The sequence below is a fragment of the Macrotis lagotis genome, chromosome 8 (genome assembly GCF_037893015.1).
Source record: "Macrotis lagotis isolate mMagLag1 chromosome 8, bilby.v1.9.chrom.fasta, whole genome shotgun sequence".
Lineage (NCBI taxonomy): Eukaryota > Metazoa > Chordata > Mammalia > Peramelemorphia > Peramelidae > Macrotis > Macrotis lagotis.
In genome coordinates, this window is record NC_133665.1 from 132,289,567 (window position 1) to 132,866,282 (window position 576,716).

At 39.7% G+C, this 576,716-nt stretch overlaps 4 protein-coding genes, 1 long non-coding RNA gene and 1 pseudogene across 17 annotated transcripts in view; 4 read left to right on the top strand and 2 right to left on the bottom strand.

Annotated features, from left to right (window-relative positions):
• The first annotated feature begins 26,374 nt into the window (after positions 1-26,374).
• On the top strand, positions 26,375-332,631 carry IQSEC1 (IQ motif and Sec7 domain ArfGEF 1). Of its 9 annotated transcripts, none has more exons than XM_074198377.1 (14): positions 26,375-26,459; positions 258,232-258,517; positions 270,382-271,649; positions 292,995-293,156; positions 297,231-297,353; positions 298,489-298,655; positions 303,104-303,243; positions 305,962-305,991; positions 313,620-313,745; positions 315,336-315,435; positions 319,208-319,369; positions 320,248-320,424; positions 326,570-326,619; positions 327,860-332,631. In XM_074198377.1, exons 1-14 carry the CDS (start codon positions 26,437-26,439, stop codon positions 328,433-328,435), a joined length of 3,390 nt encoding a protein of 1,129 aa, XP_074054478.1. In that variant the 5' UTR covers positions 26,375-26,436; the 3' UTR covers positions 328,436-332,631. The 9 variants fall into 9 exon arrangements, with proteins under 9 accessions (XP_074054478.1, XP_074054481.1, XP_074054482.1 ...); XM_074198380.1 differs by lacking the exon at positions 26,375-26,459 and adding an exon at positions 103,567-104,402; XM_074198381.1 differs by lacking the exon at positions 26,375-26,459 and adding an exon at positions 124,405-124,627.
• LOC141496159 (uncharacterized) lies at positions 216,660-230,909 on the bottom strand. Of its 2 annotated transcripts, none has more exons than XR_012470962.1 (2): positions 230,550-230,909; positions 216,660-217,469 (listed from the first exon to the last, which is right to left on the bottom strand). It is a non-coding gene; the product is annotated as an uncharacterized LOC141496159 (long non-coding RNA). The 2 variants fall into 2 exon arrangements; XR_012470961.1 differs by lacking the exon at positions 230,550-230,909 and adding an exon at positions 218,568-218,983.
• Positions 332,632-351,419: 18,788 nt separating the features above from the next.
• On the top strand, positions 351,420-406,620 carry ACAD9 (acyl-CoA dehydrogenase family member 9). 3 transcript variants are annotated; one of them, XM_074198390.1, is made up of 18 exons: positions 351,420-351,581; positions 360,768-360,861; positions 364,129-364,230; positions 365,611-365,717; positions 373,270-373,370; positions 374,945-375,023; positions 375,527-375,701; positions 377,350-377,423; positions 389,902-389,977; positions 390,684-390,754; positions 391,042-391,161; positions 392,175-392,303; positions 399,250-399,329; positions 401,472-401,598; positions 402,968-403,045; positions 404,285-404,413; positions 405,150-405,222; positions 406,346-406,620. In XM_074198390.1, exons 1-18 carry the CDS (start codon positions 351,435-351,437, stop codon positions 406,444-406,446), a joined length of 1,863 nt encoding a protein of 620 aa, XP_074054491.1. In that variant the 5' UTR covers positions 351,420-351,434; the 3' UTR covers positions 406,447-406,620. The 3 variants fall into 3 exon arrangements, with proteins under 3 accessions (XP_074054491.1, XP_074054492.1, XP_074054493.1); XM_074198391.1 differs by having other exon boundaries at positions 351,516-351,581; positions 360,772-360,861; XM_074198392.1 differs by lacking the exon at positions 351,420-351,581 and adding an exon at positions 361,081-361,158 and having other exon boundaries at positions 360,788-360,861.
• CFAP92 (cilia and flagella associated protein 92 (putative)) lies at positions 402,193-492,604 on the bottom strand. 2 transcript variants are annotated; one of them, XM_074198389.1, is made up of 16 exons: positions 492,519-492,604; positions 489,933-490,168; positions 476,792-476,973; positions 468,645-468,849; positions 458,551-458,679; positions 454,545-454,605; positions 443,826-443,932; positions 438,912-439,037; positions 434,300-434,484; positions 429,716-430,611; positions 425,811-426,005; positions 422,003-422,075; positions 416,249-416,413; positions 415,708-415,905; positions 415,459-415,615; positions 402,193-404,600 (listed from the first exon to the last, which is right to left on the bottom strand). In XM_074198389.1, the coding sequence occupies exons 2-15, from the start codon at positions 490,165-490,167 to the stop codon at positions 415,472-415,474; spliced, it is 2,901 nt and encodes a 966-aa protein (XP_074054490.1). In that variant the 5' UTR covers position 490,168; positions 492,519-492,604; the 3' UTR covers positions 402,193-404,600; positions 415,459-415,471. The 2 variants fall into 2 exon arrangements, with proteins under 2 accessions (XP_074054490.1, XP_074054489.1); XM_074198388.1 differs by having other exon boundaries at positions 421,784-422,075.
• Positions 492,605-508,155: 15,551 nt separating this feature from the next.
• EFCC1 (EF-hand and coiled-coil domain containing 1) overlaps positions 508,156-576,716 on the top strand; it is a 73,746-nt gene continuing 5,185 nt past the window's right edge. The window contains exons 1-7 of the mRNA XM_074198393.1: positions 508,156-508,896; positions 515,180-515,589; positions 559,345-559,514; positions 563,613-563,748; positions 566,200-566,365; positions 572,749-572,907; positions 573,552-573,621. Coding sequence (XP_074054494.1) covers positions 508,156-508,896; positions 515,180-515,589; positions 559,345-559,514; positions 563,613-563,748; positions 566,200-566,365; positions 572,749-572,907; positions 573,552-573,621 — 1,852 coding nt within the window. The remainder of the gene's footprint in view (positions 508,897-515,179; positions 515,590-559,344; positions 559,515-563,612; positions 563,749-566,199; positions 566,366-572,748; positions 572,908-573,551; positions 573,622-576,716) is intronic.
• Positions 522,331-522,426, top strand: LOC141496773 (U6 spliceosomal RNA; annotated as a pseudogene).

The following is a 576,716-nucleotide window of genomic DNA, read 5'->3' on the forward strand; positions in this document are numbered from 1 at the left end:
CATATATAAATTAAAGCAATGGGCAACCGATGAATGGAGAACCTCCTCTGGTCCTGACCATGCCTATCAGTTCTGTGAAGGTATCATCAGATCTTTGACCTTGACACCTTTTCAAAGTGTTTTTGCATACATTATTCAAAATATATCATGAGTGAAATGATACTGCGTTCTAACTGGTTTTGCTATTTAGTAGCAATGTGCGATCTTGGGAAGTCAGTTTGATTTTGCTGGACCTCACTATGCTCATCTCTGCAATGGAACAATGATCTCCAAAACCCCCTTTCCATTCTAATATGTCCTTCTGGTTTTTGTTTATAGTTATAGTGTTTTATAGTGTTAGTGGGATAAGTTGTCATTGGTGTGAGTCAGACTATAAGGGTTATAGAAATTCAGAAATGGGCATTATTATGGAGGGGGGTAATTGGGACTTCTTCTTGAAGTAGGCAGGACTTCATCTGGGCTTTTATGAGGAGAAGAAGTTAGACAGGATAGCCGTGAGCAATGGAAGGAGAAAGGACTAAGACAAAGGAAAGAGAGAACATGGGCACACGGCAGGTAGGAATGATGAGAAATGAAAGACCCATGTTGATGCAAGCACAGGATACTTGAGTTGGAAGGGACCTCAGGCCATTCATACTTGAGAAAGGCTTTCCTATAGAATATCCCTAACAATTAAATCATAAGATCATAAATGGAAGAGAATTCTGAAACCATGCAGTCCAACCCCTCATTCTTACAGATAAGGAAACTGAGGCCCAGGGAGACTAAATTACTTACCCAAAATTAATTGGCTATCTTAGTGTTACTTGAAAACCACTCTAATGTAGAAATTATTTTTTCTTTAGGATTGCCAATTCTAAGGTAGCCTCCAGGGAACCTTGTGATATATTTCCAGATTAACCTCACTCCAAGGGTGGTATGCAGTAAAGTATGACATTGGCCTTGAAGAAACTTCATCCTAGACCTCATAGTCCCTTCATCATGTTTTTGGGCATCCTTTCAACCTTATGTCCCAGATCAGTACTCAGTGAATGAATGAGTGAACTAATGATTAGAAGAAAAAGTATTTATCAAATGTTTACCATGTGCAAAACACTGCCAACACAAATGTAAAAGCAAAAAATCCTAGAGTTTATGTTCAAGTAGGGAGAGACAAAATATAAAGGAGAATGGTGGCCAGGGAGGGGTATTTTGATTTGGAAATATATTGAGATGCTGAAGGGAGCCATTGGGGAGTAGAATTACTCGCTTTTCAGGAGCAGTGGTAATACTGATTTTATTATAGCTCCAGAATTAGTAATCAGGGAGGGATGAGGAGAATGGCAAGGTAGATAGCAAGAAGATAAAGAGAATAAAGTCAGGCATAGATGGAGCCAGACTAAAATATTGAACTCCCAAAGATTCTAATCAATCATGGGGAAGCATGGAGGAGAGGGGAAGTAGAAGAAATTCCAGAGATAAAAGTGAAGAATAGTGAGGGACAAAGTTACCTTCAGAGTTTAAGGCCACTTTGGAGAATTCATCTATCCATCCATCCATCCATCCATTCCTCCATTTATTCATTCACCCAAGCTTTTATTTACTAAGCACCTACTTTATACAAAGCATTGTGCTTGGCCTTAGGATACACAGAGTCAAAAATTAAAATTGCTCTCAAACAACTTATATTCTATTAGCAGGATACAACCTATACATGGAAAAAGAAATACAAAGCATATCAAAAAGAAATCCAGATAATTTCTGAGAAGAGAGCACTAACAACTGAACCAACCACAGGGGCCTATGAACTGAGTTTCAAAGAGAATGAGAGTTTAAAGATGCAGATATCCCCACACATACTATTTCTTTCTTGATAAGAATTTCTTTATATATTTCATATGCCTTCACATATCTAATTGATATAATATTGCTTGCTTTCTTAGCAGGTGAGGAAAGGCCTAGGGGATGAGAAGAATTTGGAACCCAACATTTTAAAATGTGTTAAAAAGTAGAAAAAAATAAAAAGATTGTACATTTCTTTGATGTAACCCTTTATTTCACTTATTCTTCATAATTCTTTATTTATTATATGTTGTGGGTCTGCTCACATCCATTGTCCTCTTAGTGATACTGATTTTTCATTCTTTAGATAACATAGTACTCTATTACTTATAGCAAAACAGTAGCATAGGTGGGACTTTAGTTGTTTCAGTCATGTCAGACTCTTTGTTACCTCATTTTGGATTTCTTTGACAAAGATACTGGAGTGGTTTGTCATTTCTTTCTCCAAGAAATTTTACAGAAGAGGAAACTGAGGCAAACAGGGTTGAGTGACTTGTCCAGGCTCACTCAACTAGTAAATCTCTGAAACCAGATTTGAATTCAGCAAGTCTCCTGATTCCAAGACTGGCACTCTCTCCTTTGTGACACCTAGTTGAGATACAAGAGATAGTTTGAAGAAAGAATCAACAGAATCAAGTAAGAAATGAGGAGTAGAGGAAAAGGAGGGATCCAAAATGATGCTATGATGAGAACAATGACAACTCCAGTCATAAGTGTTAGATAACCAAGAGATTTTATTTGGGGATATTTTGGGTGTGAGGTGACAACAGGACATTCCCATGAAAATATTTAGGAGGCAATTGAGGTTTCACAACTACAGCAAATATCAGAGGGAGATGTAAAAATTTGTAAACCACTCCTACAAATTTGCCTCTGGGGCAAGCAAGGAAGAGTTATTTACTCAATATGCTAGAGGCCTAGTATGTTGTTGTTCAGACATTCAGGTGAATCTGACCCTTCATGATTTCGGTGGGGTTTTCTTAGCACGCATACAGGAGTGGTTTGCCATTTTCTTCTCTGGTTGTCTACATCTAAAAAAAACCAAACTGAAGCACATAGAGGTTGAGTGATTTGTGAAGGATTACAAGGGTATTAATTACATTCAATTCAATACGTATTTATTATTAAGCTCCTTTACAATGTCCCTGTAATGGGATTTGAGAATGTAAAGATAAAAATTTTAAAATCAAAAGCAAGCAGTCCCTGCCTTCAGGGAGCTTACATTCTTCTGAAGGACATAAAGATAGAAAATACATAGGAAAGTAAATTTTAATCACTAGGTGGATTGGAAAGGTTTCTTGGAGGAGGTGGTATCTTTATAAAAACTGAGGATTCCAAGAGGCAGAAATGAGAATGGAGAGCTTTCCAAGCATAGGACAGCATGTACAAAAAGCATAAAGGAAGGAGACAAAATGCCTGGGATGGGGCACATCAAGGAAACCATTTGGACTAGAACAAAAAACGTGCAAGGGTGATTACTGACCACATAAGTCACATAATTACATGAATGCATTTTTCATATAATAATTCTATTTATGACTATGAGACTCTTTAGGACCCCTTTTTAGTGATTAAGAAGACTTCAGGAATAGACACTATCCCTGTTTTTATGTGCTTAGCTAATGCAAGTCTTGTCTCTTCCGGTAAGCAAACAACAAGCATTCATTAAACTTTTCCTATGTGTCAGCAGCTATTCTAGGGAATGGATGAATCAAAGAAAAAAATAAACCTTGCCCTCAAGAAGTTTATATTCTACAGGAAGGATAATGACTAGAGATCCCAGCTCTTGTCTGGTCTCAGAGCATCTGTCCTTACAAAGTAATCAGATTACAAATTTTGATGCTGTTTCCCATTAGTACTCTCACTCAGAATCTCCCTGTAGACTCAAAAATCTTAGTTTTCCTCATTTTAGATATAGCAAAATGAGCACTTACTAGCTTTGGTGTTAGGGGACTTGGAAGCAAATCCGTGCTCTGTGGTCCTTACCCAAGTAACCTTGAGCAAGTCACTCCACCTCAAAGGGTTTCCATTTCAAATGTGAAATACGTTTTCATTCAATTGGCATAGATGATAAAAGATAGAATAGCCAATGTTGGAGAGACTATGGGAAGTCAGACATACTACTGTACTCACTGTTTGTAGATCTGGGAATTGGTCCAACAATTCTGGAAATCTATCTTGGATTGTGATGGAGAAGTTTCTAAACTGTTCATATACTTTGACCCCCCACAGATCCCACTATTGAGCAAAGAATGAAATACTGAATCTCACATATGCCAAAATATTCATAGGGGTAATTCTTTGTAGTAGGGAAAAGCTGAAAACAAATTAGGGGCCCATTGATTGGGGAATGAGTGAACACATTTTGAAAGATGAATGTGGTAGAATATTATGACCTAGTAAGAAACAATGAACATTAATTCAAAGAAACACAGAGAAGACGTGTAAGAACCACACAGATGCAGGAGAATCAATATACACATCATCATGTTGATGAAAACAACAGTACAAGGCAGCTGTGCTCAGGTTAATTGCCAGGACCAGTCTTGATCCTGAGGACAGAAATGAAACAAAATTCCCTCCTCTTGCTGATGAGGTGGCAATGCTAGATGTGGTCAGTCTATCTATATCTTTGTGTTGCTTTACTTTGTTTAATGATTTTTCAGTTTCCTCATTTAAAAAATGAGGAGCTTAGACAAGATGACATCTGTGGTCTTCTCCTGCTCTATAAGCCTATGATTAAAGGGCTCCTCAGGGAAAAAGGGGACAAGGAGGAAAGATAATATTTGAAAGGAGTCATGATATTTTTTAAAAGAATGAATAAAACAATAAAATAAAGTAAAATAGCCTCTAGAGTCTCTTCTAGTCCTCTAATATTTCTAGATGCTTCTTTTCCTCAACTTCCATTTTTCTTCACTTGGTTCTCTTTCCTCTCCTTACCCCTTGCTCATTTTGGACAAGGGAATCCTTAGTCAAGATTCCCATTCTTTTGTAGACAGTGAGAATTTTTAGGTAAGACACAAATGCAAAGGAACATTTTTAACAAAAAGAAATTATAAATATGAGAAATTCAGAGGAAAAACTTATATAAACTGATGCAGAGAGAATTTAAAAAGCAAGGAGAATAATGTACTCAATGACTAAAATAATGTAAATTAAAAGAACAATAAGGAAAAACTGACAGATTATAATTGTAATAACTAGAAGTGGCCTACTGGAGAAGAGATAATGCAACACCATCCTCCTTTCCATAGAAACATGAGGGACTATATATACAGAATGTTGCATATATTTCCAAATGCAGTTGAAAGAGCAACTGATTTTTGTTTGTTTTGTTATCAGGGAAGAAGGCTCTCTGGGAAGGGAAAGGTTTGATATAAACAAAAATAACTATGTTTTTTTTTTAAGTTATCAAGATAATTTTGAGAGGGAGGAGAAAGAGAAAGTGATAGAGAGAGAGATGGATAGTTTAGAATGTGAGCTTCTTATAGGTAGGAATCATCTTTCATTTTTCTTTTTATGCCCATAGCATACACAGTGCTTGCCATATAGTACACACTTTAATAATTGCCTATTGATTGGCTGAAAAAAAAGTTTTTTAAATCCAACCAGGGCTCATCTATCAACAAATTCAGGAAAGTATGTCCTGATCTATCTTCTAACTGGAAGTTAGTGTTGATTTTCTCTATTTATTTAGTGTGTTTCTCTATTTTAGGATTTAGCCCATCATTCAATCAATATTTATTAAGCATCCACTTTGCATCAGACATTGGGGATACAAAGTCCATAATCCAATGGCCCTATGGTATGTTAGAACCTCTAAAGCAGAGATCAATGCTGTAGTGATATTCCAAGAGTTTTGGCAATGAGAAAGATCTTTGAAATCATCTAATCCTAGCAATCACTCCAATAGGTTTTGAAGTATCATGTGGTAAATCTTCAGATCAATTGCTACCTGCACACCCTGCTTGCCTTCCTCTTCATAGTCTTTGTATTAGATACTCTAATAGGTGACACTCCATTAGACATCCATCAGATCTCAAAGCTTCCAGGAAATGATGAATAGCACCTCCTCAGTGAAATATTGATAGCTCTCATTCTTTGTTGTTGTTGTTCAGACATTTCAGTGTGTCTGACTCATGGTGACCTCATTTTGGTTCCTCGGCAAAGATATTGGAGTAGTTTGCCATGGATGAGGAAACTGAGGCAAACAGGGTTAAGTGATTTATCCAGGGCACACTGGTTTCTGAGGTAGAATTTTAGCTCAGAAAGATGAGTCTTCCTGATTTCAATTCTAAGACTCTATGTTATTGTTTAGAACCTAAAAAAAGGCACACTGAGTGTAACACTTTGTAGGACAAAAGAGAAAGTCAACCAACAGTATGGGATCCAGTTCTGTTTACTGAATACATAGCAAAGGACATAAGAAAAGAGACTCGAGAGGACTCAGAGTTCCAGGCAAAAACACCCATCCTTTCTACTCTGAACAATCTCATCATTTATGCCTAGAGGGAAATATTGATTTCAGCCAACTCAAGATCTATTGCAGAAGAACCAGATCTGAGCACTCCTCTCCCATGAACACCACCAGCAGGACTTGTACCAGCATGTGAACTGGGATGTGTCAATGTCTCTGTCAGAATGAGTTAGATATCAATCTTACATATCATTCTGCTGACTCGCAGTAGGCATGGGGTGGGTGAGGGTGCTGGCATCAGACTTTCTGGTTTGCCCTTGGTTTCTTCCTGCATACTCGTGAGCAAGAAGTTCAGAGTTGCGGGCCAGCAATCTGAACAGACAGCTGGTGTACATAGAACTAATAGCCAGTATTGATGACTGTCCCTAACTGTTCCTAAGATTTCTGCCTAGTAAAATGCTTTGAAATAGCGAAAGGGGTAAGCGGTCAAACTGCTTTCCCAAAACGACCTTGCTCAGTTCTACTCTGAAATGATCTTTATGGCACAGTGAGGATATGGAAAAAATTGAATACAGAGTCTAAAGAATGAGTGCCTCTATATTCCCAAAGGTAGCCTCACTGCTCTGATCCTACCCTAGCCTATTGGTCTGGAACGTCAGATGCTATCAACCTTGTTTTCATTTTACTGAGATGACTTTGCATTGTGGAAACTGATGAAAAAGAAAACCATCTTGAAGATTGAAAGTAAATTTGATAGTTTTTGTTCTCTTGATATAATCTCATAGAATAAGATGAGGCATGGCAACGCAGATGAAGAACCAAAAAGACCTGGATTTAATAGAAGAAATACCCTCAACCAGGTATTTAACTTATCAATGTCCTGGACAGCTAGGTGACATAATGGCTACAGTCAGGAAGACCTGAGTTCAAATCTGATCTCATATACTTACTTTCTGTGTGACCCTGAGCAAATCACTTAGCCTTGTTTGCCTCAGTTTCCTCATCAATAAAATTTTCTGGAGAAAAACATTGCAAACCACTTTGCTTCAAAAACCCCAAGGTGGGGGGGCACAAAAAAAATCTGATGTAATTGAAATCAACTAAACAACAAAAATGCTGGGGTTTGGGGGAGTTTTTTGTTTTGTTTGTTTTTTTAGTTTTTGCAAGGCAATGGAGTTAAGTGGCTTGCCCAAGGCCACACAGCCAGGTAATTATTAAGTGTCTGAGGTCACATTTGAACTCAGGTTCTCCTGACTCCAGGGCCGGTGCTCTATCCACTGCACCACCTGGCCACCCCCAAAAATGCTGTTTTTCTTAACCTCATTTTATAATTGAGGAAACTGAGACCCAGGGAAATTAACTAACCAACCCACAGTCATACAGATCATAAATATTGAAACTTGGGCTTAAGCCATTTTTATATAATCAATTCATTTCCATTTATTCAATACCTGCTAGGTACTAGCCATAAAGATATAGAAGTGAGTGAGTCTCTGCCCTTAAGGAACTCACATTTTCCTACCTTCTTTACACCACGTTAACTAATCCTGGTAGCTCACATTTAGAGAAGTCACGGTAGCATTTTGGTCTGGTTTCTAGAAGACCTAGGTTCAAATTTCATCTCTTGACACCTATTGTGTGATGATGGGCAAGACACTAAGGCAATTTTAACCTCATCTCATCTCGTAGACAAGAAGAATAATACCTACAGTATCTACCTCCCCTCTTGCAACAATGCCTTGAAATTATGTCACATCCCCAGGCAAAGTTCTAAAGCTAAGTTTCAGGGAAGCTCTGATCTATGTTGTTCAAACCTTCAAACTGATGAAATTGCAGGTCTATTGTGAGGTACAAATGAGATAAGGAATGTAAAATGCTTTGTAGGCTTGGCAGTGCTAAACAAATATCACTTCCTCTGAAAAATAAAGCACTGTACTTTTCTTCCAACAATCCTTTATGGTACTGTCATTCCATTTGGCAGGTGGGAAAACTGAAATTCAGAAATGTTCAATGACTTTCCCAAGGTCACCCTGCTACATAAGACAAAGCCAGGTCTTAAACCCTGGTCTTCCAAAACAAAGTCCAGTGTCCTTTCCTCTACCGTATTGCCTCCTGATTTTGAGAAGGGGGACACCAAAGGCCATGCTCAAGACCCCTCATGTGACCTTTCACATGATTGTGGAAGCTCAGGTTTAATCTGCTGACAGGTCATGTATACAGAGGCTTTCAAAAATGTGAGTGTAGGCAGTGTGTTCAGAGGGGAATGTCGTGGGTTGTCCCAGATGAATTTCAGATTCAGCAGATCTGTTTCCTCCTGCCACGAATCACCAGGCCTTACAGAAGAGCTGTAGTGGAGTGAAGCTTTATCTTCAACGTGTGTATCAGGAGGGCTCGCTCCCGAAGGGGTTTCTTCTCAGGTGAGGGGTCTATTTGCTTTGGGAGTTAAAATGATAAAAATAGAATTGATAGGATTTCACATTAGAGTTATTAGTAAGAAAGGTGGCAGCCAAAATGATGGATTTGGGTGAATAGTTCTGGGAGGAATTTATCTTTTAGATACTTTCTAGAAGCATGGCACAGCAGTGGATAAAGAGCCAGACCCAGAGTTAAGAAAATATCCTCCTGAGTTTCTTTACCTGCTACATGATCCTGGACAAGTCACTTAACCCTATTTGCCTCAGTGTCTTCAACTACAAAATGAGCTGAAAAAGGCAATGACAAACCACTGCAGATTCTCTGCCAAGAAAAGCTCAAATGGGGTCAAGAAGAGTTGAACATGACTGACTGAAAAATGTAGAGTCCTGGGTGGAAACTATAACACCTCTGCTGTGATTCAGGCTTATTTTAGAGTTGTATATTTGAGCTACACTACAACTGGAACTGAAACTCCTTGAGGGCAGGAACCAGGAGTACCTACATAGTGTATGTCTCCCAGAATCTCCCATAGTCCTTTTCCAGACCCTCCTATTAGTAGGGTCTTTCCTTTGAAATTACTTCTATTATGTGTGTGTGTGTGTGTGTGTGTGTGTGTGTGTGTGTGTGTGTGTGCGCGTGTGCGTGGGGGTGTGTGTATGGGTGTGTGTGTGTGTGTATGAACATTGTATGTATGTGTGTATATGAACACATACAGATAGACACATATACAGTATAAGCATTATTACTTTCATGTGGTCTTGCTATTAGAATATAAGTTCCTAGAGGGCAGGGGATCATGTTTTTGTTTTTGTTTGCATCCCTAAGGCTGAGGACAGTAGTTTTGCTTAATAAATGTTTGTGAATTGACATTCTTTTTCCTCCTAAGATCTTTCCCAGAATAAGATCAAAAGATTTAGAGTCAAAAGAAATTTAAGGCTCATCTAGTCAGAAGATATTTTTGTAGAGGCTGTTGTTAACAGACAAGGAAACTAAGACCCATCAAAGATGAACAATTTATCCAAGACTGTGTAGGTTGAAAGGGGCAAAGCTAGGATTCAAACTCAGGTCCTCCAAAGACCCATCTACTGTCCCCTAGGACTCCTGAAGAATCCTGTCTGCCTTTCATTAATCAAAGCTGGAACTTTGGCAGTTATAGGTCAGGTCCACAGGTGGGGGGAAATGTAACCCTTAGATCTTCCCCAAAGGCTAACTTGGCCTCCATTTCAGATCTGCTAAAATTTTTCGTTTCCTAGGAAGATCATAAAATAGGACAACTGAGATCAATAGCCCAGGGCTCACCTGGGATGATTTCAAGTAGTACAACCAGGACCAAGCCATCATAAAATTGTAAGCTCCATTTAGTAAACATGTCTTAAGGGTCTACTATTTGCCAGATACTCAGCTTTTGCCCTCTCCTGTCTATTTAATATCCAAATTGCCTGCTCTCACTGGAACTTCCTTGAACTTCCTATCAAATAGTTTTCATTATTTTGCAATTTTTGTTTCCAGAAATTCATCTCCAAGCTACCTTTTTACTTAATCCTCTGCCCTTCTTGATTCTTCTTGGCAGATAGATAGATAGATGCATAGATACATAGATACATAGATACATAGATACATAGATACATAGATAGATAGATTAGATATAGATAGATATAGATGTAGATGTAGATGTAGATATAGATGTCATCTTTTCCCCTATCTTTAATTAATACTGTGGATGCTCTCTCTTCATTATTTCTCATTTATCTTTTATTGATCTTGTATGTACATAGTGTTTTCATGTTGTGTCTCTCCCATTAGACCATGAGCTCCATGAGAGCATGGACTGTCTCTTCCCTTTCTTTGTGACCTAGAGCTCACCACTGTACCTCGTACTATAACAGGAGATGTTTATTAAGTGTTTATAGACTGATAGATTGACCAGTGGGGCAAGTGCAACCCTAAGTGTGAGAAAGACAATAAACTCAGCAACCATAATGCTTGATAGGAATAGTGGTGCCATGGGTCCACCATATTGAAGGAAATCAACCAATCTCTACTACTCACAAAAGGGTCTTCCTCTAAAGACTAGTTTCCTCTTTTCTCCTGCCACTTTTGCTCTGCTGTTAATATGCCCAATCCTAAAGTCTAAAGAAAGTAGTTTCTTGAGGGTAAGAATTTGATATGAATTTATTCACTTTTGTCATTCCCATGATGCTTAGTACCAACCTTTGTATGAAGCAGGGATAGTAGAGATAGTGTTTAATTTGCTTTTTAAGTAACTATTATATACCAAGTTGGTACTATGAGGATGCAAAGATGAATGAGATATTCCCAAGTTAAAAGTATGCTTATTCTATTAAGAAATATTTTGGAGGCGGCTAGGTGGCACAGTAGATAGAGCACTGGCCCTAGAATCAGGAGTACCTGAGCTCAAATCTGGCCTCAGACACTTAATTACCTAGCTGTGCCTTGGGCAAGCCACTTAACCCCATTGCCTTGCAAAAAAAACCCTAAAAAAATAATATCTTGTTGTTCAGTAATTTCAGTCATGTCCAACTCTCTTTTATTATTATTTTTTTTAGGTTTTTGCAAGGCAAATGAGGTTAAATAACTTGCCCAAGGCTACACAGCTAGGAATTATTAAATGCCTGAGGCCAGATTTGAACTCAGATACTCCTGGCTCCAGGGTTGGTGCTCTATCCATTGCACAACCTAGCCGCCCCTCATGTCCAACTCTTCATGGTCCCATTTGGGGTTTTCCTCAGCAAAATATTGATTTGTCATTTCCCTCTATAGTTCATTTTGCAGATGAGGAAACAGAGTCAAACAGAGTCAAGTGAGAATAAATGTCTGGGGCTAGATTTGAACTCAAGTCTTCCAGACTTCCAGTATGGTACACTATCTACCATGCCACCTAGCCACACCAAGAAATGTAGGACATGTAAACAAGGTCCATGGAAGAATAAAAAAAGGCAAAGTGTAGCTGTTCCCAACTTTTTCAGTCCCCTACTCACTTAGAGTTTATCATGCATATACACACAAGAAATTAAATTAAGAGATTTAATTTATCATAATAGAAATTTTATTCAGTCTATAGCATTTAATATCCTAAGTTTCTAAATGTTTATCAAATCTGTCAGACAAATTAATGAAATCATCTCTTAATTCCTTTTCATGTCAACCAAGAGTTTTATTCTCAAGTGCAGTTTTTTAAAGAAACATGCTAGTAAAATGTCCACCCGCTAATTTTTGTGTCATATTTTGAAAATGATTGAGAGGAGGACCAAGAATCCTAATTCAAAGAGACAGATTGCTCTAAGTGGAAGTAAAATCTTATAAGCACATTCAGGAAGAATTGGATAAACTCCAAGTGCATATCCAAAATTGTGTCATTTCATTGATTGCAAATCAGGAATCTCTAGTTATCTCAAGTTTCAGTTAACTCATCTTCCACTGGGTCATTGTTGCTGCTTTTTGCTAGTTCAAAAGGAAAAGGGTTATATATCCAAATATGATTACTTTGGTTTTGGTTTATGGGAATAATTTCTACAAACTGTTCTTTTCAAACTATATAGCTGCCCTCAAATATTCCTTCCCTTTCCTCTCCTGCTTCTCTACCATCTCACTGTTTTCTATACAATCCACAATTTTTTTCACTAATACTAATACTTTTGGAATATTTTAATTGGGTAACATAGTTGTTTGCCAAACAAAATCTAGCAAACATCTCATGTAAGTCCTTGACAAGTTTCTCATATACCTCAGGAATGTTATTGTTTGGCTATTTTTCAGTCACGTGCAGTTCTATATGACCCCATTTGGGCTTTTCTTAGCAAAGATACTAGCATGGGTTGCCATTTCCTTCTCCAGTTGATTTTACAGATGAGGAAACTAAAGCAAACAGGGCTAAGTGACTTGTCCAGGGTCACACATCTAGGAAGTATCTGAAGCCAGATTTGAACTCAAAAAGAGGAGTCTTTTTTTGACTCCAAACCCAGCACTTTATCAACAGCATTGCCTCAGGAAGGAACTGCAGGTTGGTTCTGTATCCTATGTTATACACTTCCTATCTATGTTTTACTATGTTTCAGGTCAGTAAATATTAAGCATCTATCATGTATCAGTATGCTCTACTACGTGCTGAGCCTATAAAAAAAGGAAAAAATAGTCCCTGCCCTCAAGGAGCTCATTCTGATGGGTCTTAATCACTCTAATTTAAACTCTCTCAGCCTCAGTTTCTTTATCTGTGAAACTGGAATAATAATATCATCAACCTTACAAGGTTGTTGGAAGGCTCAAATGAGAGCATTCCTCAAATCCTGAAATCTTGGCTTTATCTTAAAGGAAACTTGGAGTTATTTCTTTGCCTTTCTTTGCCTATCTTTTATCAAGGGAGAAAATGCATGAATCTGCAATTGGACCTGAGATATTTGGCCTCAACGAATAAGATATACACAATATTACTAAGTGGAAAAGTTTTAAATCACCTGTTTTCAATGACCAAATAAGAATAAAAGTCAGATGAAAGAAAGAATAAAACATCAAAGGGCAGCTAGGTGGCATAGTGAATAAAACACTGGCCTGGAGTCAGGAGGACCTGAGTTCAAGTCTGGCCTTAAACACTTAATTGCCTAGTTGTGTGACCCTGGGCAAGTCACTTAACCCCATTACCTTAAATAAATAAAAATTTTAAATAGAATAAGATCTCAAAGAAAGAAATAAGAATAAGACATCAAATAAGACTAGTATTAAGTTTAAAAATTTCCTATCAAGATGGTTTCTTACATAAGAGGCAAGATGTCCACTCCTCACAAACCAACACCAGAAAAACTGTAAAATTTATAGTATATAAATAATGATTAAGAAGTCAGTTGACTTAACCCCAATGCCTTGCAAAAAAAAACCCTAAAAAAAAAAAGAAGTCAGTTGAGAGGGCAGCTAGGTGACACAGTGGATAGAGCACTGGCCCTGGAGTCAGGAGCACCTGAGTTCAAATCTCACCTCAGACACTTAATTATTACCTAGCTATGTGGCCCTGGGCAAGCTACTTAACCCCATTGTCTTGCAAAAACTAAAAAAACAAGCAAACAAAAAAAAAAGTACAGTAGGGGACAGAACCTAGTTCAGGAGCAAAAGCTGGAGAGATGACTAAATCAAAGAAAATGCCAGACAACATCAAAAATTATAGTGAACCTAACTCAAAACAAAAAATAGAGACTCAAAGAAAAAAATGGATTTTCCACAAACACTATATGAATACCTAGAAGAAATGAAACAAGAGATTGAAAAATGAAATAAAAACTCTTAGGGAAAGAATTGGAAGGAAAATAAATATTTTAAGAAAGACAGTAGTAAACCTTATTCAAGAAATGATATCCCTCAGGACTAGAAGAGACTATAAAAAAAAATCAATGACTCCCCGAGACAGCAAGAAATATTAAGACAAAAATCAGAAGACTGAAAAGTAGAAGAAAATGTAAGATATTTTACATCAAAACCATCTAGCTTGAAAAACAAGTCAAGGAGAGATAATATAAGAATCATTGGACTCCCTGAAAAACATGATGTTTTTACAAAGATGACATACACAAGATAAGATGAACAATTTTGATTGCATAAAATTTTAAAGTTTTTGCAGAAACAAATCCAGTGAAGCTAGAATTATGAAGTTAAGACTTACCTGGGAAAGGGAAAGCAAATTTTTCTTTTTTTTTTTTTAGTTTTTTTTTTCAAGGCAAATGGGGTTAGGTGGCTTGCCCAAGGCCACACAGCTAGGTAATTATTAAGTGTCTGAGACCGAATTTGAACCCAGGTCCTCCTGACTCTAGGGCCAGTGCTCTATCCACTGTGCCACCTAGCTGCCCCAAAGCAAATTTTTCTTATAAATATCTCATGTCTAAGATCTATAAGAAACTGATTAAAATGCATAAGATCAAGAGTCACAAATGGTCAAAGGATATATTCTCACAGAAAGAAATTCAAGCTATCTATAGCATATGAAAAAAAAATGGTCCATAGCCTAAGAAGAAGGGGAAACAACTCTCAGGTTCCACCTCACACACATCATCAGAATGTCAAAGAGGGCAAAAGAGAAAGACAAGGAATACCGGATGAATTGGGGGGAAAGGTGCATTGATGCATTGCTGGGGGAGTTGTGAATTGGTATAGCCATTGGGAAAATAACAAGGAATTATGCCTCAGAAATTACTAAACCTTTTTTTCCAGTGAAGGAGCAAGAGGAAAGTAGGAGGAGAAAAAAATAAATGCTCAATAACTGAAAAAAATTATTTAAAAGAAGACCACAGGATTGGTTACCATTCTGTCATCTCCATTGAGATGTCCCAATAGCCCTCTCGTGCTCAACATGTCCAAACTGAACATCTTCCCAATTTTGTTTCTGATGATAGCATAAGAATCCTTCAAGGCACCCAAACACAAAAACTTGGAGTCACTTTTGACTGTTTCCTTCCTTTTGCACATCCAAAGTTACCAGTTCTTGTCAATTCAATCTTCACAATATCTCCCTCTCCCCTCCACCATCCTTTTTTTTCCATTCTCGCCACCACCACCACAGTTCAAGTGCTTGTTAGGATCATAAACCTAGAACTAGAAAGTCTAAGACAATCTAAACCCAGAAGCCATCAAGTCCAACAATCTGACATTACAAGTGAGACAAGTCAGGCCTCTTAAAAGATAAGTAAGTGACATGCTCAGGGTCATATAGGTAAGTAGTTTACAGAGAAAGATTCTAAGACAGGTTCATGACTGAACTCATAGGAAAGTTCAGCATTCTTCCCATTCCACCACTGACAAATCACTTCCTTCCTTCCTTCTATCTGAACTATTGTAATACCCTCTTTTCCCATCTATCTTTCATTTGAAGCTAAAATATATAGCTCTGCTTATGCTAATTCTTGATTTAAAAAAAAACACTTCAGTGGCTCCTATTTGCATAAGAAATCTAATCCAGACTTTTCAGTGCGGCATTCACGATTCTCTGCAATCTGGCTCTGACCTATCATTCTAGTCCTGTTCCATATGACTCCTCTTCATATGTTTTCTTCTCCAGCCAAATAGGACTGCTTACTTTTCTATTATCTTGTCCTAATCTCTGCTGCCTAAGTGGCTTTATTTCCACCACCCCTCGTGTCTAAAATAGACCTCATTCTGAATCACCACCTATTAAATCTTCCCTTTCTGTAAAGGTCAGGTCTTACTGCCCCAGATCTTTTTTTCCCCTTTTCCTCATTTTCATCCTGTTCTACCTATGTGATCATGAGCCAACAACCTTGTTGTGCCAGGTTTTGAGGTATACTAAAATAAAAAATAACCTCAGCAAGGTTACAATTTACTGGAGCAGGGGTTCCTATCCTAGACTTGAAGAACTTTTTTTAATAGATAGATGAATAGATAGGTATGTGACTAGGTAGAGGATAGATAACTGGATTTCAATATAGTTAATTTCCTTTGTAATCCTATGTATATAATTGTTATGCATTTAAAAACACTGTCCTGAGAAGGGGCTTCTAGGCTTCACCAAATGATATAATGGGTAGATCCTTGGGCTTCACCATTATGGCCATAATGGTATTCATAACACAAAAATGATTGAAAAAAACTTGGATTAGGAAGATGCAATATAATAATTAATAAATGAATTTAGAATATGTACAGAATAAATATATGATGATTGAGGTTTGGAGACAGGGTGTGACCTGGAATGTAATAAACCTTCTCCTAGGCCTACACAGAACATGGGTTGGGTACATCCAGGTGTTCCAGCACACTTGGCTCACACTCTATTGTTTAGTCCTTTTCTATCCATGTCTAACTCTTTGTGACCCCATTTGGGGAGGGAGGGGTCCTTGGCAAGGATACTGGAAAAGTTTGCCATTTCTTTCTATAGTTCATTTTATAGATGAGGAAACTGAAGCAAACAGGGTTAAGTGACTTGTCTAGGGTCACAGAGCTAAATAAGTGTCTGAGACCAGATCTAAACTCAAAAAGAGGAGTCTTCCTAACTCCAGAACTGGTACTCTATCTACTATGCTACCTAGTCCCCCCCACACACACACACACATTCTTTGTATCCCTATGCTAAAAACACTATAGAAATATGAGTTATGAGTAATAACAGGGGCTACAGGAGAACCAGACCATTATGTATTATTGCATTTCTGTGGGAAAATGGGCCATTTGGGAAGAGAACCACACATCTATAACTCCTTCACAAGAAAGAGTGGAGATTCCTCCTTCTTCCTTCCTCAGGATAGAGCTGTGAAGCAAAAGGACTATTTTGATGAAACTCTGTTGAGGAAATGGGAAATGAGGAGAAAGTACAGCATGAATTGTTCCAGCGTGGAGGGTGTGGAATGCACAGCTCACAGGAAAGTCATAAGATAGGAAGGGAGAGAGAGAGAGAGAGAGAAAGAGATGGTGGCTAAACAAATCCCAGGGTGGGCAGAATGAATAAAGGCTCATCTGAAGGACTGAGCAAAGGACAAACCAAGGTTTTACATGGGCAGAGCCCAGGAGACAGCAGCTTAGTCATCATATCAGATGGCTTCGAGGAAAGTAGTTTCAACTTGAGGCCAAAACGGGTGGATCTGTGGCATGGAAATGAAAAAACCTATTTCCCCAGGGATCTAAAGAACCGACTTAGAGAGAGAAAGAAAGAGACAGCCTGGCAAGGCCTGGGAGTGAAAGAGGGGAGATAAGCATGAACATAGACTCCACAGATCTTGGTTAAAAAAGGGACCTGTGGGCTGGAATGAGCAGTAGTGAGGAGTGCCTGGAAAAGATTGCTTGAGGCTCAACCAAATGAGTGATTGAAGACTAAAATCTATTATAACTAATCTGTGTCCTAGACACTAAGGGGCATTGTCAGGGAAGAAGAAATGTAGGATGGGGCAGCTAGGTGGCACACTGGTTAGAGCACCAGCCCTGAACACTTAAATAATTACCCAGCTGTGTGACCTTGGAAAAGTCACTTAACCCCATTGCCTTGCAAAAAAACAAAAAGGAATGAAAGAAGAAGAAATGTAGGAGAGAAAAACAGGACCCAGAAATTCAGACATCAGCAGAGAAAACCCCTAAGACTCTCCCAATCCTATATACTGGTCCCTTTAAAACACCCACATTCTTCTGTTCAATTTTCTTTTCCCTTAGGTAAACAAACCTGAAACTGGGAAGAAAAAGTAGCAGGGAACTCCCCTTCTATTCAGAAGCAATCCAAAGGTGATAGAGAATTCCATTAGTCCATACCTCAACTAGACAGTGTTTACATTTTAAAAGGGGACACACTTACTGATTAAGCTACTGTTCCTTGTCCAGTTCTCATTTTCAAAGAGTTCCAATGACACCACCAGATGATGTCTTGACTTGTTTGTGAATTAGATTTAAGTGAAAATTGCACAATCATCAGCCTCACCCTCTCCCCAGAGACATTAAAAACCAGGGGAGGACAAAAGTCAAGATGATCCATAAGTTAATCTATCTGTGGACAAGGGTGGGAAGAAACATGATACAAAGAGGTAGAGGAATTTGCAATCAGAAAACCTTGATTCAGACCTTAGTTCTGACACTACCTGGACATTATTGGGTGTCACCTTACCTGTCTGATTCTGTTTCCTCGTCTGTAGAATGAGGGGGTTTGAAGAGATGACCTCAAAGTTTGTTTTAGTTCTACATTCGCGATGCTGTGATCCTAAGGGAGGAAGAACTTTCTATTTAGACCTGGAAGGAAACTTTGAGGTTATCTAAGACAACCCACTAATTTCAGAGGTGAGGATTTTACTTTCTCCAGGCAAGAAAGGTATCTACATCTTAAGTAGCAGATGTGAGATTTAAACCCAGAAAGTCTTCTGACTCCCAATTCAGTGTCCTTTCTATTCTAGTCCTCTATCTCAAAAAGGCAAAACAGAAGGATTCTCAACCTAGTTCCTAAAAATTCAGTTCATGGCTTGGCATATTTGGCACCACAGAGATATGGAGGTCCAATGGAAAGAGTTTCAATATTTTCCTTCGAACTTGGAGTAATGAGACCTGAGTCTGGATTCTCCCTCTGCCAGGACTCTGTCCTATTTCTAGGAACATGGTAAGTCATTTAAATCTCCAGACCCTGGTTTGCTCACCTATGAGAGGACAATGAAATAGATGGGATTGACTGGGTCCAGACCAGCTCCGTGGCTAATGAACCCATGAGTAGGAGGATATCAGGAGAACTGGGTCCTAATTCCAGGATTGCTGATGATTTTAGATGACCTAGTTCAAATTACTTAAAATTTCTGCGTTTCCATTTCCATGTCTCTAAAATGAAAGGATGAATAGAACCTTCCATCTAATCCATGGAAACATTTCAGCATCTCAATTCTACCCTGATTTGTCACTTCTTTAACAGTTTGGAAATTCCCTCCCCCAGTACAGATTTCATTCATTCTAGATTTTAGGAGATAATTTTCAGGAATTGCTGGAACTAAAGGAGAATTCCCAGTTTGGTATCTATCCTTCTATCTGACACCAGATAAACATTTATAGGTTGGTCTCTGGATCATGGTCTTTGAGCCTATTTTCAAAACCTTTGTGTTCCAGGGGCAAGAGTACTAATTTTAGGGGCAGCTAGGTGGGACAGAGGATAGAGCACCAGCCCTGGAGTCAGGAGTCCCTGAGTTCAAATCCGGTCTCAGACACTTAATAATTACCTAGCTGTGTGGCCTTGGGCAAGCCACTTAAGCCCATTTGCCTTGCAAAAGCCTAAAAAAATTGTTTTAAAGAGTACTAATTTGAAAATCATGGGGCCTATTTTCAAATCCTGTCTCTGCCAAGAAGTCTTCATTTGTAAACTGAGGGACTCTATCCCAGATAGCCTCTAAGACCCTTTCCAGGTCTGAATCTTTAGTCCATGAGCTGCCAAAGTTTTATGATAGCATAGGCTTCAAAAACCAATTCACCTTCATACCATTGATTGTCCTTTATTCTTGAAGATGACCAAAGTCACATCACTTCGTTGGGGTCAATGTACAGTGTGTCTGACTGTGACTGATGAAACCAGTAGTAGCTCAGAACCATAGGTCAGGAACAAATAGTCTCTATGAACTTTTGGAGTAGAGTTTGGGGAAAATATACAGAGTTGCAGAAGTGAATAATATTTTTGAGTTCCTCCTTATGTAAGAGGTGTATCCCAGCCCCCCAAACTGCAATTAATTAATGCATTATTCTACATTCTGATGCCTTTATCAATGAAAATGAATCTTTGATTGAGTTATAGAATCAATCCATCAGTGTATTAAATAGGTAAACAATTTCTATATACTTCTACTGATTCAAGTAAACAAAAGTCTAAACCAGGCAAAAACATCCTAGTTAAACAAGTTGGAAAGAAGAGAAATATTTTGAGCCACTGGAAAAAATCAGATGATGTAATGTATTGAATGAAACTGGTTGAAAGTATTATAAACATCTCAGGGTCTATGTATGTCATAGAAGGAGATCCCACCAAGAGCATCCCTCCAATTGCTTCAACACTCAAGCTTTCAGACCACTATGAGAAGCTGGACCCTTATGCCTGTAACCAGAGGGCAGCAGGGGCTGGAATGGGGGAGGAGGAAGTAGAAACAGATGAATACTTTTATTCTCCTTCACCTCCTCACTGGCACCTCAATGGAAAGACTGGACCAAGAGCAAACAATACATCCAACCATCTGGGAACTGAGGGGACAGACAAGGGATAGTTAAAAAAAAAAAGACATCTTCAGGGAGCATGACCTCTGGGATGGAGAGAAGTAAAGGCTCCTCATGAGTCTCTAGCTCTTGGTCCAGCAAATCATACACACACTTAAGATGAACTTCATGAATACCCCAGGAAGGTAGAAAAAAGCTTCCATGCAATGACAAGTGTGAGTCACCCCTTTGCCACACATGCTTGCCAAGCTTGAACCCACTTTCTCCTGGACTCTGCATATATTTATGGCAGTTTGGGGCCCCAAATTTTGTTGTAGGGTCTTGGGGAAAGAGGGCATGTCATCCCATTTGTTCTTAAAATGCCTTCTCAGTAAATACTACTAACTCAAGGCTAATAAGGAAAAGATGGTAAATTGATAGAGTAATACTTAGTCACCCTGCAGGGTCCCAATCTGCCATTACATGCAAGGATTAGGAAGTATTTCCAGAAAAGATGCTACACTAAACTTATGCTATATACATGTAAAAGTCTGAAGAGTGAAATAGGGCTTTGGAAGCTGCCTTTATGCTCTCCCAGCATGAGGTTTGGCTGGCCCTGATGCTCCCCTCTGACATCATGCCTCAGCCACAGTAGCGGTGTGGCTCAGATACTAAAGAAATGGTTTTCAGGACCCAGAGTTAAGCAGGTAACGGCTTTGGCAATAAAGAGAATCATCCTGGGTCATACAGTTTTCATTTCCTGGCCATACAAATCAGATAAATTTGTCTGCAAAGGTGATTTCTTTCTGGGATTAAGCTCAAGCAGAAATTCATCACACAGATCCTTAATAAAGGACATGGAATGACACTGTGAAAGATATTTTAAACCATGGATTTATTTATGAAAGATACAGAAACCTGTTTAACTGGGTGGTTCTGTATTAAACCTCTAATGAAGCCAGAAGGTCTAACATAAATTGCAATGAAGGCATTTCTGCTAGTGTCTAAAAGAATGTATTCTAAGCACTCAGCCTCCTGATTATATAGCAATGCACGCATATAATTCAGAGAGTATAGATGAATGGATAGTTAGCATGTCATTAGATATTCATATGTTCTTGTTTTCTTCTCTTTTCACTCCCTCTACCTCCCTTTGTCCTCTCTCCCTCCTCTTTCTCCCTTTTTCCTCCCTCCCTCCCTCTGCTCTCCATCTCTAAATGAGTTCCTAACAGGTGTTGGCAGGCCTTCAATTCATAATCAAATCATCTAACAAGTATCCAAGGGCACTAGGTAGAACAGTGGATAGAGTTCTGGATCTGAAGTCAAGAAGACTCATCTTCCTGAGTTCAAATCCAGCCTCAGATACTTAATTTGCTTTGTGACCCTGGACAAGTCACTTACCCCATGTGTCTCAGATTCCTCATCTGTAAAATGAGCTAGAAAAGGAAATGGCAAAACACTCCAGTATCTTTGCCAAGAAAATCCCAAATACGGTCACAAAGGGTTGAATATGAATGAAAAATGACTGAACAACAACAGCAACAACAAAAATCCCTAATGTAGATCATGCATTTTTTTTTTTATTAAAATGAGAACCGTAAGTTTTCTGTACCAGACGAGAAGGAGGAAAATCTGCCATTCTGTTGTGGAAGTTTAAAAACCAGACTTGCATTTCTTGCCCAGACAGAAGGGCCAACCCACATCAGCGTGGATGTGGGGAGCGAAGAAGGGGAGGAGGGGAGAAGGGAAGGTGACTGCATTTCCCTTTTATTTTTTTTCAAGAAAGCTTCTCAGCTCTCATGCTACTAATTAATTGATACAATAATTCTCTATTACATTATATAATATGAAATTATTTAAATCTAAAAAAATGATTAAGACAATTATCTATTCTTCCCACAAAAGCTCAGGGGGAACCTAGTATGTCTTATTTGCAGAAGAATCACCTTCTTTTGAGTTCTCTCAGTTGAGTTAGTTACAAGGATAACCCAGGAATGCTTTGAAGCTGTCAACCATGTCTTTTCAAGGGCTCCCTTCAGATATTCATTCATTCAGCATTTATTAAGCCCCTACTGTATGCTCAATATTGTTTTGAGTGATGGTGATATAGACAACAATGAGGCAGTCTCTGATCCCAAGAGACACCATTATAAATTTACAACCCATAAATATGTGTAGAATGGTCGTAACTAAGCTTGAGGAGGCATCCCTGTAATCTTAGAAGCCAAGAAGGCCAAGGCTAGTGGAGTTATGAGCTACATTGGGCTATGCCTATCAGGTGTGTGCTCTAGGTTTGGCATTTAAATGATAAATGCTTGGAAGCAGGGAGTCACCAGGTTACCCAAGGAGGAGTGAATTGGTCTAGGTCAGGGTCATGACAGTAGCAGGATCAAGCCCATGAAAAGCCCCTTCAACTCAGTGAACAGAGCACCAGTCCTGGAGTCAGAAGGACCTGAGTTCAAATTTGATCTCAGACACTTATTAGCTGTGTGACCCTGGGGCAAGTCACTTACTTCCTATTGCCTCCAAAATAAAATTTATATATATATATATATATATATATATATATATATATATATATATATATATATATATATGCAAAATATATACAAAATTCTGCATATTGTGATGTCTCTTCATAATTTCATCCTATACAACTTCTGTCCACACCTTACCAGGCAGCTAAGTATCCATAGTACATAGAACACTGGACCTGAAGTCAGGAAAACATGAGTTCAAATGCAACCTCAGACACTTAAGTAGCTCTGTGAGGACAAATAGAAGTTTAATAAGTGACTTCAATTCACTCAATTTTAATTTTTATCTCAAAAAAATTAATACATGTGTATATTTCTAAGTATCATAAATCATTTGAAGATGTCACTAAAAACTAAAAAATAAAAATGATTCTGTTTGCTTCAGTTTTCTCTTCTGTAAAATGGAAATGATAGTAATAATAATCAGAGTACTGGGGTGGCTAGGTGGCACAATGGATAGAGCACCAACCCTGGAGTCAGAAGTACCTGAGTTCAAATCCGGTCTCAGACATTAATAATTACCTAGCTGTGTGATTTTGGGCAAGTCACTTAACCCCATTGTCTTGCAAAAAAAATAATAATCAGAGTACCTACCTCTTAGGGTATGGTGAGAATTGAAGGAGATAATAATTGTAATGGCCTTATGTCTTTAACATAGAAAGCACAATATAACCATTATTGCTATTATCATCAACAGTCTTCCGTATATGATCAGCCAAGCTTGCCAGAGGCCTAGCTCTTCTTTTTGCTACATATACCATCTATCTGAGGGTGCAAAGGAGCACCCCCAACTCTTAAGAACAAGACAAGATCTGGGAGGTTTAGATCAGCCTTATTTGGTTGATCTCCAAGTTGGATGCTGACTTGTGTTGAGTGTCTCTCCACCCACCATCTCAACAAAACTGGCAAAGATTTCTAGTGGAGAGAAGATCTCCTGGTGTGTGTGGCTCTCCCCATCCCCAAACCCTGTGATCATCACGTACAAAGCAGAAAGATTCTAAAATGTCAGAGGAATCCAAATATTCCTTTGACTGGCTAAGATCTCCAGGAGGTGGCATTTTGGTCTCCTGACAACCTCTTTTAACCTTAGTTTCCCAGACCAAGAAGTCTGTTGTGAGAGGAATCTAGATATTGGGTCTAGATATTGGGAATAGAGCCCTCTACTTTCCCAAGGCTTTGGGAGTCCAACCCTAGGTGAGGAAGCAGTCTTGGCCCCACTTCCAGACCCAGGGCTAAAAATATTTCCAAAACCACGTGAGGTTTTTTTTTTTTTTTTGCATTGAATTTAGCTAGGTGGCCAGATGGTGGTGTGGGTGACTCACTGATTCTCCAAGGCTGGTTTGGTATCCCAGGGGCAACAGACTGTTCATGAAATGAAGGATGAATTAGCCCCATTGAGGGTGGAGGGTTGGTAGAGAGGGAGGGAGATTTAGAAACAGGGACAGGAGCAGAGAAAGACAACCTTTCTTTTTCCTATCCTTAGACTTTTAGGTCCAGGAAGTTTGTCACGGGGAAGGTGGGTAAGGGAATGATCCTTACTTAGTGAGTAGTCTTTTAACTTGTCCAGAGGCCTCCAGACTTTAATCCCAAGATTAAGGCAGGATGGAAGTAGGGAGGTCTTCATGGTCTAACATGAACCGTGAAGAAACAAACAACCGGGGGAAATAATCTGTTCCAGGGGGCAGGGAAGGAGGGAGAGAGTGTGTGTGGATGGAGGAAAAATTAGATGTTTTCAAAGGGAAAACTTGACTTGGGGATGACTCTAGAGATGATTATTACCACAATTGCTGACTCAGGAAGTGTTAGCCAGTGTGTAAAGACCAAAACAACCTTACTGGCCCATTCGGTGGCCAACTGAGCCTATGGGAATGAGGACTGCCCTGCTCTGCAGGACATGGGTAGGAGAAAGGTGGAGGAGGTGGAGACAGGAGGAAATGGGGGTGGAGTGCAATGGATGCTTGCAGTCCCAATGGAATTTTTTTCCAGTCTAAGGATTTAGGAAAGTTCTTTTCTTTTTGTCTTTAGATTCTCAGCAGCTAGTATGGTGCCTTACTTATGGCAGAGACTGAAATGCTTATTGAGTCACATTGAATCCAATCTGCACAGCTGGGTCTGGCTTTTCATGTTCAAATCCACACCGGGGAGCCACGGGTTGCCAAGCAATGGAGAGCCTGGGTCTCTGTTTACTTCAATGCAATTTCAACAATTATTGGGGGCCAGTCATGTGTCCAGCATTGTGGAGGGATGTATAGAATGTGGGACTGTTCTAGAAGGAGATAAAATTTGGAAAACTGAAGACAACATGAGAGACTATATGAAACAATATATTATTCCCCCCCAGGACAGCAGGAGGCCTGAGAAGGGCAAGAGTGATCAAAAAAGGGTGGTGCAGTGGATAGAGCACCAGCCCTAGAGTCAGGAGTACCTGAGTTCAAATCCGGCCTCAGACACTTAATAATTACCTAGATGTGAGGTCTTGGGCAAGCCACTTAACCCCAATGCCTTGCAAAAACCTAAAAAAAAAATAGTCATCAAAGAAGGATTTCTGAAGAGGGTGAGGAACTGAACTTAATAAGTTTCTACAAGATTCTGCCTCTAGAGAATGGCAGCAGAGAACCTGAGTCAAGGCAGGTCGGTCAAAAGTTGCCCTTCCTGCCTTGCATATTTTTGTTTCTGTTTTATTGTATTTTTAATAACCCTGTGAGTTAGTGACATAGTGAGGTCCATGCCCCAGAGAAAAGTCTTTTGGAGGGGAAGGAGGCTTGTTTTTTAAGCAACAAGTTTAAAGATTCCCTTAGCCAGGGGAGGAGTGTTGGCAGGTGTATGTCCATGAATGACACCTCAGACATGGGAGCCCTGATGGACAAGGCAGCAACATTCTCAGTCTAGCGTGGCTTGTTTCTATTCCTGCTCTCTGGCTAGTCCCTGATGTAGCCCTTCTGCCTTATCAGTTCACAGAATAGTATGTGACTATAAATTGACTTTACAGCCAGGAGGGAATACGATTTGCCGCTACGGATGCTGCCGTTGCCATGGAGATGGAAGCCAAGGCGATTGGTCCTCTTTGGACTGTACTATGTTGCTCCTTCTGTGATGGTGAATGCTACCATCTCCCCAGTCACTCCTCTGGCTGCTGACTGTGAGCTAAAACCTAAAGGCAAATTCTCTCTCCCCCCTCTCTTCCTTTTTTTCACCCCCATATTCTGTGTGGGGAAGAGAAAGAGAGAGGAAAAAAAGGAAGAATCAGAGGTGTTCCTAGGTAGCAGAAAGGCAGCCCAGATCACACCATCTAGACTTGATGTTTGCTGGTCCGCACGTTCTCTCATCTTCCTCTCTGGCTCCTGGGCAGAGCATAACCCCTTAGTCCCAGGTTCATCTGATGCATCTTTGATGCCACTTGCATCATAGGCTGGCTGGCTTTTTTCTGTATCGTTCTCCAAGGCTGAGAGTGAATAAGAGTGCCCACACTCTGAATGTGAATTTTTATCTTTTTTTTTTTTTTTACTTCTTGCCAGAGTGACCTCTACCCTACCTCCGGTTTATCATAACAAGACAGAAAAAGAGCAAGAGAGAGAAGGGGAAAAAAAACACCCCCCATACAGGATGGCTTGTAGAAGGTGTTATTTGTGAGTATCTTTCTTCTCTGAGCTGGGAGCCCAGCACCTGGGAGGAATACCTTGGATTATCAGAGGGAGAAGGGGTTGGAGGCTCAATGTGGGCAAAGCAATGTGATGTTTCAGGGTGCGGCAATGGGATCTGTAAAGGTCTCTGTTCAGCAGAGGTGGCACTGCAGCTTGGACTATTGGTGCTGTTAATTGGCGGTTTAAATTGACCCGTGGACATTCATGCCACGGTGTGATAGTAAGATCAAGGATGGTGAGGATGTTAATGAATCAGCATGCCACACTCTTAACCTCTTCTCGGCTCCATAGGTAGCCAGAAAGAACAGGGCAAGAGCCCCTTCCCCACACTGGCAGGATGAGATCTCTCTATTAGTTTAAATTTAAACATTGCTCCCATATTGCTTTTGTTTTCTGGTATGAAATAATTGTTCATTAAAAGCCTCTTCAGCCTGAGAGAGGTTCGCAAGGCTGCCTGCTCTGGATGGGACATATTATTGATGTTGTGGAAGGTGGAAGCCTCCGGACTGGAGATGTGAAATGGAGGGAGGGCTCTTGTCTCGCCCACCCCCACCCCCACCCCAGGGGGTAATGGGTTAGTCCGCAGTCCCAGCTCTGCAGCAGAGGCTACTGGAATGGCATATTTTGGTTAGGAGTTTCAGGGGCTCTAAGCGTGGGCTGGTACCCCTGCTGGCCTGGGGTGCAAGGGATCTGGAGCCACGGTAAAGGTTGGTAAAGTTTGCATTGTGCTGGTGACATCACTCAGCTGGAGTATTTATGGAAACGAAAGCCTCTTGTTTCATTAGTGGAGGTGTCCTGGTGGGGACCAGAGGGGATTAGAGTCCTAAGCCTCCCAGACAGTCGCCTAATGCTCTAATATGTCCTTCTTGGGTAGCTGACAAATATGAACAGATACGGTGGCGGTAAAAGAGCTCTGTTTTTTTATTTGATCTCTGTCTTGCCACAGTACCCACTAATGCTTAACCTGGCCTCTCTACGTTCCCTTGTTATATCTACTGGGAGACCCATGTCTTGGGGGTCATGGCCCAGCATCTCTCCCAAATGCTTCTCACTGCTGTAGGATGACTTGCCAATTCCTCGATGCTATTTTTGGGCCGTTTCAATTACCCCCAAAATATCCTATCTCAGTGGGAAATGAAGGAAGCCAGCTAAAAGCAAGAAGAAGCTTCCAAAAGCAGTATAAATTACCAAGTGAGGCCCAGGGCTGGTTACACCTTATCAGGTCCAATTTCAAGGACTGAAGGTGAGGTTTTCTACTCTCTGAAAGGCAGGAAGGGAACAAACTTGGGCATTTTTTATCGATCATTAATAGGAATGATTGATTCCCTTACTCATTTTGGGGTATTTTCAGATTTATGAACCAGTATCAGGAACTTAGATGAAAAAGAAATGAACGGGGACATAACGAACATGGCCACACTCTTGCCATTGATCGCAGATCCTTCCGTAGCAGGCTGTTCAAGTTGTCTAGTTCGAGTCCTGTGAATGGAGTTATAAACATGCCTCAGGTGCTGAGTCAGTAGGCTTGTGATAGGAGCCCTGTTTATTATGAACCTCACTAAGACTGTGATTTGCTATTATATTCCAGTGAAATTTTTGTGTAGGGTGTTATTTTTTTTCCCACCCTCACTGAAAAGCCTGGGGGTTTGTTTATGTGAACAGAAAGCTCTGGATTTTACTTCTTTTGACAAGGCCTTGGCTATATTTTTAGAAATGGATAGTAAACCCTTCCTCGTGGAGCTTCCATTGCTAAGGAAGCAGTCTTTCCAGTGCTCTGTGATGGTACCTTGATCCAGGTTAAGAATCAGAGAGTGGGGGGGGGGGCAGTAGTAGTTCAGGCATGTGTCTACCTTTTAATACATTCAGGTAGATATATTATGATAGGAGAAGGGAAGACTGGAGACATCTTCATACCTGAGTCTTAATAGTGTTTGTATCATATTCTATTTTGCTTTTGTATAGCACCTTCATATAGGTTACAAACTGCTTTCCATACTTTCACACATCCATCTTTGCATTTACTCTTGACATCAGCCTAAGTAGAACAAATATCATTACCCTTATTTTGCAGATGAGGAAACTGGGTCTTCAAAATGTTTTATAGGATCCTAGATTTGAAACTTGAAGGGCCCTTAGACATCAGCTAATCCAATCTCATTCTTTTTTTTAAACAAATGAAAAAACTGTGCCCTAGAGAGGAGAATAGGTGATCACCTTAGATTATCTAGGGATTCAGGTCCTCTGACTCTAAATCCAACATTGTTTCCCATGTTGTGATTTGGAAGTGGAAGAAAGATCATGCAACCTACCTCCTTCTTTTACCTGAGGGATCTGAAGTTCAATGAAGGAAATTATGCAATCAGAAGTGATCACTGTCTGTGGTTGTTTGGTCACTTCAGTGTGCCCAGCTGTCCTTGACTCCATTTGGGGTCTTCTTGGCAAAGATACTGAAGTGGTTTGCCATTTCCTTCTCCAACCCATTTTACACATAAGGAGGTTTAAGTGAGTTGCCCAGGGTCACACAGCTAGTAAGTGTCTGAGGTCAGATTTGAATTCATATCTTTCTGATTCCAAACCCAATGCTCTATCCTATGGCACGTACTTGCCCTGGTCACTGTCTAATTCTCCAAAGGACACTTTCGATCTATCTGGAATATGGTTCATCTTCTCCTTCAACTACTCAGATCCTACCTTTCTCAATGCCCACTCCAAGAAGTCTTCCATGACCACTCAAATTTTTGCTGAATTCTCTCTTCTCTGCCTCCTGAAATGATAGTTTATAGTCTCAGTACTTGATTATTCTGTGCATTTGTGTGGGTGGGTGGGTGACTTCTCTTGCCAACTCACCTCTAAATTTCTTCCAGAAAGCAAGCATGGCTCTTCCACTCTCCTTAGAACCCAATTCAATATTGGGCGCAGAATACAAAATGAACTTTATATTTTAGAATACAATGTACCTTGAATCTACCTCCCCCCCCCATTCACACAGTCATTATCCTAGACTCCTCATCTGTACAGGAGCCTCCTAATCATTCTCTCTACCTCAGTCTTCTTTTCCAAATTCAGACTCCACACAGCTACCAAATTAATATTCTTAAAATCCATAATCATGTCACTCCCCAGCTCTCAAAGCTCTAATGGCTCCCTGTTGCTCCAGAATGAAAATAAAAACCCTTTTATTTCTTCTCTAAGTCCTTCATAGTCAGCCTTTAACCAACATTCCAAGACTTATTATTACAGGTTATTTTTCTCAATATGATTGACTGTCCAGTCAAATCCACCTGCTTTCTGTTTCTCATACATGATATCCATCTCCTTCCCTTGCTCAAGTCATAAGCTAGACCTGGAATGCACTGTTTTCACCTCATCTCATAGAATACCCATTTTCTTTCAAAAATCAACTCAAATACCATATCCTACAGGAAACTTGAGTTACTAGAACCTTGCTCCAGGAGCCTTTATATATTGTTCTTGTTATTCAGTCATTTCAGTTGTGTCCAACTCCCTGTGATTCCATTTTGAGGTTTTCTTGACAAAGATACTGAAGGAACCATTCCTTCTCCAGCTCATTTTATAGATGAGGAACTGAGGCAAACAGAACTAAGTGACTTGCTCATGGTCACCCAGTTATGTCTGAGATCTTATTTGAACTCATGAACATGAGTATTCCTGATTCCAAGCCTGTGCCACCTAGACACCTTTATATGTATTACTTTTTATATATCTTTTTATTTAATTTTCTATGTGTGTGTTTTTTCCCCACTACCACCTTTGAAGTCCTAGAACATATCACAATTTCTGGCACATAATAGGTGCTTAATTAAAATTGGAGGTGTCCATAAAACTAATCTAACCCAAGTCCTTTGGTTCACAGAGGGAAAAAAATCCAAAGGCTCATAAGATCATAAACTTAGTATTGGGTAAGACCTCAGTAGTCTTCTGGTTCTACCCCACTCATGAGAAATGTGATATTCAGTGAGGCTGTAACTTTCCTAGTTAGCAAGAAGAGATCATAGGATCATGAATTTAGATCTAAAAGTGACCCTCAGTTCCTTCCCAGAAATCTAGTCTTTCCAACTATAGTTTCCCCCTTCTGGGAAATGAGTGAGGTTGGAGAAAATGACCTCTTAGTTCCTTTTAAGTTCCTTTTAAGAGTTAAGTTCCTACTTCCTATATCAGGAAACCACCATGGGCAATTTAATTCTTTTGGACCCTTTAAATACTGAGGGAGACAGAATTTTTTGTTATTGATTATTTTTTATTTATTATAATTATTCTTGTTATTACTATTTCATGAGCCAAAAGCCTCAAACATATTAGATGTAGCCTGGTTGGGGGTGTGGAGAGATCATGCTTCCTGCTTCCTGCTGGTCAGAAACAACACATTTTATTCTACTCTACCTTTGGACTTCTGAGAGGTCTTGTGCACAGGTTACATAGAGAAGAATGAAGTTCACATCAGTTCTACCACTGAATCCCTCTGTGACCTTGGGCTGAACTTTTCTGTGCCTCAGGTTCTTCATTTGTAAAATGGCATTGGACTAAATGACTGCTAACTTTTCTTATGGGGAGAGGGAAAGACAAGTTATAAAGCCATTAAACCCAAAGTATTTCTCTGTAAAATGACTCCTTATGCCATGATTAATGATTGTTTACCATTTATTCAAGCTCATGGTGGCCCCTGAGCAATTCATGGAGTTAAAGATATTATCCAAAAAGAAAGAGAAAAAACCTCAACAGGACTTTGAAAATATATTTCTTAATCAAACATGCTTACAGCCTTCTAAGACATAGGTCAGTACTTGTTAGACAGCTTAATTAATGCTGGCCTAATTAAGGTTAACCCAGTGTCAGACACTAGCTAGAGGCTGGGTTTTAATTATCAGTTAATACAGTAACAGAACTTTTAATGGATGAATTACAATCTGTGATTCAAATATGAAAAGTTGGACTGTTTTCTGAGAGTGACTAGTTAGTTAACAAAAAAAATAAACATTTGTCTTTACCCAACTTTTCAATAAAGTGGTGGTTTTTAGCAGGGGATTATGAGCCTCTGTGTGTATGATATGTATGCATATATATATATATATATGTACATATGTGTGTGTATAGAAGGAGATCGATGTAGATATATAGGTATATATTTCAGGAGGTAAATCTACAATATCTAATCCAACCCCCATCCCCTGTAGCTTTGGTGATCATGGGCAAAGACCCTGAGAATCATGTTGGAGGTGGGTATGCCTGTCCATTCTATGTGTGCAAGGGGGTTGAATGGGTAGTAGGGAATGAGCACTGGCCTTCAGAGAAAGGAAGTAGTGCCAAGAAAATATCATAACTTTGAAAATCAAGGATTGAAGCTATAAAATTGGGTGGGAACCTTCAAAAAGTTAAGCCCACTCCCCTTAGCTTAATCAATCCACAAGCATTTAGAAAATGCACTAGGGACACAAAGACAGAATTGAAACTTTTAAGGACCTTATATTTACATATGAGAAAACTTAGACCTAGGGAAGGTACATGACCTTCGCAGACCTTCACAGTAAGTAGAACTAACATTTAAACCCAGTTCATTCAAGCCCAAGATTCTTTGAATGGTGCCATAATGATGGGTCCAAATGAAGTCAAGGCACCATGTTGGTTATTTTGAGGAACCTGGAATCACAGAATATTAGATCTAGAAGAGACCTTAAAAATCACTTAATTCAAGTCTACCATTGTACTGGAAGAAGAGAAGCCAGATCTAGAACCCAGGTCTTTTGACTCCCAATTAAGATTCTTTCCACTTCAATAGAATCCCTGACCTCCAGGAGCTTACTGTCTAGTTGGGAAAATAAAAACACATAAAGAAAGGGTCACATTATTTTCTTGCCAAGGCTGGCTTTTTCTTTAAAGTCACCACAAAGCCACTCCTGATGTCTTTCCAGGGTGGGCAGATGGATAGGGATAGGGAAGTCAAATAGACCTCTTGCAAATGTTTTTTCTTTTCTCTGGGTTCCCCTATCACTTTGTAGCCTTCTTAAATACTGACCTTGCTGAATTTTTTATCATGGCTATTTGTGTTTGTATAGTCTGTGATCTCTTTGATGTCATAGACTATTTTTGCTTCTGCCCTTGCATCCATAGTGATCAGTTCGGAAACTGGAACACATAGATGCTTATTGACTGAGTGATTTGGGGTTGGTTGATTATTAGACTGTAAACTCTCTGAAAGCACAAATCTGTCTAATTTTCATTAGCTCCTCAGACTTAATACATAGTGGGTATGAAATATCTGAGAGTTCCTTTGCCAACATGAATCATTAATCCAACCAAGCAGTACTGATCAAGCACCTACTCTATACTAGGTACTGAGGATGAAAAGACAGGAACGCCCTTGAGGAGCCTACCATCTAGTTGGAGAAAACCACCCATAGTTCAGAGATTTGTACAAAATCATTAGAAAATAAGTACAAATTGACTGTGGAGGGAAGGTACTAATGGCCAATGAGATCAGGAAAGATAATTCAGCTGAGTCTAGACGAAAAACCAGAAATTCTAAGAAACAGAGATGAGGCATGTGGGAAATGTCAATGCAAAGGCACAGAAAGGAGAGGAGTAATGTAAGTAAGGAACAGAAGGACTAAGTTGTCTGGCCTTTAGTAGGTGAGAAAGAGAGTGATGCATAATAAGACTACAGATTGGTAGCTAGAGGTAGTTGGAAAGATTTTAAATGCCCAACAGGGGGATTTTTTTTTTAATTTTATCTCACAGAGTAATAAAGAGCCACTAGATTCTATTGATAGGGAAGTGATCATCAGACCTATGTTTAAGGGAAATCACTGTGGGGGATTCTAGAGGAGAGTTTGGAATGACTTTAGTAGAAAGGCAGTTAGATGATGCAGTGGACAGAGTGTTAGACTGGAAGTCAAGAAAGAGGCTTTGGATTTGAAGGATTCAAATGCACCTAAGGAACTGTGGGTAGAATACTGGAACATTAGGAAACTGTTCATTTGTTTTTCTTTTTCTTTTCTTTTTTAAATTGTATTTATTTAAGGCAACAGGGTTAAGTGACTTGTCCAAGGTCATATAGCTACACAATTATTAAGTGTCTGAGGTTGGATTTGAGCTCAGATCCTCTGGACTCCAGGACCGGTGCTCTATCTCCACTGTGCCACCTAGCTGCCCTTGTTCATTTGTTTTTCAATTATATCAGACTCTTTGTGATTTAATTTGAGATTTTCTTGACAAAGATATTTCTTTCTCCAGCTCATTTTATGTATGAGGAAACTGAGGTAAATAGTGTCTAAGGTCACATTTGAATTCAACTCTACCTGACTCCGGGTTCAGTGCTTTATCCACTGTGTCACCTAGCTACTCAGGAAGACCTGAATTTAAATCCAACCTCAGACATGGACCCTGAGCAAATCACTGAACCTGTCTGCCTCTGTTTCCTCATCTGTAAAATAGAAGTAATAATAGCACCCCACACACACAGCAGCATCTGAGATAATATCTGCAAAGCTTAGCACAGTGGTTTAACAAATACTTGTTCCCTTCCCTTCCCCAGATACTTAGTTACTAGCTGTGTGAAAAATGAAAAATGCACCTTCCAGACCAGGTTATTGTGAGGATCAAAGGATATAATGTATATATAGTGCTTTGCATGGTTTAATAAACTGTATTAAACTCTAGTATCATTATATTTATTGTTTTAGCTGAGTGCCCATTTTTAAGGTTATTCTTAGGGAATTAACTGGCCTTTTTCACCCACTATTATGTTTTGAAGCAACTGATTAATTATCTTTGGCAGGATATGCCTGAATGATGTTTGTTTAATTGAATTGAATTTCCTGTTGCCAAAGGAAGTGGCTTTAAAAATGCTGCCTGTGTGAATTGGACTTTCCAGGAATCATCAGAATATGGAAGCTTTCCCTTCTTCTGGACTTTGTTGGTTTCAACCCAGTGGCCAATATTTCCTAAGGTAGGGGGCAGGAGGGAGAGGAGAAGACAGGACAGATCAGGAACTGCCTATGTGAATTTGAGACAAAAATGGTAAATGACTTCCCCTCTGCCCTTGTATTGGTCCCTGTATCCTGTGCAGGAAAATTTTCTCTGTTTATTGGTTATTCAAGTTATGAATTCCAAGCTTTGTCCAAGAGATTGCTGGGAGATGAAATTTCCTAAAATCTCCTTTTTTCAGTGACAAGGAAATAGCTTCTTTTCACTGAAACCGCTTTGTTAGTAATTCAAAAAGACCAAGAAGGCATCCTACAATGTGTCTTTTTTATTTTGAAAATATCAAATAATATCATTATAGCTTTTGCAATTGACTATTGCATTTATCTTTTGGCACTTCTAGTAGATTTGTTTATACATTTACCTTCTTTCTCCTATTAGACTACAAACATTTTTCGAAAAAAACAATTTAAGACTATAAACATCTTGAGGGCAGGAACTTTTCATATTCCCCCAGTGACATCCAGTATATGGTCTGCTACAGAATAAGCCAGTCAACTATTTATTTTTTTTTTGCAAAGCAAATGGGGTTAAGTGGTTTGCCCAAAGCCACACAGCTAGGTAATTTTTAAGTGTCTGAGGTAGGATTTGCACCCAGGTACTCCTGACCCCAGGGCCAGCGCTCTATCCACTGCACCACCTAGCCACCCCCAGTCAATGATTTATTGTATTGTCTGGAGGAAAATGGGCAAAGGTTTTGAGTATCTGAAAACTTAATTGAGCAAGTGACTTCTGAAACCACTTCCAAAGTTGGTTTTTGGAGAGATATCCCCCAATCTGACATCCCCCAAATGTCAGGGGATGGGTCTCCTGTGCCAAGCACATTTGGGGCATAAATGACTAGCCAAGAACAATTTGGTCTCATAATCATACCAATGTTGGTCCACAGATGGCTTGTTTTGTAATCGTGTTTTAACCCTTTGATAAGTATTGATGTAATATTTATATGAATATATGTATGCATAAATGTGTGTTTTTATATATGTGTGTCTATATCCTCTAAAAATATATGTATACTTGGTATCATTATTATTCTTGATGTTATTGAATGCTTGAGTTTAGAATCTTAGGGTCTTCATCTTAAACCTCTAAATACATACACTAGATAGCAATAGAAGCTGGGAAGGATGTTGGACTGAATACAAGATTAAGTAACAGTTGCATTTGATTTGGAGACCAAATCTCAGATCTCAGCTTGGTTTTTGTGTGATTACCTTTCAAAGGACCCAGGTTCATCCCCCACCCCAGATGCTTACTACTTGTTTGTCTTTGGGTGACCACTTCACTTGCACAAGTCTCAGTTTCCCACAGATGTATCTTTTAAATGGGGGGTTGGATTCTGGCCTCCGAGGACCCTTCTAGCTCTACAGCTGTGATCCTCTAAGGCCATTCACAGAGCAGGCACCAGTTTTCAAGGCATTTCTATGTAGATGATTCTCTTTGAACCAGAGGCAACGCAGAGTGGTAAAGCAACACTTGCCTTGTAGACAGAAGATGTGGTTCTGAAGCTTTCTGGCTTTGTGATTTTGCACAAATCATTTCCTCTTTCTAATACTTAGTGTCTATATCTGGACATCGGGAAGACCTGCCCTGCCTACCTCCCAGTGTTCCTCTAAGGATAAACAGGATAAAAATAAAGAGCATAGGAAAGATTTCAGTTAGCTCAGACTTCTGAGTAGTCACGTGGCATTGTGGTATACATTTGTGGTATGAGAAAGTATACCAGATTTGACATCCAAAGAAGCCCGGTTCTAGTCTTGGTTCTGCTGTGGCCGATAGTAAAACACAAAGCTCACATTTATTTAATGTGGTAAGGTTTGCAAAGTGCTTTTATGGGCACAATCTCATTTGAACCTCACAATAATGTCATAGGGAATATGTCTGCTTTACAGATGAGAGCACTGGAGGTCAGAGATATTTGGTGATTTGACCTAGGTAATAGCTAATAAGTGCCTGTGATGGAATTTGAATTCAAGTCATTCTTCCGCCAAGTTCACTCTCAATTTTGGTTGCCTCATCCTGAAAAATGAAAGCTTTATCCTACCATAGATATATCTAAAGCCCCTAAGGTCCTTTTCAGCTCTAAATTCTGTATTCCCAAGTCCCAGTTAATTGAGAATCCTCTACATGACCTGCCTGTGAATCAGGACGCCATTTTGGAAGGGACAGAAAATTCAATATGGAAAGCTGCAGCTGTAGATGGCTCTCATTTTGTCATCACATGCCTTATTCTTTCCTATTGATGTCTCTTTGTCTTATAGCAACATGAAGCCAGAGCACCTGATGCAAACCAATGAGGGAGGATTTTTAATTTTTTTAAATCCTATGGGGATATTTGCTGCCATTGTTTCTGGGATGGGGGCCTTTGAATGCTAACAAAAGCAAACCATGTGCTGGGAAGGCTTTTCCATCTAAGCAGTGAATGACTGTTGATTTGACAGCACCTGTCCTTGCTTCTCCAGCCCCCCTCCCCACACCCACCCCCGCAGAGTGTGTAACTCCGATAATACTCTAAGGAAGTCGAGTCACTCTTGATGTATGTGATGCAATAGCAGGGATGCACTTTCTTTTTTGCCAGGAAGGCTTGGGATGTTTTGGAATGGGTTGAGTGGGAAGATGGTGGGAGGCAGGCAGCACTCACTGTCTGATAAGAACTGGCAGCTGTGGATTGCCTTCCCAGAGCCTACAAGAATTCTTTGGTCCTAGCCATTCAGAAATGCAAACTGTCCTAGTTAGAGCAGTAGTATGAACCCAGTTGCAAAAGTCAAATAGTTTCCCTGGAAGAGAAATGACCTATGGCAGTGAAAAGACCTCCTCAGATTGTAGGTTCCTTTGAATTATAAGATATTCAAGCCAGAAAGGTCCTCCAAGAATACTCTGTCTAGCTCCCTCATCTAAGAGAAGAGGAAAATGAAGCACAGAGAGAGGTTGACTTATACAAGATGATTTATGAGAATTAGGTCAAGTATCAAGGTGCTTTTTCATAGGCCCTGGATGGAAGTAAGAGAACCCAGTGGGAGAGTTGTGTTCATCCTGTCTGACCACCTATGAATCCCTTTGCCAGGCACTCATGAGATTTTAGAGCTAGGGGGGACCTTAGAGATGACTCAAGGTGGTTTTCCAGAGCTTCATTGCCTAAAGCCTTCTGTCTCTCAGGGAGTCCCTCTGGCCCCTGAAGATTCACTATATTGGGGATTTACTTGAGAAAGCTAAAAGAAAGCCCAGTGGGTTTGTCTTCTCCAGATCCACCCTAGGTCTAGCTAATGGAAAGAGTTTAATCTTCAACTTACCACAGTTTCCAGCTTTCAATCAATCAGTCAATAAATATTTATTAAGCACTTACTATGGGCCAAGCACTGGATTAAGTGCTAGGGGTCCAAAGAAAAATAAAAGATAGTTCCTGTTCCCAAGGAACTCACAGACTAATGGTAGAGGCAATATTCAAATTAGGTAGGGGGAGGGAAGGAAGAATATTACATAATAACTTTATTATATATTTTTGAAGATTAGAAAGTCATATGCATAATAGATTTGCAATCTCATTTACAATATTTTTTCTGTTCTCAAAAATTATGTCAAGTGCTTTTAAAAAATAAATAAATAAAATAAAAAACTATGTACAAACACAACATACAGGATAGACTGACTATAGAAGGAAGACACTAAGACCAGAAGGGATTAGAAAAGGTTTCTTATAGAAAACAGGATTTTAATAGGTATTTGAAGAAAGACAGGAAGTCTACAGCCCAAGATGAGAAGGGGGAGCATTCCAGGTATGGGGGTCAATCAGTGAAAACCATCAGGAGAGTGTCTTATTTGAGGAATATCAAAGAGGCCAGTGTCACTGGATCAAAGGGGGCAGAGCAGGAGGGGATTTATAATGTAATAAGACTAGAAAGGTGGGAGTATCAAGTTATTAAGGCATCAAATAGAGAATTTTATATTTGATTCTAGAAGTGATAGGAAACCACTGGGGTTTGTTGGGGGAAAGGGAAGCGATCCACATGGTCAGACCTGTGATTTAGGAAAATCATTTTGAGGACTGAATAAAGGATGCTGCACTGGAGGAGGAGGAGACATGTGGCAGGAAGACTAATCAATGGGAGATTCAGTAGTCCAGATGTGAAGTGATAAGAATGGTGGCTTCATCAGAGGAAAGAAGGGGGTGTATGCAAGATGTGTTATGAAGGTAAAGTTGACAGGCCTTGGCAACAGCTTGGATATGTGGGGGATGAGAGTGAGGAGTCAAAGATGACATCTAAGTCATGAGCCTGGGTGACTGGGTCCATGATGGTTCCTTCAACTATTTTAACTTTCCATAAAGACATCACCTGTCAGTGAATTCAAGGCAGCTCCTCTAAATTCAGATTGGAAGAATAATAATATTATAGTTATTGAGAAGCAGAATGTCAATCTGGACAGAGGACTAAGTCTGGTATCAAGAGGATCTTGGTTTTCATGCCATCTGATGTTTCCAATACTGAGAAGGTGAGCAAATCAAACTCTCAGCCTTGGTTTCCTCATCTGCAAAATGGGGCTAATATTATCCACAGTATCTATTTCACAGCCTTAAAATGATATTCAAAATCAATCAAAAAGCATTATTTTACTTCCTGCAGTATGTCGGACCCTAGTCTAGGTGCCAGGACTACAAATACAAAAGAGATAATCTATATTAAATAAAAAACCTAGCAAATGATAAGTTTTAGGTTTTAATAATTATTCTTATAATTATGTTTATTACTATTTAATATAGTATGATATGTATTTAAATATAATTATTCATAATAATATCAATAGATAGAGTGGCTTGGTAGAAAGAGCAATGGATTTACAAACATGAAGCCAATTCTTATACTAACCATATTGATGACTGTGACTAAAGCACCTTATCTGGAGCAGCTAGATGGTGCGGTGGATAGAGCACCAACACTGGAGTCAGGAGGACCTGAGTTCAAATGCAGCCTCAGACACTTAATAATTACCGAGCTGGGTGATCTTGGGCAAGTCACTTAACCCTATTGCCTTGTGAATGAATGAATGAATGAATGAATGAACAAGCAAACAAACAATTAAATCACTTTATCTCTCCAGGTTCCCATTTCTTCATCTGTATAAACATCACCCCAGACTATATCAAAGGTCCCTTCCAATCTCAAGCCTTACTTGATAAAATACCTTAGAATTAGTATTATACATTAATATAAGGATTTCTGCAGAAGTACCTATAAGGTAGACAGTTCAAATTTTATTATTACCATTTTCTCAATTTCACTGATTCAACAAAAGGCAGTATGACCTAATGGATAGAGAACCAGCCTTGAATTCAGACAGAAGACTTCAAGTCCTACCTCTGACACTTGTTGGCTGCTCATGTGACTCTGGACAGGTTACTTGTCCTCTATAGAGGACAACTCTCTAAGACTATGTTTTCCTACCTATATTGATAGCCACAGTCAGTTCCCCTCCTGGCCATCCCCTATACTCATGAAATCAAGGATCCCCCCAAAAAGTTTATTCAACATAATAGTTATGAAAAAGCTAAGGGACTGCGCCAGGTAATAAGTGAAACAGTCGGGTCTCAAACCCAGGTCTTTTGACTCAAAACTAGTACTCTACCCTTCCATGTAATATACCCTAATGCTAACCTCAAATAAAAGGTCTCATTTAGTTTTGTTGCAATAGTATCCCCATTTCATAGGGGAGGAAATTGAGATTGAGAGCAATGAAATGAATTATCCAAATTCATACAGCAGAAGAACACTGATTCATCCCCAAGTCTACTGTTTCTCAGACCAATATCCCTTCAACCACATCTCAATACATTCTTTGCATTGTCAAGGTTGGCCCTCCCAGTGGCCCTCTTACAACAGCCATCAGTCAAGCCAGTATGCCCTCAGGAATAGGAACTGCCCTAAGAAATAGATCATATAAGACCTATTATTGGGCAGAATAGACCACATACAACATGCTACCATTGGGTCATCCCCAACCCCCTGGACTCCCAATCTCTGAGATATCTAAGTGTATGATTGTCATTGGATTATTCATCAGCCAGGAGGTGCACCTGCACCATCTGAGATTGACAGTACTGGCTAGCACCACCCAAGGGACAAATCCAGGTGCAGCTTCTCAGCAGGAAGCACAAGGAGCACAAATACATCCATGAATTGTTTACATGAAAAAATGGCCAAATAGGGATTAAGCAATAGAATGGAGGTGTCATTAGAGCTTGACTAAAAATATCAGAGGAATCTGGTTCTTCAGCATCCTGTTTGTGTAAATACAAAGATAAGCAATTACGGGTGAAAAATGGCTATGATAAATTAATAATAGAATTTATATAAGACTTTAAGGTTTGAGAAGCTTTTTACATGTGTTATCTCATTTACTCCTCATAACAATCCTGGGAGGTGGGTGCTATTATGATTCCCATCTTACAAATGAGGAAACTAGTTGGTTGATTGGTTGGTTCTTATCCTTCATTATCAAAGAAGACCAAAATGAAATGACTCAGGAAGGCACTGGTTATGTGACTTGTTCAGAGTCACACAAACAGTAAGTATCTAAGGCAGGATTCAAACTCAGGTCTTCCCAATTCCAGGTTTATCTATGCACTGCATCTTCCAAAAAAGAACTCGGCACCTTGAAACAAAGACAGCCTTTCACAGCCAAATCAAATCAGCCTCAACAGGCTATAGGAGGGTCTCTGGACCAATGTACCAAGCAAATAGATATGATACTACTCCCTTCCAAGGACTATATAATGAGGCTCTATAATGGGAGATGTGAAAGTGCTCTGCAGAGTGTAATGGCTATTATTCCCATGTCATAAAGAAGGAAATTTTAGCAATGGTATAGGCCATGCCTGAGGTCACAAGGTTTCTAAGTAGAAAATCCAGGGCTTAGATCCTCATAATCTAATGCCTTTCCCATTGTAACATGTTGCCTCTTGTGAAGAGGATAAATCATAAAGCATCATGACAAGTATTACAGTGTTCTATGTACATAAAATAGTTTTTTTTTCAAGTATCCAATTGGGTTGCTGCAAGCACACAATTTTCCTTCCTTTGTATATTATAATTACCTGCATTTTCATCATTTTAACCTATTGCTTGATGAACTCACTGAGAGAGTTGGTCCTCTATATCATGTCAGTCAACAGTCAATAGCAAGTATTTAGTAATGGGTAAAGCACAGTGCTAGGAGTACAAATTCAAACAAAAGGAATGATAATCCCTGTCCCCAAGATACTTGCAATCTAATGGAGGAAAACAGCATTCAAAAGGAAGTTATGAGCCTGGGAGGGAGAGATAAAAAGGTACCCAGGGTGAAGGTATGGTAGAGGGAGTCTAGCTATAGCCTGGAGAGAAAGGAGATGTGACTATCCTGGGAGTCTTTAAATGACGTTTCTGAGAGGAATCATCCAGTCACAGACCTGGGGGCTACAAGGGTGAATTCCAGAGCTGGAGTAAGACTTCAGGTTAAGGGCCAGGCACTTGGCAGAGGAAACCTAGAGTGCAGCCTGGAGAGGAGTGGATCATTTAGAATTATCCAAACTTCCTTTCTCTGAATGCCTGACCCTTTGGGCATTTTAATGAATGCTCATTGAATAAATGAATGAAGAAAAGAGAGAATGACTGAACACATGCATATTACAATTATGGGTATCTTAGGCACTTAAAATATGTTTGACTTGATTTGGATTTGAATTAAACTTAGCAGTTTTTTGTGTGTCTCCTAAACACAGACCTGATAATAGAGAATGACAATTGTTGTTCAGTCATTTTCAAGCATGTCCGATTCTTCAAGACCTCATTTGGAATTTTCTTAGCAAAGATACTGAAGTGGTTTGCCATTTCCTTCTCCACTCATTTGACAGCTGAGGGAACTGAGGCAAAAAGGGTAACGAGACTTGCTCAAGGTCACATAGCTAATAAGTGTATAAAGCCAGATCTGAACTCAAGATAAGTCTTCCTTATTTCAAGCAAACTACTCTAATCCTTGTTTCTCCTAGCTGCCCAATAGCAGCAACAAAATTTAGATTGTGTTTATAAATTTGTTCATTCATTCATTCATTCATTCATTCATTTATTTAAGCCTCATTCAGACCTGTGATTTCACCAATAGAGGGTATTCATAGCATAGAAATCCCTTCATTGCTGTAGATTGCCACCTCTTCTGTAAGTTAATAGTCTTGGTAAGTTTGACCATAGTCCACTCTGTGTTAAAAGCACAACTTGAACTCAGGTCTTGCTGACTCCCTTAGATTATGAGCATATTGAGAGGGGGGACTATTTGCTTTTTTTGCCATTCTTTTATCTCCAGCATAGAGTCAAGTTCCTGGCTCCTAGAAGATACTTAATAAAAGCCAGATGACTAAATCAAGTACCAAAGCCAGGCTTAATGAGGCCAGGCTTAAAAAAAATAAGCAGGTTTAAAATGTTTTCCCTTAAAAGTAAAAAACTGATTTCATTCTTCTCTTTGCATTTCTAGCTCTTAGCACAGTAGCTAGCCCTGGTAAGCCCTTAATGAATGTTAATTTATTGATTAATGAATAAATGTTTCTTCAATTAAATTTGAATTGGACTTCTCCAGGCCTCAATGTCCATATCTATAAAAATAAAGAGGTTGAACTCAATGGTCCCTAAGGTCTCTTCCATCTTTAAATCTAAGATTCCCTAATGTATGATGATAATAATAACATAAATAATCATAATTAGAATTTATATAGCATGTTAAGCTTTACAAAGTGTTTTTCATATATTTTTATTGGGTTCATTAGTTCATTAGTTTGGGTTCATTTTGTACATTAGTGTTTTGAAAGTTCTTCTAAATTTTCTAAATTTGATTCAGATCACAATTTAGGAAAATAATTTGGGCTCCAGTTGGAAGTTCAGCAAAGTAGAGGGGTTCATTCCCATTTAGGGTTGGTTATAGTCCTAATATAAGGCAGTTTAGGTGGTGTAGTAAATAGGAGTGCCAGACCTGGAATCAGGGGGACTCATTTTCATGAGTTCAAATCCAATCTAAACATAAATGACCCTAGGCAAGTCACTTAACCCTGATTACCTCAGTTTCCTCATCTGTAAAATGAGCTAGAGAAGAAAATGGCAAACCACTCCAGCATCCTTTCAAGAAAACCCCAAATGGGGTCACAAAGAGTAGGACAGAACTGAATCATAACACACTCCCAATCAATGTTTTGTCCCAAAACAACCAAGCAAACTGTCTTTTCTTTGGGGCATAAGCAGAATATCCAGTATTTGACATGCTATTATGAAAATGGTGCAGAACAGAGAGTCAGGAGACCTTGGATCCAGACCCAATTCTTGGCACTAATTTGCCATGGTGACTTTGGACAAACACTGTGTTTCTCTGAGATTTGGGTGTTTCTCAATGGTAAATGAAAGGTGTTGGATTAGATGAATTTTAAAATGTTTTCCAATCCTACTATTCTGTAATTTTGTCAAAAAGAGGGGATTCTCTCTTCTTGGCTGTCTGTCTCCATGATGATCTCTTCCCATTCCTGACCTAGCAAAAACTCTGTGTGTTTTGCTGATGGAAGCCTCTGGCTGTCACTCCTCTTCTTCAGTACCATGGGGGGATGTTTCATATCCTCAGCCCCATGTTGGAAGGTCATCAGCTCTTTTTTCTCCATTTCCATCTGGCTTGGCTTGTTAGTCTCAGGCAGAGTGTGGTAATAACTCATTCACATGACATGAGCCCAGAATTCAGTTCATAAACTTGATTCTTTGATTTTTTTTTTCAGCAACATGATCCAAGAGCCACATCGTCCTCTGGTATGGCAGGATGACTCTCCTATACATAATGTTTTCTCTATGTATACAAAAATAGATATTGGAGAAGATGTAGAAGGACAGAATGGCTAATGGGAATGTCAACTCTTTGTGCATAGTTTCCCTTATCTATAAAATAAGATTGGAATTGAAACTAGAAACAATGAACTTAGAAGGAATAAATTTGATTTCAAAGAAAAGATAGGAGAATGAGAAACCTTGTTTCCCTTTGTACAGAAGTAGAAGACTATGGAACTGAATTCCATAACTTAAACTGTGTTCAGCTTAAGCCATTAACTATAAACTATTTTTTTTTTTAGGTTTTTGCAAGGTAAACATGGTTAAGTGGCTTGCCCAAGGCCACAAAGCTAGGTAATTATTAAGTGTCTGAGACCGGATTTGAACCTGGTGCTTTATCTACTACGCCACCTAGCCACCCTAGCTATAAACTATTAACTTAAAACTACACTCAGACAGCTTGTAAAATGGGATCTATGTTGGATTTGATTAAAGTGCAGGTTAATTTTGCTAAATTAGTTTCTCTTTCTCTCTCTCTCTCTCTTTCTCTCTGTCTTTGTTATAAACTGTAGTTCTCTGGGCGAGATAAGAGATTAGGTAATATAGGGGATGCAAAACAAAAGCAAACATAAATTAATTATTTTGTATCAAAAAGCAATGGAGTTTGACTAGATGACCTGTAACATTCCTTCCAGCTCCAATACCCCATTTTCTATGAAAGGACTAAACATTCCCTCCATTCTCACCATTCTCAATGCCCCATACTTGGGAGGAAGGCTGCACCCAGATTATTGCAATATGCTACTCTAGCTAGACTTTCTATCTCTACTTCTCCCCTCTCTAATCTATCCTGGACCAGATTAATCTTCCTGAAAACTCATCCCTCATGATATTACTTGCTTTCTCAATGGTTCCCCATTCCCTAGTGGATCAAGTTTAAATTTCTCAGTCTGATTTTTAAAAGCCTTTATAATCTGACCATACGCTATTTAGCCAATCTATACTTATCCATCATTCCCTACATAAGAATTACCCTTCCATCAATTCAGTCTCCTCAATTTCTCCTAGAATGAATATATACCTTTTATCTTTGCTGAAACTATTCCCAATCTTTGCTTAGAATTTCTCCCCCCTTCCTTTCTAATCCTTCAGAGCCCAGTCAAGTATAACTTCTTCCATGTCCAATTTATTCTATAATAATAATTCTCTCCTCTGAACTCTAATAATAAAATCTCCATGACTTTTTAATACTTTCAAATTTTTTAAATTTTAATTTTTTTCAGAACAATATTTTGCTTGATGCCTTGTCTCTTCAGGGAGAGATAACTTCCTTATAATCAGAAACCACATCTTATATTTCTTTTATATCTCCTTATAGTGCCTAATAGATAAGCACATGATTAGAAGCTCAACAAATCTTTGCCAGTTTGAGTTGGATTGAACTGAATTTTGTTAATTTGTGCTATTTAAAGATCCTAATATTGGGTCATTGGAAGAGCATTGAGAAATGGCGGTCTGAATCTATTTCAGACACTGGTTTAGTTCCTACAATAGAACATCCATTAAGAAAAACAAAGTCATAAACACCATTGCAGGGAGCCTAGAAAAGAGAATCAACCAAAGTTGGTAGCTGGGCTTTCTGGCATTAACATTTATACTGATACTTCTAGTGTTTTGGTAGTTTTTAGTGATGGAAGAGAATTAGTCCGACTCTTCTCTGTATTGTCTCTCCTTGAGCATCTGTTGGCACCCATTGTTCTCCAGCTCTTCATTCCCTCTCTGGCCTGTCTCTTTCACTCTGGGTACATCTTGGCTATATCTCTCCCATCAATCTGGGGTTGCTCCATACACAGGACATTCACAAGAGTCCCTGGGATTGTGCTCCAAACTCCTGGGGTCACATTCTGAAGAGTTTCCATGGGAGATTTGGGGCTGATTCAAAGCAGCTTGGGAAGTGGCTTGTCTTTGCCATTATCTTTTATTTCCTTTTTCACAGAGGAATGATTTTGAAAGGAAAAATCTCAATACCAGTGCATTGATGGTGGCCACAACCTGCCTACTTGTACAAGCTGGATGGGAATTTGCCTTTAAAGTTCCTTGGCTCAGAACAGAATGTGTTCCAAAGTCTCACTGTAGCCTAGGTTGAAAGACATCCATGGGCAGTAATGTGAATGGTGGCTGGCAGAGGCATCTTTGGCGTCATCTGAAAAGCATCCTTTTCATTCTGAGTCATTGAGTAAAGAGAAACTCCAGCCATCAGGGTTCTCATGAATTCAGAGAGGTGATGAAAATGATTACAATAATTATAAGCTCATATTTATGAAATCTCCAATTTTGAAAACATTCTCCTCAGAACAACTTTGCAAATTAGATCATGTAAATACTGAGGAGGACAACTGGACCAGCTCTTGGATGTTCTGGACTATTTTTCTCCCAAAAGAACACTTCCCATGACTTCCCAGACTTTACACTCCACACCCACCTCACCCTTTATTAAACTGATTCCACAAAGGCCAAGTGTCTGAGAGTTACAAAGGATGAGAGAAGTAGAGCCCAGTATTAATTAGATATTTCCCTAAAGGGATAGATTTTGAAGTTCTGCTAAAGGAAACCTTCTTGCTATTTAACAAATGGCTTCTGATCCCTTTCTAGGACATAAAACTTGACTGATTAATAGATGGATAGAAGACCTAGCCCTGGATCCTATTTAAGACAGTCTTTAGAAAAGAAGTTTTTAGCATAAGATCTGTGACCTTTTTCCATATTTGATATTTGTATTTCAATATAATTTATTTCTTTTATAATCACATGCACTTTATATTATTCACTTAAAAAGATGACTCTGAGGAGTCCAGAGGCTTCACCAGATTGCTCAAGGAGTGCATGACACACAAAAGATTAAGGACCCCTGATATAAGAACTAGAAAGAAATCTCAGGCTAATCTATCATGATAACCTCATTTTACATAGGAGAAAAGCAAAGTCCAAGAAAGGGGTCATTTCCCTAGGTCACACAAGGAGGAAGTAACAGAAAGGAGGATTCAAACCTGGGGCTTATGATTCTAGTAACTGACACTTAAATGTCACCTTCTAATTTCCTACAAAGCACTTTATTGTATTGTGTTGTGTGGTCAAAGGTGACAAAGTGAATTAAAGTGCTAGCATGGAGTCAAGAAGACCTAAGTTTAAATTCTGCTCAGATATTTAACTAGCTTTATGTAACCCTGTTCAAGTCACATAATCTCTATATGCCTCAGTTTCCTCATCTGTAAAAAGAAGAGATGAAGAAAGTAGCCTCAGTGACCCCTAATAATCCTTTCATCTCTGAATCTAAAAATCCTAGGATCTTCACAACATCCTGGTGAGGTAAGTAAAGCAAATATTCCTCTTCCCATTAAGCAGATGAGGAAATCTGGACTCAAAGTATAGATGCCACTTGCTCACCCTCATAGAGTTAGCAGTGATAGTAAGTGATAAAGTCTGGACATGAATCTAACCCAGATGGGTTTCCTTTCCTACTTGGAAGATCCCAAAGGGTGATTTATTCCGGAATGGCCGAAATTTCAGGTCTTTTATCCCTCTCAAACATGGAATAACTTCTCCATTAAAAGCACAGACATGATGATTCACACAACACAGTGTAGCATCGCATACACACACACACAAGCACACACACACACACACACACACACACACACACACACAAAAACACACCAGGGGCTATCCTATACAGCCCATCCTTTACTTCTCAAGGACAGCACCTGCAGACCTAACATAAAGGTAAAGCAGACTATGGTTCCTTTCTATTTCTAAGTTTTCCTGCTTTACTTTGAAAACCCTCAGAAGGATTAAGTATTAAATTCTCTCTGAAAGGGAAACAACAAGCCCCATCCCTCACTGGAACACAACGGATTTGTGCTCAGCTAATTGCTGGATGTTTGATTTGCTCCAGCAGTTTCATTTCTAACCGAGATGATCCTCAGCATCTGTTTAGAATGGTTAATAAGGAAATAATGCATTTTTAATATCCTTGCCTATTGCAGTAATTCGCGGCTCATTTTTTTAACACTAGTCGCCATGCACCACAATCATACAAGACATTTTTCTCGGATTTTTATTTTGTTATCAAATAAGTGAAATAAGCTATCCAATTAGCCTAATATGTTCTGCGCTCCCTGGCTGAAGTTTAACTCCCGCTAGAAGCAGAATTAGCAAATGGTCTCACGTTGTTAAGTTTTTCCTTTGGTCAAGTCACTCAACAAGCCTATATTAATATGTACCTGCTGTTTATCCGATATCATTACCATAAGAGCTCGAGATACACAATGGGTAGACAGCGGTCCCGTGTTCTTAACTCAAATTCCAATGGGGGAAACAACTTGTAAATGACCGTGCTCCATACAAGATATAAGGAAAGTTGAAGTTTGAGAATCTGTCATTTCTAAATTGGCAAGGACCTCAGAAACTCTTGAGGTCATCCCTTCCTGAAGCATAAAATCCACCACAAAGGACTATGGCAAAACCGAGGACAAAATGAATGTAGCAGATGCATGGGAATTGTGGTAATTGGTTGGTTGTTTTTAAATCAATAACAACTTAGAAATTTGGGCAATGGATAATTCCTTTGCTGAATCCTAAAATGAGATTCCTTCCCAGCCTCTGTGTGAGACAGAGGTAGAAAAATTATGAGTATAAAGCAATCAAAGCTTCATTCCCTATCCATATAGAAAGGAAAGCTCAGGATTCCAGTAGCACTCTTTTCTTGATCACTTCCATTTCCATCTCCATCTTTTGAGCCTGCCACCTGGATATGTCGATCCCATTCTTCCCTCTTCCTTTCTTCCTTCCTTCAATTTTCCCTTCTATTGTTTTTTTTTGTTGGGTTTTTTTTTTTTTTTTTGGTTTTTGCAAGGCAATGGAGTTAAGTGACTTGCCCAAGGTTGCACAGCTAGGTGTAAGTATTAACCTGTCTGAGGTCCCCCTAACTCAAGGCTGGTGCTCTATCCCATACAGCCATCTAGCTAACCCCATATTGTTTTTTTTCTTATGAAACACTAGTTAGTTGCCACTATAAAAAGAACTAAGTCTACACTGATTGGTGGTGAAGGAATAGATTGTTTATGCCATTTCTTTCAGAGCATGATCACATTAAGGGGTTCTTAGAGCATAGAATGTTAAAGCTGGAACATAGACTGTTGTTGCTGAAAAAGAACTTAGAACATAGAATATTGGACCTGGTAGGGAACTTAGGATATAGAATGCTGGAGTTCAGAATGTGGGGACAGCTAAAAAGAAAGACAGGCAGAGATGGAGGCAGAGATGGACAGGTGAATGGGCTTGCCCATATAGTCCTATAGGTACTAAGTGAAAGAATTAGGAGTCAAGAACTCCAACTACTCTTTCCATTTGACCTTATTATCTTTCATATAATCTTGAAAACTATCACCTTAAGGAAGGAAAACCCTTCTTAGAAAATGCCATTCTGTTATCTGAGGCTCCTGGAGAACTATTGAGGGGTAAGGAAATAGGCAGGATAAGAGGTTCATTCTTACTGTCATCCAAAAAGAAAGAATCCATTCATTCAAACCAACTTGAAATATAGTCCCTCCATTGCTTTCCTTTTTTTCCTATTGTTAATTTAAGTTGGTCCAGGTTTAGATTTCCCCAGACTTGAAGGTAAACTAGCCTTGCAGATTAGTATTCAGAGTTTACCAGCCCATAAACATTTATGACCAGCCTCTTCCCCCCCTCAAGAGTTTACAGGATGTCGGGTAACTATGAGCAATAGACTTTATTTTTTATCCAATATAGAGTATTATTCTCTGTGGATAAACCTATATACAGCTCTCCCTTAAGAAAAGAAGGCAGAATTCTTGAGCATGCCTCCCATTTTAACCAGCCCCAGGAAGGAGGTCTAACCTGTAGCCTTGTGCTGACCCCAAATAGGAAAAACATTCGACTGGGTTAGTGATCATTTGGAAAGTGTGATCTTCTGAGATTGGGGGAGAGGTGGTTGCCACTATAAAAAGAACCAACTGTCTACACTGATTAAATGGTAATTGGCTCTCCATGGGGACATTCTCTTGAATGCAGTATTTAGCCCTTCCACATCTGAGAATGTCTTACAAATTTAAACAGTTGAATGATGATCTATGAAGCCTAATATGTTCCTGGAACATGGTAGATACAAAGCAACAATTGGGAAGTTCTTAGGTTAAGTGGCTCTCCAGATATAAATAGGAGCAGCAGACAGATCCAAAAAACTCAGCAGATGCAGATGGATGGACATGATCCCACACAATTTCTCTTGAGAGGACTGCATTTAGTATTCTGATTGATAAGTCTCTAAACTCTAATATGAAAATAGTCTTTCATAGGGCATAATGGTGCACATCTGCATCCCTTATTGCTCCTGGGGAGGATGAGACTGGGGTATCACTTGAGTTTAGGAACTCTGAATTGCAATAGAACTCAAGTCAACCTGGTATCCATACTAAGTCTGACACTAATTATAGTGAGGAGGACAACAAACCTCCCAAGGAGGGATGAATTGATCCAGTTCAGAAAAACAGATCAGGTTAAGAACTTCCAGGCTGATCAGTATTAGAATAGAGTCTGCTAGTGGCTGCTGCACTTTCAGCTTAAAAGAGACGGGGAAGAGGAAGGAGAGAGACAAACTCAAGAGGGAGAGAGAAAAATAGAATCAAAGAAAGACAGAGGCATACAGAGAGACAGATTGTGAGACAAAGAAGAGTCCCCCCCCATATCTAAACTTCCTTTGTTTAAACTCATTGCTAGTATGAATCTACTATGAGCCATAGTTCATGTTGCTAGGGCATCTGAGTCATCTCCATTTTGTTTCCTCTACCTCTTGCTTGAAATGTAGGTAGTGGGAAATATTTTTAGTGAATATGATCCTATCACTCCCAACTTCCCTAGTAATTTGTTTTTAATTTCCATCCCATATCTGAACCCATCCAATCCTGCACCCATAGTCCATAGAGCCATGGTTATTCTGCATTGACTGGCTAGTTCAGGAGCAGGTAAATCCTGGTTTGCAGCAAATTTTACAATGCTGGCACAGTGCCTTGCACTTAGTATGCACTAGATAAACATTTGATGAATTGAGTTGAATTGGCAGCTCTGAGCTCCACTCGGTCAGGCACACATAGGCCATTTTGAAAGACAGACATTATCTTCCCATCTCACTGTCCTCAGTATTCTGGGCATGTGACACTCATCCCAATAATTCTGGAGCCATCTGCTGAGAAGGCTCTTTGCCTTCACCAAGCTGGAGGACAGACATGTGGAGTACAAAACGTGCCTGTGTTAAGGCATTTTCCCTTCCCTGAAATAGAAATTTCCAAGTTGAATACCATCCGAGCTAACTTTCTGAAAAATGAAGGGCCCCCTTGCAACTTAAAGAAGTTTTGGCTTTAGACTCAGAAGATCTGCTATTTGCTATCTGTGTGAACTTGGACTTCAAGTTTCTGGGCCTTTTCTCATCAAGAGGAACAGAAACAGAGCAGAGAGAGAGAGAGAGAGAGACAGAGACAGAGAGAGAGACAGAGAGACAGAGACAGACAAAAAGAGTGACAGAGACAGAGACAGAGAGACAGAAATAGAGAGACTTGATAATCTCCAAAGTCCCTTCCAGCTTTAAACCTCTTAGAGGTAGGCCATTGGAAAGTGTAATCTCCTGAGGTTGGGGGGAGAAGCGGTTACAATTGTAGAAAAAATCAGCACTTTCATGAACCAATTACCTCATTAACTAAATGGTGATTGATTCTCTATGGGGACAGTCTCTGGAATGTAGCATTTAGCCTTTCCACATTTCAAAATTTCACCCAGATGAATTATGATCCACCAAACCACTCTAGTTCCTGGAAAATGGTGACTACAAAGCAGGAGAATCCTAGGATTCCAACATCCTATAGTCCATGGCTACTCAAAGTCAGGAGTCAACAGAATAATGTGCTCCTTTCTGTCCGTGCCGCTCGCTTATGAGAGGACTAAGATAAGATTTTTAATAAAGTCACAATAAACACTTGTTAAATATCTGCTTTATATACAGTGGTCTGCAATGACTTGGAGAAAAATATAAAGTTTAGGTAAACATTTGCCCTCACTGAACTTTATAATTCTGTGGGGATGGGGTTCATAATAAATAGCTATGATATCTAATAAATTTTAAATTTCTTCTGGAATGTCATTACTAACAGGAAGGATTAGGGAAAATTTCATGGAAGAGGTGACATTCAAGATGGGTTTTAAAGGACAGGTAGATAGTCAGCTAGGAAAAGTGGGGAGAAAAGACATTCCAGAGTCAGAGAAACTTAATCTTGGTACCATTCTCCTCAAAACTCATTCTTCTGAGGGGCGGCTAGGTGGCGTAGTGGATAAAGCACCGGCCTTGGAGTCAGGAGTACATGGGTTCAAATCCCATCTCAGACACTTAATTATTACCTAGCTGTGTGGCCTTGGGCAAGCCACTTAACCCTATTTGCCTTACAAAAACCTAAAAAAAAAAAACTCATTCTTCTGATGTGTGTGTATGTATATATGTATGCATCTCTCTGTCTGCCTCTCTCTGTCTCTGTCTGTCTGTCTGTCTCTCTCTCTCTCTCTCTCACACACACACACACACACACACATATACACACTCCCTAGGAGGGATACTAATGTCCCTATACCAATTCTATTATCCATCCTCTGATTTCAGGAACCCATTCTGAAAATAACAACAGAGTTCTAAGCACATGATTTAAGGTCTGGTCTGGAATAGTGGTGTCAAACTCAAATAGAAACAGATCTCTGCAGGCTGCATATTGACTTAGAAAGCCATGTATTGTATTTTTATTTATTTTGATAAACATTTCCCAATTACATTGTAATCTGTTTTCTATGACTCTTAGCAGTTTTGTAGGTTATGGATTTGACACCTCTGGTCTAGAGTACCAAGCCAATCTGTCTCTATTTTTCTAGGATCCATGCTAATGCTGGGTTATCTAGCATATCATGAGGGATTCTGGGAGGCAAGTGCCGGCTAGGTTTATATCCCCCTTCAGATAACACCAACAACATCACCATTGTTGACCTTGGAAAGCTCATTTTCTCAGTTCACATTTTACCTGTTTAGTCTCCCCTGCAGTCACATAAAGTATGAGCATTATGTCAAACAGAGAGAGAAGTTCTGAAGATTAAAAAAAAAAGGTACCCATACCTCAGTTCTCATCTCTCATTTAACACTTATCTCTTGGTTTTTCAGTTCTTACTTTGAAGTAGTCTCATGAAAAGTTTCTTTAATTAATGTTTTATTTAGCCACATTTTATCTGTTTGTGTGTGTGTGTGTTTGTGTGTAGCAAATCAATTCCTCTTTCTGGGCTTCAGTTTCTTCCTTTGTAAAATTAGGTGATTGAGTAGACAGTCTCTTAAAAAACTCTTTCCAGCTCTGAATCTTAGGATTCTTTTATCTAAGCTCTGAGGACTAGCTACCTAGCAAAGGAAAATTGAGGGTAGAGGGGAATGGAAGCTGAGTTTGGTGCTGTCCAAGGTTCTGCTTGGTTCCCTGGGATAATGGAGACTCCATTCTAATCCAGCATTCCCTAAAAATCTATACTCTTATTTTGGTGAAGACCATTTTAGACAATAAAAGGAATAGCTGAAAAGTTGTTTATAAATGAAGTTTGAATAAGTTCAATGATGTTTGAAAAGTGCTGAGAAACAGCACAATGAATTCATTTGTAAAGCATTACTCATGCAGTTTTGTTTTATGAGATTAGTTTTTCATATACATTGCATTTTACTTCTCTGAGCAATAGTGATTTAATTCTATTAAAGAGAAAATTCAATTACTAGAAGACCGGTGAAAACCATTTGGGGAAGGTTTATCTTAAGAGAGACAGCAATAAAGAGAACTTTGGATTTAGAGTCCAAAGAGTTGGGCTAGAGTCTCAGATCTGAGAAATCATTAGTGGCATGATTGTAGATAAGTAGACTCACTTCTATATGGTGCAGTTTGGCTACCTATTCTATAGAAATACACTACAGGTGCCCCAGGGCTCTATTTAAGCTTTTAAAGTTTAAAATTCCCTAAAACCTTTTGGCATACCTGTGCTTCAGGCAGCTAGGAGGCACAATGGACATCTGTAAAATGACTAGGTCAGATGGCATGGCCTTTAAAGTCTTCTAGAATTAAATCTAGGATCCTACTTTTGCCACCCATATCACCAGGCTATTTTGAAGATAATTCTTTATAGGGAATAACTAGGTGGTATAGAAAATAGAGCACCGGCCCTGGAGTCAGGAGGACCTGAGTTCAAATCTGACCTCAGACACTTAATAATTACCTGTGTGACCTTTGGCAAGTCACCGTCTTGCAAAAACCAAAAGAAATGAAAATAAAATAACTCTTTGTAAAATGGCTAGAATTGTGAGTTAATAGTAATATTACCCAGACCATAGCTAGAGTCACTTGCAAGTTATATCTTAATCTAATTAATACCTTATTTCTGTATCTTACATCTGGAATCAACATTTGTTACTCTCCAAAGTATCAAAGTAAACTATAAGGTGCTTAATAAATATTAAATTGAGTTTCCTTGAATCTCAAAATGACCATATAAGGTAGGGATTGTAAATAGGAAATTGAGGCCCCCCAAAATAAAGCAACTTACCCAAGGTCATGTGCCATTTAGTTATTGATTGTCCAAGGTACAAGTTGATAATGCTATATTACAGTCAACACCAAAAATCACTCTTTAACATAATGTTCAACTCTCAATAGCTTTCAGAGAACTGGCTACTTCTCTCCCCTAGCTCCACTCCTTTTGTGTGTGACTGTATTCTTCTTACTTGTCTAGGAGGCTGGAGTATTTATTCAATTAGATTTGTGACTTATCACCCCACATCTCTTTCCTGCCCTTTTCATTTTGCTTCTGCACTTCAATGGAATATATCTTACAATGAAGGAATAAAGAGCAAGAATCAATCAATCAACATTTATTAAGAGCCTACTATGTGGTAGGTACCACATCAAGTGTTAGGAATAAAAAAGAGGCAAAAGCAATCCCTGCCCTCAAAGGGAAAAAAATGAAATCATGAACACTAAATAACTATGGAGTGGGTTGAATAACCCCAGACCTCTTCCAAACAAGAAGTTCAAATTCTTTCAGATCTTTAAGAAGACCAAAAACCTAATTTCAAAGAACATGATTCAGGTGCTCATATTCAAACTTCCCCTGTATCTGTAGGCAAACCCTCTCCACATCCCATCCAAATCCCCCCACACATACACACGCACACACATACACACATACATAGCAGTTTAAGAAACAAAATTCAGGTGCTCAGATTCAAATATCACCACCCAACCTCCAATCCTCTAGTGCAAGATAGCAGAGATGTCAACCACACATAGTCTGAACAGATCAGCTGGATCTTTCCCCTGAGATGTGTCCCACTATACTTCCTTAATTTCCACTATAGTGTTAGTGAGAGGACGTTGCTTATCTCTGATCCCCTTTACACCAGCAATTATGAGAAAAGAGATCTCTGTAAAGTATGACTTCTCAATTCTATTCAAGTATTTACCAAGGGACATTTATAGGTGTTCCATGAAGTGTTATCTCTAATTTCTACTTCTCTTTCATTTCTCATCTTTTAAAAAACCCTGTGTGCCAATCCCTCTCTCTTATCACTTCCCCTGGCAAACTCTCACTCTATCTCTTTCCATATCTTTGTAGTTCTGGAGTTTGGTAGAAGTGGTTCATCATCTGAATGTCCTTCTTCCTACTCCCTGGTTGGGTAGATCAATGAGGACATTGCATAAGGAAAAATTTGCCGAAAGTTAGAGCTTTCTAGAAATGTAATGAGATGTCTTAGGAAGTAGTGGATTGCTCAGAGGAGATCTTCAAGCAAAGATAAGAGGATTTCTTTGCCAGATGTATTTTTAGAAAGATCATAGATATGGGGCTGCATGAGAACTCATTGATCATTTAGTCCAACCAGTTCAGTTTACAGATAAGGAAACTGATAACCACTGAGGCCAAATGATTTTTGCAAGGTAACCTATGTAATAAGTGGCAGACAGGTCCTCTGATACCAAATCAGTGCTGTTTCTATTGCACCACACTGTCTGCCTCCAGAGATTCTTATTCAGGTGTAAGTCAGATTTCTTGTTCAGTTGTTTTTCAATCATGTTAAATTAATGACCCCATTTTGAGTTTTCTTGGCAAAAATATTGGAGTAATTCACCATTAGGATGCTCCCCTGCCTTTCCTCCTCCTCCTTGGATGATTCATTTTCTTCCTCCAGTCACCCTTAGAAATTTTATCCAATTCCATATCTTCATTTATCTCTATACGGTTGACTTTCACATATATGTTATTTTTGTTGTTCGATTATTTTCAGTTGTATCTGACTCTTTGGGACTCCATTTGTGGTTTTGGGGGCAAAGAACTGGAACACCTTGCATTTCCTTTTCCAACTCATTTTCCAGATGAGGAGTTGAGGCAAACAAGGCTAAGAGACTCACTCAGGGGTCATATAACTAGTAAGTATCAGAGGCAGATTTGAACTCAAGAAAATAAGTCTATCTAATTCCAGGTCCAGCACTCTATGTACTATACTACCTAGATACCTCTTATAAGTAAGATAAATAACCTAAAATCCTTTCCAATCAGAAATTCTGTGAACTTATATCCAGCATTCCCATAGAGAAAAAAAAAAACTTAATGATCTCTGGAAATTCATCTCACAGAACAACTTTATGAGTATTGACCATAGTTCCTAGGATTTAGAGTTAGAAAGTACCATAGAAGGGGCGGCTAGGTGATGTAGTGGATAAGAGAACTGGCCCTGGAGTCAGGAGTACCTGGGCTCAAATCCGGTCTCAGACACTTAATAATTATCTAGCTGTGTGGCCTTGGGCAAGCCACTTAACCCCATTGCCTTGCAAAATAACCTAAAAAAAGGTACCATAGAGATGGTATAGTATAAGTTCCTCATTTTGCAGATGAGAAAACTGAAACCAAAAGACCAAATTACATGGCATATAAATAGCAATGTCAAGATTATAACTCGGTCCTCTGATCATAGAGCCAGTGCTTTTTCTATTAACCAATTAAGTGCCAAATCCTACCATTTCCAATATCAAAATTTGGGTCTTTTGATTTTGATACAAATTTTGTTTACATTTTTTTCACTTCATTATTTGGCCATGGTCACATACATTCATATAAAGTAGCCAGTTCTACTACTCAGTGAGTATAAGGTAGGGCCTGTGGTTTCAGAGCTTCTTTGAGTAGATTTTGTGAGATAGAACTAGCTATCCAATCATGGAACAAATATTTTTGAGAACTTGCCTACATTAGCAGGGATTATGAGAAGACAAAAGTCTGCATAGACTATAAAAATGGTCCCTACCTTCAAGAAATCGATAGCTTGGGAGAGATAAGATGAGTAGTGGATACGGCACTGACCCTGAGTCAGGAGGACCTGAGTCCAAATCTAGCCTCAGACATTTAAAATTACCTAGCTGTGTGATCTTAGGGCAAATCACTTAATCTCATTGCCTTCCCAAAAAAATAAAAAAGGGAAAGAGAAGACAAATACAAAAATAACTGATGAGTTCTATATGAATGGTGTGATCAGCAAGATATATAGGAGCTAAGAAGAGAAATAGAAGGATGGCTAGGATTTCTTTTTTTAATTAATATTTTATTTTTCCCAATTATATGTATAAACAATTTCTAACATTAATTTTTTTAATTTTGAATTCCAAATGTTCACTCTTCCTCTCTCATACCTCACTCCCTGAGATGGCAAGCAATTTGATTTAGATTATCTCATGTGAAATCATACAAAACATATTTCTATATTAGTCATGTTGTAAAAGAAAACATAGACCCAAATAGGAAAAAAATCATGAAAAAAGTAAAAATTAGTATTCTTCAATTTGCCTTCAGATTTCATCAGTTCTTTCTCTGGAGGGGGAATAGTGTTTTTCATCATGAATCCTTTGTCTTGAATCATTGTATTGCTGAGAATAGCTAAGTCATTCTTAGATGATCATCATACAATATTGCTGTTACTGTGTACAATGTTCTATTGATTTTGCTCCCTTTGTTTTGCATCAGTTCATATTAAGTCTTTCCAGGATTTTCTGAAATCAGCCTAGTTTTCATTTCTTAAAGCAGAATAGTATTCCGTTACAATCATATACTACAACTTGTTCATCCATTTCCCATTAATGGCCATCCTCTCAGTTGCCAATTCTTTGCCACTACAAAAGAGCTACTATTAATATTTTTATAGAAATAGGTCCTTTTCCCTTTTTAAAAAATCTCTTCGAAATATAAATGTTATAGTGATATTACTGGATCATGCCCTTTAGGCATAGTTCTAAATTGTTCTCTAGAATGTCTGCATCAGTTCATAACTGCACCAACGGTGCATTATTGTCCCAATTTTCCTCCAGAATTTATCATTTTCCTTTCCTGTCATATTAATCAATCTGATAGTTGTGAGGTGGTACCTCAGGGTTATTTTAATTTGTATTTCTTTAATCATTAGTGAGAAGAGGCCACAGAGCTCTCAGTGAACCTAGACCTTTCTTGAAAGATCCAAGAAGGCCTCTTTGTCTATAAATAGTTTTGATTTTTTTCATCTGAAAACTCCTGGGGAATGACTTTGAATAAATTTAACTCAGCTCTCTATATATTTGAGAAATGAGGCCTTTAGCAGAGACACTTGCTGTTTTAAAAAAGATATTTCCCAGTTTTCTGCTTTTTTCTAATATTGATTGCATTTATTTGTGCAAAACCTTAATTTAATACAACAAAAATTTTAAAAGATTGGTAGAATTTCAATAGGTAAAGACAAACTATTTCACATACATGAGCAAAGGCAGAAAAAAAAGGAAAGCACAAAGTTTTTTAGATGAGGAATTGTAGAGTTTTTTAGAGTAGTGGAGATAAGACTAGAATGTACGTTGGACAAGTGTATGTATGAAGAATCTTGACTTCCAGTCAAAGGAATTTAGACTTTATCATACAGGCAATAGAGAAGGAGACAATTTCTGAGTAAGGGAATGATGTTTAAGGAAAGTTCCCATGACAGTGTTGTATAGAACAGATTGGAGGAAGGGAGACTGGAGCCAAGGAACCCCAGAAACGTTTGCAGTTGCCCAGACATGAGGCAATAAGGTTCTGAACTTAGGATGATGGCTGTGGAAGGAAGAAAATAGAAATGAGACATTCAAAAGGAAGAACTGACAGGACTTGGTGACTGATTTGATTAAGGGTGGGAGGACAAAAGAGACAGAAGAGTCTAAGATGACTCAGATTGCAAGGCTCAGTAAATGAGGGAAAGGTGGTACCATTATGGAAAAATAGAGAAGTCAGAAAAAAGAAACTTGTTCTGAGGGAAAGATGATCAGTTCAGTTTGGGACACTTTAAGTTTGAAAATTAGGAGGATTGAGACAGCTTGGTGGCGCAGTGGATAGAGCATTGACCCTGGAGTCAGGAGGACCTGAGTTCAAATCCAGCCTCAGATACTTAATAATTACTTAGCAAGTTGCTTGACCCCATAGCCTTGCCAAAAAAAGAAAAAGAAAATTAGGAGGATTGTCCATTAGATCATTGAAAATGTGGGGACAGAGTTCAAAAGAGAGATTATACTTAGAGAGTTAGAGTTGTAGGAGTCAACAGAATAGAAATTGATGGCTGAAGTCCTGCAAATTAATGAGATCTTTGAGAGAGATAAGAGCGAGAGAGACAACCCCCATTAGAGGAAGAGGAAGAAGGAGTCAGGGAATAAGCTGTCAGAAAGGTAGAAGGACCATGTTAGTGTAGAATCAGGGAGCCCCAGTGAGAAAGGGAATGAACATTTGCACAGTAGCTATTCTTTGCTGGATTCTGTACTAAATGTTTTTCACAAATATTATCTCATTTGATCCTCACAACAACCCAGAGAAGTAACTGCTATTGTATTGTTATCTCCATTTTTTAGTTGAGGAAATTGAGGCAAACAAAAGTTAAGTGACTTGCCCAGAGTCACATAGCTGCCTTATTTCATTGTTCTATACACTGAACCACCAACTGCCTCAAAAAGAGAGGGGTTTAAATAGGAAGGGGGTGGTCCATAAGATCTTTATGTTCTGGGCTCTAGGCTTGCCTCACCCCCTTTAAAACTAAGGTCAAATCTCACCTTCCACAATGGACCTCTCCCAGTACACCCTCCCACCTTCTCCTTGAGATTGCCTTCTATTTAGTCTATATGTATTTTGTATGTAATTAGGTATTTGCTTGTCATCTTCCCCCTTTAGAACGTGAAGGAAGGGATTCTGTTTTTGTTTTTCTTTACAAAGTTAATATTTAGTATAGTACCTGGTACTATTTGCCAACTGCTAATCAGTCTTTATGAAATGGGTTTATTTAACCCTATATAAAGAATTTTATACGTATCTCTGTTAAATTTAATCTTTATAGATCCAGTCTACTTTTGTAACCTGTTCAGAGCATTTTGAATACTCATCCAAAGTCTTAGCTCCCAACTTTGTTAAAAGCAGGCAATTTAATAAGCCTGATTTCTTTTTCTTCAAGACCTTGATAAGAGAGTTGAACAGGGTAGGGTTAGGTATATGTTCCTACAGAACATCAGTAGTGACATTAAAACAATAATTGAGTTTCCAGCTCAGTTAACTCCATCTCAAGACTTCTCTCTCTCTCTCTCTCTCTCTCTCTCTCTCTCTCTCTCTCTCTCTCTCTCTCTCTCTCACACACACACACACACACACACACACACACACCACAAACACACAAGTAATCTATCTTTTCAGTATTTTCTTACTTCCTTTGACTCCTTCCCTTTATCCCTCTCTCCAAACTATTCCTCTCCCTTTCTCTATTTTGGATCTTTCCCAGTAGCTGAAGCATGTGGTCTATGCTCATGAGACCAAAGTGTTGCCTTTCCATAAGCCTACAAGAGATATCATAGAGATCATAGAGTCAACCATATTGATTTGTTAATTAGCCAAAGAGGGAATGCAATATTTCCATTGTCCACCAGGTGGCAATCCCTTTGAACACCAGTCCAGACACCTTTATCCTAGGGACAGGATAGCCTTTCTAAAAGGTTACAGTGTGGTGCCCTGGACAGAGCTCCATCCCTGGAGGCAGGAGCACCTGAGTTCAAAACCAGCCTCAGACACTTAATAATTACCTCATTGCCTTGCAAAAAACCTAAAATAAATAAAATTTTTTTAAAAGGCTGTAGTATGTCCACTGGCCTCCAGAGGATGCAGTCTGGAATTGCTCAGACTTCAAGCCACCTAGTTCACTAGTCCTTATCCCATCTGTGTGGACTCCCCTTACCTAGTTCACAACCCACTATAAACACCCATTCTAGGATCATAAAGTTGATTGTACAGAACATAGAGAAAGAAACTAGATCACAAATTTTATGGAGATGTTTAGTCATAACCTAAACCTCCTCCCACTTGCCCTCCTAAGAATTGGGGCATAGCAGTGGTAACTCCTGAACTACCACCCTAATAACTCTTGGAAAAGGATAAAGGAGGGGAGTACCCACACCTGTCTTAGACCATGTCCTTAAAAAGGAAGGAAGGAAGGTAGAAGAGACCAGTTTCTCCCTCCCAAGCTCACAATATTCATTGTGTCTGAAAGTCTCAGCAGCTTGGGATGGCTCTCTTCTGGTAGCTCCTGTCTTTGTCTCTGCTCTGAGTTCTGTATTCCTCTGAGCACTTGTCTCCAGTAAATTCAGTACGAAGTCTTTCAAGTTTCTGGCAACAGCAGCAATCACCACAGTCATAGCTGCTATTATTCCCAGTTTTCCAGTCAGTCAATTCCAAAGGCAGTAGCGGCTCACGCTCATTGTCCTCATAGGAACTAGGAAGTCCAACTCTATAGAAGGGTAACAGCTATCTATAGACAGCAGCACATTGTACATATCCCATCCCTCTCTATCTTATTGTTCAGCAACCTTGCTAGATACAAATGCATATTTGCCAAAACTCCTACCAAAGGATTGGGGGAGCACTTATTCCCTTGAGTACCAGGATCATCAGAAATTACTTCACCAGCTCCAAATTATCCTCAGATGATGAAACCAGAGAAAAATATTCAGAGATAAGGGGACGAGACTGAGCACAGCTTTCATTCACCAGATCTCTGTTCTGCCCTATCTCTTTTCCTTTCTCACTCTCCCTTTGATAAGCTTAAGAACATTGCCAGTGATAGACTTTTATCAAGGAAAAGGAAAACTATCGCTGCTAGAATGAAATTAGACATTATCAAAAACACACAGGAAACCCCACCTTTAATGTCCTTGGAAGAGCCCACGGATACCTTTAGAATCTTCACAAATCCTCTGTCTTACTTCCTCATGTTCCTCTAATGAAACCTGCTTTCCTTTGAGCATCCAGGATAAATAATGAAGTCTTTCTTTTTTTAGTCCTTTTGGTTTCTATTATAGCAGTATCATTTTCTCATTTTCATTGGACATGTAGAGTCTCATGACTGGAAACCCATGTAACATGTATGGCCAACTTACATTCCTCTGGATTAATGAACTCTGAGCTTCAAACAAATGAAAATCTAGATTTGAATTGTGATTCTTCAACTCACCCCTGTGTGACCTTGTGTGATTTACTTCCCTCCCTGAGTCCCTGTATAAAGAGGGCATTGAACTAGATGATCCCAAAGCTACTTCCAGCCCTTTAGAATCAATGGCTTGCAAATGGACTTTGGGAAGGTAGTCTCTGAGTAAGCTGAAAGTCATTTGTACCAGGATTTAACTTTTATAAACCATAGAGACAGGTTTCAGCTTCATAAAAGAATAAACGTTGCTAACAGCTAAAGGTGTTAAAAAGTAGTATGAGCTGCCTCTGGAGGAAGAGAATTCCCCAATGCTGAAAGGTCTTCAGGTGGAGGCTGGATGAACATGTATCTGAGATTAGGAGAGGGATTCTTATTCAGATATGTGTTATATTAGAAAATGTCCACAAAGATCTTTCCAATGATGAAACCTTGTGATTCTTGAGCCCTTTGATCCCATTAAAAAACCTATGCCAGGAGGATCATAAATTTTGAGCTAGAAGGTCCCTAGAGACCATTTAGTCCCACTGGCTATTTTTTTAAGTTTTTAAAATTGTATTTAATTAGAATAAAACAAACATTTCCAGAATGATATAATGAAAAGATAATTATACATAAAACTACAAGTCTACTGTGCACAACTTGCTATTCCTTTCAAATATACAACAAAATCTGCAAGGAAATTTCTTTTTTTTGGAGAGGAAAGGATTGGGAGAAAGGGGACAGGGGAAGGGGAAGGGGGTATAGGTAATAGAAGAGAGGGAAGATGCTGGGAGAGGGTAGTCAGATACAACACACTTCTGAGGAAGGAAAGGGTGAAAAGAGGGAGAGAATAGAATAAATGGGTATGGAGAAGAATAGAATGGAGGGAAATATAGTTAACAATAGCAGCTGTGGAAAAAATATTGAAGTGACTTCTGTGATGAATTTATGATAAAGATTACAACCCATCCCAGAGACAGAACCAATGGTATCTGAACACAGACTGAAGTACACTTTCTTTTCTCTCACTTTATTTTTCTTGAGGTTTCTCTATCTTTTGGGAGAGAGTGGGCTTATGTTTATTTTCACAACAAGGTTATTGTAGTAATTTGAAAATATATAAATATTTTTTAAGAAAGTAAATTTCTTTTTTTTTCTTCTCTCCTTCCTGCTAGAGATGGCTACCCCAATTTTACAAAAGGTTAAAACTGAGACCCAGAGAAATTAAGTGCCTTAACAGGATCACACAGGTGGTGTCAGAGATGATTCTAACTTCAACCCCCGCCTCAAAAAAAATAAAATTTAAGTACCTACATAACAAGAATTTGAACCAAAAGATTAATATTACTTCTCCCAAAAACTCAGACCCAACACTCCAAATGTGATCTTATTGGCACAGAATGAAGGAGGACTGTTTGTCCTCCCCCTTGAAATGAAAATTTCCCTTTTTGCTTTAAAAATTGCTTATTGATATATTTTGGTTTTATATCATCTATAATGCTTAATGCATTCCTTCCTCTCATCTTCTGAAGGAACAGTCCCTTAGATTAGAAACTATTTCTTCAGGGATGAACATTTAAATTTCTGCTTCTCTCTATCTATATACCAGCCACTATCTGGCAGCTTCTCTGAGGGAGTCAGTGGGCATGATGGGAGCAGGCCCTCCTACTAGCTAAAGTTCTCACCTTTGGTGTCTTGTCCCAATAAGAAAAGGCACTGGACCAGAAAGCAAAGGAGCCCAGTCTTCTCCAAACTGCAGGAGCATCCCTTTGGGGATACACAGAGAAGGAAAGCTGAATTTCCACCACTAGAGGGAGAAGGAAGCTAACTGGAGGCTTTGCTGTATCCACAGTTAGGCTTTCAGAAAGGACATTTAAAACCTGATTAGGAGAGATGAGGAGACAACCTGATACCCCACTATGAGCCAAAACATTGAATCAAAAAACTTTGGGGGCTCTGAGGCTCAGGAAGCTTCGGGAAGGGGGAGTGGGTATACAAAGTTCTAAAGTCAACCCATTTTACAGGCTATCTTGATGCCCTCATTCTTCCTCAGCTGATAAATTTTCAAAGGGTATAAACAGGCAGTTTTCAGTTAAAGAAATCAAAACTACCTATAATCTTATGAAGAAATGCTCTAAATCACTACAATTAGAAAAATGCGAATGAAAACATTTAATGTTTTCCTAGAATTGAATTGTGATTCTTCAGCTCACTCCCTTTGTGGCCTTGTGTGATTTACTTCCTTCTCTGAGTCCCTGTATAAAGAGGGGATTGAACTAGATGATCCCAATTCCCTAAAAGAAACAGATAGTGACTGGGCAAGTTTCTCTGTCTTGGTTTCCTCAACTGTAAAATGGGAATAATAATAGCACCTACCTCACAGGTTTGTTGTGAAAATTAAATGAAATAGTATTTGTAAAACTCTTAACATTTAGTAAATGCTTCTTCCCTCCCTTTTCCTTTCCCTCCTGAACTAGTTGTCAACTTCAGTGGAGTCAGGAGACCAGAGTTCAAATCCCAGCCCTGGCTCCTTACTGGCTCTGTGACCTTGGGCAAGTCAATGAGACCCTCCCTTCAAAAAATGAAGGGATTAGACTTAGATGATCCTGAGATCTTGTCTCTAGACATCTCTGTCTCTAAGATTCTTCCAGAGGGATGAAGCTTTAGGATGTTTTCCTGCCCAGAGGGTCTGGGAGACTGAAAAAGAGCTAAAAGACTTCATTTCTATTCAGTGTTTACTGAACGTATCCATGTGCAAGGTTCACTATGGGGTGGAGGGCACCCTGGGTTTTCAGAAGCTATGCCAACAGGATATAAGCCTCTAGCCATGCCTGGTGTCATCCAAGGACTCACCTCACACAATTCAGAGAAGTTGTTCCCTCTCAATCCTAGCTTTCTCAGCTGTAAAATTTAGCTATTAATAGCAACTATTTCACAGGGTTATTCAGAGGATCGAATCCCCTAATATCTGTGAAAGGTTTTGTAAACTTTAAGGGTTAGCTATTATTATTTTGGTCATTATTATTCCAGAAGAGGAATGTTATATCCTCAGCAATTCTCAAAGACTATGTACATAAGAGTGGTTATTATGGTTTTCTACCAGGTCCTAAAATGTTTGCAATGGGTACTGAAGGGAAGGCCACATAGATGAAATTACAGCGCAAATACTTGAAGAATTAAAAAAGTACCTACAGAGTCCTGGGCTAGATGCTGAGGATACAGAAAGTGTGAAAAGCTCCCTCAGAGTGCTTAAAATCTAGGAGGAGGTCTATGGTCAAAACATAAATTTGTCCTACAATTGTATCTGATCCTTTCTCACTCCATTTTGGGGTTTTCTTGAGAAAGATGAGTGGCAAAGAGTGGTATGCCATTTCCTCCTCCAGATCATTTACAGATAAGGAAACTGAGGCAAACAGGGTAAGTGACTTGCTCAAGGTCACACAGTTAGGGAGCATCTGAGGCTGAATTTGAACTCAGGAAGAGGCATGATCATAGTTTCAGACCTGGAGCTCTATGCATGATTGTGTCTTCTTGCTGTTCAAAAGACAAATGAGTATAGTCCAACATCAAACTAGGTGGTGGATAGAGCCCTGGATCTGGCATCAGGAAGCTCTGAATTCAAATTCATCCTCAGATACTTCTCATCTGTGTGACCCTAGGCAATTCACTTAATCATTGTCTGCCTCAGTTTCCTCAACTGTCAAATGGGGAGCCTAACAGCATTTGCTAAGATTGTTAAGAGTATTAAATGAGATAATATTCTTAAAAATGCTTAGCTTACCATGGGCACTAAATTTTTTAAAATTATTGCTGCTGTTGTTATTATCATTAAAGATGAAGAAACCGAGTTTCATATAGCATAAGTGACTTGTCCAGAGTCATTTGTTCAAAGGAGATAATATCTGTAAAGGGTTTATCAAAGTGCCGGTTCATGATAGGCTTTTATTCCTTCTTTACAAGTTGCACATCCATTAAGTGTCTGCAGCTGACATCGAATCCAGCTTTTCCTGAGAGCTCCAAGGATGAGGTGGAAGTGAGCTAGATATTAAAGGAAGAGAATTTCAATAGAATAGGAACTTATTTGTCTTGGGAAGAAATTTGACCTGGGGGAAGGCAAGGAGATTGGATGGGGCAAGCTGGTCAGAATACGTAGTTTAGGGGTAGCTAGGTGGCACAGTGGATGGAGCACCAGCCCTGGAGTCAGGAGGACCTGAGTTCAAATTAGGCCTCAGACACTTAATAATTACCTAGCTGTGTGGCCTTGGGCAAGCCACTTAACCCCATTTGCCTTGCAAAAAGAAAAAAAAAGAATATGTAGTTTAATTTGTTGGGATCATCAAATATTTAAAGGTAGGCAGTGGGAAATAAGTCTAGGAAAATAGGCTGAAAACATACTGCATATGGCTTAAACTATCAAGCTAAGGAATATATATTGTGTCATATAGAAAACAAGGCACCTCTGAAGGCTCATAGAATGATAAATAGATTTATATCCAGAAGGCACAAGATCATCTTAGTCAAGGACAGGGAATCCTTTTTTTCCTGCCAAAGGCCATTTGGATATTTATATCATCACTTGCTGCCTATATTTGACCAAACATTTAATAATTCACTCCTAAAAACTCCTAGATTTATTGAATTTTAAGTCCTGCCTGAGGTTGCCTTGGCAACACCAAAACAATATGGTCCACAGAACAGAAGTTCTCACCCCCTGATCTATTCCAATCCTCTCATTTTACAAATGTGGAACTGAGACCCAGAGAGTCTTGGGACAAATGACCTGCCCAATGTCATAGAGCTAGAAAATGCCAGAACTAAGATTTTCATTTAGGACCTGTGCTTTAAGATCCAAATTTCTATGCTTTACCAGAAGAAGAAGGACATGATTAAACTTGTTCATTAGAAAGATTATTTTTACAATTATGCAAAGAATGAAATCAAGAGGAAGAAAAGACTGAAAACAAGGAACCCCAATTCAAAGGCTATCACAGGAATCTAAACAAGAAGTAATAAGTAAAGATATGCAATGGGGAGTTGGCAATATAAGCAGAAAGGAAGGGATGAGTGTGAAAGACATTGGATTTGACAAATGATTTGACTTAGGGTTGAAGGGAAAGGAAAGAATAAAAAATGATCCAAAGTTCTCTTTTTTTTCTTTAGGCCAATTTTTAAAAATGTTAATTAACAATTTTATCTCCATTATACCTCTTTTTATTCACTGAGGGGAAAACAGACAGAAATAGAATCCTTAGAGCAAATATGCATAGTAAATTGGAACAAATTTCCTATTTTCAAATATTCAAAAATATATCTCATTTTGAATCTTGAATGCATCCCTTCTGGCAGGAGATGGAGAGCTTTCTTCACTGTGAGTTATCTGGATTGGGGTGGGGGGGGAATCTGACCTTAAATGACTGGAAGGATGGTGATTGAGAATTTGGGAAAAGATTTAAAGGAGGATAGGATGATCTCAGTTTGGAATATATTGAATGTGAAATGCTGGCAGGACAATCAGACAGAGGTATCTAGCTAGATACATAAGAAACGAACCCAAGGGTTGAAGCATTTATTGAGTACCTACTTGTGCAGACATGGTGTGCACTCCATTGACTTCCTAATGGCAGCCGTATTTCAGGCATGAAATTCAGACAGGTAAGAAAAGAGAAGTTGGCAAATAAGACTCGGTTTAGTACCCTTAGAAACTATAAAATGTAGGCAAGCGTCTGGTTAGACTAGCCCTCATGGGTGATGCAATTCACTCAGGCCCAAATAATGAAAACAGAAGGGAATAAGATGTTGATTTGGGATTGGGATGCCACAAAGAAAAGCTTTGATTCTATTTCTTAGTCCTGAAGGAACTCAGGTTCATCTTAGTATGTATAAATCACGCTCACATATAGGATGGGCCAAGGTATTGGCTACTCATCTGGAAAGTGGATATTGTGTTTTATTCTCAATCTCCACACCATCCTATATAGCACTGTAGCACTTTTCCCCTCCAAGAGTCCTTTTGAGTTTCTATGTTTGCAACCAAGAAATAGCTTGGGCACAATTGGGAGAAGAGGGAGACTGATGGAACGAGAAAACCCTAAAGATAAAATGTGTCTAGAATCAGAAAATGTTAGCACTGGAAGTGACCTAATGGTCATCTAACTCATTTTACCAATTAAGAACCTGAGATCTTAGTAACAGAGCCAGGTCAAGAGACCAGGTCTCCTGCGGCCCTTTTAAACCAAATTAACAAAGATGAACAGATTAACAAAATGCTCCTTGCTTAAGGAGCATCCTGAAGGTGGAATGAAGAATGTGAGCTATTTCTTCTATTTTTATCTCATTCATCCACACCCAAAGAGTTCACATCCACCTTCTCTCTCTCTTTAAACTAGAAGAGATAATAATTGGCTAATATAATAGTTCCTTTACAATAGTCATTCTGGAAAGTGGACACCAGAGGGAACTCCAGAGCAAATTCTTATCTAATTCTGGGCAGGGGGCTACTGTGCAAATGTCCCTAAGGCTGTTGAGTTGGGGAGGGGGGCTTGTCTTGAGCATATTCTCAATCACCTTTCTGGCTGTCGGTGAAGCAATGACCCTGAACTTGACCCTATTTCCCAGTCTCAGAGCCTTCACACTCAGAGCAGTTGGTAAATGATATGATGTACTGTCAACACTCCTGGCTGACCAGCCTGAGGCCGCAGGACCTTGGGGATCCTGCTTTAGCAGTCCAGTTTCAGAACTCAGGGAAACACTTTCTGAGTGTTTCCAGAGGCAGCTTCCAGATTGAAATCTGCTCTAATGGGGCTATAAGGGTGGAGGAGGAAACCCCCCACTGGAAAAGAGAGGACCTGGGGATCTTGGTCCAGAGATGGTGTCAGAGGAACCCAGTCACTGCAAATGCAGAGACAAGAGACTAGAAGCTCGGTAGATAGAAACTGAGCATTCTTTCATAAGCTGCTCTAACTGACTTTATTTACGGAACACTATTAGGGAGGCAACTGTATTGATGAAATATTAGGGAGGGAAAATGTCTAATTAAAAAAAAGAGGAAGCTATGAAAACAACCTCCTACACATAAGTCTTTGTGCCTGGACAGCTAGGACTGATGGGAAGGGGGAATGTGTTTAGGCAGGCCCAGGGAATTGGATCCATCAACCAAACCATCAACCAAACAATAAGCATATACTAGAGGCTGAGAATTTTCTTGCTTATTGTTTCAGTCATGTCAGACTTTTCATGACTGCATTTAGGGTTTTCTTGGCAATGATAATTTAGTGCTTTGGCATTTCTTTCTCCTGTTCACTTGACATATAAGGAAAGTGAGGCAAAGAGGTTTAAGTTTGCTTAGCAAGTATTAAGGTCATATTTTAACTCACCACTGTGCCATCTAACTATTAAGTATTTTATAAATACATATACATAAATATACACTATATATATATGTATAGATAATGTCTATATAGCATTTATATACTATAATACATATTTTCAGGTATATCATACACACTTAAAATATTTGTTGAATTAAACTAATGTTATTAAGCTAAATGAATGAGACCCTTATAAACCATCAAGTCTAACCTCTCATTTTATAGGTGAGGAAACTTCGTACTCAGAGAAGCAATTTGCCCAAGGTCACAGCATCAGAGCCAAGGGTAAAAGACCTTCTGACTCCCAATTGTCCGTCAGTGGTCTTTCCTTTTTTGACCACAAGCATCAGAGTCTGAGGCATGGGGTCTCCAGCTGTTGTGAGTCACTCAGGGGTTGGAAAAGCACCTTTCTTTTTTTAACAATTGCCCTGCCCCCCCAGAACATTCCTGGTTGAACTGGGGCAGACCAGCTGTCTCATTTAGTGATGTTCTGTCTTCTTTGTGGGCAGGCAGACTAGTTCCAGACCCCAGGAGATCTCTCTTCCGGAACTCCCTGAAGACCCTAGGAGGCAGGGGGGCTGTGGGGAAGGGTGGGGATGTGGAAAGAGAACAGCAAACACAGACTGAGTCACTGGGAGTCATGGGAAATACAAAGGCAGCAGTGTGGAGCTCCCTCACTCTCAGCAACCCCAAGAGTGGGCTGTGGTAGAGGGTGGAGCATGCTGGGAGGTATGGGTTGGAAAAACAGAGGAAAAAACAGCAAACAGGGGCACTTGTGTGAGAGTCCTGTACTACCAGCTTTGTGGATAAAACCCCTGGAAAAGTGTGGATCTTGTAAAAGCAGGCACCAGGATCTTGTGGAAGGGTGGGAAGTGATGGGGTGGGGCCATGCTGTGAATGTAAAATACTGTAATACATGGAGGAGTTCCTAGGAAATTAAAAAGTCTATTCAAGGGCAAAGGGAGAATTAATTTTTAGCCTAATAGTTCCAATTGATCAGATCTTTCTTCACTCATTGTAACTGCACAGACCCTGTTGTCTAGGTGTGGGATTAATAACAGAGGGCGAAGGGACCTTAGAGGCCCCCAAATACAACCTCTTCATCTACAGATGAGGAAACATCCCACAACAACACAAGACCACCGGCTTCTAGCTAGGCAGCTGGAGGGTATCACTGTGGAGAGAGCGCCCAGTTCAGCCTAGTCAACAAGCACACAGTTCAGTTAGGAACCTCAGATATGCGCTAGTTGTGAGACCTTGGGCAAGTCACTTGACCACTGTTTGCCTCAGTTTCCTCAGCTATAAAATGAGGATAATTATCATATCAGGATAAACCTACTTATTCCCAGAGGTATTTTGTGAGATATGTGTAAAGCCCTTTATATAGTGTCTGGCCAATAGAAGGAGCTACATAAATGTATGAAAAATTATTGACAGTTATTATCTTTTGTCAGAATCCTCCATAGCCTCCTCTCTAGGAAAATCTTATTAACAACTCATATTTGTAAAGTATTTAAGGTTCAAAAACTATTTTCCTAAAACTACCCTGTGATATAAAAAATTTTATCCATTTTACTTGTGAGAAAATGAAAGTTCCCAGAGGACCAATCTGTTCTCTCTCTCTCTCTCTCTCTCTCTCTCTCTCTCTCTCTCTCTCTCTCTCTCTTGATCTTAATCTCTCTATCTATCTCTATCTTAATCTATCTCTCTTTATCTTAATATCTCTCTCCCTCTATCTTAATATCTCTCTCTCACTCTCTCTCTTGATCTTAATCTCTCTATCTATCTCTATCTTAATCTATCTCTCTTTATCTTAATATCTCTCTCCCTCTATCTTAATATCTCTCTCTCTCTCTCTCTCTCTCTCTCTCTCTCTCTCTCTCTCCCCCCTCCTCCTCTTCTCCTCTTCTCCTCCCCCATCCTTCTGTCAGGATTTCTCTCCCTGGAATGGCCTACAAAAAAGAAAGATGACCCATGCCAAGATGTAAAGAGAGCATCTGGCTTCCCCTTCCCCCCAGTACCCACAACGCCTTGGACAGTCTTTGCCCTTCACTAGGAAGCCCTGGGCCCCAAGGCTATAACCTATTTGAGAGAGAAATGAAGAGATTTTTTCCAGGCACTCTAAAGTCCCTGAATTCTGGATAACAAGAGGGCATGTATTTGTTAATTTGGAAAGAATAAGCAACTTGTCCACTGTGCATTCTTGAAGGATGGAGCAGATGTTACTGGTGAACAAGGTCTGATTAAGGCTACTTTCCTGGGCTTTGTTATCAGCTAATCTGTGGCCTTGTCAGCTGAGACCCATCAATATCAGCTGACCATGAAACACCCCACCAAGGCCACAGACCCCCAACCCCTGGTTTCACGCTCAGGATTAAAGTAGAGCTCTTTGTTATAAGCCCCTTTCCTAAACACTTCTAGGCCCCCACTGCTGCTTGCCCCTCTTCCTTCCCTCAGTGCTCTTCTGCTACCCCCCCAGCTGCTGCCCCTATAGCTGCTAGCACTTACATCTCCCAAAATACCATCCTTGCTGCCCCCACTGCTGGCACCCCTGCTGTGCCCATCATTGGCGTCTTCTCTGCCCCACAGCTGCTAGCACTGATATCCCCAAGGATGCCCTCCTTGATGCCCCCCTGCTGGCACCCCTGCTGTGCCCATCACCGGCTTCCTCATAGCCCCCACAGCTGGCTCGCCTGCTGCCCCCACAGCTGTTCAGCTGCAATTCCCACTGATGAGCTCACTACTGGCCTCATTACTGCCCTCACTATTATTCCCCATTCTGACCCCACTGTTGCCCTCCTTCTGTCTCCTTTTAACTGTTTCTATCATTACTACTCCAACAAAATCACATCCCCTGGGGGGGGAGCAGAGAATTGATCCTCCTCCTTGAGCCAGGCCTGGGGTTGGTCTGCATCAGCACCCCATTTGAGCATCTCCTTCCGGTTGACTTCATTTGCCTGTGAGCCTGGCAGCCTTTGGTTATGGAAAGCTACGACGCTGTTACCAGGCTGCACCTTGTGTCTTCCTGGAGATGGAAGTTTGACCAGGTGAGGGATCATGGTCCAATCTCCCTCTCTCTGCTCCCCAAACCTAGTGCTCAGCCCAAGACTAAACACACGAGTTTCCAAAAGGATTTATTGATCAATGAGACCATAGCCATGATTCCTCTCAGTTTGCTTTGACCTGCGAGAATGCAGGGCAGGCCCCAGCTCTCACTAAGCACATGGCCCTTTCAGGCAATCTTATAGAGGCAAAGCAGTACAATGGAACTTGACCTCTTTTCATTTCCTGACTCTCGCCCTTACTAGCTTTGTGACCATATGCATGACCCCTTTCTGAGCCTCCAATGACCTCATTGGTAAGTGGAAGTCACAATGTTCATATTGCCTCACTCAATTTGAGGAAAGAGCTTTATGAGCCTTAAAATATTATGCAAATAGTACAATTATTATGACCAGATCACAGTATTCCATTCTCCCTGCAAAACTCAGAATCAAATAAGACTAAGAGGTAGAGTGGAAATATTGCTGGTTTGGAAACCACCCACCCCTGAACCTTATTAGCTCTGTGCCCAAACCCTTGTACCCCTCTGAAACTTGGTTTTTTTCATCTATAAAATTAAGGGATTAGACAAGAAAGGTCTTAAGTTTTCTTCCTACTCTAAATCTGTGTTCCTAAGTCACTTAAACTCTTAGGCCCTCAGCTTAATCATTTATAAAATGAAAGGAACAGGTGAGCTCTGATTTTGATCTATGATCCCAAGATGGCCTCAGTTTCCTCTTCTATAAAATAACTTTCTAGATTTAGATCTATGATGGCAGGTGGCACAACAATGTTGTAGACCCTTTCAGTGTGGCATGGTGACATTGTCCCTGGATGTACAATTTCTTCTCGTAGGATGGGGCTAGAAAATGCTTGGTGGAGATAAGAGAGAGGCTAGTTGGCTCTGAAGAGGGACAGCTCCAAGTGCCAAACGTTACTGGACTCTTCCACCTCCCCATCACAATCGCTCACACTTGCCAATGCCAAGGAATTCAAGCCACAGCAGCCAATTTCTCTTGAAAGGAAGTGGTCTCCTCCAGGAAACATTGAGAGCAGGGCTTAGAGGGGAAGGCTTTTATTCTTTGATTTGGAGGCAGAAGGAGGTGGGAAAGAAATATCCCCATAGCAGCATTTCTCAGACCCTCTAAACGGGCAGTATAGCCTGGAGGGGGCAGCTGCTTCTCCTAGCCAATGGATGGTCATTTCTAAAATCACTGGTGGGGAGCGGGTCTTAGCAGAACAGATCCAGGCAGGAGTATGCCAGAGCAGCCTCAACCCCAGAGCCAATGTGAAAATTTCAGTGTGGACCCTGATGACAAACGTTAAAAATCAGGATTTGGTTTATTGCTTTGTTTATTGTCTAGACTTAAGAAATAAGTGGAAAAATGTAAATAATGCCTATTCAACTTAAGTGCTCAGAGAGCCAGTTGCTAAACATTTGCCAGCTAACCCTTGGGTTTAGACATCACAAAAAGAGATCATTTTCCTGGGTGACTCCTGCCTCTCCCAAACAGTTGGTTGTTTACAATAATAATAAATCACATTTTCCATAGCACTTTACGAAGTGAAACAAGCAGTTATGCCCATTTTACAAATGACAGAACTGAGGTTCAGAAAGGGAGGGGATTTGCCCAAGGTCTCACAACTAAGAAGTCATCAAAGCTTCCATTCCAACCCATGTCTCCTGTGACCAAGATTTCTTTCCAAGATGATTTTAGTCAGAAAACCCAATCTCCAAAAGCATCATCTGAAATCCCAGAGTCCTCTGGTGAGTTGGCAGAAAAAAGATTGAGAGAGAAGTCACTCGTGTGTTTAGCTATCCAACAAACATTTATTAAACACTTGTTATGTCAAAATATTATTTGAATGCTTACAGTTTGCAAAGCACTTGTCTGGGTCACCACAACGACGTGGGAGGGCAAGTATTACTATCCCACTTTACAGATGAGTAAACTGAGACTGGGCACCCAGTTAGTCTTCATGATGAGGAAAGGAACAGCTCAAACTGAGGCTGCCTTCAACCTGGCTCGAAGGATGAAGGCTGGAATTTGCTGTCCCATCACTCCCCACCACCAGCAGGCTTGAAGTTGGCAGCTTCCATCAGGAGCAGGTGGGGTCTGGGCACTTTTCCTCCTGGTTAATGGCCTATTTCCTGGGGCCCCTCCAGGTGGCAGCAGCTGGTGGGTGATTGTCTCCAAGCTCAGCTGGCCCTGTGCTTCTATGTGTCCTTGGAAGTTGTCCTGAGCTTCCTAGACTCCAAGGATCTAAATCTTCTGCTTTAATGGAAACCTATTGGTAGGGAGTATACACTGATTCCTGTCTTCCTACAGAGACTATTGGCCAGAATCAGAACTTGGGGCATCCTCCTCCTCCTGGTACAGGGAAAAGAACAATAGGTAAAGGGATGGAAAGACTAAGTTCCAAATCCCACCCCTGCCACCATTATTTATGTCTATTTTTTAATCTATTTGATCAAATCATTTTGCCTCTCTTGGTTTCTACCTGCTTATTTGACAAATGAGGGGGGTTGGAGCTTCTTCCAATGCCATAAAGGAATTCAGAGTTCATCAGTTACAAAAAAACCTTTATTTAATAGAAGAGGGAAAAAAGCCTAGAGTTCATCAGAAATGAGACTTGGGGGCAGCTAAGTGGAACAGTGGATAGAGCATCGGCCCTGGAGTCAGGAGGACCTGAGTTCAAATCCGACCTCAGACACTTAATAATTACCTAGCCGTGTGGCCTTGGGCAAGCCACTTAACCCCATTGCCTTGCAAAAACCTAAAAAAGAAAAAAGAAATGGGACTTGACCAAAGATCCCTTAGCTAAAAAGAGGCAAAAGAGCCCAAGTGTCCTGACTTCAAAGCAAGAATTCAGCCAAATGAATCTAGACTTGGTCTAGACTTCCATGTTAGTCACTTTCTCCCTGAGGACTTACATGACTTTGGACAAATAAACTTTCCCTCTCTGGGCCTTTTGGTAAAGTGAGTCTTCCTTGGGCCTCTCCTCTGCTTTCTGGTGTTTACACAGAGGCTAAGCTGAGTCTGAGCCATAGCGGAGGAAAAGAAGGAGAACAAGGCAGCCTTGTGTGAACACACAGTCTTTTTTCTCAACAAGAAAAGGAAACAACTGGGATTCAAGTGGGGTTGCTTGTCAAAGTGTGACATTATTGCCTCAAGGGAGATCAGTGGATTTTTTCTCCATGTGGGGAAGGTCATGTTCCTGGGGGCTATGGTGACGGGCAGAAAGCTCAGTGGCCTACTACAGATAGGCCAGTGAGAGCTCAGTCTGTGGAAGTGGAATCTTCTCAAGGGTCACCCCATTCCACTGCATCTTCCACATAGTGGATTTTCTTAAAGAATAAACCTGGCTGCAGCTCATCCCTCTTTATTTTTATTTATTTTTATTTTTATTTTTATCTTTTGGTTTTGCAAGGCACTGGGATTAAGTGACTTGCCCAAGGTCACACAGCTAGCTAATGATTAAGTGTCTAGGGCTGGTGTTCTATCCACTCACTTCTCTTTAAACTTCAGTGATGGTAGCCACCTATTCCCTTCTCTGTTTGGTATCTAAAGCCCTTTGTAACCAACTCCAGCCTACCTTTATCCTAGATTATTCCCATTTCATTCACTCTGTATTCAGTAAATTGACTCTTGCTCTTCATCCAGGTTCTGCCTTTGGATCTTGTCCCACTGGGGAAACATAGTATCCTCACCTCTACTTTAGAATCCACAGTTTCCTCTAAATTCTACCCTGATTCCTGTAAACATTGGTGCCTTCTCCACTCCTGCCCATTACTTTGTATTTATTTTGAATATAATTACATATATGTATATCTATATCTATATATCTATATATATATATTAAACTTATTGTCTCCTCCCATAGAATATATGCTTCTTGGTGTTGGGAATTTTTCCATATTTATCTTGTATCCCCAGCACTTACTGTAATACTTGTGATATTAATAATTATTGATTGAATGATGAATTGACTGATTGACGGTGAGGTTGTTACATCCAATTTTTCTGCTCCTTTTATAGATGAGGAAACAGAGTTAAGTGACTTGCCCAGGGTCACACAGATAGTAAGTATCTCAGACTAGATTTGAATTCATGAAAATGAGCCTAGCTCATTGTGTATGTACTATGGCAATACTTAGGTTCATTGCAGAGAGCACTGGACTTGCATTCAAGAAAAATTTGGCCTCAGAATGCCTAGTAGCTATGGGACCCTGGGCAAGTCATAAAACCTTGCTCAACCTCAGTGATCTCAGCTATAAAATGGGGAGGGGATAATAATAGAGCCTACTTCTCAGTGCTGTTGTGAGGAGCAAATGAAATAAGAGATAAAAACAAATTCCCAACTTTAAAGTTTGGTAAAAATGCCAGCTATTATTGGTTGATTGATTGTGGACATGACCGATGCGCTCATAGATTTAACATTGGACGGGACCATGGGGGTCCTTTAGTATAATCCCTTCACTCTCCAGATGAGAAAGTGACTTTCTCAAAGTCACAGAGTTAATAGGCATCCAGATTGAAACTGAAACTCAAGGTCTCTGACTCAGATCCCACATACTGGGGACGATTCATTTTCACATTTATTGGATACAGCGTCTTGTGCTGTTCTCCAGTTGTCTCATGTCTCTATCTCTTAACAACCCTATCAATTTCTTAAAGAAAGGATCTGGGATCTACTCCTCCTCTCTTCTTCTATCAATCAATAAGTATTTACTAAGAGCCTGCTAAGGGGGAAGGAGGAAGATGAGAGAAGGAGAAAGAAAAGATGGTACCTCTTCTGTCATAGAGGTACCCAAGAAGAGGTCTCAATGAAATAGAGGAGCTGAGGATCATAAGAGCTGGCAAGTCATCTAGTCCAATTCACTCATTTTTTCAGATAAGGAAACTGAGGCCCAGAGCAATGAACTGCTTTATTTTGCCAAAAGTCACACAAGTATTAAATGTCAGAGTCAGAATCTGAATCCAAGCCCTATGACTCAAAAACTGGTGTTCTTTCCATTGAAGGATTATGGAGGAATAATAAGTATTATTATTATTATCATTGACATTAAGTTTTAAGGTTCACAAAGCCTTTTATATTCATTCATGATCTATGAAGTTGCTTTCATAAGTGTTATTAACCTCCATTTATAAAGCAACTGAGTCAGTTGAATAATAACAGCATTTTCTTAGCTCTATAAGATTTACAAAACACTGGGTTCAAGTTATACCTTTAATTCTTATTGACTGTGTGACATTGAGCAAGTCACTTAAGCCCTCAGTCTACCAGTCAACTCTCCAAGATAACATGGGTTGCAGAGAAGGCAATGACCTGCACTGATGGAGTTTCTATATAGAAATCACATATGGTCCTCACAATGATTCTATGAGATTAGTAGGTTCTATTAGTCTTCCCTTTTCCTAAAATGAACAAATTGAGACTTGAAACAGGTTAAGTGATTGCTTGGGGTCACGCCGAGAGTAAGTGTCAATGATAGGATTTTAATTCAGGTTCTACTGACTCCAAATTCAGCATTCAAACCTCCAAATCATATTCCAATGGAAAGAATGTTGAATTTGGAATTGCAGTAGACCTCTGTTCAGCTATAAAAATAATAAATACCTATGCTATTTATTAGCCATGTGACTTTGAGTAAGACATTTTCCTTTTGGTCCTTAGTCTTGCTCTCTGTAAAATAGAGGGATCCTAGATGGACAGAGTACTAAGCTTGGAGTCAAGAAGAGATGAGTTAAAATCCAACCTCAGACACTTACTAGTTGTTTGACCTTGGGCAAGTCACTTAAACCTGTTTACCTCAGTTTCTTCTTTGGTAAAATAATCTGGAAAAGGAAATGACAGATCACTCCAGTATCTTTGCCAAGAAAACCTCAAAATGGGGGTCAAAAAGAGTTAGACATGACTGAAAAAAGACTGAAAATACTGAAAGGATAGAGTTAGATAATCTCTAAAATTGCTTCTAGCTCTAAAGCTGTAATCTTTTAAATGACCATGATATGGAGAGCACATAGTGCTTGACATAAGATTAAGTTCATTGGCTTTCATGGAATTGGCTTTGTGTCTTTCCTTGGTAGTGTTTTTCAGAATCCACTTTGAGGAGAGATAGATAGAAGAGAGAAATAGAAAATGCAAAGACCATTTAGAAACCTATTATTATCCCCTGACTTCTTATACTAAAAATGTCTTCCCTGGGTCCCATTCCCCATATATGTTGTCTAATGAATGGGAGAAATAGCACGGAGAGCAGTGTAATATAGAATACATGGAAAGAAACAGTGTGAACGAAGTCTGGAAGGCAGGCAGGTGAGAGCTTTGAATGGAAAAAAGAGAACCTCATATTCTTTCCTTATAGGAACCCACTGGAGTGATTGTTCTTACCCTGGAATGAGATAAGATGGCCACACTACATTTTAGGAAAATCACTTACATTAAAACATAAGCTCCCTTGAGGGCAGGGCCCATTTCCATTTGGGTTTGTAGCCCTGGGGCAGAGTACACTGCTTGGGGAGGTGCAGCTAGGTGGCACAGCAGTTAGAGCATGGGACCTGGAATCAGAAGGACCTGAGTTCAAATCAACACTTAATGCTTACTTAGCTGTGTGACCCCTCATTGCCTTACCAAAAAAAAAGAGAGAGAGAGAGTCTTGAATAGCAGAAGACACTGCTTGGAATGTAGTACACAAGCACTTAATAAAATAATTCTCCATTCATTCGTTCATATTATATACTGTAATAATTCAAGCGAGACACGATAAAGATCTGTAGTAGAAAAGTGACCATCTGAGGGCTTCAAGAGACAAAACTGGAAGAGTAGAAGCCCTGCCTCTTCTGTTAACTAGTTATTTCACATTGGTCAAGTTATTGTATTCCATGCCTCAGTTTCCTCATTTTTTCAAAGACAGGTTTGAACCCAATTCAGAGTTCTTCAAATGCAATTCATAGGTCTAGAAATAAATTTCAGGAAATATGTGATCTTAGTTGTGGTGAAGAGAAGGGGAGAAGAGGGGAAAGATTGCACCTTTATCTCACTATAATTGGTTTCTTTTATAATTCCATATATTTAAAAACCATCATTCCAAGAAAGGGTTCATAGAGAAACCAAAGGATTTCAGAACCTTCAAAAAGTGAAAAAACCCAAACTAGATGGTCTCTGAAGTGCATTCCAATTCCAATATCCAATGATTCAATTAAAAAAATATTATTTTTAACATGCAAGGCAGCATGACATAGTCTCTAGAGAACTAGCCTAAGAGTCAGAAATACTTGAGTTCTGGGTTCAAATTATACCTTTAATTCTTATTGACTGTGTGACATTGAGCAAGTCACTTAAGCCCTCAATCTACCAGTCAACTCCCCAAGATAACGTATGGGTTGCAGAGAAGGCAATGACCTGCATTGATGGAGTTCTCTATGCCAATGAAATCTCCGGTCTAGTCCCTATTCCCATTCTATTTGTGAGCTCCCTACATGCAGGGCATATATAATCCTGATCTTTTTCATATAATTTTCATGGCAAACTGGGAACAGGAGGTGAATCAGGAGGCACTAGGAGAGGACAAGACCAATGCCAATTTTGCAGATAAATAGAATTTAGGTTGCTGAGTGATTTATTTTTTGTCAGCCCTCTGCAGAGCTGTCCATAGTAGTAGCTTTGTACCCCATCACAGGAAATGACAAGCCTGGCACTGACACATCTTATTACTGGTAATATTATTTCTTCTGCAGCTTTGAGAGAGCACGAGGTCGGCCTGCTTGCCATCCACTCAATGGGCTTGTTGTTCAAGCCGACATCGCTGCCTCTGGGTGACAGGAGGCTTTCCACGTGGTGTTCTGCAGAAACAGCTTCTCCTATCCTCTCTCTGGCATTTTTAGAGGATGCGGGCCAAGGGAAACCCATGAGGAACCAGAGAGAGAAAACATTATGGAACAGAATGTCTTTCCAGGAGTCTGTCCATTGAGTAGCTGTGCCCCAGACTTCTTTCCCTGCTCTTGTTACCATTGCCTAGGAGGAGGCACCATAGAGTTATATTGCCATCTGTATGTTAGCGGCTTCTGTAAGATGATAGAGCCCACAAAAGTTACCCTTCTCAATGGGAAAGAAAAGCAAGAGCAGGAAGGAAGAAGGGAATGGAAAGGGATAGCAGCAAAATCCAAATTTTACATATTCCTAGCAATATAAAGGTTTCAAAGAATGTTCACAAATACAAACGCTCTTGATCCTTATAACAATTCAACTACAGAGTTGTTTTCGTGAGCCCCATTTTACAGATGAGAAAACTGGGAGCTCAAATCACTTTCCCAAGGTCACACAGTTAAGTTTTGGGACTGCTAGGTTGTGGGACTTTAGAGTTGGGTAAGACCTCAGAAATCACATAGATCAAGTGAATTAACCTGCCGAAGACCATAGAGCAAGTAAATAAAAGACCATGAATTTTCACCTAGGTCTTCCAAGAACAAATCTAAGGGCCCTCTGTCTGTTGCACTACATTACCTGATGATGGCCACTTTTCTGTGGGCAGCAATTTTAGATGGCCTTGTAACAAAGGCACAATACCCAAGATGCTTAAGGCAATCTCCTATTAAAGACCATGCTGGCAGTGGTTAACATGCTGAACTGTGTCCATCCTGAGCACAGTCAACTGGATCAGGGTTGCTATTCAAACATGTCAGTATGAATGAATTTTATATACATGGAGCCCCAGCAAAAGTCAAAAGATGCATAAAAATGTAAATAACTGACCAAGAAGATTGGAAATGATTATACAAATGGAATTTGGACATCACCAAACAAGAAAGCCCTTCCAGATGCTCTATGACATCCATTGGGTTCCTGCTTTGTTGTTCAAGAGGTCATGAATAGAGTACTGAGTTTGAAATCAGGGAAAAACAGGATTAAATCCTACTTCAGACACTTATCAGACCACCTTGATCCTCAGTTTCCCTTTCTGTAAAATAAAAGCAGTTACTTGCAGGCTGAATGAGAGAATTAAGTAAAGAGCATTGCAAAGCCCAAAGCCCTATATAAATGTCAGCTATAATTATTATTCATGTAACTTTTCCTCGCAGAGCAAGGCTGTCCCACTCCAGTGATCACAAACAGCTTAGAGAACAAATTTTTTTTAATGAAGGTAGCAAAACCTTTCAGTGAACAAACAGTATTCAAAACATTCTAGGTCTTATTTGAACTAGTGTTGTAACAGAGAGATTTCACAGTCTTGGCAACACAGATGCAATTGAAATACAAGAGTCAAATGACCTGTAAGGCATCGTTCTAAATTAATTTTATGCTAATATCCATTTTCTGTGTTTCTAACATTGAGAAGGGAGGGTAGGAAGCAATAGGACCTGAATCCACCTTGTCTCTGGACTTTTCAAACAAGCTGAGACATGGTGGAAGGAGCCCCGATAGAACAGTCAGAGGTCCAGGGTTTAAATCTCAGTGCTGCTACTTACTAGTGATGGCCACCCAATTAACTGCAAGGCTGTTTACTGTAATCGTACCTTTATAAGGATAGCCCTGGAACTAACACATCTTATTAATGCTGATATTATTTATTTAGCAGTACTGAGAGAGCACAGGGGTCTTGGGAAAAACAAATATTATCCTCGAGCTCAATTTTCCATTTGTAAAATGGGACAATGGGACTAGCAATACTTATTATTAATATTATATCAATATACTTATTAATGTGTCATACCATCTTGTACAGATCTATTGCTATACAGATATATAATCTGTTATTATATCTATATTGTACAAATTTGTAATCATCATAAATTTAAGAGTTCAAAGGGACCTTGAATCATCTAGTTGGCTCTCCCAGTGAGGAACTGCAGCCCACAAAGGTTAACAGCTTGCCAAGGTCACACAGATAGTATCAGGAGCAGGATTTGAACTGAGAGCCTCTGATTCCAGGCCCATTGCTAGCACTGAGTCATACCATCTCAGGGGGGCAAGTGTAAAAATCCAATGAAATAATTCCATATTAAATATTTTGTGAACCATGAAGTGCCATTTATAAATTCAAATGAAGAAGAAAAAGAAGAAAAGAGGAAAAAGAACAAGAACAAGAACAAGAAGAAGGAAAGAAGAATTCAAGCTGGTAATAATAATATATTTTTATTTTTGAGGACATTTGCTACTTCCATTCTTCTGGTCTTGTGGGCCACTGGGAGTTGAACTCTGCTCTCAAAGATCTCGCTCATATGCTAGAAGCTCACACCTGGGGATGAAATGACCATGTCCATCCAGATTCCCCCCCCACCCCAGTTCCACATTTTCCAACACATCTGTGTCCAGATTGCATTTGGACACGCACTATGCTTGGTGAAAAATCTAATGCCATCAGAGTGAAAATCTATCTCAGCCTGTCGTGTTCAATGGACTATGGTAGATACCCCTCCATGGTGATGAGTTTTCTCTCCTTTCCCCCTGAGCCCCTGCAGTCTCAGGAAAGTGATCCATGTGTTTATAGATACGAAGATGAGAAAATAGCTGGGCAGATGGTATATTGGCGCTGCCAGTAGGAGGTGGCTCCAGGCAGGGGACCATTTTTACTTTTGCCATGAATTAAATAGAGGGGACCTTGCCATGCACAGGCTTGGCTGTTTCATTGCCAGGATGAAGAGATGCCAGCATCCAGGCCACAAGGATCACTTCCGCAAGAAAGGTTGCTCTCTGTCTGCCTGCATTGATTTTAAAGGGATAGATTATTTACAAACCAAATCTTTTCTTGGGTTAAAAAAAAAATACTGCTCTTCCCTGATGGGATTTTCAAGGCCTCACCAACATATCCAAAGCCTTCCCAGCATCACTCAGATTGGGGTACCAGCAGTCACCTGGCAAACAGATCATTTCCCTCTCCTGGAAAGGCAGCCAGGCCACAAGGCTGGTGTCTCACACCAGTTGTTAGACTGATGTCAGACTCAAGACAGTACCAGGATGGCCCATCCTCCTACCACTAGAGAACACTCACCAATTGAATTCCTGCTTCTTTGTCCAAGAAGTCATGAATAGAGCATTGACCTTGGAATTAGAAAAGCAGAATCAAATCCTGCTTCAGATACTTAATAGCTATGTGACTCCCCGGAAAGTCATTTAACCACTTGAGCCTCAGTTTCCCTTTCTGTAAAATATAAGCAACTACTTGAAGACTGAGAGAATTATGTAAAGAGCTCTGCAACCCCCCAAATCCTACATAAATGTCTCTACTTCTCTCATTACTGCCCTGTCTGGAAATCATAACCCACCTCTCCAGAGACCCCATCTTTCCCCCTCAAAGACCATAGATTTCTCTCTCCTAATGACCTGTTCTATCCTGAAATCAAAGATCTTGCCTTCTGAAATTTTGCTTTCACTACTGATGAAGACTGCACTGAGCAATCAATCAACACATGAATGATTGGAGACAGAGAGAGATGACTATTTCTGGATGCACAAAATATCCCTCTAGACTAGCTCTCTCATATCAGAGACCATAGATTTAGAGCTAGAAGGACTATTTCATCCTGTCTCCTCATTTTACAGAAGAGGAAACTGAGATCAGAAGGAAGGGAGAGATTGGTGGGGTGGGGGCCTCACTTTTTGTTTCTTTCAAAGAAATATGAAGCATGGTACTGACAGGAGATAGTGAAAGGAAGGGAAGCAAAAGTTTGAGGAGGGATAAGGAGTTATTGGGTGGGATATTTAACTGATTAGAATTGCCTTGCCACAGTGTGGGTCCAGTTGAGGTTTTGCGATAGAAATTTGTAGTAGACTCATCGGCATGATTTCATGACTCGTTCCAGTTTCATTCGACAGTAGAGAGCAGTAAATTGTGGAAGTAATTCTACCTGGGGCTTAGAAAAGCATGAATAAAGGGACAAAGGACTCCTAAGAAGACACCACAAAGTTAAACTGGTTCACCAAGGGATCAAGGGAAGAGAGTAACCATTGTAGACACTGTACTAAATCTCTAAGGAGATAAAAATAAATGTTCTCTGCCCTCATAGAGTTAACATTGGACACAAGATATTCAAAATGAATATAAATTAATTGGGGTGGGGGATGTTGCGTGGCCACAAATAACAGGAAAGGTGAAGATCAGGGAAAAGGGTATAAAGAGATATCCGAGCAGTTTATGACTTTGTTGTTGTTTAGTTGTTTCAGTCATGTCCAACTCTTTAGGACCCCATTTTGGGGTTTTCTTGACAAAGATACTGGAGTGGTTTGCCATTTTCTTTTCCTGCTCATTTTATAAATGAGGCAAACAGGATAAAGTGACTTTCCCAAGTCACATAGTTAATAAGTGTCTGAGGCTGGATTTGAACTCAGGAAGATGAGGCTTCCTGACTCTAATCCCCTGTGCCACACCTTTTATAGCAAGAAAATCCAGATCATTTTTTGGTAAACTTTCAAAGATATTTATATCCTTGGGAAGGGGTATGTGCAGGCAAATATTTTGCTCTTATTGAGAGCAGAACAATCTCTACCCATATTTCCCCTATCCCCCAGCTGCAGAGGAATAAAGAAGCTACATCATGGGAGGGAACTTACAAGGTGCCAGAAGAACCCCACAAACCTCCCAATGAGAGATACCCATTTTGTCACACAAAAGGAATTAATTTATAAAAGCAGCTAGCAGTGTTAAAAGCCCCTATATCAACCTGAACCTATTATTTTCCAACATCCCTCATCTACTGAATGAGCCTCATTATTAGACTATAGTATATCATCACCCTCATTTTACAGATGTTAATGAGACCCCAAGATATGCTCACGTATCAAGAAATATTACTACTGACTAGTTGCTAAAAATGTGGATAAAGAGAGCACTTGACTTGATCAAAAGACCCAAGTTTGAATCTTGGTTCCATCACTATTTTAGCTGCATAACCATGAGCAGGTCTCTTTCCCTAAGTCTCAATTTCCTCATCTGTAAAATAAGGGAGATATAGTGGAATGTTACTTACAAATATAAAACCATTCTTAGCTCAGTGGCCAAACAAAAATAAGTGGGGATAATAATGGACTGGATAATCTGACTCTCTGAGGTGCCTCCCCCTCTCAATCTCTGATTTCATGATCCAATTTGATTCTAACTTGAGGGACTTCAGATTCTAGGGTCAGAGGACTTGCACATAGTAGGTGCTTGATAATTGCTTATTAATTGACTTACCAGGTATGGATTCTAACTGTTTCCCCTCCCCCCCTCAAGTAGAATCTACCACTGAGAATGATATTTCAGGAGAAAACACTATGTCAGATGGCCCACTGAATCAACAGGGCTCCAAACTGAACCTTCTGGCATTGCCAGAAGAGGGCAAATACATGAAGACTCCTATTTCTTTTCTCTTCCTCCAAACTCAGGAATCTTCTTAGGCTTCATCCCAAAGCAGACCAAATTCAATCCCTTTCTCTCTCTCTCTAGAAAGAAGGAGAAGAGCAGTTTATTATCCATGGGGTAATAAATGGTTTTCCTCTGAACTAAGGAAGGCTGTGTCAACTCTAGGTCCATCACTAAGAAAACCAGGAGAGAGACTCTGAGCCTTTGGGGAATGATCTGGCAAGAATGGGAGAGTTGGGAGAGAGCAGGAAAGGGAAAGGCATTTCAGCAATTGAATTCAGTTTGAGAAATTTATTCTCCTAAACATGAATATCCTGAGAAGCACCGAGTGGTACAGTGGATTGATGTTTGTTCTTCTTTCTCAAAGAAATCTGTGCCATCAGGGAGATTGTACAATGACATACAAGTGATTTGGGTTTTAGTAAGGGGGAGTTATGCAAAGTCACCAGTCTCACTTTTTCCTCTGGAGTCATCTGAGTCCAGGGATCAGATATGGATCAGACAACTGGAGATGGTCCTGGGTGTGAGGCAAATCAGGGTTAAGTGACTTGCCTAAAGTCACATAGTCAGTCAAGCGTTTGAGTTCACATTTGAACTCGGGTTCTCCGGACTCCAGGGCTGGTACTCTATCCACTGTACCACCTAGCTGCAATATAGTAGATAAAGAACTGGCCTCAAACTTGGGATGAGCTGGGTGCAAATCCAGTCTTTGACACATACTGAATTAGTAACCCTGTATATGTCACTTAATCTACAAGAGCTATGGATAACTCAAAGACTTTTAAGTTACAGAGAAAGTACCAACCTGCATTAATTTAGGGAGTCTCTTCATCCAAGAGTCTCCTATACGATGATATAACTAGCCCAATCCTTATCTTATGAGTTACCTGAAGATCTCAATTTCCCACAAAAATCAGACATCTTATGAATCTGTCCTAGGAAGATTTACCCAGATAATCTCTTGCTCTAATCTAATCCTGGCTAAATTCTAAACCCTAAGTCTCTGACTTTCCTGATCATTGAACTCCCATGTTCTGTAGAGTCCTCATCACTGTGTTCTACTTGGAGTCAACTAAATCCCACACTTATCTTTGTTCAATCTCAGTTTCCTTCTCTAGAGGTTTGAATCAGACAGTCTCTAAGGTGCCATCCAGCTCCAAATCTTATGACTTGCTTGGCACAATAACTAGCACATTGTAGGTTGCTTAGTAAATGTTTATTGATTGATTTTGTAAGTTGAACCCTTTCCCCCAAAGAAACATGATATTCAAGAAAAGAGATACAGTTTCCATGACTTCAGAAAACAAAACTACTGGATAAAAGATGAAAGTTTAAAAGTTTAAAAATTAAAATTTTTAAAATACCTATGTTCATAATTAAAGGAACTGCTAAGTTTCCATTAGAAGTTAAAAAAATAAAGATGGGATATTGTTCCCATCTAAGTTTGTGGACTCCATTGCTCTAGTCCAGTCTTTGTTTTACAGATCAGCAAAATGAGAATCAGACAGTCTGAATGACTTGCCCACACATGGCTATAACAGTTAGAGTCCATACCTGATCAGTCAATCACTAAGCAATTATTAAGCACCTACTATGTGCAATATATCTTTATCTGAAATATAGACTCTTTCAGTATCCAGAGTCACTTCTTCCACTTTATATCACAACTCTAGAATTTCTGTTATAGTTTTAGTTTTTGTTAGCCCCTGCATGACTATGCCTATACCATGTTATAGGGAGTAGATGGGACACTGCATTTAGAGCCAGGAGGAGCTGAGTTCAAATCTCACATCCAATCCTTACAGTGCTTCAGTCCTCAATGTTCCTTCTCTATAAAATGAGAAGATTGGATCTAATAGTTTCTAAGCTCCCTTTTAGCTTTGCATTTATGATCCCTGAGGAATTTGAAGGCTCTGAATGAAACAAGTTCAGTTTTTCACAACTGTGCCTTGAGCAAAGACTGCAAATGATCTCACACTTCAAATCACACTTTGGATGGCCTAATGCTAACTGACCTAGCTCATCCAGAAGTTCCCTGGGCCCCTGTTGTCAGGGCTTCTTGTATATCCCAAATTTGAGGTGCTTATGAATGAATCAAAGGGATAACAGCAAGATGAGGTGAAAAGTATTTGGATTTAGAGCCCAAAGATATTATATCTGAAACTATAGCTACAGCTGGATGACCAGAGCTTTTCTCCCATCTGCCAACATCTAGAATGTACTTTTCCTCCCAGAGACAGTTGTCAATTCACTCATGGTACCATGATACCCAGAGGTATCAGTGACTTGGCCATATCACAGAACTTCCCTCTCTCCAGGCAAAACTTCACCCAAATAGGGCAGACAGTTCTCTGTTCTACCCCCCCCCATTAATTTGCCCTTGTAGACAAAATCTCTAGTGATAGCTCTGCTGAATTTAAATCCTGGCTGTGAGGCATAAAATCAATCAATTAATTAATTAGAAAGATATTTTTTAGGCACCAGCTATCAGCTGACTACCATAATAGAAAGACAAGACAAAAAAAATGAAGCAGTCCCTGCTTTTCAGTATTTACTGCTAATTGGGAAACAAGCAATATTTGCATTTGTGTGTGTGTATTTATGCAGAGAATAAGTATAAAATAAATATGATAGTTTTAGATACATAGAGATAGAGATAGAGACAGAGATAGAGATAGATTAGAGATAGAGATAGATAGATTAGAGAGAGAGAGATAGAGATAGAGATAGATAGATAGATAGGTAGATAGATAGATAGATAGATAGATAGATAGATATAGAAAGTAGTTGGTGCGGTGGATAGAGTGCTGGGACTAGAGGTAGGAAGACTCATCTTCCTAGTTTTATAACCCTAGAAAAGTCCCTTAACTCTGTTTGCCTCAGTTTCCTTATCTATAAAATGAGTTAGAGGAGAAAATGAAAAAACACTCCAGAATCTTTGCCAAGAAGACCTCAAATGGTGGCATGATGGAAAGTTACTGAAGTGAGTATAAAGTAGTTAGGGAAAGAGACCAGCATTTGGGAAAGAGGAATTAGGAAAGATTTCATGTAGAAGGCAGTACTTGAGTTAAGTCTCGAAGGAAGGAGAGACTTCTGTGGGGTAGAAAAGAGGAGATAATACATTCCTTGAATGGGAAGGAGTCAATGCAATGACCTCTAGATGTGATGGAGTGCTATGTGAAGAGCAAAGACATTTATAAGCATACACAGACTAAATATATACAGAATAAGAATAAACAAAATGTAGGGAAAGAAAAAGTCAGGAGGGAGAGTCACATATGTGACCTTAGACAAATCATTTCCCCTCTAAAGACCTCAGTCTCTTCATCTATAAAATGAGGGGAGTGGATTTGAAAATTACTACGGGCGGCTAGGTGGCATAGTGGATAAAGCACCGGCCTTGGAGTCAGGAGTACCTGGGTTCCAATCGGGTCTTAGACAATTAATAATTACCTAGCTATGTGGCCTTGGGCAAGCCACTTAACCCCATTTGCCTTGCAAAAACCTAAAAAAATAAAATAAAATTACTACGATCCTTCCAACCAAAATCCTGTTATCTGTAGTCTCTCCTAAAATTGTGTAGTCTCTCCTAAAACCTATCTAAAAGAGAGGAAAAATACATGGTCATTGGCATATTAAGGGAAAATCCTCTAATCCCAAGTCATTCATGTCTTCATATTCCTGAAAACTGATGTGCAGGGTTAGTCTTTAGGACTTCCAAAGAACCATTGTTCCCACTTCAATCAGAGCAGATTCCAGCCCTGCCTTAGTGACCCTTTCCATGAGTTGCTGGAGCCAGAAAAGGTCTATACATGATGGTCATGCTCCTGGAGACAGGTCCCAGAGTGATACCATTAGATTACTCACACATGTTTGCTAAGCGTATTTGATGTCTGATCGTTTGTCTCATCCCATACCCTTGGCGACATAGTAATTCTTTTTTTTTCACTTCTGCTATTATCCCAGGAGCTCCCTGGATACCAGAAGCAGCCTCTCCACTGATCAATACAGGTACCGCTCCCCTCCATCCAGAGTCTATCGCCCTCCCACCACCTTGACCCAATACAGCTGGGCTAGAGGCAAAGGATCCCCTCAAACAACAAGGTTTGAGCCAAAACTGGGAACTGGGGAAACAGAGAATAGGATGAAGGAAAGACATGAATTTATACAGTGATTTTTCAGGGCAACCTCCCTAACCCCAGCAAAGGTGATGTTCCTTCCCCAAATTGATGGGTCCTCTAAAATGAAGGGAGCTGCCCTGAGTTGGATCATACCACTGGAAGCTCAGTTAATCCTAGACCTTTATGCATGTTATGCTTCTGTTTCCCATCCTGCCCCCCTCCCCAAGTCTTTATGGAGAGAGGCATAAAGAAAGAAAGGAAATTGTTCCCTCAGAGACCTGATCATCTTGAGGGAAAAAGGAGAGAAAAAAGCTAATACCCTCCTGCACACACGGATACAGTTTAGTGAGCTCTTGAGACCTCCAAACCTGGGGAAAATATATGTAACTTAAGTTACTTGGACTTTAAAAGTGGAAGGGGAGCAGGAGAGAAGCTAGGTGGAACAGTGGATAAAACTCCCTGCCTGCAGTCGGGAAGACTCATCTCCCTTAGTTCAAATATGACCCCAGACACTTACTAGCTCTGTGACCCTGGGCAAGTCACTTAACCCTGTTGCCTCAGTTTCCTCATCCATAAAATGAGAAGGAAATGGCAAACCACAAGTATCTTTGCCAAGAAAACCCCAAATGGGGTCATGAAGAATTGGGCACAACTGAAATGACTGAAGACAAAAGGGGAGGAGGGGTGAGTGAACAGAGAGAGATAATTCCTGAGGAAAGAACTATTAGATAAAAGGTGTATGCTTCCTTCTGTACAACTAAAAATATGACCTGGGCAAACTTTATCTTTTTTGCCTCCCTCTTTGTCTATGATCCTTCCCCTTTTCATTGCTACCTTCCCCAGTAGGAAAAGTAGCAATGTCCCTGGTGCCTTCATGATTCCCTTTAGTCAAGATACTCCAACCAGACCTGCCTTCCTGGGCCCCATGCTATAGACCTTGACTTTCCTGTTACCCTACCAAAATGGCACGTCTTCTGTGGAACTCCTTATGAGATGATTGACTAATATGGCAAATTAAAGCAGACCATTCATGGGCCCCATGCTGTAGACCTTGACTTTCTTGCTACCCCATCAAAATGATCCATCTTCTGGGGAACTCCTTGAGAGATGATTGATTAATATGGTAAATTAAAGCAAACTGTTCATAGATTGCTACTTGGTCAGTAATTAATTGCAGGCTAATTGCTCATAATAGTTTGGTCTATCCCTATAGAAGGAAATTTTAGCCAATAATAAAATAACTCATACTTACTTGAATCAAAGTATAAGACCTGGGCTTCTTTTTAAAAAAAAAAAAATTATAGGGGCAGTTAGGTGGCGTGGTGGATAGAGCACCAGCCCTGGAATCAGGAGTACCTGAATTCAAATCTGGCCTCAGATAATTACCTAGCTGTGTGGCCTTGGGCAAGCCACTTAACCCCATTGCCTTGCAAAAAAAAAAGGTCACACAGCTAGGTAATTATTAAATGTCCAAGTTCATATTTGAACTCTGGTCCTCCTGACTCCAGGGCCAGTGCTCTATCCCCTGCACCACCTGGTTGCCCTGAAGTGGGCTTCTTTACAATAATCCCATAAGGTGAACAGTACACATTTTATTATCTGTTTTACAGATGAAGAAACAGAGGCTCAGTGAAAGTGTTATGACCAGTGGTCCCTCAGGTATGAAGTATCAGTGTCCAAACTACTTTCCTTTCTGCTGACATCATGCTGCCTTCTTAACACGATGTCCTAAGTCAAAGGCATGAAGCATTAATGGTGGACTTTCTGCCACCATGATTACTAGTAGGAGAGAGATTTAATAGAAGTGCCTTTCATGTTCCTTAAATCATACCCAAAGATGACAACCCATATAGCCCCGTTAGAATGTTTTAAAGGAAATGTAGCCTCATTACTTACAAGTATTGTATATATTAGGAACTAAGGTATAAATGGACCATAACAATGTGAGAGTAGTCAACTGAAAATATCATAATTCATAATAATCTTTCAAAAAATTATGGTTTCCATGAATGACTTAGAGAAACCCTCTACTGTTTTTCATCCTGCTAAAACAAATTCCCTGCTAACCAACAGTAAAAGTCAGTGTTCAGAATGACACCCCCCACACATTGAAGGGACCATATAGACCACAGGGTAGAAGAAAGAATAGAAATCTGAGGCCAGCACATAGGGAAGGCTTTGGAATCAGAGGTTCGAGGTTCAGATCTCATATCTGATGCTTATTGCTGCTGCGACCTTACACTTTATTACTTACTTTCCCTGCACTTCATTATTCTTCTTTATAAAATGATGAAATATGAGGTCCCTTTCAGGTCTCAGCATTTATTCCTATGATTGATAATCTGAGTTCAAATCCTGAGTCCATGTCTATCATCCCACAATCATATTGAGAGCTGAAAAAAACTTTAGATATCATGGAATCCAGCCCCTTTGTATTATAGAGGAAGAAACTGAAGTCTATGGGAGGGGAATGACTTACCCAAGATCACAGGGGTGATAAGTAGCTACATCAGATTTGGAATCCAGGTCCCCTGATTCCAAAGTCACTGTTTCTTCTACCACATAGTACTATCCAAATCATTAAAGAAGAATCTATTTAAGTCCCATAATTACAGGGCAATTATGAGACCTAAATGAGATAATGTAGATAAAGTGCTATGAAAACAGCAGCTGTTATTATCTGTGTGAACTTGGGTGAATCTCTTCTCCTTTGTGGACCCAAATTTCCTCATCTGCAAAATGAAAGGGATTTGATTCAATGAACTCTTAGGTCCCTTCCAGCTTTAGTTCTTATAGACTGTGAGAAGGTATGTTGTCTTCAGATAGGAACAGAGACTTCTTTTCACATCAACCTAACAATAATACATCTGGGCTAAGCACTGTATAAATATCTCATTTGAACTTCACCCAGTAAGATAGATGCTATTTTAAACCCTTTTTAACAGTTGAGGAAACTGAGGCAGACAAGTTAAGGGATTTGCCCAGCTAGTAAGATAATTTGAAGTCAAGTCTTCCTAATTCTAGGCTCTAGTGTTCAGTCCAGTATACCACCTGGTTGCCCAGGTATTTATATTGCCATATACTCATAGATTGTATAACATTTAACAAAAGAATTTTATTTAACAATAACATGGAAAAGCTAAATAGCCAAGATATAGCATTGATTGAATCAGACCAGGCTCGAATCACCTCTGTTTTTGCCATGATGGGGACACCAAGTCAGAAGGGTGTATGGACTCATACATCAGTAAGAAGGCCATCAAGCATAAGGAACCCTACATGTATACTTTTATGCCTTAGGCAACTGAAAAGATAATTAGGCTTTGGGTCTTTGTGCTCTGGACCAATTAAGTCTCATTTTCTTTTGAAGGGAAAAATAGTTAATGTGGCAGACATTTTCTAGTCTTATTAGATGTTGCTTTTACCACATCATCCTTGCCCCATTAAGTTCCCAGTCACCCCATTTAGCAGAGATTCATTACCGAATGCATGCCATCTAGTAAGTTTTTGATCAATGTTAGTTGGAAGAGACAAAAGAGTTTTTCCCCACCACTCCCACTCCCCCCCCCATCCCCATAAAAGTGGATATAATTTACTGGTGTGAGTGAAAAGTCAGCTGGATTGGTTGGAAAGGAGAGTGGTAACTATTTGGGGGCTTTTTCCTTTTGAATCTATCAAAGCCCTTTATTAAATGGAGACTTTATCTCTCCATTGTGATCTCTCTAGAGCTGATTGAACATCTATGAGCTGGGGAAAGAACTGGAATACCAGCTAATGGAACTCATTACTCACAAAAAAAAAAAAAAAAAAAAAAACACTACTGTAAGCCTGAGCCATTTGGATGGGAGAAAGGGTGGAGAGATGATCTGGTCCCATTTGTTTGTTAGAAAAGGTTCAGTTTACAGTCAAACCCTGCTTTTAAGGCTTTTTGGAAGATGGGGGAAGGGGATGGCCAAAGTGCTGCAAATAGCAGGAAAGGAAAGAGAGGAAAACAAAGAATACCGTATTGTTTTTCACACTTTAGTATCACTGATAACAATAAAGCATTTTTTCCTAGGACTGGAAATTGTATGGTCTTGATAAGACCACAGAATCCCAGAACTATTGGGTTGGCAGGGGCATCAATGATTGTCCAAAAAGGAATCCCTACCAGGACAAGTCCAACAACTGGCCATTCAGCCTTTGCTACAATAAGGGACAACCCATGAACTCCCTAGGCGATCCATTCTATGTTAATTAGTAGGATTTTTTTTTCCTGACATTAAACCTAAAGTTACCTCTTTGCAACTCCCAGCTCTAGGATTCAGAGAGGGTGTGATTTTAGCTAAGGTTTAGAATAAACCCACCCTATGATCTTAAGCAATTCACTTAGCTTTTTGAACCTCAATTTTCTCATCTGTCAAATGGGAGTAATACCCCTGCCTTACTTACCTCACCAGGTTATCAAGGGAATCAAATGAGATTACAGATGTAAAATGAGAGGGGCTGGACCTGTGATTTTTTTGCTATGGAGAATTCCCAGTTGAGGGGCTTTCCTATATCAGTGCAAGTCAACAATTTCTCAGAAACTTAAAGAGGGACATGTAGCAGTGGAAGTTTAGGTCATTTGCCCAGGTTTGTACAGCCAATACGCATCAGGCACAGGACTTGAATCCAGGTCTTCCTGGCTCATCGGCCAGCTCTCTATCCAGTCTACCATACTGCCTCTCCGAACAGATTTGGAAGCCTTCTGAAAAGTATGAAGCATTATAGTCATGGAAAGTAGTATGGAAGCCAATATAGGATTCATTCCTAGGGAATCAGTAAAACCTTCTTCAGTAGTGGACTAAGGAAGTTCTCAAAACAGTATTTGCTTTATCTTCTCCCTAGCTCAAATCATTTCCTTCTTTTTCAGAGCCCCAAACAATGAACTATTTCAATTATCTCTCCAAAGTGTATAGTTGAATGTAGAAATACAAATTATAATGTGGGATATTTCAAGAAACCTGAAAGAAAAGTTTAGATTTCAGAAACTGGAAATGATTAAGGTCAATACAAGGCAAGACCCAGAATCAAGAACACTAAGATTCACTAGGTGATGGAGAAGGGAATGTTGGAAAGATTTACTCAAAGCATCTGGGTTCACATCTAAGCTGTTGATCCTGGGCTATCAAGTCAGCAAGCATTTGTTAATTATCTACTATGTGCCAGTTGCTTGTTAGGTCCTGGAACAAATCATCTGACTTCTCTGGGCTTTAGCTTTCTTCTCTGAAAAATGGGAAGGTTGGACAAGAAGATTTCTAAGACTTCTAGCATTTAAATGCTTTTTCATTCATTTTCTTCACATGTAAAGGAACTGAACTAATTGGTTTCTAAGGTTACCATAAGATTGTCATAATGAAAGTGAATTCTAAGCCTTAAAATATCATATAAATATGAGCCCATCATTTTTTATTATTGTTTAAAATGTAAGACTGTAAATTATATTCTAAAAGAAGGGATCTCACCTGAGTTTTGTCTCCAATACTGATCTGTCATTGGCCAGATCTTTTTGGTTCTATAACAGGCACATTTTGATCCATAAGAACTACACCTTATTTATCTTTGTATCTTCATAGCTGCCTTCCGTTGATAGCTGATGAATGAATGAATGAACAAACATCTCCAGTTTGAGCCCACTTGGAGAGCATGCACCATGTGAATGCACCTCTGTAATTCATTTTCACTCCAATTTGATTCTTCCTCCATTTAGGGTTTTCTTGGCAAAGATATTGGAATGTTTTTCCATTTTCTTCTCCAGATCATTTTACAGATGAGGAAACTGAGGCAAACAATGTTAAGTGACTTGCTCAGGTCAAAGCTGAACTCAGCTGACCCTAGGTCAGACACTTTATTCACTAGCTGCTCCCACTTGGGAGGTTTCAGCAAAGCAAGAAGCCTATCTCCAGGCTGTTTTAGGTAGGACCTTCCAAATTTGTAGTGAGGATAAAACTTCACCAAAACATATAACATCTAAGGAGATTTCTATGTTTGTCTATCCCCAGTACTTGCATTGTTAGTCTGCAAAAATAGAATCCTAGGCTTACAGAATCTTAAAAAGGGACCTTAAAGGTTATTTAATCCAGTCCTCTTATTTTATAAAAGAGAAAACTCAGATCCACAAAAGGAAGACATGCCTTATCCAGGGTTACAGAGCTAGTTAGTGACAAAGGTAGGAGGCCTACAGAGATTCTGGCTGTTCTCCTAGGGTAGAATTCTCCCCCTTCTCCATGATTGAGGGAGGGTTGGATGCAGGCAGCTTCCTGAAGGCTACATCTGTCTCTAGACTGGTCAATTTTCATGATATCACTGGGAAAATTTTGTATAATGCTTGGAGACTTGAGTTTGGGGATAAGTGGCAGAGACCAGTGACAATCTGGGACAGCAAACCACTTGAGAGGCTGGGATTCTGTTCCCAGACTGGGAATTCAGGAATCAGTACATTGATGGTCAAAGATCCCTTTTCAAGGTGGCACAGTGGATAAAGCACCAGCCCTGGAGTCAGGAGTACCTGGGTTCAAATCCAGCCTCAGACACTTAATAATTACCTAGCTGTGTGGCCTTGGGCAAGCCACTTAACCCCATTTGCCTTGCCAAAATCTAAAAAAAAAATCCTTTTTCAAGAGGCTGTTTGATTTTTCCCTAAGGGTGGTCATGAGGGTGTGTGTGTGTGTGTGTGTGTGTGTGTGTCTGTGTGTCTGTGTGTCTGTGTCTGTGTCTGTGTCTGTGTCTGTATGTCTGTGTCTGTGTGTCTGTGTGTGTGTAAAGGGAAGAGAAAAGCATATTGCTCAGTTTTTTAATGTCAAAATTGACTCTATTTCCCTTGCAGAGGATAGTGGGGAAAACTTTGATCTGGTAGTCAGGAGATCTTATGGGTAACTGTGCCACAAATTAGTTTTGTGACCTTGAGAAAATCAATTCTCCAATCAAGTCCTTCATTTCTGAATCTGAAAATAAGAGGAATCTGAGTAATTTCAATTCAACATTGAAATTGAATTGAATTCAACAAATATTTATTAAACATCTACTATGGGCTAAATACTGGAGATACAAAGACAAAAAAATGAAATAGCCCTGTCCACAAGGAACTTACAATCTACTAAAGTACAAAGTAAAACAAAGTGGATGATCTATCTCTTAAGTCCCTTCCAGCTCTAAATTTGTGTTTCTATAACATCAGACATTTTTTTTCACCAGAATGCCTAGGTTTCAGATTGTAATTAAAATATTGTTAGCTTCATCAAATAGGAAAAGTTGTTGTCTGGAGAAAATAGAATTGGTCATTGCTACTTGTAGAGAAAATATCCTTGTAAAAGGAATATGGAGATAGTTGTTTGTCCTTCATTCTCCAAAAGGACCATGACATTAGAACAGTGATGTCATAACTCACAAGTAAATTGGATTTAAGTAAAGGAGGGTTGTGCAAAGTCACTAGCTTCACTCTCAGAGATATTTGGGTCCAGTGGCCAGATATAGATAGAGGATGATTGGAGATGGCCCTGGAAGCAGTGGAAAACTGTGACCTTTTTAAGTTAAAGTCTTTACCAAGTATCAGTTAGACTGGCCCTTAAGAAAGAAATCTATTCCATAAACCCCAAGATATCTTGCAAGGTTTCAACTATCAATTTTTTCCCCTTTGGGCAGAGCACCAGCAGGTAAGGGTATGATTCTTTATGTGACAGAGAGAGAGAAGGGAGGCAGAGAAGGAGGGAGAAAAGAAAGGAAAAGAAAGGGAAGGAAGGAAGGAAGGAAGGAAGGAAGGAAGGAAGGAAGGAAGGAAGGAAGGAAGGAAGGAAGGAAGGAAGGAAGGAAGGAAGGGAGGGAGGGAGGGAGGGAGGGAGGGAGGGAGGAAGGAAGGAAGGAAGGAAGGAAGGAAGGAAGGAAGGAAGGAAGGAAGGAAGGAAGGAAGGAAGGAAGGAAGGAGCTGCTTTGCCCAACTGGAACTGGTCAGTTAGGTTCCCCATAGGGCAGCCACTACTGCTCACAAGTAATTGTTTATTCTTCATTCTTGAGGAGGACTATGATATCAGGAAGGTGATGCAAGTGAATTATATTTGAGTGAGAAGGGAAGTGCAAAGTCACCGGCTTTACTCTATCCTCTGTATCCACCTGGATCCTGTGACAAGCTATAAATCAGAGATGACTAGAGACAACCCTGGATGCAGTGGAAGAACCTTGGTTTTTAGGTCTTTCCCAGATCTCAGTTTGACTGAGGCAATTTGACTAAGGCTGGGTAAAAAATAAAGCAAAGAATGACCTCTTTTTACCTAGAATATTGTAAATTCCTTGTAAGTTAGTAGACTGTAAGTTCCTTGAGGGAAGGGTCTATTTCTTTCTTTGTCTTGATGTATATCTAGCATTTAGCACATAGTAGATTCATATTTGTTGAAAAAATATTTGAATAAATATTTGTTGAATTGAAATTACTCCAATACCGTTCATTTACAGATGCAAATGGAGACTTTGAGAAGGGAATTGATTTCCTCAAGGCCACATAGATAATTTATGGCACAGTTGCCCATAAGGAATCCTGACTGTCAGTACAGTGCTTTCCCCATTATATAGCACTGCCTCTCTAAAGTTAATTATATTCTGGTGAGGGTAGGGCAGGACAATATGCCATAGGAAGATCATTCTCTTGCTCAAGAACTGGAAATGACTCCCTCTTGCCTCTAAGGCAATATCCAAATTCACCTATTTTGCATTTAAAGCCTTTGCTACTTATCATTACAGATTTATTTCATATTATTACATTTTACACACTTTATGTTCCAACCAGACATGACCTAGTTGGCATTTCCCTATGTACAACAGTAGGACATTACATATCTCCCATGTCCATACTTTTGCATAGACTCTGCCCCATGCCTGAAAAGCTACCATCTGACCTCCATCCTGTAGAATCCCTATCTTTCTTCAAAGCACATGGGACCCCTAATGAATCTTGTGAAGTGGTTGCATTATTTGAATTTGCAATATACACTTACATTGGGCTATAACCAATTACCATATTTTACTTTATTATAACTTTTAATAGTGTAATTCAAATACATGTGACCATTTCATGGGATTCATTATTGGTACCACTCAGGAATCTAGCTGCAAATAGGTTTAATAAATGCTCATTGAATCAAATAACATTGGGCATGTTGAGGGATCTTGACTATCATGTACTTGACTAACTGAAGAGGAAGCAAGGTCTTAGCTTGGGTTGTGGTAACAGGAATATAGAAAGGGTTGGGAGGATTCTTAGATACCAACCATCTCATTTTACAGAAGAGGAAACTGAGGCCCAGAGAGAAAGCCGCTTCCTTATTGCCTGGATGGTCCAAAGTCACACAGGGAGTAATAAATAGATCCAGAATGGGAAGCCAAGTCCTCTTGCTACAAATATAATGCTTTTCATGGTTATAAATCTAGAGCTTATATTAGATTACCTTCTGTCAGGGATGGGAGAGGGAGAAAAATTGTAAAACTATAAAATCTTGTAAAAAAATGATTGGTAAAAATTACCAAGCAGTAGTTGGAAAGAGAAATAAAATATTTTATATATATATATATATATATATATATATATGTATGTATGTATATATGTCTGTATGTATGTATGTATGTATGTATGTATATAAAAAAATGCTTTTTAACACTCTATCCCTGATAAGTTCAGTCTTATATTGTGGAGTTCATTTAAAACTTGGTTCTGGAGAGAGTAAGAGCTTGGGTAGATTCCTAAATATTCACTTTTCTTTAACTTGGTTGTGAAGTTTGAACCTCAGTTTTCATATTTTTAAGCCCTGAAGTTTCATACCTTCCTTCTGGTTGCAAAATCAATAGCCAGAGAAACAAAAAAAAAAAATCAGGCATCTTCAAATTTAGTCTTAATTTGTAGTTTTCCTTGGAGAAAAAGGATGGACACCAAGTTTTCTGAACAACGGTAGATTTGGAGTTTCAGTTTGACTAAGCTCCATCACTGAAAGTCTACTGTCTAACCAGCCCTGAGCTAGCTTTGGTCAGAAAGACCCAAGTCCCTACCTTCAGGAAATTTGCCTAAGGAGGGAAGTTCAATACTTATGGAGCAGAGAATAATAACAAAATGGAGTTTGTTTTTAAGAATTTATTCTTAATGTGGTGTAAGAAATCAGGAAACTGAGACTTTCATATGAAGCAGTCATTTGTCATAACAAAAATGAGACTTTAACTGGTTCTGAAGAATGAGGAGGATGGGAATAGATGAAGAGGAGAGCTCTGTTGGTGGGGGAGAGAGGTGGGGAGAAGTGTGCAAACCAAGCAATGGAGTATGGAGATAGTTCTTTGAGGAGACAGTCTCAAAAGGAACATATTCTTTGGGCAAAGGTCCATTTTGGAGGCCAATGAAACCCTTAGCTATGAGTGGAGTAGAATACTACAGTCGCTAGAAAAATCTCAATTTTAACATAGTCCAAAGGGCAATGAAAAGATTGATGGTGAAAGGTTAAAGATGTATCAAGGAAGGGCATGTTTAATGGGCAAAATAGATGGACCAAGCATATAGTGAGATTGAGGAGTGATGTATGAACAGGCCAAGCAAAGCAGTCATACCCACAATAACATTAAACGAACCAGAGGAAGGCCTCTGACATGTGGAGTTAATGTCCTAGGAACAATTTACAGAAAGACAATAAGCTTAGATCAGAATTACACACACCTGGACATTTGTTATCACTCTGTCACTTGCTACCTGTATAGGCCCATCACTTAATCTCTGAAATTTAGTATCCTCATCTGTAAAATAAAGTACTTAGACTGAATGATGTATATACAGTGCATCTGGCTCTAAAGAAACGATCATTTGATGCAGTAGTGGGCTGGAACCAGTTCAAACCCTGCTTAAATTTTCAGTATGAGCATTTAAATTTATTAGATTAAATAGTCATTTAATAAGAACCTAGTTTGGGCCAGATACTATACTAAGCCCTAGGGATACAAAAAGGAGCAAAATAGTCCCTTCCCTCAAGGAGTTTACAATCTAATAAAGACAACTACACACATACAACAAAGCCAGCTATTATACAACATAATTAGGAAATAATTTTTTGTGGATTCTGTTACTCTAAAATTTGTTTAGAATCATTATTTAAAAATATTTGGAAGGGGTTGAGGGAGAACTGGGGCAAGTCCCTAACTTTACTCTGCCAAGACTCCACCTCAATAGAAAATAATTAAAAGACAGAAAGCACTGGAATTAAGAATTATTCGGGAAGGTTTTACACCTCAGAAATCTTCCCATGCTTGATTTATTGTTCTATTGTAGACTCTAGATTAAAGGAAGTGATAGTAAAAAAATGTTAATAATGCAAATTAAAATTAAAATGTATGTCTTCATTTTTTTCTCTGAAGAGCCAGTTGGTAAACATTTACCAGCACATACCTTCATGTATAAATTTATTTTTTTAAGTACCTATATATTTTTATTTTGATATTTTATTTTTCCAATTGCATGATGTGAAAGTTTTCACCATTCATCAACTTGTATTTTTATAAGTTGCACAATTTTCTTCCCCCCCAGGTAAACAATCTAGTGAACATTGTGTATGTACATTTATTTTTAACATGTTTACATATTAGTCATTTTGTGTAGGAGGAATTAGGACTAAGGGGGGAAAAAGAAAATCAAGGGATGGGAAGGAAAAACATAAGAGAAATTTTTAAAAAGGGAACACCATGTCCATTCAGATTCTGTGGTTTTCTGTTTTTGTTTTTTTCTTCTGGAGGTGGATGGTGTTGTCCAAACAGGTCTCCCATAGTTGTCCCAGCTCTCTGAACTACTGAGAGGAGCCGCAATGGCTCTAAATGTCCCAATGAAAGGATCCCCAGATTCTTGAGTTCCCCTATCCAGTCCCTCCTACAAGCAAAATCTTAACTTGAGAGACACCTGCATCTGTCAATCCATCCAGCGTCCATTATCCCTTGGCAATATCCACCTTCCATAGTAGCTACCATATGATTTGGATTGCAGGAGTTAGTGAATATCATTGAAGGGATTTTATATCTAAAGCAATGTTGAATGAAATGGGAGCATAAGTGGACAAAGGAGGGCCACCCATTGCCTTCTTCCTCACTACAAAGCCCTAGGTGTTCCAAAAAAAAAAAATGAAAATATCGAAATTAAAAGATAATCGATTGAAAGTGCCAAGTTTTATTTTTTTATTTGTTTTTGTTGTGTTTTCTTCCTCCTAATTTTACATTGGCTCCTAATTTTAAATTTTTTTATATTACATAAAAAAAACGTAAAGAGGAGAAAGTTGAGTAGGTTCCCATTGTTTCTGCCCCTCAGAGGAGGAAGGTTCCCACTGTCTCTGCCCAACAATGCCAGAGGCTGGGAGTCGGCTTGCATCACCGCCCCTTAGCCCGGCCCCCATTTCCACTCCCAGCTGATGGGGTTGCCATGCGGGTGGGTCCATGAAGTATACACCGGTTGGGAGGGCAAGAGTCCCCTCCCATCAGCCAATGAGCTACGGTCATCAAGGTTCCATTGGAGATTTTATCAATGTGTGCCTGTTGCCTAGGCAACCAGAATCAACCTATCTCAGTAAAGCTTTATCTAACTGGCTTTTATAGCTGGGAGCTTCTCCCCCTGCCCCACCCCCCAAGAGCACCATGTGGCTCAGATGATTAGTTTTTTTTTCCCCTTCTTCTTCACGCAGGCCTAACTGGCAAAGTGTGCTGGGAATAAGATAAGCATAATTTATCTGAGGAGTGGGGAGGGCACTTCTCTCCCCCCTCCTCGGTAGTCTCCCTCCCCCCCAAACCCCTACTCTTTCCCCCAGCATCATAAGGGAAGCACAGATCTGTCATAGGTGTTGGCAGTCACAGGCGATGAATGGGACAGATATGATTCACTCCAAGAGATCTGGCTGAAAAGAAAGAGTTGTGAGCCGTGTCCTTGGGAACTCTGGAGTTTGGGCCGGGACGAGCAAACCATCAAGGGCTGCTGGCAGGAGCGCGGAGGGGCCCGGGCTGGTTCCAGGGGCTGGGCTCCCCCTTCTCCCCTCCCAGGGCCAGGTGCAGTGAGGATGGTGAGCCTGGGGCGGCCAAGATCCATTGGTGGACCCTCGGCACTGGGTGGCCCAGGATGCCACCCTGGACGCCCCAGAACCTGCACTGACTAAGGGGCACCAGGAGGCGGGCAGAGTGTGGCATCGCCCTGGCACATCTCGGGTGGCGATGTGAGTGAGAAGAGCTTGGCGGAGGGGAGCCGCAGGCCAGTGAGTGAGCAGAGCAAATGAATTTGTAGGCATTGTGTGGCTGGCTCTTTGTATTTCAGAAGTGTACTGTACTGTGGCGGCCAGGGCTGGGGCCATGTGCTGGGGAGGCGGCAGGGACCGGCCGCTCAGCTTGGGGACTGGCCACTACAGCCTGTAGCCCTGGGGAGCCAGGGGGGCAGTGGGGAGCCAGGAAGCAGGCTGGCCTAGGAGGCCAGACAACTTGCAGGTTTGGCTCCCAAGCTTCGCGATCCTTGTGGAAAATAGATTTTGAACCTACCTTCTCAGGCAGAGTGTTTGAAAATGCTCAAGCTCAAGGCCTTCTGTTTGGATTACTGGCAGTTTCTGTGTCTCCAACCTCTTCATGGGTTCTATAAAAGGTAAGATGTTCCGTCTGAAAGAGCGTTTCTGGGCTGTGCTCATGAGAATGGATAGGGAGGGTTCATGTCTGTGCTGGGGCAAAGACTCTTCGAGGAAAACCCGTCCAAAGGTCTTCCCCCAAGGGAGGGATTCTTAGTCTTGTGGGTCTGGCACCCTTGGGCACCCTTGCGGGGGGCAGTCGGATGAAATCTGGACACTTCTCGGAATCATCTAAAATAAAATAGCTAGATATTTTACATATCTAGATCAGGGACCGAGAAATACAGCTACCAAAAACAACTTTTTAAAGCAAAGCCAGGTCCTCAGATTAAGCAATCCCTCGAAGGACTCATTTGGAGAAGAATTTGCTGAAGCAGAAAGTGAACTTTCTTGTATGGACTTCCACTTTTTTTCCATCCCCAAGTTAAGCAAAGCTTTGACTTCTCTGCTCCAGGGTCCCCCTCTTGCCCAGTGGCATCTCTGGCCTCCCCACCAGCAGCCAGTGTCTGGAAAGCCATGGAAATTTGAGGGATGCTGATAAGTTGCCAGCCAGGAGTATTTTTGATAAGCACTGCCATTCATTTTCCTTTTATCCTGTGGAAGAGAGTGCCGGTCCTAGCCATTCAGGAGGCTGACACTTCTCAGGGACAGTCTGACAGGGAAGCCCAGGGTGATTGATAGGGAGTGGGGCAGTGAGGAGGGGGAACAGCTAGCTGGGCCCTCTAATATTCAGGGACTTGCCTACATACAATACAGCCTAAGGTGACCCTTAACCCAGAAGCTGCTCCTTTCATTTGGGCTGGTGCCATCTCGTTGGGGAGAGCAGCTTGGAGGAAAAGTCAGAGTTGGGGAATTTCGTGATACATTCCCATACGTTAGTGAGGGGAGGCAGAGAAGGGAAATACCATGGGCGGGATTGTTAATAAATCTTGTCTAATTCTTTAGAAATCCTATGCAGTCCATATGTACACCTTGGCTAAGTAACCATCCCCAGACAACAAAAGTGTATTCATGTGGCTCTTGGTTGAGACCGTATTTAACACAGAATAATTATGGAGCACAGGGAGGAGGAAGAAGGGATTATTCAGGCTATTCTGGGGGAATTAGTGTTTCCTGATTTCACATTCTGTGTAGTAGTAGCCATTAGCATGCAAGAAGAAGTTCTGGGAAATTGGTGGGAGCTTTCTCTTCTTTTCCAATAGGCCTGCCCTGAAAGGGGTGAACTTGTCTTTTGCAAAGGCTTTAGGGACAACAGGCAGAAGGGGACTGGCTGACTGCAGTTGGGCCCCAGCCAGGTTAAGGTAGTGCTCTCTCTCTCTCTCTCTCTCTCTCTCTCTCTGTGTGTGTGTGTGTGTGTGTGTGTGTGTGTGTGTGTGTGTCTCTCTTTCTCTGTCTATGTGTATCTCTGTTTCTGTCTCTGTCTCTGTCTGTCTGTGTGTGTATGTATAAGTGTGTGTGTCTCTCTGTCTCTGTCTCTGTCTCTCTCCCTTTCTGTCTCTCTGTCTTTCTCTGTGTCTCTGTCTCTCTCTCTCTCTCTCTCTCTCTCTCTCTTTCTCTCTCTCAAATTTTGTTATATTTCTTTAGGCAAAGGGAGGAGGGGTTGGCCAGAAGGTGTGTCAGACTTTCAGTTCCACATAATAATATTATCTCTTGTGATAACTTAAGAGTCTATATCAGCTTAACTCATCCTCCAATGAGAAACTAAATTAGTTCATCTGTTCTACTATATAGAACAAGAATGAGCCTGGGAATCTAGGGATCATCTAGGCTGACCCCCCTCATTTTACAAAGGAAGAAACTGATTCCCAAAGAGATACAGCAACTTGCCCAAAAGTCAAAGAGTTAAGAAAGTGTTTCTTCATTTATTTCAGCATTTGTATTAAATTCATTATTTTTAAAGTACTTTATTAAAATTAAAGAATGTACTAAAGTCCACTATGATATGTCAGATACTATGTTATGCCCTGAGGATAGAAGGAAGGAAGGGAGAAAGGAAGGAAGAGACAAAGGGAGGAAGAGAAAAGGAAGGAAGGAAGGAAGGAAGGAAGGAAGGAAGGAAGAGAGAGAGAGAGAGAGAGAGAAAGGAAGGAAGAGAAAGGAAGGAAGAAAAGGAGAGAAAAAAGAGGAAGGAAGGGAGGGAGGAAGTGAAAAAGAAGGAAGGAGGAAAAGAAAGAAAACAAAGAAACAAAGAAAGAGAAAAGGAGAAGAAAGAGAGAAAGAAAGAGGAGAGAGAGAGGAAGGAAGGAAGGAAGGAAGGAAGGAAGGAAGGAAGGAAGGAAGGAAGGAAGGAAGGAAGGAAGGATGGATTCCAGCCCTTGAGGAACTTTTCTTTTACTAAGGTGAAAAAACATTTTTATAGATGAGTCAATAGAAAATACATTCAAAGGAGAATAATGCAGAATAATGGAGGATGAATGGTAGAACTAACAGCTGAAGAGATAAGGAAAGGCCTCATGGAGGAGATGGTATTTGAAGTGAACCTTGAAAAAGAAATTGATTCTAAGAGATAAAAAGGAAGAAGGTTGTAGTGTCTTTCATGGAGTTTACCACAAAGATAGAAGGAGATGGAATGTTGTATACACTCAGGGATATGCTGGTAAATGTTTAACAACCAGCTCTCTAGAAAGGGGGAAAAAATAGTATGCACATCATACTTTTAAATTTAATCTGCATTATGAACATTTTCTCCATCACTTTCTTAAGTCTAGACAATTAGCAAAACCAATAAGCCAAGCTTGATCTTGACCTTTTCAGATTTCCCATTGCTCACAATGAAAATTTAACACTAGGCTCCATAGAATTATCTGGGCTGACTGTGCAACATAACCCTGCCATCCATGGGGCATCAAATAGGTCAGCTTAGCAGGAACTGAGGGCCCTGGGCAGACAGTAGTGTGAGATTAGTCTGTAAAGATCGATTAGAGCTAGACTGGGGAGCCTTTAAATATCAGACAGAGGAGTGGAGATTTTATCATAAAGACCATAGGAAACCACTGACACTTCCTGAGCAGGGAGTGACATGTTCTGTATTCTTTTTTTTTCCAATTTTTTAAAAATTTTTACAAGGCAATAGTGTTAAATGATTTGCCCAAGGCCACATAGTTAGGTAATTATTAAGTGTCTGAGGCTGGATTTGAACTCAATTTCTCCAGACTCCAGGGCCAGTGTTCTATCCACTGCACCACCTAACTGCCCCTGAGGTTTGTATTCTAACTTCATTAAGTGCTCTTTTTAATGAATGCTATCTTGTTGTTCCATCAGAATACCCGTGTTAGACCATCTTGATCATTTTAAATTCAGCACCATTGACTGAACTCCTTAATATGCAGAATTAAGACCTGAATTGGAATCAGGAAGACCTGAATTCAAATTCTGCTTTTCACACACTAGCTATGTCCCTAGGGCCAAAATATTTCACCGCGTATACTGAGACTCTCTGATTCAGTCTGTAAGCATTAAAAAGGGAAGAAAGAAAGGCAAAAATTGTCCCTACTTTCAAAGAGCTCCCCAGTCTAATGGAGAAGACAACATACAAACTATGTCAAACAAGACTTACACACATACACACACACACTCACACACACACACACACAGACACACACACACACAGAGCAGATAACTGGAAATGATCTCAAATGGAGGGGAAGGCAAAGGAAGAGAACAGGACCATGCACCAGGTACTTTACAAATATTATCTTCATTTGATTTTCCAAGCAACATTGGAAGGTAGCTGCTCTTATTCCCATTTTAAGGTTAAGGAAACTGAGGCAAACAGATTAAATTACTTGGGGGGGCGGAGCTAGGTGGCACAGTGGATAGAGCACTGGAGTCCTGGAGGACCTGAGTTCAAATCCAACCTCATACATTTAATAATTGCCTAGCTGTGTGACTTTGAGCAAGTCACTTAACCCCATTGCCTTAAATAAATAAATAAATAGATAGATAGATAAATAAATAAATAAATTTTGATGATTTACTCAGGTTCACACATCTAATGAGATTAAGGAGAACCAAGAAATGGGTTTTTTTAAGGACTTCAGCTAAGATTTGAAGGAAGCTAAGATCTGGAGATGGGTAGGGAAGATGGAACACCTGGTAGGGGAACAGCAATGTATTTCCCCTGGATCTTAGAACAATGGAGGGAAGTGTTTTTAAGGCCAAGTTGTTTCTTTACTCATCTTCATTAATGGAGGAAGTTCCCCTTACCAAAGAAATCCAGTGTGTGGACTAAAAACTACAACAAAAGTGGAAATATGATGCTAACTGGGGGGGGGGGGGGGTGGGAAAGAAGGCAAGAATATATTAAGAAAAGAAGTCCAGCCCCTCCCATTAGGGAATTTACTATCTTGTAGGCTGGAGGCACAGATCCCAACTCTTCCTCCCTGGGGTTAAGCTTTGAAAACTAAAGAAGTGTTTCCCACCCCTACCCTACTTCCTGAGCTGGATTTAACTGTTTAAATTAGTGATTTTATAGTTCAGAATATAAAAAGCAGGCAATGAAAAATTAACCACTTTTTAAATACTGGGTTCCTTTAAGCTGTTAATTATTCTTCATTAGGATCTTAATGTAAAAGATCCTTGGAGCAGAGCCCAAGGCTGATGCTGGGGGAGGAAGACAGACCTGCAATTGAAACTGGAAAACTTTCCAAACACTTGGCTTTGTCTCTTCTGAAGAGGGAGCTCCCTCTCTCTCATTCAGAGACTTTCACTCTTTATCTACATGTGTGACTCTGTCTGTGCCTACCTATCTCTTTGTCCCTCATCAGAATTTCCCAATCAGTGGAATGAAAAGAGCATTTTAAGTGGCTGGGACATGAAGCTTTTATAAATTGCAAAACTGCTGGATAAGTCTTCTCTTTTGTAGTTGTTTCATTTCTGGGGGCAGGGGCAGCTAAGGGATACAGGGGATAGAGCACCAAGATCTTAGTTTAAATCCAGTTTAAATACAAGCTTAGCTGTGTGACCCTGGGCACATCACAACCCTGACTGCCCCTCCCCCCCCCAAAAATAACCTTTACAGTTCCCTAGAGGGAAGCCACTCTTGGAGCTAAGAAGACCTGGGTTCAAGTCTTATTCTCTCATGGACACATCACTTCTCAGGGCCCTAGACAAGTCTCTAAAACTATGAATTGAAAAGATGTGGCTGATCTACAATGGGAAAGGACAATTTCTCATCTAGGAATTCCTTGCTGACCCAATGCTACAGCTCTTCAGAGAGAGAGAGGCAACATGTTCAAGTTGAGTTCTGGAAGACTGGGATTCATATTCTGTCTCTGACACAATATAACCTTGCGTAAATCACTCAGGTAACTCTCTTTAGACTTATCTGTTCAATTGCAATCATCTATGTTGGAGGAAGTTCCCAAACTATCAAATCACAAATGAAATGCTACTTCCTCTTAGAGGTTTTCATTTCCTCTTAACAACTTCTTCCCTTGGAACATAATAGGGCTAACCATGTCCTGTGTGACTTAGATGCCTTCCCTCTTTCTTGGGGAAATTACTTCCATCAGAAATAACTGGATCCTTCAACCTGCCCATGTGCCAGCATTACCAGTTGCAAGAGTCCGGCTCACAACCATTTTATCCAGCACCTGCTGTGTGTAGAGTACTCTGCTAGGGACAGAAAGGGATACAAAGTTTAATGGAGACAGATCCCTATCCTCAGGGAGCTTGAATGCCCTACTTACCTGAAATATTCCTTTAAACTGATTTCTTATATTCTATATATTCCCCAGTAAATTCATTCATTCTTTCCTAAATTCATAAAAAATGAAAGATCAAAGTCTTGTCCTGGTCCTAGTGATGATTGTATTGAGACAGCCTCAATGGAATCTCACCCTACAGATGAGGGTAAATAACTGAACTTCCACAGTATTGGAGTTTTATCATTTTAATTTTTATTCAGTGAACAAAAATTAATTTTTTCTCCCTCCCATCCAGAGTATTGGTTTTTAAAGGCCTCAGGCAGACTGTGCATGCTTGGCTCGTTTCTCTCTCTCTCTTTCTCTCTCTCTCTCTCTCTCTCTCTCTCTCTCTCCCCCTCTCTCTCTCTCTCATGATTATCAGGAGCTAAAAAAAATCACTCCTGATTTTTTTCATGCCTCTTTAAAATGAACACCCTGTTTTGTCAGGATACCCAATGATGAGCCTTGGAACATGTGGTGACTCTGGGCTTTGGAGTCATTCAGAATATCTTTGGGTTGCCTTTGGGCTAGAAAGACTATATTACTGGCAGCTGGTGAGGAATCTCCCTCATCCAGAGTTGTTACCATTAGCACATTGTCAAACAAAGAGCAGAAGGTGAGAAAATCTGTTACTGGCAAAGAAGAAGGAGAGTCAGGTAGCTTCCTTCGGAAGTAACCTACAGTCCTGCTCATCTCTTCTTCTCTTGTCTGCTTCCACCCTGGTTCCCTAGGTGATCTGAGCTCATTGCTTGACCCTTTCCTCTCTGACTTTGACTGCCTCTGTCTGAGTCAGTCTCTCTGTGACTCTCCAACTCTGATTCTGTGTGTATATATACGTGTGTCTGCATCTCTGTCTCCATTTGTCTCTGTCTTTGTCTCTGTCTCTGATTCTCTCTCTCTCTCTCTCTCTCTCTCTCTCTCTCTCTCTCTCTCTCACACACACACACACACACACACACACACATATTTTCTTGAATTTCATTAAACTTTAAGAAGGGGGTAATCATTGCCAGAAAAGAGGGAAAATTAGTACCTCCAAATACATGGAGAGTATAGCCTACACAGCTATTATCCTTAGCCCTTAGATAGGAGGGAAGAATCACCCATGGCAGCAAGGGGGACATTTAGATTAAATCATAGGCTAATAGAACTCAAAACCAGAAGAGATCATAGGATCCTAGATTGAGAGTTACTAAGGACACCAGAAGTCATCTAGTTCAACTCTTTCCTTTTATTTTTTTTTGGCTTCTCTGATATTTTATTTTTCCAGTTACATGTTATAAAAGTTTTTCAACATTCATCCATTTGCATAATTATAAGTTACACATTTTTCTACCACTTTCTCTTCCGATCCCCTTCCCCTCAACACTAAACAGTCTGGTAAAAGTTGGATGTGTACTTTTGTGTCTAACACGTTTACAGATTAGTCATTTTCTGTATGAAGAATTAGGATTAAGGGAAAAGAAAGAAAACCATGGGATAGGATGGAAAAAAGATGAGAAGTTTTTGAAAAAGTAAACATAGTATCTTATTCAGACTGTGGTTTTTTGGTTTTATTTTTTTTCTCCCTCTGGAGGTAGATGGCATTATCCCAAACAGGTCTCCCAGCAACCCTTTCATTTACAAGTAAGGAAACTTAAGTTCAGAGAAGTGGGTACTGACTCCAAATTCAGCCTTCTCTCCCCTATAAGTCTTATGGAATCATGGGAAGTCAAAACTGGAGATCTAGGAACAAAAACTGACAGAAACCTTGCTCCTGGAAAGTCACAACCAAAACTGGGAGACCTAAGTTGTTTTTTCTTTCAACAAATACAGCACCCCACTCCCTTTTATTATCAGAGGACAAAGAGAGGTGGGTCTTCCATTAAGGGTCCCTATTCTAGGGGAGAAACTGAGACCTAGAAAGGAGGAAGTATCCTGCCTGAGGTCACATCACCAGTTAGGAACAAATCATCTCTTAGGACTTAGGTCTCCAAACCTCCTGGTTAGATAGAAAGGTAGCCATTCAGGAATATGTGTGATGCGTTGGAACCTGAAAGATTTTAAGAGGATCCACAATCTCTGAGAGAGACAACACAAGAGAATGAAACAATGCTTTGGACAAGCTTCTCTTAGCTTCTGTTACGTGTAGATTAATTTTAAAATCATCTTTCTCTGGAAATGCAGTGCTGTGCAGTGAACAGAGAATTTTCCTTATCACCAGGAAGGTCTGGCTCTGTCACATACTGGCTGTAACCCTGAACCAGTCACTCCCCTTCTCACTATAATAAGAAAGAATATCTTCTATAATGATATAAAATAATATTATAATAGAAAAATAGAAACTATAATATATAAACTTCTAAATAGAAAAAGTATACCAAAATAAAAATAGACATAGAAATGAAGGAATATTTATGGATCCCTGCAGTCCCTCATTTGATTTAGTTTTAAAATGTAACATTATTTGTTTTATTGTGTCTCTATTTTGTTAAATGTTGCACAATTACCCCCCAAGGGGTATTCGACCAGCTCTCAAAGACTATAAATTGTAGGGTAGATCCTGACCAGCATTTGTAGAGGAGGTTTCTTTTCATGGAGTTCCTTACATTAATGAAATCACAGGATCAGAACAATATGGATAATATATGTGGGGCATTTGGGGAATATTGCAGCCTGGAAAGACTTCTGAGTAAAGCAGATCTGAATGACTACACAACAAGCAGATAGTATTTGAAGGAATATTAGGATGTTTTTGCCAGGAGAAATTTTGGAAACAGGCTTCTTCCCCTTCCCCATTCTCCCCAAACCCTCCATGTTCCTCCATCTGAGACCCAAAGGGATTATTGTAACCCAGCTTGTTACATGAACTAGACAACACCCAGTTGGCTCGGGTGAAAGGCTGATTATCCTGTTTTTCCCCTCCAATGAGGAAACCCGATAAGATGCTCATTCTAAAGTACTTATCTCTCCACCCAAAGCATCCCACTGGGTCCTTTGTCTAGTTCCCAGCCTAAACCATTTAGGTTATTAGTGGGACTGTGGGTCCCTGATCATCTGGCCTGTGGCACAAAAGTAACAGATGCTACCCTATAGATCTCTGATTTTAGCCAAGCCTCCAGCAAGGCTGCTCATCTGTGAAGAGGGGAGGTAGCAAGAAAGTGAAATGGTTCTGGAATCAGAAGACCTGGGTCCAAATCTTTATTACCTGTGTGACCTGGGCCCATTTATTTTCTCTGATCTTCGGGTTCCCCATCTGTAAAATAAAGGAGTTGGATTAGGCTGTCTCCAAGGTCCCTCCAGTTCTTGGTAGATGATCCCAGGTTTTGGATAGAGCTTGGGATGGTGGGTACTCCCTGCTCTGTCCTCACTCTTTCAGAAACCTTGGGGAAGTTCACTTAATATCCCTGGGCATTTCCTGCCCCATCCCCACCATCTGTAATAGAAGGATAAGAGTGTCTGCCCTGCCAAATGAAATCAATGCTTTTTGTAAAGTCAGCTTAAGGAACAAACATCTCCACATTCACTCTCTTATCTGTGTGGGTCAGCTATTCCTCAGAGCCCTCTAGAGGAAGATTTAGTGTTTGCATTCCACAGATGAGGAAAACTGAGGCATAAGAACCTCCCTTGCTCCAGAAGTTCCATGGGGTTTGTGATAGAGATGAGGAGATGAGGTATGATGTTAGGTCCCCTGACTCCCTGCTCTAATGGAGTGAGCTTGGATTCAAGGAGCCCAGGTTCAAATCCTATCTCCCACGCCTGATAGACCATCTTGGGCAGACCACTTAATTTTCATCCTCAGTTTCCTCATCTGTAACATGGAGATTAAATATCTGTAGGGATCATTTAACTGAAAATAAATGTTTCAGGTTTGAGTCACTGCCATGCCTCATAGAAACCCAGTGATTCTGGCCTCATCCTTGAGGGGAAAACACACATTTCCCCCTAGGGATGATCAAGCAAGAAGCAGTAAGGGCTAGTGGGGATGATCTGGCTAGTGACTGGTGGTCACCATGACAATGGAAGAGGGGACTGCTGGGAAAAGGAAACCCCAAAGGATGTTATACAAAGCTCCAGGTGAAGGAGCCAGGAATGTTTGGCCCGAGGTTGGGGGGACTGGGGTAGCTTTGAACTCTGCCTTCAATTATCTGGAAAACATCTTGTGTAAGAGGAATTCATCTAATTCTGCTTAAAGAAAGAATGAGGACCAGTAGGTAGGACTTATTAGGAGGCAGATTTCAACCTATAATAAGGTGACAAAAGCCAAAACAAGCTAGATTTATAATCTGAAAATCTGGGTTGTAGTTCTGTCTCCTTGAAGTAGCAACAGTAACTAGTTGTATAATTTCTGGCAATTTAATTTCTCTGAATCTCACTGTTCCCCTCTACAAAACAAGAGCATCAGAGGTTAGAAAAGATAATCATCAAGTCCCTTTCTCCCTTTCATTCTATGATAATGATTAAATCTGTCCAAAAATAAAATGCACTATCCAAAGAGGTAGTGAGTTTCCTGTCCCAGGAGGTATTTAAATATTCACTGGATGACTATACTGTGGGATGGTATAAAGGTGATTCCTGCTTTAAGTCATGCTTATTCAACATGGCTTGTAAGATTTCCTTGCCATTCTATCATTCTGTGACTGACCTGAATGCTCTCTCGGTTGATTCATGGGTTGGGGGGAGAGGTTGCCCACCCTTGACTGTCCCCAGCTTTTCTCCTCCCAAAATAGGGAGGTCACCCCTGACCTCTATCCACCCTGGCAATGAGCAAACTTGCTAGCTGCCTCTGGATCCCTGAAGTTACATCCTGACCTTGCAGCCCAGATTTTCTGCATATTCTCCTAGGGAACAAATAAATAGTTTTCCTTTGCCTGATAGTGACTTCATCCAGAACTGGCCTGTGTGAGTCACTGGGCGTGTGGTCCAGTTCTCAGAGGAGGACGTTAGTGCTCTGCAGACTCGCCAGGAAAAGGGAACAGCTGAGTCTGTACAAACTCCCAAGCAGATAGACCTCTCTCTCCTGGGCTAGAGTGACCCGAGGAAGAAATTCTGCAGGGACCACTTCTCACTTCCATCCCAGGGTTCTCCTGTCTTTCCTCCTTGGCCATGCAAACTAGTCTACCCCATCTCATTCCCATCAACTAAACATTTCTTAGCTGTCCTTTCCTAGACTGGGTTTTTAAAAATACTGTTTTCCTGGCCTCTCAAGAGAATTAGAAGCTCTCCACACTAGAACTTTCTCCAACTACCAGGGTAACAGATATTAATCAATGAAATCCAGAGATAATCCAGAATCATCCCTGTACCTATTAGCTTCATGCCCTTCCCAAACAAATTGCTAATAACAGAAATTGCCTGATTTGAGATTTTAGCTGTACTGATGTCCTTAGTGCAGTCTCTGATAGAAGAGGCTGCAAGACCACTAGCTGGTCTGGAAGGGTGGTTAAAAAAATTGGGGGGGGGAGGTAGAGAGAGGAGAAGAAGTCTGGAGAAGTCTTCAGATTATCACAAATGTCATTATTTTAGTAACCTATAGCTAAGACTCTGGAGCATTGGAGAGGGAGAGAGAAAGGGGTTGTGAATGTTATAATCTGGAAATTCTCATGGTTTCAGCCAAGGCAGAGGGAAAGACTGAGAAATACACACACACACACACACACACACACACACACACACACACACACACACACACACACACACTTCCTAGTTCTCTGTCTCTGTCTCACACACAGTTTCATTCCAGTACCTCTGTCTGTCTCTCATACATAGATACTCTCTCTCTCTCTCTCTCTCTCTCTCCTCTCCTCTCTTCTCTCTCTCGCTCTCACTCTGGCTCAAGCCAATTAAGACACAATATCTTTTTTCCTCTACTGCAGGGTTTATTTGGGGATTGCAGACAGCTGAGTGATATAGTGGTAACCTTGACATGAGGGAGACCTGAGTTAAAATCCTGCTTCAGATTCAGTCCTGTCTCTCTAGGGCTTAGTTCTCATTTGTAAAATGGGAATAATAGTACCTAATTCCAAAGTTTATTATGAGGGTTAAATGAGAGAATATATATAAAGTGCTTTGCAAACATCCATATAAATGCTGGCTGGTTTGTTTGGGCAAGAAGAAAGGTTGAGGGGCAGCTAGGTGGCACAATGGATAGAGCACCAGCCCTGGAGTCAGGAGTACCTGGGTTCAAATCCGGTCTCAGACACTTAATAATTCCTAGCTGTGTGGCCTTGGGCAAGCCACTTAACCCCACTGCCTGGAAAAAAAAAAACTTAAAAAAAAGAAGAAGAAGAAAGGTTAGCCTCAGTTACCCCAGTTTCCTTTTTCTTGTTGCTTGCCATAACCATCTCCTCTCTTGCCCATCCCTGGAATAAGCAGGTGACTTTCAGGTACAGGATCTGAAGTAAATGTGATTGAACACAAGAGCTGAAGGTGTTGAAAAAATGTGCTGATGGTGATGGTCCCTCCCATAGAATTCTGGTGTTTTTTCAAAGCCCTTCTGAGAAGCCTTAGAGATAAAAAGTCTGGGTCCAGGTTCTGGTTCTGCACTTAGGAGCTGTATGACCTTAGACAGGTCATTTCTCTTCTCCAAGCTCAGCTTCCCCATCTGGAGTGCAAAGGAGATGATGGATGTAAAGTCCTTTGTAGCCCAAAAAGACCATCTACAGGTTAACTGTTCTTATTGATCTTCATCTCAAATGAGCCTGGTCTCTGTGAACCTCAGTTTCCTCATCTCTCTCTGGAGAGCAGCTAGGTGGCCCAGTAGATAGAGCAGTGGCCTTGGAGTCAGGAGGATGAGAGTTCTAATGCAACCCCAGATGCACAACACTTACTGGCTGTGTGACCTTGGGTAAGTCACTTACCCCTGACTGCCTTACATCCAGGGTCATCTCCAGTCATCCTGATTCATATCTGGCCACTGACCCCAGATGGCTCTGGAGGAGAAAGTGAGGCTGGTGACTTAGCACAGCTCCCCCTCACTCAAATCCAATTCATGCGCTTGCCATGGCAACACCTCCCTGATGTCAGGGTCTTCTTTGATAGCGAAGGACAAATATCATCATTCTTCATCTCTAATATGGAGATAATAGTGGTTGTACTGGCGACCTACCTAACCTCTCCCAGGAAGGAAGCACATTGTGAACACTAATAGGGTTACAGAAATAGGAGTTGCTGATATCATTAAAGGCTTTTCTTCTAATGATTTTACTTCTTCTATCCTTTTCACTCTCAGAGGCTGGGGTTCTAATAAGAAAACAAATTTATAGACTCACTTAATAGAGCTGAATGAAAGCTTAGGATATATATTGTAGACTGTCAGCATTGGAGGGGTCTTAGAACACAGAATGTCAGAGATGAAGGGGACTTAGGACAGAGAATGTCAGAACTAGGAAGCCTTTAGAACACAGAATGTTAGAGCTGGAGGGGCTTTAGAAAAGAGAATGCTAGAGCAAGAAAAGACAAAACATGTTAGAACAAAGAGGGAGTTTAGAAATCTATTAGATGAAGAAACCATCTGAAAACTTCAAAGAACACAAATTCAGAGTCATTACTGCTGTTGATTGTGATAAGGCAATAAGAACAAAGAAGGATGGCTTAAAAATCAATTTATTATGGGGGGAGGGGTAGAGGAGACTTGAGACTTTCAGGAAAATCCTTCTTCTATAGGAGGTCTGGGTGCCAGAGACCCCATCTCTTTCCTACCCACTGCACTGCTTCCCTCTGACAGCCTCCACATTCAGCATCTGGTCTCCAGTGTGCTGGGACACTGAAGTCAAAGGGCTTCAGAGTGGATCCAGTCTGCACAGTGTGGGCAGCTGGTGGGGAGCCAGCTCAGTGGTGCAGGGAGGGAGCAGGCGGGAGGGAGTAGGGTGATTAGAGAGGTGGGGGAGGTGCCTGCAGGGGGCCTTTGAAGAAGCTAACCTTCAAAGGCTCATTGCCTTGCAGGAGGGAACTGAGAAGAAAGGGAGATGGAGATGGAAGGAGGCCAGAGGTTCAGGAGGAGGAGGAAAAGGAGGTAGGGGTAACTTCAGTGTGTACATTTGTAAGGAGCAGAGATTGCTGGGAGATGACTCAAGGTTGCCATTATACAGTGATTGGGGCTGGATGGGCTTTGGGAGTCCCTTTGATTGATCAGCAATCCCCTTCAACATAATCATCTTGCTAAGAGAGCCTCCTTTTTTCGTTCAGATAGCCTCAGCCATCTCCATCAAAGAACCCCACCCCCAAACCTGAGGAAGAGATAATAAATTTACTCAACAAGCACTTATTAGGTGCCTGCTGTATTTAGAAGGAGCGCAAGCAAAAATATAGTGAAACAAGACCTCCAAGGTACCACCACCACCACCAAAACCAAATCAAATTAAATCTAATAATGAACGCTACATAGAAAAGTGAAATAATACATAAAAGTCAGGGAAATGGATAGAGCAACCTGATTACCTAGATAGAAGTCACACCCAGTGGCTCTCCCCAACAGACTTTTAAATCCCTCCTTTTTTTTCAAGGCCCATTTTCCAACCTTAATTGGAAATAGCATTCTCTATATGGAGCCACTTATATGCCTAAAAATAGCTCTGGAGAAACAGAGCTGAGGCAGAGACTCGGGGAAGCCAATGTCGAATACCAACTGGTTCTACCTACCCTTTCTGGGAGGGCACTACCCACTGGACCACAGCTGCCCCAGACCCACTCTGTCTCACTCTCCAGAGCATTCTGAGGGCCTACCTTCAAAACCCATCAATAATGCATATCACCTTTGTGATCCTGAGCGAGCTGAGTGGGAAGATTTTGACTGTAATAGCTGCTAAACATTACAAAGAGCAGCAGAGACAGAATACACTTTATAAATCGTAAAGAGCTCTGTCAAGGTCTGTTGTTACTGTAAACTTCGTCTCATTCATTTTGATGAAATTCAGATAGAAATGAATCTAGGACAAATCACTATCCATCAATGAGTCTTTTATAGTTAATGTTTTGTGGACTGTTGCACAAGAAGATAAAATGACTGCTGTTTGTAATCGAATTAGAGAATTGGGATATAAATTCTTGGTCCCATTCTTATTAATATTAACATCAATAAGATCAGTTATGGGCAGCTCTATCCACTGAAGCCTAGAGCACCGGACCTGGAGTCAGGAAGACTCATCCCCAGACACTTCCTAGCTGTGTGACCCAGAGCTAGTTACTTAAATTAACCCTGTTTGCCTCATTTTCTTCTTCTGTAAAATGAGCTGGTGTAGAAAAAGAGAAACCGCTACAGTATCTTTACCAAGAAAACCCCAAATGGGATCGAGAAGAATCAAGCATGATTGAAACAACTGAACAATAAAAAATCAATTATATAGTATCTTTAATGATTATAATTGTTATAAATTAAAATATAAAATGAAAATATTATTAACCATGACACATTTTTATTATATTGTTTTAAGTCACAGAATCACCAAAGAGTAACAGTTTACAAGCTAACTGTGACCTTGGACAAGTCATTTGTACTTCGGAATTTCTCTTTAATGACTCTTAGCATGGATAATCTGCATCTGAGTTCCCTTCTACTTTGATCATTCTCTGCTCAGGTTCCAAATATGGATAATAAGAGCATTTGGGTAGTTAGGAAGGGGAGGGATAAGTGTGTTCAATGCCTTTAGGGGATGCTCCAGGAGAGGAAAAGGATCTTGGCTGGGACTCCTTTTTTGCCTTTTCTAGGTTGGATTCATATGTGGTCCTGAGTCTCCAGTGGCTGAGAAGGGAGGTTCTCTGAGCATATTCACTATAAGCAGACTTGTGTTTCTTTAGAAAGTGAAGAATAGAGTCATCCCCCAGGAACTGGACAACTTCCTAGATGCAAGAGGCAGCAGTATGACTTGGTAAATAGAGAGCTGATCTAGAACCCCAAAGCTTTGGATTCAAGTTCCATCTCTGATACATACCTAGTAACGTAGGCGAGTCATTTTATGTCTGAGTCTAGGTTACTAAGATTATAATCTACAGAGAAGGTGCTGACCTTAATTAGAGGAGAGAGTTTTCTTACCAGGGAGATGTCTGCCAGGACAGGCAAAAAAAGACCCTTTTATCCCCAAGACAGCACCCCCAAACTGCAAATGGCCCATCCTTTTGGGGGAGAGGTGAAAGATTGAGATGGGAGGAGTCATTTTGAACTGCTATGGTGACAGCTGGGAATAGGAGGGAGAAAATAGCTCCCCAGTTAATCTTTAAAAATACCCTGAGTTCATACTTGCATGAAGGCTTAAGAGTAGAACTGCCTTTTTTTTCTTTCCACATCTTCTCCCTTGAGATAACTTTTTGAGGGTTCACTTCCCCCTTCAAATCTACCATTCCATTGATGTTGCTATGAGACCATGAGAAAAAGTCACCTCCCAGAGTCTTAGCTTTCTCATCTATAAAATGGGTCTTAGATTTGCAGTCAGAAGGAACCTCAGAGTTCACCTCGTTCAAATCCCTTATTTTAAAGGTGATTAAATTGCTGAGACTCTTAAGGGACTGCCCAAAGTCTTATAGGATAAAGTTAGCTGAGCTAGCATTTGAACTCAGGTCATCTGCCCCAGAATTAAGCATTCTTTCTACTCTATTGTGAGGAGAAATAATCTTTATGTTGTTGTTTCTTGTTCTTCTTTCTCAAGGAGGATCATGGCATCAGGACTGTGATGCCATGACAAGCAAGTAAATTGGATTTAAGTGAGGAAGGGTGTTTGGGTAGTTAGGAAGGGGAGGGATAAGTGTGTTCAATGCCTTTCAATGAGGTTCAACAGCCTCACTTTCTCTTCTGGAACCATCTGGGTCCAGTGGCCAGAAAAATCTTTTATTGCCTACCTGACAAGGCTGTGAGGGAGACACTTTGTAAACCTCAAAGTGCTGCATAAATATTTTATTATTAATTATAGATTTCATTTTTATTTATTTAAATATTATTTAATGATACTATTAATTAATGATGATAGCAATATTTCAAGAATCTGTAGTTTTGTTGGAGTATTCCTCTTCTAAAACAGGTTCAAAACCCTCTGTAACTGGAGAGAGTCTTTGGAAGTTGTCAATGCTGAAAGCAATGCAATAGTGTAATAGAATTAGAGTTGGAAGGGACCTTAAAAGCCACCAGCTAATAGCCTCATTTTACAAATGGGGAAACTGAGACCTAGAGAGGCCAAGCAATGTACTGACGTTCACACAGGAGAGCTAGGATCCAAACTTGGGTCCTCTGGTTCTAAATTCATTGTTCTTTCCACTGTACCAGCCTTAGCCATCAATTTAGTGATGAGCCACCTCAAATGAAGCTTGGCTGGTTATCAGACACAACTAGACCATTAAAGCCTGTCCAACTTGGACTTTAAGAATATAGGGTCACCTAAATGCTGCAATGAGTCAGCAGAAAAGGACTTGGCCAAAGAATAAGGAAAGTCTCAATGAATATTGACTGTGTGACCCTGAGTAAGTTACTTAGCCTCTCTATTTTCCAGCAACTTCTTTAAGTCTATAAATTAGAGTAGTTGCTTATCTGGATTGGTGAAGGGAATTTCTTCGCCCAGAATTCCCTTCACCAGTGAAATCACAGGACTGCTCTTACACACACACACACACACACACACACACACACACACACACACACAAGCACGATGTTGGAATTTTCTTTCTCTTTTCCGACACCTTTGTAGGGACAACTATGGTCCTTGAACTCCACAGAAATGTCCTTACCTGAGTAGCATAGAGCAACTCATTACTCAGGTGAAGAGGAAGTCAGTCAATAGAGTGAACTAAGATGTGTAGAGTGTGAAGGGGAGGGAAACTTGGTAGTAAATATTGGTGGGGGCAGGAAGCTGGGCCAAAAGTTATTAGCAAGATTGAATTAATGTTAGAGGATCCTGACTATGATGATACATGTTTCCTTTGCCCATAGGAACTCCTAGGCAATAGCAATAATAGCATTATGTGGCAGTGTATGACTTCCAAAGCACTTTTATGTACATTATCGCAACTGATCCTCATAAGACCTTTGGGAGATGATTCCCACTTCATAGAGGAGGAAAATGAGACTGAGAGAAGTTGTTGACTTTCCCAAGGTCACACAGCTAGAGCATCTCAGAAGGAGGATTTAAAACCAGCAAGGCGCCAAGTACCTGCCTTGAAATCCAGTCTTCATGGTGGCCCTTTGAGGAAAGTCAACAAATTCTAGGCATTATTCAGCTCAAAAATTCCTAGTTTCTTTGCCTCTTTTCATCCAAGATCTTCTCAAAGCTCTCTTGCAACACCCAGTCCCTGTGCTGTCTGCCAGGACAGGCAAAAAAAAGACCCTTTTATCCCCAAATGTTGCCTATGGCACCGCTGAGGAATTCAACAGAGATGGAACTGGAAACTGCGCCCCATTACTGGCTGAGAACGTGGCTTTGGGGCCTTGGGGGAGGGGCTACAGAATATGGAAACAAGGTGGTCTAGATGGCTGAGGGGAGGGGTTGTGTGTGCGTGTGCATGTGCGTGTGCCTGCCTGGGTTTTCAGTACACACTGTCCAAGCCTTTTTTCCAGAGCAAATCTTTTCCATTTTTTTCCTCCTAGTTAAAGTTCAGAAAAGTTCCTAAGCAAAGATTTAAGGTGCTCTGGCTCTCTCTGGCTCTCTGTCTCCCTGTTTCTATCTCTGTCTCCCTGTTTCTCTCTCTCTCTCTCTCTCTCTCTCTCTCTCTCTCTCACACACACACACACACACACACACACACACACACACTCACACACAGAGTTTCACCCCAACTCTCTATCTCTCTGTCTCCATCTCTGTCTCTCATCTGTCTGTCTGGCTGTCTGTCTGTCTGTCTGTCTCTCTCTCTCTCTCTCTCTCACACACACACACACACACACACACACACACACACACACACACACACATAAAAACAGTTTCAGCCCAGCTCTCTATCTCTCTGTCTCCATCTGTGTCTCTCTGTCTCTCTCTTACACACACACACACACTCACATTCACACTCACACACACAAAACCAGTTTCATCCCAACTCTCTATCTCTGTCTCCATCTGTCTCTCATCTGTCTTTCTGTCTCTCTCTCTCACATACACACACATACATACACTCTCACACTCAGACACACACACATACACACAAAAACACACACAGAGTTTCACCCCAGCTCTCTACATCTCTATCTCTCTGTCTCTGTCTCTGTCTCTCTCTCTCTCTCTCACACACACACACACACACACATACACACACACATAAAAACAGTTTCAGCCCAGCTCTCTATCTCTCTGTCTCCATCTGTGTCTCTCTGTCTCTCTCTTACACACACATTCACATTCACACTCACACACACACAAAACCACAGTTTCATCCCAACTCTCTATCTCTGTCTCCATCTGTCTCTCATCTGTCTTTCTGTCTCTCTCTCACATACACACATACATACACTCTCACACTCAGACACACACACATACACACAAAAACACACACAGAGTTTCACCCCAGCTCTCTATATCTCTATCTCTCTGTCTCTGTCTCTGTCTGTCTGTCTGTCTCTCTCTCTCTCTCTCACACACACACACACAAAAGCACACACAAAACACAGTTTATCCCAGCTCTCTATCTCTGTCTCCATCTCTGTCTCTCACCTCTGTCTCTGTCTCTCTCTCACACACACATACACACATACTCACACTCACACTCTCACACACACACAAAAGCACACACAGAGTTTCACCCCAGCTTTCTATCTCTCTGTCTCTCATCTCTCTCACTCACTCACACACACACACTGACACACAGTCACACACACACACACACACACACACACACACACACACACACACACACACAGAGGGTTTTCACCCCAGTGTCGGCTCCCATTCCCCTGTCTGGGTTCACGGAGGGCTTTGGAAAGTGAGTCATCCCCTGCTTTGGCACTGGTGGGTTTATTACAGGAGACAAGCAAGAAGTTTCGCAGACAGCGGGGAGTTGCTTCTGTGACAGCACTATGATTTAGGGCGTATCTGGTCAGCGTTTACTGTTCTCAGTAAGTGAGAGTCCAGGACCCAGCAACCGAGGAGTCAGTCCACCCGCCTGCTGTTTGGAGGGAGGCAAGGACCAGGCAGATTCCTCCCAGGGCCACGCAAACGGGTGCTCCTCCCTCCTTCACAATCTGCTGCTTTGACTTATAACCTGCCAAGCAGCCTCTAAGGGAGCTTCATTGGTTCAGCAAGTGGTACAACCATTTACTTTTTTTTTTTAACCCATCTATTTATATACATTTTTTTTCTTTAAATCATGAAGAAGGAAGTAACTTGAAACCTCTGCTTAGAGAGCTGGCTCACCCTCAGCAAGTGAGAAACACAGAGCGTTGGGGCCAGGGTTTGTTCCAGGGCAGGTCAGAGGACTGTTTGGGGACTGGGGCCTGGTGTGTGGGGTGGCTGCCTCTTGTGGAGCCTGGAGAACATCCTGGATGCAGCTCCGTTGGCTCAGGACCCACTGGATTGGTCAAGGTCTTCTTCAGATGCTCGAGACATGAAGGGAGATGGAAGTGCTGTGTGGAACCTAATGTGGAAATACTGCATCTCCGTCCGGACCGTCAGGTACAGGGGTCTGCCAAAAGATAACCCCAGATCCACTGAGCAAACCACTCAGAGGAGAGGGAGCTAGGTGGCTTTGGGCTAGGAATAGTGGCAGTTCTACCCAAGGTCTCTGCAAAACCTTGACTTCTATGAAGAGCTAACAACATGGGGTGTGGTAAAAAGCTCTGGAGGATATCTCTGCCTGGCCAGCTGGTCAGGGCTCCTTTTGTCCTTAGCAAGGGGAAAGTTAAGTGAAAAGGATCTTGGATTGGCTGCTTACAATTTGGAAAATGAACTGGGCAGCAACAAGACTGTAAATATCAGGGGCTGCCTACAAATTACAGCATCAGGCCATTAGGACTGTCCTGGCAGCTATGGAGGAGACAGAGAGAGCCCAAGGAGAGACGGGGGTCTCTTCTGGCTTAGTGCCTTCCCACTCAGGGAGTTAGAGGGGAGGAAGGCAAGATGTGACTGAAAGGGACTGGTGAGGGGAGGGAAGAATTTGGAGAAGAGTTGGGACCAATACAGGCAAAATGTGGGGAGAAATAGAGTGCTAAGGTATGTGTTTGTGCAATGACATATGGGTGTGTACACTGGAATGGCAGGTATGGGTCTGGTGACATATATGTAGTATTTTCATATAAAAGATATGTTATCACACTGTGGAGAGAAATTTGAAATGATAGGTATAAAGGGGGTGAATGTACTGAGATTCTGTGCATTTGTGGATTTGTGTACAGTGGCCAGTGTGAAACATGCATGAAGTGTGGTCCACACATGGATACAGATTGTTTGTGCAGGGATGGTATGAAGAGGAAGGGGTAGGGTTCGTGCATGTGTGTGGACAAGTATACAATGAAGTATGAGATGGGGAAAGTATTTGTGCAGATTCAAAGTTCTCATTTGTTTATTTGTTTTTTAGTCATATTCAACTCTTTGTGACCCTACTTGGGGTTTTTCTTGACAAAGATACTGGAATGGTTTGCTATTTTCTTCTCCAGCTCATTTTAAAGTTGGGGAAACTGAGTCAAATAGAGTTTATGTGACTTACTCAGGGTCACACAGCTAACTAGCTGATTTTTGAGATCATATTTGAACTCGGGTCTTCCTCATTAAAGACCTGATGTTCTATTCACTTTACCACCTACTTGCCTGATTAAAAATTAATTAAAAAATTAGAATTCAGTAAATTTATATATATATATATACATTTACTAAATACATATATATATATATATATATATATATATATATATATATATATACATATATGTCTAAGCTCAGGGAGAGGAGCAGCCTCTTCAATTCCCGTGCTGGGGCAAGTCCCTAAATCCTGCTAGTTACATCTTGGTGCAGCACCTTCGTTGCTATTGAATGACATTCCTCACTAATACGAAGGTGGGCTTCAGAGTGAGATAGCTGCCCTTCCAGGATACCCCTACTTACTAAGCCACTGTCTTTATCGAGTGGGGTACCCATCACTGATGCCCACAAGTATGATTTCCCACTCCTCACAATATGGGTAATGAGTAATGGGTGGCATAAGGGACAAAGTTCTGGACGTGGAGTTAGGCAGATCTGAGTTTGAATCCTGTGCAATTATCTATCTATACAATTAAATCCTCTAACCTCTCTCAGCCTCAGCTGCCCTATCTGTAAAATGAGAATAATACTGGTTGCTGCCTCCCAGAGTTATGGTGAGAATCTAGTGAGATAAAGTATCAAATAACTTTTCAATATTACTGAAATGTTAACACCTTTATTATTTATTCATTATTATTGTTGCTGCTGCTGTTGTCATTATCTCCATGAGTCTGGCCTGAATTTAGTTGAATTAAGTTTCGGGGAACTACTGGCTCAGTTCCTGAGAATGTCTGAGGGAGGAGCAAGACTAATGAGCTATTCTTGAAAGACCCTAAAGTTCAGGAACAAAATTAGCTTGGGAAAAGATTGCAAGTTGCCTAGGCACGTGGACACTTCCTGGATTGGAGTACCTAGGACATGAGGATTTTGCCTTACTGGCAGGAGGCAGTGGAACTCCCCATGACAGAATGGGAGATTCCAGGCATCTGTTCTCATCACCATCCAGAAACGGTGGGAAAAGGCCTCCCTGGGCCCCTGGGTCTCTCTCCCCCCACTTCTTTCTGCCAGTAGACAGTGTGGTCATGGAGGGGCAGGGCTGCCAAGCCTCCTCAGTATCTTGTGGTCTCGCTTTCCTCTGGCTGCATCTCCATCTTCCTCATGGCTCGTTTTTCTGGTTTTAGAGGATTGGTTGCTTGCAGACCTCAAATGTTTTTTACTTACTAACTATGAGTGAGTGGGCTGTGTGGCTGCCCAAGACCTCATTCATGAGCAGAGAGGCTCTAGGGGCTGGGAATCTACCCTTCCTTGCTACCCTAAATTTTAAAAATACCCCTGCTTATCGAGTTTCTCACTTTAAAATCCCACCAGAGATGTTGATCTTGTTGTCAGTGGTGCTGCCTTCTCTAGTGTACTCAATCAGAGAGTAAATCTGTCACAGGGTAGTCCTAATGGTGTGTCCTGGCATCCAACTTTCCAACCTAACCTCTGTGCTCTTTATTGATACAACCCACACATCTCCCACTTCCCAAGACTTTGGAAGGTCAATTATAGCAAATCCCCTGCCCCTGTGCTTGCCCAAGGCTGCCTTTAAAGATTCCTCGGCGTGGGGGGTGGATAAAAAACATTCCTGAGACCACAGATGACTCAGGAAAGATTCCTAGAACCTGATAATGTTAGAACTAGAAGGGGTCTTAGAGATTACCTATTCCATATTCTCATTTTACAGAAAAGAAAACTGAGTCTCAAGCAGGTGAATTCCTTTAAGGCCATTCATTTATTTAACAAATATCTATTAAAGACCCATTATTGTCAGAGCAATGAAAAAGATGGGGGGAAGAGAATAGAGAAAATAGAAATTTTAGATAAACCAGATTCTTTGACCTTATGGAGCTTATAGCCTAATCTAGGAGGGGGATGGATAGCATACAAAGACAACTGTCATACAAAATAATACATAAGGACATTGGAGAGATAGTGTATGGTATTATGGGAAGTCTGAGAGTGAAAATGATCACTTGGAGGGGTGATCCTCAAAGGCTTTGTGAAAAAAGGTGCCATTTGATAGTTTGTAGCAGAAGTGCCTACCACCCTAGCATCATCATCATCATTCCCTTCCTCTCTCATCATCAGTCCTATAATTTCTCACAATAAAACTTAGAGGGATTATATCTGTTGTTTTTTTAAAATGTTGTAATCTTGATTTGCCTCATTGGGATAAACAAAAATCTCGGAATCCCCTGACCCTTATTCTTATTCCTGCCTCACTGTCACATAAAACTTTGAGCTTTGAAAGGTTTAGGAATACTGTTTGTCTAAGTAGCCATCAATGAAGCCAAAGAAAAAATAAAGCTAGGGATCTGCTCAGGTTGAGCCTACCTGAGGCAAAAAGACCCTTTCTAGAAGCCCCAGTCTTCCAGGATCCATCATACAAACTGAATGCAATCAAGAAACACTCATTAAGCACCTTCTATAGGGCAGGTACAGAATAGATGTTGAGAATTCAGTAAGGAAAATGAAATAGTCCTTGCTCTTAAGAAGCTTACATTCTATTAGGAGAGATGACAAGTATGTACAAGTATATATTCAAAATAAATAGAAAATACCAGATGGGGACAGAGGAGACACTAGTAGCTGGAGGATCAGGAAAAGTTTCATATGCATGGTGTCACTTGAACAGAATTTTGAAGGAAAGAAAATACTGTAAGGGTCAAAGGGAAAGATGGCATCTCTTCCAAGAGTCAGAGGTGTAGAGTTAGGAGATGAACATTCTTTGTGAGGAACAGCCAGAAAGCTAGTGTGGGCACAAGAAGGTAACATGTAATAGTTTGAAAAGGTAGGGCAGAGCCAGGTTTAAATGGCTGGGAGGTACAGTGATTAGAGTAATCAAACCTAGAGATAAGAAGGCCCATCATCCTGAGTTCAAATCTGGTCTCCCATACTTAATAGCTGTGTGACCTGGGCAAGTCACTTTATCGTTTTTGCCTCAGGTTTCTCATCTGTAAAATGAATTGGAGAAGGAAATGACAAACCACTCCAGTATCTTTGCCATAAAGAATTGAATGTGACTGAAAATTGATTGAATAACAAAAAATAGAGTGTATATATATATAATATAACCCCAAGGTGGGTATTGGATTTTAATCAAGTATTAGGTAAGCATTTACGTTAATACCTGTTATTTAAGGGAATAATTTTGACAACTCTGTGTGGAATGGACTGAAAAACCAAGATACTTGAGAAAAACTACATAGAAACCTCTTGCAGTAGTTTGGGCAAGAGGTGATAAGGACCCCAACTAAAGTGGAGATCATAGGACTAAAGCAAAGAGGAGAGATGCATCAGGATCATGAAGGTAGAAACAAGATTGACTCCAGGTAAGTGAAAAGAAGGAGCCATTGAGGATACCAAGGCTGTAAACCTGAATGATTGACAGAATAATTGCACCCTCAATTCGAATAGCAACATTTAGAAGATGGGTTAGTTTGGTGGGAAAGAAAACAAGTTCAGTTTTAGATATGTTGGATTTAAGTTGCCTCCAGACATCCCATTTGAAAGCTTCCTAGGGCCATTGTACATACTTGATCTCAGGAGAATAATTAGGTCTGAATTTGGTAGTTACTTGGATAGAGATGCCAATCAGAAGAGTTGATAACAGAATGTAGAGATAAAAATGAGAGAGAGAGCCTGAGACAAAGCCGTGGGCCACACCACAGTTAAGGGACATGATATAGAAGGCAAAGCAGAAAAAGAGACTAAGAAAGAACAGTTAAATTGAGATGGGAGAAGCAAGAGAGAGCTAGGTCATGAAAACCAAAAGAGATAGTCTCCAGGAGACAGGTTAACTGTGACAAATGCTACTCAGGGGTCAAGAAAGATAAGGATTTTTAAAAGCACTTTAGATTTGACAGTTGAGGGATCATTAGTAGCTTTGAAGAAGAAAGCAGTTTCAGGTGTACAATGAGATCAGAAGCCAGTTTAAGAGAGTTGAGATGTGAGTGAAAATAGAGGAAGTGGAAACAACAGGTGTCGCTAGCTTTTCTAGGAGTTCTCTGTGAGACTGAGGGAAAAAAATAAATAGTTAACTCAAGCTGCATTATCGAACACTTGCTTATATTATATGCATGACTAGTATCCAACCACTGGGTTACAAAAACAAATGAAACTGTTCCCACCCTCTAGAGACTGAAACCCCTGTTATCATGAGCTGAAATTTTGGTGAGGTTCCAGATATCACAGAAAAAAAAAGGAAAATGAAGAAGAGGTACTATTTTATATCAATAACAATCCTAGAAAGTCCCACACTCCAAAAGGAGAGCACTAGGCAGAATCTCTTTGACCTGACCCTGAGAGGGATCATTCCATGACTGGAGATCATAGAGTCATGGATCCCTAGAATATCAGCCTTAAAAGAGAAATTTTAAATTAAAATGGTTTTTAAAAATGAAAATAGGGTAGCTAGGTGGCACAGTGGATTGAGCACCAGCCCTGGAGTCAGGGGGACCTGAGTTCAAATTCAACCTCAGATACTTAATCATTGCCTGGCTGTGTGACCTTGGGCAAGTCCCTTAACCCCATTGCCTTAAATGGATAAAAAAAATTAAATAATATGAAAAATGAAAATAAAAGTCAAAACATCTGATTTCCTGAGGTGGCTAGGTGGCGCAGTGGATAGAGCACCAGCCCTGGAGTCAGGAGTACCTGGGTTCAAATCTAACCTCAGACACTTAATAATTACCTAGCCGTGTGGCCTTAGGCAAGCCACTTAACCCCATTGCCTGGCAAAAAAAAAAAAAAACTAAAAAAAAAACATCTGATTTCTTAATGTAGAGACTAACAGACTGCCTGGGTGGGGGGAGGGAAGCAAGATTGCGGGTTAATTGTAAAATTCAAAATAAATGTTTAAAAATGAAGGTGGAACAACAACAGAAAAAAAAGTCTGATTTCCTCACTTTTCTTTCTTTCTTTATTTATTTTTGCAAGGCAGTGGGCTTAAGTGACTTGCCCAAGTACACACAGTTGGTTAATTAAGTGTCTGACATCACATTTGAACTCAGGTCCCCCTGACTCTGGGACCCATGCTCTATCCTCTATACCACTGAACTGCCCCCAGATCCCCTCATTTTTCAAAGGAAGAAACTGAGGTCCAGAGAAGGAAAGCAATGCCGAATTTTACACTGGAGTTTCCCTTATGCAGGATTGGAATTCAGATCCCCTGGTTTTCAGTATAGTATTCAGAGGATCACAGATTCATAAATGTAGAGCTGGAAGGGATTTTAGAGGCTGCAGAGTCTAATCTCCACCCAATTTTCCCAAATGAGATAGAGCAGTTTGTAAAGTCTCAGAGGTAGGATTTGTCTTCCAAACTCTCAAGACCAGTTCTCTATTCTTTCCAGTACAAAACAGTAAGGACTTTATTGCTTCAATAGAACCCAGGAAAATAGTGGGGATTATGGTATCATAGAACTGGAAGTTACTAGAAACTTCCAAGATGATCTTGTCTCGTAGTTCTTAACTTGGAAATCATGAAGTTGGTTTTTTTTTAATCATGATAACTATTTCAATATAATTGGTTTCCTTCATAATCCTAAGTATTTATTGGATAAGTTTAAAAAACACATTTTGAGAAGGAGTACATGGATTTCTCCAATGAGGTCTGTGACACAAAGAATGTTAGGTTCTCCTGAACTAATCCTACTTTATAAAATAATTTTACAGATGAGAAAATTAGTGCAAGCTTACACAAGCAGTAAGTGGCACTATAGAATTTGAACCCAGGTTCACCGTGCTGAAATCTATAGAATCATATTTAACTCTCTACTCCCTAACATCATCTTGAGTGCCCACCCTAAGCCCCAGCAGGACAGAAAACTGCCCAGGACCCTGCTTCTAGGGAGGAGAAGCAGCCATAAATTAAATGAGCATAACAGCTGTTGAGACAGATGTTGGCTTGCATAATTGGCATAGTATTCATTCCAAGGCTACACTTAGCACCCCTAAATACATAGAGGAAGCCCCTGTGGTTAACACAGGCAGTAGCATGTCATTCGGCTTGGTTAATGGTGCCCTCCCTCGGCTACCTAACTACCCCCTTTCCTCCCTGGCAAGGGCTGAGGGCTCATCTGCAGACGTTGCTGGAAGATCCTAATGAGCTCTTGTGCTCCTGTGACTTGAGCCTGAACTACTTTGGACAGGGCTCCTCCTCAGCCTCCCCACATGGCGCAGGGCACACGGGCCAGCCCGGACCATGGGAGCCCCTGCTACCCCTCATGGAGATCCTTGCCCTTGAGGCCAGGATGGCCCATGTGCGCAGTCACGGGTCTGGAACTAGCAACTGGAAAAGGCAGCCCGGGCTGCCTTAGTCAGCAGGTCTGGAGCCCGCAGAGAGTAAATTGGAGGGTTGAGAAGAGCAGTGCATAGTTTTCAGCTTGCGTCTGAAAATTCCACTTCTGGGGAATGGAGGAAAATCAGAGCCGATCCAGTGTCTCTGCTCCTCACATCTGGAAAAACAAAAACGTCTGACTGGTCAGAAGGGCCTACTGCCACTCAAAGGTCAGCTCAAGAATTGTCCTGGGGGTTTTTCTTTCTTTCCTTCCTTCTTCTGCGACTGGTCACTTCCTCAGGGGGGAGAAGAGAAAGGGTAGATGGGAGCTGCCAACAGCTGGGTGGCCCTGGCTGACCTCCCAGGAGCCCCAAAGGTCGCCCGGCGAGGTGGAGGGAGCAACCTGCTCATGGAGGGGAGCCCCAGAGCTCCAAAGCTCAGCCCTTGAGTAGCTGTGCCAAGAGCTAAACTCCACACTTCATACACACTGGCCTGGAATCTGCCTGGAAATCAAGGTGAGTCGAGACTTTCAGGATCCTTCCTCAAGAGCAAGGGCTCTGGACCTCTTGGGTTTCATAGACTGCTTTGGCTGTCCCCTTCTCAGAATAATATAACCAAATACATAACTAAAATGCATTGGATTATGAAGGAAAACAATTATTTTGAAATTCAATTATCAGAGCATCTAAAAAAACCCAACATGCTCACAGACTCCAGGTTAAGACTAAGTGAAGAGTTGGCCTAATCTTATTGTCCATGTGAGGTTAAAGGCCGCTGGATTATCAGATCATAGAAATGGAGCTCCATGAGACTTCAGAAGCAATCTAGTCTATCGGCTTACTTGTACAGAGAAGGAAACTGAGCCCCGGGGAGATGAAGGACTCAGTCACATAGAGAGTAAAGGATTGAAGCAGGCTGGAACCTAGGTTCTTAGGATTCTGGAACACTTGTTTCACTATGGATTCTCTCTGCCACTATGGGTTCTCTCTGCATATTGGGCATTTTCCTGCCTTTGGATGGTATAGTAGACTTGGAATCAAGGTATGAGTTCAAATTCTCCCCAGTCCCCCCATCTATTAGTGGATGACAGAGCAAGCCCAGCTTCCTGTGCCTCAGTTTCCTCCTATAAAACAAAGAGGTTGGATGTATTTCTAAATCTATGATCCTATGGTCCTGTAACCAGGCCCCTCTCTGTGATGGTTACTGTCTCTTGGCATTTCTCTAGTCTTTGGAGAGACCCAGGAACAGTCTGCAAATAAATGACTTGCTTTTGAGGTCGAACTGCAAAGTTGTTTTTTTGAATCTGACGTTATTTTGGGAAAGGCAGCAAGCACACTGAGAACAAATGAACAGTTGGAGCTGAATGGCAATCAGAGAAGGCCTCATGTTTTGGAAAATGAGAGTTTCCCTGAGAGGCATTGATTAAAGGTGCTTCACCAAGAGTAGGCAGGCTTAGGTTCTCCAAAGGTCTTATACCCAGTGGAAGACTTGGCTCTTCCCATGGGCTGCTCTCTCTCATTCAAGCAGCCTGGCTGACAAAGCAGGGGGTTCTTGTCTCACACCTAGACAAGGACAAGTCAGTCCTCAAGACATGTTCCCCTGATGGGTAGTTCTTTATGTTCCAGCCTCCATCCCCATCTCTGGGCTCTGAGCTGGTCACCATATGTCCGCAGTCCAAACACATGGTGAGTAGGGCTGGTACTTACATCTTCAACAGAGAGCTGCTCTGGTTTTCTAGAAGACACTTATCTTGGAACCCATCAAAACCACCTGTAGGATAAAAGGGGTCAGAATCTTGGGGGCTTCACGATTAGTCTAAATCCCATCTAATAGGATGAATCCCCTGGTTTCTTCAAGTTCAGGAAGTTAACTAAGTGAATGTTGGGTTGTCTCAGCCCCAGCATCCTCTGGGGTGTATAAATGGACAGATTTTGTGAATTGTAAGGGGACTTGGTGATAAATACTGTTCTATTAGCTTCAGTGAAAGGCAAGAGAGGAGGGAGGGGCTTAAAGCCAACAACAAACCTGCTGAAATACGATGTGGGGGAAGAGGGATTGCTAAATCAGAGAAGTCCAATGAGGAAGTGATGATATCAGCAAGCACAAGTCACTGCTTCTCCATTTCCATTTGTGATGGGGAGGCCAAAGACGGGGGTGGGGGGAAAGAAAGGATCTTTTTTTGGAGCAAAGTAATGGTGTCTTGGGTGATTTGTGGGCCCAGGAGGCAAAGAAAACCATGACAGCAGACTGAAACTGCTTATCCCACCTTTATTCCCCCCACCCCACCGCCACAATCCCTCCTTATTAGGATCATCACTAGCCTTGTCCTCGTTCTCCATTTCTCCATACCCCTCCCAAGAGTCACCCGAAGAAGAGGCTAGCAACCCTGGCAGGGGAGTCAATGGAAGCCACGGCCCACTGGTGGCATGCAGAGCCTGGGCACAGCCTCCACCTCCCTCCAGTGCCCTCATTCAGCCCCAAACCTCTTTCAGAATAAACGGAGCAGGGTGTGCTGGGGGGAGCCAACCACCTGTTGGGTTTTGCTGTTTGTTCTCAGTTTCTGAGGCTGAGGGAGACTAAAGGCATTGTGAGGCCACAGTTTGCATCTGGGTCGGACGTTCCACCTGAGGTTAGCTCTTTCAGGAAACAGGACATTAACGACCACAGAGAAACCCTAGAAGCTTAGAAACCTGAGCAGCCGGCAGGAGCGGAGTTTCACAGAGGCAGCTGTATCATTTATTGGCCAAGAAGCTTTCGAGAAGGGTGCGGTGGGGAGCCACCTGGTAAAGTTATTATCTCTTTGAGGGGTTGGGTCCTGGAAGGGACTGAACTGTCCGGTATCCTTGAACAGACCTAGACAGGAGGAGTCCCTAGGGGCCGAGTCAAAGGGTGGGGGACCAGGGAGATTGGCTTAAAACAGACTTTATGTCCTTACCACGTGGGCCTGTTGAGTCGGTTTCCGATCCTGTGCTAAGAAGGAAGTTAGACTAGATCTGACAAGCCGGGTCTGAGAGGGTTGGGCTACTGGCCCAGGGTGTGGATGGGTGACCAGGTCTGATCCCGGTGGGGTTACTGTACAAGAACCCCTCATCTGTCAGGGAGGTTTCTTATGGAGGCTTCAGGAAAACGTGAGTACCCAGTTCTACCCTTCTGCCTGTCTTGCAGAATCTAGGCCGAGAATTGACAAACTGTTCATGGTGTCTAATGACTTATTGAATGATGTGGTGCTTAAGATGAAACATCACTGGCAAGCTACTCTTCCCCATCGAGGCCATAGATTTACGATGACCAGCTAGCACATCAAAAAGACTTTGGGCGGTGGAAATGTGTTTTTTGAGTTTGCCATCTGCTACTTTTCACAGTTTTGGGTAGCTGAAGGCTGAGGCTTTCTCGTTGGTTGTCTGTCTGCAATCCTACTTCCTCCCTCCCTCTCCTCCCTTCCCAGGTATTAACTGAGCCATAGGTAGGCTATTTGCATCTCATTCATTTTTCCTCAGCAGCTGCTATGAGGAGAATGATGGGAGACGTCTGTGCTTAATGCACTGTGAGCCTACAGCTAGAAGGAAATTCATTATCTCTTGTTATAATTAAACTGCCAGACCCTTGTGGAGGGACTAAAATACTTCAAATGTACCTCCTTCCCTCCCAAGGATGAGAGAAACACAGGATTGGTTTGTGACCCTGTGGTTGCCACCCAAAAGTCTGGTAAATCACCAGGTTCACCAAACCCTCATTCCTTCTCATGCTTATAGACTATAATCAGCACCCACCTATTCTTGGGGACCTTTGGATTGATTGGGAGGAAAGGGTGATGGAATGGCAGTAGGGGAACATAAAGTTCTGTGAGGTCTTTCCATAGAATAGAAATTTAAATCTAGGATCAGAACATGAATCCCACCCTTGCCATTTTACTGTCTTGTCTAACTGTGAGCAAGTCACTTTTCTTCTTCTCCGTGCCTTAGTTTCTACATCTATAAAATGAGAAAGCTAGACTAAATATTAATGTGACCTTATGTGATCTTTACCTCTCTGGGTCTCTTCATTTACAAATGAAGGGATTGGACTATGATCTCCTTCCTGATTTAAGTCCCGGATGCTAAAGTCTCTTTCAGTTCTATATAGACCGAGAATGCTAGCTTTGGTCACCTCTCCTAGGTTTCCCAGACCTAGGCTGAACCACTAGTCCAGGCAGTTTGGTCTGTACCAAACATCTGCCTACTTAGGGGCTTAGATCAGGGGAACAAGACCCATAAAAGGTCAAAAAAAAGTAGATATAAGTGTGAAACATGAATATAAAAAAGAAGTGTGAAACAGAAATGCGCAAATATGTGTGAAATAGAAGTGTGAAACTCTTGTATAAATATGTGTGAGAAAATAAGGAAAGTAAAAAATAGAATGATTTGTGTTATTAATTATCAGAAACTCAGAATCTTCCTAGTCAAGGGATCACATGATCATAGATAGGTCTGAAGTAGGAAGGGACTTAAGGACAGGCTGTCAAGGGAGATCCTGAGTTACAGACATCAGATAGGTACAGTAATTTGCCCAAAGACACTCAGGAGAGATAAGTGGTAAGATTAGAACCCAGTACCTCTGACTCAAAAGCCAATACTATATGATACCACAAATGACCATTGCTATTACTTAACCATGCCCAGGAGAAGGAATAGGAAACAGTCTTGGTCAGGTTCATTAGAAGTCACTGTTTATTCCCAGAGCACCAGGATGTTCCATACAATTCATTTTTCCTCTAGGTAATGAGAATTATTAGTTTTAGCTCCTTGTCTACATTAGGGACAAGATGGTAGCTTTCTCGTGAAATGGCAGGTATGAGCCTTGTTCGAAGGCTGATGGAAAGACCAAGCACAAAGCTGGGGACCCATCCATCTATCTATCCATCTCCTCCTCTATCCTGTAAAGTAGATGCTGGTCATATCCATGATGTAGTGCAAAGAATGACCTTAGAGTCAGGAGTCCTCGATTAGAGAGTCAGCCCTTTTTTGTTATTTGACTTTGCACTTCTGTTTTCTCATTTTTAAAATGGAGATAGTACTTGGACCACCTATCTGACACAGTTGTGATGAGGAAAGTGCCCCAGAATCCTGAAGGAACTATAAACGTGGAATTTTTTATTATTATTCGCTTCACTAACATGACTTCCACTTAGTATTGCTACTACTTTCAATTGCAAACATTTTTTAAATGAGCTTCTTCTATGTTACAAATATTCCTGTTATTTTAACTCCAACTTCAATGGGAGCTTCTCATTTCCTTATTAAGTTGATAGATGAGGGGAGTGTTATTGAATAGGATGTATCTGGATTTCACCCGTGTTCTTCACAAAGTCTTTGATGATATCTTTGAGACAAGATAAAGAGATGTGGATAAAAGTCTATTCAATTCAAAATCATTTATTTTGGGCAAGATTTTGTAGGTGTTGAGATTAAAAATACATAAGGAAATTCATCCCCTGCCTTCTAGGAGACAGTGGATGAAAATGCATTTAGGTAGATTCGTGGTGAATTGGATAAGGGTACCCTAAGGATGCTGATTCGTGCATCCTTGTCAACAAAATGTTGCTTTGTCAATCAAATTGTATGTTAGAGCTGAAAAGGACCCAGAGAGCATTGAGTTCTGTACCTATTTTACAGATGAGGAAACCATTTGGAAGTGCTTTGTAATATTTAAAGCCTCCCAAAACAAGCAATTGTGATTACTCAAAATATTCAAGTAAATCCATGGCCTCCTCTATGTGGGTATTCTCTCCAGTGATACCAATCATATCTCATTCAAGACTGGTCATCCTGTTTGATTTTTCTCCAAGTTCTCCAATAAGTTTGGTATAGAGAGTTTTTCCAATGTGCTGAGGGACTTCCTGGCTTTCATTGACATCTCTAGGATGTCAGTAGAACATATGGGCTTTCCTTCCATTCTCCCTTATTTCTGCCAACCCCTCATCTTTTTTTTCCATTTATTTTTTCAGTGAATCCTTTAGTTTCCTTTAATTCCTCACCTGTTTTTTGTTTGGTTTTTGCAAGGCAATGGAATTAAGAGACATGCCCAAGGTCACACAGATAAGTAATTATTAAGTGTCTGAATCCGGATTCGAATTTAGGTCCTTCTGACTCCAGGGCCGGTGCTCTATGTGCTAGCTACCCCATGTGATTCCTCACTTGTGAGTGATGACCTATTCCTTTCTCTATTAGATTGCAATCTTGAGGGTAGGAGCTTCTTACTTTTCTTTTCGTATCCCCAGCACTTAGCACAGTGCTTTATACACAGTGATGTTTAATAAATGTCTTTTCATTGACCTCTGAGCAATATTTTGTTCAGCTCTTCAGAGACTGTTGTCAATTAGTAAAAATTTCCTAGGCACCCACAATGTGCCAATCACTGAGTGGAGTGCTAGGGATACCAAAAAAAAAAAAAAGGTAAAAGACAATCCTTGCTCTCTGGGAGCTCCCAGATGAAAGGGGGAGACCCCATACAAACAATTCTGTACTTAGAAATCATAGACAGGATAAAGCAGAAATAATTAATAGAAAGAAGGCACTAGAAACAAGAACCTTTCCTGATAGGTTTCCTATAGAAAACAGGATTTTAGCTAAGACTCAAGGGAAGTCAGGAGGCAGAAATGAGGAACAAGGGGTGGGGGAAATAGTCATAGAGAATGTCTACAGTTGGGAGATGGTATAGTCTATGAATCAAAGTCATACTACAATATGATAACTGTCATGACTTAAAAGGATGATCAGAGAGCCACACCTTGAACTGAAGGACAAAGGGATCATCTTGAGCAAAAGAAAAAACAGAAAGAGAGCAAGAATGTGGAAAGATGAGAACTTAAAATATTTTTGTTAAGAGGAAAAAAATAGGCAAATTGAGTTGTAAAAATTCATCTGTCCCTTTATTGCAAAAATATCAGCAAACATTCAGAAATGTGGACATTCCTTGGCAGTACTCATATAGCAGATCAGCATTGATATGGAAAGTCAATGGCCAATTACTGAACCAATGGCAATTTATGGAGAATACTAAAAAATTCCCCTAGGCTTGGAGCACTGATCTAATTGGATCTTTGCCACTCATTCCCTGTGGAACAGTGGACAAGTCACTCTCTACACCTGCACCTCATTTTCCTTATCTAGAAAATGACTTGAAGCAGGTGATTTCAGAAGATCTCTTTTGAATTATTGTAATAGCCTTTGCTTCTGTAATCTGGTCTACTGCAGTGCTCCGTCCCAGACTTTGTTCTGTCCAACATTTAATTATCTGTCCCTTGAACACAACCTTCCATCTCCTAACTGATCATTTTCACAGGCTCTACAACTCTCTCCTGCCTCATCTTTTCCTCCAGGCTTCCCTGACTTCTTTCAAACCCACTTTATCTAAGATGTCTTTTTTTCCTAGCACATTTTAAAATTTTTTCATCTTTTTTGCAAGGTTTTGAGTTTTACATTTTTCTCCCTCCCTTCCCTCCCCCTCCCCCTGACAAAAAACAATAGAATATAGGTTCTACATGTATTACCATGCTGAACATGGATCCGTATTAGTCATGTTGTGAAAGAAGAATCAAATCCAAACAGAAGAAAACAATGACAAGATTATAAACTTTGGTCTTCATTTAAATCTGGCTATGAATGGTATTTTCCATCACAAGTAAGATGTCTTTTTAAAAAGTCCTTCTTAGTCTTAGTCCCTTCCTTCTGAGATTATCCCTAAGTTATCCCTGTCTTTATTTTGCATGACCATAGCAGTTTGCATGTTGTATCCACCTTTAGACTGTGAGCAAGCTCCATGAGAGCAAGGATTGGGGTTTTTTAAAATGTCTTTTTTTGTATCCCTAGCCTTCAACCCCAGTCTGGCACATACAGGGTACATGATGCTTGTTGACTGCTAAAAACTTGAATCAAAATATACAAAGTACTATTATCAAATTTTAGTTTGGTACAAAGCTGAGATGGAAAGCTCATCTGTCAGATGACAAAATCAAAAGCTGAGATAATCTTGCTAGAGTGTAGACAAAAGCCAAACTAAGAAGGTGAAATTTGGTGAGGCCAGAGGTGAAGTCCTGCTGTTTAGATTTCTAAGAAGCAGTAACTTCAGAGCATGATGGAGCTAATAAGCAGCAGCCAATGGGGGACCCTGCCCTAAACAACTCCCATAAACAGATCTCTCCTGGCTTAACAACAGTTCAAATGAAAAAGAAATTGGTATTTTCCCTAGCCCATAACCAGATCATTATGAGTCAACAGTATGACTTGGCAGTCAAAAACACCATCTTAGCCATCATTACTAGAAGCAGAGAGTCCACTACCCAGTATTTAAGTGCCTCATTGTTCTCTGACTTCAGATCCAACATTTTTTTTTCATTGTGCTCCACGAGCTCCAAAAAAAGACTTCAACATGGTAACTGGCTTCAAATATTTAAAAGGAATTTTTCTGAAAATGTGAAATTGACCAACATATTATTCTAAGCATTCTTTTAGGGGAAATTATTCTGTTCATTTGAATAATGCTGGAAAAGAAAATATTTTAGTGTTCTTTCTTCATTGATCAGTTTGGATGGGCAGATACATAAACTAGCTACTCAGAATCATTCTGGACCTGTCGCCATCATATTGGACATTTAAGATTTTAAATGAAACAGTATTTTCTCTAAAGCTCCCAACTGGGAGGGAGCTTGAGCTGGTAAACTTCTAGGAGTAACAAAGTGACTTCTCCTATTTCTGTACTCTCTGTACCTCTCCTTATGTATTCACATTCAGCATGCCTTCTTGTTATTTATGTAGATGCCTTATCTTGTGGTAGGAAGTAGCTATAGACTCCATGAGGGTAAGAATTATGTAACTCTCTTTATTCACACCTTACATATAGAAGGAACTCCATACACATCTGTTAAATGGGTAGATCATTGGTAAGCCAACTCATTTATTCCATAAATTGATATTGACTCAACAAAGTTATATTAGATGAGAGTATGATCACATTGTGGAAGATGCAGGATGGCTCTGGAGAAACTTCCAAAGTCTTTATGAGAAAAAAGACTATAAGTAAATAGAAACCATATGAGTTAATGCTACCTCAGTGCTTCCATTTGTAAATAGGGGGAAAGTTATTTCCAGGAAAGGTGAAATCTCTCACAAAGATTTCTCAAATGTATGATGAGGACTGGTTTCTTAACACTTGTTAGGCAAAGAAGAGTTGCAGCTGTCTCTGGTACTTCCAGCATGGGACTTCAAAGGTTCTGCTTGACCTCTCCTAGAAACTCTTAATTAAATAATCACAACAGGAAATCATTTAGGGCTAGAGGTCGAGGGAAAAGTGAAAATCCCAGATGGTCCCTGCTCTGGAATCCCTTCCTAACCTGATTGTTTCATCAGTGCTAAGAGGAGTTAGATCATTATTCTAATCTGTTTGGTTCATGGAACTCTTGTCTCCATTTAGTCCAAATGAGCAACAATCAAAATATATCAATTAATAAATATTTAAGTACCTACTATGTACCAGGCCCTCTGCTGAACCTTTCTAGGTGGAGTGGAACATAAATCCCTTATACTTGGGGAAACTAAAGCTGATAAATCTCTTGAGTTCAGGAATTTTGAGCCATAGGAGAGCTAAATCCAATGAACATTGAAACCAATATGGAGCTTATAAGAGCAGATTGCCCAGAGAAGGCAGACACTGAGGTCAGAAATGGAACAGGTCAAAGCTCTCATGCCAATTGAACCCTGCTACACCTCTAGCCTGGATGAAATAAGAAGACCTGGTCTCAAAAAGGAAAAAAATCAGCATTAACTGTGATAACACCTTCATGAGGCAACATCTGCATAGGTCTCATTGATGAGTAGTGGTACACTTTGTCAAATTCAAATCCCCATCTTAAATTCTTTTACTGAATCTAACAACAGGAGTCAAAAGCAGGGTAGAAAATGCACATGGAACAACATTTCAGAGTTGGAAGGAACTTCTGTGACTGTCTAGTCCAAGATAAACACTGATACAGGCTCCTCTCTACAGCAGATTCCTCTTTCCAGTCTTCCACCCAACTTATTTTAAAAAAAGACTTCAACACAAGTGGTCGTTCAGCCTTTCCCTGAAGACATCCAGACCCATATAGTAATTAGATGAAGAAACTAGGGAGAAAAATTGAAAGGGGAGCAAGAAGGACAGAGAGATGTCTTCAAAGATCTATAGCATCAATGGAAATTGTCATTTAGTCAAGGCAGGCGTGGGGGAAATGAGAATATTCTATAATTCTAACACATCAGAGAGTTTTATGAATGCAAAAAAAGACAAGAATGTTAGTTAAGAACTAAGTTTTACCACTGCTAGAAAAGAGAAAGAGTGGGTATTTTTTTTCCTGGACCTGGAAATAGATATCTATCTTCTCAGCCAGGAATGAGGAACCTTTTTTTCTGCCAAGGACCATTTGGAAATTTATAACATCTTTTGCAGGCAATACAAAACTAGCAACTTAAAAATCCTGACTCTTCTAGATTTACTGAATTTCATGTGCCTGTGGTTGCCTTGACTAGATGATTTCTTGGGCCTTAAATGGCCCTCAGACTAGAGGCTCCCCAACCCTGTTCTAAATATTCAGTCTTGCTCCATCCAGTTCCCTCCAGATAGCCCATGCAGATGAGTGTCTTTATTTCATTAGGTATACCTAACTTGGCAGTGATGTATGTTCCTTATGGTCAAAGGAATCAAACTACAGCCCCTTTACAAATATAATTTTCTCCAGGAATTGGGGCTGTGACTGACTTGTGCTTTTCTCCATAATACCAGAACCCCAAGGTACCTCACTAATAAAAGGTTGCCTCATTTCTCTTTTCCTTTGTAAAAGAAAGATGCTCCAAGACTCTCATCTTTAATTTTTTTTTATTATTCTTTGTTGTTGTTGTATGTGTTCATGCAATTTTCAACAGACTGGCAAGTTTTGAGAATCAGGTCAGATCTGTACTGAATAAAACTTCTTTTCAACTAAAAATAGGGCAGGGATTGAGAGGCTAATTGGGGCACCAAAAAGGAGAAAACCTAACCTAGAGGAGTTTAAACTCATCATGTCAAAACAGAACACATCAACCATTTCCTGTGACACCCTGAGAAAATAACCAACTCCTCTTCCTAACTTCCCCATATCTGTCAGTGGCATCACCATCCTCTCAGTTACATAGATAAGGAACCTCAGTCATCTTTGACTCCTCCTTCTCCCCTCCCCTTCCTTCCCCACCCCATGAATCAGTATGCAAGTCCTGTTAATTTTGCTTCCTCTATCTGTAGTTAATATCTCATCATCTCCAACCTCCCGATCAGTCTCCCTTGCCTCAAGTCATTGCTTCTTCCAATCTATCCTCTCCACTCCTGATAGAGATATGTTCGTAATCATCAGATCTAGTTACATCACTCTCTTGCTCCCTCCATTGCCTTCTGAATAACTATCTAAACTCCTTGGCATGTTGTTCCATTCTCTATATGCATCCTACCTTACTAGTTTTATCAGCGTGGTCCAGGAGAAAGAGTACACCTCTGGAGTTAGGGATTCTGGGCTCAAATAGTCCTCTGTTACTTACTATCTAGGTGACTTTTGGCAAATCACACTAACTTCGTCGGACCTCAGTTTCCTCATCTGTAAAATGATAGAATTGAACTAGGACCTTTGAGGTCCATTCCAATTCTAGTTTTACTTATAGTTCTAGCATCCTATTCACAAATTCTAGGCTTTAAAGTTCTGGGCCCAGAGTTAGGAAGACCTGGAGCTCAGATCTGGTCCCAGATACTTACTAGCAGTGTAACCTAGGGCAAGTCACTTAAGCACTGTTTGCCTCAGTCTCCCCAACTATAAAATGAAGGTCATAATAGCACCTACCTCCCAGAGTCATTGTGAAGATTAAATGAGATAATATTTGTAAAGGACCTGGCACCTGTAGTAGGGTTTTAATAAATATTTGTTTCCTTCCTTCCCACTTTTATTAAAAGAGAATTGAGGGATCCTAATCCAGAGCTTTTGCCTCTCAAATCTGACATTTATGCCATTCTGCTTGTCATCCATTGTCCTATCTGCTTCATTTCTATATCTCTCTCTGACCCAATCAGGAGTTTAAACTCAGGTGGGGTGTTCGGTCAATGTGGAATCCTGATCAAACAGTAACAGCAACCCCAGACTTTTTAGGAAATAGAGATACGTAGAGAAAAGGAAATAAATAGATTTTCACTATAAACACAGGGGAAGCAAGAGGGACCATTTATATCCCCTGCAAGTTTTTCATTGTCTCAAAATGTGCCAAACTGGTTTCAGAACATGCTTGGAATTTGAGATGCACCATTGGTCAAGCTAAGAGGGAAGTAAATATACTCCAAAGGAGAAAATGTTGAAATAGCTTCTCTACAAAATGGCCACTAACAGCATGATTGGACATCATCTAAGCCAAAAACAACTTAATACCTTAAAAACATAGGTGGAGTCATTCACGACTGGAGAGGATTTGGTCATTTATAAATATTTGCAAAGTATAAATATATTATAGGATAATAAGTTTTAAAGCTGGAAGAAATCTTAGAAGTCATCTCATCCAGCCTTTCCTTTTGGAAGGAGGGCCAGAGAAATGACGTCACTTGTCCAAAGTGTCACTGCTAATATATAGCAGAGACAGGATGAAATAATGAATGCACTGCCCCTTCTATGTTCAGAAAAATGACTTATGGATATTATCAAGACACAGGGTCTTCTGAAGTACAGCCTCGTCTGCACTTAAAAATTCTAATCTAAACTTTTAGAATTCTTTAATTAGTTATCATAGAAAGGACTCTATCCTTAGGGTAAGGTGGGCCTGGACTGAAGTCTCAGATTTTCCACATACAAGTGTATTAGGACCTGAGACAAATAGTCTTTCCCTATTCGGACCTCAGTTTCCCTTCTATAAAATGAAGGACCTAGACCAGATGACCTCTATATCCTCCCTATGTTTAACATTCTATGAAAAGATGAGTTGAAAAACACCTATTAAGGGGCGGCTAGGTGGTACAGTGAATAGAGCTCCAGCCCTGGAGTCAGGAGTGCCTGAGTTCAAATCCAGCCTCAGACACTTAATAATTACCTAGCTGTGTGGCCTTGGGCAAGCCACTTAGCCCCATTGCCTTGCAAAAACTAAAAAAACTATTAAGAACTCTCACTCTCTAAAATCTGATTAAATAACATGTTGATTTTTTTAAGTAAAAATCTGATTAAAATTATTTTTTTGGTAAACTTTTATTGTTTTTAAGCAGGGCTTTGTGTTCAGATTTGAAGAGAATGAAATGTGATGGATGCCTGGGTTTCATTTCTGTTCAGTCATTTTCAAAAACATAGGTTTTTCTTTAGTTTTGAACTGGTTTGCTGAGTATTTAGGGAGTGGCAGGTTGGCAGTCTTGTGTGTGTGTGTGTGTGTGTGTGTGTGTGTGTGTGTGTGTGTGTGTGTGTTGGGTTTTTTTTTTTAATCAACATCTCATTTTAGTCTGAGGTTAAGTAAATTAGTGTGGCTTTTCCTGTATTTTGACTCATACTTTGGCTCAGTCCCTGGTTCTTAACTCAGGAACTTTTGACTTTTTGAAACTATTTTTTAGCTTACTTTCTTTAAAATCAGGAATACAATGTGTTTAATTCATTTTTAAATAATTATTATCTTAATTGAGGAGCAAGACTGTTCCTGCACTCTTAACTAGTTTGCAAATAGACTGGTTTCTACATTTGGGCCTTTGAGTAAATACCTGTGAGAAAGACAAGAGGGACCAACAGAGAGAAAAAGGAGGCCCAAGGTTAATTACTTGGGGAACCTGGGGAAGATTCTAAGAGAATGATAAATGAAAGTGACAGGAGGCAGCATCTCAGGGGGCAGAGGCCCCAGATCAAATAAATATTAGCTAAGGCTGGCCTGGCCCCTTGGGCTCCTCCATTCTGCCCTGTTCATTTGAATGGCAAAAATTCTGTAGTTACTTCATCTGAATTTGAGGAAATGGGCCATTTTTCTGTTCCATAGGGGTTTCCCAGGTCCCATAATCCTCCTCTTTCCAACTATAGGAACATTTTCCGGCCCCATGATCCTCATCCAAATTATCCCTCTTTATTCCATTCCAAATAGAACCATTTCTCCCTCCCTCATCCAGCAGCCCTTCCCCCGCTTCCTTGAATGACATTTCCATTCCTGGGATAGTCAACATTGGGGAGAATCAGCTGAGCCTTCACGTGCCTACTGTCACAGATTCACTGATGGAGAGGCTCAGTACTCTGGGAGTGATGGACTGGAAGCTAGATCTGATTCTCTAAAGAGCATGGGATCATAGGTATAAAGACAGAAGGATCCTTAGTCATCATCTGGTCCAATTCCTTCATTTTACAAAAGGAGAAACTGAGACCAAGACAAGTGAAGTGATTGTCCCAAATTTTCATAAGTAACAAATGATAGACCTGGGATTTTGTTTCAGGTCCATTGACCCTAAATCTAGGCTTTTGATGTATGTAATCTTATTCTAGGTCAACAGTCCAACATCTTCTGTAAAATGAAGATATTGAACTAGACAACCTAATTCCAAGATCCCTTCCAGTTTGGGATCTACCATCTTTACTTTCTTTTTTTTTTATTTAATAGTATTTTTTTCCAATTATATGTCAAGAACATTTTTAGTATTCATTGTTGTAAAATGTTCTCCCTCCTGCTCTTCTAAAGACTGCAAACAATATGCACATCTTATATGTGTGTGCAACTATGTTAAAATGTTTTTCTATATTAGTTATCCACCATCTTTTTTTATCATCTTCCTGTCTTTGTTTCTTTCTTTGTAAAGTGAGATCTAGAACTAACAAGTCAAAAGGACCTTTTTCAGCTCTAATATTTTGTGACCTCCATGCCCTTCTTCAACCTTCCTACTTACAACTTCCTAAAGAAAAAAAATGAAGTGCAATCTGAAGATAATAATAATATTTTGATTACTAACATCTCCCATTTTTATTGTCTATAATCCTAGACTCACAGAATATTGAGGCTAGAAGAAAGCTGTGAGATCATCTCTCTCTCCCAGTCTCATTGTAGAGGTGATAGTTGTGGTTCAGTTGTTTTCATTCTGTGTGACTCTTTGTAACCCCATTTGGGGTTTTCTTGGCAAAGAAACGGGAGTAGTTTGTCATTTCCTTCTCAAGTTCATTTTACAGATGAGGAAACTGAGGCAAACATGGTTAAGTATGACCAGGGTCATAAAGCCTGGTATGTGACTGAAGCCAGATTTGAACTCAGGAAGATTCATGTCTTCCTGACTTCAGGCATGGCACTCAATTTATAAACCATCTAGTTGCCTTACAAATATGTTTACCTCATTTGATTCTCTCCTTCAGTGACCTTCAAGGATTGATATGCCCCTGAGTTCCCAGAATCATAAAGTTACTTATCCAAGGACACATAGTCACTCAATGATAGATTTAGGAGAAGTTCTGGCTGTCTTGACTTGGGAAAATTCCTTTTCCATTTTAAGGCGATAGCCCACTCCCAAACATAACTAGCTGCCTGTGTCTTCTTAGCACTTCAGAGCAAGTCTTAACTCTTGTCCTTTCAAGCCCTAATTCTGTGATCTCATGGTTTTCTCATAAAGCCTAAAGACATTTTTGTGTCCCTGCCTGGTAAAATGATAGAATAAAAGCAAAAGGCTTGTTTGGAAAACTGCAAGTTTTATGCAAATATGATTCTGTAAAACTCTATTTGCTAATTATCATTCCCCCTCAAAGAAAGAGAGAAAGCTACATCTACCTAGAAAGTGGAGCTAGGCAAGCAGGGGTGAGATATTCTTCCAAAGAATCATAATAGTTGCTCCTTGAAAAAGTTATTACAACCTTAACCATCAACAAAAAAAAATAAACATAAAAAATAAGGAGTATAACTTCGGCACATTTAAGAAGATAAAAAGAAGTGAGAGGCAGCAAGACATAGTAGATAAAGAGCCTGGTGCCCTTAGAGTCGGATCTAAGTTAAAACCTCGCTTCTGCCACATACTAGGTGGATGACCTTGGTCTAGTCACTTAATGTCTCAGAATCCCAGATAACTCTGTAAAACAATCAGGTACAGACCAGTTGTTGAAGGAACATTTTATACTGGAAAATCTGGACCAAAAACAAAAATCCAACAATCAGTGAAAAACAAGCCATGAAGGTTTTTATTCTATACTCCCTGCCAAGTCCATCTGGTATCAACATAAATGAAATTAATCTTAGGGATGTCACAGTGGTTGGGGTGCTGAACTTGGAGTTAGGAATACCTGAATTCAAATCCTACCTCAAAAACTTCTTAGTGCTGTGACCCTGCCCAAGGGTGTCACCTTCTTTACAGGTTGTCAGAATCAAATGAGATAGTCTATATAAAAGACTTTGGAAAACTTAAAAGTCTGACATAAAACCTAGTTTATCATCATCATCATCATCATTATTATTATCATTATTTTATATTATTATTTTTCAAGATTATATGGTCCAACCTTCTCATTTTATAGATGAGGCCTAGAGAGGAGAAATATTTTGCCCAGGGGGCATAAAATTAGTGTCAGAGATTAGAATCCAGGTTGTCTGCCTCCGAGGCTAATATTCCTTTTGTGGTGCCATTCTGATTATCCAAGGGCAGCTAGGTGGTACAATGAATAAAGTATTGACCTTAGAGTCAGGAAGACAGGAGTTTGAATCCAGCCTCAGACATTTTACTAGCTGTGTGTCCCTAGACAAGTCACTTAACCTGATTGCCTCGCATCCAGGGCCATCTCCAGTCATCCTGATTCACATCTGGCCACTAGATCCAGTTAGCTCTAGAGGAGAAGCTGACTTAACATTGCACCCCCCCCCATTCAAATCCAGTTCATGTGCTTGTCATGGAACCCTGTTGTCATGGTCTTTTTTGATAATGAAATCATCCTAAAGAAGGTGGCCCCATCAGGCAGAATCATATCATCTTCATATCATCTAGTAGAAAAGCAAGAACATCTAACTTCCAATTGTGGCTCTGTTCCTTGGGTCTCAGTTTCCCCATCAGTGATGCCATGGTCTCCAGGATCCCTTTGCCCTCTCAAGGCCCCAAGATCTCAGAGACCTACAACTGAGAGACTCTCCCCATTTTTTTAGATCCAGCATACATAGAGAATTCAGGAGCCACAGGGGAGTAGAGTGGGTGGGTGAGCTATGGTGAGAACACGCCCATTCAGTGCCTGGAAGGAGGGGAGTATGGCCACAGCTGTGACCCCTTTGTGATTAATCAGCTCCACTGCCCTGGGTCTGGTGGAAAGTTCTGTTCCCAGTATCCTGATTTTCTGCCAGCCCTACCCCACGCCTACCTCCCTGGACAGCTAGCTGACCAGAAGGAGAAGTTGGTATCTCAAAGAAACAGTGCCTGGCTAAGCTGCTGAAAAACTCTGGTAAAACATAGTCTGGTATCTCCTGGGCTTTCTTGAGTGAGGAGACCCCAGTGAGCAGGGACTGGTCCCCCCATGGTTCTATTCATTTCACTTGTCATTCTCTCTTGATTAGGGGCTGGCCGCCTGCTTAGCAGAGGTCTCTGATTGTTTGCCTAGCTAATATCCCTTCCCAATGACTCTCAGGCTCAATTTGATCAGCTGTCTGTTTTCAAGTCATAGCTCTGTGTGATTAAGGGAGAGAGGGGAGGCCTGAACAATAGCCCAGCCACCTCAGTTTAACTTTCCAGTCCCCTCCCGATCACCATGCAGGGGCTGTGGGACTGGCCAGCTGGTGGGAGACTGAGTCTCTCCCCACACCCAGGGGTTCCTCGGGCACCGATCTGCCTCTGGGAACCAAATTAAAAGCATTCTGAGCATATGATTAGTTGTATAATAAGACAGTGATTGGGGCATAGAGAACAAAGACTGAACAAACACTGTGCCAACCAGCCCTTACCCTCTGCAAAGGAAAAATTGCATCCTTTTAAAGAACAATATTCCTGATTAGAATGGGATGCATTGTGTAATTGCCATACATTGGTTTTAAAGTAATTTGTTTGCCTGACAAGAAACTAAACTACAGCTAAGAGGTGTTTCAGGTGATAAGATAGCTTAGAATTAGCCAAGTGTCTTTCTTCTTTTAGCCTCCAGATCCCCATCTAGAAATTTAATAAATGCTCAGAAAAGATGGCCTCTAAGGGCACTTTCAGTTCTAACATTTCATGTTCTGGAGCCCCAACTTTCCATCTTGAACATTGAATTCTAAGGTTCCTTCCAGCTTCAATATTCAATGTTCTAAAGACCCATAAGTTCCCAGCTCTCACACGATCCTGAGGTCCCTTCCAATTCGGCTTAATTCTATATACTAAGGTTCTTTCCAGATTTCACATTCTATGTTCTCCCTTCCAAACCTATGCTGTTTCCTTCCAGATCTCACATTCAATGTCCCAAGATCCCTTCTATAGCCTTGCTAATCTAGATGGAAAGTTTCTTTCCAGATCCTCACATTCGATGTCCTAAGGTCCCTTCCAGTCCTGCTATTCTATATGTAAAGTTTCTTTCCAGATCTCACATTCTAGAAGTCTCTATTTCTGTTTTTAAACTTGAAACTCTTCTGCACTAAACTTGGAGAACATCCTGTTTATCTTTAGTTTACTTGTGAAATAAAGTGCGGTTCTCTGTCCTATTCCTATGTACATGACTTGGAGAGCTTATTAAAGCTCTGTATTATTGGAGGATATTATTATTCGGTGATTCTGGTATCTCACCCATGTGAGAATTTTTTTAAGTGTTGCAAATGGCAATCCATCTAAGCTTTTCCATCCTGTATAAGACTCATCTATGTCTTTCCATAACTCTTCCACAGGGATTCTACCCCAACATGCTGGGAGTCCTTTTGATCTCCTGACATTGCACGGCTACCAATCTACTGAGCATGCAGCCATCCTTCCCTCTCATCTTATGTCCCATAAAAATCCCTTTTCCCTTTGATGCCACCCTTCCTGCACAACATTCTACTCCGCCCCCCAAGTACTTTCCCAGTGTCCTTTGGATAGCCCACAGCTTCAGCTTATTGTTGTTGTTGCTGTTTCCTTTGAAATCCTATGGGTTTTTTATGTATTTATTTTTAACATTTTAATGGTATTTTCCCACATTTACATAGTGAGAAAAATTTTAGCATTTCTTTTCTTTTTTTAAATTAATTTATTTATTCAATGTCACACCAATGAAACTTTGCTTTTTTAAAAAAAATTATTTATTTAAGGCAATGGGGTTAATTGACTTGTCCAAGGTCACACAGCTAGGCAATTATTAAGTGTCTAAGTCCAGATTTGGACTCAGGTCTTTCCTGACTCCAAGACTGGTGCTCTATCCACTGTACAACCTAGCTACCCCAATGTTATATAAATTGTTAGACTGATTGATTGGTTGAATTTAACACCACCCTTGTTCCTGAGTCATTATTTTTGTTTGAGATTTTTTTGGCTAGGTAATGGGGTTAAGTGGCTTGCCCAAGATCACACAGCTAGGTAATCATTAAGTGTCTGAGATCTGATTTGAACTCAGGTCCTCTTGACTCCAGGGCCGGTGCTCTAATCACTGCACCACCTAGCTACTCCCTTTAGCATTCATTTTCATAAGATTTTGAGTTTCAAACTTTCTCCTTCACTACCTCCCCTCCCCTTTTTTGACAATGGTAACCATTGTCAGAAAAAGTTAATATTTGTGCATCCATGTAAAACATTTCCGTAGTCTCAGTTGTGGAAGAAGAAACAGATCAATAGGAGAAAAAAATAATGCCAAGAAAGAATAAAGTAAGTGAAAAAAATAAACTTCAATCTGCAGTCGGAGTCCATCAATTCTTTGTCTGGATATGGATAGCATTTTCCTTCATGACCTTTGTGCTTGTCTTGGATCATTGTGTACAGCTTCACTTATTCAAAAATGGTGAAATTCCATGACTTGTAACTGTATAGCATTCCTGGAAGACTATTTATGTTAAAAGGATGGACCTTTGTTTCAGGGAGTTATTGGAGGTCACTGAAAGCACTGAACAGTTTCTCAAGGATAATCTAATCTTTCTTCTTCCCCAGCTGAAGTTTGGGTCCAGGTCATTATCCATTCGCAGTTTCCTCCAGGAATTGATGAATTGATCTTTTTCTATGTAACTGAATATCATAATCTAGACAAAGGAAATTTTCCCCACACTTAGTTTTTCCTGTGTAGATAATTAGACTAAACTCTTTTCAGTTATTATAGATCTCACTTAGGAGGGTAAGGGAAAAAATTAGAGCTGTCAAAAGGTAACATGGACTACTTATTTAAGGATAATAATCACCATGTTAATAATTATAATATAATTATTATCCAAAGGTGATGATTCTTCACATTTATTTAGCAATTAAAATTTATAAAACTCATTTGTAGGCTTTATCTCATTCTATATTCACAATAGCTCTATGAATCAAAGTACAAGTTTATTATCCCCGTTTTACAGGTACAAAAACTGAGATTTAAATGATTAAGTGACACAGCCATTAAGTCAGTTTTCTGACTCAATGCAATACTTTTTCCTCTCTCTTTGTCTCAGTTTTCTGGTCTTTATAATGAAGCAATAGGATTAGATGATTTACATAGTTTCAAATTGTTTGGTTCTCTGATTCTTTGTGCTTGCTGGTTGAGGAGACCAGGGGAAAGCAATGAGTCCTCCCCACTTCCCTGAAGCTGGCGGCTGGTTCACCTCAGTCCCCAAGACTACACTTCTTGAAGACTCCTATATAATCTTGATCATTTAAATGAAAGTCCAAACAATTAACAGGGAAGGGTTAGTTACAGATGGATCAAACCTCGTCCATCTGTAGCGATAATGTGAAAGCAAAAAGTGCTGTGAGGTGTAGCCCCCCACACATCCATTACCTCTCCTAAGAAGCAGGCCAAATGAGGCATGGCGGGATGCAGGGGAATCCCATTTGGTAGATTGGGCTCTGAATTAATTCTGAAACAAGCCCAAAAGGTGAAATTAGATGAAAGCTCCCCAGACACACTCTGCCTTCCAACTCAGAAGACTGCAAGCCCCACACTTCTGTGATGCCCCCTGGGGACCACAGTCTCTTACACTTCATAATTACTGTGAAAACCAATGAGAACTGGGCCACGGATGCCAGGGAACATTAATGCAAATGATTACTCCATGGGTTATCATGGTAACCACATGCCTCATTTTCCCTCCATTTGCATATTCATAAGCAGCATGGGAGCTTGAGATGTTGGCAGGGATCACAAAGGGATTTCTTGAGGACAACTTATTTATTCAAGTAGTCAGCTAACAGAGGGTTAGAACTAAATTTGAAATCAGAAGACCTGGGATCAAATCCTGCCTCTCCCACTGCTTTCAACCTATGCAACTCAGAGCAATTCTGCTCATCTTACTGAATAGCTGTAAGGTCCCTTCAAGCTCTAAATCTCTAATCTTATGATTTAACAGAAAAAAAGACTAATAAATCAAAAGGCTTGAATTCTACTTCTGATTTTTTACTGAATTAGCTATAGGATCTTGAGCAAATTATTTCATGTTTATGAGCCTTAGTTTCTTCATTTGGCAAATGAAGGGTTTGGGTGCAGTGGATAGAGTCCTGGAGATAAGAAAATCGGAAATCAGATCCAACCCGAACATCCACTACCTGATAACCCTCACGCTAGTCACCTAACCTCAGTTTCCTTATTTATACAACGTCAATAATAAGAGCACCTACCTTCCAAGACTGTTGTGAGGACAAAATGAGATATTTGTAAAGTGCTTTGCAAACTTTCAATTTCTATGTAGATGTTCGGTATGATTATTTTTGTTAGAAGAAACTCTTAACATTCTTTGATTCTCTGATTAAACCTCTGTCCCATACCTAGCATCATGTTAGGACACAAAAAAAATATGCAACATGGTCCCTGCTCTGAAGGATCTTGGAGTCCCTAAAATGAGGATAATACTTGGAAAAGAGAAGTGGCATGGTAGAGTGGTTAGAGGGCTATCTCTGGTTTTTACTAGCTGTGTGTCCTTGGACAAATCGCCAAACTTTTCTGAGCCTCTGGCTATAAATTACAGCTCGCTTCTGATCTGTATTGGTGAAGGGAGTTCCCATACTCACAAAATCTCAGGTCCCTAACTTAGTCATTAATTTCTATCATGCCAAGCCTAACTCATACGGTTGCGAACTCCAAAAAAGGAAAACCCTATAGAAACGTCAGCTATTATAAATGCTGGAGAAGTAAGATGTATTCCCAAAATATCAACACAAAGCAATGCTTGACTCATCAGTTATAGTGGACCAAAAGCATGGGAGGAGGTCCAAATGAACTGAAGAGTAGTCTTGGGAGAGGCAACAAATAGTCAGTTTTGAGATAATGGGGGTGAGGGTGGAATGGGGTAGGGCCTTCCTGAATGGGAGAAGGATCAAGGAAAAGATATGGAGGCAGAAAGGCAAAATCATGTTCAGGAGAATGTGAGACAAAGACCTGTCTGGGAGCTGGGGATGGGGGTGGAGAGGTGTGGAAGAAATGATACAAAAGGAAAAGAAAAAGCAATATTGGAATTCTGGCCTGAATTGGGTTTTAACTAAGTTGTGATGTGGGATTAAAAATAAGCTGTTCCCTATACTTCCTGTGTGACAGTAGTCATGTAACATCTTTGTGGGTATAACTAGTTGGATAGAGGATGCAAGTTTAAATTCAACCTTGGATACTTGACTCTTACTGTGTGATCCTGAGCAAGTCACTTAACCTTATTTGCATCACCAAAAAAAAAATCTTTGTGTCGCAGTTTCCTCATCTGTAAGATTAGAGTTTGGATTAAGTATCCATTAAGTTCCTTTCTAATTTTTTATCTCTGATCCTGAAATGAGAAAAATAAATAGATATGAATTTAAGTCTTCTACCCCCAAGTATACAGGTTTTCCCCCTGCCTACCAAAGTCCAAAGTTACAAATATATTCTGGGGGTCTTGAATTTCAAGCTGGGAGGATGAACTTTATCTTCCAGGAAATGAAGAGCTATTAAAGGCTTTTGAACAAGGATGGCAGGATAAGAGTAGTATTTTCGAAAGATTAATCTGAGTGGCATGATGTGGGAGGGATTTGTTGAAATCCTGTATAGTGGTTGCCCTCTGACTTGAACTGGAAGGAAGTAACAAGAATTATTTAGTTTGGTTAAAGAGAGAAAGACCCTAGGGATTCTCAAAGATGAGTTTTTGTACAGATGGAGTCATTCTTAGAGGACTACATAGGCTTGATTTCCTGTCTAAAGATTTTGACGGCCTTAAAAAGAAAATACAGAACTATAATGATGGTAGCAACTGCTGTTATTGGTCACTAATGATTAAAAATGGAAGGTGATGCAACAGTCCCCACAGAACAGCACTTGCTGCTTATCATAACATTGTCTCATTTTAGACTAGGAAGAGCCCTCAGTGGTCATCTAATCCAAATGATACCTCCAAAAATGGAAGAACATGAGATGTGCCCAACACACACCCATCCAGTTCCAACTGAAAATTCCACTTTCCTCACACAGCCCTGTATTCCATTTTGGAGAGCTCTAATTATTCATTTTTCTTTGCTTTAAGGCTAGATGGGCCTCCTTGAAACTTCTGTCTATTGATTCTAGTTCTGCCTTCTGAAAGCAAGTAGATCATGACCAATCCCGTCTTCAGATGACAAAGATTCAAATCACTAAAGACAGTTTTCATGACCCCCCCGAACCTTCTAGATTTTGACTGAACATCCCCAGTTTCAGAGAAAGAAAGAGACAAAGAAAAATAGAGGTAGACAGACAGCAAGATGATAGAAAAAGATAGGTAGACAATAGAAAGAGAGAAATACAAGAGTAAAATAAGTAGAAATAGATGTTAGGGTGAGTAAGATTCACAGAGAAGTTCATTAGTACATGCATAGATAGATGGTAGATAGACAGCTAATTACATAGATTTATAAATATAGTGCTTTCCTTTATGATAAGGACTGCGCTAAGTTCTAAAGATCTTGTTTTCAAGGAGTTTATGGTCTAATGGTTCCTAGAAAGATAAGGTAGAAGTCTCACCTGTAGGAATGAGTCAGAGGTGGAGCTTAGAAAGATTCTGCTGGGGGCAGCTAGGTGGCACAGTGGGATAGAGCACCAGCCCTGGAGTCAGGAGTCCCTAAGTTCAAATCTGGCCTCAGATACTTAATAATTACCTAGCTGTGTGTTCTTGGGCAAGTCACTTAAGCCCATTGCCTTGCGGAAAGAAAGGAAGGAAGGAAGGAAGGAAGGAAGGAAGGAAGGAAGGAAGGAAGAAAGAAAGAAAGAAAGAAAGAAAGAAAGAAAGAAAGAAAGAAAGAAAGAAAGAAAGAAAGAAAGAAAGAAAGAAAGAAAGAAAGAAAAAGAAAGAGAAAAGAAAAGAAAGATTCTGCTGGTGTGGAAATGGTTGGAAGTAAAGTTGCCTTGAGCAGAATATAGGAACACATATGAACTCAAGACCCTTTGCCCTCTTTGCTTGATGCCATCCTTTGGATCCTTTCTAGCCTATCAATATCAAACTCCTTTGGAACTGTGACAATCCAAGAGAGAGTCAGGGAGGTTAGGACCAAACAAAAAGAAACTTCCCACTAGGGAAAAAGAGCTTGCCCTAGCAATTCCAAAAAGAAGTTAGCTTAGGACTGGGTCCTCAAACCAGGACCTCTCCCAACCAAGGAATATTGGGAAAAGGGGGCCAGGCATGCTCCCTTGTGAGTTCTGGAAAGTGGGGACTTAAAGATACAAAAAAAAATTTTAATTCAGTTTTTAATAAGTTCTTTTCTATGATTCCCTGTGAGAAATAACAGTTTAGGGAACTAATCTAAGTGTCAGGACCTCTGATCCAGGAACCTCTGCCCTCATCATCCTGAGGTCAGAGCAAGGGTTATTAACTTGGGGTCTATGAATTTGCTTTTTTAAAAATACATCTATGACAGCATTTCAGTTCAGAGAAATTGGTTTTCTTTGCAATCCTGTGGGTTTATTTCACTTAAAAACACGCAGCAAACTTAAGATTTCACCAGACTGCCAAATAGGTTCGTAACAAGAAGATTAAGAACCTCTAGGCTAAAGAAATGGGTAGCCATTCAAAGATAGCTCTGTAGACAGGTCTCACAGTCTTGGGATGACCCAGAACGTCAGACCTGAGGCTCCCCTATCACACACAACCAGACAACTTGACAGACATCAGTGATCTGGGGGAAGGTCAGCCTGAATTAGTACCAAGTCTGAATTAGATAGCACCTTTGGAAAATAAAGGCAGTTTTATTACTTTTGAGTACATGCAGTCATTGGAACTAGGATAGTAACTTGTAATCTTAGTAAGCATTCTAGAATCATTCTACTTTAGACCAAGAAACCTTAGACATGATGGATTCCACCCATCTTCATTTTACAGAGCAGGAAACCAAAGCCAAGAGAATGTGAGACGACTTGTCTAAGGTCACCCTTCTGGACCTCCTTAGGAGACATACTTTAATGAACTTTAAATCCAGAGAAACATGGCTTGTAGTTAAGCTATCAGATTTTGGTCATTTAAAGGTCTTATTTATTGCCTGAAAACATTTTGTTCTCTGATATAGAGAGGTAAGTGAGACTGTTGTTTGTCCTTCGTTCTCAAAGAAGATCATGCTATCAGGGAGGTGATGCCATGACAGCTAGTGAGTTGTATTCCTCCTGTAGTGACTGGCCCAAGGTCACACAAAGCAGATCATTGAACTATGGTCAAGGATCTATATTTCCTATATTTCTAACTACAATTGGACTAATAATATAATTAGTATCATATATAATTTCATAATTACCAATTTCCAAATGGCAAAATGATAATAATAGAATCTATCTCACAGGATTGCTATAATTATATATAATATTATATGATATAATAATAATATCAAATAAATTATTTATATAATTATATATGATTACGTTATACATAATTATATAAATAATAAATTAAATAAATGTCAAATAAATAATAATATTAAATAAATTAGACATTTATATAATTTTTAAGGTTTGCAAAAATATTCTAAATTTATTGTCTCAATTCTATCTTACAGTCAATTCATGGCTTAGCTCCTACAGATATTATATCCCTATTTATAGATGAGCAAACTGAAACTCAAGAAAGTCAAATGATTTGTACATAGTTATCGGAACCATATTAGCAATTCTGGCATCTAGGGGCAAGCAATAAGAATTCAGTTCCTGGAGCCCAGTCTTTGGGACCCAAGGCCCTGATAGGGGAAGAAATAGAAACTGTATGCTGTTTTGAAGCCATTGGCTTCCAGGGGAGGGAGCCAGTTGGGGTCTGGTGGATAACGTATGAATCCCTCTAAATTTTGGCACCTGGAAGCAAAGTCTTGGTTGTCCCCCAACCTAGTTACAGCTCTAATCAAGATAAGTACTGGAGGCAAGATTATGAACCCAGAAGGTTCTGGTTCTGGTGCTAGCAGAACTGTTTTTTGCTACACTATAATGTCTCTTGAGAAGAGGTCAGATTAGATTTTGTGGCTTAAACCTGTAAGCCCCTCCTTTCCTAATAGGGGTCTGCCATCAGGGTGGCCCTTTCTTGTTTCCTTCTAAGGCCTATACACAAGGAGTTCTGGGTAACAAGGTGACCCAAACAACTGAAATTTTCCTCCCATTCCCTTCAGGCAAGATATAAAGCGTCCAAGCTGCTCTGCACCATCAGGACCTCTGAGCAGAGCCGACCAGCCCAGCTCTCCCCTGACCAGGCCCCCCACAGTCTGCAGAGGAAGAGCCTCCTTTCCTTCTGTATCTCTTGTGACTCAGTAGTTTAGGAGAAAAAGTTTCTAGAGGGAAGACAGAAAATGTCAAAGAGCACAGAAGAGGAAGGCAAGGGGACTTGGGGGTTCATAGGGATTCACAGGATTATAGGTTTTGAGCTTTAAAAGTACCTTTGAGTTCATAACTCCAATCCCCTCATTTTACAAATAAGGAACCAGAAGCCAAGAGAGGGCAGTTTTTATTTACCTGGGGTCACAGGTCTAGGAAGTGTCTGAGGTGGGATTCACACCTACCTAAGTCTGACTGACTCAAAATTCAATGCTCTGACCACTAGACCCTCCCTGCCTTTCTAAGGTGACTGCCTCACCAGCTTGTGAGAAATGTAGGGCATGTGTTACCTGAGAGGAGGTATTGGATGGCTCCCCCAGGCTTGGCCATGGTGGCTGTATGGTGCTCTTCATTTACTTGGTCCCATGAGGTTTCACCAGACACAGTATTACACCTTTATCTGATTTTCAACTGGGACAGCAACATTTGAGGTCTAAGTGTTTAGAACAGTTATTTCTAGTGCTACTTTCTAACTTATCAGGAGACTTTTCTCCCTCTGGACCTCAGCCTCCTCCTCTGTAAAATGGGCTTGGAAGAGATGACTTCCAATGACCCTTCTAGGTCTCTGAGTTACTCATGGGGGAGACCTGAGACCTGCATAATATAGATATTTTCATTGCCTGTTGGGTGCATGGATAAGCCCAAGGGGAAAAAAACTCCACCCATTTATTTTTTTTAGAAATATACCATGTTATGATACATGTGTTTTTATAGCCACCTAGGTAGTTAGGCGACACTGTAGATGGGGTCTTAGACTTATAGTCTAGAAGACCTGAACTCAGATTCAGTCTGAAGACACAAGTCACGAGTTTACTGTAAGATGCAAATGAGACAATAAACTTAGAATATTTTTGTAAACCTCAAAAAAATTATATAAGCAAGTCATTTAACTTCTGACCATCTCAATTTCCAAATTGTTAAAATGTGGATAATAATGATAGTAATTCACAGGGGTGCTTAAGAATTAAATGAATAGCATTTGTTAAGTGCTTTTAAAAATATATTATTTTATTTTTTAAATTGTATGCAAAGCTAGTTTTCAACAATCATTTTTCTTTCAGCTTTTGAATTCCATATTTTTCTACCTCCCCCCTTCTTTCCCTCTCCCTTCCCCAAGACAGCAAGCAATCTAATATAGGTTATGCATTTACAATCACATTTAAGATATTTCCATATTAGTCATGTTGGGAAAGAAGAATCAAAACCATGAGAAAGAAAAAAAGAATAAAATAAGTTTTAAAAAGTGAAGATAGTGTGCTTTGATATGTATTCTGAATCCACAGTTTTTCCCTGTGGTTATGGATGGCATTTTCCATCACAAGTCTTATAGGATTGTCCTTGATCCCTTAACTGCTGAGAGGAGCTCAGTCTATCATAGTTAATTATCACTGATGATCATGAACATGTGTACAATATTCTCCTTTCTGTTCACGTCTTAAAGGCTTTTTTTTTATTTTAAGTTTTTAAAGTAGCTTTTAAGTTTTTGTTAAGTGCTTAAATCACTATAGAAATGCTAACTATTACTAGTTGCTATCATAGAGTTTAGACCTGGAAGAATACTTGAATGTCATTTAGTCCTCCCTCAAATAACATATATACTGTGTAAATGGAAGGTAACCTCAGGGGGAGGCACTAGTAGGAGAAGAGAGGGAGGTTTGCTGAAGGTAGGACTTGCCCAGGGTGACCCAGGTAATCAGTAGAAAAACCAAGTTCTCTGACTCCAGAACCAAGGATCTTCCCTCAGTACCCCATGACCTCTAATGGGTTACCTGTACTATCTCCATATGGGCTGCCAGCCCTGCCCCAGAAGAGGATGAAATAAGGCAACAAGGGACTATTCTAAACCTGCAGAAATGTCAGCAAGCTTTGAAAGAGGCTTCTGACTGCCAATAATGAAGTTACCCAAGTATTTTTGATGAGCAAAAAAACCACAATGGAACCAATGAGAAAGTAAAAGGGTCATTCAGGCTTAGAGGATCTGGGTCTGATAGGCTGGAAAGAGAGAGAAAGAGCTATGTTGGCCCCAGTTGGGAGAAGGTGGTTAACACTGTTTATCTGAAGGTTTCTATTGGGAACTATGTGGACATCACTAAAAACATAAACCACTGAGCCCCTACCAGTTATAGAGTGATGGACTGGGGCCCCTGGCCTCAAGAGGCTTACAATCCCACTGGAGACAGATAAAATGCATACATAAAATATTTTTTAAAATAGAGATTAATATGCAAATTTGGAGGAAGGATAATTTTTTATGGACTGTGGTGAAAGAGGGATTCCATGGGATTTGGGCTGTCCTTTCAAGAAAAATAGGGCATAGATATGGAAGGAGAAAAACATTTCTGTTCCCCTAGGAGGGAAATATTATGGAAGGTACACTGATGTAAGCCAGACCTACTTCTTGCTACCTGTGTAGCCTTGAGTAAAGTAATCCTACTGGGCCTCAGTTTCCTTCTTTGTAAAATGAGGAGATTGGACTATATAATCATTAAAGTGCCTTCCAGCTCCTAATATGCTGTAGTACAAAGGTAGGGGAGGCAGAAATGATCAGACTTTTTTCTGGTCATTAATAATAAATTGAAGGGTTTTGTTTTGATTTTAAATCTTTTTCTTTTTAATTAAAAAAATGATTGTGCCTTCAATATGTATTGTCTTGCAGAGACTGATAAAAGGTGAGGGGGAGAAAAGGTCGGTATATTAGAGTAAGAAAGGTCCACAATTCTAAAAGACTCTTGAGGGAAAATGCCATCCAGATCCAGAGGAAAAAACCTATGGAGTCTAAATGCAAACTAAAGCATATTATTTTCAATTTTTAAAACTTCTTTTATGTTTCATGTTTATTTCTTTCATGGTTTTTCCCTTTTGTTCTGATTCTTCATTCACAACATGACTAATATGGAAATGTGTTGAACATGATTGCACATGTATAACCTTTATCAGGTTACTCACTATTACTGGGAGGGAGGAAGAATGAGAGGGAGGTAGAAAAATGTGGATTTCAAAAGCTGACAAAAAGATGAATGCTGAAGACTATCTTTGCATGTAATTGAAAAACTAAAATAACCTTCAAAAAAAGAGAGAAAGAAGGGTCCATTAGTTTAAAGAGATGATTGGGATAGGGAGATGGAGAATAAGGGGAAAAATTAGAAAGGACCACGGGAGGTGTATCCAAAGCTACACTTATCACCTGTAATAAGGTGTTGGCTTTTTTTTAAACTTATTTAGGAGCATGGAGTAGAGAGTCAAAAGGGACTGCAGCTGGCCTGGGGGATTGCCATAGGATCAGGGGGAATCTTCAATGAAAAGAGTGGCCTCATCCATTCTCATGTGTTCCTGGGGATTTGCCCACCTCTTGGTGGGGATTTATTCTAAGGTCTTCCGCTCTGCTCTTAGGCTCTGAAAGGGCTTTATTTGTTTACTTTCAAATATAAAAGGCAGAACAGCTGCATTTGATCACCATCATTAAAGAAGAGTGTGTACCCACTCAGTAAAAACATGATTTCCTTGTTCTTTCTACAGACCAGAGCTCCTGCCATAATAAGTACCACTTCCTAGCTGGGTGACCTTGGAAAATTCTCTTCATTTCTCTGACCCTCTGTTTGCTCATGTAGCAAATGAGGGAAATGGACTAACCAATCTCTAAGGACCTCTGTGGCTCTGGTTCCAAGACCCTTTCCAACTTCCACCTTTTATAACCCTATGATCCTCTGAAGGCCCCATCAGTATACATTCCCATGATCTGAGTGAGGGATTTTTGCCTGTTCTGTTCTATGCTCAGAGACTAGCTGGAGTCCAACTGTGGGATCCATATGGGAGCTTTGCCTTCTTCCTTCCCCAACAGGGAGACCAGGGGTCAGGGAGGAGGCTGTTGTCCAGACTTCTTTGAACAGGCAGTGAGGAGATAAAGACTCTATTGGCTCTAGTCATTCCATTCCTTTAAACTAACTATTTGACCTTAAGTGAGTCCGTTTACCTTCTCCAGACCTGAATTTCACCCTCTATAATATATGGGATTTGTATTAGAAGCCAGATTGGTCCCTTTTAAATTTAGGATGCTGGGAATCTGTGATTCTCCTGGTGAAAATATTATATTTAATAGATATGCCTCTAGTGGTCAGTAATAGAAATGGAGGTGAATATACTCTAGGCAACTTGAGAATTCTTTCCCAAAATCACAAGTTATATCAAAGCTAGAAGAAGCTTTTGATCCCCTAGCCCAACCTCATCACAAGGAGGAAAGGAAAAGTAAGTTGTACCAGTTCTGTTAACCACATAGCTAGTTAAGATTCAAACTCAGGACTTCACTAGAAGACCAGAACCCTTTCCCCATTGTCTCCTACCATTTCCTACCCCCAGTAACAGGACTTAAGACATCAGTCTAATTGTTGCTAAAAAGACACCACAAGACTTTCTCAATTTGGGGTTTTACTCTTTTCCTGTTCTAATCAAGGAAATTAGCAAAGGAAGAGTATTTGTCTCCACCTCTAATTTCTTTGTAAGAATCTGACTTTTGATGTTTGGGTCCCACAGTCTGCCCTATCAGAGTATTCTAATATGCTCTGCCCAGGGTTTTTGTATATTTGGCTTCTATGGGATGGTCAAAGGAAATATGAGACTGTACCAGAAGGTATAGTGGGTAGACTGGACCCAGGTCCCTCTCATGGCAGGTAGGGCTACAAGAGGAAAGGCCACTGTGTAGGATGGCAACCATAGCTTCATTCTAGTCTGATAAAGGTTTTGTGGTCTGAGCCTTTGGACTCCAAAGGGCCCAAAACATTTTGGTGCCAATTCAAATCTTGGAAATGTTGTCGACCCCACTGACTGTGATCAAGGTTACTTTAAAAGTGCTCTGGAGAAGTAGGTGAAACCTTCTACCTCCTCAGAACTCATAACCTCCTGGGCAGCATTATGTGGTGGAAAGAGCATTATACTGGTTTTGAAGAGTCTATGAATTGGGGCTGAGAGGCCTGGATTTCAGGCCTAGAACTTGAGATGTCAGCTCCTTGAAGACGGGAGCTATATCCCAGCTCAGTACCTGAAACTTGAAGTTGCTGGTGTGGAGTTGTTTTTTTTCAGTCATTTTTTAGCCCTTTGTGATCACATTTGGGGGTTTTCTTGGCAAAAATATTGAAGTGGTTTGTCATTTCCTTCTACAATTCATTTTTACAGATAAGGAAACTGAGGCAAACAGGGTTAAGTGACTTGCTAAGAATTGTCTAAGGCCAGATTTGAACTCAGGGAGAGAAGTCTTTCTTGCTTCACTCTAATCACTTTGCCACCTAGTCTCACTGAGCCAAATAGGCCTTTAATAAGGTTTATTGAACTGAATTGAATCTTATGACCTTGATCAAATCATTTCCCTTTTCAGTTCTCTCATTTGTAAAATGTGGGGGAGGAGTGTAATAAAAATATCTGCTCTACCTCTCAGGGCTAAGAGGTGAAAAAAGCATTGTAAATTGCTAAGTGATCTATAAATGTAAAATGTTCTTTTTTTGGGGGGGGGTTTTGCAAGGCAAATGGGGTTAAGTGGCTTGCCCAAGGCCACACAGCTAGGTAATTATTAAGTGTCTGAGATCAGATTTGAACCCAGGTACTCCTGATTCCAGGCCCGGTGCTTTATCCACTGCACTACCTAGCTGCCCCGTAAAATATTCTTATTGGGGCATTACCTCACTAGCAAGATGGAGTTGAGCCATCAGGTAGAATAGCAGGGATGAGGACATCCAGCAGGTACAAGGGAGTACACATTGCTGCAGGTGAAATTATTCAAAGATCATAGATTTAGAACTGAAAGAAATCTTCAGGGTCATCTAATCCAAGTCTGTCAATTTACAGAGGAGGAAACTGAGGCACAGAGGGATTAAGAGATTTGTCCAAGGCCACCCAGGGATAAGAGGTTGAGCTGGGATTCAAACCCAAGGGTCGCAACTCCCTTTCCACTACACCATGTTGCCTCCAATTATACCAAGAATGTAAGCCATTGTTCAGGAAGGCAAGCTGTAGAGTATACTGAAGAGAATGGGCAGAGATCAGAAGCAGGATTAAACACGACAGAAACCAGCAGCATGAATTCCAGGCTTAAATGGGGAAGGGCCATGTTGGAGTTGGGATGTAACTCAGGACTGGTTTGATCCAGTACTCCTGAATCATCTGGTCTTCGGATCTGACTTGACCTCAAACCAAGACAGACTTTTTCAGAGTCTACACTGGAAGAGATGGCAGCTCCTAAGGGGCAGGGAGGATCCTGGTCCCCAGAGCAAATGGATTTTGCCAGAGATCTAAGCATCAGACTCAGAGATTTTGTCTTCTTGTTCATCCTTCATTTTCAGAAAGGACCAATGACATGACAAGGGTGGTGTCTTGAGGAAGACCTGGTTGCAACTTCAACTCAGTTACTTACTATGTGATGTTGGGCAAATTATTTCTCCTCTCTGAACCTCTTTTTCCTGGTCTACAAAAAAGGGGGTGCAATTGAACCACATTAGCTCTAAGGTCCTTTCTAATTCTAAAGCTGTGATCCTCTCCCACCCTTCCTGCCTCAGTTTTCTTATCAATAAAATAAGGAGGCTGGTTTAGGTCATTCCAAATCCATTCTAGCTCTAAATTCTAAAATCCTTTGTTTACTCTTGAATCCTTTTTTTATCCTCAGCACCACACCATTCCTCTCTCTCTCCCCCTCCCTCCCTCTGCTTTTTCTCTTCCTCTTTCCCTCTGTCTCTCCCTCCCTCTCCTTCTCTTCCTCTTTTTCTCTCTGTCTCTCTCCATCTTTCTCTTTCCTTATCTCTCTGTCTCTTTTTATCTCTCTCTCTGTCTTTCTCTCTCCCTTCCTCTCCTTCTGCCTGCCTGTCTCTGTCTACTGTCTCTTTGTCTGTCTACTCTCTGTCTGTCTGTCTGTCTGTCTGTCTGTCTGTCTCTCTCTCTCTCTCTCTCCTACAAGCCTCCTTCATTTGAAAATGAAGGATGAACAATAAGACAAACACTCCCACAGAGACCTCTAGGACAAATTTTAGAATTCTCATTGATCATTTCTGGTAACAGCGTCTCCTGTCTAGCCTTCTTTCCTCTGTCTAGCCTACAATCTGTTCAGAATCATACTGCTGGGTGGTGGCTAGCTACCTCTGTGCTGTGTTCCTGCTATCTTCTCAGCAACTGTGATGGGTGTGAGCAATCATGGATGTAGGACTGACATAGATCTCAGAGGTTAAGGGGATGAAGAGTTAGCTTCAGAATTAAGAAGTCCCAGATTCAAGGCCTGCCTTTGACATGTACTGACTGTGGAACCATGGGCAAATCAATCAAAAAGTATTCATTAAGTATTTGCAGTTTGCTAGGCACTAAGTACTGAGGTTACAAAGAAAAACATAAGGGAGCCCAAATTCTAATAGTAGAGACAACATATAAATAAATTGGTACATACAAGATATATACTGAGTAGATGAAAGGGAAGGCAACACTAGCAGCTGGTGGAATTTAAGGGTGGGGGTCTTAAAGGAGACCAGGGCAACTAAGAAGTGAAGGTGGAGGGCAACTAGGTGGTGGCAGTGGATGGAACAACAGTCCTGGAATCAGGAGGACCTGAGTTCAAATCCAGCCTCAGAGACTTGATAATAATTACCTAACTGTGTGATCCTGGGCAAGTCATTTAACCCCATTGTCTTGCAAAAACCAAAATAGTAATAAATAATTTAAAAATTAAAATACAATAGAAGTGAAAGTGAAAAAAAATTATCCTAGACATGAGGGGACAGGCAGTACAAAGGTGGTGTTTGTGCCACTGTTTTTGTTGTTATTGTCATTGGCATATTGACAACAAAGACCTAGAATCAGAAGATGAAGCCTTAATAAGCAAGAAGCAGCAAATACATCCATGTTGCTAGAATATAGACTATGTAGAATATAGGAAAGAGCTAAAGAACTGGAAAAGTAGAGAGGAATCAGGATAAGTAAAGTAACTTTTACATGCTTACCCATGTACTGAATTATAGAGCCCTGGGTTCAAGCCTAGCATTGAGCTTAATTCTAAAATGTAGACTCTTCAGGTTTCCTATTCCTTGAGAAAGTCAGTCCTAAAGAGAACTACTGAAGGATATCTAGGTGATGTAAAAACAAAAGATATCAATAAAAATCTACTTTAAAAAAGAAAATCAGCTCTGTTGCCAAGTGACTCAAAGCATCATGGTGTCTGTTCCGATGACCCTAGTAAGTAGGAAAAGGGGATAGGATGGAACTTGTTTTAGTCATTAAAAAAACAACAAATGGTCCGCCATCAGTTGCTCTAATTAGTAGCAGATTTTCTGTTTCAGCTAATGATGGATCATTAGATTCCCTCACCACCATCACGTGACTGAATGCTTCACAACTCTGAAGCATTATTAAGCCCAGTATAATTTGCTTTCCCCATTGATGCATGAATTTCTGTGTTCATATGAATTTATGTCCATGGATTGCTTTGTTGATGAGATATAGGATCATAGAACATTTGGAAGGATCCTTAAAGATTATGTTTTCAAAGGAAACTGAGTACTGATGAGTGGCTTGTCTACAATCATCTTCGGGTCTCCAAAATGATCATCATTTAAATACTGACCAGAACTAATAAGATGAAGAGAGATAAATGTAAGGCCCTTTGCCCTCATTAAAGCAAAGCATTAACTGTACAGATATAAAGCAGTATAGGGCAGACCTCTCATGTAAAAATTAAAAAGGATTTAATGATGAAAGAAGGCTACTTAACCCCTGATCTAGAGATACAGACTTGGACATTTTGGGGGGAGATATGGCCAATGTGGGAATTTGTTTTGATTGACCATACATGTTTATGAGGAATTGTGTTTTTTCTTTCTTATTCTATTAGGGAAGAGAAGAAGGTGGTTGAAATTTTTTTTTAAATTTATGACTTTTTTTTATCAACCACAAACTTAATATGAGTCAATAGTGCACTCATAAAAAAACATACAATCTTAGACTTCATGAATAGAAGTACAGTACCTAGGAAAAGAGAAATATTAATGCTTCCATATTAGTCAGACTGCATCTGGAGAATGATCTCATTTCTAGGTCCCACATTTTAGGTTAACACTCACAAAGACAGAGTATATTCAAAGGTCATCTAGGATGATGAGAAGTCTGGAATCCATGTCTTATGAATTAAAGAAAATGAAGATGTTTATGCTGAAGATGAGAAGACTAAGGAAGGACATGATAGATGTCTTAAGGAAGGACATGATAGATGTCCTAAGGAAGGACATGATAGATGTCCTCAAGAATCTGATGGATCTTTATATGAAAGAGAGAGAATTCTTGTTCTGTGAAACTCCAGCAAGAAGAAGCAGGACCAGTGGGTGGGAAGGATGCAGATTTTGATTTGTCAAACTTCTGACAAAGAAAACTGACTAATAATTGGAAAATGTGCTTCCTGAAATGGATTCTCCATCCCTGGAGTCACTTCATGTTTTGGGAAAAGGAGACCTTTAAAGGCCCTTTCCATTTAAACATTTGATGAATTGGGTGATCTCTATGTTCAGTCTAGAAAATGCCTATAAGATATCCAAAAGAACAAAGGAGCCATTTATTTCTGTGGAGAAGATGTCCATCTTGTATCCAATCTATCATGTGTGGTCTCCCCTCTGAAAGTATTCACTCTTGGGATAGAAAGTTGTTTAAAAAAGGAGAACTTTCAAAAGACGATCAGGGTTGTCCTCCCACAACCTCTACTTAGTCTACGTCTCAATGTAGGCATTCTAGAAATAGCCCAGCCTTTCCAAAGTCCTAGAAATATCAACTCAGATTCTTTGCTGAGCTAGGTTCTCTAAACTCCCCAGCCCCCCCCCCCCCATTGTTCAAGGACACAACACTTAGTACAAAGGACATTTAAACTGGGAGATCATCCATTCCTACTCCTTGAAGTCCTTCAGCTTTTGCCTCTGACACCCAAGCAGAAGACTGATTGGAACTTTTTCTTCACCTGGTCACCATTCTAGTTCCAGAATGTATCACCTCTGACCTAGTATATGACCACTTGATTGGTCAATCTACCCCCAGTAATTTTCCTTTCCACGGAACCCTTCCCATAGCTACCAAAATATTCTTCCTAAGACACAGGTCTGGTCAAGTCACAGCCATATTCGAAAATCTCCTATGATCCTCTATGTCCTTTTGGAGCATCTGGCATCTAATATCTTTCACCATATAGCTCTAGTTGCTACTTTAGACTTAGTTTACATTATTTCCCATCATGAACTCTCTTTTCCTGAAAATTTGTTGACTTATTGTTCTCTGAATTTGGCAATCCATTTATAGATTCCACAGCTCTGTACAGTTGCCAGCATCAGTACCCCCATAAAAAAAAAAGGTAGATAGGGGCAGCTAGGTGGCGTAGTAGATAAAGCACTGGCCTTGGAGTCAGGAGTACCTGGGTTCAAATCCACTCTCAGACACTTAATAATTATCTAGCTGTGTGGCCTTGGACAAGCCACTTAACCCCATTTACCTTGCAAAAACCTAAAAAAAAAAAAGGTAGATGAAAGGAGAACAAGCTTGTTCCTCAAACCCCAGAAATTAGAATGAGGCCTTCCTTAAACCTTGAAAATGCTCATCTTCAAACTAATAAAGGACTATCTTACTTTTAAAAAGCAAGTATAAATGTTGATTCCTAAATAGAGAATTTGTTATTTCAGTTGTTATTTCATCATTGTTATTGATATAAGTAACTTCAAAAAAAAAACATAGGGATTGGATATGGTATTCCTTGGTATAGGAAACTCCCTCTGCCCATACAAGTCAGCAACTTGCTTTTAACTTGGAGTATTTGGAGGTTGTTGTGTCAAACTCAAATAGAAACAGAGGCCACTAATCCATATTGACTTAGTTTTAAAATGTACTGTTATCTATGCTTTATTATATTTTTATTTAGTTCACTAAATATTTCTCAATTACATTTTAATCCGGTTTAAGGCTTTATTGGGAATGTTGCCCAGACATGTTTGCTGACTCTAACCTACAGCACTGCTATGGCTTATCCAAGGTCACCCAGCCAGTCTATGTGAAAGGTAAGACTTGAATCAAAGTCTTCCTAGCTTTAAGACCAGTTCTCTATCTGCCATACTCTTACTGAGATAAATTAATGGATAAGAATCCAAAAGAAGTAATTTAAGGAAAAATAGGGTAGTTTGGAGAATGTGTTTAAACTTTAAAGTTATATCATTTTCATCCACAACAACAAATGGTAACAAGATAGAGATAAATAAAGGTGGATGGATAGATAAATGTGGATAGATAAGTGGATTGTGGATAGAGATAGGTAGAGAAGTAGATGGATAGAGATTAATAGAAAGAAGGAAAGAAAGAGGGAATGAAGGAAGGAAGAGAGAGAGAGAAGGAAAGAAGCTTGTAGTCCTAAAAAATTTTACATACCTTATACTCATTTGGTCTTCATAATAACTCTTCAAAGTAGGCAGCATAAATAAAGGAGGACAATTTTGTCTTCTAATATATCCCTTGCACTAAGGCAAATATCTTGAATTCTACTTCCTAGGCCTCAATGTGTTAGGACAGAGACAAATCACATCCCAATCCATTCCCTTAGTCAAAACTCCCTATTTTTCACATCAGTATTTTTCTGGTGAAGCTTCATTGTTGTGAATCATGGAAAAACAAATACCATTTTAAAAATCAAATTTTAATTTTTTGATTAAAAATAAAAATTTTGGATAAGCATTGGAATGTGGAGAAATCCATGATGGACATAAGTAAGCAGCTGAATATTTATTATCAATAAAGACTTGGATGCAAGAGTGGCATCCAAGCATATGATTGGAAAAGAAGGTGAGCAGCCAATCGTGTAGCAGAAGCCAAGAATGACAGATGGACAGCCCAAATGTTGCAATTGTACCCTCAAAATATTAAAAGAAAGGTCTCTAGTGTGTTGGGTAGATGCTCCCCAGAGGAGAATAGGGACAAGAGTATACAAGCTGAGAAATCATGTACAGGGAATTTGTACATCTGTGGGACCTATTCAGTTATATGGGACAGCAATTTTGCATTTTCTTTTCTGAGAGTGCATATTGTGTGTGACCATGTTTATATGCTTCTCCTAATCCAGAATGACCTTGGTTTCTGCTGGCCATGCCAGCAGAGGACAAGTTTTAACAAGTTCTCCCAAGTTGGAAAGGTTTCAAGTATAAACATGGTGACAAGCTGTAAGCCTATTGTCCCAGAACTGACCTCGTTGACTTCCCAGAGGCTCACCATCTAGTTAGCAACAGGGTGATAGATTTTCAGTCATAGCAACACTCAAGGACCCATCTACTAAGTGGCAAAAGGATTGCAAGCTGTCTTATAGAGGGAGTAACCACCCAGAGGAAATCACACAATCTTGAAATATTGAAGTTTTTATATAGCTTATCCCCAAAGTGCCTTAGTTCAGTTTTAAGCTACTAAAATTGCATTAGAAATTCATGGACCTGTTGCTACTAATTACATTATAGTCCTGTTATTGGAATCTGGAGTAGGGGAGGGATGTCTTATCACAGGTCACATCATTCTGAGGGAGCCATAGAATCTTGCCAATATTGCACTCTCATGGATTCTGGAAATACTGGCTCCTGAAGTTGGTAGAATCGGGTAACAGTAGAGGTAAGTTGGATGAGAAGGAAAATCAACAATAAGGTTTTTTGTTGAGTAAGGAGGTAGGTATGAGAATTTCTTTGCCTAAAGTAAGATGGCAGCTTTTTTGTAGGAACCAAGCCAGAAGCCAAGGAAACAGGAAGAACTGAGTTTAGGCATTGAGTGGATTCTATGTCATTCTTTGGCCAGATTGGGAGGATTTTCAGATGAGTTCCATACTCCATAAATCAGTGACTCTCTGTGGGCTTGGAGTTGGGATTTGGTTTTGTATTTTGTTTTGTTTTGCTATTGTTACCATCTTTCTCTTAGTTACTAGTGAATCTCTTTTGAAATATTAGTTTTTTAATGTATTTGGGGAAAGTAAGGACTGTCCATGTGAAGTAAAAGCATAGTTTTTATGAGGAGGAGGAGGGGAGGGGGTGAAGGAGGGAGGGAGGAGAGGAGGGGGGAGAAAGGAGTAATGTGATTCTAGGAAGTAAGAGAGCAGAAACCAGCAGGTGGCAAAGGCCATGCCCCCTGTCCTACTGGGTACCACTTTATTGGGTGCTACTCCACAAAGCTGGGTACCACTATTTCATAGGTTAACTGTCATTGGAGGTAGGGGGTGGAAAGTTCACTGCCATTGAATGATTGCTATCAGGACAATTGAATGAGTCACATTCCCATAATGGGGTTGGATAAATCCTGCCTGTCATGCCTTCTCTCAGAGGTACTCCTCCTTAATAAAGACCCTAAACACAGGAAGATGGACTTTCCAAAGTTCAGCCCCATTGGAGCTACAGAAATCAATCAATAAGGCTTTATTAAGTTCCCACTGTGTGTCAAATCTTGTGCAAGACTCCGGAGATGTAACTGCAAATGATAAAACAAACTCTACTGGCAAGGACCATTACATTCTAATGGACGAGGCAATTAATGCGAGTATTAAATACATAAACACATAAAACATAAAATAAAAAGTGAATAAACACAGATTTATACAAATCGGCTAAATGCAAGATACTTGGTAGGGTAAGAGAGAATGTGTAGTGGGCAGAATGAGGAAAGGAATAAAAACTAGTAAGATAGGAGAGCACCTGCCCCCAGGGATTACAAAGAGAGACCAGGGGAAGATTTCCTTTTCCAAAAGAAAATAGGCCCCAAAAAAGGAACCCCAAAGCACATCCTCCTCTGGTTGAGTCCAAGAGGAACTCTTCAACCCAAGAGAAACACTTTTCCCCAATGAGGCAGGAAGAGAAGGAAAAGGATGGGACAAATACAATAATGCTACCAGTCAATCTGCAGCCTGTGTCCCAGGTGAGATGTTAGATACTAGCCAAGGAAGCCTCCCAGGGAGTGTGACAGCTGGGAAACTACAGATATTGTTTCATATCCTGAGCACAGAATCAATACTCTATGGAAATTACCACCTGACACTCCTGGTGGAGACCCAGAGGGCAACCTTTCCTGCAGGAGGGCTAGGGACCACTCCATCTCCCCTCTCTGACCCTTCTCCCAACAGAGAGGACCCTGGCCTTGGGGATGTGCCCTTGGAGCAGATGCTGTACCCTTTGCACAGTCCCAGAAAGGAATAGAGCAGTGTGAGGCCCTGGGAACAGTGCCCAGCAGCCTGCAAGCCTCCCCTTGGCTATGACTGGCTAGCGCTGGGAAGGTCATGCCACTCACTGTGAGCCTCTCTCTCCCACCCATGAAGCCCCTTATCTGCAGAAAGGGCTCACCAACTATATTGGGCTTGGGTCAAGCTCATAGGTGCAGGCCTGGGCTAGCAGGTAGTCCCTGCCTGTAGGACTGGGCCAGCAGACAATCCCTTCTAGTACCCCATAATGTTCTTAATTAATGGAACAAAACATCGGGTGGCAGCATCACCCTCTACCGGCCTCCAGGGAGCTCATTAGAGCACAAGGGAAAACTCTAAAGAGGCTGCTGCCCAGCCCTGATAGACAAACAAGAGACAGAGAGGATGATGTGGCCTATGCCATCATAACACAAAGAACTCGCCGTGGTAGATGTCACAGCTTGGTCTCTCTACTCACAAGCAGATGCTCATTAAAATGAAACCCTATGAGGAGGGATGAACAAAGACAGGACAGAAAACAGAGACCCATCTCAGAGAGGTGGATGTCATTAACACTTCTGCCAAAGTGGCCTTGGAGACATTAAGAAGGGAGAGAGTATGAGATCCAGGAAGGCTTCATGAAGGAGTCGGCCTTTTGGGCTACATCTTGAGGGATAGGATTTCAAATGACAAAGATGGAGTGTAGGTGGAAGGCATTCAGGGACTGGAAATAGCCTAAGAGAAGACAGGAAAACAATGAGTTTGCAGTACTTTGGGTAATCCAGTTGGGCTGATGCAAGGAGACTCTGTTATAAAAGTTGTAGAAGAAAGCCCACAGAGCAGGGCTGGCCCAGACCAAGGGGAATGGGAAATCTGAGTAATTCAGTCTATATTTGGAATCAGAATAACTCATTTTAATTCCCTTGTCTACAAAACTTCTCACCAGAGTCTCACATATACAAAGAGAATATGGTCTATTTGAAATTTCAACATCTGTAATTTCCCTAGCTCATTGACTTCCAATGTTAGGAAAACTTAACAAGGGTCAAAAGTCTGGATGATCCATGGCAGCCAGCCCTGGAATCAGAGTTGTTCAGTCATTTCAATTGATCCCTCTTTGTGACCCCATTTGGGGTTTTCTTGGCAAGAATACCAGATACCTTGCCATTTCCTTCTTGAGTTCACATTATAGATGAGGAAACTGAGGCAAAGAAAGTGAAGTGGCTTGTCCAGGGTCACACAGCTATAGTGTCTGAGACCAGATTTGAATGCAGGAAGATGAATCTTCCTGACTTCAGGTCCAGTGCTCTATTCGCTGCACCATCTAGCTTCCCAACTGTGACTTAGGAGCTTGCCAATCTTATATTAAAAGCAACAAGTCTAATGGTATCCCCTACATGCCTCCCTAAACATTTCCACATTTGGTCCCAGCTAAGTATGTGTCCTTTCAGAATATAGTAGTTTGGGCATCTTCCCTTAGCTCCACCACTGCCTACATTCCCAACTTCCCCACCAGAACATTGAAGAATAATATAAGAGACATTGAAAAATCATGGGGAATATAGAGAGGATATTGCAGAGGAATTACGTCTATGTTTTAGACACCAGCACAGTAACCCGCTCCATCCTTTTATCTAAGTCACTTCACCTAGGAGGTCTTTTCTTTGCAGCTGAGTTGAGATCACATCTGACTCAGATACTAAAAATGGAATAAGGAGATTTTTAAAAATAGTATTTAAATCATAGATCGCTGGACAATATATCTGGAAGGAACCTGGAAATCATCTGGCCTACTCCCCTCATTTTTTCAGACAAGGAAACTGGAACCTATTGAGAAGTTACTGTTTCAAGGTTACATAACTAGTTAGTGGCAGTTATAACCCAACCCCAAGGCACTTGCCATCATACCACTTTGCTTCCCTGAAAGAAGACACAATTGTCAGAGGTGGCACTGATGGCATAGAATTGATGATACAATAGAAGCTGTGATGATACGTTTTTACATTCAATTAATGCTTTTAACTTTTCAAAGTACTTTCCCATCCATTAGGCATTGTCATTCCCGGGTGACAGTCTTTGGAAAGGGTTAGAATCTTCAGTGAGACTTTTCCATGAAAGAATGGCAGCATTCTGAAAGCACGCTAGGAACTGGGGTGAGGAGTGCAAAGTCTCTGGGGAAAAGTGAGGAGGCAGAGCCTGGCCATCTGGTTTCTTGAGGGCCGAGATGGGGGTCTTCTTTGTATCCCCCTCAGAAGGGCTGTTCAATGGAAATTTGTCAGATGAGGCTAGAGCTTGCTCCCCAAACTGGAAGCAGAGATGTGGTGGGCTGCATCTGACTGGTGGGACCCTCATGCCACCCTCACTCTTCCCTGAAGTTTGTAAGGGAGGAGGAGCAAGTTCTAGTTCTTGCTTTATGGATCATCTATTTAAGGCCAGAAAGGATTTGACCTAATCCAACCTCCCAGGGCTCAGATATGTCTGTAAAGTCCCGAGTGCAGAGCCTACCACAGAGTTGGTTAAGAATGCTTCTTTCCTTCCTCTTATTGGTTATGGAATTATAGATCTTAGCCCTGTTGTTCAGTTGTGTCTAACTCTTTGTGATCCCATTTGAGGTTTTCTTAACAAAGATTCTGAAGTGGTTTGCCATCTCCTTCTCCAGTTCATTTTACAGATGAGGAAACTGAGGCAAACAGAGTTAAGTGACTTGCCCAGGGTCACACAGTTAAGTAAATGTCAGAGGCTGGATTTGACCTCAAGATGAGTCTTCCTCACTCAAGGGCTGGCACTCTGTGCACCATGGTGCCATCTCATGGTCCATTATACTCCTGGTAAGGCCCTAGAAGGCTAGCTAGTCTCACTCCTTCATTGGAGAGATGAGGAAATTGATGCTCAGTAAGTTGAAAAGACTTTCCCAAGGTAAGCAACTGTAGGACCAAAGACTTAGAGTTGGAAGAGACATCAGAGGTCATCGAGTCCAAGCCTCTTGTTTTATAGATGAGGAAACTGAGGCAAGCAGAGGTGAAGTGACTTGCCCAGTGTTCACACAAATAGTGTCTAAGGTAGATTTGAACCTAGTCCTTCCTGATTCCCAGCCAGTGCTCTACCCCCTTCACCACAGAGAAGAGCCCGAATTCAAACCCAGCATCTCCACCAATGCCATCTTCTTTCTGTTGTACACCATCCCTCCAAGAGTAATAGAATGGGAAGTAAACTTTGAAATCATCTGGCCTTACTTCCTTATTTTCTAAATGAGGAAAGAAAGATCAGAGAAATGTCACAACTTCTCCTAAACCAATTATCTGGGGAGTGAATTTCAGAACTAGGTTAGAGCTCCCAGTCTAGTGTTCTTTTCATTGCTACACAATCCCTTTTGCTTTCATTCCAGGGTCATTCTGGGAGGTGAGGGAGAAGAGAGGGGGAAGAGTGGAACAATGGTGACAGAACTTCTTTAATGGCCATTTTGTCACTGTCCCAGTGGGGCAGGAGACACTAGTCTCCACAACCCCCTATCTTGAAGAGAATTGAATTTGGACACAAAGTTTGAGAAGATCTGAGACTGGGTACTTAGTGCTGAATTCATCTTTTGGAATATGGTTTGTGGAGAAGGGATAGATATTTTAGAATGTTGTATTAGAGGTAGATCAATTTGTGGTGGAGATGACCAAGGGTGCCCCATGATGGGCTTCCTCTTCTGGGACCCAGACTTTCCTAAGACCTTGACACCACCATACTTTATGCATGCTGGGTCACCCCTCCTGTTGCTAACAAGGGGATCTGAACTCTAACCTAAAGAATCAGATTCAGTCTCATAGAGAGGCTTCATGAGGAAATTAAAAGGAAATGGATCTTTGCTAAGCTTTGCTGACTTTAAAGAAAATAAAGAAAGAAGCAATGGAATCTGAGGAGGAAGGGACCTTGAAGGTCAACCTCAATAATAACAACTCACATTCAATATGCAGCACTTTACAGTTCACAAAGCATTTTTCTCACAATAACTCTATGGGGGTACGTCATGCCAACATCATTATCTCCATTTTCCAGGTGAGGAAATTGATGGAAAGAGGCTAGATGACTTGCCCAAGGTCTTAAGACTAGGTCATAGAATTTCAACCTAGAGGAGACTCAACCCTTCATTTTACAAACATGGAAACCAAGATCTAGCTTGGTCATTAATTACCAGAATCAAAATCAAAACCTAGTTCTTCTGTATGTGTCTTCCACTATACACGACAGCTGTAATCTAAGTAATGTTTTAGCACAGAAGTCTGCTATACAAGATACCTGGTAAATGGTCATTCAACATATTACTATGTAAGGAGCCTGTGATGCACCATAGCACTAGAAAATTTTAACAATTTTGTATCCATTTTAAAAATTTTTGCCTTTTGGTGTAACTGTGTGTACTGAGAGTGTAAGAAAATAAAAGCAGTTCAAAATTGTGATAGTTAGATGAAGACCCCTCCCTTTACCTTACCTCCATTGATCTTAGTTCTACCCTCTAGAGAATTACAGAATAAATCTGTTTCCTTTCTTTCACAACTTTGCAGATAAGGACATGTATCATGCCCTTCCCTAATAGTTTATTCCTCTAGGCTAAATATCCTCTGTTCCTTTAACTATTACTCATATGAAAATACATAGTCATACAAAAACGGTGAGTCCTCTCACCACACAGTCAGAAGTTTTTTTAGTTAGAAGTGTTCTAGTTTTTCTAATCAGTCTCTCTTAAAATGTGGTATCTGGAAGATATAGGTAAGGGGTTCATAGATATAAGAAACTGAACCATATAGATGCAATGCTATGGGGGTGAGCAGACTTGGCTGGGTCCAAGGAGTCAACTTTAGCTGTATGGAGGGAGCTGTGCTCTCTCTCTCTAGAAATCAGAGCTATTCAATTGGTTGGAGCAGTTTGACCTTCATGCTGAAATCTACTCTTTGGATGGGTAAGAAAAACTGAACTCAGCATTTAGCTAGAAAGAATAATTAGTTAAAATCGGAAGTTACCAGATGGTTCACTTCCTCCCTCCTCATGTCACAACCCAGGCCTCTCTAGATATGGACCTGCCCTTTTCTCTCTCCTGAGGGTGACTCCCCCAAAGAAGTCTAATGTTTTCTTAGTCTCTTTTCCATGGGATTCTGTGTCCTGAGTCTCCCAGAAATTTCATTCCACAGGACTTTTTCCTTTCTGCCTTCCTTGTAATACTTTGAAACTAAATCAAGTAAATAAATTATGGGATGTTGGTAGTGGAAGGAATACCCTACCACCTATTTTCCTGAAGAAGGTAAGTAGTGCACCAAGGGAGAAAGAGAAGGAATATGGAAAAAAGAACCTTTGGGGCTGGCCTGGCCTGGCCAGTGAGTAGATGGCAAAACATTGAGGATTTGCCCAAACTCTGGGGAAGGTTTTGAGGCTCTGTCTGCCTCAATCGAGCCAAAATTAAAAACTCTATCTGCCTGAGTATACCCCCTAATTAACAGATGAAAATCCAGATGATTTAGACATGATGTTTGTCCTTCATTCTCGAAGACCATGACATGAGGGAGGTGATGCCATAACACACACAGGAATTGAATTTGAGTGAGAGGGTGCTGGGCTAAGTCACCAGCCTCACTTTCTCCTCCAGAGTCATCTGGTCCAATGGCCAGCTAGGAATCAGGACAACTGGAGATGGCCCTTGATTCTAGGCAACCAGAGTGAAGTAATGTGCCCAAAGCCACACAACTAATAAGCGGCAAGTGTCTAAGGTCAAATTCCAACTCGTGTCCTCTTGACTCCAAGGCCAGTGCTATACCACTGTGCCACCAAGCTGCCAGAAATAGTAAGCTCAGCTGTTACGGGATCCTTATAAAGGTTCTGAGACAACTGTTAGGATACCATAAAATTAGTGAGAAGGTAGGCAAACTGATGAGGGGAGAAGGGGGTCCTTGGAGACCAAAGTGGGCAGGCAAGGGTGATGGCAATGTCTGTGGCCTGACTTCGTGTGATCAGAGTAAACATTCTGGGGTCTCGAGATGCCAAGGCTGTGGAATTAATTGGTGGGGGAGAAGCAAGACAAGTAGAAGTCCTTTGATTCAGAGTAGGGGCCAAGACTATGAAGTCGGCTAGTAGAGAGAAGCAAGACAGATAGGAGAAACTGTCTCCAGAAGGCTTCGGATTCAGAATAGAAGCCAAGACTAGGGAATTGATTGGTGGGAGATGCAAGACCAGGAGGAGAAGTTCGGACTCCAGAAAGCCTTTGATTCAAAGTGGGGGCCAAGGCTGTGGGATCGATTGGTGGAGAGCAGCAAGGCAAATAGGAGACACTCTGCCTCCGGAAAACCTTTGCTTCAGAATAGAGGCAACTAAGATTTCTGAAGAGGTATTGCCCTGCTCCCCCTAGCACACCCCCTCCCAAGCTCCCAAGAGTGATGAAGGGGAAGAGGGGACACTGATGTGTCGAAGGTGAAATCTTAAAACTCCCTCTTTTGGTGCCTGAGGAAACTGGGCTTACGGGACGATCTCGGGCTTAGAATGCTGAAGGGGAGGGGGGAGGTGGGGAGGAGGAGCGGGGGAGCATCTCCTGGGGCAGAGGCTGTGGCTCGCGCTGAGAAGGAAGGGCTTGGGCCGCATCGCCCCCAGAGGTGACCCCGCGGGGCCACGGGCACCCCGTGCGCTCGGCCCTGGCCAATCTGGGGCATCTGCCAGCCGGGCAGCTGACCTTGTGCGGGGGACTGCTGTCTGGTCCGTGGCTACCCAGAGATGGAGCATTACTCAGGCTCCTTCTGCGGGAGCTGCGGCGGGGGAGGGAGCCGCAGGGGGCCGGCCGCCCGGAGCGCCGCTGCCCGTGCCCAGCCTCGCCTGGGCTCTGGGGACCATCGGGGGTGGGGGAGCCCCGGGCCGCCCGGCTCTGGAAGCCTTGGGCTCGGGAGGCGGCGGCGGCGGCAGCGGGGAGAGCCCCAGCCCCGGCCGCCCCAGCCCCGGCCGGCCCCAGCCCCCCGCCCCAGTCCCGGCCGCCCCAGCCCCGGCAGCCCCAGCCCCCCGCCCCAGCCCCCGGCCCCAGCCCCGGCCGCCCCAGCCCCCGGCCCCAGCCCCGCCCCAGCCCCCGACCCAGCCCCGGCCGCCCCAGCCCCCCGCCCCAGCCCCCCGCCCCAGCCCCGGCCGCCCCAGCCCGGCGGCGGAGGAGGGATGAAGTCAGAGGGAGGCTGGGCCGCTTGATGCAGTGCGGTCAGGACGGTGCGGCAGCGGCCCGGGGGAGCGATCGCGATCGCCGCCCGGCCCTCGGCTCCCGGCGGGGGCGCCCGGCTGGAGAGGGGGCGGCCGCGGGGAAACTGGGGGGCCCCCCCGCCGAGCGAGCCTCGCTTTGCGCACGTCTCCCTCTCCGCCCTCCCCTGCCAGAGTCGGGGGAGCAGGTGCACGGGCTGGGGGGGAGCGAGCGCTCTGGACGCCTCCCAGCCGGGGCACCTCGAGCTCCCCGCCGGCGCCCGGATCCCTTGGAGCCGAGGGGATGACTAGCTCCGATCGGCGCCGCCGGGCACTCCGCATCTGCCCCGCCACTCGCCTCCGAGGCCGATCTGGAAGTCCGGGCGGACCCCATCAGCCCCCCAGCTGCTGCGCCACCCAGGGTGAAGTATCTCTGGAATGAACTGGGAAACCGATGCTTATGTCACCTTTGCCGGAGAAGGGGTGGGGGTGGGGAGAGGAGCCGGCGGGGGCTTGGGCTCCTCTCCCAAGAGAATTAGGTCAGGATCTTCAGAAGGAGGGGTGCGGCTCCCTCAGCCCCCACCATCGAGGGGCAGATCCGGCAGTTGGCAGAAAGTAGAAGGCGAGGGAATGTTTGGAACAGGATGGCAGACTTTGCAACCTTTCCTCTAGCAGCTGCGATCAGAGTGGTTGAAAGTTTGAGGTCACTGCGATACAGGGAGCCCGAGTTTCGGTTGGTTTGGGGGCGCTTGTGTTTGCAAAGGAGAAAGTGGGCCCGGTGGTGCAGTGTTCTCTTTCAAGCAACCATGGGGGGTTCGCACTTGCAGCTGCTACTTTAAATGGCTCAGTGTTCAGGTGGTCACACCTGATAAACTCTTGGAGCAAAGGATCTGGACACCCGCCGGTGTCTCCTTCCATCCTCCCCTGGCTGGAAGACAGGCTGAACGGATGGCCCCGCTGAGGGGACCCGGTCCTAGGCAGAGGCAGAAAAAGAAAAGTCATCCTCTGATTAGGTATGGCTGATGCAGTGGAGAGAGATGCTAGGTTCTCCATCCGGATGGGGTTGCAAGAACCAACTCTCCCCCTCCCCTTCCTTAAAGCCAACTGTAAATCGAGAAATAAGCAAAGCCGAGACTAGTGTGATCTCGGTTACTTCAGGAGTGTGGCATTTGGAACTTGGGAATCGGAGGAACCGGGGGAGAAAAAGTGAATAGAAGTAGGTACTTTCCCCACATGCCAGGTCTGCCTCCTTCCCTACCCAGGCAATGCCCACTAGGCCATTCTTGACAACCACTGTAGCAAGGCCATTGGGATAAGAAAGGAGGAAAAAAGGAGGGGTATATTGCAGGCAAAGAAAATATAGTGTCCCCAAAGTCTTAGTGCGCTTTTGAACTAGCCTTTTGGGGATACCAGAAAATAATTCTCAATCAGGTCCACTTATCTTAAGCTTGAATTAAGAGAATTTAAAAGCCAAAGAAAGAACTTTTCAGAGCTCGCCTGTCTAGTTCGGTTGCTCCATCTAACAAATGAAGAAACTGAGGTTAGGTGAAGGTCACCCAGCAAGTTAGGGGCAGAGCCAGAAGGAATTCCATTCTGCTAATGCAATATTCTTTCCAGTACATTTTGCTATGAGAGCTGGCTCTGTGTCCCGGACTCCCTCTCCTGTCTCCCCGATCTCCGGGGTTGTCCAAAGGGTGTACGCAAGGAAGCTCGCTCAAATGCCTCTTCCACTCGGTTCACTGAGCCAGAAACCTGTCCAGATTCAGGCTTTGAACTCCGCCATGTCCCAGAGAGTCTCTTCGTAGCAAAGTCAGCCATCCAGGCAACTAGCCCCTGTCAATGTCCTAACATCCAAGATTTCCACCTGGAGAAGAGTTAACAGCCACAAAAGTGAGCTGCGTGTTGGGGGCCCCTAAAAAAGCCATTCATCTCACTTGATTGGTTTCCAGCATCTGCAGCTTGACTGGAGGCCAGTCTGAAAACATTAAGTAATGTTGCATCTTGTCATCTGAGGGTTACTATGAGATTCAGGCTGGAGTGATGGAAGAGTCCAGAGAAGGGAAGAAAAGAGATGGGTTTTCTTTTACAAGGAAATTTTGGCTAATCTCTCCAATCCTGGACCAGGTTTCCTTGTGAGATCATAAGCTCCCTGTTACTGGGAGCTTATGATCTTGGGGGTCCCTTCCCGATCTAAAATTCCATGATGCTATAACATTTCAGGCTACATTGATCTAGGATCTTGAGAATTAGAGGAAATTCTAGGGATTACTTAGCATAATTATCCCACTCCCTATAATACCTCTGTTGGATGCCTATTCAGTCAATTCTTTACATGTAGGATAACTCATTCCAGAAGACTCAAAATTTCTTGGGCATTTATTGTGTATTAGAATTGTAGGGGGCGGCTAGGTGGCGCAGTGGATAGAGCACCGGCCCTGGAGTCAGGAGGACCTGAGTTCAAATCCAACCTCAGACACTTAATAATCACCTAGCTGTGTGGCTTTGGGCAAGCCACTTAACCCCATTTGCCTTGCAAAAAAAAAAAAGAAAGAAAAGAATTGCAAAGAGAATACAAGGGAAATAGATCGTCAGTAGACTCATAGAATCATAGCCCTTAAATTAGAAAGAGACCTTAGAGATAATTCTTCTGGTTCAAATCCTTCATTTTAGAGATGAGGAAATAGCTTGGGGGGAGGGCGATGTTGGAGAAAGGAGGAATGACTTTCTTGAAGTCACTGTTGTTGTTTAGTTTTTTGTTGTTTTGTTTTTGTTTTGTTTTTGCAAGGCAGTGGATAAATGACTTGCCTAAGGTCACACAGCTACGTAATTATTAAGTGCCTGAGGTCGGATTTGTACTCAGGTCCCCCTGACTCCAGGACCAGTGCTCAATCTGTGTCACCTAGCTGCCCCCCATTTAGTTGTTTTAATTGTATCCAATTCTGTGATTCCATTAGGGGTTTTCTTGGCAAAAATACCAGACATGGTTTGCCATTTCCTTCCCTAGCTCATTTTATAGAAGAGAAAACTGAGGCAAACAGGGTTAAGTTACTTGCTCAGTCAGTAAGTATCTGAGATCAGATTTGAACTCGGAAAGATGAGTCTTCCTGACTCCAGGTCCAGGATTCTATCTAGTCACATTCTATCTACCACCTAGCTGCCTCTGTCACATGGTTAGCTTAGATGGCAAAGGAAAAGGTTTTCCTAACTCCTAAGTACTCAGTCTTTGGGGAAATAAGGTCAACCTGAAATAATTATTGAACATGATGATAATATTTGTCCTTTACTCTCTAAAAAGAGTAAGAATCCAGGAAGATGATGCCATGACAAGCACATGAATTAGATTTGAATGGGGGTTTACTGTGCTAAGTCACTAGTCTTACATTGTCCTCCAGAGCCATCTGAGTTCAGTGGCCAGAGGACCAGAGATGGCCCTGGATCTGAGGCAGAGTTAAGTGACCTGCCCAAGGTGACCCAGCTAGTAAGTGTCTCAGGCCAGATTTGCTCCAAAAAGCAAGACATTAACTCTGAAGACAGTGGAAGATCAGCAACGGATGAAAGGACTAGAGGCTGGGGTGGTCAGAGAAGCTTTTCAGAAGAATCGGACTCTGAAGAATAAGTAGGGTTTGTATAGGCAGAGAAGGAGAGTGGAGAACCCATCTTGAGCTTCTTCAATCCACACAAGATGGTGGGAAAGATTAAGCATTCTGGGGCTAGAGTAGGCATCTATGTGAGGTAAAAACTACCAAATGAATGAAATGAATGATCAAAACTCCCCACCCAATCCAGTGGGCTGACCTAGCAAAGGAGATCTCCCAAATCTTGGTAAACCAAAAAGCAAGAAGGCTAAGGACAAGGGCGCAGAAGATGTTTTGGATTAAGTACAGGAACATGTGGACCCATTTCTTTGGACACAGCTGGGGATGATGTAGGCTGGCCATGTCTTCCTTCTGGAAGGGGGAGGGGTGCCAGAGTGTATTGGTGGGGGAGGTGGCCTCATGAGGCCTCCACATGTCCAGCTCAGCAGGACTGGGGCTTTAGGAGCCTGACCATGGGATTGCCATAGTCTTTTTAATAGCCATCTTGGACATTAGCCAAGAACTAAGCTTGCTAGAGTCATGAGAAAGGACATGAGCACGCCCCAGATAACGGCATGAGACAAACAGAGGAAAATCCTGAAAGGTGCACTTCTTTTTCTTCTTCCTGCACAAGTCTTTTATTCCTTTCCTTCTGTCTTCCTCCTCTCCCCTCATCCTTCTGTCTTCTTTTCTTTCTTTCCTTTTTTCTTTTCTCCTTCCTTCTTACCTTCACCTCTTTGTTCTTTCTCATTCCTTCTAGGTCTCCTCTTTCTCCCTCCTCTTCCCTCCTTTCTTCTCTCTCCTTCTCCCCCTTCCCCATTTTGTGTATAAGCTGTTCTTGAATAACATGAAGCCGGAGGAGATCCTTCTCCTTCTTTCACCCCCAGAACATTAACAAAGAAGAAAGAACCCTGCTCCCTGCTCCTCTTCCCTAATTATCTTTATCCCATGCCAGCAGACTATTTGAAGATGAGTGTCTTACCATTAATAATATGTTTTATGTTGGTATACATGCTATACATATATGTCCATATATGACCTAGGTGCATCTGTGCATTTACCTCCCATTTAAGAGGACTATGCTTCCTTTTCAAGGCTGGAATCAGAGTCCCCATAATAGAACTCATCCTCTGCACTGTAACTAACCTCAGAATCTTGTCAGCCCCTCCACCCTGAAATAGAGGTTTGGATCTAGAAAGGGTTGGGGGGGGGGTTGAAATAGAAATGGGTGCTTCCAAGCAGCAGGCTATACCCTGGAATTCCCACAGTGCTGTGCTGTATTGGATCTGCATGGAGGGACTGGATACCCTAAGGGTCTGCTTTGCATGTCACTATTATGCTGAATGGTTAGGATAGCATGGTCATGAGCTAATAGTAATAATATTAATAATGAGTATTTATGTAGCTCCTACTATGTGACATGCTTTACAGAATGCTTTAGAAATATTAACTCATTTGATCCTCAAAACAATCCTGATCACCAGGTACCATTCTTTTTTTTTTTTTAGGTTTTTTTGCAAGGCAAATGGGGTTAAGTGGCTTGCCCAAGGCCACACAGCTAGGTAATTATTAAGTGTCTGAGATCATATTTGAACCCAGGTGCTCCTGACTCCAAGGCCGGTGCTTTATCCACTACGCCACCTAGCTGCCCCACCTACGCCACCTAGCTGCCCCACACCAGGTACCGTTCTTATCCCCATTTTATAGTTTAGGAAACTGAGGCAAATAGCAGTTAAATGACTTACTCAGAGTCTTTCAGCCAGTGTCTAAGGCCAGATTGGAATAGTGAGGTTTGGAAGTAGGAGGCATGAAGTATTTGGAAGGAAAGACATTCTCATTGAAAGCCCTGTTGAGTCATCTCAAATCTGATCCAACCATTTTAGTCCATTTTAGAACCATGGAGCTGAGGGTGTATGGATAGATGATCCTACTAACATCAGTCCTTCACACCTCCCCACAATCAGGAAAGAAGTATTGTCAAGGCCATTTTACTGATGGAGATAGTAGAGGCCAGAGAGGTGGCCAGGATTTACATTTATAGACTGTAAGATGCCAAAGGCAGATATGGGATACAAAATTTGGAATCACTTTGAATCTTGACTCTGTTATTCCTTAGATAACCTTAAACATTTAATTTGTCTGGACCTCAGCCCCTCATCCTCAAAATGAGGGGGTTCGACTCGCTGATCTCTGAGATCACATATAGCTATTTACCGTCAACCTATGAAACATTTTACAATGGGGGAAATGAAGCTGAGTGCAAGGGACTTGCTTAAAGTCATATGATGATGATGATAATGTTTGTCCTCTGTTCTTGAAGAAGACCATGACACCAGGAAGGTGATGCCATGACAAAGATGTGATTTGATTTGAGTGTGGGTTACTAAGTTACCAGCCTTACTTTCTTCTATGGAGCCACCTGGGACCAGTGACCAGATTTGAATCAGGATGAAAAGACGACCCTAGATGCGAGGCAATCAAGGTTAAGTGATTTGTCCAGTGCCTGAGGCCATATTTGAACTCAGATCCTCTTCTCTCCAGGACTTAAAGTCCTATAATTATATTGTAACAGAGTGAGAACTAGAACCCATGTCTCCTGACTTCTAGCCCAAGGCACTTTCCATTACACTCTGCTGCCTCAATCGAGATAACCCAAGGTCATCCTCCAACTCTTCCTAGTTCTTCCAAACTCTCCCAAGAAAATATCTCCATTAGTGACCACTATAAGTAACCAATATATCCAGGAACTTTCCAACCCTCTTTGGCTTTGGCTTCGGAGGGCAATTCCTCCTTTTAACAGATTGACTTTATCTTTTATTATCTGGGGGGCTCAGTGGGAATTCATCATGATGGTAATATAGCCTTTTAAAAATGGTAAGTGCCAAGGTATTTTAATAACATCTCACCCTGGGGTATCATTGAAATGTTACATTATTCAGCATATCCAACAGCAATAGGGTATGACTTTGGTCCCATTTAAGCTACCTGGTGATGTGTTATTAAGGGTTTCCTGGTAGAAGGATAATTCCTAAAACCATTTCCATAAAGATCTGACCTTTTTGCAAGTTAGAAGTGACTTGTTATATTATGCAATTGAAAATACATTTAAATTTGTGTTTATTTGTAGTAAGAGTGTTGAGATGTGGCATAGGCTCCGGACCTTGCACCCCCACTGTCCATGTAATTTGTCAGTGGCCTCCTGGGTTCTTGGAGCAGTGAGATTGGAATATTGGGTTATTTAGTAATTTCATGGAGAGGACTAATGTGAAATAATCCTGCAAAGGTAGAGTGGCATTGTAAAGGGCTTTAAATGCCAAGCTAAGGAATGTATTATCTTTTTTCCTAGTTACAATAGGAAGCCACTGAAAATTCTTGAGCTTGGAAGCAAAAGGGTCTAATTTTTGCTCTATAAAGATTATTTTCACCCATTTTTTGATGTTTTTGGAACCTTGTCACCTACCAAATAAGCTCCTCTTTCTAGAATGAAACAAACACCATAACAGGAAGCTAATGCTTAGGACACAAATTTTTTTTTCAAACACACACACATTGTAGGTAAAAGGGTGATTGTATCAGTTGCTTGCAAGAAACCTCTCCTCAAGCAATTAAGCAAAAAAAGACAAAAAAACTTTAAACATAGAATGTACAAATATCCATATGTTTACTTATATATGTTCATATATAGAATACATATGTCCATATTTAGAACATATATGCATATATGGATGGTGAATGTTGAACTGACATTGAATCCATCCCTGATCTGTGTTGCTTTTGAGCTCATGTAATATACTCTATGACTAATTAGTCACAATTCAATTCCTTGGAAACTTTTTGTCAATACAGAGTAGGCAAGCAAACATACAGAAGGTAAGATGATGGGGATGGCTAAGAAATGAGGGAGTGGGTGCCTCATCGCCTCTCACTCTGACTTGTATTCTAATTTAGAATTATATGGGACTTTAAAGTTTACAAAACTCTTTACAAGTTATACTATCTTGGAAGAGTCTCACAACTCCTCTTTGAAGTAGAATTAGCTAAAGGTATCATTATCTCATTTGAAAGATGAGGAAACTGAGCCCCAGAGAGGTTGATTTACCTGTGGTCACACCACTAGTGAATATACAAATGGGATTCAAACTCCTGTCTTTCTGATTCCCAACTCCAGTCTCTTAATTGGTCCCTCTCCCCCCACCCCTTTCCACGTTTATTGTCTGCACAGCTACCAAAAATAATCTTCCTTAAGCCGTCTGACCATCTCCTACTCAAAAACTTTCAATAACTCCCTATTAGCAAAGGATAAAAGGTGAACCTTAATCGTGACCGTCCTCCTCTTGCCTCTGATCTCCTTTTCTAACCTGATTTCATGGTGTTCTTCTCCATGCACTCATCTCCTAACTAAACTAATCCCCTGGCTATTCTCCTAGCTCAACCTACTACCCTAGCAAATTTGTTCCGATGGGCCATCATCAGAAATGCCATCCCACCTCTTCTCTATCTCATAGCGTCCACTGCTTTCAGGGCCCAGCTCCTATGGTGCTTCTTCTATGAAGCCTCCTCTAGTCCTCCTACTCCAAAGTATTTTCCCACCTTCTCAAATATTCCTTGAATAGTTGTTCGTTACACCCTGCTTTGTATTCTACATACCTATATACATGTCGTTTCCCTTGCCATCTGGAAGAATGGTTGCCCCTCAAAAGTAGGGATCGTTTTTGATTTTTTCCTTTTCCTATGCTCCTCTGATGTCATGACTGGAGAGCTAGACTCCTGAGTTCAAATCCTGTGGCCATAACACACTGGACAAACCACTTCAACTTCTCAGCGCTCTAGATGACTCTCTTAGAATATAAGTGGTAGAGAAGATGCTAACCAACTTCAGGAGAGGCAATTTTCTTATCTGGAATCCCCATTATCAATGAAATTATGTCTAATCCCAAACCTTGTTCCCTCCTCGGTGATTAGCATATTAGACTTAATAGACATTAGACACTTAATAAATATCTGTGGATTTTAATTGGATGCTTATAATGAGGGAGCCTACTGTCTATGACTTGTAACTAGGCAGGTGTGGAAGGCCACCCTCCTCTGGTGCATTATCATCATCTATGTCCGCTAACCAACACTCACTGAGCATCCCTTTCTATAGCCTGATGGCATTTCATCTGACTTTTATTTTTGTCTTATTGAACTATTTCATTCATGTATGTTATATATCCCCCAGCTATCTCTTTAAGGTCATGTCTTATCTTCCTCTGTATTTTTTCCCAGGTTCTAACACAGTATGAGTAGTTTAACACACTTAAAATAAATAATTGCATGCTAAATTAGGTATTTTATTATTTAGAGGCAGTGTGGAACAATGGAAAGAACATTGGCTGGGAATCAGACAGCCTGGGCTACGTTCCCAGCTCTGCCGCCACCTCGCTGTGGTCACTTTGTGGCAGAGTCACTTTGCCCCGGTTGGCCTTGGTTTCCTCATCTACAAAATGAGGCAGTTGGTCTTCTTGATACCAAAGGTTCCTTCCCTCTTTTACAATCTATAGATTCTATGCATGAATATCAGTTGCAGAAAAGGATGTAGTCTGGAGGGTGTGGTGTGGTTGTAGAAACAGAACTCGTACCCAAGCAGCCTCAAGACCAACACACAGCCAGAGTCCTCATAAGCCAGGTAGCTGAGCCCTGTGTGAAGCCATCAAGAAACAGGCTGATGGAGATTACAGGGGAGCGAGCGCGTCTCTTGTTGGACCCCTGAACCGGGATGCCAAAATCAGCCCACAGTGCAATCACCTAAGCAAGATAAATTGAATTTTAGCTTCATTCTCACTGGGGTCTTCCCTTGATAAAACCATCAGGCCCAGCAACTCCTCAGCAGCTCCAAGGGAGCAGTTCAACAAGAAGCTGGGCAGCCCCTGAGATAGAGGACAGCTCTGATTTTCACTGGATAGTGGTTGAGATCCATCCAGTCTAAGGGGCAAAGGAGAGTGTCTGTGAGTGGGGCTAGATGGAACCCCTAGGCCTCCAACCTGTAGCGTTTTCACAAGAGAATGGAGACAGAGCATCTCATTCCCCTCTGCTATCCAGGCCTGCTCTGAGCCTCCCATCAGGGAGCCAGAAGCATCCTTTAGGAAGACCTGGAATCTCTGCCCCTGGGTCCCAGTTACACACACCCTGCCCCACACCCACCCCACCAGCTGCTACTCCTGCCGAACTGGTCTTGGAACTGCAGCCCTGTCACGTGGCTGGTGACTCCAGGAGATTAAGGAGAGGCCGCAGGGCCTGGCATTTATGACCCAGGCTGGACCGAGAGCAGATAGGAAGACTTAGTGAGTCTGCAGAGAGCTGGGGCAGATCCAGGCTTCCCCCCTGCCCTGCCCCAAATCCATTTGATCCCCCTTTCCAGAGAAGACAAAAAGAAGATCAAAGCAGCAGCAGCCAGAGAGAGCTCAAATGGTACCTTAGCTAGGACAGAACTGGAGGGCCTGGGACAAAGTTTCACAACCTACTCCAGAAAGCAGCCCTTAGATAAAGGTAAAAAGAATGGCATAAGCCTTCTGGCTCTCTCCTTTGTGGCTGTGTTCTCTCAGACTGTCTTCCTCTTTTATCTTTGTGAAGGTAGAAAATTTATCTCTCTCTCTCTCTCTCTCTGTATATGTATATCGCTTTCTTTCTCCCCACCCCTATTTCTCCATTTCTCCCCTTCTCCATCTCTCTTTCTCTGTTTCCCTTTCTCCTTTTCTCTGTTTCTCTTCCTCCTCTTTCTGTTTCTCTCTCCCTTTTTCTCCCTCTTCTCTCTCCCTACTTCATTCTCTACCCCCATTTCCCCATCTCTCCTCTTCTTTCCTCCATCTTTTCTCTCCTTTCCTTTCTCTTCCTCCTCCTCTCTGTTTCCTCCTCTTCTCTCCTTCCTTTTCTCTCTCCCCTGCCATTTCCTCATTTTCCCTTTCTCTTCTCCATCTCTTCTTCTCCTTCCCTCTTTCTCTTTCTCCTCTCTATTTCTCATCCTCTCTTCCTCTCCCTTCTTTTCCTTTCACTCCCTCTTTCTCTTTCCTTTCTCTCCCCCTCCATTTCACCATCTCTCTACCCTTCTCTCCTCCATCTCCTTCTCTCCTTCCCTTTTTCTCTTTCTCCTTTTCTGTTTCTCTTCCTCTTCTCTTTCACTTCCTCCTTCTCTCTCTCTCTCTCCTCTCTTTCTCTCATTTTCATTCCTTTCTTCCCTCTTTCTTCCTCCATCCTCTACCTTCCTCATCTCTCTCCCCTCTTACTCTCTCTCTCTCTCTCTCTCTCTCTCTCTCTCTCTCTCTCTCTCTCTCTCCCCTCTCTCTAGCTCCATTTCTATGTGTCCATCTGCTGCTCTCTTCACCTTCCTCCCTCTGTCTAGCTATCTATTGGGTAAAGTCCGATAAAACCATGAGTCTGTCCTCTGGAGAACTTCAGAACTATGTCATCCAGGCTCCAGACACCTCAGCATCTTGACATTCCCTAAAATCCACCACAAGGACATGGGCGGGCTCATGCATGAGCACACGCCCAGATAGACAGACACAGACACAGACTCACACAGGCACATTCTGGAAGTCTGACTTCTGGTCTTTTTGAGGAGGAAAAGATAAGTGCATGGAGAGTTCCCAGAATGCCTGCTGCCCATCCCACTGACAGCCCCCGGCTCGTCCCGAAGCTGCCCAGGTCGGCTGAGTATTTAGCAGCCTAACAGCTGAGGTGAGTTTGACATTGGCCAGGCGGAGGGGTCACCCTGCCTCCCCAGCCTGGCTAGGCCTTCGCTCACCTTGGATGGGTCTGGGACCTTGCAGCCAGCTGCTTCTACTCCCTCATTGTCCCAGAGCTGGCTTCTAGGGACGTGCTCAGGAAGAATTATCTCACAATTGGAGTGAGCAGGAGAGGGATGGGACCATTTCTGCACCTATCCTTTTTCTGTGGCTCTCAATAAGTTTTCCTGTTTGTGAGATGGCACAAGCCTGTTCCTACTTAAAAAAAAAAAAAAAAAGACTAATATGTTCTTAGAGCAGGAATTCCTAAATCTTTTTTGAGTCATGGACCCCTTGGACCATTTGAAACCTGTGAGTCCATTCTCAGAACTTTTAAATCATTGAAGAAAGTGCTAAATTTCTGTTGGAGGCTAGTAAAAAATGTAGACATAATTTTTTTTCGCATCCAAATTTGTGAACCCCCTGAAATCTATTTATAGACTAGGAGACCAGATTCAGAATCTCAGTGCTTGAGGCAGCCAACTGTAATGTATTGAAGAGTTAGGCTTGGCAGATGGACCTGAGTTCAAGTTCTGCCACAACACATAGACTTTTGTGACCATGGATAGGTTGCTTAGCTTCTTTCTCAGTGACCCTGATAACTAAGATTATAATTTGCACATTGGTGGAAGTAGTTTACATATCAAAAGTTCCATACATCGGTGTAATAACAAATCTGAGTCAATTTGTCAATCAACATGCATTTATTAAGCATCTACAAAAACTATCATGACAAGCCCATAGTTGATACAGTTGGTCCCCCAGGGACTGAACGGTCTGGGGAAGATGGGCAAGAGAGGAAGGAATGCCTTTTTGTATCCAATCCTTCATTCTCCCTGCTACCTTTGAGTAAGAGAAACATCTAGGGCTGGACATGATGTTGGAGGGATCATCCTTGTGTCAATAGTATCTCTACTGCTTATCGGAATTCTGGGTCTTTGACCATCCTAAACTCATTCACTTCTATTATTTGTTTGTTCAATCCCAGAAGTTGTCAGGTCCACTCTCAAAGGGGTCTCTGGAGGATGTTCACATCTCCCTGATTGATGCTGAATAGCTGGTTACTTGTCACTAATTTTGACTTTCAATTCATTTTCATCCAGTTTAGCAAGTGGTTGCTAAGGGTCTGTTTGTGCTAAACAAAGGATGCCCAAATTCAGACACAGACCCCCTCCTAATATTAAGATTTCACAATGTGGCTATTAAAGGGGTGAGTTGCATGTTGTATGTGTGTATGTGTGTGTGTGTGTGTGTGTGTGTGTGTGTGTGTGTGTGTGCTCCTTTGGCTATCTGGTGAAGCCCACAGACCCCTTTTCAGAATAATGTTTTTAAATGCAAAAAACAAAATACAAAGCATTTCAAAAAACAATGATGTGACATAGAATGGCAGTTCTTAAAATATTAAAGAAAAAAAACTCACAGACATCAGGTTAAAAATCACTTTCTATTTTGTTTTGTGGAAGGTTGCCTTTAAAAGCTGCCATTCTGTGGGGGCAAGGGAGTGTCACAGGTCTGAGACTTTTCCAAGGAATCTGATTTCAATTTCTCCACACCTGCCCTCTCACCACCCTGCCTGAATTGTCTTGAACATGGGCCCAAGGGTGAAATGGACTGTCCTGACCTGGGAGGTAAAGCTGCTGGCTAAAAAGTATGCAGCTTTGTGGACTTCTGGTGGTAAATTTTTCCCAGTCAGCAAAATCAAGAAAGGAATGCCAGGGCCACAGGCTTGCATCCTGGCAAGGATTAAAGGGCAAAAATATCCCAACAATCCCAACTATAAACAATCAGTCTGAGTGAGCTAAGGTGGATGAAGTGAGGAAGGGACTTGACAGAGTGGAGGGGGGGCGGCAATAGGATGGAATGCTTTGTGAGAAAGGACAGAATCATTGAAGTAGGTAGAGGGCTGAACTTAGAACCGGACCTTGGGCAAGTCACTCAGCCTCTCTCTGTCTCAATCTCCTCTTCTGTAAAATGGGTATGATCATAAGCACCTTCCTTCTGTTGGAAGAATAAAATGAGATAATATTTGTAAAACACTTTGAAAAAACCTTAAAGGGGTATATAGATGCTAAATTATTAAATAAAATACTGTTACTATGAAATTCCAGTGCTATTTGTAAGTCTCAACTTGAGTCCTGGGACCCCACCTAGGGTCTAGCTTAGAGCTAAGGTTCAGCTAGTTTCAGGCAAAGTGATGGTCCCTTCTGACATCTGCCTCTGTGGCTCTGGCTCACTCTGGTGCTTATTAATATGATGTAATAAGGATATGTTACAGATAAAGTCAGTTTTCTTGATCCAAAGAGACCCCACCAAGAATCTCCCACTTATTGCTCTAGAGGCATTCAGCTAAAGCAGTTATAACTATAGCACTTCCAAATGAGGCCAGAACCAGATAAAAATGTCATTGGGAAACATTTAACAAAACAAAAACAATAGAACATTTGTTGCAGTTGAGTTTTTTTAGCTGTGTCAGACTCCTTGTGGTTCCAAATTTGGAGTTTTCTTGGCAAAGATACCAGAGTGGTTTGTCATTTCCTTCCCCAGCTCATTTTACAGATGAGGAGACTGAGGTAAACAGCATGAAGTGACTTGCCCAGGGTCACACAATTAGTAAGTATCTGAGGTCAACTCAGGTCCTCCTGCCTCCAGGACCTGTGTTCTATCCACTGTGCCACTTAGTTGCCCACCTTAGAACACAGGTTATGGCAATATGTGGTTTTCCAAGTCAACAGGCAGTCCACAGGGATCTTTAATAGCCCCCCCCCACCTCCAGTTTCTATTTGAGTGTGATACCATTGATAATTTCTATTAGAAGTTTCTATTAGAAGCTTAATGTTTATTGTCACTGAAAGTCTGGCTTCCTTTTCTTTCCCTTCTCATGACCTGGTCTCTAATTCTTATCTCTTCCCAAAGAATACTCCCAGATGACCTGGGGAGAGGCTTATCTCAGGACCTTTTAGATAAGAGAAAATAGCCATGAATACCTTTTTTTTAAGCTAACATTTACATAGCATTATGTTCCAGGCATTGCAAAGATCTTTACAAACTTCTCTTTTGATCCTCACAAAAACTTTGGGTGGTAGGGGTTATTGTTATCCCCAATTTGCAGGTGAGGAAACTGAGGAAAATGGAAGTTAAATGACTTGCTCAGGGTCACACAACTAGGAAATAACTAAAAGTTAAATTTGATTTCCAGGCTCCAGACCTTTATTCACCTAAGTCTCCTTAAAAAGAAAGTTTGGAGAGGAACCAGCCAATCCGAGAGATAGCAAAGGGAAGTCCCAGGGATGAGGTTTCTATGGTATAGTAGAAAAAGTCCAGAATGAGAAATGCAAGACATCATTCAACTTAACAGTTGTCCTAACTGTGATAGATTAGGGCATGGCGATGATGAAGAACCAAGCTAGGTTTCTAATGTCTGCAGAATGAGAGGAATGATGCTGCTACAGCTAATAATACTAATGAAATACTAATAATAGCTAGAATGTATACATCACACACACACACACACACACACACACACACACACACATATAATTAATTAATTCACAACCACTCTATGAGGTAGGTACTAATATTACATCCATTTTGCAGATGAGGCAACTGAGGCAGAGAGGTTAACCCACCCAGGGCCAGAAAGTTAATAAGTGTCTGAGGGAGGAAAATTCAAATTCATCTTCCAGACATCAAATCCATGGCATTGGAGTAAGTGGGAGGGATTATAAAGGGATAGGACTAAATGACCTCTAAGGCCCCTTCTAGTTTCTAAATCTGTGAGGCTGTTATCAAGGTTATCATTGTTTACCAAGCACCTGTTAACAGGCAGGCAAGCAGGGCTAGGTGCTAGCTGCCTATTCTAGAGAGAATCTTTGACATTGAGAAGCCTGTGTTCTAGCTCGGATGTTTGGGAAACCATTAAAGAGGAGCCAGGCCTAGATCTTGGTCCTGGGGGAGGTATATTAGAGACAATGTTATTCACAAACATCAGACAGGACTTCCTCATCCTTGGAATTGAAACATGATCATAGTATAGGAATTGGCGTATTTTGCAGGAAAGGACAAGCTACTGGGTGGGAAGGGTGATTTGAGGGGTATGTTAGCAAGACAGGGGCTAGAGCTCATAAGTTCTAAGGATTCCTTCTAACACTAGGGTCCCTTCACTGGTTGGTCTTCAGAAAAGTCTAGATTACCACAATATAGATTTTTTTTAACCTTCCAATTTCCAGTATCCCAGCAAAAGAAATATCAACTGTCTACCAGGCTTGGGGAGAATTTGAACTGTTAGGTCAGGGAGCTTTCTGCCTGAACCAGTTCCCCTTTCCTGTTTTTTACCAATGAGGAGCTGGCAGTGTTTGTTTGGTTATTGTACTTTGCTGAGCAAGGGGCTTGGGAGTCCTCATGGCCCTAGTTAGTTGGGTGGCTCCCTGCTTTAGAGTAGGCTGGGACTAAGCTGATGAGGGTAGGTGGCATCCTAAGAATGCTAAGCCTCAGGCAGGGGGTGGAGAGAGGCCATTTGGCCTAAACTCAGGAAAGGGCCTCTTCAGTAGCTAAAACCAGAACTGTTCTTTGGGTTTTACTGATTAACAAAAATAGAACTTGAAAGTTAGAAGGAACTAGCTGCCTAGTCGAACCGTATCACTGTAATCAGTAATATATGTGAGCAGCCCCAAGTTTCTGCACCTCCTGGAAGTAGCATCCTTAAACAAATCCCTGAAAGGGGATTTGAACCAGGTAAGGTCACCATAGTGATGACATGGAAACCTTTTCAGAGTGAGGGATGCTTTAGAGGTCTGTGCAGATACTGTCTCTGTTTAAAAAAATCCCTCCAGAGAGGCTCTGTATCTACTACCTTAGCTTAATAAAGATAAACAAATACTATTTTAGGATAACCTACCTCACAAAATTTCTATGGTACCCTTTCTCCCTTACCAATTCCCCAAAAAGTTAACTCCAACTCAAGGTAATCTGTAAATCTTCATCCTTTTATTATCATAGCTCATGAGCCCCCACCTATGGATTTGTCTTTACTAGGCAACCAAGAGAACACAAATAGTTCAAAGGAAAGGTATTTAATGAAATAGCTTTGTTCTTAAAAAAAAAAATCAATAGACTCTCTCAATCCTGGAGCACACTCTTTTGCAAATATATAAACTGAGCAGTAGGAAAATTAACCATGAATAGGGATGACACATGGATACATAGATAAGGAATTCATGAAGCTCAAAAACAGCCATGGAGGGAACACATATAACAAACACACTTGTCAAATGGTTCAACATCAGATACTGATAAAGAAGAGGCATTACCATCTGCTGTACTGCTGCACCCTAAGGAGCAGGACCTTTTCATAAGCTTAAACCTTCCATATGTCTTAACTTACCCATGAGAAGGTGAGTTTTTTGAGAGTCTTCCTGGTTGTATCCCTGAGACTTAACACAATGCTTTGAACGTAGTGCTTAATAAATGCTTATTCATTCATTCATGTGAAGGAGAACATATTGGCCAATGCAAATAAATTGAGGAGCAATTCTTACCTCTGACACTGTAAGACTTCCCATCTTCAAATGGTAGCATTATGCAATTCTATTCACTTTTGGATCCTGCTTTCCAATCCAACTTACTGAGGATGAGAAAGTTTTCTTTAACTCCAGTCAAATCCTGGTTATCTACTATCATTCTTTCTTAAATTTTTTCATAGAATAAGATACTACAATATCATAAATCAGAAAGAGCGGGGTCTGAGTTAGTGTAACTTCACTCACTTCACCCCCTCCCCAAATCCTCTGGGTCTCTTATGTACTTAAAGAGATTCTCACTTCTTCTTGGGGAGGGGAAAGAACAAAAAGGCCAGATGGAACCCAAGTTAGGATCATCTATCTTACATATATTTTTTAAAATGCTTTTTTTTATATATGCAAATATGGCTGGCAACAGGATTTTGCTAAAAGTAGTTCATACAACCTGCAACTGATTGATAAATTTTCAATGTGATGATTTATACCTAAGAAATCACAAACATTGCAAGGATAGATTTATTGTTTTGTTGATTTTCTAATAAGTTATTATTTGTCACAAAGTTTCAGAAAGTGATATAGAAAGTATATTTGCAAAAAAAAAAAAAGTGTATTTGGTGTCAGAGAGCTGGATGTTAAATATTTACCAACACATCCCTGGCCAGCAACAACTCCTGTTACCCTCCCCACCCTATTGAGTCATTGTGTATTAAGAAAGCCTGTTATAACCTTAAAAGCTACAGAGATATGAATTGTTATTAATAATTTATAATGGACACTGAAAAGGTGGAACAAACCTAGAGGGGACAACCAAGATAGAGATCTTAAAACGCAGTCATATGAGAAATGGTTTATTTCTAATGGATGTTTGACTTGAAGAAAAACAAATTTTAAGGGTATACGATTTCTGAAAAATACTAAGAGCTGTGATTTGGAAAAGGGAACAGACATATTTTGCATTATTCCAAAGGATGTGACTAGAGGAACTCATTGCAGAGACAGATATTGGCTTAGTGTAAGAAGTAGCTTTCTAACAGTGAGAAACATTTAGTTTCTTAACTCACAGAGTAGTGTGTTTCTAATCAATGGAAGAGCTTAAGCAAAAACTGAGTTTGCCTCCTTATAAGCAAGGATTCAAAGTTCTCTTTTTCTCTCATTGGAGCGACAGGAATAAGCCTAACTCTTCCAGGCTAGGCCACTGAATGTCAACCACCAGAGTTTGAAGTCATTGTTGATGACTATAGAGAGCAGATCTAAAGGCTCTCCAAAGACCAAAAGCTGTTCATTTCCATTCTAACATAGTTAGAAAGGGGAGTCTGCAGTTACCCACCCCAATAGAGAAATAGTCACAATAGCCACAACTAAAAATAAAGCCTTCATACTCATGAAAATATTCCATCCTTCTATAGTGAAGTCATATCATAAAATGTAAGAATAGAATAAGAGTACAGAGAAGTCATTTGTCTTACAGCATAGTGGAAAAGAAAGCTATTTGAAAACCGTAAATGTAAGTTATTATACATCCCAAACTTTCATTTTATTTTGTTTATTTAAAAATTACTTCTTATAAATTTAGTAACTATCAACAAAAAAAATTCACATAAACAAAGTACCAGTTTCTTATATGTGGGCCATGAACTCCAAGTTGTTTATAATTTGTTTTTAAATACCTATATTTAACAAAAATAATAAAAATCATATCCTGTTCTTTTCATATTCCATTCTGATCCTTTTTTTTCCCCCTTCTATGTTTAACTTTCCAAGGGACACTCTATACCTGGATCCCTGATTCTTTTTTTAGTGATGAGGGCCCAAGTTTTTACCCTGGTTCACCCAACACCAGGAATCACTGAGGGAGAATGCCAATCTCTCTTTTTCTCTGAAAGAAGCTAATTATCTCTGCCAGCTCTGCTCTTTGGTATGTGGCAGCTGTTTTCTTCTTTAGGCTAAGGTATGCAGTTAGTGTGCATTTTTCCAATTAGAAGTTTGACTCAAGCCCCCACCCACTAGGAAAACTCTACCTTCTTCCCTGTTCTCTCGTCTTTCAATGAGCCCTAGTCACTAGAAAATGACATAATGGATTAAACCACATAAGCATGTTAATTATATACAGTCTTTACTCATGACCAAAAACAAAAAGTATAAGGAGTACAATCAAAAATATGTCAAATAACTACCATATTGTCTGAATACTCATGTTTTTTAGACCAAGGTCATGTTCTACCAGTCCATAAGCATATGTCCCAAAACAAATAAAAACCAAATAAAATTCTTATGTTTAGACTCAGCCTCACCATGAACTTCTGATAGGAAAAAATAAACATTCTCTAATGAAGGTAATGTGAGAATCCACAGAGCAAGATTAGACAAGATAGTCCACTCCTGTCCCCCAAATCACATACAGGACCCCAGAGCCAACATTCCATGTTTTTCTCTGTTTGCCTCTGAATAATCCTCAATTATATCATTTCCCTCTCTGTCCCTTTGGTTCTTCTTGTATCCTCCTAAGGTTTAGTGGTTCTACCTTCCTCCTTTGCCCCCATTAGTCATGGCAGGAGGTCAGGATGGAGAGAGAGTGCTTCCATATGGGTTTCCCCCCCACCCAGCTTATGTTGATGTTATTTATATGTATATAATCATGGTATATGTTTCAATTCTGCTCTCTAGACTCAGCGTTCTCTCTTCATTATTTCTTTGTATTCATCATACATCATTTCTTACAGCCTAATAATATCCCATTATGTTCATTTACTATGATTTATTCAGCTGATACTCTGTCATCGGATGTGTATAGTATAACTACTGTTCTGCTATTATGAATAAGCCTCCTCTGGTTATTTCTGTACAGATGAGCTTTTTTCCCTTTTACTAACATCCTTGGGGTATAATCCTAGCCATGTGATCACTGGGTCAGAGGGTAGAAACTGTTTTGTAATTCTATTACATATTGCCATGTTGTTTTCCAAAAAGATTATTCTAGTCTGTACCAGTGGTATAATTATTTTCTCCACAGCCCCAAAACATTACATTTTAGAGGTTTTTCTACAAGTGTTAGCAAATAAATTGGTAAAAACTGGTATGTTAGAGTTTTGGAATTTGTATTTCTCCATTTATAAGAAATTGTGAATGGTTTCCTAGGTAGGTAGTGAGCATTTGTGCTCGTTCCTTCATGAATTGCCCATTTATATCCTTGACCACTTATTCACTATGGAATTTTAAATTTATGCCAATGACACCTTTGGGATAAAAAGTAGAATGTTATCAAATATATTTATTTTTTTTAATTTTTTTTTTGCAAGGCAATGGGGTTAAGTGGCCCAAGGTCACATAGCTAGGTAATTATTTAATGTCTGAGGCCAGATTTGAACTCAGATACTCCTGACCCCAGGGCCAGTGTTCTATCCACTGTACCACCTAGCCACCCCTGATATAGTTACTTCTAATAGCTTGTGTCTCCTCCACCCAAATCTTCTTTCCTTTTGTGTTTTTGGATACAAGTAGCTGGCTAGCACAGTACATACAGTTTTCTGGGTTCAAACACTTACAAGCTTATGTGACCCTGGGCAAGTCATTTCATCCTGTTTGCCTTGGTTTCCTCATCTGTGAAATGAACTGGAAAAGAAAATGACAAACCACCTCAGTGGTCTTTGCCAGGAGTCGCAGACAGTCAGACTGAACCAACAACAACATTTAGGATACATTGCCTTTTCCAATATTCTCATCCTTCAGAGAAGAAAACCAAAACTCAGAGGTGCCATAGTTAGCAGCAGATCATAAGGATTTTACATAGAACTTTGTGATCTGCTCGCTTCATTTTGCAGATGAGGAAAATAAAGAGCCAGGGAAGTTGAAGGATGATCAAAACTACACAGTTCATCAGTAATAGGATTGGGATTCAAAACACTCATTTTGCTTCTACTAAGCTAACTGAATTGTCCCAGACTTCAAACTGTAATTAGCTAAAAAGGAATAACAGAAAAGTTTCTTATATAGCCCAGGAATAATGCATTTGATTTAGGAAGATTGTTGACCCAGCTCATTTTATGCTTTTCTGATGCAATGTGAAGGTGACTAATGAAGGGGAACAGCTTTGTTTTGGTGTGTCTCGGAAAAATAGGAGAGAAAACCCTTTCCCAAGTCTCAGTGAAATACATTAAGAAGTAACAAAAGAGAAAAGTATCTTCTTCCTCCCTTTCTGAAAATACAAATAATTTCTGACACATAATGAACCCTTAATAAATATCTCATGACTTGGCTAGACAATACAGTCCTAAAGAGATCTCAAAGGCTGTCTCCCTGAGAGCTAAGTGGAGATTTGATCCAGGAACATATCCAATATTCATAAGTGAGGGTTTGGAAAATTCAATTCCCACACTAAGAACTGGACTAGAATCACAGAATCTCAGCGAGTGTGGCAAGAATACTGATGATGCACCCAGACCACCCAAGCAGCAGAAATATGGGAACGTTCCCAGGAAGGAACGGGCATTTTCAATTGAGGAGCTGTCATATCTGACAAAGAAGAGACAATGTTTACACATGAGCCAGAGGGATTAAAAAGGAGAGAAGTGATGTGAGATAAATCGGGGGATGCTCCACTAGGTTGGGATGGGCATCAATTGAATGAATGAATGAATGGTTGAATTACTAAATGAATGAATGAATTCTTGAAGGACTGGAAAGAATACTAGACCAAAGATAAGAGACTTGCATTCCAGGACTGTCTCTACATTGTCACCTTGGGAACATTCCTTTGTGTCTCTCTCAGCCTCAGTTTCCCCCATTAAGAGAATTGAATTACTTTCTCTAAGACTCCTTCCAGCTCTAATAGCCTAAGAGTCTGTGTTGAAAAAAAAAAGAGGTTTATTTGGGAAGTGCTTTGTTGTCCACCTGAAGGGCTTAAAATATTGTGGGGGTGGGGCTGATGAGTAGAGAACAGAAGTTCCTTCTCAAGGCTAACAGCAGCCCTCTGAGATTATTTTACAGAGAAGGAGAGCAAAGTGAAAGAAATGCATGTATTTGCCCCAGCTGCTGCCACAGGGTCCCCTTTCCCTTCTCTCTTCCCTTCCCTTGCCCCATCTCTAGAGCATTTGACCAGGGCTTGCAATTCTCCAGTCCAACGACAGATGGCACAAACCCCCCAGTCACCTGCAGGCTAGCAAGAGGGTGGGCAGAGGACCAGCTCCCTCTCTGACGTCATAGGAGAGGGCTCTGCTCCTAGAATGACAGGCAGGAACAGTGGGATTTTTTTTCGGCATGCTTTGGAGAACAGCCCAGAAAGCAGACATGAAACAAGCTCCCAATGGTGTAGGAGGGAGGGTTCCCAGAAGATTCTTATGGCTAGGGCAGGCCTTGATTTAGTCCCCTGAGAATCCCCTCTCTAATAATGGGGCTTCATGGAGGGTTTTGTGCATAGTGTAGGGCTTAGTGCACGTTGGAGGGCTTTGTAAATGATGAAGGATCTTGTGCATATTGGAGGGCTTTGGACGTGTTGATGGATTTAGTACATGTTGGAGGACTTTGTGCATAATTGAGGGCTTTATTCATATTGGAGGACTCTGTACATGATGAAGGACTTTGTGCATATTGGAGGGCTTTGGATATGTGGGAGGACTTTATGCATATTGAAGGGCTTTATGCATATTGGAAAGCTTTGTCCATGATGGAAGGCTTCCAGATCAAAGCCCAGGAGAAGAAGGCATGGGGTGTGTGTGAGTTGATGAGATGAGGAGTGACACTCAGAAATGAGCCGATAAATTTGGGACATAGAGTCCGCTGACCTGGACAGAACGATTTAGGTTACTTTTCTACACAGCTTCCACAGCTTCTCTCATTGTGCAAGCTTCATAGCAAGAGATGTCTATCAGTCAACACTGGGTGGACAGATGGGTTGGAGGACTTGTAAGCCCCCTACAAACTGAAATTCTTCTCACTGAAGAGGCAGCATGATATTGTGGAAAGAACTCTGCAAGGAGGATACCTGGATTCTGATTCTATTGCTGCTGCTAACTAGTTGTATGATTTTGGGTAAATAACCCTCTGGGTCTCAGTTTCTTCTCCTATAAAGATGAAGGAGTTGGGGTTCCACAAACATGCTGCTTGACCCTTACCCAAGTTATTGCTACAAATCTGTGCTGTTTTTCTCCTATGGGCAAGTCCATCTCCTAATGCCATTGACCGGAGAGTTACTTCTATCAGATGCTTCTCTCTAAGATGTGCAAGTAATAATATTAACAGTTAGGATGAGACACTTAAAATTTGTTAGTGTGCTCTTCTTGAAATAATCATGTCAGATGATAGTAGAAGTATTGTTCCCATTTTTCAGATGAGGAAACAGAAGCTTGCAGAGGTTGAGTAGTCAGACATCAAGTAAATATCATGACCAGGACATATACCTAGGCCTATTGATTCCTAGTTCAGAATTCTTATCTTAATCTTGCATGATTAGAGAGATGGTTGAGTAATGTGATTGCCAGAGTCGGAAGAATCTTAGAGCTTAATTATCCAAAAGCCCTCATTTTGCAGGTGTGGCAACAGACTCAGCAAGGGTAAATTATTTGCCCAAGGTTGCCCAGCAGATGGCTGAACATAGAAGCTTGGATGACCTTCAAAATCATGGAAAAATAATAATAATGATAATAATAATAAAAAGGGAGCAAAATATAGGAAATGAAGTCATTCCAAAGGGGGTTCTCTCAGAGATTAGAGTATTATATCATCAAAGGTATGATTGGTCCACATTTGGTCTGATTGAGTAAACTGGTTCCCAGAGAAGCAGTTCCTTCTTTTAGTGGGAAGTGTTGAGAAGTGAAGACAGAGGGATATCCCTTTTTCAGTTCTTACTGAGTTGAGCCTAGCCTGTCTCTCCTTAACACATAAGATGTCTTATCTTCATCTTTCATCTGATCAAAATAACCTGACTTAAGGCCAGTCTCCAAACCAGCTGCCTAGAGGGACAGAGTGGCTAAATACAGGCATCTGTATTTTTAGGCTGTTCTAAATTTGATAATCCAAGTCCTTGCCTGAGCTTTACCACTGACACACATAATGTTATATTCATCATTGCAATGAGAGAAGAGTCTGGGCTGGTTAAGTGTAGATCAGAGGAGGTGACTGGCACCAGAGGTTCTAATCCATGTCTGGAGGGTCCTAGGACAGCCTCTGACTCCTTGATATTTCTCCATTTTAAATTGATGTATGACATTCCCCTACCACATAGGCATGTCATCACGAGCTTCTCTGCTCCTGTACTCTACTAAAGTCCTAACTAAGTGAGAGCTTGGCCTTGTTGAGGTATGACCCTCAAAGGATGCTAAAAGGTCAAATTAAACCACAAAGTCTTCATCTGATGACTGAGACTCACTCCCTCTTTGACCCCAAAATAACTGATCAGGGACTCTATTCCTGGGTGGAAGTCTTCTTTGTTGTCAGGACCCTTAAGCAGAATAGTGTTACAGTGGAGTCATAGACAGGAAACCTAAAAGTTCCTCCTGGGAGACCTTTCTTTGCTCCCCTGTACCCAGTCAGCTCTGATACAGAATCACAGTTTTTAAAAACTGAAACGTTATCAAATTCAAAACGTTGATGTCAAGATACTCTTACTTTACACTTTTAAAAATTATTGAAGACCCTAAAGAGTTTTTCTTTATATGAGTTCTAGCTCTGAGCATTTATCATATTAGATATTAAAACATCTTGGGATTATTATGGAAATAGTTTTGACTTTGGGGACCATACTTTAGGAGCTTTGATCTAATCCAATCCCCTCCCTTTAACTGAAGGAATATCTTCTATAAGAGAGCTTTCTGATCCTCCTGGTTGTTAGTGAATCTCCTTACCTTCTTCTGCCTTGAAATTCATTGGTATTTATTTGTGGATATGATATATCTCCTCATAGAAGGTAAATTCCCCAAGGGCAAAACTGCCTTTGACCTTTCTTTGGATTTGTTGGGCTGAGTTGATTTAAATGGACAGAAAAGGAAACTGAGTCTCAGAAAAGTGTAGGTGACCTGCTCATATGAGGTTGGTGAGGAACAGAGCTGGGACAAGGGCCCAGCTCTCTTGACTTATTTAATTCAGGGTCCTTCTCATTACATCACATTTGCCTTTCCCAGAACTTGCTAGGACCCACTGAAACAGTCTGTTTTAGAGGATATGAGTCATATTCCCCTCTGCCCTCCTCCATCTCCCATGATGGGGCCATGCACAGAGCTTTATACTGAGAACACAGACTCCCAATTTTGAGTGGTTAACAGCCCTATTAGCAGTCCTCTATCTCCTACACACCCTTCAAGTTACAGATAAGGAAAATGAGGTGAAAGGACTTAAGATCATACACTTGATAAACTTTAAAGTCAAAGGCTAGAACTCAAAGTCTTTTGCCTGCCCTTACCAATAGACCTTGGAAAGAATTAGAAAATACTTACAAATATCAACAACTGAGAGTGAATTTAGCCCAAGCATCCCCAAACGGGGCTGTTTCAGGGTGGTTATAGCCCTTGTTCCATGGTTCTTTCAGATCAGGATTATGACTCTGATAAAGTATGTTCTGAAATGTCTTCCTTCAGAAGCCCCACTATTACTAGCAAGCTCCTTTACAAACTGCCAAAGATCTGTTGTCTGTTAAACTCTAAGCCCTCTGTTCCTGAATCAGCTCTGTACTCCCTATACCCCAGGAGCAGAGCCAACTCACAAAATGAGCAAAAGAACAAAAAAGAACACTAATCAAAGCTACTATTCAAACAGAGATGATAAAAATGCCATTTCAAAAGAAGAAAGCAGTGACAAACTACCTACATGGGAAATTTCAAAGGAGTTTATGAATTGTATATCCCCTTAGAAGCTATAGTTTCCTTCAAAGTTTAGTTCAAATCTCCTCTCTTACATGAAGTCTTCTCTGATTGCCCCAAAAGCTAGGACCCCCACCTTCCATTTACCTTGTATATGTACAGTGATTAGAACATAATCTGAGTGTGACCCCCACACACACCTGAAACCCGTATCAGCTGCGTGACTCTGAGCAAGTCTCTTGTTTACTGAACCTCAGTTTCTTCATGTGAAAAAATGAGCATAGGTCTAGTCCCTAACACACAGGGTTGTTGTTAGAATTCCGTAATTTTATGGATGAAAAATGCTTCACAGACCTTTAAGCATGTTGTAAAGGTTAGTTATTATACACAAGCAGCACAGCTTTGAAAGCTACGAGTTGAATTTATTATCTACTTCAAAGGAAAAGCAAGCCACGTAAGAATAGCTAGAATTTATATAGCACCGGAAAGCTTGCAAAAAAACACTGTATATTGGTTAATCTCATTTAACCTGCAAAATGACTCTGAAGTAGCTGCTATTATTATGCTCATTTTAGAGTCGGGGATAGGTTAAGTGACTTACCCAGGATCATACAGCTAGTAAGTATCTGATGTTAGGTTAAAATTCAGTTTTTCCTGTTTTCAGGTTCAGTTGTTTTTACCTTGCTGATTATATCTTAGAGATTCTGAGTTTCTTGTACCCAAAGCTTTTTATCTGATCTCCTTTGAATAATGGAAATGCTCACTTAATTTGGTGTTTATTGTTTAGAATTCCAGACTATAGAATGGTCTCTTTAGGGCTGCAATCAGGAGCTTTTTTTTCCTGACCTAGGTGATAGAGTGAGAAGGGCTGTTGGAAAGTTGCCTCCCATTTTCCCCAAAGGTCTTCACCTTCTCCCTTCTGATGAAGCTGGGCTTTGAGGGAGCCCTACTCTCTGTGGTTTCACATGCTCTGCCTTCTTCATGCTGTAAATGAAACAGTAGGATAATATGATGCAATTGGACTCTGAATCTGAGGAAGTAGACTCAGATTCCACTTATAAACCATAGTACTTGTACCACCTTGACAAATTGCTTAATTTCCCTTGGCCTCGTCTCCTCACCTGAATCTCAGAGAAGCTAAGTCACTAGCTCGTGGTCACATAGCTAGAAGTAGATTTGAACCAAAGTTTTCCTGATCCCAACCCTCACATATCAAATTCAAATAGAAACAGTGTTATCAAATTCAAATAGAAGTGACAAACTACCTCAAGTAGTCACATCATGGCTTAGAAAACCACAGATTGACATTATCTATGTTGTATTGTATTTTTCTTTATTTTATTAAACATTTCTCAAAGATGTTTGAATCTGGCTTAGGCTGCACTGGGAAGTTTTGCTGGTGCTAGCTTTTCACATTAGGTGTATGTATTCCCCAAATCTCTTATGTTTCTACCCAAAGGCCATGCTTACAGTCTCAGTGGCACTTCCTGACCTGGGTACAATGTAGAAGGTGATATACCATCCATTCTGGGCATTTATTAATTATACTTCCCCAACAAATGCATTGATTTCCTGTAGTTGGACATTGATCCTCCCTTTCTTTCTCTGGAAAGCATCAAAGCATTCCAAATTGGCCACCTTCATCATCATACTTTGAAGGCAGTATGGAGAGCTTTTTCTTCTGGTCTATAAGAATCAATTTGAGAAAGAGAATGATGCATTAAAAAGAATATTAGATTCAGAGAAAGGGAACCTAAGTTCAAATCCTTGCTGTGTTTCTTACTATCCAAGCAAATTTGAACAAAACAGTTTGCTTTCTGAGCCTCAGTTTCCCCATATGTAAAAATGAAGTGAGATTCCTTCTAGCTCTAATTCTTATGACACTGGAACCTACAACCTTACTCTTACAGACTTCTTAGCTAAGAAGAATGTGATGGATAGACAGGCACAGGGATATAGAAGGTCTGGGGTCTGGTTGGGCGGTATCTTGCCAATCAAACAGAGCCTTGGAATGAATGTAAAGATCATTCGGCCCCTGACTTTTACTACTTGAGTGATCTTTGTCCTCGCTGAGGCCAAGTTTCCCCACCTGCAAAATGAGCTTAGACAGCTTCAGAGGTTAGAACGATTTCGATCTAAGATCCTTTCATCCTAGTCCACCTCAACTACTTTTTAAAGAAGAAAACTAGTCTAAGAGATCAGAAGAGCTATGTTCTCATGTTAGCCCTTCCAGCCGAAGTGGAGATGGCACCCCACTGGCTATCAGGGAGACTTAGGCAGATCACCTCTCCCATCTGTTCCTCTTGACTTAATCTGCTAAATGGAAAAATTGTATTAGCACAATTTCCACTTCACAGAGCTCTCCAATCAATAAACATTTATTAAGAGTTTACCCTGTGCCAGGCTCAGATAAGCATTGAAGACACTAAAGACAAAATAGGAAACAGACCCTGCCCTCAAGAGTCTTACATTCTCATGATCTCTCGAATAGATCAAATGTATATAAATGTGTGTATATGTGATTGTACATGTGTGTTTGCATGTATGTGTTGCATGGATTGTTAAATATGTTCATGTGTGTATCATGTGTGTTGAGTCAGGAGTACCTAAGTTCAAATCCGACCTCAGACACTTAATAATTACCTAGCTGTGTGGCCTTCGGCAAGCCACTTAACCCCATTTGCCTGGCAAACACCTGTGTGTTACATAAGTGTTTTGTGTGTTAGGAATATGTTTTTGCATATATATGCATATATGTCTATAAGTATAAAGTATGTGAGTGTGTATCTGTATTGTGTGTATTCTGTGATGTATATATATATGTAAGTATATTTGTATATTGTGTTGTGTGTATGTAGAAATATTGTGTATGTATGTATAATTGTGTAGCATAGATATATATAGATGTATAGATATATTCACACACTCAAGATAAGTACAGATTAGAGAATAAATACCCAGGAGTCTTAGAAAGGAAGGCAATGTTTTAAAGGAAGCCAGAGATTCTAAGAGGTGGAGATGAAAAGAGAAAGTATTCCTAGGACGAGAAGAGATAGTCAGTGTAAGGTATGGGTGAGTATAAGGGTCTAGGGTGCAAATAGGTTAGTATGAGCGGGTGTTAAGAGTGACTAAAAAGAAATAATGTAAAAGAAAACTGGAAAGGTGGGAAGGGGTCAGGTTGTGAAAAACTGCATAAACTTTTAAAAGCTCTTAAAATAGTAACTATGTCTAATAATAGACACTAGCTGGGTGATCCTGGACAAGTCACTTAACTCTGCCTCAGTTTCCTCATCTGTCAAAATGAACTGAAGAAGGAAATGGCAAACCACACCATTATCTTTGCCAAGAAAACTCCAAATGGGGACATAACTGAAATGAATGAGCAACAAAATTTCTAATAACTGGTGGGATGTCCTTGGCAAATCACTTAACCTTTCTTGGCCCTCTCCTAGCTGTAATATACTGTGAATATATGATTTTTTCCAGTTTTTTTTTCAGACAAGCAGGCACCGTTGGCTGCAGAATGAAAGTACTGGTCATAATATTCAAAATAGCAAAAACAAAATGATGCCAGGATAGAGTCAGAAGAGCTTGCTTTTATGTACTTCCCTATATTCCCCTTTCTCTCTGGTTTCATTTAGCTCCTTCAAAGAGTGAAATTATTATATGGTATTTAAGAAACCAGCTAGTTCCCTGCACAAACCTCTGTGGCTGTACCATCCAGCATTAATGAACAGTAATTATAAGAGCTTGGTGAGGAATGGTCAAACGCAATGCTTTTAGAGCCTATTAAATCCCCACTTGGGAAGGAGAGCAGGGAGGATGGTACTCTGAGGGCCAAAATCTTCTTGGTCTATCTTCCTCACTCTTTGGCTACTTGGGGACAAGTCTCAAAGAAGAGACCAGTCCCAAACCAGCACCAGGAGGAAGGCACTGTCCCCCCACCCCCACCCCACTACTCACTCCATCCCTGCCAAATGCCTTACTGAATATTACATATTCAGTAGGCATCTGATAAATGTTGTTTACAGTAAGGAGATGGTTCCCAAAGAACTGAGGATATTTTGGAGCTAAATGAATAAGAGCTGGAGTATTTGTAGGGAAGCCTGATGGGGTTCTACTTAATTCCTCAGTTTATGAAGGGAGTAATAGCTGGAAACATAGTGAAGGAGCTAAGAGTGACAGCAAGGAAGGAGATGAAATTATAACCAACTATGACTGGGAGGTGAAATAAGAACCAGGGAATTTTGAGCCTGGTATAATATGGTAAAAATAAGATAGAAAGATGAAAGTAGGGGGGGGATTACAAACTTTTCATTAGGGGAGAGGGGAAAGAACAGTTTTTGATGAGAAACAGCTGACTTTGTTCTCTTCCTCCTCCTTCATCATCTCCATCTTGTATATCTTTATGGCACATTAGAGTTTTTAACTTTCAACAATTCAGTAATTATTTTTCAAACATCAAGTTTAGGATACTGGACTTGGGTACTGGATAGATGAAAATAGACAGTCCTTGTCTTCAAGAAGCCATCACACTCATAATTTCATCTAATCCTCATACTGTAGATTTTATTATACCCATTGAACAGAAGAGAATACTATGGCCTGGACAAAGGAGCAAAAATGGCTATCTGGTGGCTGAGACTAGATTCAAATACATGTCTTCTCATTCCAAGTTCATTATTCCTTCCATCACACAACCCTACCTGAAGGGAAAGTCTATGCATGCAAGATCTGATTTGCTCATCCTTATAGGCCCCATACTTTCTAGCAAATAATCTTCCAAATAGGTGGTTTCTTAAGAAATAGTTATAAAAGGGCTAGAGATATTGTCATATGAATATTGGCTGAGGATCTGGAACTTTTGGGGAAGGAAAGGAGGGAGGGGAAGAAAGGGAGATAGGGAGAGAAATCGAGAAGGTGAGAAAGAAGGAAGAGGGAGGGGAAATAGAAAAAGAGGAGGACAAAGGAGGGAGAGAAAGTGAGAGAGTAAAAAAGAAAGGAGACAATGAGAGGGAAAGAAAAGAGAGGTGAAGAGATAAAGTGAGAGTGAGAGAAGAAAGGAGATTAAGAAAAAGAATAGAAGGAAGAAAAGAGAGAATGAGAAAGCAAGGAGAGAAAGTGAGAATGAGAAAAGAGGAAAAAAGAGGAAGAGAGAGAGAAAGGTGGGGGAAAGGGCTAAAGAGGGAGGGAAAAAAGAAAGAAAGGGAGAAAGATCGGGAGAGAGATAGGAGAGAGATATGAGAAGGAAGAAAGATGAGAGATAGGAAAGATAGAGATAAGAGAGAGAGAGAGCAGGAGCTGAAGCTATTTGTATAATCTTAACTTTCCCAAACTTTGATCCTTCACTGGGGATTGCTCAGGTGAAATTGTTTGCTGATGCCTAGCTCATTATTAGAGATTTTAAAATGTTTATTTTTTTTTTTATTCTTGTTGTTTGTTTGTGTGTGTGTGTGTGTGTGTGTGTGTGTGTGAGAGAGAGAGAGAGAGAGAGAGAGAGAAACCATGAGCAGGGAGGGTCCTTCACTTCTTCCCTCTGGGTCTCAGCCAGACTGCTAAGGCTGCACATTATAAATGGAATCCAGCCTGTATTGGTCAAGTTTCTAAGACTAAGAAAATTACAGGTCAAAGAAAAAGAGGGAAAAATTAATAATAATAAAGTGTTCATTATTAATAATCACTGTTATCTCACATTTAATTAGTACCCTATACTTCTTTTTTTTCCGCTTTTTTTTTTTTAGGTTTTTGCAAGGCAAATAGGGTTAAGTGGCTTGCCCAAGGCCACACAGCTAGGTAATCATTAAGTGTCTGAGACCGGATTTGAACCTAGGTACTCCTGACTCCAAGGCCAGTGCTTTATCCACTATGCCACCTAGCCACCCCCCATACTTCTTAAAACTCTTTCACATACATTATCTCATTTAATCATTTCATTCTTAAAACCACATTACTTAGTCTTTCTAAGCTTTAGTTTTCTGGTGGCAAAAATAGAGATAAGAATGCCACCATTGTATTTATTACATACCCCACTATTCTGAATCCAAAACCCAGACCTCTAGTTTACTAATTCATTGGGGTGTCCCCAACTCTTCCCTAACTTTCTCCCAATCTTTTCTTCTCTTGTCTTTGTCTAGAGATTCTCTTGTACACTCTGTCACAAGTATCTAACTCCCCTTGAATCTTTAAGCTAAAGCAGGATAAATGTCCATTTCTGACTTTTAACTCTATATGAATAATGCTATATTAAATGTGATTAAGTTTGAAATTACTATTAACCAGGGTAATAATTACTGTAGATTTAGATGGCATGTTATACAAATTGCTGTGTGCTTGTAATTACAAATTGCATTTGTAGCACTCCAGGGGTTTGCAAACCTTGATATCTTCACTATTAACACATAAATTACAGTAATTTCTGTAAATAGCTAGATAGACCAAAATTTCAGGGGATTGTGTTTCCTATGAGATGTTAATTATAGCCCAACTCCAGGAGAGTCCAAAGTTGGCCTGGACATTTTTGGGTCTTGAGTTTTCCTGGCAAAGTCAAGTCCCTTAACAAGTTAGTGCTGAAGTCTGCTCTAAGTCCACTATTGTACCTTTCACCCAAAGATGAAACTCTGTTAAGTAGTGGTGTTCCCCAAATGGATTCTAAACCACTTTTGATGTCAACTAATCCCTCCCTCCTTGAGTGCTGCCTTCAACAATTAGATTGTGTTATGTTTAAATGTGTTGGATTCTCCATCTAAAAATGAAATTAGTTTGAAAACTCATTAACCCAGCCCCCAACTAAGTCAAGATTCTGAGCAAAATGGGCCAAGCTGGGTTGAAGTTTACCTCTTTATGGGAAAGAGGTTTGGTCTGCAAATTGATTAAGCAATAGTGTAAGCAAAAGTATTGAAGGAAATGTTTAACCTTACTGTAGGGAGCCATTTATTTGTAAGCACTTAGCAAGCATACATTTGCAAACCAGTTATTCAAGTGTCCATTATAAGTGATCTGTATCTATTCCTTTGAGGCAGGCCCACTAGCAGGCTACTTGATACCACTTTGTTTGCTTTGTATCAACCAGATTATGATATTGAATCAACCAGAATTCTGGAATGTTAGATGAAAGTATTTTATTTGGGGGGAAGGGGGGATTGCAAGGCAATGAGGTTAAGTGACTTGCCCAAGGTCACATAATTAGGTAATTATTAAGTAGCTGAGGCTGAATATGAACTCTAGTTGATGCTCTATCTACTGTGCCATCTAGCTGCCCCAGTGAAGGTATTTTAAAGCTAATATGGGCTGAAAGAAATAAGACATCAGAAGCAGTTTGAAGTAGGAACCTTGTACTTATGATTCAGAAGGCATGGGTTCTAGATTGGCTGTGTCTAGACTATAAAGTTCCTCCTCTTTGACATGAAGAGTTTAAACTAGATAATGTATCAAGACCCTTCCAACTCAGTGACATTTCCTGTAAAAAAAATGCAAAATTCAGACGACCCTGTCCAGCTGATGACCCTTTCAATTATTCTCACTTAATGAGATTTATTTGATTATATCAAAGCAGTAAATGAAAGTAAGTCAACATCTCTCAGAACATTGCTTTCGATTCCATGCATGATATGGATTTCCTAGTAAATGTCCTAAATTTTTTCTAGGTTTCCTAAAATTATCCATCCCCTCCAAGTTCAGTGAATTCATAGATTTGAAGCTTGAAAGGAACTGATGTATTCTAACCTGCACATTTTACAGACAAGGAAACAAGCCCAAAGACTTTACAAGTTGTGAATTGCAGAGCAAGGATTCAAATCTAAGCTCTTTACTCTTGATGGCAGAGCCCTAGCCACCTCTGCAAAATCTGGGTTTCTAATTACTCCCTTGGGATAATCTTTAAATACTTGAAAACAACTGCTCTGTTCTTCCCTTCCAAGTCTTCTCTTCTCCATGTGAAGCATCCCAGTTCTATCTACTGACCAGAATGTTGATGGTCTTTCTAAAAGGTGGTACCTAGAACCAAACTCAATACCCTAGATGCAATCTGACAGGGCAGAGGACAAGATCACTCTCATCACTTCTTAGTCCTAGACACTGCCTCTCAGAGTAGAGCCCTAGGGCACCTTGAGTATTTGGGGTTCCAAGATTACACTTCAGTTCCATATTGAGTTTGCATTTTAATAAATCCATTAAATTATTTTTCAGGGAATTTCCTATCAAAACTTGGTTCCTCCAGCTTATATTTGGGGGGGGGGGGTTGGTTTTTGCAAGGCAATGAGGTTAAGTGATATGCCCAGTATCAATACAACTAGGTAACAAGTGTCTCAGGTCAGATTTGATCTCAGGTTCTCCTGACTCCAGGGCTGGTCCTCTATCCATTTCACTACCTAGCTGTCCCTATCTTACACTTATGAAGCTGATTTTGGAGTGCAATTTTATATTTGTCCTTTCATTTTGTTAGATTTTGATCAACTTTCTACTTCATTGAGATCTTGTTGAATCCTGACATCAATTAGATTAGCTATTCCTTCCTAGCCTTTTGTTATCAGAAAGTTTGCTGAGCATGTTATCTATACCTTGATCTAAATCATTAATAAAAACTAGTAAATAGCCAGATCAAGCTCAGATACCAGGGGTTTATTAATGGAGATTGTCTGAGACCATATTGAATTATTATTGACTGACCTCTCTTTGGTTTCAGCTATTCAATCAGTTTTGAATTTATATTAATTGTACTTTTATCTAGACCATATAACTCTATCTTGTCCATACAAATAGAAAGATAGACTTTATTAAATGCTTTGCCAAAATCTAGGTAAATTATGTCTATAGTATTCTGATTTACTAGTAGAATAACCTTATTAAAAAAGGAAATAAGTTTAGATTGTACTTAATGAAATCATGCCGATGTTGGGGCCATTGTTCAATATTCAAGATGTTTCTTTCAGTGATATATCCTATGGTTTTTCTAGGTATGGAAGTCAAACTCACCGGCTTATGGTTTATTAACTCCATTCCCCACCCCACCCTCCACCCACCCCCTGCCCCTGTGTCTCTGTTTCTGTCTGTCTGTCTGTCTCTCTCTCTCTCTCTCTCTTTCTCTTTAAATCTCAGAACAAAATGTGCCCTTCTTCCAATCTGTAGTATCCTTTCCATTCTCCTAGATCTTTGAAAAATCACTGTCACTGTCTCAATAATCACATCTGACAGTTCCCTTCAGTACCTATTTCACTTAGGCCAAGTGACAGACTCAACTGGGTGTTCTCTTACTATCTCCTGAATGGCTTGGGTATTAACAACCCTTATGGTGGAAGGAGTACCCACAATGATAAAATCACAGCCCCTTCAGGAAATGAAATACTTTGCAGACCATAATTACTCCACTAATTCACTGTACTTTTTCCTACCAACTAGGGAAGACAGTGAATAGAGCAATGGGGTCTGGAGTCAGGGAAAAGATAAAAAAACAAAAATGTGTTCAAATCCAGTTTCAAATAATATCTCTATGACCCTGAGCAGGTCACTTAACCTCTTTCTGCCTCAGTTTCCTTGCCTGTAAACTGAGGGTAAAAAAGTAACCTACCTTCCAGAGTTATTGTGAAGATCAAATGAGATAATAATTGAAAAATGCTTAGCCTACTGCCTGAGTAGTTTCTTTTATTTTTTTGCAAGGCAATGGGTTTAAGTGACTTGCCTAAGGTCACACAGCTAGGTAATTAAGTGTCTGAGGAACTCAGGTCCTCCTGACTCCAGGGTTGATGCTCTATTTACTGCACGACCTAGACACCCTGTATGTTCTTAATATATATTTATTTCTCCCATTTTCTTCCTTCTTTCCTTCCCACCATTTTTTCTTCTTCCCTTCCTTCCTATCTTCCTTTTATCCTTCCTTCTTCCTTCCCTCTTCCTTTCTATCTTCCTTCCATGTCTGTCAATGTACCACTTTCTAATTTGTCCTATTGGCAAAATTGTCTTCTCCTTTTTTAGTGAATATGTGAGTATCCAAACTGAACAGCCTTAAAATCTAAATCTGCTCTGCCATTAAACCACCCTCTAGATAATATGGTGTATAGGAAGGAGAACTTGGGAGATAAAAGAACTAGATTCAAGTTCCATTTCTGATACTTGCCATGGTCCCCAAGAGAAGTCATTTGACTTCAACAATCCCCTGGGAATTCTAAGAAAGTAAATTGCAGAACCCTAGCTTGATGTGCTTTGATAAAAGGAATCCCTTCACCGAGGTTCCCTACATCAGAGGTGTCAAATACTTAGCTGCCACCATATACCCAGAGGGAACTTGCAACTTCCAAGTGAGGTCAGAACCAAATTCAAATATAATTGAGAAATATTTTTTTAAAAAAATACATAAAAACACAATAGAATATAGATAATGTTAATATGTGGTTTTCTAGGTCAGTATGTGGCCCCCTAGAATGGCCTGTGCTTCTATCTGAGTTTGATACCATTTCCCTACAAATTCTTCTCAAATGACTAACCTCTCTTTGGTTTCAACTATTCAATCAGTTTTGAATTCACATTAATTGTACTTTTATCTAGACCATATGACTCTATCTTGTCCATACAAATAGAAAGATAGACTTTATTAAATGCTTTGCTAAAATCTAGGTAAATTATGTCTATAGACATATTCAAAATTCACAAATTCAAATATAATTGAGAAATATTTCTGAGAACCTCAAAGAGTTTTTGTTTATTCATGTTTATCTATAGATGTTTACTGTATTAGAAATTAAAATGGATCAATTTTTAAATATTTATTAATGCATTTAAAGCAACAATAAACATGTAACAAGTTAATGTAAACAATATATTTTATGAAAAGTTAGTTTTCCAAAGCAAAAAAATTTAATGAGTGGCATTATTTTATTTTTTTACAGATCTCTTTAACATCTAGCTTAATAAAAAACAGTTGGATTCTCTTATTTGCTTCTGCATTTAATCTGTTGCAATATGTTGTTTTGGTTGAAGTCTATTAAGAAAATCCAGTCTTACAAAGATAGGTAGTTGGAAAAGGGAGAAATATTTTAACAATCAAGCAACATGTTATCATTATGAAAATAATTTTGACTTCTTGAACCCTCCCAAAAAAGGTCTCAGCTACCCCCAGTGGTATTAAAAGATAACTGCTGGCTTCTCTGATGAAATCATGGATCTAAATTCTCCCCCTCCAAAAAAAGGTGGGGCAAGGTATAAAGGATGTGAAATCTGAACACATTAGCTCCACTTACTTGCAATGTGAAGTTGGACAAGTCACTTAACCACTATGACCCTCAGCTTATTCATCTTTAAAATGGGTCTAATATTTGGAAAACCTCCCCAGTGGTATTTGTGGGAAAGGGTTCTGTAGATTAGAAAGGTGAACATTTCCATAGTTCCAGAAAATGTGATTTCATCAGGACAGAGATTCCTTCTCCTCAACAAAAAGCAAATTCCCTTGCACATTCCTGGGGAAATATACTTTGGAGGTTTCTGTATCCAGAACTCTCTCCATCAGTTGCTCCAACTCCTCTGCATCTCAGTGTATCAGAGATGGTCCTGAGCCAATAAACAGTCAACCCAGAGGAATATACTGAGAGCCTTTCCATCTTGATGCAACATACAGTCTATGAAGGGGAAGAGAACAAAATTTTTATTAACTATTACCATTTTCATCTCATTTAATCCTCACAACCACCTTGGGAAACTGTTATTATAACCCTCATTTTACTCATGAGAAAAGTAAGGCAAACACAGGTTTAGTGACCCTCCTACAGTCACACAGGGAGTATCCAAGGTTCACAAATGAATCACAGGGTTTCCTGACTCTGAGTCCAGTGTTTGTATGCTATGGTACTCCCTGGCTGCCCTATGAGAACCCAAGGGGACCTGGAAACCTCAACTTTAATAGTGCTAAATATAGATATGAATGATTCATTTTATTGTCTCACTTTCAATTAAATCTCCTGGTCTTTTTTTATTTCTTTTTTTTGTTGGTTGTATTTTGCAAGGCAACGGTGTTAAGTGACTTGCCCAAGGTCACACAATTAGGTCATTATTAAGTGTCTGAGTCTGGATTTGAACTCAGGTCCTCCTTACTCCAGGATCAGTGCTCTACTTACTACATCACCTAACTACCTCTGTTTTAAAAAATTTTTCCTTAAATCTTCATCAACTCTCCCCTGTTCACACTCTCCACATTGTCCCCCTTCTTGAGAGATAGTCTACAATCCTCCATTGGCCCTGGGATATTCTAATGAAATCAGGAAACTTGAATTAGTTTTAGTTTAGCCCAATATTAAGCAGAGTGAGCTTAAGGGGGGACATTTCACTTCTAAGTCTCATCTGAAAATTGAGAGTAAACCAGAATTTTGGAATTTTCAGAGAGAGAGAGAGAGAGAGAGAGAGAGAGAGAGAGAGAGAGAGAGAGAGAGAGAGTCTGTGTGTGTGTGTGTGTGTGTGTGTGTGTGTGTGTGTGTGTGTGTGTGTGTGTGAGATGGCCATCTGGTAAATCCTATGAATGCCTTCAGAGAATGTTTTTAAGTGCAAAAAAATAATATACATAGGATTTCAAAGTATTTAAAATGCAGTTATCAAAATATTTTTTAAAATAAATTCACACCCCTGTGCCTCACAAAAAAAAAATGGAAAGGAAAGGAAAGAAAAATAAATTCACAGATTTGAAGTTAATGACCCCTGGGATAAACAGAATTTACCCTGCCTACCTCTTAGGAGTCAGTGTTGGGATCCAGTGAACAAATAATATATGCCTGCTCTGTCACCATAAAGAGCTATATAAAAGGTATGAATGATTACACCCCTGCCTTTTGGCAAGCTCAACATCCATTATTCATTTTTCATCTGTAGCCCCCTTGGTTCTCATTGTGGTTCCTGAAGCAGAGTAATGAGGCTGTAGGCCCTGAGGACAAGATTTGGGTTATGGTCTCTACAGAGCTGAGCACCAAAGGTCAATTACTTCCTGCTCACACACATGCTCCCCAATGTAGTCTGAACTTTGGGTTTGGGAAATTTAAAAAACAAAACAAAACTTGTCAGCTCATTTGCACCCTTATCATCACCCATGTGTCCAGGCCACAGCTGCCCAATGACTTTGGCCATCTGACTGGATGCTTCTGTTGGCTTTCTTCCTCTCCCTTTCTGTTCTCAATGGTTGTAGGATTCTAGAATTACAGAGCTCCCCAGTATTCTAGAAGATAATAAGATCAGTGATTTCAAACTGGAGGAGAATTCAGAGGTTATTAAGTGCCATTGGTGAAACTAGGGAAAATTTCCTTTCCACTAAGTAGGGCCTAGGGAAACAAGATCATACAGGTAACCAACCAGTAGCAGAACCTGGATTCAGACCTATTTCCTCTGACTTCTAATCCCAAACCATTCCCCCACATCTTTTACAGACTCTGAACTAAGCCCAAGAAACCTGAGTTTCCACATGGGTTAAATTTCCTCCCTTCTTCCCCACCCCTTCAACTGTCCTTTTATCTGTCACTGAGCTACCTCTGCTATATTACCAGTAATCCTCTGTCTGCCCAATGAGACACAGAGATGCTGACTTAAACTGAAGGGCAGATTGAAGAGAAGTAACTAGGAAATGAGGTCATTAAAGATTCAGTGATTTCAGTATTAATTGCCAGCTACTAGACTCCACCCCTCAGCCCAACTTCCAACCCCCCCAGTCCTGGCTAAAGCCAAACTCCTTTGGGATTCCCAGATTGTTGGTACTTTTAAGATCTCTTTTATTAGAAAGGAATACTTTTAATCACACCTATTCACTTTGGTGAAAAGCAGATCTACTGCAAATCTGAGTGTTAACCAGCATATGGGAAAGGAATGTAAATTGCTATCAGATTCCCATTCTGAATAGAGAAAGGGGTACAATCAGCCAGCCAGACTGGCAGGGGGAGGGAGGGAGGGAGGACCAAGAGAGGAGACCTTACATTTACACCTATATTCTTGGAAGCAAAATGCCAACGGATGGAAAAAGCAGGAGTTAGCTAACGCCACAGAACCCTTTCCTGGGTCACTGTTTTCTTTCCATTTATTTTCAGATCGGTGTTCCCAGAGGAAGGAGCTGAAAATAGCCCAGAGTGGGCTGGGAATAGAAGCAAATGATCTTGGGATTCAGATTGCTCTTTTCCTGCATAGAGTGTGAGATTTGTGAATGGAGCCTGAGGTTGTAAAGCTTGCAGACTATAAAGATGCTCCTTTTTCCCCTTATACTCTTATGTTGGTTTTCAGGCCTGGCATAGTTGCTAGGCATTTTCACTTTCACTGTGGCTGAGGAAATAAATAAATGGAAAGAGTATCCTTTTAGAGGACAGGCAGATGTCCAGGGGCACTGATTTGTCTTGGGAATTATGTGTTCTCATTGGCTTTTTGTTTGTTTGTTTGGTTGGTTGGTTTTTTCGACAAGGTGGTAAGTCAGGGTCACACAGCTAAGTAAATAGTGTATGAGGTCAGATTTGAACTCAGGTTCTATGCTCTATCCACTACATCACTAAGCTGCTCCTACCTTTGAATTTTGCAGGGCAGCATAAGCCTTTTCCTCAGCATTTAGTTCAGTGCATGTCATATCTTAGGCACTCCATAAATGTTTACTGATTGATTTTTGTGTGAAGTAGGGGGGATAGAGGAACAAGAGGGAAGTGGAAATGGCATTGATGGGCACCTGAAAAGAAGAGATCTCAATTAATCTGCACCTGCCTAGTTCTTCTGGACTTGAATTGGAAGCTCCTCTCAAAAAAAAAGAAAAAAGAAATTTTTATTCCATATACAATGTTTCCCTCCATCTTCTCCAATTAGGAACCCAAAAGGACAGAAAGCATTTCATTTTGCATTCAGAGAATCTAAGGTGCAGGGAAACCTCCCCTTTCCTAACTAGTCAGAAGCCCACAAGATTGGCTCAGTAGGATCCAAGGCAAAAAGACCCTCGAGTTGTCAAGGTATCATCCAGAATAGACTCCTGCCCTCAAAGAGCTTCTCTTCTTGGGTGGTAGCCTATGAATGCCAGATTCTGTGCTTGGTTTTGGTGTAGTGAAATCTTGAGGTCCTTCCCAGTATGATGATGCTTCAAAAAAGACAAGTCTTTCTTTACAGATTGGAAGATGTAAATTTTGTGATCATGTGTAAGTCTGGTATCCTATGAACAAGTACAAGTATCTGGGGACATTGTCCTAAGGGTCTTCATTACTAAAGAGACCAAAAGCTCTGAGGTGGATTAAATGTTGTGTGTCATTTGAACATTTCCTCAGTTGACCTGCTGCTTTCTTGTTCCATTCCTAAAACAGAACTTTCTATTACAAGCCCTCTCTTTGTCATTCCTTGCTAGGGTTAGCCTTTCATAAGATTCATAAGACGATCATCCTTTAAATTTCTACCTTTTCACAGTTCTATTCCTCTTGTATCTCTAATTTTTTTCCCTGTCTCCTTCCTCCTTCATCATTTTTTGCTTCTTATCTTCTTGATTTCATCCTGAGTTTTGTATTGTTCAACTATAGCATGAAAAGTATCAAGTTATCTCAACATCATGATGAGGCACTGGAAGAGAAGGAGAGCCTTATAAACAGTTAGATGAACTCATCGTGGCCCTTGCATTGGGCAAGCAGAGAGAAAATAACAGAGATGGACATAACTCAGAAATAATCATTAAAATTTAAATCCTCAGGTCTGGCTTCAAGTCAGTCCTGAAATGGTCCTCAGTATGGCTTCTCCCAAGTCTCTGTATTAATTGTGTCAGACCACAATTTTTCTCGTTTGGGGTGCTATATTTTAGGAGAATGGTTAGAGGAGGGTAACTAGGAAGATAGGGAAACCAAAGAATATATCATTTGTGGAACCACTGAATAAATTGGGATTTTAAACTAGAAAAGTCAAGATTAGAGGGGGCAGAATTATTCTGTTCACATTATTTGAGGAATTATTTTGTGGAAGAGGGAGAAGACTTCTACTGTATACTTCTAAGGGGGTAGACCAGGGCCAATGGGGAGTTACAGGAAAATTCATTTCTGTTCAGTATAAAGAAGAGCTTTTCATCATTAGATGAGTTCAAAATGGAATAGGCTGTCTTTTGAGAGATGAGTTCCCTGACACTGAAAGTGTCAAAAACAGACTGATCGTCAATAAAGGACATTGGTAGAGGGAAGTTCTGAGCAGGAACCTTGATCAGATTTCTAAGGTCCCTTCCAACTAAATTATATAGTTCTGTGACTCTCCTCTCATATGATATCATGTTTTATTTAAAAAAGAATCTTTTAAGTGGCAACAAAGTATAGTAGAAAAAGCACCAAACCTGTAGTTAGGAGGGACCTGGTAGGACTATTTCTGAAGTAATAATGAAAGTCAATATTTATATGGTGCTTTAAAGTTTGCAAAACACTTTACAAATGTCTCATTTGATCATCACAACAACCCTATGGGTAGGTGCTGTTATTATTCCCATTTTTCAGAAGGGGAAACTGAGGCAAGCATCAGTGAAATGACTTGCCCAGGATCTCACTGCCAGTAAATTTCTAGAGCCTGATTCTTCTTCAGGTCTTCTTCACTGGAAGTCCTATGCTCTATCCACTGCACCTCCCCATTGCTGGATTGTGACAAGGGGGAAATCACTTCATCCTCTTTGAGCCTCAATTTCATCATCCTTAAAATGGGAATTATGAGCCCTACAGTACTTAACTCAGTGGACTCTTAGGGATAAGTCACTTTATTTACCTCCCTACCTCTTAGAGAAAATTATAGATTTATTGTGAGTGCCCCAGAGAACAATATTTCCAAAATTCCCCTAGCAATAGAGTATTTTTTGCCTTTTTCTTGAGACTGGTTTGAGGGTCTACAGTCTTCCATGACTGTTTCCAGGGAGAGTGAAGGGGGCAGGGACCACTGGAGCTGTCCAGCAACATAAATCTCAAGGATTTGAGGGGGTAATTTTTGCTTCAGGAATCTAAGCAGAAAAGTTCATTCCCAGGATTCTGAGCACACAGATAAAGGAAATTGTTCGTGAAACCCATATTCCCGTCGTTAGCCTGGTATGGAGTCCTGCAGCCTGACCCTGATTCTCCTCATTTCCCTCCCCTTCCCCCTCTCCTCACCCTCTTGCTTTTGAGCCTACTGAATCTATTTTCATTCCTTGCATTGTTCTCCACCTGTGGACTCTAAGAAGTCAGCAGCCTGGTATCCTGTAACCTATATTCTGGATCCTGTATGTGGCTTATCCCCACAATGCTTCTGGCATCTTCCTGAAAAGGAAACTCCCAGATACAGACTTCCCTCATTCCCCATCTGGGGAAGCTCTAACCTGTACCAGGTAGCTCCCTCAGTTTTGGTGAGTAGCAGATCCTGGCACCCCATCTTGTCCTGGGATGGAACTGAGAGAAACAGTCTACGTTTAAATATGTTAACAATTCATAAATGCTGATCTTGACAGTGTGCATACAGAGTTGGAGAAATTTAGAACAAACTGAGAAGTAAAACTTTTTATTCTGGAAAAAAATTTTCACACATCAAGTACAAATTATAGAATTTAAAGCTTAAAGGTATTTTAAAGTTAATAGAATCCAATCCCTTCAATTTACAGAGAAGCAAAGGGAAGTTCTGAGAGATGAAGTACATTGTGTGGACAACTCAAGCCTCTACCAGGTTACCTGGTAGTTCCCTAGGATAGTTCCCTAGGATACATCCACTAAGGGGTTGGTGAAAGGAGTTTCCCATCCTAGAGAACACATAAAGCCTCTCTACCCACCCCAATCTCCTATCACCCCCCAAAACTGACAGGGAAATGACTTGTAAACCAAGATTCAAATCCAGGCTTTCTGACTCCAAATCCAACATTTTTCCACCATATTCTGTTAATAGGTCACAATGAACATATTGCCAATGTCACTGTCTTCTCTTGGTACTGTATGTACAATGTATGTCCAATGAAGCACAACTTCATTGGTGTACCAGCAAAGTCATGAGATCCTACAAGAATTCATGTAGGGAGCCATTCTAGAAGTTAACTGTTTAACCTTCAACAAGGAAGTGGCATTTAGTTTTAATCCCCAAATAAATATATAGATAGGTGTGAAATTACAGAAGTCCCATTGAAATGGATCACTAAAAGGTGACTAGAAAAATCATCTTTCAAAATCTCTTTTACTTCCGGATTCAAGAAGATATTTGACTGATACATTCAGAACTCCTCTTCTCTCTTCCCTTACCGGTCCTCTACCACCTGACTTTTAGCTCCTAACCCAAGTACTTTATTTCATTCATCTTATCTTACCAGCTACTTTCTATTCATGTGACTTAAATTTGCTGGTCCAAAAGAAGTAGTGTGGTATAAGGGATAGCATTCTGGCTTGGAATCATGAAATCTTGGGTTCAAATTCTATCTCAGATACTTTTTAGCTGTGTGGTCTTTCCCAAGTTACTTAATCCCCTTCTGTCTCAGGCAACTCCCTAGGATGTATTGAATAAGTCATCAAGGCAAATGGAGTTTCACCACACTGATGAAAAAAGTCAGCTTTAGTCTATTCCAATACATACTCTAATTGTTTTCAACAAATTCTTATAGTATTTCTTAATCCTTTCATTTACTGTTCATCACTATACAGGTGACTTAGTGGATTGAACACTGGATCTGGAGTCAGGAACACCTAAATTCAAATTTAGCTATGTTATTAGCTATTTTTTATTTATTAGCTATGTTACCCTAAGCAAATAACTTTACCTCTGTTTCAGTTTCCCCAACTTTAAAATGGTGGTGGGGGGGGGATAATATTAGCATCTATCTCCCAGGGTTATCTTGAGGATCAAATGCGAGAAAAATTGTAAAGTTCTTATCACAGTGTCTGTCAAACAGTAGACATTTAGTGAATGCTTATTCCTTCCCTATTATCAATTTTTTTCAGAGTTTTGCTAAGATAATTCAGAGAACATAGTTATCTGTCTTGGTAAAAGGATTGGACCAGAGACTGAGGGAATGTGAATACTAATCCTTACTTTGCCACTCCCACTTTGTAATCTTGGGCAGTTCCATGGTGCATTCCAGACTCCTTCTTCATCTGTAAAGCAAAAGGGCTAAGCTAAAATGACCTCTAAGGACCCATCCGCTCCAAAATTCTATGGTTCAAAATCAAGCATAATCTCATTTTAGCAATAAAGACTTGAGTGAGATGATATACATTATAATAATTTACTGCCAGGATAAAAAAATCTCCTCAGTATGTCACATGTCTAACCAACTGCATGCATGTCCAAGATGGTCCTTAGAGCAATTTTTAATACTGATCACTACCACCTTTGTCAGTGACTACATCTGTGCCAGAAGAATTAACATGGTGGTAACACCTTCCTGATGTTTCCCTAGGTCATGCCCATTCTTCCTCCACCACAAACCAATCTGGCAAATCAGAATATTGGAAATTAAAGCCTTGATATATTCTTTTTGAAAGGGTAATAAATATGGAAATAAAAGTATTGTTCTCCAAATAAATCATAGCCAAAATGAGTGTTTCCAGAGGTATGTAAAATGCCAGCATGCAGAGTTGATTATTACTGTGAATCATGTTATATTAATAACTATTTATAACATTTATTAATGTTTGTCCATTATGTCTAGGTGCCAGATATTAAAGAGGATACAAAAATGAATCTCACATATTAGTTGTTCAACCATGAGCAAAGCACACAACCTCTATAAAGCTCAGTTTTCTCAACTGTAGAAAATAACAGAACTAGCTTTTTAATTAGTATGTTCAGAGCATAATCTACTTCATAGGGTAATTATAGGACAGGCATTTTGAAAATCTTAAGGCACTTGATACATGTGAGTTATTAACAGAGAATAATAATGATAATAATAAGACATAGTCATTAGTTCTGAATTTATCAGTGTTCCCATCTTTCCATCCCTTCATAAGAATAGCATGGAAAACTTGATTGCTAAAATATAAATTGTTTCCTACTCTTGTCCTTTGATATCTTAGTGTCTTAACTGTCAAATGTGGAAACTTGATTAGTTTTTGAAGCTTTGCTGGGTTTTTGCAATTCATCGCTTCCCCTTCTAGGTGTTTGATTACCATCTCTTTAATAATACATTCTACATTTTCGCCAGAAATCCAGCTCCCTGGTTTCTAGTTTGAAGACTCCACTCTTTTACCTTTTTTTTTTAACACACTAGGACAACTTTTGTCTTTCTCCAGACCTGCAAGCATCTTTTCTGTTCTCCATAGTTTCAAAGATCTCAGACAGTGATAATTAATAGGAAGACTATATGGAAAATCAAACTCCAAATGGATTGGAGAATTAGGAGACCAATCAGGAGAATTAGTTAAGAGGCATATCCTGAAGGAGTACTGGATTTGAAGAGAGGGGTCCCAAGTTCTAATTCTAGCTTGATTACTAGCTTCACCTAGGAGGCCTTGTTGCATAATCTTTCCCTCCTCAGGCTCCTTACCTGACCAAATGAGATAATAGATATTAGGTACTTTGTAAACCTTAAAAGAGGTAGATAAATATCAACTTATTAACAATCAAGTTAGCTAGCATTTATCCATGGCCTGCACTAGTGATATAAAGAAATGAAAAAAAAAATGTCACTGCTGCCTAGGAGCTCAGTCTCAGGAGGGAAGCAGTATGCAAACAATAACTTCCAAGCTATACACAGGCTAAATTGGAGATAATCCTGGAGCGAAGGCACTTTGATTAAGAACTGGGATCAGGGGTAGCTGGGTGGTGCAGTGGTTAGAGCACCAGCCCTGGAGTCAGGAGTACCTGACTGAGTTCAAATCCAGCCTCAGACATTTAATAATTACCTAGCTGTGTGGCCTTGGGCAAGCCACTTAACCCCATTTGCCTTGCAAAAAAAAAAAGAACTGGGATCAGCTTCTTGCAAAAGGTAGGACTTTAGCCTAGACTTGAAGAAGGCCTGGGAAGACAGGAGATGGAGAAGATAAGGCATAGTTGTGTTCTAGAAATTAGGGCAGTCAATAAAACCAAAACAACCTTGACTCAGGTAGTAGAATAGTTTGAGAAGCAATCAGAATGCCATTGCCACTGGATTGAAAAGTAAAGAATAAGGAGAATAAAATATAAAACTGAAAAGCTAGGAAGGTATCAGGTTCTTTAAATATCCAAAGAAAGAATTTTATATGTGATCATGTTGGTATTAGGGAGCCCCTGTAGTTTACTTATCATTCAACAAGCCTTTATTAAAAAGTTCACTGCATGTTGGAAGTCTGCTGAGGTACTAGGAGTCTATAGAAAAGCAAAGACAGTACTGGTTCTCAAGGAGCTTATAGTTTAAGGATTTTAGTTTAAGGAGTTTAAGGATTATAGTTTAAGGAGTTTAAGGAGGGAGACAGGTAACTAAGTAGGTACAGGAGATATTTAGAGTAGATACAAGGTAACCTAAGAGGGGAAGGCACTATTAACTTCTGGGACAACCAGGAAAAATCTCAGGAAAGAAAGTTACATTTGAGTTAAATCTTAATGGAAACAGGGATTCCAGGAGGCAGAGGCACCTGTAAAATGTGGCGTATACTTGGTCATTGTTTCCAGTTCTGGAGAGGCTGATGCAGTAGTACATAGAAGAGGGGACTGGAACCTAAATTAGCTTGGCAGAAATATAATCAGAAAACAGGAGATCTGAGAGCTACTTTAGAGACAGAATAGATTGTATTTGGCAACAGACTAGATTTGGGGATCAGAGAGAGAGAGAGAGAGAGAAAGGGAAGACTCCTAGATGACTCAGAGATTTTTTAATGTTGATAATTGACAGAAAAATAACATTCTGAACTCAGGTAACATTCTAAACAAATAAACTTCTGGTGTCCCCCTGTGAGCCACATTGCTAAAATTACCCAAGGATGACACCAAATTCATAAACTGACAGGAGGCTGCCTTGCCCCTCCATTTTGGGATTTTGTACCAGTAGAACTGCAGAAATTGCTATGAACCCCATTATAAGTAACCGAAGATCAGACGACTATCCCCAGTTGAGACGATGCCTCCAGATACCCCAGTATGGTTGCTGCCATGAGAGAAGTCCTACCAAAATAAAAACAAATTTTAAGTACTCTAGAATTTCACTTTATTGTCTCATTTCTGATAGAGAATGAGCCACTTCTTGCAGTTCTTACCTTTTCCCTTTGGAGAAGAAACATGAGACATAACATTTTTGTGCTATGTAACTAGTGAGACGCTAGTTAGGGAAAGGAGAGAACAGGACACCATGAACAAGCCATCAAAGCACAGCCAAGGTCATTAGAGGATTTGTAGTCTTGGGATTAGATCAAGAACCAAAGTCCTAAATCCTGACTACTGATTCACTGGCACAAGGAGATAGTTGCAACCTAAGCTCAAATGAAATCCTATTGGGGATATGGTGATGTGACTCTCCCATCCTAAGTCCTAGGGTCCTTGGATCTTTAAAGTTTTCAAAGAAGAAGATACTAGTGAGGGGCAAATGATATGCACTGTGTGTTCTTTGGACTTTGTGGTACAATGGAAAGAACATTGGATTTGGTGCCCAAAGACTTATATTCAAGATCTTCCTTTGAAACAAATAAGCTGTATTACCCTAGGTGAGTCATTTAATGTCTCCAAGCTCTGAGTTTACTATCTGTAAAATAGAAATAATTGTACAGTTCTTGGTTTAAGGGGGGGGGGGGGGTTATTCTGATAATTAGAGCTGTACAAAACTGAAATGGGCTTCTGGGAGAAAGTGAATTACTCCTTCAATGGGAGTCTTTAAGATAATGCTAAGTACTACCTCACCAGGGGTAATAATATAAAATAATAGAATAATAAAAATAATAGAAAAATCTCCTTTAGTGGAATATAGAGCAAAAGTAATGAGAGATCAAAGAGGACTTCAAAGGGGGGGACTTCTTTTGGTTAGGGTAGCTAGCTGGTACAGTGGATGGAACACTGGCCTTGGAGTCAGGAGGACAGGAGGATGAATCTAACCTCAGACACTTGACTCTTACGAGGTGTGTGACCTTGGGCAAGTTGCTTAACCCTGGCTGCCTTGCACCCAAGGCCATCTCCAGTTGCCGTGATTCAGTTCTGGCCACTGGACCCAGATGAGGAGAAAAGTGAGACTGGTGACTTAGCACAGCAACCCCTCACTCAAATCTAATTCATGTGCATGTCATAATATCATCTCCCTGATGTAGTGGTCTTCAAAAATAAAGGACAAACTTTATTATTTAAAAGTGTATTTGGGGATTCCTATTCAGGTATAGTTTGGGTAATGTGATCTTTTTCAACTCTTGAGATTCTGCTCCCTTAATGAAAGAACTCTGGTATTTTGTCACTTGGGTGGGTTTAGAGAATAAACTTTGACCACCTGGTTTGCTATATAGAGATCAATTGCCTTTAGTCTCTAGAGGGCATAACTTTCTTCCTTTTTCTTTTTTTTTCTTTCTGCTTCCTTCCTCACATAGAGCATTTGAATTATTAATACACTGTACAATTAACTCTATAGAAACACACACACACACACACACACACACACACACACACACACACACACGCACACACACACACAGATAGACCAAAACACAGCAAAACAGAGTAGAAAATTAATAGGCATTTAGTTTCCAGGGGCCTGTTCTGCTCTTAATGAATGCTCACAAGGAAACTCAAGTCCATTTTTTAAATCCCTGCCCATGCAATGCAGCCAAAGTCATTCCTAAGGCTGGGGCTGCTAGCATTGAAAGAAGTTCCTGGAATTCTTGGGAAAGAAATGTTTTGTAGCTGTCATGGCCGGCCAGTGAAGCCTGCAAAACCAGAGAACAGCTGGGTTTGAGGGAGTTCTCTTTTTGGTCCATTTATTAAAATCTATTTTTAGCTTGCCTTTTTCAGGTTGTTCTTCGAGTTTTTCCAGACCTGACCATTTCAAGTCCTGCCCCCCCCCCCCCCCCAGACAGATGCATAGTGGGTGTGGTTGCAGCTCTTCAGTAGGGTTTATTAGCTACTGGATTGAAAAGGCCCCTTCCCTTTTCAGAAGGGCTCAGTGTGAGCATTATTCAGAGAAATAACCAGAGCAGCTTTGTTGATTATTTTTAAATTAAGCAGAGAAAACACTGCAAGTCCTTAATAAGAGAAGCCAGAAAAAAAAGAAAGAACATTTCTTGGGGGGATATTTGGATCCAGCAGAGCCCTCTTATCAGACCCTCACACAAAACAGTCTCTTGTTTAGATTCCTCCTGGCAGGGAGTGTGCCTGCCGGGTTGTCAGAGTTGAGTAGTGCCTGGGTCCCCTTCTAAGCCTGCCTAAGGCCTCTTAGCCTTCCTCGTGCCCCAGTTTCCCCATCTGCTGTGTGTGAATAATGCTCATTTGTAAAGCCCTTTGAGTTCCCCCCCACCCAGATGAAAGGCCTAAGAATACAAATTATGATGTCCTCTGGTATGAGTCACATCCTGCTGCTCCATCCTAGCCCCTCACTAAACTCCCCATTGCTGCCCTATCTACCAAGTGGCCTCCAGAGAAAGGAGGCTCCCCATGTGTTGGGGATGCTGGCCAGGAGAAAGAGTATCGCAGGTATAGTGATGACGTTGGATCTGGATGGCTTGTCAGTGTTGGGAGGCTGAGAAATCTTTATCAGGATCTTAGTCACTGCTCATGTGACCTCCCCAACCTTCTTTACATAAGGAAAAACACATTCTGCCCCTGGAGCCTCAGACTATATGTATATATACACATACCTGTGACAAAGTAGAAGCCATTGTTTGTATCTGTCTATCCTTGGGGAAATGAGGAGGGAGGGGAGGGGGTGTTGGCTAAGAGTAGGTCCAAAGATCCTGCTTCTGGTCAAAACCTAAACAAAAATAAATATTAACCATGTAAGTGATTGCATCAGCTTTGGAGTCCCACCCCTGAATTGGGCCTATTTATATTTCATACAAAAATAAGAAAATAGAAGCCAAGGGAAATATTTAAATATTTTTTTAAAAGGTTGGAGGGGGGAGTTCAGAAAGAGAAAGAAAGGGTTTTAATGGGGCATAGAGACCTTCATTTAGGGATGATGGACTGTTGTTCTGAGATACTAACAGCTTGCTCTATTTATCTCTAGAATCATCCAGGTCGATTTAGCTTTATCATTTTAACATTGAATTTCAGCCTTGTAGAGATCTGAAAAAGGCCAGACTCTGAGAAGAGTTAGCTTTGAGCCTATGTAAGGCACCGTGTCAATACCGTTGACAGAGTGGGTTGTTTGGGGGATTTGGGGGGGGGGAGGTGTAGGAGAGGGGGATAGAGGTACACCTTATTCAGGGAAGAGGGGATAGGAAGGCATTAGAACCTTGATCTCTGTGTTTAAGGGACCTGGTGACTGTGAGGGTGTAGAGGGCTCACTCTGGTTACAGGGAGTTCCTTAAGGACATAGATTTAGAGCCTAAAGGAAACTCAGAGATTATCTCCTCTCGTTCGCTCATTTTACACATGAGGAAACTGACATTCCCGTTATTTTCCTGTATAGTGAATGAGGCAGCTGGGGAGAGTAGTGGAGTTCACGGGGAGGTGGGGGTTCCAGCCTCTCCCCCCCCCCCGTGCCACCCCTTTCCCCAGGGGGGAGGGATGCCGGCTGCAGAGGAGCCCGGGTCTCTTCTTCTCCCCCCTCCCCTCCCCTGCTCTCCTGGAATTCCCGGCTTCCTGGCCGCTGGTGGGGCGGGCTCACTTTATGGGCAGGCCTCCCGACTCCCCAGACGCGCGATGGGGCCTGTGCCGGGGATCTGGCCCGGGTCCAGAGCCCGGCTGCCTTTCCAAGATGTGGGGGGGGCTGGGGGAAGCAGGCGGGGAGACCCTCCAGACAGACAGTTGGGGGGGGTGCATCTCGCCCTCAGTCCGGGTTCTGCCACTTGCCATTTCAGCTTTGCGCCCAGAAAGCGCCTGGTGGTAGCTGGGGCCAGGGTGGGGCAGGACCTCTTCTTCCCCCTCCTGTCCTTTCTCGTCCCCCCGCCCCCGCCGGCCACCCCACTCTTCTGTGCTCCGCTCTCCTGTCCTCTTTATCCCATCCCAGTCCCTTCCATTGCCCATTCCAAGTCCCCCTCTCTCTTCCCCCTCTCCTTTTCGCTCCTCTCTCCTCCATCTTTCCTCCCCTCTCCTCTCCCTCCACTATTTTTCCTCTTTTCTCTCCGCTCCCCTCCCCTCCCACCAGTGTCTTCCCTCCCTTTCTTTCCCTCCTCCCTCCCCTCCCCTGTGTGTCTTCCCTCCTTGCCAGTGCCCCCTCCCCTCCCTCTCCCCTCTCCCCCTCCCCTCCCTCTCCCCCACCCCCTCCCTCCCTCCCTCCCCGGGCTCCTTCCTCCCCTGGCCGGCCGGCGGGCTCCCGGGTCCCATTGCTCAGTGCCCAGCGCTCCCTCGCGCAGCCCCGCTCGGCTGCGGGCTCGTGGCCGAGGCCGGGCCGGGCCGGGCCGGGCCGGGGCCGGGGGGCTGAGGGCACCGGGCTCCGGGCAGCTCGGGGAGAGGGTGGGCGAGAGGCGCGGCGCGGGGCCGGCAGCGGCGGAGGGCGAGGCCAGCCCCCGGCCCGGGCCCGGCCATGTGGTGCCTGCACTGCAACTCGGAGCGGACCCAGTCCCTGCTGGAGCTGGAGCTTGACAGCTGGTAAGGCCCCAGGGGCGGCCGGGGCCGGGGGCGCCGCAGCAGCCTGGCCAAGCCCCCGGCCCCGGCCCGGCCCCGGCCCCGGCCCGGCCCGCCGCTTGTCATTTCGGGGGGTGGCCCCCAGTGGCCGGGAATGCCAGCAAGTGGAGCGCGAGGGGGGGCAAGGCTGGTCCCCGGGCCGAGCCTGGCCTGAGGGAGGGGCGCACGCGTGTGTGTGGGAGAGTGTGCGTGCCAGTGTGCCCTGCGTGAGTCGGTGAGGGTCACAGGCTGCCCCGTGTATCCCAGGCTGGTGACTGAGGTCATTCCAGCCTGGGTTCTGCCCCAACTAGGGGCCAGGCACCATCCTAAGTTCTGTCTGAAAGTCTCCGAGTGTAAATAGAATAGTATTTGTGTGTCTGCGAAAGCCTTTCGTGTGCATTTGTGTGAGCTCCTAGAAGGGAGCAAACACACATGCTGGGGGGGGGGGATGAGGGACTGAGGAAGACCGTGATTACATGTGTGTGAGAGAGAACATCCGTGTGAATGCATCTTGGGACTGTGCCAGGCCAGAGGTATGCTAGAGAGACTCTAACTCTGGGTCTGGCGAGTGTCAATTAATTTTTGTATTAGTGCCTGTGTGGGATGAATATAGATTTCCTATCTGAGTGCTCAGGCCTCCCCTCCCCCTGGCTGACAGCACAGCTGCACGCTTGGGTTCCACCGCAGGGAACTGTAATGGGCAGAGACCAAGAGGAGGGGCCTGGTCACAGTGACTCAGGGCAAAGATCCCTCCTGCTGCTATATGATCTTTAATTTTTAAATGTCTCCAAATATTGCACACAGACCTGTTTCTTTTAACAGCTCCTGCTTTATCTCTAACCCCTAGTTGTGAACAGCCTTGGGACCCTGAGGGCATTGTGTTTGGGAGATGATTGTGCATCCTTGCTTTTCTGAAGTTAGGAAAACTTACAGCCATGAATGTTCTTATAAATTCCATCTCCTGCAGGAGAGTTAGGGAGCTGGTCCTTTTATCAACTTGAACTCAATAAGATATGAACTTGAGTTGGGTAAAAGTGGGGAGCAGAGAAAGTGTTAACTATTTTACCTAGGAGAATCTAATGGATGTATAATTAGCTCAATATAGCATTCTGATATTCTTTCTTCCTTGTTCACCTCCTTCCAGCTTCCTTCTTTCCAAACTAAATACAAGAACTAAGAAATGTCACCTTGGATAGCTAAATTACTTTCAAGTATGACAACCCAGTTATTATCTCCAGTCCCAAATGAGGGAAGGTGCACAGATCTTATATTCCTCCAATAAAGCCCCAATATCTGTCACCCATTTTGATAGAGTGATTGGAGAACTCTCTAGGAAAATAGGAATTCAAGTCCTCTGAAACATCTGATGATTGTTGCTCCTGAATAAGTCACTAAACCTCTCACTAACAGTTCTTTAGACAACTCTTTGACACTATATAAATTGCAAAGTGCCTGCCTGTATTAGTAGAGGGAATATTTCCATTTACATGAAATCACAGGGCTAGTCCCTTCCCTTCTCTATCCCAAACTCTTGGAAATGATCATCTTCAGAATCTCTCCTGCTACCCTTCCATCCCATTTCCACTGTTCTTTTCTCAGAGGAATTGGAGAACAGCTGTTCTCTAAGTTGGAGGCAGGACCAAGACACAGGCGCATAGAATGACCACCTATTTTTAAAATTACCCAGGCTGTATTTTATACTGGGTAAAGTCAGCCTCCTAAATCTCTTGTATTTACTCCAGTGCCCCTGGTTATGTGGTCAGATTTGGCACACTTTCCTTGTCTCTCACTGGTGTTAAGGCTGCTCCTTAGATCTTTATTTCTGTTCCCCTACCAACTTATCTAGCACCCATCATGAATTCTATTGGGATATAGATACTATGAATATTCTAGGCCACACATTTTGTAAATTAAGTCATCAATAAACATATAAAAAGTTCTTGTAAGTACCAGGGCAGTCACTATGCTTAACCATGGGCATATAAAGAGAAAGGCAAAAGACAGTCCCTTCTCTTAAAGAGATTATAGTCTAATGGAGGAGACAGCATGCCAAACAACCACATACAAGATAAATTGGAGATAATCAACAGAGGGAATTAAAGGGGATCTACAAAGGCTTCCTGTAGAAGGTAAAATTTTAGCTGGGATTTAGGAAGCCAGGTGATAGATCCTACATACCTCTCAAAGATTTTAAATGCAAGAAATTTTAAAGCTGAGTTGAATGAAACGGAAATGTTTTAGCCTAGAGAAAAGAATACTTAGTGGGAGATGCAATAGCTTCCTTCAAATATTTAAAAGACTTCTGTAAGCAGAATGAGACTTGTTCTCTTTGTAGGAAAAATGGGTGGAAGCTGAGGAGGTATATTTCAGATGAACGGAAGGAAATTTTTTTTCAACAATTAGCACTAACTAGAAGTGGAATAGGCTGCCTAGGAGATAGTAGGGCTTCTGCCTGAAATTTTATATGTGTGTGTGTGTGTGTGTGTGTGTGCTTATATATTTATATATATTGTATGTATATATGGAGAGATGTATGCATATATACATATATATTAAAAAAAATAAGCTCCTTGAGAACAGGGATTAGTCTCTTTTTTTATTTGTATCTTCAGTCCTTAGTGTCTGTTCCATAGTAGCTATTTAATAAGTATTTGTTGATTGGTTGATGGATCACAATCATAAAATAGCCTTCAATACAAAGAGCACTCACCCATCTGTTTGGCATGTTTTGGTGGGTGTAGGCTGGCCTGGAGGCAGGGGAATGGACTGGATGACCTTTAGAAGAGCCTATTGGCCTGGCTAGAATTTACCATCTCTTCCCAAGGAAGCTGAACTCTGTACTAGTTGTGTTAATATTGACACAACTTCAGCTCCAGAATAATAGCCTATCCTGACTGCCTATATCAACAGTACGATGGCTGAGCAAATAGGAGTTTAGGAGAGGGAAAAGAAAAGGGACTACTGAGGTTGCTGAAGATGAACTGTGAAAACTTGTTTCTTTGTATAACTGCCAAGTGGTCCCCAGCATTGGAGAAGTGTGACCAAGAGAGAAACCCTTGCCCTATAAGTCAGAGACCATTTAAAAAGAGCATTAATGAAGAACAGAATCTGCCCACCACATTAACCCCCACCTCCCACCCCATCCCCATTCTCTACTGGGGAAATGCCACCTTGAGAGGTCAAGGTCCTATGAAACATTCAACTCATATCATCAATGCCTGTCACATAATAGGTCTTTAATACATATCTGTTGATGAAGTTGCAAATGATCTGCCAGTTTTCTTGAGTTCCAGTTCAGACAACTATTATGTAAGTGAGGTTTTGGCCTTTAGTATCAACTCCCAACCTTGTGTGAAGGCAGCTCTCATGGGGCATATGGTCAGGGAACGAAAGACAAGAAGGAGAGAAGACTGAGGGACATGTCTAAATGTGTATATGAGGGTGGATCAATAATTAATCTCTAAGGTTCCTTCCCAATTTAGACATTTTATAATTTAATTCTCTCCCTTCTCCTAATCCTGCCTGGAATATTTCCCCAGGAAACTTAAAGAAAAAACACAACCTGTTCATTGAACCTGTGATCCAGCATAGCCACAGACTCAGGAGAGAGATTGATTTTGAGTGGAAAAGAAAGTGACTTAATGGAACAGGGGTGGTGGGCACTTAGGTTCTTAAATGTAATTTAGAGTTGATTCTAAAAACCAAATTTAATGAGCCTCAAACCCATCATATCTCTTGAGAAATTAATTGATATGAACTTGGAGAGCTATTTGTTTGGCCAACTCCAATCTGGTGAGCCAGAGTTGCTATCAGAGAAAATTGATGGAATTTATGGATAGTAAGATGGCCTACTGCCACCCAGCAGAGTGCATTCTATGTCTATTAAATGGCATTGTCCCAAGTTGGGTAGTTTCTTAGTGTTAAACATTCACAGGACACCTAAGAACCCATTCTGGTTGCTCCTGACAGGTGTGTTTATTCTGCTTTTGTGCTTGGTTTTGTGATAATAAATAAATGTAGCCCGAGTGGTGCCATTTTCCTTCATGTCTGTATTTGGAATAGAAAACCTCTTTCTGTGACTCTACCATTCACCTCTTTCCATTTTAGTTTCAGGAAAGCTTCTTTTTTTACTGTCCTCCTGGGGTATGGTTTTGATGAGGGTTTTTTTCCTCTTTTGTTTTAAATGGAGATGTAAGGCTTTTTCCTCTTTCTTAAAGCTGATGATGGTTGTCATGCACTATTGTTGCAAAAGTTGGTGCTGAGTTTTGTCACATTGTTTTTAACTGTTTTCTGTTTTATTGACTATAACTGTGTTTTTGGTGCTATTTGCTATATTCAGAGTCTTTCCATTTTGCCAGTTTATGGACTTTGTCCTAAAATCATTGGTGTTTTAATTCACTCTCTAAGTCCCAGCATATAGCCAGGATGAATGATGTTGCTCTGATAGCTTTATATGATTATTACATGCTTCATAGTTCACATTTCTAAGTTTACAAAACTTACTCATAACAACCCTATAAAGTAGGAAATGCAAGTTTTTCATGCTCATTTTAAAGATGATGGAACAACCAAGGTATAGCAAGGGCAAGGGACTTAACCATAAGCATGCTTAAGCATCAGAGCCCCATAAGCATCAGAACCAGGGTTCAGACTCACCTCTCAACTCCAAATCCAAAAGTGTTATTCTTTACTGTATATTTGTGTTTCTGTAAGAGGCTTACACTTAGAAGCAGAGGCAGAGCTGAAAAAAGCTCAGAAATCCTCTGCTCCAATCTTTTCTAGGCAAATAAACCATGGTGCCACCTGTGGAGGTTGATAAAACATCCCTTTTGGGGAGAAAGAGGAGAGAAGATTAAATAAAATTCGCCAAACAATTTAGCTGCAGTGGACATGAGACTTTTTGGAAAGACTAGGTGTCAGGGGTTATCTCCAGACTTCAAAACTGCTTTAACTATTCAGCTCCACAGCTGTGATTCAATCGATAGGACCTCAGCTATTCCCTTCTTGGTGCTTTGCCCAATCCTCTTTCTAGCCACCACAGACCCAACAGCTCCATTCCACTTTCCAGCCAGGATTCCCCAGTAAAGCAGTGATGCACTAACTTCATTCTCATTGATTTTTTTTTTGTCAAATTGGATGTTGTAGGTATACAAGAATACAGGCTATAAAGTTTTTTTTTTTTTAAGTGTGGTAGAAAGTTGAACCTGAAGTCCAAAGAACTGATTCTATTCTCGATATACATTAATTGACCTAAAGAGAGTCACTTCCATATGAACTTGGCCTTGCTTTTCTCTATAAGGAAGGGATGGGACATGATCTCCAAGTTGTCTTTCAAGATATACACTCTGATTCAGCTTCATGAATAAGCAGAAGGTAGTTCCTTCACTTTGACTGCTTTCAGAGATAACAAATGCATTCGGGCCAGTAAGCTTGGTCTTTGTATAGGAAGGGAGGATCATTTGTAAACTGGAATATCTGGAATGATTGAGTCCTTCCCCCTTGTTAGCACAAATGAATAGTCTTCCCCTGAAATGGGCTAAAATTAGTGCCCAGGAGGAATTTATCTGCCAACATTAATCTTCCCTTCATACAAGTCAGCTGTCAGAGCTGGAGTAATTCTAGGCTAACCCTTGAACTGATGAGACTGAGGTGCAAATAAAGGGAAGTCTTTTCACACAGGTAATGATAATGTGGTACCACATCTTTGTGACTCCAAATCCAGTGCTTTTCCCACCAATTGACCTTTAAGCCTTTCAAGATCATCCAGACCAACTTTTTCATTTTATAAATGAGGAAGCTAGAGTGACTTAGAATTTTCAAGTTCATAAAACTAGAACCATTGCTTTTGAACCCTGGTAATTTTGAATCTTTTCTTCCTTCCATTAATACCATATTCCCTTGTGCCTTCTTTGATACAGAATTAAAGAGACTCACTGTATTTCCTCCTTCCAATGAGTCATTTTTTTCTCTATATGTCAGTGTATACCCGAATAGGGATTCACAGTGTCAGATGTGAACTCTGTAGTTCCATCATGCTAATAAACTTTTGTTTTTTTCTGCTTGGGGACAATTTGCCCAAGAGGCTTCAAATCTTCATGCTTGACTTAACACAGTTGCCTGCTCCTATCCAGTGGCCCAAATTAAACAATAGAGACAGAGGGAAGATAGGTAGGAGGAAAAATTAAGGAGCAATGAGGTTTTTCATCTTATATTTTGAGGAAGTAGAAATTCAAAGTAGTGTAACAGATTGAAGACTCAGTCAAAAGAGACTAAAACCTCTGGGCTGCTGTAAGTATGTTTTTAAAATATGGCATTACAAGTCAGTGAACTGAAATGGTCCACCAAGAAGTGGAAAATTAAAGAGTGTTATGGAAATTGCATTGCCTGTAGAGTTGAGAAATTGCAAAATACAGGTTGCCTGCTGTTCAATTTTGCTGCTGGCAAGACTTCCTTACACCCTGTAGATGGATGGAATTGTGGAGTTGTTGGAAATTTAACAGAGAAAAGTATTTGTGGTATAGGAATATTCATAGAATTTTAGACTTGGAATGGCCATCTATTCCTCTGCATAAACAAACATGAATCCCACTCTCTCCCTCTCAACCCTCCAGCCCTGGCATCCCTGACAATGAACAAATAGATACTACTAGATTACTAGAAGTAATTTCTGTGATGGAGAACTCACTGCTTTTTCATCAAGAAGTCTGTTGGTTTTCAGGAAGTCGTAGCTGATTATAATGACCTGATGTATACTTCATGGACTTGGACACTCCCTGGGGCATTTGAATCAATTTCCTTTAACATTGACAATTTATTTTGGATTTATGGACCATTTTGTCAGAATATCTCCAAATAGGGGTGGCTAGGTGGCGTAGTGGAAAAAGCACCGGCCCTGGAGTCAGGAGTACCTGGGTTCAAATCCGGTCTCAGACACTTAATAATTACCTAGCTGTGTGGCCTTCGGCAAGCCACTTAACCCTGTTTGCCTTGCAAAAAACTAAATAAATAAATAAATAAAAAGAATATCTCCAAATAAAGTTTTTAATTAATTGAAGGAAATGCTAAATTCCATTTGGAAGTTAGTAAAAATAAAGATAAATTGTTTTTGAGTTCACAGGACCCCTCCATCCCAATAAAATAATGGACCCCTGATTACAACCTTTGGTCTATCCTGGTACCAGTAAAGAAACAATATTTGAAGCATCTTCTAACTAAATCCACTGAGAATTGCCCCTTTAGGCATTTAGAACTCATTTTACTATAGCACTCTCACGTTGGATGTCCTTAGAGTAATCTCTCCAAACCTAGACAGCATCATTCACTTCGCTTTCCTTAGCTTCAAAGCACATTCCTTGTACTTTTTTTGGTATCTGCTTCTAGTCCTTTGAAGATGTAAGTAAACCTTTTGCCAGTCCTGCTTCAGACTCCAACCCAAGGACAATGTCTTTGGATCTTCTCCCCTTCTTCCTCTGGTCAAACAATCCTCCAAAGGCTAAATAGTACTAAGGCTAGGGCAGGGAAGAGCAACTGAAAGAGATGCTGATGCTGAACCTGTCAAAGATTGGAAACTGAGGCAGAAAGAGACAAAACACAACCTTTGGCATTGGTGGACCAGGGACTTTAAAGTAGCTCATTATGAACAAAGAAGCTAAACAAAGAAGCTTCTCTCATGATCTTTTTAAATGTACAAATTTTTACACATCTATATCAGTGGGCACATACTATCTTATATCCTGCTCTTTTAACCTGATATTTCATATGCACCTTTCCATATATTAATATATTCAAGGCATTAGTAATTTTCAACAGCTTTTTTTTTATCTCTGGTCCACCAATTGTTTTAAATAAAATTTTGATAACCACCTTTGTAGCCCACTTTAACCTTTTAAAACCCTATTCTGAGAAGGGATCCATAGACTTTATCAGACTACCAACAGGGGTCCATAAGACAAAAATGTTTAAGAACCCCTGCCCTGGTATGTAATTACATACCAGATTTCGTTTAGTACTGTCTTATTGTTAGCAATTTGGGTTGTTTCCAATTTTTTTTTTTGCTATTATAAATAGCACTGCTACGAACAACTTCGTACAAATTACTTTTTTCCTTCTTTTGGATTACTTTCTTGAGTTTCATTCCCCAAAGCAGAATCAAAGGATATGAAAAGTTTTATAGTTCTAGCTAAGAATTGCCATATTGAACCAATTTATAGTACTACCAGCAATCTCTAAATAGACCTGTGTCTTTATCTGCTATTCTCTTCCCCATCGTCTCACCCCATCTTCTCACCCACTATCACCCAAAGCAGGATATGGCAGAAAGTGGGAAGGGGATCATTTGAATGGGAAGAGCAAGGAGTAGTAGAAAAAAGATGATAGAGGAAAAGTATAGTTATACTATTATAGCAGGAGTGCCTAAGGAATCTTCAGAATAATGTTTGCAAATGCATAAACTAAACTACAAAAGGGGACAATAAAAGAAACCAATTGTATTATAATTATCAAAATAATTCTTAAAAAGGTCCCAAACCCCAATTTAGGGATCCCTGTACTAGACTATAAACTCCATAAAGGCAGGGATGACATCTTTTTCCTATTCCTACCTTCCACCCCAATACCTAACTCTGTGGTCTCTACATAATAATTGTTTGTAGAACTGAATTAAATTGAGTACATGACCCTCCAAAGTCCTTTCTATGTATCTAGGGTATGATATTAGGTGTCTTGCTTTTCAGATGCTCTAAAAATAGATTCCATTTGTGAGATAGTATAGGCCACTTGGGAGCTTTTCCCGATGGCCTGGCATCATAAAACTTATTCCCTGCCAACCTGATAGAAAATTTCCCAAGAAATAAATTACATACTCCTTGTTCTTTTCAGGAAAACCCTTGATTGGAGGTACATATTGACTGAGAATTATAAAGTATGTATGGATAGGAAGGAGTGACAAATGTGTCCCTTCCTTTTCTTGCTGGTGTCATTTAAGGGGAGGAATATGCTTAAAAGCATAAACCATCATTTTTGATTCTCCATATGCCTTCCAGAGCTGTAATTTAAATGTGAACATTTTTTCTAATTAAATTTTTTATTCACTTAATAAAAAATGTGAAATAGCCTAGGAAGATAATGAGGAGTGATGCTGGGCTCTGCATGATTTTAATCATTTACCTGAAGCAACTCTTGCCTTGTTATCACTCTCAGGGAACATCCTTTATGTTTCCTTTATGTAGGGATTAATGGGCCAGAATCTGGTACTAGATAGAGAAAGAGAAGTGACTGATTACCAAGTGAGGCTCAGTGACAGAGATTTACACATTCAGATGTGAATAGGCAAGCTCTTTCTCTTTGGAAACTGCTAAAAGGACATGGTCAGACCTGGGTCTTTGCCATCAAACTTATTTCTCCAATGGCAGGACCTATGTTTCTGCCATCAGAGGGACCTCTTGTCCTCTTCAAACATGGCCATGTTGTCTCTTTTTTTCTCTATATCCTTACAACCTCGGGTACCACATTTTGTACACAGATAGCCCTGAATCTGTGATGCTGGTTAAGTGATTTGTTGTTGAAAGTAGCATCTAGAAAAAAGATTGTAATCTGCCCTGGCCAGAACCCATCTGGGTTCTGTTCCAATTGTTCCATTTTTAGGAAGAAAATTTAAAAAGATGCAGCACCTCCAGAGGATAGTTACTGGATGACCATGTATCCATACTGGATTTAGATCATACATATCACCTAAAGATTTTAAATGTAAAAGATTATTAAACAAAGTTGAATAAAATGGGAATGATTTAGCTTAGAGAAAAGAACACAGTGGTAGAGATGATAGATTTCTTTCAATATTTGAAAAGCTGCCTTTTGTAAGCAGACTGAGGCTTGTTCACTTTGTAGGAAAAATAGGTGGAAGCTGAAGAATCAGATTTTAGAACAACATAAGGAAATTTTTTCCCCAACAGTTGGCACTAACCAGAAGTGGAATGGGCTGTCTAAGGAGCAGGCTTCTGCTCATTACAATCTTTCAAGCAATGACTGAATAAAACCTTGTTAATAATGCTGTAGAGCAGAGGAATAAAGCATGGTTGGCTACTAAATACCATAGCCCTTCCCAGTGGAGCTGAACTAGATTAACTTGTAATTGGGAAATATTTAACAAAATAAATAAAAATATAATAAAACATAATATGTGGTTTTTCTAAGTCAGTAAGAATCCCAACAGGGATTCTTATGTAAGATTTAGTAGCCTTTATTTGTACTGGAGTTTGATGCCACTGTTGTTGAGAGGATTCTTGTTTAGGTTGAAGTTGGAATAGACAGATAACCTCTGAAAACCTAACTTTGAAAGTCAAGGTTCCTGATCCAGTTTTGTAGAACCCAGGCCATCTTTCTTAGGTTTTGGATGTTTTATGCCTCCCTTATTTTTCTCAACCTAAGCCATTCTGCCTAGTATGCAAAAGAAAGGGGTAACTATTGGATTCTATTCACCTGTTTTAGTAGGAAACTAAACTGCTTTATAAGAGGGAAAACAATGGACCCTGGGAGTCAATTTTAGACTTGCCTTTCATTGGCTTTATGACCTTGATCTAAGTATTACCAGTTTGGACCTTGCTTTTCTTCCTTGTAAAAAGGACCAGATGACCTCAGGCCCCTGCTAGTTCTAAAATGCTTGGATTATATAATTCCCATCTGGAAGATCAAACTGTCTGTTTTTGGTGTTTATTGGTGGGGAAAATTTAAGCTTTTTTTCCTTAGATATGAATGTGATCTGGTTTTGCTATTTGTGACACTCTGGATTACTTGAGCTGATTTGACTGATCTTAGCAGCTAGACAGATGTGCGCCTTTCTCCTTCAATGTTTCTTTCAGGCTTTTATGGTCATACACACATAATTTCCATGAAACATTCTTCAAAGACTAACTTGCTTTATAGAATCTTAGAATACCAGAATTTGACTGTTGATGGTCATCAACTAGCTTTGAATCCACCTAACTCTTAATTCAACCCATTAAAGATATATTATTAATAATAATTAGTACCTGAGGTGGCTAGGTGGCCCTGGAGTCAGGAGTACCTGGGTTCAAATCTGGTCTCAGACACTTAATAATTACCTAGCTGTGTGGCCTTGGGCAAGGCACTTAACCCCATTTACTTTGCAAAAAAAAAAAAACCTAAAAAAATAATTAGTATCATTCCTCACATTTACATAATAATAACAGCATATTTTATAACTAACTGTAAAGTTTGCAGAGCAAAACTTAGAGCACTTTAAAATGTTTGTTTTATAGCAATTTGGTTTCCCAGCTTGTATCTGTACTGGGATTCAAACCCAAGACTTCTGAATGCATGTCCAGTCATTTTTCCACTGCATCATATATCCTCAAATAGCTCTCATTTTTATGATATTTTAAGGTTTACAAACTTTTCCATATGATAACCAGTAAGGCAGAGGGTATAAGTGTTATTCATCCCCATTTAACAGATGAGAAAACTGAAAGTCATATTAGTAATTTTGTTCAAGGTCATACATAGAGTATCAAAGACAGGATTTTAACACAAACCTATTACCACGTTACCCTATGCTGAAAGTTAAATACTTTATGAAATATGAATACTTTATGAAATCCAGGCATGTTCTGCAACATTGCTCTGATTTATAGGAATTAGGGCCCCTCTCAAAAGAAAAAGAAAAGAGATTGGTCTGGCATTAATTGTTCTTGGTGAACCTATGCTGATTCCTAGTAATCACTTTCTCAATTTTCTCAAACCACTCATTCAATAATCTCTTTTTTCCCCAGAGACCTATGTCAAATTTATCAATCTAGTTTTTAAAATTTTTTAAAAATAATTATGTTTGCCTGTAACTTGTCCTCTCACACAAAAGGTGCTGGATTTGAGATCCAAGGATGTGGTTTTGAATCCCAGCTCTGCTATTTTTTTTATCCATGTGACTTGGACAACTCACTTAACCTCTCTAGACCTCTTTCTTCATCTGTTAAATGAGATTTTACTTGATTTACACTAGGTATTCTTTAAAATCCCCTGCCCTAAATCTGTAATCCTATGAACTCATTGAGGTTGTGATAGAGTGAGAAGAGATGAGATGAAGGGAGATGAGAACTTCTGCATTTCCAGAATGACCAGAATTGGTTCAATAATTGCATCTATAAATTCTTCCATTTTGGGGTTTGGAGTGACTGATATAATTTATGAAAAAACTCATCTAGAGCTGAAGGTGCTGTTTTGCTATCATGTCCATACTTAATTCATTTTTAGGGGGTTTTTTTGCAAGTCAATGGGGTTAAGTGACTTGCCTAAGGTCACACAGCTAAGTAATTATTAAGTGTCTGAGGTCATATTTGAACTCAGGTCCTCCTGACTCCAAAGCTAGTGCTCTATCCACTGAGCAACCTGGCTGCCCTTAATTCACTCTTGACCATGTTTATTTTATTATTGTTTTTAAGGGTTTTTTTTTTTTTGCAAGGTAATGTGGTTAAATGCCTAGCCCAAGGCCACACAGCTAGGTAATTATTAAGTGTCTGAGGTCAGATTTGAACTCAGGTATTCCTGACTCCAGGACTGGTGCTCTATCCACTGCACCACCTAGCTGCCTGACCATGTTTATTTTAGAAGAAGCTAAATATCTTCATAGAAAGAGAGTTGAACTAGGAGTAAGGGTAACCTGAATTCAAATACTACATCAGATACTATATGCCTCAGTGATCCTGGGCAAGACACTTTAATTTCTCTCATCTGTAACAAAGGAATAATTATAGCACCTATTTTACAGGGTTGTTATGAGGATCAAATGAAACAGTATATGCAAAGTACTAATCCAATGTAAGTATTAACTATCACTATAATTATTGTTGCCCTCTTTAGTCTGAAAATCCTTTTACTCAATAAAGACAAAAGCAAAACTGGTAGTATGAGTTAAATATGGTGGGTTTGGAGTTTTAGAGGATCTGGATTCAAATCCTGGAGAAGATCTAGGACAAGCCTGGGATACCTATAGTTAGAGATGTACTCTAGAGGTATACTCTAAGACTCTTTTTAGATCTAAATTTATATTCACTGTATATAAAAATTCTTTTATAGAAAACTTGTTAGAAATGAACAATGATAACCCATGGATCAAACCTGTAAGCCTGAATTTGTCTTATAAATTACACCTCTCAAGGTAGACAAAGTTTTGATTCCAATAAAATTTTATTGATGTCTTTTGATTTTTCCATTGACTATATTTTTGCCTGTATTCTTCTCCCCCTTCCAGAGAGCCATCCTATTTAAGAAAAATTCTTTATATATTCCTTAAAGAAAAAGGAAAGGAAAAAAATCAATATAACTGAACAATATTTAGAAAAAAAACATAAAATATATTCAGTCTTCCATTCCTGTGAACTCCCACCTCTGCAAAGCAGGAAAGAGATGTTTTTTCATATCTCTTGCTTGAGATCATGTTTCTTTTTCTTTCAACTTTTTGCAATGTTCAGTTGTTTTGTAATTGTTTTATTGTGGTTGTTCTTTTTATTTACATTGTTGTAGTTGTCATACATAATATTTTTGGCTTCACTTTGCATCAGTTCAAATAAATCTTCCCATGCTTCTTTGCATTCATCAAGTTCATTATCATTTCTTACAGAGATGTCATTCCATTCATGTTCCACAATTTGTTTAGCTAAGCGAACACATTTTTAAGGGTTTCACTACACACCTTCCAATGGTGACATGCTGTTTTTAGATTTATTTATTTTTAAATGTAAACAAATTACAGAAGAAACATGAAGAATGTAGTGCTTGTGCTTTCAGTCAATTTTTGGAGCCTTTGCTATGGAGGGCAGTTCAAGTAGCTAATGAATCTGTAGGCCAGACCAAAACAGCTGGTATTAGAGAAAATAAACTCTGTAAAGTTTTAGGAAATGTTAAGGCCAATAGAAAGATGCAATCTCATTTTAGTCTTCTCTCACCAAATACATTCCCTATAGATCCCACTTTGAATAGCCAAAATGCTCTATTTCCTCGACATCTTAATAATTCTTTGCCATTTTTACCTCTGTATCTTTACTTATCGTGCTTTCTTAACCTTCCTACTCCTCTCCATCTTTCCAAATCTTATCATTCTTCCAGTCACATCTCCTTCACAAAACCATTTCTCAGTACTCCAGACCTGATAGATCTCGGAATCTAATAGTGTTCTCGAAGAGGAACTGTTCTTAGAAGCTGTCCAATCTGGATTTTGGACAAGAATTCCTTCTACATCCCCAATAAGTAGTCTTCTAGCCTCTTCCCAAAGACTACCAGTGAGGGCAACTTGCTACCTCTGCAAGGAAACCTATTCCCTTTGGGGAAAAATAATTATTAGGAGGTTTTTCCCTTATAACAGCCTAAATCTGCCTCACTACTATTTCTCCCCACTGCTTCTAGTTCTGCCCTCTGAGCCAAGTAAAATCAATTTCATTCCCAAGTTGTCCTTCAAATACACAAAATACTACTACTGTGCCCCTCTAAATCTTCTCTATGGTAAAGATTCCCTATTCATTCAGCTTCTATGTCATCTTAAGGTTCTTTATGATGAATTGAAACATGGGCCTCCCACCTCAGGAGCTTCTACAGTAAATTGGATAATGGATATGCTGACATTCAGCCTAAGGCATGGAAGCTAGACAAAGGTCGCTTTCTGTGAATGGACCCTTCTGAGCAACTAATGCTTGTACATAGAAAGTAATTAGCAGAGGGTGTAGAAGAAATGTCATTTTAAAAAAAAAAACTTTTTTGAAAATCTTTTTAAAATGTCACCAGCTTCTCTTCTACTTTAATTAGCAGATTTTTGCTTCCTGGATTCACTCTAGACAAGGGTGGTTTGATTCTATTAGCTAGAAAACTCAATTACTAAGGAACCTTTGAAAAACCATTTGGAGAAGACTCACCTTAAGAGGACTGGACTAAAAATAAAAAGATCTGGTTCATTACTTCTCATCTGGGTTATTGAGTAAATCATTTAGGGTATATTTGTAAAATGGGCAAACACATGGGCACTACCTAATTTATGAGGATTGTTGTGAGGAATGCATTTGGAAAACTGGTGGTTTCATTACTGAATTTTTCTTTGTTCATTGAATATCTTGCATGACATAAGAATCACAGTCCAATGGTGAATTCTCATTGGCTAGGATTATAGATGGGTGAAGTAAACAATGGAAGGCTTGGCCAAAAGAGTTCTAATCTTAGGAAATCCATCCCCTGGGAGGAGCAGTTGGTTTATGGGTGTGTATGTAGAAAGGGAGATGTTAGTAAATCTCTGTTATCAGCTATTTTTTTCTTTCTTTAATGTAAGGAGAAAAATTGTGTTTAATAACACATGCAGAGAGGTGTTTGTGTGGTTTGGTTAGAGATATAGTTAAATGAAATTATATTAAAAGGATAATAGAATATGTGGTGAATAGGGTGACATTTATTATTTCCTTAAACAGATCTTTATGGAAACCACAAACTAACAGAAGGTGGGAAAGTCCTTAGTGAATTTCCATTCATACAAGGGAAAGCTTAAGACTTGACTTGAGATACCCAAGGGTAGCCAGAAGGAGACCAGAGAAGAAGAAGGATAGAATGAGCCAATCAGCAGAGGAAGAAGAGAATGAAGGGGGCCAATGATCCTGAGAAATTTTGACCTCCAGAACCAGCCCCAGATTGCGCCATGTCCTGATCATTGCTCTTAGTTTACTGAGAGCCCCTGAGTCTTATTCTACACTCAGTAGACCAACCAGCATTATCAATGAGGACCAGGATCAAGGGTTTTGTAAGTAGTGGTGGAATCTTGATTAGGAATGTCTAATTGATTTCTTAGCTCTGATGTCACAGTGAAATGATACGGATCATGGAAGTTTCTAGTTTGGAGGGTTCCAAGTATAGAAGATTCCAGAAAAGGGAGGGGGCATATCCATAGCAGAAACAACCAGAGGGTTTTGGGGGGCTATCCAAGACAGCTCTGTCCTGGCTGGCATAATAATGCCAAGCAGTAGCCAGCTTTGTTTCCTACCAAGGTATTATATTTAATTATATCAAGAATTCCCAACCTTTTTCCAGATAGGCAATCTGCATTTCATTTACTTTGACTTAAAATCATGGGGAGGGAGATAATGGTTACCAACCTTTTTAAGCTAGGATGGCCTCCTGAGGTGTGGGAAGCTCCCAGGCTTTGGTCTTCACTTATTCTTCTGCAATAGCTATTCTCCAAAGACCAGTGACCAAGTCTTTGGAGGAGTTAGCTGCCTGCTATCATTTGACTTTCTGTCACTTGCTGTGTGACATTTCTCGACCAGCCTGGGGCCAGAAGCAGTAAGCTCCATTTTTAAATGGCCATTTTTAGTTCTCTGGTTTATTTTAACCAAAGTGATTCCTCCAACTGTGAAAGAAAGTGGTGGGAAGATGTGGTCTGAGTTTCTGGACTTTCCTCTCCTCACTACCCTAGTGCCCTTTACAAATCATTCTTTATGTTTAGCATTTGCTACTACCATGACCACAGTTCTGTTGGTCCTTCAAGGATGCTGCCTAAAGCTCTCTGGGCAATAGAGAGACAAACTGTTTTGTTAGAGGGAGGAAAATGGTCCCAGAATTGCCAAGACATGCTGGGGAGTTTTTCCTCCCCTGGCCCTTCCTTGATGGAGAAATAAGTCATGTTCTGTAAAAAGGCTCTTCTCTTCCATTGCCCCCTATGGAAGTAATTCTACTTTAATTAGATTCAGCTTACCATTCTTGATGTCTAGAAGACTTATAAGGATTTGGTGTTTCACTAACTTTTACTCACTAACTTTGCAGGAGTTTTTGTGAAAAAAAATCACAGGGACAAGACAACACAAAGGAAATGAATCACATCAGCTATTAATTTTGGAGATATTTGGGGAGGGGGCAGGGAACTTTCTTGGAACTATTCCAAGCATACCACATAGGTCACCACTAGTAAAATCTATAGTAAGACTTGTGCTAATTTTTTCTGTTTCCCAGCCTCTCTGAATAGAATAATTAGAATGGTATTTGTGGTATTTCCTTCTTTACTCATAGTCATTAATAATGGCCTATGGTGGGGTGGAGGTAAGGGAATGAACCCCCAGGTATGTTGCTCAGGAGGTAGATTCCAGAAAAGAGTATCATGGTGATAGATTCCAGAAAAGAGTCTCATGTATCAGAGCCTAACACAAATCTGATTAAAATCCCCTCTTCATAATTGCTTAACCACATTTCACTACCATCTCACCCATCTTAGGCAGCAGCAGCAGCTGACATGCAGTATGCAGAATATAGAAATAAGTAAGGCTTTAAAAATAGTTTCTTGCTTTGAAACATTCATTGTTGATAGTTTTGTATTTTACACACACACACACACACACACACACAGGAATTTTGAATTTTACAATGCTGGATAATGAAAGATAACTCTGAGTAGACCACCAATGCCACAAAGACAGGATAGAGGGACAAAACATCTCCCTCAGCAGGGCTGACTAGCCATCAGCAAAAGTATAAAGTAGGCAAAGTTTATCTTTGGAACCTATTCAGTACCTTTTGGCAAACCAGTTAACCTCCAGTATCTAGTGCCCTGATGCTGTCTTCCTATTCTGTCTAACAAAACCTTTTCCCACAAAACTTTGTATTGTACTATAAATGAATGATGTTAGCTTTAGGTATTATCCAGCTTCAGGGTATTTACTTTTTATTGGGAAGTTAAAATATAAATTAAAATAAATGAAACTTCAGGAGCTAGAACTTTAGGCATCATTTAGGAAGCAAAATAAGTTTTATTGGGGAGGGGGTGCTTCAGGCTTTCCCAAGGTCCCTGAAATTACAGTATATAGGTAGTCAGCTATTCCACCTGCAATTAAAATGGATTTCATTAATAGCAGGAACTGTGTGCCATGGTCGTCTGAGCTGAAGGGGGACTGAGGGGTGTGAGAGGAGTGAGTGTGGTCAAGGACATTGACCCTTGAATGTATATTTGTGCTGATGTTAGGAGTGAAAGAATCCAATGAGTATCGCATTCGTAGTTTTTCCCCTCCTCTTTTTCCTTTTTCCTTCCTTCTTTCTTCCCCCTTCCTTTGGATGTGGGTTACTTAGGATGCATTGAAACCTTGACTTGGGAGAGATTCCCCGAAAGATGGATGTCCCATCTTGATTTGGTTCATGGAACCTGCTCCAGTGCAGGGAAGAATCGGAAGAGAAGTTTATTTTGTTTTGTTCTTGTGATGTTAACAAAATGCCTCCTCTTTTTTTTTTTAAGTTCAATTAAAGAATGGTTTTCTTATTCATTTTCTAAAAAGCTCCGATTAGGCTCAGCCAAAACCATTCCAAGTAATTGGACAGGACACACTGGCCTTTGCTAGGGTAGAAGTGAGTATGATTCATATAATTATACACTCTAGGGAATATGAGAGCTGGAAGGGACCACAGAGACTATTAATTAGTGTAGAGAGGGGGACTTGGCCAAGGTCACATTTCATTTGGATCTGGACTAGAATGCAGGCCTCTTGATCCCCAGTCTATGCTGCACAGTCACCTCTTTTTTTCTTTTTGGATTTTTGCATGGCAATGAGGTTAAGTGACTTGCCCAAGGTCACAGAGGCGAGCAAGTATTAAGTATCTGAGGCTGAATTTGTATTCAGGTTCTCCTGACTCCAGGGTCAGTGCTCTATCCACTATGCCACCTAGCTGCCTCAGTCACCCCTTTTCAAAGGGACTGTTGAGTCCTGACCTCTGATTTGGAACTGTAGCACCTTGGTATCTCTTTATTCCTCACAATAACCTCCCTCATACTACAGATAAGAAAAATTGAGGCTGAGAGGTTAACTTTTACTCAAGGGTCACCCAGATAGTAAATCTCTGAGGCAGGATTTGAAATTAGGTCTTTCTGACTCTCTTCCTATCAATTATTTCCTTGACAAGTGCAAACCTCTGATCCTGACAGCCTTTTTTGTGTGGTATAGTTCTTATTTCTCCCCCTCTGCCCCTACTATATTATAGTTAAGAGAACTGAGGCTCAAAAAGGTGAACACCACAAATTAGGGAAATCAGAGAACACAGGTTTTCAGGCTTCTACTCTGCCTTGTAACTTCTTTATTCAATTAGAAAATGGATTCAAAAGTATTATGAAAAGTATAAAATGTACATATGAGAAAGGATTAAATCATAGAATGATAGACCAGAGTGAGATAGTAGAAGCTATCTACCAACTTCCTTTTTTTGTAAAAAAAAGATGAAAAAACTGAAGTCAGACATTCAATGACTGGTCTGTTGTCTCACAATGAACTCCCAAGACCAGTCCTCTCTCCACTGTATTAATTCTGTTTCTCCAAGGACTAGGCAGCTTCCCTTGAAGTCACTCTCAAAATTCCCTTGCCTGTCCACTACCAGACCCATTCTTAACTATTTGTTTTTCACTCTCCTCTTGGCACTGTTCAGAATGCACCTCACTGCAGGAGACTTGAGGGCAGTGTCTCCCCCTACCCCAATGTTCTAAAGCCAAGAATAAAACTAATTAGAGCCATGAATGTAAATTCTGGGCCTCAGACCAACATTTCCAGAAGGGGCCTCCTTCCTTTTTAAATTGCAAGGGTAAAAAAAGCCAGATTTCCCAACAGAATAAGGCCTCTTCCTGTCCTGGTCCTCACAGGAAAGTTGGGATCCTTCACATAGCCATGGAAGAGGCCAGCTCCTTCCCCATGTTAGAGGTGAGGGCATCCTTGCATAATAGGAGGCAGTGCAGCATAACAGATAGGGATTAGGGACCAGGACCTCTGACATTCTTGTTCTGTCTTTACTCCTGTAAAGTCCTGTGACTTTGGGCAAGTCACTGAACCTCTCCTTGTTTCATTTTCTCCATCTGTTAAAAGCAGTTAACAACAAACTTCTCCAAAGGAGAACCACTGGAATGGAAAGGGAGGGAACCTGAAACCCTACCCTAAAAGCAGACTTAAAAGTCCTTAAGAATGTTTAACCTGGGGGGCGGCTAAGTGGCACAGTGGATCAAACACTGGCCTTGGAGTCAGGAGTACCTGAGTTCAAATCCAGCCTCAGACACTTAATAATTACCTAGCTGTGTGGCCTTGGGCAAGCCATTTAACCCCATTGCCTTGCAAAAACCTATAAAAAAAAAAAATGAGACCTGTTGAGAAATGAAAAATGGGGGCGGCTAGGTGGCGTAGTGGATAAAGCACCCGCCTTGGAGTCAGGAGTACCTGAGTTCAAATCCAGCCTCAGACACTTAATAATTACCTAGTTGTATGGCCTTGGGCAAACCACTTAACTCCATTTGCCTTGCAAAAAACCTTTAAAAAAAAAAAAAAGAAAAAGAGAAATGAAAATGGCTCCCTGGTTAAATAGTGAGCTCCCCATGACCAGAGTTCTTCCAGTAGAAGCCAAGTCTTGGAGTAGAGGGTGGGGGGAGACATAATTTAGAGGGCATGCATACTTCAGGTAGAGTTGTAGGATCTGGATTATCTCCTCCATAGGACACGGAGGAAGCAGTGTTGAGTATGAATTAGGAGACCTGGCTTCAAATTCTTGGCCTTCTACTTATCTGTGTGAGGATGGGCTCCTTTGAAAAACTAAAGGGCTGAATTAAGAAGTTGTGATTTGCCTCACCATTACAGAGGCATAGGTCTTTTCCAACTGATAGACACTGTTATAATGAATAGAAATAGTGTAGATCCAGTATGATAATTGTGTATTTTCAAGCTAAAACATGCCATTCAAATAGCATCTCATTGTTTAGGTTGCAGGCCTAGAAAGAAAACTCTGTTGTACAACTCAGACAACTCCACATCCTAACTCCTCATAGAGTATACTATCCACTGGTGGGTACTACCAAGGAGAATACCTATTGGTTGGTACTGCCAAGGAGAGACTTACACACTCCCCTGTCAAAACACCCTTACAAGGAGGTAGTTTTGACAGGTGGGTTTGTAAGCCTCTCCTTGCCCACCTCCACACTTCAGGCAAATGAAAGCCTTTAGGAAGGAAGGGATAAATGGGGGCAGGGGGGGGGGGTATGCTTCCTGACTTGTAAAGTACCTGACTATCATCAGGTCACCCCAACTTGCTGTTCTAAAGGAGGAAGGAAAAGACAGAATCTGGTGTCAGATTGGAATAGAGCAGAAGGGAAAGACTGAGAAACTGGAAGCATCAATATTTCAGGAGATTTTGTTTTGCCTTGGACTGTGCAGACTGCTTGGAGTCTGGACTAAAGTTTCTGGCAAGTGGTATTTAACCACAGTCATCCTTTCAAAACTGCTTGCTTCCTCTAGGAGCAGAGAGGGAACTTGACAGGCTCAGCCTGGAGAATGGCTTCACCATCCAATGCGGCCAGCCAGGCCGCAGACTTGTCTGTTGTTCTTTCTCTGAGGACCTATTCATAATGCTCAGGCGCTCCCTCTCCTGCTTATTTGCTCACGCATGCACACGTCCTCAGTTCCTTGACCCAAAGAAGGTCCTGACCCAGCTCCTTCACCTAATGTCTCATTTCTTTTCTCTCCCCACCCAACCCCCCAGCATAGGGGCCTCCAGAGGTACTGCCCAGACCCTTTTCTTGCTCTTTGTTCTAAAGAAATTGGAACCTATGCCCCCATTGCCCCTGTCCATGCTTCCTCTGACTAACATTTTTCTTAGGAAAAATCATCCATGACTTCACAGTCCATAATTAAAAACACTCATTGATGAAGGCTGTGGACTTAGAGCTTTCATTCTGACTCACTTCTGGAATCAGAAAGTTCTCTCCCCATCCTCTTCTGTCTGCCAGCCTCCTGAGCACTTCAGGCCCCCGAGCCTGTTTATAGAGGGACTGTACCCAGATTGCTGAGCTATACTATCTCACTTAGCCTTTCAGCCCAAGACTTTCCTGTAACCTCCTCCTTTCTTTTAGTCTTGGCCTGGATCTTCTCCGACCAGGTCCTCATAGCTCTTAGTGTTTCAGTCAAGAGGCACAACTCACAAGAGTCAGCAGCCACTTTCTTGCTGTTTTATCTAAAAGGCCAAACAGACCCCTTACAACTTCTATAGATTCCTCTTTCCTATTGTTTCCCCAGGGCCCTGAAGGTCATAGAAAATATGATACATATTTCTTGCTTTCCTGAATATCCATAGTCACAGGGTTTTGAGACATCCACTTCTCCCTTCCCCCCAAACCAAGCCCCACCCCAACATTCTCCCACATTAACTACTGAAAAAAAATCTCTATTTGGAAACAATTTGAAAGCAAAGGGGTGGGGACTTGGGAGTTTATTTTTGAAGTGAGTCAGAGATTGTAGTGAATATTCTGAGAAGAGACTGACTGGAGTTAGTGGATAGATTTTACACTCTGGAGCAATCAATGATGTCTACTTATTCTTCCACATATTGGAAGACAATCTTGTTATTATGGTTGTGTGTGTGTATATACATACATACATACACACACACACACACACACACACACACACCTACGCAACTTTTAATCTTTTCCTTTCCAGGCTAGACACCTTTAGTTCTTTCAGTTGCTCTTCAGGTAAGGTCCATTCCAGACATTTCAACATTCTACTGTGGGGCTACGTTCAGACATACTCTGGTTAGTTAGTGTTCCAAATGTTGATCTCACTTTTCTATAGACCAAGAGAGTTTGCTCTTGAAAGATCCTAGAGGATCTTCCAATTTTTACTATTATACATTTTTACTATTGTGATTCTTTGTGGCTTAACTAGTACAACGTATTATGGGATTGTTATTCCTTATGAAATAAGTGGAATGAAGAAAAGGAGTCATTAAAAAAGGTGTAGTCAAGGGGTGTTTGTGGAACAGTGAGAAAAGGCATTTTTTATAACTTTATCTTAGTGATAGTGGAGAAATTTATGGGTTGCATCTGATTCTACAGGCATTTTTAATACTTATATATAGTTCATTTTTAGTAGCTCAGAAAAGGTAGCTTTTCCTCCAAAAATTGTATTAATCCCTGAAAAAAAAATTCTCCATTTTATTATTTACTTATCCATTGTTATGATGAATAGAAAGAATATGGTTTGGAAACCTGGAACAGCATGTGTATGAATCTCAGAAGCCATGTGCTTTCCTAATCAGTGACTGGGATGTTAGATTGGGGAAGGTCAACAAACTTTAACATTCAGATTGCTAATATTTTTTTCTTTTTCTACTGTGGAGGAGGAAGAATCAGTAACCATAATTACTTCTCTACTCTTTCAGAGGTCAGGTGCATGATGTCAGAAGCCAAGAGGAATCTGGCAATAATGGTATAGATTGAGAGCAGGAAGATGTAGCATTTTCTCTTTTTAAAAAAATTAATGATATATTTTTAACATCATCTTAATTTCTCAATAATCCCTCCTCCCCATTGAGAGCATCATTCCTTATAACAAAGAGGAAAATAGGGGGAAAAAACAGTTCAGCAAAATTAACCAAAACATGAACCAAGTCTGGAAGTCTATATAGTGTTCTATTACTTCTGCAAGGTAAAGAGGAAGGTATATTTTCCCATCTTGTCTCTATCTCTTGTCAGTATAAAAGAATATTTTATTTTTAATTTTTTTTCTGTTTCTGTTATTGTTTATAGAATTAATTCTGCTCCTTTTGCTTTGTATCAGTTCATAGAAATCTTCCCATAGTCCTGCTTTCTATATTTCTTATAGTACAGTAATATTTTAACATAATTTGTTTAGCATTTTCTTTGTTTCTAGTTCTTTGCCACCACAAAAGGTACTACAATGAATGTTAGGGTATATATGGAATTTTTTTATAAAAATTAAATTAAAATTTTTTCAGTCAGTAAAAAATTATTTTCTCTTCCTACCTTTCCACAAAAAAAGAAAGAAAAACAAAGCTCATAAAATAAGCATAGTCAAGAAAAATTCCGGCATTGACGGGGACCAAAAAAATATATCTCAATCTAAACTCTTAGTCAATCACCTCTTGGTCAGGAGATGAGTACCATGTCCTAGTGAAATCAATGGGAAGGAGAAAATAAGTCATTAAAAAAAAAGGGCAGCAGGTCTATTTGTAGAAGGCAGGAAAAGCAATTTTATACTTTATCCCACATGGTTGGGTATCTTTCTTAACAAAACTTTCAAAGAAGTGGGACAGATGTTGTTTCTTGGTATCTCTCTGTCTTGCAAATGCAGGATACCGAAGCTATTTTAGAGTCCTTTTAAGTGTAGACCCAGCTGAATCTGTTGAGGAACTGGTTCTCTTTCCTGTCAGTCTCCTACTTGGAAAACCCCATTTGGCCACGCATGGAAATGTTTCCAGCCTGGGAGACCTTCTTCAGAATGGATAGGGACAATTGAGAACAGAAAAAAAAAATGAATTAGCTTTATACGATTTACTGAAAAATATAGAGAATTCGGAGAGTTTGTTGCCTTTGAACAAGTCAATTCACCTCTGAAAGCATTGGTTTCATTACCTGTGAAATTGAGGGAAATGTATTAGATGACCTCTAATTTCCCTTCTTTTTCTACATCTCTGCTCCTTTACCCTACCCAGACAGACACACAAGTACAATAATGATCCTCCTTTAAGGAAGAATATTGAATCATTCTTATTCTTGCTTTCAACATACATGGTCATGTCATGGAATGGAAATATTCTTTTGGTGGCTTTAATCAGGAGCTTCAATGGAGGAAGGAATAACTGAAAGAGTTCTATTTATCCTGTCATATCAGGAGAAGGAAGGACCTTTGTCAACAAAAGAATCTGAGCACTTATAAGAGGAGGGATGAATCAAAATTAGTGACAAGGGGCCATAATGCTTTTCCTAGGAGGGTTGATGGGAGCGGAAGACTTGTGACTATTTTTAAAATATGCCATAGAAATGAGTATCAGTGTGGTCTGTGTCTGTGTGTGTGTGTGTGTGTGTGTGTGTGTGTGTGTGTGTGTGTGTGTGTGTATTTATGTGTGTCTTCTGAGATTTGCTGCTGAGTTTTCTTATTCCTGGCCAAGTGTGACTCAAAGGGCAGACCATTTCCTGCCTGCCTCCTGTGTTAGCTACAAGTGGAAACATGGTGAGAATAGTATTTCCTCTAATCTGACTTGTATCTTCTGGTCTACCCTTCCCCACCCCCAGTACCCTAAGTTTGCATTGGAATTGAAGGTCTAGTAACAAGAATAACTGATTCAAACACAATAGAGTGTCATCTCCACCACTGTAAGCCTTGGGAATGGTGGCCCAGCAATCATGGCTCACAGTTGGCAAGGTACATAGATGTTTTGATCACAGAATCATTTTTTACAATACTTTCCCACATGGTCTTAAAAATTACCCTTTGAACAAGAGGAAAGCCTAAAGCAGGGAGATTTTGAGATGTTTGGGGAAGAAAGGAGGCAACACAAGAGCTTACTGAAGGTGCTACTAAAAGTTGTTATGTGAACCCAATAAAGGAAATCTCACTTTCTTCTTTTACTCAGGCTAAAAAGAAATCCACAGTGGAGCTCACTGTAAGGGAAAAAAGTTCTTAAATTCATGGTCTTGGGCTAAGTGAAGGACATCGGTGCCCATTTATTCATTCACAGGGCGCCATCATGTTTAGTGCTCAGAACAGTTGGAGAAAAAAAGTTTATTCATTTCCTTTAGGACTGACTATGAACAAAACAAAGGCAAAGTACTGGTTTCTGGCTTTCTTGGAAAGGGTGAGGTAGAATGAGATGATTATCAGCTCTTACCCATTCCTTGTATTACCTTGGGCCAGGTGGCAGGTGAAGAGAACTAAGGTCTCAGGATCTGCTTCTCATTCACTGGAAATGTCTTTTCTTCTCTTCCAGCGTTGAGGGAGAAGCCCCAGGGAGTGAATCCGGCACCTCTTTGGACAGCCCTTCAAACTACCATCAAGGTCCAATAACACACAGCTCCACTCTGAGCCCTGACCACTACGACCACTCTGCATACGGGCTGTACTCGGTCTCCCCTGGGCAGCCACCACGCTCCCGGAGGCCCAAGCTCCAGCATTCCACCTCCATTCTCCGGAAGCAGGCAGAAGAGGAGGCCATCAAGCGGTCGAGATCTCTTTCCGAAAGCTATGAACTCTCCTCAGACCTACAGGACAAGCAGGTACTTGGACTCTGGGTTATCTTATTCTGTGGAGAGAACAAAAGAAATCAAAATGTGACTACTCTGAGAACTCAGGGTCTGGTGAGGAGGAGCCAGCCTTCTGTTTGCCAGAGCCTCCCTGGGACCAGGGTTGGCAGAGTAGAAGGCAAAGAGGGAGATTGTTCAGGCCTTTGATTTTTTGGTTCCCTTGCCCTACTCAAATATAAGCTAAAAGGCAGGTTTGTGTCAGTATTATGTGTGTGTGTTTATATACAATATACATGTATAACTAAAATGTAGTTTCATGAAGAATATGGCATTTATGTGTGATAAGTGTGGACATACACATATAGCTAAAATGTAGGTTCCTAGAGAATGTGGTGGAAGGGAAGCAAAGGGAAGAAGGGCAACCAGGGAGACTGCCAGGTGTTAGATGGAATTCAAAGATGTACATATAGATAGCTATACATAGAGCTCAAGTGTAAGAGAATTGTATACATGCATACATACTGCCAGTCAACAAACATGAAATGTCTAATGTGTCCTAAAGCATCATTCCAGATACAATGTTCCTGCTTCTTATTAGAACTTGAATCCTGATATTTATTCCATAAAAGTTTTTTCAAGTAAAAGAAGAAGGTACAGCTGGGGGGGGGGGGAATTGAGGCAGGGACCAGTAAATAGCCTAACCTGATGGGTTAACTAGAAAGACTCTTCCTTGTAGGAGTCAGACTGAGGGATGTGGTTGGACCCAGAGGGGCAGGTGTGAGGGGATGGTGAACTGTCTTAGTGCAGGTTTGTGAAAAGGGTCTGGGTCTGGCTCAGATGTGAGAGGGAACAGAAAAAAGAAAAAGTGATGTGCTTGATGGTACTAGTATCAAGGTAGGTCAATTTATAGCAAAAATAGCACAAGCTTTAAAAAAAAAAAAAAACAACTATTCACAGCCCAGGGAGACGAAGCTGCTTAATATATCTTATTTCATTTACAACTTTGTTCTCTGTTGGGAAATCAGCCTCCTTGAATGCCTCAGTGTTAAAGGCACCTTTCTTTTTCCTCAGGGAAGGCTAGCCCCAGAGAGCTTTGACTCCCCTCTGCATCATGAGCTTGTAATCAGAGACCCTGGAGTGATTCTTGTTTTCTGATGGGTTCAAAGCCCTGGGGCTGTCCCTGGAGAGAGAGGCAGAGGCTACTCCTTCAAGGTAGCTTTGGGAAAAGGAGGATGCCAGCTGGGGTTGAAGGGGCTTAATGAGGTTAGGAAGGGAACAAGAATTTATGTGCCACTGACTTAGTGCTTTATAAGTCTTATCTTATTGATCTCACAACCATACTGTGAGACAGGTGGTAGTATTATCCCTATTTTTCAGTTGAGGAAACTGAGATAGATAGAGGGTCACATGTCTAGTAGATGTCTGAGATTGCATTAGAATTCAGTTCTCTATCTGCTGCACCTCCCAGGTAAAGGTGGATCTGATGGTGATGAGAAAGAACTCACTGAAAATCTCCATCTGTACTTCTTTCTGCGTGTGTGTTATGTATCCCCAATAGAAGATAAGTTTTTCGAGGTCAGAATTTGTTTCATTTTTGTCACTGCATTACTAGCACCCAACGCAGCAGCTTCTGCACAGTGGACACTAAATTTTTGTTCATTTGAATTGAGAAGGCACAGAGCTTTCTCCTTCCCCTGACTCATTGATAAATTCCAATGGATACAAGATAAACCAGAGAAAATATTAGAGGAAGTCATTCGTATTAAAGGGGACCAGGAAAGACTCCATTTAGAAGATATGATTTTAGCTGAGACTTGAAGGAAATGAGGAGACACAGGTAACAAAAGAAGATTCCAGGCATGGGGAACAGTCAGTGAAAATGTGAAAAGCAGCCCATGTGGATAGGATAGAAGGGGAGCTGATTCAGCAGAGAGCTGGGCAAGGGGAGTTGGTTATTTTGACTGTCTGCTTCCTGCACCTTGGCTGCAAAATTCCCAAATGATGGCCCCTCCCTTCCTCACCTGGGGATAAACACAGATAGAGACACAGCAGTGATACACGGTGGAAAGAGCCAGTCTGGAAGTCAAAGGGAGACCTCTGTTCTGGGGCTAGCTCCAACATAACTAGCAAGGTGACCTTCAACAAATCAGCTCATTTCTCTGAGAGTGGAGCCTGAGCTCCACACAGTGGGGCATGGGGGCCAAATGATATGATGTATGTGTATTAATGAGAGTAAATGTTAACCAGAAACAATTAAAAATAGAGGATAATATGCTTCCTTGCATTAACATAAGACAACAGGAATAGGGTGGTTTTGAGAAACCACATTAATGGAGCTTGGAGTTTTTTGAGATCCCACAAAGAGAGTCTTAATCTATTTGCCTTTGAGGGAGTAGGTGTCTGAGACCAGATTCAAACTTGGGTCTTCCTGACTCCAGGTCATTCACTGTACCTTCTAGGTAAAGGTGGGTCACCTTCATGGGGAATATTATTAGTAGTGACTTTGAAAAGTTATCTGTAACCTTTGCTCTTTTTTCTCCTACATTTTTCTTGCCTTAAATGAGCTTAAGTGAGCAGGGGGAGACAAATTATATCTATACAAATACATAAAAATGGAATGTAAAGTAATTTTATAGTAGCAGCTCTAGTGGGTCATTCAATAAATAATTCTTAAGTCCCTCCTTAAGAACAAGATGCTGGGCTAATCCTTGAGAATACAAAGAAATATAAAAGGCAGTCCTGTCCTTGCTGAGCTCCCAGTCTGTTGCAAACATCCCTGTCCAAACAAGCTCTGGACAGAATAAATTGAAGAAAGTCAGAGAGGTCAGGAGGCGGGGATAGGGAGAGAGAGAGCATTCTAGGCAAAGGGAGGGAGGGCCCGCCAGGGAGGCTGCCAGGAGTTAGATGGAATTCAAAGAGAGCAGTGTCACTAGATGCAAATGTGTGTTTGGTGAGGAGGGCAGGGATGAGTGTAAAAAGACTGGAAAGGTAGGGGTCAGAGCAGGTGATGAAGGTCACCCAATGCCAAACAGACCATCTTGTATTTGATCCTGAAAGTGAGAGGAGCCACTGGAATTTATTGTGTGGTGCTGTTTTTTAACATTAAAAAATATGTATTTTATTGGTATCTACCTCTCTTAGATTTCCCCCTATACGTTTCCTCTTCCCCTTTTCCAATAGCCATTCCTTATAACAAAGACTTGTTTTAAAAGAAAGAAAGAGATTAAGAAATGGAGGAAAAATTCAGTAAAAATCAATAAATACATTAAAAAAGTGTATTTTCATGTAGTGGCCCACACCTATGGACCTTGACACCTGAAAAGGAGTTGGAGAGCTGGGAAGAAATCTTACATTTATTTTGCAGTTCATCCTAAAGCAACATCTGCCTTAAAATGTACTAAATACTCAAATTGTATGATCACCATACCAAGCACACATCTTATGTTTTCTTTCTTTCTTTCTTTCTTTCTTTCTTTTTTTTTTTAGTTTTTTTGTGGGTTTTTTGTGGTCTTTTTTGTTTGTTTTTTTTGCAAGGCAATGGGGGTTAAGTGGCTTGCCCAAGGCCACACAGCTAGGTAATTCTTAAGTGTCTGAGGTCGGATTTGAACTCAGGTACTCCTGACTCCAGGGCCGATGCTCTATCCACTGTGCCACCTAGCCACCCCTTTATGTTTTCTTTAAAACAACACCAAGGCATACTTTTAAGAGTTAAAAACCAAACTTGACCAAGAGACGTCTGGACCATTTGTTCTGTGATACAGGGAATGACTCATGATGGGTTTTTATGGATTGGTCACCAAAACAGAGTCCAACTTCCTTCTGTGTCCAGACTTCTTTGTCATTATATTATTTTCCTACCCCTTGGATGGGGGATTTCTCCCACAAAAAGAAGAGCTTAGCTGAAGTAAGAGTTAAAATTGCCCAGGAGCTTTTTATGTTCCTTGCTGCTGATCCCTGCAGTTCCTCCAAGACTTTGGCCCAATGTGAAATTTTGTCCAGAAAAGGTCAGTGCTATGTTGGTCACTGTTAGGAAGAAGATTAGAAATGAAACACAAACACATTATCCTCCCTAGGGTGTCTATATCTGGGATGTCTGTATATTGAGGTCTAATCTAAATGGTACCCCTCAGGCCAAATATAAAGAGATGATGGAAAGGTGATGGAAAGGACATCACCCCAAATGATCCAGGGTTTGATGTGGGGCTGCCACAGTGCATGATTATTTTTTAAAAATGAAAATTTTCAGTTTGTGAAGAGTTTTGTTCAAAGCCTAGGACATCATGAAAGGATAAACATAGATCATAATTAGATTTAGAGAGAAAAAAAAGGGTCATGTATAGGATCTGCTCTCATTCCAATATTTTACAAATAAGGAAATGATCCCAGAGTAGTTAACTTGCCATAGAAAAATACAGAAGTAATAGAGCAGAAGGAACATCAGGTTATGGGTCAAGAGTCCTGGAAACTTCCCTGAGATTCAAAAAGGAAAAATAATTTCTGTCCTCTCTGCTTCTCAGAACCAAATTAAGGTTATATGTAAAATTTTAAAGTATTATTCTGATATCTGGTCCTATTATTATTTGTTACCTAATAATTTGTAACTTTATCACTTGTTACCCTACCAGTTGCTGGGAGAAAACTCCCAGGCAACTCTAGACCTTGGCTAAGTCAAATGCTTCCTTTGGTTGGAGATGCATCTTGAAATAGAGATGATCTTGACTAATTTTTTGGAAGCTAGCAGAACATAAACTTTAGGGAGTTCTTTCCAGGTTGGAAAAATTTTGAACATTTGGTCCCTACATTAGGCTGTGTCTGTTGTCTGAGATCCAACTTAAGGAAAGAGAGACTTGCCACTAGTAGGCTAACCACTTTATGATGAATTATTTGGCAACGATAACCTGTGAAACACCCTTGAAGGTTAACAGAGAAATCTTTAAACTAATAAAAGTATGCCTTGTGTTACAGAGTCGGGAATATGGCTATGGAATCAAGGAGGAGTGACCCATTAGAAAATATAAATAACTTCAAAAAGGTTTAAATAAAAAAAACACATTTCTACATCACTTTCAAGATTACAAATCACTTTCCTTGCAAAAAAATAGATGAGGAAACAAAGGTTCAGAGAGATTATTGACTCACCTGTGGTCATATAATAAATGCTGGAGTCGTAACTTGAACCTTTCTGTCCAGAGCTTTTTTCATGTACCTAGACATGTACTGGCCCCTGAGTCCACTATTTACCCCTCTAGAAAGGGAGTCAACAACCTTGTTATAATCCAGCTAGGTTTTTGATTTCTCTGATTTTCACAGGTCCTTTTTCAATTATACTTGATGGTTTATCAGTTTTTATTAACACAAACTACAAGACCAACTTTTTTCACATTCTTCTCCCAGACAGAATAATTTGTATCATATTGTAATAGGACACATTGACATGCTCATCAACAGCCCATTTTCTACCAGTTCTTGGTTTCCTTTTGTCATCTCCTTTTGGAGAAGGATTTCATGAATAGTGCAAGGTCCAAAGCCTTGACTCTGTGTGAGTTTCTACCCAAGCTGCTGATAGACAGAACCCTGGTTCTCTTCCCCAAGATGAGGAGAGGGGCTTGGTTTCAATTCTTTCAATAAATATTGACTGAATATTTGCTTTCTGCAAAATTCTACCACTACACATTGAGTTTACTAAAAAAGTTGAATAAGAACAGTGGTCCTTGACCTTCAGGGGCATATAGGATAGACCCAAGGTGTTATTAATAGTGGTATCATCAATAGAGTGAAAGCTGAGCTGCACAACTACTGTAATCCCCACAATTTGCTAATAAATGGGTCTAGATAAATTAAATGAATGACTTATGGCAACATAGATAATAAGTAATGTGGAGGGGCAGCTAGGTGGTGCAGTGGATAGAGCACTGGTCCTGGAATCAGAAGGACCTGAGTTCGAAATCCGACCTCAGATACTTATTAATTACCTAGCTGTGTGACCTTGGGCAAATCACTTAACCCCATTGCCTTGCCAAAAAAAAAAAACCTAAAAAAATAATTAATATGGAAAGAACATTGGAATAGGATTTGGGAGTCATGGATTCTGGTTTCAGAGGCTGAATATGGCTGAAAAAAAGGCAGTTTTTTTAATCACTCCTCCTTTTAAAAGTAAAATGTTAAGTTCAGGAGGGACTAAGACTTTTCTATATGTTCAGACATTAGAAATGATTTTCTCCACTGGCTTCCTGATATGGATCAACCCCTGTGATCACAAGCTGTTTCCTCCCTAAGCTTGCATTTTCTTACATGACTTTACAATTCCATTGCTGTCTCTGTTGAAGATATACAGTGATGAATCAGTAAGGAGAGGGAGAAAAAATCATGAATGAACCACAGGGTCATTCTGCCCCTGAATAATTCAGAATTGATCATGTTGACACCACTAAAGGGAAAGCCTGTATTGTAGGGGAGGGTGGTGTTCTGCTTGGGGAACTATTACAGGGCCCTGCTGATTAGATTTGGGTTTGATTTAAGAGGAGACAAGGTTTGAGTTGCTTTTAAAAGTTGAATTGCTATTAAAAGCAGATCTTGAATAAATCTTGTCATTGCCAAACTAAGGAAGTCACAAAACCATAAAATACCTAACCCCTGTCCTCTTGGAATAGGCTACATTTGTTGGATGAGATTCCTAAATAGATAGGCATAGATAGATAAGGACGAACTATGTTTTAGACCCCTTAGTAAGCTCTGGGAATACAAATACAAACAAAAAGACAATCTCTACCCTCAAGGAGCTTACATTCAAATGGGAAGACAACTCATTAAATGGAGGTGGGAGTCAAGGAGAAGGCAGTGAGCATAGCTGACCTGGACAGTCCCTCACATGAAAATTCTGGGGAGAAACTCTCCAATCAAAGGAGGAGTCAGTGGGCATCTTCCAGGAAGTCTTCTGGACTAGGGAGAAGTTCAGAGAGTGAAGAACAGATCTGAGGGAGGAATGAAGTCATGTCCTAGGAAGGACCATTAGAGAAAGAGATTGCCATCTCTATTTACCAAGGGAAAAGAGATGCATAAAAATAGAACCTGAAATAAACATTAGGATTTGTTGCATTGGGTGTGAGCTTCTTGTATTAGGACTGGGGAAAGAAGGAATGCCAGGCCTCTGTCTTACCTCTGAGGTAAGAAGGAAGGGGGAGAGAGAGAGAGAGGAAAGAAAAAGGAGGAAGAAAGAAGAAAGAAGAAGGAAGAAAGAAAAAGAAGGAAAGAAAGGAGAGAGAGAGAGAGAGAGAGAGAGAGAGAGAGAGAGAGAGCAAGCTTTAGAAAGCACTGCCTTAGGGGCTGTGTGGGTTTTTTAGAGAGTTTTGTTCACAATCCAAAAAATAGAAACTTTCTGCTTATAAATGTGGAAGTGAAGTCATCTCTTTGGATGTTGTTCAATAACCTCAGGGTGAGAGAGAAAACAGAACCACCCTGGCTGACTCTTAGGCCAAAGCTGTTCTATGAAAAAGTCATTTGATTTTCATAATTTTTTTCTATATACTCTTTTCTTTATGCCAGCCTTGGCAAGTATCTAACTCTTTACTAGCCTTCTTCCTCATTAGCCCCCTCCTTCTACTGTGGAGTAGCCTCATGGACGAAATCTTCATTTTTACTTTAAAAAAAAAAAATTATACGTTTCTGTGACCGCCCTTTGTACTCACTCGGACAATACCTCTGACCCTCTTAGCTCAATCAGCAGGATGTGTGTCTGAGGCTTTTTGCACTGAAACATCTATATTTTATGGTCTTGTTCCCTGGTATCTGTTTATGAGAGAACCATTTAATAGAATTCTCTCTCTTCTCCCCACCCTTTCTTCTCTTCCCATGAACTCAATTCTTCTGGCTCTTTAGTCCCTGATACTCACTTTATTATAGTTATTAGACTAACTGAGAAGATCAGCCCTTTCCTTCCCCTGCTATTCCTTGAATTCAGAATCTATATTGAGCTCTTTGCAGATATATTAGAGGCTACATAAAGATGAGTTAAAAAAAGTCATCTCCCTCAAAGACATACCATATAACTTACTGTATAAGACTTACTGTAACAGGTATACAGACTAAGAACAATAACATAAGGCAGATGGTTAAATAGAAATATAAACTAAGTCCTAAGAAGATTGTTTTCAACTATAGGAATAACAGGAGAAGGAATTTGGAGGCAGCACCCCTGAACTGGTTCTCAAGTATAGGTAGGAATCTCATAGATACCAAGGGATTGAAAAGAGGAAAAGAATATTCCAGGCAGAAGGATACAGGCAGGGAAAGTATAGAATAGGCCAGACCAAAGATTGTATAAATTAGAATGGTAGAAGGGCCTTGAATGCCGAGCTAACAAGTTTAATTGTTAGTTATGCTGTTGATACAGCCATATAAAGCATGAGTCTCAGGGCTAGTGAATGTGTCACTATTTCTAGTGTCTCTAACCTGACCCCATCCACATAATGGAGTCTGAAAGGGATATGTTAAGAATTAATTTCCAAATGTGGAAAAGATTTCACTTTCTGAATATAAAGCCCAGGGCAGGGAAATGTGGCCACTGAGTCTAATCGGTGACAGTTTTTATAAGTACAACCTGTGGGTATTTCTAGATAAAGGCATGCTGTCAGCCTTACTAGGGCATCCATGGATTGCAGAGGTCTTGGATAAGAGAAATTCTCCCATCTTCTACATAAATCCCCAAAAAAGCAAAAGCCAGTAATTGTCTCATTTTCTTTCAGTCTCCTGGTCTGTTGATGGTTGTCCAAGCACCTCAGAAGGAAAGAACTTTCCTAACTAGCTGATATTAGAGAAATCAGTTCCTGCCCGTTATTATATAAACCCTTAAACATCTGTTTTCCTCTTTTAGATCTCTCTTGGATCTTTATATTGGAGATAAATTTTTTTATTCATTTCTGGTCTCCTTATGAAAGCTTGAAATCATTCTATTTCCTTGAATAATTTTTTTTTTCTTTTGAAGTATTAGGTTTCATTTGGGTAAGTGATTCTTGGTTTTAGTCCTAGCTCTTTTGCCTTCTGGAATATCATGTTCCATGACCTCCAATCCTTTAATGATGAAGCTGCTAAGTCCTGTGTAATCTTGATTGTGGCTCTCTGATATTTGAATTGTTTCTTTCTGGCCACTTGCAGTATTTTTTCTTTGACCTGTTAGTTCTGAAATTTAGCTATAATATTCGTTGAGGTTTTTATTTTGGGATTTCTTTCTTGAGGTAATTAGCAGATTCTTTCAGTGCCTATTTCCCCCTCCATTTCTAAGATATTAGACCAGTTTTCCTTGATAATTTCTTGAAAGATGTTATCCAGGCTCTCCTTTTGATTATGACTTTCAGGTATTCCAGTGATTCTGACAGTGACTCTCCTGGATCTATTTTTCAGGTCAATTATTTTTCCAATGAGGTATTTTTACATTTTCTTCTATTTTTTCATTCTTTTGAATTTGTTTGATTGACTCTTATGTCTCTTAGAGTCATTAGCTTCTATTTGCCCAATTCTAACTTTTAGGAAGTTGCTTTTTTACTTCCTTTTCCCTTGGGCCAATTTTACTTTTCAAGCAGTTGTTTTATTTTTCAAAGCTGTTGATTCTTCTTTTTAATAATTCTCTTGCCTCACTTTCACTTCTTCCCCCCATTTTTCTTTTACCTCTCATATATGATTTTTAACCTTTTTTTTTTTTGAGCTTTTCCATCAGTTCTTTCTGGGTTTAAGACCAATTCCTGATTTTCTTTGGGACTTTGCCCATAGGTGTTCTGACATTGTTGTCTCCTTCTCGGTTTGTGTCTTGATCTTCCATGTCACCATAATAGCTTTCTATGGTCAGATTCTTTTTTTATTTTTGTTTTTGTTCATCTTTTTTGGCCTTTTTATTTTCCTTTAAATTTGAGTTTTGCTCCCAGGATGAAAGGGACACTTCTTGTGCCAGGGACTACAGGCCTTGGCTGTTTCCCTACTACTGCATTGGTGTTACCTTGAGGCCCACCAGGGACCCTGAAAGATACTTCACTCAGAGGGTGGAGTTTGGAGTGGCTGCTGCTGCTGGAGGCCATAGGGGTCTGGCAGATCATCCGGTGCTGAGCCAGGGTCTTAGTGCTGGTGTCTGACATATGCTGAGGCCAGTGGGAGCATTTCTCTATTTCCAGGCTACATATGGCACACATGGTGGTCTTGGAGCTAGAGCCCATGAGCTGTGTTGAGGCACCTGGAGGGGTCCTGGTATTACATTGGGGCTCTGAGTCTCCAATTGTTTTGCTGAGGTGGACCTTGCTTCTGGCTTGCTCCTGTTCTGGACTGTGCTCCCTTTTTACCCCAGTAAGACAGACCTTTTGTGCTAATCTTCCAAGTCTTAGACTAAAAGATTTTTTTTTACCCCATCTTTTTGCTGGTTGTGCTGTTCCAGGATTTGTTTTGGGGTGTTATTTTCAGATTGTTTGGAGGTGAATATGAGAGAAAGTTATGGCAATTTACTGCTTACTCTGCCAACTTGGCTCCCAGAAGTCTATAGAACTTTTTCTAAGTGTTCAAGGCGGCAGGGGGAGGGAGATGAGGAATCTGAGTGGAAGAAAGTAATATTTATTCTCTATTTGAAATGCTTGCCTATCAAGGCCCAGGGTCATGGAGTCTATTTGCTATCCTGGCAGTTCTAGGGCTTTAGATTTTCATAAACCAAAGGGAAAACTAGTTTTTGATTGGTTTGGGAGCTGAGAGAGGAAAAGAGAGGGGGCCACCATGTAGGAAAGAAATCCTGGTGAACCAAATTCTTGCAGTTAGACTTATAGCTTTTCCCTCAATTATTTTTCTGTTGCCCCTGTGACTTTAGGCATGTGATATTGGATCCCATAGGTATCTATTAGTTATCACATCAGCCCATGTCAGGATTCCATGCTAAAAAAACAAACTGGAATACAACTCTTCCTTCTACTAAGGAAACTATGCTTTATTTCTGAGTACATAAGTTCCTCTCCACAGAGCCAGCCCAGCCACAATCACCCACACTATCTTTTCCAGCTATATCTTTCTTGACTGGTAAGGCCAAAATGAGCAATCAGATTGGGGGGAGGGGGGAAGAATTCATTCTTTTTCTTGGTTCTTCTTTAATATCCGAGGAGCAAGCTCTGACTGATAGAATGTGCTGTATTTTTTTGGTTGGTTTTTTTGTTATTTTTTTTAAATAGAGTACATACAGAGAGTGTGTATATTGAGTTTTTTTGGTGGGTGAATTTATGCTTATCATGAAATTTTAGATCTGTGGCTCATAACAGGGAATTCTTAGGCTAGGAGGACCATAAGAGATCATGTAATCCATCCCTTTTAGTCATGTATGACAATTTTCAAATCTTTCCAGAAAGATTACTGACAAACTTAAAAATGCTAATCTGAAAGTTACAGAAAGTTAATTATAGAATATAAGTTCCTTGAGGGTAGGAAATGGTTTCGTTTTATCTTTATGTCATTAACACCCATCACAGAGCCTTACATAGTATTAATAAATACTTGTTGAATTAAGTGTCTACATCTTAAAAAGAAGGGAAGGAGGAAGGAGGAAGGAGGAAGGAGGAAAGGAAGAAGGAAGTCAAGAAGGCTGACTTCCAGAGGGGACATCAAGCATTTCAATGTCTTATAAACACAGCAAACATCTTGCAAGTTGCCTTATAGCCAGGTTATTTACCATCTTTCAGACAACTATGTTATAAATACAAAAAAAACTAATCAATTCTCAGTGTCTTGCCTCAGTTTTTTCATCTCTACCTTTTTTTTTGCATCTTAGTATTTTGAGAATCAATTGCAATGAATGTTCCTAGTTCTTTGAAACATGTAAAATGCTACATAGATGCCCAGATTAGTCTCATTATTAACTTTTCCTTTTTCCTTTTCCCATCTAGGTGGAAATGCTAGAACGGAAATATGGGGGCCGTCTCATAACCCGCCATGCAGCCCGAACCATACAGACTGCATTTCGCCAGTACCAAATGAACAAGAACTTTGAGCGACTCCGGAGTTCTATGTCAGAAAATCGTATGTCACGACGTATTGTGCTGTCCAATATGAGAATGCAGTTTTCTTTTGAAGGACCAGAGAAAGTCCATAGCTCCTACTTTGAAGGGAAGCAGGTCTCAGTGACAAATGATGGCACCAAACTTGGGTCTCTGGTCCAATCTGAGTGTGGTGACATTGCGGAACCAGCAACAATGAAATCTTCAGCTGCCTCCAGTGACTTTGCTGATGCCATCACGGAGCTGGAAGATGCCTTTTCCAGGCAGGTCAAGTCCCTTGCCGAGTCAATTGATGATGCCTTGAATTGCCGTAGTCTGCATGCTGATGAGGTTCCAAGCACCGAGTCTATTAGGACCCGAGACCTGGAGCGGGAGAGCTGTGGGAGGGAGCTCAAACCCGCCCTCCATGGTGTAGACCATCGGAAACTGGATGAGATGACTGCCTCCTACAGTGATGTCACCCTGTACATTGATGAGGAGGAGCTCTCTCCGCCCCTTCCTCTTTCTCAGTCTGTGGACAGACCATCCAGCACTGAGTCGGACTTAAGACTGCGGTCCATGAACTCTTCTCAGGAGTACTGGTCAATGACTCACAAGGATGACAAGATGGACACAGACACTAGTTGCCGGAGCACACCTTCCCTGGAACGCCAGGAGCAAAGGCTACGGATGGACCATTTGCCTCTGCTCACCATAGAACCCCCAAGTGATAGTTCTGTAGACCTCAGTGATCGCTCTGAACGGGGCTCACTAAAGAGGCAAAATGCCTATGACCGAAGCCTTAGCAACCAGCAAGGGAGTCCCAAGCATGTGCCCCATGGGATTCCCGCCAAGATCATCCCCCGGGAGGAGCCAGAACCTCGGCACCGGCCCCGGCCCATCGATAGTCATTTGGCCATCAATGGTACTGCCAATAGACAGAGTAAGTCAGAGTCGGACTATTCTGATGGTGACAATGACAGTATCAATAGTACCTCCAATTCTAATGACACAATAAACTGCAGCTCAGAGTCCTCCTCCCGGGACAGCTTGCGGGAGCAAACTTTGAGCAAGCAGACCTACCACAAGGAGACTCGCAACAGCTGGGACTCACCAGCCTTCAGTAATGATGTTATCCGGAAGCGCCATTACAGAATTGGATTGAACCTCTTTAATAAGTAAGTGCTCCACAGCAGTGGTGTGTCCAAGCCTCCGTTGCTCTGCTGGTATTCTTTCGCCTGGGATATATAGTGGAGAGGGAATGCGATAAAGAGGAATGGGGGTGAAGGGAAGAGACAACTAAAAATGGGATCCCTGAGTATTAGCCATGATTGATTGGAGGAACTAGAAAGTTCAACTTGGAAAAGAAAAAACTTTAAGAGGAATGTAATAGTTGTCTTCAGATATTTGAAGAGATGTCACATTGAGACATTAGATATATTTCTTGTCATCTCAAAAATTGGGCTAAAATGTGTTACACAATTAAAAATAAAATAGGGTCGGCTAGGTGGCGCAGTGGATAAAGCACCAGCCCTGGAGTCAAGAGTACCTGGGTTCAAATCCGGTCTCGGACACTTAATAATTACCTAGCCGTGTGGCCTTGGGCAAGCCACTTAACCCCATTTGCCTTGCAAAAACCTAAAAAAAAAATTAAATTAAATTAAAATAAAAATAGGTAGACAATGCAATGAGGGAGATATTTGTTAGACAGAAGGAAAGACTTCTAACAATTAGAGGGACTCAAAAGGGCAATGGGTTGTCTCTGACAGTTGGAAATTCCCCCCCTCCAACTTTCCATCAGCAGAGGCTGAATGACCTCCACCTGATGCAGATGGAATGCTGAAGGAGAATGGTTTCTGGCCAACTCTGAGATTAGAGATCCTCTTAGGGAAGCTGGCGATCTGGAAAATCCTATTTGGGACATAACAGTAGCCAATAAGAATGGAAAACAGGCAAAGATTTCCTATGACCATCGAAGGGTTAAGTGCACCAAGGCTTCACTTTCTCAGTAAAGTGTTTGCCCAGTAGACAATTATGAGAATAGCCTGAGGCTGAATTTACTTTCCTTTCAGGTTGTGTGTTTGTCTTTCTGTTCAGATTAAACCACTATTACTACAGTATTTAATATAAGGTTTATGGAAGCTCTGAAAGACTCTTTGTTTTATGCATGCAGGTTCTGATGAGGAGAAGGGACCATACCTGGGGTTGGCAGTATAGGAATGGTTGGCCAAGGGTGCTGTTGTGGCAGTGATGTCACCTAATGTGTTTACTCTCAGTTCTGAAATGCGCTGTCTCCACACCTTTGCCAAAAAGAAGAACAATGGCTTCTGTCTCTGTCTTCTAAGACCTCCCTTCTCTCTTTGTAGTGTGTGCACATGTCTGGGAAAAAGCTGTGCCAGTGTTGAAGGCGATGGGGGTCAGCAGTGCTGGTGGACTGAACTGCTTAGGAAAATTGCTGAGTGGTCACTCATTGCTCCGAGTCTGAGCCAATTCTTCCCCAAGCAGGCAATGTTGGGGCTTGTGTTTAAAGGGAGTAGGAAGGGTCCCTTGAGTAATTGAAAAGTGGTGTGGAGACAGGTTAAGGGCAGACATATGGACAGGGGAAAGGGGTTTAGGGAGCATGGAAGGAGATTTTTCCCAGCTGGGATTTGGCAGATCTGAACTCACCATTTGACCTACCTGCTCCTTTTGACCTAACCTAAGCAATGAGTTTATAACAATAAGGTATCCTTACATTGGGATCTCTGCAGATTTTAAACCATTTTCTCATTCAGTCTTTCATTGTTGTCCTCAAAGCATGAGTCAGCACAGCAAGTCCTAGGATCCTAGCTTTGCAGGTGACTGTTCTGGGGTCAGAGGAGGTCTGAGTGATACAACCGAAGCCCCATGACTTGGAAGTGGTAGGAAAAGAGCCAGTTTCTCTATTTCCTGGTCCAGGATTCTTCCTAGTATAATATGACTGTATGTCCCCTGAGAGTGATACCAGAAGTCTTCTGGAATGGAGACTAATTGAAGTTGGTAACTTTGGGTCTCTGCAAAGCTTCTCTGCTCCCTATCTTACTCATCAATCATGCTGAGCACATTGCCCTGCTTCTAGTTGAAGCTTTTTGACAGATTGATAATCATCTTACAGAGATGTTGAGAATTGGATAAGATACGGTTGTACAAGCTCTCAGAAAAGTAGACGACCTTACAGAAATAAAAGAAATTGCCATGACTCTTGATTGATGTTGGGTTGGGCCCAGGGAGTATGCACAGCCTCCCTGAATTCCACAGCCACTCTTCCAAGCTCCCTTTAACCAGCACATTCCATTTCTGCCTCAAGTGTTACCACCTTTAATCAGAGCTCTCCAAAAACTGCTTGAGGGACAAAGACTCATCTTTAATTTCTTTTGCCATTTACCAATGTTTGGGGGGCAAAGATAAGGATGAAGGGGAGGCAGAAAGGAATTCAGAGGGCAGGAAGGTTGAGAAATGAGACCTATAGAATGTCACTCCCAGATCAGATGGGGGTCTGCTTGCTAACTGGATAGAAATTGTGTTATAATTTGAAATTCTGGGTCTCCAAATAGAAATTTAAATATGTTGTCTCTTAACCTCTTTCCCTCCACCTTCCCTCAGTTCCCCAAAGTTTTAGCATGTTCAATTCATCAATATTTATTAAATGACTATGTGCTGGGTAGTGAAAATGCAAAGAACCGTTTATGTTATATCTTTAAACCTTACAAAGCATTTTCCTTATCACAGCCTATGAAGTAAATAATGCAAGCATCATTACCCCCATTTTGCAAAGGAAAAAAAGTAAGGCTCAGACAGATGAGGGACTTTTTGTCAATGATACTCTGATGCTAATTAAGTGGCAGATAGCAAACTTCTTGAGAGCAAGGATTGTTGTATTATAACTCACATTAGGAGGAAAGCCCTGGACATTGAATTGGGATACCTGGATTGAAGCATATTCTCTCGGTTTTCCCCAGTGGGTCTTAGGAGCCAGAGTGGGAGACTGTTGCTAGAGACTTAATTGAGGGAGCCAGGCCAAGGACAGGTGTATGTATGTGTATGTTTGATGGGGAACAGGCGGAAAGTCCATAAGTAATACCAGCAAAATGAACTGGGTCCTTTGAGAAACCGTACCCATTGGGATCTCTCCTGTTGAGCAAATAGAGACAGGGATTTAAAACATTATATTCTTAGCAGTCTAAAATGGTTCAGTTAGGTGTGGGGCGAGGAGTTATTGGAGCTTGGTGAGTCTGGAGAGCCTCTTGTTAAACAGGAATCTAAAAATCACACATTATTTCCATCCCTGGGATGCTAGTGGTCATAAGACTTGGGGCCTGATGCTGACTCTTCCCTGAGACATGGACACAAAGTGAATAGGGTGTGGGACCTGCTTTGTTGCTTCCCCACCCACATCAGCTGAGACTAACCCCAAGTGGAGAGATTGTACTGCACCCAGTGGTTCATCCCCCAGAAAGAATAAATATGTGGTGTTGGAAGGTGGGGGTGGGATCCTAACTTCCTCCTGAGCTTATTCTGTGCTGAACTAAAGATAATGCTTTGTTTGCCCTGGCTTTCAATTCGCATTTGTCTTGTTACCTCTGGAGAGATTTAGATTGTGATTCTCAAAGCCCCACAATGTTATAGCTTTGGACCCTATTCTAAGGTAAATTGAAAAAGAGGATATGCTGTTGTGGTGGGGTTAGTAGGGAGAATTATCCTGGGGGAAGGGAGGGGATCAGAAAAATGCACACACACACACACACACACACACACACACACACACACTCACCCAGTTTTAGCTTGAGCACTTCCATGAATGGCAAAAGAAGTGCTGAACTCAAGTCATGGGACCTGAGTTCCAATTCTGATCCAGCACTACCTATCATCATCTCTGGTTCTCAATTTCTTCATTCATAAAATGAAGGGATTGGACTCAGTGACGTCTAAAGCTCCTTTCAGCCTTGTGTCTGTGATCCTATGAGTTTTCAAGAAAGCTAGGTCCACTTTTGGTTAGCTTTAATAGTGCCTTGAATAAAATATTCATTGAATAAATGCTTATTGTTTAAACTCATTATTGGAAATGCTTTTTTTTGTCATGGATACTAAATCTGCTTCTCTGTAATTTTTACCTGTTGTACCTCATTCCAGGGGGAAGGCACTATACCTTCCTTCTCTCCATGCCTCTAATTTTAATCCAACAACCTCCATAAATACTGTTTGGTCTCAGTCTCCCCCTGACTTCTCTGCTGGTTCTGATCTTTATAGGACTTAGGTCTAGAAAGTATTTTTGAGGTTATCCCTTAATTTATAGCAGAGAGAGACTCAGGAACAGAGGTATAAGGCACAGGTATTCTAGAAGAAATGGTCTAATACTCTATTCTCATATTTCCCTAGTTTCATGATGCTACTCCTGTTGTCAAGTCAACAAGCATTTATTAAGTGCCTACTGAGTACTGGACTCTATTAAGCACTGGAGAGACAATCAAAGGTAAAGGAGAGAGGTGTAAAAGAGCTATATGCAGGATAAATTGGAGACAGCCACAGAGGGAAGACAGGAGCATTAGGGGAGATCAAGAAAGGCTTCTTACAGATGATGGAATTTTGACTGAAGCTTGAAGAAAGCTGAGCGGAGAAGTGAGGAGAGAGGGAATTACAGGCCTAGGAGACAGCCAGTTAAAATTCATGGAGTCAGCAGATGGAATGTCTTGTTCCAGGAGTGGCTAAGGGGCCAGAGTCCCTGGATTGTACAGCACATGGAGGGGAGCAAGATGTGAAAAGACTGAAAAGGCTAAAAGGGGCCAGGTTATGAATGTCTTTAAAAGCCAAATGAAAGATTTTATATGTGATCCTGCAGGCAATTGGGAGCCACTGGAATATATTAATTAGAGAAATGATGTGGTCAGCCTTGTTCTCTGGGAAGATGACTTTGATAGCCAAATGGAAAGCAGACTGGAGTGAGAGATGTGAGTCGGGGGGCAAGGCTCTACATGGATCTGGGCTTTCGGAGAGTCACTATGGAGGATGAAGTAGAGTGGAGAAGGGGCTTGAGGCAGGCAGATGCCCCACCAAACCAGGGGTAAGGTGTTGAGGGTCTGCACCAGAATGATAGTAATGACATATATTCAAGAAATGCAGAATGGTCTTGACAGCAGTTTGAATATGGCAGTTGAGAAATAGAAATCCAGAATACCTTCCAGCTTGTGATCCTGAGGGACTGGGAGGATAGTATTGCCCCAGACGATCATACAGACGGTGTTATTAGATCACAGATCTTGCTGCTTGCTGGAAAGGCCTTGGAAAGCTAGTCCAACCAACCCTTTTTTTGGGTGGTAAGAAAACTGAAGCTGAAAGATGGGTCAATACAAGATGTTTGTCCTTTGTAGTCAAGACCATGATGTCAGGGAGGTGATACCATACCAATCACACGAACTGTATTTGAGTGAGAGGTACTGTGCTAAGTCATCAACCGTACTTTCTCCTCCAGTGGCCAGATATAAATCAGATATAAATTAGGATGACTGGACATGGCCCTGGATGTGAGGCAGTCAGGGCAAAGTGACTTGCCCAAGACACACAAACATCTAAGACTGATTTTGAACTCAGATCCTGGGTGTTCTACCCACTGCATCATCTTGTAGTAAAAAGACCTAGTCAGAATTCAAACTGAAGTCTTCTTATTTATTTGAAAGCACAATTCATTGTGCTTTATGTAGCACTATTGTCACTCCCAGCAAAATATTCTGTGAGGTCAGAGAGAGGAAACCTCATTTCCTCATTAGGAGAAGCCTTGGGAAGAAAGAGGGGAGAGTCACAGAGCCTTTTTTAGGACTTTGAGAAGGGAACAAAAAGTAGCTCTTCTGTGCCTCAGGACAATAGTTCTGGTGCAGCTTCAGCCCCCTCCCACTACCCCACCATTTCACTTTAAAGACCTCCCTTTAATTCCCTTCCTACAGCCAGCTTTGCCAGAGTAGGCCTCTGGCAGCCTGTACCCTTCCCTCCCGTAAGGGAGCTGCTTCAAGCTGAATAAATGTAACCAGAAGAAAAAATGGAAAGGAAAAACACTATGTAAGAGTAATCTTAGAAAGTGACCAGAGACTGTGTATGTGTGTGTTCGTGTGCCCCACCATGCCCAAGTTTTTTCCTTGTGACGCCACTACCAGTCTGCCTTAGATTATAAACTCCCAGAGGGCAGAGACGTGGGGGTATGTTCTTTTTGGTACCTGTCCCAGTTCAGACCCCCATAAACATAAGGCTTCTTCCTTGCCAGCTGCCACATCTGGCCTCCAGAAACAAAGAGCTTGCCTATATACATTAGTAAGTATGATGGAGATGTTAGAAGTCAGAAGGAGATAGTGAAGGAGGAAGGAAATGAAAGGCTGTTGGATTTTATTCTGAATTTGTTCTAGAATGTTGATATTCTGAGGTCAGACCCTCATGGGGGTACTTAGCTGGTTTCCTTCATTTCCTCCTTCCTCAATTCTCTTCCCACTTGAGAGAGGGATCCTACCCTGCCAGTCCCTAAAGCTGCTGGAGTATGGCAGGGCAGAGCTCAGGATTTGAGGAGAGATAGGCATAGAATCAGCCTTAGAAACTCCAGGATCAGAGGCATTTGTCTGCTTTTCTAGCCCCTCCAAGTTCCTAATTTGGGGGCACTCCCATTCTCTCAGTAACTTTTTCCCTTGGAATCAGAGGGCAGAGCTTAGTCTCCTATCTCAGCAAAGACCACACTGGACAGAAGCTTGGGGTGGAGGCAGGGGTAGACCTCCTAAGTCTGACATCAGAGTCCTTCAGGTTGCCATGAAGCCTTGGCACTTAGGCCACCAGGACATTTTCTAGGAACCTTTTAAAAAGTATCCTTCCCGGAGTGGTTAGGTGGTGCAGTGGATAAAGCACCGGCCCTGGAGTCAGGAGTACCTGGGTTCAAATCTGATCTCAGACACTTAATAATTACCTAGCTGTGTGGCCTTGGGCAAGCCACTTAACCCCATTGCCTTGCAAAAACCTAAAATAAATAAATAAATAAAAATAAATAAAAATAAATAAAAATAAAGGGTATCCTTCTTTTCTGTCTTTGACTCTAATGGCTATATCTTTTTCAAGGGCTCACCACAGAGGTCCCCTTGAGTAAATTCCTATCTAGTGCAAAGATAAGGAGATGGCATAACATATTGGATAGAGTCCCTGGCTTCTGGGCTTGGTTCTACCACTAACTTTATGACCCTGGGCAAATCAAATGATTTTTCTGGGCTTTTAACTTTGTTATCAACAAAATCAGAAAGTTATAACTGGACTCCTTTGGTTCTCTAGTGAAGCTTAGAATAATATTTTTTTTAAAACAGAATAAAAAATAGGATTGCTGAGGTAAGCCAAAGCTAGTGAAAATAAAGATGTAATTTTTTTTTCCTCATCCAAGTTCCCAACCCCTCTGAAATCTATGGACCACGGACCCTAGGTTAAGAACCTTTGGGTTAAGTAATCTTTGAAGGGACTTAGAGGCTCAGGAATATAATCTTTCTGTCCCCTTCAAGAAAAACTTTCCCCCATCAAATATTTCTTTTTTTTATTTAAAGATTTTATTTATTTTGAGTTTTGCAATTATATTTCTTAGCAAACCACCTAGTTCATCCTAGGCACTCTGGTACCTATATGTTCATGTGATCTTTTCTGGAAATGTGTGGCTCTTTGGTGGGGTCTTTCAGAGCCATCCCATCTCAGATTTTGGGGAATTGTCAAGAAAAAGAGAGTTAGCCATGGCCCCAGGACAAATTTCATTGCCTGGTCATCAGTTTAAGTGACTACTTTGTGTCCAAGGACTTGTATTTTCACCCCCACCAAAGAGAAAGGAATCAACTTCAGTTCTAATCTTTTGGATCAGAAATCTGTTATTGACTTTGGTCTTTTATTGCCTGTAAAGTCAGATGAAATTTAAAACTGGATATGCTTCTTGGATATGTTTGTTGGTAAAGACAGTTGTGGGGAGAAGGCACAATCTTATTTAATCAACCAATTCATAGACAATCATTTATTTTACATGCATTTATACTATTTCCCTTCTATGTCTACCACCACCAATTGAACAACACCAACAAATAAAATCCTCATAAACTTGCTTAGTGCAGCAAAACAAATTTTCACATTCGTCATGTCCAAAATATTATTCTCTTTCTTCATTTTAAATCCAATCACCTCTCTGTCAGGAGGTGAAAGGCCTTGTGGATGCATACTTTATCTCAGAGTTCCAGAGTTTTTCAATGTCATTTTTCTTGATAATGTTGTCATTGTATAACTGTTCTCTTATTTCTGCTCACTTCACTTTTTATGAACACACAGTGTCCTCTGAAACTGTTCATTTTGTCATTTCTTATGGCACAATAATATTTCATCACCTCCATATACCATAATTTGATTATCCATCTCCTAAGCAGAAGACATTCCCTTAGTTTCTAATTTTGGGCTGCCACCAAAAAAAAAAAAAGCTACTACAAATGGCTTTGAACATAGAGATTCTTTTCCTCTTAGATGTCTTTGGGATATAGGCCTAGTAACTAACGCTTGTAGTGGGTACAAATATCTGAACAGTTTAATAACTCCTGGGACATAGTTCCAAATTTCCCTCCAAGATGGCTCTACCAATTCACGACTCCATCACCAGTGTGCTAAGGTTGCCCCACCCCATTTGTCATCTTTGCCAGTCTTATGGGTATCAGTTGGAACCCATTAAGGCCAGTTTGAAATGTTTCCTCCAGACTCATGCTCACTTTCCTGTGGGTCTTATAAGATTCTTTTTTTCCTTCCTCTCTGCTCATGTGGGAGGAGAAGCTCCCCTGGAAAGAAAGGCTGGGTAACAACGTTCAAAGAAAGGTCAACGTTGAACTAATTCCTCCCTAAAATTTTAATAATCTAGAGACAAATAAGCACAGATTCAATGTCTGTGTAGTGTTGTTTGTGTATAGTGTATAGAATCTGCAGAATCTGCACACACATAAATATACTGCATTGACTCTACTAAGTACTAGCCCCTTTCCATTTAAAAAAAAATTCCTTTTTTTTCCCCCAAACATAAGAAATATGCATGTAGAAAACAGGAAAAGAGAATCAAACATAAAATTGAATCTCTACTTAAAGCTTGCTTTTTATCACTGCATAATAAATCCAACATGTAACTTTCAAACCTGAGATTCTTCTGATCTTCTCTTCTATTCTTTTCTATGAATTTTTAATGCTTCAGTGTCCTTCCTTTCTTTATTTTTATTTTCTGGGGTTTTTCCCTCCCTACAAAAACCCCAGTTCCTTCTACCTACTTCTCCTGCAGGAAAAAATTCAAATGAATTCTTTTTTTAAAAAATTTAATATTTATTTATTTATTGTTATTTTGTACAAATAATGTTTTTTATACATTAATAAAATATTCTTGTTTAAGAGTAAACAAAATGCCCCATCCCCCAAAAAAATATAGACTCACTTGAGCAATAAAGTAAAGGGGAGCAAATGAATTCTTAATATTTGTATTATGATAACTGATCAAAATAAAATTACATATATATAATTATATATACATATATACGTGTGTGTGTGTGTGTGTGTGTGTGTGTATGTGTGTGAAAATGTTTGTCTTATTCTGTCTTAAGTCTATCACCTCTGGTGCTCTGGAGTCATGACTTATGACTTCATTTAATCAGAATTCTACCTGGCCTTTTCTAAACCCCTTAGTTATTAGTGAGGTATCCCCCCTCAGATTTCCTAGTATTTGCTTATCTATGTACATATTCTAGTTCTCATTATAATGTTAAATCCTTTAAGGGCACAGATGATTTTTTTTGTCTGAGTTTCCTTAGGACCTAACATAAACACCTTTTGCAAAGCAAAATGTTTGGATTAAACTTAATATAGGTTATCCATTTTTCCCCAAATCGAGCTTGTACAAAAACCTGAGTATAGCCTATAATTGTGTTCTTAGTATATATATATATATACTTGCATAGCTTCAGAAAAACTCCATTCCAGTACCTTCTTGCACTATGAAGGTGACATTGATTTATCAAAGTCTATACCAGCAAGGCTTAAGTTTTAGCAGAGTCTACCTAACTGGAAGGACTTCCAGCAACTATCCAGGTGTCTGTCTCTTACTGAAGAACTATCTATTAAGTCTTAAGTCAAAGAAAGGTTGTAGTCTGCATCAACAGAGACCTCATAGTATGATTAAAAGAAAAGACCATTGAATTGAATATTCAAGCCTAGGTTCGATTCTGTCTTGGTCCCTAGATAGTTATGACCTTGAACAAATCAATGAACTTCTCTAGGTTATTACTTTTTCACCTGCAAAATAAGCATATAATACCCATCTCACAAGGTTATTAGAAGGAAAATCATTGAATTCTTTAAAGTATTATCTGAATATTGACTATTAGATAGGAGAAGATGCTCCATGGTTTTCTTTCTCATATTTTCAAAGACAAGAGAAATTTAATGGTGTGACCTTGGGCACATCATATGACATTCTTGGCCTCAGTTTTCCTCATTGCTAACTGAATGGGTTTGACTGTGTGATCTAGGCTCCAAATCCTGTAAATTGAACCTTTTCTTCTTACTGACGGCATCTCAGTCTCTCAAGAATCATTAGTGAACATAAAGACCCAGGGTATAAATGCATTCTTTTTAAACAAAAATCATAAAGCTCAAAATGTTAGACTAGAAACCTCACAGACCATCTAGTCTAACCTAACCCTAATGAAAATCCTCTTTATAACATCCCTAATAAGTGATCATCCCATCCCTCAAAGACAGCTAATGAAGAAAACCCATTACCTCACAACGCAATCCATTACACGTTTATCTTACATGCTATACTTCTCTAATTTTAACTCTTTTGACTAGCATTGTTAAATTGACAGTTAAACTATCAAAGCCCATTGACCTTGCAGCTCACCATTATCCCCTGATCTTTCTTCATATAAATAGCTGATTAGCCATGACTCCAATATCTTATACTTGTATAAATTTGAATTGAAGTGTAGGAACTCTGTTTCCTCCTTTTTTCTAGAAAGATGACCTGTAGGATACTCCCAAGGTGCCACTGCAGTTCTTCCTTCCAGTCATCTCCAGTTGACATCCCAATTGCTTCTTTCCCTTAACTCTTGAATTTTTCACTTGAAAGACTATTCATCTTTATTCATGTTTATCAATTCTGTTCCCACGTTTATCAATTCTGTTTCATTTGTAGAAGGTGTATTCTTCCCCAGCCATAGGGTAGTTGCAAACCTTATATTTCATCAAGTCTAATGATACCCATAATATCAACTCTTCCTTTTTACATTATAAGTAGATCATTAATTAAGACTTGTAGACCTCAAAAGTCAACTGGCTAAATTCCTTCACTTTATAGATGAAGGTCCAAAGTTTAGCACATTTTCTTTATTATTCATATTTTGTGTATTTGTTCATAAACATTCTTGGATTTTGTCTTCTGTGGATTATTGTGTCTGTTGCTATTCTTCCTCTGTTTCATTTTCTATTTTCCATGGTATCCACTTGGTAGATACATGGAGACACACAAACACCATTTGATCTTCCACCTCTGTGCCTTGGCTCTGGATAGTCCATATACTTAGAATGCATTCCCTCCTATTTCTAGATAATTCATCCTTCTTTCCATCTTCCAGTCCATCTAGAGTCCTTTACTCTTCTCTTGTTCAAATGATTTTGTTTCTAACTATTTCATATATTTTATATTTATTCACTTCACATTTATACCATACACATATCTTATTATATACTAATTATTTCCCTCATTATAATGCTAGATCCTTATAAATAGGAATCATTTAATTTTATATATATGATATTGATATGTATATAAAACATATACCATGTTTGTGTGTGGTTGTTTTATAGGTACATATTTGTGTACAAATTTTTATATACACACATCTTGTTTAGATATCATATATTATATATATAATATATATAGGTGTGTATTATATAAACATATCATGTTTGTATGTGATTTTTAATATGGATGTATGTGTGTAAACATCTTGTTTAAAAACAGTTGTGTGTTTATATATATGTGTGTATTGTATAAACATATGCCATGTTTGTATATGGTTATTCTATATGTGGATATGTCTATACATAAATACATGTATTTCTATCCTTTATGACATATACAATTTGTACATAGTTATTCTATATATAATTTATAAATATAGATGTATTGTTTATACATGGTTGTTAGACTATGAGATCCTTGAAGGCAAGGATTGTTTTCCCAGAGCTTACTTAATGCAGGACCTAGTGTGCTTGTGTGTGTGTATGTATGTGTGTGTGTGTGTGTGTGTGTGTGTGTGTGTGTACATACATATATTTACACAAGGTATATTTAACAGGTGCTTATTAAATGCCTGTTAATTTGAGAAATACAATGTACACATTTAGTGTAGTAATTCTAAGTAGATTTAAAAAATTATCAAGTACCTTGAAGGTTATTGCTGAGTGGTGAAGGAAAATCAGCAGAGTTTCCATATGGGAAATGGTCCTTCAGCTGAGTGAGTCTTTTAAAGGAAGCTAGAGATTCTGGGGGGGGGGGTAGAGATGAGGAAGGGAATCGTCTTTGCTAAGGCACCCCAAGAAGATGCAATGCCAGGTGAGAGGAAGTCAGAAATCAGTTTAGTTGAATCATGATGGGCCATAAAGGGGATTAATAAATGACCCAAATCTAGAGAGGAAGGTTGATGTCAGTTTGGTCAGGTCTTTAGATGCCAAGCAAGGGTTGCATTTTTATCTCAGAGGCAATGAAAGGGATGGTTGAGCAGAGAAGTGATGAGGGCAACCCTCTGTGAGTTCTTTAGCAATTGTTGAGGAGACACTCAAAGAGGCAGAGACACCAAGTAGGCTCCTGCAGTAGTCCAGCCAGGAGGAAGAAATGGTATGGATAAAAGGTCCTAGATTTGTGTCTCATTTCAGAAGTCGGAGAAAAATGAGACTTCTATATATAACTTAGGGAAGGCAATGTGATGGAGGAGAAAGAGAAATAGATTTGTATTCCGAAGGACTGCCCTCAAGAGTCCATTTTTGCCACTTTTTATACATATGCCCTTGGACAAGTGTCTTTATCTCCTGGATTTGTCTCCTCCCGTACAAAATGATAGAGTTGAGCTAGGTAATCTTTAAGGCCCTCTTTCAGTTTTAAATCCTGTGATTTCATGTCAAGCAAGCAGCTATGAATGTCACCGCCAAAGATGGACCATAATTGTGGAGATAAGCATCTTCATCTCCACACTAGACAGAAGAATTAAGATCCTATCAGCAGCCAAACAGAAATGTACCTTATGATTGTCCTTTTCCCATTTTAACGACTTGTCTATGCCTATCTTATGCCACTGCTGACCAGTAAATCCTTGATAGCAAAGGCTACAGCTAGCCTACAGCTAGCACCCAGCAAAATGCCTACTAGGAACCCAACAGCTAACTAACTAATCCTGGAAAAAAGTAAGAGTGGCTCAGGAAACTTGAACAGGAAAGTTCAACAAGCCAAGGCTCTAGGAATACAAAAAAAAAAGGCCAGTTGTAAGGTTGTTAAAGATATTTAAATTGTTATCTGGATGTTACTGCAGATAGAACACTAGGAATCAGGAAGAACTGAGTTCAAATTTTACCTTGAATACATAATAGCTGTGTGACCATGGGAAAATCACGACATCTGTTTGCCTCAGTCTCCTCATCTGTAAATAAAGGAATTATAGATAATATCTCTACCTCTCAGGGAAAATATAAAGATCTTATGAGCTAATAATCTTTGTATAGCATTTTGCAAACCTTAATGTGCTTAATGTGATCATTGTTATTATCATCCTCTTTCAAATAAAACATATGGTATAAAGGAAAGAGGTCTGGATTTAAAGACAGGGAATTTGATTTTGAATCTCAGTTCAACTACTGCCTATCCATATGACTTTGAAATGACAAGTTGCTTCTCATTCTGGTGCTTTGGTTTCCTCATCTGTAAAAATGGCTAAATAGAACCTGTAAAAATAAATAGAATTGTTATGCCTCCTTATAGGATACACTCTTTTTTTTTTGCAAGGCAAGGGAGTTAAGTGACTTGCCCGAGGTCACACAGCTAGGTAATTATTAAGTGTCTGAGGCCATATTTGAACTCAGGACCTCCCAGGCCAGTGCTCTATACACTGCTCCACCTAGTTGCCCCTATGCTACCTTATAGGACAGTTTTGATTATCAGATGAGATGATCAATGAGAAACCTTTGGAAGAGTATAAAGCCTTTTGTAACCTGTAAAGTGCTAAGTAAATGTAAAAATCTAATGGGATAATGTATGTGGGAGTCCTTCAGAAACCTTAAAGGGCAGTATTAATTCCTTATTGTGATGTACATGCCTCCCACTTTAAAATTGAGGACATGGAGATCTAAAGTGACTTGTCCAGGATGTGAAACAAATGCCATCTCTATAAATGTGTGATCTTACTTGAGCAAGATAGAGGAAGCCAATAAGGATTCATTCAAGATGGAAAGAGAGAAGCCAAGAAAGACCTTTGAAAATCACTCAGAGAGGGGTGGCTCGGTTGCACAGTGGATAGAGCATTGGCCCTGGAGTCAGGAGTACCTGAATTCAAATCCAGCCTCAGACACTTAATAATCACCTAGCTGTGTGGCCTTGGGCAAACCACTTAACCCCATTGCCTTGCAAAAAAATAAAAATCACTCAGAGGGTGTTACTGGCACCTGAAGAGAAGTACCTGAAAGACTAATTGAAATTTTTTATTTTATTTTACTTTTGATTAATAAGACCTTTGATTTCATTAGTGTGAGAAATTCATGATTAAGAAACCTCCTCTTCCATTGCAGACTATCAACTGCTTTACCCCTTAAAAGTAATAGCAATTAGGGGTGGCTAGGTGGTGCAGTAGATAGAGCACCAGCCCTGGAGTCAGGAATACCCGAGTTCAAATCCGGCCTCCGACACTTAATAATTACCTAGCTGTGTGGCCTTGGGCAAGCCACTTAACCCCATTTGCCTTGCAAAAACTAAAAAAAAAATTAAAAAATTAAATTAAATTTTAAAAAGTAATAGCAATTGGCTGGAGGACTCACTGAGAGGTTAAATGACTTGTTCATGGTCACCCAACCAGTGTAGCTCAAAGGTATGACCTGAGCCCACATCTTCCTGACTCAGTAACTGCTCCCTATTCAGTACACCAGTCTGCTCATTTAAAGAGAATCCAAAGAGGTAGGAGAAAGGGCTTGTTCTCTAGGAAGAGCTAAACCTGGGATGTCTCCTTGGTGTCATGAAGAAAAGTGAAGATATCACAATGTTCAGGTCCTACCTTGTCCTTTCATTTGTTATATGGTCTTTAGCAAAATATTTGACCCTATGAGATAAAATAATCTCAGAATTGTTGAAGAATTGTTGTGGGAATCAGATAAGATAATGGGGGAAAACTTTGGAAAGTCTAAAATATGACTGATGTGCTCTTATTTCTCTTGTTATGGATAGGGCAGTTCTATAATTGTTTTAGAATCACACAGAATTAGAGTCTAAAATCCAGACATTACTAGAAGGAAGGTATGCTCCCAGCATTGTTCTTAGAGACAGAGGTTCCCCTGAAGAATCCAGGTCATGTCCCAGAGTGTGGACCTTAACAAAGGAAGAATGGGCAGTTTGTCAGCTTGTGCCAAGCCCTCATGGTGTTTCATCTTTTTTTCCAAGCATCAAGAAGTCACCAGGCTTGCAGACTAGTTGATTATCTATCTAATAAACTCCGATTTCTTTTCTTTTTTTTGTTTCCTTTTTCTTTTTTTTCTTTTTTTTTTTTTTTGCAAGGCAATGGGGTTAAGTGGCTTGCCCAAGGCCACACAGCTAGGTAATTATTAAGTGTCTGAGGCTGGATTTGAACTCAGGTCCTCCTGACTCCAAGGCCTGTGCTCTATCCACTGCTCCACCTAGCTGCCCCATAAACTCCGATTTCAATAATTGCCTCTGGAGTTATGGGCAAGGCTTAGGACCCCCTGCTCATATCCTTTGTTATGGGACATGAAGGTAAAACTGGAGACAGACTCCCCTTTCCTGGAAACCCATGCAAAAAACAAAATGCTGTCCCCCACTGTCCTCAGTTTAGGTCTGTCTCTACTCATTCATTCTTACAACAAGTATTTGTTAGAAGCCTACAGTTTTCTCAAAGGGAAAGGTTCTTTGAGGATATACTATTAAAATATTGCAATCTCTGCCCTTGAAGAGTTCATTGAAACTTATAACCTATAAGAAATAATTAGAAAATAATTATCTGTAGCTTGTAATCAGGTGCCAAATTAAATATAATCAAATGATCAAGTTTGCATATTGCAGAGATTGTCAAAGAGTGACATTCCTCCTCAATACCTCAGTAATCTTAAAGGAAGTTGCCAGGATAATCCCACCCCTGGAAATTGCATTTCCTTGGGGATAGGGTCCAACAGGGTCCAACAGGAAGGGGAGTTGTATTGGGATTGTTTCTCAGACAGTAAGACAGGCTGAGAAATGTTGTTTTCTATTGCTTTTTTTAAAAAGTATTTCCCTTTGCTGCCTTTGACTTTGATGTTAGAAAACTGGAATTTACTGAATAAATCCTAGAATGAAATTCACAGCCAAGTGGAAATATATGTGGTTAGGCAATCAGGGAAGCTATAGCAGAAGAAGCCTTTGGATATTCCCAGTGAGATGGAAAAGAGAAAGTTTTAAAAACCAAGTTAATGTATGTGTATTGTGGGAAAACCTAGATTACTTTGATTTTGGGAGGTTGAAGAATCTGGGGAAGAGAGGGTGTCATTAAGAATAACAGTGACTAAGATGGATCAAAGGTGAACCCTTTTGACAAAGTATTTAAGGATAAGATTATTGTTGTGTGTTTGTTCTAGGATAAAAATAGCCAGGTCACCTTGCTTTTGGACATTTATTTAACTTGTACTTGGAAATGCAGTATCCTTGAGGTTTTATTGGAGAGTCACTTCTACTGAGGGGCAAATGGACCCTGGCCTATAACTCCTCCCCAAGTCCCAGAATAGCTGGGTGGGGGCCTGTCACTTCCCCAGGGGACAGTGGGCATTGACCTGTATATCTCCAAGGAAAGAATGCTCTCTGCCCCACCCACATCCCCCAGGGAAAGGGTGGGAAAACTCCCAGTTCTCCTGCAAGACTGCCAAATATGTTCCTGAGAGTTAAGCTGATTCTTTCCCCCAGAAATTGTTCTCCCAGTGGAGACAAAATGGAATTTTTTTCTAGAGGAGCTGTCAACTTGTTTTACCAATAAGTGGTCTCCTAGGTAGTGGTCTTCCTCCTAGATAGCTCTACCTTATAGGCACAAGATAGGCTGACAAAAACTCACAGATCTGACAAGTCAGGTTAGGGAAGACAGAGGAACCTTCATTTCAGTAGAACAATTCTGACAGTTTTCCTGAACATGCTCTTGTGGGAATGGCTCATCATCCTAAGACCTTCAAAACAGCCCTTTTGTTGGTCTGACTGCCCTGGACCTCAAGTATTGAGGATATGTAGGAGAAGGCAGTTTAGTCTTTCTTAATCTGTAGGGCAAAGGACATGGCAAACAGGGTAAATTTTTCTTCCATCTGCCTTTCCCCTACACTCTGATCAGTTTAGAACAGGACAAAATTAGTCAACTCCAGTTTCAAAAATTACATCAAACATTTACTAAACTTGCTTCATGCATGCAGAGTCCTCCCCTGAGTATCAGGGGTGATGCCTAGCTTACTATAAGGCAAGGCCCCTGATCTCATGGAGCCTATACTCTATATAGGAGAGAGGGAGAGAAATAGTCAAACAACAAGTATTAAGAGGCTACTCTAAGCAATTTGGAACTATGCCCAAAGGGCAACAAAAATGTGCATACCCTTTGATCCAGCAATACCACTACTGGGTCTATACCCTGAAGAGATGATGAAAAAGGGTAAAAACATCACTTGTACAAAAATATTCATAGCCGCCCTGTTTGTGGTGGCAAAGAATTGGAAATTAAGTAAATGTCCTTCAATTAGGGAATGGCTTAGCAAACTATAGTATATGTATGTCATGAAACAATATTGTTATATTAGAAACCAGGATGGATGGGAATTCAGGGAAGCCTGGAAGGATTTGCATTTGCTGAGTGAGATGAGCAAAACCAGAAAAACACTATATACCCTGACAGCAACACGGGGGTGATGTTCAACCTTGATAGACTCATTCATTCCATCAGTGAAACAAACAGGGACAATTTGGGGCTGTCTGCAATGGAGAATACCATCTGTATCCAGAGAAACAATTGTGGAGTTTGGGGTTTTTTTTGGGGGGGGGGGGGGGCTAGGTTTTGTTTGGGGTTTTTTTTGCAAGGCAAATGGAGTTAAGTGGCTTGCCCAAAGTCACACAGCTAGGTAATTATTAAGTGTCTGAGGTCGGATTTGAACCTTGGTACTCCTGACTCCGGGGCCAGTGCTTTATCCACTGCACCACATAGCCGCCCCCCCAACAACTGTGGAGTTTGAACAAAGACCAAGGACTGTTACATTTAATTTAGGGAAAAACCCTAATCTTATTGTCTGATCTTGCTATCTCTTATATTTTATGTTTCTTCCTTAAGGATATGATTTCTCTCTCATCAAATTCAATTTGGATCAACGTATACCATGGAAACAATGTAAAGACTGGCAGATTGCCTTCTGTGGTGGTGGGGGGAAGTAAGATCAGGGGAAAAATTGTAAAACTCAAAATAAATAAAAATATAATTCAAAAAAAAAAAGAAGCTACTCTAGACCAGGAGGTATACTACAACTGAAGGGCGTGTACACAAGAACTGTATCTAGTCAGCCTCCTTGGGATCATAGAGAATATGAAAGGTAGTAATGAATACTAAGACTGGACAGTTAGGATGTTTGTGAAGGACTGTAAATGCCTAATACTGGATATGTTAGATGAATGCTGAAGTTAGAAAGAAAAGTGGTTTAAGGAGAAAAGGAATTTGAGTTTTGTGTATATTGAATTTAAGGTTAAGAGGACAACCAGATGAAGATAGTATGCTCCCTCCCTAAAGAACCTTAGTCTAGTCAGCTTTGTCTTGGGAAATTTAACTCTTAAAAGTCATTTGAAAACCTTAACAGTGGTCATTCAAGCCTTGAGACTTTAGTGTTCACCCTTATTCTTTAATTTTACAGAGGAAGAAACTCAAGTCCAGGGAAAGAAAGAGACTTGTCTAATGTCACAAAGGCAATGGCAGAGCAAGGATTTGAAACCAGTGTCTTTTCTATAATGCTTTGCTGTCTTGGAGAAGCTCATAGCATAGTTGGGGAGAAAAAACTTTGATTACATGGAACATACTAAGGAATAATTTCAAGACTATGTTTAAATTGGTCTCAGGTCAACTGAGTCAACCTGAAAAGCAGCATCAGTTTTGAATTGACTTAGAGAAAGGGGTATAGTATCTTCGAAGCAAAAAAAAAAAACTTTATCTAAGGCAAATAGTTTGGATAGCAAAGAGATGGGACTAATTGGGGCAGATGGTTCACATTGAGGATAGTGGGAGATGTTTGAAGAAACTGGTTAATAAAAGGTCTGGAATACCAGACTGAGGAGGACAGTGAGATCTGAGGTCTTTTGATCCCAGAAGTGGCATATTAAAAATGAAGTAAGCAGTTGAGTGCAAGATAGACAGGAGTAACAAAAAAGCTCCACTACTTCACCAAAGCTGCTTCCAATAGCCAAATCACCTTCTCCCATTTTCCCAATCCAATAAAGAGAACCCTGAGCATTAAACAAATAACCAAGAGTCAAATGTATAAAGGACAAAGAGGGAAACAGTAACAGAATAATACATAATCAAAATCATTAACCCTGTGTAATGTTAGATGGTTGAAGGGGTTCAGCTCCCATAGTTTCAATGACCTCCCAGCAGATGACTTTCTCATCAATATATCTAGCCCTAGTGTCTCTCCTGATCTCCTGTTCCACATCACCAACTGCCACATCAGCATTTCCAGCTGAGTTTCCCAAAGACATCTCAAACTCAACATGTCCGAAACAGCACTCATCTTTATCTTCCCTCTAAAGACCACTCTTTTTTAAAAACATTTTATGTCTGTTTTCCTGAGTTCAAACCTGGCCTCAGATACTTACTAACTGTGTGACCCTGGGAAAGTCATCCATCCCTGTTTGCCTCAATTTCCTCATCAATAAAATGAGTTGGAGAAGGAAATGGCAAATCACTGCAGTGCCAAGAAAACACCAGATGGGTTCACAAAGGGTTGGAAATGACTGAACAGCAACTGAAAATCAAAATTAAAAATCAAAATTCTGTTTGGGGCTACCAGCAGTTCTCTGATTACCACATTTGTAGGGGTATCCTCAATTTCTCACATTTCCTCATCTCTGTATCATGTATTAGTTTTCAGATCTTGTCCATTTTACCTCCATATTTGCTCATACCAATTCCATTTTCTAGTCATATGCTCATTCTATTAGCTCAGATCCCCAGTGCCTGTCACCTGAACTATTGGAATAGTCCTTTAATCAGTCTCCCTGCCTCAATTCTCTCCTCTCTCTACTCTAGTTCATCTTCCACACATCTGTCAAGACCATTATCCTAAAGCATCAGTCTGACCATATCACTTCCCAGTTGGTAAACTCAAACGACTCTCTTTTATTCCACTCATAACTTCATTCAATTGGTGTTTAATGTTTTTCATAACCATTCCCCATAATTTCCAAGACAATTATACATTATTCCCTTTCATATATATTTTTGGTCTAGTAAAACTGGTCTTCCTGCTGTTCCCTACCCAACATACTCCTTACCTCTCTCTATTGGCTATCTTACATGAATGACTCTGCCCCCTTTCCTCTCCACTGCTGGAATTCCTGGTTTCCTTAAAGACTCAGTTCAAATCCACATAAAAACTTCTGAAGTTTTTCCCTTTTTTTCCCCCTCCCATTTTGCTTTGATGAACTTTTTAAATGCATATATACATTTGGATATATACATGTTATCATATAGACATATATATGTATATTTAGGCAACAAGGTAAGGTAAACTGGACTTGGATTCAGAGTTGCCTTGGACAATTACTAGCTATGTGACCTTGAGAAAACTGTTTAATTCCAGACTCAGTTTCCTCATCTGTACAATGGGGATAACAAGAGAACCTACCTCATAGAGTTGTTGCAATGATCAAATAAGAGAACACTCCTTTCTAACTTTAAGAGCATAGAACATAGAAATACTAGCTTTAGAGATGGATTTTATCTTCCCCATAAGAGCAGAAGTTCCTTGAATCCAGGGACTGGTATGTTTTTTATCTTTGATCTCCACTGGTGTGGACTCAAGCACATAGTGCCAGGCTTAATAACAGCTTGATGATAGAATTACATTGACTATACATTGGCAGATTTGTCTGAGGTTTCTGCCCACCAGGTAGGTGAGAATCTGGTTATTCCTATGTGCTGGAGATGTGTAGCACCAGGATGACTGCTTTTTTATTTTCTTCTCAGGAAACCCGAAAAAGGAGTCCAGTACCTCATTGAGCGAGGCTTCGTCCCTGATACACCTGTAGGTGTTGCTCATTTCCTCCTTCAGAGGAAAGGTCTCAGCAGGCAAATGATTGGGGAGTTCCTGGGGAATCGGCAGAAACAGTTCAACCGGGATGTGCTTGAGTGAGTAACATTTATGGTGGATGTCCCTGGTGGATTGGCAAGGAATGTATCCTGGGTCTAACACTGAAAGGTGATCATTTCCAGGAAGGATATTGGGCACTATGAACAAAGGAAGGAGATGGGAGACCTCCCTTGCTCCATCAATCAATCAATCAATCAAAATATTTATTAAGGTACTGTGCTAAGAGCTGGAGATGGAAAAAAGAGGCATAAGACAGCCCCTGTCCTCATAGAGCTTACAATTCAGTGGGGATGACAACATGCATATCTTCTCACTCCCCCCACAGGGGTGCTCCCTACATGCTGCCTCTCTGGTGAATACACACTTTATTACTCCACAGCAGTGCTAATGTTTCATAACAGAATTGATCAGCAGAATGCTTAAGGGGATTTATGGACCTCTCAGTGACTGATATTTACTCTGAATTTATGTGGCAATTGCTTTCAGAAGGAGGAAACCTATTAATTTGGGGGCCTTTCCTCTTTCTGAAGCTTTGCAATAATTTATTACTGGAAATGAAATTACATTATGTTTTGCACATGACTCCATCAGTGAGAGCAGGAGAAGAGCTATTACCATTTGGAGACCTACTCACCTCCCTTAGCCCAGAGCCTAGGATCTAAATATAGCCCCTTCTGTTGTTCTTCTTAGAATCACTTGTTTCTTTTAAAACTCACATTCTCCATGAAGTCTTTCCTCATGTTCCCTCCCCAGCTATTAGTGGCTTCCCTTCATCCCCTTATATTCATCATTCTCAGTGCCTGGCAAATAATAGCCCCTTAATTAATGCTTGTTGATTGACTGGCTAACATCTTTACCCTCTAGGATGGAGGAGACAATATGTTTTCCCTTTCTTACTAACACAGAAAGTTAATCTGTCTCTTTCCCTGAATATATATCTAGCATATGCATCTGGCTTGACCAATGAACCAATTCTTTAACATTTTTGATTGCATCTTAAAAATAGTCTCTCCTTCCATTGAGCTCCTCTGTGTAGAGGCTACCCAAGAGAATGAAGGGGAAGTACTGAAGTTTATTGGACTGGCTTTGGATAAGGAATAGCTACAGGAGTCACCTCAGGGTTGTTACTATTTAGAAACTCCCTTTCTCTCCAGAAGCCTGTTCTCACTCTCATCTGAAATTAATCTCTTTAGTTGTCTCCAAAGGATAAAAAAGAAAAACAAAGTCTGCCTCTGAAACTAACTTCCTTTTATAGGCCTAGCACAAAACTAGGCCAAAGCCAACTAACTGATTTTCAGTGGACCCTCAATAGCTCAAGTATTTTATTTCCTTTAATTTCCAAACAACAATTCACCACCTGTAAGCTTGTCAGATTGACCAGAGAACTCCTCTATCACCCCTATATAAAAGCATTGATGAGTGAGCCACGAAGGACAATGGTATGAGAGGAGAGAGAGAGAGAGAGAGAAGGTTACCCTCTTTGGTGCCATGAGGCCCACTGATTTCTCTTAAACCAAAAGGACAGATTGTTCCCAACCTCTTGAAGTAGAAATTTGAGGGGCAGATGAAAAGCTCAGGTTTTCTGGAGAAGTCTTGAACAATAGACTTTTTTTTCTGATGAAAAAGGTTCAGTGAGAGCATCTAAGTATTACAGATCATCTATTTGAAGCTGACCAGGACCTACCTGGCAGACAAAGCAACCCCAACATGGCTTGCTGAACCAGCCTCTCAGAGTCAACAAAAGACATTGACCCATCACTATTACATATACTGTACATGATCCTTATTCTATGTACTGGCTGAAAGAATCCCAGTCCCTGAAGAGATTCTGCAGGAAACAATCTAGCCTTCGCTGCATCACCACCCACCTCCATCCTCATCTTGCTTCAAATCATAATTGCTTGAAACTTTTCAGAGAAGGGTACGGATATTTAATCTAAGTCTTCTATTATAATTAAATTTTGTCCTCCCTTTATTCTGGGGAGATGGAGTATAATACTGTATAGAAGCACCTCCAATGTATGTGACACCATGTCTCGGATAATAGATTATGCTAAATTCATAATCCCTGTCCTCAAGGACTTTCTCTCCTGATACACATGGGGGCAATTCTAAATCAGAATAAAGAGCAAACCAATCATCACATGATATGGAAGTGCATCTGTAAATTCCATGGATCATCTCTAATAAAGATGTGAATAAGGATGACATATCAGTCCAGAGCAGAATTGAATTCTTGTGTTTTTGTTTCTGTTTTGTTTCATTTTTCCAGGTTTGTCCCAACCACCTGCCTCCCCACTTCAGCTCAAATTCCTGGCAATTATCCCTATTCTGAACTCAGAACAAATCTGGACTCACCTTTTCAAAGCCTCTTATGTCATCCAAAAGCTAATCACCCTCCTTTATGACTCCATACACTTAGCTCATGGTCTTTGCCACAAATTCTAAACTCTGAAAAAAAAATCTTTAACCTGCCTGAATTCTAGCAATAGAAGGAAAATAGATTGAAGGTGGCAGGAGAGAATGCAAAGAATGGATTTCAAGAAGCTAGAACCTGAGTCTTTCTTCCCTGGTATAAATAAGAAATTTTCCTGATTTTTCATTTGATCTGACCTTCCATACACAAGAGCAGAAGCACATTCCTCACCACCCCTCTCAATGCCCCCACCCCAACCTAGTTTTTTTTTTAACTGCTCAGCATTTCTCTTCCTTCTTCAAATAATCTGCAAAATAGCTGCTGCTGTATTGTTTTTCATTGTGTGAGGAAGTAGTATAGGAGGGAAAGTAGATTAGCACCCTGGTGAATCACTGGCCCCATTTATGGCTTTTGTGTTTGTTTGGCCTTGGTTATCCCTGTCCCCTTCTTCCCCCCCACTCCAGGTCCTGGCCCATTCTTTTCTTGATAGATTGCACCCCTAGGGTTTCTGCTGCCCCTACCTCTCCCTCTTGTTTTTTGTTGATAGGAAATCCTTTCATTGTTGTGTCCTTAAATCAGAAATAGTCATGGCCTCAGGAAGCAAGCTCACCTCCAGCCACATCCCAAACCATTCCGGGTGGTTGTGGGTCTGGGAGAAGTTCAACAAATAGAATCACAGATGGGGGTGGGGGTGGGGGGCTGGGGGAAGCCCTTTGCATTCTTTCTTTCTGCAGAAGAGGTCATGTACTCTATTATTTTTGGCTTATATTACCAGTGAATAAAGATACTGAACAAAATCCTCATGGTCCCACTTGCTTCATCCCTGCTATCAGAAATGGGTACAGAGCAGTGTTATCTCCACCAGCCATTACCAACTATTTAATGAAATACCTCATAAGCAATGTTAGATTTCTCTGACAAAGGTTTCTAATCATCAGCCCAAGTGGAGGTGATTAATGTTCCATTATTAAAAGATAAACCTTTAGTTTGGAGAAAGAGAGAAGTCTTTTTAATTTGGAAAATATCTTTGAACAAGCTAGTGAAAGGGGAGGTAATTTGAACTGATGTCTCGGTTGCTATCCTCTTGGGATGCCTCTGAGACCAGCACAGTTGTCTCCCCTTCTTGTTGGTGTTAGCAGATAGTCATAAAAGAGGAAAGGGAAAAGACTGAAGTGGTGGAGTAGACAAGAGTGGATTTATCATTAAATGCAGCCTTTTTCAGTATTTAATCTTTCAGATACTCATTATTAGTCTAACATCGTGCTACACAAATTTATTTATCTATGCATCTCCCTGCAAAATTATCCTATAGATACATACATACACACATCCCAGATAATCCCCATTTTACAGAGAAATCTAAGACTGAGAGATATTAAGTGACTTATCTAGAGATACACAGTTAGTGAGTGACTGAGGCAGGATTTGAACTCAGCTCTTCTTTTACTCCAACTCCAACCCATACTACCTTACTGTCACTAGGGCCAGAAAGACAAAAGTGAAACAATAATACTTCTTGCCCTTGAGGAGCTTACATTCAAAGAGAAGAGACAGGAATAAATGAAGTATATTTTTTGATAACACTTTTTTAAGCCTTTAAGCATGATCCAGATGTGAGCTATACCTGTTATGGTGGGTGAGGTATGTAGCACCAGAGGGGGATGATTGAATATGTTCTCATCTCTCTTTGTTCCAGCTGTGTGGTAGATGAGATGGATTTCTCGGCCATGGAGCTGGATGAAGCACTCAGGAAATTTCAGGCTCACATCCGTGTCCAAGGAGAAGCCCAGAAAGTGGAACGGCTCATTGAAGCATTCAGGTTTGGGGGCTCAAGTTTCCCTGGTTCCCAAGCTTGGAGAAGAGAGGAATATAAATCAGGTCTATTCCTTTCAGTTTAGAGATGCTAGATTTTAGTTTCTGCCAATAATGGGAAACATTCTTACCTACAGTAGATCAGAGTGTATTAAACCAGCATGTTGCAGTCATCTTGACAACTCTTTTTTTTAATCAAATTCTAAATGTCTTCCACTTGATTATCCATTCCCCTTTCTTCTTCACCCATATCCTGTGTATTCTATATATTAGATGCTTTATAATTGTTGATTGATCTATTAACAAGCATTTATTATGAGCCAAATAGAGAGAAGGTAGGAGATGGGAAAAGAGGATAATGAATGGATAATGAATGGAAGAATTATGAAACTGGGAGGGTAATCAGGGAAGGCAGCACCATCATGCATCTCTACAGAGAAGTCCAAATTTTAGGCACAGTGTTTTACATCTAATTCTTCCAAATTAGCCTTTCTTTTTGAAGCTGAAAAATGGGGTTGTTTGAGCTCTGCATAAGTTAGCATGGAACTAGGACAATGTGAGAGAGATTGCATGCAGATTGACCTGGGATTCAACTCAGTCAAACAATTGACTTGATTAAGTTCCTACTATGTACCACAGTATGCTAAACACTTAAAGACCAAGAGACCTTGGCATCTCTATGACTTTGGATGAATGATTTATATTTAACCTCCCAAGTCTCATTTTTCCTATCCATAAAATGAAGAAGAGAGAAGGAGAGTAGATTAGAAGATATTTAAAGTCCCTTCTGGGATTAACTTCTTTGTCTTTATGATTCTGTGTTACCTTGGCCCACCAAAATGTAAGTGGTTCCTTTCTTAATTGCATAAGCTTGGTTGTACTTTTGACTGAGGTCTTTAAATATATGTGCTGAGTGACCTGCTGCCCACCTGGAGTTACAGATATGACCTTTTTCTATTAATCAGTAGGTTAATTTTATGCACAATCTGTCCATACTTGGGGGAGGGGTCTCAGGGGAGCTCATAGAAGGACACCAGAGGGATATTGATTGTGCAGAGAGTGCTCCCCTTTGGTCTGGCCCCCTTTCTGCTCTCCATGGTGCTGGTTCCTACTATCCTACTCTGACGGCTTTCTTCCCACAGCCAGCGGTACTGCATCTGTAACCCCGGGGTGGTGAGGCAGTTCCGGAACCCAGACACCATCTTCATCCTGGCCTTCGCCATCATCCTGCTCAACACAGATATGTACAGCCCCAATGTGAAGCCTGAGCGCAAGATGAAACTCGAGGATTTTGTGAAGAACTTGAGAGGTGAGCTGATCTGTTGGAACATTTGGCCCATCCCTTTGGGGTGAGGTGGTTCCCAAAATACTCACACCTCATACAGAGAGAGGAACCAGGATTTCAGGTTCACCCCATCCTGGTTATAGGGATCTTCATCAGACTCTTGGTTTCCAAGTCGTTCTTCTTTCTAGGCCTTTTTGGAAATTCAATTCAATTAGCATTTTTTTTAGATTTCCTACTATGTGATACAGTATAAGACAGGGATCATATGATAACCAAAATTGAAGAACAGTTTCCTTAAGGGAAAAATGGGTCCTAGGAAGTGAAAGTTAGCTGTAAAAATTTTTGTTAGGGGTGAAAGGGATAAATATTTATAAATGCCTACTCTGTGTAAGGCACTCACCTTGCCAAGCACTTTGCAAACATTATCTCAGTTGATTCTCACAATAACCCTGGGAGTTAAGTACTGTTATAATACCCATTTTACAGGTAAACAGTTAAATGACTTGCCTAAGGTCACACAGGTAGGAAGTATATGAGATCATATTTGAACTCGGGTCCTCCTGACTCCAGAATCAAGGACTCTGCACACTATGGGACCACCTAGCTGACTGATAAATAGTTTTGTTATTTTCAGGAATATTTAATAACTAGAACTGATCTAATTCAGTTATGAGAAATGATTCCTACAGCTTATACGTTGGTAGGCAAAAAGCCTTTAGACTGTATGAAAACTCAATTCTGCTTAAAGCCTTTGCAGAGACTTTGTCCTCTAGTAAGGTTAACTACCAGTTCATTGTTGCTCAGTATATAAAAATAATCGAAGATTTCATTCATATAGTGCTTTAAGGTTTATAAAACACTTTACATATATTAACTCACTTAGCAGATAGGTATAGAAATACTTTCACACAAAAACAGTTAAACTTCAAACCTGTGTCCAAACATCAAAATTTATGAAATTTGTGAAATCAAACTTAATAGATTAGTTAACATTAGTCTTTTAAAGGTAATTTTCCTCTGTACTGTGCTCTTAAAAATTAGTCTTTCATCTAATTACAGCTGGAAGTATTCAAAATGATTTCATGAAAAATGTTTTCTTTTCAATAAGAAAGTCAAAAATGTCAGTACATCTTTCAATTCATCCTAGCTTTCTCCCTTGCTTCTTGGGGCAAAGATCAGGCTGAGGTTGGCATGACAGCCCTTTTCTTAGACCAAGAATTGCCATCACATGAACCCTCATTTATTATAACTTAAACTTGAACTGAAATTAAATTTCCTAATGGACTCGTTCTAACTAGAAGCAGACAAGTAGCCAAGGATAGGATTATTCCTATCCTACTTGGAAGGGGAACTTGAAAAGGGAACTGATTGCTGCTCACATCAAAGATTGTTTTCTTCCCCAACAAGATAGTCATAAATTAGAGCCTTAAGAAAGAGCCCTATACTAGGAGATAGGAGACCTGTTCTGTCAGTAAAACATTGTGTACTCTTTAAACAAGAGAATTGACCTTTACAGACCTCTGGCCTTTATTTGTAAAAGGAAGGAATTAGTATGACAGAGCCATTACAGAAAAAAGTTTCCAGTGCCCTAGGGTCTAACAAAGAAGAATGCAGTGTTTGGTTCTAGAAGTCTGGGGGCCAGCATTTCTAGAGGAAAATGAAGCTTTCCTCAGATATGCCAATGAGAAGAGAGGTTCTTTAAAGTTGGGAATGTCTTCACCTCATGAAAACTCATCATTCATGGCAACATACATTATCCCATTTTTCCATCACTTATTGACTGAAGAATATATGCCCCACACGGCCCTAAAGAATTGATTTGAACTATTGTCAGACTCAAATGAGCTAATCAATCAATTAATCAACAAATATTTATTAAATACCTACTATGCTCCCAGTTACTGGAAATGCAAAGACAATGGGAAATAGTCTGTACTTAAAGAATATGCATTCTATTGGGAAAAACATTTATTATAAATACACATAAACAAGATAAATATGAGGTAATTTTTTGTTGTTGGGTAGATAGGAGAACACTAGCAGATTTTAAAGCACATATCATAGCATTATAAGATTTAGAGATAGATGAGACTAACTCTCCAAACCACCCCCCCTCTCATTTTACAGATGAGGAAACTGAAGTCCATGGTATGGGGTGTATATGACTTGTCCAAAGTCACACCATACTTTTGTGGCATCTCTTGTTTTAGACTCCTTATCTCCTCTGATATCACTGCTTCTCTGGTGCAGGTTCTAATTACCTGAACTAGAATGGGCATGAGGTAGGGATTTCTAGGCATGATGAAGCAAAAACCTCCTGTTGTCACGGGCATATTCCCAAGCGCCTTTGTGATTGGTGGAGTCAGATTTTCTTAGTTGCCTGATCAATTCTATCCCTACCACACAAAATGAAGTTGTGTGAGAAATAAGGAGAGATTGATCCAGCAACCTGGAATTTGGAGATGATGATAGATTTTTATTTTCTCCAGTGACTTTCTCCACTGTTTGGGGAAGGCTGCTGTTTAAAACTCATCAGACTAGACTAGCATATTTTAGTCTTGTTACATAGTAATCATTTATTAAATATTCTATCAGCAATGTATCTAATCATTCCAAATACTAGAAGGAGCCTGAAAATAAGGATAAACACCCATGCAAATACTTGCATTTCCCTTGTCTTAAAGTATTTCCAGTAACTCAAAAAAATCATCTACTCCTAAATCAAGAGTAGAGACATTTCTATTTCTTGTGTACAAAGATAAAAAAATCACATGAGGCTTTACATTTTCACAACTGCTTCTCCAGAAAACAAGGCAAAACTGGAAAACATCTTAAAGGCTTATTTTAGGTAGAAGAATAACCCTAGAGGCAGGAGGCTGGATTGATGACTTCTCAAGGACTAATTAAGCAACTTTTAAAACCTGAATCTTAAGAAACTATTTCTGGAAAGAGCTCAAATGCTATTCTGCCTCCTCAGAAGTGTTTGGTGTCTTTATGTGGCTTTTTTAGCTGTGTAAATGCTACAAATATGCTGAAATTCATGGTACCAACCCAATGGAGTGGGAGAAAGATAAGAAAGACATAACAGAGCCAAGAGGTTAAGGTTGCTAGGAATCACTCAAGGAAAGAGAACCAATCATCTGGGATGACTGCTCTTTTTTCCCTCTATTTAGCCTGAGCCTCCAAGAGGACTCCTGGCCTCTGCTCCTTCCCTCCCACCCACCCGAGCAGGTGATCCCTTGTTGTGCCTCTGTGTGGCTAGCCCATGCTTTCTGTAAAATCGCCTGACACTAAAAATTATAGAACTTTAGAATCAGCTTTTTTGCTGTCTGCCAGGTATTATAACAGATGCTGAGACTACAAAGAGAAGGGTAAAACAGTCCCTTCCCTAAAAAAGGTTTCCCTTCCCCTTCTCTAGATGTGGGAGAAAATATGTATATGTCTACTCAGGGAAAATCACTTTGGCAGCTGAGTGGCAGATGGCTTCACGTGGGGAGAGACTTAAGGCAAAGAGATCAATTAGGAGGCTGTTGCAATAGTGCAGGTGAGAGGTAATGAGGATCTGAGCTAAGGTGCTGACTGTGTGAATAGAGAAGGGAGTTGATGTGAGATAAGTTTGTAGCTACAAAATGGCAAAATTGGAAAGCATCTTAAAGATCATCTCATTTAACAGTGTCTCCATTCTGCAGAGAAGACTGAAGAAAAGTAAAGAAATTTGTTCAAAGTCATGTGGTTAATAAGTGGTAAGGCCAGAATTGTCACCTAGATCTAGAACTATAACTCCTAGCTCTCTCTGAGAGAGAGAGAGAGAGAGAGAGAGAGAGAGAGAGAGAGAGAGAAGCTAAACAAATTTCTTGACTATATCTAAAAAAGGGGCACAGTCTATACTCTAAGTCCAACCCCTCGCTGTCAAAAAAGTGTTTCGTTGTGAGTTCTCTGAAATTGTGGCTTCCATTTTTACTTTTAATTAAAACATCACATCCCCTCCATATAGTATGATTCGTGCTACTGAATGGTTCCAGAGTGACTATTAACTAGCCCCATCTCCCTGTGCAAGTAAGTCAAGCAAAGGTCATGGTTCCTTTCCAGAGATGATGGATCCCCAGGACTTAAGGGGAAAAGGAAAGTCTCCTAGAACAGAGATGAAGTAGGGCAGATATAACTATAATCTCCTTTAACCATAGACTCAGGTTAAATGATTTGGTTCAGGAGAATAGATGGCTGGCCTGACCTTATTCTAGTTCAGTATAGTTGTAGAAAAACATACAGATTTGGTTCTTATTTGAAATGCTTCACTGGGTGTTTCTCTGAAAGACCTCATGGTCCAGTAAACTGTATTTGGAACTGGTGTAGGATTCAGTGAGCTGGTGGAGGCTGTGTTTGGAGTTGAGCAGTGATGCAGTCAAATTAGAGGGTCCCAAATCAAGCTCAGTTTGTCAGTCCCACTATACAAGTGCTGTCTGTCCTTGTAGGTGTCGATGATGGAGAGGACATCCCAAGGGAGATGCTGATTGGTATTTATGAACGGATCCGCAAACGGGAATTGAAGACCAATGAGGACCATGTCTCCCAGGTCCAAAAGGTTGAGAAGCTCATTGTGGGAAAGAAGCCAGTAAGTAACATGTAGTCCTCTCTCTGCCCAAGTACCAGTTAGGCTAGGCAATAAAGGAAAAGGAGAATTGACTTGGGGAAACTTGCTGAAGTCATACATACACATCACAAGGGAAGTCATCCACTTTTCCAGGAGGGCTTTCATTTCTCAAGAGCAATTCCATCTCCAAGATCAAATTGCACCCTGACCCAGGAATCTTAATATAGTACAGCCTCAAGAAAGACAAGATTATAAATATTAAATTTTGTGATGTGAGGTGTTGAGATTTTTTCAATTTTTTTCTTCTCACTTTCAATAAGTATTTATAAAATTCCATTCATCATGCATGCAAATACAGCCTGTTTCTGTTTCAGTGCTAAGTTTAGGGTAAAATGTCTGCATTTTAAGCAGCTTTGATGACCAGCTACCCCCATATACACCCCGGAGGGCAGAGGCATGCATTTTTAAAGTACCAATTGAAGAAGGGAGGGCAGGGGTACTTTCTGGCAAGCAAAGACTTGGATGAGTTCTCCTGAGGACAGTAGGTGCCAACTTTGAGGCAATCTGTGTTGATTCTTGAAGAAGCTACTAAGGAAGGGAGACAACTTTGAAAAGTTGTCTGAGACTCATGCTTACCAATTTCTTTGACCCTCTTCTTCCCAAATTTATTCTTTTTGGAATTAATTAATGATCTCACTTTTCCACCATAGTCCAATCCATGTAAAATTGTATCTTCCCCTGAGGAATTGTGTTTTGGTTTGGGTTTTTCCCCCTTCTCCTCCCTAGGAATGTCATCCCATTCTGAGTCTTTCCTGTAGAAATCTTTCTTCTTGAATGTGACTCAGAGCTGCATAGGAGACATATAGATTTGCCTTGGGAAGGAAAAGCCAATAATACATCATTTCAATTCCCTTGGCTAACACGTTATTTCACTTTGGATATTATTGAAGTCAGAGAAGCACTATTACGGGATAATTCAGAGGAAAGCACACTGTACTGGAGATGGAAATTCTAGTCTCCACTGAAATTGTATATCTACTACTAACTCTCTGAAAAATTATTTTACCTAGTGTCCTTAGCCTCTTCATCTGTAAAATGAGGGTGTTTGATGTAAGAATCCTCCAGCTCTCACTTTTTGTGAATCTTTCACCATCAGGCATATTTTTATGGTGAGATTTCAGAAAATACCATCTGGGAAAGAAAACCCCAACAACATCAAATTCTTCCATTCCCCAAACACACAGAACACATAGCAGAACTTGGCAAGGTCCATTTTCCTTTCTAATATAACTTAAGGACTTAGCTAGTGGTTCAGCAATCATTCACAAGTCCCCTGAACCAGTAGTGTCAAACTCAAAACAGAAAAGGATCCCTGCCTCTTCATATTCATAAAAAAACAACCAAATTAAATGTTATCTATGATATATTGAATTTTTGTTTATTTTGTTGAACATTTCTGGTTTGGGGTAACATGCAGACAATTTATACCTAAACCCATTACCCATCAGGGACATCTGATAATATCTAAGGAATACTTCATTATTTTCTGCATTGATTATTATAGCTTTATTCAAAAGATGCCCTGGTGTTCTGATATAATTCCAAGCATTAAAAAAACCCATACCTGTGATTTGAGAACCTGGAAAAGTTTATGCATCAAAAGGGCTAATGGGGAGCATGGTTTCCAATTGAAATAACTTCTCTGCCTTCACCTTGACTTCACTTTTAATTTTTTGTGTGGCTAAGAGTACTTCTGACCCTCTCTAGGTTAGAGTTATCATTCAACAGGGATGTTGATTGGTAAAATCAAGGGTTATTTGAGCTGGAAGGGGCCTTAGAGGTCTTCAGATTTAAACCCTTCCTTTTACAGATGAGTAGCCAAGGCCCAAAGAGATTGAGGGCTTTGGCCAAGGTCACACAAGCGGTTGATCTAAGATTTATAGTCAGTTCGTCTGACTTCAGATTATCACTCTTGTCCCCTTAACTCTTCTGCTTCACCCCTAACCCCATATTTATTTTATAAATGAGAATATTTCAGAGAAGTTAAGGAATTTACCCAATAAACTATAGTAATAGGACCTATTCAAGATCCTAGGCAATAGGACTTAGGGTTTACATAAGGTTATATCTCAGAGGAACCTCAAAGACTATATGTAGTCCAGCACTTTACAGATAATGATACTAAGGCCAAAGAATGCTAAATGGTTTGTCAAAAATTACACAGGGGATAAGCTTCAGGAGTAGGATTAGACCCTAGCAACCTTTGGCTTCAGAGACAATGCTCTTTCCCATATATACTACTGCTTTCTTTAATAAAATGGTACCCACACCTATGCCTTTTAGGACCCTTAGTAACATTGGGACTGAGGTGAAGGTGTGAGTTTGTAAAGACATGTTTCTTAAACAATTTTAAAAAAACAGAGTATTTTCAAGATGGAAGGCAGTTTAGCTCTCATTGAAAGAAATCCCATCATTTTTATAAATGGGGAAACTGAGACTCATAAAGGGGAAGTCATCGATTCCAGGTCCACCTATTGGATCAACTGGAATCCTAAATTATTTTAACAAGACTAGATTAAGTGAAACTCAAAGTTTTGCAAAAAAATGAATGTTGAAAATTATTTTTACATGTAATTAGAAAAAAATAAAGTTTAAATTTTAAAAATTGACTAGATTGAACTAAGTTCTTGCTGTAATGTATCTTTTGGAAGTTTAACACATCTATATTTTCTCTCATAGATTGGATCTCTGCATCATGGGCTTGGTTGTGTAAGTATCTCTCTTCTCATTGATTCATGACTTTCACTCTACACCAGATAGAACAATCATGTATTTATCTATCTGCTTATTTACTCCTAGCACTTTCCTCTGGAATTGTCTCGAGTGTTTGCAACTTCAGTTAATTTTTTTTACAAGAAATGAATTTCCTTAATTTTCCTTACCTAAGTCTTTTCTGGACCTTTTACAAATCACATGAACTATGCAGTCCAAAAGAAGTTTCTTGAGGGTTGAGCAGCCCCCTTTTTTCCAATTTCAGTACATAATCCAGTACAGTGTCTAAGAGAAACTCATCCTGGTTAGCTGTGACTCCCAACCAGATAGACATCACTTCATATGGTGCTTAATTGTACCAGTCCAGGCCAGGGGCTGAGAAATTTAAAATCCCTGCAAACAATGGATAGAAATTGTTTGGCTTCAGAGGTGATAGTTAAGTTGGTCTTTTTTCTCATAAAAATCCTTTGACTTTTCTCCCTGTCTGTTTTGCTATGCCTTTCTCTCTTAGAGGAGAGAATAGGCTTATCATTACTTAAGAGTTTCATACATCCTTACTCTTATTCTTGAACTTTCTCTGATTTGGGAATGAGGAATTGTAAAGGGTATCCTCCTTATGCAATAGAAAATAGATCATATGACATGGTATGTGGTGAACCAAAAAGCACCGTATAAATATTACCCATTTGGGATCTTTCCCATGTGACCTGTGTGCATATACACACAGTCTCAAATGACTCTCTGCTACCTTCCCCCTCTACTAGAAGCAGAAAGTTAAAAAGGACATTTGATTAGGAGTCAGGAGACCTGGGTGCTAGTCTTGTTTTTCTAATATTCTAACTTTTTCAACCTATAACCTTGGGCAAGTTGCCAGACCTTGATGAACCTTAGATTCTTTGCTTGATAAATATAGGCTTTAACCATAGAATCTTTTCATTGGAACAAACCTCAGAGGTGACCCATCCCAACTCCAACCTACCATTTCTAGCATATAACTGACAAGTAGTTGTCCAACCTTCCTTGAATGCTTCCAGGGATAGAAAAATAACTCTCTTCCAAAGTACTCCATTCTATTTCTGAATCACCTTTATTCTTAGAAAGTTTTTCTTAACTTAGTAAGTTAATATGAACCAAAATCTGCCTTTTTGACCCTTTTGACTCTTGATACTTGTCCTGTCTTCTGGCACTTGAGCAGAATAACACTATTAATACAAGAATATTATATTAATATTCTAACACAAGAATCCAACTTCTTTTGTACATAGTATCTCTTTGAATATTCCAAGACAGCTCTCCATTCCTTTCCAAAGTCCTCTTTCCTCTGAGTTAAGTATCTCCAGTCTTCCAGTACCCGAGTCTCCTCACCATCCTCATCACTTCTCTAAACACACTCATTTATCCATGACTTTCCTAAAATTGGGGGAAAGGGGGAGCAGAACTGAACATAATACTCCAAATCCTAGGACATGCAGATGTTTAACTGCAGTAGAGTACAGTCAAACTTTCTTCATTCTAGATAATTTTTGTTAATGCATCCAGAGGTCACATTGATTTCTTAAATCCTTCAGGACTTTAATGAAAATGAAATTGAAAATATTTTGGAAAATTTTGACTTTGAAAACTATGAAGTGCCATACAAAACCAGAGTCTGTCCTGTGGACTGTGAGTGAAACATTAATATAATGTATGAAAAATTAAATATCATATAACAACTCTTTAGGGGATGAAATTTTCAAGGATTGACCTTGTAGAACCTTAAAGACAAATAATATTAGAATTTGAAGTGACCTCAAGGTCAGCATTTCCAACTCAGAAGCACTGAAAAGTACTGCAGCCCCTCTGCTGTATCCTTGGCAAGATAGGTAATCCATCCTCTAGCAATACTCAACCATATGAAAGGTTACACAGCTGGACAGTCCTCAGAGTTAGAATGTTCTTCCATACATTGAACTGAAGTCTGATTGATTGTAGCTTCTACTTGTCAGCTCCCATTTCTTCCTCTTAAGCATTACAACAAGTCTTCTCTCTCTTCTGCATCCTATTCTGCTGGTCATATGAAGAAGGCAAACTATGTTTTTCCAAACTTAAGAATTCTCAGTTCTTTCAGCTCTTCCTCTTATGAAATAATTTCCAAATCAATCATTGTGATCCATTGACTGAGTAATGACAGGATACACCAGACCTAATAATGCAGGGTGACCATAGTAATATCACAGAGCAGGGCAGGATTGGAGAGTGCAAGCACCATGAAAGATGGTAGTCAGTGGGACATGAGACGAGTCAGCCAGATACCAGCTGTTCCAGCCCAGTCTGTAATAGGTAGCATGGCAATATAGCCTTGGAAATTCTGGATTCAAGTCCAGACTCAGACTCTACTAGTGTGTAACCCTGGGCAAGTCATTTAACTTCCCATGGCCCCGGTTTCCTTATCTATAAATTGTGGACAATAACAACACTTACTACACTATGTTGTTCTGAATATTGAGGAGGAAAGGAAGGAAATAAGCACTTAGAAGGTTTTGTGCCAGACCCTGAGCAATGCACTTTACAAAATATCCTATTTTAGTCTTACAATAACCTTACAACAACCCTGTGAAGGAGGTACTGTTATGATCCCCATTTTTACAATTGAGAAAATTGAGGCAGATTAGAGGTAAAATGACTTGCCCAGGGTCACACAGCTGGTAAATATGCAAGGTCTTATTCGGACTCAGGTCTTCCTGACTCCAGTCCTAGCCCCACTGCGCCATCTAGTAGCCTCCACTGAGATAACATGCAAAGCACTTTGCAATCCTTAAGATGCTGCAAATAATATTTATATATGTGTATCATATGTATATATTATACATTTTATATGTGTTAAGTATATCCATATATTAATATATAATGTTTGCTATTATTTTATTTCTATTGATATCTTCTGATTTACTTGTTTAGACTATATCCTTAATAGTTGCACTTTGCAATCATTAAAGTGTTTTAAATAATATATTAATATATCATATACTTATATAGAGATGTTAGATATGATTTTCTTTCTACTGATATTATTTTATTTCTTTACATTTTAGCATATGTCCTTACCCCAACTACTTTCCAGTAAACTAATCTTTACAAGAAAGATATTTTTAAATCTCTATAAGAAAGAAAAACAGCAAAACTAATCAACCCATTAGCCAAGTATGATAGTGTAAACCATGTTCCTGTAATTCCCCTCCTCTGCAAAGACAGAAGGGAAGTGTTCTTTCTAATCTCTTCTCCGGGACCAGGCTTGATCCTTATAAATTACTTAGTTTTGAGTTTGGGATTAGATTGAGGACTCATTTGTTTTTGCTTATTTCCTTTACATTGTTTCAGCAATTGTGTTTGCAGTTTTCTTGCTTCTGCTTACTTTATTCTGCATAATCCATAGAAATCTTCCTGCAGTTCTCTGCATTCTTCCTATTCATTTTCTGTGGCACAATAATATTCTTATATATCCATATTTCACGATTTATTTAGCCTTTCCCCAATCAATGGACATTTTCTTTTGTTTCCAGTTCTTCATAATCACAAAAGGCACTGCTGTGAATATTCTGGAAGAGATGGGGCCCTTCTTTCTATCTTTTATTCTCCCTGAGGTATAGGTCTCACATTTAGTCACTTTTTTTTAGCATAATTCTAAATGACTTTCCAGAGTATTTGGACGAATTCACAGTTTCCTCAGTAGTGTAACTGTGCCCATTTTTCCCTTAGCTTCTCCAACTTTGACTGTAGCCATATTTTGTCATCTTTGCCAATTTGCAATTAGAATGAAACTGCAAACCACTACTCCCATTACAGCACTAACCTTTCAACCTGAATATCCCAACTGGTTCCATTCATTTTCCCTTTTAGCACAGCAAAAATAAATAAATAAATAAATAAATGAACTGGTACCATCCCCCCAGCATTTGCTAAAACATTTTATGTATCAACGCTTTTCAGAAAAGTATCAATCAAGGATCAAGCAAGTATTTATTATACACTTATTATGTAACAGGAATTATACTAGGCCTTGGTGATACAAAAACAAAAATGAAACAGTATTTGCTCTCAAGAAATTTATGATTTATCAGAGTTGCAAAATATATAAAATAAATCCAAACTAATGAGAGGATGAAGCACTAGCATCTGTGGATATTGGAAGTAATGGGGGTAAACATGAAAACTCAGAAAGGAAAGTGTAATTTTCAGTTTCAAATGCAGCAGAGAGATCAAGAAAGAGTCATCAGATTAGGCAAATCAGAGATCACTACTAACTTTGAAGGGAGTAACTTCAGTTGAGTAATGAGGTTGAAGTCTTATTGCCAAAGGTTAAGATGTGAGAGGAGATAAAGTGTAAATAATGGGGCCAACTTGAAATTAAGAAAACCATAGTACAGTAGCTTGAGGTAGTTTTGTTAAATAAGGTTTTGTTAAGAATAGAAGAGACTTGGGTATGTTTGTAGGCAATAGAAAAGGAGAGATTAAAGATTAGAAATGAAGGATGAATGAGGAGAGGGAAGTCTGCCAGATAATGGGGTTGACCTTGATGAAGAGGTCCTGTACTTAATCAAATACTATAATATAGAAAGAAAATTAGGGATAATGGCAAAGGGTTTTGAGGTTTAGAAAAAGGGAAAAGAGGGAGTTTATGATGAACAGCCTTGAATTTTCTCAGTTAAATTCAAGGTAAGATTCTCTCTTTTATGGTAGGAAGGAGCGGGGGAGTTCTATGGAAGGTTTGAGAAGAAAGGAAAAGATTTGTAAAACTGCTGTTGGGAGTGTGATTGAGAATCATTGAGGGAAGACTTGAAGGAATGCTTTGAGGTGGTGAGGGCCCAGCTGAGATTAGGTAAAACAAATTGTAGTAGAACCAGTAAGCCTGGTTTAGCTGCATGTGGGTAGTGGAGGAGGAAGATGCTAGAGAATAATCCAAACTGGGGCTGGACAAGGTATAAGTGTCAATAGGGTGAGAGAGTAAGAAAACAGGGGCTGTGTAATCTTAACTATAATATTGAGATCGGGAAGGATGGAGGGAACTGGAGGTCCTAGCGAGAATAAAGAAAAAGTTCAGAAACTTTTACCAGATTGTTGGCCTCGATGGGGAAGGGGGGATGGCAGGGAAGATAGCAGAAAAATGTGGAACTCATAAATTTGCAAATGGATGGACATTGAAAAAATACTTTTGCATGTAACTGGAAAAATAAAATAAAATTTCAATGTAAAAAAGATCATTCAAAAAAGTGAAGCATAATGAGAAATGAAATGATAGGAAGTCAGCATTAGATCATAGAATTCCAGAATTATTAATCATGGAAGTCAGAGACATGTGGGTGATAGCAAAATCAAGGATGTGACCTGACCATCCCTGTGTGTGACTATGGTGAAGTGAGAGAAGACAAGTGATTTTTGAGAAGAGAGAACTTGGGAACTAGAGATAAAGAGGATGAGCATGAACCAGTCACTAGATTGGAGAGAGAAGAGCGAGTAACTTGGTTCCTACACAGAATTTCCACCAGGATCTGAAATGAGTTCTTGGCAACAATGGGAGGAATGGGATGATAAATTTAATGAGAGGAAAGCTCAAAGAAGAACTTATTCCATGAGGTGGTAGAGGGCAGACCTGAAAATGACAATGGCAGTAAGACATTTGGACCCAGAGTACTCTTTTGGATAAGGTCTAGTTTATAATTCTTCAAATACAGTGCCCTGATCTGACTAGTGCAGAATGACAATATTAATGAACTCAATCTGCACATTGTACTATTAATGTATCATAGTAAGCCTAGGAGGCAGCAATATTATATTGTTATATTTTTATCATCATCATCATCATCATCATCATTGCTTACACTTAATGGCACCTACCATGAGTCAGACAGTGTACTAAGCACTTTTATAATTATCTCATTTGACCCTCACAAGAATCCTGGGAGGTAAGTACTGCCATTATTACTAAGGCAAATGAGGTGAAGTGACTTGCCTGGGGTCATGAACCTAGAAAGAATCAAGGGTCAGATTTGAACTCAGATCTTCCTGACTTCTGACCCAGCACTCTATCCATTGAAATGCCTCACTGTCCCTAAAATCATGAGATTCAGACTTCAAAAAACAACTGATTTAACCCTCCCCATTTACAAATAAACACAGGTATAAAAATTAGAGATGGATTCAAACCTAAATCTTAGAACTAGAACTCCATTATCCTTTTCACTTATAACGTACTCAAGGGTCACAGCATAGAGATAGATGACTTGGTATTGTCCAGCTGTTCACCAGTCTTCTCAAACCTTGACTTGAAATGGGAGCAGGAACCAAGCATAGAGAAGAATTGAACCACAACAAGACTATGGGATTCATGATCTCCTTCTCCCCCCATACACAAAATCATCTCCATTCATGACCATAAGAACAAATTCTAGCAAAGGAAAAGAAATGCTATTTTTTACCTTTTTTGTCATATCTCAAGGTCGAGCTGGCAAGTCCATTCTTCTTTATTTGCCTATTTCTTTAAGCTAGTCTTGAGGAAAGGCTTCTGGTGCAGGTTGACTGAGTTGCCAGTGAGGGAACTTCTCTATGTTCATGGAAAGAAAGCAGACCCCCCACCCCACACCAGTTTTGCCTTCAATTTCCCTTGAATCTCATCAAGAAGAGATTTTTCAAGCTGATTCAGGGGGCTGTAAAAAGGTACTGAGTATCAATCACCTATTTACTGAGAGCCAACTTATTGCCTGTTAGATGCTTTGGGGACTAGAGACATCACATAAAATCTGAATCCTATTCTTATGGAGCTTATGATCTAAATGAGAAAACAAACACACATTAAAAATTAATAGAAATATACTGGGAAGTACATGATGTATCAAGTGAATGACAGCAGAGAGAATTAAACTCCAAAGAGTAGGTAAGAGCTGAGCTTAGTCTTGAAGGTTAACATGGGATTATTCAAGGAGTGGAGGACCATCCAAATGGGGACTGAAGTGCTCCAGATAGTGAGGTGGATATACACAAAGGGATGTTCAAAGAGAAGAAGCTAGACTACCCTAGTAGGAGTGGAATGGCAGGTGAGGCTGGAAAAAGGAGTGGAAACCAGAGCCTAGCCAACCTCACGTGATAGCCTAAGAAATATGAATTTGCTTAATAGACAGTGGAGGGCCTATGAAGTTTTTTGATCAGTGGAGTTAGCTTATCAAGTTGGTCTTTTAGGAAAATTACTCTGGTGACAGTGAGCAGGAGGCCATAGGGGCAGAAGAAAGACCCCAGGCAAAGATGTTTGTGAGGAGAATTGTGTAGACTAAAATAGTGGGTTTAAAATACAGGAGGGGAGAATCATTTGTTATCCCAGCTGGATCTGTTCTGCCTGGGAAGAGGCAGACTCATGACTCTCCATCTCAAACACAGTCCAGAGAATGAATCTCTTCTAAAATGACCAGAACCAGGAATTCTGGAGAGGGGGCAGAGATCACTGGTGTCCAGTCAGTTGGCCCAAGGAGGCAAGGAAGAGGTTGTCCCTGTGCCCATCGGCAGCATAGGCAAACATCACCTAGGAGTCAGCACCTCAGCCTGGCTATTAGAGAGATGCTAGTTTATGACTGACATCAGCATCTTTTCCCTTCCCACAGGTTCTTTCCCTTCCCCATCGGAGGCTTGTTTGCTATTGTCGGCTCTTTGAAGTACCAGATCCGAATAAACCCCAGAAACTTGGATTACACCAGCGAGAGATCTTCTTATTTAATGACCTCCTTGTGGTATGTAATTTAACTGTGGTGTTTCTTCACAGACACTAAGAATCTCTTCCAGAGTTTTCCTCTAGCCCAGACCATTTGTCTTGGGACTCAAGGCCCCTGATGATGAGTGCATCTGAGGGTTTCTGGATCTGGGGTCTACAGTCCCATTGGGAGCCCACAGATGGAATTGAGGACAAGAGGGAGAAATCTTCAGCCTTGATCTGAAAAAACTCACATCCTTATTTTCACTAACCCCTAGTTTAGCATTTCCTTCAATTATTTGTGAATGCAAGCAACAAACCACAGTAGTATTAACAATATCTGTGACTTTGTCACAAATAGAAATCACAGATATTTTCTTATCAATTATAGTTAATCTTGAAATATAGCTTATGCTCATCACTACATCAAAATTGCTTGAGTTATTAAACCTGTATCTAGATCACAAGGGATCTATAGCTGATATTCCAATTTAAATGATTTCATTTGCAATGTTGTTTTATTTTAATATATTTTAGAACATTATTCTTAGAGATGTGTCCATAGCCCTCACCAGATGGCCAAAATGGTTCACAATACCATAAAAAGGTCAACCCCTGATTTAGTCTGACTCTTTCCTTTCACAGATTAGCAAGGAATTTGAGGGCTGGAGAAAAGTGTTTGCATATGTACACATTGGAATGGACAGAGAATTAGATTTTAGTCTTTGGCATTTCCAGCCTGTGAGCACTGCCTGTCTTTGTTCTAGAAGACATTTCTCTCTGATCCCTAAGTCCCCTTCTTGTAAGAACGCAATAGCCTTCCTGTTGATTGCTGCCCTCTGAAGTTAGTTTGGGTATCAGCTCTTAGCTTCTAGAAAGGAATATTCACTTCCCCAGGATGAGACCCAGCTCAGAAGAGAGTAACTAATGAGCAGACAGTGTTTTTTATGTAATTGGCTTTGAGACCAGTTACAAAACAGTTTTCCTATTCTGTGTGGATTCAAGCATCAGGGGTCATGAATTTAGAATGGTAGTCATCTTACATCTAGGTATTGCTTATGGAAGAGAAGGTAGTGAAGTCTTACTTCTTTGAATTATTTCTATGTTTCATTTGCTGATTTCTAGCCGCTCCCCTTTGGTACTAAATCCACAGGAGTGAATCTTATTGCATTACTTTCCAAAGAGGCTTTATCAAGCATGTAAATAGAAAAAGGCTTCCTGCATCCACCCTGGACTACGGGGTTGTAATGAAGCTTGAGATGGCTCTCAGGAGATTCTGTCTCAGGTCCACAAAGGCTTCAGAGGGAACAAAAGCCATCCAGTGAATTGTAGTCCAAAAGGGGGTGCTCTGTGCAAATGGGTCCAGTCTCATGAGCAGGTGATCAGAATCCTCCCCAGTGTCAGCAAAGACTTTTCTCAGTGTGAGACAGAGAGAGAGAGAGAGAGAGAGAGAGAGAGAGAGAGAGAGAGAGAGAGAGAGAGAGAGAGAGAGAGAGAGAAAGGCACCTTGCAGACAGAGACAAAGCATATTTCCTAAGTGGAAGAAAAGAGAAGATGGAGTGAATGGACTCTCCTAGAGTCTTTCCATGTGCCAGAGTTGCTAGTAGTATAATACATTTGCTCTCCTCAGGTCACCAAGATCTTTCAGAAGAAGAAGAATTCTGTGACCTACAGCTTCCGCCAGTCCTTTTCCCTTTATGGCATGCAAGTCCTACTTTTTGAGAATCAGTGTAAGTCTATATTTTTTTTCCCTCATTTTCTCTCCTGAGTCAAATGTCCTAAAAACATTTCAGGGATGTATTAAAACATCTGAGTCACTTTGATGTGGAAGAATGATCAGAACTGATTAGCCCAAAAGGGCACAATTAAGAACAAAACTTGAAAAACACAGAAAGACAGATTTAAGCCTTATTATAAGAGAAGACTTCTTAACAGTTAGGGGCTCCAGTCAATCTTCAGGCTAGGCATTAAGAATATCAAGTAAAGATGGCAACATCCCTACCATCAGGGAGCCTACGTGTGGAATGGCTGTCTTGGAAGGTTATGAATTCTCCACCACTGATTCTATTTCAAGTGGAGACTTGGTGACTTCTTAGAAATTCCATAGAAGAGATTCCTATTGATGAATGAGTCTCTCACAGCTCTTAAATTTTGAGGAAGCTCTTTTTGGGAAACTGTCACTTTTAAGACTTCAGGACTTGCTATGCTTTCCTTCCCCATTCCTGGTGTCCTTTCCACCCACCCCCAGAAGTATAGGAGGAAAGGACATGGAATGCTGTATCCTGAATCAGAACACCCATTTTATAGGCACTTCTCTGCTTCAATCTTTCTCTCTTACTGATTCTTTCCCTCTATTTGTTTCTGTCTGCCTCTGCCTCTTCTTTTTCTTCTTTCTTTCTTCCTTCTCTCCCCTGCCCCTCTTCCCCACCTTCACTTTTAATGATAAAGACAGCTGAATGATGGAGTCTTTTAGGAATTTAGAAATTGAAGCACAAAGCATCAGAAAGGCAACCCAGAAGAGGCTGTTTGAAAGGCTTTCAGCTATCTAGCTCTCCTCTTTTTCTGAGGTCATAGGGTTGCCTGGTGAGCTGTTTCTCTTTCCCTGAAACCCATTGGCTGGGATTAGGCTGGGCTGGGCTCGACTCCCCTCTGCTCCCCTATGCTAGGATTGGCCATGTGGTTTAGGTGTTCCTGCTGCTGACCTGGTGTTACTTTATCTGCTTGAGTTCCAAAGTACTAGTGTTGGGAACACATTGACCTTGGAGTGGCTGCTGGGGTGGGACTGAGAGTTATCTCATCCCAAATGGTGCCTCTTGAAGGAAGGTCATTTTGAGGGATGATAGTTATGTTTTTAAAACAAACAGGATTCCTCCAGTATTGACTTTGTCTTCTTGGCCCACTTTGTATTGACATGTTAGGGCATTCCCAAAGGCCCAGCAGTTGAAGCCCTGAGGAATCTAGTCTTAGGAGGGAGTAAGGAAATGTCAAATTTGTAGCTTCCCAACTTAACCAATAGACCTGGGAGATAATAATAATAATGACAACATTAACATGAATGCAGTGCTTACTGTTTTCTAGGCCCTGAACTAAGGGTTTTTATAAATATTTTCTCATTTTATTCTCCCTGAGAAGGAGATAGTGTTATTATCCCCATTTTTACAGATAAGGAAATTGAGGCAAACAGATGTGAAGTGACTTGCTCAGGGTCACACAGCTAGTACGTGTCTGAGGCTAGACTTGAACTCAGGTTTTACTGACTCCCAGGCCAATGTTCTAGTGATCCCTAGTCTGACCGGTGACCAAGGGGGACTTCTTCCTCACTGTTACCTTTCTGTTCTTCTGTAAGAGAGAGCAAGAGCCAGGGACTGCATTCTCTACCACCACTGCCTCCACCTCACCATCTTTCCCCCCATCGACCTGCACTACTGACTCCGAAATTCAGGAAAAGGCTAATAGGGATGCATGGCTCAAATCTCAGTAGTTTGGGTACCTGAGCAGCATGTTTGGGCACAACTTGGCTCTAGTTGGCTTAGGAGAGTTGAGGCCTTTTACTCTGGCCTGGAAACCATCCCTGCTCTGCTCTCCTCCATTTTGGGATCCAGGGGCTAGAATCTGGAGTTGATAGATTGCTTGTTCCTTAAGATATCTTAATCTTAAACCTGGGAAAGTTTTTGCACTGCTGAGATGAGTGCTTTGTGGAGCCCTTTGCAGGCAGGTGACAGAAGACTCTGGTCAAGTGTGTGGATAGGGAAGGAGCAATGAAAAATCCACCCAGTAGGTAAGTGCTATCTGTTCATAGAGGAGACTTGGGTCAATGAAGATGGACATATGACCTCTCAGAGCTCCTACTGATTCCTCCAACTTCCCTCCTGGCCAGACCCCAGTTCACTCACCCAACAAGATCTGGCCCTGGGGAATGTAGGTGAACCCTCCTGAGATCTGAGCTAGAGACTTGACCAGAACATAGGACTCTAAATCCTAGTCTCTGGATTACATGTCACCAAAATCCTTGAGTAGCTTTTTCCTCCTCTCCCCAGAGTTAGGAAGACTTCTCATTCTGAATTCAAATCTGGCTTCAGATGTTTTCCAGATCTGTAACCTTGTACAAGTCACAAGGCAAATCCTCCTTTTGCCTCAGCATTCTCAACTGTAAAATGGGGGTAATAGTACTACCCACTTTTCAAAGTTGTTGTGAGAATCCAGTGACCTAACTGAAAAAAGACGGGGTTGGGGGGGTGGTATCTGAACACAATATCTGGTACAAAAACATAGACACTACAAAAATGTTTCTGCTCTTCCCCTTTTCTTCCCCATGTCCCTGCTCTGAGAAAGAATCCATGTGACATAAAAAATGTTAAGAATTCCTGCTCTGGAGCCACATGGAATAAATCAAGTTCATCTTTAACTTACTTGAGGACTACTGTCACTTCTCTCCCTTTTACAAGTTAAACATCTTAAATCCATTAATTTTCCTCACATGATGTTATTTACAAACCCCCCCACAGTTGTTGGAGATGCAGGACAGTTGCCAATATTCCTCTTAAAATGTGGTGTTCAGCCTCTCCCATTTTCCTTGATCTTTCAAAGGTCATTCACATTAATTTCCTAAAGTAAAAAGTAACAACAATAAAATGTGGCCAACTCACTAGCATTTTTCTATTTGTGTATTTTATTTTACAAGATTTTTAATTTTATATCTTTTGTTTTTATATCATCTTTATTTCTGAATAAATCATTTCCCCCTTCCCTACCCCAACAAGAGGTCTTTTCTAACAAAGAAGAAAAACAGTTCAGCAAAATCAATCAACAGTATTTCACACCCATAGAGAATCGGAAAGCTTGTAATAAAGTCAGGTATTGAGTAGGCAATAGAAACAGTCAAGTGAAGTAGTCCCCACCTTTAAGGAATACACATTCTAAGGAGTTATATGTCTGTAGATGAGTGTATGCAAGATAGTCACCAAACAGATACAGAGAGATTTGGGGGGAAGGTGGGCTAGTTAATGAGCAGGGGGAAATCATGAAAGGCCTCACTTTACCTGAGCCTTGAGGAGAGCCAGGGTTCCAAGAGGCAAAGGCCAATTTGTGAGAAGATGCTGCAGCAGTTTGACTTCATCCTGCCACTGATGGATGTCAGATTATTTCATCTTCCCTCAGTCCCTGAATCTTAACACAAGGTTCTAGTTTTAGAGCCAGAGACAGACCTTGGGAGCTGATGAATCTAGCCTTCTTAGTTTAGAGCTGAGAAAAGCAATCTAAAGGACTTATTCACCCAAGGACATATGACTAGCAAGTGTTGGTGTTGGCAAGATCTGAGTTCAAATCCTCAAAGAACAGGGCTCAGTCTGCCATACCACCTAATTGAGCACATTGGCCAAAAGGCTTGAGTTATGGAGCCTTGTGCTCTGAACTGGGTGAAAACCAAGCCCTGAGTTCAGGAAGGAAAAGTTGACCAGAAACAACCAAAAACATGAATTCCATTCATTTTCTTTATCTTTACAGATTATCCTAATGGCATCCGGCTCACATCTGCTGTCCCAGGAGCAGACATCAAAGTATTGATCAACTTCAACGCGCCCAATCCCCAAGACAGGAAAAAATTCACTGATGACTTGAGGGAATCCATCGCAGAAGTTCAGGAAATGGAAAAACATAGAATAGAGTGTAAGTGCAAAGGATCAAACAGAGGTTGATCCTTGACTAGAAAGTCAATGCCTATCCCAACTTGAGATCCTGGTGTGAAGTCTACACCAACCTTTCTGACTGGGTGACTGATTGGAATCTGGGCAAACCTTCCCACCCCCACCCCCACCCCCAAGTCAGGGCAGGGGGAAATCCAGGGCTGACATGGGAGCTGAGAACTGACCAGTGGCTGGAGAGAAACCCATGTCTCCCCCCATCAGTATCTTTTTTTTATTAAAGATTTTATTTATTTTGAGTTTTACAATTTTTCCCCTAATCTTACTTCCCTCCCCCCACCCCCCACAGAAGGCAATTTTCCAGTCTTTACATTGTTTCCATGGTATACATTGATCCAAATTGGATGTGATGAGGGAGAAATCATATCCTTAAGGAAGAAACAAAGTATAAGAGATAGCAAGACCAGACAATAAGATACCAGATTTCCCCATCAGCATCTTTAGTAGCATCAGGTCAGTAATTATGATCATGCTGCTAGAAATCAATATCACTTGTTATTCTTAACCATTCTAATTTTTTATAAATAATACCAATCATATATTGAGCTCTTTCATAGAGATGTATCAGCCCTGGAATCACCCCAACTCAGATGGTCAATCCTTCCTCACCTAGAGCAATAGAACTGTCAATCAAGCCAGAGATACGTCAGGGCCAAATCACACTAGGTCTTGTTAAGCCCGGATCTGCCCATTCAGTCAGAATGGCCATTTTCCCTGAAGGCTGGTGGAGTCACTCTCTGTTGACCTCACCTCACTTGGGCATCCCCCCAGGCCAGGGTGGGTGAGCTCCCCTTCCCCATCCTTTGCCTCTGTAACCACGAGAACATATCTCGATTGTTTTAGCGGAGCTTGAGAAACAGAAAGGAGTAGTCCGGCCCAGCATGTCCCAGTGCTCCAGCTTGAAGAAGGAGCCCGGCAATGGGACTCTGAGCCGCGCCTGCCTCGATGACAGCTACGCCACCGGAGAGGGCCTGAAGCGGAGCGCACTCAGCAGCTCCCTCCGTGACCTCTCAGAAGCGGGTAAGAGCCGGGCTTAGTTCTGCCTTCCTAGTGCAATGCATGCAAAACTCGGAAAAAAACGCCCGATAGTTTGTTGCATGCATTGTCATGGAAAGAAACGCAGCAGAGCCCCAGGCAGGGCATGTGTGCAATTTTTCTTAGCAAAACATTGTTTGGTTTTACTTTTTTTTTCCCCCCGTGAAAATCCAAATAGCTTTGACAATAGTTTTAGTTTTTGCTGTTTGTACTTTTAAAAGAGAAAAAAGACAGGACCCAATTTTGAGTATCATCACAGAGGGGAAAATTGGTCTAATAATAAACTAGTTAGTGCTCCCATTTTCCTTTTAAGTGTTTTTTTTTCCTCCTTTAAAATTTTGTAATCTGTAGAGAGAGAGACAGTTAGAGAACAGGTCCCCATTAGCAGCTGTGTCCTCGTATTTTGTGCTGAAGTTTTTACCTGTGTTTTACACTGATGAATGAAATTGAGTGAAGCCTTACTAAATTGTGCCTAGAACCTGACATCCCCTCTTTCCTTCCCTCTCTCCCTCCCTCCCGCAGCAGAGGCACCTCATAGTAGGCTCTCTCTACACACAATAGTGCTTCTTTCCCTTGATTGCCTTTATCTTTGGCTCGAGTTGTCCATAGAGAACTCTAGCCTGATGATCAGTTCGGCACGCCTATCATAAAATATCATTGCTCCTGAGGTGACTGAAATCCAGATGCCACCAAACTCAGCATTAGTAGCCAATAGAAAGGTGTTGTGTTTTTTTTTTTAAAGCCCTCAGCAAAAAGAGCAATCTGTGCCTCTCTTCATTGCTTTGTTTCCGTATTTGTTTTTTAGTTGTTGTTTTTTTTGCTGCCAGCCATTACTACTCAGCTAACAGTAGGTCTCCTCAGTCTGTCTCCCGGATCCCTGGCAAATGCCCAATGGCCAAATCTTTAGCAGGATGCTAGGGCCAATGGGATAGAGACATTAGGACCATGGCAGTAGAATGAAGCAGTGAGGGGGAAAGACCAAGAACCAAACCATGTTAGCCGCCAGTGAATCCCAATGCCTGGCTTGTTTTTAACTGCTGCACCTTAGCCTAGATCCTCAAACGCCTGTATGTTCTGTGTCTGTTCAGTGGCTAGATGGCTTCTTTGTAGAGGTAGCAGGGAGAAGGCTCTGAGGGGATCAGCACTTAGAGACTTAGCTGTCAAATGGGATGTTGTAGGTGTTTATTACCAATCTCTTTGCTGGGATCCTTCTGATGATTAGACCATCTATTCCTTGATAGCCCCATCCTGCCTCACAATCAAGAAAACCACAAGTTCTCACCTGCTAATGTGAACTGACCCTAGATTAGAGAAAGAACTTTATAGTCATCTACTGATTATTTTTTGAAGCTCCTTTTAGGCTTAGAAAAGCTTTCCCATCTCCAACATGCTGGTAACAGAGTGGTCTAGCACCCACCTGTAGACCACTGGGAAGGAATCCTGATTCCACTATTTCTTCCCCATTAGATTTTTCCATCCCAGTCTCTCCAGCATTGCCACATAGCCATGCTCAGGAAGAAGGTTATGTGTCATCTGCAAAACAGTTCCTTCTGCTCATGACACCATTCCATGTATCAGCAGCATATACCTTGCTCCTGGCATGCTCATTTCCAAAAGTTTTTTTTTCTTTTTTCTTTTTCTTTTTTGGTTTTTGGTTTTTTCCACAGTTCAAAACTGAAATCCATTTACCACATAAAAGGTTTAAGCAATGGATTTGTTCAACCCAACTAAACTTAATTGGAGGCTCTCTGCCCACAAAGGCTATGGGTCACTTTCTGTTTGAGGCTGTGCAGTGTGAAAAACCAACCAGCCCCCTCCCAGACTCCTACCACCCTCTCCTGTTATTGGGCATAAACCCCAAGGCTTCTGGTTATATTTGTGCTCTTGTCATACAAATTAAGCTAAGAGTCATCTCTTTTCCCAGACTGGTAGAATACTTTCCACCATAAAACCTTTGGACATGGTTCCTTTCCAGAACTAAGTAATACAGGTTAGACCAAGGCATCTCCAACTTGTCTGTACTCCTCCAGTAACCAAACAGAAATTTAAGGTCTTTGAGAGATTCAACTTAGTTCAGAAACCAGAGGCCAGAGTAGTTGGTTATTTCTTCTCCTAGCTTTAGTATATATCCTGATGCTATCTGAGAGAAAGGATTAAGGCTAGAGTTAAGACTTTTTCATTATATCTTGAATCAAAGTATTTGTGGAGAAAGGAATATTGGTTCTATTATTATTATTATTATTATTATTATTATTATTATTATTAACAGTAAACCTATTTTAAGATCCTGAGTTGAAAGGGATCATTAATTCAGATCTAGAACCCTCTAAAAGTCTTCAGGTACAAACATGGTACCTCTTAAAATATCAGTTCTAGTAACTTCTCTATTTCATTTACCTTGAGAGAAGGGCAAAAGATGAGGTTTAGGATAAGTACATATGGGAGGAGGGATGTCTAAAAGACATATCAGGGTATCTATATGGAGAAGTATTTTAAAATTGTCCTGTCATTTTGCCAAGAAGATGACTGAAACTGCCTTGGAAGATGCATATTCTCCTGGAATCTTAGCTTTCCACAAAATGAAGCTTGGGAACCTGTCTTGGGGAAGGAGCTGAGACTATAAAAATGATCAGGCAGGAAAGAATGATCCTCAGAGAAAGGGATCATATCATCTCCTTGCCTTATATTCCCTCAGAGCCTCACATGGTGTGTTTAATTCTCAGGAAAAAAAACCAAAAATGTACTGAATTAGTATGAACAACTGATGAGAAATTCTAAAAGACTCTCCTTTCTAGAAGACTGACTATTCATCCCTGGGATCCTCTTAGCCAATGCTACCAAGACTGGATTTGTCAGAGCAGCCCTGACCTAGGAAGACTCATAATTCTACTTGTGCAGATAAAGTAAACATCTTTATATCTCAAGGCTCCTCCCCCTGTTGAGGCAAAATGGATCCTAGATTCATAAATATAGACCTGTGAGAGACCTGAAAGATCATCTAATTCAACTCCCTCATTTTCTAGATGAGAAAACTGAACTGGAGAAATGGAAATGGACTTTTCCAGGGTAGGAAATAGCAGTCTTCTGCCTTCTCAGTCATTATGAAGTAGGTTGGCATCTGCATTTCATTTTAGTATGGCAAAGCTGAAGAAATCCAGTGCTACCAAGCTGAGGACTTTTATTCAGCCCAGAGAAGTGTTTGCCCTTCTCTGCTTACAAAGCATGCCCAGCAAAAGAGTAAAAATGGTGACAGATTCAACTTTCCCTTGACCTAGTCCTTCAGTTTCCTCCATGGATCACCCTACCAGTCACAGTTAATGCTTATCCACTTACAGAAACCCTATTTCCTGCTGCCAATTTTCTTGAGTATGCTAAGAAATCTAGAAGCTGACTGAAGGCTTGTCTTCCACCTTCCTGGAATCTTTCTTTATACTCGGTAGGATGAATATTATTTAGTCTTTGAGAAGGACTTTGCAGAATTTCAATGTATTACTAACCATCCTGAAAAATCTATACAAGAAATAGTCATGTAGTCATGGATTGCTCTGCAGAGTTGGTACAGGGCTCCAGAAACAGGTGTAGGCCAAGGGAGGCTGAGGTTGCCCACCCACCCACATAGCTTACACAATGTCATCAGCAGCACAGGGCCTGGAGGCTATTGTTAAATTCTGCAGTCTGGTCAGTATGTTGACCAATGAAGTACTCAAAAAGGAGTCAAGGTGGGGCGGCTAGGTAATGCAGTTGATAAAGCACTGGCCCTGGAGTCAGTAGTACCTGGGTTCAAATCTGGTCTCAGACACTTAATAATTACCTAGCTGTGTGGCCTTGGGCAAGCCACTTAACCCCATTGCCTTACAAAAAAACTAAAAAAAAAAAAAAACAGAAAAAAAAAAGGAGTCAAAAACCAGATCCCATTGAGGGCCAGTAACCAATAGTGTTTGTAATGGCTCCAAGCCTTTGTCCAGCATTAATTATCTACTATATACACCAGTAAAGAAGTATCTGTGATCTCCCTGATGATTAAGAAACCTGGACACATATGTCACATTGTGTTCAGGTAGCAAGACAAGATATCCATCAATGTAGGTCTGATGTAGTCAGTGACTTTTTACTTCAAACCCTGGGCATCTGTATAGGTTGAGGGGTGCTCACACATGGATATCTAGAAGAAACAGAAAGTACACATGGGGATGACTGTTACTGAAGTATGTAGGTTTACTGTCTAAATTTCTGGTATCCAGGAATTTGCGTGTATATGTGTTCACTACTTGGCTTTGAAAAATCTGCCTCAAAAAGACCATGTCCACGGACATCCCTAATCACAGATTGGCGATGAAATTTTCAAAAGGCTCAGAGAAATAAATGAAAATATAATCAGTATGTTGAAGAAGAAGAAGAAACTAAACTGCTGTGTCCCAAAGAGTCTTCATTGACATTGGAAGGGAAGGAAGATTCTTTGGAGGAAGAGCCATAAGCCTCCATAGTTTGTTTATATAGAGGGGCGGCTGCCAACTCTTGTTTGTGATGAGCCCAAGAGGAAAGCTACATGTTCAACTGAAGCAAACAGTTTTCTCTAGGGATCCTTTCCCTGTAAAAATGGACCATGAAGCTTACCCATCAGGAAAATGAGGAGTGCTTTCCTTCCCTCCTTGGAACCAAGGTAGGGTCAAAGAAAGGCATGGAAGGGCCTTTTAACCAGGAAAGCAGAGAGAAAGATGACCTTTCTCATCTCCCAGATGAGATGTGGCTCAAACTGACCTTTCTATCAAATAGAAAGACATGCTTCTTTGGAGTCAGTCCCCTGAGTTGTTTAAATATTAAACCCGTTTTCTTGACTCAGGTGAGGGTTCTTGGACCACAGTAGGAGTAAGGGGTTAGGAAAGAGGGAAGGGGTACACCTTTCCTACCTCTGCCTTTTACTCAGATTGTGAAAGCAGAGAATCCCCTCTCTCATCAATTAGGTTAGGAAGGGACGAGTGCCAAGTTTCAACCTTCCTGTGTCCTAGGTGGCTAAAAAAGTGGAAAGATGCTGAATAAGGGCTTTCACCCTCTCCATTCTTTTTGGTAAGAAGGAGCAAGGCCTTCCTCTTAGAGCCTTTCTAGTTTCATCTTTCTGATGTTCTGCTCTGGGAGTGGCAATAGGTAAAGTTGGGTCAAATCTCCCAACTTAGCTCAGATGCTTTCAATTTTTGAAGGCCTATACCAGGTCCTTTCTAAATGATCTAACCTAGAAAGACATCATGAAACCAGGTGGAAAAGGGAAGAATAAAGGCTCAGATTCCCAATATTCCCCCCTTACAGATTCTATTTCAGCAGCTACCTTCCCATCTTCCCCTTTGGCCCACTTGAGCTACACAACCTTTGCCCATTTTACACAACCACTCACCCACCACAGAGTCATAACAAAAGGGATCCCTTAACAGTTTTGACTAGTCTAAAAAAATTCAAAAAGAAAACAAATAAGAAAATTAAGTTTAATTTCCACTATTTCTCCCCCCAAAAAAGATATATGAAATCCACTGAGGTTCAGCAGCTTAGCAGAAATTTTTTTTGACCTTTGTTTTTTAAGATTCCAAAGAAGCCTAACTTTTCTTCCCCTTCGCCTTATTGGGCCCTTGTCTTCATCTAGTTTAAAGTCCTCAGAGAGAAAAGCAGATGTCTGGCATCCAAGGAAAAGATGATCTTTCTTTTTTTTAGAAACCGGGCAGAATTGAATTCTCCCATCAAAGTGATGTTCCTGCCCACTGTGCCCTCCTTGGCCCTGGAGAGACTGGAATTGGAGTATAGGAGATGGTCTTTCAATTTGGGGCTGTGTTTTGTTTTTTGTTTATATATATATATATATATATGTGTGTGTGTGTGTGTGGTTTTTTTTTTAAATACCTTTTTTGCACCTGAATGGCTATTTGCTTCTCCACTGAGCCTCCTCCTCCCCTCTGGACCCAGCGGCTGGCCACAGAGGCCCGCCGCTGGGTGCCTTCTGGAAGCTGAGCTTGCCGGTGCCCTCCCAGACCCTCCCTAGTCCCGCTTGGAGGCTCCTGTAGCACCGCCAGCTCAGACCTAGAGAGGGAATTGCTCTGCCAGGTCTCGCGTCCGGTCTCTAACCTATGGTATTGCATGTTCTGGGCAGGGAAGCGTGGGCGCCGCAGCAGTGCAGGATCGCTAGACAGCAATATGGAAGTAAGTAGGAAGCGCCTGATGTCTAGCTGGATGTGACGATGTGCGTTTTCCAACCTTTATTTTATATACATGTATTTTTTTTGCTCCTCTTCTTCTTCTATATACATAAATATATATATCTATGTCAATCTACACACACATAGCCCTCTAACAACCTGCCTGCCTAAGACAAAGTGCATGCCTGGGCTTCTCACTCTGTTCTAGCTTCAAATTACCAAGCGCCACTTATTGGCTTGTTTTGGACGAAAATGGGGTGGTTTTGGGTGGTTTTGTGTTTTGGTTTCAGCTAACCCCGTCTCCCCCGATCCTGCAAGCATGGTTAATGAGCCCCTGCCCCCCCTCCTCCCTGCTCCCCCCTCCCAGCACAGCCCCAGCTCACAGGCCCCCCACCCCCCTCGTTCTCGCTCCTTGGATGTTGTAGCTGACCTCTCGACTTCCATGCTCAACCATCTCCATCGCTTCTTTTGGTGTTTCAACGGCTCAATGTCTGCAGTCATGACACCATGGAATTGCGTAGCTAGGTTGTGGGAGGAGCAAAACCCATGAGACAGATGAATTCAATGTGGATTTCATGAGATTTCATTCATCTTCAAATCATTTATATTTACTGTATTCATGTCAACTTCAGCTTGCAGATCCTTTCTTATCTTTTGTTTTGTTTTGTTTTGGGTTGCATTAGGTAGGATGAAGTTTAAAACATAGGTCACTCACTCAAGTCTAGCTTGTCCCATGCCCCTTTAAAAACCTGAGAAGAGGTAGACCACGGAAGGCTGATCTGGAGCAATGGACCAGTCAGGAGAGCACAAAAGACAGTGAAAAGAAGCGACTTTCGAGGGCAGCCCAGCCTGTCTCTTTACCACAGCAACCAGCAGCCACTAGAAAGCCCAAGGCAGATTAGAGTTTTCCACTTTATGTTTTTCCTTGCATCCAGTTATCAGGAAAGGATTTCCCAAGTCAACGTGTTCTCTGCTCTTTAATTGGAAAGTTGCAGAGAACACTCCTGCATAGAGCAGTTCTATCTGGCAGGGTCCCTCTTTCCTATCAGTGGCATCCCCCAGTTGTCTTAGAGGAGGCATAGGCCATGAGCTCAGCCTCAGCCAAACCTTACCTACTCTATATATAGCCAGGTAGCTAAACTGAGGCTTAATGATCAGTTTGTTAATTTTTTTATTTTTTTTTTCATTCTAACATAAATACTTGGAGAATTTTTAATTTTTATTTCTATGAATTTCCTTTTTAGGGGTCCATCATTAGCAGTCCTCACATGCGCCGAAGAGCTACATCAACCCGAGAGTGTCCATCTCGCCCACACCAGACTATGCCTAACTCTTCTTCCCTCCTAGGCTCCCTATTTGGTAGTAAGCGAGGGAAGCCACCTCCTCAGGCCCACCCACTCTCTGGCCCCTCCCAGCCCCCTTCCCACCCACCGGGCATCTCTCATCCACAGCACGCTCAGCATTCTTCCACCGGGCACCACCAGGGCCCCTCCGAGGGACAGACCCAGGCCCAGGTGCACACGCACCATACCCAGTACTGCCACTTGCAGCAAAACCCACCCCCCTACCATCACCATCACCACTACCACCCTCCTCAGCACACCCAGCACGCACACCAGTACCACCATGTCCCCCATGGCAGCCACCCACCCTATGTGGCCCATGCCCATATACCCCACTCCCACCCACCCCTGCCCTCATCTCATGCGGGGCATTCTACCCACTCTGGGCACCCCGCACACCATCATGGACAACAGTCTGCCCCTCCTCCTCCCACCAGCACGAAGCCCAAACACAGTGGCATCAGCACAATCGTCTAGTTAGACCTGGGGGGGAATGTGCTTTGGGGGGGGGTCTCAGACTCCCCCTATTGACTGTAGCACCAGATATCTGACACAGAGGCGCACCCAGTAGGCAGCCAGCAGCATGTCAAACCCGAGGTGGATTTTTTTTTCCTTGGCCCTGGAATCAGACAATATGATTGAATCCCATAAGCCCCCAAGGCTTGCATTTTAGGAAATGAAATTCCTTTCAATTTAACCTTGTTGCCCTGGGCTTCATTCACCTCCATCATTGGGAGGGCCTGCTTTTGGGCCACTCTTTGCCATCCTTGGCCTTGAAATGGTGCCACCTGCCAAGTAGATGTTAAACTGTCCCCAGTTCCCTTGCCCTTGTTGGTTTTACAAACATATGAGAACCCAACCTAAAAAAGAAGAAACACACACACACACACACACACACACACACACACACACACACCTACCTTGTTGCATTCTTGCTCTTTTATTGACAATGGGCAAAAAATTAAGTAGACCTGATATGGTTGATGAAAGTACGTAAGTAAACTTTATATAATATAAATATATATAAATATATATATATATATATATAATATACATACACACTGTATAGGTAACATTTGTGCGTGGAAAGCAAACTTTTCAGTCCACAAAACTAGCAATATAGATTTTACAAGGAATTTCCACTTACTTGATAGACAGCACCATAGCTGAGTAGTATGTGAGAGAGTAGGCCAAAAACTTAAATGCTAGAAACAAATTTCAGATGTTTCAGTATTTTCATAAAAAGAGAGAAAGAAAGAGAGAGAGAGAGAGAGAGAGAGAGAGAGAGAGAGAGAGAGAGAGAGAGAAAGTCCCCTGAGGACTTGCAAAGATCTCTAAGCAATCATTACTGAATGTGCCAAGTAACATAGCATCTAACTGTTTAAGTCCAATATTTCTTTGTATAAATCCTTATTTTATTAACAATAATATCCTAAGTAACCAGTATTATAACTGCTCTGGTATTTCAGGTAAGCAAACTAGTTAAGATGCAGTAAACTCTACAGTAGCAACATGGGATGACCAGCTAAGCATTGGTTATCTTAGAGCATTGGTTACAAAACTTCTTAGACACTTTAAAGGCTGTAATAACTGTGAATTTACATGATCCACCTTTCTTTTGTATGCATTTGATTTATTGAACCCAAAATTCAGAGTCATGTGAGAGGTGCATATAAACATGGCAAAAATTTTCATCTCCAACATGAAAATGGCAGACACTCATCCTTGTTTCCTTAACATCATAACTTACTCATTTTTTTTTCCAATTGCAATGGGCGGAAATCCCTCTAGAGAGCATTTCCAACAGGAACTGCTCTAAGACATTTATTTTAGGATTTACCATTATAGGGTGGTGTTTTTATTTAAAAAAATAATGATGATAATTGTGATTCCATGTAGCCATGTGCTAGCAAAACACCTGTTTCATCATTGTGACCCATCCGACTTCTTAGCTGACAAGTACCCCGTACTCAGCAGGCTGAGTCTCCCCCCCCCACCTGCCTCTCTCTCATAGTCTGGTTAGTTGCAAAAGCATCACATGAAATCAAGCTGTGCTGTTGTTGCTTCTGTGTTGTGATGACGCCATCTGCTACCCCGTCCAAGATTCTGCACATCCAGATCTTATCCTGAATCAAACATGGCGCCTACTTTGTAGTTTCAGCCTTTTGAGCCTCTGCAGCTGCAAGTCCTTAACACCTAAGCAGTAGAAATGAGATCTGCCCCCATTGCTCCAGCCAAATGCAAGACCCCTTTTAAAAAAGAAAGAAAAGTGGGGGAGAATAAGAAGTCCCTCTGTTGAGATGTGGGGAAAACTCAAGAGCTCTGGCAGGGGCTGGTGCTGAGGCAACGCCAAGGAGAAGAGCAAAACCTTCTGTGTTGAAAAGTTCCTGGTTCCTGTCGCTTGAATTATCATCGAGTGTGGGGGCATCTCTTGACTCCCCATCTTTTTTTGTCTATTCCTCACCCCTTTTGTCATAGCCTTGCTATCACGAAATCAGCAAAACTGAAAATTGAGCACTTTGTTGTATTTGTTCTCTAGAAATATTTAACAATCTAGAGCCTTTTAAAAAAATATTAAATCTGCCCACTTTTGTTTTTATATGTGTGTAATACTTCTTTCTTTGATATCTTCTCCAAACTACTCTTTTGTTAAAAGAGTGGTACACATGTCCTTTAGATTTAGTTTGGGCTGAGTTGGGAGGCTATTCAGTTGCCATTAACTCTTCCAAAATTGTCCCATTTACCCTAAAGTTGAACTTGTTCAAATTTCCCTGAGGCTCTCTGTTCTTGCAAGTGAAGGGATGTTGTCATGAAAAGGGAAAAGAATTGTATTGCATGTCATCTGATGTTAATGGTATGAGGCTACACTCTACATATTGTATATTTGCAAAATATATTGGTGTTTACTGTTGAAAATTAGTTGAAGTAAAGTGATAACATATTAAATATGTAGACTTTTCTTCATCCCACTGTTCCAATGGTAGAGTCTAATTGTAATTTCTAGGTTGTTCCAGAAAAGATATGAAATGTTGGGTAAAACATTGCTCTTTCTCGAGTGGCATCGGTTAAAAAAAAAAACAAATCAACAAAACCAAAAATAAATTTTATCCTCCACCACCGTCCATTCATCCTAACCAAAATATTCTTCTGCATCATGGTGCTGGGGCTGTCTTTGTTGTTCTGAGTTTTTTGTGTCATTTGTATGCCCAAACTGTTGTGTGTTCTGAAGTTCTGCATACAAGTTATGAGTCTAGGCTTTATACTAGGGAGGTACCTGGGCCAGGAGATGATCACTTGAAAGCCTTAAGAGAAGAATTACAACCAACGTGGGTTAAACAGTTATCCTCCCCCAAAGCTTTCTGAACTTTTTATCCTCCTGTTCCCAATTTTACTGAAGACTTGGGTCAACAAGGTATACAAACTTTGTGCCATTTGTGTTTTTATAAGCTCAAAACCAGAAACTTTTTCATAGGTATTATCATAGACTGAAAAGATCAGAGTTATGCCTCCTATTTTTACTTTGGGAAGTACTGAATACTAACAAACTAGTTTCCCAAAAGTCACATAGAGGTCTTTGGGACATCATTGATTTTATAGAGTTGCAATCCAACATGTCAGAATAAATCACAGACTAATAGCCATATGGAAACATCATCTGTCTTTACCTTGAATGGGAAGATAGGACATTTGATGAGTTGGGCTGCAAAAGAGAATTAAATTTTCTCACCTTGAGGTTGAGATGGCTGTTGGGATGGTTCTAGTCATGCTTATTGAAGTCGTCAGGACACACTAGTAACATTTTTCAAATCCCATGAATTGGTGCGATCATATATTCAATAACATCATGGCAAGACCCTTAAGGAAAACAGCTGGTAACAAAAAAAATCTTTTCTGGGACAACAATCAAATGTATTTGTATTTTTTTAAGTTTATGAATGAAATGTACATCAATGTAAAAAATAAAGTCCGTCCTAATATAATGTACGTCTTGCTAAAAAGTAATCAGACTTCCAGTGTAGAGTTTTTTCCATCATCAACTGCATGCAACAGAAGCCTCTTGTTTCTCATTAAAATGAGCTAAAAAGATGGTTGGCAAATATTTAAACAATGACTCTCTACATGTTGACTTGCTGTTCCATATGAAACTGTGTTTTCTACAGTTAAGCATGCTGTTTTCGTTGTAAAATACCATCGCCCTTCCTGCCTGAAAAAAATGAGTAATTGTATATATATTAACAACAATAACAAAGGAACCAATTGTAAGATTACTTTGAGTGAAATGGGGTGGTGAAAATGGGACCAAGTAGGAGGAATAGATAATTCTCTCAACTTGTATATAGTGTGTAAATTAATATTACTCTTAAGTCTGCATTCACTTTGAGGTTATATACAGTACCTATCTCCCCTTAAAAACCATAATTCAGCTTTGAACTGTATTAAAAACTGTTAGAACTAGATCTTGAATGCAGACTGTTTAAAGACTTCCAAGACCATCCTGCTCAAAGCTTCTGCTCTATTGAAGCCCAGTACCCATTCATTGACTGTGTAACTCTGGAGAGGAAAGGAGTGCTTTCGTTTTAATATGCATTCTGTCTGTAAGTAGTAACAGACCCTATCAGTGTAAAACTATAACTGTGATCATGTGAAGAAATCAAATAAATCATTTAAAACTCTTTGTTTCTTAATTTATCTGAAATATTCAAAAATTCAGTTAACTAGGGAAAGGAAGGTCTCTATATTCTCTATAACTATTCATTGGAAACATTGATTGACTTTGATTGCTTTTGGGGTGCTACTGAAAGTGGTTGAGATACATGACAAATTGAATTCTGTTGGATATTTAACAAGCAATGGAGAATAGAATTGGGTTAATACTTGATTTTAAACAGCTTTCAACCTTGTTAATCTGCAGGGAGGCATTGAAAGTAAATATTTTGTGGGAAAACTCTCAGGTCTTCCATTAGAGATTAAAATGGACATGTCATCAGTAGATAAAACTCTTCACAAGTTGATAAATACTGTGTCATTTTATATAATTGAACTGAGAAATGTCTATGAATGTACAGAGTTTGAAGAGTTTTTTTTTTATTTTTTATTGGGTTTTTTTTGTTTGCAAGGCAATGGGGTTAAGTGGCTTGCCCAGGGTCACACAGCTAGGTAATTATTCAGTGTCTGAGGTCGGATTTGAACTCAGGTACTCCTGAGTCCAGGGCTGGTGCTCTATCCACTGCACCACCTAGCCACCCCCAAAGAGTTTTTTTTAATGAAATGAGGATTAGCAGAAGATCTAATCAACTGTTTTTTAAAGTTCCTGACTAAATTTAGTTCTATTGAATATTTCCCTAAAGGCTTAGTCCACATCACATTTTGAAAAAAAATTAATACTAGTTGTCTGTAGTCCTTGAGAACAAAAATGGTTAGAATGGTCAGTCAAATATGAAACATACCCCTTGTAGTGTGGTGAATTCAGATCTATAAAAGTGTTCCCATTTTTCTCCTGTTCCTATGTTAGGCAAAAAAATAGAAATAGTTCAAACAAATTTTTACTCAACTAGAAAGCCTTTCATATGGGAAAGCTTAAATGAAATATTACAAAGTATTGTAAAGCAAATAGAACCAGGAAAATAACATACCTAAAGAATACAGTAAAGTAAAAGAAAACATTCAAAGGCAACTGAAATACTATATTAGTTCTAAAGAACAAAGGAATACGATCTTTTGCATGAAATGGGAAATGTATATGCTGTCAGACCCAGTTACTGTGATTGTTGGTTTGCTTAACTTTTTCTTTTTTGCTAAGTGGGCTTCAGAAGGTTAGAAATGAGGGAAATGTAAGTGGGGTAAAAAAATGTCATGTGAAAAATGGGAGAATCCCATGATGAAATACCCACAGAATCTGATATTGCAATTGAACACTATTTCTACTAAGTGCCTAATAATTCTGTTTTTGTTTTCAGATAGCTATGAGATGCTTAATCATCTTCCTGAACTGTTTAGAGTCCTTTATGGCATAGAAGATGTTTGTCCTTTACCAAAATGTGGTTGATATTTTTTCAAAGAGCCTAATTTTTTTCAAAGAGTTTATTGATTCAATGCATCATATTGCCAAAGATAATTTGTAGAAGAGAAGCAATATAAAAACATATCAAGGCTATTTATTCCTGAAAAAGATGTCAGCTGTGTGATGAGAATGATTGATAACAGCCTCAGTGTTATATTATTAACCCTAAAATATTTAAATAACCCAATCTCCAACACATTACAAATCTGTGGAAGATTTATTAAAATGAATAGATTGGAATTACACAAAATGTGGAGGGGTTGCCACTAACACCTATGAAGTGAGGACTGATGAAATCATAGATTATAAGATTAAAGACCCAGAGCTGGAAAAGCACTGCATAGATCATCTAATGGAACTTCCCCATCCAACAGACAAGGAAACTGAGGCATAGGTAAGCCAAAAAACCCTTAGGACATACAGGCAGCAAGCAACACAGGTAATCGAGAAATCCAAATCTTCCAGTGCTGATTCAAAAGCCTGTGCTGCTTCTCTTAAATCATACTGCTTCCTAAAACAGGAAAACAAAATAAGAAAAGTACATGTTAAAAGGATGGGCAAGTATGACTACATCTAAAGTTATTACTCATCTCCAAAATCACATTAATGGACCTTTACAATTTGTGCCTCACATAGAGGCAGTTAGGTGGTACAGGTCAGAACACTGGACTTGGAATCATGAAGACTCCACGATTTCAAATCTGACTAAAGATACTAGCTTTGTGACCCTGGACAAGTCACTTAACCCTATTTGCTTCAGTTTCCTTATCTATAAAATGAGCTAGAGAAGGAAATGGCAAACCTCCCCAGTATCTTTGCCAAAAAAAAAACAAAACCCAAATGGGGTCATGAAGAGTTAGGCTCCTCTGAAATGACTGAACAACAAACAAAAGCACTTAGAATGGGAAGAGTTGGACTTTGTCAACTTCCTGATTAATAAACTTGTATTCTAGTTGCTGCTTGTTTAGCAAGTGTTCAGAAATTTCAGAAGTGCTCACTCTTGTTCCCCAGAAGGATATCATAGTGAACCAGTTTGATTTAAGCTTAAGTACATGGACAAAGCTAAAACAAACAAATGTGTTTTGATTCTTTCCTCTAGGATTCCTTTTGAGAGAGCTAAGTAGTAATCTCATCTGGCCAGTGTAAATATTTCATTGTTGGAATAAAAATTTTGCTGTGTAATATTGTACTACTCTAGATTGATAGCCAAATTGTTACCTTTTTAAAGTTCTGGTGTAGATCACAGGGTTTCTTAATCATTTTTGTGTTATATACTCCTTTGAAAGCCTGGTGAAGCCTTTAGACCACAGAATAACATTTTAAATACATAAAATAAAATGCATAGGATTACCAAGGAAACCAATAAAACTGAAACACAACTAACGATTTTTTTAATTGAGATGTATTTCCCAGGGTCCCTGGGAAATTCCTTGGGTTGAGAAATTCTGGCAGAGAAGATTGTTTGTAAAACCAAGAGATGTCTTTGGAGTATGTTTTCTATAAAAACTTAAGTCATATCAGCAACTCATATGTGTATAGTACTTTAAGGTTATACAACAGTTTCCATGTTAATTTATTTGAATATCAAAACAGTCCAATGAGCAAGGAAGCCCAAATATTGCTACATTTTATGGATGAAAAAACAAATTCAATGACTTATCCAAGGTCCTACACATGGTAAACTAGAATGAATACTGACATCTATGGATTCTGATTCCTGATCAACAGTGTTTCTCTAAACTTTATTTGAACAGCTCAACCAACTGATCTCAGGGAAGGGTGAAAAACAGAGCTTAATTTAGGCTACAAATGTTACCATGAGTGATAAGTGAAGAAAGATTTTAAATGCTATTCAGATTTATAATTTAATAAGTATCATTCACAGTCTTGTTAGTATTTTAGAACTGCTTGATTCATTGTCTTGATTGGGTTTGTTAATCAAAGACAGAGCAACTCAAGAAAAGAAATTTAGAGCACCGCTTCACAGATCATACATAGTTCTGAGAAAAGGAAAATTTCTTCTGAGAAACAAATGCCATGTATATATATATATATATATATAAATAAGCTATTTATTAATCACTTACTATTTGCCAAGTGTGAAGGCTAAGCAAAAACAGTTCCTATCTTCAAGGAGTTTACATTCTAGTGGAGACAATGTGTTAAAAACTAAGTGTTGCTTGTTCAGTCATGTCTATGGCATCATCTGACTGCCCACTATGTGTGACCCTGGGCAGAATGGAGGAGGGAGATCATTCCAGTCATGAGGGAGGACCGGTACATCTTTTGGAGAGCTAGCAAGCAGACCAAAATAGCCAGATCTCCTAGTGCATACATAAAATGTAAAAGAGTGGAAAAAATGGAAAGGGGTTGGATTGTAAAAAGTTTTAAATTCCAAATAAGAAGACTATATATTAAATCAAAACCTAAAATCTCTCCTTACTGCTCAGCTTAAAACATTTCACTTTTCTGAAATGAAAGTTAACCATGTTCTTACTTCCCACATTGAGGTAAGGTATTTTATTACAAGCTACCATTCATTTTTAAAATTGGATGTTATACCCTTAAAAGATAGGGATTTTGTGTCAATAAAAGGAATTTTAAGAACCATCATGCCAACCATAAGTCTGAACTGTCAAGCATTTGTCACCATTTCACTCAGAACTTAAGAAAAGTCACCAACTAATGGATGAATTAACAATTGTCAGAAGCTTAAGTCTTAATGTTACCAAATTTCCTGTTTCAATTCAATTCAATAGACATTCATTATTATGCTCCTGCTCTATATAAGAAGGTGTGCTAGGCATTGGAATAAGGGAAGATTTTTAACCATGAATGTATAGGAGTTGGAAAGAGGCAAACTAGTGTTCCCGGAAAGGTATATATGACTGTTTTAAAATTACTCTTTCAAAAGGAAACAACATTCCCTATTCATATAACAGCATTTCTTCAGACAACTAAAGTCTGGGCCTAGATACATGGCCCTCTTGATTATACATCTCCAGATACAGCTATAGAACTTTTATTAGAGAGATAAGGAGGATTTTCAACTATATGGCATCAGATAACTCACAATGTATCTTGTTCTGAGTTCCAAAGGCTTATGGGGGGGGGGGGTGTAATATTGGAATGATCTGTCTCTCCTGTACATTCCTGATCATTTAGTTGAAAATACTGCAAATTTAGTTGCAAATGGTTGGGTCTTCTAATATCTCCAAAGATCAAAAACTGTTAAAAATTCGTAAAAGCTTGCAAGATTTATTGAAGCGTATTCCAACCAGATGGATCCCCAGTGAAAGGACACAGGTATTATGTCTTTGTATCCCAGATACTTGAGAGAAATGAGAGCCTTTAGAGCAAGATTTAAGCACAGTGTCCTCAGATAAGTTTATAGGAGTTAACAGCACAAAGGGATGTCTGACCTTCCCCATTTACGTGAGGCTGTTAAGGAACTATCTTTGTGCATTGGTGATATTAGGTTTCCCACTTGGCCTTACTTTGGACTTCCCAACATTTTAATTGGAAAGACCAAGTGTTAATTCCAATTCCTATGTCTATCATTTGGGATTTTTTTTAGCAATAAAATTAAGTGGACAAAGAAGAAAAAAAAAGCAAGGAGTTGGGGTTGGGGTTGAGGGGGAAGTCTATCTCATCTATTGGCTTTGAATTGAAATCTGTGAGACATTTTTATCTATACATTACTAGAACAAAGGAACCCATCCTCCACATAAATGCTTATTACCTAAACAGGTATGGCTCCTTGGGAATTCAGGCCAGGAGCCTCAAGTGTAAGGTATATAAGACATTATCCAAAAGTAAAAACAGAGGTCTTAGTCAATCTACAGTCTGAATATAAGAACAACTTTCCTGAGTCAGTGTCTAGGCCCTAAAGCAAGCTATATAGGCACAATAAACAAGTTAATATGAACTCATAGCTTTTCTGTTCTTTCTCTATTGGTCTCCCTTGCATTTATGAGATGGATCAGCCAGCTAATAATAATAATGATGATGATAATGATGATAGCTATGTGATAAGTGCTTTACAAATATTTCATTTGATCCTCACATCATTAGGTGATAATTGCTATTAGTCTTCTATTATCCCCCCCTTTTACAAAGAATAAAACTGAGATAAACAGAGTTAAGTGACTTACCCAAGATCACAAATCTAAGGCCAGATTTGAATTAGTTTTTCAGACTCCAGGTCCATTTCACTACCAAATACAGGAAGATTGAAACATGCTTCCATATTCTATGTCCAAAACCTGACCCTGAAAAAATAATACCATAGACAGGTCCATCTGCATGGTACAGGATGCATGATGTGTGTGTGGGGGAAGGTTGAAATGAACATGCTGGGATAAAATTTTCAAATTTTCACATGTGTATTTTCTATAAAACTAATGGGAGAAAGTGTTAATTAGTTCTCAATTTATGCCAAATTATATCATTCTACCCTGGTGAATGCCAGCTTTCCATTCAGAAGGATAATTTCCTTTTTAAAGGATGAGCATAGTTATTTTCAGTATTATATGATTTCATGCTAAATCCCTATAGTTTATACTGGCAGTGAAGAACAATCTGTTTGAAGGTACCCAGGAAGAATCAAGATAGAATTTTTGTCATACATATCACTCCTTTGATTCCTAGTGAATATATTTGATTACTAACATTCATAGACTCTGTACCATACGTTCACGATGGAGTCTGATAGATATTTTTATTAAAAACTTTTGATGTAGAATGAATTTTATTCTTTATCAACTCAAGCTGAGTGAGCATTACTATGCTATTTGAAATGTGGAGTGGTATTCAAGAATGAGAAGCTTTCCACCTTCAGGAGTGCTCTGTAAGCATACCATTAAAATGAATTCCACAGTTTTCTCCCTTCATTATCTGGTTTGCAGCCCTATAGTCAGTGGCTTGGAGAATTGCAAAAAATGCTGTTATTACTTTCCAACAAATGTTAATACCGATTGCTGAGCACCATTGATAGAGCCTGAAGTGTTTCTCACAAAGAGGCTGAATTCTGCACTTTTCTACAATTACTTGGCCTGATTTCCCAGGATGTCAGAATAATGCTGCTATGAGGATGGGCATGATAAACTGTACTTCACGAAACCATGGCCCTGACAGTTATTTGTTGAAGGGTTTTATAGAAGAAGAATATTCCATGCCAAATCTACTTAAGAAAAACTGACATATTTGCATCTTTATGAACTATTTCCCAGGAAGTGAGATATTGGGGCCCTAGTTCTTATAGCTAGCAATCTACAAATAAGACCTGTTCTTTATTAACTTTAAAGCAAGCATCTAAATGAAAATACCAATAAGTTAATGTGATTATCTGAAATCCAAATTAGGAAACTGCTTTGGGACTTCTGCAGATTTTTAGAAGGGTCTTGTTTCATCATTCAACATTTAGTAAGAATAAACTTGTAGGTGGACAAGCCACAGTCTAAAATGGGTTTGTTCCTTAGGAAAAAATTGGCTTTGGGGTGGCTAAGTGGCACAGAGATAGAGCACCAGCCCTGGAGTCAGTAGGACCTAAATGCAATCCCAACTCAGACACATAATAATTACCTAGGTGGTGTGACCTTAGATAAGTCACTTAACCACATTGCTTTGCAAAAGAAAAAAGAAGAAAAAAGATTTGGCTGGGGCAGCTAGATGGTGCAGTGGGGCAGCTAGGTGGTGCAGTGGATAGAGCACCATCAGAAACACCTGAGTTCAAATTTGACCTCAGACACTTAATGATTGCCTAGCTCTGTGACCTTGGGCAAATCATTTAACCCTGTTGCCTTAAATTTAAAAAATTTCATTAAAAAAAAACCTTAAAAAAATTTGGCTTTATAAACAAGAGATCAGACTAAAGATTCTTTTCTAATATTTATTTTCTTGGGTCAACTCATTCCATTTCTGGACAATTCTAATTAGTAAGAAACTCTTCTTTTGCTGGAACTAAAATTTTTCTATCATTCTGAACTTTCTGGTCTCAAGCAAAACAAATGTAATCTCTATGTCATTTGCCAGCACTTAGGTAAAGAAGAGAAGAAAGGCCTTTTTGTTGCTGTTAAGTCCTTTCGGCCTGTTTGACTTTTCATGACTCCATTTGGGGTTTTCTTGGCAAAGATACTGGAATAGATTGCCATTTCCTTCTCCAGATTATTTTACAGATGAGAAACTGAGGCAAATATGTTAAGTGATTTATCCAGGGTCACACAATTAATAAGTATCTGAAGCTAGATTTAACTCATGATTCTGACTCCAAGCCTGATGTTCCACCCACTGTGCCACATTCTACCCACTGTGCCACCAATATACCCCAAAAGATCTCTTAGTTGAGAGGAAATCAACACAAAACCAAAGGCAAGAGGTTGGAGTGAAGATTGTATCTAAAAAGGACAGTATGTTAGACCAGACCTGAGAGGACATTGCTTGTAAGAGGATTTGGGAAATGAGGTCTATGACATGAGGCTATGACCTTAAATGCCATGCTAAGGTTTTTTACCTTTATCCTATGGGCAAGAGAGAACCATTTTAGGGTTTATAGATTTTAGATTACAGGAACCATTTGAGTTCCCATAATAATTAAGCAAGAGAGGGACAAAATTTATGAATCTGTACTTTGAGAAATAGTCATTAATAGTTGACTATTGCTAGTGGTTAAAATGGGAAGGTCCAAAGGGTATAAGTTTTCTTCAGAACTGAATACTTAGGATCTATGGGGAGATGTGGAATGTACATCCTCTCCTCTCCCATTATCAAACATCAAATGCTTTTTCTACCCCCCACCCCCATGTATTCCTTTTCTCAGAGTGCTGTAGGAGGGATTGGGGTTGCCAGTTAAAGACTGAGAGATGAAAATTGAGAGTTTTTTGAATAGTGAATGAATTCACATACAGCCCTAGGATTTTAAACTGCTCAGGACTTATTATCCAGGACACAAAGAGTACAGATTAAAACCTTTTCTCCTAGAAAAACACCAGACACTTTGAGGACAGAAGTGAATAACAAAAGACTAGGCTAGGTTTGTTTTGGGAGACATAGACAGACAGACAGACAGTCATAGATATAGATAGAGACATATATAGAGATAAAGATATTGAAAGAGAGAGAGAAAGAGAGAGAGCGTGAGCATGCCAGGGAGGTGACTGGGCTAGGGATCTGGGTGCAGCAGTCACCAGGGAGTTTAGGTCATGTTTTTATAGTCTTGTCCATTCCCTGGTTCCAAAGGATCTGGAAACTGAGGGCAAAGGGAAAATTCTTCCCCCCCTCACAAAACCAGGTAAAAGGTTGGAAGCTGGGGGTTGGGAATGAGGAGAAGGTACAAACTTTGCATTTAACAATGGAACAATAGGAATCAATTTACATCCCAGGAACAGATAACATTTTACATTTTTGCAAAATTTTAAAGTATAAAGGATTACAAATTTTGTTTTTAATTACAAATCTCCCAGATTCATAATTCCCTGCATGAAGAGGACTTGGGAGCTGGGTAGTATTTAATATATCAGGATACCAGAGCATAAAATAACTATTTAGAACTAAGAGAAATCTTTTGTAAAATTTTTTTTAGAAAGATTTTATTTATTTTGAGTTTTGCAATTTCCCCCCCATTCTTGCTTCCCTCCCTGCAACCCCCACAGAAGGCATTGCTAGTCTATCCATTGTTTCCATGGTATACATTGATCTCAGTTGAATGTGATGAGAGAGAAATCATACCCTTAAGGAATAAAAATAAAGTATGAGATAGCAAAGTTACATCATAAGATAACAGAAGAAAAATCTTAAAGATAATTTAGTCAATTCTTTTAATTTTACAAATGAGAAAGCTCAGGCCAATGATTTGTTGATGGCAAGAGAATGAAACTGGATACTGTTGCAGCCAGTGTGAAATGCCTAGCTACTTCCTGATAACCCTCTCATGTTTCCATCCCCATAAATAATCTGATCAATCCACCACACATTTATCAAGCAACTGTTCTGTATCAGAAACTAGGCCAGCTGACTTCTGAGACTCCTTCCTGCACTAAATTCAGAGGCCCAAGCTCAGCTTGACATTTGAAAGGCAGGTCTAGTCATTGATGCCTTCTTCAAGTTCAGTTAATAAGCATTCCATTAGTATTTACTATGTATCAGACCCTGCCTAGAGTTAGGCCAGGCACAAGAGAGACAGAGAGTGCCTGCCCACAAGGAGCTTACTGTGTGTGAGGTCTGGATAGTCCTACTGGTCCCTATAGTTTTTTTGTGTATGCAGGTAGTTTGTGTGTGTGTGTGTGTGCAGGTATCTATATCTATATCTATATCTATATCTATATCTATATCTATATCTATATCTATACCTATATCTATATCTATATCTATACCTATATCTATACCTATATCTATATCTATATCTATACCTATATCTATACCTATATCTATATATCTATCTATATCTATATCTATATATCTATCTATATCCATATCCATATCCATATCCATATCCATATCCATATCTATATCTATATCCATATCCATATCCATCTCTATCTCTATCTCTATCTCTATCTCTATCTCTATCTCTATCTCTATCTATACCTATACCTATACCTATACCTATACCTATATCTATATCTATATCTATATCTATATCTATATCTACACAAACATTAACTGTATTATATGTACATAGAAATCCAACATTATATATACCCTCAGATATAAACTAGACATATAGATAACATATATACTACCTACATGCAAACCATCCACACCCATGCATACATAAGCGCACACGCGCACGCGCACACACACACACACACACACACACAACACTGCACACATATATTAGGCATAGCTAGATAATATGTGCACTATGTACACAAAGGTACACATATACAAACATACATGGATATACACATTCACATAAACACTGGCTATATGTAGACCTTACATATATAATTAATATATTACATATGATATAAATATATTATTAATATAATGATATTATATATGATAATATTAAATGATATAATAATGATGATATATAATCAATATATTAACTATATATGTATACTCATACACACATAGACATACATACATGAACAGACACATACACATAAACACTAGCTGAATATAGACATTATAAACTAATATACAAACTAGGCAAGCTTAGACAATATATACACACACATAGACACATACACATAGGTATAGATATATGTACACAAACACTGATAGATATTATATAAACTCTAATATATTATCTAGGCATGCTTAGACAAAATATACATTATATACATATATACTGTATGCACACATAGACATAACACATATTCATACACACATATGTACATATACACACACATTCACATAAACTCCAGCTGGGTGTGTATGCATATACTGATATATAACTAGGCACACATAGACAACGTTGACACCATATACATGTTTACTGCACAAACACACATTTATACATATGCATGCACATATATATGTATATACATACCCCAAACACTAGCTATATATAGACATTATATACATGAATATATATAAACTAACCATACATAGATATTCTGTATACCAATATAATGCTTATCCTTCATTCTCAAAGAAGACCACAACATTAGGGAGGTGATGCCATGACCAGGACATGAATTGGATTTGAGTGAGGAGGTGTTTTGCTAAATCACTAGCCTCACTTTCTCCTCCAGAGTCATCTGGGTCCAGTGGTTAGATTATGGATCAGGATGACTGGAGACAGCCCTGAATGGGGGGCAATCAGGGTGAAGTGATTTGCCCAAATTCACACAACTACTATGAGTCAAGTGTCTGACTCCAAGTCATCCCTGTATGTCAAGACCATACATATAGATCTATATATCTATATTTATAAATATGTCAATACATTAGATAGATGTGTCAATACATTAAGATTTTTATTAAACATATACTCTATATTATATTAATATTAATATACACACCTATATATGTTTACACAACAACCCTATCACCCCAATTATAAATAGAATTGTGGCTTATAATGGAAGTGGTGGGGTTAACCCTGGTACATTTTTTCACATTTCTTATTGATGTCAACAGCATTCCCCAGAAAACTTGTTGAAAATTGACTGACTGTAAGCATTGAAGAAAATACTAGACAGGTGGGGGCTATTGTCCATAACATAAAAAGACATGATAGCTATCCGACAGGGCCTTTTTCATTCCTCAGAATACAGTGTAAATTCCAGAACGTGCTGAGAATGATAACTCAGTTATTGCTTGGTAGCCTTGTGGAAACTTGTGATCCATCTCTTCCAATACTGTTTCCATAGTAACTAATGTACTTTGAGAATGAGGAGAGACCTCACAGCATAGGCCTCACAGAGTAAACAAGAGATGGAGCAATTCTTCATGCCATATGGGATATATATTCTCTATGATGGATAATGTGCATACAAACCAATTGAACCCCCAAATTGTAAAAGGTTTCTTCTGACATTCTAGTTCTCCCTTAGAAAGCACAATCTAATGCTGATTCACTGGCCACCTACAACTCACAATTTTTTATAGCTTTAATGGGCTGTCACCTTCCACAAGGCAGGCAGCATGACAGAATCCACTGGCCTGGTCTGATGTAACCTGACTGTTCATTTTGTGAAAGATACAGATAATCCAAGAGCAGAATGTGAATTGTGCCCATACTTACTCTCTGTAGATTTCAAAACCAGCAAGAGGTTTTATAGCCTTAAAAAAATATACAGCAGCAGAATCCACAAGCTATCCTGTACCTGCACATTTTAGCAAAATAACCAAAGTATAAATGACAAGAATTACATTAGCATTATAGTAAATTGAATTGTGCAATGGATAAGAGTCCTGAATCCTGTTGTTGAGAAGGCTTATGTTCTGGCTTCAGATTTTTACTAGCTGTATGACCCTAAGTAAATCACTTAGCCCTGTTTGCCCCAGTTTTCTCATCTGTAAAATGAAGTGAAAAAGGAATGACAAACCACTCCAGTATCTTTACCAAGAAAACCCCAAATGGGGTCACAAAGAGTTGGACACAACTGAAAGAACTGAATAACAATAACAAAAACAGAAGTTTATCAGATATCTTCCAGGTCAAGAAAAGTTTTGCTGGTGTGGTGAGAATCTAGTTAGCTTTGAAAAAGTAGACATAGTACTCTTTTTTTTTACTTTTTTTTTTGCAAGGCAAATGGGGTTAAGTGGCTTGCCCAAGGCCACAGGGCTAGGTAATTAAGTGTCTGAGGTCACATTTGAACTCAGGTACCAGGGACGGCTAGGTGGTGCAGTGGATAGCGCACCGGCCCTGGAGTCAGAAGTACCTGGGTTCAAATCCAGCCTCAGACAATTAATAATTACCTAGCTGTGTGGCCTTGGGCAAGCCACTTAACCCCACTGTCTTGTAAAAACTAAAAAAAAAAAAAAATGAACTCGGGAAGTCCTGACTCCAGGGCCAGTGCTCTATCCACTGCACCACCTAGACACCCCAAAAGTAGACATAGGGCTACACGAAGGGGCCCTCCTTTGTATTTGTTATAAGGAATTCCCATAAGTATATACCTTTCTCTTCTAATTAATCATGTGTTATAGAATCTTGACTTTTGGTTAACAGTATCCATTTGTGACACAAATTGGCAGTGTAACTAAGGAAAAGAAATTAATCCCTTAATGCTTCAAGCAACTCCCTATGGTCCTAGTGAAGACAAGTTTCTGAACTCTAGCAGATAAGCAAGTTTTCACCATTTCCACATTTGGAATTCCCCATGCTGATGAAATCACAATTTCAGACTCAAAAAAAAGCAAAAATAAAACAAAACAAAAAACATCTAGGCAAAACCCCAGAGTATAGAGGAAAGGGCATGAGCCAGTATCAGAAGTCTCAACCCTTTCTACTTAATAGGTATCTGACTGAACAAGTCCCTTCACTTCTGCATCAGTTTCATCAATCTGTTAAAATGGGGATAATGATACCTGTGTTATCTACCTCACAAATAAATCTTCAGTTATTGTAAGAATCTTATCTTGTTGTCAATGACCTCCCTAAGATGGAATCCTAATAAGATCCTAGCATCACCAATTTAGTAATTCCACATTATTTTCCAGAACTACAATCTCTTTTTTATTTTTTATTAAAGATATTATTTGAGTTTTACAATTCCCCCCCCCCCCAGTCTCACTTCCCGTCCCCCACCCCACTCCCATGGAAAGCAATCTCAGTCTTTACTTTGTTTCCATGTTGTACATTGATCCAAATTGAGTGTGATGAGAGAGAAATCATATCCTTAAGGAAGAGACAAGAAGTCTAAGAGATAACAAGATCAGACGATAAGAAATCCTGGGATTTTTCCCTACATTAAAGGGAATAGTCCTTGAACTGTGTTCAAACTCCACGGCTCTTTCTCTGGATACAGATGGCACTCTCCTTTGCAGACAGCCCAAAATTGTTCCCGATTGTTGCACTGATAGAATGAGTGAGTCCATCAAGGTTGAACATCACTCCCATGTTGCTGTTAGGGTGTACAGTGTTTTTCTGATTCTGCTCATCTCACTCAGCATCAGTTCATGCATAACTCCTCCAGGCTTGCTTGAATTCCCTCCCTCCTGGTTTCTAATAGAACAATAGTGTTTCATGCCATACATAGACCACAGTTTACTAAGCCGTTCCCCAACTGAAGGACAGTCACTTAATTTCCAATTCTTTGCCACCACAAACAGAGATGCTATAAATATTTTTGTACAAGTGATGTTTTTACCCTTTTTCATCATCTCTTCAAGGTATAGACATACTAGTGGTATTGCTGGATCAAAGGGTATGCACATTTTTGTTGCCCTTTGGGCATAGTTCCAAATAGCTCTCCAGAAAGGTTGGATGAGTTCACAGCTCCACTAACAATGTAATAGTGTCCCAGATTTCCCACAACCCTTTCAACAATGATCATTATCCTTTCTGGTTATATTGGCCAGTATGAGAGGTGTGAGGTGATACCTCAGAGAAGCTTTAATTTGCATTTCTCTAATAATTAATGATTTAAAGCATTTTTTCATATGGCTATGGATTGCTTTGATCTCCTCATCTGTAAATTACCTTTGCATATGCTTTGACCACTTGTCAATTGGGGAATGACTTTTTGTTTTAAAACTATGACTCAGTTCTCTGTATATTTTAGAAATGAGTCCTTTGTCAGAATCATTAGTTGTAAGGATTGTTTCCCGATTTACTACATTTCTTTTGATCTTGGTTACAGTGGTTTTATCTGTGCAAAAGCTTTTTAATTTAATGTAATCGAAATCATCTAGTTTGTTTTTGGTGATGTTCTCCAACTCTTCCTTAGTCATAAACTGCTCCCCTTTCCATAGATCTGACAGGTAAACTAGTCCCTGATCTTCTAATTTGCTTATGGTATTTTTTTTTTATGTCTAAGTCCTGTAACCATTACAATCTCTTTTTAAAAATACTTTACACTTGCCAACTTTTTTTTTTTGTTTTTGCAAGGCAATGGGGATAAGTGACTAGTCTAAAGTCACAGAGCCTGGTAAGTATTATGTGTCTGAGGCTAGATTTGAACTTAGGTCCTCCTAACTAGGGTGGTTGCTCTATCCACTGTACCACCTAACTGCTCCCAACTTTTCAATAGAGAAAATTTTACTCTGTTTTTCTGTATTGTTCAGTCATTTACATCAATGAAAGCATTATCACTAATAAGAATAAGGAGGGGGCAACTAGGTGTCACAGTGGATAGAACACCTGTCCTGAAGTCAGGAGGACTTGAGTTCAAATCTGACATTGGACACTTAATAATTGCCTAGCTGTGTGGTCTTGAACAAATCACTTTACCCCATTGCCTTAAATAAATTTTTAAAACATAATGGAAAAATACAGAAGATCTACCTAACAGGGACAGCCTCCAGACTTAGTACATAAATTGGTATCCATTTGATTTACATTATTCTGTAGTATACAGACTTAAAAAAAACTATGGCTGAAGAAGAAGCTCCTATAAACTAATTTACATACTCATAATTTCCTTGTTTTACCAATACATGGTTGGGATAACTGTGCAACTTTGATCTCTGGTCATATTCTTTGCTTCCCGTGTACTAGTATCCTTGAGTGTGATTGAAGGATGTTAGATTATGTTCTTTGGCTAATCCAAAGGTAGGTTGTATCAGAAATTTCACTACCTTTCAGAATTTCTCATCACAAACTATCTCTACGAGAAGTTAAGGTGTGGAGGATAAATGTTCAGCACAGTTCTTGCAAATGTCTACTTATAGGATGTGATGAATGAATGAAATGGAATTCTATCTCACTCTTTTCAGTATAAATAATAACTAAAATCTATAAGGCACTTTGAGATTTGCAAAGTGTTTCTCCTGTAACAACTCTGAGAGATAAATAGTGTAGGTATTATTATCATTTATAGATGAGAAACTAAGTCCTACAAAGGATGAATACTTTGCTGAGGTTCACGTGGTTATTAAGTATTTGAGGCAAGATTCAAATTTAGGTTTACTGACACTAGATTCGACATTTTATACTATGCTGCCACTCCGAAAATTAGACAGCTGAAATGCTATATAACCTACCCTACTTTCTTTTTTTCTCATTCTAAACACTGGTTATTACCTAGTTAATGTGTCTGCCAGAGACTGATGGAGTCAAGTAGAATCAGTTATAGAGATCAGAGACTCTATGCTTTGGGTAAGGGTTAGAAGTCATCTCCTAAGTGGGACTGAGGCCCCTGAGATACCAGGAAAAGTCAGATCCTGTCCTTCTTGTGTGATGATTAAAAAAAGGTTCCAGAGACATAGTTTCTTGGGATTCTAATCATTTTCTTAGAAGACCAGCATTTTATTAATAAAAGGATGGTCATTTGGCTATATCCCTCAAACCAGAGACAATAATGGCAGCAGGCTCAGGGTTTATATGCTCTTTTGGAAGAGGAATGGCAATCAACTCATGATAGGTTAACACAGTAGGAGGTGAGGTATATTAAAATGAGGAGCTCAGGGGGAGGCTAGGTGGCACAGTGCATAGAGCACTGGCCCTGGAGTCAGGAGGACCTGAGTTCAAATCCACCTCAGATACTTAATAATCATCTAGCTGTGTGGCCTCAGACAAGCCACTTAACCCCATTGCCTTGCAAAAAAAAAAAAAACAACAACCTAAAATGAGGAGCTCAGAGTGGCATCATGCCATTCTTGGATAAACTATTTCTATATTGAGACTACTCCCAACTTTGGGTCATCCATTCAAAGTCCCTATACCCCACTCAAGACTGAGCAGAACATAATAGCCACCCTACCAAAAATAGGGTCCAATATCATTATCAACAAAGTCCTTCAAGAGACTGAATTTTTTTATAAAAGGGGGGCTCTGGATCTCACTAAATGATTTGTTATTAATAATAATTTCTCTCATCTGCAATAGCAGAACTTGTTTCCAATACAATTGTTCTAGCTTTATCCCTCCTACCCCTTCTACTGTTCTGGTTTCCCATCTCCCCTCTTCCAACTCTGGAGTCACTTCTCTGAAGTAGTGGTGTCAAAGATAAAAAAAAATCATCTACTTAGAAATGACATTTTATCATTACTATTTTCTTTTGCATTTTTATTTTAACTATTTCCCTATTGCATGTTTTTTTTAGGTTTTTGCAAGGCAAATGGGGTTAAGTGGCTTGCCCGAGGCCACACAGCTAGGTGATTATTAAGTGTCTGAGACCGGATTTGAACCCAGCTACTTCTGAATCCAAGGCCGGTGCTCCCTACTGCACTTTAATCTGGTTCTGGCCTCCCTTCCGGGGATGGTGGGGAGGGCAGTCCTTAAGATTCAAGTTCCCTGGTCTGGGTTCCTTTAAAAATTGTTCACTGGAGGAGGAACAGGAATTCAGGGAAGCCTGGAGGGATTTGCATGAACTGATGTTGAGTGAGATGAGCAGAACCAGAAAAACACTGTACACCCTAACAGCAACATGGGGGTAATGATCAACCTTGAAGGACTCGCTCATTCCATCAGTACAACAATCAGGGACAATTTGGGGCTATCTGCAATGGAGAGTACCCTCTGTATCCAGAGAAAGAGTTGTGGAGTTTGAATAAAGTCCAAGGACTATTACCTTTAATTTGGGGGGGGCTGATACCTTATTGTCTGATCTTGCTATCTCTTATACTTTATGTTTCTTCCTTAAGGATATGATTTCTCTCTCATCATTCAATTTGGATCAATGTATACCACGGAAACAATGTAAAGACTGGCAAATTGCCTTCTGTGGGGGGAGGGAAGTAAGATTAGGGGAAAAATTGTAAAACTCAAATAAAATCTTTAATAAAAAAATTGTCCATTGGTCAAAAAACAAAAACAGAAACAGAAGTCTGCTGAAGCAGCTAAGGAATGCTTTAGGTTGTAACTCGGTGCGGTGACCGCAGAGCCTGTCTCCAAGCCAGGGAGGCTCAGGATTCCATTTCTGCTTTGATCCATGATGATGATGATGATGATAATGATGGAGACATGACGTCATGGCGGTGATGTCACCATATGCATGGATTCTCTCCTCCGAAGCCATCTGGGCAGATATGGGTCAGGATGCCCGGAGATGCCCTGAGTGCGAGGCGCGCGGGCGGGGCGAGTGACTTGCCCAGGGTCACACAGCTAGGAGGAGGCTGGCCTTGAACTTGGGTCCCCCGAGCCGAGGCCGCGGCTCCGTCTCCCGCCCCGCCTCCGCCGGCCTCCCGGCAGGCCCCGGGCCCCGCGGGGACGCGCCCCGAGCCGAGGCCGCGGCTCCGTCTCCCGCCCCGCCTCCGCCGGCCTCCCGGCAGGCCCCGGGCCCCGCGGGGACGCGCCCCGAGCAGAGGCCGCGGCTCCGTCTCCCGCCCCGCCTCCGCCGGCCTCCCGGCAGGCCCCGGGCCCCGCGGGGACGCGCCCCGAGCAGAGGCCGCGGCTCCGTCTCCCGCCCCGCCTCCGCCGGCCTCCCGGCAGGCCCCGGGCCCCGCGGGGACGCGCCCCGAGCAGAGGCCGCGGCTCCGTCTCCCGCCCCGCCTCCGCCGGCCTCCCGGCAGGCCCCGGGCCCCGCGGGGACGCGCCCCGAGCAGAGGCCGCGGCTCCGTCTCCCGCCCCGCCTCCGCCGGCCTCCCGGCAGGCCCCGGGCCCCGCGGGGACGCGCCCCGAGCAGAGGCGCGGCGGCTCCTCAGGCCACACTCCGGGGCCGAATGAAACAGGGAGGGGGAGGGGCGCCGAGGAGGCCAGCCGCGCTGCGCAGCCGCAGTGCGGGCCTCCGGAGGGAGGCGGGAGGAGGAAGCGAAAGGGGCGGTCCGGAGCGCGTCGCGGCTCGTGACGCCATCGGGAGGCGCCGGCTCGTGACGCCATCGGCAGGCGCCCGCGCGACTCCCGGCTCGCGGCGGAGCGTCATGAGCGGCGGCGGCTTCCTGCTCCTGCGGGCGGCCGGGGCGGGCTCGCGCCGGGCCCTGGGCGGCCTCCGCCCGCGGCGGCTCCTGCGCACCGGCCCGCGGTGCATGTCCTACGCCAAGGATCTGTTCCTTGGGAAGATCCGCAAGGTAATGGCCCCCGCCGCCCGCGTAGCCTGAGCGGCCCCGGGGGCCTCGGGCACGGTAGCCCCGAAAGAGAAACCTGCACTTTCCTCCTCCTCCACCCGAAATGTAGACGTCAAATGACCGGGCACTGGGGGAAGGAGGTCCCGAGACCCCCAGGCAGAGATGGAAGGGCCTCCCCGGCCACCCGCCGCGCCAGCCTCGCCTCCCAAAGCCGGGAAGCGCGCTGCCCAAGGCCGCGCTGGGGCCGGACCCCCGGGCCAGTGAATAAGTCTGGGGGAGGCTGGGTGGTGCAGGGGACACAGCACCGGCCCTGGAGTCAGGAGGACCTGAGTTCAAATCCGGCCTCAGACATTTAATAATGACCTGGCTGTGTGGCCTTGGGCAAGCCATTTAACCCCACTGCCTTGCAAAAACTAAAAAAAAGTTAAAAAGAATTATTATTATTATTAAAAAATAATTAATAAAAAATAAAGGAGCCCCCCCCCCTTTGTTTCTCAGCGCAGCCCTCGAGGGAGCCTCCACTGACCTGTCCCTGTGGCCGAAATCTCCTCCCGCTGTCCCCGATTAAGTTAAAGCTTTAAGCTATTCCGCCCTGAGATAAATCTTAAGTACAGCTTTAAACTCGTCCTGACCTTGCTGAACCTTTGAATCCACCCCAGTATTACCTCCTTCCATTTGGGGGTATAGTTCATCCACTCTCTATAGGAATCTTGCCAGGATGTTTAATACATCGGTGCTGTTTGTGGCAATTTAGGTTATCCCTCTGTTATCCTTACTATTCTAAAATCATAGAGCTAGAATCAGAAGAAACCTTAGAGATGATCAAGGTCAACCTCCTTACCCAAAAGGTGAGGAAACTGGGACCCAGGAAGGTTAGTTGACAGGGCAGCATTCCCCTAAATTGACATTAATTCATTAAAGATTACTTTCTGAGGGCGGCTAAGTGGCACAGTGGATAGAGCACGGCCCTGGAGTCAGGAGCACCTGCGTTCAAATCCGGTCTCAGACACTTAATAATCACCTAGCTGTGTGGCCTTGGGCAAGCCACTTAACCCCGTTTGCCATGCAAAAACCTAAAAAAAAAGATTACTCTCTGGATCTAGTTATTATTAAACAGGTTCCAGTTCTACCTAAATATAAAATTACCCAAAATGTATAAGTCAGTCCTACAGTCTGAGTGCTGCAAGCCACATTAAATGTAATTTGGAAGTGCTAAATAAAATTAATAAAAACAAAATATAGATATTAATTTGAGGTTTTCTCCATCTGTCTCATTTGAGTTTGACACCATTGATCCAGCTCATACCACTTCAATTTTGCCATAAAGGTTTCACTAGAGGCTTTGTTACATATTTTGTTAAACTCTTAAGTGTAGTATGTCAGCTAGGTGGTGAAGGATATAGAAAACTCCACCTAGAGTCAGAAATACCTGAGTTCAAATGTGGCTTAAAACATTTAATAGAATCGAAATGCAAGCCAAATAGCTTCTACCTTCTTAGAAAGTTCAAGTCACCAGGTAATGAAATAATGGGTGGCTATGATTAGTTAAGTTGGTGTTAATGATCAAAGAGGGCAGCTAGGTGGCTCCAGAATCATGAGGACCTGAATCATGGACCAGGTCCATGAGGAACTGAATTCAAATTCAGCCTCAGACATTTAATTACCTAGCTGTGTGACCTTGAGCAAATCTCTTAAGCCCATTGCCTAGCATCCAAAGCTATCTCCAGTTACCCTTCATTTCTGGCCACTGGACCCAGATGGCTTTGAAAAAGAAAGTGAGGCTAGTGACTTAGCATAGCCTCCCCTCACTCAAATCCCTTTCAAGCATTTGTCTTGGCATCACCTCCCTGATGTCATTGCCTTTGAACCAAAGAACAAACATCAATGGTCAAACAGGTAGAGGTGGCATAAAACTGACTTACTAGCTACATGACTCTGGGTAAGTCATTTAATCCCATTTGCATCAGTTTCCTCTTTTGTAAAATGAGCTAAAAAAGGAAGTGACAAACCTCCAGTGCCTTTACTGAATAAATCTCAAAAGGGATCAGGAGGGCGGCTAGGTGGCGTAGTGGATAAAGCACCAGCCCTGGAGTCAGGAGTACCTGGGTTCAAATCCGGTCTCAGACACTTAATTACCTAGCTGTGTGGCCTTGGGCAAGCCACTTAACCCCTTTTGCCTTGCAAAAAACCTTAAAAAAAAGGATCAGGAAGCCTTGGACATAGCTGAAATGTCTCAACAACAACAAATAATATGTTTGTGGCATTCCTTTAGTATATCATTTTAGTTGCCTTGTCAGAAGTAGAACAAGATTAATCTGGCATGAGCTGTTCTTGATGCAAACTAATCAAGTTTTAGTGATAACTGCATCTTTTCCTAAATGCTCACAAACCAACTCTTGTAATGGTGTTCTAGTAATCATAGTCAAGCTCCCTGGTCTATAGTTGACAGATCTCTTCTTCCCTCTTGTCATCTCTCCTGTCTTCTCTCCTTCTCCTCTCTCTCATTCAGTATTTTCCCTTCTTCAATTCCCTTCAATTCAATTATCATATCTACCCATTATTTCATTGCCTAGACTGAACTTGGTAATTTGAACTTTCCAAGAAGATGTAGAAGCTATCTGACTATATCTCCACTTGGCTTGCATTTCAACTCTGTTATTATTTTAGTTGCCTCATCTTTATTCAGCAACATACTGTACTTTTTATGATTTGTAATAGTCATCTTTGACTAAAAAGGCATCTGGCTATATAGAATAGAGATGACAAAACTGTATATGGGATAATCTAACATCCTATGAGTCTAAGAGTAGCAACAAAAAATTGAATTTAAGTGGGGCAGCCTTAAACAAAACAAGGCAAATACTTTTTTAAGGGAACATTAAAGTACCTCTTTGACCCATTTGGCATAGGTGTTAATAATAGCTACTGGGAGAAAAGCATTCAGAAATGACATAATGAATACGGTCTCTGAGGAACAGCAGTTAGTCCAGAGCTATAGGCCCTAGATAAAAGTTGTTATTTAGGATGCCAGTTTTGAGAATATGACCTAGTTCGTTATATTTTATCTTTGCTGTAGTTTTCTATATTAGCAACCATTATCTCCTTTTTGATCATTCAGGCAGAGAATATAGCATATCTCCTTTTCACTTTCTCCTCCTTTTGAAGGATGAAAATGTTAAGACAAGTTACACATTTCTTAACTGCTCTGACTTTAGCGAAGAGTAAAACCCTGTAGATATCTGGGTTCCCCTGTCACTGTTATCCTATTTGTGTTAGGTTTGTGATCTCTTCCAAATGCTTCATCTGATTTGGTTTTTTTTTTGTGTCTCAGCAGTCTGTGGTATATCCCCAAAACCAAACTATGTCTATTTCTCTTTCTCGATCCTCATTCAGTTGCTCTCTATCCAGTTTTCCCCCTTCATGTTTCTAGATTTTCTAATGAATATACATTCTTAGTGTAGAATGCTATTCCACTCTACTCCACTTATTTCTTTTCAAGAAAGTGTGCCCTGCTAGAGTAATATTTCATTCATAAGTTCTTTCCCTGCCCTATAACTATACAATACAACCAGGCAAACTGGTTCCCAACTAACTTTTTAGTTTCTGAGTTATCTTGTAGGACTTTTGACCATCAGATATAACAAAAGTGAATGATTGCATCTGTGGCTGGGTAGAGATCTACATTATCTTATTCTTAATTGTACTTATGCCAGATAGCATCATAAGCTGGTCTCCTAATGGATATAGCATTGCCTGTTTGTGTTGGTAGTACTGGCTTCCATTTTCAGGTCTGCTTTTTGCATGTGACCTTGGGACATCCTCCTCTCCCAGCTTCAGTTTCCTCATCTGTAAAATGAAGATGTTGGTTGGACCAGTTGATCTGCAAGGCACCTTTCAGTTCTAAGGGCCTATGATCTTATGATCCAGTGTGTCTTATTTTTGTGATTTACCATAACCAGAATTTAGGTAGAGCTGTTAACTTGGTAAAAATATTAGTCTGTAAATGAGGTTTCCCCAGTGCTGGCTAGAAGCAGTCTTTGGTTATCTTCATACTCTCCATCACTATCAATTCAAGCCAGGTGGACCATCTCCTTTTGCATGAGTTCTTTCATGTAGGCCTCAGAGCTAGACTACATTTTGTTATTCCTACAGCTCTTTAATGCTTTTGATGATGGGTGCAGGCTGTGAACAATTAAAAGCGTTTTCCAGAAAACTGTGTGTTTAATACAACTTCCAGGTCTTTGGATATGGAAGATTCAGTAGTAGGATTACTCTTTGGTTCATAGATATCCTACACTCACTGACACATCTGTGTGTCTTTGGTCTTTTAAGTAGCAATACAATGTGATTTGTACTGATGTTTGTGGTTGGTGAAGTCTGTGGAATCGCAGTCTATTGGGCCTATACCTACAGTTAGATCCCGTGATCTTTCCTTGTGCTTGTTTGCTCCTAATCTTCACTGTCACCCTGGTTTTGCTGGATCATCTTAAATTTGTCATTGTCTGTCTGATTTCTGATCTCATGATATCATTGTCTTTTGGGCATTTCAAACTGAAATGGCCCATCTTAAACTCAGTCTGGCCAAAAATAACTAATCCTGTTTCCCTCCACACTAATCTATCTTGCCAGGTACCCTTATTTCTTTTTGTGATACCACCATATATTCAATTACCAGGATGTACAAGCTTCCTTATTCCTCTCTCTTTCATGCTACATACAAATGAATGTATCTCATATCCATCTCCTTCTCTGTATTCACATCACATCCACCACTGTTCAAGCCCTCATCCCCTCTCTGAACAATTGCATCAGCTTCCTAAGTGGTCTCACTGCCTCCAGTCTCCTCTCTACTTCATCCTGAAGATAGCTGCCTATGAGATTCCTAAAGCATAGATCTGATTATATATTCTTCTACTCAATAAAATCCAGTGGCTTGAATTTTATTGCCTCAGGTTAACTACAGATTCCTCTCTTTGACATTTAAAACCTCTCACAGTTTCTTAACTTTTGTCTAGAATCCCTGTGTGTGCAACAATTCAAGGAAGACTAATACCTCTAATGTGAGGGCTTACCAAGCCCTTTTCAAGGCTGCTCATCCATCTTTGGTACTTACCTGGCACTCAGCTCTCACCTGTGACTTTGAGAAGCTTTAGCATATGCAGCAGTCACACCCTGGTAAACTGTCTCAGCCAGTGGGTTAAAACTGGTTGAGGGTAACTGACAAACCCATTGGAGAGTTAGTTCATGTGAAGACTTCCCCCGGTGGAATGGATAAATGAAAACAATTTGTTCTTTTGTTCACGAAGGAGATTGAAGCAGGTACTGTGGAGTCCTTAGAACTTGGAAAGATATTGAAGTCTTGATCAAGGTCAACCACAGTATCCCAGGCCATCACCAGTTGTCTTGACTTTTGCTTGCCACTGCTCTTCATTGATTCTGGAAGAGAGAATGAAGCTGACAGCTCTGCCTTACTTAAATCCAATTCACATGTGAGTCAAGACAATCACTTAGTGATGTCATTTGGCTCTTTGAAATGAAACAGATAATAGCAGAATCCCTAGAGTGCTTCACAGGTCACGCTGAGTGCCATCTCATACATAAGACCTTTTTTTTAAGGTCTTTTTTGCAAGGCAAATGGGGTTAAGTGGCTTCTCCATGGCCACACAGCCAGGTAATTATTAAGTGTCTGAGGCCAGATTTAAACTCAGGTCCTCCTGACTCCAGGTTCAGTGGTCTGTCCACTGTACCACCTAGCCACCCCCCATAAGACCTTTCTTGATTCCCCTTCCCTCAGCTGTTAAGTGCCATCGCCTAGAAGTGGTATTTACTTTAGTTCTGTATGTGTGTTGTTTATCTCCCAATAGATTATAAGCTCTTTGAAGTAGGCAGTCCTTGATTTTTGTCTTTGTATTGTTGGCACCTAGTATAATGACTGTTGCAAAGTAGGTACTCATTAAATGAATGTTGATGATAAATTTAACATCTTCATACTTACTGGTATAAAATAAAGGGATTATGACTACTGTTTTCACTGCAAGCTTCTCCATTTTGCCTCAACCTTGCCATCTCATCCTTTTCCCTTCCTTGTTAATATTGTTAATTTTAGGCAGGTGTTGGGAAAGTATATGCCATAGGATAGTTCCCTCTTGATTGATTGGTTGAGGTGAGAGAGAATCCAGCTTTATTTCTCAGTCATGCCATCCATGATGGTATACATTGGAACAACCAACCATCACTAAAAATGGGATGGAGAATGAGGTGTAATAAGACATGCCTCTCTCAAACAAAATAGTCCTAGAATGTTTATTAAATTGTTTGGAATAAAAAAGCAAACTTACAAAGTTCCTCAGGATCACAGGGTTCTGAGAATCCATATTTTGAAATGCTCTGACACCATTCATTATCTTTTTTTTAAGTTTTTTTGCAAGGCAATGCGATTAAGTGATTTGCCCAAGATTCCACAGCTAGGTAATCATTAATTGTCTGAGGTTGGATTTAAACCCAGGTCCTCCTGACTCCAAGGCTGGTGCTCTATCCACTGCGCCACCTAGCTGCCCCCTATTTATTATCATAGATTGTCCAAGTAGTACATTGGTTCAAAAAGATCTTTTTAAAAGATGTTTAAAGACATTTTGATTTATATCTTTTTTCATAATACTGAAATTTCTTCCAGTATCCCTTCCCATCCCATATAATAAATTATCTTTTTAAAGGAAAAAGAGGAAAAAAGATCAGCAAAATTGATCAATACATTGAAAAAGTCTGAAAATATGCACAATTTACATCAGCCCATGGACTATATTTTCTCGTAAAAGAATACTCTTTTCTCATATCTCTCATTTTGATTGTCCAGAATTTTACAGCTATCAACTTTTGTTATTTGTGCTGGTTTGCTCTGACATCTTTATTAACTTAATGTGACATTGGTATGTCATGAATCCTTGAACCTTTCAGCTGCTATGATTATAAAATTTGGACTTCTTCAGATTTAGTTTCTTAAATAATTAGAATTTTTTTTGATTATGAGACATTTAAAGAGAAAACAAGTAACCAATGAGTTTCTCTGTTACTATCAGTTCAGCAGCATAGAAAGTATTGTTATACATTTCAACTTCTCTGAGCTCTATATTGGGAATCTTGGAAGTATAATCTGTTTCCTCCCTGTCCTTTTCTCTTTACCTTAAGTGAAGGTAGGTCTGAGACACAAAATTGCAAAATTCATCCTGTTAGAAGAGATTGAAATTCAGCTGTGTCCAAAAGATACTTCTGTGGAGTCATAAAGTTGTGGGGGAACTGCAGTGTTAAGTCTCTGACTTGGGGGGGGGGGGTCAGTGGTTTAGCTATTCTAAAAATAGTCTTGAGGGCTTGCCCTCTAGAAAACATGGGTTTATCTAGGACAGCCATTGTCTATTTGCCCTTATAAATTGTAGCCTTTGTCATAGTAGCACCACATCTAATTCTAATAGCACCATCTAGCTTGGATGTTGTTCTAGTACATTAGCATTAACCTCAGGTCTTTTTGCATTGAGCCAAAAACTGAATCCTAAGATTCAGTCATTTTGACTCAGAGACTTAAATGAATGTTTCAACAACAACAAAAAAACAGACTTTTATTTAAATTAACTTTGTTTTGTAATTATGTTCACTTTTAAATTTTAATTGCATTAAGTCTCAACAATTTTTCATTTATTCTAAGTTGTCATCGATTTCACTTTCACTTTGCTACTTTCCAGAATTTTTTTGCTTTGCTTTTTTTCTTTCTTTTTTTTTTTTTTTTTTAGGTTTTTGCAAGGCAAATGGGGTTAAGTGGCTTGCCCAAGGCCACACAGCTAGGTAATTATTAAGTGTCTGAGACCGGATTTGAACCCAGGCACTCCTGACTCCAAGGCCGGTGCTTTATCCACTAGGCCACCTAGCTGCCCCCTCTTTGCTTTATTTCAAGTTGTTTTCTTTGTATACTTGATACTTGTCATTCTTAATTGCATTATATTGCATTATAGTATTATAGATAAATTAATGAAGAACAAATTATTTAAACTTTACCTAAGTTATTTACATAGTACAGTAATGCTTTTTGATTCTTCCCCAAATCTGGACTTCTCCTTGGAATGCTTTTTAAAAAAAAAAGGTTTTTTTTAAGCTCTTTTTTTTACACTAACACTTCTCACCCTCTCATAGAATCACTCCCTTGTAATAAATGAGTATAGTCAAACAAAACCAATCAACACATTGATCATGTTTGAAAAGACAGCCTTGTGAATGTGAATGGGATGAACTCTTCCATAAAATAGAAGTGCATAGCAGTGTGGATTAAAACTAAAATCCTTCAACATATTGTTTACAGGAGACACGTTTGAAGCAGAGATACACACAGGGTAAAAGGCTGGAGCAGAATATATTACTCTTCAGCTGAAGTAAAAAATAGCAGGAGTATTCTTATCTCAGACAAAGTAAAAGCAAAAATAGATCTAATTAAAAGGGATAAGGAAGGAGAAAAATATTGTAAAGCTAAGGTTAACTAATAGATATTTTTGAAATTTTGAGAACTGCTTCTTATAATGCCCTTTATTTGGGGAATGGCATAGTTATAGTATATGAATATTTTGGAATACTGTTGTTCTGTAAAAAATCAAGAATGATCTGACTTCAGAAAACCTGGAAAAACTTAGATGAACTGAGGCTGAGTGAAATGAGCAGAACCAGGTGAACATTGTACACATTAACAGCAGCATTGTGAGAAATGATCACCTATACTAGAAGCAGTTCAGAGATCAAGGACAATCTGAGAGACCTGTTAGGCAAATGCTATCCACATCCAAAAAAAAAAAAACAACTATGGATTCTGAATGCAGAACAAAGCATATTATATTATATTCCCTTTTTAAAACATCTTTTATGTTTTTTCTTTCCTTCTCAGGGTTCCCCTCCCCCTTAGTTCTATTTTTTTTCACAACATAACTTATATGAAAATATGTTAAAAACAACTAAACATGTATAGCCTATATCAGATTGCTAACCCATGGGGAAGGGAAGGGATGAGAGGGTGATAGAAGGGAACTCAAAAACTTGAAAAAGGATAAATGTTGAGAACTATCTTTGCATGTAACTGGAAAATAAATTAAAGGAATGAATTGGATGGCATTTGACTCTGAAAATGATGATTTTATTAAATATTGCCATTTCTTTTAGAAAGAAGTTTTCCCATATCCAGAAGTCACCCTAGAAGAATTAAATGATATGAAGCAATTTGTGGTTCCAGTAGAAAAATTTTTCAATGAAGAAGGTGTGTGTGTGTTTTTCCTTTTTTATCAGAAAATTTAACTGCGTTAAACTGTTTTTTTGTTACTATAAATTTGACTTGAAAAATCTTTTATGATATGTTTGTACTTAATAGAAACAACATACATAGGAAAAATCTGTGTTTTGAAAATAAGCTATTCATATGAAAACATTAAATGCTGGTGTTTTAAAAATTGCTCTAATTGATGTTTTAAAATACTAGAATCATAGAAGCTTACAGCTTATAGATGTCATCCAGTCCACCTTCATGAAAGAATCCAGCCTTTAGCATCCTGGACAGGTAATCAAAATGGCCACTATCGGAATACTTAGAGTGGTGACAGATCACAAAATTAATTGTGTATTTTTCTAATGAATAAAAAAACCTTAGAGATTTACTTCCCTTATTGTTATTAGAAATTAACTTAATAATGTGTGTGCGTTCTTTAGTAGTCCTTGAAATTTGCATTGTTGGTGACCTGGTTTAGCCAGATAGAATCATAATTTGATTAGTAATGGTGATTTTTAAAATATATGCCTCAAATCTTTCACTCCCTGCCTAAATAATAAGCATTAAAAAAAAATAGGCCAATTGGTGTAGATATTCTTGAGCTTCATGGTTTAGATGATACATTCAAGATAAAAACAAACAAGCGAAAAACCAGCAACCTGAAAAGCTACTTAGAGTTTTAACCAGATTGGCATCTGTCCACATCATTCATGTTCTCCAATCCCCACCAGTTTGGGGGAGAGGGGCATGTGGGAGGTTCATGCATTTATTATATTACAATCCAAAAAAGAAGAAATGCATTATAAGAGAATTTTCCATTCAAGGGACAGATGTATATATGTCAGAAAATTTAAAATCCTATTACAACTAACTTTTGTTAGTTTTCATTATATATTAAGTCAGGGAAAGGATCATATAAAACATGAATAATGCATGGTCTTCTTACCATTTTCCCCCAAGTTGTATATCAGGAATGGAATTGGAAGGTAGAATATAGACAAGTAGGAAAAGTTTAGTTTCAAGAAAAGCATCCTGAACCAGAGCCCATGAGACCTGAGTTCTTGTTTTAGCTCTGTCACTAGTTGGGTGTGTGTTCAGGGGCAAGCTGGGCCATCTTTTGGACCTTATTTTCTATCTAACATAAATTAATTGTACAAGATTAACACTAAAGGCCTATCAGCTCTAAGATTTTTAGAATAGCAACTAACAGCAACAATTAATTTCTGCATCATCTGGTCCCGATCTCTGCCTCTCCTTAACATTGCTTCCCTTAATTGATTCTTGATTTCATGTTTTTCCTAAAGGAACATATCAGTGAAGAAGTGATTTATGATATTTTGTAGCCAGACTTCAAAATCCTATCTATTCCAAGGTTCACGTAAAAATATATGATTATGTAGTTGAAATAAAGGGAAACTAATAAACCTTATTCTGCAAACCAGCTTTCCAAATCTTCTATCCAGAAAATGTTTTATGTTCCAAAGCCCTCTTCAGCAGCGCACATATTTAAGGGAAGAAATTATCAACTTGTTCCCTTATAGCTAAAAAGTCTAAGAGGAAAGCTGTTATTTTCAGCTTTTTTTTAATCCTTAAGATTAAGTTTGATGATCAAGTTTTTTTTGTTTGTTTGTTTTTTAGGTTTTTGCAAGGCAAATAGGGTTAGGTGGCTTGTCCAAGGCCACACAGCTAGGTAACTATTAAGTGTTTGAGGCCGGATTTGAACTCCGGTACTCCTCACTCCAGGTCTGGTACTCTATCCACTGCGCCACCTAGCCGCCCCTAAAGCAGTTCTTAAAGTACACCACTCATAGAAAACCACATATATAGTCCTTTGCCATGGTAAGATTAGCATAGTCATATTTTTCCTTCTCAGAGTTTCATGGACTTTTAAAAAATATTTTCATGTTAGGGGCAGCTAGTTGGCACATTGGATAGAGCACCAGTCCTGGAGTCAGGAGGACTTGAGTTCCGGCCTCAAACACTTAATAGTTACCTAGCTGTGTGGCCTTGGGTAAGCCACTTAACCCCATTGTCTTGCCAAAAAACTTTAAAAAAAAAAGTCATCTTCACCCCTACTTATATTGATGACAATGGGTGCTTTTCAATCCCCTTTAGCCCCTCATTTTGTTATACCTGATTTAGTGGCTGGGGTTAGGTATCTGTTAACCCTATTGCTTAGAAAATGGTTTTGTTTTCAAAGGAGATTTTCAACTTATCTCCCCCACTTAGACCACTTTTCAAGTCTGGAAAATAATTACTTTTATTTAGGACCTTTTGATTCATAAGAACATCGATTAAGAGTTAGAAGGAATCTTAGAAATCACCTAGTCCAACCTCCTCTTAATAGATGATGAAACTGAGGCTTAAAGAGTTTAAATGTCAGAAGTGGGAACTTGGATTTGCATCTTCCTAACTTTCAAATCTAGCATTCCACCATACAACACTACCTTTTCCTCCTAATTGTATTTTTGCCTCTTTCATATGCATCTGGTTGGACCATTCACCTTTTTTTTTTTTTTTTAAGGTTTTTGCAAGGCAAACAGGGTTAAGTGGCTTGCCCAAGGCCATACGGCTAGGTAATTAAGTGTCTGAGACCCGATTTGAACCCAGTTACTCCTGACTCCAGGGCCGGTGCTTTATTCACTACGCCACCTAGCCGCCCCAACCATTCACCTTCTGATGGTTATAACCCTGCTTAGAAGTCATCCTTGCTACTTTGATTTATCTTATCACATCTAGCCCAAGCTAGCTGGCGTCTACCTGATTTGCTACTCTCTTGTTTCACACACATAACTTTCTTTTGATGCTCTGTTTTTTTTGATCTCCATTTTTCTAAAGCACCTTTTTTTTTTTTTCTTTTTTTTTTTTTTTGCAAGGCAAAAGGCTAAATGCCCAAGGCCACACAGCTAGGGAATTATTAAGTGTCTGAGGACGAATTTGAATTCAGGTCCTCCTGACTCCAGGGCCAGTGCTTCATCCACTGTGCCACCTAGCTGCCCTAAATCACCCTTCCTTTTCTTTCTTCTTTAAACTTTAAAAAAAAAAGTTCTGATCAAATTGACATGTGAAGGATTTAAGGCTTAATCCCCCATTAGTTGATTATTTTCTTAGAGGCTAGAAACTTGGAAATTTTGGTTGGACCAGCAGTACTACACTAAATAATTTTTTTTCTAGGCTCAAGTATAACTATTCTTAAACTGAATAGTTTAAATTAAATATCTGTTTAAATTTTATGTATTTATAATGTTTTCTGTCTGCCAGTGGACTCTCAAAAAATTGATCGAGATGGCATAATTCCTCAAGAAACTTTAGATAAATTAAAGCAGCTGGGACTCTTTGGCATGCAGATTCCAGAAGAATATGGTAAGTAACCATAACTACACTACTATATTTCTTTTCTTTTCTTTCTTTCTTTCTTTCTCTCTCTCTCTCTCTCTCTCTCTCTCTCTCTCTCTCTCTCTTTCTTTCTTTCTTTCTTTCTTTTTGCAAGGCAGATGGGGTTAAGTGGCTTTCCCAAGGCCACACAGCCAGGTAATAATTAAGTGTCTGAGACCGGATTTGAACCCAGGTACTCCTGACTCCAGGGCCAGTGCTTTATCCACTCCACCACCTAGCCGCCCCAGTACTATATTTCTTATGAAAAAACGTATTTTGAGATTCTCTCTGTAGCTTGAAAGTTAACCACATCTTACCAATTATATATTTGTTTCCCAAAGCATAATGGAAACCTGGAATCTTCTCATTTCCAGAGAACATTAATAAGTTACAAGGTGTAGAAAATTACTTTGTAATAGTGTGTGATGATTCTATCATTTTGAAAGTCATTTCAAGGGCAACTAGGTGGTGGAGTGGATAAAGCACTGGCCCTGGAGTCTGGAGTACCTGGGTTCAAATCCGGTCTCAGACACTTAATAATTACCTGGCTGTGTGGCCTTGGGCAAGCCACTTAACTCCATTTGCCTTGCAAAAACCTTAAAAAAAAAAAAAAGTCATTTCATCATGCTTTGTGATTATTTACAAGCATTATGTGTGTAATCCTCTAAGATTAGAAGGAAGATTTGTAGACAGAGATCACAGCATTCCTTACTAGCAATGTTTTCACTTCCATTTTTCAGAGTAGAAAGAAATCAGAATGATGATGTGTCAGGGTTATATCTTTAAACCATTTGTAGCACCAGGAAGGAATTACCCCTCCAGCTTTTCACATCCAGATTCCCTTCCCCTTATTTTCCTGTTAGTCAACTCTAGTGATTTTCAAATGGATTTTGAAATCTCCAAGGGAAATCTCATGCAGTCAAATGTCACTGGGCTGAAATTGAACTTGGTATGGTTTTGAGTAGCAAATACATTGTAATAAAAAGCTTTTTCTGATATATTTTGGGTTTTTTGGGGGGCATTTCTTTAGCTAGCTGGATATTTTTACAATTCTAATTATTATTCAGAATGCAGTTATAATAGAAACAACTTTCATAAATGTAGCATTTTAAGTTTATAAAAGTGTTTTCACAGACATCTCTTGATCCTCACAATCTCATTAGATAGAAAGCATTGTGGTTTCCATCTTACAGAGTTGGATGATGCTTATAAGAGATTGTCTTATCTAAGGTTATATAGCTCATATGTGAAATCAAGAAAAGCCTACATCTAATGTTTAGTCTTGATTTTTCCTTTGCATCATTATCAAAGCTTTTAAGTAAAGTTCCTTGTTATGGCAATAATAAAAATGTCCTCATCTTTAATCAGGTGGCCTTGGTTTATCACATATATTGTATGCACGTTTAGGAGAAATCTGTGCTCAGGATGGAGCAATTGCAGTCACTTTGGCCGCACATCAAGCAATAGGACTAAAGGTAACACTTAACTGCCATTTGTCTTTTCAGTGTGCTGCTGCCAAACATTCTCTCTTCATGCCCCCTCCCCTGTCATAGAGGAAGTAGTAACACATTTCCTTTTTTTCTAAAGAAACCATATTATTCTTTTTTAAATTTTTTTATTGTTTTTTGAATTTTACAGTTTTCTCCCAGTCTCACTTCCTTCCCCCCACCCCCCACAGAATGCAGTCTAATAGTCTCTACATTGTTTCCAAGCTGTACAATGATCAAAATTGAATGCGTTGGGAGAGAAATCATGTTCTTTTTTTTTAATTCTCATTTTGTACAAATTTTTTTTCCATTAATAAAATATTCTTGTTTAAGAGTAAACAAAATACCCCTCCCCCCACGAATATAGACTTGCTTGGGTGATAAAGTAAAGGGGAGAGAAAAAAAATTAAAATTAAAAAAAAGAGTAATAGTAATAATTGTAGGTATGGCCAGGTGGCGCAATGGACGAAGCACCAGCCCTGGAGCCACGAGCACCCGAGCCCACATCCAGCCCCATAGACCCAACAATCACCCAGCCGTGTGACATACAAACCACCCGATCCCCACTGCCCTGCAAAAACCTAAAAGAAGAAAAAAAAAGACCCAAAATAAAATAAAAATAGTAATAATAGTAGGGGTGGCTGGGTGGCAGACAGAGCATTGGCCCTTGAGTCAGGAGCACCCGTGTCCAAATCCGGCCTCAGACACCCAAAGATCACCCTGCTATGTGGCCCCAGGCAGGCCACCCAACCCCATTTGCCCTGCACCCTCCCCCAAATAATAATAATAAAAAATGTGCTTCAGTCTTTGTTCCAACACCAACAACTCTGTCATGGGTGGATCGCATTCTTTATGGTAAGTCCATCGCAAAAGTGACTTCCCTATTTTTCCAACATTGCCATTGCTGATCGCAACTCCCTCCTTTCTTATTTCTCCACTACCATGTACTATATTTTCTCTCCTTTCACTCTGACTCTGCTGTAGGGTCGCTGAGTGGTGCAGCAGATAGATCCCTGGTCCTGGGGCCAAGAGGCCCTGAGCCCCCATATCACCCCTTAGGCCCAGAATCCACCTGGCCCTATGGTCCTAGACAGGCCTTCCAATCCCAGCCCCTTGCAAGAAGTAAAAAAGAAAATGTGTTATATCTGACTACTCTCCCCCCATGGTCCATCCTCTCCTCCTTTATTCACATTCCCACCCCTTCCCCCTGTTCCCCCCTCCTTCTTACTTCAGATTCCTATACCCCATTGAGTACATATGCTGTTTCCTCTCCTAGCCACCTCTGATGAGAGCAAAGGTTCCCTCATTCCCCCTTGCCTCCTCCCTTCCATATCATTGCAAATAGCTCATTGTAATAAAAAAAATCTTATTATATGAAATATCTTGGCCTGTTTCCCCTCTCCTTTTTCTTTCTCCCATTACATTTCCCTTTTTTTCTATTGACTCCATTTTTATACCATATTTTATCTTCGAATTCAGCTTTCTCCTGTGCTTCTACTATAAAAGCTCCCTCTACCTGCTCTATTAACTGAGATGGTTCATATGAATATTATCAGTATCATTTTTCTATCCATGCAGTTCATCCTCATTAAGTCCCTCATATTTCCCCCCTCTCCTCCAATCTCCATGCTTCACCTGAGTCCTGTATCTGAAGATCAAACCTTCTGTTCAGCTCTGACCATTCCAAAAGGAACCTTTGAAATTCCCCTGGTTCATTAAAAGTCCATCTTTTTCCCTGGAAGAGGACATTCAGCCTTGCTGGGTGGTTCATTCTCGGCTGCATTCTAAGCTCTTTTGCCTTCCGGTATATTATATTCCAAGCCCTACGAGCTTCCAATGTAGTTGCTTCTAAGTCCTGTGTGATCCTGACTGCAGCTCCACGATATTTGAACTGTGTCCTTCTGGCTGCTTGTAATATTTTCTCTTTGACTTGGGAGTTCTGGAACTTGGCTGGCTATAATATTCCTAGGGGTTGGTTTTTTGGGATCTCTTTCTCCGGGGGGGGATCGGTGGCTTCTCTGCATTTCTATTTTGCCCTCTGCTTCTAGAATATCAGGGCAATTTTCCTGTAGTAATTCTTTGAAAATGATGTCAAGGCTCTTTTCCTGATCATGACTTTCAGGTATTCCAATAATTTTTAAATTATCTTTCCTGAGTCTTTTTTCCATATCAGTTGTTTTTTCAATGAGATATTTCACATTTTCTTCTAATTTTTCATTTTTTTGGTTTTGAAGTATTGATTCCTGATTTCTGGTAAATTCATCAATCTCCCTGAATTCTATTCTTTGTCTGAAGGATTGGTTCTCCTCAGAGAGTTTTCTTATCTCTTTTTCCATCTGGCCAATTTTGCTTTTTAAGGCATTCTTCTCCTCAATAACTTTCTGAACTGTTTTATCCATTTGACCTAAGCTGGTTTTTAGCATGCTATTTTCTTCAGCATTTTTTTGGATTTCCTTGACTAAGCTGCTGACTTCATTTTCATGTTTTTCCTGCATCTCTTTTTTTCCCAGTTTTTCTTCCAACTCCCTCATTTGATTTTCAGTCTTTTTTGAGCTCTGTCATAGCCTGAACCCAATTTCTGTTTTTCTTGGAGTCTTTAGATGCAGGAGCTTGTGCTTCCTCATCTTCAGACTGAGTATTTTGATCCTTCTTGGGCTCATTTGCAAAATATTTCTCAATAGTCTTCCTCTTATTTCTCTGCTTGCTCATTTTCCCAGCCTGAGCCTGGTTTTGGGGTGCTTCCTGAGCTTTTGGGACACTCCCACAAGGGTCTCAGTGTGTGAGGCTCTGTCTTCCCTCTTGGTCTGTGAATGACCATAAGCGCCCCCCTCTGCCACGGGGCTGAGGTGGGGGGGCCCTGCCATTCTGTGGGGGGGCCTAGACTGTGATCAGGATCTGAATGTGGTCAGAACCCCAGAGTCCTGTTCCGGGGCAGAGGACAGAGCTCTGCAGTCTCTCTCTCTTCACTCCCCTCCCTCAGCTCAATGGGCTCATGCCCTGGGGCCTCCTGTATGGGCTCCATCTGCTTCTGTTTCGGGCTCTGGGCTGCTTGCTGTGTGCCCTGAGGGCTGGGCTCCACGTGCTCCCTCTGGCAGAGGTCCCTGCTGTTCCCCCACTTTGTGCCCGGTGCTCCCCGGGGTGCAGCTCAGGAGGCTCCCCCAGGGCCGCAGCTCCCAGCGCCCTGGGGCTGCCTTCGGGAGGCTGAAGTTCTTTCGCTCTGGTGGGCTGCCCCTCCAGCAGGCCGCCCCTCCGACCCTGGGGAGCAGAGCCTTTCTGCTCTTTTCCAGGTTACCTTGAGTAGGAGAACTGCCTCAATGGGTCCCTTTATGGGTTCTGTCTCCTGAAAGTTTAGTTAGAGTCCTTAGTTTCACGTTTTATCAGAGAGTGCCTAAGACTCGATCCCTTCTTGTCGCCATCTTGGCTCCACCCCCCCCCCCCCAAGAAATCATGTTCTTAAGGAAAAAAATAAAATATAAGAGATAGCAAAATTACATTATAAGATAACTTTTTTAAAAAATTAAAGGTAATAGTCTCTGGTCTTTGTTTAAACTCCACAATTCTTTCTTTGGATACAGATGATATTCTCCCTTGCAGATACCCTGAAATTGTCCCTGATTATTACATTGATGGAATGAGCAAGTCTATTAAGGATGATCATCACCCCCATATTGCTGTTAGGGTGTACAGTGTTTTTGTGGTTCTGCTCATCTCACTCAGCATCAGTTCATCAAATCTTTCCAGGTTTCTCTGAATTCCCATCATATTTATATATATACATATATATATATATATATATTATATATACCAGTTTGTTGAGTCATTCCCCAATTGATGGACATTCACTCAATTTCTAATTCTTTGCCACCACAATCAGGATTGCTATGAGTATTTTTGTATAAGCGATGTTTTTACCCTTTTTCATGATCTCTTCAGGGCATAGACCCAGTAGTGGTATTGCTGGATCAAAGGCTATGCACGTTTTTATTGCCCTTTGGGCATAATTCCAGATTGCTCTCAGAAACGCTGAATGAATTCACAGCTCCACCCAAAATATATTAGTGTCCCAAATTTCCCATATCCCTTCTAACATTGATCATTGTCTTTTCTGGTCATATTGGTGAGTCTGAGAGGTGTGAGGTGGTACCTCAGAGCTGCTTTAATTTGCATATCTCTAATCAGTAATTATTTAGAGCAGTTTTTCATATGATTATGAATTGCTTTGATTTTCTCATCTGTAAATTGCCTCTGCATATCCTTTGACCTTTTGTCAGTTCGGGAATGGCTTTTTTTTTTTATAAATTTGACTCAGTTCTCTATATATTTTAGAAACGAGTCCTTTGTCAGCAATATTAGTTGTAAAAATTGATAAAATCATATAATTCTAATGTGACTGATATAATCTCCTTGTCTTTTCCAGCCATAGATGATTTTTAATTGATATTTTATTTTTCCAGTTACATGTTATAGAAATTTTTAACATTCATCCACTTGTATATTTATAAAGTTACATATTTTTTACCATCTTCCCTTCCCAAACCCCTCCCCTTGGAGGCAAACAGTCTGGTAAAATGTTGTACATGCATGTACTAATATTTACATAATATATATATGAGAAATTAGGACTATGTGTAAAGAAAGAAAACCATAGGATATGAAGGAAAAACTAAGAGAAATTTTAAAAATTGAACATAGTGTCCATTCAGATTTGGGGATTTTTTTCCCCCTTTGGATGTTGATGGCACCAATAATAGGTCTCTCAGAGTTGTCTTAGATCTCTGGACTGCTGAGAGGAGTTGCATCCATCAAAGTTGATCTACTCACAATGTTGTAGTTAATATGTACAATATTCTATTAGGTTCTGCTCTCTTCACTCAGCATCAGTTCGAGTAATTCTTTCTGTACTTCTCTAAACTCCGACTATTCATGATTTCTTATAGAATAATAATATTCCATCACATTCATATACCATAATTTGTTCAACTGTTCCCCAATTGATGGGCATACCCTCAATTTCCAATTCTTTACCTCTACAAAAAGAGCTACTATATATAATTTTTGAACATGTGGGACTTTTCCCTTTTTATGATTTCTTTTAGATATCAGTCTAGTATTGGTATTGCTGGGTCTAAGAGTATGATCAGTTTTATTGCTCTTTGGGCACAGCTCTAGACCAGCCATGGATTTTAATGGTAGAATTCCTTCAGCTATAACTCAGACTTTCTCACAATAGAAGCTAAGATGAAACTTCTTTTAGTAGGGAAATTGTTGCTGTAAGAGCATTTGGCAGACATGATCTGTTTAACAAAGATACACTTTCTGTTGTATCATTTTTTGATAATACACAAATAGGTAGGATCCAGTTGGATCAGAGAGAGAGAGGTGTGAGCCTTCAGCTAGAAAGTGACTGGGGCTGTTGTACTCACATGGACAGACACAAAGTGAAAGAGATGGTAGAGTAGGAGAGACTGAGTTTTCATGTGCTACCTGCCAAGAATGTGCACCTGTACCATATAGAAAAAGACATCATAATAAACACTTAAAAAAAAATGAATAGGTGAAGGGACAGTTTTTTGTAATTAAGTATATGCCGGAGCTCGCAGGACATCTTAATTCTCTCAGTTTGTGACTAATCATGCATTCATAGGATGCCAGACAGATGGAAGACAGGACCAAAAACTAAAACTTTCCCAAATCTTTAAGCTAAGATCCTTATATTTACTTCTTGTGAAGTAAGAAATTTGTAATCTTAACTGCTTTGATCAAATTAAAAACAGTTCTATGATTTTGTGTCAAGGCCGTGTATGGTAACATCTGTTCTATATCATATCTACCAGTCTTTATTTTTTTTAAGAACATATTTTTTTATATTTTTTAAATGTCATATTTTATAGAGCTAGCAATAGCAACTTTGGCAAAAACAAAAACATTGAAGCGATTTCTCTGATGGACTTACGATAAAGAATGCTATCCATCCCAACCAAAGTCAGAGCTGATGGTATCTGAATACAGACTGAAGCACACATTTTTTTCTCTTGCTTTACTTTTCTTGAGGTTTCTCTTTCTTTGTGTGTGTATGGGGGCAGTGCTGTATAACGGATTATACTTACTTTTGCAACATGACTATTGTAGTAATGTGGAAAAGTTTTTTTATAATTTTATATTTTAATTTAATTTTTTAAAAATTAGATGTAAAGATGGTCATTTTTGTTTTGTTTTTTCAAGGCAAATGGGGTTAAGTGGCTTGCCCAAGGCCACACAGCTAGGTAATTATTGGGTGTCTGAGACCAGATTTGAACCCAGGTACTCCTGACTCCAGGGCCGTTGCTTTATTCACTGCGCAACTTAGCCGCCCCGATAGTCATTTTTGTAAGATTTTGAGTTTCAGATTTTTCTCTGTCCCTCTCTTCCCTTCCCCCAACACAGCAAATAATCTGATGTAGGTTATAATGTGCAATCATGTTAAATCATTGACTTTTTTTTCCAACCAGGTGAATGCTGTATGAAGATATTACTACCCTCTGTTTTTTCACTTTTCTTTGTTTTATTTCATATTATTTCTTCAACATCAGGCAGTGTAAAGGTTAATTTCTTTGACTATTGAATAGGTGATAAATCTGTTTTAAATATTTTGCACTTAACTTTGATTCTAGGTCCTTAGAAAATGTCCAATATTCATCATTTTTCAAAGTTTTAAAACTTTTTTCTTTTTACATAATCTTTCTTTCCAAATTCAAAGTGTCTTACAAGTCATAGGGTCATTTTAAGTCACCATGTGTTCTGTTTGTTGAGAGGGAGGTGGCTTTGCCCACAAAGTCTGTGAGGTCACCCCTCTGGACCACCAGCTATACCAGTACCCCTCTTCTGGGGCAGGCCCCAGTGGAGTCTAGTCTTCTGAACTGGATCTGAGTCTAGAACCCAAAATTTAAGTCTTTCCATGAAGACAGAGGGCAAAGGACTCTCAAATTGGTACCACTCTTACATATTCAGCATTGCTTATCCATTGTGCCATTGTCACATATGAAGGCGAATAGGGCATAAAGATACACCATAAATATGGCTCTCATTTGGTCATATTGTGACTAAAGAAAAATAAAGAAAATATTATCCCATAGACAGAGACATTTGGGAATATTGGATTTTTATTCAGATAGAACTGTAAGAGAGCAAGTGTCAAAGTGAATCTGTGTTATGCTAGCTCTTATCAGTAAATCATTCAGCCCCAGACTTCCTCACTGAGCTATACTCAGTTTTCAGTCTTCATGGTGGCAGTATAGATTTTCATTTATTAGAAACCAATCTGAGATAGATTCTTCCTAAATGTGTTTTATATATATAGATATATATCTATATATGTATGTAAATATATTTTTATTACTTTGTTTTTTAACTTTTGAAATATTTAATATTTCTAAGCTTTGGGTACAAATCTTTCTTTCGTGATCATTTTTTTCTCCCTAAGATCTTTTCCAAACACAATTTAATTTTTTTCTTTTATTGGTTTGTTATTAACTGAATGTATCATTGTATATCTGTGTTTTAGGGCATCCTTTTAGCTGGTACCGAGAAGCAGAAAGCAAAATATTTGCCTAAATTGGCAACTGGAGAACATATTGCAGCTTTCTGTCTTACAGAGACAACAAGGTATGTGACTTGTTTTGTTATTTCATAAGTTTGTAAGTATAAAATTTTAAAAATATAGTTGGCAGCCAGTATTTCCAAGATTCTTGGACTCCATGTATTAAAGAAAAAAAAAAGATCAGATCCTGGTTATATCACATCAAGCATCACTAACATCTGTTACCTTAATTACTGAATATTTAGTGCTAGAAGTGACTTTGTGTTCATTGCTCCTTGTTTTGCAGATGAAGTCACTTAGTCCAGAGAAGTTTAGTGACTTTAACTAGGGTCAGGCAGCTAATGAGTATCTAAAACAGAATTGGTATGGGTCTTCTGTATGTCAGAACTACGAGTCTGTCCACCCTACCATGCTGAAGAGAATGAAGTAGGGACAGCAGAGCAGAGTGGGGATGTCCCTCATTTATATCTTTCATCGCTGCAGTTAACTTTCACACAGCCAAACCCTTTTCATTGTTGGGATTCCAAGGCTACTCTGGAGATTTAGCAGCAGTATTTTCATTCAGTCACCAAACAAAATCATTGAGGGACACTAAAGAGTTTAGACCAAGCCCAACCCCTTTCTTCAAAAGACTTAAGAGGTGTACCCAGCCATGAGAGGTGTGCCCAGCATGAAGAAGATGGGCATTGTTTTGTGAAATCTGAGGAAGAGAAAGGTCCTCACTGACCAGGAGGCCTTTGGGAGGACTTCAAGCATGTGGTGGTGTTTGAGCCAACCTCAAAGGATAGGTAGTGCCTATGGGTTTGGTGGGCCACAACAGTCTTCCTTCAGTTCCCCAGACCAGAACTGAATGCTGCCACAAACCATAACAATGCACATGGACACCAGTGGAGGTTTTCAGTTTTTGACCTGTGACATGTGAATATTGCACAAATGAATAAATTGTTACTTTTCTATGTGCAAAGCATCCTTATAAACCAAAGGCCTTTCTTTCATGTTTCTTTTGTATCTTGTTACCTTCTTCCTTCCTAATATTGTTCCTTACCCTACTTCAGAAATGGACTTTTAATTATGAATTTTGTGGTGAATCCTGGTATCCCCTTTGGGTTATAAGGTATGTTAATGCCACTGTCCAGCAGCATGGGCAGTGTTTGAATTATAACTTCATTTTTTACTTTGTTATACAGAGAAGGTCTTTACAGCTTACATGATATTCTCATTAGAAATATACCCTTGTTTTCCAATTCTTTCATCTAATTTACAAAATTGGAAGAATTCTTAGGAATCATCTGGTCCAATGGTCTCATTTTTGAAATGAAAGCACCAAGGTATAGAAAGCTTGCCACCCAGCTAGAGAAACTCAGCTTTTGGCTTCCACTGGATGCACTTGCTTCTCTGATTGACCTTCCTTTCTCAAACCAGAATTATGTCTCCTAGCTTCTCCATACTACTTCCCTTCCATGCCCCATTGCCATCTGTGCTGCAAGTGCAACTAGAAATCTTCAAATGCTATTATAACAAAATATAAAATAACATCTTTAAGGAGATGTAGAATGCACATGAATCTGGGAATGATCCTGTGACTTAGTGGAACATAAGCTTTCAGAGACTGATATCTCAACCATTAATGTCTCTGCAGTGGGAGTGATGCTGCATCCATTCAAACGAGAGCAACTCTGAGCGAAGATAAAAAGCACTTCTTCTTAAATGGCTCCAAGGTACTTGTCCACAGCGTCATGAGACTGCTGTCACCATAAGATGGAATGACATCTTGTCTCTAAACAATAGTTTCACAAGGAAGATTAGCCTCAAATTGGAGGAGTTTGAGGGGAGTCAGGGAAGGGAGGGGGCTCACACAAGGAAGCAGCCTCATTGACCCCAGTAAGAAGGGCTAGTGTTGGCATGTGTGGTTTAGAACCAGTTGGGAGAGCCTCTTTATCTGAGATCACCTGGAGCAGTTCAGCCTTGGGCAGGTAGCAAGCACTTCTGTTGGTCCAGAGGGCCAAGGGCACGGCTACAAACTGAGCTGTCTGCTGAGGGAGAAACTGGGCCAGCTCTCCTATGGAGTCCTGACCTCTCTGAGATGCCATGATTGTGGGGGTGGGCCCGACATCCTGAGAGCATTTATAGAAAACTTTAAGGTTTGCAGAGCAAGAAGGCTTGTTAATAATGATCACCTAAATTTCCTAAGTTCCTTTTTTTTTTCTCTTTTTCCTTCCAGATCTGGATCACAAATGGTAGTTTGGCCAGTATATTCACAGTATTTGCCAAGACAGAGATCACTGACTCAGATGGCTTAAAAAAGGACAAAATCACAGCATTTATTGTTGAAAGAGATTTTGGTGGCATCACTAACGGTAAACCTGAGAACAAATTAGGCATCCGGGGCTCTGATAGTAAGTCTTTTTAAATTTTTTCTTCCCCCCTCCCTCTTGTAAGCCTTAGATGATATCAGGTGTGTTTTAGTTACCCATTCCATTGGTATGATGTTTTAGATTATTTAAATTAAAGACAAAACATGAACATATATATCCCAGCCAATCAGTCTGCTTGAAAAGTCTCTAGTGGGAAGGCGACAGTGCTCATCCTAAAGCACTGGCTTTTGGACAACCGACTTGCTCTCGCTCTCCCCTCAGTGCCCTTGTTCATGGGGTCCTTTAAGTGCCTTCCCACTTTTCTTTGGTGTTCATTTTTTCTTTCAAAGATCTCCACTTAAGGCTTAGAGAATGCCCTTTTCTTTAGGTAGAATCATGGCACTGAAAAGAATATTAGAGACTATCTAACCCAAGCCCTTCTCTTTTCAGAGGAGGAAATGGAGACCTGATGATTTGAGTTTCCATAGCTATAAAGAACGGACCTTAAATGAACTTGTTCTCCTTATTCCTAAGTAGTCCTTTGCTCACCATGCTAGCTCAGTGTGAAGCTGCCTCTGACAGCTTCATGGTAATGACCCTGTTGCCATCTTCCGTCGCTTTTTAATTATCTTGCAGAATGTGAATAAGCACTTTGTTCCACTATTAAAATATTTTTAGAAGGGAATCTCAGTGACCATTTGGTCTCCCCAAATATATAAATACATACATACACACACACACACACACACACACATATACTTGAGAAGGGATTTTCTAGCCTTGCTTAAAGACTTCCAATGAAGGGAAATCCACTGCCTTCTAGGGTACTTTTGGCCTGCCCTAATTGCTAAAAAGACTTTACTGCCACAAGCTTAAATTTGCCTTTTGTAGCTAGCACCTATGGTTCCCTGTTATACCACTTGGGGCCACACAGCCCCTCTTCTGATCAATGATGTGCACTTTAAAAATGATGGGGTCAGTAAGTTGTCGTAGCACATGCCAATAACTTCTGCCTCTAGGGAGGTCGAGACTAGTAAATTGTTGAACTCATGTCCTGAGATAACAGACGACTAAGCTGATGAAGTGTTCACATAAAGTCTAGCGCCATTATGATGAGCAAGAGGGATGATAGTCAGGATACCTAAGGAGGGGTGAACCAGCCCAAAATGGAAAAAGAACAAGTCAGAACTTCCATGCCAATCAGTGGTAGGTTTGGCAGGATTGGCCCCTAAGAAGACTCTTCCAACCTGGGAGAGATAAGGAGGTCCAGGCTCAAAATAACAACAACAGAAGGTTAGAGCTAGTCAAGAAAAAAATGAAATGAAATCAGTTCATATTGCAGTCTCTGATATTGTCCTTATTATTACCCTGAATATAAAAAATTTCAGACATCAGGATCACATTTTGAGAAATAGATTGTCCTGTTTATCATCCTATTTTCTATTCAAATAGTTTCCTTTTATTTCATAATGAAATGAATTTCTCATCTTGCTTTGGCCATGGTACATTACTTAGGTAGGGCTAAAATGCTTTTTAGTGTATTAAAGGCTTACTGACTGTTTTTGAGATTATTTTTCTTCTGTGTGTAGCAGTTAGACAGAAATGAGGCTCATTTGTTGAATGCTATCATGTGATGTCATTTTGTATCAGAGAATTTATGAAACCTTTTGAATTTTTTTTTTAATTTTAGCTTGTGAAGTTCATTTTGAAAATACAAAGGTGCCTGTTGAAAATGTCATTGGAGAAATTGGAGACGGATTTAAGGTGTGCTTCCTTGATAAATTCATTATGCTATCATGAAGTATTCTATAACTATTTATGAAGCTCCCATGGGTATAATATGCCATGGAATGAACTTGGAGGGGGATTCACAAAGACTTAAGACTCTGGGTGGTGCCAGCCTTTGCAGAGCTTCTATTCTATAAAATGGTATCAGTCTCACCCTCTTCTCTGGGCAGATCCATATACAGCTTTCCTCTTTTTTCCCCAACCATATCCTGACTGTTCTTCCTCAGCATATCACTGGCTCTCTCAGGAATGAAAAAGGAAGATCAAAGGTTTGAAACCTGACTTTTATCTCCTAGAGGCAAAAGAAAGCAGGGCTAAAATTTTAAACAGTTTGAGGGTGGGGGGGTATTATTGTTTTGACTGATAAATTTAAAAAAAAAATCTCAGTAACACAGAATTTTTCTTATAGCTTAGGCTTAATTTACGAAGGGAACAGAGAGAAAAGAAAATTCAAGGTGAAGACTAAGGGTCAACAAAGCCTCCTCTTCCATAAAAAGGAATGTGTGAATTTAGATTAGAATAGCTAATGTCACAGATTGGATGCTGAAGAAGGCAATGACAGAAACTCAGGCAAATTTTTTCAGGAATGTAAAGAATGTAGTAACAAGAGCTTGAATGGTAGTATAAGGCAGGTTTTTGAGGGCGGGGAATTGACATTACTCACAGGAGTCACTTTTGATTAAGATCATGGCAGGTGAATAAAGCCAGAGGGCACAGGACATTTTAATTTTTTAAAATAATATTTTATTCTTCCTCAATTACATACAAAGACAACTTAAAAAATAGATTTTATTTACTTTTCCAACTACATGCAATGATGGTTTTCAACAATCTTTTTTTTGGCAAGGTTTTTTGAGTTTTACATTTTTCTCCCTCCTTCCCTTCTCTCCCCCTTCCCACTGATAAAAAGCAATCTGATATAGGCTATACATGTATAGGCATGCTAAACATGGATCTTTCTTGTAAAAGAAGAATCAAATAAAAACATAAAAAACCATTAAAGAGAAAAAAAATACATAAGACAGCTTATAAAAACAATTTTTAACAGTCTTTAAAAAGAAATTTTCAGTTCCAAACTTTCTCCCTCCCCCTTCCCTGAGACATTAAGCAATTTGATGTAGAGCATACAACACAGGATAATTTTAAATTTAACTTATGGAATTAATTTAATTATGGAAAGAAATGGCCCCTGGCAGAAAAGGAAATGAAACAGTGAGAATTTGTGTGAAGATTAGGAGAGAAAAGAGCTAAACATAGAATGATAGACATTTGAACACAAGACTCAATTTTTAAAGAGTTGGTATAAAGTTTATGAACCAGGAAAGAGGCTCACATAATGACTCTTGAAAAGCAGCATGTCTAGAACATAATGCCTTTTTTACTATTTTTCTACTATTTACTACACACACACACACACACAATGAAACCAGTAGATTAGAATTCATAGGAGCTTATAGTAGTAGGTGGAAAGTTTCCAACAAAACACAGTCCTCAAGTGTTCTCCAGTTTCAGACATTTAGGAGCTGACTGACTCTGGGCAAGTCACTTCACCTCTCTGAGCCTCAGTTTCTTCATCTTTAAAATAGGAATAATAATACCACCTACCTCCCATGTGGTTGTGATGATCAAATGAGATAGCATGTCAATTGCTTTGCCTACTTTAATAAGTTCTATACATGCTAGCTATTGGAGCATTATTGTCTCTTCTGTCAACAACCATAGCCACAAAGGATGACTCTTTAATTATGGTGAAGTTACTCTTTAGTTGTTAAGCTAGATGCTTATACCATTGTATCAGACACAGAAATGGACAAGTGGGGTTTTGTTTTTAATTTGAAGACATGTCGGTAGAGGAATGGAAATTGGGGACAGTTCATCAAATCCTTTTTATCTCATTTATAAGGCAAAGCAATGTACTAACTACTACTAGTGATGCAAAGGTAAAAATGACCTACCCTCTGCCCTTAAGGAGCTTATATTCTGTTGGGGGTGGGGTGGCTATTAGGTTCCTTTGGCAGGAACAGACTGTAAAAGAGGATGATGTGATAATCTGGAATCCAGCTGTGGAGGACCTTCTCAACTGCTAGTCTAAGAGTTTGATCCTACAAGAATTGGGAGGCATTGAAGGCTTGGAGCAGGGGAGAGACACAGTCAGACTCATGCTTTGGATTACTTTGTTTCTGAGTTAGGAAATCCCACTAAGGGATGCCATGATCCAAGTGTCCAGATATTTCTCAACTAACCTACATTTATGTGTCAGTGGAAGCAGCCTTGGACAGACAGACATGGTCTTTCCAGAGGCCCAGCCATTCCCAAGCAGACTGACTTGAGAGAACCTGCCATCCATTGCTCTTTTAGAAAGAACTTCAGAGGCTGCCTCAGCCCTTATAGATCCAAACAGGAATCACTCAGGGTCATGAAAATTTTGTCTAAAGACCTTCAACAAGAGGGAGGCCATTGGTGGGGCAACCTCTTCTACTTTGGGATCATTCTGACCACTAGTTTTGTTGTTTTTTATAAGAAGCCTACATTTATTTCTCTCACTCATTACTTCTGACTCCTCCATCTGGTCCAGGGCAGAATCAATTTATTTTCTCTCTCTACATGATGCCCCTTCTGTTGTGTTTTATCCCATTCCCTCTTGTTGTCTCAGGTGAAATAGAATCTATTTCCTTTAACAGATTCTCATTTGACAAGACCTTGAGACCCCTCAGTGTTTCAGTGATCTCTTAGTCCATCCAGTTTATCAATTTGGACCCCACACTTGCCAGCTCAACAAGTCACTACCACATCATGATGAAACCTCCAGGAAGTGTTAGGTGAAGGCATGTTTTTAGTTAAAATCAGAAAGCTCTGTCTTGTATAATTTGATCTACTTTATATTAAAATTTAGTTCAGACAGTTGACTTTTAGGTGCTTTTGAGTTTTTTGTTACAAATGGAGCTATTGGTTACTAAACTGCAAAGTATTTAGTGTTGTTTGGACCAGAAGGCAGCATGATGTAGGAGATGGTGCTTGATTCTGTATCAAGTACTTACTGACTTTGTGTTCACTATTAAGTAAGTCATTTAACTTCCTGAATCAGTCTCATCCTTAAAATAGGAATAAAAGGACCTCTAGTGTCTGTCTGCTAGTGCAGAGACTGGTCTAACCATCACATGGGATCGTATTATGTTAAGCACTTTGGCCCTCCTAAATTCAAACATAAATGCTTTACTAAAAACTTTTGAGAAAAAAGAAAAACTTGAACAGAAGAAGCCATCAATTTCTTGATGAGACTGAGAAAGCTGTTGGTATTTTGGGTTTAGTTTGCTAAGCTGCTGTAAGAAAGTTTTCCTTTTTTTATAGTTGACAAAAACTTATTAGATATTTACTATGCTATACTAAGTACTGACACAAAGAAAGGTAAAAATAGTTTCTGCCCTCAAAGACCTCACAATTTAATGGAACAAAGTGGTTTTTTTTATTAAATATTTTATTAGTTTTCCAATTATATACATTAGTAGTTTCTACCTATCATTTTTTGTAAGGTTTTGAATTTTACAATTTTTCCCCACCCTCCCTTCCCTCCTCCATCCCCCTAAAGAAGGCAGTCTGATAATCTCTACATTTTTCCATGCTATACATTGATTGAAATTGAATGTGTTGAGAGAGAAATCATATCCTTGAGGAGAAAATAAAACATTAGAAATAGCAAAATTATGTTGTACAGAAGATACTTTTTTTTAAAAAATTGAAGGTAATAGACTTTCGTCTTTGTTTAAACTCCACAGTCCTTTCTCTGGATACAGGTGGTATTCTCCATCGAAGATACCCCCAAATTGACCCTGATTGGTTGAGCAAGTCCATTAAGGTTGATCATCACTCCATGTTGTTGTGGTTCTGCTCAGCTTGCTCAGTTTCAGTTCATGCAAATCCCTCCAGGCTTCTCTGAATTCCCATCGCTCTTTAGTTTTTAATAAAACAGTAGTGTTCCATAACATACATATACCACAGTTTGTTCAGCCATTCCCCAATCGAAGGACGTTTACTTGACTTCCAATTCTTTGCTACCACAAACAGGGATGCTATAAATGTTTTTGTACAAGTAATGTCTTTACCCTTTTTTCATGATCTCTTCGGAATATAGACCCAGCAGTGGTATTGCTGGATCAAAGGGTATGCACATTTTTATTGTCCTTTGGGCATAATTCCAGATTGCTCTCCAGAAAGGTTAGATGAGTTCACAGCTCCACCAACCATCTATTAGTGTCCCAGACTTCCCACATTCCTTCTAACATTAAATATTGGTCATATTGGCCAATCTGAAAGGTGTGAGGTGGTACCTCAGAGGTGCTTTAATTTGCATTTCTCTAATCAGTAATGATTTAGAGCAGTTTTTCATATGACTATGTATAGCTTTGATTTCTTCATCTGTAAATTGCCTTTGCATATCCTTTGACCATTTGTCAATTGAGGGATGGCTTGGTTTTTTGTAAATTTGACTCAGTTCTCTGTATATTTTAGAAATGAGTCCTTTGTCAGAAATACTAGTTGTAAAATTTTTTCCTAATTTACTACATTTCTTTTGATCTTGGTTACAGTGGGCTTATTTGTGCAAAAGCTTTTTAATTTAATGTAATCAAAATTATCTAATTTGTTTTTAATAATGTTCTCCATCTCTTCTTGGTCATAAACTTCCCTTTCCATAGATGTGACAGATAAACTATTCCTTGATTTCCTAGTTTGCTTATAATACTGTCTTTTATGTCTAAATCCTGTACCCATTTTGATCTTATATTGGTATAGGGTGTGAGATGTTGGTCTAATCCAAGTTTCTGCCATACTAACTTCCAATTTTCCCAATAGTTTTTATCCCAGAAGCTGGACTCTGGGTTTATCAAACAGAAGATTACTGTAATAATTTCCTGCTGTCTCTTTTGTACCTAATCTGTTCCACTGATCTATTTCTTTTTTTTTTTGCAAGGCAATGGGGTTAAGTGACTTGCCCAAGGCCACACAGCTAGGTGATTATTATGTGTCTGAGGCTGGATTTGAACTCAGGTCCTCCTGACTCCAGGACCAGTGCTCTATCCACTGCACCACCTAGCCGCCCCAACTGATCTATTTCTTAACCAATACCAGACAATTTTGATGACTGATGATTTATAATATAATTTTAGATCTGGTAGGGCTAAGCCACCTTCTTTTGCACTTCTTTTTCATTAAATCCTTGGATATTCTTGATTTTTTTGTTTCTCCATATGAATGTAGATAAAATTTTTTCTAGCTCATTAAAGTAATTTTTTTAGAAGTTTGATTGGTAAGGCACTAATAAATAAGTTTAATTTAGATGGAATTATATTTTTATAATGTTAGCTCAGCCTATCCATGAGCAGTTGATATTTGCCCAGTTATTTAAAGCTGATTTTATTTGTGTGAAAAGTGTTTTACAGTTTTCATGGAGTTTCTGAGTCTGCCTTAGCAGGTAGACTCCCAAGTATTATATTGTCTAAAGTTATTTTAAATGAAATTTCTCTTTCTAGTTCTTGCTGCTGTATCTTGCTAGTAATATGTAGAAATGCTGAGGATTTGTGTGGGTTTATTTTCTATCCTGCAACTTTGCTGATGGTGCTGTTTGTTCCTAGTAGTTTTTTAGATGATTTTTTTAGAATTCTCTAGGTAGACCAATCTGCAAAGAGCAAGAGTTTTGTCTCTTCCCAATTCTAATTCCTTCAGTTTCTTTTGCTTCTCTAATTGCTGAAGCTAACATTTCTAATACAATATTGAATAGTATTGGTGATAATGGGTACCCTTGTGTCACCCCTGATCTTATTGGGATTGCCTCTAGCTTATCCCTAATTGCATATACCGCTTGTTGATAGTTTCAGATAGGTACTGCTTATCTTTTTTTTTTTAAGTTTTTGCAAAGCATTGGGGTTAAGTGACTTGCCCAAGGCCAGGTAATTATTAAGTGTCTGATTTGAACTCAGGTACTCCTGACTCTAGGGCCGGTGCTCTATCCACTATGCCACCTAGCCCCCTTTTTTTCTTTTTTTTTAAAATCAAATTAACCAAAGGTAAGTTTTCCTTTTTGGAAATAGAACCAAGGAGGGAAGAATGGGGGGGACCAACCCTTTGGGATCTTAATCAATAGAAATTTTGCCATTGAAGCAGCCTCTCACTTTTTGAGTTTCACTATCATCAATGACTGCTTCTTCTGGTGCTGTTATGGACTTCTGAAAATTAATAAATTGAGACAAGCATCTCTCCTCTATTAGGTGTTAATTTGCTTCTTGATCATGTGTTTCTAAACAAAAGCCAAAGAACAAAGACAACCAGGTGAAACAGTTTATAGATTGTTAGGCCTGGAGTCAAGAAGATCTGAATTCAAATTGTACCATAGGGATACATACAAGCTTATTGACTTTGTGACAGTGGACAAATCACTTATTGTCTGCCTTCGTCTCAGGGCTTTGTCTGCTCTATTAGAGGTTAGATTAGATTAGATCATCTTGAAAACCTCTTCCAGCCTGTTATTTTTCTATATGTTGCTGGAAAAATCTGCAACAGATGATGAACAAACGAGTTACAGCCAGGTTGCAAGAGGAATTGGTCTCTCAACAAGTATCCTCTTCACCACGTGCCCATGATCCCCAGATGAGGGCTAGACATACCTGTAAATTATTTTTAATATATATATATATATATATAAAATATATATATATATAAATATATATATATATATATATTACATGTTTTATGTGTGTGTATCAACTTTTTCATACTCCTAAAGATGGTACCCCTGATTAGAAGCTGTACCTATTATTTCTGCCTGAGGTTGTCAATTGTTTCATCAACTCCAATTTATAATTATCTCACCACTTTTAGCATGAGAAGGCCTGTACCATTTTGAAGTGCTATTATGCTATCAGAATTGTACTTTAGTTTTCCCTTAAAGTATATTTTCCATTCATTTTTTATTAAGGAGCTAGGTGACACAATAGATAAGCGTGCTGGTCCTGGAGTCAGGAAGACTCATCTTCTTGAATTCATATCTGGCCTCAACTACTTACAGCTGTGTGGCCCTGGCCAAGTCACTTAAGCCTGTTTGCCTCAATTTCCTTCTTTGTAAAATGAGCTGGAGAAAGAGATGGCAAAACCACTACAGTATCTCTGACAAGAAAGCCCTGTATGGGGTCACAAAGAATCAGACATGATTGAAACCAGTGAGCAGTAACAAAAGGTTTTCTCACTTCAATTCATGATAGAAAAGTTTCTTGAGAATTTTACAGTTTTCTACAATCAGACATTTATAATCAGTCCTGGAAGGTTGTTTTGCCCCAAGTTTTGTTTCCATGCTGAACTCTTGGCTTCTACAGGCTCTTTTCATGTTACTGACTTCTAGAGTTTGATGATGAAGCTGATGCCTTATCTGGAGCTGTGTAGATTGTTCAAATAAATATCTCTTGGCTGGAACCACTTGTCTGCCAGGGAATCTAACAGTCTCTGGGAAAAATATTGAATTTGTAGTCCAAAGACCTAGCTTTAAATTGTGGTTCTTCTTTTTGCCGATGTGACTTTGGTAAATAATTTAACCTTTCTGTGCATGTTCCCTCATCTGTGAAATGAGATGAAAACTAAGGACCCTTCCAGATCTAAACTCCTATATCCCTATAAGCTTGAAGAAGGTAGGATTACTTTAACCCCCTCAAGTTTTGCTGTAGAGTTAAGACCACTACCCTACTGTCTTTTACTTTATTTTTCAAAGACTAAAGTTACATTATATTCTGACTCAGTTCTGTGTATTGAACTTTACATTTGGGGGGATAACTGATCAACTTCATGTCATTCAAGGCCCCCTGTGATCTGACTCTAGCTTTATTTTCTTCTGCTCCCCCTCTCCTATCCTACACTTGCTGTTTCTGAGTTTGTTTTCCATATTTTGTTTACACTATTCCTCTGTTATACTGCCACATCTCCCCCTTTTCAGTCTTTTATTCCCCCACTCTCTTCTTGTCCAAATCCTTCACTTCTTTCTGGGCCCAACTCAAAAGATAGCTCCTTCATGAATTCTTTATGGGACTTTTGCCAGAACACAGACCACTGTTTCCACTGACCTCCCATTTTTTTATCTCTATTTTTTATGAAGACTGAGTGCCACCTGTAATGACTGGTTTGGAGAGAAAAACCAAGATTTAAAGTGAAATGCCTGGGATTGAGCAGAGCTTTTGTGGATTATAATTAAGCTCAGTAAAAGATTCAACAGCCTTTCTTGACAGGTGGCACTAGTGACATTGTGAGAGAGGACTCGAAGTTGCAATTTTGTTTTTAGATTGTAAAAATATGGGTGATGAAACCACAGAGAAAATCTATATTATTTGACTTGATTTTCAAACCAGCAGTCATTAATGGTGTCATAGTTACAAACAGGAAAGCAGGAAGGAGAGACAGTGTTAATAAAAAAGCATGTGTTTAGTTGGAAAATAGAAAAAAAAACTCAGACCATCCAATGGCAGTATTTCAAGAGCCTAATTGGAATGAATAATGAGGTTTATTAATGTTTACTTTTCTTCATAAAACAAAGACCAAAAAATGCAATTTCAAGCAGCTGCCTGTGACATTGAAAGCAAAGTCATACTCATCTCAACTAAATGAGAATGCATCCAGATGCATTTAAAGCCAGCTAAAGATGTAGGCAGGTAGTCTCTCTCTTAGTTGGATATCAGCAATTTCCAACCAATTTCAGGAGAAATGAATACTGAGACCTAGAATACTGAAAATATTTCCATAGCCTTTGGGGAAGCAAACATGAAATTTGATGTTAAATCTGATGATAAAATGAAAAGTGCTAGTGGAAAATCTGTATTCTTCAGTATACCACCCAGGGAAAAGAATGAAGTAAAATCTGTCCTCATTTTAGACTGTGGAAAATGGGGAAAAAGAACCCATTACTGCAGTGTTAAGCTTCAATGGCTGTTTGTCATTGAGATGACACTTTTTTTCTAAAAATGAGGGTCTTCTAAAAAAAATGATCCCAGGGAGAGTGATTGTACCAAGACATAGGTTAGATGTTAAATGACTTAATGACTAACAAACCCAATCAGAGACTTGGGCTCTTCTAGAAGGATATTTTAGAAGATATTGGACCCTCAGCTTTATTATTGCTTTTGTTGTTGTTGTTGTTGTTTGTTTGTTTTGCAAGGCTAGGTAATTAAGTATCTGAGACCGGATTTGAACTCAGGTCCTCCTGACTCCAGGACGATTGCTCTATCCACTGCGCCACCTAGCTGCCCCCATGACCCTCGGCTTTAAAAAGAAGTTTGGATCGTCCAGATCCAAGCTGACAACTGTTCCTGAGGGAATGGCATCCTAGCGACCAGGGGGTCATCCCTGGGCCAGTCAGTCCAGGAGAAGATAAAAATCAGTGCTCAGATCAACTTGATTGGTAAGACACCATGATCTTCCAGGGAGAAAGCATGAAGAGCTGTCAGTCTGTCTAAGAGGAGTCAGGAGAAGCTCATTCTCTTCCCCCTTTGCTGCAGACATTGGGAAACAGTCCACCCTAATTCCTACAGGACATAGCTGTAGCTGCCAGGGGACCAAAGTGTCAGAAATCCTTTTTGGGAGCTTTGGTACATCTAGCCCAGGCATTCATGGCCAGCTAGGGAGTCACAGAATTAAATTTTAACAATTAAGCAAATTGGGGGGGGGGGGTTGTCCTCTGAGAGAACAGCCTTGTTCCTCACCCTCTATGTATCCAGGCACTTCTGCATGTCTGCCTAAATGATGTTTGGGGGCCCTGGATCATTCTTCTTACTTGCACCTAAGGCACAACTTAAATTTTTAGCTGTTATATTCTCTAGTTGCTCCTCTAGTCTGGGAATGAGTGGGTAAACTGCTGAGTTGTAAAGCTACTAAGAAGCTTTGCCCAGATTGCAGACCCCAATGTGGCATAATCCCCACCACCTCCTGCTGTTTGCTACCAAACACTCCTGATGACAGTCTTTGGAGGATGGGCCAAAGGTGTGCCCATTGGGCAGCCTTGAATGAGATTTATCATTGTCTACTACACCCCTTCCCCTCAAAAACAATCAAGTGGTGATCTGTTAGGCAGTTAGTCCAGCCTACTAGGACTGGGAGTGGACAGGGAGGTGCTTTGTGTAGGGTTGCTAGAAACTTGAGTTTCTGAGTCTTGCAGGGAGAAGAGCAGCATGTCTCTGGTCAGGCTCTGACCAGCGAGCAGGGAGAGAGCTTCTCATGGGGCAGTCAACAAGCTCCCTTTTAATGCCAAATTGCTACATTCTAGGAAAGGCCCCATGGCCTGACTCCTGGACCTGCTGCTCACAAGGCCCTTTCCCTCCAAAATAGGGAAAAGAAGAAGGAAAAAAATAGGAGAAAAGAGGACAATGAAAATGACAAAGCAGTAATAATAAAGAATAAGATATCTTTATTGTAATTGTAAGGAAGTTAACACATTTTGTATATGCTTTAATACAATACATTTTTGTAATTATTTTTCATGACATTTTTTTTTCCTTTCAAAGGAAAGGTCTCACTTTAGGGATTCAGCCTTTATTCAGAAGTAGCCTGGAATGATCAAAGGATATGCAAAGGCAATTTACAGATGAGGAAATCAAAGCGATCCATAGTCATGAAAAATTGCTACAAATCGCTAATTATTAGAGAAATACAAATTAAAACATCTCTGGGATACCACCTCACACCTCTGGCCAATATGACCAGAAAGGATAATGATCAATGTTGGAAGGGTTGTGGGAAATCTGGGACACTATTACATTGTTGGTGGAGCTGTGAACTCATCCAACCTTTCTGGAGAGCAATTTGGAACTATGCCCAAAGGGCAACAAAAATGTGCATACCCTTTGATCCAGCAAAACCACTACTGGGTCTATACCCTGAAGAGATGATGAAAAAGGGTAAAAACATCACTTGTACAAAACTATTCATAGCAGCCCTGTTTGTGGTGGCAAAGAATTGGAAATCAAGTAAATGTCCTTCAATTGGGGAATGGCTAAGCAAACTGGGGTGTGTGTGTGTGTGTGTCATGGAACACTGTTGTTCTATTAGAAACCAGGAAGGATGGGAATTCAGGGAAGCCTGGAAGGATTTGCATGAACTGATGCTGAGTGAGATGAGCAGAACCATAAAAACACTGTACACCATAACAGCAACATGGGAGTGATGATCAACCTTGATGGACTCGCTCGTTCCATTGGTGCAACAATTGGGGACAATTTGGGGCTGTCTGCAATGGAGAATGCCATCTGTATCCAGAGAAAGAACCGTGGAGTTTGAACAAAGACCAAAGACTGTTATCTTTAATTAAAAAAAAAATTTTTCTTATGCAATCCTACTATATATATATATATATATATATATATATATATATATATATATATATCATACTTCACGTTTCTTCCTTAAGGATATGATTCCTCTCTCATCACATTCAACTTAGCCCAGTGTATACCATGGAAACAATGTAAAAACTAACAGACTGCCTTTTGTAGGGGTGTGGGGGGGGGAGGGAAGCAGGATTAGGGGGAAAATTGTAAAATTCAAAATAAATAAAATCTTTCAAAAAAAAAGGAGCCTGGATCTGGACTGAGAAGGCAATCTCTCCCTCCTTTAAATTAAATCTCTTCTTAACGCTTTTCTACCATTCTTGTTTTACTTTTTCTCCTGGACTATAAGCTCCTTGGTCAGACTGACTCATCTTTGTATACTTTAGCACATTTGTAGGTCCTTGAAAAATATTTGCTAAAATTAATGAGTGTTGTCATTAAGGAACAGGCTTGGGCTATGATATGTACATACTATTTCAGTGATAAATGAATGTTAATTTATGGGCATATATCACTTTCTTCCTCACTAAAAGCAAAGTACCAGGCAGAGGACTCCTTTATGAGGCCTACAAACTTTGGGTAGAATCCAGTGGATGTTTGCCACAATTTTAATTCACCATCTGAAATTTGTGGGCCACCATCCTTGTTATACACATTGATGCTTTCCCCCAAATTGCTTCTTTTCTTGGTTCACATTCCTTAACATATCTGGGATAGGACTGGATTCTAAAAAAAGAAATTACAGGGGTGGCTAGGTGGCGTAGTGGATAGAGCACTGGCCCTGGAATCAGGAGTACCTGAGTTCAAATCCAGCCTCAGACACTTAATAATTACCTAGCTGTGTGGCCTTGGGCAAGCCACTTAACCCCATTGCCTTGCAAAAAAAACTAAAAAAAAAAAAACAGAAATTACAGAAAAACTCCTTTGGTACCTGAGGTAAAGAACTGCTTCTTAGCCTTTGGGTTGTGCCCCTTGTCCTGCAGGGGCCTGCTTGCTGCTTAGAAGCAGTCCTATCCTCATTGACACCACAATTAATAGCACATCCTTCTTTGGAATTTGGTGAGATCTTCATGATGAATCAATAAAGCCTTTCCTTCCTCTTACAGATAGCAATGAATGTCCTCAATAGCGGACGGTTTAGCATGGGAAGCTTAGTTGCTGGAATGATCAAGAAGTTAATTGGTAAGTCAGGCCACTATCATGAAGTCAAGTATTTATGAATATTTGTCTTAGTGGCATACCTAAGTTCTTGGTCCCAAAAGAAAAAAAAAACAGCCATCTTAAGGTGACTTGAAAGAAATGTGAAAAGAACAAATTATCAAATTTGGTTTTATTGTTTCTTTTCTCTAGTGTGACTGAACTTGAAAAACAAAATTGTCCTTCTAAGTAATAAATGCTTAAATGTGGCCACTATCCAAATTTCTTGGGAAAGCAGAATGTGTCTAGGAGAGGAATGCATACACGGCACCCCACCCACTGTAGATTTTGTTGTGCTGCTCTCCTATTATTCCAATCTTGCACGGCTTTGTGAACCCATTTGAGGTTTGCTGGACAAGGCTGTCGATCGACTGAAACACAGAATGATTGACTCTCACTGTGAAGGCTACAGGGGGCCTGGTGATGGTCCCAGAAGGCCTGGGACAACAGTTTGGCCCTGTTGAAGCAAAACTCAAAAAGGCAAAACTTTTCAGGACACATGTGCTGGAGGCTTCTTTTAATCTTACCCTCTCGGCTCATACAACAGAGTGAATTCCACTTTCTGAGGAGAGAGAGAGAGATAGCTTTATCCCTGTCACTTCTTCTAATGCATTTGAAAGCATGACTTTAGGAAATCATTTCAAGGTAGCAAGGAAATCATCCTTCTTAATGACTGCTTTCTTTTCTTAAGGAATGACAGCAGAATATGCCTGTACAAGGAAACAGTTCAACAGACCTCTAAGTGAATTTGGATTAATTGAGGTAATTAAGAAACTGAAAGCCATCCTTGCTCATTTCAAAGGCATCTTCATCTGGGGGTACTGTGTGCTTTAAAAGTAGAGTTTTTCTCCATTGTTAATGATGACTACTTGTCACAGTGATTTAAAAAACAGAAATAAAGATATTTTGTTTCACGTAAATATCTTTATTAAAACTTCTGTTTTGTTCTGGGATGTGGCTGCTTGCCCTGCTTAACTGCCTTTATTGTACATGAGCAAGTCAAGAACCAAATGTAAATTGGTCTTTGTGTCCTCTCTTATTAACTCCAGGAAAAGTTCACTCTGTTGGCCAAGAAAACATATGTGATGGAGAGTATGGCCTACCTCACTGCTGGCATGATGGACCGACCAGGTTTTCCTGATTGCTCTGTGGAGGCAGCCATGGTTAAGGTAACTGGAAAAAATGAGGCAGCTATGGTTTTTAAATGGCTGAAAAAAATGCCAACTCCCATAATGTGAAGATATGTTACAGGTCTTCTAAGCAATAGGGTAGCTAAGTGGCACAGTGGATAGATTACCAGTCTTGGAGTCAGAAGGACCAGAGTTCAAATCTGACCTCAGGCACTTGACACTTACCAGCTGTATGACCTTGGTCAAGTCACTTCACTGATTGCCTCATATCCAGGGCTATCTCCAGTCATCCTGATCCATATCTGGGCACTCGTCCCAGATGGCTCGGGAGTAGAAAATTAGGTGATATTGCCCAGCATCCCCACATTCATATCTAGTTCATGTGCTTGTCCTAATATCACCTCCCTGATGTCATAGTCTTCTTTGAAAACAAAGTACAAATTTCATCATCTAGGCAATGCCCAGAGAAATGCCCATGGTTATGTGGTTTAGTTGTGGATAAATCTTTAATATCATTTATTTTTCATTTTATCATGGGCCATCCCAAGTCCACTCTGTTGGTCACAGTTTTATATTCTTTTTTTTTTATGGTTCCAGTTAGTCGTTTATTTATGAAATTTTTATATGAATTCAAAGCTCTCAGGATATAAGAACCAGTTCTTACTCTGAAAAACTTATAGACTGATTGGAGTCACAAGACTAATACACATGAAATAACATTGAACCATATTAAAGTCTTGTTGATTAAATGATACAGAGAACAAGGTCATTAAAAGTTCATAGACGTAGAGGGGCAGCTAGGTGGCATAGTGGAAAAAGCACCGGCCCTGGAGTCAGGAGTACCTGGGTTCAAATCCAGTCTCAGATACTTAGTAATTACCTAGCTGTGTGGCCTTGGGCAAGCCACTTAACCCCGTTTGCCTTACAAAAAAACCTAAAAAAAAAAAAACAGTTCATAGAATGTGGAGATCTGGGACGACTCTTGAATATGTTCCTTGAAAGGGATTAAGATTTCTCTTTTTAATCTAACAAAATCCTTTGCTTTGTGGCAGGTGTTCAGCTCCGATGCAGCCTGGGTTTGTGTGAGTGAAGCCCTCCAAATTGTTGGAGGCCTAGGATACATGAAAGACTATCCTTATGAGCGCTATCTGCGGGACTGCAGGGTTCTGCAGATTTTTGAGGTATGTCTTGGGTTTGACACTTGTCACCATCACCATTTCTTCTGATTGGAGTGGAATATGTATTCTAGGAATCTGTGATCCCTTTCCTCATTAGTGGAATGTCAGAAGAAACTTAATTTTTGTTTCTGATTTGAGCCTTCTGCAGGATGTACAGTGTAGTTCTTCTGGTCAGTTGTCCTTGAGTTTTGAATGGTCCAATCCAGGCGGTCTAGATGCTTGGAGAACAATGTGGAAGAGCTTAAGTGCATTCATGGAGGACAATTAGGTGGCTGCAGGTCTTACTTCCCAGCAAAATAATGCCATTTATCAGAATGGGCAATGGAGAATTTAAATGGCTCCAGGTCAGACCTGGCCCCCCTTAGAAGCACAAGGCAAAGTTCATGTCTTAACCTAAGGACTTTGTGTTCAAAAGGTAGCACGCTGTTCTTGATTTTAAAAAGCAATAACTTATGGTTATATCATATTTTAAAATTACAAAATACTTTATGTTTAGCCATCTTATGTGAGCCTAACATCTCTACCACATGAGTAGTATTCAGTTGCTGAAAGGATAGAGGTTAAATGAGCTGCCCAAGGTCAGGACTTCAATGCAGAGTTTTTGGATAGGAAAGTCTAGGTTCTACTTCATTGTCTTCCTTTACTTAAAACAGAGCATAGATGCAATTTTTTTCACATATTTGGATACTTGCTCGTGGAGTTTGATACAGTGCTTTCTCAAGGCAATTCAAGAGTGAAGTCAAAAGAATCCTCCCTGCTGGAAAGTGAAGAGGGCGGAGAAAGGGAGGGAGGGTGCCTGAGGATCAAGCTAGCAGCTGAGGAGGAGGCTCTGGACAGTACAGTCAAGAAGCTGCGGGTGAAGCATACGAGGTTAGGGAAATACAACCCTTAGCCTCTATCAATACAGTCCATTCCACAGAATTGGTTACTTTTTATAAAGTAAATCTCCAGAAGGAAGGGATTCTGTACTCACAATTTTGCTCTACATTTGGTTTTTCAGGAGTGACCTATAGATGTAGCTCACAGGAGGCCAATAATTGCACAAGAGATCTAGGACTGGACTTCTTTTCTTTCAGTTGACTTGTCATGTCATTGAGAGCTTCTTTTCTAATTGTTTATTTTAGGGAAAATTTTTCTTTATAAAATGACCATGGGCACTGGAGAAGTAGGGCTGCATTGTTTAATCCTTATTTTGTTCATCATGTGCCTAAGAAAAGAGAATCCATTTGTTTTTCACAATTCAGGAAGTTTTTAAATTAGCAGACAAGCATCATAGTGACATGAAGAGAGAAGTGCAGGATCTGGTTTTAAGGCCATTTAAGCAAACCAGAAAAAGGAGGCCCTATTTGCAACATTTTAGTAATTATTTCCTCAAGACCATAAACTCCTAGTAAGTGAAATACTTTCTTCTATGAATATATTTCCCAATGAAGTCAGAATCAACTGTTCTTCCACCTTACACAGATATCTACAGAATTCATAACTCATTGTGTCTGATTTGTTTAGATTAGGATTTGAGATTTTTAAATATATAATATATAATATCTGTGTCCTGAGATTCCTGTGGTCTTTCTGTTCCTTTTACACCCTTTACACCCTTTGGGTATTTATGCTGTTGTCATCTAACCTCACCTCCAAGGTTTACTCACAGTTTATGTCTAAGGGATGCTAGAAAATAAAAGTAGGTTGTTCTCAAGTGTCTGTCCATGCTTTTGTTTCCCTTGAGGTGGCATCTTAAAGTGGATCTTGAACAAAAGTCTCAGTTCACACACACATGCTGATTACGTGTGTGTGTGTGTGTGTGTGTGTGTGTGTGTGTGTGCGTGTGTGTGTGTGCATGTGCCTGTGTGCTCCTATTGTTTCCTTCTCATCTATGGTCTTCCAGGGAAGCCAAGTGGGAAAATTAAGATAACAAGAAATGAGCCCTAGGCCACCTTGACTTAGTGGAGGCCAGTTAGGAATGTGTGTGAAAAGTAAGAGATCACTGAATCTCATCTTGAGATCTTGAATATTCCTGCTCTTTTTCAGAATAGCAGGATTCTCTAGATTTTGTGGAAACCAAAGATAGGTTCCTAAAGTGACACTAAAGTGAGGTCCAGAATCTGAATAGTCAGTAAAGGAAGGTTGGCTAGAACTGGCCCAAAGCATCAGAGAGTTGGAAGACAGGTCCCACACACACCTGCCCGTAGTCGCTTCTTGAGCTTACCTCCAGCAAAAGGCTCACCTGCTCATAGAGACTTATGCTAGGGACAGTGACCAGATGCTTCTCCCACAGAGTGGATCCACTGGTTAGATGAAGAAACATGCGGGATCTGTGATCTGTATCAATGATCTCATTGCATTAGCTTTCCCACCAATCACAATCTACCTCCTTCCCCCCAACTTTCCTATGACTGTCTCACAACCTTTGTATCACCCAACTCTTACTTGTCCTTCATATCCATTAAGTTACCAAATCCTGTCTTTTTTACCTTCACGACATCACTTTTGTCTGTCTCCCTCTCTTGCTTGACTCAGTGGAGAGAGCACTGGACTTGGAGTCAGAAAAACTTATCTTTGTAAGTTCAAATCTGGCCTCAGACACTCACTAGCTGTGTGATCCTGGGCAAGTCACTTCACCATGTTTCCTCAGTTTCCTTCTCTGTAAAATGAACTGGAGAAGTAAAGGCCAAATCACTCTGGTATCTCTGCTAAAAGAAAAATCCCAAATAGGGTCACAGCCATTGAATTCATTTGAAAACTTTTCACTTTTTGCCTGGACTAATGGAATAGCCTCCTAATTGATCTTCTTACTGCCTTGCTTTTTCAAGTCCATCTCAAATACAGTTGTGTAAGATTTTCCTTCCGTTTCAAGGTAATCCTGTCACATCCTAATCCACTTCAGTAGATTCCTGTTGACTCTAGGATCAAAGATTATCTTATCTTTCGATACTGCTTTTAAAAATTTTGTAATCTGCTTAATTATTATTATAGCAGTTTGTGGCTAATGATAAGGATTAGATCTGTGATTTCTTTGATATAGGGTATTCCCAGATGAGGAAATACCCTCCATCAGTACAGGTCACCACCTTTTCTGCATTTTAGAGACTTGTTTAGAGCCCTGAAGTTAAAGTGACTATCTCAGGATCACAGAGGCAGGAAATAAGTAAATAAATATATTTTGGGAGTATGTGCTCAAAGTATTTTTTAATGATTAGGATGCATGAGTAAAAAGTTTGGAAATTGGCCAACAGGAAGCATGTCCATCACTTCTTAGGAAGCTTCAGGTGTCCACTCCCTCATCCTCCTGCCCTTGAAACTGTTCACTTCCTGCCAACCCCAGCCCAGGATTCATCCCAACATCTGTCTCCTCCAGTCCACCTTGTGCTGCTGAACCAAGCCAGAAGAAATGACCCAGTCAGGCTGGAGTACCATCACAGTTACTCTTCTCTCAGCCGAACTCTCACCACACAGCAAGACAGCTTTTTTATTCCTCCCTGTTTGGTCCTCTTGGTTTTGTACTTCATTTCCTCTGCTCTGTCACGGCAGCCTCTCCTTCTCTTTCTCAACTGAGTCCCTTGCCCTGTACTTTACAGAGAAAACAGAGACCATAAGCTGAGAGCTCCATCTTTTCTGTCTCAGAATTTCTTAACATCAGTTCTCATTCTGTTCATTAAGTTTCTGACAAAAAGGTGACTTTTCTTGCCAACACTTGCCGACCTTATTATACTTAACCTTAATCCTCTCCCCTTCCCTATCTTCCAGCAGATTGTTCCCCTATAATTCTCTTCCCCTCATCCCCCATTCACTGTCTAATCTTCAATCTTGAGCTCCTGGTTCTTTCCTTGCTGTCCTCAAAAATACTTGAGTGTCTCCATCCTAGAAAAAGCCCACTAGACCTTACCATCTTCTAGTTTATCTTCTGTCTTTCCTTCTTTCCTAGCCAAAAATCTAGAAGCGGCTGTTGATCCTGTTGCCTCTACTTCTTCACTGGTTAGTTTGTGTGTGTGTGTGTGTGTGTGTGTGTGTGTGTGTGTATGAAATAACAGAGAAGGCACTGGAACAATTGGGTAAGACCTCCTGTAGTAGATGAAATTTTTATTGGAACTTCAAGGAAGCCAGCAAGTAGAGTGAGAACATTCCAGAAAGATGGAACAGCCAGAGTAAATGCCTAATGCTGAGAGATGGAGCATCTTGTTTGTGGATCAGCAAGGATATCATGGGATCCAAGAGGAAACAGTGGGGAGCCAAGTGTCAGAAGACTGGCGAGGTCTTGAAAGAGTCACTCTAGGATTTGTTGGGTATGTGGTAGGCACTGTGTGACCGGGTCTTTTACTAAGTTATTTACAAATTGGAAAGTAACGCTTTGGCATCTGATTATGTTTTCATTTTATGATGCTATTTTCTTGACTATGTGCATCAGAAGCATCCATGATAACACCCCCCTGAGGCAGTGAGGGGTAGAGGAAAGCTCCTGGACTGGAGATGAGAGCCTCAGCACTGCCTCCTATGACCTTTGTAACCTTGAGCAAGTCAGCTCCACCCTCAGAGGTTCTTTATGGTTGTGAGGATCAATTGGGAAAATAGTTATGTGGAAAGTACTCTGAGGAAGGCTGTCTAGAGAGGCTGTGTGGACAAGAATGATCTGGGATGAGGAGCAGAAAGGGCTGACTACTGGTGAGACTGGGGGTCTGTCCAGGAACACACGACTAGACCCACACAGTTGGATGGTTGGCCTTGAGAGGTCCCTGAATCTCCATGCTCTTAACTCAAAGCTTTGGGATCCTTTCAGGATTTACTGTGTCCCAGGGCTTTTCTCTTGGCCAGACATGCCCCTCACTCACTTGACTCAGACTGATTGCTCATCTTCCTGGACTGGTATAGGAGATCATTTTAGCCCCTTCTTATGAGACACTCAGTGCTTTCCTTGAAAGAGCAATGTAGGGGGCAGCTAGGTGGCACGGTGAATAAAGCACCGGCCCTGGAGTCAGGAGTACCTGGGTTTAAATGTGGCCTCAGACACTTAATAATTACCTAGCCATGTGGCCTTGGGCAAGCCACTTAACCCCATTGCCTTGCAAAAAAAAAAAAAAACCTTAAAAAAAAAGCAATGTAATTAAAGCTTCGTGGTATAGAGAAATGTGCTCCAGAGCTGGGCTGGATCTGTGTACTTCACCAGCCTAATGATAATGTGAGGATAGGAGCATCACTAAAGTCATTGTATCATATCTACTAGTGAGCTAGGGAGACTCCACCATCTTTTCAAGGCTTTCCTCTTGTCCCGCCTGCCCAAGAATCTTCTCTCACTACTCCTTCTTGGCAGCATTTAGAGACCAACACTCCCCCCCCCAACATAGTTAGCCCAGATCAACTCTTTGGTCTGTGGTCATTTCACGGCAATAACATTTATAGGCACATAAAGCATTTTATATACTTTCTCACTTCTTGCATGCCTGTCTTCTCATACAAGCTTACTAAGAACATAAATGAGATCTTTAAGCATTCAGGCAATCTTTTAATGTAATTTTATTGCTTAAAAAAAGGATTTCAAAGATTTGTATTGGAGGCGATATGGATTAGGGTAAGGGTCAGAGGTTACAAGGTCCCTATCCATTTTTCCTTTTGAGTATTAAACCTTGAGATCCAGCTAAGGACTGTGTGACTTATCCTGTGTTTACCATGAAGTTTTGCCTGACCACAGACCTAGTTTGAATTCTTTGTGAGTTGTAACCTTCATATTTTTTGTGAAGTTGTGATCACTTTTCTGATTATTATCCTATCCTCTTCTCCATTGCTTTTAGATCATCAAAAACAACAAAGGTTAAAGTTTACTTCTCCCCAATCCATAAACCTTCCATTGTGAATCCAATCCATTCAGCTGCATTCCCTAGCCTCTTGGGGTTCTAGGCCTCTGAAAATGATTGCTTGTGGACAAGATGGTGTGCTGTGGATTCTAGATGGACAGAGCCCTCCCCCCACTGCCTGGGAAGATGGGGATCCAGGCATCCCCCCACCTCACCCAGCAATTGGTTAATGATAGAAGTAGCAGCAGTTGTGGGGCTCTCGGGGTATGGCACCAACATCAAATTGAGAAGTTGAGGATCAGTCTCCTTTCCATAAGAGGGGAGGGACCTCTTGAAGTAGTAGAAAAGGGAATAGAAACTTGCCTGTTTTTATTGTTGCTAAAGAGTTAAATCTCCCCTCCTCTCCATCAGGTTTTCTCACTTTGGAGCCAACCCCATGAAATGACTGCAGGGCAGGGAATCTGATCATCCACATGCTGGAGAAGGAAAGCTGCTCATTTTTTTAATTGAAATTTTATTTTATTTTTCCAATTACATGCTATGGTAGTTTTTCAATATTCATCCATTTGCAAATCTATGAGCTACACATTTTTCTACCACCCTCCCTTCCCTCTCCCCTCCTCATGGTGAGCATGTATATATAAATTTGTGTTTTTCATATTAGTCATTTTGTGTAACAGAAATTAGAATTAAGGGGGAAGAAAGAAAACCATGAGATAGGAAGGAGAAAATAAAGGTAGTTTAAAGAAGGTAAACATAATATACATTCAGATTCCGTAGTTTTTTCCCTCTGGATATAGATGGTCCTTAGCAGATCTCTCAGGGTTATCTTTGATCCTCTGAACTGCTAGGAAGAGCTAAGTCCATCATAGTCGATCATTGCACAATGTTGTTGTTAATGTGTATAATGTTTCTTTTGGTTCTGCTCCCTTCATTCAGCATCAGAAATTGCTCATTTTTTACATTCCCAGCTTCTTCAGGTTATCTTCGACAGTAAGATTCATTGGTCCCTCATTGGCTTCATTGTCAGATTTCAGCACTGAAGAAAATTTATTAATATCAACTGATAGGACTACTTTAAACTTGGAAGTCTTCTAACCAATTTGGGAAGATGCATTTGAAAACCTTTAATTGGCATTTCAAAGCTCTATGGTTTGTCTTTTTAGGGAACAAATGAGGTTCTACGCATGTATATTGCAATGGCAGGACTACAGCATGCAGGTCAAGTCTTAACACAAAAAATCAGGTATGTTTGCTTCTTATATTGGAGTTTTCAAAGGGATAAATGTTTTTAGACACTGAACTCTCTATTAGCTTACTCCCTCAGCTCTGGCTTTAGCCAGAAAATGGAAGGAGCAGACCTCAGATGCCTTCTCTCTCCCCTTGCCCTCATCTAACCAAAAGTCTGCTTCTATAGGAGGGATAAAGACCACTACCATGACCTTGAAGGGAGAGGGGTGTTGTTCCCTTCCCCCCTCTCCAAAGCTTTAGGTTTAAAACTCCTTAGAGTACCTTTCCCAGGGCCTTGGAATCTTCTTGTTTCTGAGAGATGTTTCCTACTTTTTAAAAAACATGCAGGATTGAAAGCTCTCTTGAGAAACTATTTGAATGTTATCTTCATTGTTGTCATCACTATTACTATTTCAGAACCTGAGTGATACTTTTTTTTTTCTCTAAGCAGTTTTCTTTCTGGACCCTGCCCTTAAGTTGGAAGAGATTTAAATTCAGAAGCCTCCCAGATTGTTCATTTCTTCCCGTACCTCACTTCCCCATAAGTGTAGATGGCTGAGAGAAGCCACCCTTTATGTCTGTCTTAGACTTGCCAAGAGTCAGAGATAAGAAATTTACCTCTGCCTACCCTTCTTGAATCCAGCCTTGACTATTTTCCTCTGCCCTGAGGTTGCTGTACCCCCTTGTCTGGTTCCCTCCCTGCCTTTCTTCCAAGTCTGACACTCATAAGGGAATTTAGTCTTCGAAATTTAAGGAATAGAATGCATCTTGGGGTAGGGAGTGTCTGTGTGTCGTGTGTGTGTGTGTGTGTGTGTGTGTGTGTGTGTGTGTCTGTCTGTCTGTCTGTCTGTCTGTCTCTGGGTGTGTGTGTGTCTGTCTATCTGTTTGTGTCTCGTGGTGTCTATGTGTCTGTATCTCTCTGTGTATGCTCTATGTCTCTGCTCACTTGTTGGGTTTTAAATATTGCTGCTGGTAACCAAATAAGACTTATCAAAACTGTTTCAGTGTCAGGTTATTGAAATTGAATCATGATCTGAATTACTTGACTTCCTGACAGTGAAATGTCCCCTTGAGAGTAATTTCTTTGGATGAGAAAAGGTCCCCCCAAACTCTCTTCCCCACTGTCCTGAGCTGTCAGCTTTTGGGGAAGCATGCTTTGCAGCTAGGAGGTTAAGCAAATGACAGAAGAGGAAGGACTAATCCTGATGGTATTAATGATACTTACATTTTCCTTTAAGATTTACTGAATGCTTTACATATATTGTCCATTAATACTTAGAAGCACTTCAAGAGGCCAGTGGTACAGATTTTATCCCCATTTTACAGATGAGGAACCAAGCTCTGAACAGTTGACACACTCTCAGTCACTGTTTGTGCTAGATTAGAGCAGAGCTTCCTTCCTCAAATTCCAGGGTCACCCTCCCACCCCACCCCCAACCCCCAATGGCCTCTGGAAGGGCCAGCTTCTTCACTTCCAGCAGCTGTGAGCTGGCTTGCAATTAGTTCTTGTTGCTGGTCCCTTCCCTGGCTTGATGGATCAGTGACCTAAAGGCAGCTTGGCCACCTTGCTGAACTGCCCTGGCAGCACATCCACTGTGTCCCCAAAATAAGATATATTTTCTTCCAGCATAGCCATAAGCAAACCTCTTACACTCTCTGAGCCTTAGTCTCTTTATCAGTAAAATGAAGCTCAGAACATCTCCTTTGTCCTCAATAACATGAAAGGAGTCATTCCTTGCAAAAATGCTTTGGAATTATTCCTTTCGTAAACTATCACTCGTACCACAAAATAATGTCTTGGACTTGGATGATACTTTCTATTAATAGAGGATAAACCAAACCGGGGCGGCTAGGTAACGCAGTGGATAAAGCACTGGCCCTGGAGTCAGGAGTACCTGGGTTCAAATCTGGTCTCAGACACTTATTACCTAGCTGTGTAGCCTTGGGCAAGCCACTTAACCCCATTTGCCTTGCAAAAAATTAAAAAATTAAAATAATAAATAAAATAAAAATAGAGGATAAACTATAGGGTTCACTCTGAACAATCTTTCTACCTCTATGCTATTCTTAAAAATAAACCATCTTAGTCCTTTCTCAGAACTATTAGCCATGACTGGCCCGCCCAGCTTACTAAGTACATTTGTGAATCTCATTTCAGAGATATGAAGAAGGGGAATTTTAGCGTTGCAATGGAACTTCTATCAACAAAACTTCTAGATAGCCTGAACAGGAAAGTGGATCTTGGTCTAACAGGAAAAGGTGGAATGGTGCATCCCAGTGTGGAGGTGAGTCTGGCTTAGCCTCCTCAGTCACTGATTGGGGAGATCCAAGAAGCTAGTGATAACCAATTAGGGGCTGTGGCAGGGGGTGGAGGAGGGGTGTAAATGTTTTGTCCTAGGCCACAGGCCCTGGGGGTGTGATTAGATGGAGGAGGTAGCCCTGGGCTCCTTAGCAGGAAACAGATTCATTTGCTCCATTTGAAGAACCCCTGGATGTTCTCAAGACCCTTTCCAACTCTAATTCTACTTTGTGAAACACTTTTTTCTCATCTCTTTGATACCTTTTTATATGGGAGGATCCCAACCCACCTAATCTTTTCTTACCCCTTAACAATCTGTACAAGTGGGGTGGCTAGGTGGCGTAGTGGATAAAGCACCGGCCTTGGAGTCAGGAGTACCTGGGTTCAAATCCGACCTCAGACACTTAATAATTACCTAGCTGTGTGGCCTTGGGCAAGCCACTTAAACCTATTTGCCTTGCAAAATCTAAAAAAACAAAAACAAAAAACAATCTGTACAAGTTCTGGCTAGTATACTTAGGTATTCTTAGACCACAGATCTAGACGACCTGTTATTTTTATGCCATTTTTGTTTTACTTATTAATTATACATTATTTTCCTAATTATTTCTTCTTTCCAAATTTCCCATTAATTTCTGCCTCAAATTAAATTTGTATGTCTCTGTGTGTGTGTCTATGTAGGTAGACTACATCACACAGAGAGATGGTTAGAAGGCCACATGTGCTCATCTACCCCACGGAACTGGAGGAAGGCAGTTCTTCCATCTCTATTCATATATCTGCATTATTGAAGAACCTTTTTAAAAAATCTTCCTAGGACATCAATAAAATTAGGGATAAAATTAACAGACTTTTTATTTTAAAATTTTATTCAACATATACCTTTTCCTTTTAGAAACAATTCTTCCTGAAAAACCCCAATTGAGGGAGGTTGAAATTTTTATCAGCATTTACAGAGCTAATTTATCTTACAGGAAAAAATTGATAAATTGAGCATAAAAGGGGTTAAGAACACCAGATCTCTCTTTTTTGGGACCATAGGAAAATGCAAAAAAATTATTAAGAATTCAGATTCTCTTTGTTGGACAGTCAATTTGCTTGAAGCTTGATTTTTTTTGCTCCCTCAGCCCCTTGGGTTTCTCACTCATGGGATTGCCTTGTTATGGCTAGTCTTGATATCTGGGCTTGATATCACTGTAGTTCATGGGAACTCTACAAGTAGGAACATGGAATATCAAGATGAGAACTTGGAAGGTTTGAACCTAGGAGGATGTTGATTGAGAGGTTTAATTTCAACTAAATTTAACTTTTCAAAGTTCTGAACTCTGCTACTGTGTGTTCTGCTTTCTTTACAGGAGAGTGCAAACCGACTAGAAGAAAATGTGTATTATTTTGGGAGAGTGGTAGAGATGTTACTCAGGCGGTTTGGCAAGGTAACTAGCCCTCTCTCTGTTCAGTGATGCAAATGTAGTAACTGCAAGTCAGCTTGGACCCTGCAGAAAAGCTCTTCACCTCTGAATACCTACACCCACCATTCTGGAGGCTCCAAAGCAGCTTGTGTAAGAGCTGCCACTGCCCCCTTTTAAGTGTTCTCCTTCTAATCAAGAGCTTCCATTCACAGAACATGCTTAGGTTCCACTAGCATGTCATGTGCTCCTCACCACAGCCCTGGGGCGGGGGGGGGGAGGTCAGAGAGACCCTCACATGGCCAGGGGCACCCACAACTGATCCAGGGAAGAGAATACACTTTGAATGGTCTCCCTTTGCCAGTGTGGTGAAATCCCATCTGTCCTTCAGGGCCCAGCCTGGGGACTCCCTCTAACCCACAGCTGCCTTCATCTTCTCTCTGGAATGATCCTTCACTGCCACCTGTTTACTGAGCACGTGTGGCCTTCTGACCATCTGTGTGTGTGATGTAGTCTACCTACATAGACACATACAGAGACACATACAAATTTACTACCTACTAAACTCCGAGTCTCTTGGAGCAAGGATTGGGTCTTACTCCTCATATCCATTCTAGACTTAAGCAGAAAGATTTCATTATTTATTGAAAAAAGCTTTAATCATCACCATGAAGATTTCAGAAACATTCAAAAACATCTTGAATGTTTGGGACCATCATATCTGCTCCTTAAGAATTACGGAAGTTTCTCCATCTTTATATCCCCAACTCATATAGCACATTAAGTCCCATGTTGTAAAAAAAACAGATTAGGAGGGTTTAAAAATCCCAGCCTGTCAAGGCTAACCTAGGGGGAAGGAAGCTCTTATTTTGCTCCTTTAGAAAAATTATAGTGTTACTTGTAGGCAAGTACAGGGCCAATCCTGAATGGAATTCTTCTGTTTATCCCCATGAGGGAATTGTGTAGGGGTTCAGACAAGGGCTTCCTCCAACCACTGAGAAAGCTCTGGGCCTCATCTGTCTGCAGGACTAAATGAGGAAATGTACTTAATATCTTACTATTGAGGGCTTTCACCTGGAACTAATCTTGCTATTATTCTCACCTTCTTTCTTAGTGGGGTAGCTTTGCTAAATTCTAGGTTTGTTCCTACCTACATAGGAAAGTTTTTGCTCTTCCCATTCCCATTTAGAGACAAAGAACATCAGCATGTTCTGAAGGGGTTGTGAATGTCCAGGGATCTCTTGTGTGTTCATGTGACTCCCTTAGACCATCGTGGAAGAGCAGTTGACCATGAAGCGTGTGGCGGACATCCTGATAAACTTGTATGCCATGACTGCCGTCCTGTCCAGATCGAGTCGTGCCATCCGCATAGGGCTGCGCAACCATGACCATGAGGTGCATGTGGGAGGGGGGCTAGGGGCACATAGATGGTGAACCACTTATTCATTTGCTTTCAATGTGATGTTCTTGAAGTACAGTTGGTTTTGGAAACAGCATTTCTTTGGGAAATAGGTTTGATGACTAGTAAGCAACATGATCAGTTATGAAAGGGCTCAGTTCTTCTAGTCAATTTTGGCCTTACCTGCAGAAAAAATATGAAAGAGGTTTTTACTAATCAGTGATTCCACAACCTTTTTTCCCCCAAGAAGCTAAAGGGAAGAGCATTTATCTTTGTAATGCCAGCAAAGTTGTTAGCAACCTTGGACACAACACATTAGGCCCTTTCTCTCATTACAGGTGTGATCCTGTGGCTCTTATGGATCCATTAGCTACAGTTCAATTCTTTAATCAAGGGGAGGGAGGGAGGCTATGAAGGATAGAAAAGGGGTAATTCTCTGACCCCTTGAGAGAGGGAGAGAGAACTCACCATCTCCTCAGCCTCTCTGTTTCCTCAGAGCCAGACTCTGCTCCCCATTGCCAGCTCCAACCTTATCCTTGCTGGAAGGACAAGCTCCTCCTCCTCATCCTCCCATCCATACTTAGGGCATTGCTAAGACTTTGTGGTTGGTGTTTACTCAGTTGCTCGTCTGTTTCTTGCTGGCCCAGCTCACCCCAAGGGGAGATTACTGAATGTATTTGTCTAAAAGAAGAAAATTTTAAACCTATTCATGTTTATATTTTTTTCTGCTAGGTGCTGCTGACAAATATTTTCTGCACAGAGGCATATTACCAGAATCTTTACTACATGTCTCAGTTAGAAAAATGTAAGTGGGGTGGGCTCTCTTTAAGGTCCAATCAGATAGTGGGACTTTTAACATAAGCTGTTGATTCTAGGGATGGGCTAATTTAGAATTCTTATTTATCTGGGAAAAATTAAGGAATAACAAGTTAAGGCCTTATTTATACTCATTCACAGTAATCATTTAGCCAAACTAAATGCTCCTTCTTCTTTCCTTAGTGTGTGTTAGTACAGGATAAAGTATTAGAAAAATACTTTAATTCCTCTTGAAGCCCAAATTTTCACATGCCTTGGTAATCACAGCGTCATGGTTCTTAAAATAATCTGTCATGATTTTTCATAATAGAACCATAGCAACAACAACAAAAAGCCCTTAATGAATGGTGCAGAAAGAAATTAGCTGGATTCCTACAAGCTTAAGACAATCAAACAAGACATCTTTGGAGAGACCAACAGTTAGTGCCTTGTTGGGCAAAGGAAGTCATTAGTTCCTGGCTAGAGCTTCCCCACAGTCTGGCTGTTACACTGGGAGTTTCTCTTCCAACTGTCCAGAAAGGTGCGCCTTGTGGAAATTGTCCTGCCTAGTAGATAAGACCATCACATCAGACTGGTTATTAAAGAGAGGTTCCTAGAAAGCAAAAGTACTATTTTCTGTTTATTGATCAGTAGTTGCTCATAGTTCAAGATACAATCCCAAAGTGCTTAAGGAAGGAATGCTACCGATGTTTGTCTAGAAAAGGCATGGCCATCACCAAGATTCTATCCTCTGTCAGACAGGAAAGCAGCAGCTAGAAGAGGCTCCCCACAGCCCAAGTTTGGGGGCCTTGGGATTTTCAGTTGAGAGTGAATTCACTTCCTCTGCCTAGTTCTGGCATTACTAATGTTCCCCCTCTTTTGGGGGGCATCTGATTTGTATCTCTTAGATTTACCTTCTGACTCCTGCTTGGTTATGGGTCCTTCATTTTATCATTCCCTGCTTTCCTGGGGGAGAAGGTGCCTACAACATTCAGATGGCTAGAAACTAGCTGAGTAGACCGCCCTAGTTCAGAGAGTCATCACCTTTTCTTTATGCTTGTTTCCAAAGGCTGTAATGGTAATCTGTACACCTGTCACTGTCATCTGTTTGTTTTTTGCTTTTTTTTTTTCAGATTCTTCTGAAAATCTAGATGAATATGTTAAAAAAGCTGCCCGACAGATCCTGGGTGGTAGATCCTTCCCATGCGCTCATCCCCTAGAAAGGATATACTGAGAAGAGAGGGAAAGTGTTCCTGGAATTCATATATGATTATGATCTACCTTGTCTTTGAACTGCATCAGTCATGACTTTCTATGGTTCTGATTTAGAATGACTTTGCCATTTTTTCACAGAACAAAGAAATTTATAATTGTAAAAACTGTTTTATTAAAAATGTTTAAAACTCTATTTAATTCCTTTTATCAGGTCCCTAAAATGACTCCCATCTTGCATTGAGAATGGTCCTAAATTTTGCTAAACTGAATCCCTTCCCTCCACATGGTTTGTGTAGAAATACAAATGTGCTTGTAGGAATACAGGGCAGAGAATGAAGGCTGGTAAAGGGAGCCAAGAGTCCAACTTAATAAATTATTGGGAAGGAAACAGTGGGTATGCCAAAAGCCACATCTTCTGAACTTTGCTCTCAAGATAGACTTTCCCAATTCTTAGAGGAATTAGAGAGGAAGTGTGACCTGGGCTCCAGAGAGGCCTGGATTAGGCCAGAGTCTGAAGATGGGTGGGATCCTGTCTGGTGGCAGTCACTTCCTGGGCTATCTCCTCTTCAGACCAACTCACCATCTTGTTATGGTCAGAATTAGCAATTACTTTCTAGTCTTCCACTTTCTGTTCGACTCCTGATGAAAGAGGGCCCGGTCATCAGAGTCAGTAAATTTCTTTATTTCTTTTTTTTTTTTTTAGGTTTTTGCAAGGCAATGCTGTTAAGTGACTTGCCCAAGGCCACACAGCTAGGTAATTATTGTCTGAGGGCAGATTTGAACTCAGGTCCTCCTAACTCCAGGGCCGGTGCTCTATCCACTATGCCCCCTAGCTGCCCCTGCGTCAGTAAGTTTCTAAGAAAATAGATGCTTTATTTGACCAAAACCTCTTAACCTAAGTTTCACCCCACCCTTCCCCAAGTTATGAGAACCACACTTCAAATACAATTGAACAAAAAACCAGATTCTCTAGACCAGAAGAGACCTCAGTGAGTCTCTAAATCAACCCCTCCCTGAAAAGGAATCTTTCCTCCCTATCCCTGTCAAGGAGGAAGAGGCCAAAGTGGAGAAATCTCTGGCTCCAGGGAAGTAGGGCACTCCACTTGTGCTTATTGTATCTGACTCTGCCTTCCCTAGGGCCAAGTAGACTCAAGGACTGACTCCTGCTGCTTTAGGCCAAACTGTCCCCACTTAGCATGACCCCTGGTCCTTCCCTTTCCTGCTTTCCCTCCTCTGGACTTCCTGGCTCCCTGATATTCTTCCCAAATGGGGGTGCCTAGTACTGGACAACATAAAAGTCCAGTGGTGGATTGACCTTTTTTTTTTTGGTTTTTGCATGGCAATGGGGTGAAGTGGCTTTCCCAAGGCCACACAGCTAGGTAATTATTAAGTGTCTTAGGCTGCATTTGAACTTGGGTGGTCCTGACACACGAGGGCTAGTTCATTATCCACTGACCGTTAGCTTTAGCAAGAGGAGGCTTTTGTCTGGGGATCCAGGGTCTAGCTCCACCGGTGACTTCACCTCCCTGGCTCAGTGTCCTCACCTGCAAAATGAGCCCCTGAGGGCCCTTCCAGCTTTCTGAGATCCTAAGGATCTTTCTTGGCTGCTGTATTACAGTATTAAGTCCTTGGCACAAATGTCTGATTGCATCTTCTCTTTCCAACTCCACACTTGCAGAACTCTTGAACCAATTCGCCAACAGTATCCCTGGCCTCACAAATCCCTCTCACGCCGTCATCTTTGCCAATTTGCTATATGGGAGGTACAACTTCAGAGTTATTTTAATTTTTGTTGTTCATTCATTCAGTTGGGCCTGACTCTTCATGACCCTATTTTACTTGGCAAAGATACCGGAGCATTTTGGCATTTCCTTCTCTAGTTCATTTTTGAACAGATGAGGAAAATGAGGCAAGTAATGTTAAGTAAATTGCCTAGGCTCATACTAAGTGTGAGCTAAGTGTGAGGTTAAATTTGAACTCGGGTCTGATTTCAGGCCCAGCACTCTGTCCATGGCACCACCTAGCTGCCCCTCATCTAGCTGTTTTAATTTGCATTTCCCTTAGTGATTTGGAACATTTTTTATAGGTTGACATTAGCTTGCAGTTTTTCTGAAAACTCTTCACTCTTTGACCATTTAATTATTGGGAAGGTAAATATCCATTTGGTAAGAACTTTTCTCAGTCAAGGAGAGCTGACTCCCAATCACTGCTTCTGTTTAAAAGTGGCTCCTAAATAGTTTGGGGTCGTGGGAGGGCTGATTCCCAGCTCCTCCTCTTAATGCCTTAACCTCTAGGTGTCTGCTTCATCAGATAAAAGAGGAAGTCAGATTTCTAACAATCTAGTACTGATAACCAGCAGCCACTTCATTACCCGCACCTACCTATAATAGCTGCCTCACCACCACCCCCCACACACATACACAGTTGTCAAGAGAGAAAAAAACAGATGGTTTGCTTATATTTGCCTAGAGATTAAATTTGGCCATCCTGAGTAGAGTCCAGACAAAACCCTAAATAGTGTATAATCATTATCCACATTGGTCAACCACTGGGTGAAGTGTGATCCTGGGGGAGCAGAGATTGAGGAGGGGGAGGGACAGGACTGAGGTCATCATCTGCCAATTGATCATTTAACCAGCAATTATTAAGTACCAGACATATATATACACCAGACATATATATATATATATACATATGTACATATATATATATGTACATATGTATATGTGTATATATATATATATATATATATTGGGCATGGGACAAAAGAAGTATGCAAAATTTTGGAAAGTCCTTGGAGGAGCCCTTAATATTAGTCACTAACACTGTAGCAATAATAATAATGTTCTCTGTAAATAGATGTTTTTTTCTTCGAAGATTCCCAACTCTCTGCCTGCTATGCTTTTGCCATAGCAAAATGTCATAGCATTTTTTTAGACCCCCCCTCCCAGAAAAACTCCAACGTAACTTTGTCTTCCTTAAGGCCTATCTTGGCCCCAGTCTCAGAGACTTTTTTCACCCTTTCTGGTGCCACAAACAATAGAATTTCCAAAACAACAGAACACTGACCTGGGACAAAATCTCTCCCTTCTTTGTGAACCTCATTTTCCTCTTCTATAAAAGGAAGGGGTTTGACTAAGGTTCCTTCCAACTCAAAACCCCACTACAACTGTATGGTACAGAAGCTCAACTGGGCCCTCACTGCTGCTAGGCAGTCCTAGCCTACCTGTCCCACTCTACTTTTCCAAGCCTTTTCATCCCTCTTCAAACCCATCATGGGTCCCTCTCCCCCTCCACTTCCTCAGCTAAGGATCTCAAACAGATTGCACCCCCCCCCACCCCTGTCATCCCCATGCCTACAAACCTGTCTATATCTTCCTCATCCTGGAAAAAACCTCCATTAGATCCTTCCACCCTCATCATTCTACATCTCTCCAACCCTTTGTGGCTAAACTCAAAAAGGTCATCTATCTACAACAGGTGCCTCCATTTTCTCTCACATTCTTTTTAACCTCTTAAGATCCAGATTCTGACCGGATCATTGCATCAACACTGCTCTCTCCCAGATAACCAGTGATCTCATCCTTATTCCCTTGACCTCTCTACAGACTTTGACACTGTTCACCACTCTGCAAGAGCCTCTTGAAGGTCACCCCTCTCTCCTGATCCTTCTCTGTCTTCTTTGCCAGATCCTCTTCCAGATCCTGCCCTCTCTCCTTCAGGACCCTGACCTACCCCCTCTTCTCTCTCTGTATTCTCTTGGTGACCTCACAAGCTCTTAAAACATTGTCATCTCCATGCTGATTATTCTCACATCTGCCTATTCTGCCCCATTCTCTCTGCTGACCTCCAGAATTGCATTTTCAACTACATTTCAGATTTCTTGAACTGAATTCCAGTAGACACCTTAAACTCTCCTGCCCCTCCTACCTTTGCTCATACTGCAGAGGATCCCTTCCTCCTCAGATGTCCAACCTAGGCATCGCCCTCAATGCCTCACTATCTCTGACCCTTGCTTCCCCATGTCCAAGCTGTCACCAAGGCCTCTTGATTTCACCTCTGCAACATTTCTCCAATATCCTCCTTTCTTCTCTGACATTGCTACCAATTTGAGTGCAAACTCTCATCACCTTAAGCCTGGATTGCTACTAGCAAAGCCTCTAGTGACTCTACCTGCCTCGCTTCTCCCCACACTAGTCCATCCTATTTAGCCACTAAAGTGATTTTCCTGGAGTAGAGGACCTATCATGTCACCCCCACCAACTTAGTAACCTCCAGAGGCTCCCTGTGACCTCCAGGGTCAGATACACAATGCTCAGTGTGAATTCAAAGCCCTCCCCACCTCTCCAGAACCTCACAACCAACATGTTCTCTTCAATCCTATGACACTGACCTCCAAGCTATTCCATGAAAGACCACCCATCTCTTGGTTCCCAGAAACCTCTCTGACTGACCCCCTTCTTGGGACACTTTTCCTCTCCTGCTGTGACTTCTGACTTCACTGGCCTACTGGAGCCTTCCCCAACCCCTCTTAATTCTAGTGACTTCTCATCATTTGAGGTAGTCATGGTTTTTTAAAGTTGCTGCAAACACTGCTCCTAAGAGAAATACACAGATTCCTGTGAGTCTGGTCACAGTTTTTACTTAACTCTTTTCCATCCAACCAATTTCCTCCTGTTTTTTTTTCTGACTGTACCATATTGTTGATTCATTAACAATGAATTCATAGCCACAGTGGTATTTTACATATATATATATTTACATTTTATATATATACATATATAATGTGTTTATATGTGTATATTTGTATTATATAGTCATATCATATATAATTCCCACAGATATATGTATCTAATATATATATATATGTGTATATATATATATATATGTATATATATATATATATATATTCTCCATTAGGCCAATCATAGCCTTCTTCTATTTAGAAACATTAGACAACTTCAGTTCCATTCTTGGGGACCATTTTAAACAGTAAAATCACCAACAAAAGTGAAAAAATGTAGCACTAAATCAACCAGCAAAAGGATACTTGCTTACAGTATAAAAGCTGATACAAGAAGGCAGAGCAACACCTTGTTGCATCTCAATTAGGACTGGCTCTTTGTGCCTAACTGCAAAAGCATGAATATTAATTGCAAGTAAACAAATTCGCAAATATGGACTCTGTGAATTATAAAGATCAACTATTTCTTATTTATCCTCTATATAAGTGAATGTATATATTTGCTTTTTAGCTTCCCTATTAGAGGGTAAACTTGAGGACAGGGACTCTCTTTTCTTCTTTTGCATCCCCATCATTTAGCACAGTCTGAAACATCATAGTAGCTTATTAATTTTGAGTGATTGATATCATTAGGTATCATTACCTAGGAAGCATGGAGTAAGCACCAAAAATGATCCATCTATTAAACAGCTTGACCTCAAGCAATTCAGAATTGGAAGAAAATGTATTTTAGCCTAATGGTAATTGGCAACTTATAAAGATATTAAATTAACATCTTTAAAAATAAATTTATCAAAAGTTGTAAACCTGAAAGTAGCATCTTGGAATTGAAATGCTAAATGAATTGCAATGATTAGTAATAAGTATTCTGTAAGGGATTTTGCAAAAAATAAGATAAAGAGCTACTTTTAAAATGCTGGGGAAATCTAGAGTCAATTTAACCCCTCTTTTCACTAGGAAATATTTGTGACCCTTGAAATATGTACTCTGTGGATATAATCAAGGGGTGGGGAAAATCACATCATTGTGATAGAACTGCATCATTCTGTAAAGGAGTCTGCTAGTCTCAAAGAGGGCAAGATCTACTTTCCCTCTGAATTTGGAGTTGTCTCTATTGGCAGAGATTTGTTTGATTTTTTATTCTTTTGGAGCTCTTCAAACTTCCAACATTCAATATTATGCTGGTGAATTATATTTCCATTCACCTGCAGGCCGTATTTTTTGGTAGCCATGGAACAAATCCTCTCATTTCTCATTCTGTCAACTGCAAGTCCTCCATTTTTCCTCCTTGCATGCCTCTTCACCATTCCTGAGTTTATGTTCTAATATAGATAAGAAAAATCCATTTTGCTTTTCCATTGATTTTCCACTGAATTACTCAGTGTTTCAGTTGAATATGCTAGCTGATTAGACCCCAAAAAACTTGAATGAAGATAACTTAAGCTTTATACATTAATGAATATATATCATATCACATTCCTTGGAAGAAGAGGGTGTGGGTTGAATTGTAGGGTTTTTCCTCCTTTCAATTAGAAGGTTTCATCACAAACTTTGGAACTTCATGGTGAGTGATGAAGTGTGGAAATGACAACATCCTGATACCTTGTCACAATGGTGAAACTAGGGAGCTTTGGCATGCTTTGTAAACAGTGCCAAAGTCGCTACTGGCACTTTGAACTCCATGCGTGGTTGACTTTGTCCTGAAGACTGGAAGCCACTATCAAACAACTGAAGCTAGGAAATTAATTGATAATTCAAGGTAGGTATTCATCAGGATAATTCTGCCATTTGCCGGGTTTTCGTATTTTTTGCATACTGAATCCTGGGCAGGAGAGACAGCCTTCTGTGTTCTGAGAGTTCTTTTGATGTCTGTCCTACTAAACTGTCCTCTTCAAACTTACTTTCAAGCTTTAAGAAAACTATTCCAACTCAAATGAAGCATCTGTGAAATTACATCTATTTCTAGAATAGCATTTAATGAGCTACTTGAGCTCTATGGAAATAGTGTCATTGAAGAAAACAAGTAACCAACCAACGAAATGAATTTCTTTGAAAAACAGTCCAGTTCATTTCCATAGACAATGAAAATGCTTATTTACAGATTTCTAAATATCTCTATAAATAGACTTAGCAGCATATGATTACACGTAAACCAGTGTCCTTGGTGGCACGATGTCCTGTAGACACCTTAAACTCAACAAAAAGGCATCATGTCCCTCTCCCCAAAACTTTGCTTAAAAGGACTGTGAGGGCACCCCCTTTCTCCAAGTTATGCAAGTTCACTCCAAGATGACCTTCAGGCTCTCCTTTGCACTTTACCCTACCTATCCAATCCACTGCCCAGTTTTATGATTTCTACCTTCACAACACCTCTTGGAGGTAGCTTTTCTCCATTGCCACCCCCTTTCTAGTGGACCCACTTCATAGTAAGCACATTACTTAAATAAATGCTTACATACCAACTGAGGATCAGGAAGGAAAAAATTCACTAAGGCCATTAGTACAACTAAAAACTAGAAAAAGAACAAATGAAAAATCCTCAAATATCAAATCAGAAATTCTGAAAATCAAAGGTAAAATTAATAAAGCTAAAAGAAAACCATTGATCTAATAAATAAAACTAAAAATGATTTTATGAAAAAATAGATAAACTTTTAATTAATCTGATTTTAAAAAGAAAACTAAATCACCAATATCAAAAATGAAGAGTGAACTCACTACCAAATGAGGAAATTAATAATTCAGAGCTATTTTGCCCAACTGAATGCCAACAAATATGATAATCTAAGTGAACTGTATGATTATCTACAAAAATATAAGCTACCCAGAATAACAAAAGAATAAATAAAATACTTAAATAACCCCATTTCAGAAAAAAAGGAAATGAAGAAAACGTCAATAAGTTCCCTAAGGAAAAAATCTCCAGGACCATTTAAGGGACAATTAATTCTAAGGCCATTAGTGAAGATTGGACTAATCATGAGACAGAAGCAAAGACAATCAAGTCTTTGTAGTGTCAATTGTGGTATCTCTACCCAAACTCATTTAGTGGGCTCTCTTATGGCAAATATATGTAGTTATGATGTTTTTAGGATTTTTTTTGCAAGGCAATGGGGTTAAGTGATGTGCCCAAGGTCATATAGCTAATCAAATATTAAATGTCTGAAGTAAAATTTGAACTCAGGTCCTCCTGACTCCAGGGCTGTGCTCTATTCACTGCGCCACCTAACTGCCCCTTATGGCAAATATATGGGGTGTGTTCACACAGGGTGAACAGACATTGATGGTTTATAAATCTGAATTACTGAAGGGATCACTCAAATCAATGAAGTCATAAATCCATTTGGTATTACCATTAATGTCAATAAAACAAACATTTATTAAGCACCTACTATATACCTCATACTATTCCAAGTGCTTCACAAACAGTAATGGGATTTAAAGAACCTGTTTTTTTGTTTTTTCCAAAGATAAGCCCATCACAAAGACCCTTCCATAGTGCTTATAACTTGATGATCAAATCCTTCCATTTCAATCCACCACTAAATTGAGTTGCACCTTTTCCCAAAATGTCTCTTTGATGGTTAACAGCCACTTCCCTAGGCCAGATGCTCTGATTTACCATACTTGTTTCCCAGTCTAAATTCATCCCACACACAGAATCTACAAGGACTAATCTCTCTACCCAGTTAACATGAACTTCGGTCCCAACTCTGTCACTAACTTGTTAGCAGGCAAGTCTCTTGAAGTCCTCATTTCCTTATGTCATAGGATTTGGTAAATATATCAAAGTGAATAAAACAAAGAAAAAAATCTCAAAACGAAATCTGAGTGCAGACAAGAGAGAAGGGGATGGGGGTTGATTTAGGAAATTTTTTTTAAAATCCCACCTCTTAAGACTTTGTAACCAAGGAGAAAGTCATTTGATTTCTGAGTTAATTTTCTCATTTTTTTTTAAAAAAAGAACAGATGAATTAAAAATCATACCATTAGCCCTACCTTGTATGGTTCCCATGGCAAGATATAGAGTGCTCTGCCACCTTTAAAAGGTAACATAAATGTCAGATATTAACCAAACCTGGAAAACACATGAAGGAACACTGACTTTTGAACTGGAGTTTTTTTTTGGGGGGGGGGGGGATTTTTTGAGGCAATGGGGTTAAGTGACTTGCCCAAAGTCTCTTGGGGAGCCAGTAAATATCAAGTGTGTGAAATCACATTTGAACTCAGGTCCTCCTGACTCCAGGGTCAGTGCTCTAGATGCCCCCTTGAAATGTATTTTTTTACCTGTTAGGGAAAATCATTTAGCAGGAGGAGGTAGAATGGGCATAGAAGATGGCTTCTGGTAAATGTCAAAATCTAAATGCCGATGCTCCCAGCTCATCCTCCCTCTATCAAGGACAGGCTTCAGGATATTAGCAAATAGACTATTCTCTTGCCATGTCTAAAAGGAAAAGAAAAAAGGTAGAAATGTTGTTGGTATGGATGAGGAAATCAATCCCTGAACATGAATTAATTTGCCAAATAAAATATTACCTCTTTTAATTCTTTTATCCGATTTGAATCTGGCTTCTTGGGGTGTTGGTTACTTTCAAAGCTACTCTGATATCCAGGAACCTGAAATCCTTCTGGAGTAAGCCAGAGTCGAGGTTTGGGCTTTTGGATGCTCAGGCCCAAAGGTTCTGGAAAGGATGCGAGGTAGTCTAGAGAGTAAGTGAAATTTTTCCCTTTTTCCTGTAAAGGATGTAACCAATTAAAAAACAAATACGCAAAACAAAAACCTTTGGCAAATGACTTAGTTTGGTTAAATACAATGGACTGGGGGGGATGGGTATGATGAGGTGGGGGGACAACAGGGGTTCATAGACTTTGTTGCTATAGCTTTCCCTGTAGAGTTAGATAAATGAGTTAGTCCTGTTAGGTGGGGGTTGCAGAAAATTCAAGAAGTTTTCTTTCCTTTTCACTTTATCCCTAAAAAAGACTTGGGAAATGGGGAATTACTTTCAGTGGCAAGCCAACCTCTAAGCGTGAGCAGGCAAGGGAGGGAGAGTATCAACTGGAAGGGGACTGCCCTCACCTTGTCCATCTCAGCAATCAACTGCTGTCTTGCAAGCTCCCCAGAGTTCAAAGTCTGGATGCTGTAGTTAAATATGGACTTCCCATGCGAAGGAATAATTCTGATTGTTCTCCATCCAGGCCGCTGATGGAACCTTCTAACAAGAGATGCTTCGGCCAAGTTTTTCTGAAAAGAAATGTCAGGAATTAACCTCTCCAAGGCTCAAGGTTTTTACCATCATTCATAATACAATTCCATTCTAAGGCTACCATAATAACCATTTTATTTACTCTGAAAATTGTTATATTTAACTTGATATTAAATCATAAGAATCATGTATTATAAAAGTAGCCATCCCAACAACATTTGATATCTGTAAAATTAGAATGAAAAGGACTTTGGGTTATTTAATTCCCAATAATACAATCCAATAAATCAATCCAGATACATTACTATTATTACTATTATTATTATTATTATTTATTATAAGCTATCAGGAGCAAAGTTCTGTGTTTGAAGTAGGAGTTACAAAGACAAAAATGAATAGTGATCTCTGCCTTCTGGAACTTAACATCTGCTCCCTCATTCAATAAATAAGAACTATGAAATAATGTAAAGAGAAAGAAAAAATATAATTGAAGATTGTGCAATAATGTCGTTTTTTAGTTATGTCTGACTCTTCATGACCTCACTGGGGTTTTCTTGGCAGGGATACTGAAATGGTTTGTCATTTCCTTCTCCAGATCATTTTACAGAGGAGGAAACTGAGGCACACTGGTGAAATGACTTGCCCAAGGTCACACAACTAATAAATATCTGAGGCCAGAGATTTGACTCAGAAAGAGGAATCTTTCTGATTGTACTATGGCATCATCTGGCTGCCTCATGTAATAATAATGACCAAGATTCTTGACCCTGGAGAAAGTTAAAAAAAAATGCCATAGATCACAGGTTAACCACAAACTCTCCGGGTTCTGCATTAAAAAAATCGGATAGCAATACCAAGAATGGAGAAAGGACATTGAATTCCACAGTGCTCTAGAAATGAAAATATCCTCATCTCTCCTAGCTAAAACATTAGTAGCAGAGACAAATCAAATAATGCAGAAATTGCTCTATAAATATTAGTTATTATCTTTATCAAGATGTTAGGAATAAAGACAATATAAATGTTCAACTAACATATTAAGAAGCAGAGATGAAAGAATTCCAGTGAGGAAAAAAGATGAAAAATAGCCCTGAGTAGAATATATTTTTAAATTTTCTTTCATTCTGTGAGCCATAACATTCTAGACTTTAATTTTCTATTTCTTTTAGAATATATTTCTATTCTCCTCAATCATATATCTTTCATAATAAATATTCCCATGAAACAAAGACTTGATCCAAAGTTTATTATGCTATTTGATCCAATCAGAGTAAGCATAAATAATATTTGTATTCATTTTGGCCAGAAACCCCCAGTGTCTTCACCTTCCAGATTGATTCTTTGTGAAGGCAAACTAGACCACCTTTTATTTCCATTCTTACCTAGCCTTTAACCACTGAGTGGCTGTTTCCTCAGACAAACAGATCTGGAAAAGACCTGAGCTTAAAAAAATCAGGGTCTCCCACTGTCTTCTGATTTGTGTCTTGCCACTAAACTCCCAGGTCTCTGGAGGAGAGAGTGAGGCTGATGCCTCACTAAAATCCTATTCACTTGAGGAAGGAAGGACAGAAGGAAGGGCGGGAGGGAGGGAGGAAGAAGAAGGAAGGAAGGAAGGAAGGAAGGAAGGAAGGAAGGAAGGAAGGAAGGAAGGAAGGAAGGAAGGAAGGAAGGAAGGAAGGAAGGGAGGGAGGAAGGGAGGAAGGAAGGAAGGAAGGAAGGAAGGAAGGAAGGGAGGAAGGAAGGAAGGGAGGAAGGGAGGAAGGGAGGAAGGGAGGAAGGGAGGGAAGGAGGAAGGAAGAGAAGGAGAGAGGAAGGGAAGAAGGGAGGGAGGAAGAACTCCATCTAGGGATGAATAACTTGATTGATAGTGAATGCCAACTTATTTTGGCTGTTCCAGACTGTTTCATATCCAATTACCCCACACTGTGAAGTACATAGCCCTGACCCTTTCTACTCTCTGCTCAGAGAAAAGTAATCAAATCAATTTTTCCATAGCTTCTAGAAAACATGATGCATGCAGTTTTTATGAATAATTCTCTTCTGTTCTATTTCTATGGAAAGTCTTGCCTTATTTGGTAATTATTAAATTTTGAATTTTTTTTAAAAAAAGTAAATTTCCTAGCTGTGCAACCTTGGGCAAGTCACTTAACTCCATTGCCTTAAATAAAATGAAATTTTTTTTAAAATTTCTTTTAAAAAGATAGGATATGGCGATAGTAGATTGCCTTTCATTAAACAGGCTATGTCCATGACCCCATAGAAAAAAAAAATTCTTCCCTTGTTGCCTATGTGTTGCTCTCCTCGCTTTTTATTAAAGGGAGGAGAGTATATGACTTTTGCTTCTGTATCTTCAGTGCCTCCGATAGTGGCTGATATATATCAGGAGTTTAGCCAATGTGTTTTCATTTGTATATTAAAAACCATAAAATGCATAGACATGGAAGGGCCTTTCTTTAAGAAGGTCTAAAACCGAAAGCAAGTAATATTTGTACTGGAAAAATACTAGAAACCCAAACAGGTGCTCCTATTGTTTGAGAGTTCCAGAAATTCTAGTAGCAATCAAAAGATCATGAAATGAAAGGTACAAACATCAACAAGTAGAGCCAAAACAGTCCTGATTTACTTAGAAAACACCAGAGAACCAGAAAAGAAATTGAAGTCATTAATCATTTCATTGCAGTATAATTTAAAGTAAATCCACAAAAATCTTCAGAATTTCTATACAGTAGTAACCAAACCCGGGAGAAATAAATAAGAAAAATTTCATTCAAAATGCATAATTGAAATCGAACTTACTAAACTACTTTGGAGAGTTATGTAAATACATTTACAAAATACTCTTTTTTTTCATTTTACAAAATTTTATTTTTTTTAAAATTTTAGAAAGGTTTTGTTTATTTTGAGTTTTATAATTTTCCCCAATAAATGATGTAACATTTAATTTAAATGTTTTATTTAATACTATGCCCATAAAAGTACCAAGGGGATACTTTATAGAATTAGGCAAAAATAATAACATTATTTATTTAGAGTTACAAAGTAATCTCAAGGGGAGGCATTTTTAAATGTAAACATATAATATGCATATGAATCCAGAATATAAAAGGTGATTAAAGAAGTTAGTTATAGGAGAAAAGAAAGAGATAGCTTATATTTGTGTTTAAGTGAAAAACTCTTAATTAATATATAGAAAGAAGCAATCAAAACAGACAATTTTGATTAATAAAACTAAAGTTTTTCATACAAATAAAATCAATTAAAAATAACAATTGTAGGGGTAGCTAGGTGGCATAGTGGATAGAGCACCAGCCCTGGAGTCAGGAGTACCTGAGTTCAAATCCAACCTCAGACACTTAATAATTACCTAGTTGTGTGGCCTTGGGCAAGCCACTTAACCCCATTGCCTTGCAAAAACTTAAAAAAAAAAATTGTAGGGAAGGAAAACAAAATATTTTCAGCAAATACCCCTGATATCAGCATAATATCCAGGATATATAGGGAACTGGTACAAATATATAAGACTAAGAGGCATTCACCAATAGATAACAAGTCAAAAAATCTGAACAGTTTTCAAAAGAATTATAAATTATATAAAAGACCAGGCAAAAATGCTACAAATCTGTAATACAAGAAATGCATATTAAATCAAATCTAGGGGCAGCTAGATAGCACAGTGGATAGAGTACTGGACCTGGAGCCAGGAAGACCTGAGTTCAAATCCAGCCTCAGTCATTTAATCCCCCCCCAAAAAAACTCAACTCTAAGATTTTTTTTTTTAGATTTTTGCAAGGCAATGGGGTTAAGTGGCTTGCCCAAGGCCACAAAGCTAGGTAATTATTAAGTGTCTGAGGCAGGATTTGAACTCAGGTACACCTGACTTCAGGGTCAGTGCTCTATCCACTGTGCCACCTAGTCACCCCTCAACTCTAAGATTTTGCCCTACACCCTGAAAATTGACAAAAATGTTGAAAAATGGAATAGGTAATTTTAGAGGGACTCTAGGAACTACTATACTAGAACTACGAATTGTCCAACCTTTGACTCAGATGATTCACTATACCAGAAAGAATAGACAAAAAAGATAAAATATTCATAGCAACTTTCATTGTGATAGCAAAGATCTGTAAATAAAGAAGATACTCTTTTTAATTGTAGAATGCCTAACGAAATTATTATAGGTACAAGTAATGAAATTTCATGCAAGATGAAATAATGAATATGAAGAATTATAAGAAACATAAGTTTTATATATACTAAGGCAGAATGAAATAAGAACCAAACAAATAAAAGCTTCATACATATATATATATATGTACCTATATATAAATGTGTGCATATGTTAATACATATAAATTTAAAATGGCTACAATAATGTGCTTTAAATAAAAAGATCACTAAAAGGAAATCAATTGGACTAACTAAAAATTCAAGAATGATCTCAGATGATGAAAAAAGGGTAAAAACATCACTTGTACAAAAATATTCATAGCAGCCCTGTTTGTGGTGGCAAAGAATTGGAAATCAAGTAAATGTCCTTCAATTGGGGAATGGCTTAGCAAACTGTGGTCTATGTATGTCATAGAACACTATTGTTCTATTAGAAACCAGGAGGGATGGGAATTCAGGGAAGCCTGGAGGGATTTGCATGAACTGATGCTGAGCAAGATGAGCAGAAGTAGAAAAACACTGTACACCCTAACAGCAACATGGGGGCGATGATCAACCTTGATGGACTGGAGCATTCCAAAAGTGCTACAATCAGGGACAATTTTGGGGTATCTGCAATGGAGAATACCATCTGTATCCAGAGAAAGAACTGTGGAGTTTGAACAAACACCAAGGACTATTCCCTTTAATTTAGGGAAAAAACCTGCTATCTTATTGTCTGATCTTATTCTCTCTTATATTTTTTGTTTCTTCCTTAAGGATATGATTTCTCTCTCATCACACTCAATTTGGATCAATGTACAATATGGAAACAATGTAAAGACTGACAGATTGCCTTCTGTGGGGGGTGGGGGAGAGGGAAGTAAGATTAGGGGGGGAAATTGTAAAACTCAAATCAAATCTTTATAATTAAAAAAAAAATAAAACTAGAAGAAAAAAAAAAAGAATGATCTCAGACACCAGATGAAGAAATAGTCTTCCCTCTCTTGACTGAGAGGTGGGGAACCAGATTGTTGCAGATAGTGTTCTTTGCTTAACTGTTTTTCTTTGTTACAAGGAGAATTTAAATTTCAAACTAGTGAGTAAATGATGAGTAAAGAACAGGGTATTCCCCCCCCCATAAATAACTGATATAAAAATAAAAGGTACCACTAAAACTTGTTTTTAATGGGCTGTGGCAGAAATATGAAGGCATGATGCTGACAGTAGCTTTAATTAAATAATTATCAGGTGGTGCTAACCTGAATGTAATTTGGTCCTATGGCCCTTTTTATTTCCATATCATTTTTCCATTGTAGGTAATTTTCTTCATGTAATTTGATTAGGGAATTAAAGTTCTGTACTTTTCTTTCTGGTTTTTCTTTCCTTATAATAATAGATGGCAATTTCTTCACTGGGCTTGGGTTTAATAACTCTGACCTACTCATAGGAACCCCGAAATCTTCGCTCATGCATTTTACCATTTCTGCAGAAGGCAACAAATCTCTTTTTATGACATCCTTGAGCTTGTTGCTGTGACAGATGGTGTCAAGCCTATAAGAGATCATTGGGACAGTTTTTAAATTATTTTCATACTAGAACAGGAATTTCCCCTAAACATCACCACCACATCCCTAAAACTGTCTCTTCATTTTGTCATTGATGGTTTTGTACTTCCCACACATATGGTTCTGGAGCTTCTTAAAGGGCATGAAATTAGAATTATCTACCTCCCCCTTATTTTTCTCCATAACCCCCACCCCACAACATAGCCAAGTCAGTCAATGAAAATATTATTTTATGAGTATGTAAAGAGTTCAATTACATATAAATATGTAAAATACAAACATCTCCTCAATATAGTCAAGTTTAATACACTGACCCCCAAACAGAGCTTGATAACTGCTATCTCCCATAGTCCTAATATCTGACTACAAATCAAGGTCTTTCATAACTAACTCCTTAATTGTCCAATCCAATTTCCTTTCTTTAGAACTTATCCTCTTTAACCTTAAAGGAGCACTAAGAAAAAGAAACTGGATTGGGCAATAAAGGATTTTCGAAAGCCCTCAGAATGAATAATTTCAATAGAGTAGCGGGGACAAATAACAGATGTCAAGGGATGTGAGCAGAAAGTGTTCAGTAAAGAAGTTGAAACTAATTCTAGAAATACTGTAGTAGAGTTCCTTAAGTTAAAAACTTAAGAGGCCAGCAAGTTCAAAGAATGAGTTTTTGTTGGTTTGTTTTAAATTGAGGGAGACTTGGGCATGTTTGTGAGTAGAGGTAGGGTTGTGTTGGAGCCAGTTCAAACTGTTAAATTTTCATGATGAACATTTCGGCCTTGGAAATCTGTGAATTCCAAATCAAGGCTTAATTTATGGTTTTACTGACTACCAGACTTAAGATAACAATGGATAAAATTTTAATAATTCATCATGTGTATTTCTTTCCCAGAGAGCTGATTGTTAAATGTTTACTAGCACATTCCTGGGCAGAGGAAAGGGATATTAAAAAAAAAAAAGAAAGAAAACATGGGGCAGCTTAGGCAGTGCAGTAGATAGAGGACCTGCCTTGGAGTCAGGAGGACCTGAGTTCAAATCTGACCGCAGACACTTCATAATTACCCGGCTGTGTGACCTTGGGTAAGTCACTTAACCCTATTGCCCTAAAAAAAAAGTGATGATGAATCAGGGGATAACAGATGAACCAAAGTTCTGAAAGAAATGGGAGGAGATAAGATCTGTATAGTTACTAAGTCCTAGCTATTCACATTTCAGTTTTTTTCTAGAATTCCTCCCTTCCTTTTTCTTCTCACCCCTAGATGCTTCTCACTTTACATTGCGACCATAGCAATTACAATCATCTTCTTTTTCAAATATATCTTACAGACCAATGCTAAATTTAATCTTGTCTATGCTTTGCCAAAAGTCACTTAGCTGCTACAGGCTAAATTACAAAATCCTTGACCAAGCATTCAAGACCACTCAGAATCTGATCCCATGCTACCAAGCCTGCTTTATCTTCCATTTCTCCCCAACAGGATGCCTCTGTTTCAGCCTCGTGGATTCTCACTTTCCTCTGAACAAATCAGGATCGTTTCGGCATTTCTTGATTTTGTCCATTTTGTTGACCTGCCCTCAATTTTCATCCCTCTTCCTTCTACCTCTTCAAATCCTACACAGACTTCAAGATCCACCTCAAGTGTCAGCTCCTCCACAAGAAACGCCCCAGTTACCCCAAGACCGTGACCTTCTTCTCCTTCCTAGAATGCATGCAACCCTTACAGCCTGTGCCACTCATTTTAGAATTCACTAGAACGCTGTCTTATACCATGACTGAACATGTCAGAATGAACCCTAATGTAAAATTCTGGAAGAAAAAATGTCTTACATTCATTCCCATCTAACTCCTCAGTCCTTACAGGAGCAGAAGACTCAATATTTAAACTGAATGAATGAAGATGGATGAATATTTCTCTTTGAAATATTTGTCTCTTAATGAAAAAAGATGATTACAAGACATGTATATACATTAAAGATAACTGAAAATACTGGTGAATCCTATTTATATAGAATTTTTACCTAGTCCCTCCTCTGTGAATTCTCTTAACCATAGTTTATCTTGTAGTAGCTTGCCTTCCAAATATGATGAAAGGGATGATAACATTGCTTATAGTGTTAATTATCAACTCTGTTCAAATCATTCAGATTATGAATTATCAAAAATCTCTGTTCAGGAATCTGGGCAAAGGAAAATCCTTTAACTGACCACTCCATGGTCACCAACCTGGCATCTCTGAGGGAGATAGTCAAAGACAAGACAAAGAGTTCACTGATACCATGGATAAGTGACTTAAACAGACCAACTTTGGAACCAATTCATCCAAACATTCCCAAAGCTCATCTGCCCTTTTTTTTTTTCAAGGCAATGGGGTTAAAGTGACTTGCTCAGTTACTTGGTATCAAGAGTCTGAGATGGGATTTGAATTCAGGTCTTCCTAATTCCAGGGCCAGTGCTATCCTCTGTGCCATCTAGTTGCTCTTCTCTTTGTTGAAATTATGTTTAGTCCTGAGAGCTACAGATTAGGAGGAAGTCTAAGAAACTGTAGTTCATCCATAGGGCGACATCTTGGAAAGCGACCATGTCCCAGGGACTGACTCAAGGGTCCAGGGAGCCAATCTTTGCATGAACCTTTCCGGTGACTTGGGATGAAGCAACTTGACCACCCATTGATCAGTTCTACTTGTTAGGAAGTTGCTAAAGACAATCCTTCTTGCTAATGAAGAGTCCTAAGGAGACATAATTTCTGTCCTCAACTATCTGAAGGGCTTTCAGGTTGAAGGGCAGCTAGGTGATGCTACGGATAGAAGACTGAGCTTGGAATCAGGCAGACTCATCTTTATGGGTTTAAAAATGGCCTCAGATGTTTACTGGCTATGTGACCCTGGGCAAGTCACTTAACCTTATTTGCCTCAGTTTCTTTATCTATAAAAAAGACCTGGAGGAGGAAACAATAAACCACTTCAGGATCTTTGAAAAAAAAACCCACAAATGAGGTCATGAAGAGTTGACACGATGATGTTTGTTCTTCATTTTCAAAGAAGACCATGACATGGACATGAATTGAATTTGAGTGAGGGGATACTGTGCTAAGTCATCAAACCTCACTTTCTTCTCCAGAGTCATGTGGGTTGAGTGACCCGATATGGATCAGAATGATGGAGATTGGCCCTGGATACAAGGCAATCAGAGTGAGGTGACTTGTCCGAGGTCACACAACTAGTAAATCTTTGAAATCAAATTTGAACTCAGATCCTCCTGACTTCAGAATTGATGCACTATCAACTTTGCCATCTAGGGGCTAGCTGGACATGACTAAAATGACTGGACAATACCAATCAGGTCCAAACAAATCAGATTTATTCCATCTGGCTGTAATTGGGAAAAAATAAGACTGGTGGATGGAAGTTTTCAGCATATCACAAGTAAGGAATTCCTAACAAATTAAATTGTCCCAACAGTGGATGAGCTTCCTCATCATGGTCACTAGAACTGTACAAGAACTGGCTGATGATCCCTTATCAGTGATGATGGGAAAGGGATTCATCAGCAGGACTGGGAACGAACTAGGTGATTTCTAGGATTCCTATCACTTTCTTAATAGTAGCAAGGGCATATTCCTTGGAAATTTTTTTATTAAAAATTTAAGAAAATATGCAATTATTTCAAGATGCTTAAAGTTGCTCTGGCAGTCAGTTTAAGATAAACCATAAAAGAGTGGATTCTAACTTTAACAAAGCTTGAAAGGACGGTTGAGGAATCAGCCCTCTGATATAAATCATCGACTGTTTCACTAAAGATGAAAGAGGTTTGCAGAGATGAATATGATATAACAGCGCATCGAGATCTGGGTACAGGCGTTGATGAAATGATAACTCTGAATTATATAAAACTTGAAACTTGTCTTCATCTGTACTTGTTGCACTGTAACAGAGGATCACAATAGTTAATGTTAATGATAACAACAACAAAATAGCATTTATATGTTTTTAGGTACCTTAATTACCTCATTTAACAAATGAGGAAACTGAGGCAGGCAGCAGTTAAGTGATTTGCTCAAGGTCACAAAGCTAGTAAATGTTTGCAACCAAATTTGAGCTCACATCTTTTTGAATGCAGGTTGAGCATTCTGCCATCCAGTCACCTCTTAATAGTGATGATCATTTTTTAAAAAGTCTCCTTTCTATTAATTAGGCAGTTACATTGCCCATTATAGACACTGAATGTTTTATTTGATTGTGATAGATTTCCCTAATTTTGTTTTTTGTTTCTTTTCTATGCTTTTGACCACTCCATTTTCTATAAAAGGTAAACCAACCTTGAAGAATTTTGCCCAAGTGTTCTCAAAACTGCACTCTTAAAAATAATGGTCTTCTGCATTATAATGATTTATTTGTACAAATTCATGTAAATTTTGCTGAAATTATCCGATGGTGTACTTGAATCTCACCTTCCTGGAATGAATAGTCAAGTCTGAAATGAGGGCTGTTTCTAGTTCAAATAGTTACTAAAGAGTATCATGAACAGTAATATATGGACCATTATGTCCTACAACAGTTCAAACTGGTTCACAAGAACCAACTTGTCCTGTGACCAAGAACTTCCATTCTAAGCTTAGTTAAATTGACCATTAGCTTGTTGGAAACACAAAGAGAAGGTGATTCATGAACAGGGAACTTGTTCTAATAATTAAAGCAGCTCATAAAATGGCCTCAGATATTTACTGGCTATGGTGACCCTGGGCAAGTCACTTAACCCTATTTGCCTCAGTTTCTTGTCTATTAAAAAAGACCTGGAGGAGGAAACAATAAATCACTTCAGGATCTTTGCAAAAAAAAAAACAACCCACAAATGAGGTCATGAAGAGTTGGACATGATGACATTTGTTTATGGTTGAGAGTTTATAAAGCACTTCCCTGTCAATGGCCCAATTTAAGAGTGAAGAAAAAGACACAGAGGGCGGCTAGGTGGCGCAGTGGATAAAGCAATGGCCCTGGAGTCAGGAGTACCTGGGTTCAAATCCAGTCTCAGACACTTAATAATTACCTAGCTGTGTGGCCTTGGGCAAGCCACTTAACCCTGTTTGCCTTGCAAAAACCTTAAAAAAAAAAAAAAAGAAGAATACAAAAAGAAAAAAAGAAAAGAAAAAGACACAGAGAAATTAAGGGGCTGACATGTAAGTGGTAGACCTAGCAACTTGACCCCAGGTCTCTTTACTACAATTCAGTATCCTTGCTACTGTCTAAGGCTAATCCTTTCAGTTTAGTCTTCAGGTAGCACTGAAACAAAACACCTACTCCATAGAATAGATGGATTGTTTGCTTATAGCAGATAGTGAAGTTCAGAGGAAAAACCTTTACTATAGTAGTGGGACCCTGGGCAAATCACAACCTCTCTGTGCCTCAGTTTCTGCAGCTGTAAAATGATAGCCTCTACTTCCCAGGGCTATTGTGAAGAATAAATGAGTTTATATTTGGAAAGCATTTTGCAAACCTTAACACCTGATAGAAGTGTTATTATTATATAATTATCAAGTAGTGAAAAAATTTCCCCTCCAACGCTTAATTAATTTTAGTGTGTTATTTTGACAGTTGTTTTGGCATTGGAGAGGATTTATTTTAAGTAGTTAGGTTGTTTGGAGGGAGAGTGAGTTAAGTCTAGTGGGATGTTATGTTAAAGTCTTTGCCCAGGAGTCTGGAGACCTGGCTTTTGAAACTATGAAGTCATCTCATGCCCTTGGACAAATTACTTCCCTTCCCTGGAACTCAGTTTCATCATTTGTAAAGTGAAGGGATTGGAACAAATTGCCTAGACATCCCACCTTAATATATGAAAAACTCCATGTAATCTGAGTAATTCCTCCACTAACACTGATCATGAATTGTGTGGGCCAAAAGAAGAGTCATCAGTCCTTGGTGATTCAACTCCTCGTGACAAACTTCCTTCAAACTTGGGGAGATAGGACAACAGGATGCCCATGCCACCACTGAGCTTATCTGTAAAGGTTGACCTTCTTTTAGTCTCTGCCAGAGTCTACGTTTCTTTGGTATACCTTTGAGAACCCAGTCATCTTTACACCAGGAAAAGGCATAGGAGTATGACATGGGTGGAGAAGAGGAAGCAATAGCTCTAAAATCTTATGATTCTGTAAGTGGCAATACTTACAAGTATTGCAAGTATGGCAAGTATCAAGTAAAAACAAAATTTCATTTATAATATCTAAATCAAACAAATGGGATTCTGTGGGAAAGTTAAAATAATATATTAAAAAAAGGGCTTTGAGAACTATAAATGAGTGAATGTCCATCAATTGGGAAATGGCTTAATAAACTGTGGCATATGGATGTGAAGGAACACTATTGTTCTGTTAGGAACCAGGAGAGATGGGAATTCAGGGAAACCTGGAAGGATTTGCATAAACTGATGCTGAGCAAGATGAGTAAAACCAGAAGAATATTGAACACCCTAACAGCAACATGGGAGTGATGATCGACCCTGATGGACTTGTTCACTCCATCAGTGCAACAATCAGGCACAATTTGGGGGTATCTGTGACAGAGAATGCCATCTGTATTCTGAGAAAGAATTGTGGAGTTTGAACAAAGGCCAAAGACTATTACCTTTAATTTTTTTTTAGGTTTTTGCAATGCAAATGGGGTTAAGTGGCTTGCCCAAGGCCACACAGCTAGGTCATTATTAAGTGTCTGAGACCGGATTTGAACCCAGGCACTCCTGACTCCAAGACGGTGCTTTATCCACCACACCACCTAGCCACTACTTACCTTTAATTTTTTAAAAAAAGTTATCTTATGTAATTTTGCTATATCTCATACTTTATGATTCTGCCTTAAGGATATGATTTCTCTCTCATCACATTCAACTTAGATCAGTGTATACCATGGAAACAATGTAAAGACTAACAGACTGCCTTCTGTGGGGGGTGGGGGAGGGAAGCAAGAATGGGGGGAAAATTGTAAAATTCAAAATAGGTTAATGCTTCTTCAGGTTATGATTATCTACCTTCCCATAAATATTAGCTATTATTATTGACTAAGTATTTGCTTATGTCAAAACAGTCCTGTTGTTTACTATTCAGAAAAATAACTTTTCATTCATTTTAATCAGGTCATTGCTATTAATGCTAAATATGAACAGAGTGTCCCAAACAAACCATTATATAAATCACCTCCAAAATTAGATCAGTTTCAGAATTTTGGAGAAGAAAAGAATTACAGATAAGTTGTGCTCATTTTATTTTATTTTCTTATTTTTTAGGATTTTTTGGAAGGCAAATGGGGTTAAATGGTTTGCCCAAGGCCACACAGCTAGGTAATTATTGTGTCTGAGGCTGGATTTGAATTCAGGTACTCTTGACTCCAGGGCCGGTGCTCTATCCACTGCATCACCTAGCCACCCCTAGTTGTGCTCATTTTAAAGAGAAAATTATGTAACTAGTGTTATTAAGGTACTCAGACTAAAGAGCTCAAATGTCTCCAAGAACACTAGGAGAAACTCATCACTGTCTTATTAATTAGTTGATGATACTGAATGTAGCTCCACATTTTGCTTAGAAAATCAAAAACCACAATCAAAAACCTTTTTTTTTAAGATTAGAAATCATTAAAATTGCTTACTGATTTGGGTATTTTTCCCACAGTTGCTTAACTCCTTGCTGTGCCAGTCCTTCCAAAATAAAGAGGTGAATTTTTCCATCATACAAATGGAATCCATTAATCATATCGTGATCTAAATTTGCCTGGACTTGGATTTTCACCTTAAAAGCTGAGAGCACCTCTTGAACATCATGAGGAGGGTAAGATTCCAAGTGCAATGCCTTGGCATTGATTTCAGTAATGCCCTTCAGGAGAGCCCTCAAGAAATCAACTTTTGAGGAATCAAAAATATAAATTATGCGCCCAAACCGTTCACTTCTAAGTGCACTCTCACTTAACTTCAGGGGCATGCATAATTCTATCCTCAATTTAAGAACTGAGGAGTGTTCTAAGTAGTTGCCCATGGGCATTGGAGAAGACTGCAGAGTATTCATTGGATCATGACCTCCAAAGCTTTTCTTATGTCCTTTGTTGTCCTTTTGGAAGAAAGAAGGATCAGGCTTACATCTGTGAATGGGCACAAACAAGTTCAGACACTTTTGGCCAAGCAGCAGATCGGCAAAACTGACCCTAGCGATCCCATAAGGATCCCACTTCTTGTTAATGACTTCTAATAGGTTTTCAGAAATGGTATTGTAGGTAATATGATTCATGTTGGTCAGATTTGCATCAGCTAACTCTTCCCCAAAGAGAGTAGGTGTAGTTAAACAGAAATTGTCTTTTTTATCTCTATCATGGATTTCAACTTCCATTGGTGGCCCTTCCAGGTATTCACGAAGATTTCGAGGGTCCATTGCCCCTGTGAGGATTACATTGACATCATCAAAATAAATATGCGTTCCATAGGGTTGTCCTTGAGTCTGGTGAACCGGACTGTCAAAAAACTTGTATTTACAGTATACTGGAAGACATGTTTCCTTAAACATAAAAAAGAAGAAAAGAAAAAGAAAAAAGATTACTTATATAAACTAGTAGAATTCTTGTTCCTTTCTCCATCCCAATCATTTTTCTTGACTAAGGGATGGAACACAAGAATGACACAAAAGATATTATCTGAGAAATTTTATTAATAGAAATGGGAAGTGGAAAGAGTACTGGTAACTAGAGAATGTTAAAAAAAGATCATATACTTTAGAGGAGGAAAGTCACCAAGTCCAACTCATTCATGTTGGAGATAAAGAAACTGTGGTCCAAAAATGGAAAAGAAGAACCAGTAAGTGTCTGAGACAGGATATGAACTTGGTTCTTTGTGACCAAATACTTCTCCACAATCTTAAACCAAAAAGGAGGTTCCTCCATCAGAATAGATAGATTCTCTATGTAGATCTGACTGGAGGACTTGGGTAAGAATCAATGAGAATGAAAAGGGGTGGCCCTCTACTGCTGCAGGGTCTATCCACATTCATGGATAATGGATCTATTTTAACCATAAACATTAAAGAGACTCAAAAGAGGGTCAAGAGGCAATATCACTTCCCAGAGCCATCTTCAGGATATTACACAAATTGGACCAACTGTCCAACTATGGGAGGCACCAGTCTTTCACTCTCAGTTCGAAGAGGGAGTACATTCTGCATATAAATATCCTAGAACTGTGCTTAACTAAAATACTAGAGTGAGATTTGCCATTTCCTTCTCCAGCTTATTTTACAAATAAAGAACTGAGGCAAAAAGGGCGAAGTGATTTGCCCAGAGTCACACAGCTAGGAAGTGTCTGAAGCCAGAATTGAAATGATGAAGATGAGTCTTCCTGATTCCTTGGCATGTTTTTTTTTAGTTGTTTTTTTTTTGGCAAGGCAATGGGGTTAAGTGACTTGCCCAAGGTCACACAGCTGGGCAATTATGAAGTGTCTGAGGCTGGATTTGACTCCAGGGCCAGTACTCATCCACTGCACCACCTCTTGGTATATTTTTTAAATCTACTTAGGACCACCCCCCTGACCTGTGAAATGCAACAAGTGATGTGGGAGTGGAGACAAGTTAGGAAGGAGGATAGAGAAGAAAGAGGGAATATCAACATCTTATCATGGTGGGTAACGTGCAAAGATGGCAATTCATCTGGTAAAGGTAACTCCAAATTAAAGCTAAATTTTCGCTGTCAATTTTAGGAGAGAAATTTTTTACTGCACTTCCAAGTAGTAACCACAGGTAGCAATCAATTAATTGATAAAATGTATTTTTATTTTATTAAAATTAAATTATTAAATATGTCAGACAATGTAGGGTGTTAGCATAGAAAAAATGAAAGTTTTTTTTTATTTCAAGTTGCTAATAGACCCTATATAATTACAAAGATATTAGAGATAGGTTACTAGCATATTATAAATTGGGCCTACCCTGGGGTAGGGATAAGAAAGTGAGTAACTCCCCAGACATTCACTATCTCATTGATAAGGATAACCTCTCCGACAGAATGGAGACACAACTTCTCATACTAACTCAAATCCTCCCATCAATCCTCCAGAGAAGATCTAATATGCTGGGGCCTCCTTCTAGGTGTTGGAATCAGAATGAGAGAGGATATTAAACAAACAATTTGGGGAAGGGCAGGCAATAGCAGCTAAGGGGATCAAGAAAAGCAGGCAAGAAAGTGGGCTTGGATTCAGGAAGACTTCTTCATGTGTTCAAATCCAGTCTCAGACACTTAATAGTTGTGTGACCCAGGGCAAGTCACTTACCCCTGTGTACTTCAGTTGCCCCATCTATAAAATGAGATCGAGAAGGAAATGGCAAAAATCATACCAGTATTTCTGACGAGAAAACCCCTCCAAAAGTCATAAAGAATTGGATTCAACTGAAATGATTCGACATCAAGGAGGAGGAAGGCAAGAGTTCACTGAATTCAGGGTTAGCAGATCTTTTCCTAGACTGGGACTTGGGGTGTTTAGTTAATAACAGAATAAACTGCTTGCAGGAGAGGCAAAACATGCCAACTATATCAAAAAGATTTGGGGGGATACAAACTAAACTGATGATCTGCAGACTAATAAGCAATTCCTGGTTTTTTTCAGAATAGGGAACCGGGGATAATTGGACAAAAAGAAAAATACCTGAGTCCATAATCTACCCTATACAATATAAAAAGGGTAGGAAGAAAGAAAAAAAAAATTGATTCCCACCCATTCAAACCTTCAAATGGTAACTAGTAAAAGATGAGATGGGGGAAATAAGAGGAAGGAGGCAATGGAGTCCAGGGTTTTGAAAAACAATCACAGAACAGGAAAGAGGGCTTCTTTTTGCCCTTGGTTGAATGGAAACTAAAAATTGGGGGGGGGGGGGGCTCCCCAAGACTCTGATTCAGCTACCAGAAGTCAAGTGGAAGTGTTAATAGAATATACTTGGACTAATGCCGTGCATGAAGTATTCACCTTGGTTGCCTACTTGAGTTGCCCACTTTCACCTGCTGCTCCAAGAAGCTGATGTATGTGTAAGGTCCCTGGCAAACTGACTTGGCAGATGGTTAAGCTAAGTTGAAGGTAAACTACAGGCTTCAAACTTGATGGTGAGATTTGTCTAAAGGGAATGTCTATCCCAAGTAGAAAGGGCAGATGAGAACAGTTTGTTCCAGTAGACATGAAGGTGTCTACAGAGATGCTGTGAAGTGCTTAGAACTTGGTCAGACCCTGAAGATGCCAATGCCAGCCACTGCACCCTGGGCCACTGCCAGTCTTCCTGATTTTTGTTCTGCCCCTAGACTTGGATGACTCAGGAAGAGAGAGAAAAACTAAAGACTTTGTGAAACTCTGCCTCACTTCAATCCAATTCACACACAAGTCAAGATGCCTCCTGGGATATTGCCAGTCCTCTTTGAAAATGTTTGACCAAGATTTTCAAATGCTTGAAGTAGACACCTCACTAACTCACCTATGGCCTGTGGATCACCCTCATTCTAGTTTAACCCATCTGTCAAGCATTTGAAGACTTCCCCCAGTAGAATGGGCGGATGAGAATAATTTGTGCCAGTGTTCATGAAGGTGGCTGAAGCTGGAGCTTGACCCCTACCCATGCTGCAGCTTCTTGGAGCCACAGCTCAGAGTGGAAAGAATGGACACCAAAGATGGATGGACAGCCTTGAAAAGGGTTTGGCAAGCCCTCACACCAAAGGTACTAACTCTCCTTGAACACCCAAAAACTCTATGGACAAGCCAACAATCTCACTAATTGGACAATGATGGAGATAAGTAGTATTAGGTGGATGATGGTTTCCACAGATTCTAATATGAATAGGTATTCTCAAAAGAATCAAATGAATGTTATTCCCTATAAGAAATTAACTACATCAACCTGTGCAACAGAATCTGTATTTTTCTGCAAGAGGCTGGATGGTTAAGGCATTTGAAGATAATGACTTCAATTACAATTCTTATCAAAAGTCTCTATCACTGATTTCTCTTGGAGGGAGACAGGAAGACTGAGGTTAGTCATGATGATAAGAACAAACAAAAGACATCAGTAAAACTTATTTCAAAGGTTTTTCACTGACTATCGATGCACATAGTTTGGTTAAGATAAAATCTGGCAAAGGAAGTGATTCAGGAAGAGAAATCTATTCAAAATTTGGTGTTCTCTGGGAATAAGAAAAAAGGAGAACAGTAACTGAAATACCTGTAGGAGCTTGAGAGGCACAGGACCTGTTGGAAGGTAGGCGATGGACTTGATCTTTATAATCAAAGGGTTTAAATCCTGCTTCTGTTTCTCAGACATAAGTGGGGTGTCTACTGTCAAATCCAAATAGCAATCCAAAATTTTGGCATTCTTTTCTTGTGTGTGATTCATTACAGATTTTTGTCCTGTGGGAAAAAAACATATGCACCACAGAAAATCTTTTATCCACCATTTATTCCCCACAAATCAAATGAAGGTTTCTTTGGTGCTCTAATTAACAAGAGAAGGCAGAACACTTGCCAAAAATTAATGTTTTAAAATAATTTTAATTCATTTTTAATTTAAATTTAAAATTTTTGTTACATTATTGTTCAGTCATTTTTCAGTCACATCCAACTCTGTGACTTCATTTGGGATTTTCCTGGCAAAGGGACTAGAGTGATTTGCTATTTCTTTCTCCAGTTCATTCTACATATGAGAAAACTGAGGCAAATAAGGTTAAGTGACCTGTCCAGTATTCCACAGTTTCTAATTCCGGATGTGAATTCATGAAGAAGAGTCTTCCTGACTCCAGACTTGGCATCCATCCACTGGCCTTCCTAGTTGCTCTCAAATTTTAAATTAATAACAAATTAAAAACACTTAGGTGAAGATATTAAATTTTCTGAAACAAATAGTTACAGATCAAATTTGATGTTTCTAAGATCCTTTCCAAGATTGTCACTATTATAAAATGGTACTGACTTTACTGAACTTGGAAAAGATCCTTAATTTAAGACATCGGTATTTGTATTTGTTTAATAGCACAATGATAATGTGAGATAATAAGGAAGATAAGATAAGTTTGATCCAAATACCAATTCCCATTTCCTTTTCAAACAATCTATAAAGATCCTACTGTAATTTTGACATCACAAAGGTCACATCCTGAGACAGGTACTGATGTGATTATGAATAAAAACCTCTGTGATGAAAGGATCACTCTAGTTACAAAACTTTTTCAGAAAAGAATTCAGGAACAAGGGAAATTATTCTAATCATTACGGACTATAACATCTACTCCAAAGTAGGATTTTTAAAACACATACATTAATTTTTGTCCACAGATTATTTCAAAGGTTAGTCAATAGGGTGGCTAGGTGGTGCAGTAGATAGAGCACTGGCCCTGGAGTCAGGAGTACCTGAGTTCAAATCTGGCCTCAGACACTTAATAGCTACCTAGCTGTGTGGCCTTGGGCAAGACACTTAACCCCACTGCCTTGCAAAAAACCTTAAAAAAAAAAAAGTTAGTCATTAGCTGTAGGTATTCCATTTCCTGATTTCCTTAGAACTCAGTTCTATAATTTTTGTATTATCTGCTGTCAGATACCCATAAATACAGCATCTCTAAAATTTATCTAAGAAAATTTAGATTGGGTCAACAACTGAATAGTTTTGCTAACTTCACAATTCTGTAATTCTGACTTTGAGTTATTTTTTTGAGCTTTAGTTCCTTTTTTATGTAGAGGAAAAACCAAAACTAACCAGACAAACAAAAACAACCCCTTATTATTTTGCAATAATTTTTTTTAAATTCCTTAAAATGATCCTGCAGATCATATGGAAAAAAATACTATGATTCTGAAGAAATACTTTAAACTCAAATATTTTGTGTCAAAGCCAGCAGAGGGAGCTCATCATATTTAAGTACAAACATAATGAGTAGACCTGCAACTATTTTCTTTAAGAAGAAAAACAGAAAAACTTCACAGTAGCTTGGCCTTGTTTTTCTAATTTGATTTTTTTTCAATGAACAAAAATCTATTTTTTCCTCTCTCCCACCACTCCACCCACCTTGGAAAAGGTGGGGTGGGAGTGGGAGGGGAGCCTTGTAACAAATCTCCTTAGCTATGAAAAACAAATGGCCCTGGGTTTTTTTTTAATATGCTGCCCCAAATATATTCTGCATGCTGCCAACTTCAGGCAAGTGGTTTCTTCCTAAAAGTATAATCATATACAGTGCATAAATTTCCCCTAATTGGCAAACTATTTCACAATATATATATGTATATATATATATATACATATATATACACATACACACACACACACACACACACACACATATATATATATATATATATATATATATACATATAAAACTTATCTCCACTTTCTGTATGAAATAATGTTCTATCATGGGTTGTTACAAACTTATTTGCCTCACTTAGTAACAGAACCCTCTAGAAAGTTACCTACTCAAAAGTCCATCTGCTACTCATCCCACTCACAACATTGCTCTGATGTAAATAAATCTCTCATTCACTTGTTGCTTCTGTGTGGTTTTGCTAAACTAATTAGCACTGCAGATTGGTATATACCTATAATTATAATATAATTTGCTCTTTCCTTCCAATGTAAATACAAACATGGAAAGAAAATAGTTTTTAAATGATTAGAATCTAGATACTTAAACTGTTTAATTCTTATCAGTTTTGGTCTTCCTTCATTACACAGTCATTTCAAAAGTGGAAGGGGGCCACTTGGACTAAATCTTAAAGGAAATCAGGAAATTTCAAAAGGTGGAGGTGAGAAGGAAAAGCATCCAGTCATGGAAAACAGCCAGTTCTAAGGCAATGAGTCTTCTTCACGATTGGTAATTCATCAACTACTTCTGGTCAGATCAAATTGGGTCATTGTTGACCTATGGAAGAGTTGATGAGCTCAGATGAAGAGTAGAAGTATCACCAACACCTCACACCCTTTACCAAGATAAGATCCAAATGGTTACAGGACATAGACATAAAAAACAATACTATAAGCAAATTAGAAGATCAAGGACTAGTCTACCTGTCAGATCTATGGAAAGGGGAACAGTTTATGACTAAGGAAGAGTTGGAGAACATCACTAAAAACCAATTAGATGATTTCAATTACATTAAATTAAAAAGTTTTTGCACAGATAAAACCAATGTAATCAAAATCAAAAGAAAAGTAGTAAATTGGGAAACAATCTTTACAACTAATGATTCTGACAAAGGACTCATTTCTAAAATATACAGAGAACTGAGTCATATTTTTAAAACAAAAAGCCATTCCCCAATTGACAAATGGTCAAAGGATATGCAAAGGCAATTTACAGATGAGGAGATCAAAGCAATCCATAGCCATATGAAAAAAATGCTCTAAATCATTAATTATTAGAGAAATGCAAATTAAAGCTTCATTGAGGTACCACCTCACACCTCTCAGATTGGCCAGTATGACCAGGAAGGATAATGATCATTGTTGGAAGGGATGTGGGAAATCTGGGACACTATTACACTGTTGGTGGAGCTATGAACTCATCCAACCCTTCTGGAGAGCTATTTGGAACTATGCCCAAAGGGCAACAAAAATGTGCATACCCTTTGACCCAGCAATACCACTACTGGGTCTATACCCTGAAGAGATCATGAAAAAGGGTAAAAACATTACTTGTACAGAAATATTTATAGCAGCCCTGTTTGTGGTGGCAAAGAATTGGAAATCCAGTAAATGTCCTTCAATTGGGGAATGGTTTAGCAAACTGTGTTATATGTATGTCATGGAATACTATTGTTCTATTAGAAATCAGGAGGGATGGGATTTCAGGGAAACCTGGAGGGATTTACATGAACTGATGCTGAGTGAGATGAGCAGAACCAGAAAAATACTGTACACCCTAACAGCAACATGGGAGTGATGTTCAACCTTGAAGGACTTGCTCATTCCATCAGCGCAACAATTGGGAACAATTTTTGGCTGTCTGCAAAGGAGAGTGACATCTGTATCCAGATAAGGAGCTGTGGAGTTTGAACAAAGTACAAGGACTATTCCCGTTAATTCGGAAAAAAAAAAAAAACTCAGATGTCTTATGGTTTTATCTGGTTACCTCTGAGAATTCTGTTCTCTTTGGGGATATGATTTCTCTCTCATCACACCCAATTTGGATCGAGGTCATGGAAACAAGGTAAAGACTGACGGAGTGCTATCTGTGGGGTGGGGGTGGGGGGAGGGAAGCAGGATTGGGGGAAAACTGTAAAACTCAATATCTTTAATAAACATTCTATTGCTTTAAAAAAAAAGAGTAGAAGTATCTACCACCATTTTCTTGTTCATTGTGCTCAAGTGATTTTTTTACCCTAAGGAAAAGAAACTGCAACTAAAAAGGAAAACTCACAGATGGCCCTTGAGGAGGCAAAAAAAGAGTTGATGAAACTAGTTTCATTACATTTCCCTTGCTACTCTGGATCAGTTTTCCTTGGTTAAAATTCATTATTTAAGCTAGTGGGGCTTTTGGCTTTAAATTTATAACCTTGCACTTGACCTTTATGTTTAGAAGTCATTGGGATGGGAAAGTTACATAGGGAGCTTCCTAGCGAGAACCAACTGTACATGATTCCAAAATCTTTCCCTTTTCTAAAAGTTGAATAATTCTAAGCTACCCTTTTCTGAATATTCTGATCTGCTTTTTAGTAGGAAACAAAGCAAAAATTTTAAATACATATTATATGTATAAGACATATACACACATATACATATTCATAAATCAATAAGCTTTTTAAATGGAAATTTTTTAAATTAATAAAATTCTTAAAACTATGAAAACTACCAGTAAGAAGAAGCATGACATCCAGCTCCATAGTGAAGATACTCTCATTCCTGGCCATCAAGACATCTGACCCTTTGTCACTTATTTTAATTTTCCTCCTTTTCTTGTCTGAAATTCTTGACATAGCTTTTTTTAAGAGTAGAAGGAAAAAAAAGAGTTAATGTGAAGTGAGAAAGTAAAATTAAATATAAAACTAAAGACCAAAATCACAAAATAATTCTTAGAATGAATATCTATGACTTTAACTAGACATATTAAACCATTCTCTTTATCATGCTCTTAAGGACTTTAAAATCTATTGAGAGATTTTGTTGAGATTCTGAAGAAGAGGAAGAGGAAGAAGAGTAGGAGGCAGAAGAGGAAGAAGAAGAAGAAGAAGAAGAAGAAGAAGAAGAAGAAGAAACAACAACTTTCATGTTAAATTCTATCTTGAGTCCAGCATCAGAACCTCCTGAAATTTTTTTTTCAAATTGACTTTCTTATCTAAGTTATCAGCTTTCCATTGGAGCTCTTTATCCTCTCCCGATTGGATACACATGGATTCCCTTCAAATGCTGAAATATGATACAATCATCATCTAGATCCCCCTACCAACATCAATTCATTGACCAATGTAAGGCATTGTTGAATCTACCTATTCTGCACTGTCAAAGAGCTTTGATGAAATTAAGATATAATGACACTGATAATATTCTCCTCAACTGCCAGTTCACTTATCTGCCTTAACATAGACGAGAGTGGGGTTTAGTTTGGCATGATTTGTGAACCACTCCTAGCTCTACATAATCCCTGATAGGATGTCACCATCATTTCTTATCCTTTCTAGAACTTTGTTGTTGAGAATTCATGTTAAGCTAACTGGTCCATGGCCTTCAAAACAGATCAAAGAATCATAGAATTAGGGCCGGAAGGCTCAGATTTTGTCTTCACAGGGCATTTGTGTTTGGAGGTCCAACCCTCTCATTCTACAAATGAAAAAGCTGAGACCCTAAGAGGTAAAATTCTGCCAAAGGTCATACGAGTACCAAAGTCAGAATCTGAATCTGGGTTCTCTCACTCCTAATCCAACATCCTTTCCACTATGCCATTCCATCCACCCCACTTTTATCTTTTTCCTTTTAAAATAGTAAAGCAAAATATGTACACAGGTTAAATCTCCTGATACACCCAGCAGTAGCTTCTGAACATAATTTTAATATTGATCATAGAACATCCTTCTGCATCCCTTTTAGAGGTTTTGGCCACAGAGTCATATCTATCATTGTTTCGAACATTTTTGAAACTTTGTTAAAGTATAATAATGATGTTATTATATGATATTATGAACTATCTATAATTGTTATTTAGTATCATAGGGTATTATTATGCTGCCATGAAGGAGAAGAAGAGGAAGAGGAAGAAGAGGGTTCTCTCACTCCTAATGCAATGGTCATTGTCTCCCGTGATTCCTGTCACTCTCAATCAAGTCTCTATTGGTCAGAATTAAGTTCAGAGCAGCAATACTGCTTGTTGCTTCTTCAACCTTCAGGAAAAATATCAAAACTGAAGAATTTATCAGAATGAGACTTCAGACAGATATCTGAATAACTTAAATTGTTGATCATTACTACCATACATCCTGTTTCTTTAGCAATCATTAGTTTGACAATTTGTATATGGAAGCTTGCTTCATGTTGCCTATTTTTTCTATAACATGTGCTCCCAAAATAATACTATTTCCTTTTCTCTTTTCTCTTGGTCCAAGTACTACCATGTTTCTTTTGGGTTATAAATTCTCATAACTTTCTAATACACAGAGCTTTATACCTTACCTCTTCTATTTGATCTGCTTCTTTTAAATGAATTATATATTTTCATTATGGTATTCTATTCAACCACACATCTAAATCTTAAGCACATCTGAGTTAATATTAATTTCAAATTCAATTTTCCCATTGTCTATGAAATCTGAGGTCAGAAATATTATTGTTCCTCTCCCATTAGTTTCTCATGAGAATTGATCCTGGAAACTTTCTTTACTACCATTGAAAATGGCATCAAGTTGTTTCTTAATTTTTGAAAAAATTAAAGGGCAAACTTCTCCTTTTCCCTCTCAATTTTAATTTAAAAACCTCCTGGCCTGGTTCTTTTGTTACATCATCCTTGACTTTGAAATCTTTGCTGTATATTTGCACAAAGGTCATGATTATAAGAGATTATGAATCCTTCCCCTGTACTTCTCTTTTAATATCTTTATACTCTGTAGGCACTTCTTTTCTCTAAAAAAAAAAAAAAGAGCTTCCAATGGAAGAAATAAAGATTAAAATCTGTATTTCAAAGTTCTTTAGTTTTTCTGATAAAATGCTTCATATTCAATAGCAACACAATTCATATTTCACATGGTGATAGACATTCATCTGCAGAAGTGGGTAGGAGTCGGGGGATTGGGGCAGGGGATTGAGAATTCCTATTAGGCTTTTCTACATATTGATGTTCCCTCTCAATGCGCAGAAAAGGTTATAAGAAAATCTACCAACATCCCCTCATCAAATGGCATATTTCTTTGGGCTTCAACTTAAGAAATGCTATCTATCACATAACACTCTTTTTTGGGACTTTTGGAAAAAAGGACAAGAAAATATATCTACAGTTGAAAAGGGGGCAAATATGAAATCATAAACAGAAGCATAGAATACTAGTTTTAGAAAGGAAGTTACAGCCTATTTCCCAAAGAGATCAAAGAAAAAGGAAAAGAGACTATATATATATACACACTCAAACAGAATCTCTGTGGAACAATTTTGACTATTGCAGCTACAGTGGGAGGAGATTGGACTAGGTAACCTATAAGGAGGATATCGTGGACTCCTAGGATACACACACACACACACACACACACACACACACACACACACACACAAATATTTATAGCAGCTCTTTTTGGAACAGTAAATAACTGGAAACTAAGGAGGAACAAATCATTTGACAAAAAAAAGGGTTGAACAATTGTGGTACATGAATTAACAGAATATAAGAAATAATGGAAGAGATCACTTCAGTGGAATCTGGGAAACCCTATATAAACTGATCCAGAGCAAAGTGAGTAGAACCAGGAGGACAAGTTGTACAAATAATATCACCATTGTAAAGACAAGTTTGAAAGGCTTGAGAACAATTCTGAATGATTCAATAACCAACCAAAATTCCAAAAAACAGATGAAGAATCATTCTCACTACTCCCTCCTGACAGGTGATAGATGGAGTCAAAATGCAGAATGAGTTATATTTTTGACTAACCAATGGGAAGAATTTGTTTTTCTTTACTATAGATATTGCAAAGATTTTGGTTTTGTTTTATTTTTTTCCTAATGGAGTAAGGTAATGGGAGAGAGAAAAAAATAAACGCTAATAAAAACATCAAGTTTGGTTTTTTTGGAGGCTATGTCTCCTTCTCTTGCATCCAGACTAGGAATTGAGTGGCTACCAAAATCCTAATCTAACTACTAATTGGCAGGGATACTTTCCCCTGCTCCATTTCTAACTTGAATGGGTTTGCCCATGCTTAGAAGAGGCAACCTCCTGGTAGCCTCTCGCTTCCAAAAGGACTCACCATAGATTTTGTTCAGACACTTGATCAACTTTAGCCTAATTGCAGCTCAAAATTCCTGAGCCCAATAAACTACCAATCTCAGTCTTCCCAGAAGCAGAGATTACAGGCATGTTCTACACCAGGCAAAAATTAAACGTTAAAAAAAGAAAGGAAGTTAAGTTCAAAATAAGAAAGAATTTCCTAACAATTAGAGCTATCTGAAAATGGAATATGCTGCCTTATAAGAAAGGGAATTCTAGAAGTATTCAAAGAGAAGAGATAGCCATATCTTAGGAATGGTTACTGAAGAGAGGATTAAAATATCTAACTTATAAGATCCCTTTGAAATCCTAGGAGTCCACGATATCCTCCTTATGGGTTACCTAGTCCAATCTCCTCCCACTGTAGCTGCAATAGTCAAAATTGTTCCACAGAGATTCTGTTTGAGTACTTCCCCCCTTTCCTTGTGTGGAGCTTAGTGATTGACAAAGCAGTCTCTTTCATAGGTGGATGTTTTCAATGAGTCTTTTCTTATGTTCAGATGAAATCTCACTCATTTTAAACTTCTATCCATTAATCATAGTTCTTCCACTTGGCAGAACCATGAAATATATATTCTCCTTTCTCTATAACAGCCCCTCAGATAATGAGTGAAATCTATCTTATTTTCCTTTTATATATTCTTTTCTAAGAAAAACAATACCATATCCTTTAACTGAAGGAATCTCAGCATCTTAGCATCCTTCAAGAGATATGATTATCCTTCAAATGAATAGTATCACCTAAAAATTGTCATTTTCCCCATTATTCAGAGTTGGGTGCTCATTTATTTCTGAGGAATAAATTCTCATTTATTTCATATATTTATTTATGTCAAAACTATAAAGATTTTTCAAATCTGAGGAGGTCTTCGAAATCACATTTGATCTGATTAGACCAAATCCTCCAGGTGAAAATGAACTTTATCACTCTGTCACTTTTTTATAGAAATGTGTGTGTGGTGAGTATAAAATTATATTTGTATTCAGAAGTTCCAGAATTCAAATCCTTATTCTACTACTGTCTGTATAACTTTGGAGAGGTTACCTAATCTCTCCAAGCCTCCTAATCTTCAAAATGAAAAAGATTTAAAATGGAAACATTAAACCAGATGACTTTTAAATTCTATGAACTATGAATTTTAGAGTGACATGAAACACTTCTCAAATTCTTGATAGTTAACATGAGCAATAATAAAAGTGAACTCAGTCTTTGAGAATTTGCTGCCTCTAATTCCACAACTTATTTTGTTTCTAGTTCCAAGTCTAACTATGTTCTACTGTATAAACTCCTTCAGTCCCCAATACTTGTTATCTTGTCCATCATAATGAATGAGCTGCCCGAGATCCATTGCTTGCTTGCTTCTTTGGAATCGGATTGTTTTTCTACTGTAAATCCCATGTCTTTTGCATTCCTGGATATTCAAAAGGAGGAATAAAGGGAAGGGGGAAGAGGGAAATCTTTGTTAATATCAAGAACAGCACTTATATAACACTCTACAACTTCCAATATACTTCCCTTTTACAATCCTATGATGAGGTATTGGGTGAAGTACTGATCCAAATGTAAGCTCTTTCCCTTCAAATCTGGCTTGCAATAAATCTAAATATAGTTACTGATTTGTATTTTTCTTTTTGGTGTGTACTTTTTTTCTTTCAAAAAGATCTCAATTGGGGGATATATTTTAGGGATGCAGAGCAATATGGTATTAATTTTTTTAATTCTGATTTTAACAAACACCAAACAAAAGTAACATTTCCACATACAAAGCAGAACTTTAAACAAGGAGACTTGTACATGAAACTTTGCATCTCCACTGTGCACAGTTTTTTTTTTGTCCTAAGTAAATAGTAAATTCATACCCTGATAGATCACAGGAAGAAAATGCTTTATAAATTGTAAAACTCAATATATAAATATGGACTTTGATCTCATGATCTAGAAGAATATATTGTACATAGTAAAAGCTTAATAAACATAAAAGAAAACTTCCCCAATATTTTAGAACTAGGGAGCAATATAGAAATTGAAAGAATCCAACTGACTATGATTTCTCTCACATCACACTCAATTTGGATCAAGGTACAACATGGAAACAAAGTAAAGACTGACAGATTGCTTTCCGTGGTGGGGGGGAGTAAGATTGGGGGGGGTTGTAAAACTCAAATAATATCTTTAATAAAAATAAATTTTTTTAAAAAAAGAATGAATCCAACTGTCAACTCCTGAAAATAAAAGCAACCCAAAGTAATAACTCCCAGGAGTTTTATTATAGCCCAAATTTACTATAGCCTAAATCCAAAGCTCTGAAGTCACAGAAAAAGTACTGTAAGCAATCAGAAAGAATTCAAAGACCAAGTAGTCACAGAATCACCCAAGAGTTAGCAATCTATAAAGGAGCAGAAAGCATGGAATATGATATTCCAGATGGCAAAAGATCTAAGCTTAAAACCAAGAAAAATATAACAGAAAAAAATGTGTATAATCTTCAGAGGGGAAAAAAATGGATCTCTAATGAAAAGGAGGACTTCAAGCATTTCTGATGAAAAGACTAAGATTGACTAAGAAATTTGACATGCAAACACAGGATCAAGTGAAGAAAAAAAGGTAAACATGAGCATGCAAAGAAAAATGAACAAGGTCAAACTATCAACATTATTATATTGATAGATAATACATATAGTCCATCAGTACCCTACCATAATCAGGGTCATAGAAGTGGTCTAATTTGACAGAGGGCCTGGGAGTGATTTGATTAGGTTATGATCTTAAAAGAAGAATGAAAAGTGTGGGGAGAATGGATACATCAGGAGAGGGAGGAAGGAGAAAGAAGAATGGGGGAAATTATTTAACATCAATGGAGATTACAATTAGAAATCTATATAACAAGGAGGGGGGGAGTAGGGAGTGGGAGACCCTCTTATCTGAAAATGTCCAGGTTGACATACTAGGGAATAGAGTACTTAAATAATACTAATTTAGGAAAAGAAATTGACCAATTTATGAATAAACTTCCAATCAGAACAAAATGGATTGGTAGTTTGGATTTTTTCCCTATGAAAACTGCCTATTCATAGCATTTGACTTTTTTCTTTTCTTTTTTTTAAGTTTTTTGCAAGGCAATAGGGTTAAGTGGCTTGCCCAAGGCCACAGAGCTAGGTAATTATTAAGTGTCTGAGGTCAAATTTGAACTCAGGTACTCTTGACTCCAGGGCTGATGCTCAATCCATTGTGCCACCTAGCCACCCCCCAACATTTGACTTTTTATCAGTTGGGGAAATGTTCTTATTCTCTCTCTCACTCTACATGTGTTTGCATGTGTGTATGTGTGTATACATATACATATATATATATATATAATACACATATTTGCTTATAGGTGTTAGAAAGGAAACATTTTTCTTTTTTTTAAGAGATTTTATTTTAAGTTTTACAATTTTCCTTCATTCTTGCTTCCCTTTCCCCACCCCCACAGAAGGCATTCTGTTAGTCTTTGCATTGTTTCCATGGCATACATTGATGTCAGTTGAATGTGATGAGAGAGAAATCATATCCTTAAGGAAGAAAAATAAAGTATAAGAGAAGCAAAATTACATAATAAGATCATGGTTTTTTCCCTTAATTGAAGGTAATAGTCTTGGGTCTTTACTCAAACTCCACAATTCTTTCTCTGGATACAGATGGCATTCTCCATTGCAGATACCCCAAAATTGTCCCTGGTTGTTGCACTGATGGAATGAGCCAGTTCATCAAGGTTGAACATCACCCCCATATTGCTGTTAAGGTGTACAGTGTTTTTCTGGTTCTGCTCATCTTGCTCAGCATCAGTTCATGCAAATCCCTCCAGGCTTCCCTGAATTCCCATCCCTCCTGGTTTCTATTAAAACAATAGTGTTCCATGACATACATATAACGCAGTTTGTTAAGCCATTCCCCAGTGGAAGGGCATTAACTCAATTTCCATTTCTTTGCCACCACAAACAGGGCTACTATGAATATTTTTGTACAAGTGATGATTTTACCCTTTTTCATGATCTCTTCAGGGTATAGATCCAGTAGTGGTATTGCTGGATCAAATGGTATGCACATTTTTGCTGCCATTTGGGCATAGTTCCAAATTGCTCTCCAGAAAGGTTGTATGAGTTCACAGCTCCACCAACAATGTATTAGTGTCTCAGATTTCCCACATCCCTTCCAATACTGATCATTGGAAAGGAAACATTTTTCTTTTTTTTCTTTTTTCTTTTTTTTTAGGTTTTTGCAAGGCAAACGGGGTTAAGTAGCTTGCCCAAGGCCACACAGCTAGGTGATTATTAAATGTCTGAGATCGGATTTGAACCCAGGTACTCCTGACTCCAGGGACAGTGCTTTATCCACTACGCCACCTAGCCACCCCTGTTTTTCAAAGAAAATTGCTACAAAAGATTTTCTTCCCGTTTCCCACTTCTTTAATTTTAGCTGTATTTGATTTGTTTGTGAAAATCTTATAAATTTTATGTATTCAAAGTTATCTATTTTAACTCCTGTGAATTTTGTTGTAACTTATTTAGTCATGAACTTTATCCATAAATCTGCCAGGTAATTTTTTCCATGTTCTAATTTGTTTATGAAGTCATCCTTTATGTTTGAATCATGTATCCAAGTTAGTCTCTACCTAATTTCTTCCAGATAATTTTGTTTTTTCCAACAGTTTTTACTGTTCTAAGTTTTTCTGAGTTCTTATCAGTAGCTGAACTTTTGAATTTGTCAAAATTAAGCTGCAATGTTTTGTTTGCTTCTGAATAATGTGTCCCTAATCTGTTTTACTAATCAATCTATTTCTTATTCACTACCAAATTGTTTTAATGATTATAGCTTTATAGCATAGTTTGAGATTAGGTACTGTTAATTCCCCCTTCCTTCCCTTTTAGTTTTTGTTTTTGCAAGGCAATGGGGTTAAGTGTCTTGACCAAGGTCACAAAGCTAGGTATTTAAGTGTCTGAGGTCAGATTTGAACTCAGGTCCTCCTCAGTGCTCTATCCACTGTGCCACCTAGCTGCCTCCCTCCGCCCCCTTTTTTTTTTTAATAATTCCCTTGTTATTCTTGAATTTCTTTCCTCTAGATAAATTTTGTTATAATTTTTCTAACTTTCTAAAGCAAACTCAAACTCAAAAAGAAACAGGAACCATTAAAATATATATTAGAATCCCTGACAGCTGCATATTAACCTAGAAAAACACATTATCTATATTCTATTATGTTTTTCTTTTGTTAAAAATTTGAAATTACATTTTTATCTAGTGAAGGTTATACTTGAGAAAACTCCAAAAATCTGTGCTTTTGACAAATCAACTCTAATGTAATCTGTTGGTAGTTTGGTTGATATAGTACTGAATTAATTTAAGCAGTGTTGTCATTTTTATTATATTAGATTGGTCTACCCATGATCAATTAGTATTTCTGCTTATTTAGATGTTTTTAATTGTGTAAAGAGTATTTTGTAATTGTGTTCATAAAATCTAGACAGGTAGATTCACAATTATTTTTATTTTATAGTTATTTTTAAAATGAAATTTCTCTTTCTGCTGATTTTTGATGTGTACAGAAAAAAATGATTTATGGAGGTTCATTTTATATCCTGCAACTCTGCTTAAGTTAAATGTTTCATTTAGTTTCTGGGTTGATTTTCTAGAAGCCAATGTATCATCTACAAAAGTGATGATTTTAGGGCAGCTAGGTGGCAGGGTGGATAGAGCACCAGCCTTGGAGTCAGGAGTACCTGAGTTCAAATCCGACCTCAGATACTTCATAATTACCTAGCTGTGTGGCCTTGGGCAAGCCACTTGACCCCATTTGCCTTGCAAAAACCTTTTTAAAAAGTGATGATTTTGTATCCTCTATTGACATTCTTAGTTCTTTGATTTCCTTTTCTTGGCAAAAATACTAGAGTGATTTGTGATTTCCTTACCCAAAGGATTAAGACAAATAAACAGAGGCTAAGTGACTTGCTCAGGGTCACCCAATTAGTAAGTTTCTGACGATGGATTTAACTCAGATCTTCCTGACTCCAGGCCCAGTGCTCTCTCCATGAACATCCAGCTGCTTCCTGATAGTACTTTTCTGAATATTTCCACTTCTTATTCCTAAGGGTAGCTAGATGGCACAGTGGACAGACTCAGGAGTCAGGAAAATCCTTCTTGTGAAACCTTGGTTAAGTCATCTGTTTGCCTTAGTTTCTTCATCTGCAAAATGGGGATAATAACAGAACTTATCTCTCAGTTGTGAGGATCAAATAAGATAATGCTTATAAAAAAGTGCTTAGTACAGACCCTAACATATAAATGTTAGCTATTTTTATTAATCCCTTTCCATTCCATGGATGTTGTTCAGGGCCAGAACTGACTCAGCTAATACTGATGATTCCGACTCATAAGTAGAACAAAAAGGAGACATTTGTAGAACTTTTAACAAAAGTAACCAATGCCACAATATTATGGAAAGGGTTGTCAGCAAGGATATAGAACTGTTTCAAATGGACACAGCTTCTTGGATGCAGGAGCTCCCGGACAAAAAGAATGTGTTGCCTTGCATAGCAATGTTAAATCCATCAAGTCTGATGAGCCCCAGCTATTTATGCAGCCAGAAACTTGAGGGAACCGGTAAATAATGGTAAGGCCCTGTCTTCTCTCTCCATGGTTGCTAAGGAGGCAGCAGAGGCAGCGGCCTCTCATTTCCATAACGTTTACTCTCCTGGATGATGGCTGTGGGAAACTGGCTGACAGCATTGCTATTCCTGAGGTTCCTGGGTTTACCTACCTGAAGGTAGATAATCAGTCTGCTTTTAGTGTCAGTGCTAATGCCCAGCAGACTCCTTCTCCACAAGAGTCTCAACTCCTATGCTACACTTAAGCATTTTGGAACTCTTTGTCTAGTTCCCCCCCCCCCAAGTGATCTATAATATACTTAGATTGATAAAGCCTCTGGTTTCCTACTATGTTCTTCCCACTACAGTTCATGGATTTCCTCATATGAATATTCCTTGTTAGAAATGTATAATACTACTCCATATTAGTTTTCTTTGATTATGAAATGTACTTCAAGAGTCCTACATAAGACTGATCTTTTTGTTGGAGAGGCTTGTTTGTGATTGAAGATTTATTTGTAGTGATCCTGTTTCTCTCACCATTTTTTCCTAAGTCTATTTGCTTTTTCAAATATTCATTTTTCCTGCCTTCACTGAATAAGCTGTTTTTGCTAGGTAGATCATCCTGGTCCTAAAAAAAGTCCTTAACTTCTATTGGAAGCAGTGATTTAAAAAAAAAAAATCCTTCAGTTACTTCTTCAGTCTTCCTGAGAGATTCTTTCCAGCTATTTCCGTATTGGATCCTACATTAGCCATGAAAATTGAGTAGAAGTGCTCAGGTTTGATAAGATCAATTTTATTAGGCTTCCAAGTCTCTCTTAAAAGGCTCTGGGTCACATTCATGCTTTTCCAGTTTCCAAAGCACTTTGTCATATATGCAAAATAGGTAGATTCTTCTAATTTTACAAATGAGTAAACAAAGATTCAGAAAAGTATTTTAAGGTTGGAAGGGGTCTCAGAAATCACTTAATTCATCTCATTGAGGGGCAGGAAACTCACTGTTAGTGTCATTCATGATGAACATTTATGTGGCTTAGTCTGAGGTCCCACAGCTAATAAATGGTAGAATCAAGGACTTGAGGTGGTTTCAAGTCTAAGGTTCTATGTTAGTCTTAGTTATGATATTGCTCTGATTGAAGAAAATTTAGGAAATGCATATAGACTGACCCACTATGAACATATGATTGATATTCACATAATGCTGAATATTAACATGTTCACATGCAAATACAAGTGTATATGTGCCCCCCACACACACACATCACATTTTTACTCTGTATACACCAGTCTCATAAGAACAACTCACAATACCAGAAGAATTAGATTCTGGCAATAATTAAGCAAATCTGAATCTTCTAAGACAGGTACCAACCCCGTAAGGCTATGTCATGAAGTGGTCAGGGAGTGACATTCCCAAGCAGTATTGGTGAAATCTACCCAACATTGGTGAGCACAGCTTTGCCTCAGGATTCATTTAATAAATCTGTATCAAGGTCTACTTCTTCCATTTTCCCAAATTAATGGCTACAAGCATTATCAAAGTGTGCTCAAGGACTGCTATATGTTAATACGTAACTGCTCTATAGAACTCCAGAAGTATATGGGCTAAAATGAATAATTGGTCAAGTCAAGTCACTGAAAAACTATAGCCCAGTAAAGCCTGAAAAACAATGAGACCAGGTTGGCCTGCAACAGGGAAATCTACTTTATGCCAAATATTTTCTTTTTTTTCTTTTTCTTTTTTTAACATTTTATTTGTTTTCCAATATGTACCCATCATTTTTTGCAAGGCTGTAAATTCTACAATGTTTCCTCCTCCTCCCTACTTCCCCCCCCCCACAGAAGGCTGTCTGACAGTCTCTACATTGTTTCCATGCCATACATTGATGTAAATTGAATGTTATAAGAGTAAACATAAAAATAAACTTAAACCCCCTCCCCAACCAAGAAGATGAGAAACCTCAAGAATAGAGAGAGAAAAGAAAATTGTACTTCAGTTCAGATTCCAATGGCTCTGTGTCTGAGGTGAGTTGCTTTCTTTATCATAAGTCCACCAGAGAAGTTGCTTCAATATTTTTCTCACAGTTGTTATTACTTAACTGTATTTCCCTCCACTCTATTCCTCCCCACTCTCTTTTATTCTATTCTCTCTCTCCTTTCATCCTGGCCCTGTCCAAAAGTGTGTTGAATCTGAGTACCCTCTCCCTCTATCTTGCCTCTTCTATCACCTATTCCCCCCTTCCCTCCCTCCCATTCCCCCCTCATCCCATCCCTTCCCTCCCATCCTTCTCCAGGGCAACACAGATTTCCTCATCCTATTAAGTGTGCATGTTATTTCCTCCCTGAGCCATTTCCAATGAGAATGAAGGCTCACTCATTCCCCCCTTGCCTCCCCCCCCACTCCATTGAAAAAGCTTTTTCTTGACTCTTATGTGAAATCTCTCAGCTTCTTCTTCATCTCCTTTTCCTTTCTCCCAGTACTTTCCCCCATTGCCCACTGACTACATCTTTTTACTATATTATACCATTATATTCTGCTCCTTCCTATGTCCTGTCTATATATGCTCCTTCTAGCAGCTCTTATAAATGAGAAAGTTCATATGAGTTATCAATATCTTCTTCCTGTGCATGAATACAAGCAGTTCAACATCATCAAGTTCCTCATAGTTAGTCCCTCTCTTCCACTCCCTCTATGGTTCACCAGAGTCAGTCCTGTACTTGGAGATCAAACTTTCTGTTCAGCTCTGGTTGTTTCAATGAGAAAGTTTGAAAGTCCCCTGTTTCATTGAAAGTCCACCTTTTCCTCTGAAAGAGGATGTTCAGTTTTGCTGGGTAGTTGATTCTCAGTTGTAAACCAAGATTTTTTGCCTTCCAGAATATCATATTCCAATCCCTACGAGCCCTTAATGTAGATGCTGTCTGATCCTGTGTAATCCTGACTGTGGAGCCTTGATAGTTGAATTGTCTGTTTCTGGCAGCTTTTAGAATTTTCTCTTTGATTTGGGAGTTTTGGAATTTGGCTATAATATTCCTGGAAGTTTTTCTTTTGGGATCCCTTTCAGGGGGTAACCGGTGAATTCTCTCCATTTCTATTTTACCCTCAGCTTCTAGGATCTCAGGGAAACTTTGCTGTATTATTTTTTTGGAAAATGAAGTCTAGGTTCTTCTCCTGGTCGTGGCTTTCAGATAGTCCAGTGATTGTTAAATTATTTCTTCTGGATCTGTTTTCAAGATTGGTTGTTTTTCCATTGAGGTATTTCACATTTTCTTCTAATTTTTGGCTTTTTTTGGAAGAATTTTATTTCTTCCTGATTTCTTGCAAAGTCATCAGCTTCCTTTAGTTCCATTTTGCATTTGAAGGAGTTATTTTCTTCAGAGAACTTTTTATCTCCTTTTCCAGCTGGTCAATTCTGCTTTTTAAGGCATTCTTCTCCTCATTTGCCTTTTGTTTTGCTTTTTTCCATTAGGCCTAAACTGGTTTTTAACATTATTTTCTTCAGTTTCTTTCACCAAGCTTTTGATTTGGTTTTCATGATTTTTCTGCATCGTTCTCATTTCTCCTCCCAATTTTTCCTCCACCTCCTTTAATTGCTTTTCAAAGTCTTTTTTTGACCTCATCCATAGTCTGAGCCCATTTTCTATTTCTATTTCTTTCAGAAGCTTCAATTTTGTCATCATCTGAGTATGTGTTTTGATATTCCATTGGACTAAAGTAATTCTCTATGGTTAGATCCTTCTTTTTTTAGTTATTTACTCATTTCCTCAGCCCAAGACTAATTTACAGCACATCCAAGGCTTTGGAGTTGGGTTTTTTTGGGGGGGATACCCCACTGGGACCTTTATTCCTCCAAGGTCTTATGCTCTCTTGCCTGTGCTTTGATATGTAGATGACCACAGCACTCCCCTCTGCCCTGGAGCTATAAGGGGGGATCCAGCTTGGTTATTTAGTATGGAGACCCAAACTGCAATATGTAAGTGTAGGCAAACAGCAGAGTCCTACCCCAGGGAAAGCAGAGAAATCTCTGCAGACTTCCTTTACCATCTCTGGGGGTGCAGGCTGATTTCTCCCAATTCTCACTGCAGGTTCTGTGGCTGTGCTCCTCACTCCACACTCACACAGGTGTAGCAGAGTTCTCTCACCGCCCCTTCAAGCTGTTGCTGGTGATCTCTGGGCTATTCTGGGCTGAGGCAGCTTTTGTTCCAACCCCTAGTCCTAGTGAAATACACCTTTTCTGTGGAATTTCTAAGTTATCTTGGACTGGGAAAATGTATCACTCAGTCTTTCTGTGGGTTCTGCCCCACTAAATTTTGGCTAGAGCCATCCTTGGTTTGTTTTGGGGGGTTTGGTGGGGTTGGAGTTTTCAGGAAATGTTGCCTTCATGCCACCATCTTGGCTCCGCTTCCTCTATGCCAAATATTTTCATTGGTAAAAAGAAGTGGAGCAGGTTACTGAATCATGTTCTTTAAACATATTATAATTAAATAAAAGACCAGATGCAAGAGTTAGGCAACAAATGCCAGACCTGAAGACCTTTAAGCAGTTTAACCTGTATATATCTTGTTTGTACATACTTGTAGATCATGTCATTTCCCCCATTAGACTGTGAATATCTTAAGAGCAGGGATTGCCTTTTTGCCTTTTTTTTTTAAGAAAAAATTATTATAAGGTGATGCAGTGGACCGAGGTCTGTTTGGTCCTAGAGTCAGGAGGAACTGAATTTAAATCCAGCTTCAGATACTAATTAGCTGTGTAACCCTAGGTAAATGGTTTAACCCCATTTGCCTCAGTTTCCTCTTTTGTAAAATGAGTTGGAGAAGGGAATAGCAAACCCCTCCAGCATCTTTGTCAAGAAAACTCCAATGGGAACTGAACAAAGAACTTAGCATAGTTGCTGGTACCTGATTTATACATGCTGAATGTATAACTGTAAGATGAAAGATATTTCACAGATATAAAATGAGGATCACTCAGAACCAAATCCAGTACCCTGTGACATAATTTTACTAGGCTGACCATGTACTAAGAATAAGGGAAAAGTACCCAAGCTTACATTTTCTACCTAGATGAAGTGATGATGAGGTTTATCCTTTGTTCTTAAAGAGGAGCATGTCATTAGAGAGATGAAACCATGACAAGCACATGAATTGGATTTAAGTGGCTCCTCCAGAGCCATCTGGGTCCAGTGGCCAAATATGAACCAGGTTGACTGGACAAGGCCCTGGGCAATCAGGGTTAAATGACTTGCCCAAAGTCACACAGCTAAGTATTGTATCTGAGGCTGCATTTGAACTCAGGTCCTCCAGACTCCAGGGCTGGTGCTTTATCTATTCCATCACCTAACTGCCTATACCAAGCTGAAGTATAAATGTATATATTTGCCATAAATAAAAAAATCTGCTTACTGAATAAATTCTTCTCCTTTCAAAGCTTTCTCAAATTCAGGATCAACTTTGTATTCTCCATCTGTTTGAAAGAAGGTTTGCGATGTGTTAGAAAATGACTCCATGAAAAACAAGTATTGCTTACTGATTTCTTAAGAAGAGAAATATACTTTTTTTTAAACGTTTTGCAAGGCAAATGGGGTTAAGTGGCTTGCCCAAGGCTATACAGTTAGGTAATTATTAAGTGTCTGAGGCTGGATTTGAACTCAGGTACTCCTGACTCCAGGGTCGGTGCTCCATCCACTGTGCCATCTAGCCACCCCTGAGAAATTTACTTTCTCACAAAATCAAATATTCCATAAAACCCAAGAGTTAAATAAATAAAAAATCTGCAATTGTGAAAATCAAAAGGCAGAGAGACAAAGGGAAATCATCTAAGGTTAAATAAAAGTTCCACTAATTGGTCATGGATTTGGAGCATGCTTTTTCTTTAAAATAAGAGAACTACAATAAATTAAATGAATCACGGGAACTTTGTGCAAATTTGATGGCTAGTGCAGCATTATTGAAAGCACTAGGTGGCACCATAGTACATAGAGTATAGAACCTGGAATTAGGAAGACCTGAGTTCAAATTTGACCTCAAACACCTGCTAGGCTGGGTGACTCTAGGAAAGTTACTTAACCCTGTTTGCCTCAGTTTCCTCATCTGTAAAATGAGTTACAAATGGCAAACCACTCCAGTATCTCCGCCAAGAAAACCCCAAATTGGGGTATGAAGAGTTAGACATGACAGCAGTGACCAAACAACAACAAAGTCTATTAGGGAAAGAATATGATTTACATATTTTTACTACTTCTACTAATTTTATAATAATAATTTTACTAGTAATTTTTAGTAATGATGATAGAAAATTTCAAATAAATTGGAAACTTCAAAAACCCACTTCAGAATTTTTTATCTCTAAACATTTATCCCAAAATTCCAAGTCCCTTAATGACTATATTAAAGAGATAAGACAAATATGTATTTAAATTCTATTCCTAGTTCACCTGACTATGTTTTTTGCAATTTTAAATAAACAATAGCTCTTTACACTCCAGTGAACTTTTCTTGAGTAAGTATAGTAATTAGTGAACTGGTGAGTTTTAATTAAAATAGAAGTCAGCTGGTATATGATTTGTCTGGACTCATGAATTCTACTCCATATGTGGAGAATTAGTCTCGTTGCTTAACTGTGGTAAGGTAAGAACTTTCATTGTATGATATATTTAAATATGCATGTGTTTTTAATAATATATAAAAGTCTCTGGCATTGAGAGGACCCATGCTTTAACTTTTCTTTCATAGGAAATGCAGAAAATTGTATTCAAATGGACAGCACACCAGCAAAAACATGGGCATTGTGTCTTGGTTCTGAACTTTTCTTCTGGTTCCACATAGCTCAGAAATTACAATGGAAGTGGATGGGAGATGATTCTACATGCGATTTTCACTTTATTCACAGTATTTGAGGAATCCATCTAATTCATAAAGTCAAGAAAATGAATGCATATGAGGTTTCAAGTCTCTGTGACTGTTGTCTATCAACTAAATTAAGCACAGTGATTTTACTTTTATCTTCATCTTATAGTTTGTCTACTTAAAGGGTACCTACTGTACTTTTAGCTTTTCCCAAATAGAAATCTGATTTTTTAGTCAAATGAGAGTGATTCTGAATCAGGTTTCTGTTAAGCTTTCTATTGCAAATTGTTCTTTGAAAGGGCAGATGAGAATGACTTTTTAAAAAATCATAACTCTGAAAGATTTATACATGAAGCCCTAAGATTTTTAAAGGTTCCCTAGGATCCAAAATAAAGAAATGCTTGGCTGGAGAGAGTGAGGGTCACAAGAGATAAACAGTTCAATCGCCATCAGCACCGTCATCCTCTTGTTTTTTCCTCCTTCCCTTCATCTTCTCTCAACAACCTCATTTCCTATTAAAATCTCAAATAGAAACTGATTTGATTAAAACAATTGCCAGTGGATATTTGTGTTTCCAAAGAGATATTAATCCAAAAGAGAAAAATCTTCAGTTTGTGGATTGTGTGAGATATATAGACAGTTAGACACATAGACGGTGAAGTGGTCAGAGATAGAGAAACATGACAGAGACAGAGAGGAACAAGAGAAAAGGACAGAGAGAAAAACATAGATCAAAAGAGAGAGAGAGAGAGAGAGAGAGAGAGAGAGAGAGAGAGAGAGAGAGAGAGAGAGAGAGAGAGAGATGAGAGACAGAGACAGAGAAATACAGACATAAAGATGTCAAAAGTGAGAGACGAGAGACAGGGGTGTGTTTGTGTGTGTGTGTGTGTGTGTGTGTGTGTGTGTGTGTGTGTGTGTGTGTGTGTGTGTGTGGTGTGTGTGTGTGTGTGAGAGAGAGAGAGAGAGAGAGAGAGAGAGAGAGAGAGAGAAACAGAAAGACAGATCAAAAGAAGGAGATGAGAGAGGGAGAAGAGGAGGAGAAAGAAGGGGAAAAAGAGAGAGGGATTTGAACTAGAAACCAGCTAAGTACAAAGTCTCTCAACCTAAAACCTTCTAACCTCCCCCTATAGGTTCAGCACTCCCTTAGCCTGCTCCCCCCCCGCCCCAGACTCTGGAATCAGATATGTCCTTATTAGATAAGATGATAAAGAGTCTTAACCAATAACTTATTGGCCCTTCAAAAATAGTCCTATAGGATCTCTCAGTTTGCAAGCAGTCTAGTAATTGGAATCTTGTCCCATTCCAGTTCCAATTCCTAGATCTTTAACTTGTTTGCTGCATTTTCTCCTCAACCCATTTCCTGTCTTATGTCTGAGTCTTCACTTTGCTTCCCCAGCCTTGACCTCCACCAGTCCTACCAGGTATGGAAGTCTCCATGGCTTTGTCTTTGCTCTCTGCTTATAGACTTCTCTGAGGTTAGCTTTCTGCCTATTGTCTATGATCAGATCCCTCTGACACAGTTTTTGTTATCTCTCATCTGACCTGGACTGCCACTAAAAGTATCATTGATAATATCCCTTACCTATCCTAAGCAGCTTCTCAAAATGTCTCTCCATTTCACTCTTTCCCCAAATATCTCCTTTGCAATTAATCCACCAAAAAGTAAAGTACATGGTCACTAGTCACACCTCACACCTTTGTTCTCCATCTTTACAAATGGCTTTATACTATAGGATCAGCAAGAATTACTATTCCTTATTATTGTTCTGTAAGAAATAATGAACAGGCAGATTGCAGAAAAAACCTGGAAAAATTTATATGAACTGATACTTAGTGAAGTGAGCAACATTATGTAATGATCAGCTATGATAGACAAAGCTCTTCTCGGTAATACCAAGACAATTCTAAAAAAAACAGCAAATGCCATCCATATCCAGAGAAAGAACTATGGAATCTGACTATAGATCAAAGCATACCAATTTCATTTTTTAAAATTTGTTTTGTTGTTTTTTCTTCTCATTGTTTTCCCCTTTTGTTCTAGATTTTCTTTCACAGTGCAACTAATATGAAAATATGTGTAACACAATTGTACCTGTATAACCTATATCAGATTACTTACTATCAAGTGGGAGGGAGAAAACTTTTCAAAATAATGTCAAAAATTATCTTTGCATATATATATATATCTTTGCATATATATATATGGAAAATTAATTTTAAAGGAATTATCATTCTTGAGAAAGAATTATCATTCTTGAGGTAGAATGGCTGGTATTACTGTCTAAAAACCAAATGGAGTCCCCACTAATACATGTGTCTTCTCTTTAGTCTATCATAGATTAAAGACTCAAATGCCTACAAGTTTTCAAGTTCCACCCCCCATAAAGCAAGTCTTTGAATTAGTTAGATTACAGAATAAAATGACCATAATAATAATATTAAAAGTACAAGTATATGTACATAAACACATGTATATAATAGAATAATTAAAATATAAAAGTCATTTCCTTTCTGACTACCATATGATCATTTTGGCTAAAAATAAAAAGCTTATTCTACTAACCTGGTTCAACGGTGATAGGTTTAAATGGTTCAACTTCAAAGATCCCCCTTTTTGTTTTAATAGTACTGGATCTGGGCTTATTTTCACTAGACAGTTTTCTTTGTCTTAAAACCAATTGTTTCACATCATCTGGGAAGCGGCAGGATAGAGAAATAATCAACAAACATTTTGTAGGTGTCTATTATCGGCTATGCACTATGTTAGGCACTAAAGAGCACTCATACAAATGTGATAGCTTCTGCCCTCAAGGAGTTTACAATCTACTTGGATGATGAGAAGGACAGTGGCAATAAATGGAACCGCCCCCAACGAAATCATCACAATGATCACAACCTGCCTATTTAGGGATGGTGGTCTGACACTAGTCAAAGGTAACTTTCTCTAAACTAACTAGCTCTGGTTAGGGGTTTTTTCCTCTCAAGGGAAAGAAACCTAAAACTTATTTCAGAGTAGTATAATTAATAAGATAATTAATGATAGAAATAATTCACAATTAGAGTGTCTCATTTACAAAACGCTTTCCTCACAACCATCCTCTTATTATTCTCATTTTACAGATAGGAAACTGAGGCCCAGGATATTAAACAAACTGACATCACATAGCTATTAAGTACCAGAACTAGGATTTGGATCCAGAAGTCCTGATTGCCACCCTAACTATTAGATCCCCATACCCTAATGTTTCAGACAACTATCAGAAATAATCTGCTTTATTTAATAGTCTCCTGTAAATACAATGCAGTTTCCTATTCTCTCAGACAGTAATTAATAGCAGGATCCACATTTAGTTATGTAGGGACAGGGATCTATATCATTATCAAAGATTTTCAATGGTGGGCTAATGTGATTCCAGATGTCTTCAGTAACAGAGGAAATATTGTTTAAGCATCCAATTCTTAAATTGTCTCTCCTTTTGACTCAAGATGAGAGGTCATAGAAAGCTGAATTGTTACCTACCTGGTGAGAACAGTGTAATCCAGAAACTGATGACATCAATCAATGATATGAGAGGAGAGGCCTCGAATATAGAAAATTAAACTAATGGGTGGGCATATTTGGTAGTAGTGAGGAGTCCGATACAGGAAAAGAAATGAGCCATCTTAAAGCTCAGGAAGAATCTGGGGTTAGATATATAGATATTAAATTTTTTAAATTTATTTTTTATTCTCATTTTGTACAAATTTTTTTTACATTAATAAAATATTCTTGTTTACAAGTAAACAAAATACCCCTCCTCCCCCATGAATATAGATAGACTTGCTTGGGTGATAAAAGTAAAGGGGAGAGAAAAAATTAAAATAAAAAAAATAATAGTAATAATTGTAGGTATGGCTAGGTGGCGCAATGGATGAAGCACCAGCCCTGGAGCCACAAGCACCCGAGCCCACATCCAGCCCCATAGACCCAACAATCACCCAGCCATGTGACATACAAACCACCCGATCCCCACTGCCCTGCAAAAACCTAAAAGAAGAAAAAAAAAGACCCAAAATAAAATAAAAATACTAATAATAGTAGGGGTGGCTGGGTGGCAGACAGAGCATTGGCCCTTGAGTCAGGAGCACCCGTGTCCAAATCCGGCTTCAGACACCCAAAGATCACCCTGCTATGTGGCCCCACGCAGGCCACCCAGCCCCATTTGGCCTGCACCCTCCCCCAAATAATAATAATTAAAAATGTGCTTCAGTTTTTGTTCCAACACCAACAACTCTGTCATGGGTGGATCGCATTCTTTATGGTAAGTCCATCACAAAAGTGACTTCCATATTTTTCCAACGTTGCCATTGCTGATCGCAACTCCCTCCTTTCTTATTTCTCCACTACCATGTACTATATTTTCTCTCTCCTTTCACTCTGACTCTGCTGTAGGGTCACTGAGTGGTGCAGCAGACAGATCCCTGGTCCTGGGGCCAAGAGGCCCTGAGCCCCCATATCACCCCTTAGGCCCAGAATCCACCTGGCCCTATGGTCCCAGACAGGCCTTACAATCCCAGCCCCTTGCAAGAAGTAAAAAAGAAAATGTGTTATATCTGACCACTCTCCCTCCATGGTCCATCCTCTCCTCCTTTATTCACATCCCACCCCTTCCCCCTGTTCCCCCCTCCTTCTTACTCCACATGCCTATACCCCATTGAGTACATATGCTGTTTCCTCTCCTAGCCACCTCTGATGAGAGCAAAGGTTCCCTCATTCCCCCTTGCCTCCTCCCTTCCATATCATTGCAAATAGCTCATTGTAATAAAAAAAATTATATGAAATATCTTGGCCTATTCCCCCTCTCCTTTTTCTTTCTCCCATTACATTTCCCTTTTTTCCTATTGACTCCATTTTTACACCATATTTTATCTTCCAATTCAGCTTTCTCCTGTGCTTCAACTATAAAAGCTCCCTCTACCTACTCTATTAACTGAGAAGGTTCATATGAGTATTATCAGTGTCATTTTTCTATGCAGGAATACAGGCAGTTCATCATCATTAAGTCCCTCATATTTTCCCCCTCTCCTCCAATCTCTATGCTTCACCTGAGTCCTGTATCTGAAGATCAGACCTTCTGTTCAGCTCTGGCCATTCCAAAAGGAACATTTGAAATTCCCCTGGTTCATTGAAAGTCCATCTTTTTCCCTGGAAGAGGACATTCAGCCTTGCTGGGTAGTTCATTCTTGGCTGCATTCTAAGCTCTTTTGCCTTCCGGTATATTATATTCCAGGCCCTACGAGCTTCCAATGTAGTTGCTTCTAAGTCCTGTGTGATTTTGACTGCAGCTCCACGATATTTGAACTGTGTCCTTCTGGCTGCTTGTAATATTTTCTCTTTGACTTGGGAGTTCTGGAACTTGGCTATAATATTCCTAGGGGTTGGTTTTTTGGGATCTCTTTCTCAGGGGGGGGATTGGTGGCTTCTCTCCATTTCTATTTTGCCCTCTGCTTCTAGAATATCAGGGCAATTTTCCTGTAGTAATTCTTTGAAAATGATGTCAAGGCTCTTTTCCTGATCATGACTTTCAGGTATTCCAATAATTTTTACATTATCTTTCCTAAGTCTTTTTTCCATATCAGTTGTTTTTTCAATGAGATATTTCACATTTTCTTCTAATTTTTCATTTTTTTTGTTTTGAAGTATTGATTCCTGATTTCTGGTAAATTCATCAATCTCCCTGAATTCTATTCTTTGTCTGAAGGATTGGTTCTCCTCAGAGAGTTTTCTTATCTCTTTTTCCATGTGGCCCATTTTGCTTTTTAAGGCATTCTTCTCCTCATTAACTTTCTGAACTGTTTTATCCATTTGACCTAAGCTGGATTTTAGCATGCTATTTTCTTCAGCATTTTTTTGGATTTCCTTGACTAAGCTGCTGACTTCATTTTCATGTTTTTCCTGCATCTCTCTCCTTTCTATTCCCAGTTTTTCTTCCAACTCCCTCATTTGATTTTCAAAGTCTTTTTTGAGCTCTGTCATAGCCTGAGCCCAATTTCTGTTTTTCTTGGAGTCTTTAGATGTAAGAGCTTGTGCTTCCTCATCTTCAGACTGAGTATTTTGATCCTTCTTGGGCTCATTTGCAAAATATTTCTCAATAGTTTTCCTTTTGTTTCTCTGCTTGCTCATTTTCCCAGCCTGGGCCTGGTTTGGGGGTGCTTCCTGAGCTTTTGGGGCACTCCCACAAGGGTCTCAGTGTGTGAGGCTCTGTCCTCCCTCCTGGTCTGTGAATGACGATAAGCACCCCCCTCTGCCATGGGGATGAGGTGGGGGGGGGCCGCTGCTGTTCTATGGGGAGGCCTAGACTGGGATCAGGATCTGAATGTGGTCAGAGCCCCAGAGTCCTGTTCCAGGGGCAGAGGACGTAGCTCTGCAGTCTCTCTCTCTTCACTCCCCTCCCTCAGCTCAATGGGCTCATGCCCTGGGGGCTCCTGCTTACTGGCTCCACCTGCTTCTGTTTCCAGGTCTAGGCTGCCGAAAGACCAAGCTGCTCCCTGTGTGCCCTGAGGGCTGGGCTCCACATGCTCACTCTGGCAGAGGTCCCCCGCTGTTCCCCCACTTTGTGCCTGGTGCTCCTCGGGGTGCAGCTCAGGAGACTCCCCGGCTGCAGTGAGCTGAGACTCCCAGCGCCCTGGGGCTGCCTTCAGGAGGCTGAGGTTCTTTCGCCCTGGTGGACCACCCCTCTGGCAGGCCACCCCTCTGACCCTGGTGAGCAGAGCCTTTCTGCTCTTTTCCAGGTTACCTTGAGTAGGAGAACTGCCTCACTGGGTCCCTTTGTGGGTTCTGTCTCTCGAAAGTTTAGTTAGAGTCCTTAGCTGATGAGTTTTATCAGAGAGCTCCTAAGACTCCATCCCTTCTTGTTGCCATCTTGGCTCTGCCCCCCTATAGATATTAAATTAATCTACATAGTGATAATTTAAACTATAGGAGTAGATTAGAGAGAGAATATGGTTGAGAATAGAGTAGGGATTCCCCTACTAAAGGAAGATGAACCAGTGAGCAATCAGACTACTAAAGCCAAGAGAGAACAACGTAAAGGAAGAGTCTATCAACAAGGATCAAGATTATAAAAACCTCCATAAAAGTCAAGGAGAGGAAGGGCTAAAATGAAAAAAAAAAGGGCCATTATATTTGATCCTTAAAAGGTCATTGGGGAGTGGAATGCAAAGGCTAAAAGACAGATCAAAGAAGCTAAACAGTGAGTGGATGATGAGGAAATGAAGGTAACACTTGTAACTGTGAAGGGGAGGAAAGATATAGAATGACAACAAAAAAAGATGGTGGCAAAGACAAGATAAGAGATTTTTTATTTATTGTGTGTTTAAAAGCACATTTGTAGATGGAGAAGGACCTGGAATAGAGGACAGAAACTGAATATGAGAAAGAATAGGAAATACTACCTGTATTGCATGAAGAAGTAGAATGGTTAACTCTTGTAACCTGAAACCTACTTCTCAGCACACTACCTTTTTTCTTCAGAAAACAGAGATCACAGCTGAAAGGAAATAGAATGAAGTGCCCAGAGGGTCCTTAGAAGCAGTTTTGATTCAAGGCTGAGATCTGACCTAGCATACACATGCCAGAGTTATATCAGGGGAAATTTTTTTTAGTTGGACTCCAAACCTAAGACAATTCCCTGATTCAACTCACTCATCTGTAGTCAAATTCTAAGACTAGAAGATGAGATAATTTTACATACATCCAAGAAGAAATATATCATACATTAATAAACTTCCATTAATTACATAGGATTTTTTACTCAAGATAAACATTAACAGAAAGGGCTGGAATATGATTTGGTGAAAATCAGAGGAAATTCAACTTCATCCCCCAAATAAACTAATATGAAAAACTGAGTCAAAGCTATTAGACAATCTGTGCCTTGAAAGAATTTTTGAGATTTTTTTTGAGTGACAATCTAACGTAATAATAACATTTCATAAGAAAAACTATCTAGAACACAAAATAATATCAATAAATGAAACCCAAAGGGATATTTGCTACTATTAGCATCTTATTACTTCAAAAGCAGATTCATATTTAATGAGGAACTATCACAAGTTCAAAGCACCTAAGATGATATCTTTCAATATGGAGAGATTCTGGAATAGTCATGATGACATGTTAAGGAAATGCCTCTTTGGAGAGACTGTAGGACATGTGTAGACTTTCTATAACTGGTTCTGGTTAGCTAATGCCACAGTGGGAAGGAGAATTTTTCAGGATGGAGTACATAGTTGGAATTTTCATTGATCTCAAAAACACTGGAGTCAGTTTCAACCACCTCTCATATATGGAGAAGCTACATGACTTACTTATGAAATTTAGTGAGACCCTACAGCAACTGATTCTGGTTGACTAACCATGTAAAAAGGTGGTCTGCACATGTGCATATCTCCATTAGACAAAGAAAGTTAGCACAATAGTCACAACCAGAGAGGATATCACATCAATAGGAGTGTTATTTTAATTAACAACTAAATGACAAACAGGCCTGTGAGAAGAAAGATTGAGAATAATAACTTGATTATGGTCATCACAAATGAAGGGGGGGGGGGAATCAAGATCAATGAGCCAAATTAAGACTCCCATCTCAAAGTAGGGGAAGAGTGAGAGATGATCTTGGTTTCATAAATGGAAGATTTCAGAAATGAGAATGCAACATTTACAAGGTTAAGAAATACACACCAAGGACAATTAAGTGGCACAGTGGATGGAGCACCAGCCCTGGAATCAGGGGGACCTGAGTTCAAATGCAACCTCAGACACTTAATAATTACCTAGCTGTGTGACCTTGGGTAAGTCACTTAACCACATTGCCTTACAAAAACAAGACAACAAGAAAGACGTATACACCATAAATCGGTAATTATCTACTTAGTATACTTTATTTTTAAAAACATTTTACTTTTTTCCCATTGCATGTAAAACCAAATTTTAACATTTAGGTTTGAGGTTTTTTCCCATATTAATTTCCATATCAATCATGTTTCAAAAGAAAACACCAACCAAAAAAAGAAAAAAGACAGAAAGAAAGAGAGTGATAATACTATGCTGTGATCTGCATCCAGACTCCGTCAGTTCCGTCTCTTGAGGATCTGGAGGATAGCATTTTTCATCACAAGTCTTGGATCAATGTATTCGGAATTCTTTATGATGACACATAAGGTCTATTTGAAGAGTTTTCGGTGACACATCCATTTCTGAGGACATCTTTGAACCTCAAGCTTCTCAGACAAATAAGTACTATATTTAAAATGACTGAGATTAAAAGAGTTACTAACAACACGTGAGGATTCCAGAGCAATACATAGCTAAATCACCAAATATTTCAGAGAAATAAAAAGGAGAAAACCCCAAAAGAAAGAAGGGCATAATTCCACAGTGAAGCTCTTGTCTCTAATGAAGGAGGAGACCAAGGCAGAATCATACCTTTAGAGCAGGAAGAAGCACCTGAGCAGTCAAGTCCTTTCCCCTTTCCTGTTGAGAAGAGGAAACCAAGACCCAAGAAAAATCAAGTGTGTGCTCAAGGCAACATAGAATGATGCTAAGTTTGGATTAACAATAGAAATAATAAAAACTAAGAGAATATCCATCCCCTTTTTTTGGCAAGACAATGGGATTAAGTGACTTGCCCAAGGTCACACGGTTAGGTAATTTATTACATGTCTAAGGTCAGATTTGAACACAGATCCTCCTGACTCCAGGGCTGGTGCTCTATCCACTGCACCACCTAGCTGCAACATCCATCCCTTCTGATGAAATGACTGAAGGAAAACCTAATCCGGATAACATCAAATGTTTCCAAGAAATAACTTTAATCTAGAAAGATCTAAGTAGATTCAAAATGAAAAGGTTGTTATTCTCTGGTCTATATGTAACCATTATAACTTTAATGTTAATTGAATTCTACTATTAAAAAAAAGGAAAAAGGTACCTGGATGGAATAAAACTCAGATCAATAATGTTCTGCCAAAAGGAAATTCACTAGCAGAGTGGATTAAAAACCAGAATCCTACAATATGCTGCTTACAAGAAACTCATCTGAAGCAGAGAGATACATATAGAATAAAAGTAAAAGGTTGGAGCAGAATATATTTTGCTTCAGTTGAAGTGAAAAAGGCAGGGGGTAGCAATCCTTATCTCACACACAGCAGCTGCAAAAATAGACCTCATTAAAATTGATGTGGAAACTATATCCTTTTAAAAGGTACTATAGACAACGAAGCAATTTCAATACTAAATATGTATGCACCAAGTGGAATAGCATCCAAATCCTTAGAGGAAAAGCTGAATAAGTTACAGGAGGAAATAAATAGCAAAACTCTACTGGTGGGAGACCTCAACCTCCCTCTCTCATATTTAGATAAATCTAACCATAAAATAAACAAGGAAGTTAAGGAGGTAAATGGAATGTTAGAAAACCTAGATGTGATAGACTTTTGGAGAAAACTGAATGAGGATAGAAAGGAATATATTTTTTTCTGTAGTAAATGTCACTTACACAAAAATTGACCATGTACTAGGGCATAAAAACCTTATAATAAATGCAGAAAGGCAGAAATAGTGAATACTTCCTTCTCAGATCATAATGCAATAAAAATCACATGCAATAATGGGCCATGGAGAGAGAGATGTAAAACTAATTGGAAACTAAATAACCTCATTTTAAAGAATGAGTGGATCAAACAACAAATTATAGAGAATTAATGATTTAATCCTAGATAATGATAATACTGAAATAACATACCAAAACTTAAAGGGATACAGCCAAGGCAGTTATTAGAGGATATACTATATCTTTAACTGCTTAAATGAACAAAAGGAAATTGACCTAATTCAGAAAAACATAAAGATTTAAATTGATAAAAATAAAATTTGTCATGACTTGGATAAAAAAATCAGAAGTTATAACAACAAACAAAAATGAATTCAAATTATAAAGCACTGATAGAAATAAACAAGGGAATGATATCACATAAGGCACAACTGGCAATGAAAAAAAATATTGTTTTTAATATCGTTGCTGCCAATAGAAAGATGTAGCTTTGAAAAACAAGAGTAGATTTAAAAAGTGAGTAAGTAATGATAAAAATGGTATCCAAGAATAGGTTTTGGATTTCTAAAGCATGGTTTAAAATATGGGAAAGCCCTTCATCAGGGTTAATGTGCCCCTACTCAGGAATGGTAAAAAAATGTATTTACCTAATACTTTATAAATCCAATCAAAACTGTCTTAAATTGAAAAGGAAGAGGAGAGAGAAAACTACCTACATATTTCAAGGCAGAGAGTAGCAAGTGCAACCTTAGAATGGCAATAGAAAAAACTAGTTGATCACAAGAGACTATCCAAAAAGCAATAAAACTTATGGACTCAGATATCTGTCCATAAAATACAAAATAGAGGTAATAAATAGCACACCTATTTGGTGAGCCTATTTCTAGAAGTTTATGATGCTTATAGATTATAGGGGTCTGGCAGACCTCTTTGGAGCATGTACAGGTATACTCTGTTTTCAGTCCTCTTAATATGTAGTGAAGAAAAAATTGTTTTGGTTGGTTGCTAAGCTAGAAGTAAGACTGCATTAAAAAAAGCCCCAGTAAAGAAACTTGCTTCTTACAAAGTGGAAGGATGACTCTCTGAGTTTCTAAGGTTGAATGGAGTTGGGGGAACCACCTCCCTAACAGAACATCAGGTGAGAGAATGACTGTATCTAGGATGTGTGTTGCCTTTTATTTATGCCCTCCTCCTATGGTCCAAAGCTTTATGAGATCCCAAAATGTCCAGTAAGTGGAGTTCTTACCAGACTGCTTTGGTCACAGGATTGGGGAGGACCTGAATCTTGGGAAGTGCCCTGAGGGACCCATGGGATCCAGTTGATTGATAAGGGATCTTATGATCCCAAGATGTACAGTGGAGTGATTTTGTCACTAGTGATGCTTCATTCAGAAGTGAAATTTGATGGGATTAAACTGATTCAACTAGAATGCTTTGATCAGCTCTGGGCTCCATGTTTTAGGCAAGGCTTTGACAAGCTGCCAATGGAAGATAACCAGGAAACAGAAGAAAATAGAAGCCATGTTATGCAAAGAAAAAATGGAAGGAATTGAGAATATTTGGCCTGGTGAAGGAAAAATGGGGGTATAAGTTAAGTCTTCAAGTTTTTAAAGGGCTATCATATGGAATTAAATCTGATCTACTTAATCTCAAACAGAAGAAAAAGGAGTAATAGTGTAAAGCCGCACAGAGAATTTTGACTCAGTAAAAAGACTGCAGGAAAATTCTTGATCTTCCCTTTGGTGTCATGGAATCCTTTAACAGTCTGGGGAAGCCTGTGGATCTCTTCTCAAAATGTTTGTAAATGCATTAAAATAAAATCATGGAATTCCTGAGAAACTAATTTCATTGAAATGAATATGAAAATTTTTCCTATCCCAGACCATGGACACCCCTGAAATCTTCCCTTGGTCTCATCTGGATTCTGCCCCCGCTACCTATAATCTAGCTAAGGCCTGATGGGCCTCAGTTCCTTGACTATAAAATGAGAAAGTTGAATTAAGATTCTATGTAAGGTTCTCTCCACTTCAAAATATTTCAAGTAAAATCTGATTAATTAACTTACCAGTACTTTCAAATTCCTCTTGGTGACTCAGACTTTTTATTTTAGTAAACTTTGCTCTTTTAGACACTTTCTCCTTGGTGTCCCATATAGAAAAGGTGACTTTGTGATAGTTTAGCTTCTTTAATACTTCCTTTGTAATGGACAACTTATGGGTTTCTCTCCAAGTCACCCACAATTTATTATCTTCAGACCATGGACGCACAGACTATGTAAAACATTAAAAGTCTTTTAACTATGGAGATTTTATAATATTTGTGGAAAAACAGTAGTATTCCTAGTAGTCAGTTTGAAGTAGAATTGCCAAACAAATACAATCCTTTTTCTTTTCTGCCTCTTAGAATCCCCACTTTTCTTCAAGACAATTTTGAGCTATATCAAAGGGTAACAAAATTGTGCATACCCTTTGTTCCAGCAATACCACTAATTAGGTCTGTATCCAAAAGAGATTTTTAAAAGGTGGGGAAAAGACCCACATGCGTCAAAATATTTATAGTAGCTCTTTTTTTAAAGAATTGAAAAATGAGGGGCGGCTAGGTGGCGTAGTGGATAAAGCACCGGCCCTGGAGTCAGGAGTACCTGGGTTCAAATCCAGTCTCAGACACTTAATAATTACCTAGCTGTGTGGCCTTGGGCAAGCCACTTAACCCCATTTGCCTTGCAAAAAAATAAAAACCCTTAAAAAAAAGAATTGAGAAATGAGGGAATGACCATCAATTGGGGAATGGCTGAACAAATTAATGTTATATGAATGTGATGGAATATTATTGTTCTGTAAGAAATCATGAGTGTACAGTCTTCAGAAAAGCCTGGAAAGACTTGCATGAACTGATGCTGAGGAAACGAGCAGAACCAATAGAATATTGTACACATTAACAGCAACATTGGGTGATGATCAACTGATGGCCTTTCTCCTCTCAATAGTTTAGTGATCAAAGACAATTCCAAAACACTTGTGATGGAAAAGTCATCCACATCCAGGATAAAAAACTGTGAACTCTAAAAGCAGACTAAAGAATACTATTTTCATTTTTTAATGCTTATTTTATGGTTTTTTTCTTTTCTCATTTTTTTCTTTAATTCTGATTCTTTCACAATATGTCGAATACAGAAATGTTAAACATGATTGTACATGTATAACCTACTATAACCTATAACATCAGATTAGTCATTGTCATGGGGATGGAGGAGAGAAGCTCCCTCAAATGCTTGCAAAAAGATGAACGGTGAAAACTCTCTTTTCATGTAATTGGAAAAAATAAAGTAAAATAACAAGGCTCAGTTCAAGTTCCATTTTCTACCCAATTCCTGTCACCTTACTAATTCCATCTACCCCTAACCCCCCCATACAGGATATCCTAAAAGTCAGTAGGGATTATTTTTCATTTCTTTCATCTTATTCCCACCAGCTACTCATGGTAGAGCAAAAACATAATAAATGTTTATTGAAATAGAGTGAGATAATGTTTCAAAGTACTTGTGAACAAAAAGCATTATATAAATGCCAACTATAATAATCATGAAGATGATGATTTACAAAGTTCAGGGTCCTGAATGCTGTATTGTTTTTGTTTCTAGGCCAAATTAGAAAGCTTGTAACTAATAGGGTTTCCAAAGTCACATAGGGAAATTTAATAAACATTACTAATACACTTACGTCAATATCTTGTTTTTTTGTCTTTTTTTAATTTGTTCAGTTCTATTTTGTTCAAATGTCCTGAATGTGTTTAGGGCTTTAGTGATGATTTTATTCCCCATTATGCATTTGGAGTATTTACTGTTGTTTTTATTTAAGAAAATTAAGTTTCTACAAAATAGCACACAAACACAGACATGTTATAACCTAGTAAGTTTAAGTAAAGTATTTCTCTTCCAAAAATGCTCTTGTTCAACAACTTATGAAATAAAGAAAAAGAAAGATTGGAAAATCCTTCAACTTTAAGAATAGTTTAAGCCATAAATGAACACAATTGGACAATACAATAGAGGAAAAAATATATGAGGTCAATTTTTTTGTATGGGGAAAAAAAATCCTAGTAAAAACAGTCCAATGAAACACTAGTGAATATCAGGGATTGGAGAATTTGAAGAAAAAATAGGAAAGGAGAGGAGAGGGGAGGGGAGGGAGGAAGGAAAAAAATTAACTATTTATTTTATCTTAATTTCCTGAAAGTCTCTCATTCTAATTCATTCTTTTTTTTTTGTTTTGTTTGTTGCAAGGCAGTGGGGGTTAAGTGACTTGCCCAAGGTCACACAGCTGGGAAATTATTAAGTGTCTGAGGCCGGATTTGAACTTAGATCCTCCTGACTCCAAGGACAGTGCTCTATCCATTATGCCACCTAGCTGCCCCTCTAATTTGTTCTTTATGTGTGCCAAATAAATATGAACAATGACTACTGGTGACAATAAATTAATACTTTGGGAAGGGTAAAAAGCTGAATCTTACTATAATATGAGTTTATACCTAATGTTTTTCTCCAGAAACCTGCTTTAAGAAAATATATTGAAGGGGCAGCTAAGTGGCGCAGTGGATAGAGCACCAGCCCTGGAGTCAGGAGTACCTGAGTTCAAATCCGGTCTCAGACACTTAATAATTACCCAGCTGTGTGGCCTTGGGCAAGCCACTTAACCCCATTGCCTGGCAAAAACTAAAAAAAAAAAAAAACCAACAACAACAAAAAAGAAAATATATTGAAAATATGTGTCTACAAGTGTCACTTCTAAAGATAGAAAAGAACAATTAGTAATATTAGTAGTAATTTATAACTATTAACAAACTATGTTTCTTTCAACAAGTCTATTTCCTAAACTACTTCCTTAAACTGGAAAACATTTTGGCAAAAATTGGGTTTCAAAGCTCAAAATGAATATGCAATCTTAATATTAGAAGTCAAACATAAAAAAAGTCAGAGAACTGAGTTATATACCTATCTCAGCAATGACTAAGAAGAGAGCATAAATAAACTACAAAAGGAAAAAGAGGTTTCAGTTATGTCAATTGAATCGCTTTTGTAAACTAAACTCAGTACAACAAAAATAAAGAAAGCTGCTGATAGGGAAAAAAATCTTTGCCTGAAATATTTCTTTTTTTTTTAGGCTTTTGCAAGGCAAACAGGGTTAAGTGGCTTGCCCAAGGCCACACAGCTAGGTAATTATTAAGTGTCTGAGACCGGATTTGAGCCCATGTACTCCTGAAACCATGAACTCCATGTACTCCAGGGCCAGTGCTTTATCCACTATGCCACCTAGCCACCCCATGCCTGAAATATTTCTAATAAGGATCTGATATCCAAGGTATATAGAGAATTGCCACAAATATATAAGATCAAGAGCCACTCACCAATTAACAAACTGTCAAAGCATATGAGCAATTTTCAAAAGAAGAATTACAAACATTTGAAAAAATAAGAAAAACATTCCAAATCACTAATAAAAATAAATGCAATCAAAACTACTCTATAACATCAGCTTACACCTAGAAAATTAACAAAGATGACAAAAAAGTGTTAATTAATTGATGGCAGAGGGGCATTGAAAAGACTTAATATAGTTAATAGAGCAGTCATTGGTCCAACTATTGGAAAAGAATTTGGAATTAAGCTTATGATTAAAATGTCCATAATCTTTGACTCAGGGATCTAAGTATACATGAGAAACAGGTCAGAGACAGGAAAAGAAATTCTATATTCATCAGAATATCAGCAGCACTTCTTGTGGTAGCAAAAATTTGTAAACAAAGTAGATGTATATTGATTAGGAAATAGCTAAAGCAAATTGGAGAAGGAAATGGCAAATCACTCCAGTTATTTTGCCAAGAACACCTCAAATGGGAGCCTGAGGAGTCAGCTCAGACTGAAAAAAACGACTCAATAGCAACAAATCAATTGTGACATAGGAATATAATGCAGTTCTCAAAGAATTATGTATTTCCACTAGGTGTGCTGCAAAAGGCATAGAATTCATACTTGCAATCTCATACATAAGTCAAATATTAGTATGTTGTGATTTCTCACAGCAAAAAATAATAACCAAGTGTATAAATCTAAAACTCACTAAGGTAATGGAACTGTGAAAAATAATGAATATGAAGAATTCAGAAAAACACGGGGAAGACTTCTATAAATTGGATAATTTAAGAACAGTTTAAACTTTAAATGATTACAACTGAACTGTGCATTAGAGAAATAATATATGAAGCCAATTTTTTTGTAAGGGGGAAAATATCCTAGTAAAATCAGTCCAGTTTATATCATTTATAATTATATTTCTGACTCTTACTATAAGATGAGTTTATGTCCAACATTTTCCCCAGAAATATGCTTTAAAATATATAAATTGAAAACATATGAGTCTACAAGTGTCACTACTAAAGACTGAAAAGAACAATTAGTAAAATTATATAAGTGATATAAATAGTACTAGGAAAACTAGATATGCAATGGCTATAACAATGGAAATGGGAGGAACAGCTGCAAAACAGAACAGAACAACGGTCAACCTTGGGCCTTAAGAAAAAAATCTATCTCCCTCCCTCCCTTCTTTACAAAGGTGAGAAGCAAGGACAACTAAGTGGATAATGGATAGAGCACCTGCCCTGGAGTCGGGAGGACCTGAGTTCAAATTTGACCTCAGACACTTAATAATTACCTAGCTGTGTGACTTTGGGCAAGTCTTTTAACCCCATTGCCCTGATTAAAGAAAAAAAAGAAAAGACAAAGGTGAGTGGTTTTAGATATATGTAGAAATCTGAATCCAATTCAGTTGATGTGTTGACTGATTTTGCTGCTTTAAAATTTTTGTTATAAGGGAAGGCATGTCAGCAAAATTTAATTAAAAAATAAAATAAAAGGGAAGGGCAGTGGGTAGGTTGCTGAGCCTTCAGAATTTCCTGAGCTCAAATCTGATTTCTACTATGTGACCCTGGACAAGTCATTTAACCCTGATTGTCTCAATTTCCTCATTTGTAAAATGAGCTGAAGAGGAAAATGGCAAAACACTTCAGTATCTTTGCCAAGAAGACCCCAAATTGGGGGGGGTCATAGAAAGTTGGACGTGATTAAATAATTTTAACATTTAAAGCCAAAGGCCAGACTATGAAATTTTTTTTAAATCCTTTTGATAAATTTCTCCAAAGGAATTTTTAAACAAGTGTAGCTGCCTATGTTTAGCTCAGAAAACACAGTTGGCAGGAATTTAGAGCTAATATCTCAGTAAGTGAAAACTAAGGGCTCACTTTTCTCCCTAAATTTACTTTTGAGAAGTAAGAGAACATAAACTAACTTTATTTAGGGCCCATAAAACATTTTTGGGGTAACAAATTTTCCTGAAGTGGATAGATCAGTGCTAATTCATCATGTTATTTTATGATCTTTGAGATAAGCCCTGTACAAACTAATTTTGCCATGGGACATTTTTTAAGCTAATCTGCAAAAGACTCTATTATCCAATATGATTAATGAACAGTATTCTCTAGTTATAATATATATAATATGTATTGCCATTTTAAAAGAATTTAAGCATAACAAAATATAACTTCTCCACCAGTCAGTCAATCAATCAATCAATCAATATTTATTAAATGCCTACAATCAGACACAATGTTAAAAGCCTGGATCTCTTAACATGCAGGTCTTTATGTCTTCTACCCTAAGGTACTCTGACTTCCTTTGAGTGACTGTGTAATCAGTAGAGGTAGCTGAGGTGGTCACTCATTCTACAATTCTTGCTAGAATTGAAGAGCCTAGAATTAAAAGATTTTGCTCTTTCTTGTGTTCAAAAAGAGGACGAAGACCCAGCTCATGGACACCATGAATAGAACCAGTGAAAGGGGGAAAATTTCCTTCCTCTTTTCCCTCTTTGACTCTGGTTCTGAGAAATAGGTCTAAGAGTGATTGTTTCCCTTTGTTTTCTTTTGTCTTTCACAATTTGGGGTGCTGGTAGCAGTCTCCATTGGACCCAGGCCTTGGAAACAATTTTGGAATCAGGATTACAGGCAAGATAGTATAGCCAGCCTAGCATGGGAAACCCTGAGAAGTCAGGGACTGGGTTTTAAGCCCATGGGGAATTTTGGACTTGAAATTGGAACTTTGGACTTGAAATTGGAACTATAGTCTACAGAAACTGAGTAAAACTATGACCCTAATCTCCTTCCCCATGATACCAAGAGGAGAAGAAGGGAGGACAGATTATGCCTACCACTTTTGGGAAATTGTTTGTGTATTTTTTATTATCTCTTGAAGAAAATATTTTTTAAAAACTGAGCCAACTATTAGTGGCTTAAGGAAATGGAGTAAAGGGAACCTCTCTGTTTTTGGAGGAATACCATTTGTAGTCACTGGCACCATTTTCAGAGCATCTAGTCACCCCAGTCCTCTCGAAGATACCACAGAATTCTTGGGGGGGGGGATAAAAACTAACATACCCAATTTTTAGACATTGGAGGTCATAGTAGTCAATTCAACCCTAAAAAAATTTCACTTCCTATGGCATACCTTGGCCATGGCTACTCAATAGGTACTATTCCCTGAAGTCTTTCTGAACACACTTTTGTTATAATAACCTGTAACATGCAGGTTAGTTGTGTGAGCAGCAGAGGGACAGTTTGGGAGTTGAAAATCATTAGGGAGGAAGAGGAGGAGACGGTCAGAAGTAGCTATTAATTCCATGTTTATAAGAAAAGGCAAGGGAGATGACCACCAGCCATATCAGTAAGGAGAGATATTTAAGGTAAGGTGAGGAAAAGAGAAGCAAGACAAAGCAAGGAAGGAGAAGGCATTATTTGGAGCACTGTGAGGAAGTAAAGGCTGCTGGGTAGTTCACTTATAGCAACCAAAAACAGATTCTAATTCAAAAACATTAAATTAGTATATAACTTAGACCTCTAGTATTGCCAATGTGTTCAGGATTCTCCTGAACATCTCAAAGAATTTACTGAGGACCAAAAAATAAAATGTATTATGTGTGGCAGATAAAATGTCTGAGGAACAAAGTTAACTTATGAACATATTGATTTGTTCAGCAATGTGAGGTGATTGTCTTACAAATCAGAACCAAGCTTTCTCAGCTTAGACCTGGACCAGCAGGGATGGTCAAAAAGTCCAATAAGGTCAATTAATTTAAAAGAAACAATTCAGCATTATTTCTAATTGGAGAAAAGATTAAGGACTTTCCAAGTTTGAAGAGGAAGGGAACAGGTATAATTCCCTGAATTCAGAAAAAGAGATATCTGTGTATCCCCCAGTATCTATGAATAATCAAATGAATATGGAAAACAAGAATTGATCAATACAGAATCAGTTTTCAAATAAGATATAGGGGTTTGCTAGAGATGTACAATTGTGAGGAAATGCCACAGTTGTGAGCAAATTCCTCCCTTCAATCTTTGGATCTGTCTGGGTTTCTGATCAGCACAACCTAGGTCCTTTGCTACAGCTGTCTAAGCAACAGGTAGAAGTAGTCCAGCTTCCCACGCATGCAGGGTTTGGTTCAAACAATATAAGGATTTCTCCCAATTCCCACAACTGAATACTTTTCTCACACGACAGAATTTGGACTAGACCCATAATTGAATAGAAAGGGAACTGAACTAGCTCCAGAATGGAATCACAAGATGGAGTTGGGGGTGGATCCCACAATAAACCACTTGTCCTAATCCCCCCAATTCTCTCATATATCACAGTAGACATATTTAATTTGTGCTCCATCACCTTCAAGTCTCACCCTAACACCAAATAGGCTGGGTCTTCTGAGTCGTGAAAAATAGCTTGAAAAAGTTGGAACCTACATAGCTAAACAAAGGTAGAGTTTAAGTGTAGTTAGGTAGTGCAGTAGATGGAGCATTGGCCTAGAGTCAGGAGAATCTGAGTTCAAATATAACCTTAGACACCTTAAAAATGACCTACTATGTGACCTTGGGCAAGTCACTTAACCCCATTGCCTTAAATAAATAAAATTCAAAAAACAAATGTGAGGTTTCCTAAAAAGAATGTAAACAAAGTAATTAATGGATATATCCATGTATATATAAATATATTCACTGCAGTAGATACAATTAAAGTGACTTAATTTGCTATTTACATTTCTTTTAGTATATACAATATATATTTAGCAAATATGTTTTATAATACATACTAGCATATAGACATCTTACCTTTATTCCAGATTCTGTAAACACTTTGACTACCAATGTATTAAATAACACTAAGTCAACTTGTTTTGGCTCTCTGTCATCTGGTAAGAGCAGATACTCTATATGGTAGAACCGTCGATATTTTGTACATTTTTCAGGTCTAAATCGTTTAGAAATGTCAGGTGTGTGTTTCCCTTTAATACCTGGAAGATAAAAGATGGATTTTGTAAGTGAAGAGCAGTCAACACATTTACATTTTGTGGAGAAACTAAAGCCATCTTCCTATGTTCAAAAGTCTATCTAGCATGAGGAAATAGCATGATGATGTCAGCCAAGTTCCAACCTCTACATGATCCTGCCACCCTTGCTCTCTCCTAAGTTTATTCCAAAACTTTTCTCCCTCCTTATGTCTAGTTTTGATTAAATATACTATATCTCTTCTTACGTTCAATACTTCCCCCCTAATATACTAGTGACACACTTAAAAAAATCATCCATATAATATTTGCCATAATAAATGATTTGAAAATACCTGAGCCCCAAATTGACTAAGAGAAAGGAAAAAAGTTGTATTACGTTTTTTTGTTTTGTTTTTTAGGTTTTTGCAAGACAAACGGGGTTAAGTGGCTTGCCCAAGGCCACACAGCTAGGTAATTATTAAGTATCTGAGACCAGATTTGAACCCAGGTACTCCTGACTCCAAGGCCGGTGCTTTATCCACTGTGCCACCTAGCCACCCCAATTTTTTTCTTTTTTTTTTTTAGGTTTTAAGTTGTATTACATTTAAGAAATGGCATATAATAGCCTCAGATCTCTCTCTTAAACAAAAACCTATCATTTTAGCATCAATATTATTCTTGTAATACTATTTAGCAGTTAATCAAGAAATAACACAATCTCTAAAAATAAAAATTATGAGTTACCTAAAAGGCAATGAAGAACTGTTCAACAAACTTAAATGATATGCAATATATTACCAGTAATGTCCTACATGCAAAAAGAGATATAAAATATGTCATACAAGAGATGTACGATCAGAGAAGGAGATGGGCTAGTCATGTAGTGAGAATAAGTAATAACAGATGGTTGTCTGACATGAGGCATTGATACTTATATGTTCAAAAAAATGTCCTGAGCACTCTGAGTGGACCTTTATGAAGGATTTATGGGAAAATAAGAATGTGTGGATGGACTCTGATAAATCTGATAAATCCATCAACAAGTATGTAATAACTATCAGCATTACAATACATTGAATAAAACAATCCCCATTTTACGGAAGGGGAAACTGAGACAGACAGCAGTTAAGCGGCTTTATCAGGGTCACAAAGTAGGTTCTAAGATTAAATCTGAACTCAGAACTTTCTAGCTTCGGGATCAGAGCACTATATCCACTGTACCACCCAACTTCACATAGGTATAGATAGATGGATAGAGAGATATGAATATATGATAGAGAGCTGTATGAATATATGATACATAGAACATGCATGCATTATACACATAGACTGTGTGATTATATTGGTGTAGCTACATATGTAGATGTGTGTGCACGTATTGATATGTGTTTCTATCACTATATATACATAGATATGTGTACAAGATATATATCTAGTTATCTTCATATTGTCTTCGGTTATATTAATTCTAACTAACATATATATAAGTGTATTGAAAAGCATACTCACATCAATATTAGTTTCACTAAAATAACAAAGTATGACTTTATAACATAAAATAACTAAAATAACTTTTTAAAAAGCTTTATATAAAAGGCATCTTTAATTAAACAACTTTTTTGAGTACCTAATTTGTGCAAGGTACTGTTTTTTTCTTATGTCTCATTTTTTCCTTTCTTTTTAAAAATTTAAATATTTTATTTGTTTTTCTGGTTACATACAATGATGGCTTTTTACCAATTTTTTTTTGCAAGGTTTTGAGTTTTACAATTTTTTCCCTCCCTCCTCCCCATGACAGGAAGCAATCAGATATAGGCTCTATATTTATAAGCATGCTAAACATAGATCGATACTGAACATTACAACATTACATTAAAGGATGCCCTGGCTATCATGGACAGTCTTAGTGAGAGAGCTGGTATTCAGGAAGTTCACACTGAGGAATTCTGTTTTAGAGTAGAAGGAAATGGGGCAACTAAGTGGCACCATGGATAGAACCAAGCACTAGCCCTGCAATCAGGAGGACCCAAGTCCAAATCTGACCTCAGATACTTAACACTTACTAGCTGCATGACCTTGGGCAAGTCACAGCCTCACCAAGAAAAGAAAAGTAAAGTTTGGAGGGGACCCAAGAATCAAGCTTTCTGAAAGCAAGAATTAAGGGGGTAAATTCATAAGAAACTAATGCTAAAGTATAAAATGCAGAATAATAACAGGCATAAATGAGTTGCAAGAGCTCTCAAAGCAATCCAGAGTTCTGGAGTCTGCAGCTTGCAATTTCTAGTAGACATCACCTGTGCTTTCATTACTCCTCTAGAATTGTGCTGTAACAAAGACATCAAGCTTGCTAATAACCATGGCAAAATGACATACAGTTGAGTGGACAGAGCACTGGTCCTGGAGTCAAGAGGACTTGAGTTCAAACCTGGCCTCAGACACTTGCTAGCTATGTAACAATGATCAAATATTTAACCATGACTTCCCCAAAAAAGAAAATTGTCATACGATGAATTTGTTCCAGTAACATCAGTCATTAGAAATTGAGATCTGGAACCCAATTTCATTAATCACTGATGGATTCTAGAAATATGCACTGATCATAAGAGAGGCACTCTGTGCAAAGGATACCAAGACCTTATTCCTGACTTCTAAGCATTTATAACTAGGACAGCAACCAATCAAAGCACTAAAAGACAGGTGCCATGTCAGTTTAATAGACAATAACTGCTAAAGAAGTTCAGAAATTCACTTCTGAATTCCAATGGAAAATTGCACCAAAAAAGCAGCTTGAATGAATTCTTTATTCATTCATTCCTTCCTTCATATGAACTAGACCTTTTACAATAGCTATGATTTCAACAAAGGAAAAAGAATCCATTTTGAAGGAATGGTAGAAAGTAGGATCAAAAGTAAGAAAACAAAATATTTTTAGGGGATAATAGAAGAAAATCACAGCATATCAGTACTTGGAGTACTTTTGTTAATTCCCATCACCAGTCTCTCTCTCTCTCTCTCTCTCTCTCTCTCTCTCTCTGTGTGTGTGTGTGTGTGTGTGTGTGTGTGTGTGTGTGTGTGTGTGTGTATGTGTGTTTCTCTGGCTCTCTGTTTGGGATCTATTTTTATTGCTTTTTAAAAATGCATCCTTGTTATTTTGAATTTTACAACAAAGAAAAGAGAAGTTAGAAGCAAGAATAGCCATGAATCTCTTATCTACCACTTGGATTTTGAATATGATGAATTCATGCTACATTCAAAGCTGTCCTGCTTGTCTATGTCTTTTTTTTTTTTAGGTTTTTGCTAGGCGATGGGGTTAAGTGGCTTGCCCAAGGTCACACAGCTAGGTAATTACTAAGTGTCTAAGGCCAGATTTGAACTCAGGTACTCCTGACTCCAGGGCTGGTGCTCTACCCACTGCACCACCTAGCTGCCCCTATCTATGTCTTCTTAACCTCTTTCTCTTCTGTACATAAAAGATATTAATTTAGAAATCAATTAAACAGTTAAAGGTTTATGAATACAGTAAAGATCAGGTTAATCATCTTTTCCCCTATGCCTGAATCCAGTTCCACCACTGTTATGGTTATGCCACTAATAACACTATAAAATGGAAGTCACTTTGACTTATTAATGATCTTCATTGGTGGATTTTTGTTAGTGGCCAAATTTTACTATTTTACTTACAATACCCTTTAAGCCTCCATCCTCATTTATAAAATATGGACAATAATGGCACTATCAGCTTCAAAAGTGATTGTAAAATCTGTTTAAAAATCTGTAAAAAAAACAATATAAATGTGAGTTATGATAATAATTGTCTCTAGTGCAGGAGTGGGGAAACCTTTTTTCCACCAAGGGCCATTTGGATATTTATAAATAACATTCCCAGGCTATACTTGGTCAAACATTTAATTAATGCATCCCTGAAAAGCTGCAAGAGTTATTGAACTTTTGGTCCCTCCTATGGTTGCCTTGATAATGCCGCACCAACACAGCCACAGATGGAGGTTCCTTGTCCCTGCTCTAGAATGTATACTCTCTTCTCCACAATCATAACTACTGTTTTGATTCAAGCCAGCCCCATCTTTTGCAGGGATAACTACAGTCTTCTGGTCTCTCCACCACCAGCACCATAAAATAGTTCATCTTCAAATCAATAATCATAAATAATATAAATTAGAAATATAAATACAAATTGTAATTGAAGATCTCTTTTCCCCCAATACTCTCATTAATACATCACTATCATCAGGATAATTCATTTTCCTAATGTTATGCAGTCCAAAATAAATAAATGAATAAATAATGTTTGAATAAATGGGTAAATAGGTAGATGGATAACTAAATAAAGGAGTGAATGGATGCCTGAATAGATAGATAGATAGATAGATAGATAGATAGATAGATAGATAGATAGATAGATAGAGATAGAAGATGCAACTCAGTCACCATCTTCAACAGAAACTCCTCCTGCTCTCTCCAATTAATTCTGTCCTTCCACTAAACTACCTTGTATTGAACAATTCATATGTATTGATCCTCTTTATATTTATGTACCTGTTGTTCTCCCTTTTAAGCTCATTGTAAATAGTAATTGTTTCCTCCTTTTCACTTGTATCCTCAATGCTAAGCAGAGTGTCTGATCCTTAGTAAGTATTAGATAGTTACTGTTTGATTGTTTAATTAAGGAAATGAAGAAAACAGAAGGTAAAGAGTTTGGGTAAAGTTCAGTCAAGGCAAAAACCAAAATAATATTTTAATCTAGAATATCTTATAGATCAACTGGACAAAAAGAATCAATTGATGAATTCAGGGAAAGGGATCATAGATCTACCAGAGAGAAATGGTATATTAGGGATAGGGTACGTGATTTGGTTGGACAGTTACTGGAAATCTCTCTGCCAAAAGCAGGGAAACTAATAGTTTACTAACTTCCCTTAATGATAATTTTCATTATTCAAATGTTTTAAGAACCAACAGGGGAAGTTCTGTTCGGGAATTGATTCTCACCAAGAAAACACCAATTTCTGGGATAGTGGAAATGAAGGAAATCAGGAAGGGGGACAGGAAGCAAAAGGACCATTCATCTTAAAGTCTGTGAGAAGAAAGAAGAGGAAAACTAGGAATCGTCAGCTCTGCACTCTAGATTTGGTTTGAAAGGTTTGAAGAACGAATGCCAACAATTTCATTCTTTTAAAAACATAGAGCTAAGATGGGAACAAGAAAAAGATAACATGACTTCAAATACTGTAAATAATAGGAAATCCAAAACCAATAATAAGGAAAACATAACTAAAAGGGGTTGTGGTTTTTTTTTTCCCTAATGCTTGTTTGGTTAGATTTTTTTAGCTAGATGAGGGGGGAAAAAAGAGGAAGATCCAAGAAAGGATAAGATCAATTCAGGGTGAACAAGGATGATGATGATGACTGATGAGAAAAACCTGAAATCCTTATGTATTATTTTGTTTCTGTATCATCCACCAAGGAGAAGGACCTTAAATTTAATGTGGCTAAATGTAGTTTTACACTTGGATAAAAAACAAAAATATTTATAGCAGCTCTTTTTGTAGTGGCAAAGAGTTGGAAAGTGAGGGGATGTCTGAATAAATTATAGTGTAAGAATGTGATGAAGACTATTGCTCTATAAGAAATCATGAGTAGGCAGACTTCAGAAAAGCTTGAAAAGACTTGCATGAACTAATGCTGAGGGAAGAGAGCAGATGCAGGAGAACAATGTATACATTAACAGCAATATTGTGAAATGATCAGCTATGATTGACTTAGCTCCTCTCAACAGGTCAGTGATCGAGGACAATTCTAAAAAAACTTGTGATGGAAAATGCCATTCACATCCAGAGGAAAAACCATGGCATTTGAATGCAGACCAAAGATACTATTTTCATTTTTTAAAACTTGTTTTATGTTTTTTCTTTTCCTCATGGTTTTTATCCCCTTTAGTTCTGATACTTCTTTCACAATATGACTACTATGGAAATATGCTTAACATGATTGTATATGTATAACCTATATTAGATTAATTACTATCAAGGGGGGAGGGAAAAGAGGGAGGTAGAATAAATGTGGAACTCAAAAGCTTACAAAAAGATTTTGAAATCTATCTTTATATGTAACTGAAAAAATAAAATAAAATAATATTTAAGAATAATAATAGTGAAAACAAAAATAGTGTGAAAAATTCAAAATGGGAGAAGCATTAATCTGAAAAAGTCCTGGGAGTTATTAAAGAAAAAGCAAGTTCAATCTGAGTCACTGATGTGATGACAGCAAGGAAAATAGGACCCATTCAAAGTCACACAAGCAGAAGAAGCAGGCTGAAATGTGAACCAGAGCCATTCCCCTCCATTCTCCAAGCTCTTGTCACTAAACTATAATAATGAATTCTATTATGCTGTATTCTGGATCTGCACATCCTGAAGTAACTTGGTGCTCTAATCAGCTGCCAAAATATGAGTAGATTACAGAAGTTCCTTGAAGACAGAAGAAGAGGGAGGGTGGTATAATGGACAGAGAACTAGCCTCAGAGCCAAGAACTTCCCACCTTTAATATATAGTGGTTGTGTGAGCCTGGGAAAATGAATGAAATGGTCAAGGTTTGAGGCAACTAGGACTATAAATAACAGAGAAGGTATCAACCTATTTTGATAGAGGAAATTTCTTCATCAAAAATCCCCTATGTCAATGGAATGGCATTAAGGACAGAAACTTGTTATCCATCTTTGTGTCCCTGGTGCCTTAAATATAATATGTAATAAAGTAATGATTGCAGAATTGATTGGTTGTTAAAAGAAAAATAAAAAGAAAAGAGTCAGGAAGAAAATAAAATATAAACAAAGTCTATAAACATAAATAATATAAATTATAAATATAAATACAAACTGTAGTTGTAAATAAATAAATAAAAACAAGATTTTTAAAAAATATGGTCAGACATGAGGAGGCAGAGCCAAGATGCCAAAGTAAGACAAGTACCCACCCCAGTCTTTCCCTAAACCACTTCAATTACCTTTAAATAATGACTCTAATCAAATTCAAGAATGGCAGAACCCATAAGAAGAGTGAGAGAAACAATTTTCCAGCCCAAGATAACTTGGAAGTTTGGTGGGAAGGGTCTGTTGCATTGGGGTTAGAAAGGACCCACAGGGGCAGCTAGGTGGTTGCAGTGGATACAGCACCGGCCCTGGAGTCAGGAGTACCCAGGTTCAAATCCAGTCTCAGATGCTTAATAATTACCCTAACTGTGTGGCCTTGGACAAGCCACTTAACTCCATTTGCCTTGCAAAAACCTAAAAAAAAAAAAAGCACCCACAGTGCAGCCTGGGCTGTGCTGCAATGATTTGGTCCAAATCATCCAGAATCAGACTATGGGGCAACTAGATGAGTAGCAGCGGTGGCAGTTTCCAGACCTCTCAGCCTCAGGGATTGCCAAGGAGAACTTGGAAAACTCTTCCCAATTTGGATAAGAGTGGAGCACAGTCTAGCACAGGCCTCAGCAGTGCAGACAGGACCCCAGCAAACCAGGAGCAGACCCAAGGAGCCCTTGAATCAGCAGAGGCAGAAGCTTCTGAAGCTCCCAACCCATGGATGGTAAGTGGGTTGGAGGGAGATTGCAGTGGTCTCCTTGCCATCACTCTGAGGCAGGATTCTGTTGCTTTATCCATACTCAGATATGGGTCACAGTCAGGAAGAGGAGTAGATGTACCACAGAGCTTACTACCATAGTGGGTGCTTATGGTCACCCATAGACCAGAGAACAGGCAAGGAGAGTAATCATAACCTTTCATCAGACCTTGGAAGAATTGAAAACTTGCAGGTCCCTAGAAGTATCTCTGAAAATAGTTGCAAAAGCTCCCAAAAGCTTGGGACAGTAAGCCCTCCACTCTGGAATGAAAGCCCCACCTTAACAAGGAATTAAAATCAACTCATAGGCTGGGGAAATGAGCAAGCAACAGAAGAATAAAAATCTGACCATAGGCAATTACTATGATCTTATGGAAGATCAAAATGAACTCAGAAGACAACAACAACGGCATCCTTCTATATCCAAAACCTGTAAGAAAAATATGAATTGGTTTCAGGACATGGAAGAGCTCAAAAAGGATTTTGAAAATCAAGTAAGGGAAGGAGAGGAAAAATTGGGAAGAGAATTAGAGTGATGTGAGAAAATCATGAAAAACAAGGCAGCAGCTTGGTTAAGGAGATATTTTTAAAAGCTGACGAAAATAACATAAACCAGACTGGGGGGCAGCTAGGTGGTGCAGTGGGTAGAGCACCTGGAATCAGAAGTACTTAAGTTCAAATGTGGCCTCAGACACTTAATAATTACCTAGCTGTGTGACCTTCGGCAAGTCACTCAACCCTATTTCCTTGGAAAAAAAAACATACTGGGTCAAATGGAAAAAGGTTAAAAAAAAATAAGGAAAAGAATGCTTTTAAAAATAGAATTGAGGGGCAGCTAATTGGTGCAGTGGATAGAACACCAGCCCTGGAGTCAGGAGTACCTGAGTTCAAATCCAGCCTCAGACACTTAATAATTACCCAGCTGTGTGGCCTTGGGCAAGCCATTTAACCCCATTGCCTTGCAAAAAAGCTAAAAAAAAGAAAGAAAATAAAAAACAGAATTGATCAAATGGAAAAGGAGATACAAAAGCTCACTAAAGAAAATAATTCCTTAAAATATAGAATGGAGAAAAAAGGAAGCTAATGACTTTAGGAGAAATCAGGGAAACAATAAAACAAAGCCAAAAGAATGAAAATGCCCCAGTGAAACATCTCATTGGAAAAACAACTGACCTGGAAAACAGATCCAAGAGAGGTGATTTAAAAATTATTGGACTACCTGAAAGCCATGACCAAAAAAGGAGTCTAGACATCATTTTCAAGAAATTATCAAGGAAAATTGCCCTGATATTTTAGAAGCAGAGGGTAAAATAGAAATTGAAAGAATTCACTGATCATCTCCTGAAAGAGATCTCAAAATGAAAACTGCCAGGAATATTATAGCCAAATTTCAGAGCTCCCAAGTCAAGGAGTAAATAATGAAAACAGTCAGAAAGAAATAATTCAAATACCAGGGAGTCATATCAGAATTACACAAGATTTAGCAGTTTCTGCATTAAAGGATTAGGGCTCAGAATATGATATTTCAGTAGGAAAAAAAGCTCAAAAAATCAACTACCCATCAAAATTAACATTCTTTCAGGGGGAAAAGATGGATATTCAATGAAATAATGGACTTTCAAACTTTCCTGATGAAATGATCAGAGCTGAACAGAAAATTTCATCTTCAAATAAAATAAAAAGTAAACAAGAAAAGCAAATCATAAAGGACTTAATGATGTTGAACTGCTTATATTCCTGCATGGCAAGATGATAATGATAACTCATATGAACTTTCTCATTTATTAGGGCAGTTAGAAGAATCATATATAGACAAAGCTCAGGTGGTGGTTAATGAGTGAGAGAAGAATGTACTGGGGACAAAGGTGAAGGGAGAGGTAAAATGGGGGTGAGTTATTTCACATAAAGCAAGAAAAAGTTTTTGCAATGGAGTAGAAAAGAGGGGAGGTGAGGGAGAGTAAATGAGCCTTATTTTTATCAGAATTAGTTCAGAAATGGAATAACATACACTCAATTGGGTGTAGAAATCTATCTTGAACAAGAGGAAAGAAGGAGAGGAAAGGGATGGGAGAAAGGAGGAGGGGTGGAAGTGGTGGGGGTTAGATGATAGAAGGGAAGGAAGATTGTGGGAGAGGGTAGGCAGATGCAAAACACTTTTGAGGAGGGTCAAGGTGAAAGGAAAGGAAAGACAAAATAGAATAAATGGGGGTGGGGGAATAGGATGTAGTAACTGGGGATGGGGGGGAATATTGAAGCTTCTCTGATAAAAAACCTCATTTCTCAAACTTAAAGAACTGAGTCATATTTGCAAAATGTAAGAGCCATTCCCTAATTGATGAATCACATTTGCTAAATGTAGGAGCCATTTCCCAATTGATGGATGAACAAATCAATGTTATCTATTTAAATCATTTTTAAATGTTCTCTCTGTTGATAGAAGAAATGTGAGTTGGAACAATTCTGAGATACTGCCTTATTCCTATTGAATTGGCTAATAGGACAAAGGGAGAAAGTGACAAATGTTGAAAGGGATGTAGGGAAAATGAGACATTAATGCACTGTTGGAGGAGTTGTGAAAAGATTCAGCAATTCTGCAAAACAATCTAGAATTAGCAGTGCCACTTCTAGGACTTTATTCCAGAAGAGATGAAAAATGTAAAGAAAAGGACCTATATGTATAAGGGTATTTATAGCAGCTCTTTTCTGGAGACAGAAAGCCAGAGATTGAGGAGATGCCCATCACCTGGGGAATGGTTTAACAAATTATGGTATGGACCTAAGATGAAATGCTATTCTGTTATAAGAAATGATGAACAGGATGCTCTCAGTAAAAAACTTACATAGTATAGGCAATGGGAAATGTACTATATACAAAGTAACAGCAATTTTGCAAGATGATCATCTGTGAATGACCTACCTTTTCTCAGCAATGCTGTCTGATTACAAATTGAAGCATACTTTTTTAACTATTTTTTTTAAGGTTTCTCTTTTTTTGAAGGTCAGGCTATGTTTACTTTTATAACATGACTATTATGTTAATGTTTTTCATGACTACATATTTTTAATTTATATCAAGTAACTTTCAATGGGGGAGTGGGAGGAAGGGAGAGAATAAGGAACTCAAGGTTTTAAAAACAAATTTTGAAACTTGTTTTTGCATGTAACTGGGGGGAAATAAGATAAAATAAAATGAAAAAAAAATATGAGGGGGTGGCACAATAGGGGCAGCTAGGCAGCACAGTGAATAGAGCACCAGCCTTGGAGTCAGGAGTACCTGGGTTCAAATGCAACCTCAGACACTTAATAATCCCAGCCATGTGGCCTTGGGCAGGCCACTTAACCCCATTGCCTTGAAAAAGAAAAATCTAAAAAAAAAAAAATATGGCCAAACATTCACAATTTTTGCAGGAGAGCCCCATTTCCTTTGGGGATGGCAAAAGAATATCTACCAGAGCCAAAATACCTTCTATTAGAAGTCACTAGGATCTTTTTAATGAAGCTTTTTACTTTTCTGTTTGTTTTAAATCCATTCATTCTACTTCTCTCAGGAAAATATATTTATTTCACTGTGTAATCATAACATCACACAATCCAGGCCTAGAATATCTCTCCCTTCCCCTTCAGTATTCATATTCTTCCTTCTACTTACAGATTTTTTTAAAAACCATGCTTCTGATAAAGATATTCCTAACTGGTAGTAATGGTGATTTTTAGAATTCTGTCAAAATAGGAAATTCCTATGATCCCCTTTTCACTTACAGCACTATATAAATTTATTCCTTTGTTTGCCTATAATATAAATAATACAAATACTTTAATAATCTGTGATTTCATCTGTGTGATACAAATTGCAACACCTCTATACCCCTGAGGTTTAATGAGCTATTGTGGCCAAAAGAATTCACCTTTTTGTGGCCAGTACTAGAGATGAGCTTCTCCACATTCATCTAGGAGGATCCTGGACCAAAAGACAGAGTCATTAGCTGGGCCTGTACTTAAATGTAAATATTTTGATTGATCTATATATTCATTCAATATTTCTCCTTTTACCTACAATTCTTTAATAACTCTACTTACGTAAACTCCCAGAGGCAGGAATTTTGTCGAATTTATTTCAAAAAGTACAGTGTATCATGCCATGTTCAGGTGATCTCTTAATAAATATTTCTAATAATGGTGACAAATATAGGGAAGAAATTTATTCCTGTAAAAACATGTTTGGTCATGTCATTCCTCTACTAAAATATCATCAGGGACTCCCTCCTGTCTCCTGGGTTAAAGTTCAAGGCTTTTTTTGCTTGGGATTCAAAGCTCTGCATCTTCTAACATCACCCTGTCTTTCCAGATTTATCTCTTAGTATTTGCCTCTGTTCACACTACACTCCATTCAAACCAGACTACTCTGCAACACTGCACCACCCAAATATTTCCAATAGTCTCCCACCTTTCCACAAAGGGCCCTCCCTTCTCTCTCTTTTTTTTTTTTTTTGCAAGGCAGATGGGGTTAAGTGGCTTGCCCAAGGCCACACAGCTAGGTAATTATTAAGTGTCTGAGACCGGATTTGAACCCAGGCACTCCTGACTCCAGGGCCGGTGCTTTATCCACTGCGCCACCTAGCTGCCCCTACTCCCTTCTCTTTTTATGCTGAATTTCTCTCCATTTTTTTTTTGACAAGGCAAAAATAATTGAGTGATTTGCCCAAGCTCTGAGGCTGGATTTGAACTCAGGTCCTCTTCATTCCCAGGCCCATGTTCAATCTGCTTCACTTCCTAGCTGCTTCCCAAGCCATCTTTTAAAGCCTAATTCAAATACTTTCTCTTCTGTGAAAATTCTCCACCTTCTTGTTATAGTCCTGTTTATTTTCCTTTTGTCAAAGCTAATTATTTGTGTTACTGTTTATTAAAACTATGGGTAAACAAACATCAGTCAGTGGAAAATGTGGTTAAATTTCATGAGCACAATTAAATTTCATCTCAGAATAGGGTCTTTGGCTTAGTCCTTCCTGTATGAAAACTTGAAAACAGGCAGGAAGTTTCATTTATTTAATTTATTTTATTAATTTTATTTATAATTTATTTATTTATTTATAATTTATTTATAATTTATTATTTTATTAATTAATTTAATTTATTTATTTATTAGACATCTAGAATCCTAATTCTTTGAGCAGTTTGGTTCCTGCATTCACCAGTATTTGCTCATTATCACATTCTAGGGAGAAAGGGGGAGTGATGGAAAGAAGGGGGAGTAGAGAAAAGAGGTGAAAAATATAAGTATATATTTTGAAATTTAGGAAAGAAATTCATTTGCTCATTCCTTAAAACAATGTATGTTCTCTAGTACCTACCAAAAAGATTTGGCAGAGCCAAGCAGACAGTGAACGTACAAGGGACTACATGGGGAATATCAGATTTTGCACTGAAATCTGAAATGATGGAGTAGCTTCCCAAGGGGCTCTGTTGCACGGGCTGGAACACATTCTCATTTGTCTCATTGTCATCATAGAGCGACACAGAAGAGGACTGTTCTTTAGCATGCTCGAACTTGTTTTCAAAGTCCCAGTCGAAGTTCTCCGTCTCCATCCTGCAGAGAATTCCAAATGAGAAGGAGAAATACAAAAACTGATTCCAAGGGAAAGCTAAGGACATTTAAGACTCTAAGGTATTAACTGAACCCAACTCAAGTCAAAATGGCAGCTAAGTGGTGTAGGATTTGAACTCTGGATGATAGTCTGGCTACAAACAATTAGCCGTGTGAAACTGGGCAAGTCATTTAGATCTCTCCGTCTCAGCTTCTGCATCTGTCACATAGGGAGAATCCTAGGACCTACTTTCCAGGCTTTATGTGAGGAAATAACAATGATAATGAAAATGTGAATAAGGATGATTAGTAACATTTATAGAGCACTTTGTAAAGTAATTATCTTGTTTTTTTTCCCTCATAGCAACCTTGAGAGGAAGATGCTATTATTATTATGAGATAGCACATCTAAAATGCTTTGCAAATCTTGCAAAACTCTATAACTATTAGCTCTTATGATTAATACCCAAATAGCCTTTCTTCTCTACTGCAGGGTATTAGCACCACTCCATTCTTGAGATTTCTGTTAATAGTCCTGTTCATTCAGGATTCCTTCAAAAAGCATTTATTAAGCACCAGTGTCACACACTGTTCCAAATGCCAGGGTAACAAAAGACAAAATTCAAACAGCTCCTACCTTCAAGGAGCTTACATTCTTTTGAGAGGAACACAGTAAGTTGACAGATAAATTAAAACTTCTTTAAAAATTTCACCAGATCTGTGAGTTCATGGGCTTAATTAAGGAGCTCTGGGAACCAAGGCAGATCCATATGTTGGATGTGAATGGAACAATTATAAGGCAGGTGACTTTCCCAGGGTTACAAAGTAGATTTGTCAATGTGGAAAACAAATGCAAAATATAGGGAGAATAATTTCTTTTCAGAGGGGAAGGGCATTAGCAACAATTAGGAGGGAAGGGGAAAATCGGAATAATTTTCATTAAGAAGATAACAATTATATCCAGGGGGCAGCTAGGTGGCTTAGTAGATAAAGCACCGGCCTTGGAGTCAGGAATACCTGAGTTCAAATCCGGCCTCAGACACTTAATAATTACCTAGCTGTGTGGCCTTGGGCAAGCCACTTAACCCCATTTGCCTTGCAAAAAAAACCTAAAAAAACAAAAACAAAAAAAGAAAATATGAAATCAGATCAAAGTTTGGAAAATCAAAGTTTTGGGGTTAGGATGATTTCCAGGATGACTTTGGAAAAGTTCTATCATAATGTAACAACAACCCATATTTACATAATGCTTTAAACCTTACAAAAGAGCTTTCTTCCCCAAAGTCCTATGATATAGCACTGAAATTTATTATCATTTACAATTAAAATATAAAGGTCCAGAAAATCAGCAGGGCTTGACCATGGTCCCATTGCAACTTAACATCGGAGTCAAGGTTTAAAACCAAGTTTTCTGAATTCAAGTCACAAAATGATAAATTTGGATTAGAAAGGTGAAGTCCAACACCTTCATTTTATAGATAAGAAAACAAGCCCTGCAGAATTTAGGGACTTACCCAAGAAGGACCCAGAGCTCTCTGGGACCCTAAATCCATTAAATCCAACTGCTGTCCTCTCTGGGCTTTGTTTACCCCACTCATACTATTTGGGAGTTAATCTGAACAGTAGCATCATCTGTTTAGGACTGGATGTCCTTATCTAGTCCAATCTCTTCAGATGAGGCCCAAAGACATAAGGACCCTTGCCCAAGTCTAGGCTCCCAATCTGCCAAGCCAAGGTGTTCCTTCATACTTCCTCTCTGGGATTTCCCTTGTGACCCATTCCAAAGTGAACTCCTTGAGGACAGAGAACAAGATATTTGTTGTTTTTAGCACACTGTCTAGCCAAATTGTAAATGCTTGATGATCAACTAATTGGGCTTAAGTTTGCCCATGGGGGGAGGGAGAAGATAGTAGAGGATGACCCCTGAAGTTCCTTCTAATTCTGATATTCTGTACTTCGATGAAAGACAAAGTGGGCTCAAATTCTCTGGCACACTACCCAAAAAAGAACATTAGACACGCCTGATATCCCTGGACATGTGAAGGGCGGGCCATCGCATTTCAAATCAGCAAGGGGGGTCACTCACGTGTAAAAATCCCTCCATAGGTGGGGTGGGAACTTTTATCCTCCATCCTTCATCTTTCATCCTTCATCCTTTAGCCCTCATCCAAAGAGCGTGCTCCCCTGGGGCTCCCCGGCCAAGCCCTTCCTCATGCCCAGGGGTCACAAGCTGGAGCCTGAAGAAACCTACGTGATCGGGGTGGGTAAATGAGGGAGTCCACTGCGCCCCGCCCCTCGAGCCCAGGTACCCCCTCTTCTCCCTCCTATCTCTCTTTCCATTCTGTCTACTTACTCCTGTCGCAGGGACCCCCGTGGGGGCAGTGGATGGATCTGCCGGCGGGGCCACAGGACGCCCCCAGGATGAGCTGCAAAGGAACCTGGACGAGGACGCTCTGTGTTATGCGGTTGCTAGGCGACAGAGGACTTGTGTCCCAGGCGTTTACTGGAGCTCTCTGCAGGAAGGCGGGCCCAGAGCAGGGCTTAGAAGAAGGGGACCAAACTTCCCAAGGAAAAGTCCAGTGGGCCTAAATTCTTCATTCCGTGGGAAGTCATAAGCATGGGGGCAGGGTTTAGGATCCAGGTGACCTCTTACTACCTGACTCAGTTGGGCAATGACAACCTCCCTGGACCTAGTTCCTCATTTTTTTTTAAATTAAGGGGTAGGGGTAGCTAGGTGGCACAGTGGAAAAAGCACTGGCCCTGGAGTCAGGAGTACCTGAGTTCAAATGAGAAGTCAGACACTTAATAATTACCTAGCTGGGTGGCCTTGGGCAAGCCACTTAACCCCATTTGCCTTGCAAAAACCTAAAAAAAAATAAATGAATAAGGGGTCAGATATGATGATTTCTAAGGTCCCTTCCATTTCTAAATCTATGATCCCTACCTATCATCAGCTAGTCTTAGATTCTTTCATTTTACAGATGAGGAAACTGAAACCTCGGGAAGAAAGAATGATTTGGCTAAGGTCTCACAATTGGGAAAAAGCAGAACCCTAAGTGCTTTAACTAGGAATTCTGAACTCCAGATCAAATGCCCTTGTTGTTCTGCAGAAATCGGGGGGGGGGGGGGGGGGGGAGTTCCCTTTGCTCATTTCAAAATCTGTTATTTTCACTCGTTTTGGTCAGATCCCACCTTTGTGACCCCACTTGGGATTTTCTTGGCAAAAATACTTTTTTTTCCCATTTCCTTCTCCAGTTCATTTTACAGATGAGAAAACTGAGGCAAACAGTTGTGTTTAGTGACTTGCCCAGGGTCATTAAAATAAATCAGGTTTTTAAAAACTTTATTCAAAAATACTTTGTGCAAGATCTTATAGTAAGTACAGGTTGAAAGTTATGGAAGTACAGTAAGGAAACAGATGAAATTTAAAAGCAATCCCCACCCTGAAAAAAAAAATTTACCATTATGAAGTACTTTTCTTTCAGTAGTGCTATAAGGTAGTCATTGTAGATACAATTTCTGTTTCAGAGTAAGAAAATTATGATCCCATGCAAGTTAGGTATGAAAAATGCCTAGAAATTCAAAATTCTTTCCTCTAAACCAGTCTCAACTGTAATAATTATAATAGCAATAATTTCTATTATTGTTGATAGCTACCATTAAATAGAATTTTGTTTGCAAAGAACTCTATAAATATTATCTTGTTTTAGCCTCACAACACCCATGAGAGGTAAGTGATGCTGTCCCCATTTAACAGATAAGGAAACTGAGGCAGACAGAAATTAAGTGACTTGTCCCGGGATCACACAAGCTAGGAAATATCTGAAACAGAATTTAAACTTGGGTCTTGTTACCTCCAGTTCCAATACTATATTGTGTGACCTATTTGCTTTGGTTGTGACTGTGAAGTTTATTGGTCAAAGACCCTAAATTTTTTGTTTTTTAGTGAAAGGCATTCGAAACTAAAGACTGGGACGGCTAGTTGGCTCAGTGGATAGAGCACTGGCCCTGGAGTCAGTAGTACCTAAGTTCAAATCTGACCTCAGATACTCACCTAGCTGTATGGCCTTGGGCAAGTCACTTAACCCCACTGCCTTGCAAAAAAAAAACTAAAAAAAAAAATTAAAGAAACTCTAAAGACTTAACTGACCCCCCCCCCACTTCATTCCCTAGTCACTGCTCTGCTGGTGACAAGTGGGATGGGACCTGGGGGAGTAGGTCTTAGGGTTCAGACCAACTTAAGTGTCTTGTTAACTGCAAATGTTTGAAAGAAAGGGGAAAAAATTGAAAAATCAAAGATCATATTGACCTGAGATAATAAAAACTTTAAACATACTGAGAAAACAGGGAGTGGGGAAGTTAAGCAAAAAAATGGAAGTTACAGTTTCCTTGTGACTCCAACCCCTCTCTATCCTTCCTGCCCCCTGCAAAAGGACAAATAAATCAAATTTTGGCATAATAAAACAAGGAGTTCCCAATAGCAAAGATAAAAGTTGATAGAGTACTGAGCTCTTGCCTTTAACAAGCTGTCCACTAGTAAGACATAATTAACAGCAGGTTCCTAAACCCAGAGAAGAAATACATCCTCATTTTTCTAGGGTGTTTTGTGTACAAAGCATTTTCCACACAATAAATCTGTAAGGCAGCCTCATAAACAATCATTCATTCAGATAGTATTGCTTGAACATTGACTATGAACAAAGCAATCTAGGGATCCCCCCCCCCTTTCAGGAGGTCCCTAGTGAGAGAAATCCCTCTACTTTTGCATATGCTTTGCAAGTTGGAGTGTTACGGGTGCCCTGGGGGTTTCTGAGATGTTAAATGACTGGCCAAGGTCACACAGCCTACATTCAACAGAAGCAAACCTTGAGCCCAATTTCCTGACCACTATGCTGCCTCTTAAGGAGGTTAGTGGGGGGGGGGGGGGGGGAGGGAATAAAGCTATAGATAAAGATATATTGGCTATCCTTACAAAACTTGTAATTGAGCTACTTTTAATGATAGTATAAATACTATTTCTTGGGCATGGAGAGAGATCTAGGTAAAGACCAAAAAAAAAAAAAAAAAGACTTCAGCTGGCTGGTTATGGTTGGCTAGGATATATACACACACAAAAAAAAAGAGCTAAAATTAGTTCTGGAGACCATGAAGTAAAACAATGAATAGATAACCTATCCCCTTATCACTATTTGGAAGAAGAGCTCTCATAGTTCCACAAGACCAACAGATTCTGCCCAGCAGAATCGCTTGGCAGATAATAGTAGAAAGATCAACCTCAATCTTGAAAGTAACATTTTGGAATGAACAGACCGAGCAGAGGAACCCCATCGTAAGAGCAAGTTGTTAATCTCATGATATCCCCAGAGGACATCAGTATCTTGGGGGGATCAAACTGAGGCATCAAGGTGGGAGTTATCCCTAGCATATATAATTTTCTGATTTTCAGATCATTGATCTAGTATTGAAAAAGATCTCAAAGACCAGTTATCCCAATTCCAACTATTTTACAGATAGGAAAAGAGGCAAGTGATGGGGCAAGGTCACAGAATCAAAAAATTGTGGTTGAGATTCAGGTTGGTTGGCTCCAAATTGAGTATTCTTTTCACTACACCATAATGCCTGTGTATAACTAATTTGCTGCATATGGAACCTTTTTTTATATACCTCCTTGGGTTAAAAACCAGTACTGAGCTGGGTGGGTCAAAAGATAAGAGTTGTTGTTTAGTCGTGTCTGACTCTGTGATCCCATTTGGGTTGGGTTTTTTTTTGGCAAAGCTACTGGAATGGTTTGCCACTGTCTTCCCTAACTCATTTTTCAGATGAGAAAACTGGGGTAAACATAATTAAGAGACTTGCTTAGGGTCACATACCTAGTAAGTGTCTACACTGGATTTGAACTCAGTCCTTTGACTCCAGGTCTGGAATTCTATTGGGATTAAGAAGACCTGGGTTGAAGACTTCTGATGTTGTTGCTCAGTCCTGGCCAGATCACTCGATCTCTCAATGCCCCAAAAGCCTCTTGAAAACCATAAAGTGCAGAGTAGATGCTGATTTGAAATGGAGAGAGAGAGAGAGAGAGAGAGAGAGAGAGAGAGAGAGAGAGAGAGTTAACCAGGAGCTACAAATATCAGTGAAATCTCAGATATGGTTCCCTCCTCAAAACATAAGTAAATAAATCCTCTTTGTTGGTTTGACAAGTAAAAAGTGTTGTTTTAATTTGTGTTTCTCTTATCAGTGATCTGGAGCATCTTCAACATGGTAATAGGAAATTTGCTTTTGTCATTTTGAAAGATGTTCATTGCCCTTGACCATTTATTTTTGAAAGTCTTTCAGATTTGCATCAATTCTCTGTAGATTTTGAATATTAGATTTTTATCAGAGGTAGTTGATACAGTCTAATCCATCATTACTTCTTTTCTCACTGCATTGATTTTGTGTGTTTTTTTCCATTTTATGTAATCTAAATGATCTGTTTTGTCTTTCATAACTACCTCTTTCCCTTTCCTCATCATGAATTTTCCCCTAACCAATGCTATGAAAGATATTGCCTTCCATTCTCTTATAATTTTCTTATGACATGAACTTTATATTTAGATCATTTATCCATTTGAAATTTATTATAATAAATAATATTAAACAAAACCTGTTTTACATTATTTAAAACCTCAGTTCCAAATGTCAAGCAATTAAAATTTAAGAAAAAAAATAAAAGCAAGTAGAATATTCACATTACAATAAGCATTCTTGACTTTCAGGGGTGCAGATGTTAGTAAATTGTGTTGACATCTTTTTGACCCATTCTTTTTCCTCCCATCTTAGTCAGTGAAAAGTAACAGATTTATCATGCCTCTTCTATTCCATTCTTTCTAAATAGAATAGCAGATGGGTGAGGGAGGTTTCAACAAAGAACCAGCACTGTTTTAATGCCCCTGATTTGAAAGAGTGCATGACTGTCATCTCAAATTTATCGATTTCAAAGGCTATTTATGCCAACATATTTATAAAGGGCCTATCACAGACTTTAAATCAATTACTTACATACAGCTGGAGATTTTGGCTTTTCTTATTTAAAATACCTAACAAAACAGTAAAATTATAATAACATCTTCCCAGAGGCTCTATATTTTTCTCCTCTTGAATTCTGTTCTCTTAGATAGTTAGAAGCTAATTTTTTTTAGAGTATATACACAAAAGTCAAATAGGAATTAACCTTTCAGTTGTATAACATCCTTAATTATCCATTATGGAGCTTTCCACTCTCCCTCAATCCCCACCCACACACACACACACACACACTAAGACCAAGCCTTTTTTTCCTTCTGTTTTGATTTTCTATTGAATCTGTTTTGATTTTAACGATTTAGGAATTTCCCTAAACTCCTACAAATGTATTGACATGTATCTACACTTGTCCCACTATTTATAGTCTTGTACAGTCGACACAAATGACTTGCATGAGGTGACAGAGTTCATATTTATCATAGACTAAACTTGAATCCAGATCTCCCTTAATTAATCTTCTCAGTTCTGGACCTCCTTGAGACCCTTTCATTGTCCTGACAGGTAAGTGTATGACATATACCTAGCTGGTTCTAGCCATTATACCTCCAACCAGTTTCTTCCCAAAAGTCTGCTGTTGTTGAATGCTCCTGACCACTGGACCTTGACATGTGTCCAACTTAGGTATGCCAGTCCCACTCCGGAGATCTCCCTTCATTACCCCTTTGACTTCCCAAATAAAAACAACTTCTCCTGACCAATCTGGGTTGTCTCTCCTTGCGAGAAAACAAGTGCTACTTGAGGGTTGGAGCTATTTCCCTTTAGTATTTATATAGGGATTCAAATCTTAGTTTGATACATAGTTTAAACTCTTTATTTAGATGCCTTTACTTTCATGAATTCATTCCCCACCACATCTATATGCAATTTTCTACTAAATTGTGCTACTTATCATAGCCTAGCTGTAATTAACTTACAATTAATTTATTGTTCCTCAGCAAGATAACTGATTTGGGGAGAATGATTTTCCTCTTACTTATTTTTAGATAAATACATTTGATCAGTTAAATGAAGTCAGGAATCCTAGAGTGACAGTCTAGAATGGCAAATGCTAGGCATGGCTGACCTAAGAGTCAGGAAAGACCTGGATTGGAGTCTCTGCCATTGACACATGCTAGCACTGTAGGACCATGGGAAAAATGCTTACCCTCTAAGATTTTATATACACATATATGCTATAGATGTTAAAGATAACATGTGTTATAGTCAGTCTTTATTAGTACATTAGAGAGAATTTCCATCCTAGACCTTTGTTTTAGGAAAATCACTTTAGTGACTGAACAGTGGATGGGGTGAAGTGGGAAGAGACTGCTGATCCACCAGTGGTTATTGCAATAATTCAGGTATGGGTTAATGAAAACCTGCACCAGGGTGGGGGCAGTGTCAGATAAGGAGGGGGCACATTCACAACATGGTGCAAAGGGGAGGGGGGCAGAGATAGTGAGGCATCCAGACTGACTCCCAGGTGGTGAGCCTCAGGTTGACCTCTACAACTCTAGGGAAGGAGTTTAGGGGAAGATGAGTTCTGTTTTGGACATGTTTAGTTTAAGATGTCTGCTGAATATCCAGTTGAGATATCTGAAAGACAGTTGGGTGGAGCAGCGAGGTGGTATCTGGATAGCAAACCTGGCTTGGAGTCAGAAGGATCTGAGTTCAAAACTGACCTCAGAGATTTAATGCTTCCTTAGCTGTCTGATCTTGTGCAAGTCACTTAACCCCACTTTTGTCAAAAACCCCTTAACCCCTTTTTTGTCAAAAAAAAAAAAAAGAAATGACAATTGGAGAGGTGAGATTTGGAAATCAGCAGAATCATCAGCTGATGAGATCTTTCTCTACCTCAATTACTCTTTGGTCTTGTATGACATTTCTGATGCCATCTGGGATTCTTTTGGCAGTGGTTTGCCATTTCCTTCTCCAGCTCTTTTTAAAGATGAAAAACAGGCAAGACAGTGACCTGCCCAGAGTTACACAACAGAACATGTCTGAGGCTGGATTTGATTTCAGGGTCAAGTCCAGTGCTCTATCCTCTATGCAACCCAATGATCTCTTGCCAAAGTAACAGGAACCAGTATCCTGTAGGGAATTATATCATTTATTTGGCTCTTGTGACATTGATCCCATTCAAATCCTGTTGCTTTGCTTTTGTTTTACTGTTTTACTTTTCATATCTTATCTCTCTATCTAATATGATCAGCTTACATTTCTATAGTGTTTTACAGCTGACAAAGTCTTTTCAACCAGATTATTAATTCCTCCCCTCAACCCCAGCAGTGACTAGCACTTTCTAGGCACATAGAGGTTGGCCCTTCCTAGCCTGGGCCTCCTCTGGTTATCGACCCAGAAAATGCAAGATAGAAAGGCCCTTAGGGCTCAGTCATCTTCCCAGGGAGGCCTTCTTTTCACTTCTTTCTGCAAGCCTCCTGCCCTGCTCCTAGAGGCATACATTAAAAAAGAGAAAAATGCCCCCAAATAACAAAATGTTGAACAAATAAGCAAGTAAGGATTGTATAATGCTTCTCTTTTTCAACAAGCAAAAAATTTTGTCACTTTTAAAATAAGATCTCTCGAAAAACTCAGTAAAACTTGACCCCTCCTCCCCCACAAAAAAGAAATTTTTCCATTTCTTAACCAGGACCCTCCACACACACACACACACACACACACACACACACACACACACACATATTCATACATAGACATACCCATATATATGTATATACTCACACCCATACAAACATATACATACACATCCCTACACACCCATGTACACCCATATATACCCCCAAGCACATACATACACACAAACACACACATACACCCATCCATACACATTACATGCACACACAAATATACCCCCAAACATACACATACACACACTCACAATACACACACATGCTCACATACCTATGTACACACATGCATGCACATGCAAATACATACACACATACATGTGTGCACAAATATATACCCCCAAATATAAACAGATACACATGCACAAACACACATACACACATACATACACATTAATACATAGACATACCCATGTATGTGTATATACTCACACCCATGCAAACATGCATGCTCATCCCTGCACATGCATGCACACCCATACACACCCCAAGCACATGCATACACACAAACACACATACACCCATCCATACCCATGACATGCACACACACAAATACACCCCAAAACATACAGATACCCATGCACATGTGTGTACATGTATGTGCAGATGCATGCACATGTGTGCACATAGCTATACATACACCAATACATGTACACAAACACGTATGCGCGCACGTGCGCGCGCACACACACACACACACACACACACACACACACATTCATTCCCCAATCAAATTCAAAAGAAAATAGCCAAACCTTTGAACTTACTTATTTTGAACCTTAGACAACAATCTTGTGGATCAAACTGAAATTTCTTCACCAAGACTCTTGGTAACACTGACACAAACAGAAAGGCCTGGAAGAATTCCATTTTAATGCCTGCCTTCAATGCCATCCTGTTTCCAGCTAAGAAATAGAATTGTAGATTTCTTTCGGGGGGTGGGGCTGGGGGGGTGAAGAGGTTAAAAAATTACATTTTAAATATGAATGGATCAATGACAACATTGCAAGTTGATCAGCCTATATGGATGCAGCTTCTCTCAGCAGTTCAGAGAGCTAGGACAACCTTAGGAGACTGGTTATGGACAATGCAATTCTCATCCAGAGGACAAAAAACAAAACACAACACAACACAACAAAGCAAAACCAAAAAAAAAAAAAAAAACATATGTTCACTTTTTTAAAATTTCTCTTATGTTTTTCTTTCCTATCCCATGGTTTTCTTTCTTTTCCCGTAGTCCTAATTCCTCATACCAAAAATGACCTCTCTGTAAGCATGTTAAACACAATTGTGCATGTAAATATTCACCTGACTGTTCACCATTAAGGGGAGGGGAGGTGGGAAATGATGTAACTTAAAAAGATACATATAGGGGCAGCTAGGTAGTGCAGTGCATATAGCACAGGCCCTGGAGTCAGGAGGACCTGAGTTCAAATCTGAGCTCAGACACTTAATAATTGCCTAGCTATGTGACCTTGGACAAGTCACTTAACCCTATTGCCCCTTAAAACAAACAAACAAAAAAGATACATATGCATGTGTTAAATGTTGAAAAACTTTCATAACATGTAATTGGAAAGATAAAGGAAAATATCAATTAAAAAAATATTAATAGGTCTCAGAAAGTTGCTTTTTGGAATTAGTGTACTGAGTCCCCCCAAGTAGGCCTGAAACACCATGAATCCCTAGCTATTGGATCCCAGTCATAGCCCAATATTCCCAGCTGTTATTACCAATAGATGGGTTATTTTGGGTTTGTTTTTTTTGTTTTTGTTTTTTTTTTTTAGGTTTTAGGCAAACAGGGTTAAGTGGCTTGCCCAAGGCCACACAGCTAGGTAATTATTAAGTGTTTGATTTGAACCCAGGTACTCCTGACTCCAGGGCCTGTGCTTTATCCACTGCGCCACCTAGCCGCCCTTCAATAGATGGTTTTAATGTATTTTTCGGCCAGGTCAATTTAGTCCATTTTTCTGTCTCAATCATTAAACTAAGTAAACTCCATTTTTCATAAGCTGAACATTAAAGGCATATCTCTAACTAGGGCAAGAAGAGGGAAGGGAAAGGGGAAAAGGAGCAGAATACAAGGGGGGATAGTTTATCTGGAGTATATAAGATATAAGGAGAAAACTATACCTTCAGATACATTTAAATTTTTAAAACTACTACTGGAGAGAAGGAAGTATTGGGAACCTGAAACATAGTGACTAGGGAAAGAAAGCAAACTCCAGAGTTATATAAAAAATGGAACCGCAAAGAAATGAACTCACCTAGGGTGTGAATCTTCTTGGGGAAAGAAATACTTTCAGAAAAGTACCACTGGAATTCTAAACTTCAGTGACTTGGGGTAAAACCGGTATCACACTGCTTTAGTTAGGGTTCTGATTAAACAATAGGTATTTTTCAGACACTTAATAGCTGTGTCACCCTGGACAAGTCACAACCCTGTTTGCCTCAATTTCCTCATTTGTAAAATGAGATGGAGAAGGATATGGCAAACAATTCCAGTATCTTTACCAAGAAAACTCCAAATGGGGTCACAAAGAGCCAGACACAATAGAAAAACAATTAAATAATAATAATTTTTCATGCTTGTGAATAACAACAGGAATGTAAAAGGAAAGGTTTAAGCTAAATGCTCTCCAAGATCCCTCCCAGTTCTAAATCTATGGGATTAGGTCAATAAAATTGATTATAAATAATTCAAATTGATCAGAGAATTTCCATGAGCACTCACTAAAATCTTCTCCCAATGCCTAATGAAAGAGAAGTAACCGTAGCTTCTGGAAGCTTATTATCTTGAAAGTCCTTCCTCTATCAACCTGAAAAGGTCTTAAGTAGGGAAGTACTGATGACTATCTTAACCAGGGCCAACCTCAATAAGTGCACACAAACTCATCACCACAAGGTTGGCCAACAGGTAAAGAGTTTTCTTGGAAATGGAAAAACATATTTCATAGTCCACTATGGAACAAAGAAGTTGTGCTAGGAAGAGGAAACACACCAACCATCTCCCTCATCTCAACATGGGATATAAAATGGGAGACAAAATCTCCCAGACTACAAATTCAAGCTCTTTAGGTGAAATTGAAACAGATTAAACTAAGGACTGTACTAATAATTTCATAAATATAGAGAATTTTCAATCAATGCAGATTAACACTTACTCTTACAACTTCAATCCTAGGAGAGCTTCCTAGAATCATGAGAGAGAGGATAAGTGACTTGCCCAGGGCTACATGGCTATCTGAGGGCAAATTTGACTTCAGATCTTCCTGCCTCCAGGTCCTACCCTCCATTCTCTTCCCCACCTAGCTGTCCCATTGATTATGCTAAGTAATACTCAAATGGCTATATAATTTCTTGCCATCTATCAAAATATTATAAATATACAATTCCACTATTTTTTCCATTGCTGCATTCAATCATTGCTGGTTCAAAAGAGGATCCCCCCCACTTTTTGTTCTTTCTACTTTCAAAAAATAAAAAGGATTACATAATATTCTACTATCCTTTTTTTCTGCAAATCTTATTTGCAAAGTGCTTAGTAGTTTTCCGTATGTGTTCATGTATCTGATCTCATATTTCCTGGCCAAAAAAAAAAGTTTACATTTACATATTGTTTTTGGTGACAAAGCACTTTTTATATGACTCTCAAAAGTGACTCTGTAAAGTAGGCTAGATCAGAATTATTCCTAATTGTGGGATGGAGTCTGATGGTTCCTGTGGTTTTTCCTCTGCAGAGGAAGAACTATCTATAGCTTAAAGAAACTGAGAGTAACTTGAGACTTTCAAAGGTAAAGAATTCTTGCCCTGGTCACTGACCTGACAAATCCTGTATTTAGTCTTTCTGAGCCTTCTTCTCTAATATTATTTAATCTCTTCTGCTCTGTTTGTAGCTTGAACATTTCTGTCTCTTTACATGTTGTTTCTTCCATTGGAATGCAAAATCCCTGAGGAAGGGGACTGTGGTCTTTCTTTATAAACCTCTCTCTCTCTCTCTCTCTCTCTCTCTCTCTCTCTCTCTCTCTCTCTCTCTCTCTCTCTCTCTCTCTCTCTTTCTCTCTCCTCTCTCTCTTTTCCTCTTTCCTCTCCATCACTAATGTTTTTCTCTATCCCTCTCTCCTCTATCTTTTTTGTGTGTCTTCCTCCCTCTTTCATTTCTCTTCTCTCTGTCTCTCTCTTTCCTTTGACTTTTCTCTCTCCTTTTCCATCTCTATCTTTCTCTCTTTTCTTTGTCTCTCCTCTCTTTTTTCTCTCTATGTTGCTCTTTCTTTCTCTCTTCTCCCTCTCTTTTCTCTGTCTCATCTTTCTCTCTCTCCTTTGTCTCTTTCCTCTCTGTCCCTCTCTCTTTCCTTCTTGTCTCTCTGGCTCTCTGTCTCTCTATCTCTCTATATATAAAACTCACTGTGTCTCTTTCTCTGTTTCTGTCTTTCTCCCTCTCTCTGTGGCTCTCTGTCTGTCTCTCTGTCGCTGTCTCTCTCTGTCTTTGTCTCTCTCTCTCTCTCTCTCTCTCTCTCTCTCTCTCTCACACACACACACACACACACACACAGAGAGAGAGAGAGAGAGAGAGAGAGAGAGAGAGAGAGAGAGAGATTAATGAAAATTGTTGCTTAAGAATTCTGTTCAACACAATGACACAACAAGCATATGGCTATCCACCTGCTGAGAGAGAGGGAATTGAACTGAAGATGCTGAATGAGATTTTTTGGATATGATTAATGTGTGCATTTTGTCTGACTACATATATTTGTTACAAAGGGTTCTCCCCCCCTCAAACTGGGAGAGGGAGGAGACTAGAGAGAGAGAAAATAGATTTTTGTTCATTGAAAGTATAAACTGTAATTTAATAATAACAAATGCTTACTGACAGACACCAAGACTGTTAGCCTCACCACCACACCCCACTCCCTCTTTCCCCCCATTTTCTACACATGGAAATAGAGAGGGTAATCAATTTGCCTAAAGACTCATCTGCCTCTCACAGCACAATGTACTTAGCACAATGTCTTTCATAGGTGATTTGAGAGGTTTTTATATGCAGATAAAAAAATTTCAAAGAATAATTTGAACAAGGTCAGACTGACTAGCTTTCCTATGTCCAAGCTAACCCTGAACTGCAATTCTAAATCTCAAAATTTCTTCAGAAAAGATATTTATTTGTATTCTCCCTACAATTCATTTCTGTGAATGGACCTATCTGACTAAAATGAAGTTTGCTTTTGCCCAAAGGGAAATGTCAACACCCCTTCCTCCATTACTAATACTTCTGTAGCCACTGCTTTGACTTTCCCTTTTTAGGGACGCATTCTGGAGGACAGATGAACAGAAGGGACAGAGAGGTGAGCAAAAATAACATCAAAAATTATCAAAATATGGGACAAACTAGCAAAAATATTAAAACATGTGACAAAACAGGAGCCTCCTTTCCACCACTCCACAAAGCTAAGTTTTATTACCACCAACAGATCATTTACTGGGTATCCAAATTAACCTGAATTAGACTTTTTGGTAACGATAGAGAAGTGCCATGATGTAAGCAACAGAGCTCTGCATTTGGAATCAGAGGTTCTAAGTTTGAATCTTGCCTCTCCTCGACCCCAGATCAATCGGTTTAACTCTCTTGGCCTCAGTTTCTTATTCTGTTAGAAATGAGGAGATTAAGCCAGAGGACTTCTTACTCATGTCCTTCGAAACTCTCTATCCAAGAGGGAATCACAGTACCTCAGCTATAGGGCTTCAGTTACTGAGGCTCACAAGTGCGTAGAGCTTCCTAGTTTATATATGAGATTCCCAGTCATATAGGGCTTCAGAGTTTATATGGGAGGCTCAAGGATGTATTGGGCTTCAGGGTTTATATGGGAAGCTCACGGATGTTTAGGGCTTCAGGGTTTATATGGGAGGCTCACGGATGTTTAGGGCTTCAGAGTTTATATGGGAGGCTCAGGGATGTATAGGGCTTCAGAGTTTATATGGGAGGCTCAGGGATGTATAGGGCTTCAGAGTTTATATGGGAGGCTCAGGGATGTATAGGGCTTCAGGGTTTATATGGGAGGCTCACAGATGTTTAGGGCTTCAGAGTTTATATGGGAGGCTCACGGATGTATAGGGCTTCAGAGTTTATATGGGAGGCTCACGGATGTATAGGGCTTCAGAGTTTATATGGGAGGCTCACGGATGTATAGGGCTTCAGAGTTTATATGGGAGGCTCAGGGATGTTTAGGGCTTCAGAGTTTATATGGGAGGCTCACGGATGTATAGGGCTTCAGAGTTTATATGGGAGGCTCAGGGATGTATAGGGCTTCAGAGTTTATATGGGAGGCTCAGGGATGTTTAGGGCTTCAGAGTTTATATGGGAGGCTCAGGGATGTTTAGGGCTTCAGGGTTTATATGGGAGGCTCAGGGATGTTTAGGGCTTCAGGGTTTATATGGGAGGCTCAGGGATGTATAGGGCTTCAGGGTTTATATGGGAGGCTCAGGGATGTTTAGGGCTTCAGAGTTTATATGGGATGCTCACGGATGTATAGGGCTTCAGAGTTTATATGGGAGGCTCACGGATGTTTAGGGCTTCAGAGTTTATATGGGAGGCTCACGGATGTTTAGGGCTTCAGAGTTTATATGGGAGGCTCAGGGATGTTTAGGGCTTCAGGATTTATATGGGAGGCTCAGGGATGTTTAGGGCTTCAGAGTTTATATGGGAGGCTCAGGGATGTTTAGGGCTTCAGAGTTTATATGGGAGGCTCACGGATGTATAGGGCTTCAGAGTTTATATGGGAGGCTCAGGGATGTTTAGGGCTTCAGAGTTTATATGGGAGGCTCACGGGTGTTTAGGGCTTCAGAGTTTATATGGGAGGCTCACGGATGTTTAGGGCTTCAGAGTTTATATGGGAGGCTCAGGGATGTTTAGGGCTTCAGGGTTTATATGGGAGGCTCACGGGTGTTTAGGGCTTCAGAGTTTATATGGGAGGCTCAGGGATGTTTAGGGCTTCAGGGTTTATATGGGAGGCTCACGGGTGTTTAGGGCTTCAGAGTTTATATGGGAGGCTCACGGATGTTTAGGGCTTCAGAGTTTATATGGGAGGCTCAGGGATGTTTAGGGCTTCAGGGTTTATATGGGAGGCTCACGGGTGTTTAGGGCTTCAGAGTTTATATGGGAGGCTCAGGGATGTTTAGGGCTTCAGGGTTTATATGGGAGGCTCACGGGTGTTTAGGGCTTCAGAGTTTATATGGGAGGCTCACGGGTGTTTAGGGCTTCAGAGTTTATATGGGAGGCTCACGGGTGTTTAGGGCTTCAGGGTTTATATGTTAGGCTCACGGATGTATAGGGCTTCAGAGTTTATATGGGAGGCTCACGGATGTTTAGGGCTTCAGAGTTTATATGGGAGGCTCAGGGATGTATAGGGCTTCAGAGTTTATATGGGAGGCTCAGGGATGTTTAGGGCTTCAGAGTTTATATGGGAGGCTCAGGGATGTATAGGGCTTCAGAGTTTATATGGGAGGCTCAGGGATGTTTAGGGCTTCAGAGTTTATATGGGAGGCTCAGGGATGTATAGGGCTTCAGAGTTTATATGGGAGGCTCACTGTAATGCAGGGCTTTAGAGTTTACAAAACAACAATCAAGGGAGGCAGGTGTAGATCTTTTCAAATGAGGAAACCGAGGTGAAATGCCCTGTTCACAGGTCCAGCAAACGCTGGAACGGGGATTCGAAATGGAACGCCAATGCCTCGGCCCCTACTGAGGGAGATCCTGCTGTCTGAGACGCAGCGAATTTTCCTTCCGTTGTCGCCAGTGGACCGCATCGCGACCAGAAGCACGCGGGGGAGTTATCCAGGGGGAGATTTTCTGCCCCTGGGGATGCTCAGCATTGAAGGCCGGATTAAGAGGAGTAGCCAGCGTCCAGGAGCCAGGCCTCTGCTCCCACCTGTGCAGTGGCGGAGGGGCCGGAGCCGGGGGCGTAGGGGGGAAGGGGCCAAGGGGCGCAGCAGAGCGCGCCCCGCCGGAGGACCGAGTCCGCTAGGACACCAGGACGGGCCAGCGGGGGCTGGGGGCTCGGAGGGCCCCGGGGACCTGGAGAGGAGGGCGGCGGGAGGGGAGTGGGCGGGCAGCCCCTCCCTGGGATGACGTTCCTCCAGCTCTCAGCCCCACGGGCGGACGGACGGAGGCGCCTCCCGGAGCTTCCTGTCCCTCGGGTGCAGCCGGGGGAGCCGGGCGGCGGGCGCCCTCCGCCCTTCGAGCCATGCGGGGCGGCAGAGGGGAGCCGGCTCGGGGTCCTGGGTAGCGGGGGGTCCGGAGCGGAGGCGATGGAGCCGGGGCCCGCGGACGCCTGGGACCCGTACCGCCGGCCGGCGCGCCGCACGCAGTGGCTGGTGAGCGCCCTGGCGCATCACTACCGCCTGGACCGCGGCGTGGAGAACGAGATCGTGGTGCTGGCCACCGGGCTGGACCAGTACCTGCAGGAGGTCTTCCACCACCTGGACTGCCGGGGAGACGGCCGCCTGCCCGGCGAGGACTTCCGCCTGCTGTGCAGGGTGCTGGGGCTGCGCGCCCCGGGGGCCGGCCGGGGCGCCCCGGGGCCCGAGGAGGACGAGGAGGACGAGGAGGAGCGCGCGCTCTGGGCCGACCCGGCCCCCGAGCTCACCTTCCGCCAGTTCCACGCGCGCCTCTGCGGCTACTTCAGCACGCGGGCCGGGGCGCGCGGGGGGCCCGAGGGGAGCCGGCTGCCCGTGGGGCCCGAGAGCGAGCACATCGAGACCCAGATCCGGCTGCGCAGCCCCCTGCGCCGGCGCCGGGAGCGCCCCAGGGCGCCCGCCGCCCCCGGCCCGGCCCCGGCGGCCCCGGCCCCGGCGGCCCCGGCCGGCCCCGGCCCGGCCCCGGCCGGCCCCGGCGCCTGCTCGCGGGAGTGCTACGAGGAGGTGGTGGCCCTGGAGCAGGCGGAGGACCGGCTGGCCAAGCTGGAGGAGGAGAACGCCAGCCTTCGCGAGCTGGTGGAGGACATGAGAGCCGCCCTGCAGAGCAGCGACGCGCGCTGCCTGGCCCTGCAGGTGAGCCGGGCGGCCCGGGAGGGAGGGAGGGAGCCCCGCTGACTGCCCGAGGGGCTGAGCCCGCCTGTGTCTCGGGCCCCCGAGCCCTGGGGAGCCGGGGCACCCGCCAGATGTCGGGGCTGGCGGAGCACCGACCCCGGCCCTCCCCGGGATCCCTCAGCCTCTCCGAATTGCACTTTTCCTTGTCTAAGTGCCCGCCTCAGAGTTTGTGAACAGAGTGCTTGGCAACGCAATGCGCACTCATCCGAAGGGGACGCTTTTTGAACCAGAACGACCTGGCTTCAGATACCCAACACAGCCCGGCAGCGTGTCATGGGCCCAGGGCCTGGCAAGTCCTCTCCGTGCCCCCCAGATGGAAAGCGCCAAGAAACGTAGCCCTGCTAGAGGGACTTTTTGAGTGAGAACCTGCAGTCCTGCCAATTCAGCATATTTGGACTTGATTGCTGGCCTTCATGGTCCCTCCAAGAATTTTCTGATTTTCTTTGTTTCCATGAGTATCCTCACCATGTCAGGAGAACTAGAGGAAGGTCCCTCTTCCCCGTCTCCTCTTTCCCCCTCTCCAGCTCCTAGAGTGGCCCGATGTCTGAAAGTTGCACAAGCTGGGGAAGCAGGGATGGGTTACCTTGAAAGACACAGGCAACAGATGAGATCGCCTCATTAAGTTATTGAAATATATAATTCATAATTATACATATACACATATATTTTTCATATATACACATCTCCTCACGATGTGGAGAGAGAGATAGAGGAAGGGTTCTTCTTTTCCCTCGTCTCTTGCATCAACTCAATCCTTCCCTACGGGTCTTCCTACGCAAAAGATGATCCATCCCCCCATCCCCATTGTTCCCATACAAAACTAGCCTAGGAGGAGCTGTCCTCTCTCCAAACATTTTCTGTTTCACACTTTTCTGGGAATTGGAGAATTAAATAGTTTGACTTTTCATTTTTGTTCCTGCTGGGCTCCACACTGCACATGGGTAATGTGAGTAGGAATTCTATACACCTGCAGACTGGCTAGTTGTGTGATTAGAGAGCCAAGTGGCAAGACTTCACAAGGTAGGGTCTCTGCCAGCTCTGAGGGCAGTGCCTGGCTCAGAATAGAGACCTCTGCTGAGATAAGAGAAATCTTGGATGAAATGGGAGTTCTAGTTCAAGTACAAAATAATTAAATGATGTCAACATGACCCAACTATTCATCCCTGCCATGTCATTGGAACTGGTGTTTCAGCCAGAAAATCACTGGGGTCCTGTGCCCAGATTTTTAATTCAGGAACTGCTCCTTCTGAGGATTGCATTGTGCTTCTAGCAATGCTGATATCCATGGAAGCAATATTTAATACAAAGGCAGAGCTGCAGTCTGGGCTCACCACAGCTCCCTGTAAAAGTGACTTGTTAGACCTTTGTGATCAAAGCAAATTGTTTGTTTTATTGATCTGTGACTTGCGGAATATCTAAAGAGACCCTTAAAAATCATCTAAATTCAATGAAAACTGAGGCCGGGAAAAGAGAACAATACAACTAGCAATTTGTATGGTGCTTTACGATTTGCTGGGCTTGTTAAAAGTGCCCTCATTGGAGCTCGTCCAGAGCTCTGTGACTGAGATACTATAAGGATTATTTTTGCTACTTTTCATGTGGGGAGGCTGTTAAGTGACATGCTTGCTGTTCTCTGTGGCAGAAGAGAGAGTGAGCCCCAGATCTTAATCTAGAACTAGCCTTCTATGGGAAATACGGAGCCAACTCCAGTGGGCACTGAATGGCCAACTGAAGATGTGGAAGCTTGTGCCCTAATGCTAGCACTGGTTTTTAAAACACAGCTGAAATGGATCAAGGTTTCTCTTAAAGGTGTTCACACTTCTGAGTTGGGAGACAATTTGCCGTAGCAAAGAAGTCTATTAACTATAAAATAACATCATTTTTAAAATCCAGTAAAGAAATATTTCTTAGATATACATAGTGTTGGGTTTGTTGTTTTGTTTTTTGTTTTTTTCAGCAGATGGCCAGAAATCTTAACTGGTCTCCAAGAAAGTACTTGTGGTTTTTAATGTCTTTTGTGTGTTGGTTTGAAATCTGATCCAAGACAAACACCCCATTGGGTCCCCTTCCTGCTTACTACATTTATGCAGAAGTTCAATATTAAAACTTTTTTCCTTGCCCCCTAATTCAAGAGTTGAAGCTGGGATGCCTGGCAATTTGAACTATATACTATAACCTATATCTTTATCTCCCCCAGCACTTAGCCTGGCTCATCGGGAAACATTTGAAGAAAAACTAGATGACCCAGCCTTTCATAAAATCATTTAGGGATAAATACATTTTGTTTTGACACAACAGACTTCCCATAAAACAATCAAACAAGCCCCTTTGCAAAGTACATTGACACACAGACAAAAATGGTTTATTAATTGCTTTCAGAAAAAAAGAACATATTTTGACAATGTAATACTAACATTGACATATTTTATTGGTTTTGTTGCCTTTCAAGACTGACTTCATTTAAGTTTTTTTCTCAGACTTTTTGCCCCTACTAGACAGAATTAAGGTTTTAGAGGGTGATAGCAGGAAATATTTATAAAGAATATTTCAAGTTTTCCTCACAATATATACTCAAGATAGGTAATTATTTTATTAATGTCTCCATTTTACAGATGAAGAAGCTGAGGCTGAGTGGGTAGGTGAATTACCCAAGCTCATGATGACTAATAAGCATCTGTAATTTGAATCCAGTTCTTCTGAGGCCATTTCTCCTTCTTCCAAATACAGGATATAGGGCCTTAAAGGCCAAAGAACTGCAAAATATAGGTGGTTTCCTATGGATACAGTATTTCTAGCTGAAAGAATCCTTAAAAATCATCTCATACAGTGCTTTTATTTAATGATCCTTGAACCCTTTGGGAATTTAATAGTCCCAAGGGTTCAAGTTAACTTTAAGTAGTAAAACTTTTTTTAAAAATTACGGACTGTATAAATTACCCTGGGGATTTATAGCACATTTTGTTATTATTGAATGGGGTTTGAGTAACTAAAATCACAATGAGATCTCCTAATCTAGTCCACTCATTCTGTCATTTTATAGAAGAGCAAAGTGAAGCCTAGAGAGGTCAGTTGACTTTGTCAGAAGACAGAGCAGTAGACAGCAGAGAAATAATTCAAGTTATAGGTCCAATTCTGGATTTATCAGGGTCACGATAACTGGGTTCAAGTAGCTGACGAGCTATTACAAAAAAGTAAGGAATACTTTAATTGACCCCAAGGGTCACATAAGTAAAATATAGAAGGGATAGAAGTTGAACCCAAGTCCAATGTGCCTCAGGATGATCAATTAATCAAAAAGTATTTCTTGATAGTTGTTATGTTGAATAAAGTAAGAGATACAACAGATTTGATCTCTGCCCTCAGGAGTTTGCTATCTATTTCATAGATATTAATTTTCTTTTCCTATTTAGAGAGAAATTAAGTGCAAAAATGTATACTACTTACTGTGGAGTTTTGGGTTTGGGTTTTTGGGGGGTTTTTTGAGTTCAGATCTTGAAGAGATTAGTAGGGGCTGGAGGACCCAAGGAAGGTTTCCTTCAGGTTGGCAGATGGGAAGAAATTGAGCTGTGCTTTGAAAGATGGTTAGAATTTCTGTAAGAGAGGGAAGGACATTTCTGTACTTCTTACATCTTGCTCCTGTCCACATATTGCTATCCAGTGACACTGCTCTCCTTGGTCTTCCTTGAACATAACACTTCCTTGAATCTGAGCATTTTTACTAGCTGTCATCCTCTCCCTTCCATTCCTAGAACTCTCTGCTCATCTCTTCCATCTCCTGGCTTCCTGGTCTCCTTGGATCTTAGCTAAAGTCCCACCTTCTGCAAGAAGTTGATCTCATTCTTCCTCAACCCCAGTACCTTTCCTCTGAGACTACCTCAGTTTATCCTGTATATGTCTTGTAGGTATGTAGTCCTTTCCATGTTGTCTCCCTTATCAGATAAAAAGCTCTATAAGAGAAAGAACAGTTGTTTGCCTTTCTGTGTATTCTTAGCCCTTAGTTTAGTGTCTGGTCCAAGGTAGGCACTTAATAAATGTTTATTGACTAACTTTTATGTGTGTATATATATATATACATGTGTGTTCACACATGTAGGTGTGTATATATATTATATAATAAATAGTAGATATGAGTATGGGCATAAATATGTATGTATCCATATCCATATATATAGATATATATTATGTATATAGATAATATAGAAATATAGATGATATAGATAGATATAGACGATATAGATATCTCAGATAGGGGGATTGACTAAGGAAAGGGACCAGGATGAGAAAGAGTATGATATTCCTAAGCAAAATAATTCCAAATTTTTTTTAAAAATTTAATCCAGGAGGAGGTACATAGAGGACTGACCCTAGAGTAAGGAGGACCTGGGTTCAAAATGTGGCCTCAGACACATGACACTTACTAACTGTGTGAACCTGGGCAAGTCACCTCACCCTATTTGCCTCATTTTCCTCCTCTGTAAATAAGCTGGAGAAGGAAATGGAAAATCACTTCAGTATGTTTGCCAAGAAAACTCCAAATGGTGTCACAAAGAGTCAGACACAATTAAAACTGAAGAACAAGGCTAGAGCATGATTATGAATACTTTAAATACTGGGACAAGGAGTTTATATTTTATCATGGAGTTAATAGGAGCCACTACTGGAACTGTTTTATTGGAGGACTAACATGATCAGAATTGTGTGGTAGGAATATTATTTCGTCTCTTGTGTGTAGAGGATAGATTGGAGAAGGGAGTCCTTGGAAGCAGGGACATCAGGTAGGAAGCCACCATTCCAGAATCAGTTCCAAGCCTCCTTTTCTCTCTTTGAGCTCCCTCTATCACCTTCTCTACTTCCTCTCTCAGGAGAGGGCTTTATCTCCTATTAACTATTTATGGTAAACTAGGTAAGAGGGGATAAGGGTCAGAGCTACCAAAGCCTAAACTAAACAGGACGACCACGGCTTTGTCCCAGGACATCAAAATTCAGGTGTTGGCTATGCTTTCAGTCAAGACGGAAATAACTGAGTTTAGCACTTTGTTAGCAAGAATAATGAGTTAAAATAGGAAGCTACCAAAAAAGAACACTCTCTCCAGGCTGTCCTACCTAAGGTAAACTCTCTCTCTCTCCTCCTAGGCTTTATAGTAGGGAAGTTTTAGAGTGTTCCAAAGTCTTTGTCTCCTCACCATGGAGTTAAATGTCCTCACCCAAATTGAATTTACCATAAGAAGTTGATCTATAAGGCATGTTTTTGTGCTGTGCACTCTAAAGACAACAACAATGGTTAGTTATGTCTCCCTTGTTACTTTTACTTCTTGAGGATAAAATGCCTTCAACTTGTGGTTCAGTAAATTCTCCCCTGCTCAATCAAAGCAGCTATCCAAGAAGATAGTCTGTGTATTTTTTTTCTGAATCAAGTAGTCACCTTGGACAGAACACTTAGCCAAGGAAGGAGTCTTGACCTGGAAGTCAGAATGTGGTTTAAACTTCTGGCACTATCACATATTAGGAGAGAAAGTTTTCTATTTGCTAACTTCCTATTTTAACGAATAATTCTTACTAACAAAGCAGCTAACTCAGTTATTTTTACCTGTATTAATGCAAATAGTAAGTTGGAGGCAAAGCCTTCTCCCTAGAGAGGAAGTAGAGAGGGTGTTGGAGGGAGCTCAAAGAGAGAAGAGGTCTTCTCTTCTGGACCTCCATTTCTTCAGCTGTAAAATCACAGGATGATGGGCGGCTAGGTGGCATAGTGGATAAAGCACCAGCCCTGGAGGCAGGAGTACCTGGGTTCAAATCCGGCCTCAGACACTTAATAATTACCTAGCTGTGTGGCCTTGGGCAAGCCACTTAACTCCATTTGCCTTGCAAAAAAAAAAAACTAAAAAAAAAAATCACAGTATGATCCAATTCCAGGAGAGTCCACTAGAGTATAATAGAAAGAGTGATGGATTTGGAGAACCTGAATTCAGATCCCAGTTCTGTCACTCTCTTTGGGCAAGTCATTTAACTTCATTTGTAAAATGAGATGGTTGGACAAGATGAACTCATCTATCTCATAGGCTTGTTGGAAGGATAAAATGGAATAATATGTGTCAAGTGACATCGTCAATTGGAAAGTGCCAGATGGATGTCAAATTTTATTAAGTGAGAGGCTGAAAATACCACTGGGCATGGATGGAGTCAGAGGAAGTGTTAAAACTCCATGAAACCCAGAAGCATTTTTATCTTCCTATCTCATCCCTGGCAGGTGGGACTCTGGAAGAGCCATGCCAGTCACAAAGAAGATGGCAGCTGCTTTCCTGGGCCTGGAATGCTATCACATCATGGAACCCCCCAGCCCAACAAAGACCTACAGAATATGCTAAAGGAAGTAGAGCTGATCCGGAGCTCCAGGGATGGGCAGATTGAAGAGGCAATTCAGGTGAATCAGGAATTGGCTAAGGAGTTGAGGCAATGCCAGGAGGCCCTGGCAACCTCTGAGGACTGCAACCGCCACCTCAAGAAGGAGCAGGCAGAAATGAGAAAGAAGGTGGAGGAGGCCAGGCAGGCAGTGCTGAGCGGCCTGGGGAAAGTAAGGGAGCTGGAAGCCCAAGCCACCCAAGTCCTGCATCTACAGATGTGCGTCCAGCAGTTGGAATTAGAGCTACAGTATTACAGGTACAGTCTGGGGATAAAATGGCAGGGCAGGCCTTCTGGTGGGATCAATGACCCTCATATATACATATATATATATATATATATATATATATATATATATATAGACATATGTATATAAATATTGGCTTAGAGACTGCTTTGTACAAGGGATGGGACTATGTACAGGGGACACAAAGATAGATAGGACTTACAGTAAAGGAGGAAAAGATTTCATTTCAGTCAAGCATTTGCTTCAAAGGCTTGTGAGCAAGTAGATGAAGTGTCCACCCAACCCTGCAGCCTTGTGGAAACAACTGGCCATTATCAGGGCTAGTCCTGGGAAGCAACTACTTCCTATGTAGTCAACAAGCATTATCTAGATGCTTTCTATGAGGCAGCATTGTGCTAAACGATAAAGGATAAAAAGAAAGGTATAATCATGACCCCAAGGAACTTACAATAGAATCTTCCTATCTATCTACCTATCCTTCCATTCATCCACTTACACATTCACCCATTCATCCATCATCCATACATCCATTATCCATCATATATCCACCTGCTTACATATCTATCTACCCATCCTCCCATCTATTCATCTGTCTGTCTATCTATCCTTCATTTATCCACTTACACATTCACCCATCCATGCATCTATCCATCCACCCATCCATCCATCATCTATCCACATATCTACCTACTTACCTATCTATGCATCCATCCTCCCATCCATTCTTCCATCTATCTGTCTGTCTGTCTTTCTATCTATGTATCCAGCCAGCCAGCCAGCCAGCCATCTATCTATCTACCTATCTATCTAGCTATCTATGTTTATATGTGTATTTATATATATGAAAGTTCATTATGTGATCATGTGTATATGTATATATGAGTATTCACATGTGTATGTACATATGTGAGTGGCTGGGTGTATGTTTGTAAATGCATGTGCATGTACGTATATCTAAAATATATATTGATACAGAGCATATATATGGCATATACTCTTTGTACTATTGCCTCACCCATGAGAACATGAGTTCATTTTGAGTACAGATCGTTTCGTTCTTTGTATTGTGTCCCTAACACCTGGCATCTATAGGTGCTTAATAGTATTTGTTGATTGAAATGGAAAAGACATGTGCTCAAGCAAGCATTTTATTCAAAATTGACTATATGCCAAACACCATGAAAAATGTGAAGGATCCAAAAAGGAAGTAGAGCCTGTCCTCACTTGGGGAAAGTTTCCTGGATGAAATGATGCCAGAGCTGGACTGTGAAAGAGGTGAGGGACTCAAACAAATGGAGACAGGGAAGGAATCATTTGGGGGACCTCAGGACAGAGTAAACAAAAGCATAGATGGTAGACAACAGGATGAGAATGAGGGATGGAGAATAATCCAGTTGGCAGGAATTTAGAGTACACCAAAAAAGATCTGTGAGAGGAAAACACCTGGAGACTGGAGTCAGACTAGATTTTTTAAAATAAATAAACAAATAAGGAAAGAAGTTGCATACTGAAAAGTTATAATCAAGCAGTCCTGAAGAGAGGAAAAAATGTGCCTCCTCTTCTTTCCAGGAGGATTAATGGTGTGGAATGTCATATATACTATCAGACTTGGTTGATGTGTTTCTTGAGTTTCCCTAATTATTCCCGCCCCCTCCAGTTTTTTATCCTTTGTTACAAGGTACAACTGTGGAGGAGAGGGTGGAGAGTTATATTTAGAAATGAAGGTGATGTAAAAACAAAAGTTATAAGAACTAAAAAGAAAAATATATAATTTCAGAGCTGTAAGAAACCTCAGAAACCTGAATGTAGCAATGTGTCACTTACACCCTGGAGCCATTATCCCAATTTAAGCTGATGGTTTGGGTTGGTGACTATTATGTTTCTTCTGGTCTCTAGGGGTATTCTTGAGGGATTGGGAAGGGGGTATTTTCTAATGCTACAACTCATGAGCCCCCCCCCCCAGTTTCCTTCCCATTATGACTGTCATTTGATAATCAATTTAGCTGGCCAGCCTTAAATTACTTTTAAAAAGAGGTTTTTAAGGGGGCAGCTAGGTGATGCAGTGAAGAGAGCACCAGCTCTGGAGTTCATTTCTGGACTCAACACTTAATTGCCTAGCTGTATGACCTTGGGCAAGTCACTCTTAAATAAATAGAGGTATTTATTAAGGTGATTTAGTATGAACAGTTGGTACAAAATATCACACACACACACACACACACACACACACACACACACACACACACCCCTTCTACCAGTATATACAGAATCCAGGGAATGGTGGGCTTAAAGCTTAAAGAGCATATCTGAGCCCTAGTTTATAAGTCCTTTTTCTCTCCTTCATGTAGTGCTCAAGAAATCTCATCTCAACATAGTTTAGTTTCTTTACTGGATCTGCTTGGAGACATAAGTGTATCTGCCTTCCTGAACTATATCCTGCCGACTCTGGCTAGGATACTGATGGGAAATCCCAATCCTCCAGACCTTTTGAGATTCTCCTTGAGCCAAAGAGATTTAGATTGAGACCAGCCAAGGCTTCTTCCTCCTCGGAGGTTTTCCTGGAGCTGCTCTTGCCCTAATCTCTGGAGTAACTTTGGTTCTCAACTATCTCTGCAGTAAAGTATTTTGTAGATGATTTTTACAGCATGTCTCCTCAGCATATACAAACTCATTCATATTCAGTTCCACTCCATTTCAGCCAACAACTTTTCCCATTGAGCTTAAAGCCTATAATTGATTGGTTAAGATTTGCCCTCAAATCCTTAATGTATTAGAGCACTCTTTCATTTTAAATAAGATGGAATGATTTCACTGATTTACCCAATCAAAATTATCTTTAAAAATGGAAGGTAATACTACAATTTAATTAATAATGGTGTATTTAAGGAAGATAGACATAAGGAAACAATTATATGCACTAATGCAAAGGAAAAAAGCAAAAACAGAAGACTAGACTATGGACTGATTATATAGAATGCAAAAGAAGTTGCCTGTGACTTAAGTCATCACTCCTCATTTAGGCCTCAGTTTCCTTTTTTGCAAAATAAAAAGAAAATCTCAACATTGTATTCTTTATACATTGTAGTAAAGATAGAATATGATGATGATAAACATTTAGATATTTGCTTTTAAGTTTGCAAAGCATCCTCTATACATTATTTCATTTGACCATCACAGCAAACCTGTGACCTACATAATACGGAAGTGATCATCTACTATTTTAAAGATAAGGAAAACTGAGACTCAGATTAGGTGACTTGCTCATGTCATGTAACTTTTGAGTCTTCCAAACTTCCAGGTCTTTGTATCCCCAGTATCTTAGGACAGTGTCTTTCATTTCATTGGCATTCAATAAGTATCTGTTTAATTGATCTGAAAAGCGACTCAGCATTTGGTGGTCGTATAGGGAGATACCATGGCTGACATGTAGAGGCTTATGGCAATTCTTGCCTTGTTCTCCACCATGAACATCTGGGCAGGGGATGGAGAGCTGGGAAGAAGAATAAGCATTTTTATAATTTTATAGAATATTTTTTACATTACATTACTAGGCACTGCTCTAAGAGCTTTACAAAGTATATCTCATTTGATTCTCATTATAGCCCTGCAAGTTAGGTATTATTATTATCATCATTATTTTACAGTTAAGGAAACTGAGGCAGATAAATTAAGTGACTTGCCTTGGGTCATACAGCTAGTAAGTGTTAGAGGGGAATTTGAACTCGGGTCTTTCTGCCTCCACAAACCCACCATTCTATAAACTGTGAATTTAGCTGCCTAATTAGTCAGCAGACTTTAGGAGACAGAAAACAGCCCTTCCTTTAAGGGTAGAGGAAGGGAGTCCTCCATAAAGAAAAAGGGACTAAAAATAGACTCAATAATTTATTTATTAAAAGGTATCATAACCTGCAGGGGTCCAGCCTCTGCGGGGTCCTTGGAACCTGACAGGAGGGATAGAGTCATCAAAATAAGTTGAGTCAACAAAGGGGTAAAGGCAGGAGCAGGTTGACTGACTGTCAGCTGCTTGGATTTACTTTTATAGTGTCATAATCATGTATGTATCAAGCAAGCAAGCTAAGATCATTTCCTTGGTTACAAAAGTGTACAATTTTCATCATCAATCATATAATTCATGTGGTTACAAGTTTTAATCATGTGATTACAAGTTTAATTAATAATCATATAGTTAATTGATTTTTTATCCCTACTCAGACCATTATGACTTCAACCTATCTGTTACCTTATTTATTACTACAATGCATAATTGTTAGTTCATTTAAAGTTATTAATTAAGCAATTCTTTTAATGGAAAGTTTTTATATTTTTTTGTGTAAGTAATGTTTGTTGATACACTTCCTTAACAATCTATAGTGAGGGTCTTCATGCTTGTCCACCCATCCGTTAACTCTTACAATAACCGATTTTTCTTTCCAGCCTTGTTGGTAGAAACTGGGGTTTCTGTGACTTTTTTATTCTTTCCCATGAAACTAAGGCTGGTGGAGTTCACATATCGGTCACCTGTACTATTTTCTCACCATCTTTTTCATATATTCCTGTGTATGGTAAGGGGGGCAAAACTATTAATTTCCCTGGAATTCTATCTGACCCATCTTGTATCTGTTTTCCCCATATATATTCTGATATTTCCTTGGAATTCCCAGTGTTGGGTTTTCCAGAGATTTCATAATGCTGAAGCCTTTTGTATGCCTCAGGGAGAGGTAGTCCTGTTAAATTTGGACAGAGTTTACAATCTGTTTTATTCAAGGAATTTTTCTGAAATCCTTCCTTTATAGTCATTCCACTATGAGAATGAGCAAGTATTGCAATCAATAATAGGCCTATAAATATTGGTATGCATGGAATCCCTATAAATATTGAAGAAGAAAATCTTGTTCCATCAGGCAGTGTGATTGCCTTGAGTCTTCTTGCTGAGACTGTGTCAAACAGCTTAGAGACCCTGGCTCCCAACAATAACATACTGGAAAGAATATTGGACTTGGGGCCTTAAGAGACTTGGGTTCAAATACCATCTCTGGCACTCGCAATTGAGTGTCTACCTCTATAAGCATCATCTTCCTTATCTATAAAAGAGGGGATAACACCTAAAGTATCTACCTCAAAAGATTGTTGTGAGGCTCAAACGAGATGATAGATATAAAAGTTCTTTATATGTTTAAAATCTGATATAAATGCCAATTTGCTATTATTGAATCATTTCAGTCATGCCTGACTCTTCATGACCCCATGTGAGGTTTTCTTGGCGGTTTGCCATTTCCTTTTCCAATTCATAATGTAGATTATCATTATCCAAAGGAAGGACCTCAGAGCTGATACTGTACTATACAGAATGAAGGTGATTTACAAAAAAAGCTTAGGACATGGTCTTTCTCCAGTACATTTAAATTTAGTTGGGGAAATGAAAAATCCATACTATCCACACCCAAAGAACCTGGAGCCTTTTTCCATCTCACTAATTCCCTTCTTATCTTAGTGAATTCCATCCAGTGCCTCCATTTGAAGATGGACCCAGGCTCTCCATGCTTTGTAGCCCTCCTGGTTTTCCTTGTGACCCTCAGAACATAATCATCATGCCTCAGTGGCCCTTTTACCCTACCTTCCCTAAGTGCCTGGGACATCTCACCTTGGAATATCCCTCAATTTCTCTCATCCCCTTCTTAAAGTGATGAGCTCCTTTAGAGTAGAGACTATCTTTTGGCCTTCATTTGTACCCCCACTTAGCAAAGTGTCTGGCACTTAATAAATGCTTAATAGATTATCCTTGTCTTACCTTGCCAAGTGCTAAGGTGAGTGGTGTAGACAAGCCCAAGGAGAGGGAGATCAGAATGTCCACTCTCTTCTCTCTTTCAAGAGAGTTAGGGACTCTTGTTCCAAAGTCACATTCACTTCTTCCTAGGTGATGACATATGTGTGAATGTTGGTTGGTACCAAGATTTTGATTCCATTCAATAAGCAACATCTCTTTTGAGAAGTCTCTGGTACCATAACACCAATGGTCACGTACTTTATATCATCTCTCCAACCCAGCTGACCTGACTCTGCTGCATTGGAGAGCTTCCTCAAGCCTATTTGCCCAATGATCTCCTATGCACTTGGAGACCTCTCTCCCATATACCTTATGCAAGCAGGACTGTTAACTACCAACTATCCTAGGGCCACAGCAACTATACAGAGAAATCAGAACTCAGGGAAAATCTAAATGGAAGTCATGAGTTAGTGAAAATCTACTACCTTGAGGGGCAGTAAATCTAGTTTCAGGTTGGAATTCCCTTGGGTGTCTCTTGGGCAAGCTAATTTTCCCTCTGGGTATTAGTTTTGTCATCTGTAAAATGAGGGAGTTGTGACAGGTGATATGCAAGGTACCTTCCAAGTCAATCATCATTTTTACCTTTTTTTTAGCTTCATTTTTTTTAAACAAGCTAGAAACAGTGTAGCCTAAGAGAAGGAACCCCAAACTGGAATCCAGAAATTCTGGCTGTGCCCTTAAAATTATAAAACTTTAGCACTTGAGGGTTGGGGTGAAAGGAACCACAGAGATCATTTAGTTCAAATTACTCATTTTAGAGAGAAGGCAACCCAGATCCAGAGAAGGAGCATGAAGTTAGTAGTTACCTTCCCAGACTTATTACTCCCCTAAACACTCTATAGTGGGAATTGGGAAAGAAAGAAGCATTTATCGAGCTCCTACTATACAAATAGTGACAATTTTTTTTTTTACAAATATTATCTCATTTGTGCTCACTTCGGCAGCACATATACTAAAATTGGAACGATACACATGGCCCCTGAGCAAGGACAACACACAAATTCGTGAAGCGTTCCATATTTTTTCATTTTAATTTTTTCCTCTTCCCTTTATTGCTTATGAGGGTCTATATTTTTGGGGGGAGGGGGTATTATGTTTACTCTTAAACAAGACTATTTTAATAATGTATAAAAAACATCATTTGTACAAAAATAAAATAAATATAAATTTAAAAAATAAAGTAAGGTCTTTCCCTGGGAAAAAAAAATATTATCTCACATTTGATCCTGACAGCAACCCTACAAGACAGATGCCATCATATAGCTAATAAGTGGCAAAATTAGAATTTGAACCCAAGACTCCTGACTCCTTGGACAGGGAGCTGGGCGATCCAGGATGACACCCTCTCCCTTGTTTTCAGTCTCCCCTTCTGCACAATAAAAAAAAAAAAAAATGAAACCAGACAGTCCCTAATGTCCCTTCGAACTCTGAAGTTTTGTGGTTCCAAATATAATTGTCCTTTTTCAAGTTTGAGTATTTGAAGAACAGATTTCCTTCACTTATTTCCTGCTCTTGTGGTACTCGTACTGTCTTCTCCTTTGACCAGGAGATGAAAAGCAACAAGAATAAAGAATAATAATACTGCAGAGATCTTTCAGGGGGATCTTGGGAGACTTTTCAGGGGGGAGCCAGTGTTTCCTTGCTGAGCCAACTTCCTGGTGTTTGGATAATGATTTCCTGTTTTCATGCTTTATCTGCTAAAAAAACTATTCTGAGTCATGGCTGCCCTCCAGCAAACCTAGGGACAGACTCCCTTTTCAAAGGACAAATAAATAGGTTTCTTCATTTTTTTTAACCTTAATCTAATTTCTGCCTCTTCTATATTTAGATGAGGCTATACTTGGAGATAATTCCAGTAGTGAGGATGAATTGCACCCAACCATCCAGACTCTCTAGCTTGGTTTTCTCCCTTTGCTACCATATCCAAGAGGACATACACATTCACCAGGTAGCCGCCTCTACCTAGGACTGCCATATGTGTAGCCATGGGAGTAATAGTTTTACCCAACGCTAAGCTCATCAGTCTGGACCCATGTCAAACCCCTGATTTTGGCCAACTGGCCCAGGGCCGAGGAAGCAATTACAAGGAAAGTATGATAAAGGTGAAACAAGAAATAATTTGATCAGTCATCATTCCTAGAAAACCAAAGCCCCTGCCGAAGCCATGTGGATCCAAGTAAATGCAAACAATGAAAGGAGAGGGGAATCTGAGTATACTAATGTGTTTTGCTTCTTCCTAATCACGGAATGATCTAGAGAGATGTGCAAATGGGAATGTCAGTCTTCCTTCTGGCACAGATGAATCCAAGTCCTAATCTATGCTCTATGTTAAACTTTTTATGGAGGGAAACCAAGTTGCTTTGGGATTTTTGAGTTTGATCTCAGGGCAATCCAAGCACTAGTGTCACAGACCAGACCCAGTGGGAAAACTGAGGTGTGGGAAAGCTAAACAATTGTGAAATTTAAAAAGCAGATAATTTGTGAACTGGGATTTGGAGATCACCATGTCCAACCTCCCTCACTTCATAGATCAAAATGGTGAGACCTGCCCCCAGATCCAGGGCAAGTTACTAGTTACCTTCCCAGATGTACTATTCCCTTCTTCTAGAATGGGAATAGAAGAAGAGGGAAGCCTGTAATTATTGAGCTCCTACTAAGTGTGAGATGCTGAGCTAAGCGCTTTTTACAAATATTGTCTCATTTGATCTGACACAACCCCACAAAATAGACACTATTCTCATCCCTGCTTTACAATTGAAGAAACTGAGGCAAACAGAGGTCGAGGGACAGAGTCACACCTGAAGTCAAATTTGAACTCTGATCTCTTATTGTAGAACCAACAATCTGTGCACTATTGCTGACCTTAGTCCAGCCAAATTGGCCTTCTTAGCTATTCCACACAACATCCCATCAGCCATTTTGGTTCCTTTGCACAGACTTTCCCCTTTATCTAGAATGTTTTACTTCTCATTTCTAAATCTAGAGTCCTTCATTTCCCTCAGAACTCAGCTCATGCCCCACCTTCCACATAAAGATTTTCCAAATACCCCCTAAAAGAATTTATTTATATTTTCTTATTTTTCTTATACTTACATATGTATTTTTAAATATATTTGTATATATCTAGTAATTAAATATTAAATAAATATTTAAATATACTTAAATTATAGTTCCCTTTTACTTATATATCTCTAAACATATTATATATTCATATATTATAAAATATATTAACTCCATAAACATATTTAGATTTGTATCTTAGAGAAGCAATGTTCATTGAAGATAATCAGTTTCATAACTAGGGAGACCTGGCTTCAAATACTACCTCTAATATTTTATTGATTTCATGACCCTAGCCATTACCATTCTTAACAAATATAAATTACAGAGAGAATGTACACCTGCATGAGTGGTAGGAATTTCCTCATTTAGAAGCTCAAAATACTAATGAAATCACACATCCAATCCGTATCTCTATAGATCTTGAATCTGCTTCTATATGTACATATTGTTTCCCCTGAAAAGAACAGACTGCCAGGGGTAGTTAGGTGACACAATAGATAGAGCATTGGGCCTGGAGTCAGGAGGATCTGAGTTCAAATGCAGCCTCAGACACTTAATTACCAAGCTGTGCAACCTTGGGCAAGTCACTTAATCCCATTGCCTTGCAAAAGAAACAAAAAAAAAAATCAGGCTTCATCTTCCTCCTAGCACAGTATCTGATACATAGGCACTTAAGAAATACCTTTTCATTAAATGATGGCGCTGAGTCAAGTCTAGAACTCAGGTCTCTCAATTCTTAGATCAATGATTTTTCTACCACTATACATTAAACCTAGTTGAGGAGAGATTTGCCAATTTTTGAAGGAAATTACTCTCACTTTGTTTTCTCCAGAAGAAAAGCATCGTTTTTCTTGATCACAAAGTTTCTTAATTTTTCTTCACTTTTTTAGCCCACACATCCACTGGGCAGAAGAGAACCCTGAGACTGAGAACTCCAGGGTCATTAGCAGTCCTCATTTTTTATGTATTTTATGTGCTGTGATTCTTTAAGACTTTTAAGATGGATATCATGAGGGGTGGCTAGGTGGTGCAGTGGATAGAACACTGGCCCTGGAGTCAGGAGTACCTGAGTTCAAATCCAACCTCAGACACTTAATAATTACCTAGTTGTGTGACCTTGGGCAAGCCACTTAACCCCATTTGCCTTGCAAAAAAAACCTAAAAAAAAAAAGATGGATATCATAGCTACCCACATGTCTCTCTTGACAAATTCAAACTGCTGCAAGTTTCTCAACATATTGGTGTGCTAGTAAATGTTTAACAGTCAGCTCTTTGAGGGGAAAATAGACATGAGACACATTTTTAAATTTAATGTGCATTATTCACATTTTCTTCATCACTTTCTCAAGTCTAGACAGTCAACCAAAAATAAATAAATCAAGCCCTGATTTGTAGCATTTGCCAATTTCTGAGTTGTTAAAAACTCACTCTGAACATTTAACAATTAGCCCTTGGCAAGACAGTTTGAGCTGGTTCCAGCACAACCCTGCTAACAATCTATGAAAAAAAAAATTGAAATTCTCCTGTTGTTTCCTTTACATTATTTCTAGTTAGACATCATTAGGACATTATAAAATCAAGGGCAGAATTGTTGCTTATATATTTGAATCCATTTCTTTTTTTAAGAAGTTTCCAGGAATCCAGGTGTTTCCAACAGTGATTTGCTGAACCTCATAATTTCCACTCTAGCTAGATAAATAAGTAAATCTTTTAAAATTTTTGGGGTAGTTTGAAGGAATTGGTGGACCTGCAAAGAAAGTGCTATATCTAGTAAGGAATAGCTCTTAAAGACTTGAACAATAAGAGAAGTGATCAAAATTCCTCCAGTTGTGGAACTCTGGTCACTCCTCAGGAGACAGGCAAATATTTCATTTAAAAATGAAAATGACCTTTAAATTCCCTTTGAAGCTCAGGGAAAAAAAGTAGAGCTGCATTTCAAATGAATGATGTGGAAAATGAAAAGATAGTTTCTCTAAATATGAACAGCAATGGGGAGGACAACCAGTAATTCATTTCAGACAAACCACAAGGAGATGCTTCCTGTAGCCTTTACCTTCAGTTGAGGTTTATACTTATGTCACTGATAATGTGTTTTTTGGGGGGTTCAGAGAATAAAAGTTCTACCACTCCATTATACAGGCATATAATTTTAGAGGAGCTAGATAACACAGTGAATAAAGTGCCATAATAACAGTTAATATATGTGTTAGCTATTAATAATTATTATTATTAGAACTGGAAGGTAACTTTAAATGTCATAAACATAGTTGCAGACACAGAAGCATCCTGATGGGACTTTAGAAGTCATCTGGTTCCTCCTTTGAAAGAGATATTGGGACATGTCCAAGGTCAAACACTTAGATAGTAGCAGTGCTAGAAGAAAGGAGAGGATTAAAGGGTAGCCATTTACCCTCCAAATGGAAGAGAGACCCAGGGCCAGTGAATCTAAGGGGAAAACCTGTCAACTCAACATGAACAATTTCCTAACAATGAAAATTCAGGCAGAATGGTTGGCCTTCAAGGAGATGGATTCCTAATCACCCAAGGCCTTCCAATAGAATTTGGACAATCCTTTATTGAGAATATTCTAGAGGGGATTGCTGTTCTAACAGGGGTTAGAGTAGATTGACTCTGAGATCCCTTCTAATTCTGAGATTTGGGGATTTGTTTATGAATTAAATTCCAAAAATTGAAATGGTAAATAAATTTCAGTTGCATTTAGTATTCTAAGTTCTTTCATACTCACAATGCCTACTCTATGATAGGAAAAATATTATTTTTCACATTTTAGAGATGGGAAACTGCACTCTGGGGAAGTGAAGTGATTTACCCAACTCACATGAGGCCCAAATGTATCAAGGATGGGACTTGAAATCAGGTCTTCCAGATTCTAGGGCTGACTCTAGGCCAGTTTATCTGGAAGAAGGGACTTGAATAAGAGAAAAGCAGGAAATGAGACCAGAAAGAGAGAAAGGAGTCACAAAGATTATAGAAAATCTTGAATGCGAAAGAGATTAGACATTATCCTATAGATCATGAGAAACCTTTAAAAGCTTTGGCGAAGGGCAATGTTAGGATGAAAAGCTATAAGTAAGGAAAATTAACTTGACTGTGTAGAATGGACAGGAAAGGGGGGGCTAAACTAGGTCACCCTGGAGTCAGGAAAACCTGAGTTCAAATCCAGCCTCAGACACTTAATAATTACCTAGCTGTGTGACCTTGAGCAAGTCACTTAACCCTATTGCCTTAAATAAATAAAAATTAAAAAAAAAAAAAACAGATTCACTCCCCAAGGAAAACCCAACACTTTTCTGTTTGACCTCCTCTGACCCCATAGGCTACATGTCCAAGCTAATTGTGATCCCACCTTCTTAAAAACTTGGCTTCCTACAGGATTTAGATGTAGCAGGGATGTGGGCTGCAGAAGAATACCAGTTCTTAAAGCTTTTACAATAGTATAGTTAGTTTGACAGCATAGCAAAAACCAAATTAGAAAAACTTCCCAAACTAGGAATACATTTTCCTCTCGGTACACTTTGATCCCTGGGCAGAGCATGCTCAAACCCTGAAAAAGAAGTTGCTAGAAAACATCACCCCCCCCCCAAGTTCACTTTGCTTATGAAGGAGTCCCTCCCTTACTTGTAGAATTTGCTGTCCTAGCTGCTGGGTTAATTCTCTTCTGGTCCAAGTTTGTTGGCTCTTCACAGGACTCAGCTGTGGCAGGTCAACTGGCCTCCTCTATAACCAACTCTACTTGTACCTCTAGTTGTTTTTTTGACTTTTCAAAACTTATGAACCTTTCAGACCTCTTGAAGTTGTAAATTAGGAAAGAATGAAAAGAAAGAAAAGCAACCGTTGCCATGCGTTCATGACCATATGGTAGACATGTGGGGAGATAAGGAAGCTGACCATAGGGAGAAGGTCATTGCTGCTCCCTCACCCCCTAGTCTTATAGCAATTCTTGCCTTGTTCACCTCTAGGGAAAAGCAAGGGGGTGGGAGAGGGACAGTGAGGCCGAGGGGAAGGGAACAGGAGCCAGGCACTGTGCTGAGTCCTCTTCAAATAACAATATACAATAATAACAAATGCATTATTTCATTTGATCCCCACAAACTCTGCCAGGTAAGTGCTATTATTATCTTCATTTTGCAGTTAAGGACTCTGAGGCAAACAGAAGTCATTCTACCAGAATGACACAATTAATAAGTTATCTGAGATCAGATTTGAACTCAAATCTTCCTGACTTTGGACCCAGGACTTTTATCTTAGGCATCAACTTGCTACGATTCTCTCAGAAATCCATACCCCATACCCAAATGCAACATTCCATACCCCAACCATAAATGAATAACTTGTTTAGGGTGATAAGAGCTAGTACTTTCCAGGAAATTAGTCTAGCCCCTGGGAATCCCTTTACTCTCCTGATTTTCAATCCAAGTCCCAGGCTAATTAGTCACCTCTTCTCTTCTAAACGAACTTTCTACCCTTCTAGCTTTTTTTGTCTTGGCTCTTGTGAGCAAATAAATATATTCATTTACATTTCAAGTGACTACAGTATAATGGAAAAAGTAGAGGATTTGTGAAACCTAGGGTAAGTCAATTCCTTCTTCTGGGTCTCAGTTTCCTCATCAGTAAAATGAGGGGATTGGACCAGGAGCGCTCTGAAATTCTATGATACACTCCCCTGGAAGTGTATCTTCTCTTACATTTCAGTTTTTTGATTCAGCATCAGCACCACTACCCAGCTTTTTCTTTTCCAGAAAGGTCCTAAAGGTCTTCCATCACTCCATGCTAAGGCTATCTCTACAGGAGAACTAAGGGAATTCTCCAGGGCTCCCTGCACCTGGGAAGTAACCATTGATTTAGCCAGACCAAAACTTGGCCTTTCAGATGGCAGCTGAAAGCCAGGCAGCCAGGATGGAGCTGGAGAAGCTGCGTTCTCACAAGTCCCTGCGGGTCGCCTTTCCTCTCAGCCTGCACTAAAGAGGGAGGAGGGGGACCCTCCCTCTGTTCCCCCTGTTGCTGGGAAGAGGATGAAAAGACCTTGGGGTCGGGGAGGCGGAGGGAAGAAAGAGGAGTTTGGCTTATGACCGTGGAAAGCAGGGGGAAAGGGTGGGGGAGAAGCCGTCAAAGTGGCACCTCCTTTCATCCCTTCCCCCTCACCAGCCTCTGCTTGACCTGGGGAGTGAAGGCTTAAATCAAACAGTCAGAGTGAATGATGAACAAACTAGTTGAAGCCAAGCAAAAAAGACAGCCAGGGTGGGTGGAGGTAAGAAGGGAGCACCATCTGGAATGGAAGGAGAAGAAAAACACTCTGATGTTTGTTATGTGTGTGTGTGTGTGTGTGTGTGTGTGTGTGTGTGTGTGTGTGTGTGTGCGCACGCACGCGTGCGTGGTGCGTGTGTGTGAACACTACTAGTGGGAAAACTGCATTCTCTCCTGAACAATACCCTGGCCTTGCAAAAGCGCCTTTCCCTTAGCAGGGACCCTAAGTCTCTATAGTAAAGACAAAGAAAAAGGGCCCCAGAACCCAAGATGCCAGAGCTGTCCATCAGCCTCAGGAGGGGCGGCCGCTCAGCATTAGGAGACAGAGCATCTGAATGAGGCTCTTGTTTGGGGGCAGTGGATGCAGCATCCTGCAACCCACTTGGTGATCTGAACCCTTTGAAGTCATGGTCAAGAGACTGAGGAAAGATGACTTTTACTCTAATCTCTGATACGGACTAGGATCTCTTCTGCCTCTCTCACCTCTGTTTACCTCTTTCTTTTCCTGTTCTCTCTCTCCCCAGTCTCTCTCCGTCTCTCTGTCTCTCTGTTCTCTGTCCCTCAACTCTCCTCCTCCCTCCTCCCTCTGTCTCCGTTCTTTCTCTTTCTCATTCTCTTTCTTCCCCCAATCCATCTTTGTCTCTCTCCTCTCTCCCTTCTCTCTTCTCCCTGTCTCTCAGCTCTCTCTCCCCTCCCTCTCCCTTCTTTTTCTCTGTCTCTCTCATTCTTTACTATTCTTCCTCTTTCTCCTCCCCAACCAATCTCTACACCTTTGTTCTTCTGTTTCCCCTGTCTCTCTCTCTCTCCCTCCTCTTCTCTCCCTCTAGCTAGTTTTCACTGTTCTTTCTCCCCTAATGTTTCTTTGCCTCTCTTTGTCTCTTTCCCTTCTCTCCTTTCTCTGCTCTCTCCCTGTCCCTGTCTCTCTCTGTCTGTCTCTCTCCCTCTAGTTAGTTCTTTCCCTGTTCTTTCTCTCTTCCTAGCAATCTATCTCTACCTCTCTTTGTCTCTCTTCTCTCTCCTTCTGTCCTCTCTCTTTCTCTCCATTTCTCTCTTTCTCCCCTAGACTCCTCCCCTTCCCCTTAGTGAATAATTGCAGAGCCAAGAATTTGATTTGATAATTCATGCATAAAAATCCATTTGAGGGATCTTAACTGAGGGTCCAGGGGCAGCTCAGATAGAGAACTGAGCCTGGAGTCGGGAAGGCATAATTAACTCAGACACTTATTAGCTGTCTAACCAGGCAAGTTGCTGATCCTGTTTGCCTCAGTTTCTTCATCTGTAAAATGAGCTGGAGAAGGAAATGGCAAACAGCTCTAAAATTTGTGCCAAGAAAATCCCAAATGGGGTCCCAAAGAGTCAGACAGGATTGAAAAATCACTGAACAGTCTGAGCCTCAAGAAGCTTAGCAAGTCTTTCCTAAGGACTGTTTGAGGGGAAAACAACGGGCATATAATAAGACAGACACGATATTTGTAAGTTAGGTGGAAGGTGATCTTGGGGTGGGGGGGAGAGGGAAGGCTTGCAGCTGCAGGGCCTAGGAAAGAGCTCCTGCAGAAGGTAGAGTTAGAGCTGAGCCTGGGAGGAAGCCAAAGAAACCATGGATCAGAAGTGAGTAGGCCGAGCATCCCAGCCACGGGATATGAAGTCACAAGATGGTGGCAGGTGTTTGTGTGCGAGGGATAGCAAGTGGGACAATATGAGTGTGAGGAGGGGAGAACAGGTATGAAGAATAGAAATAAAGGCAAGAGCCAGGAGCTTTAAATGCCACATACACAGAAAGTTATCCTAGAGGTCCTGAGAGCCATTTATGATGAAAAAAATAAAAATTTTAAAGAACACTCCAATGACTTCCCATCTACAATAAGAAACAAAAATTTCTTAGGTGCCAACTCTGTGCTAAGTACTTTACACATATTAACTCATTTAATTTGCACAACGTCAGTAGGAGATAGGTATTAAAATTATCTCCATTTTAGAGTTTTGAGGAAACTGAAGCAGAAGTTAAATGACTTGCCTAGGATCACACAGTTAGGAAGTATCTGGGGTAGACTTGAACTCAGGCCCAGTGCTCTAACCACAGCTCCACTTAGGTATCATAGTAATGTTTGACATTACTGATGTAAACAGTCTGATAAAGCAACTCACTGGCCATCATTCCTTTTTTTAATTTTATTTAAAGCTATGGGGTTAGGTGACTTGCCCAAGATCACACAGCTAGGCAATTAAGTGTCTGAGTCCGATTTGACTCCTGACTCGAGGGCTGGTGCTCTATTCAGCCTCCTAGCTGCCCCATCATTCCTTTTTGACATCTACCATTCTAACAGGTAATCCAAACACTTTCCTAAAAATGAACCTTTTAGAGTTTGAAACATTGGAGGCTAGCAATCAAGTTTCCTGCCTTAGATTTCAAGTTTAAAAAGAGAAGGGAGAAAAGGGAACTCTTTATGAAATGAAGGCTCAGTCATTCTAACTCTCCTCTTTCCTGGGTTTAGAGAGACCGGACTATAATGTTCCCTCTGGGGAAGTAAGGTGACAGTTCAAATGTAAGGTTTCTAACCAATAAATTGGTCTGGAAATCAACACAGGAGAAATCCTGTGTTAGGAGAGGTCCAGAGTATTGAACAGATGCCAAGAAAACTAAATTGTCCATTTCAGTCTTGGGGAGAAAACAGCAGAACCCTTCAAAACGCAGAGACTTCACTTTTTGAATCACTTTGTACAGAAATTTTTATTAATATCTTTCCCTTCCCTTCCCTTCCCCACCTCCCAGAGAGCCTTCTCTTTGAACAATGACTTTTGACCCTTTTTATTTTCTTTTTAAAATATATATCTTATTTTTTAATATTTATATATGTTTAATTATATAATATATTATATATTATAAATATATAATTAAAATTATATATATTTAATATATATATATATTCTTTTTCTCTAATTAGAATTTTATTTCTATTTCCCTAAATAGAAATTTAAAAAGAAAGAGAAGGGGAAATGGGGGAATTTAGCAAAATCAATCCAAAACACCTGATGTTATATAGCTTTTCACATGGACCTCCCCACTTCTGCAAAGAAATGGAAGGAAATTTATAACTGATTCTTACCCCTTCTTGTGAGGTCCCAAAATCTGCTGAGGCTCAGCCAAAGCCTCTGGGAGATCCCCAAACTCTCTGGTCCACCACCATGCAGTTTTTTTGCAGCAGGAAGTGGGAAGGGTAACCTTTTCCTAGTCTTTCCAAGTTTTTTATCATAACTTCCAACTCTTCTACAAAAGCCTCATTTGACAGTGGCCCCTATTTCTACCCTTTTCATTCCCACTGCCCACCATGAGGCCCCAGGTGACAAAGAAAGCAAAGTCCATCAGGAATCAAACTCAAATTATCATCTCTCCAGGTCTCAGTTTCCTCATCTATACAAAGAGAGGGTAGTTTTTCACTTTCATCTATATAGTCTTCTCTTCCCAGCCAACAAAATAGCAAATAAGCTGTCATGCCAGTTTTGTGTGATCTGCACACTTGGTAATATTAAAGCTAGCTTGTCTTCTTCATCTAAGTCACTAATACATAAATTGAACAAAATAGTGTGGAGGCTCCTTTAGGCATACTGGGGTTAGATGCCACTTTAGCAGCTTGAATGTAAGCTCCTTGTTTCATTTTTGTCTTGGCTAATGATGTTTGTGGAATTAAATTGGATAGTGATCCATTAATAGACTTTTTAGTTGTTGGGAATATGTCTCCTCCTATCTGTCCATGATCCTGACCATCCAACCCTGGTTGCCTTGAGAATGAACTGTAAAGAAATCCAACTTAAAGTCCCACACTTCCACTTAAAATCCAAGAACATTAGGGCTGGAAGGGACATTAGAGATGATCATTTTATAGCCATCTGCAGCACCTGTATCTGTGATGACTACCAGAGACTCTGCAATTTGTACCCCAAACTCTTGCTACATAATGATAAAAAGTTATATAGTCTTCATCCATTTGGATTTTCAAACTCATGACAGCAAGTTGAAAAAAAAAATTTTTGGACTTTCCAATAATAAGGATAGAACTGGGTTTGGAGAGGATGTATATATTTGAGTCAGTCAACAGAGGAAATGTAGATATACCAGGCCCTGTGTTGGATACAAAGTAGGGCAAAAACTGTCCCTTTCCTTTTAAGGAGTATGCATTCTCTGACTTATTGCTCATGTGACTTTGAGATAATCATTGAATCTTTCTGGGCTTCATTTTTCTCTTCCATAAAATATTGTTATCCAGTCATTTCTGATTCTTTGTGATCTCATTTGGGGTTTTCTTGGCAAAGATACTAAAGTGGTTTGCCATTTCCTTCTCCAGCTCATTTTATAGATGAGTAAACTGAGGCAAATAGGGTAAAGTGTCACATAGCTAGTAAGTATGAGGCCAGATTTGAAATCAGGTCCTCCAGACTCAAGCCTGTGCTCTTTATCCACTGTGCCATCTATCTGGCTTCCATAAAAATGACAAGATGAAAAAAATCTCCAAGGTTCCTTCCAGCCCAAAATCCTTTGGTCCTCTGAACTGCTTGTCTAATTACCAAGTCAGAGGTCTCCAAGAGGCAGTGTGTAATGATGGCTAGAGTCCTAGACTTGGAGACAGGACCAACTGGATTGAAACCCTACCTCCCCTACTTAATAAAATCTAAGGTCCTTGAGAGCAGGCAGAATTCCACTGTTGACTTTGTGTGCCCAAGCTCCTAGAACCCTATCTGGTACATAATAGGCTTTTAATAAATGCTTCTTCTTTTTAATAAATTAAATGGTTTAATAAATAAACCATTAACAAGTTATTCAACTTCTGTTTCCTCATCTTTACCATGAGGATAATAATATCTCAGGTGGTGGTTATTATGAGACCAAAATGTGAGTAAAACATTTTGCAGCCCTATATATTTCAAGTAGAAAGAAGCACATACTTTGCAGACCTTAATGTGTTATATAAACGACAGTTATTATGTTGAAAACATAGATCCTTGTTCTTCGTTGGCTTTGTTGGCTCAAGAGTTCCTGTCCTGGCAAGCTTTCAAGTATAAAAACTGGGGCTCTAGCTCTCTTTCTTGATGATAAGCCTGAAGATCTGAAGAAAAGAAACAAACACCAAAGCTTCACTTCTTTTCCAAGGAGAGCCTTGGAAAGCACCCACTCTCACCCAATCAAAGGGGCCCCTCATCCCAGTCAGCTCCCACATAGTTCAAGTTTGATGAAAGCTCTTTTTTCAGCACTTCTTGTCCCCTGGCTCCTCCTATTCCCTGGACCTGGGTCATCATCTCAAATCAAATCTAGATTATATAATCCATAGCCCAATACCCCAGGATCCTGATTTTCCTGGATTAATTACTATCTCTACTACAGCAGTCCCTTATGGTACTACCCTGAAGGCCTAGACTCCCCTAGAGAGGAAGCAAATTTTGCTAAGGCGTCCCATTGGGCATACATTATTGGAGTAACTCAGTAATAGGATCAATGGAATCTAACAATCCATGCAATATATATATTATACAATATGCATAATATGGTCAGGAGTGACAGAGGTGAGAGGATATATGAAAAAAAGATGAGCTAAAAAAAGAAGGAAGATGAGATAAAATTAAATTTCAGTGCATGGGATTAGTGAGTTGTGAGGTCCAGGAATCTTATCCCATGTCACCCATCTCTCTAGCTCTGCTGTGACTACTCTGCATTAGCTCATGGACACCAACTTAACATGTAGTCGTTTGTTGACTCTAAGGTTCTCTGAGGTTCTTGTCCTGCTAGTGACCGGATGACGTCAATACCATTTGAGCTCAGAATAAATCCACAAGCTCAGCTCCAAAGGATCCAGCTGGATATCTCGGGTGCTATGTGACAACTCAAATTTTGTGCAGAGCTTTCTGGATGGAAGTAGGCTACAGTGAAGAAGAAGTCCCAGTTTTGTAGTCATGACCTGAGTTTAAGCCTGATTCTGGCCTTAATCCCTTTGTGATCTCAGACCTTAGTTTTCTCATCTGTAAAATGAGGGTCACTGACTTTTAAGGGTCACTTCTAGGTCTAGACCTTAGACATCTATGATCTGTTGACTTTATGACCTCTCTGGACCTTGATTTCCCCATCTTTGAAACAAAGGGGATAAACTATGGATCCCATGATCCTTCCCAATCCTGATCTATGATCCTATCTATGGTCCTACTTCCCAAAACTCTTGACATCCAGTATCTCATTTATAGCTTAACATTATTCCTGTAAAGAGGTAAGAGCAGGAATTATTGTCCGAATTTAGCGATTGCAGGAAGAAGCAGGAGAAAATCAAATAACTTATTTATGGTCACACTTTCCATTATCCACAAAGTAGGACCAGAATTCAGGACCATAGAACTTTTGGTTGGTTTGGGGATTTTTTGCAAGGCAACGAGGTTAAGTAATTTGCCCAAGGTCACATAGCTAAGTGATTATTAAGTATCTGAAATCAGATTTGAACTCAAGTCCTCTTGACTCCAGGACCTGTATCATCTAGCTGATTTAGGACTGAAAAGGAAACTTGAATTCACTGATATCTTGAATGAGAAAATATGGAAACTTTGAGCAAAAAAAGGCAACAGATATTGAGACAAGACTGCATCAAGATTCATCTCACCCAACACCTTAATTGTATAGAAGGAGAATTTGAGTACTAAAGAGGTTAATTTTATTGTCTAATATCACACAGGCAATGACAGAAACAGAATTTGAGTCTTTTAGGTTCAAATCTAGTGTTCTTTCTTTCTACAATGTTCAGTTGCCAGTGTCCCAAACCACAGATTTGAAGAAATAATTTTTAATCTCTCTTGTTTTCATAAAACCTTAATTTTTTAATATATATCCCTCCCCTCTTCCATATTCAGAAAGCAAATTTTCCATTATTCCACTTCCATGGTCTCCACCTTTACAAAGAGGGGAAGGAAGTATATTGTCATATCTTTTTCAGAGTCAAAAGTGGTTGTTATAATTACACAGCATTTAGTTTCTAATTTTTGTTGTCATTGCTCTATCCAATTACCTTGCTATAGTCATTATGTATATTTGTTTTCCTGGCTCTTTTCCCTTTACCTTGCATTCATTCATAAAGGTCTTCCCAAGATTCTCCATATTCTTTATCTTTATAATTTTTTAGAAATACTGTAATATTCCACTATTTTCACATTCTACAATTTGTCCCTTAGTTAAATATTATTCCCACTTCATCAGTCAGGGAAATGAATAATGGGATGATGAAAACCCTCACTGGGAGCCCTTTGTTTTGATGGAATCCTTGTTCTGGAGAGTTCAAAAGTTGTTAGGTTCAACCTGCCCCTAGGAGACCTTAAACCAACTTCCTCTTTATTTTTAGATGATGATGATGATGGGAAATCTGGGGAAGACCAGATTTTCCAGATAATCTCATAAAATCTTGTAATTTTCAAGTTGGGAAGTAACCATAGCCTGATCCTTTCATTTTATAGATGAACAATCTGAGGACCAGAAAGAGAAGGGTCCAAGTCACATGGGTGGGAACCCAGATCTTCCAACCCTCAAACTGGTATCCTTTCCATTTAAACCATGGCCTCACCCTTACCCAAGGTCACACACCATCTGCCTTTTAGAAGGAATGGAATCACTTCCAAGTCCCTTCCCTCCATCTGGGATAATTTTGTTTCCTAGGAGGATCAAGGGAAGTTAAAAGGGTCTGTGGCTGTGCCCAACGTTACCCATCTTGGCCTGGCTAAGTGAAAATCACTGAAGTCAGTCTGATGCAAACCAGATTCCAACATGCTCTGAAGAGTCCCCATTAATCTGTCAGAACAATCAACTCACAGCTGTTTTCATTTAAACACAGCATTCCTTGGCCCCTGGCCCCGAAGACCTCTAGTACTATTCGTATTTATGTTTTCAGGCTTGGTCTCAAGGTATTTACCACTCACTCCAAGGCCTAAGGAAAAAGCCCATGAGTCTCTGGGCACCAACTTCATAATCCTGGGCATCTGGAGAAGGAAGGTCCAGCTCTGACCTTGACATGATTGACTCAAGATCTGTACCCAGGTATACCATGACAATGAAAATCATGTAAAGATTGGCTTCTTTATGCCAACAGACACTAGAGGCAAAGTTAGTTACAGCTCACACTAGTAATTCTCCTAGGATGGAGGTTGAATGTTGATGCAGTCTTGTCTCAATATCTGTTGCCTTTTTTGCTCAAAGTTTCCATATTTTCTCATTCAAGATATCAATGAATTCAAAGTAGCTCATATCCAGGGAGTATTATTGTGTTTCTCAAAAGAGATATGCCACTCTGCCATAACTTATCCAGGAGCTCCCTCCCCTCAAGGAGCTCACAATCTAATGTGAGGTTGCAATTGTAATGGTAGACCAGCTCAGTGGTGGAGGTAGATCCAACTAATCCCCTATGGGGGAAATTATTTGGAAGATAAAAAGAAAGAGTTTTGTCTCAAACTGGAATATTTTGAAATTCCCCATGGACATCCTAGCAATATCCCTAGAAGAGTAGGGACTAGAGAGCGGTATCTGTATCAGAAGTCAAAGACAAACTTAAGGCATTTTCAAAACTTTTCAAAGAGAACCTCATGAGGAAAAAAAAAGGGACTTCCATTAGCTGTGTTACCATTTTTGTTTCAGTTGCTCTAAACTTGAGCCCATTTTCCCCTAGTTCTGTGGGAGTGGGGGAGGGGGGTGAGTGAATGTTTTTTAACTAATTATTCTGATTCTCTACCTCAGTGAATTTCTCAAAACTAATGAAGACCGGTTGGCTACTTGATATTAACTGGCAATCAAAGAGGAAGCACACCAATATATGCTCATGATCTATTAGAAAGATGTTCCAACCTCTTAGAGGTTACTCCTAGAACTGTGAGAGAGAGAAAAAGCTAGCTGTCTTCCAGGTACCCAGCTAGCAAATGGTGATTCAAATAATGAGCCTGGCTCCCATGCTATACCATTGAAATCACAGGTTCGGTGCCTATCAACTATTCTCTAAAATGTCTTAAAACATTCAAAGATGCTTTCCTTGTTGTGTTGTATCAATGTATAAATTGGTCTGCTCATTTTATTCTGCATTAGTTCAAAAAAGATTTCCCAGGTTTTTCTGAAACTGCCTCTTTTGTCATTTCTTAAAGCTTAGTAATATTCCATTACCTGTATACCCCCTTACTTCCCAGTTCTTAAAAAAACATTCCTATGAGGGGCAACTAGGTGGTGTAGTGGATAGAGCACTGGCCTTGGAGTCAGGAGTACCTGAGTTCGAGTCTGGCCTCAGACACTTAATAATTACCTAGCTGTGTGGCCTTGGGCAAGTCAGTTAGCCCCATTGCCTTGAAAAATCTAAAAAAAAAAAACCACTCCTACAAATGTACTTCATTTTCCTCTTTTTTTTCTCTTTGGCATGTAAGCCAAAGTTCAGTGTACATAGTTTAATGAATTTAGGGTATGAGGAATATTTTCAGAATGACTAGATTAAGCTCTAGCAACAATGCATGAGTGTGTCTGCTTTCCTGAATCCCTTCCACCAATTTTCATTGTAAATTACTTTATTTTATAGAAGTACCTGGAGAAGTAACTACCTTTACCTGAGCTGGGATATGAACCCAGGGTTTCCTTCTTGCTTCATGGAAAAATCCTGGGTTTTGCCATGTTCTCTCAACCTCTCCTGAACCTTCTGAAAGGAATCAGGCAATGAAGAAATTGAAAAATTCCTCATTTCTTTTCTAAGCATGCAGAAAGAGGATCAGGGCCAAAAGGCTGATATCTGCCACAGATTCTATATATTTGTTAAATAGAGATGAAACTCCCAGTCTTCCAAACAATGCGTCATGAAAATGTCTTTGAGAGTAGAGTATGATGTCTTGTATTTAATGAGCCCCATTTGTAAATTTTTTCCTGAGAAGTAGAAGGATCAGGAAATGTGTTAGAAAGAAAAGAAAAACAGCATTTGTGTGTGTGTGTGTGTGTGTGTGTGTGTGTGTGTGTGTGTGTGTGTGTGTGTGTTATCCTTGAGGAGCCATTTTTTTTATCTTTCTAAAGAACCACTACAATCCATTTTAGAGAATAGTTGGTAGGTACTGGACCTGTGATTTCAATGATTTAGGGAACGCTGGGAATCTCCATCTTCTGATGAAGGTCAACATCATCTCTAAAACTTATAGTTTGAAGAGTTTTGTAGGGCACTGACTTGCCCAAGGTCACAAAACCAATATGTTTCAGAGACAGAATCTGAACTCAGGTATTCCTGGCTCCAAGACAGACTCTCCACTGTCCATTTTTGACACTTAATTATTGTTGGGGTAATGAATGATCATTTATTGGATATACTATAATAGAGGATTCTTGCTCAGGTATACCCTGGATCAGATCTCCTCTGAGTCCTTCAAAACTTGAGATTTTATTATGAATGAGAGGCCAAGATGATGCAGTGAGAATCAAACAAGACAGGGAGCCCTTAGTTCTGGTTACAGGTTGACACCAATCAGCTTGGATATTTGCAGCAAATCACTTTCCTCTGGATCGCCACTCTCTAGCCTATGAAATGGGTAGGTTTGGCCTAAAGGATCTCTCAAGGTCTCTTCCAGCACCAACATGTGAAAATCTTGTCCTTTGATCTTGAGGTCTCATAACCTGATTTTTCTCTGCCTCTGCCTTTCAAGCCCAGCAAACTCTTTTCCATCACCCTAACTCTGTTAAGAAAACCCCTCCAAAGTGAACCTTCTCCATATTATGGTCTCCCTTCCCATGTCCAGTAATCCACTATCTTCTTGTTTTTAAGGGTGATGGGTTAGTATTGTTTGAGGAGGGTGATAGAGGGTTTGTAGTATTTATTACAACAATCTAGGAAAGCCTGTCCTGGTAGAATTACTGGTATGGGAGAGACTAGCCTTGCTGGCAGTGAAACAGGAAGTAGCCTGGAATGACTCCTAATTCCTTTTGGAAGGGACAGATGCTTTGTCCAAACTAGGCTTCTATCTCCAGGCAGTTGGAGCCAGGATTCCCCACCCTAGATTCACAGCATGCCCAGGGGGTCTTCACTTATCTCAGTGGGCGAAGTCATGAAATTCTCAAAATTAAACTATTTTTAATTTGCTTTCTTTTTAAAATAAATATAATCCCGTATAAGAGATTGTCATATGACATGAGAGGTCTGCGTCCCATATACTTTGGCGGATTTCACAAATTTCTTAAGAGTTGGAAGAGACCTCAGAAACCATCCAGTCCAACCCATCCCAGGCCACAGTAAATGAGAGGCAGAATGGACTAGGGAATCGGGCCAGTAAGATCTGGGTTCAAGTCAATCTTTGACACATAACTGGCTTTGTGACTCTGAGCACAGCACTTTCATAGGGCCCTAAGCAGTTCTTGATAACTTTGGGAGAGGGATTTATCTCATCCAAGAGTTCCCTCTATCAATGCTACCTATTGTGGTTATAATCATGCTACAAAGAAAGGCAAACAATAACTCCTGTTGCCAAGGAGTTTGAAGTCAACATGAATATAAGGGTTTACAAATTACACACATAATAAATTGGAGATAATCTCAGTGGGAAGGTGCTAAGATTAAAAAGGAGTAGGAAAGGTTTCTTGCAGAAATTGGGATATTAGCTAAGACTTGAAGGAAGCCAGGAGGCAGAGATGAGGAGGGAGGGTCCCACCTCCTGCAAGAAAGTTTTCCTAATTAGAGCTATCCAGAAGCCTTGAAGATTATTGTGATCTCCCTCACTGGAAGTCTTTTATTAGAAGCTGGGTAACCTTCTTGGTCATGTCATTGAAGAGATCTTTGATCAGTTATTAGTTGACCTAGATGGTCAATGAAGTGCCATTGACCCCAAGATTCTGTGACTCCTCTTTGAATATGGTCATTCAACCAGTTCCCAATCTCCCTAACTCTATGGCCATCTAGCCCACATTTCTCCATTTGCTCTCAAGGACAGTGTGAGAGATGTTAGCCAAGGCTTGACTTAAATCTTGGCATGCTCTGTCTACATCAGGTCCTCAGAGTCTACTTCTGGTCTACATTCCCAGTCTTATTTCAGAACACTCCTATTCTAGTCAAAGAACCCTACAAGCCATTCCCAGGGTGGTACAGTAGAAAGAGCACAGGTATTCGAGCCAGAGGACCTGAGTTCAAATCTGGTCTCTGATATTTATTATCTATGCAACCTTAAACACATCTCCTAACATCCTGGAGCTTCAGTTCACCTAATCTGTAAAGTGAGTGTTGGATCCTGTCTAGATCCTTGATCTTACAAATCCCTTGCACCTGTGGTCCCCTGGTCTGGACTGAACTCCATTCTGTAGAATCCCTTATTTCTTCAAAACACAGCTTAGATGGAATCCCCTAGATGAGACCTTTCTTGATGCCCTCTACTTCCTCTAATATACACTGATTAGCCTTTTCTTCCTCTTGAGAATATTTGGTATTCTGAAGCTCTGAATATAATCTATACCCCTATTAAACTTTTTAGGTCAGAATCATTTAGCTATGTCTCTGTCTCCAGTACTTTGCATATAAAGATAGGGATAGGTACTGAACCTGTGATTTCACTTAAATAAGGAACCCCTTGATGAACAGACTCCCTCTACCACTACCCTTCATACCATAGAATCTTTAAGTGTTTGTTGAATCGGGTTGGGTTGGGTTGGGTTGGGTTAGGTTGGGTTAGGTTGAGTTGGGTTGGGTTGGACTGGTTTGGTTTGGATGGAAGCATTCCCCTAACCGTCTAACCAGCCAGACAGAGTTAGTAAGGTTAGTTGTTCATAGTCTATTTTACTAAATCATGTGGGTTTTCAATGATTATTTCTTTACTTGGTAAATATAATGATCAACCATCCCTTTAACAGAAAACATCCTAGAATTTTGCCAGGAGCAGAAGTTCAATTTACCACCTTCTAGGTGGCAGATTTGATTTTCTCCTATTTCTTTTTAATCTGGAAATTTTGTCTTTCTTATTTTTACTTATTTTCTTCTCAAGGACATTTCCAAGATCACTGACTATTCAGCAATTTCATCTGCTGCCTCTCAGTTCCTTAGAGTGTACTTCATCTGGGCTTGATGACTTGTATTCATTGAAGGCAGCTGCTTTTCTTACTACTTCATTTATCTTGTCTTTCAAATTTCTGTTCACATTTTTTATTCAGCCCTTTTCAGTTGAAATAGCATTTTTCTTGGCTAAAAAAAACAACAGAAACAAGCAAAAAAAAACTAAGTAGTTTCGTCTTATCATCGATATCTGTTATTGCTATCCCCCATCCTTTCTTTGATCTTCCCCTTGTCATGGGATAGGTTTTAAATCTCCCCTCCCTTTTCTTGTCCTTAACATTCCCTGTTAACCTCCTATCAGTCTGAACTTTAGTGTCTGTTATTACAACTGTTCTTGTATTCAGCCTGTTATCCGTCCCCTCTTCCATCTTCCATGTGTATCTTTTTAAAAAGTAAGCTATCACTGCATTTTCTGTATGTCCACATTAATCTCTCTCTCTCTTTTTTTTTTGGCTCTGTATTTGCTCCTTCACCAAAATCCTTTGCATATGTGTGTTTCAATTTCATTTTTGAGAACTTCTCATCCCTTTGTATACTGACTGCACATGCAGAGTTTTAGATTATGTGACTCTACCTCTTCTCTCTCTCTGAACTCCACAGTAGGTCCCCCAAACACAGAGCTTTTAATCATATTGCCCCTAGTTTTCTTCTTCTCTGTCTCACAGTCTGACACATGTAGCCCCTGGCCACCATGATTCTAAGTGATCACTCATTGACTGTCAGCTTATACAGGATCTTGAATTCCAGACTAAAGAGCTTGGACTTCATTCAGAAAGAAATGGAACACTGCTGAGGTTTTTTTTAATAGAGGTGTGATATAAGCAGAACTATACTTTGGAAAAATTCATGTGTAGTGTTTAGAGTGACTGGTGGCAAAGTGCTGGGCCTGGAGTCAGGAAGACCTTGAGTTCAAACTCAACTTAGATCCTTAATAGCTGTGTGACCCTGGGCAAGTCATTCTACCTCTGTTTGCCTCAGTCTCTTTAACTGTAAAATAGGGATAACAACAGCGCCTACCTCTCAGGGGGGTAGTATCAAATGATGTGAGGAACAAATAAGATAAGAAAAAAGTGAGAACCTGGCCTATAGGAAGTACTATAGAAATGCTTATTCCTTATCCCCTCCTCTCTCTTCTTTAGGATGGGTTGGAAAGAGAGAGAGAGAATGACAGCAGAGAGATGGTAGGAGGTTTTTTAAATGTCTAAATAATGAGGGTCTGAACTCAGGTGAGTAATAGTGAGAATGGAAATAAACACTAAAATGATCAAACATAAAATGGTCAAGTGTGAGAAATATTGTGTTAGAGAATCAAGATACACACACAAAAATTGACCTATAAAGATGACAAATCTCAAAAAGGGCCATAGGTGAGCAATTATCAGATTACTCTTAGAATGAATTTAAATCTCTAGTTTGGTCAAAAGAAAACCAGCCAACTTTCCCGGGTCTTAAAAGTCATGGTCTTTACAGAAATTCCATAACTTGGGAACTGGGAGTTATAAAATATAGATATAGCTCTTCCACCATTTGTGTTGATCATTTAACCTCTCTAGGCCTATCTATGTATTAATAACAAATGAGATAAGGGAAGTAAGTAGCTCTGAAAAGTTAAAGGCTCCAGAAATGTAAGTCATGAATAATAATGATAATAAAATAATAATAATAAAAACACTTCCTGAAGCTGAGCCAAGGGAAAAATGTACACAAGGAAAACAAAAGGAAACAACAGTAAAAAGTCAACAGAATTCAAATTAAATGTGGTGCCAATTCTGGTTCCAAAGGACTAGTGATGGAACAAAGCTGCTCCTCTCTCATGAAGAGGGGGTGGATGATTATGAAGAAATGCATATACATTGTGGGGCCTCATCACTTTTGACTAGATTGACTTTACTGTTTTTCTTATAAAGGAGGATTCTATGGGTTTAGGGAGAAAGGTGGGGGGAGAGACTGGAGGAGGGAGATAGAAATCACTAGGAAATGAGTATGATGAAAAAACAAAAAGCATTAGTAGCCGTGGCCAGCATGGCTCCAACAAGGGCCTCCAAGGTCATTTGGACTCAAATTTGATCCTGAGGTCCCTGACCTCAAAGAGTTAGGTTTCTATTTGTTTCTCTATATATTTCTCCTGAAATAACAAGGAAATTTCCAAAAACAAATCTTAAATTTGACTACAGTCGCCTAAAAACATGGATTAAAGGGACTTGAAAAAGATACTAAATGAACAATAGGGGCAGTAAATACAGAACTGCAATTTATTTCCTCTTCCAAAGAAACTGCTGAAGATAAAAGAACTAATGAACAGAAACAGAAAACAATTAACCTTAACACTCATTCCACCATTTCCCTACCCTACCCATCTCCAAGATAAAGACAACTTTGTGTTATCATTAAACATAGTTCACATTTACCTTGGACCTTTATTGCCCAAGCAGACACAATGTCCAGATCTCCTGGGAGGCCATGGAATGGCATTCTTTATTTCTTCAGCTATAGGATGATTCAGTCAATGATGATCTTCTGCTCAGAAAACAAATTTTAAAAATAGCTTTTAGGGGCAGCTAGGTGGCGCAGTGGATAGAGCGCCGGACCTGGAGTCAGGAGGACCTGAGTTCAAATGTGACCTCAGACACTTAATAATTACCTTAGCTGTGTAGCCTCGGGAGAGCCATTTAACCCCATTGCTTTCCAAAAACCCTAAAAAAAAAAAAAATAGTTTTTAATGAAATCCTTTGTATTTATCTATTCTCTAACAAACAAAAAAGAAAAGACAGGGTCCAGTTTCAGACCCACTGAAACACACACATGTTCACACAATCATATGAATATACTAAAAGTCAGCATTTATACTTGGGAAGAGGCATTTTCTCCCCACTTCTGAAAATCCAAAGGAAAGAAAGCCTATTCAAGGAGCAAGGCTCCCAAAAGAGAAGACAAGAGTCCATCCAAATGATTCTCAGTCACCAGTCATCTGCATAGAAGTTATTAAGAATCTATAAGATTGGGCAGCTAGGTGGCGCAGCAGATAGAGCACTGGCCTTGGAGTCAGGAGTACCTGAGTTCAAATCCTACCTCAGCCACTTAATAATTACCTAGCTGTGTGGCCTTGGGCAAGCCACTTAACTCCATTTGCCTTGCAAAATCTTAAAAAAAAGACAACTACATTTGTAGTCAAAGGATTTAAATTGCAAATTCTGACTTTATCCTTTATTTCCTGAACGACCTTTGGTAAATCACTTATCCAAAGTGCTTTCAGGGTCTTAGTTTTCTTATCTGTATCTTCAGAGAAAAGGATCCCTTTCAGCTCTTAATCTATATTTCTATGATCCCTGTCTTATTTGTGGAAGTACAGTTAGGTTTATTCTGTGTTGTGGAAAAGAAATATGAAACCAGTGAATTGGTAAAAGTTATAGGGTGAAGCAAATCTCTGATATGATGAGGAACTCTGTAACTAGAGAATGGGCTGGGGGAGCAAGTGAGCTCCCTGTCATTGAAAGTATTCAAGCAGAGTCTCTCTGATTATTTATTAGTGATTTTTGTAGATGCTCTCTAAAATCCAACTTGCAAAGTCTCTGATTCTACAACTCCATCCCCTCAACCACTGCTAGCCCAGAGTTATGACACCGCATGTGTCCTTATTCAATCATTGTACGTGTATGCAACGCAAATCAACCCTAGATTTGTTGTATCCATTCTGTTTACATCCTGGTATCATTGCACATAATCTCAGGAGATGGTAATGAGAGCATATTGACTCCTATGGGAGGCAAAGAAATGCTTTTCTTTGCCTGGTCACCTTCAGAATCAATGGCCCTAACTAAATCACTAGCATGAGATGGGGAAAGGATGGAGAATGGAAAACATACAATGGGGGTGGCTAGGTGGTGCAGTGGATAGATCACTGACCTTGGAGTCAGGAGTACCTGAGTTCAAATCCAGACTCAGACACTTAATAATTACCTAGCTGTGTGGCCTTGGGCAAGTCACTTAGCCTCATTGCCTTGAAAAATCTAAAAAAAAAAAAAAATACAATAAAAATGTTGACTGATTGATTTGCTCCAAATGCAAGAGTTTAGCTATATGGCTCCCACAATCACTGAATGATGTGTTTTATGGGGGGAAGCTTGAACACAGTATAAGATTCATGGCCAGTGCATCAGAGGGAACAATAGGCATGGGGAACAAGGACAGGTCATTGGAGAGTGAAAGTTGACAAAGTCAGGACAGAGATCATGCTTACTAGTGTAGTGATGAAGAAGTCACAAGAGTTGTATATATACTCCTTAGTGGTTGAGTTCCTGTTTTTCTGGAAATACCCCTCACTTTGAAAGAAGGCTAGGAAATGGATATTCACACACCCAGGGGCTCTCTTTGGTGATACATAAGTTCAGATGAGAGCCTCAAATATCTTTGTTCATCTTGAAGCTCCTCATCCAGAAATGACCATGACAGATGATTTCATTTCAAAATCTTTTAAGAATATTAGCAATGATATCTCACATTTAGGTTTATAAAATGCTTTGTTCACAACAGTTCTATAAAGTGGACATTGTCAATATTATTACAATTTTACAGATGTGGAAACTAAAGTTGTAAGAAAAAAAAATGTCTTGCCCAAGATCATTCAACCTTTAAATGTCAGAACCAGGATTTGAACTTATACCTTCCAGTTCTTTGTTGGTGTACCTCTATCATACCAGATGTGTTACTCTGCTTTTCTGGGATTTAGACAATTAGCCAATTAGGAGAAGAAGGAATAGTTTACCTGGCAGTTCTATGGAAAAGGAAGCAATTTATGACCAAAGGATAGAGAACATTATAAAATGCAAAATGGATCCTTTTGATTAAATTAAATTTAAAAGTTCTTGTACAGGGGCTAGGTGGCGCACTGTATAGAGCACCAGCCTTGGAGTCAGGAGTATCTGAGTTCAAATCCAGCCTCAGATACTTAATAATGACCTAGCTGTGTAGCCTTGGGCAAGCCATTTAACTCCATTGCTGTGCAAAAAAAAAAAAACTAATTAAAAAAAAGTTCTTGTACCCATAAAGCCAAGGCAACCAAAGTTAAAAGGAAGTTGAGCAACATTTTTTACAATTATTGTTTCTGACAAAGGACTCATTTCTAAAATACATAGAGAACTGAGTCAAATTTATAAGACTACAAGCCATTCCTCAATTGATAAATGATCAAAGGATATGAAAAGATAATTCTCAAATGAAGAAATTAAAACTATAGTCATTTGAAAAAATACTCTATATTAATATTGATTGGAGATATGCAAATTAAAAATAACTCTGAGGTACCACCTCACACCTATCAGATTAGCCAATATGACTAAAAAGGAAAATGATCAATGTTGGAAGGGATGTGAGAAAACCCAGACACTAATGCATTACTGGTGAAGTTGTGAATTAATCCAACCTTTCTGGAGAGCAATTTGGAATTACCAAATCATTGCCAAAGGGTAATAAAACCATAAACCCTTTGATCTAGTAATACCACTACTAGGTCTGTCCCAAAGAAATCATAAAAAAGGGTTTAAAAATCCAAAAAAATATTTATACCAGAAAGATTATGTGACTAAGGTCCCACCTACTTAGCCCCAAAAAAGAGTTGGGATACCCAATCCCACTAATGCTCTCCAAGGTCCTGAAGTATCTACCACTCAGGTGCCTGAAGTTTATAATAATCCTTTATATAAGGGATGTATCCCTATTCATATATAAATGATTATAGAATATGGGATCTTGGATCAGAAATGCACAGCTAGAAAACAGGAAACAGAGGTCATCTTGTCTGCCACCCTTACTTGATCAAAGATTATGAACAAATGGTTTCAAAAGATGAACTGCAAATATCAATAGCCATAGGCAAGAACATTCCACAGCACTAATGATCAAATAAATGTCAATTGAAACAACTCTGAGGCTTTACCCAATAACCAGCAAAGTGGTAATATAAAAGATGGTGATAGGGCGGCTAGGTGACGCAGTGGATAAAGCACCAGCCCTGGAGTCAGGAGTACCTGAGTTCAAATCTGACCTCAGACACATAATAATTACCTAGCTGTGTGGCCTTAGGCAAGCCATTTAACTCCATTGCCTAGCAAAAACTAGAAAAAAAAAAAAAGATGGTGATAGTCTGTCTATTCAGGAAGAAAGGCACACTAATATACTGTTAGTGGAGCTTTGAATTGGGCTAATGATTCTGATTTACCAGAAAATACATTAAACTATTTTCATCCACTAACCCAGAGATCCCCCTGGTCATTGATTCTAAGACGGTCAGAAATATAAAGAAAATTCCCATATGTACCAAAATGGTTGTAGAACCATTTTTTTAGTAGCAAAACAAACAAAAACTAGAAACAAAGTGAAAATACATTGAATGGAAAATGGCTGAACAAAATAATGGAATATTTTTGTTCCATAAGAAATAAGGAACACATTTCCTTTCATTTTATTATTCTTGCTTTTAAATCAGCATAGCTAATATAGAAATCCTTTTTGCATTACTTTATATGTAGTGAATTTCATATTTCTTGCCTTCTTAATGAGTGGGGGAGGGGTTGGAGGGAGGGAAAGAATTCATAACTAAAAATAAAAATTTTAAAAAGGAAAAAGGAAAATGATTATGATAATTCAGAGAAACATGGGAAGACATATATGAAGTGATTCAGAGTAGAATCTACAGAAGCTGGAAGCTGTGTGTTCAATTGCTACAAGAATATAAAGTGTAAAATTAAGTTGAACACTGCATAATCATAATAGCCAATCTTGGCCCCAGAGAAGAGATGAGAAATTGTGCTCTTTTTCTCTTTAAAGAAGTAGGAGTCTGTGGGTGCAGAATCTTGCATATACAATCAGATATAGTATTGGTGTCAGATAGTTTTGCTTCTTCTTTTCTACTGCAAGGGAAGGGTGCCTGGGTGTGGGAGAAGGGTAAAATCTGGAAATGATTATGATATGAAAACAAAAGGAATTAATAAAAAAACTTCATTTAAAAATGACACAAATAATAGGTGGTCTTCATAGGCCTGTAGGACACTCGGGGTAACTTGTGTTCTACTACCCTGTAAAGAAGAGTTTAATTTAGGCCTTCCTCCCTTCAGGTTTCTTCTTCCCAGTGCTGTTCTATTGTTCTCCCACAAATTCCTCCTGCTTCCTGTGAGACTTCATTCAGGAACTCTCTAGCAACTGGAGGAAATGGTTGTGTGTGAACTTTCAAGACTGGGTCCCCCTCCCAGTGCCTGCCTAGGCTGAGCTGGCTCAAATCTCCCCTCCCTGCTCAGATATCTGTAGGATACAGAACCATGAGACAGACATCCCCCAGGGTCCTGTGTACTGAACGGACATCCACAATTCTCCTTTGCCTACATTCAGAATGTAGTTCAGCAAGGATGATTGGGAAGAGCTGCCCAAATGCCAGATCCCAGAAGACTTGCTTCTGTCCTGAGTCTCCCCAACAGCTCAAAGATGCCTAGTGCCACCACTTGCATATTTTCCGGCATATTATCAGTAATATCAAAGTGACATTGAAGCTGGACAAAGGATTGAAATCAGAGAGGTAAACAGGAATGCTCCTTTTCCATCATTTCCAGGAAGGGCATAGAGATTTAGCTGAAGACACTAGATATATCTCCACTAATGTTCAACAGCTAATTAATACTCTTTAAAAGACTGTGGAGAAGAATGGAATTGGAGTCAGGAGACATATTTTTGATCTGATGTGACTACTTATCAATTCTATGACCTCTCTGAGGATCTTCAGCTGGAGGACAGCAGTCAGTGGAGCCCGCCTTTGGAGTAAGGGAGACCTGAGTTCAAATATAACCTCCAACACTTAACCAACTGGTTAACCCTAGCCAATGACTTACCTTTTCTCTCTTTTTTTGTTCTTTTTTTGTTCTTTTAGGTTTTTGCAAGGCAAACGGGGTTAAGTGGCTTGCCCAAGGCCACACAGCTAGGTCATTATTAAGTGTCTGAGACCAGATTTGAACCCAGGTACTCCTGACTCCAAGGCCGGTGCTTTATCCACTGCACCACTTAGCTGCCCCTTGACTTACCTTTTCTAATAATGACACCAGCCTCACGGGGTTGTCTTGAGGATCAAATGAGAAAATATAAGTATGGTATTTAGTAAACCCTAAAGTGCTCTATATATATATATATATATATATATATATATAATATATATATATATATAATATATATATATATATTATATATATATATTATATATATATATATTAGCACTTGCCATTTGAGCTATTCATAGAGGAGATCTGATAATCACAGTGTCTTCTCTTTCTAAATCGCTTTGCATGTTTCAGAGGAGTTTCACATTTATTATTCCATTTGACCTTCACAATCATTTTTTGATGGGATTAAGCCGGAGAGTATACTTCTCAGACAGGAAGTAGAGGAGGAAGGGAAGAGGAAAAAGAAGAGAATAAGGAGGAAGAGAGGAGAAAAAGAACGGAGGGGAGGAGCAGAAAGAAGAGAAGGAGGAGAAGGAGAAGAAGGGAAAGAAGGATCAGGAGAGAAGAAGAAAAGGAGGAGAAGGAGAAGGAAAAAGAGAAAGAAGAAGGAAAAAGAAGAAAGAAGGAGAAAAAGTGAATGAGAAGCAGAAAGAAGAGAAAGAGGGAGAAGAAAAGGTAGAAGGAATAGAAGAAAAGGAGAAGATAGAGAAGGAGCAGAAGGAGGAGGAGAAGAAAAAAGAGAGAAGGAAAAGAGAGAAGGAAAAGGAAGAGATAAAGAAGAGAAGGAAGGAGGAAGAGAAAGTCATGCCAATCCTTTACAATCTTTCTTGTAGGTTTATCATCTATAGCAGTGATAACAAACTCGAATAGAAATGGGGGTTGGGACACTAAACTATACACAAGGATCTCTGTGCCACTTACTGAGTTGGTTTTAAGATGTAACATTATCTATGATTTATTGTATTTGTACTGATTTTATTCAATATTTCTCAATTATATTTTATTCTAGAATTTGCTGTGCTAAGAAGAATGTTTGGGATCTTTAATCTATATCACATCCTCTAACTGTGGGTATCCCCCAGGAGTCGGGTCTGATCCCTTTTCTCCCTTTAAATGCTCACACCCAATGATTCATCAGCTTTCAAGGATTTAATTAGGTTTTTGACCCAAATGACTCCCAAATCTATCTATCCAGGCCCTAAACAGTAAAACCTGTACTCTTTTCTGGGTTCTAATTACATAATTGGATATTTCAAAGTGGATGTCTCACAGGAATCTTGCCTCACAGGAACTCATTATTTCCCCCTAATAACACTCATCTTTCTTCTAAACTTCCCTCTTCCTGTCAGGGGGACACTATCCTTGTGGTCACCCAGGTTTGGATCTTGACTTTACCCTTGATTCCTCACTCTAACCCCACATATACAATGATGAACAAATCTCTTTTTTTCTACTTAAAGATTTTATTTATTTTGAGTTTTAACCACCACCCGTCCTCCATAATTAGTACCAAGTCCTGTCCCAGTCCTCCCAAAACCTCATCAATCCATTAAGTAGGAATGTCCCATTTATCTGAGATGGTTCTGCCTGAAGACAGGAATCAGACATCAGTTTACAACTGAAAAAAACCATAGAGATAATCTAGGATAATCCCCTTACTTTATAGATTAGGAATTGAAAACAAGGACTTCTTCAAGATCACATAGTGAGTGGCAAAGACAGGATTCAAATCCAGATCCCCTGAGTTCAAATCCAATAATATTTCTACCCTGCCCTATGTGGACACAATTCTCTCTTGAGGTCCTGCTCAACCTGAGGGTTTGAAGTTTGTGTTTGACTTTTTTAAGAGGACTCTGACCATCACCATTTTACAAAGACAAAACTGAGGCTGAGAAGGGTTGAGTGACTTGTCCAAGATGGCAATGAAGGAACTGAAAGACAAACTCAACTTCTGACTTTGGATGTCCTGAATATTTGTCTTTAAACTATAAAAGGCTGCCTCTGCTCAGGTCACAAAGTAAGTCAGAGGTAGCACTGGACCAGCAAGATGGTTTGAATTTGCCTCCATAGCCCCCCTAAAAAAGAGCTTCCCAAAGCCCCACTAGGGTCACCTTTCTCATCCACAAGTGATTAGACCCTTGAATGGTCCTTTTGAGGCAGATCATCTGAAGCTCCCTCTTGTGCAAAGGTGAGTGACAGACAAATGGTGCTGTGGGAGCCCATTTTCCCTTGACCTTTAAAGATAATGCCATTATGGCAAGATCAGAAAGCATCGCATCTCATTGGAGCAATCTCACATTGAATTTCTGTGCAGTCACATTATTAATTCTCAGAAACATCCAAAGTATTTTTTCCACCCCCACAGCTTTGTAAAAAGGCACAGGAGAATAATGGTTTTCTTCTGGGCTATTGTTTGCCAGCCCTGCTGGGCCTGTTAGAACAACCCTGCCCTTGGCCTGGTGGCTTTAGAAATGGATGGCAGCTGGGTTAGGTCAAACAAAAGCTCTCCGGGATAGTTAACAGTCCCTCTTGGCAGCTAGCTTTGCTTTGCTGCCTAACAAAGACATGTGTGGAGTTTGGTTTCTAAGACTTCAGCAGCTCCAGCAAACTATGGGAAGGATTTGGGATAATTCTCAGCAATTCCCTTTAGTAGGATTGATTTAAGCAGGGCCACTTAAAGAAATACTTTCCAGGAATTAACACAACTCTGTGTGTGTGTGTGTATACAAGGATATGTATATAGAAGTGTGTGTATGTGTGTATTAAACATTAAACATGACATATATGTATGTATGTGTAAATGTATAGAGAGGCATCTATATGTAAGAGTATGTATGCATATATAATCAAAAAACATTCACCATTAGATCAGTGACCAAAGAAATGAATAAACACTTTTTTAAATTACATGCTATAAGGGACCACATGGAAACATGTTCTAAATCATTAGCAGTAAGAGGAATTCAAATGAAGACAACTCTCATTGTGTAAATTGGCAAAAACATCAAAGATGGGTTACATTCATCGTGCAAGGGATAGTACAGAAATTTCAATTTGGAATTATGTGAGAAAAGTGATGAAATTATACACATTATTCCAGAAATTCCTCTACTGGAATATGTCCCAGAGAAACCAAAGACTAAAATAAACATTTCATACATATGCATATATGTCAAAATATGTAAGCAAAACAGCTAATCATTGATTGGGAATAGGAATAGAAATCTGATGGCATATGAATATCATGAAATATTATTGTGCAGGAAAAAATTATGAAGATGAGGAATTCTGGAAAACATGATAAGATTGAGGGGCAGCTAGGTGGTGCCCTGGAGGCAGGAAGACCTGAGTTCAAATCCGGCCTCAGACACATAATAATTACCTAGCAGTGTGACCTTGGGCAAGTCACTTAACCCCATTGCCTTGCCAAAAAAAAAAGGAAACATGGAAAGATTCATATGAACTGATAACAGAGTGAAATGAGCAGAACCAAGAAAACAATATACACAGATACATAACAATGTAAATGAAGAGCTCACTTACTGGAGAGTGAACTCTGAGATTTAGAAATACCACTGAAGATCCTAGAAAAGAGGGGAAGGTGGCAAGGCTCATACACAAATAACATGTTAGAAAATAATTAAGTAGATAGGATCAGAGATTTAGCACTGAAAGGGAGCTTAAAGGTTATCTAAGTTAATTCCTTCATATTATAGTTGAGGAAAATGAAGGAGGGAGCCTAAAGGTTATCTAAATTAATTTCCTCATATTATAGTTGAGGAAAATGAGGTCCAAAGAGATTAAATGACTTGCCCAAAGTCATACAAGAGTAGTCAGATTATCAAGTTTCAAGGATCGCTCCTAGCCAGTGTGATTAGGGAGGTCATTGTGGAAGGGGTGGTATTCAATCTGGGAGTTAGAGAAAAGGAAAGCTATCAGTGGGTGGTAAGGAGAAATAGCAAAATGTACAAGAAATGGCTAGGAGGCAAGAGAAGGAAGGACAAGATGATGAAATAATAGTCCAGTTTGGTTAGAATATAGAGTATATGAAAGGGAGTTGTCATGAAATAAGGTTGGAAAGTCAGGTTGGAGTAAGTCTTGAATATCAGATGGAGGTGTTTGCACTTCATTTGTAATGCAATGGGGAGCTACACTGAAGAATTCTGAGCAGGAGAGTGGTGCAAACATATTTAATATTTTAGGAAGATTCCTTTTTCCTATGGAAAGTACAGGTTATTGGTGGGGAGCAGGGAGGAACAGTGATGGAGAGGACCATTAGGATATAATTTTATAGAATAAATGGTAATGAGGAGGAATGGATGGAGGGAATTGCAATCAACAGCAACTGTGGAAATATGGAAATAATTTCTCTGATGGACTTATGATAAAGAATGTGATCCACCCCGGAGACAGAGCTGATGGTATCTGAACACAGACTGAAGCACATTTTTTTTTTCTCTTTCACTCTATTTCTCATGAGGGTTTTTATTTTTTTGGGGGGGGATTATTATGTTTACTCTTACCACATGACTATTTTAGTAATGTGTAAATAAATAAATTAAAATGTAAATTAAAAATTTTATAAAAGGAGATAGTTTTAAAAATTCCTAACAAAATTCATTTGGAAGAACCAAGATCTAGAAATTAAAGATAAATCATGAAAAAGGATACTTATGAATAATAATAGAACTTTTAGGCCTCAAATCATATTAAAAAGTAGCAATCATCAAAACCATTTAGTCTTTATTTTAAAATAGAAAATTAGATCATTGGAGCAGATTAAACAAGGGAGGATCAGAAAAAATTGAACTCAATAACCCAGTGCTTGATAAACTCCAAAGCATAAACTACTTAAAAAAATAACTCCTCCTATGATAAGAATTTCTGGGAAAATTGGAGAGCAATTTGGCAGAAATTAGTCTTTTAGATTTTCTTTTTACTTAACAAAAATCAATTTTAACTCCAAAATCAATTTAACTGCCTCCTGCATCCACTATCCCCCTCAAAAGAAAAAGAAAACCCCTATTATGAATATGTATAGACAAACAAAACAAATTCCTACATTGACCATGTCCAAAAAAATAAATGTCTGAATCTGTCCTGAATCTATCACTTATCTAACTGGATCATGGACTGGATCATTTAGGATCGTGGTTGTTGATCAAAGTTCTTAAGTTTTCCAAAGTTGTTTGTCTTTATTATCGTTGTTATTGTATGAATTTTTCTCCAGAGTCTTCTCACCTCACTCTATTTCAGTTCTTACAAGTCTTTCCAGGATTCTCTGAAATCATCCCCGTCATCATTTTTTACAACACACTGCTATATCATTGTTTAGTCCTTTGCCAATTGATAGACACCCCCTCAGTTTCCAGTTCTTTGTCAGCACAAAAAGAACAGCCTTTATATAATAGTATCACTGCTTGTAATGGAACCACTGAGTCAAAGAGTATTTATTTTGGGACTTTGGGGGTATAGTTCCCTAACAACTTCCCAGAATTCTGGAAGGGACCATGTCTGGATCAATTCACAGCTTCCCTAACACGTCATTAAAGTGCTTTTTTTCCCACAACCCTTCCAACAAAAAGTTTATACCAATGTATTATTTCACATTCTACAATAAATTCAAAATGGGTACAAGACTTCTAGGTATTAATAATCATACCATTAAAAAAGGAAGGGAAAGAAATCAAATATATAGATAAGGGAATGACTTCTTAAATAAGGAATGGAGCCAGTTACCAAGATAAAATAAACCATTTTGATTATGTGAAACTGGAAAACTCTTGCATGAATTGAATTTATGTAACTAGAATAACAAGAGGAGTAAGCATCTGGGAAAAAAGTTTTGTATCAAATTTCTCTCTGACAAAGGTCTGATATCTAAGATATGTAGACATCTAGTGGAGATGCATAAGTCAGAGGGCAACCAGGTAGGTGGCTGAGGTAGATAGAGCCCTGAAGTCAGGAAGATCTGAGTTCAAATCCAACCTCAGACACTTAATACTTAGGCAAGTCACTTAACCCTATTGCCTTGCAAAAATGAAAAAAAAAAAGAAAGAAAGAAAGAAAGAAAGAAAGAAAGAAAGAAAGAAAGAAAGAAAGAAAGAAAGAAAGAAAGAAAGAAAGAAAGAAAGAAGGAAGGAAAGAAGGAAAGAAAGAAAGAAAGAAAGAAAGAAAGAAAAGAAAGAAAGAAAAGAAATACATAAGGCCAAAGGCCATTCCCTAATAACAGAAGGAACCTCAGAGGTCACCTAGTTCGACAACCTCATCTTACAAATGAAGAAATGAGAAGACTGAAGCCCAAGATAGCTAAGTGGCTTACCCAAGCATGAAAGATGAGATTTGAATCCAGATCTTCTAATATTAGAATCATTAGTCTTTCTAAGAGACTATTAAGTAAGTAAAGGATTTGAACAAACTCTTCCAAAATGATCATATTTCAAACTGCTAAAAATGAAAGAATGCTCCAAATCACTAATAATATAAGAGAAATGCAAATTAAGGTAATCAGCAATTTTACCTCACACCCAACAAGTTGGCAAAGATGAGAAAAGTTTGGGGGCAGCTAGGTGGCCCAGTGGATAAAGCACCAGCCCTGGAGTCAGAAGTATCTAGGTTCAAATCTGGTCTCAGACACTTAATAATTACCTAGCTGTGTGGCCTTGGGCAAGCCACTTAACCTCATTTGCCTTGCAAAAACCTAAAAAAAAAAATGACAAAAGTTGGGAATAGTCAATGTTAGAGTTGTTGTTGGTGGAGCAGCAAGATAATTTAAACATACCAGAAATCAATTTAAAATCATGGGGGGGAAAAGGTGACTAGAATGCCCATGCCCCTTTGACCCAGAGATTACAGTAGTAGAAACATAGCCCAAGGACAGTGAAAGAAAAGAAAAGCCCATATCACACCAAAATAGCAACACTTTTATAGAAGTAAAGAATTGGGGGGAAAAGTAGATAACCATCACTTGGGGAATAACTAAACAAATTCTGGTACAGGAACATAATGCAATATTGCTATCCTATACAAAACAATGGACATGATGAATTCAGAGACGTATGGAAAGATTTAGATGAACTCACAGAATGAAATAAGCAGAATCAAGAAAACAATGACTATAATAATGTATATGGAAAGAACAAAATAACCAATTGAAAAGGAAAGCTAGGGCAGCTAGGTGGCATAGCGGATAGAGCACCGGCCCTGGAGTCAGGAGTACCTGAGTTCAAATCCAGCCTCAGACACTTAATAATTACCTAGCTGTGTGGCCTTAGGCAAGCCACTTAACCCCATTGCCTTGCAAAAACCTAAAAGAAAAGGAAAAAAAAAAGAAAATGAAAGCTAAAATATTATGATGAACAAGCTTCTCCCCAAAGGAGAGACATGAGAAGACACCTCCCCTGATTCTTTGTTGTTTTTTTCCATCTTGGGTATGGAACAATGATTATATCATTAGACTTTTTTTTTAATTTGGTTAGTTTTACAGATTAAAAAAAATAAGAATGACTCAGATGGGCAGGTAGTAGAGATGACAACGTGAGGAAATGTAGATGATATTAAAATAAAAATATTCAGCAGTACAATAATCGAAGACTATTCTAAAAGATTTGTGATGGAAAATACTATTTGTATGCAGAGAAGGAACTGGGTGTAGTTTAAATGCAGACCAAAGCTCACTATTTTCAGTTTTTAAAAGTTGTCTTATGTATTATGTCTTTTTTTTTCTCTCTAATTTTTTCCTGTTTTGATTTGATTCTTCTTCCACATGACTAATATGGATTTGTGCTTAGCATGGTTGTGCATGTATAACCTACACTAGATTGCTTTCTATCAGGGGGAGGGGAGAAGAAAGGGAAAGGAAGAAAAATGTCAAACTTAAAACCTTCCCAAAAATGATTGTTGAAAACTACCATTGGGTGTAGTTGGAAAAATAAATAAATAATTTTTTTAAAAAAATAAACAAAAGATAATAAATTCTTTTTAAAAAGACAATTTCAGTAATCTAGGCAATAGGTCATGGAATTCTGGACTAGAATGTTGACAGTGGACATACAAAGGAAGAAATGGATGTAAAAACTTTAAATTGTGAATATTAGAGCTGTAAGAGACTTTTAAACATAAAAAGGATTCAGAGCTAGAAGAAAAAATGTAGAATTAAAAGCTAGGTGGAAATTCACAGTTTAAACCATTGCAGTCTTCTCATTTTGTACTTACACATCAGCTAATCTCCATAAAAATTCAAGCAGTCATAATGTGTTGAATAAAACCTATGGCTTGATTGCATGTTCCCATATTCATGAAAATAAGAGTGTTTGGGAGCTAGACAATGCCTCCAGATTACACAGTCCCTGGGATAAAAAATAGCAATAACTGACCAAAGGAACCCCAACTGTGTGGACATCCAAAGCCCAATGAATGGGGTCTCATGGGGGATTGGGAAAGGTTAGATGGCAGAATAACAGTTTTGCACACTTTTCTTTCAATTTTCATTTTCCTGCAAGAGTAATATGAAACCTGAGCTCCCCCTACCTGAGCTGGGCAAAATCTGTTTCTTCTTTACACTATTTCTTTGCTTTACAGGTCAGAGATCAGGAAATTACCAGCCCCACAGAATGATCAGAAAATGCTACAAGAAGACTGTGTGTCAGAAATTGAAAGAGCTTCCTCTCCTGGGCAGCCAGATGGAATTTCACCCCCTGAAAGGGCAGGAGCTACAGAAGATGGTATAAGCTGCAGATATTCTGATGAAGGTTAGATTTATGAGGATTGTGGCTTTGAGATCAGTAACTTAGAGCAAGAGGCTAAGGAAGACAAAGTGAGGAGTTCTATCTTCATGGGGGCAACTTTGCTCTAGAGATGGTACTCCCAAGCTTGACCAGCCATCTCACAAAAATGTGTGCTGATGAACCATCTTATGAGATAGCCCATCCTCATAACCATCATCTACAGGTTTGCCTCCCCATAGCTACAACCTTAGGAACAGTAGTATACTGGTAAATGTTCAACCAGCTATGGTAGGGAAGGGAGAAGATACACAGGATGTACTTTTAAGTTTAAATTTACATTATTAGCATTTTCTCCATCATCAATTTATTTATTAAGTCTGGGCAACCAACAAAAATAACATAAATAAAAATAAATAAAAAATTTGCCAATTTCTGAGGTATAATGATCACCCTGTAATTTAAACATGGGCTCTGGTGAGCTGGTTGGCATTGCCTCCAGCATACCACTAGACTATAATCTTTCTTCCACCTGCCAATCGTTTCCTTAGTTTTGTCTTTCACAGCTCACTTGCTTCCTAGGCCTCTAGAGAAAAGACCAGAAAAAAAATTAGGATATTATAAGGGGCATAGATTCAATACAGGACATTAACTTTATGAGGAAAAGGGGAAAAAAAGTTATTCTCCAAAGCCCCATAAAGCAGAAATGAAGGCCAAGGAAAGGAAGATCCAGGGAGGTGATTTCAGGATTTGGGGAAAGTTTCTAACAATGTGATGTGGTAAGTTTTCTGTGTCTAGAAATAATCAACCAGAGCTTGAAACTTTACAAAGATGACTTGGTGGGGATTCTGTCACCTATGTGAAAGATCATCTCTAAGGTCCATCTCCACTCTTGAGATTTATGATTCTATGATATGAATATAGAGGATAGAAACAAAGTCCAGTCTATAGAATACATTTTACTTGTTGTAAGATTTAGATTTGAAGTTGGAAAGAACCGTAGTCTAGGTCAGAGTAGTTAAGTGACTTACCCAGAGTCACACAGCTAATAAGTATCTGAGCCAGAAGGAACAACATAGCTCTTCCTGACTTCAAGTTTGGTGCTTGCATTCCTCTGGCATACATCTGTCCAATAAATCCATCTTTTTCTCATCCCAGGTCCTTCTCAGATTTCCTTCTAATTTCTCTGTATTCTACTCTCAGGCAGTCACCCTGATGAACTCCACTGACCTACCAAGGAGTACATTATTTTCTGGTCTCCAGATTCTGACCTTTCCTTCTTCCTCATGCTGTCCTCTGCCTCCTACCCACAGTGGAAAGAATACTTGAATTTGGAGTCAACCTAAGTTTGAATTCCTACTCTGACACTTACTAGCTACATGATCCTGGACAAGATCATCTGACCTCTTTAGTTTCCTCATACGTAAAATGGAAAAAAAAGTTCTTTGTAAAATGTGAAGGTTCATTGAATGTGAGTGAATATTAGTATCAGTACTGCTCAGTATTATTACTATTCCTTGGAAGAAGCAGCATGGTGTCGTGTATTTTAGAGGGAGGAAAGATAATCAGGGTTAAGTGACTTAGCCATCATTGCTTAGCCAGTAAAAATTGAGGTCAAATTTGAACTCAGTTCCTCCTGACTCCAGCGCTGGTGCTGGTATTGGATTCAGATCCTGCCTCTAATATATACTGATTGTGTGACCCTGGCTAAGTCATTAACTTAAATTTTAGTATTTTAGGTGACTTTCTAAAACTGTAAGATCTGCATTGATGGAGAGAATTTCCTCATCATACACAGATCACACATATATTCCCTCATCCCTATTATGAGTTGCCTTGGTTCAAGAAGACATTACAAATGGACAGCTTACTGGGGCTAAACTTCTCCATGCTTAACTAGACCTGTCCTCAGATTACAGAAACTGTCCTTCATCAAGGATCACACCTGAAATTTTTCTAAAACTTTGCAAAGTTTATGTTCTATCAGCATAGCCTTTAAACAACCAGAGGCATCAAGGTAAAATTTTTGAGAAGGGACAACAGATAGATGGTCTATTGGTGGCACTAATGGCCAGGCAATATGAAGAGACTGAGAGGAAGGTTTCCAGCATGTTAAGTGGCCCTCCTTTCCATCTTTGGGGGATTAATAGGAAGTTGTAGATAGCATTGATGCAAGTATTGAAGCATGATTATACCCTTGTCCCCTTTGAGCCACCAGTATCTGGAAACTTGATCAGCTTTGTCTTTCTATTTTGAAGAGTCAAGAGAGAAAATCCTTATTTAGCCATCAGCAATTAAAGTTAAATGCAAAGCTATAGTCATTGACTGTAGTCCAAGCCCCCTTTAACTGTCAGGCCATCTAAAAATTACCCCAGGTTTCCATCTTTGAATCAGGACCCACAAAGAACTACAGCTCACAAATCCTCCACAGATGACCAACCAGGCAGAGGATACAATAATTCCAAGCAAAAATCTTTTAGTTTAAGGAGCATAGTAAAATAAATAACAAGAGAAATTATCACCCTTATCACATGGCCACATCTCCCATAGAGTCCCTTCTCCACAGTGGGAGAAGAAAAAGATATGTCCTAAAGAACACATGTGGATAGTTCATACATATGGCCAGAGCAATACATGCCCCTAGAACTACATCCCCCTCTGAACCCTTTTTTGCTACTTGATTCCCTAAAGAGCCTCCAAGGTCATCAATTGGTCTGGGAATATATATATATATATATATATATATATATATATATATATATACACACACACACACACACACACACACACACACACACACACACACATATCATTAGACTGCAAGCTATTTTCTTTGTTGTTACAAACTTCTGGGCTTCTCTCATCATCTTTTTTCTCCACTGCCTCACCATCTGTCAGTGTTCCTACAGAGAAGACCCTCTACTGGGTCTCCACTGTTGCCACCTGTTGGATCTCCCCAAATTACAATTGCTAATCCAAGGGCTAACTCAGTTATTTTATGTTTGGAGCCAGCCAACTAGAGAAGCCCCCCAGGCTTTGTCTAGCTTTTAAAATGAGACTAGTCTACTGTTTGACTTGGTGGGAGGAAATCCTGTTCTCCTCTTATCCTATCCCTAGTCTATGCAAATCACCCCAGAAGCTTCACTTAACAAGATTGAAAGGGAATTGGTAAAGCTGCCAATGTAGGCTAATAAATAATCTTTTTTCTTACTTTCCTGCCAGGAGCAAAGTTGATGCTCTCCTTATAAATGATATCCCCACTGGTCCTTGATGTGAGATCTCGCATCCACTCAGACAAATTTATTGTAGTGAATTGTAGTAAATTGCTGCAATTGGCCATGAGAGAGAGTACCAGTGGAGTCTGTGTTGACTATATTGACACACATCTGTCCTCCTTGTGGCAACCTCAAAACCATGCCCTCAGAAATGCCACTTTCCCAAGACAAGAGAAAACTTATAGCTGTGTATCGCTGCATACTACATTCTTCCAGAGTATTGCCCATAGCAGACTAAGGGAATTATAAAATAATAAGAAAAAGTCACATCTTGCAAGGGAGGTCCCTGAAATTTCTGTCCCCAGAAATGAAATTTGTACTTATTCAGGAGGTGGTCCTAGAGCCTGAATCACCTTTAGTGAGACTCCTACTTTTAGCGCTTCAGGACTTTAATGAATCTTTGATCTCCCATCAGTCCTCCACTGAGGGCCTCCCCCATGCTCTGGGGGTCCTCCTCTTGGACTTTAAACATTCGATGCTAAGGCAGCAGCCAGGTCATCCATCTGCTATCTCACTTACTGATTAATGACCAACAAGCCTAGACCCTTTATTGCTCACCCATTTCCTGTGTGAGATCATCTATACCACTTTAATGGAGAGGTTTAAGTCACTTGCCATCTCTTTTCATAATCCTTTAGCAACCTAGACGAAAGCTCCAGGACACATTCCTGAGGTCAACAGGTCTTCCCTTCTGCAAATTACTTATCCTCTCTGCCTTGCTATTTTTTTTTTTTTTGCTTTGTAATAAAAGAGATGGTTCCTCACAGTCAGCAAATAGAGAAGCATCCCTGTCTTTTCTTTAACAGTGGGCTTCTAGCATCCGGGCTTGGGCTCTTCTTTCTCCCTGCAGGAGATGAACAACTATTCCGTTCTGTGGAGGGTCAGGCAGCCTCTGATGAAGAGGAGGAGAAGTGGCCGGGGGAACAGCAGGCCCAGGTGGCTGAAGTGAAGAAGCTACTGGCCCGCATCTCAAGCTATGGGAGTGGGTATGTCTTACTTAGAATCTGTTTATAAGAGTGTCATATCTGCCCCCATCCCTGACCCTGTGGAATATAAGCTCCTTGTGGGCAGAGGCAGTTTCTTGTTTTGTCTCTGTATCCATGGTGAAGTGCAAAGAACTGTTGTTCTAGATTATGTTGCTGTTATTGTTGGGGTTTACTCATATCCAACTCTCCATGACCCCATTTAGGGGGTCTTCTTGTCAAAGATAAGGGAGTAGTTTGTCATTTCCTTCTCCAAGTATTTTTATGGTTGAGAAAAGTGAGGCAAGTAAAGTTAAGTGACTTGCCCAAGGTCAAACAGTTTGTAAGTATAGAGACTGGATTTGAACTGAGATCTGCCTGACTCCAGGTCTGGCACTCTATCTATTGTGCCACCTAGCTATCCAGAATCTAGGATTGGATCTAGGTTTAAATCCAATTTTATTACTTCATATGATCTTAGGCAAATCATCGAACCTGCTTCCTCTTCTGTTAAATGATTAGGGATGGACTAGCTGACCTCTGAGGTCCTTACAACTCTCCATCTATGAAATAGTAGGAACTTAAATAAGCATCCATTGTTGAGTTGAACTGAAAGGTACCTTTGTTCTTCACCAAAGATGGCGATCGTAATGATGTGCTGAGCCCAGGATTAGAAATTGTGCTCCTTTCCTCTCAGAGAGTCTCTGAGGATACAGAGCCCCAGGACAGGATAAATGCTCTCCTTTCTTAGTCCCAAGATTGTCCATAGAAGCAAATAATAGGGCAAGCACAATGTCTCACCTAAACTTGGTATCTTGTCTTTGTTTATGGCTTATGAACAGAGACAAGTTTTTGCTTGATTGACTGAATGAATGAATGAACTAAATATGAGAAGCCACAAGAACAGGGTCCATAGCAGCTACAGATTTTAGCATAGTATCAGAGCTGGGTTCTTAGCCATTTCTTTTTCTAACCTACACTAAAGCATGGGAGTTTTGGAGTCAGTCGGGAAGTGGATCATTAGCTTTTGAAAGCAGTTAAGAGGAGATCTGGGTGAACTACAATGGGGGGGGTATTGAGTACTGGAGGATGGCATGAGAATTCAAAGCTTTCTACTGTGGAAGGTGGGAGATAGAATCAGAAAGGGAAAGGGTCAAGGCAAACTTCCAGGGTGGCCAACTTCTCACTTGTACTTAAAGCTACTGCAGCTCCTAGAGAGCAAGCCAGTTAAAGGGAGCCTTTATCTTTTCCTGACTGGTAGAGGCAGGGATGGGGGAGCCAAGCGCCCTTAGTATACTGGCTTGTCTCACCAAGTAGAAATGGACTGGGTCCATCTCTGAAACTACAAGCAAAAACCAGGTGCAGAGTGGGTAAGTTTATGAGAACTAGACTACCATGAATCATCCTGTTGAAAGATCTGCCAACATATTCATTGGAAGGCTTTCAGACTTCTTACATAGCGGTTTCCCTGAAGGATCTCAAAACCACTTTACAACCATTTGGGGTCTACACCAACCTTCAGCATGATGTACTGGGAAGAGCCCTAGACTGGGAGTCAGAAAACCCAGTTCATATTACAATCTGCTGTTTACTAGTTTGTACCACCCTGGGTGAATCTGAGTCTCAATTTCCTCATTTGTAAAATAGACCTGTTCTTCCTATATTGCAGAAATGCTATGAGGACCAAATGAATGATGGATATATGAAAGGCACTTTTCAAACTTTTAGGTACTATGTAGACATTAGTTATTATTATTCATATAATCAATGAAATTTATATTATTCCAATAATGATTTTGATTACTATTCATATAACTAACAGTTATATAGTCCTTTACGGCTTTAAAAACACTTTCCATATATCTCATTTGATTACAACCCTGTGCTATATGTACAATTATTCCCATTTTATTCCCATGAAGTTAAGGGACTTACCTAAGGTCACACAGCGAGTAAGTGTTAGAGGCAAGTCTTCCAGACTCCAAGTCTATTGCTCCATTTACCAGACTACAGTGATGCAGTCTTTGGACCACAACATCTCATTAAACTGTCTAGGAAAGCTTAGTAGGACCTCCATTTCTTCATTGCAAAGGTGAGGGACTATGGAGGGAGGTTAGGGAACAGGACATACTTTACTCAGTCTATTAGTTGGATTGGTTAATTTTGCTAAACTGCCTTATTGTTGTTCTTTTTCTTCTTCTTCTTTGCCCTGAAGAGAGGGTTTTCCAGATCGGGGAAGAGAAAGGATTCACAGGATCACAGATGAGCCAGAAAAGACTTTGTAACTTCTTGAAGTCCAAAACTCAATCCACCACTCCACGTTGTCTTATACTTAAGCAAGGGTTAGGTGGGGTAAAGGGAATCAGAGAGAAAACTCCCTGTTAACTCAAAACAAAGAGAGGGACCTAAACCGGAGGGTCAGAGCAGAACCCAGACAGAGGTTCCATCATTGTTTGGTTTTCCTTCTTTTTGCAGATGTGATGACAAAACAGCCAAGAAACTCATGTCTTACTTCGGCCATTTTGGTAGTGATGAGCATACCAGTGCCCTCGGGGAGCTGGGAGAGCAGATTGTCACCCTGACAGAACAGCTGGGGAACATGGGGCAAGACATGAAGGTTCTTGATGCTGGTGACCAAGAGGTAAGATGCCCAAGGCAGCCTGGCCCAACTTTTTCATGAGGAAGTACTTCATCATTATCCCTTTAGTTTAGGAGACATCCTGGAAAAGCAGGGGCCGTGTTTCATATGATCTGGTCCTCATTTCCCACTTGTCTGCCTTGATAGCTGTCTGACAACTTTTAAAAGAGTAGATAGATAGATAGATGGACAGATAGATAATATATACATGCATAGAAAGAAAAACAGAAATACAGATAATTTGCTTATTTTTGCCAAATTCAGAACATGAGGCTTAATTAACTCTGTCAAAATGATAGTTTTCAAAGGGAAATTGTTGCCATTCTTTTAAATATATGCTGTTGAAATGTGGTGCTGACCTCCTTTTTTGCAGAGATAGAGGACTATGAATGTGGATCATTGTGTCTACTATCAGACTTAGCTAATGTCTTAGCCAATGTTTTAGAGAATTGATTTCTTTCCTTTTTTTTAATATTTTGTTAAAAGAGAAAACTCTGGAATAGAGATGAGGAGAGATATTTAGAAAGGAAGGTGGTTAAAAAACAATGTTTTACCAGGAAAAATTGTTCACTCAAGTTCCATCAAGAAAAAATTTAAATATAATTTAAAAAACAAAATATGGTGCATGGGAACAGATGGCAGTCATATGATTGCATGTGAGAGCTTGAGTTCAAAGAAATATGAGTTTAATTAGCAGTGATATTTTCTCTGTTGGTCTTTTTCTTTTGCAGCTGCAGAAAATGGGCAAGGTTCAAATCAACAAACATTTGTAAAGTTCCTAGCATGTACAAGGCATTGTAGGAGGAACTGAGGATACAAATAGAAAAGTGAGAGACAGATAGTCCCTGCTCTCAAGGAACTTGCGTTTTATTAGAAAATACAACATGCACTCATGAATGAGTGGGCCTGAAGACAGGAAGACCAGAGTTCAAACTGCACCTCAGATACTTCCTAGCCATGTAACCTTGGCCAAGTCATTTAACTGTTTCCTTTATCTGTAAAACGAGTTGGAGAAGGAAATGTCAAAGCCTCTCTGAATGGGGTCATAAAGAGTCAGACACATCTAAAAGAACGGAACAGCAGCAACAAAATAAATACAAGATAATATGAGGAGAGAGGAAGCATTAATGAAAGATGTGGGCTTCATGGAGGAAGAATATCTGCCCTTGAAAGGATAATAACCTTGGCAGAAGCTAGAGGTGAGAAAGGAGCACATTTCAGACCTGATGGAAAGCCTAGGTGAAACCAAGCAGCTGGTAGATGGCACCTGGACTTCAGAGAACAGTCAGAAGAATAATTTGGCTGGATCATATAGTACATGAAGGGAAGTGAAGGGAATTGGGTGTGAAGAGGGAGCCAGGATATGTCAAGCTCAAAATGGCAGTTTAAGGAATTTGAATTGGATCCTGAAGGGAAAAGAGAGCAACAATGTCAAGGGACTGATCATTGTTTTAGGAATGTTAATTGGCGGGGCTGGGGCGGGGCTGTTGTTCATTTATTTCAGTTGTGTCTGGCTCTTCATGACCCCATTCAGGATTTTCTTGGCTAAGATGCTGCAGTGATTTGCCATTTCCTTCTCTGGCTCATTTTACAGAAGAAGAAACTGAGGCAAACAGGGTGAAGTGACTTGCCCAAGGTCACGTAGCTAGTAATTGTCTAAGGTCAGATTTGAACTCAGGTCTTCCTGACCCTAGACCCTGTACCATCCATCTGCCCCAATTTCAGCTAGGTAGAAGTGATAGAAAAACTAAATATTTTATCAACAAAAATCATTCATGTGGGGCAGCTAGCTGATGCAGTGGATAGAGCACTAGCCCTGGAGTCAGGAGGACCTGAGTTCAAATCCGGCCTCAGACACTTCATAATTACCTAGCTGTGTGGCCTTGGGCAAGCCACTTAACCCCATTTGCCTTGAAAAAAACCTAAAAAAAATCATTCATGTTCTATCAAGACAAATTTTAAATACAATTTTTTTTTGACAAGGCAATGGGATTAAGTGACTTGCTCATGGTTACACAGTTAGGTAATTATGAAGTATCTGAGGCCAGATTTGAACTCAGGTCCTCCTGACCCCAGGGCCAGTGTTCTGTCACCTGGCTACCCCTAAATACAATTTTTACAAGAAAAATGTATATAGAAGAAGATAGTTTGAAGTCGTATGATTGATTGCATAAGAGATACTAGGGGCAAGGAGACCAAGACTCTATTACAATAATCCAGGGGAGAGATGATGAGAGTAGGAGTTATGTGTATTAGACTGAATGATGACAAGTTGCCTTGACTAAGATGTAAAAATGTGAGTTGAGAATTTAGAACTCAAAATCTTTAAAAATGAATATTAAAATTGTTTTCTCATGCAATTAGGAACAAATAAAAACTGTATTTTTAAATATGAATTGCTCTAGAGCTGCAGTCAAAGTATTGCTTTCTTAGAAGGGTCTACAGGTGTTTTCTAAACTTAACTACCAAAAAAACCCCTTTAAACATAAATACATTTTCACATATGGCAGACAGTTGTTGCACTCTGTAACAGCCTTAGAAGGAGACACCTGGATGCTGAAGGCCATCTCCTCTCTAATGTGATATAGGTAACAAAACTCAAGGAGACCTAGCTAGTGAGGGGTGATATTTGTTAGGATTCCCTTTTTCCCTTGTCTTAGTGTAGTTGTATGCTGTCTAAGAAGAAGGAAGAGAAGATTTGTGTGGTGAGGAGCCTCCAGAGCTAACAGCGTGGCAGTAGGTGGTGGCCAGGCAGCAGTTGGGGGAATAGACTTTCCACCATCAATTACAAAAACTGCAATGAAATGTGTAGGGAATGTTGGGAGAGGAGGAATCATGTTAAGAGTGAGAGATGGCCAAGTCAAAAGAAAAAAGACTCAGTAACCAAAGGAAGGTTCAGTTCAGCTCTAAGAGATGGATAGGACATTGTGCTGGATGACTTCAAGTATTTGGGTCCTAGTCTTTGTTCTGACACTAGTCATGTGACCTGTGTGACTCTCAGTATTCTAACTTCTAGAATGGGTTTAATAAGATATATGCTCCCTACTTAGAATATGCTCAAATGAGGTATTATCCATAATACCCTTTAAAGTATTGGCTGGTTAAAAGAGCACTGATTGGAGCAGTGGATAGAGCACCAGCCCTGGAGTCAGGAGCACCTGAGTTCAAGTCCGGCCTCAAACACTTAATAATTACCTAGCTGTGTGGTCTTGGGCAAGCCATTTAATCCCATTGCCTTGCAAAAACCTAAAAAAAAAAAGAGAGAAAGAGAGAGCACTGAGCTTGAGAATTAGGAGACCCAGGTCTCCTCTCCATAATTTACATTTGCTAGCTGTGTGATCATGGACAAGTCACTTAACCACATAGTGCCATAGTTTTTTGACCTATAAAATGAGTGGGGTTGTACTAGATGATCTCTGAGATCCCTTCCATCTCTAAAATGAGATTCTTCTCATCTCTCCTCTCTAGGCAACGTGACAGGTGAAAGAATAGTTGGATTTGGAGAATGAGGACTTGGGTCTGAATCTTGGTTCTGTCCCTTACTTTGTGCATGACTGTGCAAATCACTTAACTCTTCCAGGTCTCAGTTCCTTCATTTGTAAAATGAGGGATTTGGATTAGATCAGGGGTTTTCAAAGCCTAGTATGGGGACCACTGGGAGTCACCGAGATCATTTCAGAAGATTTCCAAAGTCAAAACTATTTTCATAATAATACCAAGATGTTTTTCATTTGATTATGATAAATGTCAATTGATAAAAAAAATGTAAGGGAACAAAAAATTTGAGAACTGTTCACCTAGAAGATCTCTGAAGTCCCTCAAGCTTAAAATCGATGATCCTAAGATCATTTCTCTCAGTCTCTATTTATTTTTTATTTCATTTTCTTTATTTCAATTCACAAAAAGCTAATTTCTCTTCCCCCTCTTAAAAAAACAAAAGCACCTTTATAACAAAAATACATAGTCAAGCAAGATAAATTTCCACATTGGCCACGTCCCAAAAATAGATGTCTCATCTTAAGCCTCGGTTTTCTCTCTCTGTGTGAAATGAGGATAATAATCCAACTCTACAGAGTTGATATAAGGAAAATATATAAACCTTAAAATACTATAGAAATTTGAGACACTGCTGCTTTTTGTTAACCATACGTTTTAAAAAGTAATTTCATTAGTACAGTTTCCAATGAGGAAATTCCCCCTGTCAATGATTGTCTGCACATCTGGTCTTAGAGAATTGCCTGGCACATTTGGGCCTTCAGGTGACTTGCCAGCTAGCCAGTATGAGGCAGAGATTGGACAAAGACATTCTTCCCCTTGTTTCCGTATATAAACTTTATTGAGTTCTAATGCTTTAACCAACTGTAAGCTATAGAGTGTAGACTATATACAATGTACAGGAAGGGACTTTGTGAACTACAAAGCACTATGCCAGTAGTTAGGGATTGTTTTACAATGGGAAGGTAGGCATCTGATGACTCAGGGGCCCCCCAAGAAGGGGCATGTTTGAAGTTTTCCTTTCAGCCTCCATGCCTCTGTTTTGTTTCTTCTTTAGCTCCCATACCTCCATTTTCTTCTTGGTTCCCTGGCTTTTATTCACTGAGCAAAGTAAATCCTTTGGTGATAACTTGCCCTCATGGGCCATCATCCTCAAACAGTAAGGAAAAAAAAAAGTCTTTTCTGTCTGCTCAAGTCCCTCTCCTTTTCTCTTTTCCTCTGAGTGTTGTAATCTGCTCTTTAGAAACATTTAAATAATCATTCGACTGTGAAATGAACTCTCTCTGGTGAGGCCCAGGAGGGGAATGAAAGCCACAGCTTCCAAAAAAATGGTGGGAATTAATGATGTGGTCAGGGGATTGCAAGGGCAGGGCCTCAGAGAAGGACTTGTTGGTTCCTTCGCTATGAAGGAAAATGAGAGAGGAACCGATTTTTGCCTGGGAACCAAAGAGAAGAAAAGAGAAAACTAAAGGAGAGAACCATTGATAGGGCCACAGAGCTAGGGATGAAAGGGACCTCAGAGGCCATCCTAGTTCAGACTGTATTTTATAAAAAAGGAAACTGAGGTCTAAGAAGGTCAAATAACTTTCTCATGGTCACCCAGGTAGAAAGGAGCAGGGCTGGGGGCAGCTAGGTGGTGGAGTGGATAGAATACTGGCCTTGGAGTCAGGAGGACCCGAATTCAAAACTCAGCCTCAGACACTTAAGAATTGCCTCCCTGTGTGACCTTGGGCAAGTCTCTTAACTTCATTGCCTTGCAAAAAAAGACAAAGACAAAAACAAAAGTTGCAGAGCCAGGATTCAAATCCAAGTCATCTGACCTCAAACCAGCATTCCCTCAGATTGCAAACTGTTTCCAATATGGTTCAAAAAAATTCTGAAAAGTTATCTGGTATAATGGAATAATGAGCCCTGTATCAGGAGACCTAGGTTCTAATACCAATACTGCCACTAACTTCATAGGTTCCCCTGGGCAAGTCATTTCCCTTTTTCACTTGAATTTCTTCATCTATTAAATAAGAATCCCAATTCTTCTTGTCCCAACCTGCCTTCCCTACCTTAGAGCTGTTGGGAGGTTCAGATGTGATCATGGAGCTCTGAAAAATATTCTTGTAGCCGTAATCTAAGCTTTGGTATCCTTATTCCAATTCTCCCACTACAGTTAATCAGTCACCCCTTCCTCACATTAACTAATAGCAAGACTTTCATTGTAGAAGAAGACCATAATATCAGGAAGGTGATGCCATGACAAATTGGATTTTTAGTGAGGGGGTGCAGTCAAGGACAAGTGGGTAGAACAGCGGATAGAGCACTGGCCTTGGAGTCCAGAGGATAGGAGTTCAAATTTGACCTTAGACAGCTGACTCTTACTAACTGTGTGACCTTGGGCAAGTTACTTAACTCTGATTGCCTCGCACGTAGGACAATCTCCAGTCGACCTGATTCATATATATGGCCATTGGGCCCAGATGGCTCTGGAGGAGAAAGTGAGGCTGGTGACTTAGCACAGCCCCATCCTCCCCCCCACTCAAATCCAATTCATGTGCTTATCATGGAATCACCTTCAAGATGTCTCAGGGCAGCTAGGTGGAGTGGTGAATACAGTACTGGCCCTAGAGTCAGGAAGACCTGAGTTCAAATAAGGCCTCAGACACTTAATAATTGCCTGGCTGTGTGACCTTGGATGACTCACTTAATCCCTTTGCCTTAAATAAGTAAAAAGATTTAAAAAAAAAAGATGTCATGGTCTTCTTCTAGAACGAAGGACATCATCATGATAGTATCAAATGGTGACCAGCTCAGAGGGATGATAGCACTTTCCGGGTAGGGGGATGGAAATGAATTGGATTTCTGGACAACTCCAGTGCTGAATTTCTTCTGTCTCTGGCCAGGTGAAGGAGCCACTTCTCAGTGAAATTCAGCAGAAAGCTGAGGAAAGTGAGCTGCTGAAGATGGAGTTGCAGATGCTTGAGACAGAGAGAGTTCGGTTGTCCCTGGTGGAAGAAAAGCTGATGGATGTTCTCCAGCTTCTCCAGAGACTTCGGGATTTGGTATGCCAACAGAACATGGTTCCTCCTACCATCATCACCTACTTAAAACATGGAAATACTGTCTCTCTGGAAGCAACATGTAGTCTGTTGGAAAGAGCATGATGTTATGGTTAGAAGTACTCTAAATTTGGTGGTAGAGTTAGGATGAGACAAAAGGGCTTCTGACTCCTAAGTCCATCATCCTTTACACTATTCCAGGAGATGTACATTTAAATGTGAGTATGGAGTACACATGGGTCTCTTGCTATTCTTATTTGCTGCCAGAGACCTTATTTCACTGGCCCACTTCAAGAAAACTGGTCCTTTGTTGGCAGTGTTGTAAAGGGGACTTTTGGTCAGCTCTTGGTTGGACTGGATGGCTTCTAAAGTCCTACCAATTCTGAGATACTAAGAATTGTACAATCATAGATTTGGAACTGGAAGGGACATTGAAGACCATCAAACCCAACCACAGGGAAGTTAAGTGACTTGTTCGTGGCCACAAAGCTAAGGTATGTCAGGAGTAGAATCTGAATCTCAAGCTTCTTGACTTGGAACCAGCTCTCTCTATATTGATATATATGGTATCATGTTTGTCATAGTAATGATGTGGTGATGACATATTGTATAAAATGATCTATTCCATGTGTTTGTTCCTTTTTAAGAACATATCAAAAAGAGTCTTGGGAAAAATGTTGCTGAACACCTTGGAATCCTGTCAGGACCCCCAACATGGTAGGAAAGCTCCTTGGTAATTAAAATCTTTTCTGTTCTTTATTATTCTGAAATAAATAGTTAGAGAGGGTAGAAGTAGAGGGAATAATGGAAGCAAGGGAGAATCAGTTTCATACAATGATAACCTGATTCTACAATGATAACCTGAAAAATTATCCATAAACATTCAGAAATAAAGTTTGAATTAAGTCTGAAGAATAGGTTGGTTCCTAGGTTATATTAACAGGTCTAAGACTTATCTGCTCTGCCTCCTAGCATGATAAGAGTTGTAATAAACACTGGAGTTTCCAGTTACAAAACATATCCTGAATTCAAGGCAGGAAATAGAAGGGGGAGATGGACCAGGGACTGGGGGGCAGAGTCTTTTCAATCCCCCTCCAGTTTTGCTAAGTGTCTTTCTATCTCTTCCCGAACCTATCACAAGCCTCTAACCCTCACCCTGCCCCTCATTCCAAGATTCCAGATAAAGTTTCCCCTACATTCAAAAGTGTAACATCAAAAACTGCTTAACTAGGCAAAGTTTTCATATGCTGCTGTCCTGGAGCACTGAGAAAGGAGAGGGAGAGAGCAACTAATTCATAATGGAAGCTTGGAGCATGTTGAGAATTTATAGCTTCATTACATGCACCCACGATCCAGACTCTCTTAGTATATCTGACTTCCCACAGCACTGATGTTTAAAGAAAAGAACTTATGTGACTTTGGAATCCTAGAATAGGCCACAGAAAGTCCAAATCACAGAATGTCCAAATCACAAAATGTCTGTTGGGGCCATAGAATGAATGTCCAACCTAGAGGGCATCTTTTGGCCTCAGCCCCTCACAGACATGTAGCATAGACAAGTTTCCCCGTTTTTCCCCTAAGTCATTTCTGAGCTTTCATCTTTTAAAGTCCCTCATTTTCTTTAACTATTGTGACTTTTGAAAGTATTACATATATATAAATATATATATATGCATATATATTATATATACATGAAAATAATAAGGGGTAGCCATTGTTTTCTTCCTGAAGCCCTCCAGATCCTTGGAAGGTAGCATGGCACAGAGAGGGCAGCATGCTGAATTTGGAGACAAGAGAGACTCAGTTGAAATCCTGCCTCAGATACAATAGCTATATGACCTTGGCAAGTCATTAAACTCCTCTTAACTTCAGTTTCCTCATCTGAAAACTGAAAAAAAATCAGCTAGATGAGGAGTTTTTCACCTTTTTTGCAGCACAGATCCTTTGGGGAATCTGATGAAACTAAGGACTGATGGCTTTTCACAATCATTTATCTAAATGAATAAGATAAAAATACAGGGGATTACAAAAGAAACCAATTATATGAAATAGGTGACAAAATATTAAAAAAAATTCATCCATGAATGATCTGACTTTATAGACACATAAAAAGAATTACACAAACTGATGTTGAGGGAAGAGCACAGAATCATTGTATGCATTTACATCATTGTGAATTGATTGACTTGGATGGATACAGCTCTTCTCAGCAGATCAGAGATTTAGGACAACCCTGGGAGACATGCTATGATCAAAGCCATCTACATACATGGGAAAAACAAACAAACAAAAAGGAAAAACAAAAAACATAGAATCTAAATGAATTCTCTGTTCAATTTTTTATAACTTCTCCTTTGTTTTTTCTTTCTACAGCATTATTTTCTTTCTTTTACCTTAGTCCTACCTCTCAAACACTCATTGATGAATATGTAAACATGTTAAACACAAATGAACTTGTACAACTTTTACCAAATGTTTTGCCAATGAGGAGAGAGGGATGGGAAGGGAAGATGGTAGAAAAATATATAACTTATAAGTATATGAGAGGATGAATGTTGAAAACTTTCATACTATATATTTGGAAAAATAAAGTAAAATATCTATTTAAAAAAAAAAGTTCACAGATTCCCCTGAAATTTATCTGTGGAGTCCAGTAAGAACCTTTAGAAAACATGACAGTCTCTGAGATCCCATTCAAACTTTAAGTCCATGCTTATAATCTGTGAAATAGGGGCTGGCTAGTATTCTCATCTCTATCTATTCTTAGGGGTATTTCAAGGATAGAATGAGATGAGACAGGAAAGTGCTTTGAAAACTTAAAACATTTCCCTTCAAAGAAAAGGACTGAAATGGAGACTAGATTAGAATAATCTAGCAAGAACTGGGTAAGACTTTCATGAAAGTTCAGATTTTGAAGCTTTTTTCTATTCAACACCCTAGAGACCTCCCTCCTCCTGTTAGTTTTGCAGAAAAATCTGCATACAAGGGAAGGAATGGAAGAGTGGAGTTGAAGGAAGAGTCCCAGAGCAAGCCCCCAGCAGTGGAGTGGGAGGTCCAGGAAATCTAAATAAAAGAAAACAAGAGACCCCCTCCTGCTACATGGCTTACATAGGCTAGTCATTTCCAGCCCCCCACTAAGAAAAACCTGCTGCCCAAAATCCATCCCAAATGTGAGTTTGGGATCTCAACCAAATGTAAGCTCTGCTCCTTCTCAGCCAAGGACACATGTGGTTCCCAATGGCACCAGAACTAACAGAATCTCCCACTGTTCTCTAAGATGCTTTTGGCCAAAAGTTTTGGGCAGACTGGCAAATCTGCTTTGGCACCAGCAAGAGATATTGGGGGTGCATGCAGAGAGCTGCTCTGAAATTGGGAACTTGATCCTGGTTAGGGCTAAACTCAATTCATCCTGAAGGAGAAACAGAAAACAGCTCCAGGAGGCTCAAAGGCATTTTCTAAGGTCTATATGATCTTCTCCTCCTCTTTCTCTTCCCCCCCCAAGATCACCCCAAATCTCTAATATTTCCATTTCTCACATCTTTTCAAACATATATTCATTGAGGACCACATTCTATACCGGGGTTATAAGAGATATAAAAATGAACAATTAAGTCAACCAACATCTATTCTAAACACCATTCCAAGACACTATAAGACATCGTTCCAGTTTTTGTGGAGTTTACAGATCGGAGAAGGGTTGTACAGAAAATATATACCTATATTAATAAAAGACAGAATGTGATCTGAACTATAAGAGTTAGATTGTTCCAATAGTTTAACTGGTTTCCTTACCTCGTCTTTCCCTTCTCTGA

Excerpts from the sequence above, each read along its gene's own strand:
- ACAD9 (XM_074198390.1), top strand. The coding sequence starts at position 351,435 with ATGAGCGGCGGCGGCTTCCTGCTCCTGCGGGCGGCCGGGGCGGGCTCG. Across the intron at positions 390,755-391,041 it reads GTGAATTTGGATTAATTGAG|GAAAAGTTCACTCTGTTGGC; the intron begins GTAATTAAGAAA and ends TATTAACTCCAG. Across the intron at positions 392,304-399,249 it reads GGGTTCTGCAGATTTTTGAG|GGAACAAATGAGGTTCTACG; the intron begins GTATGTCTTGGG and ends TTGTCTTTTTAG.
- CFAP92 (XM_074198388.1), bottom strand. The coding sequence starts at position 490,167 with ATGGAGACGGAGAACTTCGACTGGGACTTTGAAAACAAGTTCGAGCAT. Across the intron at positions 454,606-458,550 it reads ACCTATCACCGTTGAACCAG|ATGGAGAATACAAAGTTGAT; the intron begins GTTAGTAGAATA and ends TCTTTCAAACAG. Across the intron at positions 415,906-416,248 it reads TGATTGCTGAGATGGACAAG|GAAAAAGGGAAAAATTTCAC; the intron begins GTGAGGGCAGTC and ends CATCCTTTACAG.
- IQSEC1 (XM_074198378.1), top strand. The coding sequence starts at position 228,310 with ATGCACTGTGTGTTCTTTGGACTTTGTGGTACAATGGAAAGAACATTG. Across the intron at positions 298,656-303,103 it reads TTTTGTGAAGAACTTGAGAG|GTGTCGATGATGGAGAGGAC; the intron begins GTGAGCTGATCT and ends CTGTCCTTGTAG. Across the intron at positions 303,244-305,961 it reads TCATTGTGGGAAAGAAGCCA|ATTGGATCTCTGCATCATGG; the intron begins GTAAGTAACATG and ends TTTCTCTCATAG.